Source organism: Phyllostomus discolor, chromosome 7 (assembly GCF_004126475.2).
Source record: "Phyllostomus discolor isolate MPI-MPIP mPhyDis1 chromosome 7, mPhyDis1.pri.v3, whole genome shotgun sequence".
Classification (NCBI taxonomy): domain Eukaryota; kingdom Metazoa; phylum Chordata; class Mammalia; order Chiroptera; family Phyllostomidae; genus Phyllostomus; species Phyllostomus discolor.
This window is the reverse complement of record NC_040909.2, coordinates 8,977,050-9,553,765: the sequence shown is the minus strand read 5'-3', so window position 1 is coordinate 9,553,765 and position 576,716 is coordinate 8,977,050. Positions and strand designations below refer to the sequence as shown.

The 576,716-nt window shown below is 49.6% G+C and overlaps 3 protein-coding genes and 1 pseudogene across 4 annotated transcripts; 3 read left to right on the top strand and 1 right to left on the bottom strand.

The window, feature by feature from the left end:
• Positions 1-141,647: 141,647 nt before the first annotated feature.
• On the top strand, positions 141,648-179,684 carry CTNNB1 (catenin beta 1). 2 transcript variants are annotated; one of them, XM_028519008.2, is made up of 16 exons: positions 141,648-141,897; positions 164,906-164,969; positions 165,408-165,641; positions 165,848-166,101; positions 166,225-166,463; positions 166,552-166,753; positions 167,808-167,952; positions 170,871-170,974; positions 171,054-171,392; positions 171,651-171,809; positions 173,213-173,332; positions 174,329-174,479; positions 174,558-174,679; positions 177,203-177,263; positions 178,405-178,625; positions 179,089-179,684. In XM_028519008.2, exons 2-15 carry the CDS (start codon positions 164,957-164,959, stop codon positions 178,611-178,613), a joined length of 2,352 nt encoding a protein of 783 aa, XP_028374809.1. In that variant the 5' UTR covers positions 141,648-141,897; positions 164,906-164,956; the 3' UTR covers positions 178,614-178,625; positions 179,089-179,684. The 2 variants fall into 2 exon arrangements, with proteins under 2 accessions (XP_028374809.1, XP_035886375.1); XM_036030482.1 differs by having other exon boundaries at positions 141,649-141,897; positions 178,930-179,684.
• A 4,220-nt stretch (positions 179,685-183,904) lies between these two features.
• On the bottom strand, positions 183,905-501,879 carry ULK4 (unc-51 like kinase 4). Its single transcript, XM_036030480.1, is given in 38 exon segments — positions 183,905-184,096; positions 186,886-186,971; positions 267,835-268,020; positions 290,146-290,244; positions 295,630-295,644; positions 295,646-295,794; positions 327,626-327,731; positions 364,868-364,916; positions 377,489-377,581; positions 391,319-391,463; positions 391,560-391,611; positions 397,455-397,549; positions 397,652-397,703; positions 404,028-404,084; positions 404,233-404,354; positions 405,905-406,038; positions 421,765-421,892; positions 429,300-429,482; positions 439,774-439,935; positions 445,990-446,073; positions 451,337-451,444; positions 468,009-468,087; positions 471,726-471,772; positions 472,656-472,837; positions 474,399-474,459; positions 477,008-477,112; positions 481,367-481,463; positions 482,378-482,447; positions 482,608-482,723; positions 485,034-485,126; positions 487,468-487,543; positions 489,663-489,746; positions 490,280-490,381; positions 492,507-492,669; positions 495,684-495,823; positions 497,353-497,452; positions 498,120-498,313; positions 501,685-501,879. Coding segments are annotated over 37 exon segments (3,822 nt in total). The 5' UTR covers positions 498,258-498,313; positions 501,685-501,879; the 3' UTR covers positions 183,905-184,032.
• On the top strand, positions 398,611-398,718 carry LOC114502226 (annotated as a pseudogene).
• Positions 439,132-439,577, top strand: LOC118501556 (cytochrome c oxidase subunit 6B1-like). Its single transcript, XM_036030481.1, has one exon. The coding sequence runs from the start codon at positions 439,187-439,189 to the stop codon at positions 439,571-439,573; it is 387 nt and encodes a 128-aa protein (XP_035886374.1). The 5' UTR covers positions 439,132-439,186; the 3' UTR covers positions 439,574-439,577.
• Positions 501,880-576,716: the final 74,837 nt, after the last annotated feature.

Sequence of the window (576,716 nt, the reverse complement as noted above, 5' to 3'; positions counted from 1 at the left end):
AACTTGTGGGGTCTGGCCTCTTTCGTGTAGCATAAAGCACTTGAGATTCATCTTTGTTGCTGTTGTGTTGATAGTTCACTTCTTTTTGTTGCCAAGTTGGAAGTACCAGAGGTTATCTGTCCAATCCTTGAAGAACGTGTGCATTCTTTCTAGTTTTTCATGATTACAGATAAACAGCTGTGTACAGGTTGTTGTGTCAACCTAGCTTTCCTCTCGCTTGGGTGAGCGCCTGCGAGTGATACTGCCTGGGTCACGTGGTATGTGTGTTCACTGTTGGAAGAAACTGTCAAACTATTTTCCAAAGTGGCTCTATCATTTTGTATTTCCACAAGCAATGTATGGGCGTATCCGTGACTCCACATCCTCATCAGCACTTGGTACTAATGATGTTTCTCCTCCTTCTTCTTCCTGTTCTTTTTAGACCTTCTGATTGGTGCACAAAGGGTACCTTGTGATATTACTGTGCAATTTACTAATGACGAATGACAGGGAGCATCCTTTCGTGGGCTTACTGCTCTCTGTATATTTTCTTTGGCAAAGTATCTCTTCAATTTTTTGCCTATTTTCAACTGAGTCAAGATCTTTAGTTAGTTTGTTTGTTTGTTTGCATGGAAAGGTCCAGGCGGTAAAGACTGTGGTTATTCTGGTAAGTCGCTTTAGCAATTGTGTTGAAGATCAATCGGGCATATACGTGTGGGTCTTTCTCCGGACTTTCTGTTCTGTTTCATTGATCTTCGTGTCTATCCTTTTGCAAATACCACACTCTCTTTATCACGATTGCTTTATAATGAATCTTGAGATCCAGTAGTGTGAGTCTTCCAACTTGTTTTTTAAAAATTATTCTAGCTTATCTAGTTCCTTTGTCTTTCTAAATACATTTTAGAGTCAGTCTGTCAATGTCTTTCCAAAAGCCTGTTGGGATTTTGATTGGAACTGAATTGAATCTATAGATCCAGTCGGAAGTCACTGACATCTAATGATACTGAGCCTCCAATTCATGAACACGGCAGATCTCGCTGGTTTAGGTTGTCATTTCTTATCAGTGTTTTACACTTTTCAGCACAACTATTTCAAATGTATTTTGTGCAATTTTAACCTAAGTATTTCATATTTTGGGTGCTATTAAAATGGTACTTTATCAAATTTCAATTTCCAGTTACTTATTGCCAGCAGATAGACATGTGATTGTTATTGATATTGACTTGGCATCCTACAATATTGCTAAGCCCACTTACTTATTAGTTCTAGCATTTTTTGTAGATTAATTTGAATATTCTATGTAGACAGTCATGTCATTTGCCATTAGAACAGCTTATTTCTCCTTTCCAATACAGATGCCTATTATACCAGCCACGACCTCCAGTACAACGGTAACGGGAACAGGAGTGGCGAGAGAAGACATGCTTACCTCGTTCCAAACTTAGGGAGAAAACATTCGGTCTTCACGAGTGAGTATACATTAGCTGAAGGTTTCTGCAAATGTCTTTGAACAGGTTGAGGTTAAGTCCTAGTTTGCCGAGCGTTTTTGTCTGTGAATCAATATCGAATTTCGTTAAATGCTTTTCTCGCATCTATGGAGATTATCATATGGTTATTCCTCTTTAGTCTGTTGACATGCCAAATCACAGTGATTGATTTTTAAACGTTGAACCAAACTTGCATTCCTGAAATAAATCCCACTCGGCCGTGAGGCAGTACCCTTTTTCTATATTGCTGGGTTCATTTTCATAGTATTTAGCTGAGGATTTTTGTCTCCGTGTTCACGAGGGAGCTTGGTATATAACATTCTTTTCTTGTAAAAGCTTTGTCTGCTAACAGGATAATATTGGCCTCATGGATAACTTGGGAAGTATTCTTTCTTCTCTGTCCTCTAAGCATTTGTATATAGTTAATGTAATTTCGTAAATGTTCAGTAGAATTCACCAGTGATGACATAAAGGCCTGAAGTTTTCTCTTTTTAGAAGGCCTTTAACTACTAACTCAATTTCTTTATAAGACAGAGTACTGTTTAGGTTACCTCTCTCTCTTGAGTGGGCACTGGCAGCTTGTGTCTTTCAAAGAATTTGTTTATTTCATCTAAGTCATCAAATTTATGGTCATAGAGTTATTCACAGTATTCCCTTAGTATCTTTTGAATGATTGCAGGGTCTATAGTGATATCACTTCTTTTATTCCTGATATTTGTAATTTATATCTTCTGGCTTTTTTCTTGGCCAGTCGAGTAAGATATTTATCAGTTTTATTAACCTTTTCAAAGAACCAAATTTTAGTTTCATTGATTTACTCTTTCGTTTTTCTAGTCTCAGTGTCGCCGATTTTCGTTCTTATCTTCATTATGTCTTTCCTTCTGCTTGCTCTGGGTGTGGTTTACTTTTTCTACGTTCTTCAAGCGGAAGCTCAGATCCTCACCACCTCCGGGTGACTCTTCCTGTGCTGGAAGACACGGTGAGTCTTCATGTTGTCCTGCAGTAGAAGTCAGAAATGGCTCTCTCAGCCGTATTGTGTCTGAGCTGCTGGTATGTGATGTAAGCCCCGCCCATCAGACACACCCACTCAAGTCTTCTCTTCAGAAGTGGGCAGTGTGAGGAAGCAAGGAATCCTTCTTTTGACAAGGTTGGTTATGGAAGTGTCGAGCTCTACAGAGTTCTGAGGGGCAGAGCGACTGGAGTCCAGGGCCAGCTCTCACTGGTGCAAGCTGCAGAGTTTGGATCAAGTGTGGGCAGCAGGGGCATCTTAGCCAGATCTGCTTAGCCAGGATCTGCTATTACTCCAACACTGTCCCTGCACTTCTCCTCTAGCCCCCCTGGAGACCCATAAGTGCCCTTTCTGCTTAAACTCTCAGAACTGAGCTCTGCATCCCCTTCAGCCCTCGGCAGAGCTCCTGTGTGCCCGGCGTTCCCGGAGGCCCGCACTGGTGGGACTTGCATTGGGCAGGCTGTTGTTGCAAAAGCTTTCTGCTCGAGTCGCTAGTACATTCAGCGTGTGCATGGAGCAGCCATGGAAAAAGAGCTAAGAAATATGTCCTTGGCATTGACTGGATGAAGCAGGTAAAGGAAGATCGAGGGGTCAGCCATTTCCTTTTCATTTGGCCACATGGAGCTTTAAGGGGGAAAATGGCTCAGGGGGCTGTCACGCTGATCCCGGAGGCAGAAAAGAGAGAGCGCATCATCAGGCAGAGCCCCTCCTGGCCCAGGGTGGAGAGCAGCAGAGGCATCCAGCCTGGGGCCAGCTGCACCGGCACCTGCTAGATTGGCGTGGGGGGCAGCCTGCTCCAGGCACTGCCTCTGCAGGATTCCCCCAGGGGATTCCTGGGAATCTCCACCCACTTCCTCTCCTCCAAGTGGCAGCAAGTGGCTTTTCCCTCTGACAGCATTTTCATCTGCATTTGGGTTTAGGATAAACTGTCGATTTCTCCAGGCTTCTTGGAGAACCCACGACCATCAGCATCTTTTCCAGAATGAAATTTTCTTGTCCGTGCTATCGTACATTGAGTGCTATTCTCTTTGTGTATGTATTTTTTAAAAAACATCGTGTTGAATATTTGAGGGCAATGAGGTTTCAGTACTAGTGAAAGGCATGTATAAGGGGGAGACATAGTCACGAAGACAAAGGCATGTAACGGATGCCACCGGCAGGTGTTTGGTGAGAGAGTGCCCTGTAGGGCTCCAAGGGTGGTTGGGGGGTGTCTCCAAACTCCCCTGGGAAAGGGGAGGCGAGGTCAGGATGATGTCTCTGAGCAGGTGATCTAGCCATGGCTCCCACTTCCTCTGTCTCTAGCAGAGAGGATGTCGCCCTCCATTTCCTGCCTCAGCAAAGCCTTTCCTGTTGAATGTCACTGTGGCACGACTCACAAGCAGACCTGGACTGTGGTCCCCTGGGAAGCCTGAGCCAGCCTCCGGGGCACCCCTGCTCTCTTAAGCCTACAAGAGTGAGGTAGTTCTGCAAGAGCTGTGATCGTGAGATGCGAGGACCTTCCCTGCCCCCCTCCCCCACTTTAGAGATCCCTTTGGCAACAGTGGAGGGGGCTGGAACGGTGAGGCAGTCGGTGACCAGGACACGGACTTCCGAGTCAGTCGCTCGGGTGGAAGAGAGCAGGCTCAGGAGAGTTGCTGCTCCGGAATCACAGCGGGCGGGTGCTCTGCACTCACCATCACTCAGCGGGTTGACTGCAACACTAATAATAAGGCATAAGCGTGCGATCGAAACCATGCGCCAGGAACTGTTCATTCTCACAGGAGTCCTGTGCAGTTTGCATTCCCATGCCCGTTTTACAGATGATGAAACTGAGAAGCTCAGTGGCTTGCTGTTCTGAGTTCAAACCCGTGTCTTCTTTCCACATACCCCTCCCACTCGAGTGCACTTGGGGATTACGGGGCTGTGTTTCAAAACAGCAGTGACCAGCCTTCTCCCCCCTCCACATCGTCTGCACTCCACATCCTGCCCGTCATTAACTTCCCAGCCATCACACGGGCATTCCTCACCCGGGAGGCAGAGAGGGGCCCAGACTGCCACCCTCAGCCATCTGCAGGGGGACCCATCAGATCCAGAGCAGGCGGTGTGCCGGTTTGACAGAAACTGCCCAGGACTTCGAACCACCCTCCAGACTGCTTGAGAATCACTGATTTCATTAATCCAGTAGATAGAGACCAGGTCACATCCTTTTCTTCCTGCCCACATAACTGCCATTTCCATTCTCAGGGACAATTTTAGATTAACATTTGATACTCCGCCTCCCCTACCCCCTGCCACTCCCAAGCCTTTATTCCTTGGTTCTTTTTCATGCGGTAGTTTATCAAAGGATTGCATGTTCCATCTAGAACACTCACATCAGGGGCCAACATGGAGAGAGGTACAGGGAGTTGGCTGGGAGGAGGCGGTGGGGGGGGGGGGGGCTTGGGGCCATCTAGGGGCAGGAGGTGGAAAGTGGAAAGGCTGGAAAGGGATGGGGTGCCAGGAGCTGGAGTGGGGGCTCTGCCACGGCTGATGGGGACAGGAAGGACGGGCAGCAGAGGATGGTGGTGTCCCAGCCTCATCCCCTCGGCCACCCTGCAGGATTCCTGCAGCCAGTTGAGTCCCCCGGCTGCTGATGGCTCCCTGCGCCTCCCGGCCTGAGGGCATTCTCTGGCCGCACGCAGGCTCCCACTGAGTCCACACACACGGGCACACGGGTCAGGCAGGAGGCTGCAAAGTCTCTCAGCCAGTGAGGGACGGCAACTGGGGAGCAGAAACCCCAGTGTCCTCAGGCCTTGAAGAGAAATTCCGAGGTATGTTCTGCACTGGATCCCAGAGGTGCCAGCGGGATCGAGTCCCACGTGCCCCCAGAGGTGACCTGTTTATCAACAGCCCCTCCCCCCAATTGCCTCCTTTTCCTTTCCCGTCTCACTTCCCCCTCCCTCATTCCTGCGTTCTGGGATCACCTCCCACATAATCCACTTGCACTGGGGCCCATGTCAGGGTCTGCTTTGGGGAGACCAAAATAACAGGCGCTATGTGAACATTTTCAGCCCAACCTCGTTCTCGGGCTTCCATGCCACTCGCCAGGTGCCTACAGGACATCTCCCACACCCCCACCCCCACCCCCCGCACCGCCACAGGACTCTTCCTGCCTTTGCCGGATCCACTAATCGCGCGGGAACTCTTGTCTAGGATGTCACCTCTCCCAACATCAGGGGTTGGTTCAGGTGACCCAGTTTGGATGAAGTGAGAGCTAGGATCAGGCCTTTTGCTCCAGCATTGTTGGGGGGAAATCTCTCCTTTCCGGCTTCAGAAAGTGCTGTGGCCACGTGTGCATATGAATGGAGGCAGAGCCCCCCTACGAAATGGAGACGAGGCTGATGCGGTCGGAGCCCCAGCGTTATCCGTGGGGTCTCACCCATTTGGGGGCACCAGACACTCCCAACCACATTGCTGCCTATGGGATTCCCCACAAAACCGAGAAGACTGCGCTCCCTGAGTCCCTGGCAGCTGGGAGTGCCATGGGGACACTACTCTCTAGGTGCAGCCCCCCACCAGCACCGGCGGGGGCAGTTGCCCCACCCCTCGAGCAGGGTGACCCTGAAGCTCCGTGCTCTGCATGGGTTCCCAGAGCTCACAGTGGATCCAGGTCCCGGCACCCACAGTGAGAGAGGGCTCAACACTGCGCCATTCTCTGGCTGCCTTCCCTTCCCCGTCTCCTCATCCCCACGCTGCCATTGGTACTTCCTGCATCTCCCAAATTATGTTCAGATCCTTGCCTCGGGGTCTGCTTTGGGGGACCCAAATTAAAAGGGGGTGGCTCCCAAGACCTAGATACAATAATTTAAGGGGAAAACACCTAGTCTCAGCCATCATTTGAACCCCAGATCAAGCGACACCTGAGGCACTATGTTGCATTTTATTTTTTTGCTTAAACAAATCAGATTTTTTTTTCTCAGTTGCAACACTGAGTCTTGATAGCGCTCTCTAATATCCTGCAACAGCCACCGGTTAACAGCTACACGGCCAGCCCCGATCCATCACGGGGTCCCAACCTTAGGTTCTCCCCCTACACTCCCCTGTCACCAGACCCAGATTGGGTGGGCTTCCTCCTGTTCGTTCGAGTTCCCAGCCTCCCTGGCACCCACCCGCTTCTCTGACCAAACACCGTGGTCTGGCAGGGGCCCCTGCTCAAGCCCGCTTTGCTCCCTCCTTCCTGCCAGAGCAAGGTTCCCTTCGTTTTCTAATCGGATATTATTCCTCCTTCACGGCACGTCCCATGTTCCTCTCATGTTTGTAACAGGAAGAAAAATTTGCTAAGACAGTTTAAATGATCACCTGTCTTAGACTCGGGATCTGGGGGGCCTCTGGGATGCTGCTTCTGTTTCGTTTCTTGGACTGGATTCTGGTTACGCAGGTGCACTCACTCTGTGAAAGGGGATCAGGCGGTGTGTTTCTGATGTGCACACACTCTGCATGTGTGTTGTATGTCAGTAAAAGAGTTTACTTAAAGATCAGACAGAATGGCAGTCTAAAGACTCCATGGCAAAGAGAAAGGCCTTTCACCCCCTGAGCACTGTGACACATTTGGTTGTATAACTTTGGGGTTGGGAGGCGGTAACTGACTCACCCTAGAAGGCGAAGAAAAGCAACAGAGCTTCCCGAGTGGGACAGGTGTGGCGGGGTGGGGGAGAGGCAGGGGACTGGGGTCGGGGGGGGGGCAGCCATATTCCCACAATGCCACCGCTGCTCCCTGGCCCTCAATTTTCAATGCATTATCTAAGCTCACAAATACACGAGGGCATCTTTTTTTCTGAACGCTGGTCAAGTGGCTTTGTTCCACGTGTCCACGGAGAGAATGAACGTTGTCAGCACACTGGAATCCTGAGCTGGTGGTAAAGAGCCCGAGAGAGGGGAAACTCTAGAAAGAGCATCCCCCACAGGGGGGACATCAGACTTCACGGGGCCAAGAAACTGGTTGTTGAAGCAAGTTTTGTTCTCGCTAGAGGGCCGTGTACAGGATACAGCTTTCTCAGTGTGTCCTTTCGCCATTGCTGGGCTGTACGTTTCTTGAAATTGAAGGAAGCGATTGGATGGATGGATGGATGGGTGGACGGATGGACAGATGGACAACATGCTATCCTTCTACCTGCCATCTTTCCCCAGCTCCAAGCACAAAGGCACCCAAAAACTTCTTCACATGAATTCATGGAAAATGGAAAGAGATGAGGCATCTGGGACTTCCTGCACAACCAGGGAATGTCCCACTCCAGAAGCAGCCTGACATATGCAAAGGACTCACATTTCCTAGGTGAAGAGCTGGGCGGAAATTTCAGTTTTACCACTCAACTAGTCGTGTCGCATTGGCCAAGTTGCAACCTCTCTGAACTTCAGTTTCTTGACCTACGAAACAGGTGCATGAGGAAAGAAGTATTTTTTTTTTCAACTGTAAAGTGCTTCTCAGATCTCCTCCCTGAGAGGATCATCTCCAAGGCCCACGTCCTGAGATGACACCGGGTGGGGTCATGCTTCTCCCACCTGCTGGTTGGCCCTGGCGTGGCCCTAACAGCCCTCAGGAGTGTAGAAATGCAAATACTCAGTGATTCAAATTCACACCGAGGTGTCAGTGACCCATGACAGATTCATTCATTTAGAAAGAGCAGGTCTTCTTTGGTGGGGGGACACTGGGAATGTCATGGGGCGGGGAGAGGACCCAAGAGAAGGGACAGGGGGCCTCCAGTGGCTTTATTTCAAACCCCATCAATAAATGAATGGATGATCATTTATTAAAGCTCCACTATGTACACTATTGGCCTCAGCTCTTTCATCTGCTACCTGTCTGCCCCGCCCCAGAAATCGCAGCCTGTTATTTAGGGCCAGCTGCCTGAGGAAAAGGCAGGATCTGTCTGCAGCCCCATGGCCCCATCTCCGCTCTGGAGCCGCAGCTGCCGACCCCTCGCTCCCCCGACCCACAGCTGGTGCCCTGCAACTCGCCAGGTAGCATTTGATGTGAAGATGAAAAGACCAACACACCTGGGAGTCTGCCCCACCCTTCCAGCCCCGCTTCCTAGACATCAATCACTCCGATCCTCTCATTGGTCCAAATTAAAAGCTGGGCTACCCAGTGCTTGCTGCAACAAATTCTGGTTCACAGGTGACCCCAAAGGCCAGCTCTGCCCAGCTCCAAGAAGAGATGGTAGGGTCAACCAGTGGCCACCCAACTTCCGGGAAACAGCTCAGTGTCCAGCTGACTATCACTCTCGTTCTAACACCCTGGCGGGGTCTGCACATAGGAGGCGGAGGGCCCTGCGCATCACCAGGGTCCTGCCAGGTGGCGGGCCTCAGAGCAGCCTGCTGGCACACCTTTTGATCCCAGTCTCTAGTGACAAAGTATGCTCTGCATTGAGTAGTACCAGCCAGGAGCTCAGCCTCCTGGTTCCGTGGCTCCTCGCTGCTGAAGGACACTCATCAGGAGGAACTTTCCTCGGACAGTTCCACGGAACTGGGCAGAGAACCTGCACTCCCCGGGGGGCTGGCACCGTGAGACTCTCCCCCACCACCTGGATATGACAGTCCCACATCATCCCGATTTCCATCCTCCGAGTTCCTGCTATGCATCCCTCTAGCAGGGGAAGAGCCCCCCCGGAAGGACTTCAGTTACCCCTGGACACAAATGACAACCCTCGAAGACACGTGGAAGTCAGCCAATCCGACCCACATTTACCGAGCACTTCAGGAGTCCCAGGGACCAGCCCTACAGCCGAGGGTACAACGATCAACCGAACCCAGGGACCCCTGTTCCCCCCGAGAACACTCTACTGGGCAAAGAGAGAAAACAAACTAGTCAATAGATAATTAAGATTTTTTTCCAGATAGAGACGAGGCTGTAAAGACAATTAAACAGGACTTTAGGGGGAGATATGAGACAAGGACTTTGGGGAGACGGGGAACACCTTCATGAAGAGGTAACATTCGAATCCATACACGAATAGCGGGAAGGATCCGGACACTGGGAAGCCTGGGTGCGAAACAGAGCACACCACCAACCTGAGGTCTCAAAGGAGGGGTGACACTTGGAATGATCCAGAAAGAGAGAGAAGGACAACATGGTTGGTGCATAGGACTGAGGGAGGAGGCGGGTTTGAAGGGCCAGGGTCTGATCATGGAGGGCCTTGTGGTTTACTCCGAGACAGTGAGAATCACAGGGCAATTCAGGTGGAGACAGACACGATGTGGCTTATATTTTAAAGATCCCACCGGCTGCCGCCCGCAGAAAAGATGGAGGTAGCGGGCACAAAGCGGAAGGGGGGCATGAAGACCAGTCAGAAGGTCATTCACCAGATGGGGGCTTGGACCCAGGAAGTGCCTGGATTTGGAAGTCTGGGCAGAGAACCTAACGAGAACCTCCACTGGGTGGCATCTTCACCACCCTGCACTGTACAAACTCCAGCAAGGTTACCTCCGTGCAGGAAGTCACCAGCCTGAGACCCACACTCCCCGGGGGGCTGGCACCGTGAGACTCTGCCCCACCACCTGGATGCAAAAAAACCAAAGTCTGGCCACGACCCGCCTCTCTCCTGACTTCTGCTACTCAAACCAAGAACCACCAATGAATAAGATTCAAAATGCTTTATTAGGGCTAAATATTTTGTCTTGACCTTAAACTACCTTAAAGTTTGTAACAGACTGGGACTCTGTGTTCTTCCCTAAAATGTGTCTGGTCCTCTCTTCCCAGGGGCGGACCCTCGGGGTGAAATCTCGGAGTGGAGAATGGCTGGACTGTCCCTGCTCCTTCCGTGCTCCACGTGACCGAAACCGGTGTTTGCCAACAGCACGTCACCGCTGTCCCTGCCCTCCGTGAGCGGTAGGCTCGGCAATGCTGCCTTCCTTCACAGAGACCAAACCCTACTCTGAGTTGCCCTGGTGGGGCGGCCACGATGAAAGGTAGGAAAGGGGTAAGGGAGTGGACCTATAATCACCGAGTTGCTAGGCTCCCTAGTAGCTTTTTCCCCCTGCTACTTTAGAATAAGGTCTGAAGGGTTAGGCAGATAACCAAAGCCATAAAACAGAATTGTCGCATGCACACGGGTGGAAATAGATGTGTTTAAAACTGGGAGCCTTATCGGAACTGTAGTTAAATCACTTGAATGTTGATAAAGGAATTATTGAGAAAGACTGGGTTTTTTCTGGAATTCTTAACAATTTCCCTGTATTTTATAGACAGTTAAAACTGGAAGAAATAAACAAGCCACTATCTCTCACTTCCATGAAGAGGAACCAAGCCCAGCAAATGAAAGAAATGTGCTCCACGCAACAGTAATCGGTGCTTATCTGTCTTAGCCTCGTTTACGTCCCAGAGCTGAGCCCGGGACCGGGGCTTGCGTGCAAGTTGCACACGTTGGGAAATGATCTCGGGGAATAGGAGGAAGTGCCGGGGAAAGCCACACAGAGAAGGAGAGAAAGCCAGCTTCTGTCATTAACAGGCAAGATGTCCCCACTGGATTCTAACTCACCTGTACTGTCGGCTGTGGGGCCAGAGTGGCCGAGTGAGTGCCCCGGGCTGACCCAGGGCAGACAGCAGGGATGCGCAGTGCCACTGAGGTGAGGCACAGTACTGTTTTTCCACTGCCCGGCCCGTCACTGACCCGGAGGGAAGCTGGAGCCACACACATGTGTGGTGGGTCCTATATGGACCAGGATATAGAACTCAAATTCACAAATATTAATGTGGGTTATGAAATATTATTGCCTTTCAAACAGGACTGCCAGAACTTCAGACTCTTGGGAGATAAGGCCCGCACTTAACAATAAACACGAAAATCAGGATGGGCCGTATCAGCAGTGACTCACCCCATACTGCAGACGACTCAGTCTACTTGCTTGTGCTCACGTCTGGCACACGCTGGCCCTGGTTTACACTTCAGCCACCAGGACAGAGCAGTCCTTGCTCGCTCCTTCCAACAGGCGCCCTCAGACCCTCTCAGCTCACGGCCCCCTTCCTTGGCGTACGGGATGCTCTCTTGCCTGTCACCGCGGAGAAATAAGGAGAACAAGACTGTTCTTGAAAAGTCACACACCCCCACCCCCACACACAGCCACGTTGTTGTAACGCCTGCGTGAAGTTCTCAAGCACTTTCAGAGCCTGTCATCCTCAATCAATGGCTGCGTGAGAGGAATACATGCGAACATTTCGGTAATGGCTCGTGTCTTTTTATTTCACAGCCGATGGAGACTTCATTTTTGCCGACTGTAGACACAGGTGACCTCACGCACCACCCTAAGTGTTCATTTGTCTCAAGACCTAAAATAATCACAAGGGACTCCAGCCATGCCATCTTCAGCCAGCTTTGACCAGAAGAACTTTTTTTTTTTCCTGTTACCGAACCAAACCCTCGGACCTGGTTCTGCCTCTTGGAGCCACACAGGAACGTCTAGTCCCCCTTCTCGATGGCAGCCACTCTCACCTGAAGACCATGGCCACACCCCTGTCACCTTTCAGATGCACCTTCTTTTGGCACAACCACCTGCCATGGTATCCACCTCTCCTTGAAACACAAGGTCAGAATTATCCCACAGAAACAGATGGTTGAATGGAGGTGATCTTAAATATATTACATCACGAGTAAGAATCCTGAGAGGAACTTCCCACATCCTCACTCCACCTCCCTATCCCAAAGCACGTGGAGACTTGGGATGTCATTACGATGACCTTGGGTGAGCAGCTGACTTATGGTTCATGGTCCTTTAAGTACAGTTTTGAATAATGCGGTTAATCCTAAAATATTATTAAAACATCAGGTTAGCCTCAGTGTCGGTACAAGCTGACCTGGTCCGTTGTCAGAGCCCAGATTCCTGATTGCGAAAAAGAGAGCTAACTGCCGCAACCACGCAAGGCGCTCAGGGCAAACTCTTCTCTTTCTCTGGGGAGAGGTCAATTTTGCTTATTTATTTATTGACCGGGCCCTTGCCCAAGTGTAAAAAGAAATTTGCAGGAAGTTATATAAATATATACGTGATTTCAAATAATGTCAGTAAGAAGTGGGGACAAAGGGAAAAATCAGAAGTAGCCGCAGGGTAGGTCAGTTCACACGGTGAGAGTCAACAAGCTCTATGCAACCAACAGGCCTTATGCCCATTTCCCAGATTTGGGTCTAGACATCTCGAGGTCAGAGGGAAAGAAAGCACAGCCATGCAAGAATGCAACAGGCATCCTTAAAAAAAAATCAAGCCAAGGAATGAGAGGAGTCAAGAGGAGAAAAACAAAAGTACATATTGCTTAGGGTTACACACACACACGCACACACACACACACACATGCACGTGAGAATAATAATACCAAATTAAAGAGGTTAGCAACCTCTGCAGGGAAAGACAATCAGGGATGTTCTCGTAGAGACTTCGACTATGTCAATAATATTTATTTCTTATGCTGGATTATGATATGTGAAAGTGTATTATACTGTTCTTTGTACTCTGCTGTGAATTTGAAATATTTCACAGCATGCATTTTATTCTGACTGTTCTTAAGGCAAGGATGGAGACAGTAAGATAGTAAGGAGGTTATAAAACTTGTCAAGGGAGAGTGGAAGGTAAGTTGATCTAAAATGAAGACAGTGTAGTTATATAACAACCGGGCAGATCTGAAATAGGAATTTGAGGTAAAACCAAGGCCTGCCATTAAATCTCACGTGGGGTGTGAGAACAAACAAAAAACTGAAATTAACCAAGTTGTTGGCATCAGAGATGGCAGGGAGGGTGGTGACACGTAGTACCGTGGGGATGACTTAGAGGGGAGAGAGGGGACTCAGACGGGGGAGGGGGAGGTAAGCAGTAGTTACTTTTGGACGTGGGACATTTGACATGTTTAATAGACAAGCAAGTGGAGGCGTTGCATAGATGGTTGAATACATAAGTCTAAAACTCAGAGCACAGATCTGATCTGCAGATTAAAATAGAAGAGTCACGCACACATACATTTTATTTATGTACATGAAACTGGAGGAGACCACTGACGGAGCCTGGACAGAGAAGAGGGGCAAAGAGCGAGCCGGGGCATTTAGGGATCTGGAACAGAAGTAGTAGCCATCAGAGGTGACTGAGAAAGCGTGCACAGTGGAGCGGGAGGGAAGCAACAGAGCATTCTTTCAGAACCAGAGGAAGTGGTGTTTCAGAGACAGGAGTGGATTGGATCAAAGTCCACTGGAAGGTCAGACAAGGACAGAAAATTGACCTTCGGCTCTGGCAGCACGTAGGTCACGGGCAACCTTAGTAAAAGCCCTGTTGGTGTGGATCAATGACAACAAAATGTGGCTGGCATGGCTGAGGCGAACGTGGGAGGTGAGGAACCTGGAAGATGTGTTTATGTCAAAATATTTCAGTGAGTTTTGCTGTGACTGGGAAAGCTGGAAGGGGAGGCTAGGTCCAGAGGGCTTCCTTCGAGGTGGGAGGCGCTCAGGGATGTTTATATGCAGGTATGACATGACCTAGTCCAAAGGGAGAAAGTGTTCTTGCAGGAGAGAGAGGGAGTAACTGCTGCGGGTCAATCGCTGAGCTGAGAGGGGACCACATACAGGGTGAAATTCAGGGTTTAGATGGGGCACAAGTATCGTCATGACAACGGCGTCCACAGGCAGGCAAAATGGAGGACTAAGAAAATATTCACATCTAACTAAATTGGTGTCCTTGATGAAGTCGGAATATAGGTTCTAGCTAAGGTTAAGAGGTGAGGGGCTACTGGAGGCTTGAGGGAAGAAGAGAAGAAGTAAAACAGCTGTGGACAAGGGGAGAAAAGTACACTTTTTGAGGAAAGGCACAGAAATGTCTGGAAGGGTCAAGTGCTCACGTCTAATCTAAGGTCATAAATTTGAAGTGATGTAACGTAATTTTCTCCAGTGATACTTAGCATCTCAGGGACAAACATAGAATCAGCAGAAAACTGGGCTTCATTGGGTTGTTTGTCCAGGATAATTATGGAGGGAGAGCGGGGCAAAAGGGGTGGACAAGGGAATGGCTGCACCGTGTTTTCTGTGTAAAGTGGGGAAAGAGGGAACGAAGCATGAAGGATGGTGATAATAGACAAAAGCAGAGATTTGGAAGTTTCAATCAAGCCAGATATTTTCTGCCATGAGAGAGCCAGAGTAATGAGACAGAAGGAAAGGCGACGATGGACAGATAGTTGGATATTGAAAAGGGAGAATTAGGTCATGATGCATTTATTATGGGTGATAGATCTCTAGACTGAAAAATGTTCATGTGTGTGGGTGGCTGAGGTAAAGTGGAGAAAGAATGGTAACAAAGAAATCAATACAACTCATAACTAGCTAAAAAGTCATTGATCACTTAATAAACAGGATACAAATTAAAATTAACGATAAAATGCCACGTGATTTCAACAGGGGAGATTATTGGCAGCGGGGTGAGCGGAAGATGGCAGACAGCCTAGGGAAATAAGAGTATGCCCAGGTTATGCTCTTGTTTTGGAAAGAGGATTGAAACATTTATTAACTTTAAATATGAATAGAACATATGTTTTTTTTAAGATTTTACTTATTTATTTTTAGAGAGGGAAGGGAGGGAGAAAGAGAGAGAGAGAGAGAAACATCAATGTGCAGTTGATGGGGGCCGTGGCCTGCAACCCAGGCATGTGCCCTGACTGGGAATTGAACCTGTGATGCTTTCGTTCGAAGTCCATGCTCAATCCAACGAGCTACGCCAGCCAGGGTGAATAGAACATACGTTTAAATGTATTTATTTATAATATAAAGGAAACTACTAGAATAAGACAAATAGCATGTAAATTTTCAAGTCATTAAGTAAGGAGGGAGAGTTTCAAAGAAAATGCAATTCACTAAAAGGCAGAATCAGGGAAAGAGGACACAATATATGGTAAACACAAAACTAAACTAGCATGGCAGGAATAAGTTTGGATTCATGTAAGTACCGTATTTTGCTGAGTATAATGTGCAATTTTTTGGCCCAGATTTTTGAGGGAAAAATAAGGAGGCACTTTATACGTGGGCATATAATCCCGTGCATAATGTGCATAAAACATGGGTGCACGTTATACGCAGCAAAATGCATCGTTGCAATAAATGCAAATGGTAGCGATGGGGACAGAGAACTTGTGCATTATCTGAGAGATAAGCTTGGAAAGTCCTTTCATCAAAAAGAAACAATGAAACTAGGCAAAAGTTTACCGGACAACCGTTTAAGATTCTTGAGACTGACCGCAGCATACAACCAGTGGGAAGTACTCATATAAACAGTAGCAGTCTGTGACATTTTAGTTTGAGGCCACTTTCCTTGCCCCAGCCTCTGCTCTGGACATCATGGTTCTATCCTGGGGGCGCGGCCGGTGGCAGGGGGAGGGTGGGGAGAGGGGGAGCAGGAGGCTGGCAGCTGTCCTGCTGAAAGGGATTTGCATTATTTGGAGCACAGGGCAAAAACTTCCATGCCCAGGATGCTGTTCATATGAAGAGGAAACATAAGGGAACACTACGAACATGTTTATGCCAGCAAATGAGAAGGCTTCGATGAAATGGAAAAGTTCCTAGAAAAACAGATGCAAAAATACATTCAACAGAATCCAGCCCCGCTGAATGACAAAACTCAGCAAGCTAGGAATAGAGGGAACTTCCTCAACTGGATGAGGAGCATCTAAGAAAAACCTATAGCTAATACCACACGTAATGACAGAAGACTAAATTCTTTCTTTTTTTCTAAATTAAGTAAACAAAACCTGAAAGCCATGGAAAATTTGAATGCCATAGTAACAAATCTGATGAGAAAGAGAGAGCATACTTTGCAAACCCACATGACATTTGTAAAAAGTTTACCATCTATTAAGCCACTTACACACACAAAAATAAAGTCTCAAAAAATATTTTCCCCTGAAGCAGAAAGCACGTAGACCGTGATCTCCGACCACAATGCCATAAAGTCAGGAACCAGCATTAAAAGCACAAAGAGAGTCTACCAGCTAGGAATATCAAAATTGTCTTAAATATAATTTTGGGGTAAAATAAAAAATTAAAATGGAAATTATTAATATTTAAAAGTGAATAAAAATGTGAACACCATACATCAGAACCAGGCCTCAATGAAAAAGTTACTTTACATGCATGCATTAGAAAACTAAATATCTTGAAAATAAATTGATTAACATACTGCTCAGAAAACTATAGAAAAGCTCTACAGAATCATCCCAAAGAAGTAGAGGAATTTAATAATGACGAAAGCAGAAATGAAAAGGCTAGATAACACAAGAAATAATAATCAATAAATCTTATACTTGTTCTTTGCAAAGACCAACAAACAGATAAACCTCTGGCAGATCTGATCAAGAAAAAAATGTAGCCCTGGCTGGCATAGCTCAGTGGATTGAGCACAGACTGCGAACCAAAGCATCGCAGGTTCGATTCCCAGCAAGGGCACATGGCTGGGTTGCAGGCCACGGCCCCCAGCAACTGCACATTGATGTTTCTCTCTCTCTCTATCTCCCTCCCTTCCCTCTCTAAAAATAAATAAATAAAATTTAAAAAAAACAGAAAAAATGTAGAACACACAAACAGTATTAACAACCCCCAACCCCCAAAAAGAAAAGAAAAAGCAAAGAGGAGGTTTTATAAATGAAAACAGACTGTTATAGAAAACTTAATTGCCAGGAAATATGAAAATGAATGTAATGGGTGATTTCTTGGGGAAGAAAATAAATTTTAAAACTTGATTAAAAAAGAAAAAGCAAAACCTGAAGAGAGCACCAGCAATTGGAAAACAAAGAAAGAGGTCATTGAAGAGTTCCCCTTTGAGTGGGCACCAGGTTGAGATGGTTTTAAAGCAAGTTATACCAAACCTTAAAAATACATATGCCCCCTGTTCTATATATGCCCACAATTCCATTTCTAGCAATCGGCCCTAAATAAATACTCAGATACGTTCAAGAAGTTGTGCACGAAAGCGTTCCTTGCTTTGAATGTCATAATAGCCAAAGAGGTGAAAGCATTTTGCATGCCCCATCAGTAACAGAGTAGTTAATAGAGCAGGGTATCCATATAATAGCATGCTATACAGCCTTTCAGAAAATACATTTGACTTCTATCTACTAGTATAAAAATATATCCAAAACAGACTCATCGGAGAGCAAACCAAATTTAAAAACATTGTATTTAGTATGATCCCATAACATAGCAGCATAAAGTAGGCCTGGGAAGATCTGTTCATTCTTATAAGACGTAAATTGATGTAGTGGGGGTACTGGGAGGGGGCTGACAGCGGCTGCCTTTGCAAGGTGGGCCAGGGCACCGTGGCATGAAGACAGAACATCGCTGTCATGTGACTAGTTTACAGGGAGGGCGTACCCAGGCATTTGCTGTGTCATGAAAACAATCACCATGAAAATAAAATGAAGCATTCAAGTGGAGGACAGCGATTTCCCACAAGACAACCTTTTTTTTAAGACTTTATTTGTTTATATCTAGAGAGAGGAAAAGGGAAAGAGAAAGAGAAGAAGAGAAACATCAATGTGTGGTTGCCTCTCATGCACCCCCACCTGGGGACCTGGCCTGCAACCCAAACATGTGCCCTGACTGGGAATCGAACCAGCAACCCTTAGGTTTGCAGGCTGGCACTCAGCCCACTGAGCCACACCAGCCAGGACACAGGACAACCTTTAAGAACCCTTCCAGATGCGCGAGTCCCTGACTCACCCTGTCATGGAGCCTCCCAGACCAGACGGTCTCGGAGCAAACAGCTGCTTACACTTAGCATTCTGTCCCCTAGGTGGGCCCGAGCAAATGACTACTTTTCACAGGGTGCCCTTCGGAGCTAGAAGGCACCGGCCACTCCAAGGAGGTCCTCTTCAAAGACACTTTTCTTCTCTCTGTCATTGTTCCCACGTGGCCCCTAAACTGCACAAGTTAAGCACCCCTGTGGTAAGACCCAGCAGCTGCCTTATAAAATGTTAAGTTCCTTTCTGACTAAGAAACAAAATCGCGTGTGTTGTTTTGCCAGAAGAGGACGCAAGGAGCTGCCTTATTGGCCCTGAAAGGAAACGGGGTGGGTTTGGGGCTTTGCAAGCGCAGCATCAGTGGCCCATTGGCTGGGCTCAGCCCTGGATTCAGTGGTAACACCAGCCCACTCCTCCATGCCTTCCCCAGTCCTCGAACTGGGTACGTGGCTCCATTCCTGGTATCTTGTGATTTTATCTGCGTCTCCTACCTCCTTGAGTGCTGAGCTGCAGCATGAAGGTCAGGGGCAGAAATACGACCAGCCCACCTTTGCTGCAAAGCAAGCGAGCTATCCCTGAACCTAGGGGCTCATAACACCAGCCATGTAATCTAGCTCATGACTGTGTGGGTCATTCATTTAAGCAGGGTGGGCTGGGTGGTCACTCTGGTCCCAGCTGGACTCCCTCATGAGTCTGCAGACAGGTCAAGTCGTTCAGGTAGGTCTGCCTTGCTGTCAGCAAGGTGACTGGGGTGGCTAGGACACTTGCCTTTCAGCCTCCAGCTGACAAGCCTGGGCATGTTCACCTGGCGGCAGTACCTGCCCGGGTTTGTTAACCGGCCCTCTCCAGGTATTCAATTCTCAAGTGACCGCAAAGAAGGAACCTTGCTCTATAGTTACCTTTCTGCTAATTGTCTCAAAACAAGCTGGAGACAGATTCCAGCACATGAGCTCCTCAGAGTCATCCGGTCCAACTCCATTTTTTGCCTTTGCCACCAAGGAGGAACCACCTCCGGAAGGGGGAGGATCTTGTCCCAAGTCACACAGGTGTCCTGAGGGTCCCTACAGGTCTTCCTTAGTAGATTCCCTGGGACCACATGCCCAGACTGAATTTTCATGCTCACCTCAGTATCTAGACTCCAAGAACTCTCTGGAAAGTTGTTCCTTTGGGAGGCCAGGAGAGCATGGAGGAGTCAGAAAATAACTTTCCTTCCAGCTGGGTGCTGGCATCCCAGCATGCCCCGGTGTGGGAGAGTTGCGCTCAGTTATCCACCCACGCTGAGATCAGGATTCTCTTTCCTAAGCGAGTTCAGCGTCAGGGGTTCCTTGAAGGAAATGGAAGAAACAGAGCCCCAAACCAAACTTTCAGGTTAAAATGGCTATCTGTAAGCACTGGATATTAATATCCAGGCCTACCTTCATGGCTGGTGGTCTCAACTGCTAGGCTACATCCAAAGGCCTGCAAGTTTTAAGATACCCGGTGGGGAAGAATATGAAAATGCCCATTGGGTATGTCACTTCAGCCCTTCCTTCTCCCCAGACAGCGCCCACCTGATTTCCCGCAGCACCTCAGCCCCTCCTCAGAAAATAGGTAGGGGGAGGGGGCCCTTTGCTGCTACCTTTGGTGTGAAGCCCAAGGTGTCACCTACAACTGGGTTTTAGAATTATATAATCTACCTCTGATTCTAAGGGTTGGTCATCATTTTAATGATGGGCATGGAGCTACATTTTTTAAAAAGTATATCCTATCCATGCCAATCTCTCTATTGGCACCAGCGTCACAAAAATCAAAAGGCAACATCCACATGCTCTGGACGCTCGTGATCTAGTAGGGGCTACCCAGAGATTTCCTGGTATTTGTGGTGCAACGAGGTAACTTCCGTGATGAAGTATATTTAACATACAAGCAAAGGAGGAGTGGGACCCACCGTGAAGCAAGAGAGAGAAAGAACAGGATAAAGCCTGAGAGGTGAGAACCGACAAAATGCAGGCAGCCTGTGGGGCGGGAGGACATGTTTGCAAACCATACATTCAGTAAGGGGTTCGTGTACATAAGGGACTCATACACCTCAATACCAAAGCAAACAGACAAACAAACCAACAAATAACCTGCTTTAAAAAATGAACGAAGAACCTGAATAGACATTTTTTAAAATAGGTCCTACAAATGACGAACAGACACACGGGAAGGTGCTCAGCATCACCAATCATCAAGAAAAGGCTAATCAAAACCGCAATGAGCTATCACCCCGCACCTGTTAGGATGGCGAACAAGCGCGTTACAAGACAAGGTAAGTGTTGGTGAGGCCGTGGGGCGAAGGGAACCCTTGTGCCCTGTTGGTGAGGGTGTAAACCGTGTGAGGAAAACACTGGAGGCTCCTCAGGAAATGAGAACTAGAACCACCACAGGACTCAGCAATCCCACTTCTGAGTGTTTATCCCAAGGAACTGAAGTTGGGGTCGCGAAGAGATGTCTGCACGGCCACCCTCAAGTTCATTGCAGCGTGATCCACAGTAGCCAAGACACAGACACAGCCTAAATATCCAGTGATGGGTGGATGAATAAAGAAAATGCGGTGTATACACACAATAGAATATTATTCGGCCTTAAAAAAGGAGGAAGTCCTGCCATTTGTGATGAGACAGATAGACCTGGGAGACACTGTGATACGTGCAATAAACCAGACACAGAAAGACAAATCCTGTATCATCCCACTTATACGTGAGATAGAATCTCTCTTATGTGGGGGATATAAAATTGTCAGAGTCACAGAACCAGAGAGTAGAAAAATGATGACCAGGGGCTGGGGGGTGGAAACAGGGAGACATGGGTCACGCAGCCCAAAGTTTCGGTGATGCAAGTTCACTGAGTTCTGCAGACCTCACGTACAGCCTGATGCCGATAGGTGACGACGCCGGATTATATGCTTGATATTTGCTACGAGGACAAGTCCTGCATTTTCTCATCACGTGCACACACACAGACACACAGACGGCACCTATGTGAGGTAATAAATATGTAATTACCTTGACTGTGGTGACTATTTCACAATGCATGCATCACACCATCAAGCTGTACACTTTAAATGTATATATTAAAAAACAGTGTAAAAAATTCAGAGGCGAGGAAGAGCGTGGCTGAGTCTCAGTGGCACCTGGCTCGGCGTTACCAGGGCGTCTCAGTGAAGACAGGGAGACAGGAGGAAGGGACGCACACCTGAGAGGGGCCTGGCAGAGGTGAACGTGATTTGGTGGCTGGTTAGACGTCAGCTGGAAGACAAAGGGAAGAGTCCAGAATTTCAGTGACGTTTTCCCTTGGGTCACTGGGCAGGTGACCGTGTCACTGATGGACAGAAGGAGTAACAGAGGAGACTCGCGTGTTGGAACAGGTTGGGATGGAGACGGTGAACGGTCAAGTGCCATCAGCCCGTGGAGTTCGGCCCCTATGGAGGGGCTGTCAGCATGGAAACAGGCCTTGGTCACCAGCTGCTGGGGCAGAGGGAGAGGCCCGGGCTGCCGAGAGCGACTTCTAGCTAAGCCGGAGCAAGGATGTTGGCTGGAGGGCACGGAAGAAGAAGAGAAAGGGAACTGAGCGCCCGGGGACACCCAGGGAGCAGAGCCGGAGGAAACCTGAGCTGGAAGGACAGTCACGGGGAAAAAGGGGCCATCGGTGTCATCTGCTTCTGGGAAACTGGGACGATAAGGCCTGAAAGCGGCCACTGTGTTGGCCCCGTGGAGGTCACTGGTGATGTCAGCGGGAGCTGTTCCAGTCAGACAGGGTTCAATGCCAGAGAGATGGGAGTGAGCGAGAGGTCAGGGCGCGGAGACAGCTGGGGGAGAAGGCACTTCAGAAATGTGGTGTGAGCGTAACGAGAGAACGCGATCCTGGTGGCGGCAGGTGGAGACGAACGCAGCCTCTCAGAGGGGCTCTCTTTAAATAAAGGAGGCAATTTATATTAAATATTTAAGAAACAGTGGGAATGATAATACTGCTCTCCTAGGACCATCATCGGGACTAAACTAGAGCATGTATTTAAGGTATTTAGTCAAGTGCCCGGAATACAGTGAGTATCCAATAAAGAATCACTATAATAATGATATTATTAATAATGACAATAATGATATTATTAATAACGTCAATAATAATAGTAGAAGGCCAAACACCACGGGAGGCAGGCTGAAGACACACACACTGAGAAGGAATGCTTGACGGCACGAGGAGGCAGGAAGGGAAGGGTCCAGAAGGCAGGCGAGGCAGGTAATTTGGGGCAGCAAAGGGATTCATTCATTCAACATGCATCAGGCACCTACTATGTGTCAGGCACTCCATCCAGTATTGGGAACACAAAAGAGAGTAAGTTCTGTTTCTGCCCTCAAGTTGCTCACAGCCTCAGAGGGGAGAGGAGCAGCAACTCAAGCCCCACAGTGTGGTGTTCCGGGGTGAAGTCAGGGCTGTAGAGAAACACATGGTGGGGGCTGACCTCCTCTCGACCAGCAGGGGCAGGAGGATCCAAGGAAGACTTCCTGGAAGAAGGGATGTTTAGTCTGAGACCTGATTCCCCCAGGCAAGAGACAGGACAGAGGCCGAAAATGAGGGAGGAGGGGGAGGCAAGGTGCAGTGGGATTTGCAGCCACCAGGGCAGGGAGTGGGGGAATTCATGCTGGGGGCCTCTTTCCTCCTGTCCTAGAGGGTTCATCCAGGGCTGGGGAATGGGTTTGGAACAGCTGCCGTGGAGGGGCGGACGGGCCTGGGGCTGTAACAGGGATGCCGGCTGGCATGGAGGGCGCTGGTGGGAGAGCTTGCGGTTGCCCTCTGGCAGCACTCAGAGACGGGACAAACGTTCTCTCCTTGACCACAATCCCGTCGGGGTCCCCCCCAGCCCTGTTCAGAGCTAAGCCTCATCCCTGGTCTCCATCCTTGCTGGATCCTTACAGCCCAGTTTTCGCAAGAAATGTGCTAAGACCCCTGAGACAGAGAATCCCTCCGCTCCTGAAACGTGACCTCCCTCTATATCTGGTCACATTCCTCAGCCCCCACTATCTCCATGGCCATCTGATCACCCGGCCTGCCTTCAGCAAGAATCCTGTGAGGTCAGTTTAGCGAGTGCTCCCCTTGCTCTTCATCCCCCCCCAGCAGTTTTCAGTCCACTGGCCCTCCCAGCCTGCCCCCCCGCAGGGAACCCCCCCCTGTTTTCACTGTGCTCAGAAGAGAGTCTAGTTCTATCCTGGGGCCCCCTTTTCCTATTGCATTAGTTCCTGAGTAAAATCTGTATTTCCCTCTTTTTTTAAAGATTTTATTTATTTATTTTTAGAGAGGGAAGGGAGGGAGATAGAGAGAGAGAGAGAAACATCAATGTGCGGTTGCTGGGGGTTATGGCCTGCAACTCAGGCATGTACCCTGGCTGGGAATCGAACCTGTGACGCTTTGGTTCGCAGCCCGCGCTCAATCCACTGAGCTATGCCAGCCAGGGCTGTATTTCCCTCTTTTAACCGCGGTGTTGCTCTGGGTCTCTTTAACAGGCCAGCCAGCCCTGCAGAGGGTGGACGAGGGCTGCAGAGGGGAGCAGCAGGCTGGGGCAGTGGAGGGCAGGGGGCTGGCCAGAGAGAGGATGATACGGCGCCCTCTGAGATGAGGGCAGACTAGAGAGGACTCGAGAAGAGGAGAGCGTGTGGAGGCAGAGAACGAACGTGGTGGGAATCAGAGATCGGAAAGCCTGGACGGATGAGAGGTCAGGCCCAGAGAGGGAGATAAGGAGTGGCCAGCTAGCCAAGGCTGACAAAATCCAGCAGGTGCTGAGCTATGGAAGAGTAGAGGGGGCCGTCATGAGAACTGAGCAGGTCAAAGAACCGCGCAGGATTAGAGTGATCACCTGGAAAAGCCTAGGATGGCAGCAGAAATGGGGGTGGTCCCTTCTCCATCACCCCGCTGAGTGTGGAGATCAGACCAGGGGTGGGGCAGGAGCGCTAGGGGGCTCTTAGCTAGGGTACAACTTGCTCAAGGACAAGGTCACCCATTCTGAATGTACAACCACTCTCACCCATAGATCCCAGAAGTACTTGTGGGACCTTGTACCCTGGCTTTTTTTTTTTTAATTTAAAAAATACTCTATGCATATGAAAAGTGACCTATTTTCCTCCATCTGCAAATTACATTCTGATGTTCACCCCGGGGCTGTTCTTTTGTTGCCAACTGGGCAAAGCCAGCGAGTACAAATTTACCACTTGATTAAGGCACCATGCTCTGCTTTTAAACGTTATTATTCAGTGACTTCAAACCCTTCCGACCTAGAGGTTTTCATTCAACCTCATTAACAAGACAAGTAAGAGGCAATTACAAAATGATGTGCGAAATGGTGCAGGAGAAATCTGTGCAAACACACCCGAGGGACCCTAGGTCAGGCTGGTGGGGGTCGAGAAAGGCCTTTGGTGCCCAAAGGTAATGCTTCCTTCGCTCCCCTCACCTGGTCTCCCTCACCACCTGGCCCGCACAGGAGTGCACACGAGACATTAACCACGTCAAAGGCAAGGGAAGCAGACCTTGAAGGGGAAGCCATTTCCTATGAAGTTCTTTGGAGCTGCAGAGATGGGAAAATGCCCGGGCCTTAATTTGGATTCATCAAGGAAACTATTAATCAAAAGCTGGAACGTCACATCCCCAACTTTCTAATCAGCATCAGATTTTGAGGGTGGCAGTGGCCACATGAAAGGGGAAGGGGCTGCCAGGGCTCTGTTCTGGCAGAAGCCCCCCAAAGCTGCTCCTCCCACCTCAAAAAAAAAAAAAAAAAAAAAAAAAAAACAGATCCCCAGGCACCATGTCTCTTTAACTTGGGTTTACTTGGCTCTTCAGTCTCCTGGCTTCATGTTTCCAAGGCAACAAAGTCCCTGATAAGTCCAGCGTTGGCTGGTGAGTTGTACTTTCCTGAACACGCAGGAGAGAAAAATGGCTGCAGGCCCAAGTAGACCATCGCCTGCATCCTGAAAGTCCCTTGCTAGATGGGTCCGTTGTACTTCGGAAGATGCTGACTGCAGACTGGCCGAAGAAAGGAGGAGACCTCCCTGAGAAAGCACAGAGGCTTGTGGGAGGGACATTCAGGGCCGAGGACCCCCTGAGATGAGGGCTCAGGCACAGGTAGCTTGTTGAGGACGCAGGTGAGACTGATATGAGAGGCGGGGAAACAGGACAGAGGAGGGGAGAAGGTCAAGCAAGTTGTTGACTCAGGCAAAGCCCCTGCGAGGCCGGCTTCAGCCTGGTCCCACGGGGAAGCTCTGCAGCTCGTGTTACAGGCCCCGCAGGCACCGGAGCCGGGCAGCTGGGCGGGCTCTCCCGTTCCTTCTCCAGGTGTCCCTGGGCGATAGCTGCCATGGGGGGTGGAAACTTCCTGGCGCTCCCAACCACCATAAACAAACAGTCCCCAGGAGCTGGAGGACAGCTCATCGGAGAAGAGCGGAAATCAGTTGTTATTGGAAGTAAAAATTCACCAAAACCAGGAGAGACACACAGATGTGGTAGAAGGGTCCGCCGTGGACCTGGGCAGGGTACCTTGTCCACTCCGGCGAGAAGGTGAGGGACTGATCCATGGGGACACTCTGGACTTAGACGGTGATTTCCTCTGTGGAACCTCAGAATCTGAGGACCTCTACGGGGTCACCCCAAAGGGGAGGAGGGCCGAGGAGGGCCAGGCACGTTGGCATCTCCAAGGACCACCACTCCTCCTCCTTCCTTTCTTCTACATATTGACCTGCCGTCTGCAATGTCATTTAAAGAATGCCTCCCCTGCAAAACAGAGACTTGAAAACCATCCAGCCACAGCCGTTCACCCGCTGCACGGGCACAGAGGGCAGAGTGCTCCCAGAGGACAGTGAAGTGTGGCGCTCTTGGGGGCAGTCATTCACCTCCCCCAACGTACACCCTCCTTCCAGCCCCCTGTGCCGCCCCCCAGGCCCTGAGCCCCAACAGCTCTGGCCACACTCACAGAATTCTGTGGAAGGGCCTAAGAATAAGTATGTACAAAACACACTTCACTCTTCAGTGCAAACACTGAGATGTGCCCAGCCATAAACAAGGGACAAAATCAGAAGGAAGGGGAATGTTGGGCAGCTGGTAAATAAAGCCCTTGGAAATTACAAAGAAAAAAATACAACCCCCAGATACAAGGAAGGAGACCAAAGGGAGATTTACGGTCCCACAGAAGCCTTGCTCCCCATCTGGCTAAACAGGTTGCTGAAAAATAACTTTAATTTCATTCCACGGGGAGAGAAACGCTAACTGGAAGAGTTGCTGGGGGAAGAAGTCCCTGGGTCCCTAGCTCTGCAACCACTCAGCAAACACCGGGTGCCAGGTGGCCCGATCCATCACCTGCCCCGGTGGGAAGAGTGGGGGAAGAGAGGCCATCATTAACAGAAGCCAAACAGGACCCCGGGAAAAATAAAACCAGGGGACCCAAAGACGTAAGTGTATCACACAGGCCACCCACTTTCAAAGTGTCCGTAATTGCCACTTAAATGTTACCAACCGATGAAGCTGCCACCTGCTGCAGCGAGAGACATCCCGTCTCCTTCCGGGTGACAGGACTAGTTCTGCACAAGCTGTGCAGCAACGCCCTGCAGCAGAAGCATGCACTGGCTGGCCAGGTTTCCCTGGACTAGTCGCCAAAGTCATAAAATGGACAACTTTCACATACAACTCCCAGCTTCGGCGTTGTTTTCTGAAAACAGAATTTGACAGCGCTGGGTGCAAGATCCTGAAAGACGATGGCGGGTGGGAGCTGCTCCCTAGTTGGGGACAGTTTCACGTTTCTCCACAGTGAGGTGGCCTTCCGGCATGAAGCATGGGCTTCTGCCGATGGCGGCTTCGTGAAGAAGATGGTGCACTTGAGCAGAGAGCAGTAGCTGCTGCTGCTGGTGGTTGTCCTGTGTCTTTGCTTGGACCACCCCTGCCATGGTTCTGACATATATTTTTGAAATAAAGAATGCTTAAAAAAAGAACTAAATATCCATCTCTTTAAACCAGACTTTGTGATTGTACACCTAACTCAGCTAAACACAAATCCAGTCCGATTATATGAGCATGCGCATGCCAGCTCCTCGGTCAACCAGGGGAGCAGTAAATAGGGTCGAAGTGGGTCCAGTCCTAGGGAGATGCTAGCTAGTCCCGGCTGGCGGGGCACAGCTGAGGTCTGGGAAAAAGTCCACTCACATGGTAACGGTAGCCATTTCCTGCAGGGCGGGGGTAGAGGTAGTGCATGAACAGGATTTTGGTCATGTGTATTGCTCAAATTATCTTCTTACAAGACAGACACGTTTAAGTATTGCTTATGTAATTTAAAAACATTAAAAACACATACCAGTCATTGGGAATCTGGGCACCTTGGGCTGAGACTGAGTTTACTCAAGGCAGGTCCCCAACAACTCAGCTGGAGTTCAAGGTCATTAGAGTGGGGACCGAGACCCCACTCTAATATGACCCACAGAGTGGGTCATATTCCACTCTGTTGTGGGGGGCCGGGGGGTGGTCTGCCAACTCCCAATCTACTCTCATTCCATGCCTATGTTGGAACAGCTAATGGCCACAATGATCCACTGAGGTGTCCAGAAAGATCTATGGAGTGTTCTAAATTGTGTGAGACTTTCCCGGCCTCTCTGATTGCTCTGCACAGAGATGCCACAACTCCCCAGCATAGCCGTTCTGAGAACTGCACTTGGGAAGCTTCCCTCGCCAGCCGAGGAGTGTATCGAAGAATGGTTCTGGGTGACACTACATTTAATCAGCCGTGTAGGTGGTCCATGTAGGAGGTTTGTTACTTATCCACTGGAACTGCCTCTTTCACCTATACGCTGTCACAGTCTTCTCTCTGTCTTTCTCTTTCTCTCTCCCCTCCCTGGCTCCCCCTGCCCCTTTCCTTCCTTCCCCCAGGGCCCTGAACCAACATGGAAAGGGCAGTTGGGGAGGGGAAGCATCCCAGACACTGAGACTGCCTCCCCGGACGGTTGACCTGAGCTCTCTCTCCCCAGCCTCCCTGACACGGGCAGGCTGGTGCCGGGTCAAGGGTTTGCAATCTGGACACAGTGTGAATGGCTCTGCACAGCACACCCAGAGGACGAGCGCAAGCTGGCTGGGTTGAGGCTGTTACTGACCGTTTAGGAAATTACTATTATTTTTATTTTTAGCCACCAATAAACATGGCATCTGGGACCAGGCAGAAAAACGTTCGATGTATAGAGAGCCTGAAGTTTCAGTTATGGCTGTGGTTGCCCAGCCAGGGCAGGGCGGGGTGATGGAGGGACTTTTGGGCGGAGGTACGTGCCCCCCCACACCTCCCCCATAATGCAGGGATGTCACGGAGCTCAACTTCGGAAATCAGCTGAGGCAGACGTTCTGAGAGGTTCTGGAACAATGGTCTTCATCCAACCTGAAACTCCCAGGGCCTGGCAAGAGAGTCCTAAGTACCATCTACCAGGCATGGAGTGCCTATTGGGCCCCTGGCTCTGCAGCCACCAAACGCTCATGGTAGCTTTGCAAGGAGGGCACCACCAACTTAGGAGAAGGAGAAGTCACACTCGAGTAAGGTCACACAGCCCGTGGGTGTGTCAGGGCCGGGTCTGGCACCAGGTTCTATGGCAATCGCTGTGCCATCCTTCTGCTGGTTCTCAGTGCCACGGTTCCTGCTCTCAGAGCGCCCCTGTGTCATCCAGGCCTGCAGAACAGCGGGATCTTCACGGGCACCCGTCCCAGAAAACGGAAGCAGGAGAGAACAGAGCGGCCAGTGCGCTAGCACCAACCTGTATAAACACACGCAGCGTGAACCATGCTGACACTGAGGGGATGACCAAAGGCCCAGGTCTTTCCCCGTGTGCTAAGGGGAACAGAGGGCACTGGTACTTGGGGTTCCTGTCCTACCACTTTCTAAAAGAGTGAAAGTCCAGATTTCCTCGGTTTTTACCTAAAGGCATCTTTCTGTCCCAGGACCCTGTCCAGGATACTACATTGTATTTAGTTGTCTCTCTTTAGGTCCCTCGTGGCTGCCACAGTTTCTTCGACTTTCCCTGTTTTGGGTGACCTTGACAGTTATCTTTAACAATAAATTTTAATGTTGACAATAAAAAGAAATTTATTTTTAAATACATAACATTTATTTACACTGGGAGACCAGAAGAGGGGTGGTTCCAGACCCAGCCCAATCAATGAGGTTACCAAGGACCCAGAGCCATCCCCATTACTGCCTTCCCATGGGGTCTAGTTCCCCATGTGGCTGAAAGCTGGCAGCCGGTGGCCTTGGGACAATGCGCTTCCTTGTTCACATCCACCGGACCGAAGCTTCAGTACCTCCCCCGCAATCTGTTTGGACCAGTTGGCATCACGTGCCCTTCCCTGAACCAATAACAGATGCCAAAGACTACTGTGGACACTTGGGATGAATCAAGATCCCTCTGTGGAATTAGAGGTTGAGAAAACCTGAACAAAACCATGGTTCTGTTGAAAAGGAGGAAGAAGGGACAAGGAGGATGAATAAATAACCAGTATTATTTGCTACAGTGGTGGTCATTACTCCCATCCCGCAAACAAGGAAACTGAGGCCTGAAGGGGTTGTGTCAATTACCCGAGGTGACAAAACACTCGTGCAGTAGGGCAGAGGGTCAGTCTAGGGTCCATGCCATCGCCCACAGCCACCCTGCCGCGCAACACTGGGTATATTTTGCCGTTCAGTAGCACAGCGCCACTTAAGTGGTTATCACCTCGTTAGTATTAACACGATGATTAGCTAACAAGGCAAAGCACCGTGAACTTGCTCTGATCACCCTTCTGTGTAAGCAGCTTCTGGGGATCTGTTGTGCAGACCGTTATGCAGCCCTCTCTCTCCCAACCTTTCCTTTTATGTTAAATATATGATTTTTATCCTCACAAGGAGGATTATCTCAGAGCAGAATTGGCAAGGTTAAACACTATCTATAAAACACAGTCAGCTATGGCATGAAATGAATTACATAATATATCAGTCATCTACCTGGCTTTCAAAACCCAGCAAATGCATTTCTGGGCGGTATGGGTGAGTATTTTATATTTCGCCTCCCTTCCCATGAAGGTAAGAATGACCTTGGTTCTTAGGAAGCGAAGATATATTGAACGGGTGAGGATCAACACAGTTCCATTTCATTTAGTCTCCACTAAAATTGCAAGGAGTGAAAATAGAGATTGAATTTATTTTACTATATATTGCCTCATTTGAACTTTAGTAAGGCATTAGCTTCTAAGGAAAACCCTCCCCCTTCCATAATCTCTTATTGATGGCATATTAAGGAAATTGCCTTGACTTTATTGATTCTGAGCTAGGAGGTACAAGGTAGCGGGCGGTGTGTTAAAGCGGGAAAGTGTGCCAGGTCGGCTGCCGCGGGAGACAGGGAGCTCGCTAATGGCACAGCGCTTTGGTTCGACCCAACGCCCATGGCCATCCCCGCTGAAGAGCAAGGTAGCAGAATGCCGGCCGCTTCAGAGCCGCCCCTCCATGACTTTGCTTTAAAACAGGGAACCCCTTGAGCTCGGGCTGCGAACCAAAGCGTCGCAGGTTCGATTCCCAGTCAGGGCACATGCCTGGGCTGCGGGCCACGGCCCCCAGCAACCGCACATTGATGTTTCTCTTTTTTTCTCTCTCTTTTTCTCCCTCCCTTCCCTCTCTAAAAAATAAATAAATAAAATCTTTAAAAAAAAAAGAAAAAGAAAAAGGCTACTTCACAGAAAAGGATGTTTTAAAAGAGGGAGCCCCGCCTGGGAAGAGAAGAGCTTCAGGGCCTGAAGAGGAAGCAGCAGGACAAGAACCCCACCAACTCCTGCTTGGTGGGGGGGGCAGGGGGCAGGAGCCCCAGGGGGCCCAGGAGCTATGTGTCTTAGCCACATTGCCTAACTTCTTGATGTCTAGGAGTCTTCACATGTAAATGGTTGTGGCAGGGTGGAAAGAGAGATTTTGGCTGGCACACATCCCTTTTAAGTATTTGTTCAGGAGACCGTGGTGGCCACATCAGGTAAGGAGGGAGAGGCCCCCGGAAAGGGGTCTATCAGGAGACCGTGGAGCAAGGCGGCGGCTAACACGCTCTGCACTGAAAAGGTGTCAGAAACGTGCCGAGACGGGAGAGAATCCAGTGCTCGGAGAGAGGTGAGAAAAGGAGATGATGAGGGGAGCGTGGGGCTGGCCTGGCAGAGGCGGGATACTTCAGATGAGGAATGTCCGCCCCCACTTCATGTTGCTGGTGACGAAGAACCATCTGCTGCTCCCAAACTCCCGACAAAGTCTGTTATTCACACAAGATGTGGTTCGGGATAGGGGGGCGGACAGGCCTGGGACAAGGAGTGAGGTCAGCACGGAGCAGAGGGAGGAAGCGACCCTAGAAGGCAAGTGGGGGGAGTTGAGAAGTGACAATAAATGCCCCCGCCCTGGGGCACCACAGACATCTCAGTGAGGGGAGCGGGCTGGAACAGGGGCGCAGCCGTCTCTGCTGAATCATCAAAGGGCCAATGGAGGCCAGCGCCATTGGGTCCCCATGGAGAGCGAGGCCCCAGGGGGTGCACGGCTCACCAGCTGCCTTCAGAGGCGTATGTTCAGAAATGAGGCTTATCTTCAGGTGAGAAGGCCTTAGGCTTTCAAGTAAGAGCTGATCTAGAAAAGCCAAGTGTATTTTGCCAGTACCCCCTCCCTGCCTACAGCCATCTGCTCTATTGACCCACCTTACTCCCAATTCTTTATTTTTATTTCTTCCCCACAACTGGTCCCTTGCTTGATAACCAACGGACCTAAAAGAAGAAAGCTCCTTCCACAATAGAGTTAAGAGTTTCACGGGTCAAACGCCAATTGAAAAGAACCTATGCACCCCAATGTTCATAGCAGTACTATTTACAATAGCCAAGCACTGGAAACAGCCTAAGTGCCCATCAGTAAATGAGTAGATCGGAAAAACCGTGTACAATTTATACAACGGAATACCATGCAGCAGAAAGAAAGGAGCTCCTACACTTCACAACAGCATGGATGGAGCTGGAGAGCATTATGCTAAGTGAAGTAAGCCAGGCGGTGAAAGACAAATACCATGTGATCTCACCTATAAGTGGAGCCTAATGAACAAAACAAACTAATGAGCAAAATAGAACCAGAGACATGGAACTAAGGAACAGACTGATGGTGACCAGGGGGGAGGGAGAAGGGGGAAATGGGGGAGGGAAAGGGGAGGGCCTAGTCAAGGAGCACGTATGAAGGGCCCATTGGCGTGCACAACAGGGTGGGGACTGACTGTGGGAGCTGGGGGGTGGGTGGGGTAGGGGAAAGCAGTGGGGGGAAGTTGGGATAACTATAACAGAACAACAATTTTTTTAAAAAAATAATTTCATGGACCATACCCATGTCGGGTATGTACTTTTATAAAAGACAACGTAGCAAGGGGCTGCGGGAATGATACAAAGGGTGGAGCATCTGCCACCAGCAAGGGGAGGGTTAGGACTGTGTGTTTGGGTCGACAGTGCGGACTGGCCCTGCCAGCCCTCTCTGAAAAAAAAAAAAAGAGAGAGAGAGAGAGGATCCCTGTCACCTTGATGTCTGCAGAGCCTGGCCCAGTGTCTGACACAGAGAGAGAGTCAGTGAGTGTCACCTGTCTCGGGTCATCGCAGCTGTTGAAGGAGCTGCCCACCTCTGCTGACCCCACAGCCAAAGACACAAGCCTGCCCCAGCCTCACAGAAGTGTCCTTTCTTTTCGGAATACGACAGTGAGTTCACTTTCTCCAGCGTGAGAGCAGAGGATAGTGCAGGCTAAACAAATAAACCTGGTGTTTCCCGGCGTCCCCCGAATCCGTGGCTGTATCAGGGGTACGGCACTGAGTCTCTCCCTTTCTCCCTGTCTTAGCGCAAAGCGGAGGGCGTTGAGGCTGGTGGGGGAGAACCGTGAGAGTCAGGAGGAAAGGAAGGTTATGAGGATGGCAGAGAGCCCATTCCGATGCATGAGTGGTCAGCAAATGCGCGATGACTGAGATTCAGCTCGAGGTGACACCAGACATTATGCAGGTCATGGGCCAATGGCTCAAACACCTTCGGATGGAAATGAGTGAAGTGGCTGGTGAGACAGGTAACGAGTGGCCGCCTCTCCCAGGGGGGCTCGCGACCTTTCTCAGAGCAGTAGCCTCTCCTCTGCTCCAGACAACCGTGGCCAAGCAGGTGTGAGAGTCCCCTGTGGCTGGAGCTTCCTGTTTGTTTCCCTGAGAAAAGTCAGAAAAGTAAGTTTCCCTATTAAAAAAAATACCCATTTGGAAACATTGGAAACAAGTCCAAAAAAATTCAAACGCTATTTCAGTCTACACAAACTCATTTTTGGGCCGGGTCCGGGTCTCTCATTCAGTGTAGAAGAGCGATTCTCAAACATAACTTGGTGCCACAATCTCCCACGGAAATAGTGAAACACAGATTGCAGGGGTCCCCACCCCCAGAGTTGCTGAGTCAGCATTTCTGGGGCGGTGCAGTGCTAACTGGTTCCCAGGAGATGCTGACGCAGCTGGTCCGGGGGGCCCCCACTCCAAGATCCTCTGCTGTTGCCGACTACTGGGGCTCCAGCCTTCCTCTCTGTCCACCACCCCCGCGCCACCCCCATACCGCTGGCTGGAGCAGAAGGGGCCTTCTTCGAATTAAGTTCTGTGTGCGACCTCTCTCTGGCCAAAGCCGGCATCCAGGGCATTGCTAAAATAGGAGCGCAAGGCTCTAATTCTCGGACTCTCATTTCCTGACTATGGTGTTCTGGCAAGGTCGGGGTCCTGAGCATCCCACCGTCTCCCCTGAGTCCCAGAGCAGAAGATGCTGTCCTGGAGAAGCAGGTGTCCCTTAGAGCAGCAATACTCAACTGCACTTGAACATGCAAATATTGAATAAATCCAGTACAAATCCTCTTGGCGTCAGAGGTTCTGCAAGGTTACTCTAATTGCCTGAAGCTTAAAGCACATTTTTAACCTCTTCCGCCTTTGGAGAGTCTGTGGGGCTAGGCCAGGGAGAGTTTATACACTGTTGGGGTTCCCATCAGGGCAGGGGAGCACACTTTTGGTAACTAAGGGGGCAATGGGGCTGGAAGAAGGGGCGCATACTTATTGTTCCAGCAGGACCCTGCTCCCCAGCACTGTGTCCGCTGTGACTTGTGTCTTTTCCAACGTGGAACTACCGAGCTGACCGGCTCGTCCCCGGAACAAAGGCCCAGAGAGTGATGCCGAAATTCCTGAACACCAAGTTTAACAGGTGGCCCAGAGAGCCAGAGATAAGGCAATCCGGCTGGCCTTAAAGACCCGCAGCTAGGGCCGCCAGGTGATAGCTCCTAGGTACCACGCAGAGTATGCTGGGTCTAGGTACTGAATTCCAAAAGTCCCGAGGGCTCTCTCTGGTCGCAAATGCCTGCACGTCTGGTCCTTGAATTCTCCCAGTGTTTCTTCGCTAATAAGATGTAAAATGGGAGACTAGCAGTAGCCATTGACGTCACTGTGTAGCATCTGGGAAAGGCCACCACCTGGGGCAGGATGTCACGGGGCAGGTGAGTGTAAGCAGCTGTACATAAGGTGACCACAGGCCGGGACTCTGAGTTGGGTGGGCTCCCCGGGAGAAACCTCCAACTCCGCCCCTCTAATGGGAGAGCGAGGGTCCTGGCATGGACCTTTACGGGTGGAATCTCAACTGGGAAATTTGCGCCAGCCCCGCCAAGACCCTGCTTGTGGAAGCTGGCCCCCGAAGCTGGGGCTCCCCTAATCACTGTCCTCCCACCCCTCCACCCCTCTCTCTGGGTGGAGGTCTTCACCCCCTTTCACGTGGGGTCCGGGCCAGTGTTTCTGCCACAGTTTACTGCACCGGACCCTTCCTGCTGTGGTATTAGCCCACCTTCCCTGCCTGGAACCAGGAATCCTGGACTCTGTTAGACCCATAAAGAGACCGGAGGCCCAGCTGCAAAATGTGTGTAATGATAGTGAAGGAGCGAATTGGACAGAAGCCTCAAAGTTGTTGGCAGCCGTGAGCAGCTGCTCATCAGAAGGTGCTATCCTTCTTCTTCGTCTTATTCCACCCAAGTGTCCGGGCAGAGTATGGACCAAACCCTAGGTACGGCTCCCTCTGGCCAGAAGGTGCCCGGGAGAGAACTGAAGGGGAGAAAATGAAATTTGGATGAAAGCACCTGTGTGAAGGTTAAAAGGACACATTTTTAAAGGGAATCAGCTCTCGATGCAGGAGTGAGTGCAGAGGCAGTAACTGTCCTCCCCCTGCACCCCGCTCCCCTGTGCTCTGCACCCTGCACCCTGCACCCCGCTCCCCTGGGCCTTCTGGGAGCCCACACAGCTTCGCCTGCACGGCTGGCCCAGCAGCGGGGCTGCAGAGAGGCCCGCCTCCCATGGCTCCCATGTCTCTTACTCACACCCAGGCCTCACTAAGACAGGCCTTGGGGCGTGAGCCTCGGCGCCTTGGGAGAGGTGAAGGTGAGAATAAAGAGGCACCAGGCGATGGGGCCAAGCGAGCAAAAGGCCCACGGCACACACTGAGAAACCAGTCCCGGCCCAGACACTTACCGGCTGCACGTGCTCAGCCAGTGAACCCCCCCGCTGTGCCTCAGGGAGAGTGTTCATCTGTAAAACTGGGGCGACGCAACCCATCTCACGCTGCCTTTGTGAGGACTGAGAGAGCACCAGCAGGATGCAGCTGTGTGAGTGAGTGAGCACCTGCTCTGGGTGAGGCTCCCTAGCAGCAAAGCCTGAGATGGGAATGCACGTGGTGCATTGGGGACAGTGCCCTCAGGGGAAGGGGAACAAGGAAACCAGGACAGGACGGGGGATTTTACTAAGCAGGGAAGTGGTCCCTGCTTCGGTTGTATCCCATGGGGAGCTGGGGAGCATGAACTGCACCACAGACTTGTCCCCTCCTGAAGGACAAGGGCAGTGGCCTTTGGCACCTGTGTCAACTCATTGACGTCTACAGACTGTCCCTAAGTAGAGGGGAGGGAGGGGCAATCAGGTGGCCTTCTGGAAGAGGCAGCTCCCATTTAACTAAGGGCAGTTCTCTGGGTAGAGAGGCAGCTGTGAGCGCCCAGAGCCAGTGCGCAGTTGGGGATGGGCACCCCCCTGGTGAAGGACCTACACAGGGTACCACCAGCATTCACCACATCTCTTTACTTCCTTTTGGCACTTCCAGCAACAAACCCCCTTGCTCAGTTGGTGCTGAGGCACGCCTGCCCCGTCCTGAATTCGCCGCCACCCTGACCTGCGTCACAGCCAGAGTCTAACAAGTGTCCCTCACCCACAGGCTCACAACAGCAGGATGTATGCACAGGCCCCGCCCCCTGACCTCACCCGAGCAGCCGGGCAGCGGGGAGGGTTGCTTTGTCAGGAGCAGTGAGGGACTGACACTGACCAGCCACACCCTTGCCTCGTCACCATTCCAATCAGGTGGCTCTTCTCAAAAGGCTGAGGGGGCCCGGTCTGAGATCATGGGAGAGAGCCGTGCTTCTGAAGTGCGGCAGGCAGAGCAGTGGCCTGGGCATCGCCAGGGTCCTTCTTAGAAATGCAGACCCTGGAACCCCGTCCCAGGCCCACTGACTCCGAACCCACAGTCTGACACGCCCCCCACGTGACCCACGCACCCTGAGCATGAGAATCGTCCCCTCTGTCTCCTTCCATGGCACCGTTTGCTCACCCCCGCCCCGGGGTGCTTCTCACATTGGCTGCAGGTTTACACCTCACTTGTTCATGTCCGAGAACACAGTGGTGGCATGAAGCCAACGAAGGATCCAGACACCCAGAGGTCGGAGTTTGGAAAGCCTAGCTCTGTCACTGACCAGGGAGGGGACCTTAGGCAAGAGGCTCCGCCACTCCCGAGCCTTTATTTCCCCACAGGTGCGATGAAGAGGGTAATTTCCCCCTCCCAGGTGGTTGTGAGACAAAGTATTTCAAATGTCTACTGCCGTGCCAATCACACAGTAGCATGGCAACACTGTCCCAAGGCCTCGCTTAGGGCTGGGCAGGAGGTACGAGTTGGGAGGTTTAATCGAAACGAGTTGAACTGAAGCGGGTTGACTTCCAGCCTCCAACCGAACAGAACGTTTACGTGCAGGGGAAGCGGGGTCCAGAGACGCTGGTGTCCCTGCCTGCTCTCCTTCCTCTGGCCCCGGTGGTTTTTACACGGCATCTTTAGCTGTCAACACGTGGGAGTATTTGTCCCTTCCGTGTCATGTTTGAGAGGATGGACGGAGACTCTCGGGGACAGGAGGCAGCGCCATGGCCTTGGCCTTCGGAGCTCACAGGCCGACGTCCAGGCATCAGAGCAGATGCGGCAAGTGGGTGGCGTGCGCCAGACTCAGCCCCGGCTTCTGTTTTATGAGGCCTATACAGGTTTTCATTTTTTTAATTACTTGAAGACTTTAAAAAATCTGGAGAATTTATTTTTAAAAATCTGACTTTCTGGTTTCTCCTAAAAATACTGGCATCATTCAACCCCTACTGCATGGCAACCGCTGGCTTCAGCCGAGAGCAGGGCCTACCCTCGCCACCTTGTCACAGGCCACCCCCTTCCGCCTTGTCACCCATGACCCTGTGTGGCTTCCACCCACCCATCTCCCTGGCCTCTCCTTCACTGGAAGAAACAGAAGCCCCCAGGGCATTTGAGAAAGACTTTGGTCCTTTCTAATCTACGGAATGAGGCTTTGAATGAATTGTGCCAACCTCCTGAGGGTGAGGGAGGCCGTCAGGATACAACATTCTGTCTCTCATTGTTTGAGCACTTAGGGCACGCAAAGAGTTTTGCATAGTGTTCATGGTTCAGCTTTACAGGGATCCTATGAGTGAGAAGAGGGGTGCCGAGAGGGACACGTGTGCCCCCCACAGCCACCCTGGAGGCCAGTGGCAGAGCCAGGGCCTCCATGCAGACCCCACAGGCGCCAGAACCCCCAAGGCCGTGGCTGTGGGCTTGGCTTCATGTACGTGCACACAGAGAGAGTCACAAAATGAGATTTTCAAAAAAGAATCAACCAATTCCACCAGAGTTATTTATAAACTTGACACCAGTTGAAAAGAAAGAAAAACATCTATCAGTAACAAGTAGTGTTGAATGCCTACTCTTTCAGTGCCCTTCGACTTGGCAATGTCAAACCCTCCCTTCCACATTTAGGCCCATGTGAGGTCAGGGCTCCTCCAGGGCCCGCTGCACACCCTGCCCGCGAGCGGAGAGTGGACCTCGGCCTCGAGCTGTAGCCAGACCTCCACCCGGGTCTTGTCCATGTAGTTGTCCTTGACCATGGGACCACTGGGGTCCCCTTACCACCCAGTTCTGATGCCACCTGGAAATTCTCTTGATTCACACTCAGAATCCCTCCCCTGCATCCTCCAGCCTAGAACAGTCCAAGAGTGCGGAGTCACAGAGACCCGCTGGGCCCCAAATCAGGTCTCTGGTCATAACTTTATATTGTGTTATCACCCTGACAGTATGAGCTTGGGACAGATATGACATGTTCCCAAGTCTATTTCCAGGGAGATACAATTGCCAATCTCGCCTGCTTCCCGGGAGGCTAGAATGGAATGGACAGAGTAATTGTTGGAAAGCATGAGTTACAAGTTCCCTGGTAGGGCCACCCGCGCAGAACAGGCCTATGACAATAGTAATGACAGCTAACCCTGATTGAGTGCTTTCTTTCAGCCGGTCAGGTTTATTCCCCTTCTTAATTCTCACAGGGCAGATAAGAAAGGGAGGACTCAGAGGGGTCCAGTAAGGTCCTTAAGGTCACAGAGCTAGTTACGGGCGGGGCTGGGAGTCAAACCCGGTGTGTCTGGCTCCAGGGCTGTCCTATCAGCTACCATGCTGGACTGTCAGCTGATCATCACTTAGTAGTCTTATGATTGGAGCCCCAAACACAACTGAGACTGGAACGGCATAAACCGTCCCTCACACTCTAGAAAAAGGCAAGAGCTTCTCAAGTATCAGGTACATAGTTACAGAAAATCAAGGCTTAGCAAAATCTGACTTTGGAAGGGTAAGAGTAGCTTCCAAACAGAAAACGCATTCTTCTCTTCCAAGCGGTTGCTAGGGTTCAGAATACAGAGCAGGTGATGCACACAGTGTCCATTGCACTTTAAAAATACGGGTGGAGGACAATGAACGACACAATTGCTCAGCTGATGGGGAGAAAATATGCAAACAGTGAAACCCAGATCGACCTGGGTAAAAACTCAATCAGTGAACATTTATTGAACACCTACTATGTCCCTGGGCAAATGCTATACCACCAGCTCCTTTCGTTTTTAAATGGTGGTTAAATATACATAACGCAATACTTACCATTCCAACCATGTTTAAGTGTACAGCTCTGTCGCATTAAGTCCAATCCCGTTGTGTGACCACCACCACACCTATCTGCCACTGAACTCAGCCCAATAAACATGAATTTCTCTTCTCTGAAGTACCTAGAACAGTCCGAGTCACCCGTTCCTTTTAAGCAGATGCCACTGATTACCCCACAGGGCCATGGGCACCGAACAGGCACCCTGATTCATCGGTTCACGCATTTGTTCACTCAAGTCGGCGCGCCTGAGCGTGCGACAGAGTCATTGCCTTCTGCTGCTCGGTGGGAGCTGCAGTGAGACAGGAAAAACATAAAAATGCTTCAGTGACTTCTGAGCTGCATTTTTCACAGGGCTGTGGGAGGGCTGGCAACAAGGAGAAAGGATGTATTTTTGAAAGGATAAAGCCCCCTTATTATAGTATTACACGAAATTCCTGCTGCTACGGTTTCCTTCAGGAAAACTCCAGGCGCAGCCCGTACCGGTGCGTGAAAAACAATGAAGACATTCTGCAGCCCTGCTTTCAAAGCCAAGAGCGAGCTTTGGGAGCGCGAGGAAATGTCGCCGTAAAAGTCTGGGGAGATGGAGGCATCCCGGAGACCGCCCTGGCTCTGCTTTTATCTGCGTGACTGTTTGGTGGCACGCCCTGCCTTGCTCCCCCCGAGTGTGGAAGGGGGAGCCTTGCCAGTTGCTAGACATTTCTTAGTTCCCCATGGTTGTGTGACTCGACCTGACTGAGAGCAGTAGAGGTGGGGAACACGCATTCCGTTGTCCCGTGTGCATGCATGAAGCAGAGAAGCCCTGGGGAGCGCTCTCCCCAGGAAGGGGGAGCTACGTGGGTGCCCCGCTTGAGAGTGAGGTCTGCGACGGGCTTTCTCCACCTCTTGCTCTACTCACACTCAGGCCAGATCATTCTTTGGGGAGAGGGTGCTGCCGTGTGCATTGAAGGACCTTTAGCAGCATCTCTGGCTTGTACTCACGAGATGCTAACAGCGCTGTCTCCCAGCCCCCAACACACACACACACACACACACACACACACACGCACGTTGTGGTTGTGACAACCCAAAGTGCCTCCTAGCATTGCCAAATGTCCTCCAGAAGCAGGACCGCCAGATTTAGAAAACAGAAAGGTGACAGAGTGCCTGGTAAAATTCGAATTTCAGGTAAGGAGGGAGTCGTTTCCTTATAGTATTTGGGACATGTTCATGCTCAAACATCGTTCATAGTTTACTTGAAATTCACACGTAACAGGGCATCCTGAATTTTATCTGGAAACCCTACCTGCGAGGCACAGTCACCCCAAGTGGAGAACCACTGGTCTGGGGTGACCAGCCATCCCAGTGCACCCGGGACTGTCCTGGTTCTAGCACGAAAAGTCTGGCGTCCCAGGAGCACCCTCAGTCTCACGTGGACGGGCACAGCTGGCCCCCCTCGAAGGCCCACGCTCGGTCCTTTGTGCTGGTTTGGGCTCTTGGGCTCCGCCCAGCCCTTGGGAGACACCCGCGCTTTTAGCGGATGGAGAGACCTCGTTGCCAGATTGACAGATAGGGCCCTCCAAGGGGACTGACTAAATGGTTCTATTTTTTGCTGAATTGTTGATTCGCAAACACAACGAAAACATAACCAATAATGACTCGAGTCAGCCTTCAAAGTGGCGTATTGATTTGGACGGCCTCAGAATAGATTATTCTTCCCAGAAGAAAGCATCCATATCCCAGATATTTCATCTTAAATAATCCAACACCCAGAGCTAACAGGACTTGCCCAGCAGTGAGGCAGCCCATAGCTACGCTTTCGCTTCCTGTAAATCCTCAAGATGGATTTTTTGTGCGTTGCTGCTGCCCTAGTTCAGAATCGTATTGACTGGTCTCTCCCTGCACCCTGGGCTGTTACTCGGCAACAGAAATTTTTTTTACTGTCATTTTATGTTGGGCAAGACAACCACGGGAGGCAGGGGGAGGGGGTGTTCCAGAAGATTCTTCGGTACTAATATACCTGTAGCTACCCGTGGTCTCACTCCGTCTGTCACAGTTCCCCTCTGGCGTTGTTGTTGTTTCATAGAACTCTGGACTCGAAGCAATATTCCATTTAGGGTTTCCTGAGCCTATCAGATTCTCGGTCACTACAACGGTCACCTTACAGCTATGTGGCTGTAGACAGTATGTCAGGGCAAACTAGAATATTCTCCAAGAACTTGAAAATGAGGCCCTTTCCCAAGGATGAAACTGAAAATGGTCACATACAGTGGGTGTGACAAATTTGGTGAGGGTGCTACCAAGAAGCCTGGGGACACCCCGCATTCCCATCAGAGCATCTGGACACCGTCTCCAGGAGGCAGGACGCAGTGTGGCGATCGTGACATGCTGGAGCCCGCGCACACGGCCTGGGGGCCGCCGCGCCCCGCTCTCCCCCTTGGAAGCTTGGAATCGGTCATGGTGGGAATATTGACACCATGGAACGTGGCAAGTATTGCACATCAAAGCTTTTTTTTTCCTTCCCAGAGACCACTTGTTAAACACTCACTAGTTCAGCATTGAATAGAAGTTTAATTAATACCTGAGTCCTGGCCAGCTGAGTCTGACCATGTCTGGGGAAGGGCCGTGTGCAGCCTGGCACAGGGGCAGGGCCCCGAGCCTGGCCATTCTCTCGCCAGTAGCCAGCCAGGCACTCGGGGCCTCACCCTTGTCCTCACGTGGCCCCAGCCGGCTGTCAGGGGGATCTGGTCTGTTGACCTGCTCCAGGCTCCCTCAGAAACTCTCTGAGTATAACTTGGCTTCTCAGACATTGGGTGATAATGCCGACTCGTTCTAGTTTTCATTATAAATCAGTAAGTCGGCACTCCAGGCTTACACATCCATCTCGGGGGCAGGATGGCTTCCCAGCGTGGGAGTCGGAAGGAGCCAGACATCCGGGCTTGAGCCTCAGCGCTGCTCCTCCCCAGGCTGGGCCCTGTGACCTGAGCACGTTGCTCTCAGCATCCTTTGTCCCCCCCAGACTGAGCCCCAGCTCAGCCTCCCCCACTGCCTCGGGGCTTTCACCTGCGCTAGCACGCACTGATCGCACCCCGCTCTAAAGCATTTATTTTGTTTATTTCTAGTCTTGTCTCCACCAACTAAATTTTATGATGCTTGAAGACAAGGATAATACTTTCTATGACTCTTTTATTCCCCAGGAGGACCTGCCCCTGCCCGCCGGTGTGGCAGGTGCCTGAGACAAACTCACTGAGGGCTCATTCATTAATCCAGACTCCGGGGGATGGTCCAGGTAGAGGACAGGGTGTGTTTCACAGCAACCCGTGAAAAGTACCAAGCCCTCCATTGCCCCCTGCATGCCGGTCCCTTACTTCTCATCTCAGTGGTTGCTCTTTTCTCAAGGATACGACCCCCAGCTGTATCGGGGTGTTCTGAGTACAAAGAACACAGGGTTCCAACTCACACTTGGTTTCAACAACAAGCAAGTCCAGAGGCAACATAATCTGAAGGTGAGTACAGATCAGCTGCCGGGTGATACCATCCTTAGGGAGCCAGGAACCTTCTGCCTTATCTACCCCTTGGCCATCCTTGACGCCGGCCTCTCCTAGGGAAGATGGCGGACACACTTGAGCACCAGGTACTCATGGCCAAGTCCACAGGGAGAAGGGGTGCTATCTCTCTCCCTGAATCTCCTCAGGAGGGTGTAAACCTTCCTTACACACTCCCTGCCCCCACCACACCCACATACACGTGCAGGCTTTTCTTCGTGTCTCGTTGGTCAGGAGTGGACCACATGCCCTTTACTTAACCATCTGCTCAGGACAAACGACCCTACCACCAAGCACCATCGCTGCTCCTCCAAGCTCTGCTGGCTCTCCCACTGAAATGGGGTCACAGCCACCAAAAGGGGGGGGGGGGACTTTTCCCCCTTCTCTGTAAACTTGATGAAGTAGTGCAAAAAAGCCTTTGAATTTCAAGGGGAAAGAACCATAGTGGATGCAGTCAGGGTCCTGCCGGTATTCCTTGGACCTCATTACTACAGTAGGCAACGACCAACTTCTAACACCAGTGTCTGCGTCTCTGTGCCTGTGGCCTCGATCCAGAACCTGGGAAGACCACTGCACCTCCAGGAGGCAGATCAGAAATGCCCAGGCACTATGGTCCCAGCCCCGGGCAGCCCTCAACCCGTGATCCCCGGGAGCTGGTGCATGAACACCTGGCTTGCTCGCACCTGGGGCGGGAGTGGAAGGCTCTGAGGTAGGTGTTCTGGACTGCTTCCCCGGTTCCCCCAGAGGATTAAGCTCTGGGCGTCCCTGGCTCACTCCCCCTCCCTACCACTACCCCCCTCAGCGAGCAGAACCCTCATCCCAGGGTCCGCTTCCAGAAGAACACAAGCTAAGACTTCAAGTTAAACCTGCAACCCTGTTCCCCCTTGTAGCCCAGGCACGGGCCATCCCAGAGGGGACTAGAAAAATCAGGGGTGGGAGGACACACCAAGTCTGTGCCCCAAGCACCTAGCAGACCCTCTACACACTGGCCCCTCTTCCCTCTTTGGGAATCGCACTCCCAGGAGGGGCAGAAGTAGAAGCAGAACGAGTTGACCTCTCGTTATGGTTCAGGCTGCAGACTTCCCTTCAATTACCCAAGGAGCCTTATTGTCACATCATTTAGGGGAACTGCTCTCTTACGGAGAAAAACAAATGGGGGCGGAAAAGTTCGGGGGTGGGGTAAAGGCAACAAGGGGAAGAGGGCGTAAGGAAGGACGCAGATCCCCAAATATTATGTACAAAAGATCCTGGACTTTCTGGAGGGGGGTTAGCTGTTGAAGAGGATGCTGCATTAGTGAGTGCGGATTCCAGGAAGCACATTGTTCTTTTCTTTTCAACGGAGGGGACGGCAGTATCACTGTCCTTAAGAAGTCCTAACACTGAAATGATACTGAAGAATCCAGCGACAGTGAACTCAGGCGGCATCTACTCCTGGTTGTCTGCATTCTGAGCTCTACAGAGTAAAAGCCACCCCTGGCCACTTCTCCCAGGCCCTAATCCTCCCTGGTACAGCCCTAACGCCAGGACCTCCATCCCTCCTTCCGAACTCCTGGGGCCACGCATGTTTCAGGATGCGGAATGTGTTTTGGAGAGGTAATCTGGTGCATATATCACACTTACACATCACCCCCAGTGGGTTCTGCGACATCTCATAATCAATGGCACTAATATTTTTGGAGCATCGTGCATGCAAATTCACACCACGTGAGATCAATAAAAGCTGTAAAAGGTGCAGGTCAGAGACGTCTGGCCAATGAGACAAGCCAGGTCAGGTTTTGCTGCAAAATGTAGATCTGCCTACATAGATTATAACCAACTTCTGGTTTTCAGAGCTTTTGGGTTCTTGACATTCTGGAGAAGGGACTATGGACCAATGTAGGCATGCTTTCATGGAAATACATTAACGTTTCAAAAACAAAGCGAACTCTGGCTCTCAGCCTGGGGGAGACCTTGCCAGTTCCCATCCGTGAGAGCCCAGGTGCCTGGGCTGGGCTACAGTCCTATGACTACATTGTCATGGAGTTCAGGGGAACAAGACTTGGTTCAGTGACACCAAGGAGCCAGCAAAGGTGGCTGAGACAGTCCTCAAAGAGCCATGTCAAGTGTGGCATTTTAGGGATAGGTACGGGCATGGCATGGTCAAGGTGTAGGCTGGGAATGAGGCAGGGGTAGGAGGACTAGACATTCTCGGCCCAGGCACTGGAGTGGGGCCAGCCATCTTGGACAGACAAACACTGGCTGGGCTGAGCTTGTTTCCAGAGGCTCCAGGGGAAGGTGCATTCATTGTCTGGTCACACACGCCCTGGTCCTGCCCAGGAGTGGAAATTTCTCCAGAACCTTCTGCCATGTGATTCTGGGTATTACTTATCTTCCAGCTCAGTCATTCTCCTTTTTACTAACTCTCAAGTCACCCAGTGTCCTTTGCATCGAACTCCTTACCGATGAAAGGATTAGGTCATCAGATTAGCCAGGGCAGGCCAGGCCTCCAGGGATGGCAGAGTGGTTTCTTCTGCCTGGAACAATCACTCTTAACGGCCTAACTAGAAGGTGTGTGTTTGCATACTGCAATCTCTATCCATCAATTATTAAAAGACTAAGTGACTTTGGCCTCCAGCTGTCTTCTCTCCTAGGCAGGGTACATAATTCAGGAGGTGGAAAATTTGGGCTTGATTGCTTCACATCCAGGGGCTATGGGGCGCACTCCCTCTGGGGGAGAAAAGGAGCAGGAGAATCCCCAAAGGGCTCTGGACTGGCTGTGTGGTCAGCACCAGCAACACAGGGTTCCAGCGCCAACACTTGGTTGACTCAGAGTAACCCAAGATCACAAAGCCTCCTTAGCTCATGAACTTGGGCCTATCTGACCATCTTCAGAGTGTGACTGAGTGGTACCTGACTGCTGGGGTGTCCCAGAGAAATGACAGGGCTGGCAGGGGTAGGTGTAGGGGGCCCCAGATTAGGGACCCAGAGCTTTAGATCCTCTTCCTGGCTTGGGGCTTCAGGGCTGCCCAACTCTCTTTTTTTGAGGTTTTCTGCAGATGGCTTTTCCAGAAACACCGTCAGCTCTGCCATCCCCAAGGAAGTCAGGAAAGAAGGCCCCCCAAAATTCCATGTAACTACCACACGTATGTGGAGAGGAGAGGAGTAGAAGTGTGTAGACCCATGTCTGCTCTCCATGGCTTTTGTTTTAAAGCAGCCTAGGACTAAACCACCCTCTCCTCTCTTCACTCCTCCTCCTCACCGCTGTCTCCTGAGTCACCTGCAATACAGCCGGGGGTCCCCCAAAGCACTGTGCCCAGGACTCCAGCTTCTTCCACTCCAGGGACAGTTCTACTTCCTGCCCTCACCCTCTTCTTCCAGTCTCTTCCGTAGGCAGTGAAACGAGGCAGGTGTGGGTTACCCGCAGCCTCAGTTTATCCTTCTGTTAAATGGGATCGATAATACCTATTTTGCAAACTTGGCAATGGAATGACCAGGCTAGTGTTCTTGAAAGAAACCCCATTAATGTTGGTCCTTTTCTCGACTCTGACCCTGGCAGTCCAGCAGCTTATGGCTCACAGAATTGAGGCCCCTATCTGGACGGGTCAGCACTCGTCGGTAACAGAGGCAGGAGAGAAGAGCCCATGGACTGGAGGGGAGGCTGAGGTGAGAAACGATTGAGCTGTTTACAGCAAGGATGATGCTCCCAAGCTTGGAGGAGTGGCCCCTGGGCCACGCCTGTCAGAAAGCATCAGGACACATCAATGCACATCAAAGAAGTCAATGCCTGAGTCTCCGAGTGTTTAAATCACGGCCACAGTCAATACTGGGCCCTGACGGTTGCAGCAGCTCTTTGTCCAGAGGCTCCCGGGTGGGGGTGGGGGGCGAGGGCGCAGGCCGAAGAGGCTGCCAGCCAGCTCCTGCAGATGGGCCGCACGGGCCCGCTCCCCAAGGAGTCCAGCTGCGGTCTGGTGGTTGAGGACCAAAATGGTGCACCCATTGGTGGCATCTCCATGTCTCCGGTGATTTTGAGTAACAAAGTGACGGAGCCATGTGACTTCCTACAGAAGTAAAACTGGACTTCTACCTTCTTAGGGCAGGTTCCCCAGAAGCAGAGCCTGGCAGCTCCCTGGGGGGGGCCCATTCCCTCAATAATATCTCTGTTCCTAACGTGCTTGGTTTCTGATGGTTTGGGTACACCGTATCTCATCTAAATCCCACAAAATCATCCTGGGACATGGGCAGAGCAACGTGCTCTTGCTCATTTCAAAACACAGAAAATGAGACTCAGCAAGATAAGTGACATCCAGCTAGTCGCTCTCAGGGCAGACACGCCAGCCCATCTCCATCAAGGCTCCAAGACCACGTCTCTCTATTCTCTCTTCTCACAGTCAAGGCTTAAAATTTCCACCAGTAGGTCTTCCCTCCCCCTGAGCCCTTGAATGTGCCTGCATCTCTGGCACCCTGCATCACGGTTACCAGCATTCTGCCCATATGCTATGCTGATCAGTCCCACCACCTAGACTGACATCTCGTCTTGCTCACGTGCACAGTGCCAGTGCCTCGTATAACCCCACTTCCCAGACGAGCTCCGCTGATTGAAGCCATGGTAGATGCAGCTGGAGAGCAGCCCAGAACATGCATGGCCTCGAATGCCAGGAACAGGAAATTACACTTAATCCTATAGACTGGGGATGCAGGAAGGTCTCAGGCAGCAGGGCTGCAGCATAATCCCATTTGCATAACAGAACCTGTGTGGGTCTGCATGGAAGGTGGCAGGGAGGAACTTCCCATTGCCGCTTTAAATTATGACAACACCTGAAATGTGAGGGAGTTTTTGCTGGGGACATTGTATTGCTGGGAGCGATCTTGGAAAGGGGAGGGCGGTTAGATCCAGAATTCTCTAACCTGGAATTTATGACCATCCAGGAATGATCTCTTCCCCATCCCGGCCCCGCCCACCCCCCCACCGGCCCGTGTGCCCTGCTTCCTGTTTTGTTCTCCAGTCGTTCCAAGCGACTTTCCAATTCCTGCCAAGATCATGCAAATTCCAGACACCACGCTTTGCCCACGCCTTTGTCTCTGCCAGCGGTGCCTCCCCTTCTGTCCTCCTCGGGAAATTCCTGCTCAGTGTTCATACCCAGGGCGAGTTCTAGGTCTCTTTCTGCCCCACGCCCCAAAGGACTGCTGCTGAGGATGGGTTGGCATCTTAAGCTTCCAGCTTGGTTTGAGGACCTTTACTGGGACACAGAGACTCAAGGTGGAGCTTTGGGTGTAACCAAGGAAGGTCAGAGCTCTAAGCTGTCTAGAAGCACAGTGGCCAGAATGACTAGCTGCTCCTTCTGTCCAGAGTTTTACTGGAGATGGCTCAGCACAGAAACATGGAATAATGAAAATAAAAGAAGAGTAGGCTTGTGCAAGTTACTCTAGAAATTAGACTGTGACGACAGATATCCAAGAAACTCATATTCCCTCGGTCCTCTGCCTCTCCGATGGGAGAGTGTGTGTTCTGTAGAGGCAGTCAGAAGGAGATTGCACCAAGTTGCACTGCCGTCGTCAGTGTCTGAGAGTATCAGCTTCTCTATATCTGCACCAGCTCTTGGTATGTTCTGGGGGGAGGGGACGTTGTTTGATTATTGCGGGCCTCTTAGGAGTCTCCTGACTTGTACTCCTCCATCCCTGAACCACTCCTGTACAGGAATTCTGGGAACCACAGCTACTTACCATTTTGTTCCAGTTTAGTGAGGGGTTGGCGTCTTAGGACTCTCTGTAGCCTGGCACTCTGGCCCAATGTGTCCAGTGGGCCACTCCCTCCTTACCTACATCTAGAAAACAAGCTCATAGATGTGGCCAGATTATGTCCCCCCAGGGCTAGCTCTCATGCCCTCCTTTCCTCTCCCTCTCCAGAAAACACACCAGGGAAAGTTCAAGTGGGTTATCACAGGAATTATCTTACTCTGTCTTACCTCTTTCTAAAATAAAGCATTTACAAGCTTCAGTCCCTTAATAATTACTAGTAGCAGACTTCTTGGTCACACCTCACTGGCACCACAGGTTTACCAACCACCTGTGTGATCCGGAACAATCCCCCTCTCGCGGCACCACGTTCAGATCTGGGCGGCTAAGTGGAGCCCCCACTGCCGTCCTCATGCCCCAGCACCCCACCCCACCCCACCCCCTTGTTTTGGAATGTCTTTCCTTCTGGCATCCCTAAGAATGCTTGCGGACTTGGAACCAGCCAGGGCCAGAACTACTGTTTAGAATGGGACATTTGAGCATGGACTGGGATCTGTGTGGGCCCTGATCCCCATTTCCCCCTTCCGGAATGCTCTCTGCCCCTCTGCCCCATGGGTGGGGTTGACCTGGTGCTCTGAGGATCGCCAGGGCTTATGCTTATGGGATTGTCCTAGGGCCACCTGATGAGCAGATAGCTTCCACGGGCTGGCATGGTCGTTTTTAAGGGATCCCCAGGCTTTGGCTGCCAGATGGTGCTGATCTACGGATCTCAGGTGATTCTCACTCATATCAGACACAGGATGAGGTCATGGCTCTAGATTTCCAGCAGTTCACCATCATCTCTTGGCCTTGGCCTTGTGCACGAGCCCCGTGGTTGACTCTCGCCCAGTCCTGTTCTGACCACAGTGCCACGTCCAGTCCACCGCTCCTGAGGGCAGCAGGGATATTTCCCTCCGTGCACCCCCTGCTGCAGGCACCCGGGGCAGCCACCCACCCTCTCTGCAGCCTCTGCTTCCTGTCAGGCGGCCCTGTGGGCTGGGCTGCACCAGTCTCCCACAAGAGCTTCAAAACTGTTACTCCACAGAGACAATTGGCCCGTTGGATCAACGTCCTTAATTCACACCAAATCAACATAGTGACATCGCATTCTCTCAGGTGAGTGTTAAGGCTCGCCGGACAGAGGTGGCAATTCCTTGTGCGGGTGGCTCCACGCACGGGTCTTCGCCTAGCCGCTGGGGCGGAGGCAGGACTGCAATCAGCACTGAAAGCAATCCCAGTTTCAAAATGCAGTGTTAAGATCTAAAGCGTCCAAGGGGAGATGTGGTTGGAGACCTGTTGGTCTGCATTTGTGCTATAAAATTGTAAACATTCAATTGACACAACCAGAAAGTGAGGTATCGTTCATCTTTTTCAGCCTGTTCTGGGTAAGCCTGGCATTTGTGGTTGTGATGTCGAGTTTTATGTGCCATCCCGACTCAGGCACAGTCTCCCCATTATTCAGTCACATACTCAGGTAGGTAGATGTGATTAACATCTGGGCTCAGTTGATTCACTGTAAAGGAGATTATCCTTGGTAACCTGGAGGGGTCTCATCCAGTCAGCGGAAAGACCTCAAGAGAGGAACTGAGGCTTTCCTGGGGAAGAGGCAATGCTACCTGCGGACTGCGGACTGCGGACAGCGGCGTTAGCTTAGGCCTGAGAGTTCCGACCCGCCCTTCCAGCCTGCCCACCTGCCTGATGCATGACGAACTTGCTTACGTCGCTCCTACCATGGCATAAGCCCATTGCTGGTGATAAATGTCTTAATATACACATATGCTACCAATGTAGTTTCTCCGGTTGCCCCTGACTGACACATACAGTGGTCATCTCCGTGGAGCACAGTGACGACCTCTGAGAGAGTCCCTGGAAGCAATTATTCACAGGTGGCGCAGACACGATTCAGCATCAGGAGTAGAGATAAAGCCAGCCCTAAATGGATGGCCTGAGGGAGCTGCAGAAGCAAGAAGATCTATTTTGTTTCAACACGGAGAGGTACCGAAGGTGAGCATTGCTACTTTTTTCTCATCTTGGGAGAAACGAGTTTCCCCGGGCCTGGTGCACTTCATAATAAAGAATAGGAAGAGATGAGTCTCGGACCCAAATGGGAGAAACAGCACCTGGACGCCACGAAGCACCTTCATGTGCACTGATAGGGTGTACAGCACGATTTCTCTACTCATTATTCCGCATCTTCGGTGATAGATCACTAGGCCTTACAAGAGCCCATACATTTTCTAATAGATCTGTCAGTCAAACTGTTTACATAGACGGGGTACCCTGCAAAAAGTGTTTTCTCACACACCCCCTGAGGGTGATCACGGCCATCCCCACTTGCACCTGTTCTCCATTAGCAATGAAGCTTTGTCTGGTTCTTCTTCAGAGCCCCTCTGGTTCTAGTGTTCTGCTTCTTCTCCCAAGGCGTCTTTAACTGGGCTTGGGAAACTCCCCCCTCGCTTGTCGGCTCAGAGCCTCTTGCTCCATTCAAAGAGAAGACTTCCCATCTCCATTCTCAGCCCAAGAGCATCCATCCTCCTTAGGGCAGCTCCCACCCGGGCCTTCGCAACAGATAAATAGCTCCGGTCAAGAAGGAAGGCGGTCAGAGCGCCAGACTCACATCTTTACTTCTTCATATAGTGGCTCTCACAGCCAGGAAGTCTTGCAGGCAAATTCAGTCTGGTCCTTCTCTGCTGGCCGGACACGGTTGCCTAAACCTGACCCCGGCATGATCACTGCTTCAAGCACTTCCACACATGATGCTCCGTCTCCTGTCGGGCACGTACACTTGTGCACGGATGAGATCATTGCCGGCTGGAGGTCAGGTGCTCCAAGCCCAGCTCTCCCAATAACAGGCAATACGAGCGGGCTCCTTTTCTCTCTGGACCTTGGTGTCTTCATCTATAAAATGGATGAGTTAGCCTAAGACACTAAGGTTGCTCCCTGTTCTCACATGCTGCACTTTTTAATATGTAAAAGGAATTTCAAAGCAAAGTACAAATGAAAATGTAACACATGTCATATTCCTTCTATTCAGTCTATATCTATACAGCTACATCTATATCCATATTTGTGTCTGTATCCGTGTCATCCATACCTACACCTATTCTATACCTGTATCTGCGTACATGTGTGCCTGTGTATGTGCAATTTTTAAACTTGTGCAGGAAGTGTACTTTTTTAATGAGAAAATCAAACATTATACAATGCCATGGCCGCCTAGAGGGACGTCTGCATCAGCAGCCCTAAAATGGCAGTCTTCGGTCCTGCATGGGCCGTGGTTTGGCTAATAATATTATTAAAACTTTGGATGCTGCTGCTTTTTGAGGGGATGTGAGATCCCTGGTCGCACTGCTCCGAACCTCCTTCCCGCACCTTGCCCAGCTCCCTGTGTGCCACGCTCCACTCACATTTCTGTATCCCGTCAGGCCACCAAAGGCATTTGAGTTCACAAGCATCAATTTCTTATGCCTACCTGAGAACAGAAATAATAAGAGTGTCCCCTCTCCTTTCCCATTTCCCCTCCACTGTGTCTCTCAGGAGATATTACACAGGTCTCGAGGGCGCTAAGAAGCTTGTCCTTCCCACCACGGATTCATTACGTCCTGATGTAACACCGGAAAGACTGGCCTTGCACTGAACAGACTCGGGCCCAGGTGCCAGCTCCATCCTTGGCTTCTTTATCCAGAGCCTTCAATTCTTCATTTACTTTCAAGATTTTGCGGCCATCAGCAAAAGCATCTGGCACAGGGGAGCCCACAGCGGGAGCTCAATAAATGCTAATTCCTTCTCTCATCCTGTTGCAGAGTCAGCCTAAACCGCCCTCCGTGTCTTCTCCCGGGAGAAGATCTCTCGGGCCCACCCAGGCTGGGCTGTGGTGTGCAACTCCTCATTAAGAGACGCAAAGAGCCTGGAAATCGAAACGCCGTCATAGAGGACACGGACTGGGGCTGCCTGTGTTGTGTCTTCTGCAATCACACGTGACTGTAGGGAGCAGCCCCAGGAACAGGGCAAATGTGACAGCAGCAGAGGTCAAACGCAGCTGCCCTTCCAAAAAAGCGCCTGGGGCAGCACAGCTTTTGGCCGCCCCCACTTTGTCTAATCAAGGCAAACATTTCTCAGAGGGGAAAAAAAAAGGCACATAGCAAAGAAGCCAAAGGAATGTTGGTGCCTGTCCCTAGAAGCCACATATATCTATTTTTGGTTCCCAGCAAAGCCCAGTACACTGTAATTTGTATAATAACATGCTGTCTTCCATAAAGACACAGGACACAGTTGACCCCTGGTCCCCATCTGGGCACAGGACGTGTGCTGTGGGTTGTTTTGTCAGCTGGGGACCGGGATTATTTGCTGGGACTCTCTCATCTAGTTTGGACTGGGACCAGGCATTTGCAGGAAAAGGAGGGAAGAGGAGAGAGGGGTCAACCAGACCTCCGAGGAAAGAATCCTGGGTGGATGTGGAGTCTGGGGGCAGCGTGGATGAGATTAGCACAGAATTTGGCTCACGGAGTCACTTCTGTAAAGGTCCCTCTACCTGGTTCACCTGAGGCCGGTGCACTCAATGCAAGCTCCCGGCCCAGGCAGTTCCTGCTCTTGGGAGCTGGCCTGTCCCTGGGGCTGCCCTCCCTCCAGGATACTCTAAAGTCCAGCCTCCTGGGAACGTGTCAAATATATATTCCCAGGCTAGCCTCCTCGCACAGAGTGAAACTCAGCTACCCACAGTTATGCATTCATGGAACACTGTACATTGCAACTGGAAGGAAAGGCGAGGACAGGTGGAGGGAACACAGTGCCAGGTAAGCTCAGGTGGAAAGCTTTCTGAACGCCCTCCCTTTAGGGTAGCGCCATCCAGCCACCTGAGTCTTCCCTTCTTGCTCCCCCCACCCCCCGCCACCATGGTGTCCCCCGGGCTCCAGTCCGCCCCTTTCCCACCGGGACCCAGGCTTTCCTATATTCTATTCAAATGTTCCAACTTTCTCGGTCCCTGCCTACCCTTGAGTCATTAGTCTCTAAGCCACAGTGTCATTCTGCTAGTTCTGGGGAAAGTACAAGGCCATTTCTCACCAAACCGCATTATCTCCATTTGCAAAGTGCGGATCATCTCTTAGGCCCCCTTTCATTCAGAAATTCTAATCCTGAGAATGGCTTGTCCAGCTGTGAGCATCCTATCAACATTGGACAGTGTGTGTGTGTGTGTGTGTGTGTTGGGGATAGACATGTAGAGATAGGTATGTATAATATATGTACATTATAGCAATCTTTTCTAAAAGGCAGGGCAGGCGTGTGGCTGCTCACCCCAGATCACCCGCCCTTGAGGCAGTGAGACTTGGTGGCCCCACACTGCATTCCTGGGAAGCAGAGACACTGGGTGGGCGGGGGGGGGGGGTGAGCCATGGAGAGAGCAGGTAAGCAGAAACCCTTCCCCTGACTTCTCTGAGCCCATCAGTGCTGCAGTTACCAGCTCAGACACTGCAGCAGACTGATCTGAGTTTGAATCTCAGCTCTGCCATTCAGGGGCTGTGTTCTCTGAAGCCAGTTCCTTAATGTCTCTGAGCCTCAGTTGTATCCTCTGTAACGTGAAGTAATTAATAATATATATTTCACTGTAGCTGCGAGGATTAAATGAGTTAGTCCATGGAAGTGCTTGGCATAGAAATAGCACACAGAGCCCAGTAAGTAATCATTGTTATTTAGATTCGTATTGACATTAACATGCACTGATCCCCAACGTGGTGTAAGGCCACCTAGGTTCAGAATTGTTGGAATTTTTCAAGTCCACTAGTAATATACCATTCCTAATGAAAAGCATAAATCTGAGGTGAGGCGAGGTGAGCAAGTTCAGAAAGGGCATTTGAGAAAGCCAATGGAAGGAAAGGCACCAGCTCTTGTAAAAGTCTGTGGTCTTCCAGATTGTAGCAATGCCTCTGATTCATGCATAACTAATACAGAACAAACCGTGCGTTGCTAAACAGAGCTGCCCATAAGGAAGGGCTCACGGGCCCCTTTAAGGGAGCAACAACCCCCTAAAAGGCTGTAAATAAGCATGAACAATAGTGAGAACCTTGGCTTTCGACACAGGACATATTTCCTGCATGGGGCCTGCCCTAACCACTTAAGGATCCAGCTGGAAACGCCATTAGGCAGAAGTGGGGTCTGCAGCCCGGTCAGCCCAAGCCACCCGCCATGCTGGGAGCCCAGCTCCTTTGCAGCCAGAAGGCTTGGGCTGACTCTGCTTCTGCGTCCTCGAGAACCAGCCACTGCCCGGGCTTGGTTCCTGGGGGAAAAGTTTCCCAAGCTCAGAGGAAATGAAGCCTTTGTGCCCTCATGAGGGGGTTAAAGAGTAGGTTCCCAAGGTCAAATACAATGGAACCTACTTCCCCAAGTCCGCAGAAGGGTCTCATCCCATTGCGTTTGCTGTTTAAGTGGCTGTTGAACGCGCACCTCCTGCAGCCTCTGGGAGCCTTCTCTCAGAGACACCCGGGCCCGCCAAACCTATTTCATCTCTTAGAGGTGAATGGGAGGGTGGAGCGTAAGTATCTCAGGAGGAAATCCGAGGAGACACAGACCGGTCCCAGGGGAAGAGCTTTGGCCCACGACTGGGGAGGCCCGAGTTTCGGCTCTGTCTCTGGCCTGAGTGATCTGTGTGACCATGGCCTGGATTTTCAAGCAAAAATCCATCCACTGTGGACATGCTCGGGGGGAGGGCCAGCTTTCAAGGTGGGGAGGGAAGACGGACTTTTCCCTCCCCTTCATACTCGGAGGTTCCGCTTCCCTTGCATTCTCTGGCCTAATCTATAAAACAGGAGCCTGGGCAGGCCGCTCCAGGCCGTGCATTCTCGACAGGCGTGGTATTGCACCCTAAGGGGACAGAGACTGGCTCTTAGGGGACGGGTCTGTGTGGGAAGAATTTTTACACTTTTTGTGTACATATCTACTCATGTACAGGTATAAATACAGTGTGTATGTATATATATGCAGTATAGAGAAATGGTACATAACAGAGAAGTTAATACCACACACAACATATCTCATTGTTTGGGATTCCACAGAGGGTAGGAAAAAGAGGTTCTCCCTGTTTGTGAAGCTTCAGGTCTTCTTGAATCTGTGGGGTCACCAGACCCCCTGTTTCTCCAGCCAAGCTCTGGCCTGAAGCCAATCTGCTCCTCACTTTTTAAACTGTGCCTGTGTCACACCGAATGCATGCTTGGATGTTCAGCCCTGGTGAGAAACAGGATCTGCTTGTGGCACTCCCAGGGGCAGCACCAGCCCAAGGAGTTTACTCTGGGAACCCACAGTAAGCACCTTCAGCCCGGTGAGTCTCTCCTGGGCGGGACTATGACAAGGCTGACCGTTGCTTCAGTGGGGGCTTGGATGGAGGGCAGCCAGACGGACTGCCAGCCAAACGAGGACACCTCTGAGAGTGAAACAGGCGCTACTAGTGCACACACCTGGCCCTCAGGAGCTCTGGGACCGCCCGGGTAAACTAGGGTAGAGGCTCAGCGAGCCAGCTCCATCTGTGCTGGGGAGTCTATGATGGCCTCATCTTTAGCCCGGACAAGGACAGATGGCCCGGTTTGACCATGCGGGAGGTCAGTTTTGTTTGTCACGTTGAGCTGGGGACACTGCTGACACTGAGTTAGTGGAGACTGGGGATGCTAAGTGTCCTGCAACGTACAAAATACTCCCAGGAGACAGGAAGGAGCCTGGCCCCAAATGCCAGCTACTGCTGAGAAATACGGATTGGCATGGCAGGGTGACAATCCCTGTAAATAACGTAAAACTCAGGATGACGACCTCAGATGCCTCCAGGCAGGGACCGAAGGAGATCTGCCCCTTCTGAAGACGTTCAAGTTCAAGTCTTTAAAAGACACTCTCAAACAAGATGGCCTATGCGCTGAATTTGGCTTTTGGTCTCCAGACTTTGGCCTTTTAGTAAAGGTTCACTGATCAAAAAAGCTGTTTATGGTATATTCTACGAAAACAAAAGGCTACTAACCCATAGGATCTCATTTTGCATACATACATACATATGTATATACGTGCCATGCATGCATGTATTATCTCTTCACACACACACACACACACACACACACACACATACCTGGAGAGAGAGGGGGGGACATGCATGTGCACAGAAAACCTGGTTTCCCCTTCCAAGTTTTCTGGAGCTCTGGGGACACGCGCTGCACTGAGCAGGCTCTGGCAGCTGCTCAGCAGGGAGGCCCCCTGGGAACAGTCTATGAAAAGAAACAGCAGCCACAACTGTAGGGTCCCTGCCTGTGACTGTCATCACATCCCAGATGGCTTGTCCTAACCCTCCATCAGACTCCTGACAGACGTCAATCCCCGCCCCGGGCTCAGCCCGCTGACCCACAGAAACCGAGCGATGTGGAGGGCCTGGGGGAGGGGGCGGGGGCACCGGGGCACGGGGGGGAGGGGGCAGGGCGCAGATCAAATCAGTCCTGACACGTACGTTCCTCTGTGAGGAAAACACGTGCCCTGGCCACCGAGACAATCATTTCTGGGCTCGAAAACAGGAAGAAATTCACTAAACACCACATCGCCCGCACAAAGAGCAGTGACAGTTTGCCAAGAACACAGCCCTGTCCTGACTGGGACATCAGCTACGTCTTTAAAGGCGGGACCCACTGCCAGGCGCGGGATTTCTGAGGCCAAGGGGAAGTCCCACCTGCCCCAGACCTTCTCGGGTGGCTTGGAGATGATCGTCACTTAGGCCTATAGCTGGCAAGGGGCCACTGGGCCTGTCTGCTCGTTCAGGTGTGGGAGCACATCTTTCCTTAGCTCCTTAGCGATGCTAGGTCCCCACCTGCCTGACTCACTTGTCGGAACAGCCCTACGGTGAGCTGAGTCCCTGTGATGGGCTATCTCATTTCATCCCAACAATGACCCCGGGAGGCAAGCGTTGCTGTTGGCATTTTACTGGCAAAGAAACCGAGGCTCAGTGAGGTGAGTCAGTGCCAGGTTTCAAGTCTGGTCTTGTCAGTGCCACAGTCCCTGCCTTCCCATGCCTGCCCGTGCCTGCACGTTTCCCGGGAGTGGCGGAAGGAGTGACAGGGCAGCCATCGACGCTGGCTCTCCTTGGGGATAACGTCCAAAGACATGAGAAACTACGCACCTGGGCGTTTGGAATTTATCCCCTGTGTCACTGAACTGGACATGAGCCAGGAATGCCCCCCTAGAATGCTAGTGAAATTAAGTTTAAAGAATGATGCATTTGAAAGAAAGAAGGAGCGCCTACCCTTTGTGACAGCATGGGTGGGACTGGAAAGCATTATGCTAAGCGAAATAAGCCAGACGGTGAAAGACAAATACCATATGATCTCACCTTTAACAGGAACCTAATCAACAAAACAAACAAACAAGCAAAATATAACCAAAGACACTGAAATAGAGAACAGGCGGACAGTGTTCAGAGGGGAGAGGGGAGGGAACTTCAGGGGAAAAGGGGAAGGGTTTGCAGGAACAAGTATAAAGGACACATGGACAATAAAAAGGAGGGTGTGGAAATGGGAGGCAGGTGGGGAGGGCTGGGGGGTGGGCTGGGATGGGGGTAAAAGGCAAAACTCTGTACTTGAACAACAATTAAAATTAAAAAAAGAAAGAAAAAGTTTAAAAAATGGTGAATTTGTGTGCATTGATTGATGAGTGTGGGGAAAGGGATACACATCACCATTTCTGACTCTCAGGCCCCATCCACCTTCGCTAAATGATGTATCAGTTATCTATGGCCACGTAACAAACAACCCCAAAACAAAGTGGCCTAGAACAACACTATTTACCTAGTTCCCATGATACAGTAAGTCCTCACTTAACATCATCAATATGTTCAGGGACTTTAAGGGAAATAACTGATAGTGAAACCAATTTTACCATAGGCTGATTGATAAAAACTAGCACTAAGTTCCTATAGCATCTTAACATTGTAACAAAAACCATGTCGAACAAAATGACCATGTTCAACAACCTGCTGTATTGGCGCTGGGGCCAAGCTCAGCTGGGTGGTCCTTCTGTCCTTGTCAAGTGCAGGTCAGCTGTTGGTGGGCTTTGCTGATATTCGCTGTGCCCCCTCCACATCTCAGAGGCCTGCCCTGGACAGCGGGACTGACTCATTTCTGGTCCACTTAGTCTCTCATCATCCAGCCGGCTAGCCGGGCTCATTCGCATGCTGGAAAAGTTTTCCAGACAGAGAAATCCACAAAGCCTCTTGATGCGTAGACTCATGGCGGACACCATGTCACTTCTGCCACTTTCTAGTGGCTACAGCAAGCCTTACAGCCAGCCCAGATTCCAGAGGTGGGGAAACACACTTTGCCTCGATAGAAAGAGCTACACATTCATATTGCATAGTGGCAAGGTTATAGGAAGGGGAATACTTATGGCCATTTTTGCAAATGATATACCACAGCTAGCTTAACACTGAAGCAACCACATCATGCTTCTCAAGATGGTCCTCGGTACTGCCCCGACCTGTTCAATTCAAGTTACCCTGAAGAACCCTAACCAGGTGGATACCAACACCCAATCCTCACCCCATGCCTGCACCTTGTATCAAAGAGATGCCTTTAGTTCTTCTAGAAACTTTAGCCCAAGCAGCCCCCCTACACACAAACCCAACTAACTAGTGTGGGAGAGCCCCTTGCCTTTGGGGGAGCTGACCTTGGCTGGATCTCAGTCCATTTCTCTGCGCACTCTTTCTTTTCCAAAACCACTTCCGGGGCACCTGTGACGCGTCTACCAGTGTTCCAGCATCCGGGAATATTAGGGACACACTAGGCCCCGTACCTACCCTCACGGAGTGCACAGCTTAGCAGCACAAACCGACACAAACCCAAACCACTTTAATTTGTTGTTATAAACTCAGTGAAAGAAGTGGGAACGGGACTGTAGCCCAGCGGGGCCCATCAGACTTGGAGGGAAGAGGAGGTGACACCTGAAACGAACCCTAAAGATGATGAACTATGGCCAGTGCTACGTGGAGAGAGAATGTCATGAGCGGCGAATGGAAGTGGGAACTAGCATGATGCAGGCTGGAAGCGGAGCTTCTCATCTCACGAGAGCAGAGCAGAGGCCCAAACGGAGCTGGAGCCGAGGGCCTTGAGGGTGGTGTTGATGATTTGGGGGTTTTTGCTGAGGGCAATAAGGCTGGAAGGATTTAAGCATGGATTGGAATATCTATACTCTATAGCATCTTGGCTACTGTGTAGGAAATGAATCGAGAGCCAAGAGCGGGGAGGTCACTTAGGAAGCGATGGTAGTAACTGCGGAGAGGCCTGAAGAACGGTGGTGAGCGTAAAGAAGTGACCTCTCAGATAAATACTTCCGAGGTAACAACTGGCAGAGCTCGTGGACCGACTGGCTAAGAAGGCGAAGGAGGGGGATGTCAGGCAGACAGCATTTCCACGTTAGATCATCAGGTAGCAGGAAACAGTGGTCAGTGTGACCCATGGTGAGGTGTGAGGTACCCATGGAACTCTGAAGTGAAAGTGTGAGGCAGCAATTGGATATGTTGGAATTAAGCTTAAGTCGGAGGACTAAAGTAGTGAACCCACAGAAGAGCATAAAACCAAGAAAGCAGGTTAAATCAGGGGAAGGGTTCAGAATGGAGAAAAGAGTATTTAGAATGAACCTTAGGGAATATCAACAAGTACAAGGTTCTTGGCAAAGGAGGAGTTCTGAAGAAGACGAAGAAGATGAAGATGAAGATGAAGACAAAGGAGGAGGAGGAGGAGAAGAAGGAACAGCTCACGAAAGGAGAGAAGGAATGGCTGGAGGCGTGTGAAGAACACCGGGACCGTCAGTGGCAGTGAATACCCAGGGAACAGAAAAGTCAAGACTACGGAGTGGCCAACAGTTTCCAATGCATGCCAGTAAGATGTACACTGAAAAAAAAATGCCCGATTGATTTGGCAATTTGGGAGGTAATCAATGACTTTAATTAACAATAGCAAACAGTTACCCAATGCTGCCATGCCCTAGTATTAAGCTAAGTCTTATGTCTGTGTTTTTCAAGCAGTTCTTACAACAACCTTTCAATCAATAACACCTAACGTTTCTTAAGTGATTACCACATGTCATGGATCAGCTAACTTCATCTTTAGAACAATCACATAAGGCAAGTTTTCATTGTTAAGTAGGATTGACTATCTTGCCCAAGCTCACACAACTGGTAAACAGCGGGGCTGAGATTCAAACCCAGGCAGTGCAGCTTAGAGGGCTCCTGCCCTGAACTGGAGTGTTATTCTGCCTCTCCTTACAGATATTATCTTCATTTCCCAAATGGGGACACCAGGCCCAACACCCCAGAGCTCGCAAATGGCACGGCCAGGATTCAACCCTGAGCAGGTCCACGCCACACACCTTGTGCTTACTAACTGCCACGCTGTGCACAGCGGCCGGAGCAGCCCCTGAACAGTGGGGGAGTAAGAGCCAAACCCCGGGGGACTTACACGCATCCGGGTGGTAAGGAATTGAGCTGTATAGGAATGTCCCCTCTGAGTGACGAAGTGGAGATCCAGAGAGAAGGGGAGCAGACAGAGCTCTTCCAGACACCCAGAGGGCCATGGGGAGGATGCAAGTCCAGTCCCTCAGCTGAAACCTGGGCTCACATGGGCACCTAGATAGGACTCTGGAGTATGGGGGGCGTGGCTCCTTTCCTCCGGCCCAAGGCATTGACCTGACCTCCAAAGGGGTCCTCAAGAGAAACCTTGCTGCTTCCCCTCAAAGCCCGGCAATACCAGCTCCTTAAAGAGAGTAAGGAGGTGTATGCCAGTTCCCTGGAAGTGCTCACTCAGTACACCCATTTATCTTCATTGCGATTCGGCTGTTATTCACAGCATCCCAGGGGTGCAGCGCCAGCTGGAGCCAAACTTGGTAATCGTTTCCTGTCTTACCCTCAGCAACTGTATATTACGTTCCAGCCGATGGTATGTACACCGATATAAATTGTTCACTAATAAACATGTCTCTTAAGAGCCTTATTTATCTTTGGGAAACGTCATGAAATAATCACACAGATTCATCATGCCATATTCGGCCCTTAGACTTTATGGGAGATTCCCCATTAACTTTAACGGGGAAGGTTGTTAGGTGCCTCCCCCCGCCCCTCCCTTCGCATAGATCAAGGTTAGTGCACGGCCAATAAAAGACATATTTTCAGAAGGCCTACTGGGTTATTCCTACTCACCTCCGTGGCTGCGAGTGTCTTGTCCCAGGACGGTTTCTCACATTTTTTGCTGTCTCCCCAGGGGAAGATCTTCCCCTCCAGGCTTTCTACCCCAGCCCCCAATGTTGGGTTCATGTCCGGAAGCTCTCCCTGCCTCAGAACCCCAGCATTCTCTCCTCTGCTTCACCCAGTGTCCTTCTCCTTGCTGGTCCCAGTGTAAAGCTGCTCCCCCTATTTCCACCTGAAGTCACGGCCAGCCTTCTGCAGGTGCTGCCAGCTGCTGGCCAGCCGTTTGTCCCGGGCCTTCCTCCACGTGCACGTCTCTAAACGTGCTGACCCTTCGGGCTTCCTTCCTCAGTGGCGGTGGGTCACTTTCTACTTTCTGGCTGTCGGCTGCTTGGTTTTGGAATTGGTTCTTGTATTAGTTAGGGTGACAGTTGAGCTGCTGTTACCAAAAAGGCCCCCAAGAAACTATGATGAGAAAAAGAGTGTGTTTTCTCTTGGGTGGAGCTGTTCTGAGGGAAGTAGTGAGCTGGGGGGTGGGGGTGGCGGGGGGCTGGGGGCACAGCTGCTCTGCCCCACATGGTTATCTCAGAACCTCGGTTTTCTGTATCTTACAGCTCCACAGTTCTTGGCTCATGGTCAAGGCCAAGTCGTCGGTATGTCTAGCCTCAGGATTTGAGCTCATGGAGTCGAAAGGGAGGGAAAATGTCTTCTCTTGTGTGGCATCAGCTGGAAGCGATACTTCCACTCACCTTCCCTTGGCCTACACTAGGTCCCAGAGGTACCTCTGGCTGCCTCGTGCGCAATGTAACTTCTGCTGCTGTATGTGGAACGGGGGGGATGGGCTTCTGCGGCCCTCTACCACTCTCCCCGCCCCCACCCCGGTTGTGCTGGGCTGGGTTACTTAGACCTGAGCTGCTTGGAATCAAACACAGCTAAAAGGAAATCTGTCCTCGGAATAAGATTTGTGTAGAAGAAGGAGGTATAAATCAAAGAGCTGAGTGATAGATTCTGCCACCACGCCTCAAATCCCCCTCAACTAAAACACATTCTTTAAGGTGAAAGTAAGAAAAAGGCCTACATAGAAAGAGGTCGCTTTTGGCTTCTTTCTCACACACAGCTTATCTGATCCACCAGCAAATACTGCGGGTTCTTCCATGACTACGTATTCAGAATCTAACCATTTCTCCACCCCCACCACCAATGCAAAGAGCCATCAGCTTTCTCCTGGAGTATGTCAGTAGTCTGTTAACGATCAGAATTCAGGAGTAAAAGGCAGGATATTTAGAAGGCCTACATCTGCTCTTATCTCCTCCTGTTACCCCCTCACCCCATCTCATCACTTCCCACCCTGCTCCTGCTCCCCACCCTTTCCAAACCTGCTTCAGCCACACTGGCCTCCTGCCGTTTCTAAAACATGCCAACCATACCTTGCCTCAGGGCTTTGCACTGCCTGTTCCCTCTGCCTGGAATGCTCTTCCCTCTGATACCCATATGGCTCCCTCCCTCACCCTCTCCAGCTCAAATGCACTTTATCAGTGAGTTTTTTCCCTGACTGACCCATACGAAATAGTGACCCCATGTCTAGTTGTGTGCTGATAAAAGTTGAACAGTCAGCTGTTTGTGGTAGTATTGTATGTGTGTGAAGTAAATACTTCCACCATGGCCAATCTGAAGCCGCAAACATGCGGTAATTAAATATGGGTTCGAGGGAGATACACACAATTTTCAAGAGCTAGTACAAGCCAGCTCCAGGATACCGTTGCCCACTTGTCCCCAGAATTCTCTGTCTTCTTACCCTATTTTTTTGTCTTGTTAGCACCTATCACTGCCTGGTATATTGTTCATTCACTTGCTGGCTTGTTAATAGCATGCGTGTGCCCAAGTGAAATGTAAGGTGGATGAGGAAAGAGATTATACCTTCCCTGTCATATCTCTACCATACAGAGCATCTCAGACACTCAATAATGTTTGTTGGAATGAATAAATGGATTAAATGGCAAAGAACATAGACAACTGCCATTAGGAGAAAACACAGTGTAATCAAATCCACGGGAAAATGCTCTTCACCGCTCGCACCGATTGTCTCAACCGGAGCTCACCCCCGGGAGAGGGAGGAGTGCTGTCCGGAGAACACGGAAGAGTGATTCCTTAATGGAAACAACCGTAGGAGTGGACTGGACAGAAAACACGCCGTGGCGTTAGAAGAATGTGGGAGAGAAACAAATCCGGCAGGGGCCAGGAGCAGGCACAGAGATTCCACCTGGGTGTAAGACTCAGCAAAATCAGACTCCGGATTAAACTGGGGGCTGTGAGGATGGTCGAGAAAATTAAGGCCAGCAGGTAGGGTGGATTGCAGATAGCCCTGCACTGAAGGTCAGATAGAGGGAAGACAGTAATAGTCCAAGAAATTCGCTTGAAGCAGACGTGGGGCGCTGTATTTTAGCTATAAATTTAATGGCACAAACTTTAATGGCAACCGTGATGTGAGAGAAGTTGGGAAGGAAATGGTGCCGTTGTCCATGGCTGGTGACGCAGTGATTTGGCCATCCTTTTGGGAGACAATATGTAGTCAGAAGAAAAAAAAAAATGTTCACACCTTTCAACCTAGTAATCCCACCCCCTGTCTTTTATCCAAAGGAAGAATGTAATAGGAGAAACTACCTATAAATACGAAGATGCTTATAAAGCAGTCACCATCATAGACAAAAGTTGAAAATCATCTAAATGTTCATTAACAGGGAATGACTGAATGACCCGATGGAATAGCTGTCATAAAGCTCTAAAAAATCCTTATGAAATTGTACAGCAGCACTAGCGATGCTCACAACACGATGTTGAATGAACACCACACTACAGGTTGTAGACTATACTGGTCTCAGATTTTTTTAACTCTATTCACAACCTTACTAAGACTGAAAGAGAATATGCAAACATTGTTATGTTCAGGAAGGAGAATTTTTTTTCTTCTTCTAAAAGTGACTTTCTTTATTTCTTAATGTTTTCATGTTCATAAGCTTTTGATAATAAAACATCACTTTCACACAAAAACGGAGGTTTGAAGTGTGGGAAGAAGACACCCCCTCATTTCAGTGGCCGGTCAGCCGCTCCTGCCCCGTGAAATCTGTCAGCGCTGGGAACCTCTGAAGAACGTGAGGACATACGCCTTCTGCCTAGAACACCTTCCAACCTGGTCACAGTGACCACAACATCTGTCCTAGCTCTGGAACGTGGGGGCAGAGAATCACTAGAATATTGCATTTGGATGGCCTCTTGGGGTTCTAGTAGTCATGCGGCATTTCCTGTCTATAATAAACAAGGACAACAACTTAAGGCCGTGAACTTCATAAGGACACTTCCTGCCTTCCAGGCTAAGCACAGAGCCGCAGCCCCAGGCTCCACAGCCAGGGTGGGAAAGACCCGGCCCTCCTTAGTCAGCAGCCAAGGAGCCTGCTGCCCCTGCAGCCTCTGCTGCCCAAGGAGAGCTGAGCTTCTAGCAATTATTTCATTAGTCTCTGAGCCCACAGGCCCCTCGCTCTCACGACCACCAGAGTGCCAGAGTAAAAGAAGCATGATTCCTTCCCTTTGCAACTTGTCTTTTTTAATAGCCCAAACCCCTCCATCCCCCGTAATGAGAGCCATAAAGTCTCACACAGACAATCCTCGTCCAGGGCAAATCAACTGACTGTGGGCAAAGCTGCACTTTCAATTCCCCCATAAAAATAGTTGTCAGCCTTCACCTGAACCTTATCCACAGAAAAATCCTCTCCAGCCTCTTGCCACTGTGCTCATTTAAAAGGCAAAGCAGTGTCACCACAGCCTCACCGGTCTGCAAGGCCCACTGATTCAAGTCCCTCCTACGCCACCGTGATTTCGACCACCCACATTCCCTTTCTCCCCGCCGACTGGAACAGAAAGGGGCTGCACGGCAGAATTACTATCGCCGTCATCACCACTGTGTTGACTGAGCCCTTAGGTCGAGCACGGCATTACACCAACCTTTATTCACCCATTTAATCTTCACAACAGTTCTGTATAATAGCTGTCAGGTCACTATTCCCATTGTACAGACCAGAAAACTGAGACACAGCAAAGTCCCTCGTCCAAGGTCACACAGGACATGGCAGAAGCATGATTGGAACCACTTAGGTTTGATTTCAGGACCTGCTCATGTCCACCACGTGATTATTGACCCCGCAGAAGAGGAACACAGCATTCAGAGTGGAAAAGCTGCCAAAGTTCAATTTGCCTCCTAAAATATTTCTGAGTTGTTGGGTATTTACTTAAATACAACCATAAATTCACACTGATGGCCTGCCCTGGGTAAAACTTCCAGCAACATCCCGAACCAGCAAAGGTCTCTTAGAAAGTGAGCCCCAACTCCAGCCCTGCGCCCTGGGAAGGTGGTGGGTCTCAAACTGAACACAAAAATAACTGTCATTGTGAACCTAAAAACTTCTCTAAGTAAAAGGTCTGAATAAAAAAAAAAGTTTGACAAGCCCTGTGATACTTCTGGACCTAAGTAACCCTGCTGTGGGGCCCTCCAACAGGACAGGACACAGAGAAGTAACATCCCTACCTGCAGGAGAAGTGAGCGCAGGTGGTCCGGATGGAGGCTGTTGGAGCTGTGAGCGGCGCGGTCGCCCGGTGGCAAGAGATGCCGGCACCAGCAGGAGGCTCCCCGTCGGGGTCTCCCTGACATATCCCGGTTGGGTGGAGTTCTTCTGCAGGTGGCAGGGGAGTACAGTCAGGCGCCACATAATGACCGTTCAATGACAGACCGCAAGCACACACATACAGCCATATGGAGCCATAAGCGGTGGTTCGATAGACTGTAATGGCCCTGAGACATTCCTGGCGCCTGGTGACGTCTAGCTGTCGTAAAGTCCCAAGGTAATAGCTGCCACGATGTCCTAGAGCAAGGCATTCCTCGCGTGTTTGTGGTGACGCCGGTATAAACGACGCTACCTACTGTGCCGCCAGCGGTATGAAGGTACGGCACGTACAATTCTTTGTACAACGTAATACCTGATAATGATCATACACGACTGCTACTGGTTTATGTATTTACTGCACTATACATTTTAGACTTATTTTAGAGCGAGCTCTTTCTACATATTTAAAAAAACAGTTCGCCATAAAGCAGCACGCTGTGTTATGCTGGCAGCAGCCTCATACGTTTCGAGTTGACTATGTCTCGTGACCACGTTATTTTCTCTCGTGCCTGATTCAGTTTCGTGTTGTTTTGCACCGTAATGTGCTGTACAGGCTTGGAGTGTGGGAGCAGTAGGCTCAGCCATGCAGCCCAGGTGTGCAGTAGGCTGGACCACGTCGGCTGGAGCAGGCACACTCTCTGTTTGCACAAGTACAATGGCTGAACTGAGCATTTCTCAGAGCGTATCCCTGCTGTTAAGCAGTGGGTGACTGTATGAAATTACAGAAGAAAACACGTACCTCACTATCGCTGTAACTTCATTTACACCCCCAGGAGTGCAAGGAAGGAGGAGTCCCCGAGGCAGTCCTGAAAAGCAAGGCTCATCACCAAACCTCCTGTTCGGAGACCCCTGTCCGCTGTTCCCGCTGACCTGCCATGTAACGCTCTGACTCCTCAGGCTGGGACGCAACGCCCCTCGTGATCTGACTGCTGCCGCCCTCTGCAACCTCAGCTCCCAGGATTACAACAGCCCCACCGCCAGCCCCCAACCCCCAGCGCCTACTACCGCCCCAGGGCCACAGCGCTCATTCTTCCACAACTATGCCGGCCGGTGCTGGGCTCCGCGCATGCGCCCTCCTGCGCCCCTGCTGGAAATCCCGCCCTTCCTCTCCCTCGACCGATTTGGCAAGGACTGCTAAGCTGCTGCACCTCCTCAACCCCCTTCTCCCCCCTGCTCCCAATTTGTCATCCGTTCCTTGGGACTCCAAAACAAACAGTGTTCAGCTTCATGTTAACAGTCCTTTCATGGTGTGATCACTGTTGGCTGCCATACCGATCTCCCTTACTCTACCGAGAGCACCCAGAAGACAGCCACGCCTCGCTGCTCGTCCTTATCTCTTACACGCCTTCCGATCTGCTTTCCTTGAGGATCTTGAGTCAACCCCTAGTATTGTAGGGAGAGGACTCTTAAGTCAGTAGGCAGAGTAATCCTGTGTCCAAACAACAGAAGTCTTCTAGAAGCCCTGGGAACGTTAGGGGTTTAAGTGACTCAGGACAGGTGACAGAGAAAATTAAACCAACCTGCAGGAATGCACGTGTGATCCCACCCCAACGAGACTGAAACTGTCAGAACTTCCCTAAATCACCCACGAGAAAACTCTTTGGAAGCATAAACACCAGGTTTGCATCCAAGAAACTGGGAGAATTGGGAAATAATTAACCAGCCGGGTGGTGTCCCTTCACCATGCCCCCACCCTTGCCTGGGTCAGTGCCACCTGCCGCAGTCCCTCATCCCCCGGCTCCCAGAGCACCCCTTTCCTTCCCTCTCCCCCGCCCCTTCTCACTCTCCTCTGCCAGCATCATTTATGGGCCGGTTGGTTCAAGCTCCCCGTCCATGACCTGATAAAGGACGGTGTTCACGGCACCCGCAGGTCACTTCACTGAGTCATCCGTTACTGTGTCATCCACAGGCCACCTTCTGAGCACTTGTGTCCAAAAGTGTTGCTGCTGATTCAGAGTTCTAAATAGAAATCTGGAAAACTTATTTTAGGGCAGACACAGAACTGCCTGGCCTTCTGCACATTTTCACAGAGCAGAGACCTGAACTGGCTCTTTTCCGTCTGCCCCAGGAGATTTGCCCCTCTTACATTAATCACCCCCGGAAACTGGTCGGGAAGCCCCAGGCCAGTGTTCTGAGGAAGGCCTGCCTCCTCGGCTCCTAGGGAACGGAGCAGGGTTGCCCGAGAAGGACAGCATGGGTCGCAGGGCCAGTGGGGACGTGCACCTCGGGCCTGGCCTGGGGAGCACCAGGAACCCTCCAGCACTGGGCCTCAGGCTCAGGCACAGCCCGGCAAACCACGCCTTGCGTCCTGGCGCAAGCTCCACGTGGGAGAGGGACAGGGTTGGGGCAGGTACAGGGCTTTCCGCCCTACCTGGCCTGGCTGAAGGACACTTGGTGCTCATCTAGAGAACCAGCCACGTGCCGGTTGCTCTGGCGCCACTTGTTGACAGGGCCATCTGTCCTCCTTGCAGTCATTTTTGCACCTTCGTCCAAAATCACTCGGGCAGAGCTGTGGGAATCGAGTTCCTGGCTCTCCGTTCTGTTCCGTGGGTCTTCGGGTCTATCCCTCCAAAGTTACCACGCTGTCTTGTTTGACAGGGCTCCATAATAAGTCTTAGCAACAAGAACTTATTTCTCCCACTTTAGTCTTCTTTTTCAAAATTGTTTTAGCTATTCTAGTTCCATTGCATTTCCATCAAAATTTTAGAATAATTATCTATATCTATAAATAAATCATCTTGAAATTTTGATAGGAAATAGGTTAAACCTATATACCAATTTGGGGAGAAATTGACATCTTTATTGAGTGGGGTCTTTCCAATCCATGAACATGGTATGTCTCTTCATTTATTTAAAGTCTCTAACTTATATCATCGTGTTTTATAGTTTTCAGCATACAGGTTCTTTCTGTGTTTTGTTCGATTTACACCTCAGAATTTCACTTTTTAGTGAGTGATTGTAAATGATACAGTATTTTAATTTTATAGGATCACTGCCACTGTATAAACATCTCATTGATTTTTTTGTGTGCTTCCCTTGTATCCTATGGCCTTGCTAAACTCACTGATTCGTTTTGGGATTTTCTTTTTGTTTCTTTGGTAGATTTCTCAGAATTTTCTACATAGACAATCATGTCATCTGCAATAGGAACAGTTTTCTTTCTTCTTTATTAATCTATTTCATTCTCCTGCTTTATAGTGCTGGCTAGAAATTTTAACATGATATTGTTTTAGAGCGGTAAAAGCCAACATTTTTGCCTTGTTTCTGAACTTAGGGGTAAAGCATTCAGTCTTTAAGGATAAAGTTAGTTGTAGGGTTTGTAGATGCTCTCTTTTCAAGTTGGGGGGCGTTTCCTTTATCCCCAGTTTTCTGAGGGGTTTTTTTTTTATTACAAATGGGTTGTTGAAGCTTGTCAAGTTCTTTTCCTGCATTAACTGATATGATCATGTAATATTTTTAGCCTGTTGATATGATAGATTACACTGACTGATTTTTGATTATTGAACCATCCTATATCCTTAGCATAAACTCCACTCCATCTTGGTATATACTTTTTAAATATATTATTAAATCCCATTTGCTAATATTTTGTTACAGATTTTTGCATTTGTACTGATGAGATATATTGGTCCGTAGTTTTCCTTTCTTGTAAATTTTTTATTGGCATCAAGGTAATGCTAACTTGATAGAATAAATTAAGGAATACACCCAACTTTTTTATTTTCTGGAAGAAATCTGTATAGACTTGGTTTAAATGTTTGGTAGAATCCTCCAGTGAAACCATCTTGGCCTGGAGACTTCTTTTGAGGGAGCATTTAAATATAAATTCGATCTCCTTGGGCGTTAAAAGGCTATTGAGATGATCTGTTTTGTGCTGGCATGTAACAGTGTGTTTTTCAGGAAGGTGATCCATGTCCTCCTCCAGGTGACCAGAACTGCGCGTGTACACGTGCTAACAGGGCTCCATTATTACCTCGGATGCCCGCGGCGCCTGCTGATAGCCCAGTTTCATTCCTGACATTGGCAGTTTGTATCTCTTCTCTCTTTTTTTATTCCGTCAATCTTCCTAGGGTCTTATCAGTTTCATTGATTTTTTTCCAAAGCACCCTCTCTTTGTTTCACTGATTTTCCTCTGTTGTTTCTGTTTTCAGTTTTATTGATTTCTGCTCATATCTTTATTGTTTCCTTCCTGCTGCTTGCTTTGGGTTTGCTTTGCTTTGCTCTTTCTAGATTCTTATAGTGGGGCCTATATTATTGACTTGAGATTTTTCTCCTTTCGAATCCATATATATTCGGTGCCATAAAACTGTTGTCAGCACTGCCCTAGTTGTGTCCCACGATTTGATATGTCGCATTTTCATTTTCATCCCGTGCAATGCATTATTGCATTTCTGCTGATACTTCCTCTTTAACCCACGGCTTATTCAGAAATGTGTCTTCGGTTCCCACTATCTGGAGATTTCCTAGCTATCTTTCTGCTACTGGTTTCTAGTTTGATTTCATTGTGGTTGGGGAACACACTCTGTATGATTCCAATTATTTCCAAATTGTTGAGGTTTGCTTTAACAGCCCAGGATATGCTCCGTCTTGGCATGTGTCCCATGGGCAATTGAGGAGGATGTGTACGCTGTTGTTGGGGTGAAGTGTTCTACAAACGTCTATGAGGTCCTGTTGGTTAATTGTGTCAGCATCTACTGATTGTGTTTTTTCATTCAGTCGAGATTTTCCTAGTTCTTGATATTGCAAGAGATTTTCCATTGAAACCTGGACATTTTCGCATTATTCTGTAAGTCTCTGGTTCTTAGGTAAACCTTCTGTTCCAGTTGGCTTAGGGGAGAAGAGGCCTCATGACTGGTCGGTGGGGATGCAAGCCCTGGCTCCCTCCCTGGCCTTCTCGGGCACCACCGCTGTGGGGTGTCGGGATGCCTTGTTCCAGCCTCCAGAGGGTGCGAGTCTAGGCTCCCAGCTGGCCTTCTCTGGCAGGGGTGGGGTGGAGCCACGCTGTTTGCTGCGGAGTTTGCCTGGAGTAGAGTGGTTATTGTCTACAAGGTTTCTGTCTTGCTAGTCTGCCTCTTCTCTGTTCCTTCTCTCTCTCTCTCTCTCTCTCTCTCTCTCTGCTCCAGAGATTTAATTGGGGCTTTTAAAAATCCGCACCCAAGCCCTGGCTGGTGTAGCTCAGTGGATTGAGCACAGGGTGTGAACCAAAGCATCACAGGTTTGATTCCCAGTCAGGGCACATACCTGGGTTGCAGGCCACGGCCCCCAGCAACCACACACTGATGTTTTTCCCTCTCTCTCTCTCTCTCTCTCTCTCTCTCCCTCCCCCTCCCTTCTCTCTCTAAAAATAAATAAATAAAATCTTTTTTAAAAAAATCTGCACCCATTGGTGTTTCTAGGCTGCTGATTTCTTTAGTTCCAAGTCTGGTATATATTAGGCAAACAAACAAATGAACAAACAAAAAACTGAAAACTCATGGAGATGCCATCCCTGCCAGCCCGAAGTCCCCCACTACTGCTCTGCACCTTCCGGGCTCCCGGTACCTGTCCCACTCCCCGTGCTGCACTCAGAGGGAGGCTAAGTACAAGCACGTCCGCGTCATCTCCCCAGAAATGGAAGTCCCATGAAAACTCTTTTCCTTCTTTCTCTTTCAGTCTTTTTCCTATGCATTGTGAAACACTCGAGAAGTGTCCATAATACGATTCTGCTTTTTTAAACTTAGCCTTATAATATAAATATGATTGTAATGGTATCACGTAATTTCTTAGCCAGTTTCTCCAGAGCTCCTAGAATAGTTCCCAGTGCTGAGTTGTGTGGTTCCTTGAGCCCTTCTCTTATTGAACACGTGACCTGTGTCCCAGGGCCGACTGCTGTCCACGCCACAGTCATTAACAGCTCTGCGTGTCAAACATCATTTCTTGATGCAGGAGGGGGTTTTTCTGAGATAACGTCCTAGAAATGGGGTTACTGAGTTAGAAGAGAAGAATATTGTACCTTGTATATTATGCAAAGCACAGCTTTGGGATGTGTTTACAAGAAACCACAATGGAGACCCATGTTAGTGTCTGCATTCAAAGGGGCCCAAACGCTTTCACTCCCATCTGGTTTGAGGCTGAGAAGGTCACCAGCGTCACAGAAACAGAGGTGACCATCACGGGTCCCCCCTGCCGGAGTCCCTCACCCAGCTGTAAGTCAGGAACTGCTTATTAGTGCTTGCGTCTCAGGCATGTGGCCTCCCAGGAACCATCGTCAAACCCCTTCTTGCCCCCGTGCCACATTTCTTAGCTTTATGAGGATGTGCGTGCTCGCCACAAATCATGTTCGGGCATTTACGTGTGCTGGGCTTAAAGTTTTTATGGCCTCCATAAGTCACTCCAAAATGAGGGCTCAGCCTGTGCTGTTCAAATTAGTAGCCACTTGCCACCTGTGGGTCTCTCAGTTTACATGAACTAAAATTAAAAGTGTAGGTTCTCATTTGCACTCACAACACTCAAGAGCCCCATGGGGCTAGCAGCGAATGTGTTGGACAGTGTGGAATACAGACACTTTCTTTTTTCTAAAAAAGATTTTATTTATTTATTTTTAGAGAGGGAAGGGGAGGGAGAAAGAGAGAGAGAGAAACATCAATGTGCAGTTGCTGGGGGCTGTGGCCTGCAACCCAGGCATGTGCCCTGACTGGGAATCGAACCTGCGATGCTTTAGTTCACAGCCCGCGCTCAATCCACTGAGCTACGCCAGTCAGGGCTGAATACAGACATTTTCCATCAGCCTGGAGGTCCTATTGGGTAGCGCTGGCTCAGCTATTCCTCTTTGGACGCCCTGTCACAGGGGACCTTTGTTTCATCTTACTTTTCCATGCAGGGATTCAGATTTAGGATAAAATGCTTCTTCCTAGTCCTGCAAGGCTCGGAGGGGCACCCCACCTGCAGAGACCAAAAGTAACAATAATCAACAACAGCAACGGTGGGGTTTTCTAGGTGCCAAGTGCTCCACTAAACTCAGCCACTTCCCCACATAATGAGAAATTCCGGTGAAGAGGTTTTTCCCACGTATTATAAGTAACTCGTTGGGAAGAGATGTTTTGTTTAATATGCTGCTCAGGGTAGAGAGTGAGAATCCAAGATTATGCCCGAGAAGTAAAAGGCACTTGTCGAATTAGTCTACAATCATTTATTTTTCTGCAAGGGAGCAGGCAGAGGGTAGAAAAACACAGCATGGGGAGGGTATGAGCCTGAAGTGGTCACAGAGCTCCTTGACCCCTTTAAAAAGCCTCGTGTGACGTAGCATGGACCCCCCACGCCCCTTCCCCACCCCCACACACACGCGGGCCTGCAGGCAGCAGCCTGAGGAGAAAGGAGAGGAAGCGTGGCCTGGTGGCTCCTAGACAGAAAGCCGGAAAGACAGGTCCGCTCAGTGCCAGAGGCGCCCCCTCACTGGCTGAGAGCTTGCTCAGGCCTCAGCATTGTAACCTGCACTATGGGCACAAGGCCACCTCACACAGACGTTGGCTAGAAGTGCACTGAAGGAGGGACGGGGCTTCATCCATGCCACCTCTCAGGTCACCCCTGGGCTGCATGCCTTTGTGGCCCAACTGAGATGGGCCCAACAGAGCCAACGAGGTGGCACTTACACTGCATGGCCGACCGGGACAGACCACACTGCGGTGGGGAAGGACTCGTCTGTGCTCTCCAAGGGTGGCTTTGCAACACCCCAAAAGCCTGGGGCTGGTGGCTCAGCTGGGGCCCCTGGGAGAGGACACAGGATGAAGCCAGCCCTGTGGGGGACCCCGGGATCTTGCTCCCCGCCCCGGAGCAAAGGAGACGATGGAAACTTGCAGTCCCCTGAAATGCTCGATGCTGCTCGCTGCAGCCGGGAAGCAGCGAGGGGTGTCTGCAGGTCCGTAGGCAGCGGGCGGGAGCGCCGGCGCCGCCTGAGATGCTGGTTTAAACCTGTCACGCAGTGAACAGTCGGGAATTAATACACCGACTCGCAGCTCTGGCAGTGCAATTTGGCATCTAAATTGTTACCTTCCGCGGATGGGTACATAAACAAAAGGAGCAGGCGTTTTCAGCAGCCTCGGTGTTCCGGTTCTTCCCCAGGAAGAAGGGGGGAAAGGAGGAGAGAAGGGAGTGGGCGTTTCACAGATTCCTGCTGTGGGCCAGGCAGCGAGCCGGGTGCCTAGCAGGTCCAGCTTGTTTTACTTTACAGCCCCCTCCCCGCCCCCACCCCATCCCACGGGGCCAACGAGGAAGGTGAAGGGTAGAGTCATCTGCTCAAGGTCACAGAGCTGGTGAGTGAAGGAGTCACCCTCAGCTTTGGGGGTTGTGGCTCCGGCTTCACCCTCCTTCCCAGAATCAGGTCTCAAGACAGATGCAGGAGAATGGAGTCCGCGTGCGGTTCAGTGGGGACATGGGACCGTGAGCAAAGCTCCACCCAGCGCCCAGGGGCAGCCTTTTGCCCACTCTGTGCACCCCTCCCTTCCCCCCCGCCACTGGGTTCCTTGGCTGCTAACAGCCACACCCGCCTCTCTCCCTTGGAAGGACTGTCTCAGGCCTCCTGTGGCACTGTGTCCACAAGAGGAAAAAACTGGAAGTTTCTGACCTCCCACATGGCCCTTCGCCAAGGACTGGCTGTGTGGGGACTATGAAACCCCAGCTCCGTGGCCTGGAGTCAAGACAGACTTTGAGGTGCGGCCCTCCAGAGCAGCCCATGGACCCGCCCGGTGGAGGCTGGAGCTCTCCGTAGGCCTGGCTTCCACCCTGCCCTGCTACCCCACATCCTCCTGGTTTCTTCCGGGGGCATTTCCCTGATACATCAGTTCCCCACGCACCCCTGTCTCAGGGCCTGCTTCTGAGAAACCCTAAGTCAGAGCAGGCCCTGCTGAAGGCAGTTGACTCGTATCTGGGACAGAGCTGACCGAGTGACTCAAGTCTCTTCTCCTTCTTGAGGCCAACACCTCACTTTCGGCGTCCACCAAAGGGCCTGGACCACGAATCTTTGCCCCATCCATGAGTGCAAACTGATCAAATGTATGCATTTGGATGTACACTATGCCAAAATTTGAACCAAAAGTCAGAAGTATAGATTTTCAAAACCTCACCCCCCAAAAGTGTCTGCTGTCCCCAGAGAGACAGTCCGCTTGAGGTGCAAGCCAGTCATATCCAGTCTATTCTTGAGTCACTCAACTCCGACCTGCCCGCCTCCTCGGGAAGAAAACTCCCCCACCTGGGACCTTCTGTCTCCATCTCCCAGTATCCCCAGGCGGTCCTCGGACTGAAAAGGTCGGTCCTGCTTTCAAATGCCCAGCGGAGACAGAACAAGTCTGCTCAGCCTCACTCCTGCTACTGCGTCTGTGGCTGCCACAGACGCAGCAGTAGTGGTGCCACCGCTGAAAACTGGTCCTTCAGGATTGGACGGTGACCCCGCCAGTGGGGTCAGAGCCGCAGCGTCTGGCCACGCGGGCTGTAGCCCAACTCCAGCGGTGCCGTTCTCACACTCGGCCGCCTGACTGCAAGATGCGAACACGCAGTGTGCATGCAGTCTGTACAACTGTGCACAGCAGCGGCCTCGCCTGTACAAGGCTCCGCTCCGCCAGGCTGCTGTTCGCTCAATCTGCAGTCGTGTGCCCAGCCAGTTCCACACGGACAGTTAGAGGAACATCCAGCTCCCCTCCCCCCCACTACCTGACTCCTCCAGCCGCTACACCTGCTGGCGAGCCTGCGGCAACGTCCAGGCCTCCCTTCCTCATCGGTGAGCTCACCTTTGGGCCTCTTGGCATCCTCTGGCCAAGGGCCTCAGTCAGGTGACCTAGGGTACTGCAGAGGTCCTACCACCTCTGACCATGGGCAGCTGGGGGCACCTTCAGTAAAATCCCTTCTGTTCTCCAGTCACTCGAGTCCCGCCTTCCCATCTCTCCTCTTAGCCCCCTGAGGACTGGACCGTGCACTCCTCAACATTCAAATGTCGAAATCCTAATCCCCTGGAGCTCAGAATGTGACCTTTGAGGGGACTGGCTCTTTAAAGAGGTAATGAAGGTAAAGCGGGGTCCTTCAGGTGGGCCCTTCCCCACTGTGCCCGCTGTCCTTATCAGAAGAGGAGGTTAGAACACAGACATGCGGAGAGGAGCGGCCACATGCGGACACAGGGAGGGGACAGCCACCCACAAGCAGAGAGGCCTCGGAAGAAAGCAAACCCGCCAACACCTTCACCTCCGACTTTCCGCCTCCAGGACAGTGAGACGATACAGTGCTATCGTCAAAGCCGCCCGTTCTGTGGGACTTCACTGTGGCAGTCCCAGCGAACAAACAGAAAGCTCCTTACAAACTTTCCTGCCGTCTTCCTTCCTGGCAGCTCTGCCTCCCATGGGCTAGTAAGAAGAGCAGCCTTGTTCAGACACAAAGCCCTTCTGCCCCTCCCCTAGGACACTAGTGCCTCCTCATGTTCCATTATCATGACGAAGTGGAACCATTCTCACGTTCAAGGTGGCTTCCTGCATCCCTCCCAGCCAGAGGAGGGCCGGCAGCTTCTTCCACTACAGCGTCTCATTACCACAAGCAAAGCTACCCCGCCAGCAGCCCACTCCCCAACCCAGGTCTGAGAGCTTTTGTTCTTGCCTTGCCCTGGGAAGCGAGTGACGAGGGTGGTAACAACACCACTTACTTTTCTATTTCACCTTCCAGAATTGGAGAGGGGATGTTATTTAAAAAAAAAAATGTAGCTGCCTAGCCGTCACTCCTCTCCCATACAGAAAAGTAATATGAATATTATGTCCCTCATGTCTGGAGCTGTCATGAATGCCTAGGGGACTTCCCCCGCAGAGATCCAAAGCAACATGGACCCCAGAGACGGGAGTCATTGCTGATTTGGTTCCCTGGGCCGTGCAGAAATGGAAGGAGGGGGCACAGGGAGAGGGGGGCGCGTGTTTCCTCCCCACTCACGGGGCTGCCGTGCACTTCGCATCTCCCAAAGGCCATCATTATTTCCTGGAGAAGAAATTCAAATGACCCAGATAGTTAATTCAGTGCGATTGGCCCCAAAAAGTATTTACTTAAAAGGCAGTTTTGTCGAAGAGAACATCACAACGCAGCCAGGGCTTGCTCTCAGTGCCTGAAAAATGCATGTGTCGGATCCGATGACGAAACCTAATGTAATTAGAGAGAGCAGGAGGGGGGGGAGCTTCGGAGGTGGGTGGGGGGAGGGATACAGGAAGAGAGGCAGGGAGGGAGGGAGAAAGGGGGAAGGAGAGAGGGAGAAAAGAAGGGAGGGAAAGACAGAGAGAGATTTCTCATGCGCTACCCAATGCAATGACCAGAACAGGACTGTCCCTCAGACCCCTGGATCCTAGGAATTTCTTCCCGCAGGGGACAAAGAGGAAGCACAGAAGCCGCGTATCTTTGGCCACCTCCTTCTCGCATTCCATGCGCATCTCTAACCAGCTAGGACACTCTTCCTCTTCCTCCAAGGCCTTGTCCCCACCTCCAGGACTGAGCTCAACTGCACAGCTACCCCCCTCTGTTTCCTCCAACTGAAATACTCATTCCCTTGGTCCTGGAAGCTCATCTCTGCGTCAAGAGGAAACTCGCTGGTGAGATCAATTCACAGCCACAGTTACTTGTGTGCCCAGCACCACGCCCAGGGCCCCCGGACGCGGGAAGACCAGACGTGAGCAAGTGCTCACTGGACAAAGAGGAAAACGGGGTGAGGGTGTTCTCCAAAGGCAGGAAGGTATCATCCTCGGGCATCCTGTTGGCCATAATTAGAGCAAAATATTCATTAAGCAGTTGCCATGTGCCCCTGACCGTGCTAAGCCCTTTGTTGCAAATTATTTCACTTAATTTATACAAAAAAGATAATAAGTATAGGGATCATCTGTGTGATATGGAGATGGAAGTTAGGGAAAGAGCCAGAACTGACTGCAAGAAGCCGTGTCCTTAGCCACCATATCGCTGAGCCTCTCGGTGCAGGAAAACGGTGTAAGTGACTCTCAAGGGTCCTCCCTCCGCCCTCTAATTCCTGTCCAAAGAACAACAAAGAAACTGCTGGTGAATGGGCCCGCCGGCCCTGAACTCAGGACACGTGTGCGGGACAGCCAGAGCTGAGTTCCATGGAGCGGGAGAGCGTGTCCTCACACAGAGGGCCCCGCCATCTGTGTGGCTATGGCGTGGCTTGCCCTGTTGGGCGGGGGCCACTTTACCCACCTGATAACCTTGACCTTTCCCCACCCTTCAGTCTCCCTGGATCTGACTGGCGAGCTGGAAAGAAGCTACCGAGAAGTCCTTTCCTCCTGGGGCTCTGCCCACGTGCAGGAAGCCTGCATTTTCCCCCAGTCCTAATGCAGGGCCGGGCCCCGGTGCGGGAACAACGGTAACGGTCCAGCAAAGCTTATGTGGGGAGGCCAGTCTGTCCCGTCGGGGGTTCCTTGGTTTGAGATCCACAGGAGCTGCACACTAGGCCCCGCTCTGCACCGTCAGCGTGGCTAGTGAAGAAGCTGCAATTCCATGCCAGTCAGAGGCTCCTCCACCTGCCTCTTCGTCCAGATTTCAGGTGAGAAGAGACACGCTGTTTATTGGGCCCCCTCCAGCCCCAACAAGAGCCATGCAGAGCCCGAATGGTGAATGGGCGGAGCCCAGTGGAGGGCAGGCCCCAGAGGGTTAGACTGGCCACAGACGCTCAGCAAAGGTCAGCCACACAGTCTGGCCAATGAGGGTTCAGTGACTCAAGGCAAAATGAAAAAAAAAACACACATCTTACTGACCCATAATTTGAGGCATTATATTTCTATCCATAGTAAAGTTTATGTAAATGTTTATTCACATAGCTACCTATAATAGGTGGGTATGTTCGTGGAAATTAAATATGAAAGGCAACCCTTTATTTCTTAGGATTTCAGTCCCTTTGTGTGACATTCCAAGGAGCTGGCTTCCATGGACCGATGTTTTTGCAAACCCAAGAACAGGGCAGGGTCTGCCAGCATCTTGCACATGCTAAACCAGTCCACACCCTCCTATGGGGGCCCGAAGAGTCAGGGACCACACAGGACAGATGCTCAGCTCTCACCGCATCCAGCCTCAGTTTCCTCCTCTGAAAAACGCAGAGAGAGGAGGGGGCCCGTCTGAGAATGTTGAGCATTCAGGGCTGCCTGCAGCAGAGTCCGTGAGCAAAACAGGAAGCGTTCAACAGCCGCCTCCGGCCTCCCAGCCGGTGCCAAGTGGCCAAGAGGGAGGCCAGTGTCCTGATGCTCAGTCTGCACCTTCCCACACATCCAAGCATTCAAAGCGTGGCTCAGAGGTCAGCAGGACCCCGGTTTCCCATGGGTCAGCCCGGTCTTCCCTGGCAGAACATAAGCTCCTTGTCTCACACAGGGCATCTGTGTGTGTCTGCAGACCCGGCACAGGGCTCGTACAGAGCAGACCCTCAACAAATATTTGCAGACTGTCTGCGGGGACGAGGCCTGCCTTAGGCCAGCGGCATCACAGACCTGCCACCTCTCGGCCTATGGCCCCCTTTCAGTCCTTGATGCCACAGACGGAATGTGACCTCTACCCACTGTGGGTACAAAAAACAAACACACACACACACACACACACACACACCTTTCCCTTAGTATCCCAAGGGGAGCAAAGGCCAGAGTGGGTCTCTGGAAGGCTCCGGGGCCACGCCCAGGGGCTCTGTGTAAAGATCACCCCCTAAGCCTTTCTGGTGACATAGGGACGGGTCAGGTGAAAGCTGCTTTTCCTTGCTGACTGAGCCATTGTCACTTGGGATGTTCGCAGCAGGGTCCCCAGGAGAAAGAACGGAAGGGAGGGCAGGAAATCCCTGCAGAGCCCCGCACTCTGTGGTGACGTCCTGCCCTGGCCACGCCCGGGCCCCCCCCCCCCCCCCCCCCGGCAGCCCCGGCGGTGGAGAAACAACTTCCTTTTGTGGTCTGACCCTGGCCGGCTGCCAGGGCCTCCACAAGAGCCTTGTGATGTGCGCTCTTGAAATGTGTTGGTGGTGCGGAATGGCATGTCTAACTCGTGTTTAATGGCCGTCAGCGTTTACGTCTCTTTCCCACGCCCACGGATGCAGGCTGGCCGCCTGTGGGGAGCGGTGCTGTCCAGCCGTCTGCGTGCCTGGCCGTGTGGCCGGGGCTGTCTCGGGCCACACTTCCTTTTACCCGTAACCTTGCCCTCCGTCAGGCCACTCGTGTGGCTGCCTCGGAGGAGGACGAAGAGAAGGCAAAGGAAGCTATCCTTCCTATCGGCTGCGAGAATGCATTGCCACTTTTGATCTTCACGACAATTCTGTGAGATGTGCTGGCCCCCGCTTCACAGGGAGGGAAACTGAGGTTCAGGGAGGTGGAACCTTCCGCTCAGGGTAAGACAGCGTCAACACCGTGGAGCAGGGACTCAACTCCAGCCTGTCTTCTCCAGCGGCTGGACTCTGCCCAGACACCCGGCCCCCCTCTTAGGAGGATCATTCTCCCCCAGACCCTTCTCGTGGAGGACAGAGGTGGCAGCGGCCACGCCGCACACTTCTACTGCCCACAGCTGCCTCACGGAAAACCGCCAGCCACCGGGGTCTGGGGAGGGCCAAGGTCGGCCAGGTCAGCCCACTCCCCGCTCACGGCGTGCTTCCGGGGTCGATCGGACTTGACCTGGGCGGTTAATTCTCGAAGTACAGGAGTTACTTTGCTTCTTCTCTTTCCACTATTTTTGCTGTTGTTTTTCTGTTGCTTATAAATGAGGCAGCTCCTGCCTGACAGTCAGTCCTTGTCAAGCCACACTGCGGCTCCTGCAAATCCCCCGGGGGGTCCCCAGGAAACCCAAACGAGGAGAATGTGTCATGCTTTCTCCTGTGGTGACACTGCCCTTTGCTGTCCCTCTGTTCACCCGAGCCGGGAGGAAACAGCTCCAGCCACACCACCCCTGTCTTGGGCTAAGTTCCCCCTGAAGATTAGAATTGGACAGCACCCGGTTGACCTGGGGGCCGGTGAGGATCTGGGAAAGGCCCCGTGGGATAGTGGGAGAGGGGAGACAGGAGAGGAGAAAAAGGCACTACAGGCGTTGTCATTAGCAGGGCACTCCTGTGCGCAGCCGGGGTCCTTTGGGAACGGTGTAGGACACACCTCAGAGTTCTGCCCTCTAAGGGAGGAGGAAGCCGGGACCTTTATCCACCAGTCATTGGTTTAGGACTGCTCCCAGACAGGCCAAACGCTCTGGGGTCCAAGTCCTCGTGCAGAGAAGGACAGCATACCTGAGGTCAGACTCTGGTGGCAGGTATGGGAACAGTGGGCCCCAAGGCATGTGGGTAGGGAACCCGGCTCCCCTCCATGGTGGTGCTCAGCCAGAGCCCAAGGGGGACGGGCCAGAGCTGTCATCCCCTTTCCAGTCCTCTTCCTCGTGGGTTCCAATTTGGAAGAGGCCACAGCAAAAGCACTTTGTCCATCCGCATACACGTCTCCTCAGGCAGCTTGGGCCAGGGAAAAAAGGAACCTGGGGTTGGGGCCCAGTTTGGCGCGGCAGGGGGCACTGAGGGAAGGTAGCTGGGGCACTTGGACCTGTAACCAATCAAAGGACAACCCTCCAGCGAGGAAAGAGGGCGGGTCCAGAGAACCCTCCGCGCTCTGGGCGGGCGCATGGGAGCTGAGGCCTCGGTGCCCACCCGCCCAGATGAACTACTGCTCGCAGGGAATGCCTGCCATCCTGCAGGATTTGCACGCTTTTCCTGGGCCTTGCCCCTTGAAGCAAAGATGACCACAAAACAGAATCAACCTCGACTCCCCTTACAAACACAGGAGGGCATAGGAAGGATGAGCTTTGTAGCCCCCCGGAGGGTCCCTGCCTTCTCCTCACTGCTCAGCAGCACACCTATCGCCTCCTTTGCCTTTCATTCCCTCTAGTACTGATTGCCCAGCATCGCTCAGCGTTGCCCTGTGGGCTTCTGTTCCCACTTGATTGCGCTTCCTGTCCCCACCCCTTTTCTCTCTCCCCAGCTCCATCTCCCCGGGGCCACTGGTCTCCACGGTGTTCATCACTCTCTGTGGTCTCAGCCTTCTCTTTCATTCCCTCTCCCTGTCTCTGCCCTTTCCCTGGGCGCCCCTAGCTCCCTCCCTGTCCTCCATGAGAGACTTATGCACCTCTGGGAAGGCTTGGAGTTTCCAGCACGAAGCTGCATGATGACCCGTGGAAGGGCGTAGGGCATGCATCCCTCCCGGCAGCGTGTTGCCTGCAGAGGCGGCAGACCCAGGCCTGACAGCCCTGTCCATTGCCAAGGACTGCTCCCCACGTCCTTCGCCAGCAGCCCTCCATTCACCCGCCTCCTTTTCAGCCAGGATCAACATTTCAAAAGCTAACGCACAAGGCTTACAGTAGGTTCCTGTAATTCACCAGGGTCGCGCCTGCCGCCGGAGACTAGCAGCATTCTTCTCTCTGAGTGAGCTATTTTTATGAATGCTCCCCCCCCACCCCCCGTTTCCAGTTCCCATTTCAGCCCAGGCGCTGAATTAGATTCTTTCTTCATTTCGTAGGCTCCCCTTCTCTGTTATTATATAAAACCATTTCAGCCCTGAAGGAGTTGGCATCTGACATCCACGGCTCTCGGAATCCTCAGAACAGAGGAGGGAAGGAATCAACAGAAGGTAGGCAACGAAATGTTCTGTTTCCACTCCAGCCACATGAATCCTCCGAGTTAAATGGCAACAAAGTATCTGGTGTTAATCTTTAATATTCCCAGGAACTTGTCGCCCCCTCCCCCCTTCAATCCCAGAGCTGCCTTTCTCGGAGTGATTCTGGCGCCTCTCACAAGATATCACACCTCCTATTATGCTCTTGAAAAAAGTACCCACCACATGGAGCTGTGCTAGGTGATTGGGCTGCCAAAAAAAAAAAAAAAAAAAAAAAAGGCAAAGGTGCTCATTGCTATTTACAGGGGAAGGACTGAAAGCGACGAGCCACAGATTCGCCTGTGTCTAGCAGACCCTGCCTAAACGCAACCTCTGCTGTGATCTCTCGCTCCCTACCTTGGGCTCTAGAGTCGCAGGTTGGTGGGGGGGGGGGGGTGATGTTTGACAAATATCAAGGGGCGCAGGTGGCCTCAGCAAGTGAAGTGGAGAGAAAAGCACACGCTGGCTGATGTGCCCTCACTGACAGCAGCTCATGCCCACACACTAGACGAGGGGAGCCAGGGTGTAGACGCAAGTGACAGGATTCTTCCTGTCAACCACACGTGTGACATGTCGCCTGCGTGTAGATCCATCCGGACGTGGACTCTGAGACCGGGATTCTGGTGGGGGTGGTTTATCTGGAGGGGGGTGGGGCAGGGGATCCCAGGAAACACCTATAGATGGAGAGCAGGCAGCCAGGAAAGGTGTGCTATCCGGCAGGTCACCGCTGAGGGCAGCTGGGGCTCAGTCTTCCTGGGCAACTCTGGGAGACGGAGTCAAACACACAGCTCAGCCCTGTTGTACCAGAAAGGTGAGGGCGCTGGAGTGTCTGTCTACCACTTCCTGCCAGTCCTTGCTTGAGGGCTGCTAGGAGGAGGGGTTCATTCTCCGGGCCTTGGAGCTGGTGCACGCTGGCTGCGGAGGACCCTGGCGGCCCAGAGATGCGGGTGCCGACTCCTGGGAGTGCACTGCACTGCAATGCTAAGCTAGAGAGCACGTGGGTGTGGTCCCCACAATGAACATCAGTGACCCAAATAATTTGTGTTTGGGATGATCTGCTTCAACATAAAGAGTGGGAATCTAAATGGAGCAGATAGGCACTGCCCAGATTGCACCACCGTCTTCCTGTTGGGTTTCTCCTGGGTTTCTCTTGGGTTTCTCCTGGGTTTCCAGGCATCAAGCCACAGGGGATCCAGAAGGCTTTGCCCCCGTGCCTTAGTCATAAGGGCTTTTATAGAGGAAGGGTTGCTCCTCGTTTTGCAGAAAGAGTTGCCTGGCTATAAAGCCCCATCCTCACCCCAGGTTGCCTGCAGGGCTTCCTGGAGCTAGGGATGCTTTGTCCTTTCCTCCGGCACCTGTGGTCCTGCAGTCGTGTCCAAGCAAAGCCGAGCCCTGCAGAGGAAGGAGATGAATGAGTCACTCCCTCCCCGTTCTCCCTGCCAGTTCACCCCTCCTGGTTGGAGTTTTTCCCCAAACAAGCAGCTTTTGTAGAAACACTTACTGTTGTATGGTACGCCTCTCCCGCCTGGCCCCACGAAGACCCGCCCTGGGTCTCGTCCAGAATTGTAGCGCCGGGACCTGAAAGGTGGCACATATTCAATAAGCTGTTCTTAAATGAATGGAGTGCCATTGCTTAATTTAGAAATTCTTTTCTTTTTCACCCTGTTCCTTATAGGATCAAGTCCAAACCCCTTCATACAATTATTCAAGGCCCTTTTCAGTTTCCTACCCTAATTTCCCATCCAAGATTCAGGCCTTGCCATTGCTCTATGTAGGGCTATTGACCATCCGGCCAAACATGTCACCGTTTCCAGCCCTTTGGGCTTTGCATGTGCTGTTGTTTCCTCCGCCTGGAATACTGCCTGTTACAGGGCCACTCATGACCCTTTCGGACCTGCCTCAAGTGTCCCCTCCTCCGTGACGTCATCCCCAACTCCTCCAGGTGGTACGTGATGATCAAACAGGCAGACTCGACGCGTGCTGGGGACAGACAGAGGCGGTCGCCAGCTCTTCTAAAGCCATTTTGACATTTATAAAAAAATAAAGATCGCTGAGTACCCCAGTACACAGAATACTCCGGACTGGTGTGGCCTTCCTGATACATTTATGTTTGCTTTTGTTTTGTTTTCACTCATCAAACCTGGAGATCAAGGCACCATCAACCTTTTGGAGCTTAGGGCCTCTCGAGACCTTATTATCGCTTGACTTCCAGACGTTGAAATCATTCCTCCATTCGTTCATTCACTCATCAGCGCACAGTGCAAGGCATCCTTCGAGGCCCGAGGCATGGGAGGTGCAGATACTCATACGGCCCAGGCCCCGACGGGCAGACCACACACCCTGGAGGGAGTGACCAGCATATTACAGATCATGAAGACCCTGTGAGGTCCTTGACCGTCTGAAAGGGCCTGCTCTGGAAAAATAAATGATGACAGTTGTGGATTATAAACCACAACAGAACTTAAACAACCAAGAGTCCACAGTGATAGAAATAAATCAATGGCAGAGAGAGGACGGCTCCTCCTTACAGGAGAATTCTAATTAATAAACGCACGAAGAGGGATGGAGGTATAAAGTCAGCATTTGTCAACCACCACGTTCATAGCAGATACAAGCCACAACCAAATGCTAAAAATAGTGGACAGATGTACGCTGAGGAACAGGGTATTTGTGCACGCCCCCTTAATTAAGTGATCAAAGCGAACATCCCCAACGATAAAATAAGCTGACACCGTGCTCCTCCTAAAAGGCTATGCACTAGGAAAGGCAGAATATCACTTCTGCGGTATTTTTGCCAAAAACGAGTAACTTCAATCTAATCATACAAACCCATATTAAGAGACATTCTACAAAATGATTGGCTAGCATTCTTCAAAAGAGCCATGGTCGTAAAAGGCCAAGAAGGACCGAGGAAGAGTCCTGGGTTAGAGGAGACTTGGGACACAAGACAGCCAAGCGCAATGTGGGCTGCTGCGTTGGAAAAGGATGTCAGCGGGGCAGCTGGCAAGAGAGGAGTCAAGTCTGTGGATTGGCCAATAGGGTTATATGGATGTTAACTTCTCGGTTGTGATCGCTGCACTAGGTTACATGAAATGCTGATCTTAGGGGGAACTGAGTGATGAGTGTGCGGGATCTCCGTGTGTGTACTATGTTCGCTACTTTTTTCTAAGTCTGAAGTTATTTCAAAATAATAAGTCAAAAAAATACATCAGGGGACAATGCCTGCTCTGTTTGCTCACCTCACATTACTGCAGCCCTTGGGGGATTGTTCTGGAATATTTGTTTTACTTACTTCCATCCCTGCAAGCCTGTCAGCATCTCCAGGGACTGTCTAATTCTCCCCGGGATCCCTGTGGTGCTGGTACACTCAGGTTTCACAGCATCCCCTCCTCCGGCACCCGCTCCTTGCACTGTGGGGACCACTGCCTAGAGGCAGAAAGGAAGCTGTGGAGAAAAGTCTGGACTTAGAGAAGAGTGCTGCTTCAAGGTCACCATGCCTTTTGGGAAGAGAAAAGGCAATGCAGAGGCAACACGGTTGGTAGGTTATTTGCAGAACTGGCCACAGTTCTCCGCCCTTCCTCTACCCATGTCCCTCTTCACTGTAACCTTCTAGATCCTCTGTCCACCTGAATTAATGCTGACCTTGTACTTGCTCTGACCAACAGGCAGCAGAAGTGACACCGAGCCAGTATTGAGCCTGAGCAAAAGACGCCTTGCATGTTTCTGCTTACCCTCTTGCCCACCCAGCAGTGAAGAGGCCTGAGCCAGCTTCTAGGAGGTAAGAGGTCACAGGCTGCAGAGACAAGCCAACAGCCAGCCAACCACCAACCAGATGTGTGAATGAAACAATAATACTTGGTCAGTAGACTTGCCAGTTGACCACAGACTCATGAGTAAGCCCAGCCGAGACCAGAAGAACCACCCAGCTGAGCCCAGACCTAACTGCTGACTCACAACACTGTGAACTGAATAAATGATTGTTGTTTTAAACCAACAAGTCTTGGCACTGTTTATTACACAGCAGTGGATAACTTTTGCAGTAGCTGACTCCTGTATCTCTATATCCTGTACCTCCCAGAGCTCTGGGCTCAGGGACTAATGCTAATTAGCTTCTCTTTACTCAGATAGACAAATGCAAAACACACGGATCCTTGTTTTAAACAAAGGTGAGCCCTATCCCAAATACTACCAGAGGGCTCTTCTCTCCTAAGAGAAAGAATTTAGACTCCCCCCTAATGAAAAGGAAGCCCTAGAAAGCAGCCCCACTGGGTGAGAAAGTAAAACACAGTCAAGGCCAGCTGGCGACTTCCAGTAAGGGGCCCATGATGCATCCGGGGAGCTGCTGGGCCAAGGAGGCAGAGGGGAGGGTGGTGGAGGGAGGTAGTTGAGTAGTCTCCCTGCATAGATCTGTCCACACCTCTCCTCCAGGGATGACCAGCAGTCTCGGGAGGCTCAGGTTCCATGAAGAACCCCCAGAGGAGGCAGGAAGGCTGGGCTGAGGTCAGCAGAGTGGAGAAATGCATCCCAAAGGGCTCTCAGAGGGCAGGAGGAAGATATGACCCAGCACAGGGCCTGGCGAGGGCGAGGCAGGAGGCTGCACCAGGGCTGCTGGGGGTCCCAGGGCAGCCACCAGTCACAGGGTCTCATGAGCTGGAGGTGCGTCCCCAAAGCTGGGAATAGGAGACTGGAAAGCCAGCCTCCCAGGAGAGGGGATAACCAGCTGAAATTGCAAGTTAACCCCAGCAGGAGCTGGTCTGGGGGAGCACCCCACAGTCCATCTCGTGGGCTTGGGCCCCTCCATGGCGGAATTCAAGGACAAGGCTGGGGGCACTAGGTGGGCCCAGTGCAAGGGGGGTTGAGGATCCAGGTAGCAGGGGTGTGCACCTGCATAGAAACAGTGACAGCTGCACGCTGTCGCTGTCCTCTCCGGCAAGAGGCTCAGTCATGGCTTCTGTTGGGGTCACATCCTACGCCCAAGAAGGAGCCATTCCCGCCAGCAGTGCCACATCAACAAACCAAAATCTATGCAACATTCGTGCCCCTGTAAACATTCTGCTTAACCAGAGACGCAGTGCATGCAGTCGGCTGATTCCCGAGCACCAAGCCAGCTCTGGGCCCTCTCACCCCAGACAAGGCTGCCGGTGTGGCCCCAGCCAATCAGGTACTCCCTATCTTTCCCTTCCGTGTTCTCTATTCTTCCTCCTGGGAACACTCCCGGTCTTCTCCCCCAGCCTGCAGTTCTCTGAAAGGAGACCATCTGCTTCCTGAAGTGTTAATAATATTTGTATCAACTAAATCATCTCCTGTCATCCTTTTTTAACACTTCCAAGTGCCCGGGATCTTGAACACTGTGGGAGAAAAACTGGATACTTGTTTGTTTGTTTTTTCTGTCTCTTTGGTCAGGATTCAGCACTTACCCCAGACCAGAGCAGCCTGCCTTTACCTGTTGGGGTCACGGGCACACTTCCCGAGCTCACGACACTCACCTTTGCTCTCAGGAAGTACTGTCTGGCCCTGGACACAGCGCGGACAGCCTCCAGGGTCCTCGCCCCAGCTCTGCCCCCTCACTGCAGGAGCACCCTAGTCCCAGAGCTGGCTGTCAGAGCTGAGGACCACACGGCCCTGCCGCACAGATCCCCAGAGAACCACAGTGGTCGGGTGTCAGACTGTCCCCATATCTGAACTGAGGAATGGCTGTGTGGTCTTCTGGGAGGAAGAACAAGGAAGGGAGGGGAGAAAGAGGAAAGAAAATAGCCAAAAGATACATCATAGCCAGGAATCCCTATTAAGCAGGCAGCGGACCACACAGGGGACGGTGTTCCTTGACACAGGTCAGCTCGGGGAGCAGGAGTGGCCCGTCCACATGCCTCACCTGGGACTCCTTCCCGCGCCATCCCGGGCCTCCTCCATGCCACCAGCCAAGCACCCCGGAACGCCACATGCCACACTTGGCTGCAAGCTGAGCTTGGGTTCGCTCCAGCCCAGCTCAGCTCGCTCTGTGTTTTCCCCTCAAGATGTAAGACAGCGATTAAAATAAACAGCAGGGCTCTCAGCCACACACTGCCTCGTTAATTCCCACGATTTAACCCCGAAGGAGCCCATAAAGAGGAACCCTGTCATTAATTGACGGATGAAGATCTCCCTCTCCCGAGCCCGGGCTGTCCTCCTCCTGCAGGCCACCGTGAAGGGTCGGACGGGAGCTGGAGAGCTGAGGACAGCCGTGTCTGGGAGGCCCATCTGCTTCCGGGGGCTTGCCTGCCAGGGGCCAGGTGGGCGTGAAGGAGGCCAAGGCTGATCCCTGACGGAAAGCAAAGATGCTCTAGGATGGCTCAAGCTCGTGCCAAGCCTCATCCATCACATGGAAAAGGCCCTTCTCCACATGGTCCAGGCCGCACGTGTCCATGGGAGATGCCGTCACCTGCTTCTCCCCACATGAGGCCACATCCCGTCTTTGAGCAGAAATACCCATGCAGGAAGCCCAAACCTGAAACCTGCTTTGTCCTCCAGGGACGGAGCAGACTTTTCCCAAAGAGACAGAGCATTTCTCAGGCCACCGTTTATACCGGAAGTCCCCCCGCCCATCCCACACCCGTGGCCACCGAGAAGCTGAGAAGCCTCGCCTAGTAATTCTGCCAGACATGCTGTCCCCAGGAAGCAGCCTCAAGCCACGGAGTCAAGAGCAGGCCGTTTATTTGGGAATAATGGAGAGCGAGAAAGCCAGATGGGAAAGAAAGAACAGCTGATACATGGTGCAGGGTTGACCACTCGACTATGGGCTATGGGAGTTGAACCTGCTCGGACAACTTTGGGAACTCGTGTTCCCAGACCTCCGATTATTCCCAGGTGAGCTGGGGCGTGTGCACACCAACTCCTCCCGTCTCGGGTGAAGAGTGTGGGGGCGGGAAGAGAGTGCTGATTCTCAGCACGCACAGCCTTTCACATGGGTGAGTCAAATGGGCTTCAGTGGCCAGAGGGAGCCTTTGGGAAAAGCGAGGCAGGCTCCAGCAGCTGGGAATGAGGCCAGCACGCACAGGAGCAGTGCAGGCCGGGAGAACCGGCGGGGTTCCCAGCGCACCTGCGAGTGGCCCTTTGTGTGAAATACGACAGCGGTGATGGCTATAGTAACACTGGCATCTTACCCAAGAACCTGAACTTGCACAGGCTGGTGGGGACGGGGCCACTGCTTCCCGGTGAGGCTCAGGGAGGCTCAGGGAAGTCCGCTTGAGTCAGGAGAGCAAGAAACTAGGGAAATTCTTTGGCAAAGTGGAATGGGGAAACTGAGACAAAATCATTTAGCAAGGCCAAACTATTTGAGCAACTTACAGACAGCTGATGAATCACAAGACTTTATCTTCCCCAACCAAGGAAACTTGAGAACAAATGGTTTATACCTTTCTTCCCTAACCAGAAAATGTAAAGCTTAAATCACCCTGGTTTGGGGAGACAGGTGACAGAGACCCAATTAACGGCCTTGGTGCCAGCCAGGCCCGCAGACAGAGGAAGCCAGGGGGCCTAATAACAAACACCCAGTCAGAGCCAAGCAGACCCAAGATTTACAAGGAAAGCAGTGAAGCTGACCAGAGAATAATCCCAAACACTCCTATACGCTCGTTTTGACGGATCAGCATATTAAAAACACTCCTGGACAGCTGAGGAATATTCTGCTGAAACCACGCCCTAAGATTCTTGTCAGCCAAAGAGATAAAACCCCACGGAACAAAGGATGTCTGTGCGAGACCCCTCTGGAGCATGACCTTGCCTTTTCTCAGGCGTGAACTTTTTGCTTTCTTTCTCCTGATCCCTAAGGGTCCCCCTGAGACGTGCGACCAGGGGAGCAGTGAGCAACGGAGGCTCATCCGGGGCTCACCCGCCGAACCCGCCTCCAAGGCCCCCTTTCTCTGACTCTCCGGGGAGCTGGCAGCAGCCCTGCCTTGGCTCGCTTCTTCCCCAGAACGTCTCTAGGGAGCCGAAGCAGGGCCCCATCCAGGCTCTCTCCTGCTGCTTCTCCTATCCCCAGCCTTCCCTTGGTTCACAGTCCCTGGCTTTAGCGCACATACTGTCAGAGTCACCTGGACCCGTGTGGGGAAATTTCTCCTGCACAAAGTCAAGAACCCACTCGCTACCTGCTGGCCCAAAGCAGACCCGCTCTGGGCCTGGCACCCATCTGGTAACATTGTGACTTGTCCACAATGACACAGTTTGTGAGACTATGAAACTCTTTGATGCCACATTCCAAATGTTAACTACTTGACCCACTTGCCAGAGTGAGGAAACGAGGAACAAAAGGGTGGACATGGGGTAGACAGAGGACACCCTCAAGGGCATCCGCCAGCTACCATTCACTGAGCAGTTATTGTCCGTTTGGCCTGTTCCAAGGGCTTTACCTGATTTTTCTCATTCGTTCTTTACAATATGCCCCTCAACGTCAAGACCATTATTTTCCCCACTTTGCAGATGAGGAAACTGAGGCACAGAGGGGTTAAGAAACATGCCCATGGCCATGAACCTGGGAAGGAATAGAGCTGGGGCGCCTACCTAGCCAATTGGCTCCATAGTCCATGTTTTTAAGGCTACCCTCCCCTGTCTCTCTGTATTCCTAACAAGCTTGCTCAGAGCTCTGCCTGCTCCAAGACTACTGAGCACTTCTCAGCTAAAGCACAATTCCTAGGATTTTTGGGGCATCAGCAAAGAGGCCATAGCCAGTAACTCCTAAACCACCTAGCTGTCCACCTTGACAGAGGCAGCAACACACACGGACAAACCTGCTTTGGGACCGACAGCCCTGGGTGTGAACCCCGAGGTCTCCATTCACTCATCCCAGCAGGGTTCTGAGTGGCAGCCACGTGCCAGGGACTGTACCAGGCCCAGGGTTTCAAAGGTGAGAACAGTGAGCAAGACCGACTGGAATTCCGTAGCTGGCCAGTCAACCAAGGACGAAGATAGAATAAAGACATGTTCACATGTAATGACTTGAAAATTGGACCTCCCAGGGGTCCTTTGTTAGCAAACTCCTGGAAGATGTGTGTTGGCAAAATGAAAACATAAACCCATACAGAGAAGGAGCAACAGATAAATCAAGGAGGGTAGTGACCGACAGAATAGTGGATCTGCACCAGTCCTGGAAAGAAGCTCGGACCGAGGGGGACGAAGAGCAGGGAGCAACAGCAGAGGGTTGGGAGGGGGATGACGGGTTATGGGGTGTATTTGAGAGAAGCGTTGATGAGATTGGCGGGTCTGGAGACGTCCTGGGCAGGGCGTAGCAGACGGAGGAATAGTCTTGGGTACACGAGAAATGAAGCAAAAGAGAAACACAGAGCACATTTGCAAGTGTGAAAGCATAATTATACGGCATTATTTGCTTCATCAGCGAGCAATATCTCCATAGTCTGAATAATGTAAACAAAGACTAATCAACCAAAAGTTGTGATGCATCAAGATTGATGGGGAGGGACTGTGTAAATGGTGGTGGAGTGTTCCATTCTCAACTGCCATAGAAGAAATTAATAACCAGCACACAATGGACACATCCAGAAATAATACAATATTTGATCAAAAGGCACAGACTTCCAGTTACAAGATAAATAAGTCATGAGAATGTAATGTACAGCGTGGCCCTGATAGTTAACAATATGGTACTTAGTGTGTATTTGACAGTTGCTAAGGAAGTAGATCCTTCAAGTTCTCATCACGAGAAAACAATTGTAACTATGTGTGAATAGTAACTAAACTTACTGGGGTGGTCATTCCACAATATACACAGATATCAAATCATTGTGTCGCCCATGTGAAGCAAATTCAATCCGATATGTCAATGACAGCTCGTCTAAAAGGGGGGAGACCCAAACAGTTTTTGAAGAAATCATACAACAGTATCATGCCTCTAATAACATGCATGTTACGTACGGCAGAAAACAAGTAAGAGTTTAACTTGGCTGCCTTTGGGTCTTCAGGGACCAAGGAGGGGGCCAGAGAAGGAATTTCTATTTCACGTTTGAAGTATTATCATTCTGTATGATTTTTTTAATGTATTGATTTTTTTCACTGGGTTGAATTTACTTGTGAGGAATTTAAACTAATTTCTTTGAAAGCAACAGCCATGAAAAAGCGGGCAACATTTGTGCTGACTTTCTCTAAACTCTTGACCCAGTGGGGATATGTGCGTTTTTCCTTGCACAAAACTTTCGTTGTTAGGAAATCAATGTCTCCCTACCCTTGAACGTGGTACTGAGCCTTCAGAACGCCCATGGAAAGGCTGCTAGGTGGGCGGTCAGGTCTGGGCACCACCCACAGTCAGGTTCTGCATTGGCCGACAAAGGGTGGTTTTACGGAAAAAGGGGGGGCACGATAATGAAAAATTATGGCTTATCATTGGGGACAAACTGGATTTCCCTCTGTCCCTGAACTGCCACCCTCGACCAACCCCAGTGGCACTTCCTGGGGGGGGTCCTCATCTCCTTAGATGTGCTGTGGCCGACAAAGACCCAGAGGAGTCTTGGGGAGTCTCCACACTGGTAGGAGCACATTTCTAAAATCTGCCCGGGCCGGAAGGAGATCACTTCAGAGAGGTGCTGACACTTGTGTCAGACCTGATTAAAAGTGTCCCCAAATCTATTTAAAAGGCAAACATGATATTCTTTTTTTTAAGATTTTTTATTCATTTATTTATTTTTGGAGAGGGAAGGGAGGGAGAAAGGGAGAGACAGAGAGAGAGAGAAACATCAATGTGCGATTGCTGGGGGCCGTGGCTTGCAACCCAGGCATGTGCCCTGACTGGGAATCGAACCTGCGACACTTTGGTTCACAGCCCAAGCTTAATCCACTGAGCTATGCCAGCCAGGTCAAACATGATATTCTTATCCCTGGGAAAATACAAATAATTTTTACAGGTAGAGAAATGTGTCGCTTTAAAATGTTGTTACAAGGTTAAGATGAATGGCCTTGTTAGATTGAAATGGGACCGATTTCATGTCAGCAAAGAGGCTCTTAATACTGCTTCTCTCCTTTCCAGCCGCTCAGGCTTCCAGCAGGACACTGGGGTGGAAGAGGGGTGCTGAGTCAGACAGACTCCTAGGTCCGTGACTCAGCCTCCCCCAGCTTTGACCTGGTGAGCGGAGACGCCTGGGGGTTCGTCTGCAGGCCTCCCTGATCCTCAGGGCGGGGTGCGAGTGTATGAGCTGCTGCGAAATGTGGGATCCCTCAGCTCGAGAGCCCAGGTTCCACCACGAGGCCAGCACGCACCATGCACGAAGGAGGCTGGGCCCCAGCAGCTTCGCAGCAGCCGGAAGCAACAAAGGGTGAAGTGAATGGGACAGGCCCAGCGCTGTAGGCCCCTCTCTCCCGGTTTTGGAAACACCATCCCTGCCTCCTGGTTTCCTGTCTCCTTTGGCATGGCTGAATTTCAGAACAACAACAGCAGAAAACCTGCAGGTGCCTCATTCAAACACCACTCTTAACATGCGGCCGCTCCAACGTGTAATACTACTTGGTAGAATTCTATCGCCGTACAAATCCCCCTCGTGCGCATTAATTCACTTGACCCTTAAAACCACCCGGTGAAGTCAGCAGGGCATTTTATAGAAAAATGAGGCGCAGAGAATGTCAGCGTCTTGCCTGAGAACGCCCAGCTAATAATTGCTAGAGGAGAGGCCGTGTTATTCCCACCCAGCTTTTCTCCACCAAGGGAGCAAAGCTAATAATAGTAAACACCATGGCCCATCATGGAATCCCAAAGATTCAAGCTTCTATCCACAGGTAGGACATTACCCCTCCCTCCACAGCCCCTAAAACAAGCCCCAAGAGAAACAGTCGAATGGTTTTGTTGCATCTGAGGATTTCCTCCCAGCATGTAGCAGGCACCTCTGCGTACACCTTCCCGCCATCCTCCCCTCTTTCCCTGCTAAGAGAACTCAGCTCTTCCTTTGGGGTCCTACGGGCACAGGAGGCCCCACTGCCCCATTTGGCGGAGTAATGGGAACACGGCCCAACCACGATCATTGGGTTTCTTCTGGAAACCAGAATTTTGAGTTGAGAGACACAGAGCTGAGATGTGACGGAAACACCCCAACAAGAGGGCTCATCGGCTGTTGACAACCATTTCTCACGGCTGCCCTGCTTCTCACAGCCTGGGCGTGATCGGCTCTTCCTATGATTCCACCACCTACCCAACATCCTTCCAATGGGTCCTTCTTTAATTAAAGTGACAAACATCAGTTTCAGTTGCTTACTATCAAAGACCCCTAACAGCTACACGGAGAAAGGGCGGAAGGAAGGAGGCAAACTCTTACTACAAGTCAGCACAGTATAAACAACCCAGCAGCGCTCCTCAGAAACACCTGGAGGGCTTTTAAACCATCATGTGCACATTTTAAAGAGCTCCCCTGGCAATGCGGATGACTGTGCATGATTAACAATCTCTCCTCCAGTGGATGAGCGCAAAGAAGCCGGACCTCTAACCCTGGACTCACTCTATGTGACCAGGGCCAGCCCTCAGCCTCTCCGCATTTGTTTTGCCATAAAGTGGCCAAGGCGGCAGCCATGAGATGGACAGTGAGCGGCGGCGATGCTGGAGAACTGCCCACCTTAAGTGCGGCCATGTGAGGAGGAAGGTCTGGGCTCACCAGGCTTCCCAGCTGTTCAAGGGAAGCCAGAATGCAGTATTATCTGTGACAAATAGAAGGTGACCAATCACACACACACACACACACACACACACACACCAAGCAAAAGAAAATTACTGAATTTGCCCTGTCCCATTGCCTCTTCACTGCAAAGAGATATTTGAAAGACGGAGTAAAGGGGACCAGGGTCAAGTTGAGGCTGTCTCCTTCATGTAAGAGTATTGATAAGGACATGACTTTATTATGATGTTACGCAGTGTTATTCAGTGTTGGATCTATGGACCCCGTGTGCAACTGTCCACCGTGTTGGCTACTCTGGAGCTGCTGAACCTCCCCTCAGGCCCAAGCTGGATGCCACACGCACTGGTGACATTTCTCTGCCCGCTTTGACGCAGCCAACTTAGAGGACGCTTTTGTGCCATCTGCCCAGGAAGTCATGGTGAGCCAGCATTTTCTACACCATTCCTCACTCACCATGTCTTCGTGTTTTCTGCTTCCTTCCTCCGCTTCTGGACCCCTCCACACATCCCACACAGGGTCCAGTACCTTCTCACCACCCTCTGCCCAAGAGGAGAGGAAAGCAAACCGCCCCACCATGGCGGCTGCAGAGCCCGGGGGTGTCGCAGCCTCCTCATGGACCAGATGGGCTACTCAGAGAGACCCGCCGTCCAACGTCATGCAGGACACAATGGGCAGACCTGAGGTGCACTCGCTCTCCACCCATCCGATGAGTACTGAGGGCCCCTCCCAGACTCCAGGCATCATGCTGGGATCAGACATAGAGCAGCGAAAGGACAAGCGGAGACCTTGCACTTCATAAACAAAAGAGAACGCGAGATGCTATCTGGCGTGCTGAGGGCTACGGTGTAAAAACAAGCAGGTGTGGAGATAAAGGTGCCAGGGACAGTGTTTAGACGGGGTGGTGAAGGAAGGCCTCTCGGAGGAGGTGGCATTTGTGCACAGGACCGGAATAAAGTGTGCCGTGCGGGTATCTAGGGGAAGAGCATCCGGGTGTAAGGGGCAAAGCCCAAAGAAGGAAGACACTTGGTGTGTCTGAAAAGCAGCAAGAGGGCCAGTGTGGCTGGAGCAGAGTGAGGGAGGGGAGGAGACTTTGGAGAGGAAGACAGAAGCAATAAGGAGCCAGATTATAGGGCGATGTTAGGGGACGCCACTAAGACGATGTGGAGCAGGGGCATGGCACGATCAGGGCTTTGAGAGAAACTGGAAACCCTCTTCCAAGCCCCTGCTCAGCACTATTGGCGGAAGTCCACACCGACTCCTTTTCCATCCAGGCCACCGAGCACAGCTGTGCCCAGAGGGGCTCCGTGCCCAGCCCCAGCTCACAGAGGCTAGAACAGTGCCCCTCAGGTTGTCAAGTGTGGCGGGTGCTTTACCTCCCACCCTGGAGGCTCACGGGAGACTAATCTCCTCCTGCTCTGTAGGAACAAAGCCAGGAACTTTGAGTCCAGTCCTCCACAGCAGCGGTCCCCAACCTTTTTGGCACCAGGGGCTGGTTTTGTGAAAGATGGGGTGGGGTGACAGGGAGCAGAGCTCAGACAAACTTCACTCCAGGCCTGGGTCTTACTTAACAGGCCACAGTCCAGCACCAGTCGGTGGCCCAGGGGTTGGGGACCCCTACTCTACAGGGTATGGCCTCCCGTTCCTCTCCAGGTTAGTGACCCGTTTGGTCTGGGGGTTGAGCCACCCTCTGATAGAGAACTTAACATAAGGGAGAAGCTCATGCCCATCTGCAGAGCCCCTCACGTGACATCTGCTTCCCAAACCCATGACTTCAGAAGCCAGAAGCGGAGGACAAGAGCCAGCGCCACCTCCATCAGTGACAAACAGACATCCTTGGCTGTGACTTTGGACTAAACAGAAAGGCAACGAGCCGCCATGCTCTCGCCACCACATCCAAGCCTCTGGCCTATGTCCTGCCATTCACAGGTGTGAGAGAGTGAAGAGAGACTCTTTATGCCACAGTGTCCTTCTATTTCCTGTCGTTGTTTTGGTGACACCACCACTGTGTGCGCACACACGCAACCTGGAGCGTTGTCAGGGTCAAGTACGGCACGCAGCAACCCGGGATGACGTTCATCTTCCATGGTCCCGGAGCCTCACCTTGGGCTCCTCTCACGCCCAGGGGGGCCTCCACCCCATGGGCCTGCCTTTTCTGATCATGTATTTTTACTTATTTAAGTTGATATACAATATCATATTAGTTATATTAGTTTCAGGTATGCAACAAAGCAATTTCACATTTTTATGCCTTCAAATGTGGTCACCTCGCTAATGCTGGTAATCACCTGTCACTATGTAAACTTTTCACGATATCACTGACAATATTCCACTTTGCCATTTGCACTTACCCTCCCCACCCCCTCCCCTCTGGCAGCCATCCCTTTGGTCTTTGTTTCTACGTGTCCATCAATAGGTGAATCGAAAGAGATGTGGTACGTATGTACAATAAAATATTATGTGTCCATTAAAAAAAGAATGAAATCTTGCCATTCGGGACCACATGGATGGACCTAGAGGGCACGGTGCTAAGTGAAATGAGTCAGAGAAAGACACATACTGTCTGGTTTCACTTATTGGTGGAATCTGAAAGACAAAACAGCCCTAGCCAGGTGGCTCAGTTGCTAGGATAGCCATCTTATAAACCAAAAGGTTGCCGGTTCGATCCCCAGTTGGGGCACCTACAGAAGGCAACTAATCAATGTCTCTCTCTCTTTCTCTCTCCCCCCCCCCAACCCCGCCACCACTTCCTTGCTCTCTCTAAAATCAATAAACATATCCTCAGGTGAGGATTAAACAAACAAACAAAACAAAAACAGGGCCTGACCAGGTCATCACCGTTGCAAATTGTAACTCAACACATAGCCGACCCTGCACCCGCCCAGAGCACTGGCTGGCCTGGCCCGATGGTGCAGCACGTGGAGCGGCACCTGCGTTTTCAGGGGAACCGGAGTGTGGGCCTGAGGCTGCCGTGAGGGGCTGCCATCGCACAGCAAGCTAACAAGGCTCTGGAGCAGGGAGGTGTCGTTTTCACAAACCCATTTCTAGAAGGCAAGCAGTTCATCAGACACCCCAGCTAATTAGCTGAGCTGCGGGAGGAGCCACGTAGAAACCTCTCGCTGGGAGACTGAGCAGAGAGAAACTGCACAAGGAACACAGCAGTCCTGTCCCCCGGGGTTTCTGCAGGGGACACAGCAGATGGGGGCTGGTCCTGCCTGCTAGTCACCATGTCCCTAAGGCAGCTAGGAGCATTTTCCCTGCCTTTCACCCGCACAGAGGTGCCCTGGGAATGTTCTTCCTAGTCCAGCGAGGCAGGTATGCACATCTCTGCTCCGTCCTATGCCCTCTGGGCGAACCTCCTTGTAACTGGAATCTTCGGTCCAGTCCCTGTTACAGGTATCCATTGCTGTGAATCAAACACCCGAAACTTAACGGCTTAGGACAGTTTACTACGATCTCCTACGAGCCACTTGGCATCTATCACGTGCTTACATCAGATGGCAGCTGGACGTCCACGATGTCCCACGCACTCACCAGTGGCAGTGAACGGTGGCCGTAGGCTGGGGGCTCCAGTGGGGCTGTTGACCGGGGAACCTGCAAGTGTCCCCTCTGTGTGACTTGGGTTTTCACAGCAGTGTGGAGTCCAGGTTCCAAGATGGAGCAGGTGGCATCTCCTGGGCTTCCTATGAGCCAGCCTCCGTGGTCAGGACATCACTGTGCTCCACGCCAGTAGGTACTTGGGTCACGAGGTGCAGCCCGGGCTCAGGGAGGGAAGTTAGAATCTCCCCCTTCGTGTGAGGACGGACGGGCATCATGGGGAAGAAAGAGGTCCACAGAGGCCAGTTTGGGGGATGACTCAGTTCCCCAGAAACGGGCCCGGAGCCCATGGTCCACACGCAGGCATTTGATGGAGGAAGTGCTCCCGGAAACCGGGCCCAACAGGGGAAGCGGGTCAGGGAACAGAAAGAAGCCCCGCTGGGGTGATTTGGGGCCAGACTCCAGCCTCGGAGCCAGAGACGAGTGCTGCCGTCTCAAGGACGCCTGCGAGCTTGCCGCAGCTGGAGAGAAGGCACCGAGTCTCCATATTCCTACAACGGTCAGCAGCTGGCTGGGGGCCACGAGCGGACAGTGCGGGTGTGGACATCCGAGCACACCCCTCTCCCTGCACGTGGACAGAGTGGCTCCAGCAGCCCCAGGGCGGTCCTCTGGAGAGTCACCAGAGCTGCCCAGAGAGTAAAAGCACACAGGTGTTGGGGGGAGGGAGGGGCGCTCGGAAATGGAAAAGGGACGCAAAGTGACCCGAGTGGAGGACCTGCTCGGTCCGCCACAGCTGGCTCGGGCGGTTTGGGGAGAAGATGGGGAAGATAAGATTTGTCATTAGCATATCGTCGTGCGTATTTCACCCTCCCGAGGCGGGGCTCGGAATTCCCATTCATACAGAGAAAACCCACGCCTGGGAGGATTAGGTGGCGCGCCCACAGAGCAGGATCTGCGTGCAGAACCGTGTGGCTCTGAGGTCGGTGTTCCTCTCTTAAACCACACTGAAGCCACAGCAAAAAGTAGGAAGCTCCAGCTCACTGCTCGCTCACCACAACATCATGCTCCGATGGCCGTGGGGTAAGAGGCTGGACTTCCCTCCAGCATCGCACAAAAGCGCACCATTTGCAGAGCGTTCTGCGCTGCTCTGGAAGATGCGGCAAAGTCAGGTTATTCTCCGAGAGGTGCTGGGTGCTTGGCCCTCCATTTCAAGCAGTGGTTCTCGACGTGGGTGGGCATGGGGTTGCCCCTCGGGAGACATTTGGCAACGTCTGAGACATGTTTGGTTGTCACAGAGTGGGAGGAGGGAGAAAAGCATCGCTACTAGCATCTAGCTGGCAGAGGCCAGGGAAGCTGCTGAACACTGTCCAGTGCACAGGAAAGTGCCCCACAACAAAGGAGGGTCCCAACCCAAACGTCGACAGTGCTGAGCGCAGAAAATCTTTTTTTTTTTATCCTCACCTGAGGACATTTTTTCATTGCTTTTAGAGAGAGAGAGAAACATCAATATGAGAGAGAAGCATCGATTAGTTGCCCCTACCAAGGATCAAACCCACAATCTGGTATGTGCCCTGACTGGGAATTGAACCTATGACCTTCAGGTATATGGGAAGACGATACAATCAACTGAGCCACACTGGCCAGGGCAAGCGTGGGAGATCCTGATGCAAAGAAATAAGAGTCTCTCTCTGACCAAGCTGAATGTCCAAGAGAGTGGAAAGGGGAGGAGTAGGGACGCTGCCTCATTTCATGCGACCCAAAGTAAAATTAACAGTGGAGACTGAATTTTAGATGGCTGGTCTTTATCGTGTACTGGTGAGAGTTACCGGGTCGTTCTACATCATGGAACGATAACGACCCACTGACTATGACATTCTGGTGCCAGGAATCACCTAACCACCTTCTCAAGGGGAGAGGACAGTTACTGTAGGTGACGTTTAGCTACTTGAAAAGTGAGAAGTGGCTAGCAGGACATGCTGTCGAGTTCTGCATTCTTCGCGTCTGTAGTTTCTTAAACACAGACTCCATTGAGGGAGAGAGGGAGAGACAGAGAGAGAGAAAGAGGAAATTGTGGTTATAATTTCCTATGACTGAGCACATTAAACACACTCCAACATCCAAACAAGTATTTCCTTTCAAAGTAGTCACCCGGGGAAGCTGCACACTTATTTTTTTTTAAGTATATCTTTTCTTTAAATGGTGGTAAAATACACATCCTAATATGAAATGTAGCACCTTAACAACTCTTGAGTGTCCGGTCAGCGGCACCAAGTCTTCGCGTTGCGGTGCTGTGTCCCCGCCGCCCCTGCACAGAGCTCGCTTCACCTGGCAACGCTGACCCTCTGAGCCCGCCCGCCTGCCCACGGCAGGCAGCTCCCCGCTCCCTCCTCCTGGCCCCTGGCAACCACACTGCCGCTTCCTGTCTCTCCAAATCCGGCTCCTGGAAACCTCCTGAAAAATGACTTCATGAACAACGTGTTTCTTTCTTTCCGTGCTGAAATCATACTGCTTTTACTTACATAAAAAAGCATTAAATGTTTTTTTTAAAAAGAATTTACATAGAAGAAACAATAAAAACATTTTAATCTGACTACTTTAAATGTCTCCTATAAGAGGGATCATCCAGGATTTGTCCTTGTGTGCCTGGTTTATTTCACTCAGAATAATGTCCTCGAGGTTCATCTGTGTCGTTGGGTCAGAACTCTCTTCATTTTTAAGGGTGAGTGATAGTCCACCACACGCATGTCCCACACTTTGTTTATTCTGCCTTTGACGGACATTTGGGTTATTCTCACCTTCTGGCTACTGTGACTACTGCTGCTGGCAACATGGGTGGATAAATATCTCTCTGAGTCCCTGCCTTTAATTCTTTTGGTCTATACCCAGAAGGGCAATTGCGGGGTGGTGCGGTGTTTCTCCTTTTACTTTTCTGAGGAACCACCGTACCGTTCTCCATAGTGGCTGCACCATTTGATGTTCCCACCAACAGCGCACAAGGGTACTGATTTCTTCGCATTCTCACCAATACTTGTGAGCATGTATAAATATACATAGGATGTATGGTAGCCACCCTAATGAGTTTAAGTTAGTATCTTATTGTGGCTACGTACTTATTTTTAACCAAATCTGCCACTGCTCAAATTACTCTGGGGCTTCATCCTTTAGAAGTGCATTTCAGCGAAGCCTTGAGGAACAAAAGAAAGAGAAGTCATTACTTCAGAGTCTTGCACCTAATTTATAATCCCAGTCTTTCTCACTTTGAAAAACTACTGGAATTTGCCGGATTTATCTGTGACCAAATCTGGGTCATTTCTTCACATCAAACCCACTCTTCAAGAACCGGCTTTGGTGCGATGTTATCTTCAGAACCCAGCCATATGACATAATGGAGCCCGGTTACAGTTTAGAAGGCGGTTAAGCCCAAGGTGAAAGGAAGGCTTGAAGCAGTCACTGTTCAGCTCCGTCTTCAGCCATGTGCACGCCAGGCAGGATCTGACTTTCCCAAGCTGTGGTTAACCGTGGTATTCAGTGGATATTTTCATTTCGATATGACTTCTGTTTCTGGTGTTGAGTTGCTACATGCGGCACGCCCTGTCCTGGGCAACGGGGATATAAAAATAAATAAAACGGTTCTTGCCGGAAGGCACACTGAAGACTAACATGTGGGCAGATGATTACAATCAGGGACGATATTCAAAATATTTCACAGCTGATGGGATGTAGGCCCCCGACCAATCAGAACAGACTGACAATGAGAGCAGGGACCTGCTGGGCCAGGACTTAACCCTTTAGTTGCTGGCTGATGGGACCACCCAGAGAGAGGCAGAGGGCTGGCATGGGGTGGGGTTCCCAGTTCTGTGTTTCTGCACCTGGTGCGCACCAGCTGAATGCCAATGTGACAACACCAGGAGGCAAATGCATTGGTCTAATGTGAACCTAGAAGTGCGACGGTCAAGGGTGGCACAGATGGTCTCACCGATGGCACTTGGTGGAGTTATAAGAGGGTGCCAGGAATCGGCGTCCACTGATGCCCATCACTGCGCCCTCAGCTGACCGAGTAGACTAGAGTTTCCTGTGTGCAGGTGGGAGACCGGGCCACAGTGGCTTCTCCCTCTAGCAGCCTACATTCTCAGGCTTTTGCTTTTTCGAACCATCAAACTGAATGAACAGTCTGTCTATTGTCAGTCAAACCCGGACTATCTGCCCAGGGTGGTGGCAGGGGATCCACAGAGTACCAGGGACACCTCTTCTTCCATGCTTGGGGTTCCTCTTCTGATGCTTTCACCCAGTAAGCAATGTCTTCTTTGTATTGTCCCCAGGAAACTCTGAAATGGGTCAAGAAAGGCCACTCACTGAACTCTAGGGCCTGCTACCCGAGAATTTGCCCCCAGTCTGTACCTCAGTGGCATCATCTGACCTAGCTCATCAGAGAAAGTTATGCAAGGACCTCAGCCCAAATCCGGCAAAAAATAAATAAAAACTGAAACTGACTTCCCCCACTGCTGTAAAGGCTCCCCGCTCAAAGTTCTTAGAGAGCAGAAGAGTGCCAGCTAGACAATCAGCCCTCCGTGGTTGTCTCGGGAAAAGTCAAGTTAAAATCAAGTCTCCACTTGGCCACCTACAGAAATCAGTGTTGCAAAATGCCCCTTCCAGAATTCTTCACTCCGCACAGCTGTAAGCTGTGGCCCTCGAGCACCTGGTGGCTCAACAGGGGCTGGCTTCTCGCTGGGACTGGCGTGGCTCTCCGATGTCTCCCAGGTGAGATGCACTCAGTGTTGTCTCCCGTGGGTCCCACTTTCTGAAGTGCCCAATTAACCGGCTACATAAAAATATCTCAGTTCTGACCTCATGTCATAAAACAACCCCCTCGCTCCAAAGCTTATCACAGAAACACTGCTTTCTATATCCCCACAAGGGCAGGGGGATGGGGAGGGACAGGACGTTGCTATAATCACATAACTGCTCCTCACAACCTGAAATGGCTCTCAACTCTCAGAGAATAAAGTGTCATTATGTTCTCCTAGCCTTCAAGGCTTTCCAGAATCCAGCCAAAACTTGTTCCTCCTCCTCTTCATGCTGTCCGTGCCCCTCTCCAAACCTCCCCAGGCCTCTCTCCTCCTTCCCGCCTCCTCTAGCCTCAACTCATTGATTTAAGGTCAGTTCAGGTGCCACCTTTCCCATGCGGCTCCCTGAGCCATCCACACAGAGGCCCCACCCACCCCTTGTGCTACTCCGATGCCATGAACCACACAGTCTTGTCTCTGGCTGTCTGGGAGCAAAGAGCAAAACTGTACCCAGCATGACCTTAGCAACAGCCCTGCACACAAAATGTGATTGTATTCCATGCAGAAATTGGTTTAGATAGACAATCTCACTTTTCCAAGATCTAATCTTCTAACAGCCAGAGGTCTATGCAACGAATAGAATCTATTCTAGCCAGGAAAAGGAGGAAGGAACTATTACAGGGTATTCACAGCCTGCAGGGTTACTGGAAGGACTCAGCCAGCAGGTTGAGCTTTCCAAGATGACTCCCAAAGCCACGGGATAACCGGGCTGCCTTCCCGCCATCAGAAGGCCCTTGGAGACACCATCAGTGCCACACCCATCATGGTCCACACCTTCGGAAGCATGCCACGCCTACACCCTGCCTTTTGACATCCTCAAAAGTAGTGGGTTGACCTCAGAACCGATATGAATGGCTCCACCAGCATGCCTGGCAACAGAAAGAGCAGAAGCTAGGCATCTGTTTCCTTCAGTCTATCCACATTCACAGGAGTGCATCTGATAGGACAAATCTAAACCTTATCCATCCAAAGCTCAACTTGCAAGGGAGTCTGGGAAATGTAGTTCTGGGCTTCCCAGCCTTTACAAAAGGGGAAAACACTAGAAAAAAGATTGGAATGGCTGTTGAGAGGCAGCCCATCATGTCTACCACAAATCTATAGATCTGTTAACCTTGTCTCTGATCTGCACCCCATATTCACACATATTTGATTATCTGGGGTGCTTCAGATTCTAGAATTCATTTTGGTAACTACAATGCACCCCAATTCTATCAAAAAGTGAATAGTCTAGAAGCTGCAAATGAACATTTCAGTGCACTAGTGCAATATATCACAAACTTTAATAGAAAATTATTACAGACCCCCAGTGTTCATCAAAATTGTCTTTATTATAATGTTATTTAAAATGCAGCAACAGAAAAATAGCCATGATATTCTCGTGGTTACAAAATCTAAAGAAAAACACTATAAAATTTAATCTGCAAATTAAACACAAGCATAACTCTAAAACAAATGAAATTCAACTAACGACATTCCATTAGCATGATTAATGATGTTTTGTTCAAAGTAAATTACCAATGTTGGACCTAATAGGAGGAAAATTCATTTGCACGTTTTACATTTCACATGTCAATGGCCTGTTTCTTTTGATTTGGAGCATGACGGTCCGTTGTTTTAGTCGCTGTTGGTATCATTATCGTTATTTTCCCTTCTTAACCACGAACTCATTTTTAACCACTGATTTTTAATGGGCCTATCAATTTAATGGTGCATCCCCAAATAGAGCGCTGAAGATTTGAAAGCACCACTTAATGGAATCTTCTTCAGTGCACAATTACTAATACACTTACTGTTAATGAACTGTTGAAGGCTGGTTTGTACAAAGAGGGGGTCCCTGCAGCGCTGTGCTGTGAGGAGAGTTCCAACGGCCACCAGGCGGGCTCTTTGGAGTTCCACCCGCCTAAACTACCGTGGACGGGGAGAGGATTCCCTCCTCCCACTGCCTTTCTCTGAATGAACTACACTGTGAATCCTCGGTTCCTGTGGGTTTGTGCGAGTTTTGTTTGGCACCAAGTTCATAAACATAAGCGTACACAGGCATCGTCCCTGGTTAGGACAGTTCCTATGGAAAAAGGAGCACTTCCCTACAAATGAACAAGAACGAGACAGGAAACCCAGTAGGAAGAAATGTGCAAAGCACATGAACAGGCAATTCAAAGAAGGGGAAGTTGAACGGCTAACCAGCGTGGGCATTTATCCTTGCAGGGACACAATTAATTAAGTCACCAAATGAAATAATGATAACATACCATCTTATAGCCATGAAATTGGCAAAGTTTAAAAGTCAGATTGTACTAATAGCTTTCGCATCACTGGCAAGCATCAGGGAGCGCAGGAACCTTTGTGGACTGATGGCGAGTGGGAAGACGGGGCACGGCCATACCATCTCACATCACCCGGTGCAGTTAGGGAGAGGGAACAGATTTGGGGGTGGGGAAAATCTGAGTACGCTGGCAGTGCCACGGTCATGAATGTGAAGGTGGAAATAAAGCCACAGGATAATGAAAGATGGCAGAGTAGATAACTAAGAAAATAGCGATGAGGTCACACTCTAAGGCATTCCTCCGTTTCATGATGGATAGACTAGGAGGAGCCCCAAAATTAGACTGAAAACCAATGCAGATGTCGTGGAGTGCTGTGTTACAGAAGAGAGAAAAAACCCACAAACCACCCCCAGGGAGCAACCTTCCATCAGCGAGGAACAGGAGTTCACGAATTAATACTCCAACGTCCTCCCCAGTAGACTGAGCCCCGCTTGTCCACCGAGGGGATCTGATCATGAACCCCTCCTGCGCCTGCTTCCTTTCCTCCCCTGTCTCGCTCCCCACAGCCCTACGAGTACTCCCTGGATCTGATGTGGGAGAGGGCCCCAGCCTATGACAAGGCCTCAAAACACACTCTGCGAGAGTCGTTATAGCGCTGTTGCTAGGACTCCGCGCTTCTGTTCAGGGCGGGCGGGCAGCCTGAGGCTGCGGCCCTCCCTCAGAGCCCCAGCTGCGGAGGGACTTATTACAAAAATCTGGGTTTCTAGGATCTCCAGGCCACATCGTGCACACTCTTGCTGCTGCGACAGACCAGACTGTTCCTCAACGTGATGCCCCACTGAGCTGCAACAACAAAAACCAGAAAAGGAACAAGGAAGACAGAAAAAAAAAACACCAGGTAGTCTATTCCTAAGAAATAAAGTCTATGTCTGTGATCACAAGGTAGGGAGGTGGCTTATTTTCCCACATTTGTACTTCACCTTCACAGGCCAAACCCATGCCCCCCGAGCCTTGGTCTGGACTCCGTATTAAATGGGAATTAAACTGAGTGACGGCGACCACTTCTCACCAGGGGCTCAGGCCTCTCTGGCAGAAGAACTCAGCAATGCCAGGCAGAGTGGCCCAGGTGGCGGGAAGGTAGCTCCCCCAGGGACCCTGGGGGCAGTGCTTCTGGTCCTTGGTGCAAATTCTGCTCAGCACCCGTTGTCCCAGGTGCTCGCCAGGAGAACTGAGTCACACGGGGAGCCTGGCCTTGACCGTTGGAAAGAAGCCCTGCTTATGGGAGCTGCCTTCCTGGGCACAAACAACACCGAGGCAAGACGTTGCCTTGAGGTTGAACTTTGGTGCTTCAGACATTGCCTCAGTCAAGATTGGAAAGTTCGGCGCATTTTATGTCTGTGTTCCAGAAAGCCAAGCAGGGCAGAGAGAATGTCACAGGGCTGAAGAATAAAGCCTGCTCCATCCTTACCCCCCTTTTGTGTCAAGAAAATATATAGTCATTTCAAGCCCTGGCTGGCGTAGCTCAGTGGACTGAGCGTGGGCTGCGAACCAAAGTGTCGCAGGTTCTATTCCCAGTCAGGGTACATGCCTGAGTTGCAGGCCATGACTCCCAGCAACTGCACATTGATCTCTCTCTCTCTCTCTCTCTATCTATCTCCCTCCCTTCCCTCTCTAAAAATAAATAAATAAAATTTAAAAAAAAGAAAATGTATAGTCATTTCTTAACCTTTTTCAGGTCAAGGACACCTGAGACACTGATGGGAGAGCTGGACCGTGGCCCTGGAAACATACACACAGGCCCAAAGACAGGAAATGCCGCCTACCTTGCAGGGGCTCTCAGATTAAGGACCTCTGCTAAATAAGGAGGAGGAGGAAGGGTGAAAATAAGGAAGAACAACATCACGAAGAAAGAAAAGGGGGAAAGGAAAGGAAATGCTGGAATGGCACTTTACAGTTTAAAATCACCTTCATGTAGGTTATTACCTTATCAACACCACAGGACGATCCTGCAGGTTAGGCCATTCTGCCCCAGGAAGGTGGCCAAGGGGCTTCTAACCCCAACCTGCGGGCAAAATGGCTCCAAGGCATCTTAGAAGAGGTACCTCCAAGGTGAGACCTCCCTAAAGATGAGTAGGAATCCTCCAACTTCAAGGAGAAGAAAAGAGTTCAAGGCCAAGAGAAGAACATGGCAAAGGTCTGGCAGTAGGAGGAAGTATGCCTGTGAACGGGAGACAATGCCCTCAACCCAGGCTTCCCCCACCACCAGCACCCTGGGGTGGGGGTGGGGACGGGGGCGGGGGCAGCTGCAGATTGGAGGAAAGACGTCAACCAAGACTCTACAGGGATGTTTAATTGTTCTTATTTCCCATTGCTGATCACTGCTTCCTCCTTGGAACACCTCTTCCTGCACTTGGACTTGAGGCCCCACGCTCTCCTGGCTTTTCTCCTGTCTCATGACCGCTCCTTCTCTGCCCCACTTTGTGGTTCCTCCTTTTCCCTCCATCCTGGGAGAGTGGGTCCGGAGTGCGGACCTGGGACCTCTCTCGTCCCTTTGCCCTCCTACGCTGAGCTGCAGAGGTCACCTGAAAGCCGAAGGCTGAATATGGGCCACTCCCACTCACAGGGGCAGACAGTGAAAGGGGAGGGGCTGCTGGGGCGGGGCCAGAAGACAGTCATCATCGGATGGGTGCGGGGTCTCAGTCGGGGATGAGGAAGCAGCTCCGGAGATGGAGAGGGGGGATGGTCGCCCAGGAAGGGGAGCCGCTCAATGCCGCCGCACTGTACACAGTAGAAGAGTTTTAAAACAAACAGCATCCATCAAGTACAACTTTTCTCCACTCCCGAGTAGAAACGGGGACATGTGTAAACGTTTGAGTTCAGCTGCAGAAAAATAAAGTTTCCATTTTTTCACAGCTGAGCTCAGTGACTGTACAAATTCTCACACACGTTTGTGTGAAGCTTCAGGTGGGTCCCACAGCTGGGGTGCGGAGTGGGAAGGGAGGGGGTGCAGGAGACAAAGGGAGGGGTGTTCAAGTCCTCGTATGTTATATTAAGACGTTTGAGGGGATGAGGGAGCCATTAAAGGAGCTTAAAATAGCAGAGTGCCATGGTCAGCTTTATGTTCTAGAAAGATCTTTCGGCTGCGATGTGAAGAGTGAGTTGTTGGAAAGGGTAGAGGGTAAACACAGAGGTAAGAACAAAGCATAAGAAACAACTCCAAGCAAGCGAACGAAGGTTGTAATGATGGCCATGAAAAGACGGGGTGGCGGCGGTAATGGTTTGAGAATCAGTGACTGACTGGGCAAGGCAGGATGAGGGAAAGAGAAGCACCCAAACTGAGCCCCGGGCCCTGCTCGGTCAACCCAGTGGAGGACGGTCGCTAGGATGAGCAAAAAGAGGCGGAGAAAAGCAAGCATGGCTGGGGACAAGGGCAGCGCTTGGCGCCTCCTGGCAGTCAGAAACTTATGAAATTAAGTAGTAAAATCTTTATGGATGAGTTGGCGCTTCCAACCATAAAACCACGAACCAGAAGAGACTTCAGAGAGCATCTAAGCCCACACCCGCCCGTCACCTGAGCAAGGCCTTGAAAGGGGAGCACACTTCCATCCACAGGCCAGGAGGCTGCAGAGGCAGACACGAGTCAGCTGGTGGACGAAACGATGAAAAACAAGGTTCTAGAAAATTTATTCTAGCAAAGGTGTGCTGGATGGGCTGGTGGGGAAAGACTGAAGAAAGAGAGCAGGGGAAATTCAGGTTGCCATAAGAATGATTTTAAGGCCTGACCAGGTAGCTTAGTTGGTTAGAGTGTCATCCCAATACACAAGGTTGCAGGTTCGAGACCCAGTCAGGGCACATACAAGAATGAACCAATGATTTAAAGCCTTGGGAACCAGACAAACCTGAGTCCCTAACTGTGGCCTTTAGCTGGTCCCATCAGTGCTGGGGGACCCTATTGCCACCTCTAAATGAGGAGCTCTTGACATTTATCTCAGGGGTTAAAAGAAACAGCACCTGAATGCGGGGCACATAGTAGGTGCTCCATGAACTTTTTTTGTGTGTCTTCCCCAGTCACTCTCACTACCCGATGAACCTCTGCCTTCCAAAGGTGCTTGACTGGAACCGTGGCTCCACTCATGGCCTTCCCAACTCTCTGTTGAAGCTCGTCTCTCCGTGGGGCTGGTCCATCCAAGAAGCACATAAAAATGGACCAGGCTGGGGATGACAGTGTGATTATCTGACTGGAAATTTCAGGTCGACGTGTAGGAGCTTGTCAGGCCCCACCTCCCAGCCCATTTTAAGAGAACACACTGCTCAGATCTGTTAGGAAGACTCGGCTCACGTATTCATTATGCCCCCACTAATTACACAGGAGGCTTCGGCAGCATTATGGGAAGGGCTGGGCGCCGAGCAGCCAGGAAAAGGGACGATGCTCTCAGCTTGTGCTCTGCACTTGAGTCCCGTCTGAATTTCAGAGAAGGTGTTGACAACTCTTTCTCCTCTTCCTACAAGGGTGGAGGCAGAGCTTGTCGGGCCCCTGACCTGTCTGGTGGGCCTGCTGAGCTACCTGCAGGATGGGGCTGCAGGTGACGGGGAATAGAAGAGAACCATCAAAGCTTCCCGTCTCTAGGACCCCACCAGCTATAGGACGAACCCCCTCGTTAGTAACAGGTGTCCGAAAGAGCCAGGGGGCGGGACAAGTCCCACTGCAGGAGCGTTACTGTGTACAAGAAAGATGGGTGTCTGAAAACCGAAGCAACGTGGTGTGGATTTTGCAAGCACGAGAGGGAGAGAAAGTCTAGAGGGCTTGAAAGCCCAGAGTTTGGGTCCAGGCAAGGACCTGCACTCCCCACCTTGGGAGTTGCCTTCTGGAGTTGGCAGCCCCCTCTACCTCCGAAACCCAGCTTCAGCAGAGCCCACCTGTCCCTCTGGGAAGCCCTGAGCCCCTAAGGTCAGCCAGTGAAGCCTTCCCAGGAGTGGGCAGCAACCACCAGCCGCCATGCACAGGCCTTTGCGTTACCAGGTGGTCTGCGGAAAGTGGACACCCCAGTCATGCAAGGTCAATTCACCCCTCTAAACCCCGCTGAGGCTCTGGTGACTGCAGCCACCTCCCCTGACTCCCAGCTGCTGCCCTGGACCAGAGACTCCTCACGGACAATGAATCTGTAAAAATATGTGTGGCCCAAAAATATGTAGTATTATTTACAAGTTGGTGCTGGTGAATAGCTCATTTATCCTGGGGGGGGGGGGGCGGGTAGGGGGGATGAGCCAACTGAGTGGCTTCAGGGTGTTGCAAACAGTCTAGTGGAATCTTTTAATATGTTTAAGAATATTTGGGGTGGGTGGTCTGGGATGGGAGCAAAGGACAGAAAACTGTACTTGAACAATGATTAAAATAAAATTTTAAAAAATGGCAAAATAGCCCTGGCTGGCGTAGCTCAGTGGATTGAGCGCGAGCTGTAAACCAAAGTGTCACAGGTTCGATTCCCAGTCAGGGCACATGCCTGGGTTGCAGGTCATGACCCCCAGCAACTGCACATTGCTGTTTCTCTCTCTCTCTTTCTCCCTCCCTTCCCTCTGTAAAAATAAATAAATAAAATCTTTAAAAATAACACTATTCTATTAAAAAATGGCAAAATAAAAAGGTAAAAAATAAAACCCCCCAAAAAGATTTTGAAATAATCTAATGACACGTTTATTGTAGAAAACTCAAAACCAAAAACTCTTCTGCCTAAATGTGCATATGTGTTCACAAAGGCACATGTACAAGGATGTTCTTCGCAATATTGTTTGAGATAATAAATAAACGGAAATGACTTAAATGTCTGACAAGGTGTTAAGTAAGTAAAGACGCACCCTGGCAGCACGGGAAGGGGTGGATGACGGGGTCAAGTGCAAGACGAAGCCATGACAGGACTCCGAGGAAGGAAAACTGACTCGAGGAGGTTTTATGCATTTACACCGAAGAAAAGGGGCTGGAGAGACACACCCAAGAAGGAGACACACCCAAGAAGGAGAGAGGAAGGGTGAGAGGGGCAGAAGCCTTTCCTTGTGCTTGTATGCATCTGAATTCTTTGAAAGTTGGGGAGTATTACTTTTCTAACTTTGAATAAAGAAAATGAGACAAATCCACAGTAGCAATAAATAGGTAAAAACCACGTACAATAAAACCATGCAAAAAACTGGAAAGAGCCCTGGCTGGTGTATGTCTACTCCCCCAGGTTTCATGAAGCAAGTCAGATCATACTCACAGCTGAAATTTGCTCTAAGTAAGATATCATGCGCATGTCAAGACCATAGGCAAACCTATGTTTAAGGACCACCTCCTAGTCCATTGCTTCAAGGTACTATATTTATTTAAACAATCTTCTATTTTTTTTTAAAGAAATCCTCTATTGGTAGACATTCAGATTGTTTCTAATTTTCTTTTTCTTCTTCAAGCAAAAAAAAAAAAACAACACAATGCCGTCATGAACATCCTTATTGCTAGATCGTTGCATAACTACTTTCTCAGAACATTCCTAGAAGCCCAGTTGTGGGGTGAAAAGGTGCATATATTTTGAGATTCTTAACACACAGGGTCCAACTGCCCTCCAGGAAAGTTGCAAGGTCTACCAGCCCTTATCCACAAGACTCTGAAAACTGACAAGGCTTTCGTAAGTCGAGCGTCTCAACTCCCCCGGTGGCACGCCCTGACCTGAACAGACAGCAGGCAATTTGCAGTCTTTATTCGTCCAGCGTGGTGGGAATATCTGTATATTTCGTGTAGACGTATATACGCGTGTTTTGCTCTAGAGCCTGCAGGGCTGTTATATAATATACAATCTGTACATCACATTGCATTTCGGAAACCCGAAAAATTCTAAGTCCCAACCCACTTCTGGCCCCAAGGGTTTCAGGCGAAGGACGGTGGACCAGTGTTCATTTCTGCTTTCCCCCAGATTTCTATGTGAGTGGCATTTTCTTTGTGTGCTCGCCAATACTCAATTTCATATATGGTTTTCATCTTCGCCAACCTGATTATTAAAAATTGCCGGTGAGGTGTGGAATTCTTCCTGAGTTATCCAGCCATTTGAATGCTTCCTTGCCTAGTCTGTCAGCCGCTGTCTGAGGCTCTAAGCACCTCAGCCCCTGCTGCCCTTGGTGATGCCTTGGGCCTCCAACCTTGGCCATCTCCTCACCCCCCCCCCCCGCCCAGGGACCCCCACCCAGGGACCCCCCCAGCCTGAATTCCCACATCTTCTCCTCTGCTGTCTGTGCGGTCTCTCACCCTCTGCCTCCTGACTCTATAGGTCTCGCTTCCAGCAGGTGGGATGCCATTCTCTTCCTTTTTAAAAAAAATTTTTGTTTATTCTATTATAGTTGACCCAATTTCCCCCCTTTGCTCTCCTCTGTCCAGCCCACCCACCGCCTCCACGCTCATAGTCCATCCCTACACTGTCGTCCATGCCCGTGGGTCATTCGTGCATGTTCTTTGACTAATCCCTTCTCCTTCTTTCCACCATTCCTCCACTCCCCCCTTCCTTCTGGCAGCTGTCAGTCCGTTCCCTGTGTCCATGTCTCCGGTTCTGTTTTGCTCATTTGTTTAATGTGTTCGTTAGATTCGTCTGAGAAGTGAGATCACATGGTATTTGTCTTTCACTGACTGGCTCATTTCCCTTAGCATCATAGTCTCCTGTTGCATCCATGCTGTTGCAAGGGGCAGGGGTTCCTCCTTCTTCCTTTCTGCTGTGTAGTGTTCCACTGTGTAACTGCACCACGGATTCTCCATCCATTCGCCTACCGGTGGGCACTTGGGCGATTTCTAACACTCGGCTATTGTCAATAGTGCTACAATGAACACAGGGGTGCATAAGTTCTTCTGAATTGGTGTTTTGGGATTCTCAGGGTATAATCCCAGCAGTGGAAATGCCAGGTCAACAAGCAGATCCATTTTTGATTTTTGGAGGAAATTCCATATTGTTTTCCACAGTGGCTTAACCAGTCGGCCCCCCCACCAACAGTGCATGAGGGTTCCCTTGTCTCCACATCCAGTTAGTTACTGGGTGGAGAGAAACAAGGGTGGTCCCACGGCAGAGGCAGGGCCCCTGGTGACACTGGTTGTTCGGGAGGTTCTCTTGTTCTAAGAGGTCTGGGGCTCTGAAAGGGTGTCGAGTTGGTGTAGAATCTAAGGAAGCCTCACACCAACCATAAGCCACACCGCGGGCTCTGAGGCCAGCCCATTGTCATTTACACCATTAACATAACCGTGAAATTGTAGACAGAGACATTCAGGAAGAATGATCCCAGCATCCGGTCCCAGTACACCACCTGGAAGCACTGGGGGCAACAAGGCTGTAGGAAACCCAGGCAAGCCAACTCAAGGGAGCGTCCAGGGGAAGTACCAGGGGGCAGGACAGCCGGCAGGAACATGACACTGACATTCATGGACCATCAGAGCTGCCCCAGGTAACTCGAGGTTGATGACCGCACCTGCCTCAAAGGTAGGTGTGCCTTCCGAGTAGAGAGGCAGCCCCTGGCAGATTCCTTCTTGCTGAGCACGTCACGGAATCACCCGCAGGCCAGGCCGAGGCCTCGGGAATGCAAGGGAGAGGCCGCTATCAGGGTTGCAAATCACAGAGCACTGCTGGGGCCTGCGGGGAGGAGGGAGCTGTGTCCGGAGAGAGCACGTTCCCGAGACCTTCGGAGAGCAGCTGCAGCTGGTACAGACGGTGACAACCAGAAGAGGGTCTTGATGAAGAGCCTTCAAGAGGACAGAAGAGAATCCACGTCCTCAGGACGAGCAGTAAGCAACAGTCTGCACACCCAAGGCCGGTGAGGTGGGCTTCGGGAAGCGAGCCAAAGGGATAGGCAGGTGTCTCTAAACACAGCACACTCCAGTTCGCCGTAAAGCAGCACGCTCTGCTCCCGGGATGGCAGTCACAGGGGTCTCACGTTTATACCTTAATTGCGTAGTTTTCTCTCATGCTTGATTTAATCTCATGTTTTGTACGGAAACACGTTGCACAGGCGTGTGGCCTAGGAGCACGAGGCTCTGCCACTCGGACGAGGTGCGGAGTGGGCCCGATCAGACGCGGCAACGATGACATTCTTCGATGACCATAGGTAATCGTTTTCTGTTTTGCAGTGGTCTCTATTTTTCCAAATTCCAATGTGTTTGGTTTGGGGTTTGTGTAGTTTTCTTAGAGCAGGGGAGGAGTTTCAAGACTCTACCCACCAGGGGCCCCTTGACCCCTGTACAAATGCACCTACCGTGTTCCTAGCCACCTCCCATGAGACACAGATTGGGGGGGTGGGCCATGTAGCCCCAAAGAGTCCCACTACACCTTTCTCCCCCTCTGACTCTCTGACTGCTCACAAAACAAAAATGAACTTCTCCATGGTAACCTACAGCCTCCTCCGCTAGACACGGGGACCACTGGAAAGTTTGAAATAGCAGCTTCACGCCCTCCTCCTTTTCGTATGCAGGACTTGGCGGGGGGTGGGATGGAGAATTCTGGAAAGGACACACCACACCTGTGACTGACGCGACACTGACTGTGGGCAGCTGAGTGGTAAGGTCAAAGGGGATTGTGATGCTTTTCCTGTGCGCTCTTCTTATACTATGAATTTTTAAAAAATGATTACAGTTATTAGTTATATAGCCACCCTCCCAAAATTAGTTTTATTTTAGGGGGAGAAAAGTAAAATGTCATTGCCTCTCCATGCCCTAGGGAGAAAATTCAGTCTCTTTACGCAGCTCACAAGGCCTCCCATAATCTTGTCCCTGGCTGGTGACATTTTATGTGTTGGGTTGAACTGTACAAACTTGTTGTTTTTCTTAGGCAAACATGGTCTGTTATTGGCAACTTTATATGGTTAAACCCACCCAAGGCTCTCATCCTCGACTACGTGCTCCTGTTCCCTCGGCCAGCAAAACCCAGCCACTCTCTACTCCCGGGGTTCCCCCCCTTTCCCCACCACTTCCCCTGGCTAACCGGCTGCTCCTTCTCAAGTCTTCAGGTCTCCCTGTCATTTCCTCCAAGTCGCCTTGGATAGTGGATTAGGGACCCCTCCCACGGACTTCCCAAACACCCTATCTCATCACTCATTTTTTTTCACTTACTCAACAAACAATGACTCAGCCCCAGCCGCACGCAGCTGAAATGGAAGCAGTAGGGACGCTGGTAGACAGACAGAGTCAGCGAGCCCCCTCCCCCCACCGTGCCCGGGCACACCAGACAGTCAACTCATCTGCGCAGGCTCTCTCGTTCCTAATCTCCTGCACTAACCTGTAACCCTGCCGAGGTCAAACTCCACGTCTTGTCTCGTACAGGGCTCGAAACGGCCACAGCCCCGCGCACCTGGCACGTCATCACCGTGTGTTGAGTGAGAACTACATGAACGCTCCGATTTCATCCAAGTAGCACATAACTTATTTCTCTTTGGTTTCAGGCTTTGTGGGGTTTTTTTAAAAGGTTTTTACTCTCACAATTTATCTTTGACAAAAGGAAACAGCTGATAAAAGAAGTCCTCCTTTGTTCTGTATTTCCTGGCCAGCTCACCCAAGTTCTGTTTGCTTTGACTGCGTCTGGAGGGCTCACTGGGTGAGGCCAGGCGAGGGACGGAGCGCACCGCCAGCCTGTTGTTGGGTGTACGGGAAGCCAACTGTGAGCTACCGCCGTGTAGAGGAGAAGGGCAGGGGGACAGGGCTGGGGGGCAGTGACCAGCAGGGACGAACCCCAACCTGAAGAGAAATGTGTAGGAATGCCTATGGTAGCCTCAGGACCCGCCTGGCAGAAGTGGCCCCTATGTACTTAGGTCACAGAATTCCAGGGCACCAGGGGACAGACGGGGAAACTAAGACACCAAGCAGAGTCAGACCTTAGCCTGCCGCCCTGGAGTCCTTGCCTGTTCCTGGACAGGCAGAGATGGAGAGGGGGGAGGCAGGTGTCTAAAACCCGCGGCTCCCAGCTATCGCTCAACGATAACGACTTTGGGTTGACTGGCCCACCCACAATTATTTATGGAGCATCTATTATGTTCCAGCACCTGTCCAGGTAGGCTGTGGTGGGGGAGGTGAATTCCCACCCTTGAAAGTCCCCACAATGAGAGTGATATGATTTGTGGCGTCTGTAAAGTTGAGTCAGAGTCTGAGGCTCTGGAAGCCTCTGCAGCTGGAGGTGGCCTCTCCCGCCTGCCCCGCCCAGAAGCACAGGCTCTGCCTCGAGTCCCACCTCCTCGAGGTGGAAGCTCTTTATGGCCAGAAGTGTGTGGGCGTCCTGAGAACCAAGGAAACACAACAGAGGGAGAGGGGTTTCTCCAAGGGGGCACCTACTGTGGGCTCCATGCCAAGGCCTCCGCACTGTGTGTCTTTCGATCCTTAAAACACTTCTCTTCTGATTAAGAGACTGATTAAGAGAAGGTTGACAGCACTGAGTTCTAGAGTATTGGCTGCAAAGCCCCCAGCACCAGCCTGCTTCCTTACACTCATTATGCCTTGGCCTGGGGGGCCCAACCACATCTTCTGTAGCAGGCGGGCCGAGGCCCTTGGTGTTTGTTCATATTGGACGGCATAGGTTTTCCACAGCGGTTCCAACATCTCACACGGCTGTATTAGATGGTACTGACCCAGCCACGAGAACTGGCAGCCCAAAAAAGCACTTTTCCACCACTTTCCGTCTTCTGCTCTCACCCTTTCCAAATATGGCCATGGAGCAGGGGGTGCCATGGGTGCTTGAGAAATATCTGCGGAATGAGTGGGAAAGGTGCGGCAAGGAGTAGAGAGCGAGAAGGAGTGGCCGCAGAGGTGGGGGTGGGCTTGAGTTATTCGAGATGTGGTCATTGCCTGCTTGAGAGTTTCGTCACCCATCCCCGCCCCCGGAAAGCACAGAAAGGAATGGTGATATCGTTTATTGGAGCAATAAAATCCATACCTATTCATTACCTCTGCGGATGACTCACGCATGACAGTGTGCACTCACCGTAAAAGCATGCCGACTAGCCTCACCGTGGTTAGCTCGGATGGGGGCGAGAATGCCTTCTTCAAGTGATTTTTGTTTTTTTTAGTTCTACTGCAGGCCAGAACTTGAGAGCTAAATTCCTGGAGTTTCTGTAACCCAGTTTTGTTAGGGTGCAGATGGGGAAACTGAGGCCCAGACAAGCAACGGACCCCTAAACACGCAGCTAGGTTGGTGCAGGGCTATTTTCCTACCTACTTGCCACCTGGAACTCAGGCCAGAATTTACAGCTTGACAGAGTCAAGAGACCAAGCGGCAGGGAGCTCAGGTGGCCAGAGAGCCAAGGTGGAGATCAAGTTCATGGAAAAACCAGGAGCAAAGTGAAACAGTAGTTAGGGAATAACTCCAGGGCAGCCGAGTCAACCAGATGCACAGTAAGAAGAAGGCCACTAGGGACCATCGAAGCCTGGCAGCATCGAGTGCTCATGAAACGGATGGCAATGGGCAGGCTTAGACGCTACTGAGGAGACCGCGTATCGACAGTGCCCTTCAGGGGCACTGCCTTTAGCACGGGCTGCTCGAATTTCAGGTGCGCATTCCTGCGATGTGGCACTCCCACGACTTCTCCGGAGAAACGCTGGCCTCTGTGCCCACAGAGAGAGGACAAGGGTGTGCGTGGCAGCATCGCCTATGACCACGAGAAACTAGAAGCAACTTAAATATCCAACTGTGGGGACGGTCGCATGAAATGCAATATACCCACACTCGGGGCTACAACGAAGCCGTTAAAGAGAGCGGAGAAGATCCACCCAGAGCCTCCACAGCGCAGCCCGTACCTTTGAATGAGTTAGAAAGCATGGTCCCCTCTGCATAAGCAAACGAGAGAGCTAAGCTAGCGGACATGGGGTTTTAGTCCCCTGTGCCCTCCCAGCTGGGCGACCAGCGCCGTGACTCTGAGTCCAGCCGGAGCATTTCCTGGCAAATGGAAAAGCAGGTTGCAGAAGAGTGTGTAAAGCAGAATCGTGCTAATACATTTAAGCACATGCTGTATGTGGCCCATAGGGACGTAAATACCTAACGTGTACGCTAAGGAGGGAAAAAGAGCTACAGGGGCGCGAATCTTTCTGCGACAGTTGCTGCCTCTTTGGGGGTGGGGGGAACACTACTGGTCACGGGGACCTTTTAATCTTAGCCGAAGTGTTTCGACTTAATTTTTTCACAAGGAAAAGGCATTTCTCAATAATTTGTAAAATTCAAATTGATTTTTCAATTAAAAGCTAAAAAAAAAAAAGGAAACGTGGGCCTTTGGGGCAGAAGGAGAAATTCACGTCATCCTATGGGACACCCACCGCCACTAGATTGAAAGTGCATTCTGGCTGTTAATTCTGGCCTCCATTTCTCGGGCATAAAGTGACAGACAGCTCAGATCGAATGAATGAAAGAACTTTGTGGAAATTAGTGAAAAGGAAGCCTCACGAGGCTGTCTGTCTCTCAGGTATGCCTGCTGTCACCCTTGGTGACACCGGTCCCGAGAATCCCAGCTTCGTCCCCAGGGCTCAACGACAACCGGAGAAAATGGTGGAGAAGAGTGTGGAGGCCCTTCTTTCCCCATTCTCTCCGGGGGGGGCTGCATGTCCCCCCGTGCGAGAAGCACCTTCGCAGTGAGAAAGTCAACACGCCAACTCAAGTGAGATCAAAGAAACCGGTGACTTTGGGGGCTGTATCACAGCAAAAAGAAGGTGAAGGAAGTTGACTGGTCCTGAAATTGTTTTTTAATGGTTTGATTTCACGGTCTTCTTGCTCCTTAAGCGCCATTCATCTCCCTCCAAATCTCCAGTGGGAGCCTCATGTGGCCTGGCAGCTCCATTTCCTCTCCGTCTCCTGGATGAGACAAAGGTTCCCTGGTCATTGACCGGGGGGGGGGGGGGGGGGGGGGGGGGGTGTGCATTGGGAGGAGCCGCAGGAACTTGCACCCCCAGGTCTCTGCATCCCTCTCTGCCAGATGGACAGCCCCCAGGGGGACGGATTTGCATCCCCAAACACTCGCTCCTCTTGTCATCACCATTCAGAAGTAACCCTTGTGTGGATCGTCTCTGCATGGAGTACTATTTAGTTATCTCTCAGAACAACTGGCCACTCAGCCAAGAAGGCCTCACCGCCACGACAATGAGGTGTGATCTGAAGGAGCGACTCTAAAGAGACAAGTAGTCCCACACCATTTCCCCATCTCGGGGGGCCATCTTCCTTCCTTGGGCGCAGGCCACGAAGCGTCGCGCCCACCCCGCCGGCCAGTGTTTGTCTTCTCCGGGGCCACCACGTGCTGCCAGGGGGCATTTCCGTGTGGGGCACTGGCTGCCCAGGGAGTGGCCCCCCGGTGACAGTTCCCAGGTCTCGCTCCCCACACAGAGAGGTTTGGCTCTCACAGTAGGGTTCTCACTTCTCCTCCAATAACTGAGAGAGGAGGGAGAACCTGGAATGAAAAGGCAGCAAACAGAATGATGAAAAACCAAAAAGTCTAAATTAGCATTTAAAGCTGTAGCTGACTATGAAGGAGGAAATTTTGGCCTAAGCTGATGGACTGGCTCAAAGGATCGAAAGCACTTCACGGGCTGACCAGAGGACATCTCTGGTGCTAAAAATGATGATGTATGACACCCTTCATGGGCGAACACGGCCTCAGTCCTCAGGAACCACCCGTGTTCCGAGTCCCATCCCTGCGCACAGGCAGTGGCAGCCTGAGTGATTGTATTTTAAGGTGATAATAGATGACAGCATGTTCCAGAAAAATATGTCATGAGCCCTCACATTAATAAGCACATTTGGGGTTGCAAGGGCACGTGTTTTGCCTGCCAGCACTCCCCATCCTTCCTTCCTCTGCAGAACTGTATCCTTCCTGCTCCAGACCTCGAATTGGAGGGAGGGGCTTCCTTACCGAGTCAGTGACCCCACGAGCTAAGCACTATTAATGTGTTCCCATTTAACGGATGGATAACGCAAGGTTCGGCGTGATGGATGAAATGTGTGCCCCACGTCACTCAGTGAGAAAGGACTAGGGCCAGGGGACAGATTGGATACCCAGTAACCATTTTCTGGGCGAGTAAATAAATAAAGTTGGCAAGTATGGGAAAGTGTGTAATTAAAGAAAAACAGAGAAATAGATAACAACCACCACCTCTGGTTAGTACAGGATCTTTTTTCTTTGAAGATTTTACTTAATTCAGACAGAGGGCAAGGGAGGGAGAAAGAGAGGGAGAGAAACATCAACATGGGGCTGCCTCTCGCACCCCCCCAATGGAGACCTGACCTGGCCCACAACCCAGGCACGTGCCCTGGCTGGGAGTCGAACCAGCGACCCTTCGGTTCGCATTCGCAGGCTGGCGCTCAATCCACTGAGCCACACCAGCCAGAGCAGTAAAGGCTCTTGAGCGCATTGCCAACACAGTGGTTACAGTCTACACAGCAGTTATTATTTACCTATAAATAACCTAAAGCTATAGAAATACCTGAAGCTTTCCTTTTGTGAAGATAATCCCCCCTTTTGGGTGATGGAAGTGAAGCCACGCGTGCCTACAACCACATGCCCTGGTGCTCGGTCGCGATGACGAAACTGCCTCCTGACAAAGGCCCGCTTTCCTCTCCCCTCTCGCCCGCAGCACCTCACCTCGCGAGAGCTCTCACCGCCACACCTTGGAAACCTTCACACCGTCTTCTCAGCGTTTGTCCGTGCGCTGCCGAAGCGAGCGCCACCTCCTCCGTTTTTGGTCTGTGTCATCGGATGCTTATTTGCGTAATAATGTTCTTTATATCGGCCCAATGTATCTCTTCGATAACTTTAACGAGAAGAACACTATTGCTTTGTTTTCCTATAAAATAGCAAAGGACTGCAATAAACACAATAAACACAAAAACACTTTCACTAAATTCAGATTTCAATGTCTGAGGAAGGCTCTTCGCCTGAGGCCTGCTCTCTCCGTGATAAAATAGAAGAAATAGTAAAGGAACTGTGTGCAAAATGATCCCAGGCGGGAGGAAGAAAGCGTAGCAGGAAATACAGTGCACCTCCAAGGGTGAACAGAAAACACTGTTCACCACATAGGAGTCAAATCTGTAACAACAAGAGAAAAAAAAGAACAGGAGAGGGATAAATGGATTTAAATTGTTGTAAGGGTCTCCCAATGTTCAGGATGTGCTAAAAGTGCTAATTTAATGCAGACTGCAATAAGGCAAGGGTGCATTTTGTAATTTCTGGAGTAAACACTGACAGAATGATATGAAGGTGCATGATGAGAAAAGCTAATACAGGAGATAAAAATGGGAGGAAAAAAAGGAAATTAGCAAAGGCATGTTACCGAGGTAACACCAGAAAAGAGGCCAGTACCAATCTTAGACTTCGGTGGGTCTGGAAGAAACTTGGGAAGAATACAAGCTTTGGGCTTTTGATGCAATGTCTCCTAATGCTGCACCTGAGACCCTGAGGGCCCCTCCCTTGCCCCCAGCAAAGAGGGCACCAAGCTCTGGCATCTGGTCCACCCAGCAGGTATGACAGTGAGGCTACTGCATTGTTAAGAATGGTGCTCCCAGTCATGTGGCCGGCCCTTTGCCCTTTTTTCCTGTGACAAAGGGTCCCCCATGTCCCATGTTAAAGAGCCAGACCCCATGTCTAACCAGAGGCCTTCCTCCGAAACAGTAATTCCCAAGTGAGGGCGATTTTGCCTCGCCCAAGGGTACTTGGCATGTCTAAAGACATGTTCGTGGTCGCCACAGCTGGGGAGGGCAGGACCTCTGCCAGAGGGCTACTGACATCCACAAGCCAGGGATGTTGCTAACTAACCCACAGGACACAGGACCGTCCCCGACAACGAAGAACGAGCAGGCCAGCATGTCAGTGACGCCCAACTTGAAAAATGGCTTTAAGGCACAGCTGATCACGACAGCAAACGGGAGGCGGAGTCGCAGCTCGGAGGCGGGGAGCTGGCCTCGGGGATGCACCCGTCCTGAGCTCCCCCCCCACCCCCGCCAGAAGACACGTGTGGAGCCCCACGTCCCTGGGCCAGGATCCGAGAGTTTGGTGACTGATTCTAGATCACAGGAAAAGTGCTCTTTCATGGAGAGGGCATCCTAGAAATAAGGTAAAGGTCTTTCCTAGCGCCAAACCCCGGAGAGACAGCCCTGGGGAAATAGTAAAACAATGAAGAGATGCTGCCGTGCCGTGATGCGGCACACCCACAGGACCTATGATGCGTAAATCAATGACATCCCTCAGTACGGAGGCCCCGTGGTCAATCTCGTGCCTCAAGCGGGTTCTCAGGGAGACTGAGTCCCTTCACCCATCTTTGTTTCACTCGTCTGTGTCAGCACAGCCTGGTGCATTTCTCTCTGTCCGCGGCTGCTGTGGGTGACACCTGCCAGCGCTCACCTGTGATCTGCCACTGGGCACAGCTGCCACCCTCGCCTCCTCCTTCGCCAGTGCAGGGGCTCCTGGAGCCGGTGTGCTTCCTCCACCGTGGTGCCAAGCCTCAGGGAATGCTGCCCTCCTGTCTCCTGCTGACAGCTGGGCTCTGCAGAGCCTCAGAGGCAAGAAAGCAAAGCTCCCCAGGGGCCCAGTCCTCCCCGGCAGGCATTCCCGGGGATTCGGGGCAGGCGGAAGATTCTCACAGGGCCCGGCTTCTCCCCCACTGGATAGTGGTGTTGCAGGGGGACGGGGAGGGAGGGTGCAGCCCCGTGCAAGGCCGGGGAACCTGAGGGGAGGGCTGACACCCCCCTGAGACTGCTCATCCCCCCAGCCTCCGGCCCCAAGTGCTTCTCCTCCATGTTCTCCAGAAGCAGCAGCCTGAGGCGGTGCAGCCTGGATGCCCCAAGGACCTTCTGAGTGGGCAGCACACGGCCACACGGCGGCCATGCTCATCTGTCACTCAGTTGGCCGGATGGATGTCTGAGCCGTTTCTGTGCCCGGGGTACCTGGCAGCTCCTCTACAGCTGAAACCGGCCACCCTAAGCAGGTCTCACCGTGCTCCAGGCCTGCATCTACAGGCAGGAACCACACTGGGGGGCCTTCCACATGCACCCCGAACTCAGCAGGGCCAAGAGCTCATCTGACCCCCACGATGCTTTTCATCCTGCCTCAGGCAATGCTCTGTTTAGGCCAGGAGCTTGAGAGCCGCTCCCCAGCCTGCCCCATCCCTGCACTCGGACATTCACCGAGCACAGCTGAGCACCCTTTGACCTCGCTCATTTCCACTCCTCCGCACTGGCCTCCCCGACTCCCCACTGCCCATGGTCTACGTGACACCCCAGTGAGCGTACAACATCTTCCCCCGGGATTCTTCAGAAACGTCATTGCGATCTGACCACCTTCCTGCTTAAATCCTTGGAAGGCTTGCCCTAGCTTCCAGAACTCTCCAAATTCCTTCCTGCTGGACAGAAAGAAGGTCCCTTTCTGCTCTTTCTTTACCCTGAGCTCATCTCTGGCCAGTCAAACCCCAGGGAGACTGATAATTAGAGGAGCCAGTCACTGAGAGAGACCAAAACCCCGTGCCCAGAAATGAGACTGATGGTGAATTTAAACCTGTTGCCAGGGCCCCGCCAGCGCCTGGAGGGAGAGAGCTCTGGCTTCTCGGAGAAGGCAGCTGAGTTACGTGTTACGTGGGTTCCGCGTCTCCCCTCCAACGTGTGAGAGCCTCGTCACCTCCTGCGGACCACGGGAGGTGAGACCACAGCCCGAGGGCCGCTGGACAGAGGCGGATCCCAGGAGGAGTTGTGGAAGGGAGTCGTATCAAAACGTGAAGATCGGCGCCTGGGAGCACAGCGATGTCTCAGATGGGACCACCTCCTGGAAGAGGGAAGACTCCTCCAGCTGCCGTTCTCATCCTTTGCAGCCGTTCTTCAACTATTCTGTTTCGGTTTTACGGTCAGTGGAAAGACACGGCACAGGCCGTTCAGGGACCACCTCGGAGGACGCGGCTGCTTCCTTCCGAGTGGCACCACGGTCTTCAACGCTCGTGTTTCCCCCCGCCTGTGCAGCAGCGAGCGGCGCGCTGGGGAAGCGGAGATGTACCGGCCGTGAACCTGACTGCGGGGCAGTCCGCTCCAGGCGGACGTGTGTTCCTGGCATTCAGGAGAATGCTGCTCCCCCAAGATTTATGACCTCATTTTATGTTTTAATGCTTTCTGTCAAAACTCCAAGCGGCCGTAGTGACTGATGGAAAGCAAGGAAAGGGGAGGAATATTCCAGGTAATGGAAACAGCACAGACGTAAAGTTTTAAAGTGAACAAGCACTTGTTTAGCAAATGTTTACTGAGCACTGACCACAGCCCTCTGGCTCATTCCCAGATACGTGGAGTTCAAGGTCACATTATCTGTAAGGATACTCCGAAGGCTCCTGCCATGCCTGCCCTCTCCCAACCAGGGGGCAGGCAGTGACATCTCAGAGAAACCCCAGTTCATGCCGACCCCTCCCCGACCAGCAGTAAAGCTTCAGAAAAGCTGAGCACGCACGAGAGAGGTACAGGGACAAGGACCTGCTCTTTGCTTGCTCCTGGTTCTAAATCCTTCATGTCCCCAAGCTGCTGGCACAGTTGCACACACCCGTGGGACATGGTTCTGGCCCTGCTGATGTCCACCCAACCTAACAGGCCACCTACAGCCTCTTGCAAAACAGCCAGGAAGCGTGCAGTGCCCACAGCAGGCCCTCTTCCCATGTCCACGTTCCAAACCCCAGCCTCTCCTTTGGAAGCAACGTAGTCAACACAAACGTGCAAAATGGACGGAACAGTTATTTTTAAATGCTGATTTCATGCCCCTCCCCAAGGCAGTCTTTTGTTCTTCGGTTTAATTTTTACACCAGATGGGCAATGGCAAACTCGAGGGCGGGTTCTTCAAAGGAAACCGATCATTCCTAACTGTACATTCTCATTTGTTCATTATTTTGTTAACACCTGATTCTGAACAGGCTGGGAACTGGCATAGAAACCGTTAGCCATAGAGAGATGGTTTTGCATGGCGATAGGTGTGTGTCCCGCCAGCTGCGGTGGCTGTGTGGGACTTGCCCAGCGACAGCCAGCAGCATCTCACCACACCCGCCTCCAGGTAAACGCCGTATGACCTCAGGGCTGGGTTATATTTTGCTTTGCAGAAATGGACCCATCTTGTCCTGGTTGAGATTCTAGTTGAGTGGAAAATAGATTACTAGAGAGGTGGGGTCAAAGAGTGAGCCTGGGGCAGCGCCCCAAAGGGCAACCAGGAGCAGAATGTCCTAAGGACTGGTGGAGGGGCACACTGGGAGACCCCAGAATCACTGAGAGCAACAGGAAGGGAATGTATCAACAGACTCACCCCACATTGTGAAGAACTTCTGATGCGCACAGGCCTCAGCAGCAGTCAAATGTAGGTAAGTAATGGGTATTGGATACTTCTGGATGCCTGCCAACATCCTTAAACCCCCTCCCTGTTTGGGGCGAAATTCCCTGGTTTATGAGCCCACGCCTCCTCCAGGTAGAAGCTGGAATCTCTCTTGCCCAGCCACTGTTGTTGCTGAGGTGCAGGTGGGAGATTTGGGCTTCACCAAACTGATACACCCATGAGACCCTAAGATGCGAGTGCCATGAACTTGGAGGCCCGTGGAACCCGTTCTGCTGAGCGTAGCTGCAGAGCATCCAGCTGCCAGTGACAGAGATTCCAAGTAGCATCCAAGCCCCAGACTCGGCGGCACGAACACACTTTTTGAGCCCAGAGAGGTGTTCTATTTGTGAGAGAATCTGGCTACTGTTCTCTGCCTCTGGGCATCAGGATTGTTCCTCTAGACCCCTCAGATCACATGAGTTGTCTAATATTCTTGAACAAGTTTCTTTTCTGCTTAGACTGGGTAGAATGAGTTTCCGACATTTGCAACAGCAAACCCAGACTGTGATCATAGCTCTCTAAGCTGCAAATGACAGAAGCCCAGAGGAAATTTGCTACATTGTGAAACAAACAACAACAAAAATCCAGGGCTATGTAGCCTGTACGGGTAGATCCAGGGACCAGGTCCAGCTACATAATTTGCAGGGCTCCCTACAAAATAAAAGTGCAGGGTCCTTTTCCAAAATGATGAAGAATTTCCAGATGATGAGGCGGGAGCATTAAACCCAGTGCTGGTCCTTCCAAACATGAAGGCCCCTCACAGATTGCAGGCCCATAAGGCTGGCCCTGCCAGGCGCTCAAACCATGTTACCAGGACCCCAGTATCTTTCTCTCTCCACCTCTTGGCTCTGCCAGGTCCAGGCACAGTCCTACTCCAGAGGGAAAGCCCTGTCTGGATTCACCCCGACAGCTGAGCCTCATAGACCAGTAGTACCTACAGCGTGAGTCAGGTCTCCAGGCATGCTAGCCACGAGCACACTGATTAGCCTGACGTGTTGACTATGGTTTTAGGGCAGGCCCTCAAAGCAGCCTCCGAAATGAGGATTGGCACGCAGATGATTTCTGATGGAAATGCTGCCACGGGAGATCTGGAAGAAAATGGGGAGGCAGGTCAGGGAAGGGGAAGAAGCTCAGTAAGGGTGTGATCCTCCGTGAGACCCTCAGAGGATGGCTACCCTGATACCACAAGAAACCCTGGGTATGAGTTACTCCTCTGAGTTGCCTGCACCTGAGACAAGGATGCTGGCATTTCAACTTTCCCTGCCTGCACCCCTCGGTCATTGAGGAAGGGTCATTCCCCATGCCGGTGGGCACAGAAACTCCCAGGCATTGCCGGCTCTCTGTGCATATGGACCATGTGAGCCCCCGTAGAATGAGGACAGGCTTCTAAAAAAGCAACGCAGGGGCCAGTTCTTGGAGGTGAATGCCAAAGTGGCGGGGGAGGGGTCCCCAAACAGTACAGGTGTCCTAATACGTGGGCAGAGCACACACCCTGGATTGCACAGCAGCCCGAAAGTGCTGGAGTATGGAACCCCACAGCTCCATGGGGGGTGTTCCTCTGTGATCCCTCCAGCCAGGACATCAGGAAGTGCCGCCAGGTGATAGGCAGGTACTGTCTATAAGATCATATCTATTTCTGAACTTTTTTTACCTGATGTTTTAAAAATTAATTTTAGGCTATCTAAGCATATACTAGAAAACTCAGGCTCCTGGTTTCGAAATGAATGAATTATATAACAATGTTTGTGAGAACTGTTTGCACTTCCGAGTCTGTCGTAGAAATGAACTTCGCACAAACTGTGCTCTTATTTTTTGACACCTGCACTTAGTCACAGGTGACTTATAGGTGGCTCTTGAGAGATGCTTATCATTAGCTTCATTAGGAATGGGGCCCTAGGAGAATACGGTTAATTATTAACAAGAAGATACATGGATATACTTTTATTACACTGTTGTTGACATCTAATGCACGTCATTCAACTGACCTATTGAAAGTGTACAACTCAGCCGTTTTTAGTATATACACAAGGTTGTGCAACCATTGCCGCCATCCATTTTTTAAGATTCCCATCGCCCCCATAATGAGCCCCATATCCACTGGCAGTCATTCCTCACCCCCCGCCCCCACACCTCTAGTCCTAAGCAAAAAGTAGACAGGGCTGATGGACCATCACTCTTGTTCCTAATTTCAAGAACCATCCAGAAAGTTCTATGAGAAAGAATAGCTCTGGAAAGTTCCCCATTATACACTTGTGCTTGGGAGGGTCATGACCTTGGAGTGCCTTTCTGATTGCCAGGTTCGATGAGTGGCCAGTCGACAGAAAGAATGAACGGGCAAGGCTTTAACAACCCAATGGAGCCACACTGATGAATGTGAGCGTCCACGTGGGTGGCTCCCAGCTATCCCAGGAGGGCAGCACGAGGCAGAGGTGCGGCCTGTTTCCTTCCTGAGCACCAGGGGGATGTCAGGTCATGCCCCGCAGTGGTCCTGCATCTCCGAATTCCAGCTTGGGGTGGGAAACGGAGCCTTCCTCACACGGGCAGCTGCCAATGCTGGTGGAACCAATTTATGCAGTGTCTGGGGAAAAAAAAAAAAAAACCACCTTACCTTTTTTTTTCCACCCTACCTTTTAGAAGAAGAAAAGGGCGAGGGAGCACCCAGCTACGCATGTTAGAAAATCCCTTAGAAATAAATTGATAACGCGACTAAGGGATTTCTGCCTGGCCATTATTTTAATTCTGCCAACTGAGTCAAAGAGCGTCGAAAAAGTCCTGGATGAGACTCAGGGTTATTAAGTCAATTAAACACACACGTGCGTGTAAGTTCGCGGTACAAAAAGTGTGGCGTTAGCGCGGCGTTGGGTACATTAAGTAAACACGCATCGGAAGACCTTTCCCACCGGAACACGAGAATGAGGCGGTGAGAAGAATACATTTCCCGCACATCACACCGGCCCCATTAGGAGAGCTCTGTGATCACAGTATCATGTGCTTTGTCTTCAAACGGAGACTTGCCAGTCTCTCTCCCCCGTAAGCAGAAAAAGTCCTCTCCACGCTCATTATCGGGCTCCCGGAGCCCGTGCTCTCTGATGTGCCTCCCTCCCTCCCTCACTTTGGAGCTCCACTTCCTTGAGATCTGTCATTGTCACCTTTATTATAATGGAGTCTTACAATCCCACGGCGAGTGACACTCAGGGGAGGAGTATTCTGATGAGGAGGGTGGGGGTGCCCGGGGGAGCCGTCTGTGATGGAAGTTTCCACAGAGGCAACGCTGACACCTCTCAGGGAGAAGGGCGGACTGGGCGGGAGATGGGCCCTTCGCCCCCCAAGTCCCACTCCCCTGATCTCCTGCAAGGAAAAGCCAGGAAAGTGGAGAGGCGTATCCATTGAAATTTATTCTCGTTGTTGTGAACGGGAATATTCTCTTCCCAGGTAAAAGGAAACGGAGTCTGGTGCACACAGGGGCAGTTGGGTAAATAGGTAGGGGTGATACATTTTCTCTGGATGATACGTGGGCCAAAGGAGTGAGTGTACAGCACCCATGGCTGGAAGGCATGGTGGCCGGGAGCCTTCTCTTCCAGTCGGTAGGGCCCCTGACCGAAGGCAGGACACTGAGGCCAAAGAGAACATGATGGGCTTCCTTTGATCTACTCAACGGGCAGAAGGCCGAAGATCAGTGAGCACAAGCCACCCACAGGAGGGGGAGAACTGGCCTAGGGTGTCGTAAAAGGCACCGGAAAACAAAGACAGTATGTTTAGAAGCATGCCCAAGGGATGACCAGACAGGCGGCAACAAGTCAGAAAAGCTTCAGCTTTCAGTTTGTCTGCTTGGGCCAAAACAATGGAATTTAACCAAGTTCATGTACAGAAGTGATTCGTACGACGGGCCTCGTTCTACAGATGCATGCAGGTCAGGCCTACCTATCTAATCTATCTCTCCTACTTATTTTTGCCTCCCTAAGAGGGAGCAACTATCAAGACAAAAAGAAATTTAAACTGTATACAGCAATGTCTCCATGGCAAAAGAATCCCACATGGCCCGCCCTCTTCAAATTTTTTATTACTTTTTGAGCCCGTCAGGAAACGCACGCTGGGATCTTAGGAAGGATTGTGTTCAATGTCATAGGAAAACGGCACACACGTTGCTCTGCCGTTTCTAATAGGACGAGAGAAAACAATGAAGAGTTATGAGAAAGAAAAAATATGGGTACCTTCGGTTTAAATAAAATATGAGCTCAGTAAAGAAAAAAGATACAGGGAGGCTATTCCAGACAGAGAAATGCGGCGGCAGGAAACTCTTGTGCTAATTATGATTAGTGAAGGCCGAGTTCAGAGGAAAGCCAAGAGACCCATAATCGTTTGCAAGAGGAAATGCTCTGGGGCAGTGGGACACCTCACTCACTCTGAGACACCTTGCTCAGAGTGACCCAAGGGGCAGTTTCGGAGAGGTGGGTGATTCTGGGAGAGTTCAGGGTGCAGACAAAGCAGAAGGAGAAAAGGTGATTAACACCCACTAGGATGAATTTCAAATGGATCAAAGATATAAACCTAAGCATTTTGGAAGTGTTATTAGGAAGCATGGAGTTCTTCTTATGTAACTTAGAATGGAGAAAAGTATTTCCTTTTTTTTAAGATTTTATTTATTTATTCTTAGCGAGGGAAGGGAGGGAGGGAGAGAGAGAGAGAGAGAGAGAGAAAGAGAGGGAGAAACATCAATGTGCGGTTGCTGGGGCTTATGGCCTGCAACCCAGGCATGTACCCTGGCTGGGAATTGAACCTGCAACACTTTGGTTTGCAGCCCGTGCTCAATCCACTGAGCTATGCCAGCCAGGGCTGAGAAAAGTATTTCTTAGCATGGCTCAAAATGCAGGAGACAGAAGGAAAGATTGATTAATTTGTCTACATAAAAATAAAATCTTGTGCATGACAAAATAAAAAGAAAGAAAGAAAGAAAGAGAGAGAAAGAAAGAACAGAAGGAAGAGGAGGGAACAAGTGGAAAAACATTTTTAAAGCCGAAAAGACAAACAACAAACTGGAAAAATATTCATATTACTAACAAAGCACTAATCTTCCTATTACAGATATATTATAGAAATTGAAGCAAACAAAAAGCAAAAGATATGACTGTTCGTTCACAGAAATAGAAATAAAAATATCTCAAGATGTATGAAAATATCCTCAGCTTCATTTACAAAAAAAATGCAAGCTCCAATTATACTGTAATATCATTTATAAAATTCCAAAAGTTTGACGACAGACGGTTGGACTTGGTTCTCCCAGAAGCCGAGCTGCAACAAGTATGGTAGTGTAGGTAATTTATCTGGGAGGTGACCATAGGTAACACTAGTAGGGAAAAGGGAAAGGGAAACACGCTATGACGGGGTGTGTTATTAAGCCAGTTACCTGTACAGAGCACCTGGAGCTCAGTCAGGGGGCCATGGGAGGCACTTCAGCATTATCACTAAGAGCGAAAAGGCTGGGGGATTTATCCACCAATTCCCTGACCACGACTGGTTGATGGCTGCCTGTGGGGCACTAACTTTAGGCATTTCTGCCCTACCCATCCCCCACACCCAAGCCCACTTCCTGGAGCCAGAATAAAGCCCAGGTGCAGAGAGTTGCAGCTGTACACAGAGATACGGTCTAGAGGGCATGGGTGGAGCGAACAGCAGCATGCCCCCATCCTCCACTGATGACACCGCCCGGGAACGGGACTCCCACATGTCGCTGGTGAGAACGGACATGGTTACAACACCTATGGTAACTGGGAACGCCCATTAGTCATTGGCAATCTGACAATACCTGACACGGATCCTTCTCTCCAGAGCTGAGACTTCACGCCCATGTTCCAGCTGTCACGGCCCATATGGCCCACGATAGTCTACATGGAGAGTTCACCAAAGTTAGGAAAAGAGTCTGAAAGTGTACAGATACAACCAGACATGTGCGTGACGGTACGAGGCTGTGCGTTCACTTCTAATGGGCATTGCACTCTGCTGGGGTGGGGGGGTGGAGGGAAGGAGGAGAGGATTCCAATAGGAGTAACATAGTCCCACCATTATAGCAACGACAGCATGAAAATATCTCATTTCTGTCTAGAACCTTAAAGCTTAAGAAACTCTTTCATGTCTATTTCATTTGATCTGGACAACGCAGTGGGATGGCTCTCCAGTGTCCACCATGGTGCCTGGCACGTAGTAGATATTAGGAAGTGTTTGGTAAGTGGGTGAACAAGTAAAAGAATAAATAAACGGGTAAGAAAGGGTTAGATCCACCAGGACAAGCACAGGCACTGGTCAGTCTAGTTCAGCACTGCCCAGTGGACTGGCTGTGATGGGGGTGGTCTGCTCTGTGCCACGTGGTGACCACCCACAGCTCCCGAGGCTTGAAATGTGCTGATGACCCCGAGGGACTGAATTTTAATTCCATCTCCTTTTAATTCACCTAAATTTAAATAGCCACATGCTGCTAAGGGCTACTGTCTAAAGTTCAAATTCCAGCTGTTTATCTAGTTTATTACCTGAGTAAATAAATGCCTTAATTTCCCTAAGTCTCATTTTCCCCGGATGTGGAATGGGGAAGATAACATTCCCCTACTTTACTGGTCGTGATGGTTAAAATGGCCCTCGTGTGCCAAAGGTGAAGGTCACTGGGCTGTGGGAGGCAAAGTGTCACACTTGGCAGAGCTCCCCAAATGGAAGCCACCACTTGGATTACTGAGATTCCTGCTACCACTGCTGTTCCTGAACCGCCCGAGTGGTTCCAGAGCCTCTCCAGGTCCCAGAGCTGGTGCCCTGCAGCGTGGGGTTTGCTTCTCCTGCTTTGGTGAGAACGCCACAGTGGCGTTCTCACCAAATACTCCATGTAGGCACTAAGTCTGTGCACTGAAAAAGGGATCTTCCATACATGTTTGGGACTGGCCTTTCAAACTCATGTAGACTTCACTGGGATTGATAAAAATGTTAATTTATGTAAATGCATTACTGGTTGTATAGAAGCTTTTTGTCATTATGTAGATTCCTAATCAGCAGATACTAGGAGTACCACTATTACCCTGTGAGGTACGAAGTGTCAGGATCTTCTGACACTGAAAAGGCATCCTCATCCTCGGTGAACATCCCCTTGTTAAAACGTAATCGAAGAAAGGGAAGACACAGGCCACGCAACACTCACAGAGAAGAGTTAAATATCAAGAGAAAACGGTGATGCGAGAGACTCCATAAACCGGTATATATTCTAGGTACATTTGCTGGAAACGTGAATGGTGGTTTTTACCAACAGGGGGTTTATTTAAAGTCAGTTAATAGTCGAGATCGATGTGTAACTCACTAACGGATTCTACCACCACCAGCAACTACAATCAAGCTGAGTTTAGTTTTAAAAAATGAATCACACACATTTGGAAAGGGTGAAACAATGCTGTAAAGCAGATTTTGTGGGAGGTCTTAGAATTCTACAGTTCTGAGGACCTACAAGACTGGTCCCGAGTAGAGTGACTATAGACCCAAAAGGTGCCCACGAGGACCCACGGGGACGAGGAAACAAAATATTACAACTCCTCTATTGACTTTCTATCTTTAAAACACGCCATGCTTCATGGATATTCAATACGTGCACTGACAGCAGTACATGTATATAATTAAAAAATATCTATCCAGAGAGGGCATGATCAAAACTATTTTACTAAGAAGGGGGCATAATTAAAAATCTTTAGACATTTTTTGTTTTGAAGACAACGAGCTCAAACAAACGTGCAGGATGGTGTCATTATTAAAAACAAGCCACAAAAATGGAATCGTCTTAGCTGTGTTAGCTAGCTTTTCCCATGTAATAAGCCACCCGAAACAAGTCGGCTTACCACGGCCATTTCTCACTGTTCAGAATCTGCACATTGTCGCTTGTGCTGACGATCGAAGAATACGGGCTCTGAAAACTAAGTCACAAGAGGAAGGCTTCAAAGAGCTTAGATCTTTATGCTACGCAAAGGGAACACGAACAGGAAGGAGGAATGTGTGTGTTAGACATTCACCGTCTTGCTTGCTTACGGCTTAGATTCTAACAAAATTTACAGTGACCAGACAAATATTTTGAAGGGATGATCCCTGGAAGTAACAGAAATTACAGCATTTTTTCACTTTCCCTCATTGATTTCGTAATTAGAGAACTCGATGATTTCAGAGAGCTCCATCTGTATGAAATGACAGTCGGCTGACGTAGAAATTCCTAGAAAATCCCAGAGATGGATCTATTCCCTACTTGTCAACTTTGCTCATTCTTATCAAAGAATTGGCTATTTCTTTCTCCCTCCTTGTAAAGGGCTAACAATATGGTCTTTGTTCCCTTTTTCTGTCCCCCCAACGCAAACTCTATCATTGTAAATACAAAATATGGGCAGATCTGAAGATGGATTACGAAGAAAAAGCTTTCGTATAAACAAAAGGAAAATGGAGTAAAACGCATGTCCATTACTGCATGAGACGCGGTGTAACAGATGTACGGTACCTCCGCGTGGGGAGCGGCGGCGGCTCGGCACTGTTGTCCGCCTGTAAGAAGTGTGTGAAGTAAAACATATTTCAAAGAAAACCCATGCAAATGCAGTGTCCCTTCTGGGTGTAGCTGGAACAGTGTTCTGTTTGAATAATTTTATATCATCTCCTGGAACTCAAATTTTGGCAAAGCTAAATCCAAATCCCTGCATTGTCTGAGAAACTAATCCAATTTATTGTAAGGTTCGGAATTAAAATTTAAGATCATTCATAAAATATTTTTTAATAACCAATACCCTTGGAAATGCAGACCAATGATGAAATTTATATTTTTGGGTTTTTTTTTTTCAACAAACCACCACCTAAGGCTGCAATGGAAACAAAACTGTGCCCTTCAGTGGCATTCCTGGGAGAAAAATCAGAAAGGACCGTGTCCTCACTCAAAGGGAATTTTTAGTCAAGTAGTTAAAAAAAATATATCAACCTCTGTGTTCCTCCACGTTTTTGGACCCAAAGTTATTTTTTGCCGAGTGGTGGGAAACAGACAATGGACCCTGGCTTCTGGCACTGTGACCTCCTCCCTTGTCCCTGGCGCCCTGGGGCACGCCCTTGCGATATAGAACCAGCGACGTTCTCCACCAGCCCTGACGTGACAGCATGTGAGAGTAAAAGTCTCTCTCTTTCACACCAGTGAAGAGTGCCACACGACAAACACATTTCCCTCGTCTGCAAGATGGGTGATTAAAAAAAAAAAAAAAGGATTATTTCAGATGGGCGACTGCTTTCGACACTTGTTATTTTTCTTCTAGCTATACACATACATAGATCTAATTTTTGCTTTAAACTCAACAGAGCTTGCAAATATTATAAATTATCTCTACATTTTCTAAAAAAAATCTATAGCTGGCCCATCTGTTTTCCAACTAAGACACAGAATAAACCCTCCATATGTTTAAAAGTGTGTATACACACACACACACACACTCTCACACCACCTCTGTACAGACACACCCGCTCTAAGTCCTCGCTTATCCGCTGGTGACTAAGCCATCTGAGATATATTGGTGGGGATCAGGGGGAAAGGGGCTGGGGAGGATTTATTTTTTTATAATGGGCATGCATAATATTTACTGAACAAAACATTTTTCTCTCCTTTTGCTTACCCATGTGGGGGGACAATAATTTTATTTAGACTTTGTACAGCATGGGTGACTCAGTTCACAGGAGAGGCACCTGCAGCAAATTAATTTGTTGTAGCACATTAATTATCTCATAGCTTCTATTTAGGCTGCAGCTGTTGCTATTATGTTAATAATATTTTTATCACCACTGTATACAACAGGTTATGGCAATAATAGAAATATCTCCCTTTTGGGCTCCCTCCCCAACCCCCCCCCCCACCCCGTCATTTCCATTTTTCTATGTCAGGAGGGAAGACGCAAAGAAATTTAGGCAAATAAAGCCCCAAAGCGCACTATAATTTTCTATCTCTGAGCCGATTTGTAAGAGAATGGGTGAGTGAAATTAGCAAAGAATCACCCCACACAAAGATGGCGCGTGCAGAATTTGCGAAAGCGAGAGAGAAGAGGAAGGAGACGCGTGAGGACGGAACACTGCGGTGCTGGGGTGGTGAGTGTCTGGATGGGGGCGGGGGGAATGCCGCAGTTTCCAGGAAATAATAAGGTGGGGGAAAAAGGCATACAAAGAGTAGGTTTTTCATTGTTTGTAAAATATAAACACAGATGAATTCTGTCTTTGGTTTGTTCATGCTTTTCACTCTGCACAGCAGGGATGTTCTTAAGAAGTTGCCCTCTGCGAAATTTCGCTAAATGGGAACCGTGGACCCTGCATGATGGGATTATAATCACACCAGCCACTCCTTTTACATAATTTTTTGTTTAAGATCCAGTAAGACTCCCTGTTTTTAATATATAGAAAGCAACAGACATGCCTATGTTGATAAACTGAGGGTTTGCGTCCCTAGAGCCTGGTGCCAGCTAAGACAAAAACCCGGTGATATCCCATCTACGAATCTCACTGGATTCAAAAACAATATGAAATTTTGAGCTGACAAGAACATGTCTGCTGCCCGCAGTCCCTGCACAAGCTCACCATGTTGCCTATTAACCGAAAGATCAAAAATTATCGATTTCATGGCGCTTCGTGCTCTGGAAAAGAAAAGCTACTTTAAAAATTTGCATTGTTTAAGAAATGAGTTAAAAGAAAAGAATCTTTTTGTTTTTTCCTGAACACTTTGGAATGTGAAAATGGCTTGTTTTAATCTTATGCATGATTTACTATAATTCTATTATTTTTAGCAGCTGGAGTCCAGAAATGATTTTTTTTCGATGAATTTAGGATTTTGCCGCAGTGTACATCTGCAGTCCCAGAATCCTCGGGTAAGTTAATCCTTCTTGCGATGGGGAACGCCTTTAACCTTCTGGTGAATGAAATATCTGCGACCATTTTGAAATTTGCAATAGAGCCGTGTGAGTGTGTCTGTGTGTTTGCATGGTGTATGTTGGAGGGGTATGTCTCCAAAGCATAATTTCTTAGCAATGCAGCGGAATCTGGCTTAGTTCTTAGAGACACTGAGAAACATACACCTTTGTTCTCTTTCAATATCATGGATGATGTCTCCATTGCTTCTCCTTCACACTCTCTCTGGTAGCCATTAAAATCTTCTCCAGTATGGCAAGGACTGTCGTGCCAAATCAATGAAGGCCTGGAGGACACCCAACTCCAGTCACGAAGATTGCTGCTGGCATGGCTGAGGCAGCCATGAATATCACGACCACCGCCGCCGCGGCCACCGCCACCACCATGGCCATCGCCTCCCACCACCCTCGCCGCCCCTCCCTGCTCTGCAGCGCACACCCGACTCGAGCTTCCACAGGGGCTCTCTGCCGAATTTGCCCACTGGGTTCCTAGATTACTTGTGTGTGCGAGAATAGCCAACCACGTAGTCTGACAAGAGGTATTTACAACTACTTAGCCTGTTCAGCTGGAAAGAAATCAAAAGATAACACTGAAGCCCGAGATGATGTACCGCACATCAAAAGTTCCAATCCATAAATAGCCCACTTGGTGAACTGCTAAGGGAAAAGCTGATGCTGATTATTGTCCAGTGTTTTCGGGTTGTCAAAAGAAATATATTTAACTGGTCTTCTCAGAGTCAGGATTTATTGTTTATAAATGCATGGAATAATTACTTAGTCTTACCTTTCTGCTGGGAGAGGATTCTTCCCAAGGAGATTCGAATATAGAGTCCACAGGAGACCACACCCTCCTCTCACTGTTTTCTACGGTTTCTGTTTACTTTCAAGCAGGGCTGATTAACAACTACAATTATACATTAATTTAAAGGATCTAATCAAAAGGAGCCAGTCATCCATTTTCCTCTCTCTATAGAAAGCTCATTGTCTTAGTGCTCAATAAATGTTTAATGAATAGATTTGATAGAGTTAACTATGCAAAAAAGTGAATGGGCCTTCTTTAAAGAGCTGCTGGCTGGATTAATGTTTTTGTCGGAAGCGCAAAAACAATCCGGGCGTTTATTTCTTTGCCTAACGGTAATTCAAAAGTATGTATTTTAGAGAAGGGATGCTTTATGCTCAGGCCCCATGTAGCAGCTACTGCTTGATATGTCAATGGCCTGATATGACAAGCAATACCTCCTTTCTTTAACCAGCTGGAGACACTTATGGTTTCTAGGAACACAGACTGAAATTTAGAACCATTTGTCTTCTGCAGTTTCACGAAATGGATTAACCTACATCAAACGCAAGTGGTTGGCTCTGCAAGGAAAAGGCATAAGAGGATAACCGAGTATTTTTTTTTTATGAAATGTATTGCTCAAGGTCAATTTTTAAGAATAGTTTTTGCAAGATCACTTATTCCACCAATTCATTAGGTATTTTGATGTTTGTATTTCTCATTGGTTTAATTTTAATAATAGTATTTGTCTTCATTTCACAGAAGTTACTCATCTCATATTTTGGTGAGACAACTGGAACAATTTCTGTGTTTTTTTTTTAAAGACAATAAAAATTCTGAACAATTTGTTAAATTCAATTAATTTATTTTCATGCTAGCCACCCAGTAATTCTTCAGTGCACTTGAATTTGGTGGGAAAAACAGCGGGCTGCATTGCTGCAAATTTTACATTTCCTTTAATAGCACGTGTTTGCTTAAAGCATTACTAGGGATTTAAAAATCCTAATTCTAAATTTAGATTGAGATATTTAAATCATAGAAAAGTGCTTCAATTATTTTGACACCTGAAGAGAAATACAAATGTGAAATTCTTTATTCTGGTGCAAATATTTCTTAACCAGTTTTCACAATGTGCCTTACTTAGCCAAAAACAAAAAACAAAAAAAACAAAAAACAAAAAACCCATACACAAAAACTGAACATAGAAAAAGAAAACATCTGTACCAAAAAATTCTCTAGCATCGATTAATCAGTCATCTGATTTTAAAGGTATGACTTTAATCAGATCAACTGTACATCCCTATCTGTGTACGAGAATTAAAATTGAGGATGGAAATGTTATTTACACTTTTGAAAATGTTTATATTAGAAATACCCCTTTGATGAAATACCTTCTCTGCTCAATCTGTTTGAATTATGACCAGCCCAGCTAACCACAACCATCGGTCGCACTTTACGGAATTACTAGCAAAGATATAAATGCGAAAGTCACTCTAGACAATGGAGCTCACTGAACATCATCTTAGTATGGACTTTTTCCACTGCAGGAGCTCACGTGTGTTATGGAGACAGGCAGCAGTTGACACTGCCACTGCATATAGTAGAGTATCTTTTAAGACAGAGGGAAAAAAAAGATTATTTAAAGAACGTGTTGATCCTGAAGCATTAGCTATGCCTAAAACTACATATCCTACTCCATGAATGAATGAGTAGGTTTCCTGCCTGTCCCTATGTATAAAGACCTATTGTTTGCATGCATTAATTACAGGGATAAAAGACTCAAGATTAACTTTCACTGTTGCTTTTTGTACTCTCCATTGTTGGGGGTGGGGAGGGAAACAAGCATAAAACAACAGACTAGAGAAAGTGAATGGATAATTATTTCAGTTTTGACAAATGCCAATCTTGCTGGATTACAATAGAGACATTTCCAAGGGAGACGAAGACCAACCTCCAGTCTATTAAAACAAATTAGAAAATGTTTTTGAAGAACAGAAAATTAGTTTTAAAAAACATCAGAAGCTGTCTAATCCGTAGCTCCTTCCATAAACAATATATTGGGATTTTTCAAAAAAAAGTAATACCATAGAAATGCACCTCCTCCAAAGAAAAATCTTTACCCCCCACCAAAAAAAAAAAAAAAAATCTGTTGATTCTTAGTAGCACAGTGGAACCAGATAAAAACGGAATCTATAATAATTAACCTAATTGACAGGGCTCTAGAGCTAATCCATTTCCACCAGTCATTTATTCACAGTAGGTATTCTTAAGGACTTGTTGAATTGCGGGCTAAGCGCCCATTCTAACGAGAGTTCACAGCCTTCGGGAGTGGGGACGGCAGGCTGCTCCGCCCGGCAGTTCACTTCCACATTCAGGATGAGCACCCTGTCGGGTTGCGGGAGCCAAGATCCGGACAGTGAGGGGCTTGAGGGTGGTGTGCGGCTCGGCTGGGAGCCGTGTCCTGCAGGGAGTGTGTGGCCCAGACCGCAACAACGGCGGAAGCCCTAACCACCGGAGTCCCCCGGTCGACAGCCGTGCGGTGGCGGCGGCGGCCCCCGGTAGCGCCAGGAGCCGGGCCTGCCGCGACCCCAGCGCCCGCGCCTCTGCCTCTTGGGGCCCGAATTCCCGCCCTCCAAGCACTTGTGTCGGCTTCCCGGCGCAGCCCCCGAGAGCCGGGGCCGAGATGCCGCCTCCCCCGGGCGGCGGAAAGCGCGGGGCAAGCCCCGCGTCCGCTCTCACGGCCCGGGGCACGCGCAAGTCCCGGGCATCAGGTTCGGGACAGCGGAAGATCCTGGAGCCCACCTTCCCCCTACCCTATCCCTGGCCCCCGCCTGGTACCACTGCGCCCTCCCGAGCCGCCCTCCAGTCCGGCAGGGCGGAGCAGCTGTGGGGCTCAGTACAGGGGAGCGTCCCGGGAACGCGCGGGTGCCCCGCCCGGGCCCGGGGCGTTGGGACGGCCGCAGCCGGCTCGGCGGCGCGGGGACTACTTTCCGCGTCCTCTCCAGCCCCGCCCCTTGTCCTCGCGCGGCGGAACGCTCCGCGCTGCGCCGGTGGCGGCAGGATACAGCGGCTCCTGCGCGACTTATAAGAGGTCCTTGTGCGGCGCCATTTTAAGCTTCTCGGTCTGTAGCAGTCGCGTTAGACCGGCTGCGAGAGCTGGGAGCGAGGGGAGGCGGAGACGGAGGAACATCCGAGAAGCAGCTCCAGCCCCCGCCGAGCCGCCACCGCAGGCCGAGGACGATCGGACTCCCGCGGCGGGAGGAGCCTGTTCCCCTGAGGTGCTTGGGCGCTCCTTTCCTTACCCTTTTGGAGCTGCTCCCGTTCCCTCTTCGGAGCCAAACTTCGTCGCGGGCGCGCGGTCCCGGAGGTGGCTGAGAGCCGGGCCGGGCGCAGCCGGGAGGCCCGGAGTAGGGAGCGGGCTGGGGGCGCCGGGGAGGGGCCGCGGCCGGGGGCGGAGGGCGGTGGCCGGGCCCGGGTTCCGGTCGCGCTGCTCCTCCGGGGCCCTGGGGGCAGCGCTCGCGGCGTGGGGGCTCGGCGCGCGCGAGGGCGCGTCCGGGAGCTCGGAGGGCCAGCGCGGGGGGCGGGGGTGAGGGGACTGTGGTTTCCGTCCGGGGCTCCGGCCGCGGCCGAGTTTGGGGGAGGGACCCTGCGCCTCGGGATGCGCGGGGGCCGGAGTGGGGGGCGGGGTGGGGCGGGGGACTCCGCCTTCCCGTCGGGGAGTTGGGGTACGGACGCTGGGCCTGGGACGCCACCCTGGGTCCTCTCTGCCGTGGGGATAGGGCCGGTGGACTTTCTCTCCAGATTTCCCATTTCGTTCTTAACGGCGAATTGTTAAGAGCGTTCTTGAGAGAATTGTATTTTTTTTTAATGCCCTGCCTATGTGAGTTTGGCACTGGCGCTTCTTTAAATCGGAGCAACTTTAAACCTTAGAGGAACCCAACTCTTCGTGCAGACGGTGCGATGCGTCGGGAGGGTTTGCACGTATAAAATTCCGGTCTTGGCACCTACGTTTTCTCGTGCCGTGCAGGTGAGCGAAGGCAAGGCGGCGGGCAGTGCCCTGGGGTTCTCAGGGTCCACGGCGCTGGGTGTGAGACCCTCGTGAAAATCAGGGCTCGGGCGGCGGGCGTCCTGGTTCTGGTCCAGTGACCCACGGGGTTCGGGCTCCGACGGCGTCGAGAATCTGGTTCGTGGAAACTGTTTATTCACACAGCCTTACGGCAGCCAAACTTGGTGTGTGGAACGCGTTTGCTTTCAAACGGAGTGAGTCCTTCCCCTCGCGACGCAATTGGCCGAGTGGGACTGTGGCATTGCAACTTCTCTCGGTGTTTTGTCTGGGCAGAGGACTTGGAACAGACGCTTTGGAAGTTAAGTTCGTACAGCCCGCTTCTGAAGCCGCTCGGCTTGAAAGCTTTGGCAGTGGGGTAGAGTTGTTTCCTGCGTTTTCTGTTCCCTTAGGGAGGGCGCATTGTCTCCTACTCCGTATCTTCCAGACATCTGCGGCCTCCCCTCCCCCCTGAGCTGGTGCGCGGTGAATGGAGAGGGACCGGCCTGCTGGTATGCAGGGGTCAGCGAAAGGAAATCGAGGAGTGGTTTTAGTGAAATGGGAGCTTTGTATGGTGAATGGTGGTGGCTTAGACTAGACAGCGGCTTGAAGAGAGCGCTCCTTTGATGGAGGCTAGGCTAGTGTTCCTCGGATCGCCAAGTTACTGAGTATTTTGTCTGGAATTTAGGAAGCTGTTTCCGTATTGTCACTGGGTGAACATTCAGTACCTTCAGATGTCTCCATGTTAACTAATCTTCTAGGAACTGTTAAGCGTAGTTTGAAATGTTACTGGCTTCATGCTACTGTTTAAGTATCGAAGTAAATTAGTGACAAACTTAAGCCTGAGCTAAAGCTGCTGCTATATTTGTTTACTTTTACATTTAAACCCACAAAATCTGGATTTTAAAAAAAGTACCTAAAGTTTTATTTGATAATGTCCTTCCACAAAGTTTGATTAATTTGCACCCAATATTCATTACTTTGACTGACCTAGTCTCTTTGTTTTGAAGGCCGCATACAAGGACAAAGCCCTAAAGTGGCTGCAAAAGTAGCTGGAAAACTTGCAGAAGACTGTTCTGCAGGATTAGAGGAACGTTGAGACTCTCTGAGCCCGAAGTCCTTCAGGGGAAAAGACACTGGCTGCACGGGGAAGTTTAGGAGGGCATGTGATCCAGAGTCCTTGTGGCGTCTCGGGCCTGAGATTCTCCCGAGTCCAGGACAGTCATTTCAGATAGCTTTCGGGAGAAACCAAGTTTTAAGTTTTAAAAAGTAAGGCGACTAATAAAAAAAAACAAACGTGTCTTTTAACATTGTTCATGTGTCAGGAAGCCTCAACAATTTTATTTCTTTTGAACTGATTTTCTGACTACTTCCTTTACCAAGATTATGGTGGAGAAAAACACGTATTCCAATATTAAGACTTAAATTGTGAGTTGAGCTTCCCTACTGTTAACTAATGATGACTGGAATAAAATTGTCCACGTAAATGAAGATCTGTTTTCATAGTTTCCTTCTCCCCTTCAGCAAATTTCTCAAAAGGTATTTTGGGATGTACTTAGGAGAAACCTATATGCAGGTATTGGGGTTTTGTTGTTGGGAGGGGTGGGAAGAGGAGTGTAAGTATTGTTGAAATTAGGAACATGAACAATTCAAAAGTTTCAATATTGTTCTCTTATAAGTTGTAAGTAGCAGTGAAAATAAAACCCCAGAAGTAGCCTGTATTAAGTATATTCAGCTAATTGAAACTTTTATGTTATTGAAAAGAAACAATACATCTGTCTAGTCACGAACATGAATTTGTTTCTCTTTCATCGTTTACTAACTGCTGGTGATAACTGTGGATGAATAGGAGGAAAATTTTAAGTGTGTGCTGTGAGCTTGGTTGGAACCATGGTTGCTTGCTAACCCAGGGCAGAAAGGACAGATGCTGTCAGAGCACGGAGAACTTCTAGTAAAGAGTATTGGTGACTCTTGTAGTGCTACCTGTTGTCTAGGGTTTTTTGTATCCTTTTTGCTGGGAACACAATAGTTTTGTTGAAACAGCTTGACTGAACACATTTTTATGCCATAAAAGCAAATAGTAAACAGGGACTAGGAGCTAGAGCATGTAGCTATTGCCTCTTACTACCCTCATTGAGAGGATGGTGATTTGCAGAGTCAGTTCTCATTCTTTAAGAGACCATTGTTTATGTAATACTGTTCTGATTACGAGTGTGATAGATAACTAGGCTAGTGGGCTAAAATAAATATATACTTAGTTTCCACAAAAGGAAAATAGGTGATTTGTGTTCATTGAAAGTGAGTGGGCATTAACTTGTGTAGTTTTTCTTCACTTAAACTCAGGAGAAAGTTCTTTATTTCCTTTGTTAACCTAAGAATGCTGCTCTTGTGCCTCGTGCAAGACCGAGCTTGACGACCTAGTTGGGACCTCACTTAGCCCGGCTGCGGAGGCCCGGCCTGCTCCCCGTGCAGCACGTGCGGTGCGCTTTCTCCCAAGGGGAAGACTGGCTCTTAAAAGAGAAGGTCCGTCACGTTAGGAACCCTTTTTAGAGTTTAACTACTTTTTTTGAGTTTTTAAATTGGGGGCATCTTTTCTTTTAAGGGACATTTCCCCAAAGCCTCCCTCAAGCCTGATGGCCGCAGAGGGGAGGGTGGTGTTGGGGCCTGTTTCTGTGCCGTGCTCTGGTCACGTTGAGTGCCCTCCAGTGGATACAATGCAATGCGTGTGCCTCTCCTCCCCCCAGTAAGTTTGGGTGGAGTGTATGTATGCGCAGTTCTGATGAGAAAGCATCAATAAGGACCCTTCGAATTCTAGGATAATTTACTCATATCAATACGGCTAAGTAGACGGTTGGCTTGAGAAAATGTCTTCTAACCAATATTTGCAGGGGAAAGGTCAAAGCAAAATTAGGGATTACATTTTTATTTGTCACTTTAAATAGGCAATTCCGTTTAAGTATACCGCAATGACAAACTGAAAAACTCAGTATAGTAACTCAAAAGTAAAAGATTATTGTGTTTAATCATATTAATGAATCCTAGAAACTAAAATTCTCAGGGAAAGTTGATGAATTATCAGTTTGTCTAAAATCAGTCCCGCAGTAAAACAAGTGAAGACTCATACTCATGTGTATTACTGAGGAGTGAGTGTGTGTGTGTGTGTGAGAGAGAGAGAGACTCCAGGTGGGAACAGCTAGTGGAGTGGGCGTGTGAGAACTCGAGGGGGGAACACCGCTGTGACTGGCGGGCCTCGTTTGTCAAGAGCCGTGGGCTATGAGGCATGGTACCAGTATTTCGCCCTTTAAAGTTTTTAATGAAAACCTTCCTCTGTGCACTGAGCTAAAGCTTTTGGTATTTCTATTAGTAGCATTATTTTTTTTTAAATCGTCGTTTCAAATCAGATTCCAGTTAGTAACAAGAATTAAACCTATTCTGAATTTAGCTTCTGTTAGTCAAATGGTCATTTTATGGGATATTCTTAAGAGTTTAGGTGGTTTTTTGACTTTGTTATGATGAGTGGTTGAAATGAAATTAAAAATTTGACAGAGCTGTGGCCAGTGTGGCTCAGTTGGTTGGAGTGTTGTCTTACGAACCGGAAGGCTGTGGGTTTTGGGTTCGATCCCCTATTAGGGGAGGCAACCGATAGCTGTTTCTGCCTTTCTCTTCTCTCCCCTACACCCCAATCTCGCTTTGTCTCTGTAAAAGCAATGGGAAATGTCCTCTGGTGAAGATTTAAAAAAAAAAAAGGCGACAGAGTGGGGAAGGAAAGTGATAGGAGTATTACTGCTCTATTTTGCTCTTGGAATTGAACACAATTTTGTGGAGACTTTGGTAATGATCATTGACAAAGAAATATATTTTTATATATTTTTTAACAAGAAGGCAAGAATGCCTCAGTTTGATTAAATGGTTATTTCAGAAGGGAGTGTGTTCTTTCATAAAGGGTCATATTTTAATAATGTCTGGGTTGATGCAGCATTCACTGAGTCAAATAGCTTGTTTTAATTTTCTAAGACTTTTATGAGATAAAAGAATAAATTTGAAAGTTCTTTTTAAAATTAAGTACATAAAGCTTATTGAAAATATTCTACCTATTAGGGGCTTTTGAAATTGGTTACTTCATTAATGAGCGTAAACAATTTTACATTCAAGATAAGCAACTAAAGTAAGATTGCTTTCACAAGCCATGTGGGACTGATCTTCATTACAGTGAGACAGTCTCCTCGGTGGCCCCAGGGCCAGGCTGGCGTGGGGCGACTGGGACTCTGGTGGCCATGGCACATGTTCCGTCTGAGCAGTCTTCGGCTGCTCCCGGCTGTCGTGTGGACACAGTTCATGTTGTCACATCATCTGATTCCGCTGCCTCCCCCCCCCCCCCCCCCGAAGCAGGAAATCCACAGTAATGTGCGTCACTTGATTTGCACATATTGGTGAATGAAATTCATGTTTCAAGGTGCAATTCAGTACAATTAAACACACCTATGGGCAGGATACTGCCAGTTAGCAACATCTGCAGTTGTCCCATTCGGAGTGCATTTTGTAATGATGTTTCTAATAAAAGACAGGATAACAGGATTCTGTGGCTTTTATAATTTAGATTTTTAAATTTAAATCAGATTTTAAATAAGATTGTTAATATCAGGTTCAAGTTGAGGTATTTGGGAAATGCCTTATATCAATTGACTACAGATTGGGAACTTAAAAGCAAGTTCATATTATTAACTTGTTTGTGAAATCTGGGAAATCCACACTTTCAAGTTTAGGAATTCAGATAATTTGGGTTAAGAAAAAGGAGGAGAAATAACAATGTGTTTATTACTTGATTATCTTAAGTATAGTTTTTTTACAATGTATTTTTTTAAATGGTCTCAAACTTAATATGTGAGGACACTTAAAATACTGGACAGATTCTGGCTGTGTGTACACAGTCATGCCAGCCTGAAATTTTATTGATGTCTTTGAATCATGTCCTGGTTTTCAGCTGAAGTCTGCATTTCTGAGATAAACTATTATCAGACTAGATCCAAAATTTAAAAGCAAAGCTTAGATAATGAAAAATTGAGTATAAGTTTTACTGAAATTAATGGCATATTGCTGTTTGGTCAGAATAAATTTATGCAATTAGATAGATTTTGATTAAATCTTTGCTGCGGCAAAGTTTTTCATTTCCAGAGCTTGAAAAGTTAGGTGTTGGGCCTGCAGGCTGCATGTTTAAATGGCAAACTTCATGGACTGAAAATGCCAACCATAGGCCAGCATTGGCTTTAGGAAGCACGCTCCGAAACGAGTGCTGCAGGCTGCCGTTGGTTTTGTATGATACGGTGTGGGATGCAAGCAACACCGATCAGAGGACTTCCCACGAAACTTTTGTCCCGGGGCATTCACCCCCTCGCCTGTTACACAGTCCCCATGTAACTTTATAGAACCATGGTGAAGTTTCTCTTGTAATATTCCAGAAATTTCCTGCCTCTGATACCTTTTGAACTTGTTGAAAAGGCTTTTTCCCCCTGTAGTAGTTTGAAAAGTATGAACAGCTGGCTGACGCTAGGGTGGAACTGCCTCAGCACAGCCCCTTTGCTTCCCTGTTCATGTCTCTCTCAATTTCCTCACTAGATATTCCCATGGTTTATTTGTGATTTCATTATTAACATGTTGCTGGGCTGATACTTTCCTTTTAACTGACTTGTAACAGGTATGTTAAGCAATTGTTTAAAAATTTGGAGTGGGGGATATATTTTTTTAAAAAATATTTTATTTATTTATTTTTTAGAGAGGGAAGGGAGGGAGATAGGGAGATAGAGAGAGAGAGAGAGAGAAACATCAATGTGCGGTTGCTGGGGATTATGGCCTGCAACCCAGGAATGTACCCTGGCTGGGAATCGAACCTGGGACACTTTGGTTCGCAGCCCGCGCTCAATCCACTGAGCTACGCCAGCCAGGGCTGGGGGATATATTTTTAAACTGCTAAGTTCTTTCAGGTTTATTAGTCCTCATGGCAGGTAAACCATATTTATAATTAATAAATCTTAAATGCTGGTAGTTGATACAGCTGGGAAGTCAATGATGTACAAAATCTGAAGGGTTAGTTTGATCAATTTCTTTTAATAGAGCTTTATGATTGCTGAAATAATTATGATAGATATGTACACGTAAAGGTACTTTATTATGCATTATCCTTGTGAAAATGTGAGAAGTTGGGTTTACTGCAGAATTTCTTGGGAATGCAATTTGAAGATCTTAAATGATTGTAGTAATTTACTGCTCAAAGGGGTGGTGGTTATAAACTGCCTCCCTCCCCCTTTGAGTATAATTAAGTGGTTTGGGGTAAGGGTATAGCGAGTGAGTCCGTCTTTGAAGTTCCCACACACTAGATGAATGCCACATGTGTAAGGGAGGAGCAAGGGTTTCTTGGAAACATGTTTCAGTCCAACTAACTGGAGGTTTCCAAGTGGAGTTTTAGTCCTGTGTAGAAAGTGCTAACGTGGACACTTGAATTCTTTGAGTTACTGCAAGAATGCAGCAATGTCAAAAATTACTTATACCTAATAGTTCATTTAGATACAAAAGTAATATTATGTAGGAAACATAGTATGCTGGCAAACTCTATAGATTGATTCATAAATTGAGCTTGTTTTCTGGCATTTTGTTTAATTTTAAAGTTTGTTTAGTTTTTAAGTTCAACTATTTTATCTAGTAGTTGTCCTCTGCAGGTCACCATTTCTTGCCTTAATTCTGCTGTTATTTTCCCTGTTACTGAATCACAGTGGCAGCCATTCTGTTCCCCACAGAATGAGAGATACCAGGCCAGAAACTTAGAATTAGAAGGATTAGAAGTCTGGAATACCAGAAGACCAGGGTTGCTCATGACATAGAGTAATGATGGCTAAGTAGTATTGTTGATAAGTGGAAACTTGGAAATAGTAAAGTTGGGTCTGGTTTTTTTGTTTTTGTTTTTTTTTTTTTTAGAATACTGATTAATCATGCTTGAGGAATGCCCTGACTATATGCTAAAGGGCCTCTGGTTTTCTCCTATTGGCTGTTACACAGCAGATCATATTACATCTATTCAGAAAGCCCTAAGAAAGACTTGAACTTTGCTTCTCTAGCTAGTCCCCTTTACCCAGTCAGAAGCTAAGCAGTAATTCCTTCACCTTCTCCTTAATCTGCATCGAAGGTCCATCTTTATAAGTGGGGGAAGTTTGTGTTCAGGCCAGAGGCCAGTTCTGACGCATGTGTTTTCAAGGACTTTGTTCTTTAGTTACAGCTTGCTCTTCTGGACTCTCCTTGCCCTCCAAACCCTAATTTTCATTGCTTTTTGTGGTGTCCATCTCCCGCCTTTCATCATCTGAAATCCATTTGTTGTGCCTTCTAGAAATGCACAGTTGTCGGTCGGCAAATCCCTTTTATTCTCATCTGTTCTGGGAGTGTTTTGTTCGCTTGCTTGCTCCAACTGTAACCTAGCTTCTCCTCTAATAATGCCACTTCCTTGCAGCTCTCTCAAGTGGTAAATGTTTTCCCATCTTGCACACCTTTTTCTGCAGAACCAAGAGGAACAGTGTCTTTTCTTGTTCTTCATTGTCACTTCTTGACCATTCTTTTCCAGAATTTCAAGCTTTGACTGTTTGCCAATTATACCACCCACTCCCCCTCTATATTTCAGTCACCTAGCAGCTTTCCTGGGTCATTCTCCTCCTTTCTTGAACACTTACTAGCTCCTGACTTCACTGTCTTATTTCTCTCTTAATTCTTGGACTCCATCAGTGTCCATATAGAGCAGCGCCACTCAAAATGTCATCTGGCCTGTGAGCTGTTTGTTACCAGTATGAATTGCTATAAAGAGTTTGTGCAAGAATTTAAAACAGCTATGGCACTAAGTTCACTGTTTAGTTCATCTGATTATTATTATTTGTAGCGAGACTTTCTTTAATAAAGGAAGCAGTCAGTATGTCAGTTTATAATGTGGCACAAGCTCATTAGGTCATTATAGTCTGGCAGTTTGAGTAACGTTGATATAGAGGATGCTTCCAATATTCTGGCCTCTTTAATTCCTTGATTTCTTCTCCAGTGATCTTACTTTTCACTAACTGCTCCCTTCCCCAATATCATCTCAAGTGCCTCCCTACTTCAATTCCAACAGCCCATCATCTTCACTGGAACCTACAATCTATGTGTCCACCTAAGTTTTCCAGTGTCCCTCACCCTCACGTCTACCCAGCTGGATTTCATGCTGAATCATAATCACTTTCTTATATATACTCTCAACAACCTGGTCCCTCCCTGGCTGCATGGCCAATGGTCCCTGAGCTATCAGTATATCCTCCTTTGTGATGATACTTCTTCCTTTTTTCTTAAACCTTCCAATACCACCAAATGCCACTGCTTTCTATTTCACTGAGCAGATTGAATAACTGGAAGAATTCCTGCCTACTCTCATATCTGACTGTGTCCTTCACCTTGTCCCCCGTCACTGGGGATGAAATGCAGTGTTCCCAGAGTGTTTCCAGATAAGGGCATCCAGTTCATTTGCACACTGGATCCCATTTTCTCCTGCACTCAAGAGTATTCTCTCCTCTCTCTTCGCTCACATCATTGGCTTTTCATGTGAGCATACAACTATGATGCCATTTATCCCATGTTTAAAAAAATCTCTTCTTCCTGTCTACCCTTTCACCCGCCACCCCAGTCTGCTGCTCTTCACAACAAAACACCTTTAAACAATTGCTTATTACTCATTATTTCCTTTCTGTTGAGCCCCTATTAATGACCACATTATAAATTTCTAGTTATTATTTCAGTTACCCTGTTAGTAGCATTTGACACATTTGCTTGAAACACTTTTTTACTTGGTTTCTAGGCCACCATGTCTGTCCATGGGTTTTCTTCCTACCTCTCTGGCATTGTCTTCTTAGTCCTTTTTTTGCTGTCATCTCCCTGACCTCTTTGTTGAAGTGGCTGAAAGTTTAGACCCTGGACCTCTCCGTTTTCATCGTCTGAATACACTGTAGTCTCCTACCTTGAAACAGTACTTAACCTACTTGCTGAAGATTTCCAAATTTGTATCCTTGGTCTGGATTTCTCCCCTAAACTATAGATCCTGCTACCCAGCTATTTTTTCCAACAGTTTGGATGTCTAAGAAGCTCTTCGTGTTTAATATACCTGAAACTGAATTCCCAGTTTCCCCTAAAGCTGCTTCTCTTAGTCTTTCCTAAGAGACTGTGCAACGGATGTGACCGTGCGCTTCCAGTTACTCAGACTTCGGACCGTGCTGCTCTTGGTCCATCTCTCTCTTACACCCCGTACCCAAACCCTGTGTGTGAGTGGTGTCTGCTCCCCCTTTAAAATAGGTCTGCAGTATAACAGGTTCTCACCATAGCAATGCCATCTTAATTTTTTGCCAAGATTACTGCAGAGGCTTTCTAACTGGTCTCTCCGCTCACATGTTTCCCTTAAAGGTGGCCAAAGTGACCCTTTTAAAACAAGGTCATGTAATTTTCTGTTCAGAAAACCTCCAGGGGTTCACCATCTCATTTACTAAAAGCACAAGCTCCTATGTGTTCTGACCACCCTCTCTTTATTCCCTGTCACTCTTCTCCTCTAACTCTGTCCGTGCTGGCCTTTTCTGTTTTTCCTCCAATTGGTCGGTCGTAGTCCTTCACCAACTTCTGTCTCCTTTTTTTGCTTTTTTTTCCTTAACACGATGGATATTTTACTTTTTTCCTCTTAGCCTTCTAGAATGTAAGCTCAGTGAAGACAGGTATTTTTGTCTGTTTCCTTCACTGCTTTCTACCCGATACCCAGATTCATGGTATATAGTAGTTGATAAAGTAGATAATTGTGTTGTTAATGGTGCTTAGATCTTAATCACCTCATTATGGATCATGCCCAATAATATAAAAATATATTCCAGACCTTGGCACAGGTGGTTTCTTTTTGTCATTTGTGACCTGTGTCACGTGTGAGTCCCACACTGAGATCTTGCCTGCTCACCCGTTTTACTCTTTCATATTATTACTTTACTTGGTGTGTGGCACTTAATCATACTTTGAAGCAGCGTTTGTTTACTTGCCTCTGCTGCTCACCTCTCAAGGGGCTTGTATCCCTGGTGCCCGGAGCAGGGTCTGCAAGTTACAGGTGCGCAGTAAAGGTTTGCCGAGCAGGTATATATTCTGGAGCTGGACAGCCTTTGTTTCCCTCCAACTAATGCACCGTTTGTTTATTTCTTCGTTCCCATTACAGCTTGGAAAGGATAACCTGTGGACATGGCCGTCCTGCTTTCTTCTTCGTCCCCTTTCAGTGTTTTCCATTGCCAAAAACAGCTTTTAAAAATGCAGACGGGATTTGTGATTCACCTGATTGGATCCTCTCATGGACTCCCAGTGGCCCCTAGAATAAAAAGTGCATTCCTTATGAAAGGCTAGTGAGCCCTACATGGCCTGGCCATTTTCAACCTCACTTACTTGCCCTCACCCTTCTCCACTCTGTGTCAAATTTTAGTTGTTAAAAGAGGATCAGGTCTTTCATGACTCCCTGTTTGTGCATCTGTTGTCTCTTATTTCTTGTTTCTGGAATGTTCCTCCTCTATTCATTACATGCTGGCTCTTTTGCATCCTTCTTCAGGTCTCATTTTGAGGATTACCAACCTCTAGAAGCCTGTGGCCACTCTGAGACCTTCCACTTGTGTCAGTCTGTTCCCTTCTCCTGTTTGTAACTTAGTTATTATACACTCAGTGCTCTTTGTGATTGTTCATTCAGTTGCCTTTTTATTAAGAATACAGGGACCATTTGTTTTAATCACCACTGTATACCCAGAACCCATTATACCCCCTAGTGTGTGGCAGCTGCATATAAATTTGTTGATTTAAATTAATGAAACATCAATGTGAGAGAGATACATCAATCAGTTGCCTCTTGTACACACCCTGCCCGGGGATCAACCCCGCAGCCTAGGTATGTGCCCTGACCGAGCATTGAACCATCAACCTTTTTGTGTGGGGGACGACGCTTCAACCAACTCAAATACCTGGCCAAGGCAAGAAAGATTTTTAAAGGCATGTATGCAGAGTGGTCCCCGTTATCCACAGTTTTGCTATCCATGGTCTCAGTTACCTACAGTCAACTGGGTTCCAAAAATATTAAATGGGAAATTCCAGAAGTAAGAAATTCATAAGTTTTAAATTTCACACCCTTCTGGAGTAGTGTGATGTAACCTTGCATTGTCCTGCTCTGTCCTGCCCGAGACATGAATCATCCCTTTGTTCAGCATATCCACTTCGTAAACTCTGCCTTCTTGTTGGCGGTAACTTAGTAGCTGTCTCAGTAAGAAGGTTGACGCAGTATCACAGTGCTTGTGCTCAAGAAGTCCTTACTTCATTTACTGATGGTCCAAGAGCACAGGAATAGTGATGCTGCCAAAGAAAAGCCATGAAGTGCTTCCTGTCAGTGTAAAAAGGGGAAAGATCTCAACTTAATGAGGAAAGAAAAAAATTGTATGCTGAGGTTGCTGAGATCTATGGTAAGAACAAATCTTATGTGTGAAATTGTGAAGAGGGAAAGATAAATTTGTGTTGGTTTTGCTGCATCTCAAACTGCAAAAGTTACAGCCACAGTGAGTGGTAAGTGCCTGGTTAAAATAGAAGAGGCATTACATTTGCAGGTGGAAAACATGAGCAAAAGAGGTGTTCCAATCGATGGCAGCTCAGTGGGCCAGAAAGCATTGCGCCCATACGAAAACGTCAGCAAAGGATCCCCTGAAACGAGAGGCACCAAGCCATGAATAGGTTTTGAACTGAGAAATATAAAAATTACTGGCATGTTGCATCTGCTGATGAAGAAGCTGCTGCCACATTTCCGGCAGAGTTGAAGAAGTGGATTGAGATTTAGTTACTCTCCATGGTTTCAAGTATCCACTGTGGGCCTTGGTACTTACCCCCGTAGATAAGGAGGGACTATATATTAAGGCCAAAATCTGGTTCAGCACATTCCTGGCTTTAATGGCCTGGCGTTTTCCCAAGTAGTGGTCTGAAGGGGCTTTCATGCACCACTCGGTCCAGTCTTATTTTTCCACAAAGCTGTTTTTGCAGGTACTATAGAAAAAAGAAAAGTGTCTAACCTCTCCTAGTAACGTATCAGCCCACTTAAAAACCCATTCTGTTACTGGTCTTCACATTTAGGTTTAATGTACTTAATTAAAATGTAAATTAACTTGCCTTTAGTTTGTTCTCAGGGAAGGTATTTAATAAATAGATGAGGATGTTGGCCAACTATTACCTACTGCCTACCACCTGTCTTGTGTGGCCTGAGAACTAAGAATGGTTTTTATCATTTTTAATGACTGGTAAAATACCAAAGGAAGGATAATGTCTCATGACACATGAAATTATATGAAATATAAATTTGCAGCTTCAATGAATAAAATTGTATATATTGTCTGTGGCTGCTTTTGTACTGTAATGGCAGAGTTGAGTAGTTGCAACAGAGCATGTGGCCTACAAAGCCTACAGTATTTACTGTCTGGCTGTTTACAGAAAAATTTGCGACCTCTGTTTTAGATGAGATGCTTCCTCAGCAAATCTTTCATGTTCCTAAAGGCACTTAAAAAGTCTTTTAGGTTATATGTAATTGTCATTGACTATCTAAGCCCCTAATACATTTTATTTTTTTAAGATCTTATTTATTAATTTTTAGAGAGAGGGGAAGTGAAGGAGAGGGAAAGAAACATCAATGTGTGGCTTCCTCTCGCACACCCCCTTACTGGGGACCTGGCCTGCAACCCAGGCGTGTGGCCTGACCTTCGACCCTTTGGTTCACAGCCGGCGCTCAAGCCACTGAGCTACACCAGCCAAGGCCATTTTATTTTTTCTTTTGTCTACTTTTGAACATTCCTCCTACTGGCACATTCAGTCCTTCAGATATTTACGAGCCGGATGTATGCCCAGTACTTTAGAAATAGAACTAAAGGTATAGTCCCAGACGTCACAGAGTTCACTCCCTGAGCTAAAAGAAAGTCGTGAGTCCCTCTCATTAATTCTACCTATAGCCTGAGCCTAGAGGTTAACATCTGGGCACTTTCTTGATGGAAAACACACTTTTGTAGCACAACATACTCATGTTTGAAAATTCTTGTCAGTAGTAGTGCCATATCTAAGTAGGCCCAAAGTCAAAGTATAGAGTATGTAGTGATTCAGCCTTAGTAATAGTATATATGTTGGTGGTGTTTGTTTTTTTAACTGTGGTCGCTGTTCAGGAATGAAGTTCCTCGGTAGTACATGTAATACTTTAATTTCAAAATTGCTAACCCTTTTCTTGGATTTATCTGCAACGTTGACTGTTAAATATTAATTGTCTATGACTTTGGGGGAGGGTATATGATTAGATTAAAAGGGCACATGAACCCTGGGCAGGTAGCTCATTTAGTTAGAGTGTTATCATGATATGACAGGGCTGCAGGTTCCACCCCCAGTTAGGAATCAGTGAATGAATACATAAATAAGTGGAACGACAAATTGGTGTTTCTCTCTCTCTCTCTGTGGCTCTCTCAATATATTTAAAAAAAAATTTTAAAAGGCACATGGCTGAACTAAACAGACCTGAATTTGAACTTTAACGGAGCAGTTTATTCGCCATACTTACATATATTAATATTATGTTATATACTCTTACATTAACTTCTACTAGTCAGTTTTTTCATTTGATAATTTGGGAAATTATCAACAGGGAAGACTCGGTGAGATAACATACTGGGATCAGAACTGAAGTTGCTAGGCATTTAATTTTGTCACTTTAATAAGTATGTCAAGGACAAAATTAGATGTTTACCTGATATTAAAAGGTAACATCCTAAAATACTGTAAAAGATACTATTTAAAATAATGTGATTTAATCCGAAGTCTGGTATTTGTGATCCAACTGATTTTCAGAATAAATACAATGACATTTGTCTAAATAAAAAAAATTGCAATAAGTTTGATTTCCTTACTTTTAAAAAACACTGGCTGTTTTTTCAAAGAATACGTCTTTTTTTTTTTTTTTTTTAAGCAATTTGTTTTGCCTTGGGGTACTAATCCTTGGATGAATAAATTTCTACATTTCTTTGGCAGAAAGTCCATTTTATAGGCCACTTATTTTTATGCTTAGAAACATTTCCTTAATGCCGTCTGTCAGTGTTTGGCTAACATATAGTGGGGCTAAATGATATGAGATATTTTCTTGGATAAGTATTTCTAATATCTTAATATATTATTTCTATCCATTTGGTTCTGCAAATGTATGCAAAAAGCATGCAGATCCTTTGAATATTATACATGTTAAATATTTTTTCAATGTACCCTTTTTCATTCTTTTAATGGCTACATAGTAATCCACTACCCCCTCTCACCAGGATGATTTACAGTAGCCTCCTAACTGGTCTTCCTCTTTTGCTTTTCCCCCATAATCTCCTCTCCCCCACCCCCAAGCAGATGCTAGAGTGAACTTGAAAAAGCCTAAATCACAAGCCATGTTATTCCATTGGCTTCACAGTGCACTTTGGATTTTATTTTACATTCTTACTGATCTGGTCCCCAACTCTCTTCATGATTCCCTAACTTCTGGTTACACTGGTAACCTTGTAATACCTTTACCAGATAGCTCATTCCTTCATTTGCACTAGTGCTCTGTATGGAATGTTCTGCCCCGTCTTTACGGGCCAGTTCCTCCTCTGCTCAGGTGTCACTCCCTCTCTCGGTACCCGCCAGTCACTCTGTTCTCACCTCGTTTGTTTTCTTCACAGCAGTTCTCCTTAAATTGTCTTGTTTTCATTGCTTAACTCACCAACGATAGAGTGCAGGCTTTACTAGATGTGTGACCTTGATTCTCTCTCTTATTTACTGCTATTGCAATGCCAGTAACAAAAGATGCTTAAATGTAGTATGACTATATTCCACTTAATGGATCAATTGATGAGCATTTGGGTAATTTTCAGCTTTTTCTCTCTAAATGTGATACTATACAGGCATCTTGCTTGGCATGATGGCTGTAAATATTCCTGTAGAATAACTTTCTATTATAAAGTGAATTTTTTTAAACCAAAGGATATTTACACTTAATGGGTTATGCCAACTTACCCTCCAAAAAGTTTCTGCCAGTTTAACTATATCCTTATCAGCCATGAGTATCATTAATCTTTTCTCTCTTTATCAATCTGATAAGCAAAAACTAAATGAGTTTAAACTTTTGTGTATATTTATTTCTCTGTACTTTTCCTTTGAAATGATAGTTTCTGTCTTTCCTGTTTTTTCTTATATTTGTCCTCAGATCTTTGTGTACATATGGATAATAGCCTTTAATATTATTTCACGTCTTGTGTCCACTATGTCATGTTTTAGATTTTTACTAGTTTGTGATGTTTTGGCTTGTTACCATGGTTTTATTTCCATACATACCACTCTTGCTGTATATACTCCTTGTTTTATCTCATTGTTTTATTTTTTTTACATGTAAATATTTAACTAATGTAGATTTAATTTTAATATAAAGTAAGGGTGAAAAAAATTTTAGAAGGATAAGCCCGTTTCTCCTAATACTGGTAAATCAAGTAATCTAAGTTTCACTAATTGAAATAACACCTTTTTCATTTATTAAATTGCCACATTATATCTGGGTATTTACTGATTACTGTCGTTTTGTTGTCATTTGTACCCCATAATACTATTCTTAATTGCTGTTGCTATTGATTATATTGTGCGTTAGGGTCTGATGGAATTGGTTCCTTCTCATACTTGTTTGAGTCTTCTTTGATTACCTTCATACCTCCATTCCAAATGTACTTAAAATTCATTTTACTCCTGAAGAAATCTAATGATATTGTTTAGAGTACATTGAGTTTATAAACTAAGTCAGAGAAAACTGACATCTTTATATAGGACAAACATTTCTAGTCAAGATGTTTCATCATTTAATCTTGTATGTACCTTGTTTTTATTGTTGCTAATTTGAAGTCTTTTTGAGATTATATTTTTCTAACTATCCTGTTTGCATGTAATGTAATGGTCACTTTCATTAAAAATGTAGTTAAACTATGAACTGTTTTCTCTGCAGCCTTATTACACTATAAAATCTACTTAAAATGGGTATAAAGTATTTAGCCAGTCATCATTTTGTAAATTCATTTTGAGCAACAGGATTCTCGGTTCCAAGTGGTAGAAACGGATCCTCTCACATAGCTGTACAGCTTTATAAAATACACTTGCAGATTTTTTAACTTTATATGTCTGTCCCTTTTCAAGGAGATGGAAACACTTTAGCCCCATATTTGAGACTCAAGTTTGTTAAGGTTAAGCTGATTTAACAAAAGTGTACATAAAATAATCATGCCTTTCTTGGATAACTTCATCTTAATAATGTTTTAAAAGATCGAAGTACAAAGATGTATTTAAAAGTCATATTTGGAGTTTAACATTTTAATCTCCAGCATTTTATCTGAAATGTTCACATACAGCTTTTTCCTTCCTTTATTTACACCGTTATTTTTGTTACGCAGTGTGTAGAGAATAATGTCACAAACACCCATATGCTCATCACTTAGCTTGACAGATACAATTTTACTGTATTTGATTTTTTTTAAAGCAAAAACTGGGGAGTAAGACATTTTTAATATCTTTTCCAACGCTGTTCCTGTTGCTGCCAAGTATGAGGAAGCTAGTATGTATTTGTACTTTTACTGCATAAACAATATGAGTTGTTTTGTTTTTTTAACTTAAGTGGCATAAAATTATATTTGGAAATTATAAAAATGTGCCTGTATAGACAAAGGCTACTCAGTATATACTTTGAAGTAGATGTGTTTAAAAATACAATTTTAAGCTGGAGAAATGGTGTCTGCTTTCTGTAGTACATAATTTGTTCTTAGAGTGGATAAAGTAAGTTTGGTTTTTTTCTCTGGAGAATCAGGACTATTTTAGGATTGTGTAACTGATTACGAAATCATTGGTGAGGCTAGTGATATAAATGTAAAGAATATTACCATAATCTAATTATTTTAAAGAGTAAGTGTATATTCTCATACATACACAGTTGGCTTAAATGTGTTATATTAGTGATTATTCAAGGGACTTCTTAGGTATAACATTTCATATACTCCATAAAAACATAAAAGGGGACCACATCAAAAATCTGGGAAGCCAAAAGGCTACATGGAGGAAAAAAAGGCATTTAATCTCAGAACTTAGAAAAACCTGCAGGTAGGGTGGTAGTATATGCATTAGATGAGTGGACATCATTAAAAGTTGTCTGAGCCCTGGCTGGTGTGGCTCAGTGGAGTGAGTGCCAGTCGCTGGTTCGATTCATAGTCAAGGCACATGCCTGGGTTGCAGCAAGGTCCCCCGTGGGGGGCGTGCAAGAGGCAAACATGTTGATGCTTTTCTCCCTCTCTTTCTCCTATTCCCCTCTCTCTAAAAATAAATAAAGTCTTTTTTAAAAGCTTAAAAAAAATAAAAGTTCTCTGGGATAACAGTTGATGTTGATAAGCCCTTGGTAAACTGGCCACTACTTTAGTGTCTTCTGTGAAAATTTTATGAGCTGATGCTCCATCGGTATTTTGGAGCTGTGTCAAAGGCTTTAGAAGTTCTTACCCTTTTTAATTCAGTAGTTGAAGCAATCCCTGGGTGGGGAAAATTAAGGTAATTATTTATGTTGTTCAGCATTGTTTGAATAGCAAATGAAATGGGGAAGGACAAACTAAATACTCAAGAAGGACATCATATGCTTTACTACAGCTGATATTTTTTACAAGCATTTTATATGGGCCTACAACACATGGCTTTGATTTTTATATTAAAAGAATGCCTAACAATAAGTTTAAATACCAGATCTATCAAAATGTCACTAATTGCATACCATTATGGTAACAAGGAAAATTTTATACAAAACGTTTATTTTACTTTGTGAGTAGGGTAGAGAAGAGAATATAAAATGAAGAAGGACATCATTTGGGGAATATTCTAATTTCTTCTAGGTACAGACAGTTCATATTTCTAATAGCCATTTTGCACTTACATATTAAAAGATAATGCCAAGGGCATTAATGTTAGTTACTTTGGAGGAACAAAAGCATCATTAGATGTGTGGGGGGAGGGGGTTGGCAGCCCAGGAAGACACCTCTCAGGACATGCGCACAGCTGAGAGGAAAAGCAGAAAGGAAACTAGAGTGAATTGTGACTTAAAAGTTTTAGTGTTGAATGAAAAGTACTAAAACAGGAAGATCTGAGGAGACTAAATTTTTAAATGACAAAGTATAAGTAGTGACAGTCAATAAAAATGGATATGTATGTGTTTTTAGATTTACAAAATAAATTTTACTAAGAACTTTCTTTTTTTTATCCCTGGGGATTTATCAAAAGGTCATGCTCCTGAAATAGAGTTGGCATGTTCTTTCTTAAAACGGAATGAATAGCTGTGGCTTGTGTGGCTCAGTGGATTGAGCATCAGCCTATGATTTGCTGGTTCGATTCCCAGGCAGGGCACATTCCTGGGTTGTGGGCCAGGATCCGAGTGGGAGGGGGGGTGGGTCAAGAGGCAACCAGTCAGTGTTTCTCTTACACAAAGGAAAATGGAATAAATAATTGGCTTTCGTTCTTCCAGTACAGATTATTAGAAGACTGACTTGTTGGCGTGAACTGCCAGTATAAAACTGATTTTTACGATAGAGCTGCTTTATTTTTATATATAGCAAAGTAACTCCCAGTTAGTAGTACTCAAACTTCTTGAAATCTAAAGTAATTAAGATAATTTTGTCCTGATGGGAACTGGAGAAACAAATTTAGTTTTGAAATTTTTATTGTGTCAAGAATTGTCACGCAGGCTCTGACAGAAGCTGCGGCACAGAAGGTGAAGTAGGAGCTCCAGCACTCAAGGAACTGTCGGTTACTAATGCTAATCTTCCGTAATGGTGTGGTGTGCAGGGAAATGTCCTTAATTTTTACAGTCACAGGAGGTACTAATGTATGTGATTTACTTTAAAATCGTTCTGTAGGAAGGCACAAATATGGCATGATATTAACAGTTAAGTATAGGCGATGTGGGTGTTCATTATATAGTTGTATCTACTTTCTTGCGTATTTGAAAATTTTCATAATACTAGAAAAGAAAAACGTAGCTTGGTTAAGTAGTCCTATTAAAAAAGCTGAAGGAAAAATTACTCAATAATACTTTGAATGGCTGTGGTTCAGGATGAACTTACTACTTAGAAATTACATATAAGGGATATATATATTTTTAAACTTAGTGTTTAAATCAGAACTAGGAAGATGAATTTCTTTTTTTTAACAAAATATATAATTGAAAGAGTATATATCTAAATACCAAAAACAAGAGAGGAAGGATGCCTGCATCCACGGCCTCATTAGATTGGATCAGCTGGCTGTGCCCAGCGCCCTCTCTCTGTGTCAAAGCACCACTTGGTGGTGATCAAGCTGGCAGAACACAAATCACTGTTCCAGCCTGCAGCTAGCGTCACCCACCTCAGGGGACGCTGTAGCAGTTCATGACACTGAGCCTCCCCCGCCCCCCTTCTTGATTGGTACTTAGCAGGCCTTTCCCGGTTTGTCTCTTAGTCATTCTCTCTGGAATGCCTGTTGGAGCTTTGCTTCCCTGGGTCGATCCTCTTCTTTTTCATAGTTTGTGTCTCTTTTGTGCTCTAGTTTTTCTCAGCTTCAGTTATCTGTTTATATTAACTACTAACATTTTTATTCTCTGCAAGCTTTATGGGAGTAATAATTCAAAACATTCTGTTACTTTCCCTGCCCTACCCCACCCGTTTTTCAGTTCTGATTAAAAAAAAAATTCAGTTTTTCTGTTGGTTTTCCATGACTTGTTTTCTTTGTTGAAGGTTGTCCTGAGGTGTTGGGTAAGCCTTGGTTGAACGGGAGCCCGCCGGGCCCCCCGTGATTGGCACAGTGTGCTAGGGGAGCTTGGCCGGGGGCTCTGTCCGGAGGAAGCCTGAGGACGCCTTTCTGCTTGGGGAGGATTCTCCCCTGGTTCTCTCTGGACACACTATTCAGTGTCTTTGGTGGATCATTTGCTGTGTTTTGGTGAGTTTGAATCTGCAGAGCAGCGTAGGGATGAGCTGGCACATGCTGTCGCTTCTGTAGAGCTTAATTTTCACACCTACTGTGTACTTTCCTGGTGATAGACACTTATCCTCCCTCACCTCACAGGGGTGAGCAAAATAATTGTTACGTATTTTGCACAGATTTTAAAGTGCTATGAAAATAATAGTATGGGTAAGTCCCTAACATATTACTGGATATTGTAAGTTTGGAATGTACCTTGCTGTTTTCCATAAAATCGTTACAATCATGGTCAGGTTACCAGGTCAGCCCACATAAACAGATTTTACCCATTATCATGGCTAAAATTGCTGCCTTTGCATCACTAACAAGGAAATGCTACTAAAATATTTTTTTCTTGAAATCAGAAGAAAAAGTACCTTCTTAAACAGTTGCACAGCCTATAAACATGACTAGTTTCTAGCCTGTGGAATTGGCCAGAGGAGAAGCTCAGTATAGAACATGTTTATGGCCCCCTGCTCAGAAATACTGGGAGGTGAAGTAAGGAACCCATTTTCCAGGGAGTTGGAAAATGATTAAATAGCCAGTCACAAAAATGCGTGCTGAAACACAGCATCAGTGGACAGAACCCGAGACCCTTCCAGCGTAGTGTATCTCAACCTGTCGTCCACAGACCGTTTGCTACATCCTAGTGTATTCATTAAAATGCTGGTTTCTGAGTCCCGCTCCAGCCCTGTGGAACCAAAACAAACACACAATCCTGCTGAATAAATGACAGTTGACCCTGGAACAACAGGGGTTTGAACTGCGAGGTCCACTTACACACTGACTCTTCAGTTAACCTGCGCAGTTCAAACCTGCATTGTCTGAGGGTTGGGTGGCGTTTGGGAATCTGTGTACACAGAGGGCCACCTTACGTTACCTGCAGATTTTCAGCGCTCACAGGTGGTCAGTGCCCGGTGTTGAACAACCCATGTTGTTCAGGGTTCAGTTGTATTTTAAAATATGAGATTCTTATCGACAGGAATCATTTTTACTACTTTCTGTCGTTCATTCTGCCTTATATAGAAATTGTCAGTTGTTTCTACTGTGGTCATTAAAACAACTGTATCCACAACTCTTATCAGCTTTAAGTGTCGGTGAGTTTTGTGGTTGTAAAATCCTAGTGCTGGAGGAGCAGTTTTAGGAAAAATCAAATACATGCTTCTTTACAGAGAGAAAACAGGACTTGAGAGTGCAGTTTCAGATTTCCTTAAACATGTTTAAACTTCTTTCTACATTGATAGAAAACATTTCTCACTTATCTTTTTACACATTGGTAAACACCTGTTATGTTAATTTGTAGTGTAAGATGAACTTGTTTAGGTATAGATTTTATAATAAAGGAAGTTTTATTGGGAACATATAGAGGCTAGGAGCCCTTAAACTGTTCTTATTTGCAGATAGCTTCCTGTGTGATTCATAATTTTCCCGAATATTACACAGTAAAGCCAAAATGCAGACATAAAATTATATGCTAAGATTTTTATACATATGTATGAATGACTAAATTCATGTTGATGAAAGCATCAATCAGTAATACTTGTATTTATAATAAATCATTGCTATAAATTTGAACTTAGAAAAACCACTGAAAATCATGTTTCTAATTTGTGTTTCAAACTTTTTCATTTGTAAATTAATTTTACTTCTTAGTTAAAAAATCTAACTTCTGATCCAGTCATCAGAGTCTATTTTCTTGAAGCTGTTGTAGATGGGATTGTACTATAACAAAAACAATTGGTCCTTTGAATGAAAATTTGGCGTTAAAAAAAAAAATCCCATTGGATTTCTACTGTCTGAAGAGTATCTATGAATTTTTCAGTGAGGGAAGTTAAAATGGGAGAGACCTTTTGGAACTTGAGGAGTTGATTTTGAATAGTTTCTTTTTGCTTCTTTCTGGCTTTCATTATCTTTATATTTCTACTAAGAAGAGGTGCTTCTTAAGGAGGGGTTTTCACTTAGCAGTCCAGCGTGATGGAGCTTGGCTGGGGGGTGTGGGGGGCACCGCGGGAGAGCTGTGTTCACTGGGTCACGTGGTAAGAGGAGATTTGGGGCTCTCTGGGATACAGTCCGTGATGTTTAACAGGCCGTCCTAGTGACTTATGAGTGTTAAAATCAAATTAATTTAAATCCTAAATACTTTTGATGAACTCTTTTAGGGTATCTGAAGTACACCAAACCACCATTTTCGAAGATCCTCTGCGTGGACAATGGCTACTCAAGGTTCGTGTCGGAGGTCTTTAGTTACTGAATTGGGGCTGTGCTTCTTTGCCATTAACCCTGTCTGGCTCCGACCCCCCTTGCTTTCCTCCCTGCCTGCTGAGCAGGCTGCCTTTTGCTTTATGTTTGCTCACTGCTCCTGATGGCTTAGTGGAATAGCAGACAAGCCACCAGCAGAATCTAGTCTGGATGACTGCTTCTGGGGCCTGGGTGCAGTATGGTTCTTCCACTGATTCAATGAGTAACTGCTAGGTGGTCCCATAAGAGTAGCTATTTCACCACCAAGCGAATCCTGGCTCTTACGCTGTTATTCTTGGATATCTTTCAAATTTAACTTTATTTCTAAAAATATTTCAGTGGGTCATATTACAGATTCTTTTTTTTGTTAAACTAAGATTACATTTCCATGGTAGTAATGCTAATGCTGTTTTATTTTTGTAGCTGATTTGATGGAGCTGGACATGGCGATGGAGCCAGACAGAAAAGCGGCTGTTAGTCACTGGCAGCAGCAGTCTTACCTGGACTCTGGGATCCATTCTGGTGCTACTACCACGGCCCCTTCTTTGAGTGGAAAAGGCAATCCTGAGGAAGAAGATGTGGATACCACCCAGCAAGGCCTGTACGACTGGGACCACCAGGGGTTTTCTCAGTCCTTCACTCAGGAACAAGTAGCTGGTAAGAGCATTATTGCCTTATTGAAAGTCAGATCGCTGCTTTGAGAGTCAGTCATTCTTTTAAAAACTAATGTGTAATAATAACAGCTTCCCAGAATGGTGCGGTAAAGAAACAGGAGTGATTGCAAGGCGACTTCACTGTCTAGGATAGCAGATACTCGGGTGGTGCCGAACTCTGGCTCGCGAGCCCTGATTTACCTTTTCCAGATATTGACGGGCAGTACGCCATGACCCGAGCCCAGCGAGTCCGCGCTGCTATGTTCCCTGAGACGTTAGATGAGGGCATGCAGATCCCGTCGACACAGTTCGACGCCGCCCACCCCACCAACGTCCAGCGTCTGGCCGAACCGTCACAGATGCTGAAACACGCCGTTGTAAATTTGATTAACTATCAAGATGATGCAGAACTTGCCACACGAGCGATTCCGGAACTGACGAAACTGCTAAATGATGAGGACCAGGTTAGTGATGATGTGGCTTTTTAACCTGCTTCAGAGGACATTCTCAAGGAAGTAGCCTCAAAATGTCTGCCTAATATTCATATTTGAAAGCTAATTATGTCTCCTAATTCCTGTACGTTATAGGTGGTGGTTAACAAGGCTGCAGTTATGGTCCATCAGCTTTCTAAAAAGGAAGCTTCCAGACACGCCATCATGCGCTCTCCCCAGATGGTGTCTGCTATTGTGCGTACCATGCAGAACACAAATGATGTAGAGACGGCTCGCTGTACTGCTGGGACCTTGCACAATCTTTCCCATCATCGGGAGGGCTTGCTGGCCATCTTCAAGTCTGGGGGCATTCCTGCCCTGGTGAAGATGCTCGGGTGAGAAGATAGGGTCAGAGTGCTCCACGCTGTCAGGGAGAAGTGGGCGATCACACCATTTCTGATGTGCCTTTCTTCTTCTCCCCAGTTCACCGGTGGATTCTGTGTTGTTTTACGCCATCACAACTCTCCACAACCTTTTATTGCATCAAGAGGGAGCTAAAATGGCAGTGCGTTTAGCTGGCGGGCTGCAGAAAATGGTTGCCTTGCTCAACAAAACAAATGTTAAATTCTTGGCAATTACAACAGACTGCCTTCAGATCTTAGCTTACGGCAATCAAGAGAGCAAGGTAAACGAACTGTTCTGCTGAGGTGTTGTGGAGCCGCAGAGACCCCCAGCGTCACGCTTTCTGTGGCAGAGTGTGTGCTTCACCCTTAGTATGTATCAGGGAAAGGTTAAAACATCTCTGCTTCTTCACATATTTGAGTGTCAGTATGGAAAGCACCGAGCTAGGCAATAGGGTTATAGTAGGCCATCTTCCCTTAGAGCTTTCATTCCTAGAAGGGAGATAAATGCTGAAATAGTAGCCACATTACTGTGTAATTCAAGTGTGAGGAGGTGGTAGTGGCTTTGAGAACACATGAGTGAACCTCACCCTGTTTTGGAGGTTTGGGGAGACCTCTTGGAGGAATGATAGTTGAGTTCAGCTTTTAAGAATCAGAGAGGTTGATGGGGTGAAGGTCACGGTGAGGATATAGCATCTTTCAAGGTCCCATGGAGGGAGGGACCTGATGAGTTTAGAAAATTGAAGAAATACAAGGAGTGAGTCAGGAAGATGAAAGTTTTGAGGTGCGACTGCAGAGCAATCAAGTAATTTTCAGCAGAGGCATGAAGTGAGGTTTGTTTTTAGGAAATGGGGGTAGAGTTGGCAGGTGGGAGTACACAGGGAAGTGAAGGGCAAGAAGGGATGATTATAGTACGGTACCTCTCTGTAAGGTAGATATGATTAGGAAAAGCAGACAGCCAAATCATGAGTTTTAAGTGTCTATTCTGGTGTAAATTTTCAAATCAGTTTTGATATAACTTTCATATCTGGGCATTATTATTGCATGCCAGCATTATTTATCCCCCCTTTTGCTATGATTTGTGAGAAGAAAGTTGGGCCAGGGTTGCTGTATTCTTGGGAGGCCCGGGATGCCTGAATTTGAGTGGAATGCTCTAGGAGGAGGAGTTAAATAGGGCCCCCATGTGAGAGCCTGGGCAGTGGAGTCCAGGAAAACATTTAAGTCAGTGGCAGGCTGGCTGCAGTTTTTGTATAATAAAACAGGTTTGTAATGTAATAGGGCTTTTCTCAGGTATTTGATCCAGATTCCACATTTAACAGTACATACATGTCTTTCTAGCTGATCATTCTGGCTAGTGGTGGACCTCAAGCTTTAGTAAATATAATGAGGACCTACACTTACGAGAAACTACTGTGGACCACAAGCAGAGTACTGAAGGTGCTGTCTGTCTGCTCTAGTAACAAACCGGCTATTGTGGAAGCTGGTAAGTATTCGTTCTGTTCTGAGTTCCCGTGTGTACAGCAGCTGTAGTTCCGGTCAGACGGCCTTTCTTAGGAAGAGGGTAGTAGAACCTGACGTTAATGGACTGAAAGTAGATGGTCCTGTATAGCTTATGGCCAAGATCACATTTAAACAAAATCTATGCTCTTCATACCTGCATTGGTGCTCCTTATGCCTCGTTTAAGCAGAGTTCTTACTAACCTTGGCATGATAAAATGTGTTTTTAATTTTGATTTTGGGCAAACCTTATTTGCTTTGCTAATAGACCTGTGGATACATAGGAGACATTAAAATATCGTTGAGTATAGCCAAGTGGTTTTCTTGATTTGTTAGCGGATACTCATGAGCAGTGTGTTGCACTGGATTCTGCATTCTTAGTGAACAAATGGTCTAAGGGGAAAAACAGTTTTTTCTGTTCCCTTTAAGTACTTTGAATGAAACAGCTTGTATTCTGTGCATACTGGTGGCAGAGGGAAAAAACAGGTGATCTACACCAAGGCCTCCTGCTTTTCTTTATGAAGATAGTTACTCTTCAACTCCCCAGCATCTTTTTCCTTTCTGTAACCCACCTAACAGCATCTGCCTAGACTCACACCAAGCTTCAGATGAAAAGTGGAAGAGGAGAAATATAAAGGCACTCGATAGAAAATACTGGAAGTGTAGGGTTGGTAACACCCGTTTCCCCACTTGTTGGGAGTAATTTTATGAGAGAGTCTGTGGGAAGGAAAGGTGTCGCGATCGCTCGGGCTAGCTGCTGGCAGTACAGCCGTCGGCCTGGGGGTAGACGAGTGTGGCCGGGTTCGCACGGAACGAGCGGATCCAAACCCCGCCAGTGACGCCAGGACGCCTCGAGTGCTTGCGCAAAGCTTGTTAAGGGGTTCTCAGACTGACTCAGTCAGAGTCCCCGGCGTGTTGAAATGACAGAGGAGGTCAGTAGGTGACTGGAAATGTATGGAATTGGAGGGCTAGGAATCTTCATTTTAAGAGCTCCCCTGAGAGAAACAAACAGCAAATAGGGATACAGACTTAATGGGGGGAGAGAGGGGACAATGGCTTCCCTGAAAAGGGGTGTGAAATGGGATTACAGGTGAGAAGGCCCCAGTTATCCGTATGAGAAGTGGGGACCGAGGGACAAGGTAGGGGTTGTTGCGTTCTGGGCACAGAAGGGCCTGTGTAACTGCAGCCTAGTGGTGGGGTGGACAGCGAGGGTGAGGCTGTGGAGCCAGGCGGGGTCACGCTGGGAGGCCTCCCTCAGCCCTGTGTGGTGTGTGCTCATGCTTTGCTTCAGCGTGCAGCCCGGAGGTGTGGGATGTCGAGGGCAGTTTGGGATGCTCAGGTGGGATTCAGAGTTGATGGGTTCCTCAGAGCTGTGCAGAGGGATTCGGGGTCACCTCACCGACAGTGAGAAGCTGTTGGTGGTTTTCGAGCAGTGGAGGGGCATCATGGAGGGTGTTCAGGGTGTTAATACTGCGTTGTAGGTCTAGGAATGACGTAGTTTGGTATTAAAAATAGCAGAGGACGAATGTTTGAGACTCCTGAAAGAATCAATAGAATTGGACAGCGTAGGGGCTAAAGATGCAACCAGAGGTGGGTTGTGGAAGGGAGAACGTGGCTCTCATGAAGGTAAAGGCAGCTACCCGAAGGGGTTTTGACTCGGGGAACAAAACCACCCGAGCAGCTGGCGTGCTCGGTGACTGAGAGGTCAGTAGGCAGCTGGAACTGTATGCTGCCGAAGTACAGGGCAGGAGCGGGCTGTAGGGGGCGGGGGGGGGGGGGGCTCAGTGAGACGGGCGCTGCCTCAGCGCTGTCTGCTGGGACTTCCACCCCGGGCTGTGTGTTCCTAAAGTCTCTGCGGCTGTCCTGATGGGCGCCCGGGGTTAAGGTCCGCTCTCAGAGGTCACAGTTACAGTAGAAGGGGGGGCGGGATCTCTGAGGGGGAGAAGGTAGAAGGGAAAAAGGCATTGAACAAATACCGAGTGTCAGCTTTGTGCAGGGCACTAATCAGTAGCTGGAGCTACTACGAGAAAGGGACCAGATAGGGTGATCTTGGTCTCGTCGGGAAGGTAGACTCGATTCTAGTTGTGGTACATCTAGCGCAGTTGGAGGAAGTACAGCAAGCCGGGGAGGATGAACAAGGAGAAAGGGAAGGCATCTCTCAGCTGCATTCGGAAGTGATTTCAGTCGGAGGGAGCCAGCAGCTGGGGAATTCAGCTTCCATCCAGCCACCCGCCGGCGTAAACGTGCTTTGGAGTCAGTGCCTCCCAGACAGTCCCTGGCAGCGGCGTTCCAGCGCGTTCCTTTCCGATTGCTCTTACGCCGGGAGTTCACGTGGCTCCGCTGGGTCTTTGCTCAGATGTCACCTTCACATTGAGTTTACTACCTGATTTCCCTACTTACACTGGAGCCCCTTCCCTCATCTTCCGCTATATTTTCCTGTAGCACTCAATGCCATCTGACACAGTATATAGTTTTACTTTATTGTATAGTAGTTTGCCTCCAACTAGACCACAAGCCCCACGAAGGTAGGGATTTTAGAATATTTTGCTTACTAGTGGAGCGCCAACACGAATAGTATTGAATGTACATATTTGAAGTGATTGAATAGATGAAACGGGTAACGGGCATGCAGGGGTGAGCAAGTGATAGGGATACTTCCACAGGGACAGTGGAAGTAATGAAGGCTTTTTCCACATAGGGAAGGGGCAACAGATACTTGACAGAAGCGGAAATGAACTGGCAAAGAAGGGGAAACTGGGCACTATGTGGGAAATAAAGGATTTAAGTGGAAGGGATAAACTTCAGCAATAGAGAGAGACACCCTGTAAGACCAAAGAAAACACTTAGTGCTGGCAGGAATTGGTAGCTCACAGTCACAGCCTTGGATCTTGTTGAATGTTCTAGGCGGGATGCAGGCTTTAGGACTCCACCTGACAGACCCGAGTCAGCGTCTGGTTCAGAACTGTCTGTGGACTCTTAGGAATCTTTCCGATGCCGCAACTAAACAGGTAAGTTCTGAGTGAACTGGTGGCTTGGTGGGAAGAGGCGAGATGAGTGTATATTGAGCATCTGTTTTTATTTCCACAGGAAGGGATGGAAGGTCTCCTTGGGACCCTTGTTCAGCTCTTGGGCTCAGATGATATAAATGTGGTCACCTGTGCAGCTGGAATTCTTTCTAACCTCACCTGCAATAATTATAAGAACAAGATGATGGTGTGTCAAGTGGGTGGTATAGAGGCTCTTGTACGTACTGTCCTTCGTGCTGGTGACAGGGAGGACATCACTGAGCCTGCCATCTGCGCTCTTCGTCACCTGACCAGCCGGCACCAGGAAGCAGAGATGGCCCAGAACGCTGTTCGCCTGCACTATGGACTGCCGGTTGTGGTTAAACTCCTGCACCCGCCATCCCACTGGCCTCTGATAAAGGTAAATTGTCCAAGCGGATGGCCGCAGAGTTAAAAATGAGCCCCCTCTAGCTACTGGGTGGCTGCTGCTAGCCATAAGGGATTAATAAGCAGCAAGTGTGGCTGGGATGGGGTGGGGTTCTGAAGTCTTCGTGTAGTCAGTGCTGCTGTCAAGAGACACCAGTGATTTTGATGTAGTGGGAATTTTAGACCAAGAAATTGGTTGTAATTGACCAAGAAAATTGGTTATATACCAGTTCTTTATTTTTCTTACCCACAGGCTACCGTTGGATTGATTCGAAATCTTGCCCTTTGTCCAGCAAATCACGCACCTTTGCGTGAGCAGGGTGCCATTCCACGTCTCGTTCAGTTGTTGGTTCGTGCCCACCAGGATACCCAGCGCCGTACGTCCATGGGCGGGACACAGCAGCAGTTCGTGGTAGGTGAACCTTGATGGTGGCACCTGACTACTTAAAAGGAACGCGCAAACCCAGAGGGCCTGGGCTTCTTCGGTCCCTGGCTCCCTCCGTTCTTTCCTGCCCCAAGGGCTGCTGGCCAGCGGCTAAAACACTGGCTGAGGCTGCAGAGGCGATAGTGTGGCTCCCGGGGGTGTTTCCTTTTGACATCTCCTTTGCGTCTTCGCATCATCAGTCTTACAAAGGGAGCGTGAGGTCAGGCATTCCTAGTGTTTGCTCATGTAATCCATGCAGGTGTTCACTTCTTGGGGAGTGACCGAGTCGTCGTTTGAATCCAAGTCTGTCTGGGTTCAGAGCTTCTTATTCCCCATTACAACACGGGTTCTACCCACAGATATTTAACACGCCTCTCGCCCTCTCTTCTGGGGGTTGTTGAAACTATGTCCGTGGGCCTAAGATTCCCAAGAAATGTCCAAAATAAATAGCAGCATTTCTGGAATCTTGACCCACACTCTCAGCCTAAAGCTTTGTTGTCGAGGTTTCAGTCTGCAAGCTAGCTTTGCTGTAAGTAACGACATTTCTGAACCCTCTGAATTTAGGACTCAGGCCTTCAGAGAGCTCTCTCTAATTGGGCTACTTTAGAAAACACAGAGGGGCCTCCCCAGAGCAGACACGGGGGACCCCGTCGCTAGTTCTGTGTGTGCACTCGGGGCCTGGGCGCTCTCAGTTCATTACTTCTGGCGTTGACGTGAGTCCATGAGGTCGCTTAGCACAGTGCAGAGGGTGCCTTTAAGTCTCTTCTTCAGAAAGAAGGGAGGTTCTGTGTCCTTACAAATGAGAGTTGTTTCAAAAGTAGCAGAATCATAAGCTTTTTTTAAAACTTAGAAACAGTGAAAACATGTATTTTGCAAAGGCTAACCCCCTCACGCAGGCTAGCAGTTGAATAGTCCGGAGGGGGTGAGGAGTGGACTTCACTGCTGGCCGCGCAGTGGAATTCTAGTAGTCGGTGACAGAGCTTCACAGCGTTTTCACCAAATACACATGGGTGTGCAGAAATGGAGCGTGTGAAAGAGAAACGTTGACACAGTCTGATCATTGTTTTGCCATCTGTGTGCATCTTTTCTATGTCCCTTTTACCTGGAGTGGTCGGTGCCCACACTGGAAGAAAGTTCTCTCGGGTATTCGGAGGAACGGGAGCACTGTGGGGGGCGGGCGGGGCAGTGCTACGTGGACTGAGGCTGCCGTGAGCCCCCCTCTCAGCGATTAATGGGGTCCTCCTCCATTCCTGAACTCATTTCAAATTTGAGAAACTTGGGGCATATAATGTGAATAAACAGTCAAGTCATTACCACTCAGAAAGCCTTTCCAGTGTAAAACTGTGGGATAAAGAGAACGCCCTCTTTGTTAACCACGCGTCCTTTGGCAGGAGGGCGTCCGCATGGAAGAAATAGTGGAAGGCTGCACCGGAGCCCTTCACATCCTCGCTCGGGATGTTCACAACCGAATCGTCATCAGAGGACTAAACACCATTCCCTTGTTTGTGCAGGTGCGTTGGTTCTGAGTGAGGTCTTCTAGATCGTATGCGTCATTGATCTTGTAGGATTTTAATGATAAGCAAATTTTCAGGAAATGAGGGACCAAAACAAGGGCATCAACATTTAATTTTCATTTGTCACGATTTATAAAACGACAGCACTTTGCCCATGATCGCCTGCCAAAGTCTGAAAAACAGAATCTCAGTGTGCGAGGTGCTTTATGCAGAATACATTCACTTTTATGAAAAGTCCCGTTATTGGCGGGGGTGGGGGGCAGCAGGAGAAACGTTGGGATTCGAGGCCTCAAGAAGTGGGAGGGGACTTCGGACTCTGCTGTCTCGGGCACTCACCCGGTTTCGGAGGAGGAGAGCTGGTCTGGGCTGCCAGAGCCCAGGCCTCCGGCCACCCCTGGGTTTTCCAGGTGTCACGCTCAGTGGCAACAGTCTCCGAAGAAAGGGTTTGTAGCTGAAAGGACTGTAGAAAGCCAGTGCTCCAGCGCATTCAGCACTCTGGAGAGTAAAGTAGGGAATACATTCATGTGCTGCATAAGGACGTTGTGTCAACACGGGTGGTACCGCCGGCAGCTGAAAAATTGCTGTCACTTAGTGATGTTGTGATGTCGGAGCACAACAGGTTACTCACACGTTTGTGGTGATGCCGGTGTAGACACGCCTGTCACTTAGTGATGTTGTGATGTCGGAGCACAACAGGTTACTCACACGTTTGTGGTGACGCCGGTGTAGACACGCCTGCATTTATGATGCTGTTACAGTTGCCCACCGTGCTCGGGAGGAACGTGCCGTAGTGGCTTGTAGCCTAGGACCGATGGGCTGTGTGATGGGCTGGACCGGGCCTTTCTGAAACTCGTCCCCGTTGTCAGGCAGGGCACAACTGTGATTTAATGCAGGTGGTACACATGCCACTTCCATTGAGTTGGGGATGGTGGCGTCACAGTGGGGTGCTCGCCGTGCTCTAATTTAACTAGGCTTTTGTGCGCTTCTCCTTAGCTGCTTTATTCTCCCATTGAAAACATCCAAAGAGTAGCTGCAGGGGTCCTCTGTGAACTGGCGCAGGACAAGGAGGCTGCGGAAGCCATCGAAGCCGAGGGGGCCACGGCCCCGCTGACGGAACTGCTCCACTCGAGGAACGAAGGCGTGGGTAAGTAGATGGGACCGGGGGCTGGGGCCCGCGCTGACGCCTCGGCGTTTCCTCACGGCCTGTTTCCGTCTCCCCCAGCGACGTACGCAGCCGCCGTCCTGTTCCGAATGTCAGAGGACAAGCCGCAGGATTACAAGAAGCGGCTGTCGGTGGAGCTGACCAGTTCCCTCTTCAGAACGGAGCCGATGGCCTGGAATGAGGTGGGCAGCGGGAGCGCGCTGGTGGGTGGGGCACTGCAGCTGGTGGGGCCGCTGTGGCTTGCCCTCCAAACTCGGGGCACCGTTCACTTCGCGCTAACACGCCCTTGGCTTGGAGAGGAGGCATTCTCTGCGAGCAGCGGCCTGCGGGAGAGCTGCGGCCTCAGGAAGCCTGTTCAGCGCGAACAAACGGCTGCGCCTGGGAATTCGGGAGGGAGGGAGATGGCAAGTTACCAGAGTAAGGAGTGTTTTCCAGAAGGCCCGACGAAAGCGGCAGTCTATTAAACAGTTGGTCGTTTTATTGATACTTTTAAAAATACTTTTCATCTATTTTTCTACTTGAATTTCTTTTAAGAATGTCTTGTCCCATTTTTTTCTCCCCTTTATTCCCCTCTGCCCTGCAGCCCTTTTCCCACCAGAATCTCCCCCCCCTTTAGAGTTCATGTCTGTGGGTCGTACATACAAGGTCTTTGCCTTCTGCATTCCCTGTACTATTCTTAACCTCCCCCCATCTGTACCTAGCGTTTATGCTTCGTATCCCCTGTCTTCCCCCTCCTTCCCCACTGGTGCCCTCCGTGTGAGAGCTGCATCACTGTGAGTCTGTCCTGTTCTGGTGGTTTGCTTAGTTTGTTGTTGTTGTTGTTTTTGTGTTTTTTTAGGTTCAGTTGTTGACAGTTGTGAGTTTGTTGTCATTTTACTGTTCACGTTTTTTATCATCTTTTTCTTAGTAAGTTCCTTTAATATTTCATATAATAAGGGCTTGGTGATGATGAACGCCTTTAAGCTTGCCTGGGAAGCACTTCATCTGCCCTTCCATTCTAAATGGAAGCTTTACTGGGTAGAGTCATCTTGGACGGAGGTCCTTGCCTTTCATGACTTGAAAAACTTTCCAGCCCCTTCTTGACTGTAAGGTTCCTTTTGAGAAATCTCACAATCTTATGGGAACTCCTTTGTAGGTAACTGTCTCTATTCTCTTGCTCCTTTTAAGATTCTTTCCTTACCATTCATCTTGGCTAATGTAATTATGATGTTCCTTGGTGTGTGTTTCCTTGGGTCCAACTTACTTGGGGCTCTCTGAGCTTCCTGGACTTCTTGGAAGTCTATTTCCTTTGCCATATTGGGGAGGTTTTTCTTCCTCATTTGTTAAAGTAAATTTTCAGTTTCTTATTGTTCCTCTTCTTCAGATTCAGATGTTGGAACATTTAGAGTTGTTCTGGAGGTTCCTAAGCCTCTCTTCATTTTTTTTTTTTTTAATTCTTGTTTCTTCATCCTGTTTTTGTTGAATGTGTATCTCTTTCTTCTGTTCCAAATCATGATTTGAGTCCCAGGTTCCTTCCCTTCACTGTTGGTTCCCTGTATTTTTTATCTTTATTTCACTTTGCGTAGCCTTCACTTCTTCCTCTATTTTTTGTCCATGCTTGGTCATTTCTGTGAGCATCCTGATCACTAGTGTGCTGAACTCTGCGTTGTGGTGCTGTGTACGGGCGAGGGGTCAGAGAGGGGACAGTGCAGCTTGCTTGGCTCTTGCCCTGCTTTTGTTCCCTTCCCCTGCTACTCACAAGCAGACTGGGCCCTTCTGGTGCTGATTCCTGGGTGGGTGGGTTTGTGTACGTTCTAGGACCCCATGGGCCTCTCCAGCGAACTCTACTCTGAGTCTAGGACCCTCGCAGGTTTTATAAAGCCAGAGATTTTGAGGCTTTATTTCCCCATGCTGGAGCCCTGGGTTGCTCCCCAGTTGTGCCCCCCCCCCCCCCCCCGCCGGCTTAGCTGCACACGAATGTGGGACTGCCAGGTCCCCTGCCTTGCCACTGCCCGTCTCCGCCCCTCCTAGTGGTCTAGATGAATGTTTTTCAAGTTCTCTACTTGAATTTCTATAAATTTTTGTATTTTTCCTCAGTCAGAGTTACTCAGTGAAACATTTGACCGTGCAGTTGTGGTACATAGCAAAATACAGTGTGTTACACTTGTTGGATGAGTGGAGAGAGCCTACATACATATGGTTAGTTGGAAAAAAAAAAGAAATGGCCGAATAGCGAGTCATGTGTTAGTTGGGTTTTGAACAGGCAGTCTTCATATGTCAGCTTGCGCTCTGAACTTCCCCACCCATGCCCCCCCCCTCCCCAAACCTGTCCCTGTCCTAATTTCCTCCCAGGTAGTGACAGTCTCCGCGAAGGCTGAACATCCTTTCCTGTCGGTCTTGTTGTCGGCAGGTGGTGGGGAGGGGGGCTCTGCCTGCTCCGCGTCCTCTGGTGTCTCCGGTGCCTGGACAGCGCCTGGCACAAGGGAGTCACACAGACTTGTTGAAGGATGAATCAGTGCATTTGTAAAATACTGTGCCAGCGGGAAGACAGGTTCCTCTTAGTTACCAGTGGTTAACCTGTGAGGGGTGGTGTTTAAGTGTGTATTACATACTTCTGGATTTTGAAGTCATTTTGTGTGAAGCATCTCAGTAATGGTTGAGAGTGTGTACTTTTTTTTAGTTGAGAATTTTCACTTTGTTTCCTTGCCTTGTCCCTGTTTATGTAGACTGCTGATCTTGGACTTGATATTGGCGCCCAGGGAGAGCCACTTGGATATCGCCAGGATGGTATGTGTCTCGTATTTCTCCATTAACTCCAGAGCAAGCTACAGTTCCAGAGCTTTATCAAAAGAGCTACTTTGCTTATCTGGGAAGCCAGTGTTGGTGGAAAAGTAGTGGCAGCAATTAAAGTCAGCTCTCAAGTTCAGAGTCGGCCACGGTGTCTTTAATGGGGCCCAGGGAACTCTAAGCCACACCCTGAGCAGCCCACAGGACCGCTCCAGCAGGCACCTGTCGCCTGGCTTTTTTTTTTTTTTTTGCCGGAAAAGCCGTAGTACCTGGGTCTACAACCCACCCAGGAAATGAGAGTTTGGGAAGCTTATAGCCCCAAGTCATATCTGGGATGGGCATTTATATAGTTGTATTATCAAGGTTCTCCGAAAAACTCACTGAAATCTCGGTAATGTAGTGGAGAGGGTCATGGGGTAAAACTCTGAAGCCCAGAGCTGCTTACCTGGACAGACAAGACAGCTGTGTAAGATGAAACACGTGAATGTTTCATTAAAAACCTGTTTTCTCAGTACTTCCGTGGCTGTCACCTAGACTTTCCAACAGCTAGATAACATCTGCCAGACTTCCTGTTACCGCCTTCATCTCCTGCCCATGACGTTTGTAAAAATATTTTTATTTCAGAAGGAGTGGGGGGAGGAGGGGAGAGAGAAACATCAATCAATCGGTTGCCTTGTGTATGTGCCCCCACTGGGGACCAAATCTGCAACCCAGGCATATTCCCTGTCCCAGGAATCGAACTAGTGACCCTCAGGTTTGCAGGGCAATGCCCAAGCCACTGAGCCACCCCCGCTAGGGCCTGCTATGCCTTCTTGCTGCCTGAGTGGTCATACATAAGAGGTCGCTCCTGCTTGTCCTGAGGAACTTGGTCTGTGCCTGGGTACATGCAGAGTGTTCAGGGTAAACGGAGGGTGTAACTAGAATCTGCATGTCTGCGTTTTGTGGGAACAGATTTTGGAGCCTCGTGGGTGGCCTGGCCTTGGGAGATTACTTGGCTGAAGAACGGCAGAAGTTGAAGAGGCTAGAAAGCAGTGCTTTCTGACAAACACACAGTAGTCGTTCAGTGCCCCAGCCTCAGTGCTAACTTTGCTTCTCTCCTCTCCCCCACCGGTCCATCTCGTCTCCACCCCGGCCCTTCTAGATCCCAGCTACCGTTCTTTTCACTCCGGTGGGTACGGCCAGGATGCCTTGGGTATGGACCCCATGATGGAGCACGAGATGGGTGGCCACCACCCTGGTGCTGACTACCCGGTTGATGGGCTGCCGGACCTGGGGCACGCCCAGGACCTCATGGACGGGCTGCCTCCGGGGGACAGCAATCAGCTGGCCTGGTTTGACACTGACCTGTAAATCACCCTTTAGGTAAGAAGTTTAAAAGCCAGTTTGGGTAAAATACTTTTACTCTGCCTACAGAACTTCAGAAAGACTTGGTTGGTAGGGTGGGAGTGGTTTAGGCCTGTTTGTAAATCTGCCACAAAAACAGATACGTACTTTGAAAGGAGACGTCTTAGAACATTTGAATGTTCTCAGATTTCTGGTTGTCACGTTGTCATGTGTGGAAGTTATTAACTTTAATGTTTTTTGCCACAGCTTTTGCAACTTAATACTCAAATGAATAACATTTGCTGTTTTAAACATTAATAGCAGCCTTTCTCTCTTTATACAGCTGTATTGTCTGAACTTGCATTGTGATTGGCCTGTAGAGTTGCTGAGAGGGCTCGAGGGGTGGGCTGGTATCTCAGAAAGTGCCTGACACACTAACCAAGTTGAGTTTCCTATGGGAACAATTGAAGTAAACTTTTTGTTCTGGTCCTTTTTGGTCGAGGAGTAACAATACAAATGGATTTTGGGAGTGACTCAAGAAGTGAAGAATGCACAAGAATGGATCACAAGATGGAATTTATCAAACTCTAGCCTTGCTTGTTAAAATTTTTTTTAATATCTGTAATGGTACTGACTTTGCTTGCTTTGAAGTAGCTCTTTAATTTTTTTTGCAGTAACTGTTAGTTTTTTAAGTCTTGTAGTGTTAAGTTATAGTGAATACTGCTACAGCAATTTCTAATTTTTAAGAATTGAGTAATGGTGTAGAACACTAATTCATAATCACTCTAATTGTAATCTGAATAAAGTGTAACATTGTGTAGCCTTTTTGTATAAAATAGACAAATAGAAATGGTCCAATTAGTTTCCTTTTTAATATGCTTAAAATAAGCAGGTGGATCTATTTCATGTTTTTGATCGAAAACTCTATCTGGGATACGTGTGGGTGGGGTGAGTCGGTCAGGTGCTCCTTGGAGCCTCGTTCTGGACAGCTGACCAGCTGCCTTTTATCCCAGAGTTGTTGTGACCTGCTGTGATACGACGCTTCAAGAGAAAATGCAGTTATAAAAAATGGTTCCGAATTAAACTTTTAATTCATTCGATTGTGTCACCTTATTTTCCTTTTTAGTAAGTGGATGCAAAGGTAATGAGCATATTCACATACATGGTGGGCCGGTTTCGGTTGTAACTGGTGGAGCCTTGCCTTCAGACGGGATCGGTAGCCAGCTTTCTCTAGCGCCTGCCCCGGGACTGAGTGGCACCCGAAATTGTGTCAGCCGAGAACACTGACTGACTCTGAGCTTGTAGAAGAGGGAGAGACATTTGCGTCTCCGCCTGAAGGACTCTGCGTGGGGCCCGTGGCCGAGACTGCTTCGGCCTGGCCTCCTGCCGTGCTGGTCATGCTCTCGGCCCCCTGACCTCGGGCTGCCGCAGTTCACAGGCATCTTCGGTCTTCAGGCTGCACAGCAAAACCGAGCGCCAGATAGGCACCCCCACCCCACACTTACTAAGGTAATAATGAAGAATTAACTACCTGGGTTAGGACCTCGAGCACCTTCACATAAGTGTGACTCATTTGGAGAGGGGAATTCCTTCAGCTCCACTTTGAACTGGTAATTAAGATGGTTTAACTGTAGATGTTTATCTGCACATAACCAGACCCAGAACGGCCGCCTTCCGCCCCAGCCGGCAGCCAGGCGAGCCCGCCGTCCTGGTGGGAGGCCGTGTGGGCCTCATCCCCGAGGGCCGAGTCGGCAGACCTGTCCAGACTTGGGTTTCGGCCTTTCAGAAGAGTTCTGTGCTTAGGGAGGGCTACTGCCGGTTTACGGTGGGTAGCCATTTGGATACAATTCGTATTAATGCCAAAAAATCTGTGACCAACAAACCATTTTAAATAAAAGCAGTGTCAGTATTAATGACTTCTCCTTCGCCTCAAGGTCTGTGTGGTGTGGTGGGCCCTCGACAGCCCACGCGGAAGCCCGGGGTCCAGCGGCCCCACCACAGTCCACAACGGCAGCTTCGCGCAGTAGCGCCCAGAAGGAAGTGGCTCGTGCACACTGTAGGGCTTCACTGGTCCAGAAAGGGGCAGATTAGTTTAAGGAAATGGGAGGTGGATGGCGAGACTGAAAATCAAGGAAGGTACTAGATGACTACAAAAATCAGGACGGTGGTTACCTGGGGACGGAGGTGCAAAGGACATTGGATTCCACACTAGTGACACCCCTGGGCGGGGGGCGGGGGAGAGCTAAGCTTTTCACGGTGAAGTACCTGTTCTAGACAGGAGGCTTTGATCTACTTATTTGAATCCTTGACAGTGAAAGATCTTGAGATAAACAAGCTTTTAATTCTTGTTTTGATTACTGTAATAAAGACAAGATCTCAGTTGTGCTGTTTGGTTTAATAAGCAGAGAGCTGAGTCGATGAGCTGCAGTCCTCTGTTCCAGCAGGTGAGAGTGCAGCCAGCTGCCCTCCGTGCGGTGCCTGAGTCAGTCGTCCCCGGGCAGTTACAGACCGGTGGGGGCGGGGCCGGAACGGAGGCGCTTCCCTTCTCACCACTGCCCTGTGGGGTCCTGTGCGCGGTCCGCTCCCTCCCCCCACCCCACTGCAGTGCGCTTGCTGGAGGGGCGCTGGCCCCCCGACCACCTCCACAGCAGCCTCCAGCGCCGGGTCTCACCACGCGCCACCCCTCCCCGCCCTAGGTCCGGGCTGGGCTGCCTGCTCTTTGTTCCCGCACTTCCCTCCTCGCAGCCACGCTGAAGCTTGAGGCTAATGGGCCTCCTACCTGGACCGCTGCGTGTCCATCCACGTACCAGGGATTCGTGTCTATGTCCTACTTTTCTGTTGCTAGGGATGCAGGGAGAGGGGCTTCTTGCCTCAGGTGGAGGCGGAGGAGACCCGGTGGTTCTCCCGTCACTCCTTGGGCGAGAGCGAGCCTGGGCCACCACGGGGTGCTGCCTGCTGTGCATCCGCTCACGGAGCTGGCCGGGGACGAAGGCCCGCCGCACGGTACGTGCTGTGGCCGCATCATGTGGACCCACCATCTCCCTGTCCTGGAGGAGTCGGTTCCTCCCAGACCACCTGCAGCCCAAGTCACTGAAACCGTCCTTCACAGGCACAGTTCGCTGGGCACCCACTGTCAGGCTGGAAGTTACAGCGAGGTCCTGAGGCTTTGGGCCCCTTGTCAGTGGACAGAAAGGGGGTGACCCTCCGCGGCTACTCCCCCGCCCCCAGCGCTCTTGGCTGCCGCCTCTGCCTCCTGACTTCAGCTTCAGTGACCCCGCGCATCCCTGGGAGGCTCAGCCAATCGGAGAGCAAACAGCTCAAGCTCAGAGGGGCAGGTGGGAAGGGCCTGGGTCTGGACCCCTTACACTGTCAGAAGCCTGTGCTCTGCTGGACGCCAGGGGCCAGCCCTTGCCTCAGACTGGGGCTGCCTGGGAAGCCAACTGCGAGAGTGCGGGCCTCTCCCATGGGCGGGCAGGGAAGGGTTCCCACCCCCTGCCTCCCTCCGAGCACGCCAGCGCTGTCGCTCCGTGTGTGGCACCCTCGCGAGGATGACAGCAGGGGTCCCGGGAGGACATGGCCCCACAGCAGGGTTTTTTGGTGTCCTGGCACACGAGGGGGAGCGCCCTTGGCACTGAAGCTTGAGGCTAATGGGCCTCCTACCTGGACCGCTGCGTGTCCGTCCACATCCTCCCGGGGCCTTCATTTCTTCCCCCCCCTTGCCAGCTCAGGTCTTTCCTCAAACACGCAGGGTGTGGGGCTTGGGGCCAGGAACGGTCCCCTCAGCAAAAAGGCTTGGGGTGTTCAGGCCAACATGTTTTACTCGAAACACCAGAGACGCTCCCTGCTCAGTGGCAATGGGGAAATCATCTCCCGGTGCTCTGGAATAACCTTCGCTGAGGATGCCGGGAACTGAATCAAGGGCGAGGACAGCTTTTCTGGGAAAAAGCAGACCTCAGGCTGCCTCGTCAGCTAACTACCCCCCAGTGCCCCCAGGAGCCCAGGCAAACGCGGCCAGGCCGGGGCCGCGTGGGTCCACGGCCCAGCAGGACCTGACGTGTGGCGGCCTCACTGTGGGCAGTAAGTAGGCTGTGCGGAATCAAATGAAACTGCCTGCTGGCCGGCGGGGTCACCATCTTCCACCCCAACTATTTCCAGCTCCAGCTCTGGCCACCCCACTGGGGGACTCACCGGGCTGTGGAGTCGGAGTGCTGGGTCAGCCAGGCAAGTGGACTGGCCGAGCCCCGGCTCCCCCCCACCCTCCCCGGAGGAAGCCCAGAGAGCTTGCTTCTGGGGCTGGGGGGTGGGGGGTTAAATAAGGAAACCAACGCGCATGCCTTCCGTAGAGCTGGGTACCAAGCTCCTGCTTTCACCATCAAGTCAAATGGGATTTGGCAAGTGACCCGGATCACTGGCCAAGTGGGGCTCTTGGTGACAGCAAGACAGCTTCCTGTGGTGCGGCAGATGGGCCCCTGCATGCCCATGTGGCCACCACTTCCGCCTGTCCCGCCCTTCTGCACGGAACAGCCCTGTTTAGGCTTGGGGCGGTGTTCGCTAGGGGCACGTCCGAGAAGCACGGCCCACAGCGGGCAGAGGGCTGACGGCTATTGATGCGGCCAAGGCCTCTCCCCTGCAGATGGGGACACGGAGGCCCGAGACAAGGGACAGCCTCACCTTGCTGGCCTGGTCCGAGCCGTCCAGGACCCAAACCACCGGCCGGTCCAGATTCCCCAGTACATTGTCCGACACCTCTCTGCACTGTCCACCAGATGTTCCCACAGGTCCCACTCACAGAGGTGGCTCGAGGGGCACACGTGTGAGGGGACATCGGAGGAAACCAAACAGGTGTCAAGGGTACAGGGGTGATGGGGAGTGATTCTACCTTGAGTCCACCCACCCATTGAGACAGGCAGACCTACAAGAAAGCCAATGTCCCTGGAGCATTTGTACTTTTTCAGGCAAACTCTTAGCTACTACCTGCGCCAGTCAGTTTACCCCTGATGTGCAGGAAAGCCATTCAGGTAAAAGTGGGGGGAGACAAGAGGCTGACCCCACCCCCAAAGGCTGGCCCTGGAGCTGCGCCGAGGACAGGTGAGGAGAGGCGGGGAGAAGCTCAGACCAGGCAGGCTGGGGGCGGCAGCTTCTCCCCTCCCCAGGGCAGGCTGTGCCAGCTGGAGGGGGGCCCAGCAGCCAACACAGGGAAAGGACCCGAGAACAGCCCGCAGACCTGGGGTTCCTGATGTGTCCCACGGAACTGAGGAGCTCTGCCCTGAGTCGGGGTTCTCGGGCCCAGAGTTAGTGAGAGCACCCCAGCCAGAGGGTTCTGGCACCAGCTGACTTTATTAGGTCCAAATACGCCCGTGGGTGGCGAGTGTGTTTGGGAGCTGACCTGGCCCGTGTCGCCGAGGGCTGGAGCCGCGGGGTGGGCTGCCGTCCTGAGCCGCTTTCTCTAGCGTCCCACAGCTTGGAGGATCTCCTGGGCCAAGGAAGCCACAGCGCTGTCGGCGGGTGAACTGCGAGAAAAAGCAAAGCCGGGTAAAGCGCTGCCTCTTCCAAAGGGGCTGGTGTCTGGTAGCCCACCTTCCCAGGCTTTGAGTGAGACCCCCCGCCCAGCCCACAGCCCCAGTGGGGCCCGGAGCTGGCCCTGCCAGCATCCCCAAGTGGGACTGGAGCTCCCAGCCCTCCACCTCTCAAGAGCTGGACCACCTTGGCCAGGTGTGCTGACGCTAAGCTGTGAGGAAGTCAGGTAACAGCAGCCAGACCCCGCCCTGCCCTGCCCTGCGGGCCCTCCAGCGCCTCGCCAGGGGCTTCCCCAGTGCCTGCCTGCAGCTGACTCGGACCAGATGCCAAACAAAGATCCCAGACCCACTCCCCACGCCGACTCTTGCTCCACGTCGGTCGCCACTTCTTGGCCCATCAGCCGGGACCTTTGGGTTTCTTGTTCGCATAGGTGTGGATGTGCAGTTAAGAGCTTAAAATGGAAACTTTGTTACCAGAGCAAATTGAGTCATTTAAACCTGGACTCTGTTAGCAAAGAAAAGAATGACACATCGCAGTGTGCCCTTGAGGATAAAATTAGCTCGAGGTACAGCCCTGACTACACAGAAGTAGGGCTGTTGTCAGATAACCGGGGGTGCAGCGCTGCACGGAGGGGGGGCGCAGCCGGACGGGGCTGCCATCGGGGCGGAGATGCATTCCTGCACTGTGCACCACTGGTCCCGAGGAACAGGAGTCCCCGGGCTGGTCTGGGGGAGTCGGGTGGCCTCCCCTGGCCGGCAGAGCCGCCCCGGAAAGCCCAGTGATGCGGAGGGCACAGCTCCCTCCGGCACACCGCTCGGGAACGAGAACGCTGCCATGCACTCATTCTCAGTCAGCGCCGGGAAGCCACCTCTTCCTCGCCCATCCGAACACGCCCTTAGCCTTTGCCAGCTTCGTGGCAGCGGTCTCGCACCCAACACGAGACGGGCTCAGTGCAGGCACGTTAGTAGCTGAGTGCTGGGTGCGGGTGCCGGGGAGGCCGCCGGCTGTGTGGGGCACTGAGCCCTGTTTGACGTGTTCGGTGCACGTGTGGGCCCAGCTCCCCCCAGCTGGGGCCTCGTGGGGATGCACGGGCTTTGGCCAGAAGGCAGGCGGAGGCCCCGCTAGGTGAGGAGGCCCCTCACGCCCCCGGGCCGGCTGGAGAGGAAGGGCTCCCTGGAACCACCCACCAGCTCCTCGGGGCAGGGCAGGGCACGAGGCTGGCTGCGAGGCTGGCTGCGCGGGGCGGGATCCCTGGGGACCACCTTCCCGAGCTCCTCACAAAGCAGCTTAGCAGAGGGGCTGTGGCGCAGCCCAGGGGTCGCCGTCCCACCCTCCACCTCGGGGCAGGGCAGGGCGAGAAGGACCCTTCCCATCAGAGCCCGTCCTTCGGATAAGAACCCACTTTGGTTTAACCTGAAGAAGAAAGGGGGTGGGCAGCCTATGAGGTGGTGCCCCATCCCCCACCCAACCCGGGATTAAGAGGAAAAAGGCGGGGGGGGGGGGGGGGGGGGGGAGGTGCTCTGCCTGCACCGCACACTCAGCTTCTCAGCAACGCCTCCCCCCACCTGGAACTCGTTCTCTTCAGATTAACACCCACCCCGACCACCGCCCGGAAGCAGAGCACACAGAGCCCCGTGGTTCTGAAAACCGCCGGGACATGACAGGCCCCCTCCAGGTCTTGCATGCTCGGTGGGGGCCAGGCGCCCCTCAGGAGGTGGGTCTGCCGCCCAGGGCGGGGACGGGACAGCAGCTGGGGCTCTGGACTGTGGCCACCACAGAACCGGCCGCCTCCCTCGGCTCTGGGAACGGTGGCCTGAGGGAGGAGGGGTTACTGCCTTCCCTGAGTCACTAGTCAAACCCGTCCCTGCCCCCTACCCCGGGCTGTGGCGCTGTCACAGGCAGTGAGCCATCAGCACCAGCTGGCGGAAACGCAGGTACCTGGGAACGGCTCTCTGTCCCCTGCGGCTTGTCTTGGGTCGCCTGGCACTAACGTTTAAATGGACTGCAGACTGTGAGCTCTACCTCCTCGCCACCTCTCAATTTCGGGGACGCAGGGGTGCGTGTCACTGTGCACGAGCCCTCTCTGCACGGACGCCAGCGCCCACCTTCCGAGTGTGACGCTCCCGGGTGACAGCGCCGCCCTGGTCTGTGCCCCGCGGCTCTGGAACGCCCCGCACTCTGCAGCCGAGCACCGGGAGGCCGAGTGCCGCGAGGTCTTGCTCTGCCGGTTCCAAGTTGGCCCGCCGAAGACCCGGCCGGCCGAGGAAGGCGGCCTGGGGAGGGGGGGCGGGCTGAGCTGTCAGCCGTGACCCCGGCCCTTCCTGAGCCTCCCGACCCTCTCTGCAAGGCGGCGGTAATGGTGCCTCTGGCCCCAGCTGCTGCGGGGGCAACTGCCCACAGGCTGGGTACCGCCTTCCTCGTGCAGTTCTTCATGCCTCCCGCCTGCGTCCCCTCCCGCCTGGTCACAATCCATCCCCTCCACCTCTCGAGCCCCTAGGGATGGCAATATTGCCCTCCCCCGCAGGGCTAAGAAATTCTGCTTTTCTCCCTCCTTTTGAAGCCCCTCATCTGCACAGTGGGGATCCCAGGGGGTGGAGGCACAGCATGCTTCCCAAGCCGGGAGGGACCCTAGGGTGGTCCCCGGTGTGTAGGTGGAATGGGGGATCAGGGTGGTCCCCGGTGTGCAGATGGAATGGGGTGGGGGGGGAGCAGGAGGAGAGAAGAGAATGGGTGAGGTGTGGCTGACCCCGTGGGCTGCACTGGCCCTCTGGGGCCCACTCACCTGCCCGCCTGGGCCAGCAGCTCCAGAGCCCGCAGGAGGCCGCCGGCGTTCCTGACGCTCTCCAGGTGCTTCTCGCTGGCGGTGACCTGTAGGCGAGGGCACAGGGAGTGGTTGGCTGGCTGGTCCCTGACTCATGACACTGGATAGGCACCCTGAGTACGGGCTACCTGCGGCCTTGGGGAGCATGCCCCCCAGCCCCACCCCGCAGCACGGTGCTGACCATGGGGACAGGGCAGGCAGGGTGAGCATGAGGGAGTCACTTGGAGACCTGCCAGCAGCGTGGGGCGCCTCCCGTGGAGCCCTCAGGAGGGTTTGTGTCCCGCCAGTCTGAACCTTTGAGTTAGAGCACATCGCCAGTGAGTGACCTTTCCCACGATCACTGCCAGGACCCTGTGCCCTTGGGGCTCAGAGCCCGACTCGACCCCTCATGTGGGGTAGAGGAATCATGATGGTAGGTGCCCGGCGACAGTAGCCTAACAGGCCACCCCTGCCCCAGGTGCCCCAGGAAGTGTGCCCCTGCCGACCCCGAGAGGAACAGGAAGGACACATGGACGGCAGAACTCTGCAGCACCTGCGGGCCGAAACTCGGACCGAAGCGGCGAGATGGGTACGAGCCGAGCCCAGCTCCCAAGGCAGGACCAAACCTGGATTCTAGGGCTGCACCTGCACCTCTGAACTCACCACTCGTGTCCTGTTTTTATTTTTTACCTCTGATGCTTATTTTAAAAATATTTCACAATAAGTGCTTCTGTGACACCTAACTTTCAGAAGGTTCTGCCGTCTCCTGTGCGCTTTCTCATTTATTCTTCCCCACGGCCTCGCCTGGCAGGGTGAGTGCGTAGTGTGCTTTCTAGGCGAGGTGGTGGGGGCTTCGTGAGGTTGAGGGGCCCCTACAGCACGGCCCAGGGGGACTGAGCCTATTGCCACCAGGAGCCCGGAACCAGGCTGGCCTCCACTGATCCCATTACTCCGAAGTGTTGCTTCTGCCCTGGCTGGTGTGGCTCAGTGGATTGAGCACCGGCCTGCAAATCAAAGGGTTGCCGGTTCAATTCCCAGTCAGGGCACATTCCCGAGTTGCAGGCCAGGTCCCCAGTAGGGGGTGCATGAGAGGCAGCCACACATTGGTGTTTCTCTCCTCCTCTTTCTCCCTCCCTTCCCCTCTCTCTAAAAATAAATGAATAAAATTTCATAAACACTGTTCCACTGGCTCACGGCAGCCAAGGCTGGGTTACCCGCTCCCCAGCTCTCAGGAAGAGGCTGAGCGCTTCTTAACGACAGTGACAGGAAGGTGGCAGGGGCAGTTAGTTACACTTCTGCATAAACTCCGAGTGAATGTGCACCTTCCGGCCCTGCCTCCAGCTCAGCTGCAGCAGGTGCGCCTTCTGCAAAGATCTGCATCTCGAAAGAGCTGCGTGTGCGTTTGTGCTGAAATCACACCCAACTGAGTGACTTGAAAAGACCGCTGTTTCAAAATGTCACCTTCCGCTCAGTTACGTCTAACGTGAGCACAGCCTTCTATGGGAGGGCTCTTCACTGTGGATTCCCACCTGGTTTTGCTCAAAGCTGTGCCTCATGTAGGTCCACCGAGCGACAGCCAGACCCACCACCCTAACCGGCCGGCCCTACCAGGGGCTGTGCTCCAAAAATGTCGCCCCACAGGTTGCAGAGAAATAGTAAGATTACGTTCACTCCCAAGGCTCGTTAGAAGGTGCAGACAGAAAAGAGAGCGAGAGTGACATGATCAGAGGAAGGGACCAAAACAGCGTCCCGTGCAACTGGCATAAATGTAGGCGCAGACGGAGTCAGAGGAACGGATTGAAAACTACGTGATTTGGCCATGTGACGGAAGTCTTATTAACACCAACTGTTTTCCTGCATATACCAATGAGTTAATTAGAAAACAAACAATTTAAATAGTACCCATCAGAGGCTCTCGTTCGGGATAAGTGTGAGAAAACACATGTCCCCCTTTCTCCGCCTCTGAGTGCAGCTATATACCCCGAACAGAACACACAGCGCGGCACTTGGAGACCTGAGGGCCCACGGCAACAGGCGGCCTGGGGAGGGCGCTGGCTTCAGAGCCCCACCCCTGTGGAGGAGAGTTTGCCGCTTCTTTCCTTCCCGGACAGCCCAGCTCACCCCGAGAAATCCGAGCCCCAGAAGTGAGAGGACTCTGGGGCGGCAGAGAGGCCTCCCAGCGGAGCCAGGCGTGAAGAATAGGAAAGGGAACTCCGAAAAGCTCAGGGAGAACAGAGGAAACCCCTTAGGAACGTCCCTCCCGTTCTCTCTGCCCCAGGCCGCCGTGACGACAGTGGCAGCAACAGCATCCAGCAAAAGGAGGCTGCGGCCCCAACTCTTTTTCTCTCTGCTCTCCCAATGTTGGGCCCAGACATAAAACAGTTTTGGAAGCAGCAGTGTGCAGCCAGACAGAAAACAGGAGATCCAGGGAACCAGAAAGAATTGGGAAGACCATGAATCAGGAAGAGCTTGAGAAAGCAACCCCACAAAACTGAATCTGAACCCCCAGGGCCCGCGTGGAATGGACCCAAGCAGCACACCCAAAGCTCAGAGCTGGGGGGAGCTGACGAACCTCGGCCCTGACCCCAGACTGACCCCCAGAGGATGGACATACACGGCAGATCCCAGCGGCACTGAGGGTGCGTTGGGCCTGACCTGGCGTGAAATTACAATTCCAAACCGCGGCCTGGACCTGATCAACCGCTAACAGAGAAGTATCGATATTCTCTGTTGGGTTTCAACAAGACACAGTGTCTTGTAACGTAGTACTTTCAAATTGGATAAGATCCAAAAGGCTGGACCCGCAACCACAAAAAACTCACATGAGAAAAGACAATACATAAGAAAATGACACAGATGTTGGCATTACCTGACAAAGACTTTAAAGTGTTATAAAAATGCTAAAACAAGCAATCATTGACACTTAAAAGAAGTACTAAAATAGACTGTAACACTTGTGAAACAAATAGAAAAGTATGGAAGTAGAATGAAGTATAAAAATAAAATAGAATGTAAAAATTAGAAGACAAATTGCCAAATGAAATTTTATTTAAATTTTTAAAAAAATTTTTAGAGAGAGGGGAAGGGAGGGAGAAAAAGGGAGAGAAAGAGAGAGAAACACTGATGTGCAAGGTAAATGTCGATTGGTTGCCCCTCACACGTCCCCAGCTGGGGACCTGGCCCACAACCCAAGCTTGTGCCCTGACCGGGAACTGAACCAGTGGTCTTTTGGTTTGCGAGATGACACCAAGCCCACTGAGCCACATCACTCAGCGTCCAATGAAAAAATTTTAAAGATGTTTAAAAATTGATTTTGGGGAAAGAAAGAGAAAGAGACCGTGGGTGAGAGAGAAACACCCATCTGTTGCCGGGCCCCACCTCCCATACATGCTCCGCCTGGGGATGGCACTCACAGCCCAGATACAGACCCGGGCTGGGAGTCGAACCCACCAACTTCTGGTGTGCGCAACAGGGCTCAACCGACTGAGCTGCCTGGCCAGAGCCCAGATGAAACATTCAGAAATAAAAATAACCAAAAACGTTTTAGAAACCACGCTGAACAGACTCATCGGCAGGGTGGAAGGAGGCAGTGAACTTGAAGACAGACCCACAGAAGCGACCCGGGCGATTGGAGCAGCGGAGGAGAGAGACACTGAAAACACAGGGGGCTGAGCCTCGGGGACCCACGGGCCAGGGACAGGCGGTTTTGTCCTCGGGGTTCCAGAACCAGACAGCGGCACAAACGGGTGAAAAGGTATTTGGAGAAACCACAGCTATCGTTGTTCCCAGTGGGAAGAGAAAGATAAACCTGTAGATTCAAGGAGCTGAGAAAATTTCAAACAAGATGCCCCAAGAGTCCGCCCCCAAACGCTTCGTAATCAGACTGAAAGACGAAGGATCTTGAAAGCAGGCGGAGAGAAAACGATGCATTTCTTGCAGAGGAAGAAAGACTTGAATTACGATGGACTTCTCGTCACACTGAGGTCGGAAGGAAGTAGCAAAACATCTCCAAAGCGCTAAAAGAGGAGAATTACTGAACTAGAATTCTATAGCTAGCAAAAATATTCAGAAACGAAGGTGAAACAAAGACGCTCTCACGTGAAGGAAGACCACCGGAGGCAGAACGGGTCTGAAAGAGCTGCCGGAGGGAGCCCTTCCACGGGGAAGGAGACGGCACCGGGAGGCAGCCTGAAGCATTAGACACGAAGGAAGAGTAACAGAAACGGCAAAATCTGGGTAAACGAACAGAATGTTCTCTTTCCTGAAAACAAGGCTTGTTGGTGGAAAAGCAAAACATGCAATGTCCGATGAGGCTCTGACAGATGCAGACGTGATGTATAAAAACCCTGAAACACAGAGGACAGGAAAACACACAGTGTCTGATGGAGGGCTGATGTATACAGTTACAATACATATATATATTTTTAATGTAACATGAGATCTACTTTCTTTTTTTTTTAAAGATTTTATTTTATTTATTTTTAGAGAGGGAAGGGAGGGAGAAAGAGAGACAGAGAGAAACATCAATGTGCGGTTATTGGGGGTCATGGCCTGCAACCCAGGCATGTGCCCTGACTGGGAATTGAACCTGGGACACTTTCGTTTGCAGCCCGTGCTCAATCCACTGAGCTACGCCAGTCAGGCACAATATATATAGTTTAAAAAACGTGCATGGGGTAAAGGAGCCTATAGGGGTAAAGTTTCTATATTACAATTAGATTGAAGTGGTAAAATGTTGATTGTAAGTAGATTGTGAAAAGTAAAGTATTTTTTAATCCCAATACCAAAGTGAGGATTAGACAAATCCGTAATTATGGTGGGATACTCGTTCAAAAAAAATATTTTCTTTTGCTGTGACCGGCAAGACTTAGTTCGTTGAGCATCCTCCCACCAAGTGAAAAGTCCCTGGTTCGATTCCCAGTCAGGGCGTACACCTGGGTTGTAGACCAGGACCCCAGTTGGGTGCCTGCGAGGGGCAACTGATCGATGTTTCTCTCACACATCGATGCTTCTCTCTCTCCCTCTCTCCCTCCTTTTCCCTCTCTCTGCAACTAAATAAAATCTTTTAAAAACACTGGTAAGAGAATAAAAAAAGCCACACAGACTGGAGGAAAATATTTGCAAATTACATCTCTGATAAAGGACTTTTATCCAGAACATACAAGGAACTCTTAAAACCCAACAAGAGGATGCCCAACCAACTTTTTTAAACGGGCGGAACATCCGAGCAGACGCTTCTCCAGAGCAGGTGTGTGGGTGGCACGCGGGCGCACGAGGAGACGCCCGGTCTCCACGGTCACCGGGGAAATGCAGAGGAGAGCTGCGGGCGGTGCTGTCGGCGAGGCCAAGGCTCGCGAGACTGTCGATGAGAGACGCCGGCTGGGACGACAGAAACCCCCATTGCCGCTGTCGGGAGGCAGACTCAGCACAGCGCTGGGGAAGACAGTCTGGCAACGCCCCACACAGTTAAACGTAACCTTACCCCACGGCCCAGCAGTTACACCCCTAGGTGCTTGCCTAGGCGAACTGAAACCGCCGTCCCCGTGAAAACCCGTGTGCAGCGGTCCACGGCAGCCCCACCCGACACCGCTGAGAAAGCAGGGGGGCCGGGGGGCCCTCCCACAGGCACACGGAAAACCCAGAGAGAAAGCTCGCCCCCGTCACTCGTCTCCAGGTCTGGTCTGATTTTTAGAGTGAGGTCTGAGTACAGCTCATCCGGGTAACTCTGAAAGGATGACAGTTTTAACTGACCTCGCTCAATCAGTCTGTCCTTGGGCACCGGTTCTCGGCAGGCAGTTGAGTGCGCACTGTTGGGATCGGACGGTGGAGAGGGCCACCAGCCTCCTCTCAGAAACACTCCGCTGCGTCTACCGGACACCGAACTCGGCCTTCGACCTCCTATTTCAACGTTCTTACAAGACAGATTGTGGGTCTGCCCCACAGTCGCCCCTCTGGCTCTCGCTGGGGCTCCTTACGCAGAGAGTGTCTTACGCACACTGAGACCCGCAGAGGAATCTCCTGGCCACCGGAACAATGGGGGCACAAAAGTGACACGCCCACTGCGACACGGAACTCACGGCTAAGCGGCTCGGGGAGCAGTCCTCGCGGCCGTGATGGGGTGGTCGCAGCAGAGCATTCGCAGCGACTGCTCCAGAAGAGAAATGACACGAGGGGGCCTGGCGGGGGGTGGGTAAGCACAACGCCCCCTCCCGTGGTCGCGAGTCTCCTCACGAGCCGTCCGTGAATCCCCATCAGCCGACTAGAGCCGGTTCGGTTTTACTCTGCAGTCAGGCACCACGGCGGCGGAGGTTCCCGGAACCCGAGAGCGGGTTTCATGATTTCAGTTTCCGTGGGCAGGTGTCCGTCTCCCGCCGACAGCCCCACCTGCCTCGCCCGTCTCTGCTTCGCGATGGAGCTGCTCTGCCCGCCGACCGATCGTGGGCTGCCGGGCGTGATCACGTGCTGCCACTTAGGCCCCTGACTGGGAGCCGCACTGCTAAGATCCACCCGAACCAAACCATACCGTGGATGGTACTAGACGCATGCAGTTCGCCTGGGAGGCGGGAGCCCTTCCAAACACGGCCTCTCTCCGGGGAGAATGAATTAAACGTTGGGAAGTGGAGCTTGGCGTCGAGATCAGCTCGGAGAGACGGTCCCTCCATCTCTGCGTAACCGAGGACCTAGAACGGCTGCGAACGGCCTTTGGGTGCATGCGTCACCTGACTCAGCCTTCTTTCTGCTGCGGTCACTTCGACGCGGACCACCTGGCGCAGGCCCAGCCCCGGAAGTGTCCTGTTGGGTCATCCAACGTCCCGCCAGGCGCACGAGTTGTCAGACGGAGGCTCTGCGCACGTCCCCTGTGGGACCAAGTTCGGGACGGCTTCCTCTGGCCCCCAGCTTCCCCAGTGCAAACCCACACCAGGGGTGCCTCACGTCCCCAGTGGCAGCAGGACCCCGACGCCGGCCGGCCTCTTCAGACTGCAATTGCGGCTGTGAAAGCTGATGGGACAGTGGGCGTGTCTGGGGCACAGTGGTCACCGCGGGACAAAGCCAGGCCGGGTGCCTGTCCGCACGCCTACTCTCAGGCCTTCGAGCCGGGAAGTGCTCTCACTCTCCGTCACCGCGGCAGGCCCATCACGGACGCCTGCCTACAGAAGTGAGTCACGGCATCATCCTCCAGAAGCCCGTGAAACGCTCCGGCGAGAGTTTCTCTGCCTAGAAATGGTTTGGGGGATGGGGAGCAAGGTGGCTGGCTGCACCCAAGTCAGGCACGGGCAGGCCTTGTTTGTGGGCCTGCCACGGTAGACGTGTCTAGCACGGAGATCCTGAGTGTGTGTGGCCAGGGAAGCCAAGGTAACTCCAGCTTTCTGGTCCCGAGCGCCTCCGGACAGGCCCAGGCAGCCCCGGGAGACGGGGAGGGGCCGGGGGTGGGGGGGGGGGGGAGGGCGGGGGTTGATGCTCAGAGGTGAGCGCTGCCCAGGTGCTTGTTAGCAGGGACTCGCGCACTCGCACGGGAGAGGATTATTTTAATTCCGCGGCCTTCAGATCTCACCAACGCAAGTAAAAACACGCCGGTAACTATGACAACTCTACTTCAGAGAGTTTCCAGTTCAAAAATAAACCTATCCGCCCAGCCCCTTTATTTTGTTCTCCTAATGTCTACTTTGTCTCCTCTCGGCTGAGGACTTGCCGTCACTTCAAAGCTGTCTCTGCCGGCTGCACAGCGAGACGAGCTGTCCCCTGGCCGTCAGGCGCCGGGACGGGCGGAATCTGGCAGTGCCCCTCCACCCCTCCCCCCCCCCCTTCTACCTGGTGCCCCTCACTCTGGGTCCCTCCAGAAACGTCTCGACCTGCTGCCAGGGTCCCACCTCTCACAGGGAGATTGAAGCAGGACCGTGACAGCACCGCTGCCCTGCACCCCGGCCCACGCGCTCAGCACATCTTCCGTGGGCCGCCCAGTGCACCGGGCGGAACGGAGTAATTTTCCCGCACGGCCTTCGGCCGCCTCGTGGCGCCTGCGCCTTCCCTGCAGTCCGTTTAGAGACTTCATGCTCCTCGACAAAATCAAGGGAGGCCTCTCCAACCGGGGCTAGCAGTGGGGGCTCATTTAAGAGGAACCTACAGGTGTCTCTCAGGATTCCCGTTAGTGGGTGTGCTGACCAGTGAGCAGGGAGGGGCTTCCGGGGGAACCCAACGCTGGGGCCCCCACAAGGGAGGAGGTGGGGTCTTGCAGGCGAGGCAGGCCTGGGCGCGAAGCCTGGCTCCCCTAGACTTGGCCCAGACCCCCAGGACTGCGGGTTCTCCGGAGGGGACAGACAGCACACCGAACACCCTGAACGGGACTGGGGCGTAAGGAGCATCATCATCTTTGGGTCCAGGCGGCCCGTGATGGGTCCCAGTTTAGCTTTAAAGATTTTATGCACTTCCTTTAAGAGACGGGGGAGAGAGGGAGGGAAAGCAATCAGTTATCCCGTGCACACACCCTGACTGGGGATCAAACCCACAACCCAGGCACGTGCCCTCATTGGGAATCGAACCTCCGACCTTTCACTGTGTGGGTCGACACCCGACCACTGAGTCACACCAGTCAGGGAGCCCAGTTTAGCTTTCATCGCGGTGAGGCCCCAGCATCTCTGAGGCCCGGGGGAAGGGCTGGCATCCGAACTCAGTGACTCCGCAAGCTGAAACGGCCGGGGCGGGACAGGGCGAAAAGGACAGCACACGGTCTGGCTGCGGGGGCAGCGCCAGCTTCCAGGGGCCCGGGTGTTTCCCACGGCGGCTCTGAGTGGCGGGCACGGCGCCCAGTGCTCATTTCTGGACGTGGAACAGCAGCAGGCAGAAGAGGTCGGGCGGCAAGCGAACGTTCGAGTGATCAGAGGGTGCAGGTGCTCTGACTCCACTGAGAGCAGCCCAGTGGGGAAGGGAGGACCCTCCTCTGTCACTCGCCCCCTCTCGCCTCCTCCCGGGGTCTGGGTGCTCCCCAGCTGGGCCTGCTGCCCCCACCCCTCCTGGCCCAGCTCCCTGTGGGCGCCTGAGAAGGCCAGAGGCCGCGGAAGGGACCCGCTGGGCGCAGGGACGTTTTCCCTTTCTCACCCCACAGGACGTGATTATTTTCTGGAAGAAAATTGTCCGTATCTGCCTTCGTTTGAGGCCGGCCAGTCCTCTTGGCTCTCCGAGAGGCAGTAAAAATCCCCTTACTGTTTAGAAACTGCTCCTAATTACACTGGTTTCTGGCCATTAAGTCCAGCAAGTCTCGAATGCTGAATATGATATCGCCGGTTTGGGAAATCTTTCCAAACCAGCTAAGTACAACAGCCGGGTCCAAAATAAGTGAGGGGAAAAACAGCTGTAATTGGCAGAGAATTATGAGAATGGACCTCGTGCAGAGGTAGGAATAAAGCAGAGGTGGGAGCAGAGACGATCCTGGGGACACCGAGGGCCAGGCCACACGATCTTCCCTAGGGGCCCGACTCGAGCGCTCGCAACAGCCGATGTGGGACCACAGGCCCCCGCGCGGGGCCCAAGGCGGCCAGAGCCCCTTCCTCACGGGGGAGCGGTCAAGGCAGCAACTCGCCGCAGTGCGGACTGGCAGGTGTGGGGCGTGGGTCCTGGCTGGTGAGGAAGTGTGTGTGTGGGTGTGTGCAGACGTGCCCCACACTGGTCTCGGCCGTCCTTAGGACACTGTCTGAGGTGTCTGCCTGGTAAGGAATTGCTCACGTTGGTGTGCAAGTGTGTGCGTGCCTGTGTGTGCAAGCTGCAGTGGAGCTTGGAGGTGGGAAGAGGTGGATCTCGGTGGCTCTGCAGTGCCTGTTTCCAGCACTTTCTCTGAACTTTCCATTCCAGAGCGGGGGTGCAGGGGGGTGGGGGGACGGTGGAGCGATTTCAGGTCAGCGAGGCAAACCAGCCCCACAGCCCCTTCCTCCCTCAAGGCCTCCCCTGACCCGGTGAGGACACCGCCAGCCTCAGAGCCGCCCCACGGTGACTCAGCCACCGGAATAGGGGCAACCGGGGAAATGCTCAGAGATAATGCAAGTAAAAAACATGACACGTAAAACCACGTGGAGCACGACGGCATGAGCACAGGTGCGTCCTGAGCGTGAGGCCCCGTGTGAGCATGAGGTTCCCCCCACCCCGCCAGCCCCCTCTCTGTCCCGAGCCCCCCGTCTAGCGGGAGGCCGGCAGAAACGGGCCACACCGACACCCGAGAGGCTGCCCACGAGAAGCTCCTCCTGCCACAGGGAAGGGTCCCACAAACACCAGCGGGTGTGACTCTGTAGTAGGGAAGACAGGGCCTAGGAACACACCTACTATGTGCCAGACGCTGCAGGGGGTGTGGGGTGGGGAGTGTCAAGTCCAAGCTTCCACCGTGAGAAACGCAAGCCTCTGGGGACTCAGACCTCCGTGAGGCTCCCGTCCCCTGTGGCCTCCTGGGCCCGTGCAGACATGGGGACACGGACAGAGCTGGGACCCAGGCCACAGAGACGCTGCGCTGAGTCTGCCATCGCCTCCCCGCCCGGCGCTTCCCCCAGCCCCGCCTCACGTGGGGCCTCCCCGACACGGGAGGGCCACTGACATCTCCGCACACGCCGGTAGCACGGGGGAGGTGGGACGGAGAGGAAATTCAAGTGCACTCGGTTCACGTGATCACAGCCAGCAGGAACCTTAGTCACATTCGGGCCTGAGTGACAGGCAGGTGGGTTGGCAGCTGCCTCCGGAGCACCCCTGATGCAGCCTGGGTGGTAACGAGGGACATGTGTGTAGGGGGTGGGCGGGAGGTAGGGGTGCTCCCAGGAGAAGTCTGCTGACCCCCACGTTCCCAGCTCTGGGCCACACCTGATGGCCCGCAGAGCCGAGCAGAGGCACGGACACACGAAACCCCTCCCTGGACAAGTGCCGAGTCGGCCCTGGGACACAATCAGCTGCAGCGAGGTCCTGGAGGCTCCCGGGCCATGTTGATTGACGAGCCCGGGCAGTCCTCCCTGGAAGGCGCTGGCAGGCTGAGTTGGCCAGCCTCCCGCGAGGCCTCTGCCCCTCATCCCTGTGCAGACCCCGTGGAGTGAGGCAGGGAAGGGGGCAGAGTGACAGGTGCGGGTGACAGGACAGGGGCTGGGTCCTGGACTCAAAGGGGGTTGTGACCATCACGGGGTAAGGACTCCAGTCGCTTTCTGGGCACTGGGATAGGGATGCCGGAGCTGTGGTCCAAGCCAGTCTCTGCTGGTGGGCGGAGCCTCTAGAGATGCCTGGGGTTGGCTGCAGAGTCCGCCCACACTTCTCTGTAGAGCACAGAGGGACACGGAGAAGGACATAGACAGGGACACAGAGAGGGCCACGGAGAGGTCCCAGAGCTCCGTCCCTCCCGAAAGAGGCAAACACCAAGCGGAGCTTCAGGAGCAGGCGGCCTGGCCCCAAACAGGCCGCACTCTTGCTTCTCCCACGTGTTCCTGAACACATGGCTGGTTCATGGGCAAGGTCAAGCCTCGCGGAAGCCCGAGAGCATCATCCACGGGGCCAAGCCTCCAGCGCTTTGAGGGGACGTAGGGAATGTCGACGAGTTGCAAGGGCTCCGTGAGCCCCGGCGCGCAGGCAAACTCGCTCTCACAGGTTTTCTCTGAGCAGAGGCAGAGAGACGAGTGTGCCGGGAGGGGATTTCACTGGAGGGGAGCACCGAGGGCTGGACTCCTTCTCCTCTTTCTTCCCTCAAATCCACTCGGCCCCAAAGTCGACCTGCACGGAGCAGACACGCCCTGCTGAAGGGAGGCGAGGCTGCCCGGACACCTAGGCGGGGACCATCCGCCTTCCTGTCACCCACCCCGTGGGGCAGACATGTGTGTGTGGTGGGTGCGGGTTAAGGCTTTTTAAAACTTACCTCACATAGGCTCGCTTGCCCTGAACGGGGGAAGACAGTGGATGGGGAAAAGGTAGAAATTCTATGTGGCTCAACCCTGTGACTTCCGCATGACTCTGAGGCCTGCCTTTACAGCAGCTGGAGTGAAATGTCCTTCACCTGCGTCATCCCCTTTGGCCTCAGAGCAACACCGATCCTGTCACTACCTATTCCGATAGATGGGGAAGCTGCCACCACAAGAGGCGAAGGGACTGGTCAAGGCCTTCCTGACTCAGGACCCTTGAACTCAACCCTTGCATGGTCCTGAGAAAGAGGAAGGGCCACAAGTCTAGAGTGTGAAAAGTGACCTGGAATACCCAAGCAGGCTACCTGCTCAGGAAGGCGGCCGGGGTCAGAGGGGAGAGGCGAGGGCGAGGCTCGGTTGGATGGGAGGGGACACGACACCCAACCGAGAGAGGGTCTGAGGGCCAGGACCCAAGGCTCCCTTCACCCATCCTGCTCTGTCCGTGGGGGTCCCCTTGACTAGCCCGGGACACTCAGGAAGTATAAAAACAGAGCTCTTAAGGCCTGCCCCCTTCCTTTCTATCTCTTTTTTAGCCTTTGCTGTTTTTCTCGCAGCACACAAAGATAGGGGAGGAGCCAAGAGCACTCTGGAGCTCAGCCTTCAGCCTTTCCTTCTCGGACCCAGGTTGCCCTGGGGCCACGTTCAGGTGGTAGCCAACACGCAGAGCGCTTACTGCAGCCGGGTCTGTTCAACACACAAACATGAGTTCGCTCGTGTAGGTTCTTAAGGGTTAAACCCTGGCTGAGCCCCCCACTTGCACAGAAAGACGACTGCGGCACGGAAAGCTCACGTGTCTGAGAAAGTTGTTGAAAACCTTAAACAGAGCAATTGAAACTCAAACCCATAAAGTGACAAAATCTGAGAACAGAGTGCATTTTTAGTCTTCTAGTTACTCATTTTTATATTACTAAAACTCGTAAAAATCGTCGCAGTAACTCTTTGTTCTAAATGTAAGTATCTTTCTAAATCACTCCTTTTTAACCTCCTGTATCATGTCTCATAAAGCTGTTTTTCGAAGTTTTCATGTGCTTTTTCTACACCCTCCCCTTCCTTCTGCCCGTGTTAATTTCCAGCAGCCTCCCTGAGGCCCCGCTGCCCAGACCGACTGCACAGACCGAAGCTGGACCGTTGGCTGAGCAGCACCCACGTGCGCGAGACACCACCGCAGTCTCCACGGGAAACAAACCCATCGGCCCGAAGTGCCCCCGCGCCCATCTGCAATCCCTCTCTTCTCCTCCCCCTGGCCCCGTACCCCGAGACCCCCAGGCAACCACAGGTCTGCTTTCTGTCGCTCTATTGCATTTCACAAAAATTTTTTTAGCACTCCATTGTTTTTTTAATTTTAATTGTTCATGTAGTGTTCTGCCTTTTACCCCCATCCCAGCCCTCCCCCAGCCCTCCCCCCTTCCTCCTGTTTCCACCCCCATCCCTTGTTTTTGTCCATGTGTCCTTTGTACTTGTTCCTGTAAACCCTTCTCCTTTTCCCCTGATTCCCTCCCCTCTCCCCTCTGGTCTCTGTCAGCCTGTTCTCTATTTCAGTGTCTTTGGTTATATTTTGCTTGTTTGTTTGTTTTGTTGATTAGGTTCCTGTTAAAGGTGAGATCATGTGGTATTTGTCTTTGACCGCCTGGCTTATTTCACTTAGCATAATGCTTTCCAGCTCCATCCACGCTGTTGCAAGGGGTAAGAGCTCCTTCTTTCTTTCTGCTATATTTCTATAAACATTCTTGATTTTGGGGGGATGGTGGTGGATGCAGCTGAATTACAAGAAACATTCTGACCCTTTCGGGCCTTAGTGCTTGATGTGTCGGGTGAGCCTGGAGTGCTGCTCCGTCTACAGCTGACATCGCCCCCTCCCGGGAGAGACCTGTCTGCGCACCATCCGTGCCCACGCTGCACCATCCGTGCCCACGCGTCTGAATCATCCGGCCGGGGCGGACGGGGACCGTTCCCGCCCCTGGGAGAGCACTGGCCTCTGTCAGCTCTCATCCCTTTGGATGGTTCTGTCCCCGGCCTCACGCTCATGCACTGAGAGAACTCTGCCGAACCCTCAGTGGGGACCATCTGCAGGTCTGCAAGGGTCCTGTCCACCCAGCCCGGTCTTCTCCTCTCCACACAGTGCTCTCTGGTACTGTGTCCTGTGACCTGGGGTCACGTCCCTGGACTCTCAGCTCCGTCTCCTCAGCTCAGGGGGTCTCCTGGGCCCCATCTCAGGCCGCCTTCCACAGGCGGTGGCCCGCAAGCTCCCAAGGCAGCAAGCCGGGCCAGTCACAGCATTTGCCTCGCTCCGTACCGTCTCTCGGGACCACCTCCCACGGCCGGACATCCAGTGTCTTGAAAGCCACTGTCACACACAGTACGTTTCGTTCATTTGTTTCAGCAGGAGGGTAGGGCTATGCACCCATTTTGCCTGCAGTGGAAGCCCTCGTGTAGTAATCTGTGAGGCTCACGCATCCAAAACTTATCCAACCGTTTCTCTATTGCTGGACGCCTGGAATAGGTCTAGTTTTTCTTTCCTTTTTTTTTTTTTTTGTGCACACGCATTAATTAGCAATACATTTTAAGGTTGCACAGCAACGCCGGCAGCCAACACTCCACACCGATGCTCAGTCACAGTGGTAATGGTTTTCTTCAAAAAGCACAGATTAATTATCTTGAGGAAAAAAAAAAAAGGCCTGGGGACTGACTCATGGATTTAAAGATGGGTGGTAACCACAGAATCTTAAATTCTTATGAGTAAGGATATTTTGGCACAGGCGCAGCCAGATTAATTACATGCCTTGGCCTCGGATCTGTGACTAGAGCCACAGGGTAGCAGAATGGAAACGTTGGTGGGCTCGATCCCGAGGTCACGGCGAGTTCTGAAACCTCAGTGGGCGGCCCGTGGCATCCCGTGGGGCTGGGTCGGTCCCCACCAGGCACGCTCCAGCTCCCTGGAGTCCTCTGTGCTGTGTAACCCGCGGCCTCGCAGGCCGAGACTTCTATCTGCGTGGTGGCAGAGGAGAAGGGTGAGCGGGAAACAGGCCTCCGCTGTGGGCACCCCACTCTGAACCCGGGGCAGTGCTCTGCCCACAAGCGATGCCGTGTGGGAACGCCGCTGCCCACTGCCCTGGCTCAGGGGCCCACACTCCAACGGGGTGAGGACAAGGGACCCAGGTCGCCCCACAACCTCACCAGGAGGGCGCAGGCCCTCCAGACCAGCCTGTGCTGCTTGGAAGAAGCAACTTATCTGTTACTTCCTGTAACGAGCATGGGGCAGGGACGGGACACCGCGGTCTCTGATGTGTCATTTGCTGTTTGGGCTTTGGGGATCGTTAGGTCGGTGACCCGCTGTTACAAAGGAGACCTGGGGGGTGCTCCCCCTCACCTTGTGCAGGCTGGAGCAGTTTGCCAGTTGCAAAGAACAATGTAATGGCCCTTTGTTAGCCGTGGCAATAAAGCATTGGAAGGGGCTTCGCTTTTGAAAGTATTTGTCTTCGCTGACCTGATCTTTAGGTGATTCTGAAGCAAACCATTAAGTACACAGAAACAAAACTCTAGATCAAAAGATCAAACTTAAAAAAGAGGCCTGCGAGATCAAAGCCTCTTGTTCCTCTCCTCTTGCTGCAGGAGTGCCTTGCAAAGGGAGAAAACGTTTCTTTTAAGAAATGCTCTTTTCAAAGAAAGATTAGGATCCGGCTTTAAGGGAATGGCCACAGGGTGGAGAGAGACAGGGCGGGGAAGCAATCGGAGCGAACCCCTCGTCTGCCAGTCCGGACAAGCCGGCGCAGCCGTCAGGAGCTTGGACGCTCATGAGACAGCAGCCCAGCTGCCGCGAGCGGCTCGGCATCTTCCCCGGCACCTGCGGCGTCCAGGTGTGGGGTGACACCAGCTGCCCGGGAGAGACTGTGTGGCTCTGCCACGCCCTCCGACCGGACCGGCCAGTTGCCGCTCGCTCGGCCCCCAGGAGGAGCGGGTGGCAATGAGCCGCCCTCGCTGGACCCGGGCTTGGCCGTGGCTGCTTTAAGGAAGGACAGCGACACAGAAGGAGTTTCCCGGCCCCGTTTGAGGAATCCGTGATGGAGGTTCAGGACGGCACAAAGCGTGTAACGGAGGAGACTCCCGTTGACCCATCAGGGCCTGGCTCATCGCCTCTGGGGAGACAATGAGCTCCAGAGGGGCGCCGTGAACGGCCAAGGCCTGTCCCAAGGGCTGACCGCCACCGGTGCGGGCTTCGAGTCACTGCGTGGGCTCGTTCTTTCATTCCCCTCAGGTTGTCTGGTGACAGTAGGTGCGGAACGGCCTCCGCACCCTTAGCCCGACCCCTAGTAAACAGAAGACTCCTGCCGGAGCCTCCTGAGGAGCCCCCGTGTTCTGGTTGCCTGGACCTTCACATCTACGCTCCGGGGCGGGCCTGTTGCTTCAGACCTCACCGGGGTTCCTGCTCTGTCCCGAGAGCCAGAGTGCTGGGGCGGCCCTGCTTCTGGGGACCACCCCGGCGGGACCCCCGCCCTCGCACCCCCCGCGGGGCTGCGGGGAGGTCGAGGCTGAACACAGCCCGCAGAAAGGGAAGAAGGGCATGGCTCTTTGAACAGCTAGCTCTTGGTCATCCTCCTTCCTTCCCAAAGCATCTGTCAGAAATTTCACTCCATATAATCCAAGCTGCGTGGAAACAACCAAAATGAACAGAATCAAAAGGCAGATGGTCAACCGGAAAATTCGTGGCAGCAGAACACCCCAAAGGGCTCGTTCCCTGAGCAAAGAGCCCCCACAAATCAATGGGTAAGGTCACTCAAAAAAAGGCACTACCTGTGCAGAGACAGCGCACAGGCAAGGGGCACACGGCTTTCAGAAAGGAACCTGCCTGCGCCTGATCTCCCTCACGGGAAGGAGAACACAAATGAAAACCACCGCAAAAATCCCATTTCTGCCCGTCTGCTGGGCAAAGATAAACAGCCGGGGAGGAAGTGGGACGGACGGCGTGGCGTGTGAACTAGCTGCCGCGTGTGTGTGAGGGGGCAGGGCCAGCACCTTCGTGCGGCTCGTGGAGCGTCTTGGAGGGACACCCGCCACGGCGGTGACACTGCTGCCTGCGGAGGGGACTGGTAGCCCGAGGGCAGGCCCAGAGGGGAGACCACTGACCACCGAGTCTATATTCTTGTTACCGACTGACGTGTGAACGTGGCTGAGACTGCCTTGCAGCTGAACTCGTTTTGTCCGTCTCTGGCCACAGAAGGTCTTTCCTGGGGCCTCGTTTGGAGGGGCGTGCTGAGGGAGGGACGCTGCACCTTCAGAAGCTGATACGTAGCCGTTTCCTTTAAGAAGATAATAGATCGGCGCGGACCGTTTGGGAAGGTCTTTCGTGTCTATCATCTCGTCTATCTGCCTTCAAGAAGGTCCGTCGTCTTGAATCCCTGCAGTAGGCCCCAGAGGTGACTTTTTTTTTTTTTTCGTTTTGCTGTGTTTCAGAGGGGATGAGTGAGGCTCCTCGGCGGCTTGCTTGGGCCAGAGAGTCAAGTTCCTGAGCCTGGGTTTGGTGTTAAGTGGATCTGGCGGCCACATGAGGTTGCTCAACCCCAGATTCAGAGACCACTCTCCTGCCATGAGGGCAGGGGGAAGCCGAGACTGTGACAACCAGCAGAGGGTCCCCCAGGGTGTGGCTCCAAGTCTGGCCCCGACTTTCAGAAGGAGGCAGGGCACGTGGTGAAAGTAGGAAGAAAACCCCCCGAGCCAGGCAGCGCCTCGGGCTGCAGTCATGGCCATGGCCAAGGCAGGAGGGAGGCTGCTGCCCAGCAAGGACACGTGGCCCCAAGCTCGCGCTCTGAGCGTCCAGGGACGCAGGCTCGGGCTAGGCTTCCTGTGGGAACCCCAGGCCCCTTCCTCTACCCAGGCTCAGGGCCCTCTTCCCCGCACAGCCTGCTCCCTGTCTCGGCCCTCAGGCCCTCGGCAAGGCCTCCACCCTAGGGCTGACGGACATGCAGGGGCAGAGGTCAAACCAGGGGCGGAGGTCAAACCGCACTGCAGGGTTGGCCCCGTCTTCAGTCCCACGTGCTTCTCCAGGGCCCCGAGGGCTGGTGGCGCAGGGGCGTCTTTCTCGGTGGCTGTGTTCCTCTCGTAAAGCCCTGTCCCTGCCGATCATGCACTAAAGATGGCAGAAGGGCCCACACGGACGCCGCGCGAGTCCCGGGCCAGCACTCCCCACAAGTCAAAGATCCTGGCAGCGACTCTGGGAGCTCATGGCAGAACCCTGTCAAAATCTTTCAGGTCAATGGCAAGGCCAGGGTGCCATGCAGATGGAATCCTGGGGGAACGCCAAGGGCAGCACAGGAGCGGCGGTGAGCGGGGTCACCCAGCAGACCAGGCTACCAGGATGCAGAGCGAGCCTGAGTGAGTGGGGGGACTGGTTTCTTCTCACAAGCAGGAGGAGAGCAATTGCTCGTGTTGCCCTTGGGGGGGGGGGGGGAGCCGGGACTGAGAGGGAGAGAGGGGTACAGTGTCCTGCGGGCCCACGGACTGCAACGGCGCGAGGACAGAACACAACGCGGCTTCCTGTCTCCCGCCCCTGGGACGCGGGTCTGGGCAGGGGATGGAACACGACGCTGATCTTCGTGTTGACTTTTCTTGGTCCAAAATTCAGAAACAAAGCAAGATCAAATGGGGCCCCATGGGGTGGGATCTGGTTGCGTCATTTCTCTCTGCAAAGAACGAGACCCAGGGCAGTGACCGACGATCAACGTGTTTCAGATTTTCCCTCGGCCCCTCGGGCCGGGGGGACTCTTCAACCCCCATTTTCCAAGCTAGAGTTTGGGGCATGTGGAGGCAGGGGTTTCCTCTCAACCACATCCTTGCTGCAGGAGCCTCACCCCCTCCTAGGAGGATGGTACCGTTCACCGGAGTCCAAGTACACAAGCCAGAGCCATCCTGGAAAGCGCGGCTCGGAGGCCAAAGTCACGTTTGTCCATCGAGTTTGGTCCAGTGACTCTTCTCATTCTCCAGGGCCACACATGGGGACATGTGGGGGCAGGGGCCACGAGGCTTGTTTTCTTCAGGCAGGTTGGAACTCCTTTCGGATCTGGAGCCTGTGACCGGCGTAAGTATAATGTGAGTGAGTGGGTGGGTTCCAGGTCTTCAGCGTCGCTATCAGGCTGCTGGAGTCCGGGGGTGGGGGAGGGGGTGTGAACGACCTCAAGCGAAAGCCGACTTCCCCGACGCAGATGAGAATCACACTGCAACCCAGCTTGCGTCTAGTTGGTCTTCGTGTGCTGTTTTGCGGGAAGACACAACCCCGAGTAATCTTTCACAAAAACTATGAAGTGCAGCAGGCAGTGGCCAGCTCTGTGGCCGCAAACAAGCCATCTCCCACGTCGCCCTCCCTACGGGGCCCGGTCTTGTCTAGGAGCACCCCCAACCAGGGGAGCCAGGCCCCCAGGAGCACCAGGGGTCACTTCCAACTGGTCTGAGCGAGTCCTGCTAGGCGGGTCCCGAGCTACGCTGCTGGCCTGAATCTGGACCATGAGACTGTGGGGGAAGCCTGCCGGGGATTCCGGGAAAGGTTCCGTTCTCTGACACCTAGGAGCTTCGGGGGGGAGAGGGGGGGGGGTCTGTCTCGGTATGACGTCTGCAAGTGCTGCCCACGCCCTGCGGCCGCCTGAGAAAGCAGCTTGTGTGGGGAGGGGCCATTTGAGGAGGAGGAGCCGGCAGAGCTGCGGGGCCTCCTGGGCCTCTGGGTTCTCCTCTGTGCGACGCAACACACTCGCTGCTCAAACCCGACTTGGTGACTGGCTGATGGTGTGACCCGTGACTAAGCCACAGCCTTCGGAGTGCTTCCAGGGACCTTCACTTGCTGAGCTCCCACAGGTCCTCGGCCAGAAACTCACCAAGCCCACTCACGGACCTGCCTGGAGGCTGGGTTTCCTCGGAAAAGAAGCCCTCCTCCCAGTAACCCTTTGAATGGCCACAATTTGCAAACTAGTCCTAAAACATTGTGAAGGTCAAAGGTGGAAAACTGGGTCCCCCTGAGTTCCAGTTCTCGGCAGAGTGGGTACTTCCCGTGTGTCAGGGACCTGCAGCTCCGAGTGCTCTGTAGGGGGTTGAGGGGGGGTCCATGTCGTCAGGGTCACAGTGCAGGGTCGGGGGTCACTGGAAGCTGCTGGCCACCTCCTGAGGCCGTGTACCCTTTTCTGTTAGAGCTGCACCTCCCACACGTTTAAAAACTTTCAGTTAACCTAGTTCGGAAGTTCTGTTGTTGCTGTGTTATGGCAGTTGCAACCCACAAACCCAAAATGTTCCTGCTGCAACAACACACCAACGTCGGGGTGCACTGGCCACTGAAGATCCCGGCTGCAACTGAGTTCGCTGTCTCTGGTGCTCAGGGGATGCTGCCCCCCAGGGTCCCCAATACATGATGAGACCCCTACCAGTGACCCTATCCCCTCAATTCTTAATTACGTTTTGCGATTGCCTGGACCCAACACCCACCCACCATAGTAACAAACACGGGCACACGGTCCCTCGGAAATGTCGCGTCAGTGAAAATGCCCACAGAGCACAGGCTGAGCCGAACAGGAGCTCGGGGCCTGGACACAAACATTTCGTGCTGGTGAAGGGCCAAGGTGAGGTGCACCTGCACAAGGACGAGAGGCCGAGAGGCCCCCGCGGGCTGCCGATGGCTGTGGCACCCACGGTGCACGGAGCAGGCGGAACGCCGGGGCATCTTCATCCACACCCTCCTCACTGGACAGGGGACACCGAGAGCTCAGGCGTGCGGGGCGGGAGCCCACGGAAGGCAGCGCGTCAGCCCAACGCCACGCACCGGACCCCGACCCTCCGCTTGTCCGCCAGCACAACCGTGCTCTGGTGCAAGATCTGGTAAGGTCTCTGCCCCAGGCTGTGACAGAGGATGGCGGACGACAGTGACAACGAAGCGTATTAAAGGTTCACTACACACCCAGCACTTCATATGTATCCGCTCATTTACCCCTGCAGCACTTGTAACCTACATAACCTCCATGTAACAGATGGGGAAACTGAGGCAGAGACAAAGAAACCTCTGTCCAGGTGGAAAGTGGAGGACCGGGGATTTGAACCCTCAGTCTGGCTCAAAGCCTCTGTTCTTACTCTTTAGGTTACACTGTGTCTCTTCCAGGTTTCCGTCATCCTCAACCGCTTTCCTTTCCTCAACGAGCCCTTCGTAGCTCGGAGGTAGGTAGTACTAGCGACCGCTGGGCTTGTGCTGGGAGGCGTTCAGGGAGGCCCAAACCAGGGGGTGGGGGGGAGAGGGAGGGGGAGGGGAGGGAGGGGGAGGGGCAGCCTGCCAGAAACGGAAACTGAGCACAGCCGGAAGACCTAAGAGCACAACTTTGCCTACGCAGAGGCCTTTCCTCCTCAGGACAGCCGGACAATGGGTCTCACCCTGGCTACACATCAGAGCCACCCCTGCAGCTCTAGAATGCAGATTTCCGGGCCCCTGCAGACCCAGCCAGTCAAAATCGCCGGGAACGAGGGGCTAGCACCTAGCACTTTTTAGAAGTTCCTCAGATGAAGAGCCATTGACACAGATTGAGGCCGACGAAAAACCCCTACTGAGAACTGATTTGTCTCCTCCAGACACCAAGGTGCTTTCCGATGGACCACACGGCTGCTTCCCAGAACAAACAGCCTGGCCCAGCACAGCCTCTCCCACCCTGAGCGGGGAGGGCGGGAAGGCTGTCCAGCGATCTCGGCTGGGCTGGTGCACTGTCACGCTGTAGGAGAGACAAGTATTCCGGGGGACACAGGAAAGGAGTGATGCTCTCCCGGCCACGTAACGCCCACATGTCGGGGTCAGAAGCCCTACGCACATCAGCACGTCCTCAGCCAGCACCAGGCTGGGCGGCACTTTGCCTGTGAGGTCACGGCAGAGAGAGAGCTGTGCAGCCCTCTACTGAGGGTTCGGCACCTGTCACTCAGTTCTGACGGACAAGTGGAGGAATCGGACACTTAAGTGGCAGCACATACCATGGACACAGCAAGCGATGTTCAGCTTAAAACTCGATAGACGCAAAATTACATTCGGCTTGGAGGTGAATAGATAAACTCAAATCAGAAAGCTACTGAAATGCTTTTACAAATTGGCTTTCGGGTCTCCTGATGGATAAACTAATTTTGGTTTTTCTGTTAATAAAAAGAAAATATTGGGATTCCAAGGGAAAAATATTAGCTTTGCCTGAATTTAAAGATGAGAAGTTAGGAGTTTAAGGCTCTTTGTGTAACCCCATATCGGTCAGCCCCCGAGAGAGACGACAACATCGACATGCCCTACTGTCACTGCCCACTCACACCTCCCTGCCTTCCACGTGAACCGATACATCATCCACAGTCAGCGCTCTACGGAAACCTTCAGATCTCCCTGCTCCCACCCCCGCCCCTCAAGTCAAAAACCAGCAAGATTTTGATCTAGAAATAAAGGTCCTCCTTACCAAAACCATGGCCTGCTGTTGAAGAGTAAATCCCGTAATGACCTAAGAGTTCCCCTTCTCCAAAGTGCGTGCGAGGAGGGTGATGATAACCCTGGGCAGGTTGTCAACATTCACGCGTCTCGGAGGTCCTCCAATCAGAGAAGGTCACTCAGAAGGTGAAGTTGAAGTACTCGAGCGCTGGGTGCAGAATGGGAATGGGACCGGGCAGTCAGAACGGACACCACGGCCAAGCCCGCTGGTGTACACTCAGCACTCGGGCTGGGCCAAGCATCAGGTCTGACACACCTGAGCTCTCCCAAGAAGGGCGTGGGTGAGGTAGCACCTCTGCAAAAGTAGCTACAAACATCCTCCTCTCTGCACCCACACCTCTGACCTGGCCACGGCACAGCTCCTCCCAGCACGAGGCGGAGTCTATTTCCGCCCTTGACCCTGGGCTGCCTCCTGAACTGCTCTGGCCAATAGGATGTGACGTGCCAGTTCCAAGCCTAGGATTCAACAGGCTCTGAACACTCCCGTTCTCTCTCTGGGACCTCTGTCTATGAGCATAAGCCTAGGGTGCTGGAGAAGAGGTCACATGGGGCAGAAGGGGCCCACCTGGCCCCACCAAGGACCTGCAGAGCCCTCTCCCGCCCTGCAGCTGACCACGGGTGCAGGAGAGAGCCCAAGGAAGACCCACGAGAGAAGAGAATCACTAGGGGCGCCCAGCCCCAGCTGCTGACCTGTAGAGTCAGGAGCCAGAAAAGTGGCTCCTCTTAAATCAGTAGGTTCAGAGGTGCTTGGTTAATGCAACGATATTTAACTGGTACAACTGGAGGTCTCCCAGGAGTTGGGGCCAAGAGATTCTTCTCTTCTGTGATCTTTGCTCAGGAGGAGGAATGTAATGTGTAACCTCAGTAAACGTACTGTTTCTATGCTGCTTTACTTCGAACCATCATAGCCCACATGTTTTTCCACATTGCTACTCTGCATTTACTAAATCCCAGTGGTTATAAAATAGTCCACTGAAGGAGAATAATATCATTTACCTAATCATGCTCATGTTGATTGACTTTTAGATTACTTGTAATTTCCAAGGACTACAACTGATTTTATGCAGGTAACGTTTTCTCGAGTCTCAGATGATTTCTCTGGGAGAGATTCCTCGGGCCAGAATTACCGAGTCAAGGTCGCTAGCCGTAGTGTGGCTCCCGGAACACGCCCTCGGGGACCTTGCCCAGGGGCCAGGCCCGTTTCACCGACACCAGCAGGGTGGAAACAGCAGTTGTATGTATCACACACTGGCCAGCCCGAGGTTTATTTTTAGGAGGAACAAACTCGGTAGGTGAAAAATGGAAGAACAGCAGCTTTGGTTACATTTCTCTGGATGAAAGCCGGGGAACCACGGAGCCGTCTGATTTATACCCCACTGGACAACTGAGGCTGACATGAAACTTTGAAAAGGCAGAGAACCAGGGAGGAGGCGTATGTTCCTCGGGTATTTATTTCTGGAACATTCGCAGCAGCTCGAAGTTGTAAAACTAATGGGTATTTGCTTTTCTAAAGCAAGTTTTTAGATGGGAAATCGTTATTACTGCAGATGAAGTATTTGATGATGTGTAACCTTCCTCTTAATATATGTTTATGACAGGCTTTATTTAACAGAATCGTGTTGAAAGGATAATAAATCTATAACAAGTGCCCTGGCTGGCATAGCTCAGTGGATTGAGCGCAGGCTGCGAACCAGGCATCGCAGGTTTGATTCCCAGTCAGGGCACATGCCTAGGTTGCAGGCCACGGCCCCCAGCAACTGCACATTGATGTCTCTCTCTCTCTCTCTCTCTCTCTTTCTCTTTCTCTCTCTCCCCCCCCCCACCCTTCCCCCTCTAAAAATAAATAAATAAAATCTTTAAAAAAAAAAATCTATAACAAGTAAACTCTACAGGATTTGCAGTGAGTTGTCCCTGATTTCTGTATTAGAACTATTCCGGGTGGAAGAACCTTCCCCAAGCAGTCGGAGGCACCTGGGGGGAGCTTCATCTCGATCGGGGCCCACGACGCCCACGCAGCCATGAGACGGCCCGAGGCCCCGGCCACCTGCGTGGCGCACCGCATCCCTCCAGCCAGGAGGACGCTCCGCAGACACCCTCCCAGGCATAGCACGAGGGGCTAGTGGCTGCCAGCAGGTAAAGCACCGACATTTATAAAAGAGTTCCTTGTCTCTCCTTTGAAAACGAATTCGACATTCAAGGTTGTATGGAGAAACTTTTAGTTCACGTGCTCCTACTCCGGGAGGCCTCTGTGTGGTAGTGAGGGCCTGGGGCTCTGGCTAATGCCCGGGGAACTGGGCCCAACTTTCAGCTCACCGAGCTGCCAACTGCAAGGACACTCTCGAAACTTCTGAGCCCTTCTGCATGCCCAGCCGATGCGGGGTCAGACCCGAGGCCGGAGAAAGAAGTTACCTTGGGCCAGCAGCAGGCGCCTCAAATTGAACACGTCAACGGGACACCCAATCTCGCCCTCCGAGTCTACTCCGCCTGACGTGACTCTTCCCCCTCGCTCTCCCCCTCCACACCTCATCTGAGGGGACACCTGGTTTTGTCTCCAAAACACATCTCAAGTCCGGCCCCTTCTCAGCACCCCCACTGCCAACGCTCCAGGCCAGGCCAAGGTCAGCCTTCCCCTGGACGTGGCAGGCGGCGACCTGACCGTACCCCGCGCTGTAGTCTTCCTCCCTCGCTCCGCTCCAGCCACGCCGGCCTCCCTCTGTCCCCTGGAGCCGCACGCCCCCACCTTGAAGCCCCGCACCCAGTGCGGCCTCTGCCTGGAACGCTCCTCTCCCAGACCGCTACACGGCTTACCCCCTCACCTTCTCCAGTGCCAACACAAACGCCACCTTCCTAGGTGCAGCCAAACCTCTCCCTACCTGGTCCTCCCCTGCACTTCTACTTCTGACATCCTGTACTTCATGTATGTGATGTGTCATCAGACATCACGTATGAGTGTGCCTGTTGTTTACTGCCTACCTCCCCCCCCCACCCCATGAGGGGGGACTGACATGTTTGGGTTCATGGATGCACCCCCAGGTCTTAGAACAAAGTGTAGAATGTAACAGGGGAGTAAGTACTTGTTGAATTGACTTTTTCCCCCTTTAATCTTAGACCTTGAGATCAGGGGTACAACTGGGAATCCCCTAACTCCAAAGAAGGCCGTGCTAATCTTGAGCCATAAAAACAACAGAAGACGATGTGATTAGTCTTGGCATAACCCAGGGCTTCGCACGGAGCTGGTCTGCCTGCCTGTGGTTGGACGGTCCGTAAGCTGGACGCACCAGGACACTTTACATGAACGGCCGTCCCAAGTTCACGAGCTCGGATCTCGCCACACGGACTGAACACTGCAGGGTCGCATGTCACTACGTCTCAGCCATTCCACAGACTTTCTGGGCTCTCTGGTCCAGGAGGGCCGGGACCCGAAGTCACCGCAGGGGAGAGCTGGATCCAGGTCAAGGAGTGTCGTGAAAGGTTCTGGTGGGATGGAATCCCACAGGCCCAGGGGCGTGTCCCAGACTGTGCGGCCACATGGACGGAACGGGACCCAGGACGGGTCGGAGGGAGCTGCTGCATTTCCCTCCGAAATGAGAAGGTGGGGTTTCTGGGTCGCTTCTGGCTCAGGTGGGGGTCGTCCACACTGCCTGCTGCCTTCGTTAGTCCAGACTGAGCGCCGAGCTACTGCCACGAAGAACATTATCCTAACTGGGCTCTTTCCCTCTTTGAACCAGCTGGCGTGTCATTTCACTTTTAAATGAAATGCTGTTCAGTCTTTTAGGATGAGGGGAAGTGTGCTTTCCTACCTAGCGACAAACTGCAATGGACTGGGTCTTCCCCGGACCCAAGACGCCTTCTAATTAGGGCTGCGTCGCCCACCGGGAGCGGAGCGCGTGCGTGAGCCCCGACCGATGCGGCGGCGCACGGCCAGCCAAGCAGATTCCACGGCGACTCTGATCTCTTTAACGTCACCTGGGCAACGGCCCCAGCACTGGGTGGAACGGCCCAGCTCCGCTTTCCCCAGAGCCAGGCTTGCTGGTGTGCTGTGTCTGTGACGTCTTTAGGCATCTATTAATACAAATGAAGACAAAATGGGAAAAAAACAAACACAGAAAATTGAGAGTCTGGTTGCCATTTAATAGACATTGTCGGGTGTGTCCTCACTCAGCGACTTCACAATCCAAATGCTCATGAGGACGAAGCATGTCCAAAACCTCAGTTAGTCGGAACCCTTGATGAACGCAATGCCCCCTGGGAAGGGCATTCTATTTCTGAGTTATTTGATGTTGATTATCTACAGTAAGACTTAGTTTACGGTGCTAAAACTGTCTTGGCCTCTGGGTTAACAAATATTTTACGCCACTGATACAGTGATGGATTTCTGTGTAAGGCTGGCCCTGCAGCCCGGGTCCGAGAGCGGATGGACGGTCACGCCAGAGTCAGAGCGGGGATGACGCGGGGCCACCGCAAGTACCTGGGTGAGCAAGGTGGGCATTTCCTGGGTTCTCACGGGAACTGCTTTTCATTCTGCCAGTACAGTAAACAGTAAACATTCCTTCGGCTAATGGAGAATGGAACGGACATATTTAAAGAGTTTGACCGTCAGTTTAAAATATGCTTAACTCTTCTCGCAGGGAAACGGAATTTTCTTCAGCTCGGCACAGCCCCCCAGAGAAGGGGTGCTCGGGCCCAGCGGCAGTGCGGACCTGTGAGACCACAGCTGGGAAGGCGTCTTTTCTGCACTGCGGCGGCCGGTTGGCTGGCGTGCCTCAGTCTGTGGCTCTGGGCCACCCTGGGGAGCGAGCCCTGTGGCCCAAGGTCAGCCGTGCCGGGCAGGCAGCAGCCGCTCAAGTCCCCGGATGGTATGTGGGAGCTGTGTGGTAGAACCTGAGGTGAGAGGCGACAACCAGGAGATGTCCAGAGATCCCCAAGAATTCTCAGAAAGGCCCGGCAGGGGCCTAGATGTCCTGTAGTCACGATCGCCAGTGGGCGATATGGTGTGTATCTGGGTACAAGAAGGGACACATTTCAAGACGTGGCAAACCGGGGCAGAGGGTCCTCAGCATCGTGTGTACGATGCAGCCCATCCACCTGGGTTTCCTTCTGCAACAGCACGTGGACGTGGTGGCTCAGCAGCGATGGAAACCTTAACATGGATTAATGGGCCACTTGGGTTCTTGGTAGCAAGCCCCCAGAATCACCGCCAGCTGACTGAAGCAGAGAAAGATACTGGGGGCTCACAATTTGGGGGGGATCTGGAAGACTTGACCCTGGGCTTCCAAGGACAAAGCTGACACCCATCGCTGCCCCAGCTGCACGGCACTCCGGCCGCCCCTGACCGGGACTCCAGGCCAGGCTGCCGCCCTGCCTCCGTGCCGCGGTGCCAGGAACTCAGTCTGGCAAACTCGCCATCCCTGGCTCCTTACGTCATCAGCTCCGGCGTCAAAGTGTATAATGAGGACATGTGACAGGTGGAGCTGACTCTCCTGCTTGTGGCCCGGCCGCGGGGAGACAGGGACAGAAGTACAGTGTGTTACTGGGAGGGGTGGTCTTTGTTTCCTGCCAAGGGTTATAAGGCGAGACATATTCTCCAGTAAGGAGGGGATGCACATACTGGGCCACCAAGATGATGGAGCCAGGCCTGGAGAGGGGAGAAGAGTCATGCCCTGGAGAGGAAACGCCAGCCCTCAGTAAAGGTGGGTGTTTTTGTTTCCTTTAAATTAAATGTATTAAGTTTTCCCCCAATGATAAAGATGCATTGTGAGAGACTTCCATTTCCAATAATGTAACAGTGAGGCCTGGGGAGACTGAAACTTCTAGAGCTACAGAGGCCTAGATGTGCTGATAAAATATCACCCACGTTACCTTAAAGAAATAGCTGAGCTAGCAAGGCAATAAGGGGCACCCCCAGTGAAAGAACACGAGGAAGAAGTTAAAACCCAGAGCTGTGGTTACTGCATGGCTGCCTAGGAACAGACTCAAAAACAGAGACGACCAATTTGGACGCCGTTGATTGACACTCCACACGCAACCATGGCTCACCAAGGAGACGGACAGCATTGGGAACCACGAGGTCTTCATCGGCGGCGGCCCCAGGACGGGCAGAAGACGGGTCCGCCGAGAAGATCTACTCCCAGTGCAAGCGGCTTTTGCTCTAAAGGACTACAGAGTCAGCACCGCTCATTATGTTGTTACGGTGGGTTTCAAGGGACGAATAATTGGGTCTGAAAGGGTGCAATTAGCTTTAACAGGTCTATGAAAATAAGTTGAGGTATTTCTTGCATGATTTCTAGAAGCAGGATCCTTATTCTACTTGAATGCAACATTAAAGCCAGGACAAGGTAGCCCAGGAGACATTTCCACGGCCACGTAGGGACTGGGGAACCTTAGGGCTGGCCCTGCAGACTGGGTTTCTCTCCCGGGTGCCCGCGGGCCTCTCCTCTGGGCCGGGGCCCTGTGGACGAGTAAAGGCAGGACTCGTGATGACAGTGTCAACAGCAAACCAAACCGTTTCCTTCCCAACAGCGGCTAGGACATCTCGTCTCCACTGAGATCCCAATGGCTCAAAAGCTCTAGAAGCACTTTCCATGTCCAAGTGCACGGTCATCACAGCTCATCCAGAGTGAGGCAGGTGTTCAAGGGCTGTCAGCGGGGGTGGGGGGTGGGGTGGGGAGAGCCCAGACTGAGAGGGAGGACCTGCGGGCCTGTGGCTCTCTCAACATGTGAGTTCTATAAAATAAGTAATCTTTGCACACGTTGTTTTACCGCCTTAAACACGTCCTGGTACCTGGTCTGAGCAAGCACCAACCCAGTCTGCCAAGGCAAATCCCATCAGCCCATCATGTTCATTTTTTACACATCTAATCTTCCACACTCGCCAGATACTTTTCCCAACACTGAACATGTGTTATGTCATGCAGGACTACAGAAAGCAGGCGTTGCAATTGTGTCCAATGAATAGATCTGGAAACCAAGGTCAGAGAGGTTAAATAACTCTCCCCAAATCATTGAATTAGCATGAGCTGGAGTTCCTGCAATTTCTGCATGGTGGAGATGGGGTTCTGGAATTACTACATGGTGGAGCTGGAGTCCCTGAATTTCTGTTTGGAGAATCTAAGCTCTTATCTATTGATTCCATAGTGGTTTCTTGAAGTGTGTAGACATAAAACTTACTCATAACTTAATAAAACTTAGTAGTGATATAGTATGCTCTATTTTAGCAGTTTAAGGGCTTAAACAGAAATACACTTGCAGCTTCCTTGAATTACTAAACAGTCTGCACAGGGCCGGAGAATCTGCAGACTGAGCTCCGCTCCTCGCTCTGCGGCTCACTGGCTACACTGCTCAGAGGGCCCTCTCCTGGAGGTTTTGGGCCTCGGTTTCCCCAACTGTGAAAGCACGGGTTTCTTGGGAGGATGAAGGGTAATGTATGGAAAGCATCCTTTCCATTGTGGGCACTCAACTAAGGGCCGTCACCATTTTTGAGAGATAATAATCTAGGGGAAAGTCCTATATAAACCTTGCTATTACTATCCTGATGATGATGATGATTGTGATAATACAAGTCCACGGTCTAGGTCACAACACGGCTTCTAATGGTTAAGTCCCCAGGGGCCTCATGAGTCTAGTGGAAACTCCCCCTCCTGGATCAGGGAATTGTCCAGGACCGTTGCCCAAACCCACCACCCGAGGCTGGGCACCAAGAGCAACTCCTGCCCGCCCCCATCCTGGACAAGGATCCCTCTTGATCTTGAACATGCTCCTGAATTCACCCTGTGCGGCGCAGCCTTTAAAGAAGCCACCTAGGCTGCTTTGGAACGAGTTTTTAAGATTCAGTAATTTAATGCAATTATATCTTACTGCCATTTTTAAGCTTGGAAACTGTCCACGGGCCTTAACTGTCAGGTCTTTCTGGTTCTCACTTTCACCCTTTATAACGCCGCAAACTCGGGTCCTGGGAAGGAGATTCCTCCCGGGATCTCACGTTCCATTTCTCCTTCACGGGGCTCCTTTGGGAGGAGAGGAGACGTGTTAATCCGGGAGGCGGGGGCTCTGAAAAGCCTTTTCTAGTCTCCAGTGCTCTTCAGGAGCTGGGCGTGAGTGCGGGAAGAGCCAGGGGGATAAACACTCAACAGCGCTAGCAGACGCCCACGCCAACGGCTGCAGGACGCACGGGCTGGACCAGCGCTGCAGGCCGACCTTCCGTGGCGTTCCCTCTGCCCAGCATCCCTTACTTGGTGGTTGTGTTTCTTAAAGGGATGCACCTGCTACTAACGGACCTTCTCTAAGATAGTACCTCTCAAAGTACCAGCTATAAACCACCTGTATCAGAATCACCTAACGCTGACCCTGGCCCGTGTGGCTCACTTGATTGTTGTCCCGTGAACTGAAGGGTTGTGGGTTCGATCCCTGGTGGGGCCACATATGAGAGGTCTCCAGTCAGGGCAAATATAAGAGGCGATGGATTGATGTTTCTCTCTCTCTCCCCCCGCTCTCTAAAGTCAATCAGCATGTCCTCAGGTGAGGATTTAAAAAAAGCAAGGAAGAAAGAATCACCAAGAACTGGATGAAAAGTAGATGCCAGAGCTCCACCCCGGACCTAAGGAACCAGACTCCTGGGCGGCAACCAAGAACACGCATCTCCATAAAGCCCCACGAACCTGAAAGCTGGAGAACCGATGGGTGAGAAGGAAACAAAAAAGACGGAAGCTTACTTGCAGCCGAACTAGCCAATGCTCGGCACGTACTGCTGGCTGGAGTACACGGCAGACACATCACAACCATATTCAAGATGTTTGTTTCACCCCAATTCAAAGGAAACAGAAATGAATGAATGTGCAGCGAAGATTTACAGGGATGGCATTCTAAAATTAAGGTGAAAGGCCACATCGGAGGAGCTTATCTTGGTGCCTGGGAAGCAGGGATAGACTTCGAAGTGAGGCTCTCACGGTGCAAACCGAAGGCCCACAGGGGACCCTGTTCTGGGCAGTGAAGCCCACCACAGGCAACGTCAACCACCACGACAGGCGTGGGGGGAATATTCGCCACCCATAGGCCTAGATACAGATACAAGCCATGCCTGCAAGCCAACCAGACCAAGCCGGGGCCGCCGGCAGAGGCATGGGCAGAGGGTATGTGACTGGAAGAAGCACCTGTTTGCAGAGAAAGGCAGATCAGACTTGCGGTGAGAGACAACAGACGGCAAGCACGTGAATGCTGGCAAATAGGACGGCGGGTGACACTGAATGCTGACAGGGATGCGCAGAAGCAAGAACCTCCAGGGGCCGCTGCGGGGGGGGGGGGGGGGGGGGGAGGGCAGGGGCGGGGGCGGGGTTCGGGGGGGGGGGCAGCTACCCTGTCCCGCCACCTGGTGGCACTCCCTGCGAGAGTCCATATGCCCCTGCCTCAGGCCCAGCAAGCCCCCTCCTGGGCCTGTATTCTAGATGCTGAGAACTGCGTGTAATGTGAGTGGAGTGTGGAAGTACAGCATGAGATGAAAAACAAGTTAAAAGAACACGATCAATCGTACAGAATCATTGGTGCCCGTGAAAAACAGGTGCACGCGCACACACACACACAGAAAAGGGCTGTGTGTGTGCAAGCGGAGAGTGCAGAGGGAGAAGAGGAACACTCACTCCTGGCCCCAGCTGAAGAACGACAGCCCCCAAAGCAGGGGGCACGCACACCTGTGTAGAGAGAGAAGCTCTACGTTCAGCTCTAAGACAAAGAAAGGGGGGCACTTGCAGGTGAGGCAAAAGGAAGGTCCAGTCGTGGGGGATTTGTAATGGGGTGGGAGGCGGCATTTTCACTGAGTCAACAGGAAGGAACAAGCCAAATAACTTGTAATCAAGAAGATCGAGGGATAGAGACTTTAAAAAAAATAGGAAAAAAAAAGATCGGAAGTGTTTCCCCTCTCTTGTGGGAGGTGGGGGTTTGTTACATCCTTGGGGAAGGGTTATCTTGAGCTGGTCCTGGATGCAGCAGCGTCTCGGCTCCTTTGCTCTGAGGAACGGTGACCTACAATGGTGACCGGCGGCCACTGCGGGGCGGCCCAGCAGGGAGCCAGGCCAGCCTGGGCTCCGGGACGCTTCGGCTGCAGCTACCTCAGCTGGGGCCTGCACATGGAGAAGGCAGCCCCTTCTCCTCCTTCCCACTCAGCCGGCAGATTCTGAGAACCTGTGATGTGTCCAGCCTGTACTAGGGACGCAAGGGGACACAAAGGACACACGGGCGTGGCCCCTGGGGAGGAGACACCTAGTTAGTGTCACCATGCCACTACTGTTCAGCAGCCATTAATCAAGTCTCTGCTAAACTGAGAAAGCTAAACTGAGTGAGGGGGGGTGGGGGGACGCTGGTGAGTACCTGCCGCATTTACGAGATCTTTTTTTTTTAAACAAATTCAGTGCATTCGCTGAGTGTCTGCTCTGCATAGAGAAGTACACAAAGGCATGGGATATAAGACCTCCACCTTCACCATGGCAGGGAAGGGGAACGAGAACTCAAGAGTCAGAGAAAAGAAAGTGGGAGCGTGAGGTATGCAGGGTCCACTCCAATTCAGGGAGCGGCCTCTCAGGGTCCACTCCAATCCAGGGAGTGGCCCCTCATCTCACTGGGAGCTATGGGGAGAGCAGGCCCGGCTGCGGGTCTGGGAGGGAGGCTACCCCCCCCCTCCCGTGGGAAGAGCACGGGAACGGCAGAAGCAGGGGCCAAGGTCTTCAGGGAAGGGCACCCTGTCCGCCCAGCCTCCACGGCCAGCGCCTTCCTCTCCGCTTCTTCAAGGGCGATGCCAGGGCAGTCCCCCCTTTCACCTTGCTGATGCTGATCTTAGGGGTGTCTCCTGCGGTTTCCTTGTTTTCCAGCCGGCATCTCAAGGCTAACTGTGCACGGTTCCCTCTCGGGAGGAGGGCGTGCTGCACCAACACAGCGCGCCCTTGTCCTTGCTGAGGAGGAAGCTGCCAGCCAAGTGAGGGCGCCCTCCCTGGCAGGGACAGAGGGGAGGGCCTGCGGGGCTCATTAGGAGGGTGAGAACGTCCCTCATTTCTCCACCGTGGAACCTACACTTTTCTGATGGTTTCAATGACGTGCTTTTCATAAAAGTACGGTGTGGTACTGCGCACTCAGTCCCTAGAGGCTGCAAGATGGGAATGGTGGCAGCATTCTCCTCGACTTCCATCCCCAAGGCGGAGCTCCTTCCAAAAAGTGACAAGGTCAGTGTGGTCTCGGGAGAAGGTCGACGTCTGGAAGAAGCCCGGGGGCAGGGCGGCCGGGAGTGGGAGGAACTCTAGCGACAGGAGCGACTTCTCAAAACGGTATTTACATTTAGATCATTCATCGGCTTCTTAGAGGATAAGACTTAAACTCCAGTTAGGTATTTAAAAATCAGATTTTATGTTATTAAGTAAAGCAGATACTTTCAACATAAATACTTACCCATTTGGTAAACCAGAACTTTTTATTGACTTGGTGGAAAATGGTTTTGAAGGCAGTGTGTGACCCGACGGAGAAGGTGGGTTCAACAGAGCTTTGGGTTTCATTGCGTGAGAATTGAAATGCTGAAGAATGATTTTCCCCCTTTCATGGTCAGAAGAATGGATTTAATATTTTATATTTCATATGCATCAAAACAAGATCACAGTCCTTCCACCTTGTAAAGCAAGAAAATTTTATTTATGATGTGTGCAGTTCACCTACCTTGCCTCAAAAGAAGAAAGGTTAAATGATTATGTTTTTTTCTTTTAGAAAATATCATTTGGGGCAATCATTGACCCCATTTTTTGTTGTTCTCATTCCTGTGGAAGTTGTACATGTTTTGTTCTTGGATGCTCATTAGGACTTTTTAAAACACATAAAAGTAATTTGGATGTAATTTCTCAAATAAATAAATAGGCTTAATGAGAGTATTTTCTATACAAAAAAAAAAAGAAAATGGTTTTGAGACACTGAGATTGCATGGAAGAAGGTCCTATCACTAAAGAAGGTGTTTTTAATGAAAGAATGGGTTTTATTTTGCATATAAAATAGAGATAGAGATAGGCACATATATATACACACACATATATAAAATATATATATTTGTATATAGAGGGATGAGCAAAAGAAGGTTAACAGTCATAAGTATGTGAAAACAGCTTATTCTTATATTATTTATTAATTATTGTACCATTTTCACACAACTGTAAGCCTACTTTTGCCCCCCACTGTATGTTCCCGTGTATGTATGTATCTATAGAGATACATAAAGTAATGCATTTATACGTGCAATACAATGAAACTAGGTCTTCATCAGACCCTGGTACAAGTCACCGTTCACGGCGGATGGGCCTCCGTGCCCAGCACCCCTCTGGCCCCTGCCGAGAGCAGCCTGCTCCGCTCCATTCTCCTTCCCTCTATAGCGGCGGTGAGCTCTCTGCATTCCGGTCACGGGAGGCACCATCACACCTCACAAATCAATACAGACAACTCTTCAAATTCGATTTTTAAATACAAGTTTGCAGCTAATTCCTGCAAGAATTTCATTATTAACCAAGGTACAATTTAGAATCTGTGATTGAAAAGCCTGCCCCCTACAATTCCCAATTCTCCTCTTCAACTAAATTACCCTACATTTGTTGGAAATGTAATAATCTTAAGTTAAAGTTACATTTATATGCTTGTAGAGAGCCGAGAATACACGTAGCAGAATAATGGTGAATGCTACCTCCTCTGTTAACAGGGTTAAATAAATAAAACATACACACATAATATATAATGCATAATGTAATCTAGTGTACGCTACCTCCTCTGTTGTCAGTTAAGTAAACATGTATTATTTATCCACACGTACACATTTTGTACATATCAGGTCAATGGCCGACTTAGGGCAGGGGAAGCTATAGTCACTGGGGCACAAGTTTGAGATTTTGAAACAGAAGAAAGAGCTCACGAGAAATTTGTATTTTGGTGGTCAGGCGCAAAGTCTGTGTTACGAAAGTTGGAAGCTGTTTTTAATGAAGTTTCTTCTTTTCCCTCCCCCTGAGTCACCTCACCCGGGCTGGTGCCAATGGACCGGTTTTCCTGTGTCAGGGTCACTTATAAATGGCCCTCTGTGATGGGGTCCGGTGCTTTGGGGGCGCGGCGAGAACAGAGGACAGGAGCACCCTTAGGCAGACTGGCAGGCAGAGGCACCACCAACCTAAAGCCAGCCCCCCGCCCCCCGAGAGCAGCACTGTTTGAACGTGGGGGCTGGACAGAGTCCATAGGACACACTGTTAAGAAGCAAATTACTCCAAACCCCTGGCCTATTGAATCTACTTCATTATATCAAGTGCGCTTTTTAATCACGCCAACAAATTGCCTCCATGGCCATTTGTCACCTGCTTTTCCCGCCCATACTTTCCTCGCTTCTCTCTCTAGAGCCTCTGCCCCCTTTCACGTCCCCTTGTTCTCGCCCTGGTTGCACCAGGTCCCTGGCCGCCTGCCTTTCTCGTAGTTTCCGGAGCCCACGCCCTTCGCAACCCACCAAGTCAGAGGCCGCTTTCGGATCCCTGATTATTAACATAATTAACCCCTTTTCATTCTCAGGCAGGCCAGCAGTCACCTTTCAAGTGCAGCGATTATGGAAATAAGACATCCAGATGTGTAGTGATTTCACAATAACGACACACCTACGAGGTGCCAGGGGAGGCCCCGGGGTTCCCAGCCCGCCTGAGGACGCGGCGATGCTAATTAGCATGATAACTTGTACTTAAGCGGCGCCAGCCTGCCCCAGCCACCTAACCTGGCATCCAGGCGTGCAATTAGCAGGCACGTACAGAGAGTGACAACATTTGGAGCACACGAGGAAGCGGCTCAGAGAGGAGCACGGCAGAGGGAAACGTAAGGCTCGGTGGCGTTTCCCGTGGAACAGGCCAGCCCGGTGAGTCAGCGGGGATGGGGCAGTAGTGAGGTTCAGCCGTCTCCCTGCCTCGAGTCTATAACCTACTGACGAAGATGAAGACCCGGCACGTCTGAGCCCGAGGCCGGGAAGAACGGCGGATGTGCCAGACGTCAGAAAGCCGCAGGGTGCGGAGTGATCTGGGCACGCCCTAGAAAGGTGGGGCCGAAGAGGGTAAGTGGGGAATTCTGCGGTGACGGTCAGAGAACCTACTGCTCCCGCACTTGATGGGGCCGCAAGGCTTCGCAGCAGTGTGTTTGAAAAGGTGGCTGCAACTTCAAGTGCACAGAGCCATGTGTCTTCCAGAGATGGCCACGTGACCATCGGTGCCATTGACCAACAGGGTCAGCAAAGCAACCGTTTCAAGAAGGGGGGGCGCCGCGAGACCAGAGGTGGGGCCGCAGTGCGCGGATGCTTCTGGAGCTGCATTACAGAAGGGCGGCCGGATCCACTGTGCGTGATGCCAGCGAGCAAACGGAGATTCCACAGGAGGAGGTCATGGGGAGGAGGAGGCCACGCGGAGGTCACATACCTAATCCAGTACAAAGCTTTGGAAGGTGCTGAGCTTCCTGGCGTGGGATTTGCTCCAATAGAAACTGGACTGTCCCTGATGGATCGTGGGTGGAGGCGCTGATGCCCGGGGCAGAGGGCGGGGGAGAGGCAGGCTCTGGGGCTCGGCCGAGGGGGCGGAGCCCGGCAGAGGGGTGGATGCGTGGCGTGGAGCACAGCCATGAGATTACAGGCGCCAGACAGCCTCCCTCCCGTGGCTCCCCGTTCCTTTATTTTTCTTTTTGAGTTAATTGATAGTAAAATAGACTTTTCTGTGTATCGTTCTAACAATGTCAGCATGTTAACAGCATGCTCACCACTGCCACAGTCAGGATACAGGATGATTGCCTCACACACACCCCTCGCCTGTCCCCAAACCCCGGTCAGCACCGGCTCTCCCTCCGTCCCTACAGCTTTGTGATGCTGAGCCTGTCGGGCAATGGGAATTATGCTGCATGGACCCTCCCAGACCGGCTCCTTTCCCTGAACGCAGAGCCTCTGAGACCCTCCCGAGGTGCTACATGAATCAGTGATTCAAATTCTCACACAAAGGATCACAAGGAACATCGACTGGCCACTTTGGCTACTTAGAAATCTCTGTTTTGTGGGTTTTTTTTTTTCAGTGTTCCAAACACTTTGGCTCAATCTGGAAAGCAGTCAATTCAGTTTAGAGAAATTATAGTATCTGGTGCCTCTGGTGATTTTTTTTTCTTTCCTTGGGTGTTTAACTTTAAAGAAATCTGAATTCTTAAAAAAAAAGCATGCTTATCATAAAAACCCCAAATGCTACAGATCAATACCTATATACATAGAGTAGAAAATAAAACTTCCTCCCTATAACTTTCACCACTAGAGGGGTACAATATCAATGGTTTGATGCCTATTTGTAATGTATTCTTTCCTAAACTTAGCCATGTGTTACGTAATATTTACAAAAATGTGGTCTTACTATAATAAATACAGCCATGCATCCTGATACCATCACGCCTTTTCCTATCCGTATATTTAGTCCTACCTCATTATTTAAAGAACTAAATTGCATTCCATTACACAGATGGGCCAGTGTTTACACAACAGGTCCCTGCCTGACGAGCTTTTAGATTGTTCCCCAGTCTTCACTAACGCAATGTAGCGATAAGCACCTTCGTTTATGTATCTCCGGGTTTTAAGTCACGTGAAGGAACAAGAAAGCTCTTCAGGAGAAAGGGCATTCATTTATTGGAAGAACATACTGGGTTTGGCCAAGGGCACCGCGATAGGAATAAAAATACAGAAACACGCAGGATTAGTAAGGTGCAGGCACCCGAATTACAGTTCCCTAGCCTGTGCGAGCACGAAGCTGTTTCAGATCGATATCGCACTGATCGGCTTCACCTCCGCAGGCCTGGCAGTTCCGCTCTGGACAGGTACATGGTCTCTCCCTGAAGCCGAGAGCTGGGTCCGATCACGGACCGCACGGCCCCGCCGTCGAGCTCTCTGGACTCGGCGCACGGGAGTCGGTGCCAGGGCGATGAGGACCGGCCACCCCGAGGACGCGCTGCCCGACTCTCATCCCCACGAGCCTCGCTCCTCCTCGTCCCTCTTGACCGACGACCACCAGCTCACCTCCTCCCCCCAGCAGCAGGACACTGGTTTTGCTTTCCCAAGGACACTGACCCCGTACTGGCTTCTTTTTATGCGTCCCACAAGTTATCCGACGTTCAGAGAACCTTTGGCCACTGGCCAGGGCAGGCCACTGCTCACACTCTCCCTGACTTCCTCGGGCAGTGCTTACCTGGGCAGTGCCCACCACTGGGAGGTTAGGGCTAACTCTCCTCTCCCCCTGTTCCTCCAGCCCTCCCAGGACTAAGGGCTCGGGACACCCCCTCGCACCAGCAAGCAAGGAGGCTGCATGCAGCACACACCTCATCGAGGTGCCTGTTCCCCCGAGTCATCCAAAACTCCCAAGAACCCCTTGCCTCCAGCACAGTTGCTTTAAAGGCCTTTCACGCCCACAATTTCACTTGGGTCTTTTCTCTACTTCCAGGCAGCAGGGCTGAGCCCGCGGGAACAGTCTGGTGTGGAGGCTTTTACCCAGAATGCTATGAGGCACGCAGTGGCTACAGAGGCCAGAGAGGAACGAGGTGAGGGGCCAGAGGGAGGCCAGGAGGAGCAGTCCCCTCCCCCTCTGCCAGTCTCTCTAGGGACTCCCCTGGGACCGGCAGCGTGGCACGTGCCATTGGGGTTTCCCAAAGACTACAGGGTCTGTGCATCACCACCACCCCGCACCCCCCAGCCCCCACAACAACACCGCAGCGGCCTCCGGTCCCAACTCTCAGGCTACCGTCAGGCTCCCTAACAGGCCCTTCCAGGCACAGAGGCCATATGGGGAAAGCAGGGCACTGCCCCCAGACTGTTGGGGATCTGTGAGCTCTGCCCGTTAGGGTAAGAGGTCCAGTTAGCCTGGGCTGCACCAGGCGAGGCTGCCAACCGGGGGACAGGCAGCTCCCGTGGGCCCGGCAGGGATGCCCGTGAGGGTCCCATCGACAGAAGGAACCCCTAGGAGGGATGATTCAAACGGGGCAAGCACCCCAGCATTCTCGAAAGCTCATTCACTGACAGAAAACGGAGTGTTCTTAGGATAACAACGCTCGAGATTAGAGAATAAATCCTGACTGTTTAATATTAATTTCATGTCTGCCTTTAGATCCTTCAAGAAATGGTAAATACACACACACACACACACAGTCTACCTAAAATGTCAACCTAAGTTTAAGCCTGTGCTCCTTGTCTTCTGTCCACGTCTTCAACCCCAGGGGACCGGAAGTGTCAGCCAGGACTCCTCGGTTTCTCCTCCTTCTACAGTCACTGACACATCTTAGGAACCATTTTACAGACTCAAGGTAAAAATGAACTTTTCCTCGACAACCACCTCCCCCAGCACTCCCAATGCCTTCGCCGACCTCACAGTCTCCGCAGTTGTTTGAGACAAATTTCTTAGCACTTTTTTACTCATTTGGATTCAGTGAAATTTCCCTAATAATTCAATTAATCTGTATTTGACTGACTGTCAATAACTTCGATTCTTCCTTAGTGTTATGCAAACAGCAAGTGATCAATAACTGTTAATATGGAGTGGGTGCATGTATGGTTAGCAAGAAATACAGAAAAATTACAGACAATGATTTACCTGGGAGTACGGCATAATTTTGCTTTCCCCTGACATGCCCTTCCAAGTTTTCTATAAGCTAAAGTAAATAGATTTTAAATGAAACGGAAGGTGAAACTGTGTGCACTGCAGCAGTACAAGTTCATAATGAAGTACGACCTTGGGATGTCAGACCATAAAAGTCCACGAGTCTCCATTGCGCATTGGAAGTGTGACCCTGACCACCGCACGGCCTGCCTGCAGGGTGAGGCCGATTCCTTCCGGGGAGCAGAGAGCCTGCAGCCCAGGGGAAAACATAAAACAGAAACCAGCAGGCCTGCATTTCCATCTCAAAGCCAATCAACTCCCAAAGCACCAATTACAAAAGCAGATCTGGGGGCCATGTCAGCCTCTGTGCATTCCAAACACTCACTCAAAAGATTTTAGAAAAAATCGTACAAAATAGTCAAGCCCGAGCAAAAACCAACTCGATTTTGCCACGGTAAAGGACACCCAGGGCTATGAAAGGCCAGTTTTCAGAGCTTCCCATCTTCTCCTCCACGAGAAGCCTCAGCAGCTCTGGGACCGGGCCTGCGCTGTGCCGCTGGGAGAGGCCGGGGGGTGTGCCGGGGCAAGACGGGAGCAGCACCAGATCCCCATGCCCTTTACCGAGGTTGGGACCGACCTCTAAAGCAGCTTCCACCCATCTTTAGAAATACTTTCCGGTCGTCTCATCGGGAATTTCTGAACCAGATCTTTTCTCTCCTCCAAGCAAAGCGCTGTGCACTGAGGGCAGAGTGACAACCCCCTCTGGATAACGGCGTGGCCACGACAAGTCCAGATAGCACGAGAAAGCATCTTTCCGGAAGGTGCCACTCCTGACTGTTCAGAGCCTGAATACATTGTGAGGGCCTCCGGAGATGCTCTGGCTCCTGTCCCTGAATCGGAGCACACAGGCAGGTGTCACCCGGGTAATTTCAAACTGCAGAAGGACGGCCGGGGAGACCCACGGAAGCTCACGTTACAATGGCAAGACCCGAAGGTGCTCGCAGCCTCGGCCGGCCTGCATTTGCAGGGTGGGGAATGGGCGCTTCGAGGGACCCACTCACTTCTCGGATACCTTCCTCGTCCCTTTCAGTGGAGATGCACCGTAAATCACGAAAAACTCGGTGTCGAGAAGCTGGATGCGTGATCGGATTTGAGGACCGGCGCTGGGCGCCCGCTGGGAGAAGAGCCGAGCTCACGGGTGTCTCACACCTACCATGGCCTGCATTGCTCTTTCTCCGCCTGGGTGCCTGGTACTTTCTAGAACCCCCAGTCTCTCCTATCTCACCCAAGGGTGGCTAAGAGTAGTGCCGCCTTGTGATGTTCTTCGTTTGTCTTCGTCTAAGACGGTGCCTGCAGTTCCCTTCGGTGATACGGGCAAGGCTTGAACCGGGCTGCTCAGATCCACTGACCGAGCAGGACAAATAGACAGGGGCGGGGTGCCGGTGACCCGGGATGGGTGCTGCATACAATCAACCATGATCGGCAACCTGGCAGCACCTTGGAGTCCGGGGGTGGGGGGTGGCACACGTGCATAAGGATTCAGATTCCTGGGCACCACCATTCGAGATTCTGGTCCCGCTTGTCTGGACTGAGGCCTCGTGGCCTCCACGGCAGCTGGGCCATGGACTGGCACTTGGGAACCACCGATCCAGGTGAGATGCTTCGTGCCAAGTGATTAAAGCTTCCGGGCCTGGCTTTCCTATTTTAATGGCAGGTCCTCAGATGTTTAGATCTTGAGAGGAGAATGGAAGTTCAGAGATTAGGACCACTGTGGAAAAAAAGAAACCCATGCTCGCAGACAAAACGGGGAGTAGGAGAAGGTCACATTTGCAGAATTGCTTCTTCCCCTCTGGTCGTTTATTAGGGGAAATGTGTTGCCATGGTGACAGGAAGAGGCCTGAATGTGGAGGTGTGTGAATGGGCTTGCAAATCAGAGAGGGCTCAACCTTCGCTAAAATCCTTGTGACGATTACTTCCGGAGCTGGGTTGAGAGGCTGCCCCACCCAGTCTCAGATGGAGGCCTGCCGGGTCTCTCCGAGCTGGACTGGCTGCTCGTTCCTTGTCTCCCCCTCTTACGCTGGGGGCACCCCACACCGTGGCTGCAGAGGGAGGGAGACCCCCTGGATAGCCCTTCTGCTCTCAATTTCTGGACCTCTGTGACGACTTCGGAGGGTTTTTAATAGACTATTTTTCTGTTTTTAGGCCATGAAACTGTATCAGTATAAATAAATGTATACACAGATAGAGGTACATTTAAAAAAACTGGTGCACCTGCCCTGGCCGTGTTGCTCAGTGGGCTGCAGTGCTGTCTACCTTTGGATTCTTGGTCAGGGCGCAGGCCTGGGTTGCGGGTTCCGTCCCTGCTCAGGGCACAGATGGGAGGCAACCAACGGGTGTTTCTCTCTCAGACCAATGTGTCTCCACCCCCACTCTCTAAAATCGATAAGCATGTCCTTGGATATAAACCAACCAACCAACCAACCAACAAACTTAAGAAATCGGAACAGCATCAGAAGGAGAGAGAAGGAAGACTCAGAGCAGAAAGGACAAACGGAACGAGGCCCTGAAAGTCACAGCTGGATGGGAAGGGACAGTCAACATGGCGGCCCATGTGGCACAGGCCACAGCCCCCGGGGTGGGAGTGCACAGAGGCTGCGGGGCGGGGGGAGGGGGAGAGAACAGCCGACGACGGTGAACTGGGAGTCACACAGAACCGCCCGCTGGACAGGTGAGAGACAGGAAACCGGGACAGTTCTGCACCGACCTCTGCAAGCTGTTCTCAGAGGTGGCAGAAGAGCCCCTCCTTAACCTGGGGTTCTCTGCCAGACGGGCTGCACGGATAATTACGTCATGAAACCCCAGTAGTAAGTGCACTCGGTAAGAATGGGGCTTTAAATTAGCTCCATCCGAGTCAGGGCCCCAGCCCAGGTTGTCTGATGCTGGTCTGCTGCTTAGTAGGACGATCCGAGTGGGAAGAGTTACATTTCATGACCCGGGACTTAGCAACGGACGACGGAAAAGTCAGGAGCAACTTCGAACACCCATCAATTTCTATTTTCATTTGTTTAAAATAAATTCCTAGTCAGGTAAGGACATCTCCATCTTCAGGGGATCACCCAGTTTAATGGGATGGAAATTATTAAAATGTATCTTGGTGGTAGCTGGCTTCTGTTTCTTGGCAACAGTCTAAAAACGCAATAATTAGTCAAATAAAATGAAAGACCTTTTCCCTCTTGCAAAAAAGTCACAGTGACTAATGGCACAAGATCTACAAAAACTGTGGCCTGTGATGTGTGTGTAGGCAGAGAACTATTTTGTTGAAGAAGACCGTGCATCATGCTAACCTGGGCCACCGAAATGGGTAATGACAAACCCGGCGTGTCCCCGAGGCCTAAGGAACATAAGGGACCTGGATGTCCGACGCCTGGGGACAGAAAGAAAAGATGTACTTGGTCTTTGAATATCACCAACATTCTCATCTGAAATGATTTCTTATTTTAGATATTTAACAAGTGTCCATCCCAGGCTCTAAGTGAATATACAAAAAAAAAAAAAAAAAAGGAAAGAAACACCTCAACATGAGGTAACCCAGAAAAAAAAAATGCTCTACATTCTTGTAAAGAAATACTCAACCTGAAAATAGGAAAAACTTTGACCTGTTCTATAGAACAAGGCATTGAGAGAGAGAGAGAGAGAGAGAGAGAGAGAGAGAGAGGGGCAGGGAGAGAGGCATACAGAGGGAGGGAGGGAAGAAGGAACCGCTCTGTCAGCTGACTGCCCGCATGGTCCTGGCCTTGAGGAGCGCTGGTCCGCCCCGCGCCTGGGCTCACTCAGCTCTTCCCAGAGACCAGGCCAGGCGAGGACGAGTGGGCGCACCAGCGTGAGTTCACCACCCCGCAGCAACGTGCTGAGTCCCAGCCTCAGACATGTCCAGGAGGACCCCGGCCCCACTGGCAGGAAAACCGCCGCAGTGAGGAGCCCGCCTCTGGAGGAAAACTGCAGAAGAAAACAACCCACGATGGCTGCAGGAAAGTAACGTGCAGCTAAGGGCCCTCCACACGAAGTTGAAAGCTTGTAAGAAAATGCATGGGCTTCAGGCTCGGCCCTTTGCGGGGGCGAGGGGGTGTGGGTTGCCTTCCTGGTAAAAACCCCAGAATCTCAGGCAGCTCTGGATATGCGGCCCTTGAAGCTCTGTGATTAGGGGCCTGGAGAGCCTCGGGGGGAGCTGTGGGCCCTTCTGTGCAGCCTCGCCTCTGAAAACCAGAGGGAGAGGTGGTGAGAGCTAGCCCAGCTCCCGGAGCCCCCACCCTCCCTTCCCTCGAAGGCAGAGAGGTTTTCAGATGGAACAAAGCAATTTCTTTGCCAAGAGAGCTTTTACGTTCACCTTCAAAAATAGCATTTTCTGCCGTGCGGAGAGAGCCTTTCAGAGGAGCACCTTCTTTGAAAAGGAGGAGGTAAACAAGAAGGGAGAGTGTGTTTGGGGCTCCGGTTTTTCTCCAGCAGGAGGTAAGTGCCTCAACATCTGGGTGCCCGGCAACCAGAACTCCATGTCCTGCCCCCGACGGTGTGGGACACGGGCCTGGGGCAGCCGCTGCAGCTGCTGCAGCTCGGAGTTCCAGCCCTGACCGGCCTGGCTGCGACCAGGCTGGAATCATGCAGCAGTCCCAGGCTTTAGAAGGCAATTCCCAGATGCTGCAGAAAAACCACCAAGCCTTGACTTCTGGGTCATCCAGGTTCGTTATCAGCTGGCCTTGCCTGTGAGTAGCTCCCTTGATCTGCATACCTTCCTCGCTGGCCTCGCTCCAGACTCCCTCCGCTGCTCACCATCTGTTTAAAACTCGGAAGACCGTGGCTGAAATGCCAATGCGAGCTGATTGGACCGTTCATTAGGGGAAAGATCCCAGTCGCCTGGGCGTAAGGTACCAGGATGCTGTCGGGCAGCTCAGGGAGGCACCAGGGAACCGACACTGTGCGTGCTGGAGGCAGAGCAGCGAGGTGGGTGCTGGCTGTGGGCAGGGCCCTGGTGGACACGCCAGAGCTCTGCCCAATCCCTGGGGCCTTGTCCCCAGGCCTGTGTGTCCCTCTGCAGGCGTGCACCAGCCCTCATGACAGGCTGCTCTGGGCCACCAGCCACTCCGCCTGCGCTCCCAGGGCTGTGGGGACCTGGGGACTGACAGCCCACAAAGGGCTCTTGCCGATGGTGACTGCAGTGCTCCGTGAGAGAGCCCAGTCCCCGGTCTCGAGTGGGGACACACTGCGGGGCGTAACTCACCTCCAGTGTCCCCTGTGGCGTCAGGATGAAGCCAGGGGCCCTCCACAGGACTCTGCCTGAGAGTCCATCTTGGCTTTCCCTCCTCCTGGGTCCCATACCTGCCACCCCCTCAACGTGCTTGCACCCAAACCCCCATCTCAGGCTCTGCCTCTGGAGGGCCCACCTCAGACGGGGCTCCTGGCTGGACGGGGCCCGTGGAACGGGCACCTCTGGTGAGGTGGGGGCAAGACAACCAACGGACAGGCACGCTTCCGTTTCTCGACAGGGCGCCCCCTAGAAGGCAGGTGGGAATCACAGTGCTGCAGAATGCAGCGGGAGGGGGACCGCCCCATCTGCGCACGGCGGCTTTGCTTCTGGGGGCGCTTGATCACAGTCACAGCGAAAGGCCGGTCTGGCCCTGCCGCCGAGCAGGTGGGGGCAGCAGGGCTGGCGGACGGCTCAACAGTGATTAATATTATTTGCATAAATTCGTGGAGGCGCGTATCACAAAGAAATACAGTGGCCACCTAGGCGCTGCATGAAAATCAGCATAATATTAACCACAAGAGGAAATTAAAAAGGAAAATGTCACCGAAAATTTTAGCTTATCCATCTTCATTTTTTTCCCCCTTTAACACTGTTTCGCTGCTGCTTGGATTACATTTGCATAATTAAATTGCTGGGAGCGTGTGTTTTAATTTGGATGGAAAGTGTATATTATTTCTACTGTGTAAAAATTATTTGATGTTTGATTCAGTTCTTAATGCTCACTCTTCAAATTACTAAAGAGAGAAAAGTAGTTTTGTTTTCCTGTTCTTTTTTTTTTTCCTTCTGACCTATTTGACCATGAGAGGTTCAGGTATTGCTAGAAGGTTCCAAGTGCAGAAGTAAGGCCAAGCTCAGGCCAACAGGTACAAGCCTGGAGGAGGCAGTGGGTGCGCTGTCGGGAAAGGGTCCGGGCCAGCCCATCCGTGTCCGTGGGTCTTATTTTGGCTTTCCCACGAGTTTTCTGTGTGACCTTGGGTGGAGGTCATTTCTCTTTCTCATTCATTCATTTAAGAAATATCTACTCAGAACCAAGAAGGGGTTAACTAGATCTGTATTGCCTAATTGTCTAATGTCTAGTGAGTAGCTACATCTGGCTCTTTCAATATACATCTAAACTATAAATTACATAGAATTAAGCTCTCCCGGCCCACTAGGCACACTCGAAGGGGCTGCTGCTGCAGGCAGCGCTGACCTGGGCGACCCCCGAAGGCCTTTCCCTCACACATGCGCAAACAGTACCCTCGGGTCGGGCAGAAGAGAATGGTTTCTGAGCTGAAGATAGGACCAGCCTCCCCAGATTTTCGAAGGGAAGCCCGGCTGTTGTGCCATCCCACTGCTGCGAAGGTCCCTGGCCAGGGTCCCACCTGCTGCTCCCGCTGCATTAAGAGCCAATCACGTTCTCTAACGTGTGAGTTCTTAAGTCGCCCCCAGGCACTGTGGGCAACCTCAAGCAGTTAAGACTCTACAACACTTGCAGGGTTATGTCCCAGCAGAAGCGGCGAGAGGGGGATGAGCCGTCTGGTGCGGGATTCACCTTACGTGGTCAGGTCCTATGATGACGTGATAGTGCACATTATCTTCCCACAAACATTCACTTGGGCTTGGCCGTGGGACTTGGTTTGGCCTACAGGATGCTACTGGACACAAAACGAGCAGAGCCCGGGGCATACTTGCCTAGTTGGCTTTAGTCTTTCGTGCTTCTGCTGCTGCTCTGAGAAGACCTCGCTCTGACCAGTCCGCTGGCTCGGAGGAACGGGGCAGAGCTGGGCCTGACCTGCGGGCTGGGCGGGGCCAAGGTGGGCGGGGCCGAGCTGGGCCTGGACCAGATCAAGGGAACCCATGTGACCTGCAATCACATGCTCAGAAATAGATGCTTCTGAATGCAGTGCTGCGGAGTTTCTGGGTGCTGTGCATTGTGGCAGCAACAGCTGACCACCACTGACAGCAGCAAAAGGGAGCGCTGGCCTGACTCAGAAGACTACACGGTTTCAGGCGGTGGATTTGTTTGGTCAATGAGCTCTTCCGAGGAGCCGGCCTGGCAGTGCCCTACAAAACATGGTGCGGACAGCCGGGTGAGCTCTGACGAGCACAGCCCCGCGCGTGAAAGCCCAGCTGTGCCTCGGAAAGCTGCCGACGCCAGGGCAGCAACCTGAAAAGAGGAACGCTGGTTCTGGAGCCATCATCGCCCCTACGTCTTAACTCCGAGTTCTCAACAGACACAAGCGCCCATGCCATCCTCATCAAGCAACTCTGAAAACAACCTCATCCCCCAAACCTTCACTTTCTTTCTTCGCCACTACCCACGTGAGCACCAGAGAGCCCCAAGAAGAAACTGCCAGCACCGAGCCGGGCCTGGCGCAGGAGGGCGGACGAACAGAGACCCACGTGAACGGCTGACGTGAGCTACTCTCCTCACTCCGCCTCCGGCCCGTGGTCCGCTGCCAGGGTGGCAGGCGCCACCTCATCTCTGCCCTGGGACTCGGGCTCCTGGTCTCTAGCACCAGTGGGAGGAGGTGGGCTGCATCCTCTGTGGGAGGCCAGAAGAGACGGGACAAGGGAGATGTGGGGCTGGGGCTGCAGCCCATGACACGCTGCCGTGCTGCCTCATGAGCTCTTCTCCCGGACAGAAGGGCTTTGATAACATCGACATAAAAATGAAGACGATCGCACATCGCAGCAGGGGGCGGTGAGGGCGAGTGAGATGGTGCAGACCGTGTGTGAGGCTCAGGAGGTCAGGGGTGACTGGGGCTCTGCTCCAAAGACCTCATTTTCTAGTGGAGGGGAATTTTTTTTAAAGCCCAGAAAAACGTAAATAAAACAACGGGCGCACTGCGGTTATACAGTTGAGTTATGGGATGGAGGAAAAAACTCACTACTCACAGAGGAACCCAGAATGAGTGCCCGTATCGCTGAGTCCAACTTGTCTGTTTTATAGGTTTGGATAGAAATAAGTCACAGTAAAATAACAGAAGTCTCCCAGTACGCTCCATTTTTCCTCACAGAAATAATGATCTCATATATTAAGGGACTGCCTAAAGAATTCTGAACTTACTGATGATCCGTTTGAATAAAAGTAGACACGAAACTTTTTTTAATTAAAGAGCTGACACTTTCCTTGAATGATCTCATTATTATCAATAGAAATTTAATACCTGCCCCCTCCACAAAAAAGAATGATCTTTAAGGAGCCACACAAATAACTAAACGAACTGCAATATGAACTGAACTGTACCTTGGAATTTTTCATTATTTTAAAAATGATATGAAACCTGAAGCCTCTATAAAATAGTCTAATATCAAGATAACATTTCTGAACCACTTACAAACCAATTTCACTATATTAAAAGTCGAGAAAGCACACGTTTTTAAATTAAGGAAATTTTGGAAGAAAAAATTAAGACACGGTTTGTGCTAAGAGGCAGATGGAGTGCAGTACGGTACGATGCTGGGTGAACAAGCTTTCTCCCTCCTTCTCGGCTCCTGGCCAGCGCCCAGTACAGAAACGCGTGGGGAGAACGTGTTCATGAGGCGAGGGTTCGGGATCCAGCCCAGCTACTTGAGTTTTCACTCATGGAAATAGGCTAATGCACCCGGCCACATCGGAAACGCACAGCCACGGGCCATGTGACGGCCACAGGACAGACACCCGAATCGAGGGGGAGAGAGCTGCCTGCGGGGCTAACGTGTTCACACTCCCATCCAACGCTTCCATCTCCTGTCTGCCGAGCCCGAGGTTCCTAGCAGGCTTTCCTGGACGGTGCCACAATCAGGTCTGATTTAGAGACCCTGAGTAATCGGGATGCTGCTGCTGTCATTGGAGCTACAGTCCCGTAAGAAACACACAAGCGGCTGCCGTGCAATAAAGCGTCAAGTGAACAGAAAAGTAAGCCACTGGTGAGTTGCGGTCTGGTTTCAATTCGGATCCTCTCGAGTCCCCGTCGGACTGTGATCGTGCGTAACAATGCAGAAGCCTCTGTCGCCACGGAAGCTTCCCCCACAGCCTAAAGCTAATTTCCTTTTTCCCCCAGCAGGCCACGTGAGGAGATTACTAGGAGACGTTGAGGCAGGCGACAGCACAGGAGGAACTCTGAGACTGCCCTGCTGTTGCTGGCCAGCACCTAGCATCCTGGTTGCCAGGAAACGCCTTTTAGCACTTACGTAGTAGGATGGCTAGTCAACCACCCTACGTAAGGAGGAGGAGGGAGACATGTCTCACCCACTGACTCAGCAGTCCTGAGCCTGGTCCGATAACACTGCCAGGTGTTCCAACACCACAAGAATCACCAGGCTAACACGGGAGGAGAGGAGTCCTTGAGATTCTACGTATCATTTCCACTCTGGGGGGAAGAAAGCTTTGAAACTCTGTCTTCATCCCAAGGCCTGGAAGGGGGAAGGGGAGGGGGCCCACAGTACCCAGAGAAGCAGCCCGTAAAACAGCTTGGGCTAACTGCCTACCTCTGGTCACTAGTTCCTTTACGAGGGAGCCCCCGATGCTTACAGAGAGCGCCCATAAAGAACTCTGGGTAACTTCCCAACTTTGATGGACCGCCCCCCATCATGTGTCTGTTTTACAACAAGACAAACAAACATGGTCTGGAGCAAGGTAAGGACTCGGGCTCACAGGCCCCCACACGTACCTACATTTGGGTAGTCGTGCCCCCCCCACCCCCAGAAAGCTGGCACCACCTTTACCTGTCAATCCACAGGTAACTTCTTCACCCCCGTCCTGCCAACCACAGGGTCTGGCACAAATAATGCCCCTTGTTCATGATAAATTCTCTTACTACAAAATCATAGGCATATAATTCTGGCACACAACAATACCACACTCAAGCATACTATGTGACATTTTAGGTGAAATGTTCAAATTCAAACTATAAATCATCACGCCCATATCACTGCCCTCCCAACCACACTCAAGCAGGCCTTGCTTCTGCCGGACCCCGTAATCAATCCTCGGAGCCAAGGACCTGAGGCTCTTGCCACCCTTCCCCTGCCCTGCCCTGCCCTGCCCCTCTGCCTTCACCCCCCTGCCCCACCCCTCGGCCTGGCCTGTGCTCTTCCATGAGAACGTATCACCCGGCTTGCGCACCAATGGACCTGCTGATCTGTAATTCTCTACTGTGTCGGTCAGAAGGGCTGTGGTGCTGTTCTCTCTGGTTTTCTACAACTCACAGGAAGCAGCAGCGACTCAGCACTTGGGGCAGCTTTCTAACTAGCTTTACATTTGTAAACAGTTTAAACAAGGTATTTGTTAATTCCCAAGTTCGACAAGCTTATATACGCTAGACCGTCCGTCCATCCGTATTCTTTGTGACAGCGGACTCAGAGTGACCGTGGAATTTGGCCTAGCTCCGGGAGACGTAACCCTTAGTCCCGGCAGTGCAGCAGAACAACGCTGATGCTGCAAGCCCCCCTCCCTGCCCCCTCAGGAGACAGCAGGAATCAGAGGAGGGCGGCCCTCGGCGCTTTTCTGTGATTCGGGGGCATGTCAGAGTGCAGACCCTCCGAGGGTCCCGACACAAAGCAGAGGGCTGACCCGACAGGAAGCCAGGCGGGTCCGGTGGGCACGTGTGGCTGCAGCTGGTCAGTCCCTGGGCCCCCACTCCCTCTGGGGCAGGCTCACCGCCAGGCGGTGTGGGCCCCTGCTGCCCACCTGGTCCCGACACCTGCAGCTGCCCTGGGGGGTCCAGACGCTCGGTGTGCTCCCCTAGCGTCTGTTTCTCGTGCCCTGTGGTTGACGATTTAGTGCGAATCGCTCTTCCCCGCCGGGCTGTGGGCTCCTCGTGGGCGTTATTTTTTACTCGTGCCTCGTTCCCAGCGCCTGGTTCGCCCTCTTACAGGCATCCAATTCCCTCTTCCTCTTCTTCCCTCCGTGTGTCCTTCCTCTTGCTCTCCCGTCCCCTCCCCCTCCCAGCGTCTGACTGTCTTCTGTGTAAGTTCCACGTGCTCCACTGACAGGGTGTGACAACAGACCTCCTCGATGGCCACGCAGTCCCCACGCAGAAACCGAACATCACAGTGCCACGGGCCACGGTGGGGTTGGCACGCAATGGCTCCCCCTTCTGGTCAGAAAAGGCTGTGACTGAGCCCTGCAGAGAGAGCAGGGGTGGGGGTGAGGGGAGGACGGGAGTGGGGCAGGGAGGGTACGCTGCTCCAGGCGGAGGGCACACAGCAACAGCGAGAGTGAGCAAGGTCCGGCCCCGAGGAGGGGACTGTTCGCAGCCAGAACCACCGCAGAGACAGCACAAGGAGGGAGGAGGGAGAGGCCCAGGCAGAGAGGGGAGTGGGCGTCAGCAGGGACACCAGAAGCCGTGTCCAAGGCTCCAGGCTCTATGCTCAGTGCCGGGGGGTGGTGGGGGGGGTGGGGGGGGGGGACCCGCCGATGGGCTTTAGGCAGGGCAGCCGGGCGCGCTCACGAGGTGCCTGATAAGCAGACATTGACTGAGCAGCCGCCTGCTGCACTGAGGATGCTGCGCACGCCTTCCCTGGGACGGCCTGTCTCGTCCCTTTCCGCACAGCCCACCCCCCGCGTCTGGACACATCGCGGCATCCAGGACTCAGTCCTACCCGCCTCTCGGATGCTCCGACCGCCTCCTTCCTACATGTGCCTTGCGAGGAGCCCTGTATTTCCTCTTCCTCAGCATCAGCCCTAACCTTTCCGGCGTCTCGAGCACCTTGGTTCTCCTCTGCAGACGGTGAGCTCAGCAGGCACCTGCTCGCTGCTCCCCCCAGTGGGTGCCCGGGACATGGGGACCGGGTTTGGTGGGTGTGAGGGGAGAGGCAGAGAAGCTAAAAGGTGCAAGGAGAAGACTCCTGTTGCTTAAATTTTTTTAGGCTCAGTTTAATATTTTCAAGCTTTTGGACTGTGTTAATTTGCACTGTGAATGACTTTTTGGAATTACTGCAATATGAAGGAGGAAGAGGTATAATTTTTTTGTGTGCTGTGGAAAATAAATCTGAACCCAAGGGAAATAGCTGAAAAAGATGAGAGCCACAGAGATGCTACATCCCCCGACTTCTGTTTCTCTAGGATAATTCATTTAAGAAACACTCCCGGGCATTTTTTAGGGGGCCCGGCGCACAGCCCGGCCCCGAGCGGCCCCACTGCTGCTTCCGGTGAGCGTCCGGCGCCGAAGGCTCTGCAAACCTTTATCACATGAGTCACTGCTCAGGACTTATCTTCAAAGGACTCCAATTACAGAAACTAGTCTCTGAAATCCCCCTTTTTAGACACAGGAACAAGTATTTAGGAAAAAAGAATCACAGGACTCACAAGGAGAGATTTGTATTTTTTTCCTGAATGGAGCAAAGCGCCAGCACCACAGCTCGAGCGGAGTTCAAAGGCGCGTTGCCTCCGCCTGCACGCCGACCCCAGCCGTGGGCCTGGTGCAGAGGCACACCGGTGCCAACCAGTCTCCTCATGTGCATGCCACGTGCAAGTCTTTGGCCTGCAAACTGCCCTTCATTGGTGGACAAACCACACAATAAGAAACTCTTACTTTAAATCTGTCCAGTATAGAGTCCGCCGTCTGGAAACGCGAGACCTGCCAGCCTGCAGCACGGCAGCCAACCAGACAGCTCTTTCCTCCCAGCCGTAACACCCGAGGGAGAGCGCCAGCCCCTTCCAGGTCAGGCCTGGATCCACCTTGCCGCCGACTCCGTTTCTTCCTGCCAGTCCCTGTCACCCATTTAACCCTCCACCGGAAACTTCCTCCCCTTCCCCGTGCATGGCTCTCCCTTCTCTGCCCCCGCACTCTGGCTCATGCCGTCCGCTGGGCCTGGAACGCCCCTCCCTCCACAGCTCCGCAACCAGATCAGACACCCATGTTTCAGACTCATCTCGGATAACACCTTCCCTGAGAAACCCGCCCCAGTGTCCGCAGGAAAGGGGCATCTCCTCTCAGTGCAATTGTTCTGGTGCAGAAAGAGAAGTGAGCATCTTCTGCAAGATCCGCAAGAGGCCCAAGGAAGGAGCGTGCCCTCGTACAGCAGTGACCCGAGCGGCTTGCTCTGCCCTAAGCCAGGCTCTGCGACACAGGCCCGTCAGCGGCAGGGGTGGTGGGCTCTTCGGTTTCAGAGCTGCTGTCGGAGTGTGTCTGGAAGACCGGGGTTCTCCAGGGGTCAGGCCACACTGAAGGTCACACCAGGTGGAAGGTGCCGCTCCTTCCGCACTCACCACATGGCCCTGCTCCCAATGTACCGCATACAGAGCTCACTTTTCCCACAGCAGCCAGTCTCTCCACCTGCCCAGGTCTCACGTAACTCCCTGAAGGAGACACGTGCGCATGACCAGCGGCAAAGTAAGTACCTGCTGCACAATGCACGCTCAGACATGGCTGCAGACCCCGGGGGCCACCCTGGGGCGGTCCGACTGAGGTCGGCTCCTGAGCACTGCTCTAAGTCCACTGGACCGGGGGTGACTTAAGCCAGACTCTCTCCCCCCAGCCCTTGTGCCAGAGGCTTCTTCGAGGGGCTGCATGGCCACGCCCCATTCCCCACACCCAACACCCCAGCATTTTATGGGCAGACGGACGGAGGGAACCTTTAGTGGTAGAAGCAATGGCTGCAGTGGCAGTAATGGTACTAGCAGTGTTACTAGTAGTATTACTAGTAGTAGTAACAGACAGCACTAGCTTCTGAAATCCAGCCCCTCAGGTAGCAGGGCACTCCAAGAAAGGTAAAGCCAGGCCTCAGGAGGGACAAAATGAAATAGGGTCTTTTCTCCTCTCAGCCCACGTATCAAGCACAAACACAAAACTGACTGCCCCCCAGAGCGCTGGGCACATGTACAAGGCACATTTGTTTCTCCCTGGAGGGGTCTCCCTGTGAGACCTGGGGCCCAAGGGCCTCTGCTCCTACCTCCACGGAGAGAGCATGATTTTCCTTCACGTGATTTTCTCCTCTGCAAAGCGAAGGAAATATCACCGTGGCGCCGCTGACAAGGCCACACATATCTCTTTGAAAAATAAGACACAGACTATTTTATCCATCTCGCCACTATTAATATGGACGTAAATTCTCTAAGCGATGTCATGAGCGTGTTTCCAGACACAAGGCACACACTTTATAATTTAATGCTGCCCTATGATAAATGTGATTTGTGAAAGTCATTCCTTCACAAACACAGATCTTTTCCATTTTTTATGCAAACCCACTATTCATCATATTTTGCATTCTCATACTTAACCTGAGAAGCTAATAAAAGTGGAGGTTGAAGGAATTACTTTATACAAACCTGCCTGGGCTCTGTCTGTCTCCTCTACAGAGGGATAGTGTGGTTTGATCTTCTGTTTTTTATTTTGTTTTTCTTGTTTTGTTTTTAGGTCATGGGCCTTTCGAAGGATAAAAGTTATGGATCCCTTCCTCAAAACAATGTGCATGAACAGAAATGCAAACTTTACATATAACTAATTATATTTCACTGGAACTTTATTTCCTTAACAAACACAATGGGGAAATCATCTTTACAGAGAGTTATGTATCTTTCACTATCTTTTTTATGTGCTTATTATGTATATAAACCAAAAAGGAATCCTTCTTAAGAATAAACTTCCCTGGCTGGCATAGCTCAGTGGATGGAGCGCGGGCTGGGAACCAAAGTGTCCCAGGTTCGATTCCCAGCCAGGGTACATTTCTGGGTTGCAGGCCATAACCCCCAGCAACCGCACATTGATGTTTCTCTCTATCTCTCTATCTCCCTCCCTTCCCTCCCTAAAAATAAATTAAAAAATCTTAAAAAAAAAAAAAAGAATAAACTTCAACTCAAAGCCTTGCTGTTATTTAGCTTGAGCAAAAAACTAAAACGATAGCATGGTGTTTGATAGTCGGGTGAGCATGTGTGTGTGCACATGTGTGTGCACGCTGTGTGTGTGCGTGCATGGGGGCGGGGGGCGTTAACAGTAACCAAAGCTCGGCTTGCGTCAGGCAGCTCCACCATCAGCTAGAAGTCGCTGCAGTGACTTCATGGTTCACTCTTCACTGCATCTTTCGAGAAGCGTCTTTGTGTTTGGCGAGGTCTGCCTCACCGGGGCCGCCTCTGTCATCACAGAGAAAATCCAGAAACTCGAATTTCCGTTTTAAACTCTCTGAGCAGGCAGCGCCCTCGGAAGAGCTGGGCGGGGGTGGGAGACCCATGCGGACTGCTTTCTGCAGAGAATGTGAGGGGGCTCGGCCAGGCTGTGCCCGTCGCAGCCCAGGCTGCCTGCCACCTCCTCCCGCCCAGGGGGCTCACACGACACCTGCTCCCGCCCCTTCCAGGAGGAAAGCCCACGCACAACTGCTCGGGATTTCTCAGGAGCACCAGCAACGGGAACTGCAGGCCCTGGTAAGGGAAGGTTTTCCTTGTGCATGTTGCAAAAACCAAAACAAAACTTCTAAATGCGTCACGTGGGAATCCTCCATTTCCAGTGGCTCTCTGATGGCCTTCCTTCCCACTCCAAACAGGGGGGGCTCCGGACCAAACGTGAGTCACACCGGGAAGAGTCGTTTCCAGGAGAGCCGGCAGACTTCCTGGTGGTTGAGAAGAACCTTCCACCCTACGTCGCCACTGGACAAACCCCTGTAGAGGCTGGGGAATCAAGTCCATGACTCTCCTAAAAGACAACTTGCCACAGCGGGCGGGAACCACTTCCATGGGGTCAAGGGCAGGAGCCTGCGGGGGAAGAGCCTGCCTGTCCCTTCTTCGTCACAGAAGGAGTCGAAGCAGGAGCCCTGGGACGGACACCACCCAGACCCGATGGATGAAAGCCGTGGCCCGGTTTCCCGGAAACACAGCTGGAACGTCGTGCAGGGGCAGCTGCGGAGAAGCGGCCCCACTGCCGACTCGGAACCAGTTAGAAACGAGAGACTCTGGGCACTGGAGTGGATGGCGTCCGGCTGGGCACTGCTTCGTACCATCTCTTCTCCCTCAAGCTACGGGCTGCAGACACACCTGTCCCCGGACTGCTAGGGCAGCCTCCTGGCCCCTGCAAGACACAGCTCTGCCCCGGGGACACAGCCAGGTTTCCGCCTTTCCACATGCAGCCGCCGTCTGGCAGAGGTCCCGGTGAATCTCCAGCTGTGTTTTCGGGTGCTCCTTTCAGTTGGCTGTGCTCGGCGTCAGCCACTAGCCCCAGTGACCGCTAAGCCCGGGGTGGAGGACCTGGACTCCCCGGCAGCGTGGAACTGCCCCCGAAGGGTGACACTGGCTCCGGGACAGGGAGCTGCAATGACCGTTCCGTGTTGCCACAGCCCACCCAGGGCCACAGCGTGGACACGGACACGGCATATCTGTGGCGTCAAGGTTTTGTGGGAAGAAGCCGTTAGAAAAAGTATCTGCAAAGGTGCTTTTGGGTGCACGCTGACAAGGCTGACTCCGTGTGGGAGGGTGGGGTGTCTCCCACTCCCACGATACCTGGCTGTGGCCTTTCAGATCTCACACAGCCGCAGGCATCCTTCAGGTCGGCTCCTGTGACCACCAGCTCAGGGGTCCACCAACGGCCCACCCCACGAATGTTCCTGCCACAACCACAGCCGCCCAGCGCCTGCCAGGACGCACGCCGCTCCCCCCCACCTCAATCCCTCCAGGCACCGCTGCCTTGAGCTGGAGGCTCGCGTGACCAGCAGAGCTTCCCCTCCCCCAGCTGCACTGCCTGCCTTCTTCACAGGTTCCATCTGGTACAGCCCGGGCCCCTCCGGCAGCTCTCGGGGGAGAGTGGTTTTCACCCAGGTACGTCATTTATAGACCGTGTTCGCGGGTGATTCTCATTTTCATCCACGCTTTCCTGACTTTACCTCCTAATGGCAAACGCTGTGTGGCAACACGCCTCTGGCCCACTAGACACGGCACTCTTGGAGGTCAAGACAGGGTTCTCCTCACGGACCTTCTGCTGGTCAGTTAGAGAGCGGGCGGAGGCTCAGCAGGGGCCAGCTTGTGACAGGCCCTGGGAGCTCAGGCAGGGGCCTCGCGCTCAGCTAGGCTCCGCTGGGCCCACCATAGAGGCCGGGTTTCCTAGCTTTACCGTGCTTCCCAGACCCCCGTGTGCATCACGGACACGGGTCACTGCGGGCGAGAACCGCCGTGCACGCTTCTCCAGGGGCAGGCCTGCCCTCCGTGGCTCTGCAAAAACCCAGAAGGGCTCCCAGACCCCTCCCCTGCTCTGCTCTGAGCACCCCCCTCCCCTCAGCGATCTGGGTCCTCTCCTCTGTCTCTGACACACGTACCGAAGCACTGCTGTGCTCCTCCCGCATGCACGGTGCCCGAGGAGCTGCTCTCGGCCACGTTGAAAAGCAGCTAGAAAACTCACCTCTGCCAAAGAACCCACTGTGCTAACAATAAAGACAACAGCTTCTGAGAGCGCCTGCCTTTTAAGGAGGGCTTATCTCCCAAAGAACGCTCTCCGGCTGGAGGAATTTTAGGGAGTGTGGATGAACTGTGGGGAGCTACTTGGACGTCGGAAAGGCATCCCCAGTACCCCTTGCTCCTCCCGGAACGGGCACCTTTGGTCCGCCCACCCCTCAGGCTGGCCGCCTTCGGTCTGCCCACCCCTCAGGCTGGCCCTGGGAAGCCAGATCCAGTCCCGGGGCTGGGTCCCAGTCTCCAAACCCAAGAACGCCCTTGGACTTGGCAAAGGCCCTGCGGAACCCAACGTCCGCTCCCAGCCCAACCACCACGCCTGTCTGGAAGGCGGTGGTGTTCCAAGCGCCATCCTCCCTACGGATACGCTCCTAATAGAGATTTCGGGGCGGAAAGTCTTCCGGGCAGCATTCATAATCAACCCACATTTCCTTATTGTGGGCGAGCTGACTGTCAAGGTTGTTGGCTGGGAGAAACATTTGAGAAGGTCTCAAATCAAGCTGTATAATCAGCACCCGTGCTCTATGCAAACGAGAAGGTATCTTCTCACACTTCATCATAGGAGCTAATCACCCCGGCACCGTCGCTCGGAGAAAGCATCTGCCGCCCGCGACTCAGAACGATAATTCACAGTCCGCGGAACAGCGCATCGGCACAGATTAGGCTTGTCATAAATTTATAATGATTTCATATAAAAACATTACATTTTAATAGTTTCAAGAAATGACAGGGTAGGGATGGTATAAATGTTTAACGAGCACTGCCTCGCATTTCACACTTTGTTTATTTCATGACCGGGCGTGCCGCGGTGAAACGGCGAGCTTAACATGCCGTCGAACTCGGAGCAGAGACCCTGGGAACAGACACTCCGCTGTGCACACCCGACTCCTGGCCCCGAGGACACCCCACAGCCTCTATTAGAGGAACACCTGGGTAATCCCTTTGGCCAGCGAGTACTTTTTCCTTGTGCGTAGTTTAAATTATCGCTTTTTGCCTTGGCGGGATGGAAAAACAGGTCATGACCCTCATGATTAAATTTGTTTCCATGTTGGCAGGCCACCATGGAGGGTCCTCCCCACCCCCTGTCCCTTCGTGTTCTCCGTGCCAAAGTTGCCCGTCGGTTCTATGGTGACTTCCCATGGTTTTCTACAAAGGAAAGAGAATCGCTCAAAACACACCAGGTCCCACTGATAGGAGGCTGAGACACGGCAGCCACTGGGGGCGGGGTGTCAGCCACAAGAACAAGACCCGAAACTGCCTGGCTGGGACACATCTGATCTGTTGTGGGGGTCAGGGGGGTCACCCTGTGTCTGTCCTCCTGACAGTCTCGTTTCTCTGTGCTCCTCAGTGGTCCTGACACAGTCACTCACCAGGGCTGCGGGCCTGGTGTGTTCCAAGTCACAGCGCCGGGACCACCCACCCTCACAACCTGTCAGCTGTGCGTGAACCGGCTTTGGACCCTCGCCACGCCATGCCAGTTGGTGAGGAAAGGCAGTGTTGGGACAGGGGCACTGACTAGCAGGACTCCTTTTTCGGGTGCTCCTAGCTTTCTCAGTCATGTCTGTAATGCTTAACTTATTTTCGCTAAAGGTGATACGTTGCCTACACAATTTAGAACATAAAAATACAGACTGAATTTTGCGACCTAAGGAAAACAAATGTTTCTCTAGTCCAGGGTCACAGAGGAGGGGTCGGGGGGGAGGTAAAGTGACACCAGGCAAAGCCCAGGATGCCGGAAGCCTAGGAAACAGCCTCGAGTGACAAGGTAGGAGACAAGGCAGAAGGGACAAGAGCCAGAGGGAGGGGGGCGGCCTGGGAAGTGGGGTGCAAGGTAGCATGAGGCCTGGCAGCTCGGGAAGCAGGCTGGACACAGCCCGTCCCCTCCCTCGGGGAAGCGGCCCTTGTGTGAGGCGCGGCACCCAGCTTTGGGCAGGGCAGACAGAGGGAGCACAGAGCGGTGGCTGTGTCGGCGAGACGCACGCAGAAGTCTGGGGTGTGAGTAGCTCGTGGGATGTGGGTCCCTTCCACTTCCCAGTCGTCCTTCCACGGCCACAGGAGAGGGTGCTGGAGCCCACAGCACGTGGGCTGTTTCAGCTCGGACTATGTGAGCACATTTACACGAACGCTGGGTCCTCTCGGTAAGTCCTGGAGCTGATGCTGTGCACAGCATCTGTCTACATGATTGTCTACATGGCTGTCTACATGATTACGAAGAAAAGAATGTTTCAGGACAGAACTGGCCTGAGGCATCCCAGCACAGAGCTGAGACTCAGACCTGGGCCTGGAATCCAAGCCTGGCTTGCTCACGAACGTTGTTCCTGGAGGCAGTGAGCTGTGGCCCTGCAGCAGCAGCAGCTGGGGGCCAGCCGTGGAATTGTGTCGGTGGGGTGTGGGGCTGGGCGCCCCTCTTGAGCGTGGGTGCTCTGGGCCGGCGGCAACCTCACAGCAGCCTCGGGGGATGGGAGCCAGTGAGGGGAAATTACAGAGGGCATCTGGTTTGCTCCCCTCGTTGTCGGCTTCTCCAATGGGATGGCTACACAGGACAGGGTGGAGGGGAGCCTCCTGAGACTGGGGATGGTGCAGCCGGTACTGCCTCACCACTGTGTGCCCAACGCCCGGCATGGAGCCTGGCACGGCCCAGCATAGAGCGGGACTCAGCACATGTGCGGAACGCATTCGGGAGACGACGGTGGCCCAGGTCCAGATCAGCTCCCGGCCATCCAACGTTCGACCCACTCCCCCTGAGGCTGTGCCCCCAACAGGAGACAGGCGACAGGTGACAGGCGCCCACTTAATCGGGGCTCCTGGGGCAGGTTTCACTCCCACTTCGATAGAGTGAATCAGCATTAAATCCAAGTTTCTACCACGAAGTCTTCAAAGACAGACTGATGCTTCCCTGTAGTTTCCAGGGGAGGGGTGACTTGGGGGATTGGCATCACTACGCAGTAAGACCACCAACATGCTCGGAAAACAACAAAAGAACCAAATCGGCCTACACGTGGTGTTTTGCTGTCCGTAACATCACACAGATCCCTGTGTCTTTAGGGAGGAGCTCTAAACAGCCAAGCCAAGAGTAAATGGTGCTCGGAGGAGTTTTGCTGCTAGGCACGTCTCACTGTGTTTCCAGTTTCCCGAGATGCCGTTAGCCGGACGCCTCGGCTGTGCAGAACAGCTCACCTCTCGGCCGCATCAGGCCGCAGTGGGGCCGTCGATAACCAGGGGGCTGAGCCGACCGACTTCACTTTGGGGGCGAAGTCCTGCATGCACAGGCCTGTGGACTTCAAAGGGTGTGGAAAACGCAGCCCCTCTGAGCACTGCTGCCACCGCCGCCTGCAATAGACGGAAGTCCCTGAGGACGACAGCGCCGGGTCGTTCGGCAGAGACGGCGTCAGGAGGGAAGCATTACAGTTTGTGATTGAATTTGAGACTGAGATGCAGTCGGGCTATGGGTGAAGCAGAGATCAGTTAGGAATATTCAAATTAAAAAAACATTCACAAAAATAGGCCCCTGGAGGAGCCTGCCAATTCTTCCTTATTTTTGTCATCTTTTTTTTTTTTTGGTGTGGTAGATATACCGGTCCTAACCATTTCAAGTGTAAAATTTCTTCCTTAATTGGGGTAAATAGGATATATACTATGCATGATGATTAAAATAGTAAAGTTAAAATATCTGAGTTCAGCCCTGGCTGGTGTGGCTCAGTGGGCTGAGCGCCGGCCTGCGAACCAAAGGGTCACTGGTTTGATTCCCAGTCAGGGCACGTGCCTGGGTTGTGGGCCAGGTCCCCAGTAGGGGGTGCGTGAGAGGCAACCACACACTGATGTTTCTCTCCCTCTCTTTCTCCCTCCCTTCCCCTCTCTCTAAAAAATAAATAAAATCTTTAAAAAAATATCTGATTTCAAATCCTGGCTCCAACGCGCTTCCTCACCTGCCTTCCTGTGCCTCAGTTTCCTCACCTGGGGAAAACAGGGGCATCGTGACCCCCTGCTATAGTGCTGCCCAGGTCAGTGACTCAGCGCAGTGAGCATCCCAGGAGAAGAAAGCTCTCCCCATGGCAGCTTTTACGTCATTATTAAGTGGGTGTCAGAAGAGGCACCCTGAAGGTAACTGTTTCCCAGTCTTCAGAGTCATCTGATTAATAAGCAGAATGTCCCTGGGAAATGCATTTAGTAGTAGAGAACATTCTAGCATGACAACAGCTGGAGGCTCAGGAGATCCAAGCAGCAGGAGGGCGTAGCCTTGCTCTGGCTGCTGGGTCTCTGAGGTTTCCGGGCAGTGACACTGTCTCCGGAGTCACTGGCTGCAGTGGGGGCCCAGCCGTGCAGCCTGGCCCCCTTCCAGCCTTTGCAGTGGTAATGGGGGCAGCACACCTGTGCACCAGCTCACGGGGGGCGGGGCCCCTCCGAGCCACGCTGCCCATCCCCAGAATGCCCTGGGGCCACTGATGAGAATGATTCCAGAGGCTCCAGCTCTCAGGGGCCATGCAATTAAGCCTAACAAGACACAAGGAGCTCCTTGGGAGGTGGGGGGGACACAGAGATGCCCACGGTAATTGGCCACGGGCCCATGGTTCCCCAGGGGCTTAGGATTATGTGCTGGCAGCAGGAAGGGCCAGAGCAGGGTCAAGACCTCGAGGGAGGCCAGATGGGATCACCTGGCTTCATGCATAAGGCATGAGCCACTCTGCTGGCTGCTCTGAGCTCTCCCAAAAGACACAGCGAGGCCGAAACTGGGTCAGGCAAGCAACCGCAGAGGCCTGCTCTGTGCTGGGCCACAGGCCGCCCAGGGTCGCTCCCCGACGTGAGACTGTGGCTCCAATACACTGACTCCAGCGCTCGGGACTCTCGCAGAGACAAGCGGTCAAGACGTGTGCAGTATGCAGGGTGCGTGCTGGCCTGAGCGAATGCCGCCGCCGCAGGTGTGTGTCACCGACCGGAAGGACGTGCGTTCTCAAACAGAAACGGCCTTTACTGAGCAAGCAACTGGGAAGAAAGCCCGTGGTCTGGTAGGGACATGCACCCGGGTCTGGAGATTTAGGACAACACTTGCTTTTGCCAAGTATGTAACTGCGTGTGTGGTGTATGTACACACAGGCATGACGGCTTTCTCCGTGCTGCGATAAACCACGTACCACACTACAGTAGACCCTGTGCACGAGATCTCCTGTAATCTTCATATAAGCGCCCGAACCAGGTGAGTTAGCACCCGGCTTCAAGAGATTAAGTGGCGGGTCCAAGGATACACAGCAGGTAAAGGACAGAGCAAAGGTCTGAACCCGCCCATCTCTGTCCCAGTGTCTTCTCTCCCTCCGGTCACTAGTACTGACCGACGGTCGAAAGGCCTCATGCAGTCCCCGCATCCCCGTCCCCTGGCCTCTGCCCCTGAACCGGCCCATCAGCAACAGTGTGGGCCCCCAGCCCTCCGCCCAACCCCGAGCTGGGCCCCCCGGCCACGGTGCCGCATCACTACCGCATCAGCAGCTGCACATCAGCACCGTGCCGGGTGAGAAAACTCTGTGCTTTCTGCCAGCCTGGTTCACAGCGTCACCTAACCAGTATTCTCTTCCCGGGGTTGCTCTTCCGGGGCTGCTCACCATCGCCCCTTGCGAGTTCCTGGCTGGACCAACCAGCCTTTGGAGACAGACGCCTTCCACACTCAGGTCGACTTTGAACATCATCGTCATTTTCAAATGTAAGAAAAATGAAGAAATAAGAAGATTTTCAACAGTGGATATTAGCAGGACTTGCAGAAATAAATTGACAACACACATTAGGCTCCAGTCCTCCTCCCGGCAAACCTAACCGAAAGCACCGGGAACTGTCTGAAGACAGGTGGGAGCCTGAGAAGGCACGGGCGTAGGCCCTCACCTTCTCCATGGCTTCAGTAACCACACACTCTGGATTTTCAGGTGCAGCCTCTAGAGCTTCTCAGAAGGCATGCCCATAAGCTGCCAGGGGGGCCCACGTGAGAGCCCCGATCCTGATTCAGCAGGCACAGGGTGGGGCCGGGGAGTAAGGCAGCCACTGCAGGACCGGGCGCAAGCTTTGAGTAGTGGGGGTCAGAGGTCCCTCTTGCTCCGTCACACCGCCCAACCACCCCTGAGACGGCGCCACTGCAGCGTCCTCACTGCACTCTGGACTCGGAACCCAGGAGTGCTCTCTGCTGGATAATCTCAGTGTCCGCTCTGGAAAATCTAGCTGTCTTCCGAGGGCATCCCACGAGTGAGCGCTTCTTCACGCCACAGGCAACAGTGAGAGCGAGAGAAGAAGGGAACAGACAGGACTTGACAACCCATGGCCAGGCCTCATGATCTTGAACTCTGAAGAAAGCTCAATGCAACAAACTCAGAATACCCTCAGATAACCAGGTGATCGCATGTCCTAATGTTGTTTTTACAATCACATGGGCCAGAAGTAATATGTATTTGCTCAGTAAGACAACTACATTTTCTGATGCAGCTAGGAAATCGACACAACATAGGCATAAACACAAGGAGGACCGTGGTGGTGGTGACCACAGCAGAAGTCACCGCCCTCGGGGAGCTGTGTTCTCGGCCCGTGCCCTGCACTTGGCTCTCGCTGTCTCACTTGACCCTCACGACAATCTAACGGCGAAAGGATTGTTTCCCTTTTTTTACATGAGGAACCTGAGACTCGGTGAAGACAGACTATACATGCAGTTACTTCCCCGATAGTCAGTAAGCGGTGAGGCGCGACTGCAAGGCTGCCCGGACCCCCGGCCTCTCCGGCACCCAGCCTGCGGAGCTCCTCCACTGGGACGCAGAAGGAGCACCTGGTCCGAGTTCAGTCTTCGCCCGTCTCAGTGTGCAGAGGACTCCACCATACGGCTACATCAAATATGGTGCTTTTTAAAAATAAAATTATATAGATAAAATATAGGATATATAAAAATATAAAGTTATGTAAAATATTTATTTTATTTTTATTTATTTTTTAAAGATTTTATTTATTTTTATTTTTAGAGAGGGAAAGGAGAGAGAAAGAGAGAGAGAGAAACATCAATGTGTGGTTGCTGGGGGTCATGGCCTGCAACCCAGACATGTACCCTGACTGGGAATCGAACCTGTGACACTTTGGTTCGCAGCCCGCACTCAATCCACTGAGCTACGCCAGCCAGAAAATATTTATTTTAAAATATAATTAAAGTAAAATTATATACATGAAAATTAGGACAATTGATTTTCTTAAAGACACAGATGAAGCTGGTTTAAATCAAATACTCTAGCCCATTCCTCCAGCTCAACAGAGTCTACAAATGAAAGGTCCCAAAGACCTATCCCCAGAAACATAGCTGCACACACACACATACACACACACTCTTACTATGCGTCTATATACACAAGTTGTACATATATACTTAAGAATATATACCTCATGCCCTGGCTGGCGTAGCTCAGTGGACTGAGTGTGGGCTGCAAACCAAAGTGTCGCCGGTTTGATTCCCAGTCAGGGCACATGCCTGGGTTTTGGGCCAGGTCCCCAGTGGGACCACGTGAGAGTCAATCACACATCGATATTTTTTCTTTCTCCCTCCCTTCCTCTAATAAATAAAATCATTTTTAAAAAAGAATATATATACACACACACACCCTATAAGCAAACAGCTCTCTGGTGGAGGGTGAGGGGGAGACGTCCACAGAACCCCACTGAATGTCCACCCCTTTGCTGTGCGCCCCGAGGGTATGTAATTTGGGTAGATCACCTGACCTGTGGTGCTCCTGTGTTCCCAGGAAGGGCCGTGGGAGCTCCCGGATCTACCTGCCACCATTCTTAATGTTTCTCTCACTGTGTTCAGGAAGAACTCTTCACGTTGGTTTTATAAATAATTCACTTGGTTTTTGTCAGAATTTAATCTGTTATTGAATCCTTCTACTGGCTTTTAAATTTTAAAGTCATGCTCTGTCTTAGGAATGTGAAGATGTTTCAAGTCTTTGTGAAGATGCTAATGGGAACTCTTTGTCCTGCTCCCCAACACTTGCTTTCCTGGGGCCCCCGTGTCTCCGCTGCAGCGGCGGCCACTCTCGGACTGCAGACTGCCCTCGGGTGTCCGGCCCTTTTTCTGTCCATCCGCCTTCAGAAAGGAAGACCTCCAGGGGTGAGTCCTGGCACCCCGAGGAGCCACCTCAGGAATGTGCAGGATCACACCGCGGCTTCCTCGGGGGTGGCCTCTGCAGTGGGTGCTGTGAGCACCGCGGGCAGCCGCGCCCTGGGGTTGGTGACCCGTGAAGGGGCAGCAGAGACTGACACTCAGAGGAGGGACAGGCGCGATGCACCGAGCGCCCGCTCTGGTGGAGGCCAGTGGCTCTGGGGGGCCGGGGCAGCCCTGCCCGGAGCTCAGCGACGCTCTGCCCACCATGGGGCCCCTGGCGGGAGACCCAGTGGCAGCTCCAAGGGCCGGGCCAGGGCCCCTTCTGAGCCCCTGATGTCCCTGAGCCCCAGATTCTTCTAGAGCGTCTCAGCGCACCTGCTTCTTTGCCTACAGTGGGATCCCTCTGACTGCATCTTTTGGAAATTTTTTTAAAAATATATTTTGTTGATTATGCTATTACAGTTGTCCCATTTCCCCCCTTCACTCCCCTCCCCCTGTACACCCTCTCCCACCCACATTCCCCCCTTTAGTTCATGTCCATGTGTTATAAGTTCTTTATCTTCTAGATTTCCCACACTATTCTTGCCCTCCCCCTGTCTATTTTCTACCTACCATCTATGCTACTTATTCTCCATACCTTTTCCCCCTCTCTCCTCCTCCCATTCCCCTGTTACTAAACCTCCATGTGATCTCCATTTCTGTGGTTCTGTTCCTGTTCTAGTTGATTGCTTAGTTCTTGTTTTTGTTTTAGGTGTGGTTGTTAATAACTGTGAGTTTGCTGTCATTTTACACGTTTTTAATCTTCTTTTCCTTAGCTAAGTCCCTTTAACATTTCATATAATAATGGCTTGGTGATGATGAACTCCTTTAACTTGACCTTATCTGGGAAGCACTTTATCTGCCCTTCCATTCTAAATGAAAGCTTTGCTGGATAGAGCAATCTTGGATGTAGGCCCTTGCCTTTCATGACTTGGAATACTTCTTTCCAGCCCCTTCTTGCCTGTAAGGTCTCTTTTGAGAAATCAGCTGACAGTCTTATGGGAACTACTTTGTAGGTAACTGTCTCCTTTTCTCTTGCTGCTTTTAAGATTCTCTCCTTATCTTTCATCTTGGGTAATGTAACTATGATGTGCCTTGGTGTGTTCCTCCTTGGCTGCAACTTCTTTGGGACTCTCTGAGCTTCCTGGACTTCCTGGAAGTCTATTTCCTTTGCCAGAATGGGGAAGTTCTCCTTTATTATTTGTTCAAATGTTTTCTACCTGTTGCTCTTCCTCTTCTCCTTCTGGTACCCCTATAATTTGGATGTTGGAATGTTTAAAGATGTCCTGGAGGTTCCTAAACTTCTCATTTTCTTGAATTCTTGTTTCTTCGTTCTTTTCTGATTGGATGTTTCTTTCTTCCTTCTGGTCCACTCCATCGATTTGAGTCCCAGTTTTCTTTCCATCACTATTGGTTCACTGTGCATTTTTCTTCATTTCACTTAGTGTAGCCTTCATTTTTTCATCTAACTTGCGACCAAATTCAACTAATTCTGTGAGCATCCTGATCACCAGTGCTTTGAACTGTGCATCTAATAGGTTGGCTATCTCGAGGTCACTTAAAAGTATTGACTCTGCGACTTTGATTTGTTCTTCCGTTTGAGCCACTTTTTTTGTTGTTGTTTTTGGTCTGGTCACACCTGTTACACATGAGGGGCAGAGCCTTAGGTGTTCACCAGGGCGGGGCAACCCCAGTTGCTGTGTTGTGATGCTGTGTGTGGGGGTGGGGTCAGAGAGGGAACAATGGTGCTTGCTTCATTCTCTGTTGGATTTCAGTCCCCTCTGCTGCTTCCCATAAGCAAATTTGGCCCTTCTTGTGCTGGTTCCCAGGTGGGTGAGCTTGTGTACATTCTAGGACCCTGTGGGTCTCTCCAACGAACTCTCTTGAGAGGTTGAGAGTCTCTCCCAGCACTTCAACCTCCACAAATGTTTTCAATCGGTGCTTTTAGGCTTTATTTCCTGGTGCTGAGGCCCTGGGTTGCACAGTCTGTCTCGCTGCCTGTTTTCACCTGGTTTATCTGCAAGCAAATGTGTGACTGTGGACAGCCAGCTGCCTTGTGTGTCTCACTGGGTCTGCTCATTGCCTCCTCGCACCTGCCCCCATGGTCTGCCACTGAGGTCTGCCACCAGAGTATGCTAGCAGCCACCTGCACCCTGTGGGCCTGGGGACTACCAGCCACCGCTTTTTCCTGCTGCGACCCCTCTCCACCGGCCGCCAACTCCACCCCTCTTACCAGTATGGATGAATGGTTGTTGGACTTCTGTACAGTTCAACTTTCTGTCTGTTCTGGCTGTTTTTTTTGTTTCTCAATTTTCATTGTCCTTAATTTTAGTTGTGCAAGGAGGCACAGTATATCCACCTATGCCTCCATCTTGACCGGAAGTCCTGGAAATTTCTTAAATTAGGCATCTAGTGCTGATACCTCTCCCTGTTTTCAGTGAGCTCATCCATTGTCACTTACTTTTATACTTATTTGGATCATTTCGATGGCATTTGGGGAGGCAATCAAGGTAAATACATGAACTTTTCGCCATCGTGACTTAAAATTGCAATTCATTTAGAAATAAATGTCAGTGATGTGTGTGTGTGTGTGTGAGCATGTTGCACATACATACATTTACGCCACGTCTGTCTAGAGAGAAAGAAAGCAGAATGTTAACTATAGTAACGTATGAGCTAAGAGGTTAAAGATGTCTGTATATTCCGGAGGGGGCCTTGATGCTGTAATTTTTTAATAGCAGATTCACACGCCATAAAATCTACCACGTTAAAGCACACAATTCGGCAGTTTCAGTGTATTCACGAAGGTGTGCGACCACCACTGCAGTCAGCTGCAGGACACCTTACGTCACCCCCCGAACCCTGCGTCCGTCAGCCGTCCCTTCCATCACCGCCCCCCCAAGCCCCTGGCTGCCACTTCTGTCTCCACAGAGGCGCCTGTCTTGACATTTCATGTCAGTGAAAGCTAGTCGTTCTTGGAAACAGAGTCCTGCGGTGTTTCGTGACTGGCTTCCGTCACTGAGTACGATGCCATCAAGGCTCGGCCACGCTGTGGCACGCGTCACTACTGCACCCCTTCCCGCGGCCGGAGAGAACCGAAACACTCAGGCAACCACACCTGACTCTCCCACTCAGCAGCCAGTCAACATTGGGTTGCTTCCACTTGTGGGGCTATTATGAACAACGTCGCTATGAATGAACTTCACGTCCAAATGATCGCTTTGATAATGAAAAATACCGCTTTAGAAAAATGACACAAATGTCTTTTCAAAAGAGAGTCAACAAGTCGAACCTTTTGCTGATGGAGACGGGCTTCACTCCTGTCGCTCTAGAGCATGTGGAGCTGTAGTGCATTGTGACAGCTCTCACGCCCACCAACACACACCCGGACAGACTGAATTAACGAGGAATAAGCACCATTCTTGCGTAAACTGGCGGTCAACTAATAAATCTCATCTTCGCGATGGGGTGGAGGCACACGGGTGTGTGTTACCCATTTCTGTGATACCTACACCCGTTATAGCAGAACAGCTGTCCTTCCTTTTAAGAAAACCATCTTAGAAATCCATTTCACTCTGTCACATGCAACACCAGAAAAAAATGCTTGTGCACTGAATTGAAACCTGCCCAGACCATGAAATGAGGGCGGGGAGTGGGGGGGGGGGAGGAATCCATTTTGCGGGCCCCGCATAGAGCGCAACCTTTAGAAAGGGATTATTTCCATTACGTTTTCATCAGGGACCGGCAAAGGAAAGTATACCATGTTATTACAGAGCCTGCAAATGTAATGACTTCCAGGTTGCTAAGCAACACTCAATGCAAAGGGCCCCTGTATCTGTGATCTCTAGAGACGCTCTCAAATTTCATTAAAACCCGCCCAGAACACCCCCCTACCCCGCACAAAAGGCTCACATGGGGTCTGTAAACAGGCTTCGCTTCCTGACCTAATAACGAAGGAGCGTATAAAAGCGAGGGGCATCAAAACTTTGGCGGTACTTACAACCCAGTATTTTGGAGACCCAATTAGTAAAAATCTATAGTGTTTTAAGGGTGTTTCATAGAAAGACAGAAAGAAAGAAAGAAAGAAAGTACTCCCCATTTATAGTAACTAAAAGTATTCATTATCTCGGAAAAAATGATACTGGGAGAACTCTGAGACTTTCTTTGAAGATAGGATAAAGACGCTCTGTGTCTAAATCGGGAAGGGAGCCAAGGATAATTTGAAATGATAGCCCCAATCATTATTTGCTTCAAGGAGGGTCATGATAGCGGGATGCTTTCAAGTGAGGTAGGAAAGCAAGATGCCACAGGAAATGAATCTGAGGAACACTCCCAAACTCTTCCCTTTGGCAACGGGACTGGGGAAAAGCCGGTCCCCACAGCAGAAAAAGTCATGGCGGATCACAGCCAGGACCCCGGCGGGCCGCCAGGGTGCTGGTCTCGGGCGTCTGGCTCCCCCCCCCCCCCCCGAAGGTGCAGGAGAGACCTGGTGTCGCTACACCAAGAGAACACCCACCACCCGCCGCTGTCCCCTGCTGCAGTTGTCTGCAGACCACGCGGTCCCCAGCCTTGTTTTTATCTCGTCTTTGACACGGCTTCAGTCACAGCAGTTGGCGACACCCACGTCCAACGAGAGGGTCCTTCTAGCACCACTCGGTTCTTCGATCTTCCCTCCAAGCATCGCCGCTCTGCAGACACTCACTTCTGGGGCTTACCCTACACCTGGTCATTACCGTGGCCTGGCCACCCTCCGCAGCCAGTTCAAGCCCCCACATTCCGATCGCCACTACCCGTTCCTCTCTCTCCCCGGGCCAGACCTCCTCTGCTTGGAATTCCAGACCCGCAGCTGTGACGGCCAGACTCGACGTCTGACCGGCATCTCACACAGAGCCTGTCCAGCTCTCCTGGCTCCCTCTGCCCCTCCCAACCAGCTCCTCCTGAGTGTTGGCTGTCTAGGCCTGGAATTCTCTTCAACTCTTCTCTGTGTCTCACAGCACGTGTCTAGTCTGTTGGTAAACTCTGTTGGGTCTGCTTTCAAGATTTATCCGAAACACAACTGCTGCAAGCCCAGACCCAGACTCTCCCGCATGGCAGTGACCTCCTGACGTCACTCACCCCGGACCCTCTTCGATGACTATTCCCAGTGCAGACACCAGTCCCTCTCACACCTCTGCTCAGACCCCTCCGGCGGCTCACCTCCCCCCTCGGGACAGCAGCCAGTCTGTACACGAGCATCCAAGGCCTGCCTGCCTGCCTGCCCCTCTCCTCCACCCCTCCCGGTCGTCTCCCTCACTTCCCGTCTCCTCCTTGCTCAGCTCACGGCGCTCTGGACACACCGGCTCCTCGTGGTTCCTAGTACACCCCCACTACGCACCTGCCTGGTGGCCTCCACAGCGGCTGCCCCTGCCCGGGGTGCCCCACCTGCCCCACACCCCCTGGGCTGCCTCCTCCACCTCTTTCAGGTCTTTACTCAGATGTCATCTCAGCGAGGCCTTCCTTGGCCACATTTTCTACAATGACCGATGTCCCACTGTGCTCCCTATCGTCTGTGTTTTTCTCCTCAGGGTGCTTCTATTTAAAATAGGACATCATTGATTAATAAACATGGTCAGCATCTCACTCTCTCCAGTGAGCTCTAGGACAACAGAGATTTCTGTTCGTTCCGTTCACTGCTCGGCCCCCGCATCTGGAGCCCCGTGTGCCGGCGGGTACTCGGTAACCACTGTGGGGTGGTCGGTCACTGTGTCTTTATAAAGACTTTTTCTGCACGGGGTTGCAAAATGTCAGGAACAGCATCAGAATGGCTTCTGGATGCTGTTAAAGACAAAATCAATTCGTTTTAATAAATAATACTTTTATTTTTGAGATCACGCCCCAATTGAATATTCAGTCAATATTTACCACAATTGTTAGGTGGCCAGTGTAAGTGAGTCATTCATTAAGCAGTCAGTTTTCCAGTGTCATTTATTCTGGGACAGAAAGAAAGTCCTGTGTCGCAAAACACACACCCAAACGTTGTCAAGTCTTTCTACTGATGAATCTCAAAACCCAGCTTACAAAAAAACGAGGGGTCAAAATACATCTTTAAATTCAATTTATCTAACAGCTTGAATTTAAAACATGCTCTCATTTCAGTGCTTAAGATATCAGCTAAAATGCTTTATCCTTTTCTATGATTATTTAAAAACTAAAAACTGGAAACTCATCTTTGGATTATTTTTGTTGTTGTTGTTATATATAGCATATTTACCTGAAGACAATTCTTTTGAGGAAAGAAGGATAATCCTATGAATGTCATGTAGGTATCAACTACAGTTCCTTTCGGTGGACAGAATTCATCCACTAGAATTAACACAGATCGAATCAAGGGGAGCTGTGTGTAAGATACTTTAAAAACGGCACTGAGAAACATTTGCTATGGGTGTTCGTGGGGAGGGGCTTTCAAACAACTTTCTTTGCTGCCCACCCGCATGAGGAAGCGTTTCCAACATGTTCACCCTAATGCCCGACATGCGTTGAATGCTGATTGCTTTGAGAGAGGTTTTGTTAAAAGCATGCCATTAAAGAAATCCCACGTTACCCAGAGAGTCTAGAGCTTTCTGCTCAGCGACAGCCGCCCGGTGGGGTTGACGATGGTCAGATCGGTCACTAGGAATCGGGAAACTCCCCGGCGACTCCTGATCACTGTGATCGAAGCCGGACAACAAGCCCCTACGCATGGGAATATTCGAGGTTTGGGTGAGTGAATACATGACCTCTCACAGGGCTCCTCCCGGACACCCCCTGGGCTGGGAAGCGGCTGTAGAACATAAATTCCAAGGAGCCTTAGCTTTGCACTTACAATCTACAGCGGGTGGGTTCTCAGAGGATTAGTACTGTGCAAGGCAGCGGGCTCTTGCAGGTCTGCCCGCTGAGGGACGTCACCTGGGTTCGCACACGCGTCACTCAGACACGGCCCAGGGACACACACGGCCTGCACGGTGGAGACACGGGGCAGATGCCGCCTCCCCAGACAGTCGAGCTCGGCAGCCCCGAAGGTGGGCGCGCTGGCGTCACAGGCTGCCTGACGGTGCAGCACGAGGGGACCTTCAGTGCGCTGCTGTGACCAAACGTGTTGTGAGGGGACACACACACACTCTTGCAGGGCCTTGCACTACGGGACAACCGCCTGAGGCTCCTCGGAAAGTCACCCTCACGGGGGACGAAAAGGCGGGCAGACGCTTCTAGGTACATAGAGACTAAGAAGACAACAAATTCAGGCTGGGATATGGCTTTAAAGAAGCTATCGAGTCATTTCTTGACAATTAGGGGGATTAAACATGAACTGTGCATTAATGATATGAAATGGTTCATTATTGCCTTGGGTGTAACGATGTTACTGCTGTTAGGGGCCAAGTGTGGTTGATGCCTTTACTGTCACGTGATCTAAAAAACGCACAGATACCTGAAACCTACACAATTTCATTAACCAACGTTCACCCCAATAAATTCAATAAAAATAAATTAAAATGAAAAAAAACAGGAATAAAAATATTGAGGTGGCAACACTTGGAACAAATTACATGGACACTTGAGAAAAAAACGGTAAAAATGGTAAAATAACAATTGTGATTATTCCTGATTAGTCAGATGTTCATCATTCAGCTCTGAACGCCCCTGTGTTTCCGAAACCTTCCGTAATAAACAAGTGGGCACAGTGTCACCAGTGACGGTGGGAACTTGAACTAGAAGGCTCGTTAGAGAAGGTCGGGAACGACTTTCAGTTGACAGAAGAATTCCAGGAAGAGGCGGGGGAGCTAAAACTCTTGAGAAAAGTCAAAACGGAAGGAAAATGATGTGGTCCGCCGGCCCAGCCCTCTGGGTGAGGAGCCCTGCTGAGGGAAGAGGAGGAGGAAGAAGACGCAGGTGGGGAACAAGGGGGCGAGGCCTATTCCGAGGGGATCTCCAGGAAGCTTTCTCCCTGGCTTGCACACCCTGGGCAAGCCTGGGGCGGAGCTCCATGTGCGTCCTCAGGCTCCGGGACAGATGGCAGCTTCCCTCCCCCGGGAACACGGGAGCCTGTCCTGGGCGCGCCTGACTCCGTCCCACCTGCCATTCGCTTCCTGATCCTGCCTTGTTCACAGTCTCAGCTGTGCTTCCTCCGAAATTAAGCAAACACTGTAGGCCCAGCATTTCTTGTCTTTCCTGGAACGATGCACCTGAATCCTTCGAAGAGTCCCTGGTTACCCTGTGTCCCTAAGGGCAGGGACTGTGGGTCCCGTGCAGCTGGCACCAGCGTGTGCACTGGGGGAAAGGGCGCTGTCCCAGAGGCTCAGACACACCTCTGGGGGGACCCGACTTCACAAAAATTAATTATGGTTACCTTTGACCCCTCTGAGGACAGTGTTTCCTTTTCCAATGTCACCGGTTTCACCTCAATCCCCTACACCCCTTTTATTCCCTTTAAGAAAATAAACCAAGAATGTGTCTTAAACCACAGGAAAAATAGGCCAGGAGGGAAAGAGGCATCATTTTTGCCTTTTTGTTATACCTCAAGGAATATTTCTTGACCTTTCTCATAGAAACAGTCCCCTCCGTGTCTGAGTCTAACCCCGCCCTGGTTGTAGCAGGAACGGCTGCAGGATTCCTGGTTACCCCGTTGGGTCTCTCTAGAGCGCGGAAGACTCTCCGCTTGAAGAAACGCTGTCATCCTGATTTCAGCAACAGGATCTGTTCTCCTGGTGGCGTGCAGGGGACCAGGGGACCTCCGTGAGCATTTGAAAGGGAAATGGATTGTGAGCCCAGCGAGACCTGCTGAAAGCCACGAGGCAGAGGGTCTCCGTGGGCTGGATATTTGTAACAATCTTTCATACTCATCATCTTCACAGAGCGATCCCAAATTGCACCCCTGCCGCTCCCGGTGGCTGGGCGGACAGCAGGGGTAGCAGCATCAGCGTGTTACAATCGCCTCCCAGGAATCCCCTGTTTCCACAGATGAGTCAGTCGTGTGGGGTTGGCCAAAAAGTCCCTTACATTTTTTTTCCATGTGATGGTTCTAGCAGTGCTTAGCTGTCTTTAACCTCATTCAAAACAATTTTGTTAGATTGTATCGTGATAGCTGTCATATCAACGTGCATTAAAAAAACATCAAAATTGGTGAAGTTTTGTGTGGCCATTTTAATATTAAAGATAAAAGAAGATAAACAACATTTTTGGAGTATTATTCTTTATGATTTGAAGAACGGTAAAAACACAACTGAAAGGCAAAAAAAAGGATTTCTGCAGCGTATGGACAAAGTGCTGTGACTGATCGAATGTGTCAACAGTGGTACGAGAAGCTTTGTGGTACTAGTGACATTTTGGCTAAATAATTCTTTGCTCTGGGGCTGCCTGATGCACTGGGAGATGTTTAGCAGCGGCTTCTACCCACTAGAAGCCAGGAGCAGGGGACAGCTGACATACTCAAATATCCAAATCAATAAAGTTATTAGTGAAAATGAAAACGTGTCTTTTATTTTACAGAAAAAATTAAATGGACTTTTTGGCCCACCCAGCGTATGCACGCTTGAGGCGGTCCCACGGAAGGAGTCCGCAGAGGTGCCTGTGAGGTCAGTACCCTGAGCGAGCGTCCATTGGAGTGAGCTCGCTTCACTTCAAAGACAAGCAGCTAATCTGGTCGTCACTCTGGGAAAACTCCCACTGGTGTCGAGTGGAAGGGACGGGTACACTTGGGAGCACCTTGAGGGGCTCCCATCACGTTTTTCTAAAGCTAGAACACACAGTATAATTATAAATCTCCCAACTTCCTGGCAAACTACAATGGATAATTAAACTCCCAGGCTTCCCCGACATTCTCTGGATGTTCTAAATTCAGGCTAAATAAGGGAGACCGCCCTCGGGGGGGAACCATTTCCCAGCTCCATCAGCACAAATTAAACATCCTATTTCTTTCATCTGTTAGTGAAAATTGTGGGGTTTAGAAAGAAACTGTCCCCAAACTGGGACTTGAAACAGGTATTTCGGGAATCCAGGGCCTTTTGTGTGGCACATGGGGAGGGGTCTGCCCCAGCGTTCCCCAAGACGGCTCTCCCCTAACCCAGCTCTGCGAGGCCCCCCCCCCCCCCCCCCCCCCCCCGTGCTCCCTGGCTGGCCTCCAGGGGTGCCCTCTCTGAAACCGCCAGCCCGGTCAGCTGCAGGGAAGGAGCCCACTCCCTGTCGGGGCTTAAAGAGAGGCAGCCCCTGCCGAGCAGCCTCCCCTTCCTCCAGGAGTGCTTCGGAGAGGCGTGTATTTCACGGAGGTCCTTTAAGGCAGGACCTGCAGGAGGCTGCTTTCCCTCCTTCCCTTCTTTCAGTCAGGAGACTGCTCTCTCCAGACCTCCTTAACGCAATGACCAACGCCGGGTAATCATCTAGAACTGTCTGGTCCGGCCTCTGTATCAGCTCCCGCTCCTCCAGTCCAGTGGGGCAACAAGCCGAGGAGGCCGGCCTCCTTAAAGTCATGGGAAGTCTCTGCTTACATCATTCTGTCTCTCTCAAGTCCCTGTCCTCTGTGCGTCTGCCTCTCCAGTGTCCTCGTTCCTCAAAAACCTGGCAGGGACGCTGGGCCGGGGACTGACCCAGGGAGGCTACGTGTCTTTTACGGTCCCTCTCAGCCCGACCCCTGCATCTATAAAGCACAAACATGAGCTCACAACAGATAGTGAAGAGCAAAAATGAACAATTTGCCAGCAACAGAAGCAGTGATTTCACAGGCACTTCTTCCTTAGAGCTCAGTGGAGAGCCACCAAAAACCTGCCACGTGCCAGTTACTAGGGCACAGCCTCATTTCACAGCAAAGATACTTGAACTTCAATGGAGGTGCTGCCACCGCCGTCTTGCTCCAGAGAGCAGGATTTCCTAATTCCCACAATAGAGCCCACACTCCAAATGCTGCTAAGACCCACGTGGGGGACCCTCTGGCCTTTCCTGGCCCATTTCTGACATCTCCCGACCTCGCCCCATGGACCCCGGGGCCTCTGCACAAACAGGGTGTGCTTTGTCCTGTCCTGCACACGATGACCAACACACCGTTCCACACTTGGCTCAGACATCTGTGCTTGCCCCCTTCCTCTCCCCGGGCACTGTCCCTGCAGAGCTCTGCCGGCTCCGCCCCTGAGCCCTGACTGCACCCTGCTTTGTCACGACACTGGGTTAGAGAGCCCTGGCAGCGGGGACCAGGAACGCCCACTCTTACTGCCTTGGTATCCCCAATACAGGGCCTGCACCCAGTGATAACTCCATCTGCTACTCATCTTTCCATGAACGACAGAATGAATGTCTCAGCTACCTTCTAGATCAAAACTTAGTCCAAGTCAGCTTGATGAATGCTCACCGAGCCCACGACAGCCCTGGGCGGAGCAGCGAGGGGGCCAGCTCCTCGGACAGAGCACCGGCCGGGGTCCATTCAACTTGCGCCAGCCCCAGCTCTGCTGTCTCCTAGCTGGAGACCTCGGGAACATGACACACACTCTTTGAGACTTAGTGTTTCATCTTAAACATGGGAAAAACCGGAGCAGACCTCTGAGGTCACTGTGCAGATTCAATGAGAGAAGGCACCGAAGTCCTTCACGCAGGGACTGGCACGTGGCACGAAGATCTGCTGACCCCCTTTTGTGGGTCAGACGCTGGAATGTGCTGGAGACAAGAGGATGAACAAGACCACATCACCACCCCGAACAAGGGGAAGGCAAAGGTGAAGGCGAGGACAGGGAGCAGGCTGACAATCACCAGACAGTGGCAGCCCCACGAGTGAGGACAGGGAGAGGGAAGGACCCGACCAGCCCTGGAGAGGCCCTGACATCATGCATCTCTGGGTAATAGGCTGCCGTTTCGCTCCAAATGCACTAAACTCAGCACTAAGCTTAAGCAGAGCCAAGCTTCAGGAAAGGCAAGTTCAAGGCCCCAGCTGAGCTGACTGGGCCCAGAATCCTTGATGCTGTGATTTGCACTTGAACCCAACAGTGACAGACGCAGGGGTAACCCAGAAAGCTTTCAGAAGATTTTAAGGCTCTTGTCCCAGACGGCTGGCCTGCCAATGTCATGGGCATTCTGGAACAGCTAAATGAGGGACATCAGGGACAGAGTGACTGACGGGGCCACCCTCCGTGAGGCAGACAGTAAGAAACAGCATATGTGGCTCTTCTGGAAAGAGTTGTCATAACGTCAACCAAGAACAGTTTGTATCTTGCGACCTAAATTCCACACGAAGACGTCCATGGTCCTGGGGAGGAATGCCTGGGGTCAGGGTGCGTGCAGAGGGAAGGGACGAGTCCAGCGTGCCATGCGGAAGTGGAAAGGACTCCAAAGTGAAATGATGGGGCGACGTCAGAAGACAGAGCCGGCACCCCAAAGGGGGCCCGCTGTTCAAATATGAGACTGCAGTAGATCACGACCCACGGAATAAAAGAAAACCCAAGGCAACCCTGATGACAAGAAATAAAAGAAAAAACAGACGGAGCAGGACAGGCAGAAACAACTCCAAGGGCCACCAGCGGACGAACGGAGGAACAAAAACGGGGTGCGCGCGCACGGTGGACCGTCACTCGGCCTCCCCAAGGAGCGGCATGCTGACGCACGCTGCGGCGCGGATGAACCCTGAGGACGTTGCGTTAAGGGGAATCAGCCCGTTGCAAAAGGGCGAATGGTGTATGACCCTACTCCCACGAAGTGCCCAGAGCCGTCAGATTGGAAGCCAGAAACTGGAAGGGCGGAGACCCGGGACTGGGGGAGGGGAGGGGCACAGACAGGGGCCGCCTGCAGGGCAGAGGTGCGTCTGGGGGGAGAACGCTCCGCGGAAGGACAGCGGTGGTGGCTGCACGGCCGTGCGACTGCGCTTTGCACCGCCAACTGGCCACACTTCAAAATGGTTCAAGGGTAAACCTACATGTATTGTTCCACAACTTTAAAAAAATATAACTCGCACCAGAAACTACCTGTTTTCCCATAAACAGGTAGAAAGTCCCTTAGATGCAGCTTCCCTCCCACACACAAAATCCGCCCGGTTCTGTACGTGGCAGGTCAGGAGCCACAAGGACATCGTTCCCGGCAGTAAGATTAACTGAAAGAGGGAGCAGCCTGGTCCCGTCGACCAAGTCTGGGGCCAGTTTGCCACGTGATTAATCCGACCAGTGCTTTAGAAAAGGATGTACTTGATTTCCGAAGACAGGTCCATTTTCTCCTATCTGCAATTCTGAAAAGCTCTGAAACTCAAACTCCACCTCCCCCCCTTTAAGTTTGGATCAGAAACACCTTTGGTGGCAAAGCCTGACCCGAGCCCACATGGAGCCATGCACGGCCTCACTTTAAACCCCCGGCCCCGGTGTGCACGCGCGCACAACCGGCTGCAGAGACAGCGCCGGGCTTGGCGCCCACAGCCCCGCTGCCCCGCGGGCTCCGACTCTGTGGGGGTCCCGTCGTGCGCCATGGCAGCTCCGTCCGGAAAGGAGCTGAGAAGTATGAGTTCCAAAAGGAATCTAGTTCTAAACGTTTCAAAGAAGAGGCGGTGGATCTCTACAAAGTTAGTCATATCAGATATTAGATCAGGATTTCTGCAGCTTCGGTCAATTCTCGACCTGATTCACACTTTCACCGTATCTACACATCGCTTGCGTTATCATACTCCCTAGCACTTGTCTTCACGTCGACGCAGCTTTTTCCTGTTTGAATAAAATTGTAATTTTAAAGGACGATCTCATCGCTACTGTGAAAGCTGAGTTTCTGAAAGGCCTATCCTCCGTGAAAAAGGAGACTCTGAAGGCTTCCCGGAGGTGTTACAGTCAGAGCACCAAACCGAGACTTCCACCGGAAACCACACAGGGGAAAAATAAAATCCAAAAGGAAACGCCGTCTTACGAGGTGAGTTAGTGTCCTCCAGTGCCAGGCTGGTGTGCCATCTCCCGCCCACTGTCCCCAGAAGGATCCATCCCACACCCGGACAGGCTCCCCTAGACCACATCACCGTTCTGCCACTCAGGCGATGACTCCGCTGAGACAGCAAGTCCTGGGGGGGTGGGGGAGCGGGCTGTCCAGAAGCACATGTGGCCACATGGAGGGCAGATCTCCGAACCTCACCCCCAGTTCTGTCACCCAGAGTCCCCGTGTGGGCCTCTGAGCCGGGCCCTGCCGTCCATTTATCAAATGGCACAACAGCATCCTCTTTGCAACCCTCCAGCACATCCAAGCTGCACTGGCCAGGGGACAGTTTGTACTGAGAAGCGACAGACCGACAAATCAGAACGTGACACAGCCAGCCAGGACCCCTCTCCTCTGTCAACTTCAGCAACAGCTACTGCAACGAGCGGCCTTCGAAACCAGCGGAATGAGATTTAGCGTGAAATGAAAATAAGTCAGTCTCCAAAAGTGCCTTCAAATCGACATCAGCGATACATACTTATACTATAAAAATACTATAAAAATTTTACTATAAAAATAAAATAAAACAAGACACAATGCAGAGTTCTTCCTTGTAGGAGAACACTGAGAGTTAGAAAATCCCACTGATTTGCAACTATTACAAATTTTAAAATAGTGGTATGCATGGATTTCACGAAGCCATCCAAACGAACGTCGCCAGGAAGGAGCAACACGCATCGTGAGCCCCTCGGTGTGACGGACCGGAGTCTGCCGGCTCTAACGGAGCACATCAGACACATGCAAACTGACGGGATTCTACACAATACCGCGCCTACGGCCCCCCAAAATGTGAGGAAAGACAAGGGAAGGCGGCGGGACTCCTCCCGACTAAAGACCCACATCTGCTAAGATGCGGGGCCCCGGACTGGATCCCCTACAGAACGAAAAGCCATAAAGGACTCGATCGGCACAGATGACAGAACTGGGATGTGGAAGGCAGGCTAGGAAAACAACGGTGTCAAGTTCACTTTCCTGCATATTCAGAGGGAGGAGGCACGATGTTTGACCTGCTAATTGGTCAGGAAAGACACGGCGGGTGGAATCTGAGGCACAGTAACCATAGGTGACTGAGGGAAAGGCAACCAAGGGAAAGGCGACCATGGGGAAGGGTGGCCGGGGATTCTTTCATAGAAACGAGGTCGAAGACAATGCCAGTCCCCTGTCCGCCAGCTGCCACGGAAGCCACCCACCCTCCCCCGTTTCCGTGTGGGCTCACCATCCTTCGGAGAATCCTCAGCAGAAGCTTCTGTTCCTTCGGGTCCTCCTTGGATAGCAGGGAGTCAGCAAAGCTCTCTGCGTTCTCAGGAGACAGGCTGTCTGGGTTTTCGCCTCCGTAGAGCTGGACCAGTATGGACAGGCACTTGGACGAAACCTCGAAAACCTCAGGATCCTCGGCTGGAAGCTGAAAATGAGCGAAGAGGACTGCTGAAGCTGCGTCCCAAGATGCTGCTGGCTTTCCTCAAGCACTACAGTAACACGTGCCTAACGGGGAAAACATTCGTCTGAATATCAAGTTTAACTAATTGAATGTCCCCCCCCCCGACAATGGGTCTCTTTCAAAAAGCAAACAGTTACTCAAAGAGAGCTAGCAGTACAGAATCAGAAGAAAGTCTTGTACACAAGCAAAGGACCAACAGAGGTTTTGTACACACACAATGCAATATCTATACAGGGTGTGAGTGTGTGTGTGTGTGTGTGTGTGAGAGAGAAACAGTATGAATTGTTTGAGGCATGTCCCATATATTCTTGCTTACTATGAACTTGTTTAGAAAAACTCACTTCCTGGCAGATATTAAGGAACATATTGACCTTGTCGGTGTCCAAATCATCACACACTAACCAGATGGGACAGAAAGCATAGTTTTTGTATGTATGAGAAGGTACACTATGAAAATAATAATCATACTATAAGCATTTTAAACCTTATTTTTTCAAGTTCTATTTTCTTTGTAACAGCTTCATTGAGAAATAACTCCTAGGCCACCCAGTTTACTCACCTGACAGGTGCAAGTCAATGGCACAGGCAGAGAGGTGCAACCATCACCTCAACCGATTCTAGGGGTTTTCATCACCCCAACATGGAACCCTGCACCGGTTAGCAGCCACCTCGCCATCCCCTCCTCCTCCCATCATCCCCTCCTTCCCAGCCCTGCCCAGTGCTGCCAACCAGCTTTCTGTCTCTCTAAACCTGCCTCATCTAGATTTCAGGTTCAGGTACCTGAAATCAAACAAAATGATCCTTTGTGGCTGGCTTCTTTCACTTAGCATGATGTTTTCAAAATTCATTCATGTATCTGATTTCTCTTTATTACCTAATACTATTCCATTGTATGGATATACCACTTATTGATCCATGCATGCTCTGGACATTTGAGCAGTTTTGGATTTTGGGCAGTAATATATGAATGTGTGTGTATGGTTTTTTGTGTACACATGTGTTTTCATTTCCCTTGGGTACATGCCTAGAAGTGGCATGGCTGGGTCGTATGTTAAGTCCAAGTTTAACCTTTTTTTAAAAAAAGATTTATTTATATTTAGAGAGAGGGGAAGGGAAGGAGAAAGAGAGGGAGAGAAACATCATTGTGGGGTTGCCTCTCCTGCGCCCCCTACTGGGGACCTGGCCCACAACCCAGGCATGTGCCCTGACTGAGAATCGAACAGATGACACTTTGGTTCACAGGCCGGCGCTCAACCTGCTGAACCAGCAAGGGCCATGTTTATGGTTTTGGGGAGCTGCTAGACTGTTTCTAAAGCTGCCGTTACCACCAGAAATGTATGGCCACCAGTTTCTCTATATCCTCATCGACACCTGGTGCTGTCTGTCTTGTTAACAGCAGCCATCCTGGTGGATGTGAAAGTATCTCACTGGGGTTTTGATTTGCGTTTCCCTGATAGGGCTAATGATGTTCAGTATCCTTTTTTGTGTGTTTATTGGCTGTTTGCATGTCTTCTTGGGAGAACTGTCTGTTCAGATCCTTAGCTCACTTTTCAAATGGGCCATCTTTTTATAATTGAGTGTGTTCTTTATATTTTAAATATGTGTCCCTTAACAGATATGATTTTCAAAAATGTTTTTCCATTCTGTGCATTGTCTTCACTTTTTTTCTTTTCTTTTCTTTTTATTGACTTGGGAGAGAGGGAAGGGAAGGAGAGGGGAGGAGAGAGAGAGAGACATCACTTTGCTGGTCCATCCATCCATGTACCCACTGGTTGATTCTTGTATGTGCCCTGACTGGGGATTGAACCCACAATCTTGGCATATTGGGACAATGCTCTGACCAACTGAGCTAGTTGGCAAGGCCCATCTTTTCCCTTTCTTGATAGAGTGCTTTGAAGCACAGAATAATTTTTATTTTAATAAAGTTTCAATTTATCTTCTTTATGGTTTGTGAATTTGGTGTCATACCTAAGATACTATCACCTATTCCAAGGTCTTGAGATTTATGCTTCTACGAATTTTTAATTTTTGCCCTTACATTTATTTTTTGTTCTAAGAATTTTATAGTTTTAGCCTTTACACATTTAGATCTTTGATCCATTTTGAGTTAATTTTTATATATAGCATGAATTAACCTCTTTTTAGATATGCATAGGCTTCTGTGCAGTTGTAAGAAATGATCGAGATTCCACACTTACTTTACTCAACCTCCTCTGTGGAAACTGAGTCAACTGACCTCGGAGAGACACGCAGTGGCAATCGAGGACACATTTTCAGTAAATGGTGCTTAAACGTGAACTTCAATCCTTGCCTTTCACCATGTACCAAAATTAACTCAAAATTGTTGACAGCAACAGGTCTAATCTAACATGGCTCAGAATCACCGCAGAACACCCACACTCAAGGGACAAAACACAAGTCCTCAGGAATCCCTGAAACTCATTCGGTTCTTAAAAAAAAAAAAAAAGGTTGAAAGACCTCAATATAAAATCTAGACCTTCTCAGAGAAAACACGGGCAAAACCTTTGAGACCTGAGGTGAGGGAAAGACTTAGGTATAACTGCAGAAGTACAGTGTGAAAAAGGGAAATGATTCCCAGTCAGGGCACATGCCTGGGTTGCAGGCCAGGTCCCCAGGGGGGGCCATGTGAGAGGCAACCACACACTGATTCTCTTTCTCCTGCCCTTCCCCTCTCTAAAAATAAATAAATAAAATCTTTTTTAAAAAAGGGAAATGAACTTCCTCCAGTTTTAAAAACTCCTCTTTGGAAGACTGTCTACTTCATAAAATGCTCAATAAAAGGCGGATCTTACCACCACTGCCCCTGTCACAAATGTCCCCTTTCATGGAGACTGTGAGAAAAGTGTTCTGTTGGACCCCAAAACTAGAAAATGCTCTGTACCCCGAGTAAATGTCTCCCCTCCACGTGCCCCACTTTCTAGGCGAGGTGTACCCTGTAAGTGACTGTGTTTCCATTTCCATCCAGCAACCAGGACTCTCAAGGCCAAAGTCATGGCCTAGCTTTCACGACGACATTAGACTTCATATTCGTACTGAAACCTCACCCTGTCTTATCTTCATTGATTTATTCATGTCTTCTACTTGGATTGCCAGGCTTGAAAAAAAAGCTGGAAACATCCAATTAAGTCTGAATTCCAGATAAACAATGCATCTTTTTTAGTGTCAGTCTGTCCATCTGGCATCTTGCATTTCATCTGTCAGCCCTAACTTTCTTGTACACATTCTTCTGAGCTGAATCCGATGTTTCGTGGAAGGGAGGAGATATAATAAATCCACCATACATACACACACCCAACTTGGAAATATTTCAAAGTACACTTACACTTGAATTTTGAAAACTGTCTTAAAACAATTTAAAATCACGTTTGTACTGTGTTTACTTCCCTTTATTCACTCTACACAACACAGTGCATTTCAAAATCTTTCTCTTTTACATTCTTTTTAAACGTGGCCCAGTGCAGTGTTTTTTTTCAAAAATTATATGGGAACAGTTAGTGTCAGAGAAGAGAATACATCATATTCACCGAGAAAAGAAAACACTTAATACAATATCCTTTACCCTTGCCATGCCATCTCAAAGCATCTCGAGAAAAGACCCCTCTGTACTGTTAGGGCATCTTGAACGAGAAGTCCCATTAGGGCCGTCCGTCCTTGTCCCTCTTCATTTAACGTATCAATCACTCTTGCTCGAATCAGCTGAAGAGGCAGCAGAAACCGTCATTAGGCTTGATGAATGGAAGCAATTCCAGATGACGTCACCCAAGGAAACACCACTGCCCGCAGCCTTGACGGTGCCCCCGCCTCCGCCTTTCCTGGAGAAGCTGCTTCATGGTTTCACTGACCGCAGGGCACATCATATTCCTGAATGTGGAAATTTAGAGGGAAGAAAACCTGCCACCGCCATTACTCATTTAGTGGGTAAGTCCATCAATCACCAGCCAGAAGTACTACGGTTTAAGAAAAAAAAAAAAATCTGAGAAACAAGTTGAAAGTCACTAGTAGGTCAAATCAGCCTTGACTTCTGGGCTTCGGGCACTGCCCGACTTTCATGAAAACTTCACTTTTCCTGGCCAGAAACGAAAGAATAGGACAACATCGCTCATTTAAAAAACTGTAACCAGTCAATGCAGAAGGAGCTTTGAACAATTCTACTGAAGCAGCAAAGCCGCGGGCCCAGAGGGTACGTGTATGCCCACACTGCCTGCCGAGATGCTGGGTTTGGTGCGAAAGCTGCGGCCTGATCCTTTGTCACTTCCCACTCTTTTTCCCTCTTCCCACCCGGGACAGTCAGGCGGAGCCTGTTGCCACCGGGTGAGAGAAGGATGCTGGAGACAGCCACCACGACGAGTAACTAAAGTAACTAAAGATCTACTACGGTTCCACTTGTGGCCCATACCACCTGTCTTCCACACAGGAGCCACTGTATATTTTAAACTTCAGCCGGATCATATCGGTCTCCTGCTCAGCACCTCCGGTGACTTCCTCGCTGCCTTTAGAAGACAGTCCACATGCCTTACTGTGGTCCCCGAAGACCCCGTCTGAGCAGTGAGGCTGACAGTGCATGACCGGAGTGCATGTGTGAGGACAAGGGCCGGACAGTGAGGTCAGAGAGAGAACAAGGCGGCACAGAGCCCTCAGAAACTTAGGTCAGGCCACCTTTCACTGCTTGAACCACCCCTGGCTTAGATATTCTTACGGCGACATTATAGCTAGTGCGTACTTGAGCTTGGAGTTGGGGCAGGTCAGCTAATGATAAACGCTGGGGAAATCCTCCAAGTACGGACAGCATGGGGAGCAAGGGGCTGAGGGACCCCTTGTGGAGAGGGTGACCGACCACCCAGCCCTACACGGGGGTGTGGCTTTCGGGAAGCTTCCCTCCAGGGCAGCTGCACCATCACTTCCGCCACAACCCTCCTCAGAAAATGCAGGAAGGCTTCACTCTTGACACAGCTTCAGCTCCTCCAGAGAAAAGCCCTGGGATCATTTGCGGGGTCACATCGTAGGCTACCCAGTCTCCTGTGTGTGATACTGGAGAAGAGCAAAGAGGGCCCAAAGGCGGAGCTGTCCATACACAGACTTCTGAACACGCCCCTATTCTCATCCCCTCTGAGGCCAGAGCTGCTGGGGGGCCGCACAGTGGGGAGGCCCCTGCAGGGCACACGGCACCCATCCGGGGCCTAGGGCCAGGCTCCCTCTGCCCGGTGCGGTCCTTCTCCGGGCTTTCTTCTGTTCTCCGGACACGGGGCGAACTCTTCATGCATTCCTGGCTCCTAGTTCCCCTGCCCCTTCACTCCTGTAAGTCTACTCCTTTTGAGTTCCTTACTTTCCTCACGAGGTGTTTTGTGAGACAGGAGTGAGTGTGTGAAGTGAAGAGTGAAAAGAGGCCGCCCTGGCTGGCGTAGCTCAGTGGATTGAGAGCGGGCTGCGAACCAAAGTGTCGCAGGTTCGATTCCCAGCCAGGGCACATGCCAGGGTTGCAGGCCATGGCCCCCAGCAACCACACATTCTGTTTCTCTCTCTTTCTCCCTCCCTTCCCTCTCTAAAAATAAATAAATCTTAAAAAAAAAAGTGAAAAGAGGCCCTTCCTGCTCCAGATTCTCCTGGCAAATGCACACTTGTTCTACGGGGTCATTTTGACGAGCTAACAAATTGTGAACGGAGTTACAACAACATGGCCAACGGTGTGGTGATGGCTGGGGGGCGGCGGTGGAAGGGGACTACATGGCAATGGGGAAAATGCCAAAGATTAAACTAAAAAATTACAATAAAAATGTGTATTTTTAAGTCTTACCACCTCCACGCCCCTGGCACGTCCCTCCGTCCGTTTAGGTCATACTCCTTTCCCAACGCTCCGCAGTTATCCCCGTGACTCGCGTTTTCCTGTTACGTTTGCTGTCGGCCAGTCTTTGTGGGGGGATTTGAGTCACTTCTATGGAAGGATTTCCCCCCACTTCTATTTCTATCAGATTAACGTCAGTATCCAAAAAAAAAAAAAAAAAAAAGCTATTGGTTTCTCTGTATTATATGCCATGAACTTACTGAAATTTGCTTTTTAGTTTCAGTAAGTTTTTATTTTAATCTTTTTCCTAAGTATGAAAATTTATCAACTGCATAGTCATTTTTGGACTTAATATTTATTTTCCTTACCTAGCAGCATTACTAAACACACCACCCCCACGCTGTTAACTGTCAGTGGTAGCAGAAGAGATTCCTCCTCTCAATTTAATGAAAACGCTTTAGTGTTCCTGTTTACTATTAATTCCTAGGAAATAGCTTTCAACATGTTGGGAAGATCCACTCTGTCTTAAATACAGCTTTAAAAACTTATGAATGGCCAGCTGAACTTCTTAGCTATGATTATATAACATTTTATTTTCAATTTCTTAAAATTATTAAGTTATGCTTTTCCAGTGCTTGCACTGTTCTTGAACTCCTGGATCAAACCCTGCTTGGTTATACTGGTCTTTTAATATTACTAGACTTGATGTACTAATTTTTTTAAAAGATTTTATTTATTTTTGGAGAGGGAAGGGAGAAAGAGAGAGGAGAGAAACATCAATGTGCGATTGCTGGGGGCCATGGCCTGCAACCTAGGCATGTGCCCTGGCTGGGGATCGAACCTGCGATGCCTGGTTGCAGCCCCACTCAATCCACTGAGCTACGCCAGCCAGGGCTTGATGTACTAATTTTAAAAAAATTTCTCACCTCTGTATAAGGACAAGTGATCTTCACTTGTTCAGTGTTATTTTAAAGTAGGCTGTGGCATCAGACTCAGTGCAGCTGAAGTCCTTACACCACAGGAGTGGCCTAGTCTCTGGAACTTTAGATCTCACAGGTAAAACCACTGAGGCCTGTGCTATTTTAATGGTAGGTCTTATGGATGCAAAATATCGCATTATGACAGTCCGGTTGTCTGTATCTTTTTCACATTCCCTGTTGTGTTTTTTTCCCCCTTTGGTAGCAACTAATGGAATCCTCGTGCTGACCCTTCAAACTGGCAGCACTGCTAACTGCTTATGAAAGAAACCTTTGCAGAATCAAAGAGAAAAAAACAGCCCTCCTTCCCCCACAGCCGCGGAGAAGTGGATTCTATTCTGCATCCTGAGATCGTCCTTGAAAATGTCACGCTGATAAAGCAGTCTTGTAAGACACCTAGAAGGCAGCGGGGGCAACCGTGCCCTGGGTAATCATCGTTTAACTTTCAAAACATAAATAATTCTGATTGGTTATCGTACCTAACCGTGTTTGCCTTGGTGTCGGCGCTCACGCTGACATCTCTGCATGTCTACACCGTGCACATTCTGTAAGATCTCTGTCGGATCGGTAGCCCTCTTGCCTCCTGCTCGTAGTGAAAGCAAATTAGACCTGTGTGCTCTTATTTGAATATAGAGACAGAGAAATTTTAACTGCTGAAATTTGATATTTTTATCTATTTTGATGCCAATTTGGGTAATTTATATTTTCCGTAAAAGCATCTCCTTCTCTGTATTTCCAAGGTTAATGCCTCAATGTTATACGTATTTCACATTCGAGTGGCTGCATTCCTTCTTCCCAGCGCTATAGCCACAGAATCCAAATAGAACAGTGACATAGCACCTTTACCTGTCAAATGGACAAAAAAAAAAACCCCAAAAGTTAAATCAGAAGATGCATTGCTGGTGAAGATGTAGAAAAACAAGCACACCTATATGCCTTTACTTAGAATATAAACAGATGAATCTTTTGGGAAGTTACGTGGCAATCAATATTTACTAAAACTTAGAAGCACCTTTCAGTCTGGCCGTCTCACTCTGGGTACTTGTCTAACCAAAGGAAATGCAGAAGCAGATAAAGCAAAGGCGTCCAGTGTATCACGCTTATAATAGCAAATAAGCAGGAACGACCTGAATGGCCACCCACCAGGAAATGTTTGAACTGATAAATAATAGTACCTTGATTTTACTATGTAAAAGTACATAGTATTTAATAAAATACTATGCAGCTATTAAAAAGAATAAGATCGGTGTTTAAGTATTGACTTAGAATGATGTCCATAATATTGAGATCAGTAAAAAGTTACAAAACACATGCACTTATGGCCCTATTTTCAGCAATGAAAGCAGGAAGAATAAAAAGAAAACCAGCGATACAAGTACACGTGACTATAAGTAAAGCAAACAGAACACAAGGACCAGTCAAAAGGAACAGTGGTTTCCCTGGGGGCGGGGCCATGGTGGGGAGGGGGAGGCTTTAGTTCTACTGTGATTACTTGCAAATTCTTCGAATTCTTATAACGTGCTTATAGCATTTTTTTGTAATTCAACATAATGTATCTGCTGTCCTTCCCCTAAAATTTTTCAAAGGGGGACTTTCCTGGGCCTCTGGAGTACCCCCCCATGTAGTGACATGGGTCAAATGCAAGACCTGCTGTGACCGATGGCAATGGCTGGACAAGCGTGATGGGCTGAGGCCGCCTTTATTAACCCCAGTGACAGGCAGTCGTGATTTCTCACGACAAATATGAGCAAAGACACTTGCAAATGTTATATTCTTTGGTTATGAGATCAAAAATGTATTACAGAGCTACATAGTTTAGAATTCTTAAGATACTGTTTACTGAATCCGGAATGTTGGAAAAGCACATGAAGTCCTCTCCATACTAAAATGATCCCTTTCTGAGGAGCTCATATCTAAATAATACAGATCTGAGGTAGAGAATTGTCCCCCAAAGGAAAAGGAATAAGAGATAATGCATTTATTCCTAAAAAATGGTATTCCCATTGAAAGAATGGATCTTTAAAATCAAATTGCAAGGCTGTTAAAATTTTAAAACCACTTTGTAACAGTAAAAACTTATCATACCAGGCAATTTTTACAATTGAAAGAAGAAAATTGTCTAAAATTGGTTAAACGTGGTTATGGCTTTATTATCTAGACACTTAGCATAAATTCCAACAGGTTGTCTTAGCTTTGTAAACTAATGATCCCTTTATTATTCAGAGATACTGATCCAAAATTAAAATGAAAATGAGACTGTGTGTCTCAAGGTCTCCTCTGTAGGACCTTGGTGCCCAAGCCCCTCGCCCAGCAGCTCGGCCCAGCGCCCCTCCTGACCTGCAGGGTCTGCGGCGGAGACTCGGCCACGGGAGCTGAAGTGGCCGCCTTCCCACCAACGGAGCCGTCGGGGCCACTGGTCTCAGAGCTGCGATGAAACTGTCGGAAACACCCCTGGGTACGTTACTTCAGCACATTAACGAGGCTGTTCACAAGGCGAGTTTATTACAATGAGATCGATGTTTATTAGATCAGTAATATGATTGTGGCACACACTGTACGGGAAGGGCCTCGGGGAGCCGTAGATGGGATAATGTTGCCGCCATTAAATGAAGCAAAAAAGCCAAACATCATTATCAAAACTGCTAACCTTACTGTTGCTCAGTTATGGGTAAATATCTACACTATTAAGTATCCACACTATTTCCCTGCTTCAAAGAGATGCACAGGCACGCTTTCTCATTTTACATGAAAATAAAGGGCTTTTTGGGGGGGCGGAGGGGCAGCAAAAATAAAACAAAGCAAACTCGGGAAGTCTAGCGTTCATCTGAAAATACCCCGCTTCTCGAGACAGCTGGGAACTGTACTTCAAGACTATATCAATGGTGGGTTTTCACTTTGTGTTGTCATACTGAGACCACCACCATTGGCAGTGACACAACAAAAAGATAAAAGCACTCCCTGGCTGGCGTAGCTCAGTGGATTGAGCACGGCTGTGAACCAAAGCATCGCAGGTTCGATTCCCAGTCAAGGCACATGCCTGGGTTGCAGGCCACGGCCCCCAGCAACCGCACATTGATGTTTCTCTCTTTCTCCCTCCCTTCCCTCTCTAAAAATAAATAAATAAAATCTTAAAAAACAAAAAGATAAAAGTGAATGTTTGGTGGGGGAGGTGGCGGGGTGGTGCACACTTGCGATGCACCGAGTGGTATGCTGCGACTTTTCCATGCATTGCTCCCTGAGTTCTCCCAACAACCTGTGAGGTGTTCAGTATTTTCCTTTTCTGGATGTAGAAACGGACACTTACTAACTTGCACATGGGCATTCACCTGGTAACCGAGGAGAGCCACCTGACCACTGTGAGACGAACAGGTGTTCAGAGGTGACCCCACTGAATCATGGGAGCACGCTGTGTCTCACCAAACAGCCTTGCAATGTCAAACCATGATTAGATACACTACTTTGTTTTCACTTTTCCGAAATGTACTAATTTCTCTCTCTGTTGCTGCTGACCGGATGGAAGTGGTGGCTCCATGGTGTTAGGCCGTTGTCCCCAATGACGAGTCAAGTGCGAGACTCACTGTGGCCCCGGACGATGGCTGGGCCAGAGGTGAAGGACCAGGGCCCTTCAACAGCTTCTCCATGGTTTAAAAACCCGGCATGGAAAACTACCCGGCCATCAAGAAGAAGAAAGTCTTACCCTTTGGGACAGTATGGATGGACCTGGACAACATTATGCTACGTGAAAGAGTCAGTTAGAAAAGACAAATACTATATGACTTCACTCATATGTGGACTCTAACAAACAGACTGAACTAACAAGGAAAGTGGGGACAGACCATAGAGGGAGAGCTAGTGGGGGGGGGAACTAGGGTGTGGAGGGATCGAGACCCGGGAAGGCTGGTGGTATGGCTGCAGCCCAAACCAGATCCGGGGAGCCCCCAGTCTAAGGCCTGGTCTGAGCCCAGAGACGAGAACCGGAGGCTCCCGCAGCAGGAGCAGAAATCGCCCTTCCTTCTGCCTTTTCATCCTGGTTTAGGCCCTCGGCGGATTGCGTACTGCCCGCCCACACTGGCCAGGGCAGACTTTCTAGACTTGGTCTGATGCAAAGGCTAACGTCTTCCAGAAACACCCTCTCAGGCACAGCCAGGGGTAGTGTTTCACCAGCCACCCGGGCCCCCCTCGCCCGGTCAAGTTCACACACAAAACTAAGCATCGCACCTAACAACACTATGGCTGGGAAGCTTTTCCTATGACTGTGTGAGCATCAATAATCATAGTTACATCTAACTAAGATTTTCAGTGTAGCTCTGCTTGTCACAAAAACTACCCCACATTAAACGTCCATTAACGGGAGCTAACTTAGCTATGATATATTCATATAGCACACTCATCAAAAATAGTTATATTGATATGTGCTGATATGAACATTGTGCTCAAATACATTAAGAGGGAGAAACCAAGTTGAGATTTGTATATATATTATGATTGCACTGTATAAGAGAGGCATATATATTCATTTATTACACATATACGTATATATACATACGTGTATAAATTATAAAAGCAAACTTTTTTCTCTGTGATCCTAAACATGAAGATGTTTACTTTTATTTTTTTTTAACCTTTCTGAAGAGTTTGAATTACTTTTTATGTGTATGATGTTTGTGATTTTTAAAAAAGACAAAATCTCTTTGTCAAACATTCAAAATATTTAGAGAAAAATGTAAAGTGTTATAAATCATGCAGAAACATTAAAAACTCAAAAGGGTGCTATTCTGCCCATATATCAGAATGGACACCTAATTTTTCTTCATTTTGACCTTCTGATATTATGTATGTGAACTCCAAGCATGAAAATATATTACTTTATTATTGTTTTACTGTCACCATTTAATATTACCCAGGGTTAATGGCCCAAGTTTTAGTTTGAATTGAATTTTAAACAATAATCTACGGGAAAATGGATTTTATAGTTCTTAAACATCCAATTTATTTTTCTCCAGTGATAAATTAAGAGAAAGTGATCACTGGGTGAGACACTGAATTTTCTGTATTTGCAGTGTTTCTGCATGACAGATTTTGTAATTATCTTGGTCTCCACATTCCAAACAGCTCTGAGGTGTCACTCACATGAAATGTGAGTTTTCTATTTTTGCTTAAAGTGTATCTTTAATTATGAGCTAAGTCCTAATTATACAAAAAAAAAAAAAAAACAACTTAAGTGTTTAGAAATTTACCCCTCAATTCACACTGACAGAAAGAAAGATAGGAATTGCTTCACCAAACACTTTGCACTTAAATGTCCTTCTCTGTAAAATGAATGGCTTCTCTCTGCTGCATCGGAAAGGGTTTGCTCAGCCCAACAGGCAGGTCCCTGACGGTGGAGCGACCCCAGGAACGGAGTCCCGAGTGCCAGGGCCTCAGCAGTGCCGGGCCATCATCCCAGGGGACGGCTCAATCCCACAGACAGGAACGATGGAAACCTAACTGCTGATGACCCTTGGGACTTGGTCAGAGTGGAAATAAAAATACCTCTGAGCGTGTACCTCAGTGTACTCACACACACACGCACACACACACACTTCCAATCCAATTCATGACGCTGCAGTGCCTCAGTGTGCTGACGGGGTTGAGTCAGTCAAGGTTGCCACTTGCTGGTCTGTTTCACCAGATCATGGAGGCATGGCCCCGAATAAGTCAAAAATTGCTAACTAAAATGATTCTATGTGAGAGTAAATTGTCACTTTGCACTAAATGCAAGTACAATGACTTTTTGGCCTGAGCGATAGCTAATTTTAAAAGCAGGGGAACGGAACCGCATGCAACTAATAATCCTGAAGAATTTTTTGGTTGACACTTTTTAAAAACAGTATGCCGTTTTAAACTGAGTTTTCATGATCTCTTGAGTAAATTTTTAAATTTGGTATGTATTTTTAGAGGGGTAGAGGAGAAAGAAAGGGAGACCAAACCTGCAACCTGGGCATGTGTCCTGACTGGGAATCGAACCAGCAACCTTCACTTTCAGGATGACGCCCAACCAACTGAGCCACACTGGTCAGGGCTCTTGAGTGAATTTTAAAACGACAGCACTTGCAGCGGCCAGCACAGACCGTGTGGTCCGACCACTGGCCTGTAGGCAGGAGGAAGGCATTCCTGACACCCGGTGAATCTTTCAAACAACGAGGATGAAAAGGTGCCTTTACGTGCTGTGCCAAGCTGCTGCACTGGGTCGCTGGATAAGGACATTAGGGGCCACCTGCCCCGAATGGCCTGCCTGGGAAGGGGGACAGGGCAGCCATGCTCTGTGACCGTAGTTAAAGGTCAGGCTCAGGGGCCCGCAGGTGGTGTGTCCCCTGCAGCGGAGGGACACCGCCCAGCTCCCTCAGGAGCGGCACTGAGCATGAGCAGTAATTGCAACTGGCAATCGTCACAAGTAATCCAGACCCTACAACCCCACCATCTGCTTTTTTCCAAAGAAACTGCTATTCTTCCCATTTCGTGGGTTTAGTGCAGGTGCCAAGACCTGGAGCTCGCTGAGTCTGAAAGGAGAAGAGCCGCATTTTAAAGTTCAACGTCAACCTTTGTATTCTGTTGAGTCGTATCGACCTGCTTATTCTGGAGGACCGAAAGGTGGTTTACACTGGCACGACAGCCGATTTACTGCCGCGGGAAGTCCGGCCACACTGTTCTCAGTTGCCACTCAACAGGACAGTGTGCTGACCTTTACTGCGGAATGAACGACTCAATTCTGTTGACAGCAGCTTCTGGGAGAGACATGGGGCTGCAGAGCTGGTGCCTACTGATGGGGCTTCCTGCCAGCCGGGCAGCCTCGGGCCAAGGGGGGCAGGTGCCATGTGCTTCTGAGTCATCCAAGGAGCGTTACCTGTCCGATTCGACTCTGGGATTTCAAACCCCAAATTTAAAGAAAAAGGAAATTTACTATTCAAAAAAACAAGGAGCATGAAGCTGAAATCACGTTCCAGATACTCCTCCCCATCTGATGGTGAGAACGTCAGGTCTCCTCAGAAGGAAAAGAGCTGGGAGTGGCCCTCGCTGCACGCCTTACGCACTCCACTCGGGCAGAGAAGGAGACCCCTCGGTCCCCGCTGCTGCAGGGCGACAGATGCCTCTGAGGCTGGCATCCGGACGCTCTTGAGTGACAAAGGTCCTCAATTTGGGGGGAGTGAAGAGTCGGGATCACTATTCATTTGTCCACTTTTTTCAAGATAAAAATAACTATTACGTATTCTGAAATTCATGTTTATTGTAACAAGAACAAAAAAAAAAAGTGGGAGGAGCCAGCCCAGGAAGCCATTTATTTTTAAAGTAAAAGAAAAATGTTGAGAACTACCCGGTTAAGCCCTTGGGATAAATCACTCCACTGTCACTCCTTTGGTACACTTTATATCAGCATATGTAGAGCATGGCATAAATCAGCTCACATTGTAATTCAGCTTTGTACAGACTAGATTTACAACACACTAGATTTTGGCACTTAGTGTATCTCATTCATGCACACTGCAAATGTTTATTGAGCATTTGTGACGGTCTGCCTGGCTGCTGGGGACATGAACTCCAAGTGCTACAGCCTTGGGGAACAAGATAACCTTCCAGAATACTGGGTGGGGTGGCTGGGGTGGGGGGCACTGGGAATCGATCCAGGGAGGAAGCCTGAGACGTTCATACTAGGGGTGGGGGGGGTACCTGGGACCCAGAGTTCTTCCTATTATTAAATCTTCAATTTTCATCTTGTCCTTGTTGAAATAATTCTGGAATTAAAAGAGCTGCAACAAGCAGTAAAACCATGTTCGCCCCACTTTCCTAAATAGTAACATCTTATAGAGCCCCAGTGTGGTTACTAAGAACGAGAAGCCAACACTGAGACATTCTTACTAACTAATCTACAGACCTCACTCCAATCTGTAAAGCTTTCCCACTTGTACCCTTTTCTGGCCCAGAATCCAATCAGGGACCCACGTAGGATTTAGTTGCCCACCCCCATAGTTGCCTCCAATTTGGGACAGTCCCCCTACTCTCCCTTTGATCTCAGTGACCCAGACACGTGAAGAGTAGCGGCCAGTGAGGAGGTCGAACGCCCTAGTTTGGTGACATTTCCTCACCATTAAAGTTAGGTTACATACTTTTGTCAGGAAGACCACAGAAGTGATGTTTTACCCTTCTAAGTGCATCGTACCAATAGTTACAGGGTGTAAATACATCTTGTCACTGGTGATATGAATGTGGATGCCTGGCCAGGGTGTTATCGAGCAGTTTTCTGCACTATAAAAATCACAATTTGTCTTTTGCAAAGTGAAGAGGTATTGTAATTTTAGGTTTTGTTTCTGTGTTTCATTATACTTTTACCCACTAATTTTAGCATCCATTGATGATGCCGGATTTGACTAGAAAAATAAAGTGACCTTGTTAAAATTTAATTACAATAAGATTTATACTTAGCCAAAAAGCATACATATTGTTTTCACAATCTACCCCGGATGGTTTTTCCAAGTGCGTCTCTGTCACCACCCAGGCACACAGAGTTCCAGTCCCCTCCCGGCCATCGGAGCCCCAGACCTCCCACAGCCTCTTACTGGACGAGTGTGCCTGTCTCTGCGATGCACAGCCCTCCTCCAGCCCCCCTCTGCCCATCGCCACGCCGTCTCTGCCTAACCCGCTGCCATCCAGTCTTCAGATAATATTCAAACAGCCCTAGGCAGGGGTGTCCAACCTGCACCCTGTGGGCCACGTCCAGCTCAGGATGGCTATGAATGCGGCCCAACACAAGATGTAAGTTTACTGAAAACATTATGAGAGGTTTTTGTGATTACGTGTGGCCCAGAGACGCCAAAAGCTCGGACATCCCTGCGAGGACCCTAAGACGGCAGAGCAGGAAAGGCCGGGATGCCGTCTCCCACCCAGACGACGACCACGCTGGCAGACTCTGGCTGACGTAACTGGAACTCTGGAGTCTACTGAAAGCTTGAGACTGGCAGCGGCAGGCTCGGGTGGTAACTTGCAGTTACTGTACTTTTGTCTGTTTCGGCCTATTTCAGCTCTCGGCACAGCAGTAGCTTCCCACTCCCCACCCCAAAGCCCCCGGCAGGCAGCCATGCACACGTTCGTGGAGCAGCTTTCAAAAACCTTGCAAGAGCCAGGCTGGGCAAAAAGGACCCTGTCATCCAGATATCAGGAATCTATTGTCTGATCACTGATTGTTGATTCTGATCACAGAGGTGCAGAAAAGAGCAGGGGGCCACTACAGTCGCAAGCCCCTCCCCTTCCAAATGAAGTGACTGCTGGATTTAAAGGAACAGCATACCCCCGCCCCATTTTTCCGTTTTTCCTTTAGGAGAGCCAGGCATCAGAGACGAGGATATTGATGAAAAGCAGCGGTATATACAGAGTCACAAAGTCATCACACGCTCAAGGACAGGCGAAGGCTCAGAGAAGACCTCATTCATACCACAGGCGGACCCTCAGCACAGAGGCAGAACACAACCACCAAAAATCAATACACAACAAAGAAAAAAGAGCAAACACTGGAGAAGGGGACAATCTGATTTCCCAAGATAACACATTAGATTCAGATATCCACTTTTCAACAACAAAACCAATCCACTTAAAAAATGGGCAGAAGACCTCAGAAGATACTTTTCCGGAGAAGGCAGACAGACGGCCAACAAATACATGAGAAGATGCTCAGCATCACCAGTTGTAACAGAAAAGGCAAATCAAAACCATAATGAGGAACCACCTCACGCCTGTTAAAATGGCTGTTATCGGTAAGGCATTTTAAATAACATCATACTACAATAAATACACATGCTGGTATTTTATTTAACCTTAAAATTTCCCACAATGTTAAATAGCTTGGGAAATATATTTAATAGCATGACAGAATTCTACCCTAAGAATAAAATTTCATTAACTTCCAACTGAACAGTACGTACATATCTGATATTAAAAAACAATGTGGTGGGAATACGTTTACACAAGCCACCCAGCATTTCTCTATTTCTTCTGCATAAATTTCTAAAGGAGGAATGACTATATTCAAGGATGTATGCAACTGTAAGGCTTTGACCCACACTAAAAGTTTTACTTACCAATTTATATCTCCAAAAGCAGCCTACAACTTTGAAGATTTTATTGCATTTTTCAAAATTAATTTCCCTTTCTTACTGTGTGTGTGTGTGTGTGTGAGAGAGAAGAGAGAGAGAGAGAGAGAGAGAGAGAGAGAGAGAGAGACATGCTGTTGAGTTGGCTCTGACTCCTGGGGACGCTATGAATGAGTGACGTCCACAGTGTCCTGTCCCCAACCCCCGGCTCAGCTCCTGCAGACCCATGCCTACGGCTTCTCTTACGAAGCCGACCCCTCCTGCTTGGTCTCCCTCTTTCCTGGCTGTGTCCTCCCCGCCCCGCCCCCACCAGCACCACTGTCTTTTCCGAAGAGCCCTGCCTTCCCATGACGTGCCCACAGCAGGACGAATTCGGTTCCGTCATTTTTGCCTGAGCAGTGGTGCTTCTGGCTGAACTTGCTCTAGGCCCACGTGTCGGTCTTTCTGCTGCCCCGGGTATCGGAGAGCTCTCCTCCAGCACAGTGCTCCAAACCAGCCCATTCCCCCTTCCCCCCATCAGCCTTCTTCACTGCCCGACTGTCACATCCATACACAGTAATTGGGAAACTTTTTAAAATTACTACTGAGCTTAGGTGTGTTTGGTGAGATGTACACTGGTTGTTTGTACTTTTGCTGTTGTCACAGTGGTCTCCACAAGTCTCTGCCCACTTTTCTTGGGATGCCTATTTCTAAACATTCATACAGCCTCTCTCTGTACACCACTCCCGGACAGACACTATGTCTCACTGACGAACACCACAAGAGGAGGAACAGCTTTAAGGAGGTGATGATGAGTGTTTGACCCATTCAATCTGGGGTGTTGGTGGCATGCCCACTGGACAGATGGGCAGTGTCTAATGAGGAAGAGCGCGGTCCCTGTCAAATGGGGTGTGACTCTTCCGAGCAGCTGCTTAGCACAGAACTAATAGGGCACCCACTCTCTTGGAGGTGACGTGCGAACGGACCACTTGGTACTTACTCCCGGGCTCCATCACCGTATACCCTAACCGCCACGAAGCATCACCTGTATTTCGCCACTGACCATGAAGGCAGCAGACAGGGGAAAGGATGGACAAGTCCAAGTCCATTACTACATAAAGAGAAAAATCTGTTCGGTTATTTCTCGAGAGGAGGAAATTTAAAAGTGGAAAGAAAAAAATTGTTTTTTCCTACACTGCGCAGCCCACAGCTTATGTGTAAGGTGGCACAGGGATCTCAGAAATGCGAACTCGTAAAGCAGCGCGTTGGCACAGGCTGCAGTGTTCTCCCTGGCGGACTCACTGACGTTCAGGACACGGCGCAGCCCCCCGGGCACACAGCCCAGGAAGGGGTCCCCATCCTGATGCCGGGTGAGGACTGGTCCTAACCCACCAACCACACAGGGGCACCTTTTCCAAGGTCATGAAAGGTCTGCTTGCTATGAAATGTACAAAGCAGCCAAATATCGGCATCACTTACCTAGAATAAAGAAAAATTTAAAACATATCTCACAAATTTGAAAATACCTATTTTAATTGAGGGAGCAGGAAGCTGCAGCATAATTTCTTAGAGGAACTACCTGCTACAAAACTCATCTGGGACGTATCGCCTGCCCGCCCGCCCATTTTCTCCTGTTAAGGCATAGACTATGCAGGTCACACAAGGACCTTGCTTTGTCTGCTCCTCAGGAGACACGGTCAGCTCGTCAGACCCTTCATTCGTCACATCTCACACAGCGGTTCCCCACTGAGGGTTCCAAGGGCCCCCCGACATTGTGAGTCGTGTGTAGAACTTCGCATACAGTGATCCTGAGCCTTTTCTGGGAGGGGGGCCTAGAGCCACCCGATTCCCAGAGCAGTTCCACGCAGAATGGAGTCGGAATGGCTGTCTCCGCCCACATTTCACTGCGACTCGTCTCCGGTGTCCAGTACAAACACAGGTCGTGAATTACGGGGTGGCAGGTGTCCTGTCCTAAGGGTAAGTGTGTTTACTTTCATTTCTGGGAAGGACCTGAAACCCTAACGAGTTCATTCACCTGCCTTCAGGCAAAACGCTTCCAAAATTCCCTGAGTCAGATGAAAATGGAAGTCGGTTTGTTTCCCTGTGGGAATGCGTTCCCACGCCTCACTCGGTACCCTATTACACTTTGTAACCACCACCGTCAAATTCGCCCTCGGCCTGTGCACACGTGCTCTGGTTTAGGTCCTCAGTTGCCACAGTGTGACTTTTTTCACTTGGCGCAAAAAGCTACGCATGTGTTGATCTTCTCCAGAGAAGATGCACCGCCAAGTCCTTGTTGCAGGCCAGGTTGAGCCCCGACGGCTCCAGTGACAGATGCGCAGGTACGCAGGCCGGCTCACACACGTTAGGCAGACTTTGGTCCGGAACCTAAGTGTGATCAGGCCACTGACAGCACGAGCACAGAGCCCCACACAGCTGGGGGAACCCCTCAGACAATGCACTGCAAGATGAAGGGGCCCTCCCGACACGTGGGTGCAATGGCATTGGGTGGGATCGGACCCAACGAGGGGCCCAGAACGCGTGGCCCCTCAGCAACCCCCGCCCCAGGCTGGCTGGGGATCAGACTCGGCACCCTGCCTGACAGAGGCAGTGCGCTCCAGGCTTCCTGAGTGCACCGGCACCCCCGCACCCCTGTGTCCCCTACAGTCCTCCCTGCATAAACTGGGCACCCAGGTGTCCCACCAGCAGCGGCACCCTGCCTCCCTCTGTGTTCCTGCCCGCTGGCCAGGACGCCCCGTGCCCTCAAGGGTTGGTTCCCGCTTCCCCAGGGACGGTGGGCCAGCTCTGGCCTCAGCAGCCCAGCACACCTGTCCACGGGCCCGTGGGCTGCAGGCAGGCCTTCCCCACGGAGGCTGGCTGCAGCCTCAGGGGAGGGGTCCCCTCTCAAGTTTGTGGGTGTCCTTTAGAGTTCTTTTAAGATCTCAGAGTTACTTTCTATCAGAGCTTAGTAAGTCCCTATATTGAAATTCTCCTTCAAGTCACTGTGTGGTGTCTGTGGGACACAGACTGACAGTTACCTCTGCCTCTTTGATTGTGCGCATGGACAGCATCTGCTAACAGTGCGCCTCCGACTGTGATTTTCCTCCAGTCAAACTGTATTACAGTTGAAGAATTCCTATGCATTGGAATTTACTGATATTCTTTTAACATAACATAGCATAGCATGGTCAACTTTTTAAAAGTGTTTCCAGAAAAGTGAAAAGAAGCTGCGGTCTCTATTTCAGGGTGCAGGGTGGATACAGTTCTATTAGATCTTATTGAAGTTTCCGTATCTCCTATATGGCAGTCGACACACTTTTCTATGAAGAGCCGACAGTAAATAATAGACCTGTGGGCAAGGTTCTGCTGTAAGTCTGCTGTAAGCTGCCACGGGCGATGCGTACACAAACCGTCTGCATGGCCGTGTTCAGTAAAAACCCTTTACAAACAGAAGCAGTGGGCCGGAGTTAATCCACGGGCCCTAGATTTCAACACCTGCTCCGAGTTGTTATTTTTACCCTTGGCCCGTCGGGCAGCGAGAAAGGTGTGGCCGTCTCTGAATACTACTGTGTCCTTGCTGTGGGCTCCTCCCTCCCCGCACGCACTTTGCCCTTCTGTCCGTATGGTCCTGTGCCGACACCCGGCACAGAGCGGTCCTGTGGATGTCATTCCGCACCATGGTCGAATCCTTCCCCTTGCCTGTTCAAGGTCTTTCTGGTGTGTGATTGAACCTTATGTTTAAGTACAGGAAGACATTTAGAAAGAAAATATGACATAAGACAATAAAATCAATACCAAAGATGAGTTTAACACATTCAACGGGAATACATTCACCTTTTAAAAGAAAACAAACCTCGGAATGTGGCAAACAACACTGCTTTGTGTATGAGATACATACGTGAAACAGACTGTCCCAGAAATTTACCTGTAGTGGATTCTTTGTATGTCCTTCTTAAGCTATTTTTTAAATCTTATTTGCTATAAATGTAATCATCCTTTATGTAATATATTCTCTCTCTCTCTCTCTCTCTGGATACACATACACACACACATTGTGATTGCATGGGGCCACTCTGGGTCTTCCGAGTAAGAGCGTGTGGCGTGCTGGTCCTTCCTCTCTGGTCACGGGACCCTCCCCGCCCCCTGCCCCTGTGGGAGAGCTCGCTGTCGGGGCTCGGCCCGCAGACTCTGAGCTGCAGCAGCTGGTTGGCGTTGCTACTTTCCCTGCAACTTCACGCCAAGTTCTACACCAAAGACCCTTGCACTCTGTCAGGGGCGCACCCAGGTCCGGGGTCTGGGGTTGTTCCCTCACTTCATTGCGAGTCCACCGCCTCATTTTGGTGACTACTCTACTCCATATATGTTATTGCTTAAAATAACCCAGTACTCACTGATTCCCCCCTTTTTCTTTCTTAGTTGAACCAAACCTTTAGTTGATGAGTACAATGAAGTCTACTGAATTATCTCTTCAAACCGTGTTTGCTTTCCTTCAAGTCCAAGGGCAGAAAAGGGAAAACCCCAGCAGCCTTGAGAGAACTAAAGAGCTGTCTGCCCCTGTGAAGGGTGAAGGCCACAGGTGATCCAATGTCTCGGGGTACCCATACCGTAGCCCTTGGGCCCCCAAATCTGGAGAGGTTTTCCAGGGGTTTTGTGGAATGTCATCAACCGACCTTCTACTGTTCTGTCCAAGGTGAAGGTCATTCATGTGTCTAAATGGTGGGTCCCTTTTAAGTTGGTCCAAACTCCAAGTTTCTGTTGGTTCTTTTCCTGTACTCAGTGGCCTTGTGTCATCTTTCTTACCTGCTTTTGTCTAATTTCACTTATTTCCTTCTATTTCTGTGGAGATTGAGGGGACGTGTGTGTACCTCTTTTCTGGGGAGTCCTGCATGCCAAGCAAAACTCCAAAGAACTGTTTTGAAAGAGAATTGATCCCCGTAATGAATTTTCCCTTCCTGAAATTCATTTCGTGAATATTTTTTTTAACCTCATATTCATTAGGGAGGATCTGAGATTCTGCCTTCCTTAAATACCTAAGCCGTCTGGTTTTAAAACAAAGTGGTATAAGCAATGCCAAGCCAAATACTCTCCCGACATTTCTTCTGGCTCTAGTTGGAAAGGAGTGAACGTAGCGCGGAGAGACTTGGGACGTTGTGAAATTCAAAGAGCGACTCCGGCCCCAGCAGTGTGCGGAAAGCCACGCGCCGCGCGCTCTTACCAGCGGGACGAGCAGGCTGGTGAGGGCCGTCAGGGGTCTGCAGAGCAGCAGCAGGTCCTCCGCGGCCTGCGTGTCGCCTCCCGAGCCGGACTTCTGAGCCTGGGACAGGGGAGGAGAAAACAGGTGGGTCTCGGAGAGCCAGCCTCCCTCGGTCCAGCAGACAGAGACGGCTGAGGAACATGACCTCGGCCCCTCGAAGACAAGTTATGCTTCGTTCCAACGTGACGACGTGACGAAGTGCACGCTGCCACCCCCACCACCAGCTCAGGCTGCCGGGACAGACCTGGGCGGTCCACAGAGACAGCCACAACGAGGCTGTCACCAGGGAAGTAAGGGTCATGTTCAGGTGCGGCGGCACACAAGCACTTTCTTTCCAATGGCCTGAAACGGGGTGCTGCTACCCCCATTTTTCAGAAAAGAAGCCCAGGGAAGTTATGGCGTTTGTGTAAAGCCCCACATGTAATGGGTGACAAAGCTGGAGGACGAACCCTGGCTACATGAGTCCGGGTCACACACGCTCATCTCTCCCGGGCATTTTCTGCACTTTTGATAGTGCACACCAGATGCACTCTGTGACTGCTCCCCACATGCACACACATGTACACACATGCACACACATGTGCAGATGACATCTAGATACGTGTCCAATGCACTGCTACAAGAACAGTCTTCAACTAAGGTCTACATTGTTTAGAAATAAAAACAAGAAGTGAGAAGTGAGAGCCTTTAATGTTAAGTGTGCCTTCTACCAGGAGTTTTACAGAACGAATTCCAGAGATTTCTAACGCGGAGATGAATAACTTCATGTTTTAAAGAGAGCAGATTATTTACCGTGATTGCAACAGAATATGTACCTTTTATGCACACATCCCTCTCTGTTTTAATTTCAGTCAGAAGAAATGAAACTGCTCGGAGTAATGCCCTTCGCCGGAGCCTGAAGAGCCGGCTGCAGGCCGCCCTGCCCAGGGTCATCGCCCTGGACTCCGAGGGCCCTTCTCATCAATGCCACGTTTCCCTCTGCACCTCGGGCCCAGGGACAGATTTTGAGGTGCCTGCTTGCTTGGGTTCAGAAGGACTTGACTGAAAAATCAGACGCCTGCCTGCCTTTAACAATTTGTACCGTAGAGGAACAACGTTAGAACTTCGTTCCAGAAACCAGCAGACAGCACCATCCCAGAGGCCTGCACCTTTCTGAACCCTGGCTGCTCATTGCCGCCCTCTGAAGCACTATTTGAGAGACCGCACCGGCCTTTTCACATTAACTGGCCCACGGCCTTGGCCCCCCGCCCCGCTGCCAGTTGTTGCAGTGCGGACCAGAAGGGTAACAGACTGAGCTGGGCGGGAGCAGCAGAACTGCCAGAGAAGTGGCTGGTTTGCTACATATTTGAGGTAAAAATCTCCATTATTTTGTGACAGATCGGACGTGGAACACGAAGTAGAAGGAAACGTTAAGCACGACTCCCAGGGCTCCGGCTGGCAGAGCGGGATGAGGGCCGCGGCGCCTGCGGGTGGAAGAATGGCGTGGGGAGGCGGGAGTGGGAGGCGGGGAGGGTGGGGAGGCGGGGAGGCGGGGAGGCGGGGAGGGGAGGCGGGGGGGAGTGGGGAGGCGGGGGTGGGGAGCGGGGGGGGGGGAGTGGGGAGGGGGAGGTGGGGAGATGGGGAGGCGGGAGGGGGAGGGGGAGAGTGGGAGCGGGAGTGGGGAGGGGTGGGGAGTGGGGAGGCGGGAGTGGGGAGGCGGGGGGGGGAGTGGGGAGTGGGGAGGCGGGGAGTGGGGAGGCGGGGAGTGGGGAGTGGGGGGAGGCGGGGAGGGGGGAGTGGGGAGCGGGGAGGGGGAGTGGGGAGGTGGGGAGGTGGGGAGTGGGGAGGTGAATCCGGAGCTCAGCTTCGGGCACGTTCGACCTCAGCTGGCCAGGGGGCATCCTGGCGGTCAAGTGGAGGGAGCTGCTGGAGCTCCTGTGTATGCATCTCAGAGGAGAACTCTATGTGGAAGTACAAGTTTAATAGTTTTAAACACATAAAACCTGAGAATGCCAACCTACGAGCTGTGTGTAATGCTAGATGGCAGTACAGCATGGCCCCAGATGACAGAAAGGAGTGCGGCCGACGTCTCGGCACACGGCAAGGGCAGCGGTGACACAACTCCACTGTGCCTGGCATCGCCATGTGAATCTAGGGCAGGGGTGGGGGCAGGTGCTCACCGAGAGGTCAGATAAACGCCGAGGAAAGGTATCGGTGGAGAACACGGCACAGGCAATTCCTCGGGCGGTCGCCGTCTGATGTCCAGGTAGGTGTGAGCACGTAGTGGAGACAGGTCGCCACAGCGTTGGCCCAGACCAACCCAACACTCACGGCGCTCCCCGAACACCATCCTGGCACATGCTCGCAATGCACAGAGGGAACGGTCCATGCCCTTGCCGTGGGGTCTCAGGGTTTAATGAAGGGGAGGGCCAGCTTCCACGTGACGGCCAAGGGCGGAGTGCAAGACCCGCCATACAGAGGTGGTGGGGCCGGGGGAGACGGCGCCCTTGGGCTAATAGTGGTAAGTGTGAAGGTGAAGGCCCCGAGGGACTGGGTACAGGGGGAGAGCCGAGCTGCCGGGGCTGAAAATCCCAACGAGGGAAAGGCACAGAGGGGGCGCGGAAGGGGCAGGATCCTTCTGGAAATCCGCAAAATCGACGCGCGGTGCAGGGATGGCCGCGGCAGCACGGGGCCTGCAGACAGGCCTGGAAGTAGGGCCTTGTGCTGGAATTATATGAGCTGGGGTGTCTCGCAGGGAGCTTGGAAACCACCTCATTGAGAAAGCGCTGAATGCTTCCAGGAAAGGAGAGGCTGATGATTGGGCGGCGGCGGGGCAGGCAGATCTCACCTTACTTTCAACAACCAGGAAGCGGGAGGCCAGAGGAGAGGAAAAATGAGGGGCAGCCACACAGGAGGGAGCCAACTAATTTGTAAGAGACACTAAAAAACAGAGACCAGAGCCTCCCCTGACCCAACGAACCTTATGTGTGCATGCAACCAACAGGCCTGAGGGGCCACATTTCAGCCCTGGGGCAATCCCAGCATTCCCACAAAATTGGCAGCCACTGAACCGTCCCCTACCAGGAGAGAATGCGGAGTCAGGGCCCCCCATCACCTCGGAAAGTGACAGACGAGGCCCAGAGTGGGAAAGTCAGGTGGCCTGAGCTTTTAACGTGGCATGTTCGCCTCCCCCCTCCCTAGCCCCGTATTCACTCGGCAGTACCCTGTCCCCTTCAGTGGCCGCGCTGTCACGGGTGTGATGGGATGGGATTCGCTTTACTGTGTGTGTGTGCGGCCCGTCGTCCCCACCGAACTGAAGCTCCGGAGGGCCAAGGCCCTTCCTCGCGGATCCCCGGTGAGATCACGGGTGCCTAGCCCCTGGGCTGGGCTCATGCATCTGAAATAAAACCATAAGCTCCTGTCTCATGAGCCTGCTAGGAGTTCGTTTATTCAGTCAACAGTCCCGCACACCAAGACACAGAAATAAGGCAGTCAAGGGCCACGGGAGACCCTCTGTGAACAGGAAGTGTGAAGGTGCACACCCTCTTCTCATTGCTTGTTAAGGACACAGCAACCATCTACTGCTCGGCTTCCACGGCCAGGCATGTGTGAGGCAGTATATATTTACGTGTGTTCACACACATCTGTTATCTCTCTCTGAGGCCCCCCAACAAGCCTGCAGAGCAGGGGAGGAAGGTAGACTCAGGTGGAGTAACGCGCCCAGGGTCTTACAGGTGGAAAGGTGGGGGATGGCTGGGATTGCATCCCAGGCCCGAGTGGCCCCCGTCACACCTGTGAGTTGGAGAGCAGTGGTGTCTGTCACTGCTTCCACACCTTTCACACGCGACCTGCAGGAAGCTCACGGAAGCCAGGACGAGTTCTGAATCACCAGGCAGGGCGGGGTGGGGACGAGCTCCTAAGGGAGAGTCTGACAGGGTCGCCCAGACCCGGAGGTCCGGGTCGGTGGGGGAGCCGAAAGCAGTACCTGGCAGACATTACAGCAGAGGGTTGGGAAGACGGCAGCACAGAATGCGCGGCGGTGCCGAGGAGAAGGAAGAAATTACAGACAGCGGTCTCTGGTACGCTCGCAAATGAAACAGAATTAGAAAATGTTTGTATAAAGGAGTTTTTCTTTTAAAAACCCTTGACTACCTCATAATCACTGAAGATAAAGAGGATTTCTGTTGTCCTGGAATTTTCAAACTCCTGATCCCTTTGATCTACAGTCTACAAAACATACCCTTCACACACCGATACCATCAAAGCATCCTGTGAGAGTAACTAGAGGCTGCATCTCGAAGAGTTACATAAAACCACCAGCATGGAAATGGAACTAAGAAGCAATTCTCTGAATAGATACTAGAAAGAGGAAAAGCTAAGCCAAGTCCTTAATGCAGGATTCCATCAGTACATAACGAGGCTGTGCTGCTAATTGAGAATTGAGAATTATTACAGATGAGCAAAGAAGAACAACTGGGTAGTTGAAAGGCCATTTGCCCTCTATTTCTCTTTACAAGTTCGGGTCAAACCACTTACTAACTACCATGTTTGTTGAGGAGACTTTAGGATTATTTATTAAACCACACTAGGCCCGCCGAATGCTTGAGCCGCTTCGCCATGGAGAATAGTGACCGTTTACTGCAAACGAGAAGTAACGGAGACAAAAGCGGGGCCTGGGGACCCATTCCTGGTTCTGCCGCTCTGACTCTTGGCCGGGTGGTATCAAAACAGTCTGGTTTCCACTTGAGCTTCTCCATCTGTTCAAGCCAATAGGCCACCATTTGACTTTTATGTCTTGCAGTTCTACCAGGATTTGAAATATGCCCGTGGGTTCCTAGCAGCTGGGCGCCCTCGACGTGGTCTGGGCATCAGCTGACTTGGAGGACAGCGCGCAGCGAATGGAACAGGGGGTGTGGAAGGAACCTACCACGGAAAGCACTGAATAAACGCACATCCCCCTCCTTCCCTAGAGCAGCGTTGGGGCAACCTGACGGAATACATTCCTAATTCTCAAATCCACGTGCGATTCCATGTTATTGGTCCCAAGGGAAAACAATTGCTAGAGTTTACATGTTGCAGTGTGCGTGTGTGTGTGTGTGTGTGTGTGTGAATGGATGTGTACGTGTGGGCCCAGAATCTCAATCCATTGTTCCTGAATCTTCCCCCCTGAGGCCAGTCCAGAGCCCCACCCAGGCATGGGCATCTGCAGGCGGCTTGGCCAACCGCAGGGCGCGCACAAGGCCGATGGTGGGATCAGTGCTCCGAAGTCTCTGCTGAGGCCTCCCTGCTTTCCTTTCAGGTTTTGTAACCACAAGATCTGCTCCTGACACTGGTCACCAAAGATGGCTCACTTGGTAGTCTCTCTCTAGAGAACCGGAGTTCTCGGAGGGAGATCAGAAAGGAGGGACTGAAGGGGGACCATGGCATGGTGCAGGCTCGTCCAGACGCGGGACGGAGGCGCCCTACCTGCAGGGCCAGCCGGGACGACGCCAGACGTGTAGGTCAGCATGCCGTGCAGGATGTCCAGCAGAGAGCACAGCAGCGCGCCTGCCGTCTCGTTGTTGTTTTTGTCTGCATCCAGGCAGAGGGTGGCTGTTTCGGTGAACAGGTGGCAGACGTGACGGACCAGGCCTGAGGGCAGAAAGGAGGAGGGCAAAATGTTCACCATGAGATCTAAGAATAATGTGTCGTGTGAGCCCAATGGACCAGCATTTGTACACCACGGAGCGTGACCATATGCAGTGCTTCAACGGTACTGTACACAGACTCACGTGGGAGAGTTTTGCAAAATGCAGGTTTCCAGGCCTCAGCCCCAGAGAGGCTGCTCAGGGGCCCGGCAGTGGCTGGGGGCGGGTTGGGGCTGAGGGCACACGTGTTAAACAGGCTCGCCACTCGATTTTGAGGCAAGGGTCCCAACACTACACTTGGGAAACACCATCCTCACGGAGGGGCTTCACCGGACGGAGGACTCCCTGCCGTGGAAGAACGCATGCGTGTGCAAATGGACTGTCCTCTCCAGGCTCCGTGACCGGAGGTCCGGCTCTTCGTGGGGCGGGCCCAGAGCCACCCGGGGGCTATCACGGGGCCTACAAGTAACTGGGTCATTTCAAGAGGATATCGCGATGAAGCATGTTTTTTCTCATGCATTCCAGAAAACTCAAAATGTGAGATCAATGGTGATTTAAAGAAATTTGAATTCAGAAATGGTCAGCTGCCATCACTCTGTCACTGCAGACCTCATGGAACAGTTGTCCTTCATCGACTTTTAGTCCGACATACTCTGTCACAGATTCATTTTCCCATTTTAGGTGCCTTATTGTTCACGTTTCAGTTGGCATTTCTACAGTTAGTATTACACAGCATTATACTCTGAATTCATGAAAACTGATGCAAATGTAAATCTGGTGAAGATGCAACATGTTCACCAGATGAATAATGTTGTAAACCTGAATGGTGAACAGGACCTAGGTGTGGGTAGATCACTGAATGTTCTTTATATGTGACTCACCACATACAAATATCTTATACAAGTGGCCAAGGGAGAAAAGCACGGAAAGGAAGCATGACATGCCCCGCGCACTGGGTTTTACTGGAACGGCTTTCCACTTGTCCCTGGTTCCCAGATGACCGACTGGATGGAAACCCCGCCAAGTGCGGCCGGTCAGGTCCTCGGCATGTCTTCCAAACAATGCACATTGTCATTCCCAGTAAACCAGTCCAGTTCCCTCGACAAGTGCAAAGCAATTCTTAGACTACGGACCTAATTAATTCTGTCACTAAAGACAGAAGCCAAAATCACAAAAACATCATTCAAAGTTCACTCCTCGTGGCAAAAACTGGTGCGAGTCACAAAGCTGAAGATAAATACAGTTGAAGGGAAAGCGGAATGAATTACTGCCCAGTTTTTTCATCAAACGACGAGGTCTGACAGCACACACCATCAGTGAGACCGCGCAGAAAGCAAGGATCACGACGTGCGCACCCAGCAGCAGGCCTTCTCCTTCGAAGGACAGAAGATGTATTCCTTGGGAGGGGCAGGACCACCTTGTAGAGGGTCAGAGGTACTTACTGGATCCCCCAGGGACCCCCATACCTGCGCGTGACCAGTGACCCTGCAGAAGGTGGCGGTAGACCCCTGGGTCCCATCTACATGCCGCTTGATTCAGACTAAAGAGCCGGGGAGCGACAGTGTCCTTCCCCATCTTCGCTCAGTCCCCAAGAAGGGGTGCAAACACCACCCCCTGCACCACCACCCCCCCCGCCATCAGACCCGGCGGGGCAGAGTCCCTTCCAGTCTGCCCTGTGAAAAGACAGGTGATGAAGGCCATGCCCTGACATGGCACACTGACGCTGCCCGCTGCCAGGGCAGGTGCTCACGGGAGATTCCAAATGAAACAGGACATCAAATGTCCTCTCACCACAGCGATACTGACTGACCAAGGGTGGCTGGCCGGTCAGAGCTCTTCGTGGCCAGAACTTCTGCTTCAGGGTCAAAACGAAGGATTTTCTTGCTCGAGCTTTTATTATGAAAACAAAGAAAGTCACGAGACAGTTCTGAAAAACGAATTCCTATTACCCTCTTTTAGAATTGTCAACATGTTGCCATTCTTGTTGATCTAGCCACATCTATTTTTTCCTTCGTATTTTACAATAAACACCAAGCGCCATCTGATTTTTCCTGGGATGCCTCTGTAAGTCTAACAGATAGAGACTTTTTTTAACGTAACTACAATGCCAGTACCACTCAATAAAACACACTGAATATACTCAGCACACAGCTTCCATTTAAAACGCAACTCCTTCACAGCTGTCCTCTCATAACTCACTGGAAGCAGAACACAAACCAGGTCCATTCAGCTGCAGAGCTTAACTCTCCTCCAACCTCCAACCATCCTCCCCCCCCCGGCCCCCGCAACTTTGTATGCCACTTATTTGTTAGAGACATGAGAACATTTTCCCTGTAGCATTGCCCCCCTGGTCCCTGTACTTCTTGTAAACTGGTCACAAGACCCAGAGACTCAACTTTAATTCAGGTTCAATTATTTAGGAAATAACACCGAGGGCTGAGCACTCCGTCTATCCTGTTGCGTTATATCAGGAAGGAAATTCTGTCTGGTTGTTTCGCATTAACGATGTCAAAAATTGATATCGGGTTGCGGGGTTGCTAGCCTAACTTGCCCGTTATGAAGTGCCTCTGAAATGTTGTGGACTAGTGACCACTGCCTGGTCCCATTGTCGCGGAGCCTCCCAGAGCGACCAGTGGGGCACGGAGAATGAAAGGCCAGCGAGGAGGCCTCTGGGGTCACACCACAACCGGAAGGGGAGCAGACACCTCGCTCAGAAGTGCGATCTGTTACTGCGGCGACAGGGAAGAGGAGCAGAAAGAAACGGGAGAACTGCCCCACCGCAGAGGCGATGGGAAGTGGGTTTCCCAGGGGCTGCAAACTGGCGCTTAGGATCGAGATGACACCCAGAGGCCACTGTGCAAAGGCTGTTAGAGAGCAAGGCCTACAAACCAAGGGGTGGTCAAGACTGGAACAAGAGAAGTCTGAGATGATCAGAGAATGGAAAGTTCCCCCAAGGGACAGGCAGGGCTCAGAGAAGCACGGAGTCTGTCCCGCACAGGGCGAGGCATTGAGAGAGGACAGGGAGGCACAGGGGCGAACACAATAGAAGATCATGACAACAATGCCACAGTTATCAAGGCATGACGAGAATTCTTAAGAAAAAGGTGGCCAGGATGTCTACCTGACACAGCTTAAAGCCAGAGGAAAGTTCGCTGGTGGTGTCATTTCCAGGTCACAATGCCTGCCACTGGTAGAATCTGTTAGGTCCCACAGCCTAAAGTGAAACTTCCAATTGTGACATCTTCCCTATTGCATTTTCCCACACTCCACGAATGTTTTGACACATTTGCATCTACACTGTGCCTGGAATTCTCCCCTAGAGGAAGCCAGGAAACACAGTTTCTTGGAAGAAGGGCTTGATTTTGCATTTGCATAAACTGGCAGCCTCTGGTGCCCACACCCGCTATGGGAGGTTCGTCTCCTCACTGCAGCCCAGGAGACTGAAGGATTAGACTTCAGCACCGGCCAAGTTCTGAGGCCGAGCTAATGCGCCGTGCATGGCACCAAAGTCAAGGACTAGATCTAAGGAGGAGCCAAGGGAGGGAAAGGAAATTAACATTCTCCCACTGAGGTACTTTCATTCTTCTCCGTGGGGAATGCCAACCAAGAGACAGAGTGAAGTTCAAGGATATTGCCAGGGCTGTGTTCTCCACGGTGAGAACTTTCCAAGCGATCAAGTTGGCCGTGGGCATGGGCGTATGGCTCTTTCTCACCTTCCTCTTCTACTAAACAGGCTAGTGACGACAGAGCAGGGCCAGAGGCCTCACCCAGGGAACGGCCCAGCCATTCTTCCATTGTTTTGGACTTTTCCCCTCCCTTTCTTTCTTTCCTTGCAGGCCCAGTCTGAGAGGCGGTAGCGACCACCCACGGCTCTAGTCAGCTCTGCCCCAGGCCCCGGGGCCAAAGCACAGCCTGCTGCTGCATCTCCTGCCTCTGTCCCCCCTGCGCTAGTGGGTGTGCCTCAGTGCGGAGGGGACGGGCAGGCTTCCCTGCGTGGGAGTGTTAAGACCCAAGACTGCCGTTTCACCGTCTCCAGACCAGCAGGTGAACCTAGTACAGGAAGTGAGGCCACACGCCGCCCTCCACAAGGGCCAGCGCAGTAAGCAGGGTGTGGGCGCCTTGCCTGCTTGTTGTCCCCCTCGGAGGTGCCGTGTGAAGCAGTATGGGACAGTGTCCCAGTATTCCCCCGCCCCCTGGTCAAATCCCTTCATAACAACGTCTTAATAGTCCACCCTAACATCTCTAAAGGAACATTCGTTAAGCCCAAGAACACATATAATTATAATTATTTGCATTCATTATAACCAACACATCAAAAAAAAAAATCCAAGAATTATTTTGTATTAATTAAAAGCAAATCTCTAAAGGGGCCACCCCCACAAGTTATTTTCAAGTGTTTAATGTTCCGGGAATATTAATGCGCATGAGCTGTCCCTTAGCTCCGGTCGCTGTGTCCTTATTGTCACCGTTTCAGAGTCTGTGGGGAGGCGAGAGACGACGTGAGAGTACATTTTGACATGCCAAGCTTCTGAAAATACTGCCTGTCTCTACCCTTAACGACTGGAATAGAACACTCCAGATCCAAATGCAACCTCCCCACATAGAGGCGTCCTTCTAGATAATCTGGCATTCACCTCATACAAACATGAGGTCCTTTCTACCAGGGTTCATTCAAGTCGACCTCAGCAGACAACCCGGAGGAGGAGTGGAAAACCATCTGTGGAACTCAGTGTGGGGAAACCGTTCTTTCTCACGCAGATCAGGGCTCAACCACCAAAGCCAGAGTCGCACCACATGAGCTGAGTCAAAAGTCTGCTTTTCCAGTAGAGAAGCCTGGGGGTGAGTGTGGCGATGCTGGTCGTAGACACGCCACCAGGGCAAATGCAGGCATCTGTGAACGGCGGGGTCCTGAGCCACAGCTTCCAAGCTCACTCCGCCTCTTCCGGCCCAAGGGTCGTCGTCGTGAGCAGCCACCCCCACGCAGGAATGACCCTGCAAAAATGTGCCCCAACGTCCCTCAGATTACAAGTTCGTGAACAATCACAGGGCAGCTCTTTGCCTCTGTTATTCCAGCTCTTTCCTAAGGGGCCCTTGGAGTCCACACTGTGCCCAAGACCGGGCCAACACCTCCCCCCTCCCCCCCACCGCCTTTGCACAGCCAGTTCCAAGCTCCCTCTGCCTTGGAGCTCTGGCTTCTCCTAAAGCCGCCCCCTCGCCCCCTGCCCAAGCACCACGAGCCCACGAAGCTGGGCTCTCCCCACAAAGGAGGGGTCATTGAATGAGCTCTGCAGATGAGTAGGTGAGCCAACTCGCAGTGCTGCGCCCGGCTCGAACAAAGGCTGGGGACTTCCCAAATATGACAGAGGCGAATGTCTCCATTAAATTCTTTCTTTGGAAAGCCTGAAAGGACTCTGTAACCAGAGCCTTCATTTTGAATTATATTCCTAAGAAAACTTTGTACGTGAGGATACCTTAAACACATACTCACATCGGCACCCCCGAGCCCACGCTTGTCCCGGACCCTCCTCTGATTAGCACGGGAAGGAGTTCAGCGCTGAAAGCCGCAGACACGGGAGAACACGGTGTGGACACATCCCAAGTGTGCGATTTACAGAGAGGACTCGGCTCTCATTTTGATGGCTTTGGGAATGTGCTAGGAGGAACAATGCCCCTCCCTCAAAGATGCACGCAACCTGGATCCCTGGGAACTGTGAGCATTGCCTTCCGTGACAAAAGGGACTTTGCAGACACGATTAAGGGTTTTGAGACGGGGAGATTTTCCTGGATTATCCGACTGGGCCAAAGGTAATCCCAGGGGTCCTTACAACAGGGAGGCAGGAGATCCGAGAGGTAAGGGGCTGACAAGAACAGGAGGCTGGGGTGAGGAGAGGAAGGAGCCACAGGCCAGGGAACGCAGGTGGCCTCTACAAGCTTGAGTGTTCAGGGTGAGGAAATGGAAGCCTCCAGAAAGAATGGAGTCCTGCCAACATCGTGACTTAAATTTCTGACCTCCAGAACTCTAAGAGAATACATTTGTGTGGTGTTTTAAGCAACTAAACCTGTGGCTTTGTTGCTAAGACAAAGAGAGTCGAATACGAGGGGAATGTGCTAACAGAAGTGACTCTCTGGGCGGGGCCCGTCCTCTGCACCAGGACACCCTCGGGCCCCGTGCCCACTGACGGGATGCATTTCTGAGTCCGCATCCACGGGTGGACCAAGGCCTCGGAGAACCCAGTTTGATGCTGTATTTGTTCCATTTGTTTTGTGGAAAACGTTTACGGATTGGCTCATTTCTGTTCAGCCAGAAATACGGAGGAAAACTCCTTCAGCCAAATTTCACTAGAGGAAGCTCACTGGACCGGGAGACGCAGCCCGCAGACTCAGCGTGCTCAGGAACTGACCGGGTGACCGGGGCCAACCCGCTCCCCTGTACGGGGCCTTAAACCCCTCATCAGACAACGCAGAGGGAGCCCTGCGGGGTGACGCCTGAGGCTTCTTTCAGCTCTGATATTTTCTAATTATACCAGAATGTGGCAAATGGATGTTATTTATCTCTAAACCTATTAAAACTCTTAGTGGAAAATTATTTCCATACACATTCAATAAAAAGTGCATAATAATAGACTGTGGCTGTTATTTCTAAAATTGTACTCTAAAGCTGAACATTAGACACTAGAGTAAGCCAGTGCCGAAAAACAGCAGCAACAGCAACCAACTAGGCTCCTACTGTGTGCCAGGTGCTATTCTAAAGGCTTTAACAGGTATCCAGCCAAAATCCCACTGACGCCTCCATTTCACAGGTGACGAGACTGAGGCCCAGGGGGTTGGGTAACCGTGCCAAGGTGTTTGGGCCTCACAGTCATGGTGCCTGCACCCACCACGCAAGATTGCATCTCTGTAATTGAAATGACTCAAAATGAAAAAAGGAAAATAAGACTATTCCCTATCACGTGTAAATGCAAAAAGAAAATGCGATTTCTCTAAAAAGAGGTGATGAGGAGCAGATGAGGGTGAGAGAGCTGAGGGCAGGGGCTTCCCACCCCGAGCCGAACCTCTCCCGCCGCCAGAGCACCGCGACGAGCCGAGACACAAGGAGAGAGAAGGGACAGGGAACGGCCACGGAGCCGAGGCAGCCCGCCTTGGAAATAAATCTGCTTCATTAAAACCTTATTTTGCAAAAGCTATTTTCGTATTTGTACATAACAGGCCTATTATCCCACGACAATCTTTTTGCCTCGGTGACACCTCTCCGCATTAGCTAATTAACAGGTGCCAGTCACCACGCCGGCCCGGCCCGGCTGACGCCGCAGGAGACGCAGAGCCGTGTGAGATATTCCACCCGGAGGCTGTCAGGGAGATGACAACAATCACCAGGGAGCGCGTTTCATTTTCAGTCTTCTGGTGGGGAAAATAAATACTGGTTAGGAAGATTCCAATGGGCAGCTTTTACATATCAAATTCTGGAAAAAATGGGAAGTCGCACTGGAAATCAATTCCAGCTATGACGGGACTGGTAAACGCTCACTTAAATATGGACGTAAAGGAGGAAGCTGTCAGGGGAAAAAAAGACACAGGAAAATAAATGAGGAAATGTTGCTAAAACAGAAGAGCCTAACACTCACTCTTGACCACCTTGCACTCGACGTCTTGATGGCTCCTGACACGTGTGGCCTTTTGGAAAGGCTGCCGTCTCTTGGGTCGCAGGACACTCCACTCTTCTGGGTTCAGTCCCCGCCCACTTCTCAGTTCCTGGAGCTCCCTCCCCCCACCCCGCAGACGGGCACATGTCCTTCCCTGGCAGATGCCCGTCTTACCTACCTACTAGACCATCGGCTCCACCGGGGCGAGAGACACACTGATTTGGTGATTCCCAGCTCCCCTGGGCCCAGCACGGACCCTCGTCACAGCAGGTGCTCGTGACATGTGGGCTGAGGAACTGACATTACCATGTGAACCAATAAGGACTCATTCCAGAAACTCACAGATTGGTCATCATTAAAAAGTCCACGAATGCAAATTATACCTAAGAGTGTGTGGAAATTTAAAAAAAAATCATTCAAATGAGAACGAGCAGAGGTCACTTTCCTACCAATATTGGATAGCAAGGATCTAGTTACTAGATCCCAGTAACAATTACACAACCTACACCAGAGCGTTCATGTTGACACACACACGGCACGACTAGGACTCTCTCCCATAGGAATCCTTTCCCTGTCCCGGCCTCACACGTTAACCTGACCCACAGAACGGGACTGCCATGCTGACATCTCCAAGCAGAGGCCAAAGCCATGAAGAGTCTCTCCTACCCCCTGAGACCTGGAACCGTGGTGGCAATGCCACTGCTTCCCTCTCAGCCAAGTGCCTGTCACTGAGCCCCGGCTGTGCCCCTTCTGTGGCACCTCTGAATGCGATGCCGGCTCCTTTCCTGTTCCAGCGAGGACTTGCAACACCATGCATCGAAAAGGACTGGTTTCACCTCCTGTCCGTTCTCTCTGCCTCCCATCTCTGCCCCACAAACAAGGCGGCCTAATCTACCCAGCACCACTGACGTCACGTCCCTCCAGTGCCAGGAGAGCCCGGGCACCCGCCATCACACCCGACCGAGCCAGCCCAGCCCGGCATTCAAGGCCCTCCATCCTCTGGCTCCCGCCACGCCCACAACACGGAGCCCAGCCGGGACGCTCAGCCCCCTGCGCCCTCGTCCCTCTCTACCACCTCCGCTCCGTGTTCCCACTGTTGTCTCCAGCCAGGCGGCCTCGGTGCCCCTCGTACCGACAGCCTCGACTTCACTCACAGCACACACGCTCGCTCGCCACTCTCTCCTTCAGGAGCTTCCGTGCGTGTTGGGCAACGATGCAATACCATCTTGTGTTGCTCCTTATCCTTCCACATAAAATGCTTCTCCCCAGCTGACGGCAAGCTCCTCAAGGAGAGGAAGTATAATGGAATGAGAAGCGCATCTTAAAAAATATGGAGTACCTACATTTGAATTGAACGGGGTGCTTTTCGTGAGTCCTGCCATGTCTGTCGTGGTGTTGGCAACATAGAGGGTATGCAGTAGATGCTTCTGAATGACCAAATAAAAAGTGACTTGAGATAAGAGAGACCTTAAGACTGCCGCACTGGAAGGTATGGGCTAAATCTTGGGATTCGTTCTGCCCAGCGCCCTTCTCAGCGGCTGGCGCCCACCAGGGCTCAGTAAGTGTCCATGTGAATCACAGTGAGGACAGCTGACGGAGGGAGGGGACGGTGTTTAGGTGAAGGTGACAAATACCACAGAGTAGAATGAGTTGCGAACAGAAAAACATTCCACGCATAAGACTAACAGTCCCTTGGAGGATGGAATAAAAAAGACAAGGTGCCATTTTTCACACAAACAAAAGATGATGAGGTACCTAAGAATAAATAAAATAAGTACTCAGCGAGGTCGGCGTGAAGAAACACTTAGAAACACTTAAAACATGATCAAGAGACACAGAATCAGACACACCCATGGAGGGTCACACCGTGTGTTTTCCTAGAACAGCTCGAAGTCATACATATGTTGATTCTTCTGACATTCATCTATAAATTCAAAATAATCACAATATGTGGTCAATGTGTTTTTGAAACTACGCAAACTAATTACAAAGTTACCATGGAAAAGATCAAAAAGTAAAACAGCAACAAAGCCCCTGGGAATGGTAAAGTAACTAGAGATGGGAACTATCCCAATCAAATGTGTAAGTTCATAACAATACCATAAAATGAAGAGTTTGGCACTGGCATGTAATTAAATAAAATCAAAGGGAAAAAGGAAGAGGCCTGAAATCTACATAAAAACATACAGAAATTTAATACAGCGGCATTTCCTACCAACAGAGAAACGATGGAACCTTCACGTAACGATTTTGGTAATACCACATAGTCCTAAATAATAAACCCTGCTCGCAACTTAAAAACCAAGCAAATTCCAGGTAGATCAATGATTTAATAATCAGACAACGATCCATAAAAGTAATAAATTAAGAAGAATTTTTAAAATCTAGAGTTGAGAAAGTATTGCCAATACAACACAAAACTCAGAAGCGATAAAAGATCTATAAATAATAATTAAAATTTCATGATTTCTGTAAGTAAACTACATTAACAAAATTAAAAGTCAACAAAGTGGGAAATATTTGCACAATGTCACAAGGGTCAATTTTCACTTACTTATAGAGAAAACTGACAAATCTATGAGAACATGCTGAAAACATAGGAGAAAAAATGGTCTAAGGAACAGATCTGTTTTCAAAGAGATGGAAATACAAACGGCGATTGACTAAATGAAGAGTTGCTAATAACAAGTAAACTTAAAAAAAAGAGAGAGAGAGAGGACTCTGACATCCGGCCACAAAGTCATCACTGGTACCAAACTCGCCCATCGACCACACGCAATGCTAAACCAAGACAAAGGCTGTGGCGCGACTGTCTGCGGGGGTCACACAAACAGCAGCACAGGACGATTCCCGAGAGAGGGAAGTGCACGAACGAGCCCTGTCATCACCTGGCATTCCGTCTGCACGAACTTTCCAGACTAGGCTCAGGATGGCAGGGCCCCAGCAGAGCCCGGCAGCCTCACCTGCTGAGGAGCAGGAGGCGGGCGAGGACTCGCTGAGGCAGCCAGAGCCCACCGCCTGAGCAGGGAAGACAGCGGAGCTCTGGGGAAGGGAGCTTCGGAAGCGGGCACAGCAGCACCCTGACGTCTTTGGCCAAGCGCCGTGATGTCCACTGGATGCGACCCCAGGAGGTGTGACGGAGACGGGGCCCCCGGCAGCTGTGTGTGAGCTGGATGAAGAGCCCAAGAATCGCACAGAGCTGGGAAACCAGAGGCTCCGACAATTCAGAGAGAAGAAATCTTGCAAGCATTCTGAGATTTCAACTGGGATCAGAAAAGCCATACCTTATTAATACACCCAGGGTAACACAAAATGAAACTAGATTTAAAAGAACTAAGTGGCAGACAGAAAAGAATTCAACATGGAAGACAACAACATTAAGGTTCACAATACAGTCTCTAGAACTCTGCCACCGTGCAATAAACAGGTGTCATTCTGCAAAGAATCGGGGAGATGTAACCATAACCAAGAAAAATACTTTTAACAGAGACACCGAAATGGCCCAGGTTTTTTTAAAGATTGTATTTATTTTTAGAGAGAGGGGAAGAGAGGGGGAGAGAGAGGTAGGGCATAACCCAGGGTTTTAAAGCAGCTAATAAAAATATGTCGAAAGACATTTTAAAACATGGTCATAATGAACAGGTCAGAATGCCTTAGAAAATAAAAACAAGCCAAATGGAAATTCTGCAACTAAAAAGTACATTATCTGAAATGAAATACTCACTGTCTGGGATGAAGAGCAGACCAGAGACTGTAGTTAAAAACAGTCATGAAACTAGAAGACAGATCTATAGAAATTACCCAATAGAATGAAGAGAAAAATATCAAAATTAATTTTTAAAAAATGGAAACCATATCAAAAAACTAATACATACAACACACACGATATGTGTGCCTATACACACACACATCTACACGTATACTAGTATATAAATATATAATTACAGATAACAACTGAGGTTCTAGAGGAAAGAAAGTAGGGGAAAATATTTGAAGACATAACAGTTCATACTTGATAAAACAAAACATATTTACAAATTCAAGGAGCTCAGCAACCCCCCAGCAGGAGGATTATACATAAGACCGTACCTAGGCACATGAATAGCCAGACTTCTGAAAACCAAACTTATTGTACAACAGCAGAGAGAAAAAGGGGACATTCCATAAGGATAGAAGAAGCAATTTATCAGGAACACACAATCCTAAGCGTAAGAGCACTGAACTGCGCTTCAACACACACAGGGCAAAAAACCGATACAACTGAACAAAACAGGGGAGTCCCGCCACGGCTGCAGATTCCAAACGCCCCTCTCCCAGTGATGGAAACACACGCCAGAGATCAGGGGATAGAAAACCAGCCAAAAACGTCTGCACAGCGCTCCCGACCTCCTGGGGGGCATGGATCCGCACAGACCCCACACCCGACAGCTGCAGAGCACACACGTTCTGCACCGGGACACTCGAAACCTCCGAGACAGACTGGGTGCCGGGCCAGAATAGTAAGTCTCGATAAACTTCAAACACGCTGAACTCTTACACGATGTGTTCCTTCAACACAACTGGAAAAAGGTTAGAGATCAATCACAATAAAGTGTCTAGAAAGCCCCCAATGTATGGATATTAAACAGTACATTTCTAACACATCCGTGGGTTAAAGAAGAAATCCCAGGGAAAATTAAAAACTATGTCCAAATGATAATAAAAATGTAACAGTACTTAGAAAGGGACCCGTAGCTCTAAATGCCGAAAAAGTACAAAGCTTTAAAATCAATCCTGTATATTCCCACCTTAAAAATCTAGGGGTGGGGGAGACACCAATTAAACCCAAAATAAGTAGAGGGAATTAACAAAAAGTAAATGCCAGTGAAACAGAAAGCACACCACCATTAAAGAGGCTCTTCCTTAAAGACAAGACCATATACTAAACGTTAAAACACTCCCACCAGGTAACGGAAGAGGAAGTGCTGTGTGATCCCACGTTCGGGAAGTGTCCAGAGAAGACGGACCTACAGAGACCAGAGCTGGGGTGGAAGTCTGGCCCCACAAAACCCCGCCCCAGGCCTTAGGAGTCTGTATTACTTTCCGTCTTATCGAATTTGGTAGCAAACATCGGGTTCAACTAAAATGGACTCTGTTACATGCCTCTCCCTGGGAACACTTCATTCACTCGTTCTGTCATTTTCTTGCCAATATTTTTATTGAGCCAGGAACTCAAGTCTTACAGGTGAAGTGCAACAGAACATAGGTTTTCAAAATTATTTTACTGATAATTCTTTTGCTAGAGAACATGAGGAACCCCAGTACATACAGAAAGCAAGGGGAGAGAGGTGTCTTGTCTGTGACCCGCCCTTGAACTCCCACTCCCCATTATCTGCATTTCCCTGCGGTGTCCCGAGCAGCCAACAGCTGGCTCCACTGAACAGGAGGATCTGAAGCAAACATTTGCAAAGCCTGAGGCACCACCCGTAACCCTGATGTTTCCGGGAAAGTGGCAGCGTCTGTCCTGTGTGCAGGGCGCTGAGGACAGGACACACCGGGCGAGCTGTCACTGTGACGCACAGATTTTTAAATGTTTTCTCTCGTGACTCAAGTTTAGTAAGTTTTTACGTATCTGAAGATCAGAAAGACATCATCCTACTTTTTCTTCTAAGTTTTGAGGCTCAGCCTTTTACATTTAAATACATAAAACCGCTGGGCTCGGTTCCTGCGGCTGGTACGCAGGAACGGTCCCATCTCTTTGCCTCCCGTACTGAGGAATAACCGTGCCAGGACCGTTTACTGAATACCGCGTCATCTCCCCAGGGGTCCGGAGTGCCACGTCTGCCGCAGAACAGCGGGGCTCTACTTCTGAGTGACTTCTCTGTCCTGTGGGCTTATCGGATCGATATCTGAAAATCTGAACCAAAGCTCTGCCATTTTCATAGCAGACTTCGATTACATACGGCCTTTCGTCTTCGGTACCAATCTTAGAACCAGATGACCTGCTTACTTTCACAAACAAAAATCAAAACTCTGATACTTATCTTGCTAATAAGCTATAACTTGCTATACTTCTTACTCTGTCGACAGTGGCCTACAGACTAAAAACATTTCACAGGCACCCAACCTTCAGGAAGGGAGATGCCAAGGAGGGCGGTAACTGTAAGCAAAGAGATGCTCACAGCGGTGCAGCGAAGGCTTCTACCGTACGCGGAGCAAGAAGTGCCGGATGTCCGAGATGGATTTGGAACAGGAAGAGGCACTCGAGATCTCACTGTGCACGTGCCCTGGGCACAGGAGTGCTCCAAGGAGCTTCAGAAGAAAGTCAGTCTACGTTTCACGGGATACAGTAGAGCCTGTGACTCTGTGGACCGTGGAAAAGCACGGGCTGCTCTGAGAGAAACGGGCGCACCTCAGTCCTGGCTGGTCCTGGGAGGTGGCCCGTATCGCGAACGGGAAACCACTGTCAGGACACAACATGAGAACGGTGTCCTGCAGACAAAGATGTTGCAGGAGGGTGCATTTTATTCCTCATTTGTGTCACCTGCACACAGAACACATTGTATGAAAAAGTGGACCAGACTCAGGGAGGAGTGGTGAAACCTGGCGGATGGAATCGAACTTAAGACGCACAGACAGCAGCGTGGGGTCACCAGAGGGGCAGGGGGTGGGGAGGGTTGGGGAGGGTAGAGGGGGGACAAATGGTGATGGAAGGGGACTTGACTTGAGGCGGTGCACACACAATACAACATACAGAGGATGTGTTACAGAATTGTACACCTGAAACCTATGTAAGTGTATTAGATGTCACTCCAATAAATTAAAGATGTGCAGATGACACCATCTTACTGGCAGAAAATAGCGATGATCAGAAATGACTTCTGACCATAGTGGAAGAAGAAAGTGCCAAAGCAGAACCTACATTTAATATCAAAAATCATGACCACAGAAGAAATAGGCAACTTGAACAAAGACGAGGACGACGATGAAACCATGGAAGATGTTGCTGACCTAGGCGTGGTCCTCAGTTCAAATGGGGACTGCAGCCGGGAAATCGAGAGCAGGCTGAGACTCCGAGGGCAGCAGTGCAGACTTAGGAAAGATCGTCAGGAGCAAAGCTGTGTCATTGGAGGCCGAGGCTAAGACCATCCAGACGCTCAAGTTCCTCATTACTGTGTGTGGATGGGAAAGCCGGTTAGTGGAGAAGGATGACAGGGGAAGATGGGCTGGTTTGGAGCACGGTGCTGGAGGAGAGCTCTCCGGATACCCGGGGCAGCCAGAAAGACCAACACGTGGGCCTAGAACAAATTCAGCCAGAAGCACCCCTGGAGGCAAAAATGAACCGAAAGCTGTCCTGCTGTGGGCACGTCACGGGAAGGCAGGGCTCTTCGGAAAAGACAGTGATGCTGGTGGCGGGCGGGGGGAGGACACAGCCAGGAAAGAGGGGGAGACCAAGCAGGAGGTGGGTCGGCTTCGTAAGAGAAGCCGTAGGCATGGGTCTGCAGGAGCTGAGCCGGGGGCTGGAGACAGGATACTGTGCACGTCGCTCATTCGTATGGTTGGCAGGAATGGAGCTGACTCAACAGCACACAACGCACACCCATGTATTTTAATTGCACCCAGCTCATAAACCAATGAGGGAGACTGCTGGTGTCTTTGCTGCACCAGGTCCTCTAATCCATGAACAACCTTGGTGGATGTGTCAGGGCGCTGCTACGGAGAGCACAAAGGCAAACAAAAACGAGAGATCCAAACTCGGTTGTTAACTAAAAATACATAAAACATTTCAGAGATCACTTGTGAAATCGGCGTGGCATCAGCTCTTCTCCCCCCATCTACAGTGACCCAGGGAAGGGAAAAGGGTGTTGGTTTCGGAGTCCAGAGGTCACTGCTGCCTGCTCTAGCTTTCCAGGGCCCCCGCCTGCCCCCAGACCTCCCAACCGACACGAAGGAACCAGGTTGGAAAAGCTCTGAAGGTCCTGCCCACTCTGAAATTCTGAGGGAGATCCCTGCTAACGTCACAGGACACCTGATTTTTTTGGGGGGGGGTGTGGGGGTTGTCTATTTGGGTTATAATGTTGAAGAGTATTAAAAAATACTCAGTTTGGTTGAAAAATTACCCTAAATGCTAATGTCTCTTGTTCACATTGTGTTTAACTTAAAATATATATGTCTAATCAGTATATATGCTTTATCAGTCATTCGGTATTTTTGGTCTTTTAAAGAAAGAAAGGAATCCCAATATTCTACAATGACACAACACAACACCGTTCTTAAAACATCTGACCCTCACTCGTGAAGCAATTCCATTTCAAGAGCAAACAAGGACTCTGAGCGAGGAGCCAGACCTAGGATGCTGAGTCCCAGAACCTCCACTCAGAACCGCTGTTTGCATCAGAGCTCTGGTTTCGGCAGCAGGAAAAGGCCTTTTGGTTGGGTCCAAACATCCCAAAACAACGCTACCACAACAAAACACAGAAGGGCACAGCACTGAAGCAGAGAGACGTTCTTGGATCTTCCACCTTGGATCTCTGGACTTTGAATTAAGACTGGGAAATTCAGGAGCGAAATGCTCATCCCCTTCACACTGGGATGACTCGCTTTCTTCCTTCCCCTCTTTGCTTAAACGTCGCCTTCAGAGAGAGGCCTGCCCTGTTGCCCTCCACTCAGGCCCCTCCTCCACACAACCCCTCCTCTCCCACAGGCCCCGCCGCCTCATGGTCCGTGTTATGTGTTTGATCTGACACGCATTTGACACCGATGGTTTACCTCCTCCCTCATCTACAGTGAGTGCGGGCTCAACAAGTATTTCAATAAATCAGCGTGTGAATTAATAGTGAATGAAAATACAAGCCATTTCTCTTATTTTGGGTTGCATTGTGGCTCAGGTCTTCAGACTGACGTATGCAAATAAGGAAGCGTAGAGCGTAACTTGGAATTTCATTTTCCATCAATGCCTGATTACCTACTGATTAAATCTGACAAGCTGAAAAAAAGAGAAAAATCATTATGAGATCCCAACCTATCATCTCGAACAACCTAAATGTGACTAATGACATGTTTTATTCTACATGATAGCTTTTAGAGGGGGAAAATATATGGCCACAATCTCACTGTAAAAAGAAAAAAAATTCAATGAACTACGCTCTATATTTGAACATAACTACACAAATATATAGTTATACTTAGGTCATAAATGTAAAGTGTAAACATACTTAGAGGTTAACATTTCACTGGTAGAGAGTTCATTTTGAATCTCGTCATGAGTTCTAATATAAAATTGAGTTGTTACCCCTGCCTGGCGTAGCTCAATGGATTGATTGAGCACGGGCTGCGAACCAAAGCATCGCAGGTTCGATTCCCAGTCAGGGCACATGCCTGGGTTGCAGGCCACGGCCCCCAGCAACCGCACATTGATGTTTGTCTTTCTCCCTTCCTTCCCTCTCTAAAAAATTTTTTAAAAACACCAAGGTCCTTCATGTTTAAAATAAATAATTTTAAAAAATTATTTTAAAAACCTGAGTTGTTGCATTTTACCCAAGAGTGTCTATGTGTATACACACACACAGGGTCCAAGAGAAGGAGGGCCTGCTGGAGTGTGGTCGGCAGGGTGATAATAGGGGTGATATACTTTCTATAGTTTTGATTCGAACATTTCCTCTAAAATGTCATGTGGTGTGCTTGAGTATGATATTGTTATATAACAGAATTACATGCTTATGATTATGTAATAAAAGATTTTATAATAAAAGGGGGCGTTATTTGTGCGGGACCCTGTATATTTTACAGATACATATGTACGCATGCATATAATTTTTACACACACACGGACACGCTGTCCGTCAGAGAGAAGGAAGGAGCACTTTCTCAAAGGCGTCTATGTGCTGTATTAATTCTCAATACAACTCAACGATAGTGACATCACACCCACTCTATGGATGAGGGAGTGGTCCACACACGTGCGCTGGCTGGGCATACAAGGTCCGAGAGTTACCATGTGAGAAGTGACCGACCACTCTGATGTACAGAATCTGGGGCACACACAGACCGGATGTTTACACACTACCTGCATATACTATCGACATTAGACATCTCAGAGAAACTTTTTGCTCATGTGTGGCAGACATACAAAAGATGACAAATATTCTAAGTGCACAGCTAGGTGAATTTTCCGAAACTGAACACACCCGTGTAAACAGCCTGGGGCTTGAGAGAGAAAATCACCAGCACCCAGAATCCTCTTGTGCCCCCTCCAGACATCACCCCCTCCTGCAAAGTCATGACTCCTGACTTCTGACATCAACGACATTAGCTGAGCGGCCTGGCCTGGCTTTGCGGTTTGTATGCCCGGACTCACGAGTGACGTTGGTTCACGAGCCCCACTCCCACTGTGCTGACGGAAGCTGTCTGTAGTTCACCATGCTCGCAGCTATGGAGCACCCACCGAGTGCCGACGTCACGGAGGAGTTCCACATTCCAGAGTGAGGGGGTGTGTGAGCGGTTTCCACTCTTGTCTTCACACACACTGTGCTGTGCACGCCCCTGCACTTGCTGCTTGGTGCTTCATTTATCGGTTTATACACATTTTGTCCTTTAAATTTACTCTGAGTTCCTTAAATTTTGAGGTGCAACTATAAACGTAATCATCCTTAAATTTTTTTTTATGGTTGGTAGAAACATGATTGATTTTTTTATAATTGATCTTATCAGTTGATTTTATATTGACCTTGTAACCGGTAACAATACTGCATGGATTCTGGTGGGTCATGTAAAAAGAATGGTAGTTTTATTGCCGTCTCACCAATCCTCATGCCTCCGTTCCCCCTCTCACCCTGCGGCACCGGCTAGGACCTCCAGTGTGCTGTTTAGAAAAGCAGTGATGGCAGATGTCTTTGTTATCTCGGGGTGCAATCCTCACCATTCCAACACTAACGTGACACTCACTTGAGTTCTTTTGGAGGTATTCTTTATCCAACCAGGGTAATCAATCCCCTTCCAATCTTACTAAGCCAACAGTTTCAAAATTATAAATGTGTTATGTTTTGTCAAATGCATTTTCTGTTGTGTTATTATTTTAATTGTCCATATAAGCAAGAAAAACTAAACTAGAAATGCCTGCCAGAGTACATGAATTAACGCAACCATCTTAATGTGAAATTGCAAGGCACATTCACATTTTTTTATCGGTCTACATAAGAGCTCCTTCATCCTACGCTGCTAGACTGGGAGGGAATGTGAAGGCATTTTCTGGCGTGGCAGTGAGTGTGAAGGGAGAAAGCCAGGTGAGAGAAAGCCAGGTGAGAAAACGCCAGGCCGGCCGCGGGGGGTGGGGGGGTGGGGGGGAGAGAGGCCAGAGAGAAGGGGCTGCAGGCTGCCAAGTGCGTCCCCCCAGCCATTGCTGGGCCCTGGGGGCCATGGTTCCCGCAGTCGGAGCAGGCTGAGCAGACAGGGAGATAGATGGGTTTCCTAGGTGTGGAGACAGCATTCTGGAGGAGCGAGACCAAAAGCTGGCAAGGATGTAGTGACATTCTTTTTTTTTTTTTAATTGTTGAAGCCATATTTTTTTCCGAATTTGGAGCCACGCAGTGGGGGGGCTTTGCAGAAATCCTGGGCTGTGGTCGCTGTTTTCCTTGCAGTGGTGAGGGCTGCATTTGCTCTTTCTTGCCTGCCTCCTCTTTGAAGTCTTCTAAGATTTTTCTTCATATTTCCCTAAATGCACCATCAACGCCTCTGTTTACTTTTCCTCTCGGGTTAATTTTCTTGCCTTCCAATCCTGACTCCTTCATTAATAAATCATTTCCCTGTTGTCTGTTACTTGACCTAGTGTTTTTGTCATTTTAGATCGCAAGTCTCCAAATGACCCCCTGGGGTGGGATAACAAAATATCTGAATTTGACTTACAATGATTTTTACCAAAGCAACAACAACTGGCCTTTTCAGTGGATCCGCATGTCACGTTGCTGCACAGAGAACAGTGCCTGGGAGTCCAGAGGGAAAGGGGGAGGCGGGGCTGGGATCCCTGAGCTTCGGACGATTTCAGCACCCTGGGGCGTGACAGCGGTTTCCATGTGTCTGGTTAAACGAATATACCAGTTATTCAGTTTTAACTAAGTTACAATCAAAGAGAAGGCAAGTATCTTACAGTGGTTCCTGGAAAAATAAGTAAATGAATGAATGAATGAATCGAAGGTAACAGTAATAACACAAACACAACCAAACAACAACAACAAAAAAATCAGAGCAATTCTACTGCCTAGAGTTTTCCTCAGCCGCATTAACATGGTAAAAATAAGGAGAACCTAATCCAAACGGAGGAGAAATCAGCTAAAAAACTTTAAATTATGAAAACTACTACTGTTACAACAAACCTTGCTATGTATGTCATGACATTTAAGTTAGATATCTGAATGCATTGTAATTAGAAAATTTATTCCCTAAAAATCTCAAATCTATATCTTAAGAAAGATTAGACAAAGAGGAGAGGATTTTAAATAAGAAGATAAAAATGAGCTATGACCATATGGTGAGCTATTGCACCATATACAAAAGTTAATTTAAGAAGTTAGATAGATATACATATAAAAAGTAAATAATAAAGCTTCTAGAAGAAAGCATAAGAGAATATCTTTATGACTGACACAGGCAAAAATTGCTTAAAGTGCAAAAAAGCATTAACCATAAAAAATATAAATTAGATTTCATTAAATTAAAAACATCTGCTAATTAAGTCTCCCACTGAAGGGTATTAAAGGCATACTTCTGAATTAAAGAAATTTGAATTTTGATTTGAAGAAAATATTTGCAATACACATACCCAACAAAGGCATCTTACCTACAATAAAGAAACTCACCCATCAGCAAGAAAAACACAAGCAAGCCAGTTTTAGAAATGAGTAAAAGACATGCATAGGCACAAAAGAGGATCTCCAAATGGCGATCTGTACATGAAATGTTACCTATTAAAATATGAGATACTACATACCAAGTATCTAGAGCAATTGGAATTCTCTTACATTGCCAGGTCATGTACAAATCAGCACCACACTTGAGAAAACTGTTTTGCAAAATCTACGATAAGACTGGTTAATGTGTGCCTTCTGTGCGATTCAGCATTTCCACTCACGGGTGTATGTATGTTCACGTGTTTGTGTGCATGTGTGTTTCTGCATACACACAACAAAGGAGGGCCCGTGTCCACAAAAAGGCATGCACAAGGTTAATGGTAGCTTTATTCGTAACAGCAGCAATACACTGAAGGCAAGCCGACGTCCATCAGCAGGAAAAGATAAACAGTTATATAAAGAACGACATGGCTAACTCTCACAGAAATTATTCCGTGAATGTAGCCAGACACGGAAGTCAGTGTATTTTGTTTCTTTTATATGAAGCGCAAGGACAAAACCAATCAATGGTGACAGACGTCAGAATACGGATTAGCTGTGGGTGCGAGCGTGGACTGGCAAGGCAGTTGCAGGAGATTCCAGGGTGGCAACCTTTCTTCGCCTAGACCTCTGTGCTGGTTTTCCGTGTGCACACGCATGTACAAACTCATTGCTCTGAATGCTTAAAATGAGTGCACTTGATTGCTGCATGCTAGAGCTAGAGCTCCAGAGATGTAACTGAAACATGTTAAAATTTCAAAGCTATTTCCACACCCATTTAAACGTTTTTCAAGGAAACCCTAGCAGGTCTTGAATCTATATAAGAATGAAACATGTTCTAGTTAGTTTGTAAGTTTAGGCAATATTTTGGAAAAATGAAAGTTTACTAAATGAATTATTTAAAAATCTTTGATAGGTGGTGTGTGGTTCTGAACATGAGTGTAATTAGGAAGCAGAGTCGGTGCGGCACATTCTCCACGCAGATCTGTGTACTGTTACGGGGCTGGCGTTTCAGCCACCACAACCATGAAAACCGAGCACCAAAACCAAACCGGGAGAAGATAAAAGGGCGGGCCGCAGACTGGGAGAGCGTATTTGCAAAACACATCACCGAGAAAGGACTTGCATCCAAAATACACAAAGAATCCTTAGAGCTCCACAATAAGAAAACAAACAACCCAATTAAAAGAAACGGGCAAAAGATCTGAACACACTTCATCAAAGAAGACACCCAGATGGCAAACAGGCATGTGATAAGACGCCCCACATTATATGTCATTAGGGAATTGCAGATCAAAACAACAACGAGATCCCACCACAAACGTATTAGAAGGGCAGACATCCAAACACTGCCGGCGTCACGTGCTGGGGAGCACGTGCAGCAGGAGCTTGCACGCCGCCAGTGGGAGTGGAGGGCGGTGCCACCGCTTCAGAAGGCAGCAGGCACTCTCTGAAACCAAACACAGGAATGCTATGCAATCCAGCAACTGTGCACCTTGGTGTTTACTCCAGTGAGCTGGAAACTGAAGTCCACACAAAAACTTTACACAAACGTTTACAGTCGTTTAATTCAGAAGGTCAAAACTGGGAAGCAACCAAGATGTTTTTCAATAAGTAAGTGGATAAACAATCGGTGGTAACCTGATGGCATGTTAAAGGAATATATATGATACATATAATCGAATATTATTCAGCAATAGAAAGAAATGAGCTATCAAGCCACACACACACACACACACACACACACAAAACCTTAAATGCACATTGTTAGGGAAAGCGGCCCGTGGGAAAAGGCTACATCCTGGATGATTCAATGATGAGACGTTATGGAAAAGGGAACACATGGAGGGATGAAAGGGATCGGGGCTTGGGGCGGGAGGAAAGAGGGACAGACAGGTGGGACACGGGGGATTTTGAGGGTGGTGAATCTACTCTGTATGACACTGTAATGGTGGCCACAGGACTATGGGCATTTCACTAAATCCACAGAATTGTTCGATACAGAGTTCAGTGAACTGAACCGTTCTAAACAGATAAAGTCCACTAAAATAAACTAAATTAAATCTGCAAACTGCTCTATCGTAAAATTCTAAATCACATTTTAAAAATAATGAGGCATTTTTTGATTAAAAACTAAAAGGCATGCAATACCATTAAAATACATAAAAGTAGTTTAAGGTAATGCTTATTTCCATTGCATCTCATCTCATCTCATCAGGGGACCCAAGGAGCCCCACTCTTCCCCACCCCCCCCCCCAAGAACACACAAAGTGCCCCTGCAGATTCAGACCCTGTTTTGGGGGGCGGGGGGAGAGAAACTGTCCCAGGAGGGAGGTGGATTTTGAACACACTACAAAGGGACTTACATCAGGCTGTTTTATTTTTTTAAGATTTTATTTATTTTTAAAGAGAGGGGAAGGGAGGGAGAAAGAGAGGGAGAGAAACATCAATGTGTGGTTGCCTCTCACACGGCCCCCACTGGGGACCTGGCCCTCAACCCAGGCTTGTGCCCTGACTGGGGACAGAACCAGTGACCCTCTGGTTCGCAGCCTGTGCTCAATCCACTGAGCTACACCAGCCAGGGAGCATCAGGCTATTTTAAAGCAGAAAAGAATTAGACATGTTTGATTGGAAAGTTTACATTCGAGGAGGAAATTGTGATGCTGTTTTTCTTTATTTTGATTTTACTACGCAGTTGAGACAGGGACCTGTGAGAATGCTCAAACTTATTTACCCATACATTTTTGCCCCTGCAACGATAGATGAGTCTATAGCATCACTTGCAGACCTCAGACTCCTCACCTTTAAGGAAAAATAGCCCACACGTCCAGAAGCAGGTGTCTGCTTCCATGCCGCCATTCTGACAGCCCCTCTGTGGACTCCCTGGGACCGAGGGGCGGCTCCGCCTAAGTCACGTCCACCGTGCCCGCCTGACAGCCGGGGTCAGAGGTGAAGCCCGTCAACACCGTTCTCTGCCAGACAGCTTGGTCTCCGGGAAACAAATGCCATTTGGGGTCCCACTTTATTATTATTATTATTATTATTATTATTATTATTCCTATTCTTTGTTGCCTGATTCTCTCATCGCCACTTACAATTACCTTTAATTACTATAATTTTTGAACTTCATTTGTTCGCTTTCACTAATTCATTGAACAAGTATTTACTGAGCAAAAACGACACATCCTGTGTTCTACCAGAAAAATCACCACCGTGCTTTGCCGTGTGTTAATGTGCGCCCACGTTTTTGTGCACGTCATACACGGCAAAATGCGGTCGCCTTTCTTCTCTATTTTAAATATAACATCTCTCGTTGTAGGAGAGTACAAATTTGAAATTTCCCTGAGAGCAACTGACTGCCAGGTTTCCCCCAGCAGATGCACCTCACAGCAGCACGGGAACACCGTCCCCAGCGGGAGAGCACACCTGGCGGGAGCCCGGGACTGAGAATGCACGGCTTTGCTCTCTAAACACCGGCCAGATGTCTTTAAAGCAGCGTGAATGCACGTCATTGGTCACCGAGGACATCAGGGGGGAAGGTGCTGACCTGTGTCTATAAGGAAGGCGCCCCGAGGCACCGGTGATATTACATATCAGCCTTAATCAGACGGGGCAGGGCTCTGGTCCCCTTCATCAACAACAAGCCAAGCCAAACCAAAGCAGAAGCGTGGTTCCAAATGGCAGGCAGGAAAGAACACCTCAGGGTGCCTTGGCTGCAACTTGCTTCCTGATAAGGGAGCTGAGCCAGCCTTCAGGGCTGGCGCAGGAAAGGGCTCGGGGTAGAAGCTCCACTTCTCTGGGCCGTCCCCGTCGCTGCATGGCCCTGAGATACAGTTCTGCACCCTGACGCCCTCGCCCTCATCACCTGTGCAACGAGGGGTGTGAGTCAATGATCCTTAGTGATACTCCAACTCTGAACACTCTGTGATTCAAAAAAGGGTTATGGAAGGAAACAAAACCGAGATCAGAACCACGGTCTCCGGCAGAAAAGAAGTCTGGGCATGGGACACTGTCAGAGCTGTTAGGAGTGAGGGAGGACAAACTAGGAAGCCCCGGAGGGCTCCATTATGGGGGGAGGTTGTTAGCAGAATGGGAGGTAAATGGCATATGATTTATCCAACTATTTATAGCTGATACCCAAGAGACACCTAGAGAAAAAGACTGGATGAAGTCCAAAGTCCGGTGCTTATATAGACGAGAAGATCCTTTTATTGTATGACAATCACTCACTCACGTATCTGTAAACGGAAAGAACTGATGCCTTATACGCTGTTAAAAACATTAATGCTAGGTCATCGCTCTTTGGGGACTCATTTTTTTTTTGAGTGTGCAAGATTCTACAAGCTTTTCCAGTAAGATGCGTGTTACCTCTAAGTGACCTCTTGACATTTGGCTAAAAGTCAAAGCAGCAGACAGTGGGACCAGTGGAAGACTTCACCCATGAACGCTGACCGTTAGCTTTGCTCCACGGTCTGGAGATGAGTTATTAAACTCCTCCATAAACTTTTATTACTGTTCGAATCCCATTAAGAACTGCCTTCACTTTAAACGCCCTACTGTTTGCGGAATATGGCAGCAATGTGCTACTGTAATTGTTGCCCGATGTGACATTTTTTTTCCCTTCTCTAAAACTAAGGATATAAAAGAGAAGGTGTTACAGTTATGATGCGGCGCTGACGGTGCCATTTACAGGGAAAAAGGAAGCGCCAGATGTTAGCTGTCTCTCTCCATGAGGGTATAACCTGCTTGATTCCACATTTCCATCGCCAGTTCCCGAGCGTCAGCAGCCCACACAGAAGCGAATAAGAGTAAATGTGTGTTTCAGCACATTGTGAAAGCGCTTAAAGAGAAATCTATTTGCATCTTAATAGTGTTCTTTCATTTCATTAACTCCTTCTCCGCTTTCCAAGCCTGGAGAGGAGGGAACGTTTGCAAACATTAGCGAGTGCAGGAGAGGATCGCAGCGTCTCTAGGGCTGTGAAGGGGTTCGGGAGGCCAGGAGCCAGCCCCCTGCCAGCCAGCCCTGGCAATGAACACTTCTGCTTCTCCGTGAGGTCTCCCTCCAAGGCTGTGTCGCTCCCAGTTGGAGTCCTCCTCACTCTGCCCGGAAGTTGACCTCTCCACACTGGAGTCTTCAGATTGTTTTGGGAAGAGCTTTCTCACCTTCACAGGAAGTGGATGCCCTGGAGCTTTCACTAGGAGGAGGCCGGCCTTTGGGAGCGACTCCCAGAGTGAACATCCTCCTGCTTCACAGGAGAGAAGGGTGCAAGTGTGAAGAGGGGGCTCTGGTCCGTCCCCGGGCCCACCTCTGCAGGTGCCCACTGGCCTCACCACGGGGGAGCTTAGAGCTGGGCAGCCTCTGTCTCACCTGCAATGCTTCCCTGACGAGCCCCTGCTTTTCTCAATCATCACAAACTAACAGCAGCAGCATTGCGTTAAGACAAACTTGCTTGTCTCTACTTCTGAAACCCCCTACTCCTCTTTCTGTCACGGAGGCGGTCTCCATGCTAAGATCTTAAACACCCTTCCTTCTCTGTAACTACTTAGGGACAGTGTCCTGAGCACCACCGTCCAGGTACACGATGAGCAGGTTCTGAAGACCTGAGGAGGCACGGCACGGCGATTACAGTTAATGGCACTGCATTGCTCACGTGGAAATGTCTGAGAGAGGAGTGCCTAAGTGTTCTTACCACGAAAAAGGAATCGTAATTACACGACGTGATGTGGTTTTGCAATAAATAAGTGCACCCAGTCAGTACACTGCACACCACAAAGTTACACAATGTAACATCAGCTGTAGCTCCATACAGCTGGAAAGAGAGAATCCCACAAATAACAGATTTTGTACAGGGCTCTGCAACCCTGTTCGTGGAGTTTCTGGCACTCGGCGCTGCAGCCTCTCTGGAGAGAGCGTGGGTGACCCCTCTGCGAGGGCTGACGGTACCGGCTCCGTTTCTCCCGCACCAACAATCTGCTTCCTCCAGAGTCTCGTGCAAGGACCGCGTGGCTATTTTTAGTGCTTATTTTTAAATACTTATGCCAATGTTATTAATAATACATGACACATTTACATGCATTACCATGTAACCCTCAAAAATATACCTATAAAATGGGTGTCATTATCCTAGAGAGGTGAAGGTCCAAAAGGACCTCATCCGATTGCAGGCCCAGGATCCCACCCAGCGACCACCCCACCCGAACTAACTTCTCAACTCCTTCCCTCGATAATGGACTCACGACTTCTTTTCCAGACCGCAGCGTCAGAGTTCTCTCGGCAGCGCTTTGAGATATTTTTAGGAGGTGCGTCTCATTCTGCACCATCCCCTGACGTGATTATCACTTCACACCTCCTGCTACACGTCCCTCCTTCCTATTTTTAACCTGTTTTTAATCTGATCTCGTCAGGAGCTTGTTAAATGTCTTCCTCTTTTCTTATATGGAAAAACCCTTTTGGAGAAGGGATACCCTGGCTTTGGTACTTTGGAGACTCTCAGATGTGCGGGAGCCTCTCCGAGCTCTGGCGAAGGTGCATGGGAAGGGGAGGGACAGCACGCAGGCCACGCCCCCTCGGCGAAACGGTGAGAAAGAGTGGACCTTTCTATCTGCTTAACACACGGTTCCCCACTTTTCAAAATTGAGTTTCGACAAAATGAGAGGGATATCTGCTTCTAAGTCTGTAGCTCTGAAAATCACTCTGCTACATCCGAGATGATGACCTCTGTCCCAGTCTCTGCCAGTGGCTGTCACTGTGCTCCAAGTGACCAAACCACCCGGGGAGATTAGCCGGCTGGGCTCGAGAAGTGAGACTCGGGAAGAGTCCGTCAGCAGCCCCCGTGGTGTTCACTCTGGTGGCCTTAAAAAAAACAATCACATCACCTCTTACGTGCATCGGAGTCTCGATAAATACACGCGGAGAGAAGAAACAACAGACAGCGCATCCCTAGAGGCGAAGTCAGAAGTCGGGGGACAGGGCATTCTGTGGCCCAGACCAGGGGCAGGTGCAGAGGCACAAAGCACTTATTCTGGAACGGGACCGTGAGCGCCACCCTGAGTGCCCACTAGCATTTGTGCAGCCGGTGCACGCGGGCCGGGCAACCGCCATGCTCCCGGAGCTGCGTGGGGGACTCAGTCGTGAACGGCACAGGCAGACTCCTGTCCTCACGGGGCTTTCTTTCTAGAAGATGCTGTGGACATTAGTCAATTAATGACATGATTCCTTTTTTTTTTTTTTTTTTAGAAACTGGTATATTTGTTGAGCCTATGGATTAAAAGATAATTGACTCGAAGAGCTGGGTCATAAGACGTGGGGATGCAACAAGAAATTGCCAGCCCAATAACACAGCAATTAAACGTGACTCCCTGACAGGCTGCACTGAAGAGAAAGGCCGCACACTCAGTCCCCAGGGAGAGACCATCTCCTCCCACATTCTACACACGAAGTCCGCCTGCAACCTGAATAGCTAACTCTGTGTCTGCCGTTCGAGAAGAGTCTGGGGACTTGTCAGGACTCACACAGAGAAATCATGAGGCAAGTCCACTGAGACGTGATTCCTATTTTAATTACGAGCGTGGTAAGTGCAACAACAGAGAATGTGGGGCGCCCAGAAGGGCTTCCCTGAGAAAGCGGAGTTTGAGCTGAGCTCCAGAGGAAGCAGGCTGGGCTGGGGGACGGTTCGTGGGGAGGCGTGGGGTGGGGGAAGCCCAGGCCACGACAGAGACGGAGGTCAGGCGGACGCGGCCACACGCGGACAGCGGAGGGCAAAGTGCGTGGCCTGAAGTCAGGGCTGCATGCTGCGCACGGCCCCAGGGTTGCTCCCGAAAGCGGCCTGCAGCCAGTGCAGGGAGCGATGTGGGAAGACGGGCCCCTAACGTGACCGCTCTGGCTGGTGCTACAGGAAAAACAAGCCAGAATTCTCTTCTCATCTCCCCCCCTGATATCCTCCGTGCCCAAGGCTGGTCCCCCACAAGTCATCTCTGAAATTCCTAGTAGACAGCAATGCAATGAAAATATTTGAATTTTTTTAAATTCAAGCAGAAGAATTTCCATAATAATAGTAAAAGGACAATCCAATCTGAACAGACATTTTGCCATAGAAGATACCCAAATAGCCCACAAGCCCACGAAAAGATGCTCCGCATCATCAGCCGTTAGGGGCATGAGACTCCAAACCACGTAAGCCAGCTATCACGTCACACCATCGGGGTGGGTCATAATGAGAAAGACAAATAAGCTTTCCATGTCCGTTCCTCTACGGATGCGCTCTGGCTGCTCTCCCGCTGCAACGGCAGCGTCAGGCGGTAGCAGAGACCCCAGAGCCTACAAACCTGAAGCATTTCCCAGCTGGTCCTTCGCAGGGAAAGTCTGTCAACCCCTCCTGCACAACGTTACTTTGCATGTCATTCGTACAAGTGAGAAACCTAAGGCAGCCACCAAGCACATTTCCAAGCCCCATCAGCTCTCAGGGTGATCTTCTAGGCTCCTGAGTGAGCACCAGTGTAGAAAGCTTTATCACAAACCTGGTAAGAAAGGAGTGTTTTTGATTCCGGACACACCATACACCAGTGGAGACAAGCAGTTTCCTTAAATGCTTCTTTGGAGGGGCCACGTTTGGGGGGCTGCTGCTCATGGGGTGCCACATAGCCCCACCACACTGACAGGTCGGCTGGTGAAGCGGAAGCTGGAATTAACATCCATCATCAGAAGGTCGGCGCGCTGGGGCAAGCCAGCAGCCAGCTTCCCAATGTTAGTAACTCTGATATTTTTCAAATGCCAACAAGTCTTTCTTTGTCTTAGAATGCTCTCTCTAAATGGCTCATTTAAAAACGAAAACTTTCAAACAAGAAGCCTGAGTTACATAACACGGTTGCGTGCCAGTGGTGTGTTGATAGCTAAGGACCAGAGTCTGTGACCCCGTGGCCTGCCCGCCGGGCGGCAGACACCGTCCGGAGGCCCTGGTGCCTCCTGCCCCCCAGCCCTCGCCGAGTCTGAGAGAAAATGCGGCCAACCGCACTGCCACGTGCTGTGTCCCTTAGACCTCCGTCTTATACTCAAGGCACGTGCTCTCTGAGACTCACTTTCATAGGGTGTTTCTCACATGTTGGCTGTATACATACCAAAAAAAAAAAAACAAAAACCCAGAAGTAAAATGAACCGGTTGAGGTTTTCTCAGAAGGTCTCCCCTTTGGAGGCTGACTCAGAACCGTCCAGTCCTGTCGGCCCGCACGCCCTGTCCCATCAGGGCCCGGCACGGGAGGGCGCGGCTGAGGGTCCTCCCTTCGTGGGGTTGCTTCCGGGGTGCCTACACCGCCGGCAGGTTCAGCGGCCCATGCTGGCAGCAGGAACCTCGTCAGGACCACCACCTGGAAAGCAGGGTCCATGGGCTGACCTTCAGGGATACTAAAATGGGGGGGGGCAGACATGTGCCTTGGAGCCCACCCCGCCGCTGACTGCGGTGTGGGGTCTGAGGTGCTGGAGGGTGGGAACGATCCTTTCCATTGATGATACTTCATCTCTATTACAGCTCTCTCAGACAGCGGTGATTTTTAAGGTATCACTATTGGAAATACCTCTGTCTGTCTGGAATAGGAAGTTTCATTCTACACGAAACGCGATGACTATATAAACCACCTTCTGAGCCAGAACTGATGCACAGTAAAGACGAACAAGAAGCCTTCATGCAAACCACCCGCCTGCAGTCAAGCCCGTGCAAGCAGCAGGGCGGCAGGGACTCCTCGCGCTCCACTGAGCCCGAATACGCACGCTCTGGGTTTGCAAACACCCATCGCATCTTTACCCGACTTTGGGGGGAAATAAATCCGCCCACACATTTAGCAGCCAAGTTGTTTGGAGGGCGGCAGAGTATGACAGCAAGTCAGACTGGTATCTACCTCTGCAGACCCCATGGACCATCCCCACCCCTCTACCCCCCAACTAGCAGGGGCCGGGGAGGAGTTCCTAGGCTCCTTGTACTCCAGGAACGCCGCTACCCTTCCTCACCCCACTATGCTCATAGCCTGACCCCCACCCTTAAGGTCCCCAGACTCATCATGCCCTTTGTCCCTACTGATGCTGTCACAGGAAGCCCCAGAGCCCGGGTCGCACAGCAATAGGATTTGCGCCTCTCCTCTCAGAAGCCGCCCCACCCGTCCCCAATCTAGGGCGACGGAGTTGAAGGTGTGCATGGAATGAAACTTTCTAGGAGAACTCAGTTGGCTAAAACTGACTCCGTACGAGATGGGGAGAGGGGAAAGGGTTTGCTGTCTTTATAGAAATAGAGGGAGGTGTCGAGGAGCAACCGCTAAGTCGCCTCCAAGACACAGCAGCAGCCAGAAGAAATTCCACTACGCGTTTAAGGAATTGGTCATTCCAGTGATTCTTGAATACTTCCAGAACCACAGAAGGAGGAACAATTTCCTTTTTTGTAAAGAAGCAATTTAGTGTTAACACCAAAATCTAGCAAAAAATTGTATTCTATCAAGAACAAGAAACAAAACTACAGACCAGTCACACCCATAAATGGCAAGTAAAAATCCTGAAAAAAAAACTTAGCAAAACACTTTGGTAGCACAACTACAGAATAATAATAGATCATGATTAACTGTGGTTACTGGCTCACATGCTGGGATGGTTTAACATTATGCAAACTATTAAATATAATCCAGCACGTAACCAGATCCAAGGAAACATCACTTGATTATTTCCATAAGGGCCAAAAAAAGCTTGACAGAAGTAATTATCTGTTCTGGCTTTCAAAAGGTAAAATTAAATGAGTACTTCCTTCACCAGAAAAAAAGAAAGATTCTGAGGCAATACCGAGATACTCTCTACCTGTGGAGAGGCGAGGGTTCCATGGGAAATCTCTGTACTTCCCCCTAGATTTTGTTTTAAACCTAAAACTGCTCTGAACAAGTAAAACCTTAAAAAACTGTTTTAAATAGTAATATTGCAGATATGTGTAAGATGCAAAGTCAAGGCACCCTCAACCCCATCCAGTCTCGTTTTAGAAGGGGCTTTTGACCATGTGTGTTTTATTTTGATGGGCAGCAGCGAGTCTACATACATACGGTGCTTGCACTCACTCGCATTGCTGGGCTGTCGCCTTCCAGCAATGCCCACAGACACTCTGCCATGCAGAAAATAAATGAACGCAGAGACACGATCACAACCTAAGCACACGTCCCCTTTTTGCTGGTAACACGATTTATAGGTTCTGAAACACCTGTTTTGGCCGATCAGCATTAAACAGGACTTCTTGACGCCCTGCTAGGTAAGGCGAGGACACGGACAAAGACGCAAAACTCAGGAGAATCAAAGCAACTTCTAAGAAGCCCTTACCTTGTTCATAAAGTAGCTTCATGTTCGAATCCTTGCAGGCAACCAGGTTGCTGAGCAGCGCGACCACACTCTGCATGGTGTTCCCCAGCATGTTCTCCTGATGTTCCTGCGAGAGATCACAGGTTTCGTCGTCACTATGCAGGAGTACAACTGCATCGTAATAAAGACAAATGACCAAATGACCTCTATCCCTTGAAGCAGGGGCTTCCGCCTTAGGGCACGCCCCAGCAGGGAGCTGCGCCAGCTGGGAGGCAGCCGGGACCACCCAGAGCCCCAGCGCTGCCGCCCGCAGTCCCTGCCCGTGAGCCGAAGGGTAACCACACGGCCCGCTGTGCACAGACGGGTGACAGAGGAGCCAGAGGGTCCAGAAGTCAAGTGCTGGGGACTTAGAAGACCACCCCTGACGGTCGTTTTGAGATCATAAAAGAAAACTAACTACTCAAACAAAGCAGCATTCCTGGAGTTTCGAGAGGAACCCAGCACTGATACTGCCCCCTGGAATCCTGTGCATGGATGCTCGTGTGGGAGGCCACTTCCTGCCTCCCTGACTCGGCGTGAGGGACGACGCTCGGGGCCTCAAACAGTGGGTTTCCTGCCTCCCAACACGTGACATCACAGAGCAGGGAGCACCTTCGCTCCGACAGAGGATGAAAAACACAAAGAACTCTTCAGTCTTCATTTCTCCTCTTAGAGACAAAAAATTTGTAATTTTTAAGGGATCTCAAAAATAACTTGTTTTAGTTTTGTTTCCTTTTCCATTCCTCTGAATTTTTAAAAAATTCAACAACTAACACGGAGTATCACTGAAACTAGGAAACTTCAAATAACACAAAAATAGAGACCTGGATTGAGGTGAGCCAGGCCAGGTGCGTAAGAACAAAAAAGAAAGGAGTGAGAGCAGATAAGAGCTCTCACTGCAGCCATGACCCTGACCCCAGCCCTGACCCCGGCCCTTGGCCACTCTCTCAGGAGCTAGTCCCATCCTACGAAGTAACAGGTGTATCAACTGAGCAGGCACCATCCAGGCCTTTTGCTATTCCTTTTTTCACACAGACTCATACACACACACTCACACAAATGGTTCACTCTATTTTTTTTTTAGATTTTATTTATTTATTTTTAGAGAGGGAAGGGAGGGAGAAAGAGAGAGAGAGAAACATCAATGTGCGGTTGCTGGGGTTCATGGCCTGCAACCCAGGCATGCACCCTGACTGGGAATTGAACCTGCGACACTTTGGTTCGCAGCCTGCACTCAATCCACTGAGCTATGCCAGCCAGAGCTGGTTCACTCTATTTTCAAGCATAAGTTATATCATTTATTAATTCACTCAACAAAAAATTAACGAATAACTACTATGGACCAGGCACTGCTCTAGACACCTGAGGTACATCAGTGAATAAAAGCGGGTCCCCTGTCCTTCCGGAAACAGATGACAAACAGCAGGCATGAAAAGTGAGTGTACTGTGTAATGTGTTCAAGGGTAATGCATGCTTTGGCGAAAAAGCAGAGAGCGAGCAGGAAAGCCTGAGAAACCGCGGCGGGGCCGTGCAGAACTGTGTGTGTGGTCGGGGCGGGACTCACCAAGAAGGTGCCATCAGACCAGAAATGTTATTTTTAAATGCTGAAGCACCTTGGAATTCTTGAATTCACTTATTTTTACTGAAATCACTTTGAAATCATTTTATACGTACGGGAGTCCCAAAGCTAGTGTGGCGAGTTTCCATCTACCTTCAACCGGCTTCCCCTGATGTTAACCTCTCACCAAGACACGGTCATCAAAACCAAGGAATTAACGCCGCTCCAATCCTCATAACTGAACTACAGACTTCGCTCAAACGTCAGTTTCCCACTAAAGTCCTTTTCTGTTCCAGCATCCAATCCAGGGTCCCGTGTTGCATTGGAACTCACTGATTTTTGCAACAAATGCAGGGTAGAGCAAAAGTAGGTTTACAGTTGTATTATTTACTATCTATTCCATTATTTATCAATTATTTTATTATTTTCCCTATGAACCACTGTAAACCTTCTTTACTAACTGTTTAGGTACTTATGGCAGTGAACAAAGAAACCTAAAACAACCACCCCTGTGGTTGTTTTACAACAATTCAACCCTTGTAGAGTTGACCCTGTAGCACAGGGAGAAACCAACCCCATGGGAAGTAATCGCAGGCCACGTTGGAAGGGGGACGTCGCGTGCTACGGGAGAAAACGGAGCAGGATGGAGTGGTTGGGGAGGGCCGCAGGGAAAGGCTGTGATTTTAAACAAGGCAAGGCAGGCATACCCTCTCAAGAAGGTGGCATTTGAACAGGCTCGCCTTTCTTCTTTGAAAAGACTACTAGGTTCTGTCAGCTGATTTGTTTTAGTTCAGTTGCATCACTGCTCTTAAATGTTATCTACCTACGAGTGGCATCCTCACCTGATTCCGGTACCAATTTCAGGCTAGCCTTGTCCATCCGTTTTATTTCCCAAATGTTACTGCTGCACCTAATTTCTGTTTCTGGGGGATTGCATAGAGCTCACTAATAAAAGCAACTGGGCTCGCTGTAGTTTTACGGGTAAACCTTTTTTTTTTTTTTAAGTCCTCACCTGAGGATATGTTTTCATTGATTTTAGAAACAGAGAAAGGGGTGGGAGAGGAAAGAGAGCAACGTTGATGTGAGAGCAAAGCATCGATTGGTTGCCCTCCATCCAGGCCCTGACCAGGGATCGAGCCCACGACTCCTTGGTACACAGGTCAGTGCTCCAACTGACTAAGCCTCCCAGCCAGGGCAACCAGTAGATCTTCAAATACATTTTGAAAAGCATCTCAGGAATCTACACCTTGACCCAATGTTATTTCCATTTCCAAGGAAAGCATCTAAAATGCGCAAGTGTTCACACGCATAACTCTGTGCAGTATTCTCTCGTATCTTCACAAATCTCCTACCTTCTACCCTGCCTCCTCCCTCTTTCCTGCGGAGCAGACTCACCGGACCTTCGTCTTATTTTATTGGTCTTTTCAAGGAACCGGCTTTCCATTCGAATGACCATCTACATTTTTGGCTTTGAGTTGGTCATTACGAATGCGTCCAAATTTGCCGCCTCTCTCTCCTGGGTATGCAGCAGGAGGTCGCTTCCTGCCCACTTGTAATTAGAAACGACCATGACACTTGCTTTGGCCGATTAAACTCATTTGGGCAGAAGCTTTAAGGGCCAGCGAGGGCTTGATCACTCTCCCTCTCTCTGCTCCGATGACTGGTCACGTTCTGGATGGTTGAGGCTGCAATCGCCCAAGTCACAGCGCGAGGACCGGCCAGGGGTCCCTTGAGGCACACGTGGTTTTCCCAATCTGATGAGACTCCCAACGCCGTGCCTGGCTCTGAAACTACGTGTGCCCCCGAGGACAGCCACGGGCGCCCCTGGGTCTCACCTACGTCTTAGCTTTCCAAACGCCGGTGCCCACGCACTCCTAACGTTCTCTAGAAACACACGCGCACGAGCGGGGTGACGGTGTCTGACTGTTGCGCTGACACCGGCTTACGAAGATGAATGTGGGAGCGCTGGCCTGCCACCAATTCCGTCTCGTTATTCTCACGGTTAGTTGGAAGGAAAGGGTGATTAATAAGCCCAACGCGACACGACATGTTACTCATGATAAAGTAACTAACGATACATGGGAAACCTATTTTTGTGAAGAAAAGAAGCTAATAAATCTTTGCTTCTTGCCCCGTTCGGTGAAACAGCACACGCGACTCCTTGTTCAAAGACCAGGCGGTGAGCGGGCTGGAGGCGGATCGATGGTCCCAACAAGCACCTTTTAATAATTCAGTGCACCTTCCCTGTGGCGCTCCCGGCAGTATTTCTGGCTCGTTGCGAAGCCAATGCTCAGCCCACGGTGAGTGCCCCTGGCCGATGTGGGCATCTCACTTCGTGCCACGGCCAACCACCCAAACCTCCGTGACCCCTGAGCACTGAGCGCCCAGGACCGTGCCCCGGCCGACTGGGTTCGGACACCCCTGGCCCGGGGCCCCAGGGCACTGCGGAACAAAGGCCTCCACCTGCCCACCACTCCATCAGCACAGGGGTGCACAGCTAAGGTGCACCCCGATTATCAAGAGCCTCCCCTGACCTTATACTGCGAGTGCTCAGGAGAGAACATCTGATGCAGAGGACAAAGACGTGATCAGTAATCCCACAGCCAGACTGGGACGCATTGTTCCTGTTCTACGGTAGCCTCTGACAACTGCCAGATAGGAGGGCGGGGGGGGGGGGGAGGAGGGGGTGAAAAAGGTGCACGGATTACAAAATACGGATCACCAGCTACAGAAACAGTCGCATGACGTGAAGCGCAGCAGAGGGAATACGTCAATGATATTGCCATCACTACCTACGGGGCCAGGTGGGGACGAGACTTAACGGGGAGGCCATTCCGCTCAGCACATTTAGTGAGGCTTGTCCTTGCTGTTTCACAAGCACATCAGCCTGCGGGACAAACTGTGCCTTGGAAAACATCACGCTCACTTCGTAGGGCAGAGCAGAGGGTTGTCTGAGGGGAGAAAGCATGAGGGTGGATGCCTGCGGCCGGAGCTCCTCTCGGGCACACGGGGACACTGACCCAGAGCAAGAGAAAGGGGAGCCACGGGCTGGTGCACAGACCGCAGACTGTGCGGGGGGGGGGGGGGGGGGGGGCGGGGGGCGGGCAGGTAATTCCATGAGGCACTCCTCCAGGATGGCCCCCCCACTCAGGACATGCCTGCATCCCAGAGTGAAGGCTACATAAAATCCTGGCACCTTTTTTTTTTTTAACCCTCTTGGCTCATTAATAAGACAACTCCACACCATCGGCGCCGCAACCCATGCCAGGGAAACAGAGGGACAACAGACGAGAGCCAGTGATGAGCGTGACCAGGGCCTCTGGCGCAGGCTCAGGGGCCCAGGAGCCGCGGCTTAGGTGCTGATCGGGGCAGGCCGCAGCGGGGCAGCCACGTGGGCCTGGGGCGCCGCATGACAGAGCTGACGATCTACTGATGCCACGCTGTGTGCCGCGGCCTGTGCCCCGAGCACCTTGCCTACACGTGGTCTGTCCAGGAGGTATCCTGCCAAGTAACGTGAAACACAGACACGTGTACTGAAGAAGAAATGAGATACAAGAAACACTGTACACAGGACAATGACGTCTCGGTCCCCTTCAAAGTAGGCAGCTTGGGACCTCACATGATTCTCCCAATCGCCATAGGCTACCCCATCGTATTTTCCTGAATCTCACTGACTACATGAAATCTCTTCCCTTTCAAAGGTGATTTTAGTTTTGGGAACAGCCAGAAGTTGCAGGGCACCAAATCTGGGCTGTAGGGGGGCTGAGTCACCTGGGCGATTTGATGTTTTGCCAAAAAAATCTGCACAAGATGCATGAGTGGGTGGGTTGTTGTGATGAAGCTGCCAATCACCAGTTACCCAGGAGCTGCAGCCTTCTGAACCATCCGAATTGTTTCCGTGGAGGAATATTCAAGCTTAACTCAAAATTTTATGCAGATTTATTGCTTTATTGTTCAATCCATTTGAATAAGATGGCCACACAGTGGCATGCTCACTCAGTGGCATCTACCACCCCCACTGTCCAGTACAGACAAGTCGTCATTGTTCACACATGCACATTCCCGTCCACTCTCCCTGGCTGCCAGGTTACATCGATGTTGCACAAACCGTTCTCATTATAGTAACAATGCCTGGACTTCTTCCGGACAGACCTTTGTATGGTCTCACTTAATGCTCACAAAAACCCCAAAGTGGCTACCGTTCTCCCACTGTACAGATAAGGACACTGGTTAGTGACTGTGACTTGTGAAAGCTCCCCCAGCTCTGCGGTGGTGAAGCTGGGGCTCAGTGTTGGGGGTGGGGGGGCAGAAGCCACGCCCCTCAACACCACGCAGCTCTGCCTGGGACTGCAGCAGGGCAGCAGGGAGGGCTGTCAGTCGCCGTACCCCAGGGGAGCCCACACCACCCAAGGACCCACGGGGTTACTAGGGAGGAATCTTGAAGTGGTCCACAGCAGGGGGCGGAAGCGAGCACAGAAACACTGTTTGGGGGCTGCTGCTGTCATGCTCCCTCCCTCCTGTCCCAACACAAACGTACCCTGCCCCATGCCACCACCACGGGGACCTCCTGGCTTCACATGAGCCCTTAATGTACAGGGTGGGACAGAAGTAGGCTTACAGTTGTAAGCCTGCAAAACGGAGTTTATTCCTGTATTTTTATTGTATTATTGTCCACGAAAACAACTGTAAACTTAGTCTGGCCCACCCCCCTGCATATCGCTGTGCCGAAGACACACAGCCCAGAACGCCAGGGGGAAGGGTTAGGCAATTACCACAGGGAAGAAAGGGCCCATGGCCCCAAAGGATGAAAATGCACACTGGAGCCACCATCAGCAGCCACGCTGCTCAGACACCTAGAGCTGGCAGCGGCTGACGGGTGTGGAAGGCAGTGGAGCTCCTTGGGGTGGGGGGGTGGGGGGAGCCATCACTGATAACCCCCAAAGTCACGGTGGGCCACCCCGGTGCACTTTAAGATGATGATGAAAACACTTTTAACTGCTTCATCCGTAAGACGTCCGTAAAACCCCTCTGACCTAATTTCTGTGCCCAACGCCATGGTGTATGGACGTTTAATAAACAGAGCCCTCGAGAGTTCCAATAAAACACAGCGTTTGCCAGTAGAGATAATTAGAATGGAAGCGGCAAAACTCTAGTGTTTGGCAGCCCAGATGAAACAACTTCATTAAAATGTGCAGCAGCTTCAGCAAATGAAAGGCTGGCGAGCACCGGACCCTGAAGAATCAGCCTTCTCAGAACTAATTGCTTCCGAGCGCAGAGAGGACAGCTCTGAAACACCAAGGGCAGAGCAAGGAAACGCGACCGAGAAACGATCGCGCCCCCCCCCCCCACCTTCCCCAAAGTGGTCTCACTGTAAACAGAGCATTACACTTGATTGACTCTGTGTGGTATCGGGGGATGTCAACGGCGCTGAAAGACTTGTGCAGAGAACAAGGCAGGCGGGGGTCTGAACAGTCAAGGTGGGGAGGAACCTTTCACGATGATAAGTGACCAAGGGCCACGGCCACCCTCTTCTGCCTTTGGCTCTGGGCCAGAATTCAAAAGGCAACCACCAGCCCCAGGGGGTTAGAGAGCCCCAGGGGAACGGGAAGCAGGAGCAGGCGGTGTGGAGCACACGAAGTCTACAGACCCGTGGAAATAAACACACGGCACACCCTCCTCGACACAGGTTCAGCATGCATTTCAGGGAAAGAACCGAGGGTTGCCCTGCGGGACAGGGGCTGCGCCAGGACACAGCAGACAGGCTGCGCCCTCCTCTCCGTTTCACGGGGTCCCGTTCCCCGTGGGGCTGGGGGCCGAGAGATGTGGAGGCCACCGTGGGGAGTCTTCGGGGCACCCAAAGGAAATGACTGTATTGGTGCGGGGGGGGGGGAAGGACACCTTCTCGTGTAACTGACTTCTCACGAGGCGTGAACGCAGGGACTCCAAAGCGGACTCATCATCTCCTTTCCCCTCCTTTTCTGTGTCCTGTTTCAAAGGACAGCCCTACACCCCGCCCAACCACCCGGCCACAGATCCTGCAATTCCCTGGGGCGCTGTCTCTCGCCTCCATGTCCAATCACCCACCAAGGCGCCTCCGTTCTCCCGAGCCCCCTCTTGAATCTGTCTGTCCTCTGCCTAAGGTCAGGCGGCTGTCACCTTGGGCTGGAGCCACCACAATCTCCCAGTGGGGCTGCTGCCTCGGGCCTCACCTCCTCCGCTGCTCAGCGGGCCCCTCGCTCTCAAGTGGGAGAGACCAGGCTCCAGTCCCAGGGCTCCGATCTTGGGCGACAGACAGGCCTGGGGAGCCATTCGAGTCCGCAGCAGGCCCAAGGCGGCGGGGCGGGGTGGGGCATGCCCCCCACAGCCCAGTTTGTGTCCCGACCCCTGGTGGATTCGAAGGCCGGAGGCAGGGCGGGGTCCCAGGAGAAGGGGATGGCTGAAGCAAGGGCATGGCCACGCCACTGCTCTCGCTCCCAGAGACATGCTACCTCACGATCCTGGAAATCTTCTCATGACTTTGTGAGCCAAATACTGACTCTGAGGAGAAGGAACAAGGAAGGACATGAGCTGACTTAAATGCAAAAGGCGCGCACTAACACTAACTCACCCACTGACCTCGCAAACATGTGCACGGGATTTCTTGGGAAGGTCAGAGTCTGGGGGTCCAGGTAGGGCTGTCTGGGTATGATGGGGGTGGGGCTGGGGCAGCTGCCACCGGACGAGTGTTCCGCCAGCTGCGACGCAGACAGCTGCGCTGCCTTGTCGTCAGGGCGCCTGGGGGCGCAGCGGGCTTAGAGGCGGCTCTGGGAGGACCTTGGAGCTGTTCTCCCTTCTACAGTCCGAATGTTCGGTGCCAGGCAAAAGCCTGGAAGAACAGAACTAAGCCCCTCCCTGCCCCGGCCAGATGGCTCAGCAGGAGTGCCATCCTGTGTACAGAGAGGTTGCGGGTTCAATCCCCAGTCAGGTTGTGTATAGGAGGCAACTGATCCATGTTTCTCTCTTCTTACTTCTCTAAAATCAATAAACATGTCCTCAGATGAGGATTTAAAAAAGAAAAACAATTCAGGCCCTTCTTTTGCTCGGATCGCCATCACTGGAAGGCCTCCATGGTTCTGGTTAAAGACGAGAGAGAAATACGTTCTGATTGTTTTTAAACCTGGCAGGCAGCCCCTGCGGAGGCCCCTCGGTGGCAGCGCGTACAAGCGGTTGTTAGTGACCCACTGTGGCTGGCACGGAGGGAGCAGCTGGGCCACCTGGTGCCACCTGCCCACCGGCATGCGGAGCCTGCTTTAGGGCTCCCGCCCCTGTGCGACACCAACGGCAATGGCTCTGCAGGCCCTTCCGGCAGGCGAACGGTGTCACTTTGCTTCCCAGCCCCGTCCTTTCCTGTTGTTTAAGCTTCCAGCAGAAAGCTCCCGCGTCCTCTGGGCTCCCGACAGGGCCCTGGGCCTCGAGGCAGGTGCAGCAGGCCAGGGCCAGCGCCGACACTGCTCAGGGGAGAGCGAGCGAGCCCTGGGGACAGAGCCAACGGGAAGCTGCCAGGGCCAGTGCCCCTGGGGACGGACTGTGCCCTGTGCTGTGTCTGCCCTACACATGCTACCTGAGCTAAACACAGGCCCGGCCCGAGGTAAGGGGGACAGGTGAGAGAATACAGGTGTGCATCCAGGCAATCTCCCGCCTTCTCCTTGCATCCCTGCCACCGTCCGACAGTAAAACAATCATCCTCGTCATCTCACAGAGACAAAGCCTTGGCCAACTAACACCCACTCGTGAAAATCCAGGCCAGATGTCGTCAGCTGAGGCTGGAGGCCACAGGGCTAGTTACTTCATGGGATAGTCTTCACTGCCACTCCGTGCCACGCCTGCCTTCCTCCCGGCACCTGCCACAGGCACCGTGACTGCTGCCGGGCCCGTGGCGGGCAGAACTAGGACTCCCAGCCACGTCCCCAGGGGCCCCTGGTAAGTGAACAAGAGGACAATCTTCCTCAAAGGCACTTGGGTAACGACAGCTGGGGAGGGGGCACGCAGCTTGCTGGATCCGCCTTCGAGAGTTAACTTGTCAGTAACTAGAAATTGCCTTCCACGAAGCAATCAAACGTTCATCGAGCATCTGAAATTTGCTGCATCATGGCGGGAAGCAGAACCACGGAGATGATTTTCCCCAGAAAGTTCTCCCCCGGTGTCTATTCACTTTTGAGTGATGCCTGCCATGAATGGTAAATTCAGATGCTTTTCCTTTAAACACACAACATCCCTCACACACTAAGTATCTGCCGAGGACGCGGGAAGCACTTACATCGGAGTGGAAAATGTGCACTCCCGAAGATCCGAACGATGTTGACACAGTTTTAATGGGACACTCCATTAAAGATCATCGCTCACAAATATAAATATCCCATTCTAGAGAAGAAATAGTACGCATGGTGAAACTGAACGGAAAGATCAATACATACAATTATCACAAGGCATGTTCAGTTACGGCTTGCTTGTCCTGGGGGAGTCTGCAATATTTTTTTTGCGATGGGAGTGTCCCAGGCGTTGGTACTTGTGAACAGTGCCTGCCTCGCAGAGGTACTAGTACATACTGCAAGAGAAAGATTTATTCCGTGGGAACTGGCTGGGAGTCCCTCTCACCCAGGGGTTCGGAGTGCATCAGGGGCAGCACAGTAAGCAGAGAGCACACTGGGCTGGGAAGAGGTAAGAGCTCCGGTCCTGCCCCCAGCCAGCTGGCGAACCTGGAGCTGTTAACACTCTCCCACGAACAGACTTTGGAAGAATCTTAAAGACCTTTTTCTAGTGGCCTCCTTTGAAGATCAAGGAAGAGAAGCCCCAGGAAAGGCCTGTCGGGAGGAGGGTCGGGACTCCAGCGCCGAAGTGCATCCCCTTCCCATCGCCTCGCTTCACCCTCGCAGCTCTAAAACTCCCATTGGGGTGCATGGAGTCAAGGAGGTAAATTTGTGCCTGGGGTAAGATTCTGCACGTGCCGGAGGAACGCCACAATTACCGCGCCCCAAAGCTGCAGACTAGGCTGACCCGGCCGCCTTGTTCGGCGGGTCAGCTCTTACCCCCGGACAGCGAAGGGCCAGCGGACTACTCCTGAGGATACAGGAGCCCCTCGACGCGTGCCTGCTGGCCCCCAGGACCCCTAAGCAAAGGCTTTCCGGATCCAACAAGATTTTTTCCAATTGCTTTTTTTTTGCAGAGAGCTGGGGAGTCTGGCCAACTCACGGAGTTAAATTTTAAACGAGAAGCATCTTTTCCCAATGAATTATTCTGAGGAGGTTGCACGTCAGACGTCGGGGACCCGCAATCACGGAGACGGGCGAGTCTGCAAGTCGGCAGCGCGGAGCAGCCCCGGTCCCTGTCAGTCACCCTGGAGTAGTGTGCTGCCTGCTCCTGGTGGCTTATGCGTGCTCACGCTTCTGTTCTCCACGTCCACGGAGGGCCATCAGCTCTCCTTTCCTGAGACTCTGCTCAGATAATAAATTATATACTCGCTTTGGAACATTTAATAAGCTCCCTTCTGGCCACACCATGATGGAAGCTGTACCATCTTAGGGGATAAACGGGTTGCCATGGGGGAAAAAAGTCATCTCGGGAACTTCTCATGTCCTAGATAATGCTGTGTCCTTACTGGCATTTTAATAAACTAGCTGCAACTAGAAGAGACCCTGGGTATGAGCATAAACAGGGCAGAGTTCACGCTGGCTGTGCTGGGCAACCACGGGGAGAGTTGAGGGGCCATGCACTGAGACAAGGCCTGGGAGGAGGGGCCAGGAAACCCACGGGGCGCAAGCAGGGCACATGCCAGGCAAACAAGGAGACTCCGGGCGAGCCAGGAGACTGACCAAGGGAACAAGTGACCGTAGACTGGCTGGCCCCGTTTCTGGGATGCCGGGGGAACTACTGAAAGGTTACGTACATTAACTTCTTAGGCCAAGCCAGGCGGGGCATCTCCTGAGGGCCCCGGGGGACGTCAGCGGAAGCCTGACCCTCCTCTTCGATAACTGTTCTGGGACAGATACCCACGGGGGTCCTAGCTATACGCTGGGTCTCCAGAACTCGTGCCCACTTGGTCACATCCATTGTTTCTGCACCAGAGCGACAGTGCCCCCAAGTCCAGGGGAAGTCCCTGGGCTTCGCTTCGAGGGCTTAGACGTCAGGATGGGTCCATTGGATTTTCCTCGTGCAAATCAAAAAGAAAACCAGAAGTCGGAATGAGTGCTAAGATGAAGGGGGAAAGCGGGAACGAAGGGGGAAAGACGAGGGAGGGGGAAAGGAGGGGACGGACAGAGGAGGGACAGATGGATTCCCCGAGAAGGAAGAGCGTGCTGGGCGGGGCTGCACTCGGGGTACAGCCCCTCGTTGGCAGGTGCAAGATCTACAAGGGTCTCTGCGTCACTCGGCAGCTGCTCACCTCAACCTGGCCCCAAAAGGGAGTTGACAGGCCTAGTGTTTGTCCGGCCGCTGGGTCCCTGCAAGTGCTGACCAGCATTTCAGGGGGAGGCGCGTCCATTTCTCGGGTAGGTACAAAGAGAGGAGGGTGTATCCATTTCTCGGGGAGGGGCAGAGAGAGGGGGCATGTCCATTTCTCGGGGAGGGACAGAGTGACAGCAGCGCTGGTGCCCCATGCTGACCCACAGCGTTCTCGACAGACAGGGAGCAGGAAAGCCGCTGACTCTCCTCAACTCCAGGCCCTTCAGGCTGCTTCTCGATCCTCGGGTCGCCCGTGATGAGACTGCCTCCTTGCTGTGTGGCTCTCGCCCGGGCTCCCTGCTCTGTGAGTGCACAGAGTGGTGGTGACCCAGCCCTTCCCGCACGTGATGGGATGAGAGCGGCAGACTCACCGCGTGGTCCCCAGCTGACTGGCTGGCACGGGAGCCCTCCTCGCGCTGGCGTGCGGAGCAGCGGGCGGGCACTGGTGGCAGCTCCCCGCGCTGTGTTCATGTGGGCTTCGGACAGGGGGTGCTGATCTCTGGGAAACACCCCTGAGCTCTGGGGACATACTCATGCCATTTGCAGAGGACTGGGTGTTATTGCATGCCTGTCTTATTGGCTAATCTTAGCACCTTATCTCCCAGGGCACAAGTAACAAGTTTAACAACCAAACAACACACACACACACACACACACACACCCTTGTCTTGGAAGCAGAATGAATAACTAATATAGCTTCAATTCTGAAGCATCTCATGTCACCATGCTCTGAAGCTCAACAAAGCACAGGCTCTGCTCCACCAGGAAGACAGATGTCCACAGCAATGACTCTGAGCCACAACAGCGAAGTCCCTGTCGCCAGATCCATCAAGGACAGAGAAGGGAACAAAACCTCAGGCAGCTGGAAACACGATGTCTGAGGCCATGACGACGCAGGGAGCCTTTGCTCTGCAGCTCCCGGGAGGGACAGAGCGCCCAGCTGTGTCATATTGCAGCCGCCGCCGCCTCACCCAGGTGCGGGCTGGGCCCCTCGGGAGGCCAGCAGCAGGAGAAAAGGCACCGCCCACCGCAGATGCAGAAATGGGTCCCCGGGGAGAAGGGACCTGCCTGGGGCTCGAGCTAAGGTGCTTCTCTGCTCGAACATCCTTCCATGCTAAACCCAGCGCTAGGTCTTTCCAAATGAATCCTTGGGTGAGAGGTTCGATAAAAATCAAACAATTTCTAAGCTTCGTGACTACATCGAAACAAAACAGTCCTGCTCAGTCTTAAATATTTATTTGTGGATGGTGGCAGACAGCAGTGAAATACGAGCTTTAGCACCAGTTGGTGCCCCCGCAACCCACACCCCTTCCCAGGATGTTCACTCATCAACCAGCAAACAATACAAAGTGGTGATACATTGAGAAGAAATCCTCAGAATCCTGAGTTACGTCAGCCCTTTGGAAGAACCCTGTATACCAGGACGCGGCTGAGGGGCCGTGAAGTCCAACCACGTCACACGGATGCTGGGATGGGGGGAAGAAGACAGTTTATGAATCACTGTCCTCTCAGTCTCAGGGTCTTACACGACAGAAAACAGAGAACTGATCTGGACAAAATGACTGGATTGTGGCTAAGTTCCTACATTTTTTTAAAGATTTTATTTATTTATTTTTAGAGAGGGAATGGAGGGAGAAAGAGAGAGAGAGAAACATCAATATGTGGTTGCTGGGGGCTGTGGCCTGCAACCCAGGCATGTGCCCTGACTGGGAATCAAAACCTGCTATGCTTTGGTTCGCAGCCTGTGCTCAATCCACTGAGCTACGCCAGCCAGGGCAAAGTTCCTACATTAAAAAAAAAAAAAAAACCATGGCTCTGGCTGGTGTGGCTCAGTGGATTGAGCACCAGCCTGCGAATCAAAGGGTCGCCAGTTCAATTCCCAGTCAGGGCACATGCCTGGGTTATGAGCCAGGTCCCCAGTTGGGGAAATGCAAGAGGCAACCACACACTGATGTTTCTCTCCCTCTCTTTCTCCCTCCCTCCGGCTCTAAATAAATACTTTTTAGAAATGTGAAATGTATAAACTTTAAAACACACACACACAGACATAATGAAAACCTTTACAGAGTAACACGTGAACAACCTGTTGATCTGTCCATCTGCACAGCTGACACCCCTCTGTACGACAGAAGAAAGTGTTACCATTTTGAAGACGGGAAACAGTGAGCACTCTCTCCTGCACACCAGTGACGGCCGCTCCTTCAGTGGGGAAGGCCCACTGCGCCAGGCCCACCACAGATCTGGTGAAGGGCCCCAACCCTGCACCGAGATACCTGCCCTTGGGGAGCTTCCATGTTGGGGGGGACAGGACAGACCCCAGGAGAGGCTGAGGGGCAGCGCCGCCTGCTGGTCCAGGCAAGCGGTGCTCTGAGACCCCCAGGAGTGAGACCTTGGGGAGCCACGGACAGGCTTTAGGAAGGAGAAAGGAACCGAGCCGGGCGGGAGGTTGAGCGAGGGCTAGCACTCGAGGGAGAGCACAGACCGAGGGACTTGGGAACTTGAACTTGAGAGGCATGGGACATCCCAAGGGCCAGCACACTGAGGCCGACGGCCCTGGACAGGCTGGCCAAGGTGTTTGGAATCCACACACTCAATCTCGGTTGACGAGAAGTGCCTCGGATGCTCGTTTCTCTTGGATCCAGTGCGGTTCAACACAAACCAGAAACGTGTGGTCATCGCAGATCACGGCTGCGGGCTGTATCACCTCTGCTCAGAGCGCACAGGGGCAGCAGCGCCGGGTCACCCTCCTCGGGGCAGCTCCGCTCCCTGGGGCCTCGCTCCCCGCCCGCTCCTCTCCACCCCTCCCCCACCTCTGACAGGCCCACGTCCACTGCCCCCAACACCCCATTCTCTCCTTTCACCTGGCCTGTGGGTCTCAGAGCAGCGACCACAGGCTGAGCCTAGTTTAACTGGACTCAACCTGCCTGGAAAGGCCGGCACTCTGCCCCTAACTACACCAAACACAGCCCACAACACCCCCGGGGCTGTGTAAGGCCTATCGTCTTCCCTGTCCCTGCCTGTGAGGCTCCGTGATGTGTACAAAGGCCAATACTGTTACTGACTCTGTCTTTATGTACAAATAGCGTTCCACCGTGGGTGCACTTGAGGGCAAAGGGATGACCAGAGAGGCCCCTACCAGTCCACGGCGCCTCTGCCCTTCAGGGACCCTTGTCCAGGAGCCTTCGTTTGGTTATCAACTCTAGAGTCAAACTCCTTCCGTGTGCAGGCTCGGAGATAATGATCCTGATGGCTCTCGAGAGGTGGGGTCAGAAAGCGAGTATATGAGAGACTCTGGACGTGCAACGTGGATATCAAATAGCGAAAATGAAAGAACAGCGTGTTATTAGCCGTTTTCGCGCTTTCTCGGGGCCTGCCAGTGCCCCAGAGCCGCAGCGTGGCCGGACGCCTAAATGAGGTCCCAGAAAAGATAATGGAGCTTTCATGATGGAAATAGTAAGGAAATTAAGTCTAATCATGTTCCATTAAGCATACTCTTAGCTCCCATATTCGCGAAATTATTTTATGATGGTTTTGCCTCTGTCTATTGCAACAACCTTTTATGGGCAATTGGATTTGCAAGCATAAATAAGTCTCATTTATTTTCCAGCATGGAGCCCCGTGGGGTTAATAAGAATTGAAGGATCATCTGAAATTCTGCCCCCGCTGCCGTCGGAAAGCAGCCTCGCAGACAGAGGAACGCCGTGTTTGGCATTTGTGTTCGTGAGTGAGGAGCGTTACGCCGGGACCGGAGTCTCGGCAGGCAGCCGCGCACCCCCTGCCAGGACATCCGTGCAACTTCCACCGGCCCCGCTCCGTGGCGGCTTGTCTCAGCCCTCTCCTCACCCGTGACCAGCCATGCTAAGTTCGTGGACTCACGAAACACTTTTAACTAAAAAGGAGGAACAGGCGGCTGAAAGGGAGCCACAATAGTCCCCACTGCACGGGCCAGTGGGTCCCACACTGCGGGTCACCACCCACTCAGGCCTCACCGCCCCACGCACGGCCCCCTCTCCCGACCCCTGGAGGGACTCGTATCACGTGTGGGCCCTCTGCTACCACTGACCAAACCGCTGGGCTGTCTGCTCCCACGGGACACTCGTGTGTGGGCATGGAGACCTGAACCCTGGAGGATGCAATGGGGGGACTCTGATCAGTCTGGCAAGGGGCGCACAGCAGGGGAGGATGGGGCCCCAGGGAGCCCTGCATACGCAGGTGGGGTTTTAAATGTCCTTTCCAAAGGATGTCTACTTCTAAAAAGTGTCACCAAGCAGCAGCTAGCAAGCTTAGCCGGAATCATGCTTCACTCATTCAATGACTTCTCCGGGCCCGATCCCGATGGAGGGCACTAAGAACTAAAGGAGCTACGAGAGAAAACTCAGGGTCAGAAAGGACGGTCTCCGTGGGACAGGAGGCTGGGGAACATCACACACCGAACAGACACAGACCCACATCTGTTTGCCACCCTAACTTTGTATTAAGATCTAGAGAGAAAGAACAAAGCAATATGATGATGGAGGGCAAACTTACAAAAATGTTAGCTAGAAATCACAAAATTTAATAAACCTATCACAAACTCAGTAACACAGCAACAGCTCTCGCAAACCGGAAGTGAGAGAAACACACAGAAACGCACTGACAATGGGTCACTCCACTTGGTCTAAGAGGAAAGGAAACGCCAGGAAGGACACACACGACAACTCGTTCTGTAAGGTCTACCTCACAGGCACGTGGCAGACTCTGAGCTCTACACAGAATGAGAGAGGACAATTTACGTGCACACAGAAAATTCATGAGAATTCACAACAGCATATACAAAAAAAAAATCAATAAATTTCCCCCCAAATAAAAATGTATTCAATGAGCTAATACTAGAAATTAATTAAAAAACCAAGCTTTTATTTTTCCATTGCAGTTAGCATTGTATAGTAGTTCACACTAGTGCTAGGCATACCCGCAGAGGTCAGACGATTACATGATTGAAAACGTGTTTCCCCCAACAGCTCTTGCGCCCATCTGACACCACAGCCATCACAATACTGTTGGCTCCATTCCCTGGGCCGCCCGTCACACCCCTGTGACTGTTCCGTGACTACCCATTTGCGCTTCTTAATCCCTTCCCCTTTTCCACCCATCCCCCCGGGGGCCCCCTCCTCTCTGGCGACCCTCGGTTGCCTCTCTGAATCTATGAGTCTGTTTCTGTTTCACACAAGCTTTTCTTAAATGCTATTTAAAGCTTTGAGGGAGAACCAAACCAAAAAATGCAGAAGTTTATGAAAATAAGAACAACAAAATCCTAACATATCAGAATCTATAGGATACTGCTAAAGCCATTATCAGAGGAAAATGCGTATACAGCATTAGATGCCTACAACAGTACAAATATGACAACAAAGTACTCAGCTTTTTAAAGCTAGAAAAAGTGTAGCTCACCAAAGAAGGCGAAGGGAAGGAACTTAAAAAGGTAGAAGGAGAATTTAACGAATTAGATGTCGCCTGCCTCTGGTAGGATATAACAGGTTACAAAGGCTAATGCTATCCCCTTATAACAAGAAAACTCCAGATGAATTATAAAATCCTATTTGTACAGCTAGCAGAAAGCGACAGGAGCGCCGAGAAACAGGTGAACCGAAACTCCAGAAAGTGGACACCTTTCCTGAGGAGAACGGATGCTTCCAATCACCTTTCCCGCAGGGGCACTGGCTGGTTCTGGACAACGGCTGACTCTCAGCACCTACGGAAGGCGTCCACACAGGGCATGAGAAACCCACGGGGGTTTTCGAGGTTGTACGGGGCTGGACCAACACATAGAAAGCCTGCAGGGTCTCCGTGCGAAAGCAGCATCCCCCCCCCCCCCCCCAGAAACTTGTGTTGGGTTCTGCCGCTGCGCAAGGCGGAGGGGCTGAAACGGTCTGCAAACAACTGAGTTAAGTCTCCCGCAGCCGGCGGTACTTGAGAAACAACCACCACTCAAGCAGAGGAAGCCTTGTCGAGCACTCCAATGGTCTCTCCCTTAAGACATCTGCCAGATCTTTAAAGTACAGGAGGCATTAGGTGTGAGAAGTCGGCTGGCAGTCTGAAGGGCGGAGCTGAACCTGTCCGTCTTGCGGGGTCGAGGGAACAGACGCCCGGGAGGTCTCCAAAGTCCAGAAGAGCCATGGAAGGACAAGACTGCACAGGAGCTAGAGCCGAGTCTCCACAGAACAGCCCCGTCCCTCCCACTTCCTAATGGGACTGAGCACATCGGCTCTCCACCCCGAATGCCTAAGAAACACGTGGAGGAAGGTCGGGCTCCAATGGGGGACCCAGTGTCATCTATAACTTCTGGAGTGATCTGTAACCTCTGGAGTTTTTTTTTTAATATTTTAGTCAATTTTCTATGTCTTTATTTTTTTTAAAGATTTTATTTATTTATTTTTAGAGAGGGAGGGGAGGGAGAAAGAGAGAGAAACATCCATGTGTGGTTGCTGGGGACCATGGCCTGCAACCCAGGCATGTGCCCTGACTGGGAATCGAACCTGCGATGCTTTGGTTCGCAGCCCCCGCTCAATCCACTGAGCTATGCCAGCCAGGTAACCTCTGGAGTTTTTACATAAAATACCTAGTTTTTCCATCAAAAATTGCTAGCCACGCAAAGAAGCAAAATTTGACCAATATTAAAAGAAAAAGAAATACTGAAGTTATCAGAGAAGAATTTTTAAATGACTATGAATGCTGTAATCAATTGTGGGAAAGTGGATGAAACAATGAATTCACCCAAAAATTAGAATTTATTAAGAAATCAAATAGACATTCTAGAATTGAAAGATTATATTGGCGATAACGTGGATGACCTTGAAAAGTAATTTAGATACAACTGTATGCTTATTTTTTTAAACACTTTCATTTCCCTCCTCGTTTATTTTTCCTTTACATGCTTGAGTGCATTTATGACAGCAATGTGAACATTTTTGTCTCCAGTTGCATTCTTTCTGTCATTTCTGCTTCTTGACTTTTCAACTGATTTTTAAAAAAATACTTATTTTTATTTTAGAGACAGACAGACAATCTGTGGTTCCATCCATCCGTGCTCCCACTGGCCAGCTCTTGGACGCGCCCTGACCGGGGACCGAGCCTGCCACCCCGGCACATGGGAATGGCACTCTAACCGACTGCTCAGTCACCCAGGGTGCAGCATGACCACTTTCTGTTTCTTTGCTCTTTCTCTCCCTTGGCCAATCCCTTGGCAATTATCTGTTTCTGTAGAAGGCCATGCGGGTTCCTCCCTGGGAACTGAGGAGGAAACAGCTACACAATTTGCCGCCTGAGCTCGAAATGCTGCGCAGGGACAAGCCACCGACAGACTTGGAAGGAGGGGCTGTCACCACGTACTCGGTGATGCTGCCAGCAGAGCAGGTGGTGAAGTCTGTGCTGCACCCAGCTGCCCGGCCGATACACCGCGGTGAGGGAAACCTGAACTGTGTGGCTAGGGAATTTCACAGTAATTGAGAGTCACACACGTCAGAACCACACGGAGAAATCACTGCAGCTCTTAGCTGCAGGGTCCGGCAGAAGTTAAGTCCTGCTTGAGTGTGGCTGGTAGGGTACATGAGTGTCTCACACAAGAAGGACAGCGATCTGAACATTTCACCTAAATTGTCATATGCTGTGCTTCAGTGTGATGTTGTTATGTTACAGAATTGCATGCTTATGATTTTGTAATAAAAATTTTCTAATAAAAAAGGGGGCGTTCTTTGTGCCAGACCCTGTATAGCTACAACAGAAATTCTATATAGAGATAAACATAGAAACAAACCCACAAATAAATGCACAAAGAAATTATGATTATCTCTGGACATGGGGTTACAGCTAATTTCTATTTTCTTCTTTGAACTTTGCTGTACATTTCAGCTGTTACACAATCAAGAGCTGGATGCAACACGTGTGTCAAAAGAAAAACAGAACCGTCGTACGTGGAAGACAAGACGGAGTTGTTAGGAGTGATGATGCAGGGTGCTCCCGCTTCCTAAAGGGCTTGGCACTGACCAGAACACGGAAAGCCGTACATCTGTCTACTACCTCTCCCGTGAAACGGAGCTTTCTGCACCTCATTCTCCTTTCCCTGCACCGCCCGCCCCCTGCAGCGTATCCCAGGTTGCGTCGTTCAGCAACTCAGCCGCAGGTGAAACCCATGAGGGACCCGCAGGCTCCCAGGCCCGTCCGAAGGAGACAGCACCTCTCAGGTTCAACCACTCCTGATTACCACCCCGAGATGCTTGTTTACCACGGACACCTTAAAACACAGGTGGCAAACACAAGGCCCTCGGGCCAACCTTGCTTCTACCCAGTGGCAGCGCCGAGCTCCTCGCCCCTAGTTAAGGAGCAGTTAGTTACATTTCTACAGCCCTAACATTACACTCGGCCTTTTGAAGGCAACCTCGAGGCTGATGTGGCCCCCAGTGAAAATTAGTTTGACACCCCTGCAGAGGAGGCCAAAAAAAATAAAGGTTGTGCCTCAAAACACAAATTTAGATATTATTGAGGGTTTGGGGAGGTGGAGGAGAATCTCTATGAAGTAGAGAACCTCGGAGGTCTACAATTCACAACACATCTCGGGGAAAATAGTAAAAAAACCAAACGAAGCACAACAGGTGCCCCAGCCGGCCCCCCACCGCCTTCCACCTCAACAGCTTTACAGCACTGCCCACCTTCCAGACCAAAACGTCTGAAACATTAATTGTTAAAAAGTGGCTCAATCAGAGCCGTGGAAACAATAAAACACTTTAGAGTGAGATAAAATAAAACCCCGGTACTTCAGTTCAGCACAGAGCGTCTCAGGAGACCAGACGGAGAGTCACCTACGAGCAACCTCCCCAAACACACGAGTGATGTGTTTTGAGGGAAAGCCCGTGACGGAGTGCAACATAAATCACTTTTACAGCAAAACCTGGAGTTGCCACAGTCATGGGGCGCAGCAGGAATTACTCACGTGGGGGGCATGTCGGGGCAGCATCGGAACAAGAGAAAAAGAACGTCATTTCTGCTTTGATCAATTTAGATCAAGAACCCTAAGGTGAATTTTAATCTAAGAAAACGTCAACTGCGTGTGGTTGATTTTATCGCCCACCAAATGCACCGACGTAACAGTGCCCGGCAGGTTCCATAGTTAACCTCAGCCAAGTGAACCTCTACAGAGGCTGCTTTATGTTATTCCTCGTGGCTGCTCACACGGGAGGCTTAGTACACCACACACAAGGCGGTGCTTTGTTAGCATCCCGTTACTACTGTAACGAATCACCACGAAGTTAGCAAATCTGTTATCTTACAGTGCTGGGGGTCGGAAGCCCAACGTGGGTCTCGCGGAACTAAGGGTCCAGGGCTGGCCGGGCTGCATTTCCGTCCTGGTGGCTCCCTGCTCCCCTCTCCAGCATCCCGAGGCTGCGGGCGTGCCCAGCTGAGTTTGCTCACAACTCCTCCTTTTACCTCCTCCCCTCCCCACCTACACTCCAGGACACCTGTGATTGCATCGGGTCCACCTGGAGGACCCAGGATAATTTTATCTTCAGGTCAGCTGATTAACAGCCTTAACTCCGCCTCCAACCTTCAGTTCCCCTTGCCCAGCAACCTGTTGTATCACAGGTTTCAGACGTCCAGGTGTGGACGCGATGGCAGGTGAGGCAAACGCTGAAGGCCCTCCTTAACTACAACACAGGAGAGAATCTGCATGAACGTTTTAACAGGCTGCTCAGGAAAGGCACTGTGGAAGCGGGAAAGTTAGTGAATAACAACTGCTGGTTAACATCTGCAAAAATAAGGATCTGCTTCAACACTGCTTTGGTCCCAAGCTCTAAAATGTGCTCCCCACACAAACGGCTTCTAGGCAGAGCGTTCTAAGTGAAACAATGATGCCGAATGCTTACTATTCTTCCAAGCCTCATCGGAGGGCCTGGGGTAGAGCCCACACTCCTCGGCACGGGCAAGGCTCTCACCGCGCGGGCCCAAGACAGCTCCGCCCACCACGCTGCGCCTCGTGCCCTCGCTCATTCACGCAGACACTCACCGAGCGCCTGGCTGCATGCCAGCCGTCGGGGGGGGGGGGGGTGACCCCGGGGCCCAGTTCTGCTGCGTGAAGTCAGTGACCTAGTGGGGGACCTTCAGGCAACAAGTCACGCACAACAAGCATAAAACTGCAAACTGTCAGAAAAAGGAAAAGGACCCACGGACATGGACAGCAGTGAGGTGACCGCAGGGGGAGGAGGCATTAGGGGACTAAACTGTAATGGCAAAAATACACTAAAAATAAAAAAGGAAGGATCAAACGCCACGCCTGACATCTAACGGACTCCAGACTATTCATACTAGATTTGCGTCATTACAATCTGACTATAGATTTGCTACTTACTAGCAATGTGACCCTGTAAAACTGGTTAATCAGAACTGTCCTTTTTGACTTCCGGCAAGATGGAGGAATAGGTGGACGCACCGTACTTCCTCCTACAACCAAGATTAGAAAACCAATAATTTACAACAATAATTTACTATCAGAATAACACCCAGATCCGGCAGAGGATTTATCTGAATGGAAGTCAGGCAGCCAAGAAGTTGAAGTAGACGCGTTCGTCCGGACTGGTAGGAGAAGACCAGCCCGGCGGGCGCGGGGCTGGCTTGGGTTGGCGGCGCGCGGAGGTCGGGGGAAGGTTTGGCGCGAAATCGGCGCAAAAGCCATCCGGCGCGCAAGAAGGCAGCGGTGATCCCTGAGTACGCAAGCTGCAGCTGGCAGACCCAGAGGGGCAGCGATTGTGGACCAGGGCAGAACTCGCGGCCCGGAAGCCCAGACAAGGGTCTGAGTCCAGGGGAACGGAAACTACCGCCATTGTTTTCTCCCGCCCCCACATATAACGTCACAATCTAGCGACGGGGGCGCCCAGCCCCGGTGAACACCTAAGGCTCCGCCCCCCACCGTAACAAGAGCAACCAGACCGGGAAAAAAAAAGGAGAGACGGGGGAAAAAAAAAAAATGTTTTCAACAGAGCAGATCAGTCCCCCGGGACTCATCCTTTTGAGTGACCAAGAATTAGCCAATCTATCAGATGCGCAGTTCAAAACACTGGTGATCAGAAAGCTCACGGAACTGGTTGATTTTGGATGAAATTTAGATGAAAGAATGCAGATTACCATAAAACAGATGCAGGAAGACACGCGGAGGAGAGCCAATAGTGAAAGGAAGGATTATGAGTCTCAAAACAATACAGTGGACCAGAAGGAAGATAGAATCAACCAAGCAGGAAAGCATGATGAAATAAGAATTCAAAAAATTGAGGAAAAGATTAAGAGCATCCAAGACACCTTTAAACATTCCAATATCCGAATTATAGGGGTACCAGAATCAGAAGGGGAAAAGCAACAGATTGAGCACATATTTGAACAAATAATAAAGGAGAACTTCCCCAATCTGGCAAAGGGAACAGTCTTCCAAGAAATCCAAGAAGCTCAGAGAGCCCCAAAGAAGTTGGACCCAAGAAGAAACACACCAAGGCACATCATAATTACATTAGCCAAGGTAAAAACGAAGGAGAGAATCCTAGAAGCAGCAAGAGGTAAGGGGACAGTCACCTACAAAGGAGTTCCCATCAGACTGTCAGCTGATTTCTCCAAAGAGACCTTGCAGGCAAGAAGGGGCTGGAAAGAAATATTCCAAGTCATGAAAGACAAGGACCTACATCCCAGATTGCTCTATCCAGCAAAGCTCTCATTTAGAATGGAAGGGCAGATAAAGTGCTTCTCAGATAAGGTCAAGTTAAAAGAGTTCATCATCACCAAGCCCTTATTTTATGAAATGCTAAAGGGACTTATCTAAGAAAAGAAGATAAAGAAAAGACATGTATAGTAAAAGGACAGCAAACTCACAAATATTAACAACCACACCTAAAGCAAAACCAAAGCAACTAAGTAAACAATTAGAACAGGAACAGAACCACAGAAATGGAGGGCACATGGAGGGTTAGCAGCAGGGGGGTGGGAGGAGGAGAGAGGGGGAAAAGGTATAGAGAATAAGTAGCATAGAATGTACATTGAAAATAGAAAGGGGGAGGGCAAGAATAGTACGGGAAATGTAGAAACTAAAGAACTCATAAGTATGACACATGGACATGAACTAAAGGGGGAAATGTGGGTGGGAGGGGGGTACAGGGTGGAGGGGAGAGAAGGGGGGAAATGGGACAACTGTAATAGCATAATCAATAAAATATATATATAAAAAAATAAATAAAAATAAATAATGATTTGTGTAACAAAGACAAAAAAAAAAAGAACTGTCCTTTTGTAAAAGAAGAAAATAATAATAATAATAATATCCACGTGGTGGCGTGGATTACACAGAGTAAAGAAGTACAGGGTGCTGTAAGCACCCAGGACAAAGGCGCCTCACTGGTCACAGGAGCCAAGTGATTCTGGGGAAGAGCCAGCTGAGAAGAGCGGCATCATGGGTAGTCAGCCTGGACAGGAGAACACAGTGTCTTCCCGCCCAGGAAGGGCTGGCACTGCCCTGTCCACTGTGCAGGCTTCACTCCCCGCTGCCCAGCCAGTGCCCGCTTTCCCCGAAGGGGCTGGAACCACCGGCGTCTGAGAGCGGGGCCCCCTGCGTGTCCCAGCTGTCATTCACACTGGTCTGCACCAGCACTGCTGAGCCACGCCCGCCTCCTCCGGGGACGGGGAGCTTCCCCAGGCCAAGGCCCGTGGTTCACCCGCCAGTCTAACCCCGGCACTGCCCGACAGGCCTGGGGGAGCGCTTTAACTTACGTCTCTACACTGTGTACGATGCCGAGAGTATCCACTGCAAGCCTGCGCGAACAGACACACTCACAGACAACTCAGAATGGAGTCTACAACTGTTCCGCTAATCCACAGGAAGGAAGGAAGGACAAAGGTAACAGAAACAACAGACGAGTGAGGCAACAAAAACTAAAATGGCAAATTGGATACCTAACACGTCAGTAATTATATTAAATGTAAAATGTCCAAATAAACCACGGAAGACAGATTTGAAGAGTGGGTTCAGCAAAATAAATAAATAAATAAATAACCCAACTGCACGCTGTCTACAAGAAATTCATTTGAAATCGAACGGTAGAGGCAGGTTGAGCGCTAAAAGGTGGTAGGAGACACACCATGCAAACACTAATCAAAAGAAAATGCGTGTGGCTATATTGATATCAGAAAGTAGAGTTCAGAGGAAAGAAAACTAAAAGAAACACAGAGAGATGTTACGTAACGATAAGGTGACAATGATAAAACGATTCAAATGACCAAGAAGACATAACAATCCTGGATATGTACAATCCAAGCAACAGAGCTGCGGAACACTGGACCACGGGCGGGGAGACGACACGAAAGAAATAAGCAAATCCAGAATCAACTGGAGACTTCGCCCCCTTCTCTCATCAGCTGGTGGAGTTACCAGGAAGAAAATCAGCACGGATATGTGGGGTCCAGCAGGAGGAATGCCTGCGTGAGGGCGGTTGGTAGGGTAATAACATGGTTGTAGTGATTTATAGTTTTAATTTGAACATTTCACCTAAAATGTCATATGGTGTGCTTGAGTGTGATGTTGTTATGTAACAGAATTGCATGCCTATGATTTCGTAATAAAAGAGTTTGTAATAAAAAGGGGGGGGGGGGCATTATTTATGCCAGTCCCTATAGATTCAACACCACCATCAACTACCAAGATCTAATTAACATTTATACAACACTCACAAATAATAGAATACATATTCATTTCCAGCACCCACAAAACATAAACCAGGACAGCCCATATCCTTGGCCATAAAACAAACCTCAAAACATGTGTATCAGTTGAGCTGCACAGATACAGGGTAGCAACACCGGTGTTCTAGTCTGACGCTGCACCACAGTTGCAGAAAATGTAACCACTGGGGAAGCTGCGAGGTACACAGGACACCTCTGTGCTACCTTTCTGCGCAATTCCTTGTGAAGCTACAAATATTTCGAAATACAAAGTTTAAAACAGGCGCAGAAGGAGAAAGCTACACGCCAACTTCATTTACAAATACCTCTATAAACACCTTTTTAAAAGGTTTGCATACTGAATCTAGAACTACGTATTTTGCCGTGTGCAATGTGCACCCACGTTTTTCTACACATTATACACGGGATTATTATGCCCATTATATACCTGTGGTGTGCAATATTTTATACCCATGTATAATGCACATCCTTACTTTTACCTCAAAAATTTGGGCAAAAAAGTACATGGCAAAATACAGTACATTTAAAAATGCACCACCTCTGTCTGAGCTACTGAACAGACACATAATGAGTGGCCACTTGACATCTAAGACTACTTAGGCCAGACGGTAGGCGAAGCCAGAAGGAGAGGCATGGCCCAGCCTTAGATGAGGCTGAGAGAGACTGTCTGAAAGCTGACAGGCAAGGTGCACTCGGCCATCTTAAGAGGCAGAAGAACATTCTAGAACATTCTCCCATGGGGGGGGGGGTATAGTCGAAGCCAAGGCCCTGAGGTAGGAGTCAAGTAGCCCTAGGCAGAGCCAATTCGGTGAGCTGAGAAGTCCACAGGGTAGAGCAGCGGCAGGGAGGCGGGTGGTACAGGGTGCCCCCACTCCCCCCGACCCCAAGGGAGAGGCAGCCACCCTCAGACCCTGTAGGGTCTGTCTGGAGTTCAAGCTGAGGATGTATGTGATTACGTGATGGGAGTTACTAAAGACAGAAACAAGGGTCTCACACGAGACGGGAGGTGGTCTGACAGAGAGGAAGAGGAATGGGGCGTAGGAAGCCCACACGTGTGGGCACGGATTGGTGGTGGGCACACGTATGTGTGATAAAGGGGAACCACAGCGGGAGCGGGGAGCACGAGGCACACAGCAGTCGTGAGTCGTGAAACACGCAGGAGACGTCCGGACCCCAAATGTTCACCACACACCCAGTCCCGGGCTAAACGCTAGGACAGGAAGCGCCAAACGGTCGATGTACGGGAACTTTTAATTCAGCCACTCGCTGGTGACATCCGTTTCGGTCCCGAGCGTTCTTCGCTTAAGAAACGCAAATAAACCCCATGGGTGCTCAGTGAGTGCGTTGTCCAACCGCAGCCAGGGAGGGCCAAGGGCACAGCTCCCGCCCTCTGACACAGTAAACTTGCAGCGTTGACATGAGGTCGTGACACTTCCTGCCGGTGAGCCCTCTTTCTCAAACTTCAAGTCTGAGGAAGGTCGGTGCAGGAGACAGGGGTGGGGGGGCCTCAGGGGGGAGAAACATGAACACTGTGTTCCCCAGAATTCAGGTGGTGTGCACTCCGCCCTGCTTGAACCCTACTTTCAATGTGTTCATTTCCCTCATCCCCTGCTTCTCACTGTGTGTGCGTAATTGTTTCAGTGTATTGTGTGGTGTGAGATATTTTATGTCCAATAAGATATCTTGGCTGCTCCGGCTACAGGCATCTTGAGAGCAGACCATTAGACAAGGTAATTGCCCACACGGGGCGAGTTAAAGATGCACGCTGTAAACCCTGCACCAATCACTGGGAAAGAAACACTCAGTTGATCCGAGACACCTGGGAAGACAGACATAAGAGAGAAAGAATAGAAGGTCCAATAGAAAACTAGTAGTAAATCGGTAAATTTAAAGATGCTAATATTAATAATTACATTTAATGAAAATGTTCTAAACACCTCAAACAGAAGACTAAGATTGTCAGACTGGAAAAAGCAAACTCCAAATACATGTATCTCCCAGAAAACAACTTCAGCCCTGGCTGGTGTGGCTTAACGGGTTGAGCACTGAACTCCAAACCAAAGGGTCACCAGTTCGATTCCCAGTCGGGGCACATTCCTGGGTTGCAGACCAGGTCCCCAGTAGTGGGTGTGTGAGAAGCAACCACACATTGATGTTTCTCTCCCTCTCTCCTTCCCCTCCCCTGCCTAAAAATAAATAAGCAAATAAATAAATAAAATCTTAAAAAAAAGAAAATAACTTTAAATAGAAAGGCATGGATAGGTTAAAAGTTAAAGGATGAAAGAAATATGCCTTACTAACACAAATCAAAGAAAGCTGCATCAGACATAATGCTTTCTCCCTAGAAGAAAATAAACATGCTCGATCAAAGCAGCCAGGGGCGCGTTAGAGAAAGAAAAAAAAATCCATACTTTTCTATTCATTTATATAACATTCTAGAAAGTGCAAACTAACCACAGCGACTGAAAGCAAACGAACAGTGGCCTGGGACCGGTGTGGGGGAAGAGAGGGGAGGATTGCAGATAACACGACCGACCGAAGCAATGTGGGGGGAGTGGTGATGGGCGTGTTCACTACCTGTACTGAACACGCAAATGTAAAAATTCACCAAGTTATACATAACAAATACCTGCAGCGTGTCGTATGTCAACACAGCCAACAAACAATACTCGGCGACAGAGCGAATGTCTGCCGACGATGGTGTGTCGAGTGCCCACGGTGACCGCGCACCGTCAGAACGAGTCCCCGGTGGCGACAGGGAGGTGTAGGGAAGGGAGAAGCTGGCTTTGTCCTCAGTCCTAATGACAGAGCTATTTTGGAGCAAAGATTTAAGAGATTTAATCATGAAATCGTAAATGTGCAGCATAGAAGGTGGATTAATATTTTAGAACCTTGTTGAGGAGAAGTCCTTCCCTAAGCACGCTGGAAAACACAGAAGCTATAAGCAAGACAAATTGATAAATGTGACTCTGATATTAAAAAGCAAACAGCACAAAATACAAACAACTATCCATTTAAAAGAACAATAATACCCAGTTATGAGTGTGGCGGAGCTGCTGGCGTTGTTACATACGGCTGTTGGGGAAATTTTATATTACCGTTTTGGAGAGGAACATTAAAATGCAAAAGATACATATATTTTGGTGGAACAATTTAACTTCAAATATTTACCCTATAGAAACTCACATAAATATGTAAAAATATTCTATTCAGAGTTGCTCAGGTTAGCAGAAAATTAGGGGGGAAACTTGAAATGTCCTTCAGAGGGCGTTGGCTAAATAAATTATGCTAAATAGATACAATAGTACACGGCCATTAGATAGAATAAATAATACATATGTATATATACATCACTCCTATGGGCATTAGGATGATAGATACAAAATAGAATACTTAGCATGGTCCCATTTTTTTTAAAAAAAGAGATACATGTGAAAAACAATGAGAATATGTATTAAGCTGTACGCTGTGGCATTACGGAAGGCCTTGACATTCTAACTTAGACATTGCTACACTGTCTGAAATCTTTACAAGTATGTATTGTTCTTGTTAACAGAAAAAAATAAGCCTAAAAATCCCATGCAATAACTCGCCTCCACTGGCTTCTCCTCACAGTCTGTCTCCAACGTGGTGCCTCTAATAAATCCAAAATCCAATTTCACTGGCTAGAGCTATTTAAAAAGCTCTTTTTTTTCCTCATAAATCTGTAAACTGCTTTCGTGCATCAGATTTCCCGGCTCCGCTGGAAAATCCTTTGCGGCTCTGGGTGAGCACATAAATTCGGCGTTTTGGTGCTCATCCACGAAAACACGCAAGAGAGCATCAAAAGCACAGGCTTTAGATGTTTGCTGCTTGATGTAATTGAAACAAGTAACTTTTTGTTGATATTTCTACTCTCTTAAAAAGTGGGTATTCTCAATTGCTTTCTTCCTAAATGAACTTTATGGGAGCCTGCATTACGGAAGCAGTCCGAGAAAAAGTAACGTTCAGTGGATACACAACTGAGAATCAGTGATCTCTGGCTTTACCCTGGTTTCACTCTTCCAGGTTCTCTGTATTTATCAAGAGCCCTGTTACTTTGTTCCTTTTTTCAAAGGGCTCCAAACATGCAGGGTTCTGTAGCGAGACTAGGCAATGCCTGATACACACAGTAGGCATTTTATTTTTTTAGCCTAACAGTGGCCAGTAACCAGGCACCACCAGATAGTGCAGAGTCAGAAAGGAAAGAAACTCAAGGGGTGTCACCAGCCATGGTCGAAATTCAGGGGAGCTACAACCAAAGTCCCTTTTGTGGGTACAGTGACGAACACTGGCCCTTCCTACTGCCTCTCCTTCCAAACCACTGTCAGGGGCTGCAGGCTGGGAGGCAGGGCTCCGTGGAACAGCCATGCCCGGCCGCCCTCCCTAGCTCACTAGCAAACCGACACAGGCTGCAAAGGCACAAAGGCGGAGGTGAGGCACTGGGGAGCGCGGGGCTGCACCCAGTGTGGCTTCCCCCCTCGGGAAGGACTCCCGGTGTGACTGAGGGTGGAGGACTTAGGATACCACCCACTGCGGTGCCATCCAACAGACATGTAGCATGCACACAGTGTGAGTGTTCCGAGCGATGCAGTCAGAAGAAAAGTTTAAAGTAAGATGAAATTCATTCTAATGATATTGCCCTTAGCCCAACATATCCAAAAGATGCTCATGTGAGCACACAATCCATATGAGAAAATTAAGCAGCTACCTGACTCTCTTCTTGTATGGATTGGAACAAAAACACCGCCTTTTCCTTTGGCCTCGAGCTAACTTCGCTTCTTCAAGGTTTCGTCCCCTGGTTTGGCTCCTCTCGCGCCGCCCCTCACTCCACCTGTCCGGGCCACGTCTGCTCTTCGCCTGTCTGTAGTCGTGTCATTGTCTGTGCCCTGCTTCCACCCCTCTCCACGAGCCTCAGTCCACAGTCGGGAGTAAAGACAAAGCAAAACATACACAGGCTTACACTCCGGGAAGCACATTATCTACGTCGATCGATGCCTTTCAACCAGACTGTCCCCTTAGAGAGAAGGAAAGGGGGACACTTTTGCGTCCCAGCGAAGCCCAGGGCCTGGAGCGGAACCGGAAACAAGAACAATGAAGACGATAAAACGCAGGATCCCGCCGGCCTGGGAGAAGCCCCACGTCGCCCACACCCAGCGCCTGCCCCGTTTGGTGAGACGCAGCCTCAGCTGGGCTCCAGCATTCGGTCCGTGGGCACGACGTGTGGTTTTCATCCTCACCGCGTCCACCTTCTCTCAGACCAACTGGACCGGTGATGCAGAAAACACTTTCCGCTTTAACCCAAGTTTACGGACATATTTATTTTACATAGCTTCAGCCCACTCATTCAGCTAACCTGGTATTAGTCATATTAGTGACATGGTACTAATCCCAGTAAAATCGTTTGTTCAGTTGTTGTATGGGCAACTTCATTCAATCCAGCATCTATAGATTGCACCGTAGCCCTAGGGGGCTACTTTCAAATACAAATTCATGGCACAAACGACCGAGAATAGATCCGTGCAAACAGATTCCCACCCTCCCACCCCCCTCCAAGAAAACCCCTCAGAGTGCACACTGAGATGGCAGTATGCTGGCCTACATGACGCCCCCTTTGTACACAACGGGACTGCACACGCGGCTCCACTCTGCAATCTGCAGCAGCCCCGCACGGGTGCCTAGGAAGGCTGAAGGATCAGATCTATCTCCCGCATCCGGTAAGGACCCCTCCTACGACGCTGAAAGTACCTTCCCAAGTCAGGCGTTTTGAAATGTTAATCAAATCTTGTTTTCCAGTTTAGAAAATTCATACCTGTGTGCACAGCAGAACCTTATTAAAGGCACATTGGCTACAAGCGTGCAGATTCATCAGCTTGTAAGGAACTTGTCATTTTAACGTACCCGAAGAACCAATTCACACTAGAGGTGTCGCAGCGAGAATGGAGCAAAGCGATTTCAGAAGCCTGGGTGGATTGAGAACGCTCCTCCAGTGCAACGTGCCCGCCAGTCTGCACAGCGTTGGCGTCTCAGTGATTAAACTCTTTGGGCTCCAAGGGCCCGTAAAGAGCCTCTCTCCTAACACGGTTGCCGTGAAGGGTTGACTAAAGCTTGCTTCAGCTGCTGTCTTCGAGAACTGTTAAGACAATATAATCGTCAAACTAGTGTGTTGCTAATCTCCTTTTCATTGTTAACATTTGCCACCAAAATTGCTCTCTAATTGTTTGTCTTGGAACAGACACATAAAATATCATGACAGCGATATTTGGGCACATATTGGAAAACCTGCCATGAATAAAGATTTCTCTTTCCCCAGTGAAAAAACAGTTTGCCTCTAGTTCATGGCGTTAACATGATTTACTGAAGCAGGCCAAAACATCAACCGCTGCGATACAATGAAGAGAGCTGTAACAGTTGTAGCAAAATGCAAAGGCGGATCCATCCAAACCCACACTTAGAACACGCTGAAATGCAACTCTTACTCTTTAGAGAGCAGCGAATGGGGGGGAAGGATGCCCTCCATCCTGCTCACGCCCACTGGCCCGCTCCTTCAGGAGCCAACGTTCATTAGCCAGAGACCCTGAGGACTGCGAAGGGATTGGTCAGTGTAACCCACTGCGGGCTGCCTGGGCCTCCACTCCCACCCGACATAGCTGCTGCTGTGGCCCACATAAAGGGGGTGCTCTGGCCCAGGGGCACCCTGCCCGGGAAGCAGTGCCCAGCTGCTGTGACAGCCCCTATGTGTAAGCCATCAGCTCCCGGCCCTCCCACGGCTTGAAGCGCCTGCTGAGAGCAGGGATGCTGTGGCTGGCGCACAGGATAAAAACCATTCCGCCTGCTCTGTCCTGAATACGGTGTTGGCACTCCTGGGCCCCGGGCTGGGACCTCGGAGACTGGCTCTGTCTTTCATGCCTCCTTCCCCATAGCCCTTTTGGCTGATCTCAAAAACCTTGCTGATGGAGACCTGCAGGAAATGCCCAGAAATCAGCTTTCAGCCTGTTTCATGTTTCCATATAAACAGCACGATGCCCCCAAGCCTGGTTCTCTCCCTGTGCCAGCGCTGTGGCCCAGCGGCCTGCCTCCTCACTGCCTATAGCCCAGACAGCATACGGCTCTGCAATGCTTTTTTTTTTTTTTTTTAAGTAGAGGATACCGTCTGGTTTCAGGGAGCATAAATTACTTGCCAAGCCAAACAAATATGAAACAACCACAACGTGAAGCCCCGCGGGATCTGGTCCCCAACGGCCTCACTCCCCACACGTCTCCATGGTCTCTGGCCCAGGCACACACAGCTCAGAACGCTCCACGCCCCAAGCTGGACGCCCCCCTCCTGACAGCTCCCTCAAGGCCATGTTGACAGGTTACTTCTGTGAGACTCTTGTCTCTACACTGAGCAGCCGGTCACCCCTCCCCTGGGATCCACAGTGCCTTCCGCCTCCCTCCAGGAAGCTCCCACGCTGCTGCTCCTGACCAATTACGTGCACGCACCTGCCTCTCGCCCTGCACTGCAGGCCCAGGGGGCAGATAGGAGGCACCCAGACGGGAGGACACACTGTGTCCCCTGAGCTGGCAGTTATGATCGGAGAGTGCGTCTTTTTTTTTTTTAATAATAAAATCACTTTCAATTGGTTACGTGTTTAACCAGTGCAATCCGTACTCAGAGCTCTTGATTCTAGCACGTAACCCCAGAAATCTTTATTCCGAAGATTTCTACATGGCTATTTTGTGCAAACGGGACATCAGATTTGGAAATTCTGCTCTCTTTGATTTCACTCGCCCCCAGGCCTGCAGGTCCTGGCTGCAGTGCCAGCCCATCAGGAGGGAAAAGCCTGCTTTCTCAGTGAAAACCACGCAGGGGAGGATGCACTGCCAGTAAGAGCGTGGCACGCGAGGAACTCGAGAAAAGAAGTTATAAAGCCTCATCAGGCTTGAAGTACTTCAAAAAGAAGCTGGAAAAGAGCGATGGGCTAAGACTAAATAAAAGCAATCAGGAGGTCCCAGTGGACCACCAGCAGAACGGGCCAGTGCTGTTCTGCTTTTTTAATGGGTGTCCAGAAGGCACACGCAGTAGATGAGCATGCGGGGCTGCGACGGTCTTCTCATTGTGTCTCCTTCTGGTCCGTCATCGCTAAAAGCTGCTACCTATATTCCAGACCTCACAGATGCCCTTGAACTCAGGAACAAATGTAACTAGAGAATATATTGTGTTTCCTTGAAAGGAGGAATCCAACCGTCCTAAGACACCCTTACTTGCTCAAGCACTGAGAAAAATGCTGCCAGTTACACTGTGACATGCTTTCTTATCACCTAGAATTTCCATTCTCTTTTGATTGAAAGATCTGTTTTAGTCTAATTCAGACATATATCCTTCTAACACATCACTGTCGGGCACTTATAAAAAGGAAAGTAAAAGCAAAATAAATTGGTTGTTAAGGTAACGGCAACCAGGACACCCGGCTGAAAGCAACTGTAAAGAGCCACTGATTCGGAAAATACATCCCAGTGTCAGAAATGTAAAAATCTGAAAAAAAAAAAAAACTGGGTATCCTAGAACCAATCAAATACTATCTTATCCATAAATCACTGACAAGATTTAGAAAGGACAAGGTCAAGAGTTCACGGGATAAGTGCTGCAAAGATACTTCATTGATCAGAAAATGTATTTATATGGAGGGACACAGCTGAGATTATTCAACTCAAGAAAGACAAAAGCAGAACAGGGACTTAATGATGCTCTTTAAGAACATCAAAGTCCTGTCCCCAAAAGCAGTAATTTCCAACCATTTTTTTCCCCCTTTACTTTTTTAGCAGCAGGACCTCTGTTAAAACGCTGTCCTACAAGACACCTGAGTACAGAGCTGTTCCCGTTACAGGAAGAGCGTCATCCCACACCTGCCTGCAGGGTCACGGGGCTCAATGGGTTGGGTGTCATCCCACAAAGCGAAAGGTCCCTGGTTCAATTCCCGGTTAGGGCACAGGCCTGGGTTGCACGCTGGTGTCCCTGGTCAAGGTGCGTGTGAGAGGCAACCCATGGACGTTTCTCTCTCACATCGATTATTTCTCTCCCTTTCGTTCCCCCTCCCTTCCCATGTCTCTAAAAATATAAATAAATGTTGAGTTGGCCCAAAAGTCTATATGGTCTTTTCCATAAAATAAAGGACACATTTTTCATTTTCACCAATAACTTCATTGATTTGGATAGTTTGAGTGTGTCGGCCATCTCCTGTGTGGTACAACACTGACTGTTCTCAATGTCTTAAGATTTGATCGCTATCAACTTCAACTACTCTACCTGACCATAGAGCATCGTCCCGTGAGAAATCTCCGGCACGAAACTTCGCAAACCACTTCTGATGAGTTCGAACGGTCACAGCACCTTCTCCATACACCGCACAAGTCTTTTACAGATTTCAGTTGCATTTTTACCTTTCTTGAAATAATAAAGCATACTATGCCAAAACTGTTATGTCTTTTCTTCCATCTCCAGTATTAAAATGGCTACACAAAAAATCACCAATTTTGGTAAGTTTTTTTAAATGCATGCTGGTATGACAGCTGTCACAATGCAATCTAACAAAACTCTTTCAAATGAAGTTAAAGACAACTAAGCGCTCCTAGAGCCATCTTACAGAAAAAAAAACAAATGAACTTTTTGGCCAACCCAATAAAACCTTAAAAAAAAAAACCCTGACCTGGAAGGATGTCATTGTCTACCCACTCCCTACAGCGGCCACAGTACGATGACAGGGTTTAAATCACGGCATTGATCAGCTACGCACCTGCTGAGGTCCGTAGACCACAAAGCCTTCCTAGGTTATATACAAAGATTAAGCAAGCATGGAGGGGTTCTGTGACCTACACTAAGAAACTTCTACATGCAGACTTCAGACCTTGAGATGATCACCAAAAGATAAGAAGTTTCTTCTCAGTCACCGAAGAAGCTGTCTTGGTCTTGCCAGGTTAGAGGCCCTCCTGCCACAGCGAGCGATGGTCCCACGCTCCCGGACGCCCACTGTGGGCACGACGGTCTCTCTCCGGCTGCAGCACCCGTCTCTTTCCAAATGCGAGTCAGACGCAGCTGGGTCACGGGCTCTCGCCCCGTGCCCAACCACGTGGCCAACGCCAGCAGCTTACTCTACCCGTTGTTTTCCGAAACGAATCCAACTCCACTACAAATTAGCAAGTAATGCAGGTCCAGCTGATGGTGGGGAGACATGCAGACCACCTGGAAAAGCTTTTAAATCCTCGTTAAAAAGATCCTCATCTGCGTGTTTCTTCACCCCCTCCTCCTCCTAGCACTGCCTCTAAAGTCCTCTTTCACCACTTGTTTTGTTTTGCAGTTTGAATTTTTTTCAGTCCCAGTTTACATTCAGTATTATTTCTCATGAGTTTCAGGTGTGCGGCACACTGGTTCGAGCCTTCTACTGTTTGAAACAATTGCAATCCAGGCTCGAACCCACTCCTACTTCTTCTCCCCAAACCCGGTTCAAACAGCTCAGCAACTTCAAGCAGCCATCCAGAGGGGCAAAGGTGATCCGGGGCGAAGAAAACTGATGTTCTCACCACAGAGCCATATCAACACACAAGCAATGTGTACAATAATGCCTTGGGGTGAGTCAAGAAGCCAGCTTTCCATGAGAAGGGCTCTCGGACCACCCCAGTTGTCGCTGCCTCCACGACCAAGGTAGGTTAGGCCAACCTGTCCCCTGCTGTGCCCCTTGTGCTGTCAGGCAGCTAAGGAGGGGCAGTTTTTGGTAAAGGGGACAACCCCTCCAGATACAAAGGGCAGTTCTTTGGTTAAGGGCCCTCCCATGCTACAAGCACCAACTCAATTTTCAGCCTGATTTTCCAATCTGTATTGATCGTAAGTAGGGATTTATCAGAAGTGATAAAAGTCAACTCTGCATCCTATTTTATTCCCTACACACACATAAAAACCCAGAGATAACAGGGTTTTTTTTAATCAGATGGTTCCCAGGTAAGTTGCATTCTATGACAGATGGTGTAGGGGCGCCAAGCTGTCCTCCATTCTGAAGCAGACAACTTTCTGCCTGTAAACCTGGCGAGCTGGCCCAGCGACTCTGAAGTCAGAGGGCTTTGCTGTGAACATCAGCAAGTTCATTACTCCTCCCTTCCTCCACAAACCAGCATCGGAAGAAGTGTTCTCCCTGTATTACACAACATAGGGTTTAAGTCAATCAAAGTAAAATGCAAAGGACCCATGTAAAGCAGGCAGGCCCTTAAGCAGGGTCCCTGCAGGATTTCGGAGCTGGGCAGAGCTCAGACAAGGAAACTGAGGCCCAGGAAGGTCAAGCAAGGTCACGAAGGACACACAGAAGCCGTCTGGGCGGGGTTAGGATTGGCGCCCAACCACACAACATGGTCCAAACATTAAAAAAAATGTTTTTTATTTCAGATGCTTATTTCCTTACCAGAATGACTTCAAAAATGACTGGGATCAGCTTGCTCTCTTCCACAAGTCTGTTGAGAGATAAAAAGATGACCACACATTAGGTAGCTTGTACTTGAACTGCGGCCCCCACTTTGCAATGGCCCAAATTCTGTGACTGAGAAGCCAATGTGATTAAATACATACCCATTTTTAACACACTCAACTATTCAGCACTATTAAGCACAAGAAATGTGAAGCCTCTTTGCAAATGTCTACCAGCTTAGCCTTCTTCATCTGCAGCAAGCAAAACTCAGAATGATATTTATAAATGTAAACTGTATTAAAATTCACAATTATTATGAAGACTATCAAAACAGGCGGCTCCAGCTAAAATCTGGGCACCCGGCGTCCCGGCACAGGTGGCTGACCCACATGCCACACTGTGACCTTCCACACGCGCCTCAGCAGACGCCACCTCCGCACAGACTCACCGCGCAGTGACTTTCACATCATCTTGAACTTCAGAAAAGTGTAGACAGCAATCACCCGACAGGCTCCCGGCACTTCCCTCATTAAACTGAATTAAAATGATCATCTACTAGAAGACTTTTCTCTTCAACTTGCAGTTGAAGAGGAAATAGCCTTGATTCAGAAGTGTCAGTTTTTAAATTTTTTTTTAAAACCAATACTTCATCTCTCAATAGGCCTTTAGTCCAAGGACCAGTAAACTTTTTCGGTGAAGGGTCAGATATAAATAGTGGAAGCTTTGCAGGCCTCGCGGTCTCTATAGCAATTACGGACCTCCGCCACTGCCACGGAAAGGCATCCTTGGGTACACGTCCGTAGGCGTGGCTGTGCTCCAGTGTAATTTTATTTACAAAAGCAGGCAGCAGGCCACATTAGGCCTGCAAGCTGTAATTGGCTGATCCTGCTTCGGTTTAAAAAAAAAAAAATCAAGCCCTGGCGGGCATAGCTCAGTGGATTGAGCGTGGGCTGGGAACCAAAGTGTCCCAGGTTCGATTCCCAGCCAGGGTACATTCCTGGGTTGCAGGCCAGAACCCCCAGGAACCGCACATTGATGTTTCTCTGTCTCTCTGTCTCTGTCTCTCTCTCTCTCCCTCCCTCCCCTTTCTAAAAATAAATAAATAAAATCTTAAAAAAAAATCAGATTCCTTCCTTTTATTGGAATTCACTTGGCAGGATCAACTGCAGCACTTAAGCGTGTCGCGCTCCCTGTAGGTCCCTGCAGTTTGTCTGGTTCGCTGGACGCGCCAGGCGGATGGAAAGAGAATTTATCACCTGGCCTCCCTCAAACTCGTTTGTCTCTGATAATACGTTGATTTATCTCTTAACACAGGAAAGGCCTATGAGACTAGCCCCCAAAGACCGCCTGTTTACCCATGTGAGTTACGGGCGAGAGGCAGACAGTCCCCAGAGACTGAAGCACTTGGAAGGCCCCGCCGCAGTATCAAGCGAACCCAGCGTGACCACTTCTGTAGTTTCAGTGTACGGGAGGGAAGAGGTTATGAATATCAAATTCATTTACACTCTTCCTTCCCTGAGCAGCCGCAGGCTCAGATCTGCACCGGGAGCTTCTCGTGCGACGGCTGGGCAGGACGGGAAGAGCACGGACTCAAGACCGAGCTCGGGCTCAGGCCAGCACAGGCCCAGCGCTCCTCAGCTTCCTGGGTTTAACCGTCTCTCTTCCTAAACGGCGCTCTGTGAATGTTTGCCACGCAGGGTCCGGCAGAAGGGACGCCCCCGAGTGTGGGCGGTAGGGGGCGTGAATGTCTCGCACGAGATGGACAGCAACCTGAGCATTTCGCCTAAAATGGCACACGGTGAGCTTGCGTGTGATATTGTTATGTTACAGAATGACACGCTTATGACTTTGTAATGAGAGATTTGGTATAGACTGCCAGCGCATTAAAAAGGGGCGTTATTTGTGCCAGACCCTGCATCTACCCTTATCAGGCCCGGGCTGAAACAGCCAAGCTCATGCACACCCGCGTGGCCCTAGCCAGCACAGCCACGAGTCATAGGGTCACAGACACCACTTCTCCCCCAGTGGCATCTACAGGTTCCTGGTGCCTCCACCGCGGTCACCCCAACATCACATCCCAGGGCCCACCCCAACAGCAGCCTTCTCATGCCAGGGCTCCACAGGACACTCTCTTAGGAACACGGGACTCCGTGACCCACCCGCGTTCACTCTGGAACGTCCCAGCTTGAGCTTCTCCCGGCCTCCATGGGGCAGGCGAGCCGCCCTGAACGACCCCCGGAGTCTCTTGTCACCATCACCACATCCTAACATTCAGTCTTTGGAAAACCATCGACCACAACACCACGTTTGCTCTTTGGTTGGACAGACACCATTTAGAGCCACACCCAGTAAATAAAAAGAAAACACAAGCTAAATAAAATTACTTTTCATTAAAAAAATATCCCTGTGACATTCCCTGTGATTTGTGGACTGACCCCGAATGTAACTCCAGAAGAACTCCCAAGCAAGCAAGCACGGAACAGGAGCGGCTGCAGACGCCGGCGACTGTGTGGGTCAGCGTCGCCCGGGCTGGAGGAAGCGGATGGGGAGAGGGCTTCCCCGACACGGACTAGCATTTTCTTCATCGGGAATAATGGAGCAGAGGACACTCGAGGGCGTCACACACGGCGCTGTTCGGTGACGGTTTTGTTTCGGTCACAAGGTACACACATACAGGGTGGGGCACACGTGGGCTTACTACAGTCGTTGGTATGGGAAATAATACAATAATTAAGAAATGACACGAGAACAAACTGTGTTTTGCGCACTCAGGACTGTAACCCACTCGTGCCCCACCCCGTATGTGCACTGTATGGGTGGTGACACAAAAACCACTTTTTCTTTCACCGTGAGTTCCAGATAAAACATCTGAAACCCACACACTGCAGACTCCTATGGAAACAGCGTTCGTTTGTCTTCGCTGCATTCGTAACACTTGATTTTAAACACTCGGTTTCCTTACTTGAAACCCCTCCTCTCCCGCCAGCATGGGCCCCATTAGGGGCTCGGGTCTCCGATACCCAGAGCGGGCCCTGCGTGGGTCCAGAGCACCCTGAGCTCTCTTCCTCTGCCTCCACGGGCACTCCGGAGGGTGGCCCGGTGCTCAGGCCTCTGCAGACCCCAGGACCAGGCTCGCCCTGGGGAAGGAAGGAAGCTGAGGGGGCTGGTTCTAAAGCGATTATTCAGACAGCGAGTCTCCAACCATCCGAGCTGACCTCGGAAAACCACGGCACAGGCAGCTACCTGGTTTCAGGGCTCTGCTGCGGTCAGCCCCCCGAACCCGAATCACCAGGATCGTGTTACTGTACATGAGCCCATCATTTCCTAAAGTTCAAAGGAGCGAAATGTCTGTGGTTCATGGGCAGCCTGGAGGACGGGAAGCAAAGAGGATTGTCTGAATTTTGCTTTACCCAAAAGCAAACTAAATAGAGATCTCTTTGAAAGGATTCCTAATCGTCAGAGGACTGTGAAGATAGTAACTATAATACTTTTCTTCCTTCAGTCGGCCATCTGCTCGCGCTGCTTGCGGTTCCAGATGCGTGAACTGAAATCTGTGGCTCTTCTCCAACGTAATTCCCGGGACTACTCAACCGTGTTTCTGTTTTGTTTTGTTTTGTTTGCAGGGGCAAGGAGGTGGTGTTTTTCTTCTTAACAGTAAACTTTAGTGATAAATGGCATGTGCTTACAGGATTTTCCTCACAGGTTTTGTTTTGGAAGATTCACTGGAATTTTGCATGTTTGTGGTTCGTGTTATTAACAAAGGAGGTGCTGTTTCTGCTAGAAAGTGTCAGATGAAGTTATGAAAATCTTGAGGACACGTTATTTGGCATTCTGACTCCCTCCCGTGCCTACAGTAAATGCGGTCCTGGTGTTGGGAAATGTTTTTAAAAATTTTATTTGGTGCTTGATCGCTAAGGCTCACTTACAAAGCAAGGCTGGCAGTATGTAGGTGTGAATGACTAGACGCAACTCAGGTGGGAAAAGTGGGAACAAGGAGGTGACGCTGCTTCTGCTCCAAGAGCTACGGGAGTGCGTTGGGCTGAATTTCAAGCCAGTGTCAACATTTCCAAAACGTTCCTTTAAAACCTAAGAGTCTTTGACGATGAACCAAGAACGAGAGCTAAAGGAACTGAAGTACCCCTCCCCTCCCCTCCCCCACCCTATTTCCTCTATTCAGAGGAAAGAGCCAGGGGGAGGTGCAGGGACAGGAAGACAAAGGATGTCCCAGCTCAGTGCGGCCAAGACAAAGAAAGCGGCCCGAAGTCCAGAGAGGGCCCAGGTCCCTCGTGGGGCTGAACTGCCTGGACTTCGCTTGCCTATCTGCCCCTGAGGCAAGCGAGTAGCAGAGGTCCAGACCCCTCCCGCCGCCCCCAACCTGCCCCCCGCAGCTGACCGAATAGATAGAGGAGACGCCGTCCTCTCCAAAGGACCTCTCTACCCACCGTGTCTGCTTCTCAGCAATCGCCTTGTCATTGCAGACCTTCCCTAGGACCCGGAGACTTCTGATCCAGGAAGCTTTCTTAGAAGTCAACTGACGGTGAACACTACTGAGCCCTTGCCATGAACTGATCTTATATGTTCCAAATCCACGCCCTCCAACTCAAAGTGGAGTAACTTAACAGATAAATAAATATAAAACAAAATTAACCTCCTTCAGAGAAGGATGCACAGTCCATAAGGAATAAACACGGAGAAAACCTCACCAGCTCAGACTGCTAACGAGAAGTGTTCAGGAGCCTTGAAAGACCATGGGGATGGCAGCGAGGCGTGCGAGGAGGCTGGTGCACTGGTTTGGGGAGGCGGCACGCCTTCTAAGTGGTGGGGGTCAATGGGGAAGATGAAGAAGGCACACGATGCCACCTTGAATGTCATGCTAAGAAGTTGGGTTTTCACCTAAAGGTTACAGGGAGCCTCTGGAGACACAGCTGGGTTTGCCATTCAGACCCCAGTCTCACGGTATTGGGGAAACTGGGGGGAGGGGAGAGGCCAGAGCCTGGCTTCACAAAGGATGATGGTCCGCGGTCCGGAGCCAGACTGCAAACTGTCCTGGGTCTGTGACAAGACAATGGCAGAAATTTGAGATTAAGTTTCTGTCTTTTGCCTCTAAATGATACAAAAAAAAAATTGTGGCAGTGTAATGGCCTGACCCCACCAAAATATGGTGAAAACGCGGAACACAGGCACAGTCGCAAAGTGCCCCTGCCACAGACACTTCCCGTGGAGACACTGGCAGTCACCACCTCTCCGAGGACACGGCCCTCAGCCCCGGAACAGGACGCACGGATGTCACGTGCAACCCGACCAGACGCACTGGGGAGGGCGCAGCACCATGTTCGGGGTGCTCGCACCAAAACCGCAGAACCTCCATCTAAGTGCGAGAAAACATCAGATAACCCCAGATTCAGGGGCTCTCACAAAACAGCTACCCGGTACACTTAAAGAGCATTGCCGTCATGAAGGACAAAGAAAGAGCGAGGAACTGTCCCAAGACTGTCCGGCACCTGGGCCGGGACGACTCCAGGAAGGCTCAGTGAGCCCAGGGGGGCTGGCCACCTGCTGCTGTCCTCTCCCCGTGGCGTGGTCCAGGGGAGAGCTCCTGCAGAACAAGGCGGGAGCTGCGGGGCCTCTCCTAACCATGCCTTGGAACAAAAAAGATCTCTCCCACTGCATTCTAAATGGTTACAGGCCTGTCATGAAGGCCACCCAGACTCAGGTGGAGGAGATGGAAAGTCACCTCCCGATGGGGGAGCGGAAGGGAAGTGGCTGGGAGGGAGACCTGGGCAGCCCTCCTAGCAAACAGACTCAATCTGCCAGTGCCGGTTGGCTGCACACTGACATTTTAACAGCTGTGTCTTCCCGACACACAGGTTGAGTGACAGCAGTCGAGAACCACAGAGACCAGTTCGTAGGTCACGATAGCCCTCCCCGGAGTCCCAACTGGCACCTCGTCTTCATTTTCTGTTGCTGACCAGCAAACGCCCACAAACTCGGTGGCTTAGAGCAACAACACCCCTTCACCCATTCAACATCCTGAGGGCAGAAGTCTTGCTCGGCCAGGCCGGGCCCTGGGCTCGGAGGGTCAGCCATCAGGAGGGAAGGTGTGGCTGGGCTAAGCTCTAACCTGGAGGCTGCAGGTGAAAGGAAAACCTTTTCGACCTCGTTCTTGATGTTGACAGAATGCAGCTCCCTGCAGCAGTGGGAGTGGGGCCCCCAGTTCCCTGCTGGCTGTCAGCTGGGGGTCCCTCTCAGATCCTGGAGGCTGCTCACACGCCCTGTCTCGTGGACCCCTCCCTCTCAAAAGCCAGCAAAGGCAGACCTGCAAGAATCCTTCTCTAGCTTCAGGCCTCGTGGTCTGCCCTGTCTCCAACCTCCAGACGGATGTGAATGGCTCAGAGGATTACTCAGGCACACCTCTGAGCCTGTATTTTTAGGTCAGCTGGTTTGAGACCTTGACCAAGTCTCCAATAACCCTTCACAGAAACGCTAAATTACTGTTTACCTAAGTGCCTGGGGGGAGGCGTGCACATACCAGGGGCTGGGACTCTTACAGGCCACCTTGGAATTTTGTCCCCCACAAGCCCGAGCTTGCCCTCCATTCCGATTCCATCTCCTCCATGCCTCCCTTTTAAAAAATAATTTGCAGTCGACTCTTTAAATAAGCTGCTTCTGGCTAACTTGGGTAGAAATCCAAACAGAGATGCTGGACTTTAAAACAAAAAAGAATTTCCAACAAGGCTGGTAGGAGATTTAGAGTTTGCATTTGTTCATAAATGAGCACTGGATTAAAAACAAAGCTTTTTCATCTCTTACGACTTACATAATTTGCCAGTCCAGTAGACCAGCAGTCATCTTTAAATAAAAAACTCTCTCGCATCAGCTGAATTTCAAATTATTGGTTCAGTGAAATCAGGCTCAGAAAGAAATGGTTTCATAATGTTTAGCTGTAGCACGACACTATGTCTGCCGTGACAGCAATGATATTTGTAATGCTTCTCTTTGAAATGTTCGCCCTCGCCTGCAGTGTTTGCTAATTCTCTTGCGCAGAATCGCAGGAGTTTTCTTAATAAAAAGTACACAGATAAAAAATTATTTTTCACACAGAAAGGAGAAGGGCAGCGTTGAGATTTTAGCAGCTTTAGCACAGAGAATTTTTAGATCTGGCCATTTTGCAAAGATCCATAGAATCCTTCCTATGCACCAGCGCTAGACTTCTTCCCTGAAGTTTACACCCCAGGGGGCAAAAAACACAAACAATATACAAATAACTAAATCTGCCTTAGCTGGTGTGGCTCAGTGGATTGAGCGCCAACCTGCGAACTAAAGGGTCGCTGGTTCGATTCCAAGCCGGGGGACGTGCCTGGGTTGCAGGCCAGGTTCCCAGTAGGGGGTGGGCTAGAGGCAACCACACACTGATGTTTCTCTCCCTCTCTTTCTCCCTCCCTTCCCCTGTGTCCAAAAATAAATTAACTTTTAAAAAAAAATAACTAAACCCAAGTTATAAAGCTGACTGCTTCGTCTGCTGAGGTCTCAGAATTAAGTGAGAAAATGAGGCCATTCAGAATGCACCTCCGATGTACAAAAATCTCCCACTGCCTAACACAGCATGCAAAACACATGAGTTTCAGTAAGGGAAACCATGCTTAAGTGAAAAGCAAGTGTTTTCCAATAGAAAGGAGATTTGAGATGGCAATGAAAGAAATTGCATTTACATTACCAATTCGCAAAACGCTTTCCTACCTATTACACCTCAACAGACGCCCAGTGTGGGCGTGTGATAACACACATGCTGAATGGAACGAGGCCACGGGATGTCTCTGTCACAGAAGTGAAGGGGCGAGATGGGACAGCCGGACTTGAGGATCTGCTACAGCGGGCGCAGCTCACGCACAAGACGTCTCTGGCCCCTCCTCCCTCCCGATGCCACGAGGGGCCTGAAAGTCCCGGGCCGCCCATTTTCTACGGTCCCTTTTTGTCCTGTTACTCAGTGAAACGCGAGATAGTTTTGCTGTGGCATCTCCTTGACATCCGGCTAAGACCCCCTCTTTTCCCTCCCATCCGTTTAATAAATGTTGACCGAGCGCCTTCATCACATGCTGTGCACGGGGCTGCATTAACAACCACCCCAGGCGGTGCAAGTGCCGCGTGTGACCAGCAACCACGCAGCAGTAAACACGGACCACGCAGTGACTCGGCGCTGGGCCTGCGCTAACTCGCTGGGTCCTGACAAAAAAAGACAAAGAAAAAACCCTCATGAGTTAGATACGCTTCACCTTATTCCACAGAGAAGTAAACGAACGTCGAGTCTTACCCAAGGCAGCACAGCTGATGGGCTTCGGAGTCCGTGACCCCGACGGCTCCAAGCCGCTGTAAGGCAACGCACGGGGAGGAAAGGCTAGGGGAGGCGGGAGCACGAGTTACGTCTGGGAAGAACAGTGACGGACAGGCTGAGAGCGGGACCCTGAGGCGTGCCCCCATTGAAAGGGCTAGCAGGAAGACGACCACCTGGGGGTCTCGGTGTCCATGGGGTGTAGGAAGCCAGAGTGTTGATGGGGGTGAAAGAAAAGAGGGTCAAGACGAACAGCTTCACCCCCTGCTCACCCTCCTTAATGTTCAGGTCAGAGGTTCAGTCCCAGCCCCTATAAAGTATACTTTCCTTTCACTGAATGACGTTAGTGTCCCCTGGCTCACTCCAGGAGCGGTCTCTAAGACCCGTCCATGGCACCACGGTGCTCACAGACAAGAACAGGGAGGGATGAGCCACTCAAATCCACTGACCCCAGAGCCGCTTTGCCGACCATGAAAACTGCAGCTGGGTTACGGACTGCCACCAGTGTTAACATCCAGTGAGGACCACCAGCCTGTGTGTGTGTAGGAGGGGGGGTGCTTCCCAAGTGGGGGGGGGTCTCTCCTGATTACAGAAATTATTAAAAATCATCATAACTTTATGTGGCTACTTATACAAAATAATTTATACAGTGTGAACATACAGAAGCATGGAATATATTTTATTGAGTGGTATGTCCTGAAAGTGGAAGAACATTACAAAGGAAATACAATCCCAGCACTGTAAGAAAATCATTACTAAGTTTTGATGTATTACTTACTTGTCTGTCTTCTACTCACGCAGGACGTAGGTCGATCTCATCTTTACGACACATAGCTACCACTTCTCGTGCACGTGCTCTGTGTCATTTGGACAGCCACGCCTCGCTGAATGTCTAACGACCCTACGAGGTCAAGTCCATTTTACAGAGAAAGACACCGAAGCTTAGCCTGGGGAGGCAAATGCTCAGCATCCCTTCCAAAGCCAGCAACGCGTCTGGGACGCGAACTGGAATCCGCCTAATTTAAGAGCCTGTCAGAGATACTGTATCAGGATACGGGGTGGGAGAACGCGTTCCGATCCTAATCCATGTATTGGGGTTTGTTAAAAACCTTTCGCACCTACTCAGTTTCCTATCCAACCGCGTCTGTAACCCGTCCTCTGGAGGGAATCCTTAGGTGCCACTTTTTACCAGCACTCTTTAGAAAGCAAACGCACGTTGTGGTTGAGGGCTCACTTCCGATGCGCTCAAGCCCTCCCTCAACTGTCCCAGCTCTGTGCTCCGGGAACACAGACGCGTGTCTCCGCCCACTTCGCTCGGTGGCCCCGGGGAGGAAGCGAGAGCCTGGGCACACGAGGCGGCCGGCCCGTCTGGTCCCTAAGACGTGCTCTTTGAAGACGGAGACTAGCTGTCTTTACTATTATTGTTTTAAATACTGTTTTAATGAACGTCCTTGTATATAAATACGGTGCACCTCTTTTACTGTGTTCTTCTGATACAGTCATAGAAGTGGAGTCAAAGAGCATTTCGAGTTTACTGCACACTGGCAGTCTGCTCGCCGCCAGAGGCGCACTCATTTATGAACGTGCACGACTCCCTGGACTCTCGACGGTGCTGTGCGAAAACAGACCCTGCGGTGACGGACAGGGACGAGACTGTGGGCAGCGGGGCTCACGCCCAAGTGGGCAGGTGCTGTCCTACGAAGCTGCGCACCTGAAATGCACGCATGCAATGCTGTTAGCCAACGTTACCCCGATACATTTAATGTAAAAATATTAACTCCACCAGTTTGATCTTTTTATTATTTTAATGGAACTTCCTTTGATCACTACCCAAGGCCACTCTCTTTCATGTTTATTGTTCGAAATGGCCTTTTCATTCCTTTGCCCACTTTCCCTTTGGGCCTGTCTTCCTTTAGAATTTCAAGACACGGAAACGGAGTCTGTGTGCTTTGCAAGCAGCTGGACTAGGCTGTATTTGTCCCCCCCCTCCCCCCGCCACAGGAAGAAGGGCACAGGGAGCCTCAGAGGCCTTGACCTCCCTGAGGAACCACGTCTGGGCTTCTTTCCTGCGACTTCACTACGGCGGAGACGGCTAACTGGCGACACATGTGGGAGGCGGCAATGAAAGCGTGCCTAGGAAGTCACGGAGCACTGGAAGCTCAGACCCCTGTTTAGTCTGGCAGCTCTCACGCTCTTTCATTACAGGACCACGGCCCTGTCTGGGCAGCAGACACTGTAATGGATCCCGACCAGTAACTGCCGCCGCCGCAAATCCCAAGACTGGATACGGAAGAGGAATTCGTGCTGAGACGTGAGACCGGGCGCCTGTGCTTCGGGCCGCGTGTCACGTTCCGTTCTGTCGGGCTCCACGCGTCCCTGAGCCGACTGACAGGGGCGGGTGTATGGAAGACGTTCACGGACAACGCATGAGTTATTCAGAGCAGATGAGCAACAGCAAAAGTTGGCAGCACGCATACTTCGCTAATTCTAAAATGGTCAGTGACCCCAGTAAATCCCCAGAGGAAAGTTGCAGACACGGCAAGAGAACTGTGATGCTAACGCTTGCCAAACAGTAGGAAGGGATTCTTCCAGACTTGAGGAGGTACTCTGATCGTACCAAGAGACTCTGTTTGTTATTTCTACAGTCGGGACGCCACGAGCTGATGGTGTTGCTGGCTGTAATACCCACTGTTTGAATGCTCAGGATACGTGAAATCTTGACCTTCAATTCACACCCGGATAGCCTGGGCTGGACCTCTTGCAGTAAAGTAATGACAATGGTACTTGAGCTCTAATATTTCCAAGCAAAATAAAATGATAATTCTTAGGTAAGAGATAAACTAACTTTCTTTCTTTCTTTCTTTCTTTCTTTCTTTCTTTCTTTCTTTCTTTCTTTCTTTTTTGCAATTCAGGAAAAGAGCTAAATGTTGCTCCAAAAGAACTCAAGTTAAAATTTAATTTGTTTGCTGAGGAAGATTTGCTGAAACTGATTACCTCTTAACAGACACGAACTACAGGGGGGCTGCCCTCTCTGTGAGCAACGGTGCAGCGCGACTTGCTGCAAAATGAAGGCGCGAGAAAAGGGCAGAGCTCAGGGAGGGTTTAATGCACTCCTCCTAACAGTAAACTTGAACTGGTGTCGCAAACAATTTCCCTTTCTGCTACCAACCCAATAATAAGCCAGATTCACAGGGCCATAGTGCCTTTTAAGAAAATCCCTGTCAGGTACAATGGAGATTTATTTGATCAGGCTCTTATTCCTTATTTAAGAGGAACAATAAATTCTCCATCGTTCTATGACTGAGCTTCTGAAGGCTTCTTTATCCACTACGAATCCCATAAGAATAAACACAGTAAAATAATAAATATTTCACTTGACATAGCATGCTTTAATGTTCCAATAGTTATTACTTAGTACTCTAAACTCTTAATGCCAAATTAAGATGAGTATCCTTCAAAGAACGTAATGCTGAAGAATCCAATAAACAAGTTAAACTTATAACAAATGGTTCATGGTTATTTTTACATGACTAGGAATCGATTTGAACCCTGGCTGGTGTGGCTCAGTGGATTGAGTGCCAGCCTGTGAACCAAAGGGTCACCAGTTCAATTCCCAGCCAGGGCACATGCCTGGGTTGCCAGCCAGGTCCCCAGTGGGAGGGCACGGGAAAGGCAACTACACACTGATGTTTCTTTCTCTCTCTTTCTCCCCCACTTCCCCTCTCCAAAAATAAATAAATAAATAAATAAATAAATAAATAAATAAATAATATACATTTTTTAAAAAAGAAATCTATTTGCCCATATCACTACAGGAATTCTACTCTCAAGCTACACCTCGTCTTGCCTGCAAACCACTGCTACCAAGTCACCGGGGAAAATGACACGGGTTAATAAGCTACCGTCTTAGGCACTTTCCAAAATCAGGATGGGTGACACATATCCTTTTAAAGTGATCATCCATAAACACTATAGGTTTAATAAAAGATTCAATGCAGTGAGGCGCAATTGACATTTGAAAAGGATATGTGTCAGTTTTCTCTCTTTCAAGAATTTGCCATTTTAAAGCATCAAAAATTCCACAGGATGCAAACTCCAGGAAGGGATAACAATAAGACGAGATCCAAAACAGCACAAACGACAGATATTACAAACCATAAAACATGAAAAATGAGCACCTGGGTAACTCAACTGCCACACTTTCAGAATCTCATCATCTTTAACATTTTCGAAACATATAAAATTCATCTCTGAGATGAGCAACACGGAAGGGCAACGTGGAGTGAGCGTACCTGGTGAAGGCGGGGCTGTGCTCAGTCATGGCCACCAGCAGCTTCAGAGCGTACGCCGGTACCGGGTCAGGCTCCGTGAGGATGGGCTCGTACCTGCAACGGCAGAGTGATTGGAAGAACCTTCAGATGAACGAGCGAGCCACAGGATGTGCACTTGCAGCTCTGGAGAGGGCAGAGAACGACCTCCCGGGATTCTTGGGAAACGTCAATGAGACGATCTATATAAAGCAATGAGTATTGAGCTGCACAAACTGTAGGAAATCTTAACATTAGGCATTGAGGCCAGGGGTCCCCAAGACCACCCCCACATTCAGAGGTGTGCTAGAGGACTCAGAGACTCACATATGGTCATAGTCACAGTGAGGATTTAGCTCAATGTCCCCCCATCCAAAACGGACACATTCCAGGAACCCCCCAGCCCCAACCCTGGGATGCCTGAAACCACAAATAGTACTGCACCCCACATACACAATTTTTTCTATACATAAATAAATACAGTTTACAGCTACCCTTTGGCATGTCCAAATTGCCGGCATCACTACTCTTGCACTTGGGGGCCATTATCAGTAAAATAAGGGTGCCTTGAACACCAGCACTGTGACACAGGGACGGTGAATCTGAAAACCCAGATAGCTGCTAAGAGGCTCACAGGCCGGCAGCATGACAGAGTGGATACACCGGACAAAGGGTGATTCACATCCCGGCGGACAGTGCAAGATTTCATCATGCTACCAGAATGGCACGCAACTTAAAACCTATGAACTGTGTATTCCTGGAATTTTTCTTTTAGCATTTCTAGACCGTGGTTGACCACGGGTAACTGCAAGTGTGGAAAGTGAAGCCACAGAGAGGAGGGGGCGACTGTAGAGCAACACAGCAAAGACCCCGGACGAATCAGAAGGGAGAAGGCGCAGGCGGGCCTGGAGGACACTGGGCACAGAGCCGCTCGGGCTCCCCCTCTCCCACGCGGGTGGCCCAGAGCTCTCTCCCCCCCAGCCACAACCATGCAGCACACGTGGTGAGGTTTCTGCCCACGGAAGCCCGTCAGAGTCTCAAGCGACCAAGGTGTTCACTGTCTGCCAAGTATCAAAACCTGAGGCTCCCTGATGGAAAGCGAGCATCCAGTGCAAACACACCGTCTACACCGACAGTCCAGGCTCCGCAAACTGCCCTCGGCAGGTCAAGGTCAAGGTCACATGAGCGCCCTCCAAGGGCCAGGTTCTCCTGTGCCAGCCATGGGCCATCCTTGCAAGCAGGCCTTTTGAAGGATGGCGGTCTCAGGCCTGTCATGTTAACTCTTCCCCATAGCATTTTTCTAATTGAAACTTAAAAATCTGAAATGAAAGTTATTACCAGAGAAAATAAAACTCAAAAGGTCTTTCTCAAAAGTTCCCACAAAAAAAGTTCAGACTGCGCTCCCATGCTATTATTTGCTAGGCAGAGGCTGGTTACATACTGTGTCGACCTACTAGGTTAAGCTATCCAGTATAGAGCACCATGCTGATGCTTGATTGGATGGATGGATGGGTAGATGGATGGGTGGGTGGGTGGGTAGTTGGATGAGTGGGTGGGTGGGTGGGTGGTTAGATGGATGGATGGATGGATAGATGGATGGAAGGATGGATAGCAGGATGGGTGGATGGATGGGTGGGTGGGTGGTTGGATGGATGGATGGGTGGGTGGGTGGGTGGGTGGTTGGATGGATGGATGGGTGGGTGGGTGGGTGGGTGGTTGGATGGATGGATGGATGGGCGGATGAATGGGTGAATGGAAGGATGGATGGTAGGATGGGTGAATGGGTGGATGGATGGATGGACAGATGGATGGATGGATAGATGTGTAAATGGGTAGGTAGACAGATGGACGAATGGGTAGATGGACAGACAGGCAGATGAAAAAAACTAACCAATCAACTTTATGACTTAAGCACTTGGAACAACCAACAACTAAAGAGGGAGCTAACTATCCCCAGAAAATCCAAAAAGTGTATTTAAAAATCCACGACACGAAGCAGATACTTCTCACGTGGAAAACAGGGCTGTGGGCTCTTACTCAGGGCCTCTTTACTCTCATTCTGGAAATCACTCCATAACAAGCTGAATCATGCCGTCTCTAAGCCCACAGCGGTTAAAAAGGAGCCAAGAAAAGGGAGGGGAGGGGCTGTTACAGAAAGGCAACCTGAGAATTACAAGTGGGACTTGAAAGCGTAGGAAAAACAAAAGAAAGCAAACCCACAAATCCCAAACAGAGAGTAGTCTGGGGAGCGCTTAGCGTAGAGGAAGAAGCTGCTCTTACCGCAACGGGACCAGAGGGCCCATTACACCCCGTCATGTTCACAACGCGGGCGGTGAGTCAGGAAGACGGTAAACTGTGCAGTGCCGTGTTTAAGGGGGCGGGAAGTACCACACTTTAGAAAGTCTTCTTATAAAACACTTTTAAATTATAGCAGTTAAAACATTTGTCCACGTATGATAAAAGACAATACCAAATCACTCATAACAAAATCATAAAATATTAATAAATTGAAGAGAACAGTATATTTAAATAAGGAGCACAACCAAGCACAAGCAGTTTTAGAAATGAAAAATCTCGGATTTAGGAGAACAGTGCATTTTATCATGTGAACAAAATAAAACTCAAGGAAACATCTTTAGAGGTGATAAAAATGTATTCATAAAATTTAACATCCAATTTAAGCAAAATTTTTAAAAGGAACAACTCTTCTCATACTAGAGAGAAATCATTATTCTTTTCTCTAATAGTCTTATAAAATAAAAAGCTCTTATCATCGTAAGTCAGCGGTACCAAAGACTACTTTCTGGTTCGATGATTTGCCACAAGAACTCATAAAACTCAGAGAAGCTGTTATACTCTGGATTATGGCTAATTTACAGTGAAAGGATACAGATTAAAATCAGCAATGATGACATGCACATAGGGTGGCCCTGGCTGGTGTGGCTTAGTAAACTGAGTGCTGGCCTGCAAACCAAAGGGTTGCTGGTTTGATTCCCAGTCAGGGCACATGCTTGGGTTTCAGGCGAGGTCCCCAGTTGTGGGGGGTGGGGGGCATGGGAGAGGCAACCAATTGATGTTTCTCTCTCTTTCTGTCCCCCTTCCCCTCTAGCTAAAAATAAATAAGTAAAAATTTTTTAAGGCACATAAGGTGGAGCCCAGGAGGGGCCAGGCACAAGCTTGGAGCTGTCCCCTCGAAGTGAAATTGTGTGGACAGGACTCACACCTCCCAGCAACCAGGTGTGACACCTGTGTGGACCGCCACCAGCCAGGGCAGCCCCCTGGAGCCCTGGCGCCCAGGGTTTCATTAGGGGTCAGTCACAGAGGCAGGGGGTGCCTGTGTGGTTCACCCCATTACTCAGTCTCCAGCCCCTCCAGAGGTCACACTGATAAGGTGCGGCCCGAGGCCCTGACTGTGAGGCACATAGTTAATGTAAATTATACGGCATGATTCAAGGCCCCATGTATACTGAGACCCTCTTAGTAGGCAGGATATATTCCAAAGGCACCAAAGTTACCATCCAGAAGGTGGTCAAGGGCCCATTTCTCTGTAACGTACAGGATTTGAACACTGCACGCCTCTGAATGAACCCTTCAGGACACGCGTCCTTAGCAGAAAAACTGACCAGTGCTGAGTTTGCAGTGCGGCATCAACAAAAGACAAGAGAAGAATGAGCCCTTTTACGGCTTACCAGTGTTTTGAAACTGCCAGGCAGAGAATTTCCATTAAAATGGGGGTGAGAAACTTCCGATGAGTCGCTCAGGTGCCCCAGACGCCCAGCTCCCCGCCCCACTCCCAGATGAGCTGGAGCAATGGGGAAAGGACCATAGCCCAGGGATTTTACAGAGCTTCCCACGTGATCTCCTTACGTGCCTGCGTGGAAGACGCTAAACCAAATGCAGACAACTTCTGAGACATATCTAGAGATATGTTATCTAGAGATATGAGATATGCTAGAGAATATCTCAATAGCAGAACACATAAAACATTTTTAAACAAATTTCACTTTTTTTAATTGAATCTGCTAGAATACAAGTAGGTAGAATCTACATGTAAACAGGGACACTGAGGAGACATCACTGACTGGAATACAAATGTCTTGAGGTTGTCTGAGCTTCTCTAACCCTGAAATGGGAGGGAAGAATGAGCCTATGCCAGCCCATGCATGAGAATTTTTTGCAAAGACTATTGTTATGTTTTTCTCCCCTTGGGGGGAAAAAACATATAAAAGTCATAACGGATATATTTAGAATACAAACATTGAATATTTTGAATGCATTTTAGTTCAGTCAAAGAGAGGTTTGTAATAGTCAGCAAGAACTTGCCAAAAGAATGCTGTGATGGATTCAGCTTCTCTTCCAAAGACAGATAAAGCAGCTGAACTGATGGCAATGGGATCTCACACTGCTCTGAATGCCACCTGGCAGAAAGAAAAAAACAAAAAACTAATGATAAACCCAGGCCCCTGAAATGGCTCCGAAGGAGGGTGACCAGTGAGCCGCTGACCCGTGCTGATGGTCAGGGGCTGGAGAGGACCACTCCATGTGCCCCAAGCCTGGCCACAGACTGAGGTCACTGCCAAGTGAAGAGTACACCATCCAGATAGCACTCCAAGACCCCACTCTTCCACCTCCAGGATCCTCCCCAAATAAGGGGCCTCTGCTAGGTCCCCGTCGGCTGGAAGCCGGGCAGGAAAAGCCATGCATCCTAGGTTCACATCCATCCCAAAGGAAAGGGAACATCTAAATATCCCATTCAGGGGCCCAAAGGATGGAGTCTTCCCCATCTTGTCGAGCACCAGCAGGAACCAGTGCCCAGCCAGGCAGGCTGGCAGAAAATTGAAACGACTACCTAAATATCTCCGGACCACTGAGAGGCTGTATTCCAGGGATGTGACCGAAGAATTGGCCAAGTGCAAAGAAGCACCTGTCTCATTGGGGGGAAGGGGGGGCACCCTATCCCGTGGAGGTCCACTCTGCAGGTATCAAGCCACACCCTGACATTTCACAGCTCCATGGAGGTTTCTGAGAATTAGGGGGAGAAGAGTATTCCAGAATATCCAAGAGACTTTAGGAGAAATGCAAGGAGGAAGAGTCTAAATAAAAGCTAAAGTACTTTATAAAACCACAATAATCATTATGTGTAGGGAGGGATCAAGAATACGCACATAAGCCCTAGCTCTCTTTCTCCCTCCCTTCCCCTCTCCAAAAATAAATAAATAAAATCTTAAAAAAAAAAGAATACGCATATAAGTTAAAGTAATAGGGAGTTAGAACCGTCAGCTCATATCTTACAAACACGTATTGTTAATAAATTAAAAATCTAAGTAAAAAACTTCAACAACATTAGAATACTAAAATGTGTAAATAGTCACATAATCTTGGGTGAGAAGGCCTAAACAGCATGACAGCAAGAGAGAAATAAATAAAAAATATATTTATAAAACATTATTCCAAAAACTTAAAGTACTAAAATGATCCTGATCAAAGATGAAAAAATATTTAATCTTATCTAACTAAATTATTCAAATCAAGGGGGGGGAATCACTGCACCTAAATGCACTGATTTAGGTATACAGTCAAAACATAAAAAAATTAGGTAAAAGGAAAAAAGCAGAACATTACCGTACTTCTTTCCGGTGCAACAATATTTGTGACTTAAATTTTTTTTGACATTTATTTCTTTTTTGAGATTTTATTTATTTATTTCTAGAGAGGGAAGGGAGAGAGAGAGAAAAAGAGAGGGAAACATCAATGTGCAGTTGCTGGGGGCTGTGGCCTGCAACCCAGGCACGTGCCCTGACTGGGAATCGAACCTGCGATGCTTTGGTTCACAGCCCGTGCTCAATCCACTGAGCTATGCCAGCCAGGGCATGACTTAAATTTTATCTGCAAAAAAAATTTTTCTAAGGAAAGGCTGAAAATGAAACACTCCTTTCTATTCTGGTCACCATCAAAGATGGCTAAACTCACACCTGTTTTAACACAAAACACACATAGTTAAGCGATGCAATACAGAACCACAAACTGTCCCTTGAACCTCCGGCACAGAAACCAAACGCGTGACTTTTGCTGGACATTATTCCAAAGACAGATGAACCACTGTACAGCTGTGTTGCCATCTAAGGGCAAGACCATTCTAATTTGTAAGGAAAATAATCCTCAGATTCTGCACAACAGAGCCTTAACGATTCACAAAGTCAGTGCGTGTGGCCCTGGTAACCGCACAGGTCACAGGAGACCAACGAAAGGCAGAGGCGGTGCTCGCTTGCCCCAGGAGGGAGACGCTGACTGCCGTACTGGCACAATAAGTACTGTTAGCACACTTACAGCGGCATGATCTCCCTTCAGCGCAACATGCTGCCCCGGCCGTGTGGCCCGGCGGCTGGTTCGAGCATCACCCCAATGCGCCCAAATTATGGATTCGATCCCCTTGGCAGGGCACATACAAGAAGCAACCAATGAGTGCACCAGTAAGTGGATCAACAGACCGATGTTTCTCTCTCTCTAGAATTTAAGAGAAATACAATACACTCAAAGCTAAAAGAAAATACGAAAACTAAGGTCCTTGCTGACAAAGTGGTTCCAGGCTACCAAAGGCCAACTGCACGGCACGTTTTCCCCACGGCTGCCACCCGGCTCACAGCCTCCCGAGGGAAGGCAGGAGGGTCAAGGTGAACGTAGTCAAGGACCTCGAGATAAGATCGTCCTGAACTTGGGCCGCCTTACATATGATGACAGATGTCCTTGTAAGAGAAAGGCACCGCAAGCCTGCACACACACACACAGAGGAGAAGGCCGAGGGAAGACGGGCAGAGTCTGGGGGAGGAGGGGGGAGGCAGGGCTTCCCGTCTCACAGGCACAATCACACAGCATAGCACATTGGTACACACACTAACATGTCCTCTTCCCCAAGAATAACAATGGTGTGTTTCCCAGTGAAGAACCTAATCCTGTCGACAGCTAAATATTGAACGAGAAGTGCCCTCACCTTATGTAACAAATCTCAAAAAAAAATTAAATAAAACATTCAAACAGTGAAAGACTACTTTCAATACTAAGATCTCACTGATAATGACTTTGATATGAAGCTTCTGAGAGGCGCCAATTTTTAATTAATAAGGTCACTCTGGGCTTAAGTTCTATTAAGTATTCCCTCTTCTCTTCTGCATGAACCTTGACAATTAAATCCAGTCTCTCTACTGGAAAAGAAGTCATGGTCATTTTCGGAGTATGTGTGGCTATCCTTCTTCCCAGAAGACAAACTTTTTCGCATTAATCATGCAGGTAACTCAGTGATGTTACCGGTGCTCACCTACATTGAAGAGAGGGGGAGAAGCTGAAAGAAGAAGGGGGGAGGAGGGAAGTGAGGGCACAGGAACCAAGGGAATGGCGGGACCAAGATCCAAATACAAGTGTATTCCAACCACGAGACCTGGTTACCGATGACCAATGTCACCAACTTTAACGAGCAGAGTCCCCTCGAGCTGAGGGAGAAACTGCAAATATGGGGGCGGGGCGTTGGCACACTCTTGCTGACTGACAGACGGAAGGGCCGCTACAGGAACGCAAGACAGCACAGGACAGGGACTCCCGTTCCACAGCTAAGCACTGGTTGGCTGGTGGTTCCCAGGACCTGTGAGTGTGACCTTGTCTGGGGGAAGGGTCTTTGTGGCTGTAGTCAAGGACCTCGAGATAAGGTCGTCCTGAACTTGGGCGGCCTTACGTATGATGACAGATGTCCTTGTAAGAGAAAGGCACAGCAAGCCTGAGCACACACACAGAGGAGAAGGCAGAGGGAAGACAGGCAGAGTCTGGAGGGCCGCGGCCGTGACCCAGGGCTGGGGCAGCCACCAGAGAGAGGCGTGGAGAAGCCCGGGCTCTATGTTAGAGTCTCTGAAGGAGCCAGCGCTGCTGACTCTAGGATTTCAGGCGTCAGGCCTCCCGAATCAGGAAAAGAGTGAATCTCTGCAGTTTTAAGCCAGTCGGTTTGCAGTCATGGGTTACAGCAGCCCTAAGAAACTAATACAAGCTGTGAGAAACCATTCTGCCCACAGCCTGCGTGAGCTGGGAAGCGGATTTCTCCTGGAGCCTTCACACAGGGGCTCGTCCCAGCAGAGAGACCCCTGACTTCTGCGGCATGAGCTCCTGGGCAAACAGCCAAAGTCACGCTGCATCTCTGTAGGCTTCTCACCTACAGAGCAAGACCTAGCAAACAGGTGCTCATCTAAGCCACTGAGTGTATTAACATTAGTTAATGCTTGTCAAGTCAGAGTTAAAAATTTGAGGGTGAGCATCCTTTTCTTGCTCTTGGCATTAATGGAAACGCCCTTGAGTAGTATTTCAAAATTCTGATCAAAGGAACACTAGAGAGTTCTGGGAGATATTAACAGATAGGCTGTGGGGAATAGTATCCTGAGCTCGTACAATCTGGGGAAACCCTGAACTTTAGGAACTCAGATGAGTGAACAGTGAAACTCGAAAGCAAAGGAACAGTAAGTGCAAAGAATGGCTCCGGAGGGGGCAGGTCTATGAGCACTGAGTAGGCTCACAGGGTCTTACTTAATTTATATTTAAGTCAACGTGTTTACTTGCAGGATTGACAAATTTCTCCAGTTAAAAAAATTATTAATTTCTGCCCTAGCTGGCGTAGCTCAGTGGATTGAGCACGGGCTGCGAATCAAAGTGTTGCAGGTTCAATTCCTAGTCAGGGTACACGCTTGGGTTGCAGGCCATGACCCCCAGCAACCACACATTGATTTTTCTATCTCCCTCCCTTCCCTCTCTAAAAAATAAATAAATAAAATCTTAAAAAAAAATGATTGATTTCTGAAATATCTGGCCCTACCCAACAGCACACTCCACAAAGGCAGAGGCTGAGCCCAGCTTGGCCGTTATTATGTTCCCGTGAACGGGAAACGTGCCAGTGACATAAGACTCCGTCAGTCAGCATCGGTGAGCAAACGGGCCGGTGAAGGGAGAAAACACTCTCTTCGGAGCTTCCTTCCTTCCTGGGACTCCCACTTGCAGCTATCTGCCTGCTTACTGCCCGCGGCTCGGCCTCCTCCACGCCCTGGTCTTCCCCATTCTTGCCCAGGGCACCCTCTCCTTTTCTCCCCAGCCACACCCAGGTCTAACCCCAGTACCGTCTCCCTGTGATGTTATAATCCTCTACATACAACAGGCACTAACCAAATGTTTGTAACTGAAGTTCATCTCTTCAGAAAGGAAAGCATGTACACTGAGAAACGGTAACGGGCCTTAGATATTAATTCATCATTTGTAAAGTCAGGCATTTATGGTATTTATGATAGATGCAGTAATGGTGAGTCTTATGTATCCACGTGACGGGGTCACAGGATGCCCAGACATTTGCTCGTACACTGTTCTGGGTGTGTCTACCAGGGCGATTCCAGAGGAGGTTGATGTTTGAGTCGAAGGACTAAGTAAAGCAGATTGTTCTCCCTGATGGGGACGGTCTTCATCAATTAAACTGAAGACGTAAAGCCCCGGCTGGCGTAGCTCAGTGGATTGAGCGCTGGCTGCGAACCAAAATATCGCAGGTTCGATTCCCAGTCAGGGCACATGCCTGGGTTGCAGGCCATGGCCCCCAGCAACCGCACATTGATCTTTCTCTCTTTCTCTCTTTCTCCCTCCCTTCCCTCTCTAAAAATAAATAAATAAAATCTTAAAAAATAATAAAAATAAAAATAATCATCCTAAAAAAATAAATAATTAAACTGAAGGCGTAAACAGAACGGAAAGGCTGAGTGAGAGGGAGCTCCTCCTGCTCCCACTGCCTTCAGCCGGGACACGGCTCTTCGGCTGCCTTTGGGCCAGAACAGAAATGTTAGCCTTTCTGGGGGGCCGGCCTGTCAGGTTTCCCACAGCTACTTAGCACCATCGGCCCTCCCGAGTCTCCAGCCTGCCAGCTGCAGATCTCAGGACTTCTCGGCCTCCAGACACGCGAGAGCCGAGTCCTTCCCATAAATCTCTCTGTCTCTCTCTGTAGATATACGCATCCTAGTTGTTCTGTTTCTCTGACAACCGTAACTAATCTCTATTTCAATGAGATATTTATTCTTACGACTGAGTTTCCATTCCTATCACACAACAGCTCTGATGAGCAGCACCTGGGACACAGGTATTACAAGGGATTTAACAAGATTAAATTATTGTCCTTCCTCAAAATATCACCAGGGCTACCGGAAGAGCCACCCACTAGTTTTCCAGGATCGGTGCCTGGGAGCCTTTTGCCAACAAGAAAGAGCGTTTCTGAGAACAAAGCCGCGCAGAGGGAGGCCGAGCAGAGAGGCGGCGAGGGGGACCCAAACCCGCCCCCGTTCTGCAGAGAAAACCCCGACCCGACCCAAGTGCAGGTCTGTCTGAGGCCGGCACAAGTCCTGGACGTCTCGGCTATGTGAGTAAACAACTATTTTCCAAGTCAGCGCTGAGTGTTGTTTATTATTTGCAAATAAAATACTCTTTTACCTAATACGACTCTTTCATGTAAAAACTGGGGAGCCACGAAAAGGCAGTTCCTTTGGCTTTATCCCCAGCATTAGGGTGGAAAGCGGATTAAAACACGGACGAAATGAAAAGCACTGACACTGGTATGTGTGCAGAGGAGAGGACCCCCCCGCATCTGCAGTTTCACTCTCCGCGGTTTCAGTTACCTGGGGCCCGCCGCAGCCTGCAAACACAAAGTGGAAACTCCGGACACGGTACCTGAGTTTAACTGGTGTGCCATCTGAGTAGCGTAATGAAATCTCACCCCGCCCCGCTCTGTCCTGCCCAAGGCCGGAGCCACCTTTGTCCGGAGTACCCACCCAATCTGCACACTCCGCCCACCCACTAGTCACCCAGTAGCCGTCTCCCTCATCAGGCGGGCTGTCTCGGCCTCACAGTGCTGGTGTTCAAGGCACCCCCTTCTTTTACCAACAACGGCCCCGGAGCCCAAGAGTAGTGATGCTGGCAATCCGGACGTGCCGAAACAAGGACATAAAGTGCTTCCTTTAAGTATAAAGAAGTGAGAGTTCTCAACTTAATAAGGAAAGACAAAACATCATTTGCTGTGGTTGCTGAGATCTATGGCAGGAACACATCTTCTGTCCATGGAAGTGGAAAGCAGGAAAAAACTTCACGCTAGGTTTTGCCGTCACATATCAAACTGCGGAAGTTACAGCCACAGGGCACAGTAAGTGCTTAGTTAAGACGGAAAAGGCATGACATCTGGGGGGTGGATGACAGGGAGGGACAATGTGTTCCAACTGATCCCAACACGTTACCCCAGAAAGTATCGAGCCTGTATCAGCCAGGGATCGGTCCCCTGCAATGAGTGACACCCAGCCGGTGACGACAGGCAAAGGATGGTTATTCAGATACGGAAAGAGGCCTGCACTGAAAGAGACAAAAGCCACCGGGGAGGCTGCGTGTGCCGAGGAGGAAGCTGCAGCCACGTTGCCAGCGGAGCTGAAGGAGGGGATTAGCATTCGGGGCCGTCCTGGGTTTCAGGCATCGACCAGGGGTCTGGGGACATAGCCCCTGCCGCTAAGGGGCGCCACCAGACTTGCCCAACTGAAGCAGATGCCATATGGCTCCTATAAATCTAGAAAGTTCAGAATTTTAAACCATTATATTTACATACTCAGTGGAGGACATGAGTTTTCCGTTATTAGCAATTCTACACTTGTAATTACCGAGAGTTAACTTCCAAGACCAAAGTTCTTGCCAAGGTTTCTAAGGGTCCAGGTTAAATGAATGCATTATTTATCTTTCATTCTTAAACATGTTTACATAACACGTACCTATCACATGTGCAGGATAAGCACCGTCATCGTCATATATTTAACGGCCACCTCACTTCTGGGAAGTATGCGCTATTACTATCACGTTACCATTAAAATCTTCACTTTGGAGGACAATAGGAGAGATTATAACAATGGAGCTAATAATAATAGGAGGAGCGCTAAGCATTTGTCAAGACTGTACCGTGTCCCACACACCGCACTCAGTGTGTTTTACAAGAAGTGCCCCATTTCATCATCCCAATTAGCGTCCGAGTTAGGCAGGAGTGTCCCCGTTCTGCAGATGAGGAAACCGAGGCTCAGAGAATGACGTGCAGAGCCAAGACCTGCCCCTCACCTCGGAGCCAGTCCACAGTTCGGAAAACAGCCCAGACCACATCCCAATAAACGCCCTACTGTCATCCGACATGCACGTCAAGTCGCTTACTGAAAACCTCCAGTCGTCCACACTCCTTCTGTTCTTGAGTTGCCGCGTGGCCTACGTTTGCATTTTCCTCTTTCCTCCCTCACCTCTAGAGAAGGTAAAGATGCACGCTGGAGGAAATGTGTCTGATTTATTCCAGCACAAATAAATAAAACAGAAACGCTCCACTACAGATCTAATGCTTTTCATTTTACACACAATTCCAGAAGTGGGCGAACTTCAGGTAGCAAGAAATTTGATTTCAATTCCGCATGCGTATCAACAGCTATTACTAAACTGCAAAGTCCTGTTGGAGGAAACCTGCCCCTCTGGTGTGGGACATCTCGGGTCCTGAAAGGTGGCTCTCTAAAAGCTGCTGGATGGGAGATATGTAAAATGCATCTGTCAAAAATCACATTTTACACGAAACCCCATTTTTAGGCATCTTATTATCACAAAGAAGCATATAATTACATATAGTTTAGAAGTGTCAGCACCAATAGCATGAATTAATCCCATGACACGAAGTCATATTCACCCACATAAGCACACACACAGTCAACATGATCACATGCCCCTCCACGATTAGGATCCACTCTGAGGAACACATCAATTGGTAGGAGATTTCACCACTGTTTGAGCTTCACAGACGCACCTACACAACCCGGGTTGGCCTAGCCTATTGCAAACCTCAGCTACACGGGACAGCCCACTGCTCACCTCAGCTACACGGGACAGCCCACTGCTCACCTCGGCCACACGGGGCAGCCCACTGCTCACCTCGGCCACACGGGACAGCCCACTGCTCACCTCGGCTACAGGGGACAGCCCACTGCTCACCCTGGCTACATGGGACGGCCCACTGCTCACCTCAGCTACACGGGACAGCCCACTGCTCACCTCGGCTACAGGGGACAGCCCACTGCTCACCCTGGCTACATGGGACGGCCCACTGCTCACCTCAGCTACACGGGACAGCCCACTGAACACCTGGGCTATAAGGGACAGCCTACTGCCCCTCAGCTCCAAACCTGTGCAGCATGTTACGCACCAACAGCATGAGATTAGATCTCCATGCTCATCCCCATGTTCTGTGTGAGCGATGAAAGGGAAAAGATAACTCCTTTCTGTTAATGAATACACTACCTGTTCCACAAAACCCCTCCAAAACAAATATTGTTTGTAACTAAACAATTTCCATTACAAGAGTTTGGCAGGGAAAAAGATTTCCATTTCTATGATTTCTCAGTAGGGCCCAGAAAAGTTCCAATTTCATCTCTCAGTACTCCGATCAAGTTGACCTTGAATAATACGTATCACCCCTGGAGCCACAAACACCTTTAACTCTGCCTAACCTCAGAGTCGGGTGCCTGCGGAACACAGAGAGAGCTCTAAATGGGTATTTTGCAAGAGGGACTGAGATTCTCCGGGGCCCTCTGCAGGTAATAGTTACTGCCTCCGTTTCTAACCCCTCCTACAAGGAGTACACAAGCATGTGGACGTGAATATAAGGACACGGAGACCCCGGTGCCGTCACTGTATCTAATCCAACGGAAGCACCCTGGACAGCCCACCCGACTCCATGTGCGTGCAGCGCGTGGTACTCACTGGGGAAGTAAGCCATCTCTGATGAGAGCCAGCAGGTTGCTGTCCGCATCGACGTCCGCCTCCTTCCCGCCGTCCCCAGCCTCCTGGCTCACCAGCAGGGATGCGGTTTCTGAGAGCAACCGCAAGCTGAAGAGCCTCCACTCCACTTGAAAAGAAAAGAACGCCGAGCCTGTGACCGCGAGGACTCAGAGTGAAGACAGGACGTGTACTTGCTGGGACTCGGGCTGACGTGGTCACTCACCATTTTGACTTTGAACCAAGGAGACCAAGGGTGGCAGGATATAATCTACAACCTGAAAGAAAAGATGTTAAAGACTTGGTTCAAATCTCAGTAAACACAAAACTGGTAACAAGCACTATCTACGCTTTTTTTCTCACAGACAGAATCACTGATCAAAGGAGTGGGGGCAAGGGAATCAACACCTAAATTCATCGTGGATTTCAAGCCTGCATGACCTTCAATAAACCATCAAGCTGACTTAACTCTGAAAAAGTCCTCGGGTCAAAGTGACATTAGGATCATCAAAACAGTAATTAATCAAAACCTGCAGGATTCACGAAAGGAACTTTAGTATATAATGGAAAATCCAATTGGCAATTGGCGTGGGTTGGCATTAAACCATCAAATTCATGTATATAAGCTGGTGATCATCATTCAAGTTTAAGATAAACAACGACCAAAATGTTGGAGGAAAGGAGACATGTGATCCTCAGGTTTTGTCAAACACACCCAAGAACTAGGACTAGGTAATCTTGGTGATTTTTAGAAATAAATGCAAAAGATGTAAATCCACTTACAAACCACCTCTATGATTTACGAGTAATACCAGGCAGAACACAACCAACTATGGTTTAAAACCTCCAAAACAGCAAGTTTTTTTCCCAAATAAAAATGGACAACGGGGAATGTCGGTGGGTGGAGAGTTGTGCAGGGAAGAGAGGAATAAAGGGGGGGAAATGGGACAACTGTAATGGCATAATGAATAAAATATATTTTAAAAAATGGACAATGAAGAAAGGACAAATCCCTTTCAAGGTCTAATTTTGGTATCTATTACCTCATTTGGTGAACCATTTTGACAACCATAAACAAAATTCCTATTGTTTACAGCTGAATTGATTCCTAATCCCAATTGTACACTTGCCCTCTCTATGCTGATAAAAAGGCCGGAGAAGGCTCACAGCCCAACACCCGCGCCCTGCTGTCCAAGCCAATGAAATGACGCCCTGCACCGGCAGGGCCCCCACACCTCACCAAGCACGTTAACAAGCCCCCTGTACAATAACACAGGACTCCAACGGAGGGAGCCGCAAGGCACGGGCTTGAGGAAGGAATTCCTATGGGAACCCAGAGACAAGAGGAGAGACAGATCAAGGATGTGACAGAGAATAATACCGGACTCTGAAACTCACAGCTACAGCCAAAGGTAAACACGGCCCGGCTCGGGACAACCGGCCAGGTAAACATGCATTTCACACTAGAGGCTCATTTCTCTCAGTTCATTTCATCAGGTTCGTTTCTGTACTGGCTTAGGTGAAGCAATGCTAACACAATTTCCAATGTATTAGGATTAAGCACATGTGAAAATGTGCTGATGTTGTTAGAGACCAGAATTTTCACAGAGGAGGAAGGACACACAACTATGGGCAGAGGAAGGCGAGAGAGAACTGTGTGGGGGTGCATTAGGCTTGAAGACACGTGTGAATTCATTCATTCAAAATATGTTACATGCATGTACGTGCATGATATATAAGCATGCATATGAGTGGGTTATGTGCATGTGTTCACATGCATATACACATGCACAGATATCCCAGTTGTGTTTCCTGGAAGGGCCTAGAAGCTCAGACATCTCAGGAGATGGAAGCACACTTAGAGCCCTGCTTGCAATCTCTCATGCCATTTCCCAGCGAAGGGATCCAGGGCTCCCAGGGGAAAGGACTCATTCCAGAGCCAGGCCAGAATATCTCGCTGTGCCAGAAAGTAAAGAATAGCTCAGAAGGGTGTTGGGGTGTGTCAGAAGGACACACGAGCCAACTTGAGAGGGTTTCCACTGGCCAAACCTGGTGTCATTTGAGCACAAAACGATAAAAACAGGAATCTGTGATAGAATGTTGATAGGTGCCCACACACCAGTCCCTGGAACCTGCCCATCTGTTGCCTGACACAGGAAAAGAGATTTTGCAGGCATGATTAGGTTAGAATTGTGAGATGAGGTGTTCATCCTGGATTATACAGGTGGGCCCAGTGTAATAACCCAACGTCCTTACAAGAAGGAGGCAGGAGGGTCAGAGTCGGAGAAGGAGAGGTGACAGCAAAAGCAGGAGCCAGAGTGGCAAACTCGAAGAGGCTGTGCCGCCAGCTTCGAAGATGGGAGAAGGGGCTGCGAGCCAAGGAGTGAAGGCAGCCCCCCGAAGCTGGAAAAGGCAAGGAAACAGCTCTTCCCCTCAGAGCCTGCGAAGAACGCGCAGGTGTGCTGACATCCCGATTTCCGCCCCCGAGACCCGTTCTGCACTCCGGCCTCCAGCACCGTGAGACACGGACTCTGTGCTGTGTCCAGGCACTCCACGTGTGGTCATTTGTCACAGTAGCTACAGAAAACACATGCAATGAATACAAGTCTATGCCGATGATCAACTGATAGGCAAATAGGTATGATAATTCATAGCAGTTAGCTTTGCAAAAAATAAGCTTACATTTACCAGCTTTAGTAGCCACTGCCAAACAGGTTGCCCAAGTCGCTGGGCCAGCCTACCCTCCGACCAGAAGTCTCTGAGGGTCCCATTGGTTCTGCATCCTCACTGACTCTCCGGATAAGCTCACGAATTTGGTTTACTTCAACTACTCAGTATTTATTAGCCTCCACGCTTTAGTTTAAAAACACACGAAAAGGCAGGCTCTTCATAAAAATGACCTAGCTTATTCTTTTAAGTTAAAGAAATTGAAATGTATTTTAGGTGACTTATGTATATTATTAGCAGAATTTTCTGGTAAGAATCACCTTTATTTTTCCACTTCCTATTATAACACATATTGAAACCACCACGCATGGAACAAATTCTCTGTCCCAACCAAATTATTGTCGCATTTCTAACTTCCCTGCAGGCCACGCTGATCATTCCCAACTCTGAAACACTGAATAGGCTAAACTCTGGGAACTCTGGGGAAAAATCTCAGTTAAGCACTCACACTCAGCAAGAATTAAATGCATGTAACCACTTCCATATAATCAAGTTTCGATCAGCGACCTTGAACACAGGCTGTGCTAATACTTCAAACAATGTTATGCTCCTCAGGGTGCTGAATCCTCAACTCCCTGTATTCCAGCCACAGTCAAGCAGTGGTAATTAGAGGATTTCCCACGAGTCACTGCGCTAAAAAATCCTTTCACGAAGCCCAGGAGTTGCCATGAAACCACTCCTCTCATAATACACATGACAGTTTCAATGACTATTACCATAGCATTTCATGAGTGGAAAATCAACTAGTAAATGTCTACTGAAATGTAAGCACAGATATTTATAACTGCTGGGTCACAAAAAAATCATCATTGGGTTATTATTGCCCATCAGAGAAGAGTCAACAAGCAACACCAAGGCAAACACTGTCTCAAGAGCAGACTGAGAATCATTCCTCAGAAAGCGACCACGGTACACAGGGCTCCTGCGGACAGTGGGTACTGTTGAATGAACTCTCACGATGGAAACAAGTTTAAAAATGCCAGATAAAATAGAAGAGAACAAAATCTTAAAGATACTTAAGGTCCAAAAAGACAATGAGGAAATTTACAGACCAGTTTCTGAATGAAAGCCTCAAGGAGAGACTGGAGCAGAACTCAGCTCTCAGAATGAGCATGTGTGTCCAATGATCTTAGCACATTCACGGGCTGTGCCCTGGAGGCGCTTACCCACGATGCAAACATCGAGTTCCAGGCGGGCCCGCTAGGGTGAGAGACGGGGGTCTGAGTGCCCGTCTCCCCAGCACGCAGAGTTCTGTGAGTCTCCAACACCAAGCTGGGCTCAGAGGAGCGGGGACCACACACCCAGAGTAATAAGGGGAGCCAGATCTAGTCACCAACCCCTCCACATACACTCACACCCCTGGGAAAGGCTGAGAAGGCTGCCCTGGGAAGCCACGGTCTCAGACTATAGTCTCAGGGATTTGCAAAACGGGCACCAGTGACCTTAGTCTAAGGCAGCCCCGACTGACAGAGCCCCAGATGGACACGAAGCCTCTGGGGGAGGAAACAGGCAGGCCGGGCTTCAGGGAATGCCTGCGGCCACGAGCAGTGAATACCAGGAAGGTCTCCAAGAACACACGCCGATTTGGACACGAGCAAGTTGCAACAGGCACCACAGCACACTGCAGTCTTCTGATGTTGGAGTCATCGTACCTAGCGTAAAACAGCAAAATCCTTCAAACGTGAACGGATACACCACACGCTGGGAAATACACTCAGGGAGCAGAAAATTATAAAAAGCAATATAAAAACAGACGTGCAGAATTTCCACTGATAACAAAACTTCTGCACATGAAAAAATAAGTCAATGGCTATGTTTAGCACCAAACTGGAGGACGGCGAAGACAGAAACAGGATTATCCAGAACAAAGCCAAGATGCCTGGGAACATAAGCCTGAGATAAAAGACGGGACACACAGAAAACACGGTGAGAAAGCCCACTGCACCTGTGGTCCGAGCTGCGGAGGGAGGCAGAGAGAGAACAAGCAGAGAGGACGCTGAGAATTTTCCAGAAACTATGGAAAAAGACAATCCACAGACTCAAGAGGCACAGAGAATCCCACGCAGAATAAATAAAAGGTTACATTTAGTTAAATCACAGCGCATCTACAGAAAACCAAAGATCCTCCCCGTTCACCCCTCTGAAAACTCCTTAAAGGGAGGGAAAAAAAACAAAGATTATTTTCACAGAAAAACAAAACAAAACAAAAAACAGACCATCAGCTCAACTCTCAATGGCTACAATTCAGAACAGAGGGTAATGCAATAACATCTTCACAATATTCAACAGTAACAGAAATAACTGCTGGCCTAGAATTTAATACCCAGATGAAACCTCCCTCCAGAAACAACGACTTCATCACGGAGTTTGCCACCAGCACACCCAAGCAAAGAAAAACAGAGAAGAAACCAACTGGCTCTTTGATAAAGTTGATAAAACTAAAAATAACCTCTAGTCAGATTATAAGAGAAAATAAAAAAAGGAACAATAAATGACAACCATTTGAAAGGAGATATTAGATTCAAAAGACACTGAAAATAGGTGGCAAGAAAACATTATGAACTTCTTTATGCTAATGAGTGTTTAAAATTAGATGAAAAATACCAAAAAAAAAAAAAAAAGCCGACTTGAACGAGCACGTCATAAATTCCCAAATGGTCACCAAGCATTTGAAAAACCACTCAGTCTCATTCATAGTCTGGATCACACAAGAATGTTAAACTGGGCTGAAATATTGCTATGTAGGCACCCATTAGAAAGAGCGAAACGACAGGAGCTGGGAAGGATGGGGTCAGACGGTTACGCTGCCGGGGTCGACGTCACCCAGTGCCTCCTCTTTGGACAACACGAAGGTACTCAGTGCACAAGCTGAGTTTACGTGTATCCTGTGACCACTGATTGCGTTCCTAAGTATGCACCCTAAATGTAATGCATGCTTAAGTAGAGCAAAACACATAAGCAAGAACATGTATAGCAATATTTGTAAAGGCCCCAAACTAGAAACAGCCTAATGTCTATCAAAAGTAAGTAAGTGCCTTGGCTGGTGTAGCTCAGTGGATTGAGCTCAGGCTGTGAACCAAAGTGTCTCAGGTTCGATTCCCAGTCAGTGTACATGCCTGTGTTGCAGGCCACGGCCCCCAGCAACTGCACATTGATGTTTCTCTCTCTTTCTCTGTCTCCCTCCCTTCCCTCTCTAAAGATAAATAAATAAAATCTTTTAAAAAAAAGAAAATAAATAAATACAAAGCACTAACCATTTAAAAAAAAGTATTAAAAAAAAGTAAGTAAGTAAATCACGATGTACGTGTATACTAGCACTCAGATCTCTACAGCACGCAGAATTCCCAAGCAAAGAAAGGAAAAGGCGTATTGCTCAACAGCGGCCAGAACTGACCGTAGAGCAATAGTCCTTCAGTAGAATAGGGTACTGTATTATTGCTTCAAAGGCCGACAACGTGATCTTGATAAATTCTTCTGATGCCACCACTCCTGAAAAGACAGTGAATCATTACAGGTGTTTATTTACATGTGTAAAATCACAGTGTCAAAGTATCTCAATCACGGACGCAAAATGTCCCACCGTCTACTCACCTACGGCTCCTTCTATGTTAGTTTCTCCGGAGTCCACCGATTTAATATGGCTCTAGAAAATAAAAATATCAGCAAGTGGAGATTTCAAAATAACTCTGAAATAAGATATATTGTTTTACCCCAAAACTTCCTACCATGCTTAATGAAATAACTCATGAAAGGTGTTAAATATTGTACCACATACATATTATGGACACTATAAGCATAGTTTTAAAATATGATCCTATGAAACAGTATATATGCATCATAAACTATCATTTTTAAACATACAAACATTGATATCGCTAGCAATAAGATTTAATGTTGGAATAAATGCAATAGTAAGGTAAGTCCAGGAAGGACAGCCTGCAAGAATGAAGAGGATCCAACCGACATGATACACAACCATTTCCAGTAGCGGCCACACTCGCTCATGCCCTTGGAAGTCACCGAGAACGGCCCCTCATCGGATGCAGCAGTCATCTCAAAGGAAGGTCAAGCACCAACTGCATCATGACGCAGCCCTTAGTTCAAGGCCAGTCTTCCAATTTACCACTGTTCCCAGTCCCTCCCAGATGCCTCTGACCCCAACCCAACTCCCTCGGCCCACACACCAAGCTCACGTCTCCTTGCGGGACACCCCCCAACACTGTTTGAAAGGCAGGCCTGGGCAGCTGGGCTGTGAGCTCCCTGGGCGGCCCTCCCACCCCCGGGCGGGTGAGTGTCCCAGACAGAAGAGGCGCTCATGAGCATGACCCAAACGCAGCACTGACTGCCAGCCTGCGCTGGGCAGAGGCGCTGCACCGGAGTTCCTGCCCCGGCCCCCAAAACAGTACATGTGCCATATGTGGTATAGGGTAACAGATAGCAAATAAAATATAAGATGACCTCAGAATAAAAAAATAAATAAGCAAGTCGCTTGGAGTGGAAAATGGGGCAACCACGGTCCAGAGGTTTTTCTTAAAATGTTTGACAAATAAATCGCTTCTCAGCCTTTTGACTAAGATCAAGTGTAGTATCTGTTCTTACCAGTTTAAAACATTTGATAAATATAAAAGAATATATAGAACATATACAAAAGAACACATGTATAGATTTTTTTGTTTTAAAGAACAAAGAAAATCCTGAAACCCGCCCATCAAGCTAAGAACTAAGACATCCCCAATTCTTCGCATGAGCGTCCCCCACCCTGCCTGCCTGTCATCGCCCCAGAGATAACCACGACCACAAATTCATCGTTTCCCTGACATTCTAAAATAGTTTTGCCCTGGCTGGCGTAGCTCAGTGGATTGAGCGCGGGCTGGGAACCAAAGTGTCCCAGGTTCGATTCCCAGCCGGGGTACATTCTTGGGTTGCAGGCCATAACCCCCAGCAACCGCACATTGATGTTTCTCTCTCTCTGTCTCCCTCCCTTCCCTCTCTAAAAATAAATAAATAAAATATTTTAAAAAAAGAAAAAAAAGAATTAGTTTAAATAAATAAATAAATAAAAATAAAATAAAATAGTTTTACCACACACACATTTGTCCCTAAGTAGTATGCTGTTTGTTTGGGTATTCTTGAACTTTACTGATTATCTAACTTTAAATGGTTCACACCAACGGGACATATGTAACCAGTAAAGTATGAAAAAAAGTAAAGTATAGGAAAATACTTACAATACTACATTAAATGGAAAAAAGACAGTGCAAACCTATAAACATGCAGCATAGTCTCAGCCATATGTATCAGTATATGTCCAATGTAGATATGTGACATGTATGTAAAGCTTTTCTACAAGCAAGTGCATATATGAATAAAAACAACGCAAGGCAGAAAAGCACGTTGGCAATGGGTGCCTTTTAGTGTGGAGTAATGGATGGTTGTATTTTCCTCAATTCTCACTGTAAGTTTCTACATTTTCTTTAAAAACCATACATTTTATGATTTAAATAAGTAAGCACAAATTGCCTGTGGAGAAAATCTTAAACTAAGACATATGTTCTTATTTCAAACTGAAAATATGGAACATTCTGAATTCCTTTTTTTCAGTCTACAACGAAACTAAAAAGACTAAGAAAGAAGTAACGTAGTAAATTTGCAAAGCAATGCAAACGTTCCATGATGATTTGGGTGAAATAATTTCATGAAATTTGAAGATGAGCACCTAATTTTTGCTTAGTAACTATGAAGTTGACGCTGAATTAAAAATTCATACAGACACGTCTTTTGACAAATCTACAAAAATGTCTAGGGATTACTAAGAACGATAAGACTGAACATGTGTACATCATGACCTTCCCTGTTTCATTTTTAAAAGGACACGTAGATAACACACACACGGGGGTGAACGAGAGCTCCGAGGAGGGACCCACCAGCAGAGGCCCCCTCTGGCGGGGGTACGTGCCGAGGCTGGGCGGCGTGTTTGCTCTCATTTCCCGCCTTGCCGAACTGTTAGAATTTTCCACCGTATATGAATGTGTTTCCTTTTCAATGTCAATCAGGGTTATCTAGAGGGTGAAACTATAGGCTTCTCTCAACTTATTTCCTCCCTTATGCTTCCCCTGTTGGATTTCATAAAACCCCTACTCAATGTTTCACCGATTTACCAATGATATATCGGCATGGGAAACACCAGGGTACCCCAGCTTCAAAGCCAGGAGTCCTAGCAGAGGAACTAAAAGGACAGCCACCCACCTGTAGATGCGCTCCTGTGTGAGGGAGCTCGGGGAAGGACACGGCCCCCCAAAGCAACAATGGAAGGCTGTGCCTCAGGGGCAGGCCTGCACCATTCAGGGTCCTGGAGAACTACCACGACAAAGCTGAAAACACATTCCCAGAGCAAACTGGGTATATAAGCTCAAGGCTTGTAGAACATGGAGAAACATTCAACAAGAACACTCACATGGCAATGAATAATCATATAGCATATTTTTTTTAATATAAAGAGTGTCCTGTCTCTGCCTTATTTACTACAAGTGAAGTAAAAAATCAATCAACAAAGCAACACGCACTTCAAATGAAAACCCGCAGAGGGCAGGAAGGTACGCCTTCTCTTTCAATAACTATCTCCATGCTCGGAGGAAGTCAAGATTCATGAGCGATGGAGATTACAATTATATCCTTATATGAAAATCCATTAGAATTTTATCATGTCTTTCGTTCCTCTTTTATTTGAAAATCGGAATTGTGATGCCTATTTGCAGACAACTATAGCCAGCACACAGCCATCACACTTTTATAAACTAATGAGGCCAGAACTTAAGAACAAACACAAAAACGTTCTCTCTCTCGGCTCATTAATCGGGAGCATTTCCAAAAAGACACAGGAAACACAGCGAGCAGTAGGTTAACGCCCGTCACGAGCTCCTGAACACATCTCCTCGCTGTCATTGCTTGCTACTCCCCGGCCCAATGCAGCGGGGGCCCCAGGCGCGGCAGTATCCACCGCAGAAGTGCCCACCGCGCTTGCGCAGATGCCTGGCTGCTGAAAGCACCCGCGGGCCCTTTATTTTACTGGAGAGGAAACAGGTACGAGGAGGACACGCTGCCTCTGCCGATGAGAAGTGACAACGACAATAATCAGCTGTGCGCGCCTCTCCTGCCTGGAGCTGTCGGAAGCTCCGTAATGGTTTATGGGTACCCTGCCATCTTGTTCCCAAATAACAGCCTCTTTAAAATATAACAAGACCACCATTTCCTTTTCTTGGTGGGGCAGGCGGGGAGTTAAGTCTGTACTCATGCCTCCATATGGAAGAAGTATCCTCAATTTTTCTACCTAAAAACTAAAAGACGTCTACAGGTCAAAGAGGCAAACCATGCTCTGGTGCGAGTCTAGAAATGGAAGCCAATGGGAAGCTTGACTTCAAAACTCCTCCGCCCAGCCTCCTCCATCAGGATGGAGTGGGGATCCCGCCAACCCTGCCTGCGGTCTCCACACCCACCCGGGGCAGGCCAACAGCTCCTGCAGAGCTGCTCCACCAGAAGCTCAGGAACTTCTCGGCAGCCAGTTACCGCCACTGGACAGAGCTGCTAAAGGTGGGCCAAGCACGAATCCCTCAAATGAAGACATATTTTTAAAATATAAGCAGACAACAGACCTGCCATAGTACAGTAGCGACCCCAAAGATAAATCTTGGAAAACACAGAAATGTTCTTCACCCCCGGAGAGACCAATCAGGCTTTCCAGACACCAGCATCTGCGTGTGAGTGGAACGAGCCACCAGGACAGAGACGCACTGGGCTCTGGACAGTGTCTCGAGGTCATTCCATGGGCCGTCCACAGAACATGCATAGCCGTGCTGCCCAGAACAGACCAAAAACAAAACCTCCCAAACCAGTCTAGGAAACTTCTGTTTAAGCACAATTAAAAAGAATTCTCTGAAAGCGGGACACTCAAGAGGCTATAATTGGCTAATCTGCACTGCAGATTTCTAAGAGGCTGCAGAATGTTGGGGAGCTGGCTGCACCTCACAGCATCAGCCGGGCGCTACCAACTCGAATGGCATCTTTGGTGCCTGCTGGATAGATTGTGAATCAACTCACAGAAGCAACGTCCAACCCTCAACAGTTCATAGTAATGTGCACGAGAGCTGTGTGGATGACTAAACCCAGGTCCTTAATTATAGTCAACACTTCTCTCCCCATCACTAGCATTTCGTCAGCCATCAGCACTGGGTATGAGAAAAGTGAACACGCAGCTAGGGCCAAATAACGGATGTGATCAGAAAAACGGCAAATCATTCTGGGGCTGGCCATGATTCCAACCAGGAAAATCACCTGAAGGGCACTGAAAGACCTTTTCCACTGTATTTGCCTAAACTCCCTCTACCTGAGTGACATTATAAGGCAAAAGAACTGATTAGAATTTTCCCACATTGTAATTGTCTTTGAACCGGGTCAGGTATTTCCATTCCCTAAGCGGGCCTGCGTGAGGATGTCTCTACAGGACGCCCCTCGGCCGCACAGAGCACACCCACGCCTGGGGGCCCGGTGAGGAGGCCCTTCCTCCGGCGGCCTCCCGCCTTGTCTCTGAATCACAGGGAGCAGTGGGGGTCTCCCTAAAACACAGACATGTGATTCCTGAACATCCATAAAGACCTTTACGTTGGAGACACTTGGTAGTTCCTTGAAAACCCAGAATGCACTCAGTTAACATAGGCAGAGAGAAGTACTCCACGTGAGAAAAATGTAAGAGAATGAACACAGGGCAATTCTAGCTGTCCCAAGCAAACCCTGTGCCAGAATATTCCAAGGTGGGCTCCACGAGCAAATTTACCATTTTCAGGCACTGATCTATGTCATGCAATGGAATTACAAATACAGAACTCGGTCATGCTAAAATGACACCCATCATGTGCCTAAGAGCAGATTGAAAAGCCAGTTAAAGAAGGTGGTAAACAAAACTCTAATAATTTGCGAACTCTCGAGTGTAGAACAAAAATTAGACACTTTGTAGAATCTGGATTCAAGGCGCTGGGATGACACAGATTTGAAACCGAGCACGAAAGGACCCCCCACCACACTGCCTGAGCACGCTCTGAGCACGCGCTACTCACAGTCAGTGCCTGCACTCACCCTCTGTGTTTCAAAACAGCCCTCCTCGCCCCATGAGGAACCTTCTAAAGAACCACCTCCTAACTTGTGGGTGACGGTCATTTTTGTATACTCCAAAGTAACAATAACACTGAGATGTTTCCTTCATTTTAACTAGATGCCTCTGCGGCATTTTGAAAATCTCATTTCAGTGTTTATTATAAACATCAAAGCAAGACTGGAGATGCTGCGTGACAAATGTCTTCTCTTTCCCTTTGAATAGCTCCCGTGTTATCAGCGATATATGCTGGAACTGTGCCAGGCAAGGGGGAAAGGTGGCATAATTCATGAGCCTCCATGTGGACAGAAAAACGATGTTTTGTGAGCAAAAGCTGGAATGAAAACAAATCACTATTTGTTCTTCACTGTTAGCCATCTCACCAAAATTAAATTTAAAAAAAAGTTAAATTGAGCTTTACTTAGAGAAACGCCATCCCATTAAGAGGTTGTACGTAATAGGAGAACGTAAGCCACGGTAAATAATGATGATAATATATTCGCAGCACAACATTTTCACCAGTTTCGTTATTTTAAATTTTTTCATGATGTTTAATACCAAAATCAATAAAAGTATGTTCTATGGACTTATCTGCCCTACTCGGGGCTGTCTATGCACAAAATACATTATCAGGAGAAAATGTATTTTTCTCCAAATGTCAAGTTTTATTATCATCAACAGATAAAAATATAAAAAGGTCACTTCCCTAGAGACAAATAAATACCAACAAGAATTTTCAAATCACCTCATTCTGACACCAAGTTCCACAAACAGCAGAGACAGCCACATTTGTATTAGGGACATGAAAAATCCAGTGTTACTCACAAGGATAGTTCCGTAACTGAAAAGGAACTCTTCCGTGACGACTTGAGGTCGAAACACCTGTGTGATGAGAGTTTCCATAGATTAAATCCTGAAAGCCATGGACGAGGGGAAAAAAAAAACGAGTCTGTTTCATCTGAGTGGGTGCGTTTCCGTTTACAAAGAAGGGAGTCACCGTTCTACTATTCTTCTCTGAGTGAGATCGCACCTGAGAGGTGACGAGGTGAAGCACTATGGGCATCAGGGGGAGGCACATCTTCAGCTGCTTCGCTTGGACCGTGGATGGGTGTTTGCGACCGGACACATTAGCCAAGGCGTTGAGAACGTCACCTGCAGAGCACATGCCGGGGCGCGCATGAAGGTCAAAGGCGACAGACACTGAGGGATGCCCGGTCACGGCTGGAGACCCAGTGCGGCTGCGGGGGGAGTGACTCTCCGCACAAACGAAGGAGGAAGACGCTGTGTGCCTGGCTCGCAGACACCGTGACAAAAAAAGGCTGTGGCTTCTGGGGCAGAACGGATATGAACACAATCTCTCTCCTCTAGAAATTTAACGTCGAATATATACATACTATGGTAGAGTGGTGGCTTTAGAAATCATTTTTCTTCCTTGTTTTGGTATTTTCCAAATTTTAAGCATAAGCACCTATGACTTTGGTAAACAGAAAAATATTAAAAATAAGTGAACTGATTATAGATCACAATTTTTAAAAATAGAACAGAAGGAAATAAAAACTGGCTGATTCATAAAACTTCTCACTGGATGATAAGTCCAATAATAAATAAAACGTGTGCGGTGGATATTTGAATCCTATCATCATGTCCTTAAAAAAAATGAGTATTCTAACAAGAAACTCAGCTACCAATTAACCAGACAGATTATGGCCTTCAGACCGAGGTTCAAGGAAGGCTATCTAAGATAAATGGTGGAAAGAAGGGGAAGGGACTAGTCAAAGAACATGTATGAATGGCCCACAGACATGGACAACAGTGGGAGTGAGGGGGTAGGGTGGGAGGAGGGGGACAAACGGGCAAAAATTGGGACAGCTGTAACAGAAGAACAATAAAATGATTAATAAAAAATAAATAAATGAATCTTGAAACGCTCTATTTTCAATCATTAACTTGCAAGAAACTCTCCCCCAGTATCAGTAAGAAGTTAAAAGGCATGTCAGTCAGCCATGGAAATATTTTCATTACTCCAATTTACTATTATGAATTGCAGAGTCTGAGTATATTTTACCATAGTGGATTGGATCAATTTAACGTTTGAAACATTTCTGGTTTAATGCTACATCTGCTGAAAAAGCATGGAATGGGATTTAAACTAAATGTACACATGCCTTACATTACTTTAATTTCTGCTGTACTAAACGGCCTTCACAAATCACTATTAGATATTTGTATTTAAAACTTGTCAAACCAAAGAAATTATCAAACGTTAATCAAAAGTCCTTCATGTTAAATGTTAATGCTTATGCATCTTTAAGTTCTTTTAACGATAAATAAATGTGCGGCTCTCATCTGAAGGGAAAATATTTTCATCCAGAATTAAGCAGAGAGAAATCTTGAGGAAAGTACCCTCAAGATTAAATAGCGTCAGGCCAACTGTAAGCAGTTAAAATGCTTTGCTTTGATCAGTTTTCCAAAGTCACCAGCTTGCCACCGAGGCCACCTGAACACTACCTGACCACCACCTGCAGGTGGCTCCCTGGCCCCACCCCCGCCCCCCCATGCTGTCCCTGATGCACAGTCATTAGGAACACAGACGAGGCCCAGGCACATCCTGAAACTGCACATCCAGGAACGAGTATCCCTGCACTCGCCTGCGGGAACAGGCCAGCAGACTGGAAGAGAGGCGAAGCCTGCGAGCCACTCACCCAGGACCCGCGGCAGCTCCTGCACGACGTGACGGATGAGAAGGCCCAGGCACCGGGACAGGTACTCGCTGCCGCTCTGCTGCTCCTTGCCGGGGCTGGTCTTCCTGCTGTCTCTCTCGATGTACATCACCAGCCTACGCACGGAAGAGGGCCACAGATTACCTCCCGTGACGAAAGCATGGATGGCGGAGTCTGAAAATGCCACCCAGGCGAGTGCCTCCAGGGGGCACAGACCCAGTTTGGAGGGTGACGTTTGGATTTGTGGCAACTTGTCGGGCGCGGTTCGTTGTTGCCTCACAAAAATCCAAGCGCTGATGCAGGAGGAAAAGAAGACAACCGATACCCCTGCCGGTGTATCACAAAACAGTGCCCTTGGCCCATGGAGAGAAACCGTGTCCCCGGGTGACAGTGAAAGGCAAACAAACACATCTGGACAGGAGAGGGTTGCTGGTGTTTCAAGGAGCCACAGCAGAACCACAAGCTGTCTGCACTTTGTCGCCATTAGCAATGAACTTGCTCAGAACCTGGGGCTGGTCAGACGAATTCCAGCTCCTCTAGTAAATCACACACACACACCCCCAAAGAAAGAGTTGCATTCCCACGCTGGATTTCACACGTCCTTTTGTCCGGTAGTTTGATGATTGACATCTGCCTTTTAAGAAACTGATTTCTTTTTCAAACCACTGGCATTTATTTATCATCAATTTCTGAGCCACCTGTTTCCACCCCAGAACCAGGGATCATGCTGGTCCGTCACTCTAGATGCTTAGGGTGTTGCTGAAAAGTTTTAGGTCTGTTTCCATCCCCTTTGCTGGACCGCCAGTCATCTCCCCAAGTTCCCATCCCCCGCATCTCTCCAAAGGGCGACGAGCCCACTGACTTCATCAGGCGAAGGCCCCTCCCTGCACAGCAGCCTCCCTTGGCACCGTCCATCCCCCAGCTCTGTCCTGATCTCTCCTCCCAGCCAACGCCTGCTCCTCAGAGAGAGCTTGCAGCCAGCTCCCACCATAAACTGGACAGAAGTGGTTTTACCCATAATCCATACACGCCAAGTACACTGAAATCTTAACCCTTAGAATTCGGGTGGCTCTCGTGTAGATTTATTCACGGCTTTGCCTTTCTGCTTACGGTTACTCGGAGCCCTATCTGTGAGCACCTGGGGAAAGGACGAAGTCAAATGTTTAAGTTCCATATAAGCAGATGGCATCCTCTGTTCTGGTCGCTGATCACAGCCAAGCCGCACTCTCATAGACGTGTGACAACGGTCAAATGCAGAGAGAGAAATGACGAAATCAGCAGAAATGTATCAGTGCTGCTTCAAGAGTTCAGCGCACGGATCTTCTCGATAACGAGCAGACCAAAGACACGGGACACCACCACTGCACAAGTCAAACCCAAAACCTGTGGAGCTTAAAAAAGCAAATTCACACTTGTCTATAAGGAGCTCCTTTACCCGTGACAAAATTTAATAATGTGCTGCTTAATTACCGTAGTCTGAAATATCTCTCAGGCAAAAACTACTCATACTTTTCAAACACTAGCACGGGCTGTCGGCACACGGGGAACTACCCACCGCATCAGCTGGGAGAAACGAAAGACCGACGGGACCCAGCGCAGCAGGAAACTGAGTCTGGAGTGACGCTCCGCCCCTTCCTTCCGGGACGCTCTCCCTCCTGCCTTGCCCTCACAGAGTGTGTTTACACGAGCTACTGAACACATTCACGGGACTGATAAGGCACGCTAGTTATGAAAAGAATTTCATATTCCACAAAGGAAATGAAACGTGGCAACGTTTGAGCGTCGTGCCCCTACACGCTTTCCAATTGCTCTATGACGAAACCGCATGTGGTGTTCCTTGGTGTTCTACAAGGGTATGCAGTTAAAAAGATCAACCATCTGAACAGTAATGCAAGTAAACCACAAATAAATAAGGCCACGCCCTGGCTGGTGTGGCTCAGTGGGTTGAGCATCGTCCCGCAAACGGAAAGGTCTCAGGTTCTATTCCTGGTCACGGCACGTGCCTGGGTTGTGGGCCAGGTCTTGGGCTGGGGACCTCCAAGAGGCAACCAGTCGATGTTCGCACATTGATGTTTTCTCTCCCTCTCTTTCTCCCTCCCTTCTCCTCTCTCTAAAAATAAAACCTTTTAAATACACACATACACACACACATACACACACACACACCTCTCCTTCTCCCCCCACCATTACATTTAATAGGACCATTTCTCCCCAGGACTTCTCTATTTCCCAGTCTATGCCCACCCCCACTTTCCTCCATTTCCCTCTGGGATTCATTCCCTCTAACCGGACCACAGATTTCTTAGTCCTGTCTCCACAGGAACCCTTACGCTCATTCCCCACATACCCCCTTTTATTCTTCCCTCACCTGCCTTGCAGAATGTCCTCCTGCTGTACCTGCACGCTTCTGTGGCCGGACTCTGCCATGTCCTGTGCTTGTTTATCTCTCTAGCACCCATACCAGTGCAGCGGCGATAGTACAGTGAGCTCAGTGACAACAAAGACGGTGACATCTTGTTTATTCATTCGATAAATATTTGCTGTGTCTACTACAGGCCAAGCACTTTTCTAGTGGATGTGTATACAGCTCGTGGAATGCAAGTTCAAGTGGGAAGAGATGTCAATTAAATAAATAACTAGAAAATAGTGGGGGTGAGGATAAGTCTCACAGCAAAAAGTGAAGAAGAGTAAGACAGTCACTAGTCGGAGCGTGGTGTGTCCCTGCACGGCTGGAGCACAGCAAAGGAAAGGATCGGAGAGCAAAGCAGCCTCCAGACCTGGCTAGACCTGGTGGGCCACGGTAAGAACCTTGCCTTTCCCTCCCCATAAGGAGGAGTGGCATGATCTGACCTGCGGCTACAATCAGCACTCTGGAGACCGCGAGGAGTACGGGCTACAGAGACATAAGAAGACGGGTTAAGAAGCCAGTATAACAGCTCAGGTAAGACACTATGGCAGTAGTATAGAAATGGTATGAATTGATGAGATGCTGGGTGCCTTAATAAAGGTGTAAATAACTAGATTTGTTATTGACTGGACATGAAAGAGAGAGAGAACCTGAGAGTAGCTCCACACAACCAACCAACGGGAAGAGCGGAGCAGCCACCGGCCGAGACGGGCGGAGACCGCTGCAGCAGCAAGGCCGGGGCAGACAAACCACTGTCAGACGTGGAAGTGTGCACATCATGTTGGCAGCTGACGGGCAAGTCTGAGTTCCCAGGAAAGGCCTGGGTGGGCGGCATTAACCTGAAAGTGACCCTTGGGCAGGTGGTATTTAAGGTCATTAGAACTGAATGAGATCGCCTGGGGATGCAAGTCTTGGGAATGACCCTGGGAACCACCACTATACAGGCTGAACATGGAAAAGGAAACGGAGAAAGAAAGAGTGACTGGTGAAGAATGAAGACGACCAGAGAGAGCGGTCGGGCCGCCAAGCAGAGAGCACTTCAGAGAGAAGACCGCAGACCCCCAGTTACCAGTCAAGGTGAGTTAGATGGTTCAGACAGACCTTCCCACCAACAACAAAACAACAATGAAAAGTATTCAATAAAATGCATATCCACTTCATATATAATCATATCGAATTATGTAGATTACAGATAAACACACGCACACAAAATGCCTAACTCTCTACTGTTACAAAAAGAACTTGTGGTTCGGATGAAAGCATCACACGCTGTCTCCGGGACGATTCAAATGCAAAGCGAGATGACAAACTGGACCCGGAAGTACTGTGTCACCGACGCAGCGCAACTCCAGGAACTGACGTCAAACGCACTGCAGTGACCCTTCGATAAAGCAGTGTACAAAGGGCACGTGGACTGCTGAAAGAAACATGCCTTTTGAAGTATAATAATGAAAAAATTTGAAAGCAACACTTTATTTTATATATATGTAATTGTAAATGCATATGTGTAACTACAGTAATAAATATTTATAGTCACAGGTGGATATTTGTATATTTCATCAAATCCCTAAAATAAATACACACACACACACACACACACACACACAGAACATGGTCCCAGAAGAAACATCTGTTTGGAACTCCCATCAAACGAGGCTCTCATATTATAGCCAGGATTGCTTTCAATTCAAACCACTCCAAGATACGTTCATCCGATTCCAGCTTTTGTGTGGAAAAGGAATGGCAGGAGGGCTCGGTGGATGCAAGACTAGATGCAGGGAGACCAGTTAGGAGGCTACGCCACGGCAGAGAGATGCTGCCGGCTTGGAGCTGGGGGGCGGGGGGTCTACATGGAGAGAAGCCAGTGATGGGGGTGAGGGAAGATCTCACGAAGGAAGAGTCCGTATGGCTTGCTGATGAGTTGGACTGAACGGTAAAAGCGAGGGTTACTTGGAGGTGTGGGTTTGAGTAACGATAAAGAAAGCTACTGAGCATTTATGAGTGTTACTGATGGGGAGTTGGGGAGTGGAGATGATGGAGTTAGGAAGCCGATTTGTTTCATGTTAACTTGAGGATTCTTCTTGGGCAAGCCATGGACCACATTAAGATTAGCCTGGAGATACGGATGCGTAGCAGCACGTATGTGGCATTTGATGCCACTGGGGTAAAGGAAATCACCTTAATGATAGAGAAAAAGGGCCCAGGGTGATGCGAAAGAGGGATAAACAGCAAAGGGGCTGAGGTGGGGAGCTAAAGAGAAACACCTGTTAAGTTCCCACTCTGAGCCCTATAACTACAAAGGAAAATTCTGGTTCAACTTGGCAAGTTGAACTCAGGCACTTTATTGTACTTCCCATTTTTACATATTCCTGCAGAAAACCCACATTAGCCGTAAAAACAAAAAACTGTGCCATTCACGGCCAGAACCTTCAGAGAAATTCCTAAAAGCGCTGGCGTGGACATAAGTGGATTGAGGGGAGGCCCAAGCACACGGGTGGGAAATACCCACCTGGGAGGCGGGTAACCCAGCAGCACCCTAACCTCTGAGTGGCAGGAGATTGGGACAAATTTAGACTTAGGAGCTGATAAGAAGTGCGTTTCTCACCCCCATGAACAACTTTCTGAATGAGCTGCGTACCAGAACACCTGGCACCAAAGTCATGCGGACTATAGGGAGAGCGACCACAGGGAGGCCGCAGGAAAGCAGAGATTTTAAAGCAAAGGAGGGACTTTGATTTGAGTGGCAGTGGAGAAACATTGATCTAGTAGAGAAATAGATAAATGATGCGAGGGAGGAAGCCAGACAGGCGATTAGGAGTTATAAGCGTGCAGGTGAAGGGGAGGAACAGAAAGGAACTCAGGAGAAAGGGGGAGACTGCCTGGAAATGGTGTGAACAGGAGATGAGGTTCCAGTCGGAGCAGGGCGCATTCGCATTGTGCGGAATCGATTATATGGGTTGCGGAAACAGAGAAGCCACGCTTCTTGCTTGAACTTAGCCGAGGCTCCTCCTTGGAGAGGCCACTAACCCTGCCACCCCCCATTCCTCCTGTCTGGGACACTCTCCCTCCCTTTGAGTACTGCTGAGCTACTCCCTGTGTCCCACCACGGACTATTGCCCTGTCTGTTTCGACTGCAGACCTTCCCACGGGCAAGACGCTACTGGAGTAAGATGTCGCCTAGCTCTCCATCCCATCCGCATTCCTCTGGGACAGCTTCACACCTGTCCCTTGCTATAGCCATACACTATTTCCAAAGAACCCAAACAGCACACTTTCCATTGCTTCACCTCGAGCCCATTTTAATCGACCTTCTGCACATCCTTCCTCTTACAGTTGTTGCTTCCCCCACGCGGGAAAAACCTGTACTTGAAACGTGAGATGCATGCTTGCTCTCCTCCATCTCCCTGTCGGAATCCTCAGAAGCTCCTCATCCAATTCAATATTCCTGTCTATAATTAGAGCTAGGGTTTCTCAGCGTATGGTAGGTGGTAAGTGAAGTTCTAGCCTCAGTTCAAACTACAGTGACCCAGGTGCCTATCTGCAGACCTGCGCTGGGATTGTTTGTTCAGTTCCGAAATGCACAACTGCAATAGACACCGGCAGCAAGGGGCGGAGTCCATACATGACTCTCTGATCGGTGCCAGGAGGGCTGTGATGACTGGTGGAAGTCCCTGGCACATTCCCCCTCGCCAGATAGGAGCCCATAGCAACAGAAAACCAAACCGTAGGAATTAACACCAACAGCAAAAAAAAAAACACTGAAAGGTGCAGGGGAGATAAAATCTATTAGATCCCCATTTAAACTATTAGCCTGTGCAAAATCTTAGAAAATGACTGTGATGAATCTTAAATGACGGGATTATCCAAAATATAAACAGGTGCGACTCCCATGGCTGCTGCGGTACGATTCAGTATCTCTACGGGAGCAAATCAACACGGCCCTGGCTTCGTGGCTGCCAGTGCTCTGTAGCAACTGGAAAAAACCCACCAGCGCGTGTCTGCTTTTACTCATCGGGATGAACAGTAAACATTCACCGTCTTGCCTCTGAGCGAAGCCAACAACCCTGCTCTTGGCCATAAAACAGCCTGTGAAGAACTGGATCATCCTGATGTTCCAGGAAATGCCAGGCCTGCGCACCACCTTGATGAAATGAAGCTGATTGGACCTGAGGAACAGCTAGCCGCAAGCACTTTAGGCATCTTACTAGGACACGAGAGACCCGTAAGAATCAATGGGCCTACTGGTCCTCGGTAGTTTCCGGGGCTCAGCGGTCTAAAGCGTGCTGGGGCAGCCCTTCAGGTCCAAGAAAGTTATTGCATCTTCTACTGACTGTGACCAAGAAAGTGGCCCTTTGTGAACCTAGAAGGCAATACACGCCACCTCTAAAGGTGTCTCTCTGATCCTTTTCTGCGACACCATAAACCTGCAGGTGGCAATGGCGCTGCCGTGAACACAGGCTCCGCTCCCACTCCAGTCTGCGGGGTGAGCTGCTCGGCCACTTGGGCCTTCTGACCCAGCGGAGCTACGGACTCTGAGTGTCTGCGGAAAACCGGGGTGGTGTAGGGGGCCCCAGGGAAGTCAGTGAATCAAAGCACAACTCTTTGGAGTCGCTCTGGGCTGAAGGTTTGTGTCCGCCCACAAATTCACATGTTGGAATCCTAACACCCAATCTGATGGTGTCGGGAGGTGATTAGGTCACGAGGGTAGACAGAGTCCTCACGAATGAAATTATCCCAGAGCTCCCACCCGAGTCCCCTGCTCCCTGTGAGGATCTAAGGACAAGCCTGTGACCCACAGAGGGCTCCCACCCCATCATGCCGGCACTCTGGTCTCAGTCTTTGGGCCTCCAGAGCTATAAGATGTAAACACCTGTTGGATGGATATCAGCTACCAGGTCTTTGGTATTTTATTACAGCAACTCAAACAAAGAGGTTTTAGAGCTAAGCCACATTCTCCTCTGCAGGTCACTATTCTTTTTGAGAAACAGCTCCTGGTAGAGAATGAACACACGACTACTGGCATCAAGTGATCACGTGATCCGAGTGACCAGTCTTTAACTGTAGCACTGATCTGACTGACACACAGCCACTAGGTTGGGCACGCACAACCTAGTAACAGCCAGAACCCACCATCAGTAAGCAGACTGATCAGTATAAGAGGCTGAGCTTGAACAGGTGCAGGATGTACCAGTAAACCACATGAGGAGGTGGGTCAGATTCCTTCGGCACAACCTCCTCTGCAGGGCCTCTCCCCTCTTGATCCTGGTTAAGAATTATGTATGACCAGCGGGGTGAAGAGGAAAAGCACTGGGCCTGGTTCGTGACCGGTTCGCTACAATATACTGGCGTTGATTTAAAGCAGACCGCGGCAGCATCACACACCGAATCAGAAGTGCCACTGAAAAGGAAGGCCTTCCAGTTAGCAGAATTTCAAACTGTTGTGTCCCGTGTTTAAATGGAGATGTGGCCAGAAAGACAGACGCACGCTGATTCGTGGCCGCTGACTGGCCGCTTAGCAAGAGGGCCAGGGACTCAGAAAGGGCAAGATCTGAAGCCTGACGAGAAGCTCTGTGAAAGGGGGGTGCTGGGCGGACGTCTCACAACGGGCGGAAAGCATGAAAGCATTTCTGCACCATGTGGATGCCCGTGGAGCCTTCTGGAGAAGGCTCTCAATAACCAGCTAGACAAGATGACATGTTCTGCAAATGTCACTCAAACTCGTTTCCCCAGCCGCCCCAGGGCTTGCTCGGCGGGCTCAGGCACGAAGTGGCCAAGGTGGCAATGACGGAGGCTATGTGTGGATTCGGCAAAATGGATGCTCCTTATCTTGACACTGCCACTCCGGCCAACGGGGGAAACCAAGGCTGAGCCCCACATGAGCCCCGTTCCCTGGGGAGACCGGCCGGTCACCCAGCAACAGCTGGTTTATGGAAGGAGCAATCAGCTCTCCTCACTGCAACAGTTATGCATCCTGTATAAATTTGCTTTCCCTGCCCATAAACTTCTGTTAACGCCACTAACATTTAGGCTTAAAAAAATGCCTTATTTAATACATGGTAATCAACATAACACTACAGCCGATCAAGGAACTCACGCACAGCAAAAGGAGGACGGTAACGCGCTCGGGCCCATGAAATTCGCTCATCCCAGCCAGTCCCCCATCACCTGAAGAGCCCAGCCTGACCGCAAGGAGAGTGGCCTGCTGAAAAGTCAGCCGCAGTGCCAACTGGGAAATAACACAATACAAACATTGGATTCTATCTTCCAAAGCTGAAGCATGTGTTTTGAGTCAACAAACAAAACATCTGCGTTTGTCCCATCCATGGTTAAAATATGGATCTGGAAACCAAGGGATGGACATGGGAGTGACCGCCTGCCACTATTCCACCTAAGAACCCATCGCCATGACCCTGAGCTCTGCTGGATGGGCCTCCAGGAAGGAGAGTTTCCACCGGAGGATACAACAGTTCGGTTTTAGGGAATGGAGAGGGTTCCTCTACTGGGTAGGAATGAGTGATCATGGTTACTAAGAGAGAAGTGGGTTGCCGCCAAACTGCCCAAGGCAGGGGCAGACTGGAGTCCAAGGGTCCTCTGAAGAGCCGCTGGGCTCTTCCACACCTAGTGGATAAAGCCCACGAAGGCTCAGCAACCAAGAGAGGGCAGGTTCAGCGCTTTCAGGCACTGACATCCCCAGTGATGTGCAAACCTGTATGTAATTCAAGTTTATTTATAACAGCGGAGCTACTGGATCATAGAGATTCCTGATACACGCTTTTAAATGCCCTCAAAAAGGGAGCCCCACCAGCTGGTTAAAAGTGGTCCCTCTCTCTGTACTTTGGATATAAGATGGTGATAGTTTCTCTTATTAACTTGATATTACAATGGGTAGAAATCGTATTTGGTTATTTTAATTTTCATTCCTTTGATTACTAATGAGGATATCTGTTTACATCTTTAGAAATCTTTTTACAGTGCATAGATTAACTCTGTTATACATGACGTAAAAATTTATAAATTTTGTTAGCATGGAATTTTTTTATTTATGATTTTGGGGAAATATAAAATGTTTAGTCTATATATAGCCAAATTATCAGAGTTTCCTTTTATGGTCTTTTTTTTTTCATTGCTTTTCTACTCAGGAAAACTGTCCTTATCCATATTTAAACATATTTTCTTCCAGCTGTTTATAGTTTCTTTTGGGTATATAATTCTTTAATCCATCTGGAATTGACTTTTGTATGGTGTAAGCTGAGAAGATCATTTTTCCCACACAGTTAACCAATTACACAGAGTAAATATTTCTTTTTAAAAGATCCTTCTTTTAAGATCAAAGCAGATTTTTTTTTAAATTTCACTGATTACCATATTAATAGCAATGCCATGGGAAGGGGGGAGCCTCTCGGAAAACCCGATCCATCAGGAGGACTGACATTTCGGGCTCCCAGCGAACCTACACAATGAACATAAAAGCCTATTCATCCTCTCAAAGGGTTATCATTTCCAGAGACACATAGGACCCTGTTTTATCACCTGTCATATTCAATATGAGTATGAAGCCATTTGCAGAAATAGGTGGACGTTTGGGGGCAATCATATCATTTTTATCTGATTCTGACAGCTCCATTTCACTTCCTGTCACGCTAGAAAGATTTGAGAGCCGACATCATAAAAAAAAAAAAAGGTGCTGAAACTTAATCCATAAAAGGCCGATGGTGACGATGGTAGGCAGGAAAAAATATCTGCATAATGCAGCAAAGGTTATGGAGGGCTCTTGATGTGAGGTGTCCATTCACAGGCAGATGGGCAGCACTGTGGCGAGCTCAGAACTCCAGCTGCTAGTGGAGTTTCAAGAGCTAGGTAAGGGAGAACATTTTTCCCATATAAACTCATCACAGAGATTTTTAGCATGTCTCGGTCTCTCTTTTCCATGCATTTATACTCACCCTTGCATCTTATGCACATACAAATGTAACGCATGGGCTGCAGAGCACCAGGAACAAATAGAAACCATCTTTGCATAGTCTGTACTGGATGCCTATGTGTTTCTGGGAGCAATTTATATTACTAATTTTTTAAAAGATTTTATTTATTTATTTTTAGAGAGAGGGAAAAGAAGGGAGAGAGAGAGAGAGAGAAAGGTCGATGTGAGAAACCTCGATCAGATGCCTCAACCGGGGACTGAACCCCCAACCGAGGCATGTGCCCTGACGGGGAATTGAACTGGTGACCCTTCACTTTGCTGGACGACACCCAACCCACTGAGCCACACTGGTCAGGCTTATGTTACTATATCTAATCTACAAAGTCTAAAAACTTTGAGCTTTGACTGCCTTGAGGATTTTCCTACTTCTTCAAAATTAACTGGTACCTATTACTAATATTTCTTGTAGTTTTTGAGATGTTTGTTTGTTGCTTCATGAAATAATTTCCTCAGTAGAAGTCAAACATGCCTATCGTAATAAGACTAAAAATAAAAATGAGTAAGGATACATAATATCTTCTCTACCCCACCCTCCTCAGAAAACCAACTGGTATATTCTTCCATGCGGGTTTATTAAATTCTGTACAAATATGCACAAATAGAAGAGTTTTGCCATTTTTAGTTGTTGTTGTTGTTTTACATTTGGCCTGCTTCCCCTGGCCAAAGAACAGTCAAATCCCTGTTGTTTTTTACAAAAACAACAACTAAAAATGGCAAAACTCTTTTATAAGAGTTTTATAAAACAACTGAATAATATAATATATAATTAACAATTACTATATAATTGTCCTTTCATTTTTACACTTACCTATATATAATAAACATCCCTCCAAGTTCATCAAAGGAACCACCTATTTATATTATAACTATATCATCATTTACTGAAGTGTTTCAGCACCAGTGGACATTAACTATATTTCCAGATATTAACCACTAGCAACAAAGATGGATTGGACACCCTCATACACATTTTCTAAACATTTCATAACTCTATTCACAGCAGCTAAATACCAAATGCAGGCCTGTTAGACCAAGGTCAAGAGTATTATTAGGAGTCACACATTTAAGAGTTACTTTCCACAAAGTTGGAGCAATTCGCATTTCCACGAGCAATGTTTAAAAGTGACTTTGGATCTCCAGCTCTGCCAAGTTGGCATAGCCCCATTCCTCTCAGTCCTCCCTCTTAATAAAACTAAAAATTCCTGGGTGTAATACTTTTTAAAGCATAAGAAGCTCCTGGAAGGCGGACGGTGGACTGCCTGGAGACGGAGACCGTGAGGAACAACAGGGCAGTGAGTCTCCTCAGCTGCCGTACTTCCTCTCGCATGTTCAGGAAAGGCTGCTACGGAGGCCTCCAACCCAGGGCTGCACCCCCAAAAGAAAAAGCCTGCTTCGCCTGGCCAAAGAACCAATAAAAACATGGCCTAACAGAAAACTTCTTAGGCAATAGCTGTCCTACTCAGGCAAAACAGCACCACACACACACACACACACACACACACACAAAACCCTCCCTCTTCCTTCTCTACAGTTTCAATGCAGCCAATCAAGGAACTACTGATCTTCTACTTCAACTCCATGGAAGCAGATAACCCACTGTGACTCCCAGCTGGGGGGTGTGGGCAAGGCCAAGCAGAGAGCTCACCCTCCATCCTCAGCCCAGTGGAAGCAGGCAGCAGTGACCCGATTCCCCTGTAGGGGTAGTGCCCTTGACACTGAGCAGGCAGCTCTCCTCCAATCCCTGCCCGGCCAAAGCAAGCCACTCTCCAAGTTCCCTGCGGGAAGTGCCAGCACGTTTTAGCAGGAAGCTGACCTGCCGTTCCCTAGCCAGCAGACGCAGGCAGCAATCTGAGCCCTCACCAGCTTAGTGTCAGTGGGGTGCAGGGAGAAGCTGGACCTCCACCCCTACCTAGCAACAAGACTTAATGGCTCAGATTGAAGTAAGGACGTACAGTCTCCTAAGATAATGAGCAAAATGTCCAGATTCAAGAAGTTAAAGAAACTCAAAATAGGACACACTCAAAGAAATCCACACACCAAAGATACATGACAGTTAATGCAATGTACCATATATTGTATCAACATGTTAAGACAGAAAAAATCATATTTTCGTATTAAGTGGTATGGAAAAAGCACCTGACAAAATCCAACACTCGTCCATGATTACAGTGTTGTCGGATGGTCTGTGTGCAGGAACAAGGCTTACGGCTGACAGGACACCAGCACAGAAGTACCAGGCAAGGCTTCACCGACTGCAGTAGGGGACACCCCATCAGTCCCTGTGGGGTTTTTGCTGGGGAATCGGTCGGCTTCCTTGAGATCAACCTCCAAACTCTGGTCAATAGCACACAGGCCAGGATGCCGACAGTCTGCATGTCAAGTGGGGGTGGGGGCTGAAGCCCTCGCCCTGCACAGTAAACAGACGTGCACACAATCCCGATCTGTCAGAAGGTGCCTCATCTCCCTCTGACCTGTGTCAACACCCACATCTGCGGCCTTTCCCCTCGCAGACAACGAGGGATCTCAGCATCTCCCTTCTGCTGAATTAGCGAGCACTGGTCTGTCTGTCAGCCTTCCAGCTTCCACAATAAAGGCCAGGCGACAGGCTTGTCTGCTTGGGCTGTCTTTCCCTCCTCCCCCACCCCTTGTGGTTGTGTGACTTTTTACTTCCTTTACTCTCCGTTTAACACAGTCTCAGAAGAGAGCACGTTCAAGCAGAAGAACAACTGCTATCACTCCTTCCGTTACAATCCTCCTCCATCTGTCCCTTCCTCCTCCTGGAATTCCTGGCACTTTGCAAGTGAAGTCTCCTGGGCCCACTCCACCTTTTCTACTGTTTTCACATGAATTTCCCCGTCTTTGTAAGCGGCTCTGTGTGGTCAGTGTGTTCTTTCTCACGGCCCTCCAAAAGCCATTCTCCTTCACTTCTTCTACTGAATTTCAAATAGCTGCCTCTTCGTGGAGTTCTCATTACTTGGTTGTTTAAACTTTGTCTACTCGGTTAGCTGTGCCTCAGTAAGAGCTGCCTGTTCTTCCCGTTCTTCCTCCCTCAAGAACTGTCTCCCTCTCGATGGACTAGGACCGCTCTCTGCTTACTCTGACTTCCTCACCTACTCAGCACCTGATCCGGGCAGGTCGTGGCAGAGAAGCAGGTGGTGAGAGGGAGCTGTTCCCTTCAGGGGCAGGCAAATGGGGCCCTCCCTCTGCAGCCTCCCAGACTGAGGCGGACTGGCCCCACGTTAGTTCCACTCCAGATCTCTTGGGGACAGGAGTGCTGGCCCCAACGACCGCGGACTGAGACCGTCTGCATTTCTGGACCCTACGGGAGCCCGGAGGTCTGGTACTCAGCCAGGCTTAGCGGGTAGGATGCCCTCTCCACCACGTGGTGCAGGAAGAATGGGGCCCTCCCTGACCTCTCCCTCACCTTCCGAGACCCCTTCTCTACACTCCTCCCTCCTGCTCAGGACATGCCTTCAAGCCGCCATCGTCCCACCACTGCCAAAGTTTCTAAATATTCATTCAGAGACACGAAAATCACAGCAACATCCTGGGAGGACCACAGGCGGCATGCCCAGGCTCTGGTGGTCTGATGTGGTTTAATTCTTTCCAGGTAAAGAGTTTCTGGAGTTGGAGTTATGAGGGGTATTTTAGATGGAATGATCCCAGGGGGTCTCCAAAGAAGTAACTCTTAAATGGAAGCTGAATGACCTCAGGAAGCCGGCCACGCAAACCCCTGGAGGAAGGGCATTATGGGCCAGCGAACAGCAACTGGGAACAGCCCTGAAGTGACTATAGTGGGTTTACGGGTTAAAAAGTAATAGATAAAACCATGGCAGTAATGCAGTTTGTGGAAAAAAAAAAAAAGTTGTCTGAGACAAGGCCTGAGAGGTGGGCAGGGACTGAGCCTGGGCACGAGAAGAGCCTGAGCAGGGAAGACACGAACGCCGACTCACACTGGGTAAGACGTACTCTAGTCACTACATGGAGACCAGACCGTGAGTCCAAGAAATAACGTAAGCGCATCTGTTGATAAACTATATAGTATTACTCATCCGGGAAGAGTGATGGTGGGCACAAGGAGAGAGCAGAGGCAGCAAAGCCAGTGGTGAGCTCTTTAGAAACAGACACGAGCAACTTCTGCTTCCAGCCCCAATAGACTCACAGGGACAGGAAGTACCCTCCCATTGAAAACAACCGAAGCATATGCACAATCAGTTCTCGAGACACTGTGCGTAAAACAGCGAAGGACAGTGATCCCTGGGAGATGCGAAACGAAGGAGGCTTGTTCAGAGCCTCCCTACAACCTTGACTTAGAAGTCACTAACCTGCAATACCAGGACATGCTAAAGGCAGGTACTGAGGAGGAATCTAACAGAATCCTACAAATGCCTCCCAAGCAATGAGTGTGGTTAATCAAAACCATGTGCTCCTGATACTGGCACGAGGCAGTTCCTGTCTGTGTGAAAGGCATGTTCAAAGGTAAGAATCACAAAACTGCACAGAGACCAGGACTCACATGGGTACCTGTAATTGCTTTGATGATGGGGACACTGACTTTGACCCCTAATTAAGCAAAATGTTCTCTCTCCCCTGCCAAAAAATCCTATTCTTCTCATTAGACCTATATTACAAAAAAAAGAAAGTACTCAATTATTAGTAGTATATTTTTGTCAATAAAAATGTATAAAAACACGCTTTCTCTCATTATATAAGTACCTACATAATATTCACAATTTTGGCTCGATTCAGAAATCCTAAAATATTCACTCCCTAGCTGTTTACAGGAAAGAGTTTGCCAATCCTAATCTTAGATCAATCACAATTCCAGGCGCTCCTCAATATCCCATAATAAGTAAAAAGCTGGACTGAGAAACAGACATTGAACCATATTTTGCAGGCTCCCCTGGGGTTCGGCAGAGCAAGGGGATGGACTGGACACACCAGCAGATGTCGCTTAGGGAGCGCCAGAGTGTGGCGGGAGCCCAAGATACACCCAGGACAGCTTCCGGGAGGCGACGCCCAGAGAGAGAGTGAGAGACCTGCCCATCCTGTAAGTCCCGCCCCCTGCTCTGCTCCTCCCTTTCACTAGGTGGCCCCTGGGTTTTCATTCCAGACCCTACAGTAATGGAAAGTGGGCCGAACCACCGGCCCAAGAACACCTCCCAAAGACGCAAACCGGAACCAACGTGAACACCCTGCCTCGGGCTGTCCCAAGATGGGGGCAACTCCAGGGATTTCCCAGCTTCCATCTCACAGGTCCATTTTCTGGTCTTCAGGGTTTCTGAGCTGCGGCCATACCTAACATGTTAAACCCTTGGGGAAACCTAGCAAAAGTTCAATAGCAGCTAGGCAGAGGATACTGCATAGTTGCAGTATCCAAAATCCGTGTGCAAAAATACTACTGACAAAATGAAGGAAAGAGGCACCAAACTGAAGTCATTGATGAAATCATACCTTGCCTGGCAGCTGAGCAGCAGCATCTCGTGGTTATGAATCAAAATGTATAAAAGAACCAGGAAGGCCTTCGCTCTAATGGAAGTCGAGGGGCTGTCGAGTAAACGGATAATTGTAGAGACAAAATCCTGCGGAAGACATTAAAATTTGTTTTAGAAAACATGAAATAAATAGGGCAGTCAACTCCCAGGGTTAACAGATTGTAATTACCAAATAGACAGCAGGAAATAAAATAATATCAGCTAGTATTTCTGCATTCTTAATTTGTGCCAGAAGCTATACTAAATTTTGAATATATATTATCTCACTTAAACCTGAAAATCAGCCATAAAATGATAACAATAGTCTCCCTATTTTAAAAAGGAAAATGAATCTTGACAGCTTAAGCAATTTGCCCAAACTCACAAAGTTGGGTTCAAATCCATCTAGTCGGACAATGAAGTCTGCCTCCCAACCACGCACCCACACAACCGTAAGTGTGGCAATAATAACTAGAACTGGCAGTCACCACCCCATGTAGGCAGGATCCTCCGAGTGAACCTGTACAGGTAAAGATCCCATCTCTAGTCTACATACAACACTCCATACAGGGCACAAAAGAAAATCCGGTATTCCTATAACATTCTTTAATTCAAGGTATAATACAACACAAAAGAGTAAGTATGGACAAGTACTACTGTTATTTTTCCTTCTAACAGAGATTGTACATCATTTCAGGTGTTTACTGATATGCAAAAAGGATACACAAACAGACAGACAGACGCACACACACAAGGTTAATGAAGGGAACTCGGTAGGAATATGGGGTCGCATTGCCAACAGGATGGCCGCAGACAGCAGGAATATGAATTCCCGAGAGACCTTAACAGAGGCTAGTACCTAGCGGGGACACTATGTGTCCAAGGCAGAGGTAAGCAACTTGATTTTTTCCCGTGCCACAAGCCTTTTACATTAGGTGTGTATTGCTGAGCAGGAAGAATTTACACAGGCAGGTGTACCTTTCTATTTAAGGATGGAGATATCTATGTATCTCCATGCATTAGTCTCACTTAGTTCCTGAACCAAACCATCATCACCATTCTGATGCAAACCAGAATCAACACCAAGGTGTCCCTGAGTAACAGATGTGTTTCCACCTCTCCAGCATGCAGACAGTAGAAAGCCTGTTTCCCCGCCCTGGCCATTGTAGCTCAGCGGACTGAGCGTCGTCCTGCAGAATGGAAGGTCACCGGTTCAATTCCTGGTCAGGGCACAGGCCTGGGTTTCGGGCCAAGTCCCCAGGTGGAGGCATGTGAGAGTCAACCAACTGATGTTTCTCTTGCACACTGATGTTTCTCTCCCTCTCTCTCACCCTCCCTTCTCCTCTAAAACTAAATAAATAAAATCTTAAAAAAAAAGAAAGAAAGAAAAGAAAACCCACTTCCCCAGAGTCAACTCTCAATTCTAATTCGTACTCTGTGGTCCACGGACCATGATCCTAAGTCTGTACTCCACGCCAGCACGACCTCACGCACATGCGCACACATAATTCCAAAGCCATTCACACAGCCACCAGCCAAAGACTGAAAAACTGTTCCAGCCCACAGGAGACTAAAGAGACATGAAGACTGACCGCAGTTCATGATCTGGAAGTCTCGTTCTGCACAGAAGAACATTACCGGGACAACTGCACAATCTGAGTAAGGTCTGCAGAGTAGCTAATGTGAACGCTAAATAAATGCTGACTTGAGCTTTAAACCCGTGGCTTGTTTTTAGGGAATATTCAGTGCAGTAGCTGAAGGCAGGGGAGCCTCAGGTCTGCAACCTGTTCTCGAATGGGAAAGAACACCCACGGTAAGAGACAGAAAGACAGAGAAACTATAAAACAAATATGGCCAAATGCCAGCCTTTGGTGAAGGGGGGTGAATGGTGTGTATTGCAATTCTTTGTATTACGCATCCACCATCAAACTTATCACCTACCCAAAAGGCGATCTACTCCAAGGATCATCCAACCAATGGTTAAGGTTAAAAATCAGCGCATCTTCCTCCTCCACACCAGGTCCAACAGATTTCCAGTTTCTGCGAAAACACCGCCCCACCATCGTGGCCCCATTTCAATGCACCATCCCGTCCCTTCTGAATGACTGCAACCGGCTTTATCTATCTTTGCTTTCTTCCATCTATTCTACACAATGCAGCCACAGTGAGCTTCTAGGACAGCAAATATGACTACATTACTCACCTGTAAGACATTCTCAGAGGTTGCTGCAGCCCTTGAAATGAAGGCATTATAATCTTGCAAATTAAAATAATATGCTTAGGATCCCGAGTGAAACAAACTAGACACAGTATAGCAAATACTAAAAATAAATGAAATCGGGCACGAGGTTTGTTTGTAACACAACCAGTCCACGTCCCTGAAGAAGATGCAGTGTATTGCAGACCCCCGTTTTGGACGTAAGCCTAAAAGCATCTTGCGCCCTAAATAAATTCCCACACAGTCACTTCGGAAAAATTGAGTGAGCGCTACTGACTGACCCTCCACAACTCATTGCCCAGGGCTCCACATTTAATCGTAAGCACCACGCGCCACACTTTTAGAGCAGTATTCACCTTCCAGCACTTGAGGAGGGAAGATTGCAGACGGCCGGCAAAGATTTAGTATCACCAGCGAAGAATCAAAATGACCTTTAGAGAGCCAGAAATGACCTTGGGTCACTCCGGTTTGCAACCCACTATGTATTCAGCTTTGGTTTAGATTCATCTTGCCACTCAGCTCAACATACCTAAATATTACATGTGTAGAGAGAGAACAGAAGCTGTTCGGGTCTGTCAGAAGCCAAACCACAGCAGGGTGTGTTTATGTCCAACATGGAAATGTACTTGGCAGTGATTTCAGAATGAACACGCCTGTCTGACACACAGATGCTATGATGGAATATCCACACGATGTTAGGAATGGGCCCAAATATCTGAAGCACCCATCACAGACAAAATGTGATCTTCAGCATAATGAAGCGAAAGGATTAAGCATCCCTCTGGTATAGATCATAAAGAGGAAATGACGAGATGAACAAAAATAATGACAAGGTAGAGAACTTCGAGATTATCTCTTGTAAGTCTGAAGCGATAAAACTGATCTGCTTCAATCAACTGTCACAGGAGGAAATCAGTGAGTACAGCCTAGCTGTCACCTGGTCACAGCCCGAAGGAAAAACAGTGAGACAGCACTCAGGTGACGACACCGACACCGTTTTCCTGTTCAATACTGACGGAAACGAAAATTGGACTGATTAAACCCAAACTTGTTTTTGGACTGCACTTTCCTTAAAGAAGTTTGGCCAAGTATCTAAGTAAAAACTGTCCATAAGAGAACACTCTTATTACTATGGACAAACTAAAAATATCATAATACGCACTAATAACCTGATTAATATGCATAAACTAATCACCATATTTTAAACGCCAGATTAGCAACCATTGTGTCAGTATGCCTAGAGACGGTTGAAAAATAAACCTCAGTAGACTTAGCATTCAAATTTTTCAAGATTCTGCAGCCACGACATTTCACAGTGATCGTCCACAGTACTCGCAAATAACAGAGCTGCTGCCTCTGGTTTATTATTAATCACTGCTGTGCTGCTTGGTCAACACGCCAAACCTAAACACAAGGCTTCAGTCAAACCAGACTGCTCAAAGAAAAAGAGCAGCTATTGTCAAAATTAATAAGCCAAAGAGTTAAAAGGCAGCATCTCTATTCAGTAGCACTCAGAAGGGAGCCGTCTTACTGGTGAGCCCGAACAAACTCCCCCGCGAAATATGCTACGGCTTTACAAAGTACTGTTCACATCATTCAGTGGCCCCCACGGCACACGGAGTCCACAGGACGCATGCCTGATTCTCCGGCTGCGGAGGGCGTTCAAGGTCACGTACCCCAGGAACAAAATGACTGAGACAGATGTTTGAATCCATGTAACTGAAGTTGATGGGAGGTTTTTTTTTTCAGCTCGGCTAATTGAAATGCAGCACAATGAGGATCCAGGAGTTTTATATGCTTTCCATATTCTGACAGCAAAATCTGGCACTGAGTTGTGGGTTTTTTGTTGTTGTTTTCATCTTTTTGTTAAACATTTTATTTATTTGTTTTTAGAGAGAGGAGAAGGGAGGTTGAAAGAGAGGGAGAAAAACATCGATGTGCAAGAGATACCACGTTAGGTTGCCCCTCACACACCTGCAAGTGGGGACCTGGCCTGCAACCCAGGCATGTGACCTGACTGGGAATCTAACTGGAAACCTTTTGGTTAACAGGCCTGTGCTCAATCCACTGAGCCTCACCAGCCAGGGGTAGCACTGAGTTTTTAATGTAAGGGTTTTTTTTTATGCCACACCAGTGATTTATTTGTATAGCAATTGTCTAATTAAGATATGTTTTCCCCTCCTCCCTATGTGTTCATACATACACACACGTACATATTTATATACATGAATTTATATGTGAATATACCTGTGTGTTATGTCACTACAGGTTTAAGATAACGTACTATATACCGTCACCCTTATTCTCATTACTTGTACTTTAGCTTATTCAAACACAAAATTCATAGAAGTTATAAACACATCCCTGAACAGGAAATATATGGATCACCAAACAATATACAATTGATCCCATCTCTGTAAGAAGATCCTAGTAGCACATGTGTGTGTAGGAGAAAGTAAGTGAATGTGTGTGTGTGTGTGTGTGTGTCTACACGCACGACAAAGCCCTTCCACCCATCAGCATCCTCTCACGAACGAGAACCTGAGTCCGGAGGGAATAACACCACCACCAGTCAATCTAGTTTCGGGTGGAAACATGGCTACAGTTACATACTTCAAATGGAGATCCATTACTAACTGCAAATTACTATGGAAACATACAGTGTGCGGCTAATTAAATGATCCCAACCTCTAAGTCTTATTGTAGGAGAAGTACAGCGTGTGTCTTAACAACTGCTGGCGAAGGTACGAGTCAATGGCACCCTCATCACCCACCTTCCGGAGAACAAGCGAGAACTATTCCCGCAGAGCCCTGTGAGTGTGGGTGGCGCCTGCAGTGCCCCCCGGCAGAGGCGAACACGAAGACGTGTGTGATGGCGTTTACTCGGCAGGGCAACACCGACCCGAGGACGGGAGGCAGACAGGTCAACGGTGGGAGAAGAGTTAAATCATGACAACACCCCCAAAATGAAAATTACATCATAATTTATAAATGTTCTTGGGGAATACTGAATGACATTCACATTTTGGCCTTAACTTTATAAATGTGTACATAACATGGACATGCAGAAAAGAAGACTAAAAGAATAAATAAACCGACACCTTAACAGCAACTGTCTCTGGGCAATGAGATCACAGTGGATTCTGTTTTCTTCTTCGGGTTCATCTGCACTTTCTGCAGTAAACAGCAATTTTGTTTATTTAAAAGGAACAGCACAGGCCTCTCTGGGGAGTGCCCGTTTAAAAACACCAGGCTCTACAAGGCACCAGGTCCCCCAAAGTAGAACGTGGGCAGTTCTTCCTCCTGCCCACGGGGAGGCAGCCAACCCAGTATGTGTTCCTGGGTCCCCCCCTCCTCCCCTCTCTCCGGCCTGTCTGCGGCCAGACACTGGGGCCCACCTCCACTTAGCAGTGATATGGCGAGTAAGCCTGCCCCTGAATCCCACCCACGTATACAAATACCAGCACTTGTCTTCACATAAAAATAAGACATTGACTACCTGGTCACCACCCGAACGAAGGCCAACACCATGACCCTCCGTGACCCTCTGTGACCCTCTATGACCCGGGTCTTCTTCCTGCCTCCAGCCTCCTGCCACGTCCCTTTGTCCCTGCTGCCTACGTCGGCTTCGCTGGCCGCCTCTCTGTTCCCAGGTCTCCCAACACACCTCGCACCTCGGGGAAGCCCAACTACTATGACTTCTTATTTTACTAGCTTTATGAGGTATCGTATGTGAAACTAAATTTATACCTGTGCTCAGGTGAAGGGAAAAAAAAACCCAACTGCTAAAACTCTGAGCCTTTATGATCATAATTGACTCAGTAAAACCACTCAAGTGGTACTTTTTCTAATACAATGACAACAGAAGTAATGACTCGGAAAATTTAGTAGCGAAAATTAGATACACAGACTGTCGGAAAATATATTCCTCCGAGGCTCAGATTTCTTCGCAGAATCTAAGTGAGACTAATTAAAGGCAGGAAGAGGCTTACTCTCCGCCTGGGCTTTCACAGACCGAGCTCGCTATGCAAACCTGACCATTATTAATAGCAATTCCTGACATTTTAACTTCTAGTATAAAAGCCAGCACTCGAAGTGTTGTGTGCAATGTGGAGGAAGCAGAGCAAACACCTACTTCAGTGGCCCTACACCTAGCCGCCTCGCCTTCCCACGTTCGCCGGAACTCCAGTTTGGCAGGCAGCCCCCCCTCCAAAGAGAACAATGGCCCCGCTAAGTATAAAAAACCGCACCCGACACTCCCCGCAGGAAGAAGATCCGTAATGCACACAAGCACATGCAAAAATGGGAAAGTCTGCACAATTGAAATCGTCTCTTTAACCGGCTCCTCTCCAAATGTACATATAACACGGTCCACTTTGTCACCTGCCGACACCTCACTGAGCGCTAATGCTCTAGGACAGGGCTTCTCAGACCCTCAAGGTGACGCCAGTCGCCTAGAGACCTCATTAAAGTGATCCTTCTGAGTCAGCAGGGCTTGGGCGGGGCCTGAGGGGCTGCGTCTCCCGCCCACTCCCAGGAGACGCGCCAGTGGTCAGGCCCCAGGGACCTCTCTTCAGTGAGGACCAGGGGGGACACTTTCAAAGGGGCTAAAAACAGGAGGAAGGTGACTCTAAAGATGACTGGCATTGACTGAGACTTCGACAAAGAAGGAATAAAAATGAGTCAGAATATAAAGGGACCCCTCCCTGAGGCAGGTGAAGGATGTGGGGAAAGAGGTGGGGGCTGAGGAGGTGGCAGAGCATGCACCAGCACAGAGTGGGAAGGATCCGTTCTCTAACTTTCTGTCACTCACAGGGCACAAGCAGGCAGAGCCACTTGCTGCACCTATTTCGGTCACTGGGTGGCTCTCACAACACCTGCAGGCGAATGCCCTGTGGTACGGAGGTTTGGCCAAGTTTAAAAAGGTCTGTTGATGGGGAGAAGGGAGGGAATTTCAGGGGAATCTCAGGGGGAAAGGGGAAGGGTTTACAGGAACAAGTATGAAGGACACATGGACAAAAACTAGGGGCGCGGGTGGAAATGGGAGGGAGGTGGGGAGGGCTGGGTGGGTGGGCTGGGATGGGAGTAAAAGACAGAAAATTGCACTTGAACAAAAATTAAAATGATTAAAAATAATAATAAAATAAATAAAATAAAAAGGCCTCTTGAAAGGAAAAGTCAGTTCTACCGAGATGACACTACTCGTCCAGGATGAAAGCACAGGGAAACCGCCGTCTTTAACAACGCAGAGGGGCAGGGGGGACCCGGGGGGGGAGCCGGGGGGAGCCGGGGTGCACCTTTTCTTGGATCAGCCTCTGCAGATGGATCCCGCAGGACAGCATGGCGGCGAACAAGGTCAGCAGGCACTGCTGCACCCGGCAGATGGCAGAGGCCAGGGCGTCGACCACGGCGTTCAGGCCCACCTTCTCGATCACGTTCTGGAAGGCGGTCGGGGAGTGGCGGGTGACCCTGCACAAGGCCTGCGGAGACAGGGGGACGGTCCTGTCAGATGACCCAAGGGCGTTGGCTGGCCCCTGCAAAGTCGGGGTGGCGGGGGGAGCAGAAGGCACTTGCCTCGCTCCTTTGTCACTTATTTCGGCTTAAGAAAGTTGGAACATTTCAACACAGTTTTAAAAAGGACAATAATCCAGCTGCTAATGAAAACTGGAGTTGTTCTTACAACACTAGAAACTCTTACAGTAATGGCCATATAAATTATGATGAACTAACTAAAATGATAAACTCATTCATAAGCCTAGATTAAAAAACATCCCTTTAAGTAACAAGCATTATCAAGTGTCCCTTCAGGCAGACACTAAGCTAAGGGCTAGAAAAATAGTCACAAAAGTACGTATCTAACATTTACTGTTCAGTGCATGAAGAACACTGGGAATATCCGAAGTCTATCTCATCTAACTCTCTCAACAATATGAAAGCAAGCTATCGTCATTAACACCGTTCTATAGATGGTAAGACTAAGCCATAAAATACTTAAGTCATTTGCCCAAAAATATATAGCTAAGTAAGTGCCAAAGCTGGAATTCACACTGAAGTAATCAGACCACTGAGATTTTCCTAAGTTGCTCATAAACTATTAGAGACAAAATGTGTCATTGATAAATAGACTTTAACAATGCGACAGAAGCAGGCTCAGTAGTTATGCTTGGACAGGCAGGCAAAGCCAGTTGACAAGAGCTGTCTCACTAAGAGGATGTTGAGCCGGATTCTGAAGAGGAAGCGGGAAATGGATGGGTGGGAAATAAACAAGGAAAATTCTAGCCAGAGAGAGAGAACAAGGATTCACGCGGTGGCAGGGAGATGCAGAGGACGGGCAAGTTGTCTGAGGCAAGCGGGACGTACTTCCGATGAAGGAGGAGAAGCAGAAGCAGAAAGTAGGAGAGAGGAGAACACGATCCACCTCTAAAGGTAGGCTGGAGCCAGAGACCGTCTGCCAAGCCAGGACCTTTGAGTTTTATGCCATAAGCCTGCAACTTTCAACCGGTACGCCGCAAGAGTTTTCAAAACACGCAGTACCTGACTAGTCAGGGGCACTGACCTCTTCTCCCTTAGACTGTCAAACAAAAAGTGACAACAGCCCACACAAAAATAGCCATTCAGTGTGAATGAATCAAAATTATACCTATTTTTTTGTCAGCTTTGAAAAAAAAACAAAACTGCAGAAGTTTAATTATTAGTTTACGCATGCCAGGAGATGGAAGAGGTTGAAAGTTGCTGCCATGGGCAAAGGAAAGACTTCAAAAGTTTTAAGCCAAAGAGAGGGTTGATCATACTGCGTGTGTACATGGGAGACTTCAGAAAGAGAAATAAACTTATGCCAGAAAGAGCTTTGCAAAAGCATTCATTATAATGAATGTCATATAACCTCCTTCCTGGTCTGTATTTGAGACAGATTTATAACCTTGATTAATAATGAAAGGAGCAAGTACAAGATAAACTGTTAGAAAAATGATGATGTCAAAAGGAAGGCGGGAGGAAGAGAAAAGATAAAGACTTTGAAATTTATTTTCACTTTCTTGAACATCTTAGGAAAAAAATTAAATACATCTCTATTTTCAAAAGTGAACTTCTTTTAAACGTTATTCCTATTGATGACATAGGAAAAGAAGGGTGATTGGCATAAAGTCGATCTGCCACCTAAGTGAAATGTTTAAAGTAAATGTATTTATTTCTGTTATGCTACACCGTATTTCCAATCTTGGTGGAAATGCTAATGATACCTTCCTGTGTGTCAGCAGCAGGGGAAGGGTAACACACACAGAGAGCGCAAAGGTCAGGAGGGACCCTCTCCCAGCGCTGTCTGGGGGGGGGGGGGGGGCGGGGATGGAGCCAGAGGGGTGAGCGGTAGAAAAAGGACAAAGGACAAGGGAGAGTCTTCCATCTTTCATGTCTGTGCTGTTCAAACTTTTCAAGTAAATGCACGTTATCTTATTAGAACATGAATTACATCCCAATGCCGGGACTGCATGAGACATTTTAAGGCTCAGTATTTTTCTCTATATTTTTACTATATGAAAATTAAAGAGAGGTGGCTGTTTTGAACCCTTTCTGCGAGATATTTGATGTGATTTCGCTGAAGTAAAAATCTCAAACAAGCCCTGGCTGGTGTAGCTCAGTGGATTGAGCACAGGCTGGGAACCAAAGTGTCCCAGGTTCGATTCCCAGCCAGGGTACATTCCTGGGTTGCAGGCCATAACCCCCAGCAACCGCACATTGATGTTTCTCTCTCTCTCTCTCTCTATCTCCCTCCCTTCCTCTCTAAAAATAAATAAAATATTAAAAAAAAATCTCAAACAAAAAAAATCACTACATGGAAATAAACATTTACAGGATAAGTTTACTTTATTAATGCTGTATATATTGACTACTATTTCTGAAGTTACTAAGTAGACAAATACACTGAAAAATTAACATCTACAAAGCATTAAATAGATACGGTTCCCTAAAATAGAAAAGTGTCCCTCTCCTTGTGGAACTAATTATCACAGGGGACACTTACAGAAGTCTTGCCTTAATAATCACCCACAAATGAAAATGGGGTCTCAAACTGATCCCATGTTCGCAGCATTTATGTGCAACAGCCAAGGCAGGGAACCACCCAAGCGTCCAGCAACAGATGAACATGCGGAGATCAAAAATGTGGGCCACACATACAATAGAATATTTTTCAGCCGCGAGAAAGAAGGAAACCCAGCCATTTGCGACGACACACAGGGGACCTTGAGGGCATTCTACCGAGTGAAAACTAAGTCAGACCGAGGCAGACACGTACTGTAAGAAACCACTTGGGTGTAGAATCTTACAAAGCTCGGCTCACGGGAACAGAGGCTAGAATGGTGTCCGTCGGAGGCAGGGGGTGAGGGAAATGGGGAGATGTCGGGCACACGGCACCCACTTCCGGTTGTAAGATGAGCGAGTTCTGGGGATATAAGTGGAGTACGGTGATCATAGTCAATAATGTTGTAGTATATACTTGGAAGTTGCTACTAGAATGGATCTTAACTGTTGGCCACAAAAAAGAATTGACTGGAATGGGCTGAGCTGGGCTGGGCTGGGGTGGGATGCAGGCGTTAGCTAACACTGTGGGGTGATCACTGTGCAGTGGAGAAGTACCCAATCAATGTGTTGCACACCTAAGCTTACACAATGTTGGATGTCAGTTATATCTCATCAAAGCTGAAAAAAATAGCCACTGACCCCATTTCTAACTCACACCAGAAATCTGCATTCATTTACAGGTAGTCACATTGGAATGAAATTCCACAATACAACCTCTACTTTGAACAGCTTTCAAATAACGTTTCCATCTCTCCTGTTCCTTCTGAGGGAGCTATGGATGGATAAAAGTTGCATAGCATGGTTTAGAGGGTCTGAAAGTCAGGTTCTTCAAGTCGGAAACCCAGGTTGTGTACGTTTCAATAGAAAAGTAGCAGCTAATAACTGGAAACAGGAACATGAAAGATAAATTCACCAAAAACAAATCTGGCTCTGAAAGGGAACGTTTTAAAATTTCATTTGGAATAAATCTAAGAAATGGTTATTTACAAAATCAAAACAGAATTGTTATATTATTTTAATAACCTAAAGATTTAAAAATAACGTTTTAGACAGAGCCCTGATGTAGCGTGATGTTTACATCACGCTACAATTGGAACTTTTCAAGAGAATGCAGGGTTCTCCCAACGTGACTCCAATACAGAGAAACAGTAAGTCTCATCAGCAAAAATGACTTTCTATCCATAAAATATAGAAGTAAAATGAGCATGATCATGCTGGGGTCATCTTGTGATAAAAGACCTGTCCAGACTACTACTAAGTGCATTCAAGGCAATACAGGGGCAGCGGGAATGGTCTGGTCTTCAGCATGCTGCTCGAAAACCTAACACTTTCCCTTTAACTGGCCACTCTGGATATCAAACCCAACGGGTGCTTCCTGGAGGCTTGAGCACATACACATCAGTGCTCCTATTTTCTGAATCAAAAAGAAATCAAATCTCAGGTCTGATTTTCAGTGATTTAGCTTTGAAGTATTTACTTTTTAAAACAGAGAATACATCTTAAAACTGGGAAGAATAGTTCCAGTTCAAAATTCACTTCAAAGTTTGTTCAGAAAGAACATGGAATTTGCCTCCAGAGTTTCTGACAGCCTGCTTAACAAAGCTTTCCGAGAAACAGGCGGACTCAAAAGAGAAGGCTGCGTATCTATCAGCAGCATGAACACAATCACCACGGAATAGGAAATTGAAGACTCGGTTCTTTTTTGTCTTTTGAATGATTTTTTTTTGATGTCATAGCAAAATCACGTTGGGGGCTTTTTCAAACTACACCCACTCTCGTCCAACCCAAGAGATTTTAAGCCACATAAGAACAGGGGCAGGGAGTGGAAAGAGAAGAGGAAGTCAACGATGTTGCTTAAAAAGCTCCCGCCCACCCTGCAAAATCCTTCCCTGTCTACACCCTCCAGCTCAGCACCGCACAACTGTGACTACCCGGTCCTCTCCCTGGTAGGGGCCAGTTCACTCAATCCACTTCTACAGATCCCTCGGGTCTCCACTACGGTTCACAGAGATTCTCTGTAATCCTAACAATTCTAGGAATTTTTTTATCCATCCAATACCTTTCCTCAAGTCAGATGCACGCCCTCTGAACACCATTCCCTCAGGGACGGAGGCCACTCCTGAGTGGGAGGGAGGAACCAGCTGCCTTTCACTCCAAGCCACACCAGTGTTCTCCGAGGGCCCCAGGGTCTAGCACCGTGGTCCTCAACCTCAGCGGCATAGGACTCCCCGGAAGACTCACTGAAACGCAGACTACTAGCCGCCCTTACCAGAGACTCTGATTCAGCAGGTCTGGGTTAGGGCCCCAAAACCTGCATTTCCAACAAGTTCCCAGGCGTTGTGGGTGCCGCAGGTCTGGGGACCACATGCAGGGTAATCAGTGGGGCCAAGAGATGATGTGGACAAATGAGGCAGAAAATGAGTGGCAGGACCCAGACTCAGACTGTTTATCACAAGTGGGCCAAGGAGCAGGTTGGTGCCTCGACGCTGTGCCACGTGACCCTCCAGCCAGTGCTTGTTCAGTCCCTGGGTCCTCGGCTGCCTACCGCGCTCCTGCCACGTGTGCTCAGAGGGAGCGAGAGGAACCGGGCTCCTCCCTTCCCGCAACTGGCACTCAGCGGGAAAACACGCACAGAGTCATAAACTACATCCACTCAGCTGTCTTCACGGTGAGGTCGGAAAACAAAGAGATATGAGGGGCCGGCGTCCTAACGGAGAAGGTGACACTTAACCCGAGGCCTGAGAACTGAGGACTCCACCTTGTGAAAAGCTAGCAGACAGCACCCCAGGCACCGGGAGCCATACAGGGAAGGGCCTGGGGCAGAAAAGGGTGTAGATTCCAGAAATTCTAGAAAATGTCAGGCCAAAAGTGTGTCGGAAGTGGTGAGCGAGGCAATGAGAGTTATGAGATGTGGGAAAAAGAGGTGGGCAGGGGCCAAATCACCCCAAGGTCTTGAAGGTCGTGTGGAGAGCCCCGAACTTATCATGGGGATCATTTCGTAAGGTACATAAGTGTCTAATCACTGTACTGCACACCTGAAACTAATACAATATTGTATGTCCGCTCTGGTTAATTGATCAGTTACTTCTGATATTTAGCACCAAATGGGTTCATTAACCTCCAGGGCACATTCCTGAGCCATAAACGTGGGAAAAGAAAGCGAGAAGGAAGTTCAGCTCCGTAGCAAGGCATGCTGGGAGGGAAGCCATCGTCATCCCTGCTAAGAACGTGTGTGAAGCGACTTCGGAAGGGATAGCTTCAGTTTCTACAACCTTGGTATTTGACAAATCCTCTCCTACCTCTGTTTACGGGGCAGGTTCAACTTTCTTGGGATCAGGATCCCAAGAAATAGGTTAGAATAGCTTTGTTGTAGGGTCCCCAACCAATAACCCCATGCTGGATGCCGCATTCCACTTGTGACCTACTTTCCCTGCATCCCAGTAAACCGGGCTCTTTAATGTTATTAACCGCCTGTCCTCTACTCCTGATGTAGAAAGGGAGGCTCCTTCTCAAACTTTGCAGGAAAAATCCTACTTCGCCATCGACCGATGGCTTCAGTTCAACAGATGAGCAAAGCCTGGTCCTGACTTTCCAGGAGTTTGCAATCTATAAGGAATTATAGTAAAATAAGCTAACCTAACTCATGGACGATGCGAAGTGTGCTAACAGCTTTAAACACTAAATATTACCCCACAGCTGAAAGCACCAGCCAGTCCTGAACTTCTACCTAGTACCTTCCATAAAATATTAATAATCCTTTAAGGAAAATGGGGGAAAGCTGTTGAAAGTTTCAGCAGAGAGAGGAGGAGGTGTGATTTTGTGACATCTGGTCTGTGTGGAGAACAGTGAGTGGAGCATCGGACCGGCCACGGGAAGGCCAATTAGGAGGCCACTCCAGGGGCCCAGGTGACAGACGGCGGCGGCCCGGACTGTGGGGGGAGAAGCACAGCCGCAGAGAGAGGCAGCTAGATCTGAGGGACAGGCATGAATTAGAATCACAGGGCGGGCTAATTAGCTGGGAGGAAACAGTGACGTGGAAGGAGTTAAGGGAAAGGAAAGTACCGAGAATGACACCGAACCCTTCATTCCCCTTAATCCATCCTGTCTTAGCTTCCCCTCCCAAGGGGAACACGTCAGAGGCTGAGGAGAGGGGGGCAGCAAGGGGACGGGGAGTGCTGGGCCCAACTGGCCAAGGACGCAGAGTGGCCGTGGCAGGGAGATGGCAGATGACCCAGGGGAGGTGGCCAGAGTGGGTGGAGTCTGTCACACTGAATAAATACATGAACTGAGGGGAAAAGCCAGTCAGTATATTGAGAATCAGGGGAGCTGGTTTTCTCTCTGAGATGGGATCTAACATCACAGAAAGAAAGGCCAGAAGGAATCCGAAGGCACTGGACCAAAGTTGGGAGCATCCATGTGAACGCGTGAGTCTTGTTCCAAATATGCAGAGTCATATGTTTACATATATTTATCTGTGTGTGAGCACATGGTTTTTCTAGTTCTGTGTTAAGAAGGCCAAGGTGCAATGACACCCACAGCAGTAAGCACAAAGAATACCCAGATCTTGGTTCCTCGATACCAAAGTCTCCTTGGAGACACCACGGATTCCAGGGCGAGCAGAAAGGAAGCATAAAGTTAGCCTAGAACATTGCATGGTGTCAACGAGTAAAGAAAAGCTCAAACAATGATACCAATAGGTCAACGGAACACAGAAGCCAGCTCGGAGGGATCACGCCGGCCAAATCTGGGAGGACCTGAGCATCCAAACGATACATCCTGACAATGGTAGCATCACCCCACAATCCCCTGGGTAAAATAGCCATCCGTGACCATGATGACATAGATCCACACACACATGTGCCAGAAAGGGAAGGGCTTCCCACAGCAGAACCCCAACCAATCCCGGAGGCCTGTCTCTCTACAGCTCGTGAGCTGTGTAATAAGAATGGTCTTGACATTTTCAGAGGGTTGCAGAAAACAAAACTAACAAAAAGAAGATGCCACAGAGACTGCATGTGGCCCACAAAGCACAAGATACTTATTATCTGGCCCTTTATAGAAAATATTTGCCAACCCACCACACACAAAGAATGACACGAACAGATGGTGGTCGCCCTACGGCGGCCCCCAGAGAGGCACTGGTGCAGGTAGGACTCCTCACCGGTGCTAAGGAGGCGTCCTGAGGAAGCACCAGACAGGCCCAGGGCGGGCCCCACTGCACAAAAGAAGAGCCCTGTATTCTTTAGAACTGTAAATACAACGGGAAGTGCACAGAGAGGCCGAGGGACTGTTTCACACTGGAAGACACTAACAGGACACAAAAAATGATATAAAACATCTGCTACTGAATAGGATCCTGGAGCAGAAAAGAAAAGAAAGACATTTGGGGGGTAATTGGCAAAATTTCAGGAAAAAAATAATTTTTAGATGAATGCTAAAGAACCAAATACAAGCAGCCCAAGATGAAAAAGTGAAGCTTAATGTGTCGGACAAAGAAAAGGCTGGAAAGTACAAGACTCTGGTGGGAACACCTGGAAAAACTTTGCCAAGGAAAAGAAAGACCGTGCTGATATAAAGATAAATATGGGAGCATTAACCCAATGAAAGCAAGACAAGTTTGGGTTTTTTTTTTTAAGGCCCAGGATTAACACGGATGCCTTACGATACGATTCCAAGATGCCTGGAGAAAGCTCACTGGTGTATACACTTCGTACCCAACTCTCTGTGACGGCTTCTCTGTAATTACTCACCGCATAATTAGGTTTCAGAATTTTGAAATTGCGGGGCTCCTGAAGCAGAGGGGTGTGCGTGTGATGGATGCCACGGATCCTTTGCTTAATGATATTCAGTGAGCAGGATTATTAGTCCTTGATCTTCTACATGTCTTAGGTAAACTTAAGATAAGAACTGAAACATACCCATAAATATGCACAGGATTTGGCAACATCGAAGTCATTACAGATCACAGCAGGATCAGCCTCAGTGACATTTTCAGGACACACACCAGATCGGGGTGAAGATGAGGTGGGCCAAGAAGGAGCAATAATGCGTGACAATAATGCTTCGTGAACAAGTGTGGCTGTGCCGGAGGACACGTGGCCTCTAGTCCTTTTGGGTGTGTGTGTGTGTGTGTGTTCGTGTGATGAGGCAAAGAATACCTGGATGCTGATCAGAAGGCTCTAGAAGGTAAGGACAGGTTAGAGATTTAGGAAAGAGCGACAATAACCACTTGAGTCAGGTCCCCAGAAAGGGGAACCGGGAGCAGATCTGGAGGAACACGAGGGGCCTGTCTCTGACAGCGGAGGGGACGGTTCGTCGACTGCAACAGGAGGAGGGAAAGAACTGAGCGAGGGTAGGTGTGGGCGTGCGTGCATCGACTGGCGGGGCAGGCTACGTGTGCAGAACTCCCGCGGGCTGTTTTCATGTTCCTCCGGGAAGGGTGCGGGAAAGTCACCTACCGACCGTGCAGGAAGGAGAGGACGCAGGAGGAAAGTGGGGACTGGGGGTTTAAGGAAGGAGGGAGGATAGGAAACTGCCACTATGAGAAGCGCCAGAATGAGCAACTCGAGCAATAGGGCGCAGCTGCCGCAGAAGGTAGCGAGTTTGGAAGAGATCAGTGGCCAAAGAGGGTATTTAAACAGATTGTGTGAGAAAGGTTCGAGAGACTGTTAAACTGATACAACCGTGCTAACACACTTTCATCCACACGTGCCCTTTGCACCAAGTTATGATGACCACATGAGCAAAGCAGTAGACTGCCAACCAAAATGCAAACCCTGGAGAGCCGCAGATGCCTGGGAAGGAATTCATCTGAGCCACAGGACAGACCCATTTCATATAAAACCTGGAATGGGGAGCTCACAGGGGGGCGGAAGGGAGCGGCACAAACAGACTGGCCCGGTACCAGATCCACTGCCAGTTTTCTCCGCTGCCACCTCCGAGTAATTGTAAAACTGTAATAATACCACGGTCCCATAAGGGCCTCCCACAATTTCCTCACAGCGCCAGGGTTTCCCCGGGTCCTGTTTTGAAAATTCCACTTCAGGGCTTTGCTGAGGGTCACAGTGAGCTGTGAGCGGCTTCAGGGGCGTCTTTGGCAGTCAGCAACATGGTGGAAGACATCATGACCAAAGTCAAGTACTACCAGACCGCCCCTCTTGACAGCTGCTTCCCCAACCAGAACCAGACCAAGAACTGTTGGCAGAACGACCTGGACTTCCACCGCTGTGAGAAGGCGATGACTGCTAAAGCAGGTGCGGTCTCCATGTGCAAATGGTGCCAGTGTGCGTACAAATCCCTCTGCCCCGTATCCTGGGTGTCGGCCTGGGATGACCGCCAGGCAGAAGCACGTTTCCTGGGAAGACCTGACCTGGCTGCTCCCCGCCTGTCCTCTGTCCTCCATCCTTCTCCCAGGGAGGTGAAGGGGGACCTGGGTATCTTCCACCCTGGGATCCTGAGTCATGGCTTAACTAACAATAAATACTTGTTGGAATAGTGAAAAAAAAAAAAGAAAGAAAATTCCACTTCAGGAGAAAATCAGGTTATTGTCCTCACCGACTAGTCCTCTGAGATCTCTGTTCCCTACCTACTCAATTAAATGAACCCTGTTTCTGGCACAGCTTGTGCAAACTTGGTGTTTAAGCATACACAACTATACCACCACCACCACCCCCCCCGCAAAGATGCCCAGCTTACCGATATGGCCGTTATCCTGAGAGAATCCACGGTGGAGTGTCTGAAGAGGTACCACAGCACAGGCCCCACCTCCCCTGTGATGAAGCCCTGGGCCTGGGCGGAGAAGGTGGTGCAGACGTTTTCAACGATCTTCGCCGCCATGTGATTCACAACACGCTCTTCCTGGGAGCGGGAGCGCAGAGAACGGGGGGAAGATAAAAGGGCATTACTTTGTGCGAAAACACACGTGTCGTTTTTTCACATCTACTGCAAACGAAGGCGTGATACCAGGAGGACATTACCTGCCCAGGGATGTGCTGGGGGTTTTAGAACGCATGAGCATTCTTTCAGGCTACTGTGAAACTACTACCAATGACCTAGCACGATAGAATTATATTTTAATAAGAAGGCTGAAATCATATGGAAAATAATCAACATAAGCATAATGAGATTGGAAGATCATTTTAAAACCATGAGGAGCAGGCAGAATAATCCTAAGAAATCACTCGGGGCTGGGAATAATTAGTGCAAAAATTGGCCAAAGGCCACCTACACATGGGACATTAAGGGAAAATCCTAAGAAAGGTGTAGCGTCAGTGGTGTGGTCAAACTGACCCTAAGGGCTGTCCTGGGTTGTCCTAACAGTGCTTAAAGTCCAGCCTCAAAAAGGGTCAAACTGTCCACATGTAACCAAAATGAGTCCAAGGAAAAGGACAGAATACTTAAAAGGATTCAGGAAAACTCCAGCACCCGACAATATGAAAATCACAATGTCTGAAATCCAGTCAAATATCAGAACACGTGCAAAGAAGCAGGAAAGTAGGACGCATAAAAATAAGAAAACTCAATCAACAGAAATGACACATGATAGAACTAGAAGTAAAATATGTTAAAGTGGTTATTATAAATATGGTCCATGTATTCAAGGAGAGGAAAGCATAGCATGATAAAGAGAGAAACAGAAGACACAAAAATGACCCAAATCAAAAGGCTAGAGATAAATAACTTTCTACATCAAAAATACACTAGAATGGATTAACAGACTAGATTCCACAGTGAATGATCAGTGAACTCGAAGACATAGCAATAATCAATAAAATCTATCCACAATGAACACAGAGAGTAACAAGGTTGAAAGAACGGAACAAAGCATCGGTAAACTAGGGAGCAACTTCTAATGACCTCATATACATGCAGTGAGAATCCCCACAGAGTACGTGTGGTAGGGAGGAGCCAAGGGGTGGCAGAAAAACACTGCTTGAAGGAAATATTGGCTACAAAACTTCCAAATTCATAAACACTCTAAATCTAAGAAATTCAATGAACCCAAGCAGATCAGAAACAAAGAAAAATCACACCGAGACAAATCATTGTCAAATTGCTAAACCAGTAATAAAATGAAACGTTAAAAGCAGCTAGAGAAAAAAACAAAGACCCATCATGTAGCAAGACACAAGGATAAGGATGACAGGCGACTGCTCGTCAGGAACCAGTGCAAGCCAGAAGGCAGTGGAATGGCAGGTTTAAAGCACCAAAAGAAAAGAAAAAAAGGTAAACCACACCTTTCAAAATCAAAGGTAAAGCGGGTGGGGAAATAGGGAGAGGCTGCTAAAAGGTTACAAAACTTCAGCTACAAGACTGAATAAGGTCTGAGGATCTACTGTGAAATACAGTGACTGCAGATGATAACACTGAATAATTGAAATTTGCTAAAAGAATAGAATGTAAATGTCCTCACCAAAAAAAGGTACACATGTGAGGTGACTGATATGTTATTTAACTTGATGGAGGAATGCTTTCACAATGTATACATACATCGGATCATCACTTTGTACCCCTGAAATATCTTACAATTTTATCTATTGACGATACCACAATAATTACTTCAGAAAAGCAGATTTCAAAGCAAAGACTATCTTCAGGGATATGGTCATTTCACAATGGTAAAAGAGTCATCAGACAAGATGATATAACAATCCTAGATATGGATGCTCCTCATAACAGAACTTCAAAATATCTAAAGCAAAAATTGATCAGATTAAGAGAGTAGACAATTTTAGTCGGGAAATGCAATATACTTTCTCAATAACTGACAAAACAAGTAGGCAGAAGGGCAGTCAGGCTGACACTGTCAACCCATTTTGGTATTTAAGTCTCCTCAAAAAAGTAGAAAACACGTTCTTCTCAAGATCACGCGGAACATTAGCACGTTAGAGCACACTCTGGACCATTAAACACATCTACGTCAAGTCGATATTCACAGATTAATTGGAGATGAATCACAAACTTCAGTGTAAAAGCTGGAACCCAAAATCTTCTGGAAGGTATCATAAAGAATATCCTGAGCCCTGGCTGGTGTGACTCAGTGGATTGAGCACCAGCCTTTGAACCAAAGGGTCACTGGTTCGACTCCCAGTCAGGGCACATGCCTGGGTTGCAGGCCAAGTCCCCAGTAGGGGGTGTGTGAGAGGAAACCATGTATTGATATTCCTCTCCCTCTCTTTCTCCTTCCCTTCCCCTCTCTCTAAAAATAAATAAATAAAATCTTTTTTATAAAAAAAGAATATCTTGACTATTCTAAAGTAGGCAAAGTTTTCTTGGCAGGGGACAGGGCAGGAAGGCACTAAGAATAAAGAAAAAAATGTTAAATTAAACTCCATCAAAATTATAAATTCCTGATCATAATGACACCATTAAGCCTCACAGTGTCTTAGACTGGGAAGAAATATTTGCAATACATACACCCTAAGTATCTGAGCATTTTATATGTTATATATCAATTAAAAATATTTTAAAATATGTTAAAGTATTATAATGTGTAATATAATCTCATGTTTGTGTAACAAATATGTGCACACATCAATATACTCGTAAAGGAAGGACACAGAAAGATACACAATACTCTGTTAATTGTGATTACGATCAGTGGGGGTTGTGGGGAGGGGGATCCGTGAATTCCACTGTAGATATTCGTACACTGTTTGGATTGCTACGCTACGTAGCAATCAACTCAAATGTATATCTTTTTCAACCCAAATTTATATTTTTTTCTTTAAAAAATATTTTTAAACAAATGAGAAAACATTGAATTATGTCTGTTCAAGCCATAGTGTTACACCCCACCGGCTACATATCCCTGGGCCTTTTCACCTCTGGGCCTCAGCTACATCATCGACAAAACAAAGATAATAAAACACGGGCAGTCTGAAAATTAAATGAGACAACATACATGACTACTTCATCTCGGTCATAAAAGGTAGTAAATTCCCAAAGCGTTAGCTTTTCTTCCTATTACTGTTAATATCACATAGCATGAATACCTCGTAGAAAAGATATCCAAAGACACCTGAACTTCCTCATGCTCGCACACATTTCACCTCTCAGAAGGAGTCCTGGAGAGAAGGCTTCCTCCCCAGTCCTGAGGTTTCCTTCCTTCCGTGTAGCTAGGACACATGAACGCAACCCTTCAACCTCTCTCTGCGACCCTGCGCGGCTCCACCCAAGGGGCAATACAATGCTTCATCTGGCTGGCGAATTTGAAAAGAAAATGCTGGGCGTGCTAAGAGCACCCCTCAACTCCTCCCCCTTTTCCCTGGGCACAGGCCGACCCACCCAAGCTGGCTTCCCCTATGCCCCCCACCCCCATCGTAAGTACGAGTGTTGCTACATCTGGGGGGCGCTAAGGTTCCCTAGGGTGGGAGTTCCATTTAATGAAGCCTGTTTGCCTGTAGATAGAAGCTCTGTGCTCCCCCAAGGTTCTCATCACATACACACGTGCCATTTTCCACGCACACGCCTGGCTCTTTGTCTCATCTCTCATGAGGTTCTGAAACGTTTCCCCTGAATGCGGGGGCGGGGGGTGCTATGCTGCGGGACCTCTCATAAACCTTCACCCGTGCTTTACACCACAACGGTCGGTCCATTCTGACAGCTCTCCTTCCCAGGAGCAGAAAACCACGGCTGTGTGAGCGCCCAGGGTGGCAGGTGGCCGTGGCCATCGCAGTATTCCGTGACCTTGGTGGGACTGTCAGGCCAAGTCGCCTTGTTTCCCCCGGACGTGAGTGGTCCCAGCCCCTCCGGGACCCCCTGGGAGACACCACACAAGCACTAAGGCTGGTGCTATTTCCTGCTTAATTAACTCTTCGGAAGGGATGACTCGACTGAACTAATACCTGTCACTTAAATCAAAGGCCCACTTCATCATAGCATGAGGATAAAAGCTACGATGATCAGAAACTGATCCTAGGCAATAAGCCTATGATAATGAGGCTTTTAATGAATAGCGGCACTGTGTTTTAATGGTGTTAAGTAGATCTAATGTATTGCGGGCAGTCTTGAAAAAAGAAAGAAAGAAAGGCTGTCTGTCAATATAATTATAATCTATATATGCCTACTTTTCTGAAAAATAACAAAATTAACACCGAAAATAATGACGTATTTCCACATTTGGAAATTCAGCATAACTAAGCTCCTTCTTCTAAGGGCTTCAAGGTACCTGGACTTTATTTACACAGTTCGTTGTTTTAGTAGCTCATGCAATCAAGATAATAGGACTTTTATTTCTTACAATGTAGTGAGCTAGATTATCTGGACAACTCTGTCCCTCTAAAAGCAACTGAGATATCTAATAACCATTACTCAAAACGCGTAAAAGCAAAATTCGACATAATTGCAATCCTACCCAATAAGGCAATTTAAACATGTATCCCAGGAGCTGAAAACACAGACAAAGACCAATTAGCACAGATGCAAAAGATGGATATCTGCATCTCTCCATCTGTCAGATTAACAAGCTTGACCTAATGGGCAGAAAAAAAACACATTACCCACTACCGTCATTTTATAGTTATTAACAATAATTTGAGAGCAGCGCACATGGATATCAAACATCATTCTTCATATTACATATACAATGAAAACAGGAGATGGGGAGGGGAGAAGGGATTAAATAAAGGATACACGCTCATGAACTAGCACTAATAACCTTTTACTAGGCATTAATCTAAGTTTTAAAGGTTGAAGATACAGTTTTCAAAATTTCTTTTACACTATGAAAAGAATCCCTAAAAGACTCCTTTCTCCTTTGCATTACCCTACTTTGCTCTTTTGCATTTCCTTACTTGACATATTATCCCACTTTGTATTTTTCTCTCCTCTCCCCCACAGGTGGCACTTGAGTGCAGGCAGAAATGTCGCCTTCCCCATCTGTGAGTCCCCAAGTGTGTCCAGCTGGAGGCCTTAGCTGATCCCACACGTGTTTTTTACTATAGATAAGCATGCCTTCCCTGGCGTATTATTGATACAGTAAAATTTACTGGCTTCAGTCACATCCCATAATGAAAGCTGACTGCGCCCCAACCCCACAGGCTAGAAAGTGTTCCAACTTCATTTCGGGGTCACTAGGGGGAAACCTTTCAGAGCACTTTACACTGGAAACATTTGAAACATTCTTCCATTACCATGTAGTAACAACTCAAAAGGAAGATGTTTACTGTGACACGGGGGTTTTTCTTGGGTTTTTTTTTTTTTTTCATTCCTTAAGGAACGTTTTTCGCCTATGGCTCTGCCTTGGGTGAAATCATGTCAAGTGGTTTAAAGCAGGCACAGAGACTGGCAACCCTTTCAGGTCAGTCCCTGAACCCTTTCCGGAGCCACGCACAGGAGCTGCGCGCACCGGCCGGCTGCCCGGCAGGCTGGCTGGCGCTCAGCCCGTAGCAGCAGCGTCAGAAGGGATGTGAATACACTGAAAAGTCACATCACGTAGCAAGTCCCACTTAACATTAAACTCAGCGGATACTAGTGGAAACTTCTCTGTTTCTGAACTGTGAAATGGCACCCTGACAAGATAATCATGGGACTTTTGATTTGGGGGCTCACGGAAAATTCTCTGCCTCCACCTTGCTTACCAAACTGATATATTGGTAACTTTCAAAGGCAGCAGGTTGGGGGGGGGGGGGCAGGATTAAGAATACACTATTAAAAGCCATTTATGTTGTTTATATTTGCTATCATTTAAAAAGCAAGACAGGTAAAAAGGTGAGTGCAAAAGCGGGTTCCTTCTTACACCTGCTCCACACGGCAGACCACTGGCTGAGGGCCGCTTGTCGGGATTATTTAAATTCAGGAGCCATACCTGGCTGACAGGCGCCCGCACCGCTGCGGGCTACCATCCCCGCGCAGTGCCTGCAGGGCAATCACCGGCGGGCGAGTCTGCAGAGGACAAGAAAGGAGCCTTACCCCTTCCCGAAGGCACCTCATTAGCACCGTGTACGCCGCCAAGGGAACGGCCCAGCATTCTCTGGGGCTCCTTTTCTTCTCTTCCTAAAACGAAGTGGGAGAAAAGGCTGTGAAGCCAACGGCAGGAAAGATATTAACCCATTCGAGAGAAAGGCACAGTTTCAAATACACAAACTATCTACGACTTCTTGGTACTCTCTTTAAAGTGCTGCTTACTACCTGACCATTGTGATCTGATTAGGGGTCTCTTACCGCATTGCACCTACCAGGGACACAGTCCTTCTATTTCTTATCATGTTTTATATGACGTTGATACGATCCCCTCATCAGAAGCCAGAGGAAGAGAACTGAGCAATGACCGCATGATCTGGTTGACAGAAAGACGGCTCTGTTCATAACCGTAGGTGAAAATACAGGACGGTTTGGAAGCGGAGAATGCACAGCTTCCCCAGTAGCTCAGGCTAAGCCGTGAACACAAGCGAAGGGCGGAATGTTACCTGTGAAACAATGTGCTAAAGCAGCACAAGCCCTTACGAGCAGCAGGTACACTTAGTTTAATGACGTCAGCAACACTTCTCTCACAGAAGAACCACGTTAGGGTAAGAAGCACAAGAACATGCCTGCAGCACGGCAAATAAAGTCACAAAATGAAGCAGGTGCCAGGCGGAAAGGCAGAAAAAGGCCATCTCCTCGAAGCCAAACAAATATTTAAGAGCGCCCGAATGTCAGAACTGGGACCTCCCAGATCCAGATGTACCGTACACCAGTGTTGAGGACAGTGACCCGGTAAAGCTGTGCCCTGCATCACGGAGCTGCTCCACACATGTTCAGAACCGAGACCTCACCATGCCAAGCTGCTGCAACTTGAAAACCACTGATTCGGCACCCAGTTTCACTTCCAAACAACTTTCTTCCCCTCCAGCTCACGTACTCGGAGTGTCAGCCCACAAGCTTTCTTTGACATCTCTGGAGTCTGATCCCTCTTGCCCCCCACCCCACCCCTTTGCTTTCCCCCATCACCCCTTCTCCCCCCAACCCCCCCCACCCCCATCTACCATTGAACCAGCTCCTGCCAAAAGCCTGATCAACCTCTCCCTTTGGTGTTGCCTCTCCCTTGTCTGTGTGAGCGCAACCTTGGGGGGAGCCGGGGCTCCTTCCCTCCCGGCCTACACTCAGGGGGGTCACCAAGAACACAGGGGGCCCATGAAGGACTCAGGATCAGCCAGCCCAGGGGCCTTCAACGTCACCGTCCAGGCCCACTCCTCTCTCTCCAGTCCCCTCCTTTCTTCTTCACCAAGATCCAGGAAGCCGAGAAAGGAACTAACCTACCTGCACCACAGCTGCCCCCTGCTACCCATGGTAACAGGGCAGACTCCCCTTTAAACATGGGGCTGAGGTCCCATCCCCATCCCACCTTCCTCAGGGTCACGGGGTTACAGACTAGCCTGCATTGTGCCCAGATTTTCAATGTCCTGTGCCCACTGCATCCTTGCCCTTCCCACTCAAGCAGCCTCGCCGTCTCCCACTTCCAAAACTTCAGCACCCCCATCCCCCGCTCCCCACCCCCTCACTCCCTTCCCCACAACCCAGCTGGCCCCACACCAACTCCCTCAGTCTCCTCGCTGCCCGTTACATCCTCCACACACTCCAGTCTGACTCTGTCTCCCTCACTGCAGTTAAAAAACAAAAACACGTACGTAAGTATATAAAATAGCTCCTGTCGAGGTCCCGGTGGCTCTCCTGTCACTCCATGCAGTACGTGCGCTCTTTCTCATCCTTTCCCTTGGACCACAGGTGTGTCCACTCAGCCCTACCGAGTCTCTTTCCTGGAGCACCCTTCTCTCCCCCAGTTTTGCTCCTACTTTGCTTAGTCACACTTGGTGCTCAGAATCCTGCCTTGGGCATTCTCCACTCTATACTCCTCATTTGAACCAGAGTAATCCCTTTGGCGTTTAAATCAGATGACATCATGACCCTTCCTCAAAGCCTCCATGACTTCCCCTTGCTCTCGGGATCCAGATGAAGACGTCCAGTGTGGCCTAGGAGCTGCTCACGACCACGTGTCTGCTAGTCTCTCCGGCCCCACCTCCTTGCTCACTTCCCCCGGCACCACAGGCCCTGACACCATTCACGCAGCAGGGAAGAAGCACCCACTATGTGCCAGGAACTCTTCTAGACACAGATACATGAACATGATAGATACATTTCCTGCTGTAATAGTGCTTGGTGGGGACTGAGGTTTAAGCAGCAGCAGCAGCAGTAAACAGAACAAGTCAGCCCAGAGACTGACGGGCGCTATAAAATAAAACCCGGCAGGCGAGGCATCAGAGGAAGACTGCAGACGGGGTGGCTCCATCTCGTGCTGCATGGAGCCTCCCTTCTGAGGGATCCATTCGAACAGAGAGAAAATACAGACATCTGGGGGAAACGCTGAGAGCCGGAGGAGCGGCAAGTGCAGAAGCGTGCAGGCAGGCGGGGAGCAGGGCGTGGAGCTGCCCAGGGACTGCAGGCAGAGCAGTGTGGCTGGAAGCTGGGAGGGACACAGTGAGTGAGGGTGGGGTCACACAGGCACTGGGAGGCAGCCTGCAAGGGCCTGGAAGGCAACAGGAGGGATGTATGGCAATGAGCAAGTCAAGAAGCCCTGGAGGGCAGTGAGGAGTGACACAGCCCTCACCCCTGTGTTCCTAACAGGCTCGCTCCGGGTGACGTGTGGACAGCAGGCTTTCACGGACACATGAGTGAATGAAGCAAGGAGACCGTCCGGGAGTTCTTGCAACAGGTCAGGTGACAAATGATTGTGGGCAAAAAAGAAAATGACAAAAGAAGAATAACTGGACTGAGGTGGAAGGTGTTTCTGACAAAAGAAAGAAATACAGGAACTGTACCTGTATTGCTTTATACTGAGGTGGCCAAAAAGTCCGTTACGTTTTTTCCGTATGATGGCTCTAGTAGCGCTTAGTTGTCTTTGACTTCATCGGAAACAACTTTGTTAGACTGTGTTGTGACAGCTGTCATATCAGTGTGCATTAAAAAACAACTTACCAAATCGGTGAATTTGAAGGCAGCAGAAAATACATGACATTTTCAGCGTGTTATGCTTACTATTTAAAGAAAGGTAAAAACGCAACTGAAACAACAAAAGATTTGTGCAGGGTGCGGAGAAGGTGCTGTGACTGATGGAACGTGTCAGAAGTGCTTTTGAAGTTTCTTGTACTATTGACATTATGGCCAAACAATTCTTTCCTGTGGGGCTGTCGTATGCATTGGAAGCTGTTTAGCAGCACCCTGGCCTCTACCCACCAGAAGCCAACAGCAGGAGAGAGCCAACACACTCAAAATATCCAAATCAATAAAGTTACTGGTGCAAATGAAAAATGTGTCTTTGGTTTCACAGAAAAAAAAAGGTAACAGGCTCTTTGGCCAGCCCAGGACTCCCTCTGCAGATCACCCACTGGTCCTCTGTCCTCGAGCTGGTCACCAGGGGTGATGCCAGCGCATCGGCAGGACAGCGCTTAGGTCTGCTTCACCCACAGCATCACTTCAGGTCAGACTCGCAAGGGCCGCACTGGCTTGAGACTTTAAGGTGTATGTATATCCAAAGTGACAGTCACACAGAAGCCCTCAGCCCACGAAAACGCTGATTGTCGTGGACCCGGGGACAGGATTCCCTTCTCGGGTCCTGCTACCATGAGATGCGGTCAAACATCGCGGCCACAGACACGGGCTTCACTGAAAGAGCCGAGCTTATATCCAATTAGAGCAAGCACTGAGGACAACGACTCTCTAGATCTATTTTTAGAAACAACAGGAACGTGAGGCTGTATGGTTCCATCCGTGTAAGATCCTGACAGTGGACCTTGTCTCCAGGACAGAAGGGGAACCCCGGGCTGCCTGGGGGCAGGAAGCTGGGCGGGAGGAAGGCAGTACAAAGGGTGCTGGGAGACTCTGGGAGGTGGCAGACGGGGTCATTATCTCAATTTTTACAACGGGTTTCTGATGCATGTTGATCCAAACTGATCAAGCTGTAATCTTTAAACGTGTGCAGTTTACTGCATGCCACGTACACCTCCATGAAGCTGGAGGGAAATTTTTATTTCAAATAGAACCAGACAAAATTAGAACAGACTCATAACTTTAATGAAAATATTTTTTTAAAATATAAATGTAGGAAAATGTCATTTTTTGGACGCTGGAGGACAAAATACCATAAATATACCAGTACTTTCCTAATTGACTGATACACGTTCCAAATATACGTTAGAAGACTCAAAATTATAAAGACATCAGTACTTCCCAAATTGAGCTGCATATTCCATGCAATTTTTTTTTAAAAATGATTTGCAGAATTGGACGAGCTGATTTGGAAGTTCGTTCTGACACGCGAAGGGCTGGGAACAGCCCAGACACTTACGAAAAGGGAGAACAAGAAGAGCTCTGCCGTGTCCATCCTAATTATAGAGCTACATGATTTGAAGTATTGGCGTTTTACAGCCATCATGGCTGTTGTCTTCAAATGTGGATCGTGCAGGAAGTCGGTTTAACTTACGTACTAAGGACACGCAGGTAACATGAACGAACACTTAAGCCAGTTCTAGAACCAAAATATCAGCAACACAATGAGACCACCTGATTAGCTCATAACTTAACCAGTACTTATTTAAAACTCTCAAGAGTGTTAAATGAAACGAATAACTCATTACCAATAGCTACTCGGTAATATTCTGAAAGTACGTCAATGAAACACTAAATTTTCCCTTGTTGAATTCAAGAGCCTTTCCATATAGTAACTTAAGAAATATGTCACATATTCTTATGTCCATGTTAAGGACTCAAAGACAGCAGCAAACTACGGAGTACTTTCGGTCCACTGGCGGTAAAATACGACCTGAAAATCTCCTACACGCTGAAGCAGGGGTGTCCAGCCTATGGCCCACAGGCCACATGGGACCCGGGATGGCCGTGAGTGCAGCCCTGCATGAAATCGTGAACTTACTTAAAACATGAGATTTTTTTATGTGATTATGTGTCACAAGGTATTTAATGTGTGGCCCGAGACAACTCTTCTTCCAGTGTGGCCCAGAGACGCCAGAAGGCTGGACACGCCTGCATGAGTGAAACAGGCCCTGGGAGAGAGGGAAGACGACAGACAGACAGGCTGGGACAGACAGACACAGACAGAGAGAGAGAGAGACGGAGAGACACCAGAAGTAAACTCACTCCCAAGCCCCTGAGGCAGGCTCTGAGCGGCAAAGTCAGAGAACTCTCTCAAACTCTCACGGGGCACGAAGACTCGTGGGCCGGGATAGGTCAGAACATGCCAGGGAGCAACACAGTGAATCAGACTCACCTGGGTGGCTACGAGATAGATCAGCTCCCCGAGGGTGGGTAAAAGGCACTGTTTTAATTTGCTGTTCCTGAAGTTTTCCCTAATTAATTCAGTTAAGAGGGTAATTGCCTGAAAAGAAAAAAAGGTATTATTATTTCATGTGGATCTCTCAGTTCTTTAACCTATGTATAAAAGGCAAGACATTCTACAGAATTCACCTTCCATTTTTAAAAACTAGCTTCCAAATGATTTTCAAAATATGAACCTTATTCCTGAAAAAAAAAATAGTAACTCTCCCCTGTGAAGGTAACAATGTACCCAGTAAAATAAACTCACATCCGGAGAGCGCTCGTCGATGACTGAGCACGCTCACCACGTCGCTGACCCTGTCGGGCAGCTGCTCCCGCCTCTCCAGAGACAGGGGACGCAGGCAGGCGGTCCAGCGGCTCCTCACGCCGGCCACTCCTCAGGGCCTGAGCACAGGGGTTGTCGGGCCAGATCCCTGCATGTTCCGGCACACCCCACTTCGGGAAACTCTTACCTTGCAATAAACTTTTAAAAGATTCCTCCAAAACTATCTGAGAGCAGAAACACTGCACCAGAGTTTCAATATAACCTACTTTGAAACTCAGCAGCATTTATCCAATGTCGTTAATTTCCTAGTGGTCATGCTGAGAAAACCACACACACTCATGGCCAGAGCTCATGCACTAGGACACGGGTTAACGCCGCCACCCTGTGACCAGGAAGCAGGGAGAATGGCTTCAGAGAGACGCGTAAATGAGGGCCCCCGCTCTGAAACAATGTAGCTCCGAGCGCGGTGCACGGACAAGACTGCTTCTTACCATCGGCAAAGACAGCAGCATAAGCGCTGGAAGAAGCATTTTTAAAACTTCCAGAGCAATCTGACGACGAGGGCAGGGAGGGGTGGGAGTCCCATGGGGGTGCGCCGGGCAGCGGTCATGCCGTGGAAGAACACTCGAGGATGGGAAACAGCTTCACTAAGCTACAACTGACACACCATAAACCACATGTGTGTGAAGTGAACACCAGGCACAAGTGACATATGTGTACATGTACACGTTCATTGCCGTGGGCGTCTCCTCGAGCCCCTGAGGTAATTAATTCTATCCCACGCCCTTTCTCTCCTCCCGAGTCAGCCACCAATGCTACCACCTGTCATTAATTCACATTGTCTAGAGTTTATGTAAACAGGACTGTATACTATGTATTCTCTTTTCTGGCTCCTTTCAAGTGGCATCATGATTTGAGATTCACCCAGGTTGGAGCGTGTACCAGTCGCTTGTCCTTTTTCATTGCTGAGTAGTATTCCCCTCCATGGATATACCACAGTGTTTAACTCTCCCCACACACCGCCTGCTACAGTAAACCCTCTACATGAAGTGGCCCAGGAGAAGCCAGGAACCACGCACCTCACCTTGGCCCTTGCAGCAGGTCACTTCCACAGGCCTTCCTTTCCCTTCGACTTCTACCAAACATTCTCTAGTATTACAATGAACCATCCGAAATTAGTAATGGTCAGCCATTTTTCTTACCTACAAAAATAGCCATTTGTCACCCAAAAAAATGGCTACAGAAAGTATTCTGAAGAAAAAAGAAACGATAAAAGAAAAACCCTTGGAATATCAGGAAAGAAACAAGACCATGGTAAGTAACAGGCAAAAAGACGGAAATACAATAGGCTCTGCTTCTATCAAGTTTTCTAAGTTATGCTTGGTAGTTGAAGCAAATATAAAAATGTCTGATTTGGCTTTAAATGTACTTAGAGGATATGTTTAAGACAATTACATGAAAGTGAGGAAAGTTAAAGTGTTGAAAAGGGAGGTAAGTTTTCACTTGAGCTGGTAAAATGTTGACACTCGAGGACTGTGATGATGAGTTACGTGTAATTACCCACAGATGTACCATACGCATGTAATTACACACAGATGCACTATACGCGTGTTATGTACACGACACCGAGAGCAACCACCCGAAATCTATACAAAGACATATCCTGTAAAACACTAAAAATCAAACTAGAATTCTCAAATAGTTCATTACCTCATACAAAAGCAGTCAAAAGAAAACAGAAACAAAAAAAGCAGCAAGAACAAACACACACAAGTAAAATGGCAGACTTAAGACCAAACATCAATCATTACTTTAAATGCAAATAGTCTAAATGTAATCATTAGAAGACAGAGCTGAATGTAAAATATCGCCCTGCTGGCTGCCCGAGGGGAGCGGGTAGGGGGATGGGTGAAAAAGGTGACGGGACTACAGTCGACAACACCGTAATACCTTCGCACGGTGACAGGTGATGACCAGACTCAGTGTGATCACACTGTAAGTCACACAAATGTCGCATCGCTGTATTTTACACCTGAAACTACTACAACACCTAGCGTTAAACTAAAAAATAAAAAAGAATCAATTCAAATCACCACGAAAAAATCAAAATGAAAATATGACCCAAGTATGTACTGTCTACAAGAACTAATGTACTCACATTACCTATACTGACAGAAGCAGGCTGAAAGTAGAAAGATGGGAAAAAAATATATTCTGGAAGCAGTAAACAAAGGAAAGCAGGAATTGGCTATATTAACTTCCAGTAAAGTAGACTTCAGAGCAAAGAAAATTACCAGGGACCGATGGAATCATTACATAATAATAAAAGGGTCAATCCACCCAGAAAAACACACCAATCCTAAATGTGCACACCAAACAAAGGAGCTGTAAAATACATGAAGAAACAGACAAATCCACAATTGTTGTTGTAAATTTCAACACCCTTCCCTCAACCACTGATAAAACCACTAGGCAGAAAATAAGCAGACATCAAAAGGATATAACTAAAATAACACAAACCATCATATCTCACCCGGTATGAAATAGATAATTATTTGCAGATGACATTATTGTCTTCAAAGAAAATCCCAAGGAATGGAAGAAAAACTCCTAGAACTAATAAGTCAGTTTGGCAAGATCACAGGATACAATGTCAACATTGAAAGTCAATTGTATTTCTACATGTTACCAATGAACATATGGAAATTGATAAAAATATCATTTACAATCACTAGGAAAACTAAATACTCAGGTGTAAATCTAACAAAACCTGTATGGGATCTGTATGCTAAAACTGCACAATGTTTTTAAAGAACTCAGAGATCTAAATAAATGGAGAGATGAATGTTGTGTGTATATTTTATTTCTTGTATACTATGCTTTGATATCCTTTAAAAAAACACACCCTGGCTGGGAGCGACAGCCATTCTTGAAATGAGCCCAGTCTTGCAGGTGGTGAAGGGCCGCCCCCCCCCCCCCACAGAGCACAGCTTTGATAGGCTAACTAACTGATTCGGGGCCACACCCCCTCTATCTGTCCCTTATGCCCCAGGAGACAAACAGCCCTCTGCCTTAATCAGCCCAGGGCCACTTGCCATGCAACTAAAGACTCTCGCCCTGGCTGGTGTAGCTCAGTGGATTGAGCTCAGGCTGCGAACCAAAGCATCACAGGTTCAATTCCCAGTCAGAGCACATGCCTGGGTTGCAGGCCATGACCCCCAGCAACCGCAAATTGATATTTCTCTCTCTCTCTTTCTCCCTCCCTTCCCTCTCTAATCTTTAAAAAAAAAAAAAAAGACTCTCTCTCAAACTCAAAAACCCGCCAAAACCATTCAAACCAGCCCATCCTAAGCTGTTTGCCTGCCTTACCTGGCCTTACTTACCCCCACAAAATCCCAATGAAGGCCACAATCTAAACTCTCCCTGCACCCCATACCTGCCGCAGGCCCCAGCCTCCTGGCCACCTTGCTGGTTTCCCACGTGGCCCTGCATGGCATGCCACACCTGTCTCTAAGACCTATGAGTCCGATAACCTTTATTTCCCTGAGCCACTGTCTCCTGAGTCACCATCTCACACACAAATACAAAACGACCCAACAAAAATGTCGGTTTTCCCCAATGTGATAGGTCCAGCTGAACAAAATCCCTATCAAAATCCCAGAAAAAATTTTGTGTAGCTACTGTCAAGATTATTGTAACATGTATGTGGAAAGACAAAGGAACTTAAAAAGCCAAAACGATTTCAGAAAAGAAGAATCAAGTGATAGCAATTATTTGACCTGGTTTCAAGGTTAATACTGCTACAGTAATCAAGACAGCAAGGCCTCGTCGGGGCGCGGGGCACACTGATCACAGGACCAGAGCAGAGAGAACGCAGGAGCAGCCGCACACGAGCGTGGCCCGCTGATCTCCGGCGAAGCTGCGAAGGCGATTCAGTGGAGCCAAGTCCTTCTTTTCAACGAGTGCTGCTGGGGCGGCTGGCCCTCCAAAGGGCAAAACAAAACGAAAGTCTCAACGTACATCTGACACTTCACACCCAATATTCACTCAACCTGGATCACAAACTTGAACGTAAAACATTAAACTATAGAAGCAGGGGACAAAACACAGGGTAACGTCTCCAGAATCCAGGCCTAGGTGAAGAGCAAGCTTGATGCCAAAAGCATAGAGGCGCTGCGCCAAGGGACACGGAGCCCGCAGGGGAGCACGTAAACGTCGATGCCAGCCAGGGAAAGGCGTGTTAAACCCGCAAGGAGGCATCGCTACACGCCTATCGGAACGGCAGGAACAGGAAACAGTGACGCCACCAACTGCAGCTGAGGATGGAGAGAAACAATCACTCACACTTTGCTGATGGAGACAGACAATGATACAGCCATGGGGGACAGAGCTCGTCAGTTTCTTTAAAAAAAACACAAAAACAGAAAACACTCCACTGACTGTGGAGTTATCTTACAGCCCACTCGACTGCACTCCTGAGCATTTATCCCAGAGAAATGAAAACTTTCACCAGCCCCCCCAAAATTAAAACAACACCAACAACACTACATCAAGGTGTATAGGAGCTTTATTCGCACCTGTCAAAACCGAAAAAAGACTCAGAAGCCTTTCAACAGGTAAACGGTTAAACTGTGGCACCACCGTACTGTGGAATACAATTACATAATAAAAAGGAACCAACTACCGAGACGCACAACAGCCTGGATGTATCTACAAAGAATTATGCTAAACATGAAAAAAGCCAACCCCAAAAGGTTACATACCATAGGATTCCATTTACACAACATTCTCAAATCGACAAAAGTATAGAAACGGAGCCCTGGCTGGCGTAGCTCAGTGGATTGAGTGCAGGCTGCGAACCAAAGTGTCGCAGGTTCAATTCCCAGCCAGGGTACATGCCTGGGTTGCAGGCCATAACCCCCAGCAACCGCACATTGATGTTTCTCTCTATCTCCCTCCCTTCCCTCTCTAAAAATAAATAAATAAAATCTTAAAAAAAAAAGTGAACCTCTATAAAAAAAAAAATGGAAAAGAGGTTAGTGGTTGCCAGGGGGCCAGGGACAGGGAGGAACATGCAGTAGAAGGAAGTGGGCGTGGTTTGAAAGGGGGAAAGACGGGACCCTCGGGGTGTGGAAGCTGTGGCCTCACTGCCTGAATGCCAACATTGTGGTTGTGGATATTGTGCTATCGCTCTCCAAGATGTTACCTTTGGGGAAAACGGGATGAAGAGTACATGCAATCTCTCTCTGCATTATTTCTTACCACCTCACGTGAATCTAAAATTATCTCAAAATAAAAGGTTTGTTGTTGTTTTTTTTTAAAGTCAACCTCATACTACATTCAAAACCCAAACCCAACTTTCTGCTTCACCAAGTCAGCGACAGGGATTTATATACCATCTCTCCACTTTATAGCCCACTGGCATCGTGTGTCAGTGAGCGGCACTAGAAATTAAAAACACCTAATGCTGTGGATCCTCGAAGAGATAAAACCGCCGGAACTGCCGGCAGCACCACAGGAACTGCCTGGGAGCACCAGCGTCTTGCAAACAGACACACGTCACGTAACCTGCGCAGTCATGCCGCAGCGACCGGCCTCTCACTCGCGTACGTGTCAGACAGCATCCGGGAGCTCACCGCACGGTGGTGCCACTTGTGCGGCTTTCCCACTTGTCATTTTGAAACTGTAAAGAACTACAAAATTAAAAAGGGAAACTGTAAGAATATCAATAAACAAACACACCACCCCTGCGGCTGGGTGGGGCAGTGTGACGAGCTCCAGGCTATGTCCACGCACCTGTGTCCATCTCCCACCCTGTTCCCCCTGCCCCAGGGGACCTGACAGCACGTGCCAGGTGCAGGTGCAGGTGCCGTGCGGGATGGAAGCAGCCCGGACGCCGGGGCAGGCCTGGTGCTGCCGGAACTGCCTGTGCAGACAGGCCTGCTGCACGAAGGCTATGGCTGCAGCCGCGGCCGCAGCAGCGCACACCCTAGGACTTTGGGACAAGGCCTTGGCCTGCCTTCTGCCAAGAGCTGTTCTCCACTTGGAAAGCAGCACCTGCCTGGTTGCTGAGCCCCGAGGACACGAGTTCTTGACCTGGGAACACTACAGGGCCTGACCCATAGTGAGTTGGACGTTACCGCAACATTGGTTGTGCACAGTAGCGTTTTACCTTGAAATGGAAATGGAATGTGTAAGTCCGAGCCAAACAAACGCACACACTCCATAGGGAGGTGGCTCGGTCTCCCATGGCATCTGCTCTCACTGCCCGGCTGCCTTTCCCTCCTCAAGCAGCGGCCTCCATCTGGGATCCAGCCTCGGTGACAAAGACAGAATAATGCTGCTCACACCGGTGCCTTTTTGCTCCCGTAGGGTTCCGCAGCCAGGCCTCTCAGCAGCTATACCGGACAGAGATCCCCCCTCTTCCCGCCCTTCTCTGCTTCCCTCCGGCAGCCCCAGACTACACCTGGCGAAGACGAACGGAGAGGCTGTTTCCGGCGGAGGAAACCAGGCCTCATGTGCATGCCAGGGACTCCCTCCCTCTTCTGGGAGGCCCTCCCTTCCCAGGTAAGCACCTGCTGGTAGAGATTGTGTGTGTGTGTGTGTGTGTGTGTGTGTGTAAGTGTGTGTGTGTAAATAACGGGTTAAATGACGTTTTTATTCGGGAACAGAACACGATTACGCCCACCACAGAAATGTTTTCTAAACACATCGAGTTAGCATCGTGCTTTATTAAAACCGAGTCTTGTCGATGTCGGGACCCGTCAGGGCTACGGCCCGATGAACGAAACTCCCATACCACGGTTCTGAGCCTGCTATACACAACTACCACCATCTGCCCGGGCCGATATTCGCACCAGCCGCCTCTTCCACACTCCTCAAGTGACGGAAATAGGAAGGAAGCTCATTATAAATCGCGTGTTTCTGCTGCAGGGGTCAGCTCTGATGAGCTGTGTTTCCTGCAGTTCTTTCCATCACCGGTTCTCCGTCCGCGTCTCTTTCATCTGATAGAAAATTAAGTGTGACGCTGTGCTCGGTTACCGAGGACGACTGCCTGACATCACATTCACACCTAGAAGCCCCACAACCGCTGCTGTAAAACAGAACAGAGGTACATTCACGGCTCAGGTACAAGGAGCATAAAAATTAGTCAAAACCAAAAAAAAACACTGAAGCTAGAAATTGTTCTACAAGCTGTCGGGTGAGAAATTAAATGAATTCTGTCGTTCTAAAAAATTAGGAAGCGTGCCTTTTAAGAATTCTTTGATGTGAGATGTTTAATTTGTAGGCAGAAGTGATTCAAATACGGCAGTTCCCCCACATAGATCCACTTCTGCATCATGGCTTAATGTAGCGAATCCAACGTGTTTCACTTCATTCTACACAAAGACCGGAATGCCGGTCAACTCTGATTTCACCATTTTCAACCGATGTCTCTCACGCTGTCCGCAAACGCGCCGGAAAAGAGGTCTGGGGAGCAGGGAGCTACGAGGGCAAAGTCACGGAAACTGACAATGAGGAGGATTATAAATGTCAGTCTGGGATCAGGGCTACAAACAAGCCAGAAATGGCCAACAGTGTCTGCCGTGAAAGGTGGCACCTTGCAGCCCCCCAACACTGAACTCCTGGGGAGACTCCACCAAGGCAGCAGCAAGCGCAAGACACGCCGCGGGGCTGGGGCGTGACCACGGGAAGGGGCACGTCTGAGCCCACAGCTCAGACAGCGGTCGTTCTCACAGCAAAGCCTCCAGCGCCGTTTTTACGCACTGCCACCACCAAGGAGACAGGACAGTGCCAACAGGAACACGATTTGCTGAGCGTCCTTCCCGCTGGCGGCGCTCCGGCACGTGCTTTGTCCTGAGCTGTGACCCACGCGCTGGCACACCCGACGCTGTTGATGACCGAGTCCATAAGATGGGCCAGTTTCACCAGCTCCATATGCAAAGGGGAGAGAGAGAGCCTTTTCTCCGAGACTCCGGTGGGAACCCTGTCTCTCTGTGCTTCCTGTCGCCCTGCCCGGGGACACGTAATCTCGGCTCTAACTCAAAGTGCATTTGGAAGCAAGATGAGGATGGTGTCCTCACTCCTGTGAACATGCCCAGGCGTTGTCTTGCCGAAGGCCCAGTGACGTGGGGTGTCACAAATCCCGTTCTGTTACCTCCTCCTCAGTGCCCCTGACAACCAACCCCGCTCCCTCTCCTTGCCCACTGGGGATGCTGGCTCCTTGCCCACCACCTTCCTGTTCACACGCACTCCTGTCTTCCCCGTCAGCCCGGTGGGCGTCCGTGAGGAGGGCAGGCCCGCAGACTGGACCGCCCAGTCCCTTCACCCTACCACTCGCCTCCCTGACCTGCTCCTCCAGCTCAGCCACTCACCCAGTCCCGGGAGCCCCCACGGCATCTCCAGTGCCTGTCAAATTCAAACACCCCCTGAGCCCCACTCACGTCTTCTCAGCACCCTCATTCAAAGCCCTTCTGCAAGCCTTTCTTAAACTCAACGAGACCATCCAAGCCGGTGAGTCCACTACCTTCTTCCCCACACAGACTGGATTCTGGGTGGCAGACGCAAAGCCCACAGGGCCGTTTGGTGCAGGGTTTGGACAGACGCAGCCGCGCTCTCCCTCCGGCAGACTCCACCCCTCCCTCGGCTGAAACCGGAGCATCATCAGGAGACTGTCGCACAACCGGGCAAAGTGGCTTCTTTCATCTTAAATTCTTAATCACCAGCTCGGTTCCTAGGAAACCCTGTTTTTTCCCTCGTAAGCCAGCTCCCCATTCTCTGCAAGGACAGCTTCGCAGCTTCTCCTCCACCTCAAATGCCCGGGGCACTCCGTCCCCCTTTCTGATGGTGAACTTGATGAACTCCACCACCAGAGGCCATTGGATACAAGATCCCTCACCCTCCCACCACCGAACCTCATCCCCCACTCCCTCCACCTGGCAGAGGAAGGGCCCCTTCTCTGATTGGAGGCCAATACCCTTCTGCCCATTAGATGCCGCCAGTCAGCCCCAGTCCAGCCTCTATCTGCACCGCCTCCCTCCCTCAGGAGTGAATCTTTCTCATTAGCATTTAAATGGGCCTCACACTCCTTGCCAAACACCCTTATCTAGATGTACATAACCCCCACTTACCTCTGGTTTGCCACACAGCCACTCCCATCTGGCTCCTCCGCCCATGACTCACTACAAACACTCATCTCGCCAAATCCAACAGAAACTTGTGTTCAACTCAACCTAACTCTCAGAAACCATTTTTTTTAAAGTTCCTCCTTCGTAGCACAGGGTCCTCTCTTCTTTCCACTGAAGTGACTCCCCAGAATTTCTCCCCACCTCCCCACCGCTCCTTCTCAGTCTCCTTCACGGCTTCCTCTCTCTCTTGGACCCTCCTCTGTCCAGCACAAGGCTCGGGAGGACAGAGGCAACACCTGTTTTGCTCATCGCCTCCGGTGCCTATCCCAGCACTTGGCTCGAAGAAAGTGCTCATTAAATATTCATTGACTAAGTGTCGCAGGTTCGATTCCCAGTCAGGGTACAAGCCTGGGTTGCAGGCCATGAGCCCCAGCAACCACACATTGCTGTTTCTCTCTCTCTCTCTTTCTCCCTCCCTTCCCTCTCTAAAAATAAATAAATAAAATCTAAAAAAAAAATATTCGTTGACTAAAAGCAAGAAACTAAATTTAAAAAAACCCGGATCTATACCTAACACCCTTGTGCGAAATTAACTCAACATGAATCGTCGGCCCAAATATGAAGTCTAAAACTACAGGAATGTTAGAAAAAGAAATCAAAGAAGAAACTTTCTGTGGCCTTGGACACAGATTGTTTTTTAAGACATGACATCAAAAGCATATCCACAAAAGAAAAAAATGGACACCTCAGACTTCATCGAAGTCAAGAACTTTGCTTTTGGAGGACACCAGGAAGAGGATAGAATGACAAGCCGCCAGCTGGGAGAAGATATTGTAAACCATACACCTGACAAGGACTTACAGCCTGAATACACAAACACTCCCAGATGTACACAGGTACTTAGACAAAAAGCTAAAGAGTGATAGGGAAGATAGGTAGGTGGATAAGATAGGGAGGGAGGGAGGGAGGGAGATGGGAAAAAGAAGACAAACCGCTCTGAGGAACCTCAGAGATGCCACGTGCCCCACCCTGAGCTGCACTGCACCGTCCCGGTCCCCTCTCTCCCATCCACGCTTCCCCACTGTGAAGTGAGCCACGTTCACACCGGTTCTGCCCCGGTCGTGAGACCTCTGCCACGCTCTGTGGTCCGCACTGAACTTCCTCATGAAGCTGAGTGCACCTGATGGTGAGTGAATGTAAATGTGAATAAATGAAACATATATTAGTGCACACGCTATCACATATGTGTGTGTGTATATGTACATGTGGGGGTTGCACTCACCAGTGAAGTCATCTAAGCCCACAGCTGGGTGGTTGTTGTCTTTTTTTGGGGGGGAAGTGGGGGAGGGTTAACAATGTATTAACAGACGTAGGGTTCTCCAGATTTTTCTGTCTTCTTGGATCAGGTCCGGAAAGGTGTGCCTTGGGCACCTTGTCCATTTCACTGAGACAGCAAGTGTGTGGGCGTGAGGCCACTCCGGCCACCACCTCAGCGCCTGTTGATGGATGTTGGATTTACACTTCCACCTCCCTTTTCGTCCTGGAAGTGGTCGTTTTTACTTTCTTCCTATTTCCTTTTCCTCAGCCTGGGTAGAGGTGGACTCCCTTTAAGTCACCGAAGAACGGACTACGGTTCCACTGGTTTTTACCAACTGTTTCTCTTCCGGTGCGCTGGTCTCGGCTCTTGTTTTTAAGATTTCCTTTATTTTAACTGCACCGAATTTGCTCTCCTTTTCTGAGTTTCTTCACTGAAACTTAGACACTCCTTATTTCTTCTATAGCAGCTCTCAGAGGTACAGTCTGTGACCCAGGAGCATTTAAAAAATCAGCCAGGAACTTTATCAGACTTGCGAATTACCACGCGCCATCCAGGCCCACTGAAGGAGAGACTCGGGGGTTGGGGGAGGGGGGCCCACAAGCTGCGTTCCCACAAACCTCCCGGGGGAGTTCTGATGCACGCTGGAGTTTTCAGAACCCGCTGTCCTAGCAGGAGCGTTCCCAGCTATGGGCTATTTCCTCCTTGCTCCCGCTTAGTTTAAAATACTGTCTAAGTCCTCTGAGGTCTTCATGGACTCACAAGTTACTTAGAAGTACTTTGCTTAACTTCTAAACATTTAAAAAATTTTCTAGATTTCTAAATTGATAAGATCCCTATCTTACCAATTTCTAATTTCATTTCATTGCAGTCAGAGAATATACCCTAAATTTTCATTTATTTTATTTCATTGACTTAATTCCATTTACTTCAATCCTTTGTGATTAGGACACATTTTGTGGACAAGAACGTGGTTTCAGTGGGTGTGTGGTACGCATTCAAGACGGTTGTGTTGCCCAGCAGCTGGAATTAGTGTGCTACAAGTGACAGTTAATTTGATTTCATTCGTATCATTTAACTCTTACACGTTGTGACTGTTTGCCTGCTTGTTAAACAGAACATCCAACAACAATAAGAGAGTTTCCTACTCTTCCTTCTCGTTGTCCGTTTTTCCGTCACCTGCTTGAAAGTGCCGTTAGCTGGAGCACACGAATTAAGGATCGTTCGTTCGGCTGAGCCTTGAACCCAGGGCTTTGAACTGCGCGGGGCCATTTACACATGGAGAGTTTTTCCGATAAATACTGCCAATGCATTTTTCTTCCTCAGGACTTTCTTCATTATCTTTTATTTTTTCTAGCTTCCTTCATTGTAAGAATACTGTATACAATACGCGTTACAAACACTGACATACGTTAGCCGTTTATGCTACCGGTGAGGCTGCTGGGGAGCGGGGGCTATGAATTGGGAGTGACATTGTGGAGGAGCCCAGAGTTACACGTGGGTCTTCAGCGGCGTGGGGGCTGGCACCGCCGACCTCTGTGCTGTTCAAGGTCAACTCTACTTCCTAACAAATCAAAACTTTCATCATAAAACGATGTCTTCATCTCGGGTAACACTCCCTGGGTGTCTACTCTGTTACTAATGTAGCCACACGAACTGTCTTAGTATTAGGGTTCCCATGGTATATCTTTTCCCACGGGTTTCAGCCCACCCTGGTACTTAAAGAATGTCTCATGTAAACTGACCCCAGCTCGGTTGCTCACTTTCCTCCAGTACGACCACCTTCGCCTCTGACGGGAGTATGTAGGGCACTGGACCCTAATGCAGTCACGTGGATGGGGTGAGGTTCAGTCTGTCACTGTGCTGTTTGCTTTGTGCTTGTTCCGTTTGATCTTTCTTCCTTTATTCCTACCATCCTGACTTGTGGGGGGGGGGGTATGCTTGTTTGGTTGTTTATTGATTTATTTATTTTTTAGTTGTTCTATTACATTATCCAAATTTCCCCTGTTGCTCTCCCCTGCCCTGCCTCTCCCCTCCCCCAGCTCCCACAGTCCATCCGCACCCTGTGATCCATACCCTGACGTATTTTGGATTGAGTATTAATTCAGTCTTCCATTTTATCACTTCCATTGACTGTTTAGCTATAGCTTAGTTTAACTTTTGACTGGATATGCTTCTGATTACGATGGCATGTGAAAATTACAACATTCACCTTAAATCAACATTACACTACTTCTTCATACAATGTAAGAGCACATACAATACATGCATACAACATAATATACGCGTAATATAGAATGAGAATGAAGAAATGTTTGATGGGATAATCATTGAAATTTTTCCAGAATTGATGATAGGCATCACCTCACATTTCCAAGAATCTTGCTGACCCTCAACCAAGAGCCATGTGAAGAAGACAACTACATGTATCATACTCAAACTGCAGAAAATCGAAACTAAAGAGAACATCTTGACAGCAATGAGAGAAACACTCCATATTACACAGAAGGCAACGACTAATAAACACCCCGACCCGGACCGTGTTGTCTAAGCACCGTTTCCGGCTGCAGTGAAATACGGCCGCAGTGAAACACGGCCGCTTCCGGAAGCGACGCCAGAACCAAAGCTGACTGTCCCCGAGATGAGTCTGCAAAACCTTGTTGACGGAAAGGGGGTCATCGGAGGCTGTAACGGGGTGACACTGGAAGGGGAGAGGGGCACATTCGAAAGGGCTTCCTTGTACCGAGCCAGGACAACTTAAACACCAAAAAAAACTGATGGCTGACTACCGAAGACTAAACTATATAAATACATATAGGAAGCCATAAGATCTTAATTTTTTTTAAATCTCATCGAACACTTATCGAGATGACTAAAGCGCCAACTCATTATTCTGAAAATTAGTCTATAAGAGAAAACAATCATTTTTCCTGCCCTTGCTAAAGAAATTGATTTTAAGATAACCAATTGGGTGATACGGAAAAGTTCTTCTACAAGGAAAACTCCCAGCTGGAAATGAGAAAGGCATTGTAGAAGGAGAAAATTATCTTTTTGCAACCCTAAGTTGGGACCGATGCATCTGAGTAATGATCACCCATGGGTGCTGAAACTCCCAGGTGAGAGGGATGGGAAAGTTCGTAATGATAAGGCTGAGAACACCTGAAGCCAGTGAGCAATCGTAGCATCCTTACAGTGCGGCAACCGGACAGGACGCGCCTTCCTCCGGGAGGGAACAAGAAATACAGAGCACCAACCCTGAAGAATCCCTACCCTCCCTCCATAAAACTGAACTTGAGCCTAATCAAGGCCACATGCCTAACCAGCAGCTCACGTGAAATGCAGGTGACAGACCCCCGTGTTAAATGGTGCCCAAAGTTTAGAATAAAATGACTGACATTCCAGGTTTGGCTCCAACAAACGACAGTTTGACTGCAATAAATAAGTGGCACTAAGAAAAATAGGGAAATGTGTGAAATTAAGAGACTTAAGAGTCACATTTAATGCAATACAGGACCTTAATTCAGTCCTGGCTCAGTGAGAAAGTACCCACTGGCACGGAGGAGACCATGAGGGAAATCTGAACACCGACTGGATGTGAGATGGATTTTAGCACGACTTTGTTGGGTGTGATAATGGGATTGTGGTTACATTTTTTAAAATTCTTTTCTGTTAGATACATACACTAAAGTATTCGGGAGAAAGGGAGGAGATGGGGAAGGAGGGAGAGGGAGCAAGAAATAAGAAGACAGACAGACAAAATTGGCAAAGTGCTGATAACTGCTGGAAATGAACGATATCTCATTATTCCAGCCTCTCCACTTTTATGTGCTGAAGTTTCCCATAATAAAAACATTTAATGAAGGGGTCAAACTATAATGCCTGTTAATATTGTCCAGTTCTAAATTTTAGGGTTCTACATTCAATTTCCTAAAATACATCCATTGCATGCTTGAGACTAGATACACTACATACACTACCAAAATATCAGGAATATTTCTTAAAAATTATTACACACACGAACCACAGGGATCACTGGCTGATAAATGTGTTATCTACGAGGAAAAGCCTGAGTAAGAACCAGGCTACAGTTTTCTGTGGAAGAGACGAAGAACAGTTCAGTAAATGCTGTTAAATACATACACGTGGTGATGAGCAGCTCTTTTCTGTAACTGCTGACGACAGAACAAGATGAAAGAGCCTTGAACTACATCTTACAGATAGTAAAACAGTCTTCCCCATCTCTTCTGCCTCTCTGTAGCAAATTCGTAACACATAGTCCTCTACCATTCTTTTCATCATTTATGAAACCCTGCAACATTGACCGAGGGCCCGAAATACACGTTTCCTCACTGCAAGGAACTGTGGGGAACGAACATGAATGATAAGGTGAGGTTCTAGGCCTTTAAACTATCTGTAGGATCTTCAGCCACAATTTGCATTGTCCACGAATAGTAAACCTACTGGAGAAATCGGACACATCTCACGCTTGAAATTTTAATAATAATTTAGGGGAAATTACCTACGAACTCCTAACTGAGAGTTTCACAGAAACCTGGCGTCAAGACCCCTGCACCTGAGGTTCCCCACCAGGCCCCCCTGGGTTCTCAGAGCCCCTAACACGGTGGACAAGGCACGGACTGCGTTTTTCTGGAGAGGCTGCCTCTGCTCTCATTCATCACAAATGGCATCAATCACCAATGGAGTGCAACTGCATTTCATGCAGCAGAAACTCGAAAATAAAAAAAAAAAAAACAAGGAAACAGGGAAAAGATGAAATATGGTACCATACATCTGCTAAGCCTGCTTCTTCCTGAAGTTGAAAAATTCTTGAACTTGAGGAACTTTGTTTCCAGTGTTTGAGCGACCTCTAGTGGCTGCTTCAAGTGTGACAGCCCACTGAATAACAGACGGCACTGCAGGGGCACCTGGCACAGTTTCCAATTACTCTGCAAACTCCTTGTTATCCAACAGGCCTTGGTTCACAATCTGGCGCGCTTAACTCAGAACACTTGCCTAGATAGCTAAATATACACTACTGGGCTTTTTATAATGGAGTAAGTGTGACTTTTCCCAACTTGCATCTTGAATTAATAAAACACAGGTAAGCACCCCACAGGGAGCCAGTGCAGGATGGAGGCTCGCAGGGCTCCGGAACTCCCACCCAGCCCCTCCTCCCAAGGGCAGCCCGGGCATCAGGAACACGACGCTTATTAAGTCGCGGCAAGAGGAGCTGGGGAAACACCTGGAGAGGTACCCAGGCTGCAGGGAGGGAGGTACTGGCCCAGGAGCATGGGGACAAGTGTGGTTCAACACCTGCCAGGCCAAATGCTCTGGTGGGGCAGGGGAGGGGGTCAGGCCTCAGGCACGGAGCCGCAGGGAGCAGGGCACCTCATCACCGATCACTGCAGTTACCCTCCGCCCAGACCCACAGGAGGAGCCCCTGCAGTAGCGGAACCCACCGTCCGCAGTCCCAGTTCCAGGGGGCCCCCAGCACAGGGACCCCACAGGGGTGCAGGCAGCCACTCAGCTGCAGCCGTGGCCTATGGCCCGTCTTCCCCGGGCTCTGTGCCACGAGCCATCCCTTGTCTCCTGACCTCTGTGCCCTCTACCCACAGACACCTTCCCCTCACGGAACAGGCCTTGTACCAGCGTAAGTGGGGTGACGAGCAGAGCCCGGAGCCGGGACCTCCGCCACGCCGCCTTTAAGAGCCAAGTGTGTGTTGCGTGTTCAGCTGCACGTGAGCCAGGCGGTCCACGGCGGTTGTCGTTTTACCATGATTGGCACAACTCACCGGGGAGCTTCATGCAGGTCAGTGAAGCCGCATAATCTGAACTACGAAAGGAGGAACCATCTTTCTGTCATTCACAGCATTTCAGTAGTAACACGAGAAATTACCTCAATAACGGGTGCATTTTCCTGAAGTTCGGCCGTGTGGGAGGCCAGTAAGCCGATCACTCGAGCGACCTTGGCCCGTCTGCAAACGGAGAGGAAAGAGTTTTTGAACGGGAGGCAGGGACAGAGGGAAGCGACCCCCAGGGTGGTTACACTGAGTCATTATGAACATGAACTTGAGAGAGAACTGACACGAGACAGGGTGAACACGCACTCCCCCCACCCCCACCACCAGAGCCCGGAGAAATGCTCGTGCACCCAGAAACCTGAACAGCAACGCCCTCCCTCCGCAGTACCAGCTGTAAAAGTGACAAAAAACAAACAAGTTGCACTTTAACTGTAAAATGAAAAACATTTTCAAAAGGCCTTAAGCTGGGAGAAGGACACGGTAATTAACCCTTTCATTTCTGAGCACACAGGTATTTGGCTAAAGGTCTCTGTTCTGCTTATTAGTGGACCAGTGATTTTATACATAAGTAGTAAATTGTATCAGGAGTGTGAAATGTACACAGTGTGGGGGGGGGGGGGAAGCAGGCTTACAGCTGTTCATTTGAAAAATTATACAATAATTAACAAATAAGAATAAACTGTTTTGCTTACTCACAGCTGTAAACCTGCCTTTTGCCCCGCCCTGTATGTTCATATTATGTATTCACTGTAATGCCAAGTTTTACAATCATAAGTGTTACCGATACTGTTCTATTGTAACAGATACTACTAAACACTAGTTTTAGTGAGGTGTTTGTTTCACTATCCAGCAGGAAGTTAAGCTGATCAATTATTAAATGTCACTTCAGGTGACTCAAAAAAGTTTATTTCATATAGAAAATTCATTTGGGTGAGAATCTTTTTTTTAATTTGAAAAAGAACGGGTGAGTGCGTGAGCTGAAGAAAACCCGCTCTCACGGAGGGACACTTGTGTGTTCCCTGGGATGAGCAGCCAGCGAGCCTCTGCCTCCCAGGCTCCGAAAACGACCCTGCGGGACCCCCAGGGGGAAGACTCGGAGAAGGACCGCAGGGAGGCGTTCCCATTGCCAGAGCTCTGACACACAGCAGTAACTCCCAGGGATTTCAACCCTTCTTCACTTAGCCACTCAAATCTCCTAGCACACAGATTAAAAAAGGCCGGGGTGTTACGTGGAAAACATTTAGCAGGACATTGAACCAAGAGTTACAAGATACAAATGTAAAACTTTTAGGCATCAAAGGACACTACCCACACAGTGGAAAGGCAACCCACAGGATGAGGGAAAATACATGTAAATCATTTATCTCATGAGGGGTTTACATCCGGGACATATAAAGAACACCTACGAGTCAACAAAATTAAAAAAAAACAACCCAATTAGGAAAAAAATGGGTGAAGGGCTTGAACAGACAGTTCCTCAAAGACGATACACAAGTGGCCAATCATCAGGACGCTCAACATGGCCAGTCACAGTGAAATGCCAATCAAACCCATGAGATGTGGCTTCCCACCCGCTAGGGTAGCTCCCATCAAAGGGGAAAAAGCAAACAAACAGAAAACAAGTCCTGGGAGAGAACAGAAAAATGGCAACTCCCGCGTGTTGCTGGTAAGAACGCAAATTGGCATGGCCACTATGGAAAACGAGGTCCCTCCGGAAGGTGGACCAAGGGCCACTGTACGACCAGGCAATCCCCTTCTGAGGCGCACCCCATAAGAACCGAACTCCGGGACTGGGATAGGTGCTCGTGAACCGTCGTTCAGAGCGGCATCAACAACAACAGCCAAAAGGCAGAAGCAACGCCGGTATTCACCGACAGATAGAAAGATAAACCAAATGCTGCATTTGCACGCATGGAATAGTATTCAGCCTTAAAAAGAAACGAAATTCTGATACATGCCACAACATAAAATAACTTGGAAAATATTAAGTTCAATGAAATAAGCCAAACGCCACAGGACAAATACTCTATGACCCCATTTACACCAGGTACCCAGAGGAGGCAAATTCAGAGACAAAAAGCAGAACAGCAGGTACCTGGACTGGGAGCAGGGGAAGGGGCACTACTGGCTAATGGGCAAAAGCTTCCTTTTGGGGTGATGGAGAAGTTCCGGCAACTGACAGCGGCGACAGTCGCACACTGTGAATACACTTAATGACGACTGAACTGCACACTTAAAATGGCTAAAACAGTGAAATTTATATTATGTACATTTCACCGCAACTGATCAAAGTAAGCTGTATAATTATATGCAAATTAGGCCTCAGTGAGGCTGACTGACAGAGGTCACAAAATTTGACAACCGTCCACCGCTGACAGTTTTAAGAAAAGCGCATTTTATACACACCCATTGGGAATGATGTTGACGCAAACATTCTAAAGAGCATTCAGGAATTTAACAGGAACCACAAAAACATGCATTGCCTTCTAGCCATTCACTGTAATTGTGAAAACCTGCCCTAAGAGGTAAAAGAAACAGACAGGCACAGAGATGTGAGCACAGAAACGTCCATCATTGTATCACTGGCCATACTCACTAGCCCCAAACAGAGAAAGCAGGGGGCACCCTATGTGAGGATGTAATTTAAACTTTAGCTGAAGTGTTTGATCTCGTTGGTTCATTTTTAATGAGCATGCCACTAATCTTCTCAACCTTTTACACACTCAGACGTTACCTGAGAACCCTATTAGGTAAAGCCAGCTTTTACCTTGGGAGAATAACGTAAGACAATGCACACGAACCGTTATCCGAAAGAAGCATCCTGTGACCGCAGCGGCTGTCCCAGATTCTGCCGGCCCTCGGGATGTCCGGCCGCCGCCACACTCACAAAACCCCTCACCTTCACGCTCCCACAGGCTTCTCCTAACAGTCCCACGAGACGAGCCCACCTGATGATGATGATGACAACCCCCACGCCCTGTGCACTGAGCAGCCACCGAGACCCTGGCACCGTGCAAACTATTCCATATGCTTCTCTCATCCAAAGTGGAATGACTACCAAAGATCTACGCGGTAGATACGCTCTCCCTATTTTGCAGATGAGGAAACTGAGGCTCAGCCGTTAAAGCAGACTTGTCCAGGGGGTGGGTGGGGGGGTCAGATCTGTGATCCCCACGCAGGTCCGTCTGAGTCCAAAGTCTGTGCAAGTTCGTGACCCCACACAGGTTCCCCCGGGGGGCTGAGCCCAGGGAAGAGGTCATCATCGGGAGAAGCCATGCGGGCAGCCGGAGCCAGAGCCCAGAGCCTAGAGCCTTCTAACGCTCTGTCCAAGGTGCTGCTTGCCACAGCGTGCTGTCCCTGCCCCCGTAAGCAAGCCCGGTCTTCCCGTCAAGAGCTTACGGATCTCGATCCCACTCGACTTTACAGAACGTCGTGAGGAAGGCAGGCGCTGCATGAACCAAAGTTACCGGGGCACGGAAAACTCCTTTGGAAGCGCAGCTACGTTAAAGCCCAGGGTCAAGGGCAAAGCACTCGATACAGAACACTCGAAAGAGTAACAGTCCATGAAGTTTCCAGACACGCTGTATACAATCCTGGAGCTACGTCCGCAACATTAGGGAAAGGACTATTTTTGAAATCGTTTTCCATTTGCTGTCGAGATGCCCGTAGCAACTAACTGCCTACGATTCTGAGGCATCGTTCCCTCAGAAGATTTCGTGATCAAGTGTGTATGGGCCTTGGATAGACACGTTTGTTCTAGCTACTGACTGGCACAATGAAGGATACATTATTAAAATACACATGCTACTTACATGTCCCAGTTTGGAGCTATCCGCAAGTGCTGGATTAACAGGTGGAACTGGGATGAAAAAAAAAACAAACACACACATTTCATTCATGAGACCACCCACAGTGACCGCAAAGTTAGATACTCACACCCGCGTACAACTGCAATGAGAGTGCCAAGAATACAGTTACTCACAAAAATGCAAAAGCACCGTGTACATGAGTAAGATAAAAATAAAAACTACACACAGTGCTTTCAGTTTCTCATACCCAGCTATATTCCCCAAATGTGTCCTGTCCCTCTCCCCCTAAACACTCTCCAGGCACCAACAAAGTAACTTAAAACTCCCCTGACAGCAAACGACTTCGATGTTCGAGCCAGTTCCCAAAGGAGGCCCCCCGAGGACCACACGCCAGATCACTGGGGCTTCCTTCTGGGAAGGACTTCAAAAGCTCCGCAAACTCCCACGGCCCCACGGATAAGCCACGCCAGTCTGAGGGGGAACATTCCCAGGGGAACAGTCTTGGGGACCCACCGTCTCCCCTCCGCGTCACGTCAGAAACCTTGGTGTGCACCAGGGGACCCGACCGAGGAACCTCGCTTCTGCGTGGGCAGCTCGTGCCAGGTACTGACTGACGAACAGGTCCCTCTGTCTTAGGGTTTGGGATGTGGAAAACACCATGCAGTTGTAACCAGTTAACATAAAATGCAAGCCCAAGTAGTAACAAAAGGAAGTTCAAAGTCACTGCCTGCTCAACTGGCTTTAGACCTGAGGATTATGCAGAGGACAATTTTGACAAACCTACAATCTTGCTAAATCACTCGTTCACTGTGATGAAATCAAGTGGGTATTTTAGCACTCACTTTAATCGCTGTAGAGATACGTGAGCGACATGCAGAGGGCATGACGCAGGGACCGTGGAAGCGGTCTTTGTGGCACGACTCGACGACCTACCAGCGGGGAGTGCAGGAGCCTGGTGGCCACCTCCCTCTGACCGGCCACCGCGCACAAATAGCAGAGGAGGTTCAGCTTGGCCCGGGAGGCCGCCGCCGTCTTCTCGCTGGAGTCGACCTGTGCGCATGCCTGCTGCAGGAAGGCGTTCCAGTCCTGGTCCTTGAGCAGGGCCAGCTTCTCCACTGAGAGGGGGGGAAAGAAAGTCTCAAAGGCGGGTCTCGTGACACGGGACTCCCAGAACTACCCCAGGAGAGAGCAAACCGGAATCTCAACAGCCGAGTACGGAAGACATCGGGACCTCCTGCCGTCAAAACCAACCCACTCCACAGCTGACACTATTTTTTTAAAGGTTTTATTTATTTTATTTTTAGAGAGGGAAGGGAGGGAGAAAGAGAGAGAGAGAGAGAGAAACATCAATGTGCGGTTGCTGGGGGCCATGGCCTGCAACCCAGGAATGTGCCCTGACTGGGAATCGAACCTGTGATACTTTGGTTCACAGCCCGCGCTCAATCCACTGAGCTACGCCAGCCAGGGCTAGCTGACACTATTTTTATTTACTCTTTTATACTCATTTCTCTTTCTTCCCGTGGAGACTTTTTTAACTAGTTCCACAGAAAAATACACTTTAAAATACATTGTCAAAAGCAGATGCCCAAAGGAGATTCCCCCTGCCACTGAGCATACAGTAAAGTGCAAAGTTATAAAACTGTGTTATGAAAAAGCAGAGTCTGTGTACACAGCAATCTAGCCTTAAAACAGTAGAAAAGCCCATCGTTTTATAGCTGTTAAAAGGTTCCAGCGAGCTCCGCTGAGCAGAACCAGGTCGGCATGACAGCTGAAGTCACCTGGAGCCCCCCACCCCCCGACCCTGCCCCCATGCCCCTACACGAACCGAAGGCAGAAACCAGGACGGGAGACGCCGTTCAAAGTCAGCGTGGCCCCGCTGCTCTCCACCCTGACGCAACACAACCTGCGACCGTCACCTCCCAGGACAACTCGAAGGGGGAGAAGAGTATTTTGACAATAATCCTCTAGGTTCCCACAAATTGTGGTTCTACTTGGCGTGGTTTTATTTAAATTTGAATATACTTTACTTTTTTACACTTACTTTGATTTGATTTCAAATCATAGTTTCTATTGTAGCTATGGCAAAGAAGTTAGTTTCAAATCTAGTTTAACCACTTCATCAAGCAAAATATATCAACGCATAGGGCACATAAAAACTTCTGATGCTGCCCCGAACTCCGACTTCCCGTGAGGCCCAAGGGAACGTAACTCTCTTGCTCGACGCATCTCCGTTCCCACCCCCTCCCCACGAGGGTGAGCCATCCGGCCCCGTCCTCAACTGCCCTGGGTCCCCGAGCAGGATCTCCATTCTCCACTGCGGCTCCCAACCCTCCACAGCCACAACCGCACCGTAAGCGCTGGGAAGCCAGGGGGCGCTGCAAAGGGAAGGGCAGGAGAAGCCCCCCCCCACAACAGGAAAACTCACACAGCTTTACAGGCACTCCCCCTGCCCCCCGCCCCGCTGCACAAGAGTACAGGGCAGCCGGGGCGGCCCCGTCAGGCCAAAGGCAGGCACAAACGGGCCACAGGTTGTTTGTAACTTACAGAACGCTGCCCAGAGAACAGCCCCTCGGCAAGAAAAGAGACATTTCTCTGTTTATGAGTAAAACATTCATCTGCTACCAAAGTTCCGTCTGCACAGGGTCTGTGTGCTCCGTGGAGCCTCCGTGAACCTACCTGAGTGTGCTGGTAGATGCAGTAGTTTGGGGTCAAACTTGATTGGTGGTGGTTTCATTATCTGTGGTTTAAGAAAAAAACAACCTTTTGAGACAGACATTACTGACACTGGCTCCTGCTGTACCTCCTACATCAGATGATAAAATCAACGAGGACAGAAAAGAACGCTGTAAATGTTGTCACCAATAGTGCCCTTTCGGATGAAAACCTACAAATAGGGATAATGTATAAAAGTAAAATTATTTCAATGATTTGCAAGAAAATAAAGCCTCATCACAGAGCTAGCCTATCTTGGCTTGTTTGTAAGCTAACTTACCTCCAGGTGAGAAATGGAGTCATTCAACAAAACACAGATCAAGTACCTGCCAGAGGAGGGGCTACACTAGGTGTTAAGAGAGAGACCACCGCCAGAGAGCTGACACTGACACTGTGGTTAACACGACACACGTCTGTTAAACAACAACAAAAACACATAAGCAACAATGCAACACAAGCAGGATGTAATTACAGACAAAAATGTCCCGAGTGAAATGTTTTTGAATGTCAGAGAACGCAGCAAGCGCTTCAGGCCGACGTGGTCAGGACAAGGGTTGTGGAAGGTGCACCGAGGTCCTACGAATGGCTAGGACCTGATGGCTGAATTCAGGAAGCCACCGTTCTGGAACACTGTGACATCCTGAATTGGAAAGTGCATGCTTTTTCTTTTTTCTTTTTTTTTTTTTTGCGGGGGGTGGGGGGAGTAAAAAACAAAAACAAAAACATGTCATTGGATCCAGGAGTTTGAAACAGCTGGAATACTTCCTCTTTTGACTTTTAATAAAAAATTCGTGCCCTGACTGGTGTGGCTCAGCGGATTGAGTGCCAGCCTGTTAAACCAAAGAGTCACCGGTTCGATTCCCACTCAGGGCACATGCCTGGGTTGCAGGCCAGGTCTCCCGTGTGGGGCACATGAGAGGCAACCACACATTGATGTTTCTCTCCTTCTCTTTCTCCCTCCCTTCTCCTCTTTCTAAAAATAAATAATTTTTTTTAAAAAATTCGACCATCATTTCCATGTCTAACTTCTCCACAATCTACAGTGCCTTTTTAAAACCTTTGCTGGCGGCATTCTTGCCAGAAATGCATAACCTCACTCCCATCAGGGGAAATGCTTAGACAAAGCCCCACCAAGGGGCATTCTACAGAATACCTGACCGCTTCAAGGCGCCATGGCCGTGAAAACCGGGGAAAGACTGAGAAGCTGCCACAGGGCCCTGAGAGACAAGGACAGGCCGCAGGAGAGGAAGGAGACGCAGAGGGGAACGTGGGACCCCAGAGGCAGGAACGGGAGAGCGGGCGGAAAGCACAACGGGGGTGAGTCTGGTGCTGGAGGCAGCAGCACTGCACTCGTAATGAGAAGTCCCCAGCTGTGTCGCTGCACCGCGGTCCCGTCGGATGCGCGCGTGAGGAGAGACTGGGTAACAGGTACATGGGAACTCGAATACTCAGACTAAAATCAGTTCAAAATAAAAGTTTAAAATATTGGCCCTGGCTGGCGTAGCTCAGCGGATTGAGCGCGGGCTGCAAACCAAAGTATCGCAGGTTCGATTCCCAGTCAGGGCACATGCCTGGGTTGCAGGCCACGGCCCCAGCAACCGCACATTGATGTTTCTCTCTCTCTCTCTCTCTATCTCCCTCCCTTCCCTCTCTAAAAATAAATAAATAAAATCTTTAAAAAAAAAGTTTAAAATTTTAAAAAAGGCTAACGACTAACGTTTCCCAAAAACAACTAAATGTGGTTATCGGATAAAAATAAAGAAATAGAGAATATGGTAAAAAAAAAAAAATCACAAATTGTTCTCGGAGGCCCACAGGGAAAATGCCCCATTACACGTTAAATTCGGCATAATATGCAGTTCCCCTGCCAGGCCTCCAAGCTCACAAAAAGTAGCTCCATTATGGAAAATAGCTGGGTAATCTACATTAAATATTTTCTTTCTAATAAATAAACATGCATCCCAGAGCCCATTTATTCTAAACTACAATGTTCCCCAATGAGATGAGAGGAAACCATCATAAATTAATACAGAAAAAAGACATTCGAACGAATTAAAATACAGAAGAAATGGTGTGTGTTGGAGACGGAACGTCCACAGAAAACAAAGAGACCGAGGCATTAACACTCATCCCCGAGTCACACAGGGTCACCTTCCGAAAGCCAGGAAGCAACAGACAGGGCACTGAAGTAGAAATGCGCCCTGGGCCCGGAGTCCCTGAGATCCCAGCGTCTGCTACCTCTGCCCGGAGCCCCACCACCCAGGAGAGGGCGTGGTCTCTGTGTGCTCCGCCCACCCAACCAAGCCTGGTGAGTGGTGCTCACTGACTCTGCCTTTGTAACACATCATCAACTAGAATATCTGGAGTAATCCCTGTTAAATGCGTATTGGGAAACCGAGGACCACACGAGGCAGGAAGAGGAGAGGGCTGCAGGCAGGGTGGGAGGTAGACAGGTAGACACGGGGCATGAAGGAAAGCAAGTGGACAAGAGCAGCAGAAGCAATATCACCCAGGTGTCAGTCCACGGGGAAATCTACAGCTCAGCCCTCAGAGGGTGGGGCGCCGCACCGCACCTTTGGATTGTCGATGATCGGGGTAACAACAAGGTCGGAGTCTGTGTAGATGAGCTCTCGCATCTGGGACTCCATGTCCTGCTGACTCAGGTGTCCACTGGTCGTCTGCAACAAGGACAAAAATTAGACTTTGCTTCTGGGACTAGCGGCGAGCTTTCGGAGCTGAACTAACAGGACACCGATGAAGTCCCCACTGAAAAAGGTCGTCTTACCCATGGGCCCCAGCTGCCATTCAAAACACTTTCACAGCTAGTTTCGTTCAATCTTCATGAAAACCCTAAATCGTATGTACCATTGTTTCCATCTTTACAGATGAAAAACAGAAAAAGGTCAGAGATAGTAACCAAACCGCTCCTGTTTACCAGATGAGGTTAGGACTAGAACACAGATCTCCTGTAGTTTGATGATCTAAACGATGATGAGGCAAATTAGTTGTGCCATTACCAGCGTGATTTTTAATCTTTCATCCACCGAACACTAACCAATTTAATTCCGCTTTACGGAATATTCACTATAAAGTTAAAATTACAGCATAAAGAATGTCAGACTAAAGTACTACCTGTTACCTAAGAAACACCGTTATCTTTATAAAAACCAGTTAAAGTAGAGTTGAGAGATGATTAAAGTGAACAACTAGGTGTTTCCCATCAGTTATTCCTTTGAGACGTTTCTTGGTCCTCTAGTTAAACAGAACTGTTATTCCCAGGGGTATGCCTCAGTATTTCACATCAGACAAAAAAGGGGGTTTACGCATTAAGAATTCCATTGAAACACTGACCAGCAAACTGAATAAAACAGAAAACCAAACCAGTGAAGCGAAACATGAGGAAAAGAAATTGTTCAAAACTGAGGTAGGGCCATGGATAATGGTGGGAAGAAGGGGAAGAGACTAGTCAAGCACATGTATGAATGGCCCGTGGACATGGACAGCAGGGTGGGTACTGACTGTCCATGCGGGAGGGACGGGGGGGGGCTGTGTGGAGGGGGACAAAGGGGAAAAAAATTGGAACAACTGTAACAGAATAAGCAATAAAAACTAGTAATAAATTTTTTTAAGAAAGAAACAGATTAATTAGCTAATAAAGTTACCAAAAACCAATGACCCCTTTGGAACCTAGAAGACAGACATATTAAAAAAAAACACATGAAAAATAAGGAGAAACTTTGCAAAAAAATGGTTTTAAGAACATGGACTTTCAAGACAGACCTGAAAACAATCCAAAATGAAATAACTAAAAATTATTAGAATATAATAATTAGTGAATATCTACAATAGTGTCAACAATAAAAAACATAGTTATTAAGGTAGACCAATTGCAAAATTTATATGTAAAGTTAATTTCCTATAGGTAAGTTGAATGTATGCATAAATGACAAGTTATAAAACACAGTATCCCAATAGCAAAAAACAAACAACATATTCAGGAATACATTAAATGATCAAAAATTACAATGAGACCTCATTTATAAAGTGAAAAAAATTAAGTTACAGAATTATGTTCCCTTGTTTGAAAATGAACATATATACAAAACCAAAAGCAGGGATATCAAAATGTAATCAGTGATGATGCTGGGTAATTAAATTATAAGCAGCTTTTTAATTTCTTGTCCTCTTCCACATTTTTATATACTTTTATATATTTTTTCCTACATTATATAAATTTTCATAATTGAATAAAATAGAATCATTGAAAAATTATAAAACAAATTTCCTATAGTACTCATGTAACTCCTGCTTAAATTTCACAACAAAATGATTACAGATACTCCTCTACAAGAAAGATCTGCCAGCCTGGCTGGCGTAGCTCAGTGGATTGAGCACGGGCTGCGAACCAAAGTATTGTAGGTTCGATTCCCAGTCAGGGCACATGCCTGGGTTGCAGGCCACGGCCCCCAGTAACCACACATTGATGTTTTTGATGTTTCTCTCTCTCTCTCCCCTCCTCTCTTTGAAAAATAAATAAATAAAATCTTTAAAAAAGAAAGATCTGCCAGGAGGACAGCATCTATCACACTTCAGAATGCACTTTTTACTTTGACGCTGACTTTCTACTTCATACGTAACCAAACCATTACTAGCAGAGGGGGGATTTCATTCTGACCCACCTATGTTTCATGTCGATGAAGAAATAACTTCCACATAGTCCCAATGCATTCCATGTTTGGGGAAGAAAACTATATACTCCCCAGACTGGCCTACAGATTCAATGCAATTGCCATCACAATCTCCGGCTTCTTTCCAAACACTGACACGCTGATCCTGAAATTCACATGGAAACACAGGAGTTCCAGAAGAGCCAAAACAAACTTACAAAAGAATGAAGTTGGAAGGATCGGACTTTCTAATTTCAGAACTTACTTCAAAGCTGCCAGGATCTGCATAGTGCGCTATTAGCCTGAGAAGACACGGAGACCAATAGCGTAGAACCGAGTCCAGAAACACACCTTCACGTTTATAGTCAACTGATACTCAACAAAAATGCCAAAGCAATTAAATGGAGGAAAAAACAGTCTCTTCAACAAATGGTGCTGAGATGAGTGGATATTCACGTGAAAAACAATGAGGCTGGACCCCCTACTTAATGCCACATGTAAAAATTAACTCAAAGTGGATTAAAGGCCCAAATGTACATCTTCGTGACCTCGGCGCAAACAATGGTTTCTTAGCTACAACACCAAAAACACAAGCAGCAGCAGCAGCAGCAGCAGCAACAACAACAACACACACAAGTAATTTGAACTACACCAAAATTAAAAACTGCTGTGCCCCAAAGAACACCATCCAGAAGGTGAAGAGACACCCCACAGAACGGGAGGGAATGTTTACAGATCATGTGTTTAGAATATGTAAAGAATTCCTACAGCTCAGTAAGTGGGCAAAGGGTAAACGTTTTTCCAAAGACAAAGAAATGGCCAATAAGCACGTGGAAAGGTCTCAACACCATCAGCCACCACAAATGTGAAAATCAATACTACAAAGACAGTTTCACACCCACGAGGATGGCTGTAATCAAAAAGAGATAAGGAAGTATTATTCACAATAGCCAAAAGGTTGAAACAACCCCAGTGCCCACCCAAGGATGAATGAATAAACTGGTAGATATACACAACGGAGTATTACTCAGCCTTAAAAAAGGAATGAGGTTCTGATACATACAACCCGACGGACCTTAAAGACATTATGCGACATGAAATAAGCCAGATATAACAGGACAATATTGTACGATTCCACTTATGTGAGGTTACTAGGAAAAGTCACAGAAGCAAAAAGCAGAAGTAAGTGGTCAGCAGTGCTGGGCGAAGGGAGAACCGGAAGTAATTTTTAGCAAGAACAGACCTTCAGTTTGGGACGATGAAGAGGTTCTAGAGAGGGACAGTAGTGACAGTTGTGCAGCATGAATGTCCCTAAATGCAGAATGTGAATGCCACTGAACTACACACTTAAAAATGGTTAAAATGTAACATCTATTTTACCATAGTTTTTGTCAGAGGCAGACGGTGACAAGTTTTAGTGAGAATGTAAAACCCTCGCGGACCGCTGGTGAGACTGCAGAACGGCACGGCTGCTTTGGAAAACGGTTCGGCAGATCTTCAAAAGGGCAGACAGAGTGACCATGTGCTGCGGCAACTCCCTTGTGCAGATACAAAGAAAAATTAAAGCACACGCCCGCACAAAGGCCTGCACACAAACATTCCTGGCAGCACTACTCGTGACAGCCGAAAAGGTGGAAACAACCCAAATATCCATCCACCGATGAATGGAAAAACAAACTGTGGTATGTACAACAGAGTATTATTTGAGAATAAAAAAATAATAAGGAATCAAGTACTGATATAGGCTCCAATTTAGATCAATCTTAAAAACATTCTGTTAAGTGAAAAAGCCTGTCACAGAAGACCACATTTTTATTATTCCATTTGTATAAAGTATGCAAAATAGACAAATCTGTAAACACAGAGGGCAGATTGGAGGGCGAGAGGAGAGAGAAACTGAAGGGAGCCAGGAGGGAGGGTGAGGGCTGGCAGGCCCGGGGTGTCTCGGTGGGGTGGCGGCGGGGTTCTGAATTGGACAGTTTGATGGCTGCAGAACCCTGGGAGTATGCTGAGTGGCCCCGGATCGTACACTTCAAATGGGTGAATTACACGGTACGTCAATTCTATCTCCATATAGCTATTATCGAAACAAAGCAACTAGAAAGCACCTCTCTCTTAAGTATACTTACTAGGGAAACTGGTGATAATCTAGGAAATGACATAATTATAAACTCTGTATTCACAAACATAGCTCAGGGATCAATCTGCCGTTATTCTTCTGAATCTCTGTACTCATGTAAAAAAAAAAATGTCGTCTCGGTTCACCTTGGTCAGAGGAGAAGCCTTCTGCGGCGACAGCTGCGTCGCATCCTCGCCGGGACGCAGCCCCACTGCCGTGCTGGTTCTGGGCGTAGGACGCGAACTGAAAAGTACAGACCAGCCCGCATTAGTCAGGTGTAAACCTCATCCTCCTTCACCGTGGTCTGGGAAACATAAAAACACGTCCCGTGAAAAATGGGAGAATGGGGTCATTCTACATGATCTCATTATATATAAAAAAAAAATTTAAACTTTGTGTTTACATGACACTGTTATTTTTATAGCTGTTTTTAAAGTAATTTCCTGGTTAGTTTATTGTTTCTTTTGTTTACAGCATCTATGCTCCACTCGGTATTTTCTGTTTTTACTAAAAACCTTAAAACATTGGTTTTATTATTTTTGTAAGCGTCTGCTGGTTTTAAAGCGGATTAACATAATAAAACAGATCGGATATTCTATAAAAGATAAATAACTCTCACAATTTTATTTCAGAAAGTGTTTGCTCTGGAAAGTTATCTTGGTAGCTACTGAGTGACCAGCTGTGTAAAACCGCATCTCTCTTTAGTGGTCCCTCCTACACTCACCAACGACTGCGGTACTCTCCATGGGGGCTGCTCCATTACGCCGGGGTCCCTGATTTTGAGCTTTTCACATGTTAAGAAATTCAATCAGCTCACTACAGTCTTCCGTAGTGAATTCCTTCAAATTCCCCAATATCAGCATTCTCACCTCTCTTTCATTTGTCCGTATATTCGTTCATTAAACAAATACTCAGCATACCAGGCCTGACAGTGCGTGTGCAGTTGTTTTTTTTTTTTTTTAAATACTTGAATTGTACCCAACTGGCGTAGCTCAGTGGATTGAGCGCGGGCTGCGAACCAAAGTGTTGCAGGTTCGATTCCCAGTCAGGGTACATACCTGGGTTGCAGGCCACGGCCCCCAGCAACCGCACATTGATGTTTCTCTCTCTCTCTATCTCCCTCCCTTCCCTCTCTAAAAATCAGACGTTTTACGAACCTGAGAAGAAACATGGACTCATTCCGTTGACCCCCAAGAGTGTTCTTCGGCCGCAGCTCGGCTGGGTTTTCTGTGGCAGGAAGGGAGAGGGGTGTCTGTAAAGGAACTAAAGTATCAGGAGCTGCGCGCCCGTGCAGACAGGGACGTAAAGAGGGAGACAGCACAAGCGTGGAAGGAGCCCTCGGACACAGCGCTCCAAGCGGCACGCATGTGCTCAGATGCCAGCCCACCTAGTCTCAAGGAGTGACGCAGTCGCTGGCCGCTCCTCTCCCCCTGGGCTTGTCCGCTCGGAGGGCTCTTCAGAAGCTCCTTGGGATCCGGTGACCCAGGGCACTCCATCGGGTTTCTGCCGTTCGACAGGAGAAAGTCAACACAGTCAAACTCACTTCTGAGCTTTCTGCATAGTTATGTGTGTATAGAACAAGAGACTGGAAACCATCATTAAATTACACGTGACATCTGGCATAGCCACGGAGTTAGAAAAGTTAACAGTTTTCACTGAGTAGTGAAAATAAGCGTACCATAAGCAAGGCATTGTACGAAGAAGTCTATATGCCTTATCCCCGGAAAATAAATAGCAGCAGGCAGACTGGGGAAGTAAACCAGAACTCGAAGTGCCAGTCACCCAGCAGGGAGTTTCCCTTCCAGTGAGTCCTACAGTGAGCTTTCCCCTCCAGTGCGTGTCCCCCTCCGGTGCTGCCCAGCCCGGGCTCAATGGCAGCGAGTGCAGAGAAGTCCGGGGAGACGCCCTCTATTTCTGTTCCAAGGAACAGGAAGGAGCCCCCTTGGGTCAGAGCAGGGGAAGTCCCCCAGGTTTTGCTTCTCTTTTTTCGTGTGGTCCTGCCCCAGCTTCCAGGTAATCCTGCAGCCACTGGCTGGGACCAGCAGCAGCTTCTGGTCCTGCAGCCGCTGGTTGGGACCAGCAGCAGCTTCTGGCCGGTGCCTGACACTCGGAGGAAGGGGCATCCTCTTCTCTGAGCAAAAAAGCTATGGTCCCAGGAACATGAAGCAAACGCCCGTCGCTTTGCTCTCTTTATTTACTTCTCTTTATTGTCCTCCAGCTGCTGGCCACAAACACAGCCGGCCAGACATAAGAAGCAGAAAACACAGTGACTAAGTGAGGTTTACTGTGGGAATGCAAGGCTGGCTCGATCTTTGAAATCCAGTTTATGAGAGCGTCCATAATGAGAGTCTACATGAGAAACACCCCATGAGCATATCTACCAGCGAATGTATAAAGACATCTGATCGAATTCAACAGCCTTTCAAACTGAAAAGGGACGGCTACAGAAACCTCCAGCTCAGCGTCCTTGATGGGGAAAGGCGCTTTCGTCCTGCAAAGAGACCAGGCCAGGATGTGCGTTTCCTCACTCTTGATTCAGTATCTTGCTGAAAAAAAAATCCTATCGAGGGCAATGCGGCAGGGAAAGGAAGCAAAAGGCCCAGAAATTACAAGGAAGAGGGCGGACTGGGCTCAGAGGGGTTCCGTGACTTGCTGACACCGTGGACGAGAGCCCAGCTTCTGGCAGGACCCAGTACTGCATGACGGCGAGAGCACAGCTGAAGCCCGCCGGCTCAGAGAAACTCCCGTTCGGGAGAGACTTTAAATAGAATTCAGCCTTCTCTACCTAACACGCTGAATTTGCCCACATTAAAATTAAGAACCAGACAACCATGTGAGTTGAGGGAGGAAAAAATCAATGCATAGGACTTTACCTCTACACATTCAACTACTTCTCACCTGTTCTTTTCGAAATGCCATCACGCTGTAAGTGGCCTGGGCTAAGAAGATTTTTACAATAAAGTACATTAGTCAGGATGAGCTAGGCTATGCTGCAGTGACATCCAACCCCTCAAACGCTGGTAGCTGAGAATCTCCTAACTTTATGTCTTACTCACGCACACAGCCATGAAGGCTGGTGGGGAAGCCGTGTCCTCGTGGTCACTAAAGACCCACCCAGCCCGACAGCAACTCCGTAATGACACGTGCTTCCCAATTACTTCACCGGGAGAAGTGCGGCAACTGATACGTGGGCTCTTAGAGGTCCTGTCCAGAAATAACGCCTATCGCTTCTGCCCCCATTCTATTGGCCAATGCAAGTCACATGACCACACACGTAACTGAAAGGGGGGAAAGGAGGTCCTACCATGTGCTTGCAAGGCGGGAAGCCACTTTCGGTGGGTAAAGAACTACTGACCGCCATCCTAAATCACTGGCTGGAGCATAAACAACTACTGGGAAAAGCGGCAGAATGAAGAACACAGAAATGTCATGACTGAACTCGCCCTGACCTATGGGGCTCCGCTGATTGGGCTTCGTCCTGCAAAGCGAAAGGTCGCGGCTTTTTGATTCCTTCCCAGTCAGGGCACGGGCCTGTATTACAGGTTCGGTCCCCAGTCAGGATGCATACAGAGGCGATCAATGGGATGCTTCTCCCCCTTTCTTTCTCCCTCCCTTCCCTTCCCTCTACAAACAAATAAAATCATTAAGATAAAAATGCCATGACTAAATTCTTTCAACAGCCCTTAAGCAAATGCTTGATTTTTCTTTTATGAAAGCATAGAAATTCCTGTCACTGACACTGCATTATTGGAATAGCAATGGGTGTGAGTATTTCCTAACCATGCCCCACACACCAAGATAAGCTAGTCCTACCTGATGCCGGAATCCTCGGCGCCTGAGTCCTGATCTTTTCTGGTAAACGCATCCTTCCAAAATGAGTGTTGCAGTAGACCCGCCCAAGTTAATCTGTACAAGGCATAAATGTTAAAATTCTACGTTAACACGATTTTACTGTGGAGAATTCCCCAGACATGTCCCAATTCTATGAATCAAACTTCATAATTTATAACCTGCTTCATAAAAGTGGACCTCTTGAGATTTTTTTCATAGTTTACTCTTTCATTTCAGTATGTAATTAACCTCTTGAAACAGCGACAAGTAATCCAGAAACCTTAACTGGAACAGAATGAGCCCGACCACTAAGTGTTAGAGGTCTTGGGATTCCTGTTCCATGAAGTCTGATTTATAAAAAAAACATTTCGGGCTCTCAAAACAGTCAGTTAGGAAATCTATAAATAATTTAAAATTTTAAAGTAAACAGATCACATATTCTCAACCTACAATCCTGTCACCTTTTCTGTTCCCAGACAGGCTAGGTTATCCTAGGGTACCTCACCTGTTTTAGACGTTCCATTTTTGGAACTTCACTTTTGGAACTTCATTCAGACATAAACGAGAATATCCACTTCGTGACTCCACACAGCCACACCTCTGTTCGGGTGTCCGGATCCTACCCAGCTAGTTCACCCACACGGAAAGGACCTTCAGCTCTATCTAAAGCCCAGACTCACTTTCAAACATTAAGTGTCACTACTAATAGATGACTATACCTCTAGGTATACTCATCAGACTCAGAAAGGTCAAGGCTGATTAAAATTTAAAAACAAAAAATGGAAATAATTTGCATTTGGTAACTTACTCAAAATTTCTGTACTGATCAGAATTATAACACCATTGATAAACAGAAAGAATCTGTGACCACATATAATATCCCTTTTACACAGGGCTCTTAAAATTCACTAATGGAGAAATAAAGTTGCCAATAAACAGAATTCCTTTTTCATCCATTAGATGGGCAGAAATGTCGAGGACCAACGGAGCCCATGGCGGGTGACGGCGGTAGGGAGAGAGCTCACCAACGCTACTGGGAATGCAAACCGTTCCCGGAACGCAGCGAACGTACCAGCTCTTTAATATTCTCAGCCTCAGGCCAGCAACCCACTCTAAGAAATTTATCCAAAAGAGAAAACTGCCCAAATGAACAGCAACAAAAGTATCCCAAAGGACATTTACTACAGCAGTGTGCATGATGTTCTAAAACAAGACACACTCTAAATGCTTATTGTTATCATAGGTTATTGCTTGTACCTGCTGCAGCCATTCAAAATGACTAAGCAGATACAGAGAGAGAAGAAAGTAGGTTATGAAGTGGTCTCATTTATGCAAAAAAAAGCATATAATATAGATATAAATATGTGGAATTGTAGAGATATATCATCGTAAATAAAGTATATTTATATTCTATCAAAAGATGTCTGGAAGATTACCCACCAAAATATCACTAATCCTAAAAGCACTCTATTATAAGCATAGGAGGTTTGTCCTAGAACTTATACAAGAACCAGCATTTTGCCCTGGCTGGTGTGGCTCAGTGAATTGAGCACCAGCTTGCAATTCAAAGGGGCACAGGATCCATTCCCACTCAGGACACATGCCTAGGTTGTGGGCCAGGTCTCCAGCAGGGGGCGAGTGAGAGGCAACCACACACTGATGTTTCTCTCCCTCTCTTTCTCCCACCCTTCCTCCCTGTCTAAAAATAAATAAATAAAACTTTAAAAAGAAAAAAAAAGTAGCAGTACCTCATTTCCTCCTGCAAGTCCTCCCTCACATTTCATGAAGCTAGAGAATGGAGTATTTCATACGCTATACCGAATATACTCATCATTTTACACCCTGAAGCAGAGACCCCAATACTTGTTTAACACTCCCTCCCCTTCCCCCAGTGACCTGGTGGCAGAACCAGAACTAGAAGCCAGCTGCTCTCGATTCCCAGGGAGACCCCCTCCCCGTGCACATGCCCCCCCCCCACATGCCCCAACACGGAAAAGTCACACGGCGCCTGCTGTCCTGATGGGAGCATCGTAATGCACATCGCACACTGAAATACCACTCGGCGTCATCGCCATGACGACCTGGGCAGGACCACCCCTGGCCCAAGGGTCTAAGGCAGGTGCAGCCCGAAACCTACAATGACAACAACTGCGGGGCTTGGACTCCGGAGTCAAAAGAAAACCCATCCAGCTACTGGGCAACTACTGAATGCATTGAAAGAGAAAGTGACTTAAAATTCCTCATGCGTGAAAACACCTGCAAAGAGAAAACGCCCAGTGTAAACTCAGATTTTCTTTTTTAAAAAAGTAATTTGAACACCTCCTTATATATTAAGAACAGTACTGTTTCAGAAGCACATCAAAGGAAAAAAAAGGATTCTGCTATTCATTCATATTAAAATATCATCCACACATACCTTTTCTGAGGATCTTTTTGAAGTAAACCATCAAGCAAATTAATAAAATCCGAAGAAGCTTTAGGAAGAGAAGAATCTGTATACAAATTAATTCCCAAAAAGGGAGGGAAAAGGAGATAAGAAGATTAATACACACCCTACATCAACATTTAAAGTCACAGTATGTTAAGCACATAAATTATTTTAAAGAGAACACTGAATCTATCAATAACAATTAAGCTTTCATTTAAATGGGGGGGGGAGAGAGGCAGAAAATATTGCTTAAATTTTTTTAAAGACATTTTTTGCTAGCTCTGGCTGGGTGGCTCAGTTGGTTAGAGCATTATCCCAGAAACCAAAAAGTTGTAGGTTTGATCCCCAGTCAGAGCACATACCTAGGTTGGGGGTTTGATCCCTGGTCAGGGCACATATGGGAGGCAACCAATCAATGTTTATCTCTCACACTGATGCTCCTTCTCTCTCTCTCTTTCTCTCCCTCCCCTTCCTCTCTCTCTCTCTATAACATCAATTTTTTAAAAAAGCATGTTTTCCTAGACTACAAAAAACATGAATCTCAACAAACTAAATTTTGACTAACCCCTAAAAATGACTTCACTGAATAATCCCAGTAAGGATTACCAGTCTGACAAACTCATACCCTTGTCTCCAACTCTTAGTTATGCCTCATTTTCTGGGGCATGATTAATTTGACCAACTTTGCTTTATAATATACGATGACTGGAATACTTGCAGTCGCTCTTCATTTTCATCAGGAAAATAATAAGCATCACAGTATTACGATATTGTTCAATTGTCTAAACCTCCAAGTTTTGCCTTTTTGAACTAGACAAATATACGAGTATGCACCATGACCAAATGGTCAGCCGTGGTTAAAAGAAGGGGCATGAAGATGATGGCTGACGACATCGCCACGCACCCCTGAGGCAAAGCTGTCGAAACGCCTGGCACCGTCGGGCACTCTGGCCACAGTCTGACCGAGGACCGTGCCACAAGCAGGCATGGCCGCCAGTGGCATCTCGACTGGATCTACGGCACCTTCATTTTCAGATTTCTTCCCTGCACGAAAACCTTTAACTTATAGGAGAAAATAATAATCAATACTGTATGAAAAAGTCATCCATATAAGTAGCAATGACTGACTTTTACAAAAACTAAGACAAAGCTAGTGTTAAAAATAAATGCAGTGTTTTGTTTTAAGAAACACAGACTATTTTCAAACTATCCAGAGTCTTATTTTATCACCTAGGGGGATTCTTGAAATATTGAAAATATTCTGTATTCCTATTTTCTCCATTAATTAATCCTGAAGGCTTTTTTTCTTTTAAAAATTGCCAACATCTTTTGTAAAGTCCTGTTTTTGTGTCTTAAGATTCACTTTTTTTGTGGTGTACAGCAAATGGCTTTATTATGTCTGTGCTGTATTTTGGTTTTTTTCCCTTAAAATGGAAAGTGGTAGTGGTAGATGGATATACTAATCACAATTTTATGATTAAAATGTCAACACTTACAATACTACAATTATATCTCCTTTAAAAGACTTCAGAAACTGGTCAAGGTAGCATTCTGATTCATGGAGATAAGGGCTGCAAAGGCCTGATTTGTTACTATTCAAACACTAACTAGAAACAACTAGTTAGTTATTTCACAAAGGATATGAGTCCAAACTAAGTAAATGGTACAAGCACAAAAAATAATTAAGAGGTTGAGTTTTCTAAATCTTTAAACCAGTCATCTCTTGTTATAGGAGCACAAAATAATGTGTTTTCAAATGGGGGAAACCATTGTACTTTTTTCTTTTTAATTGGCAAAGGGAAAGCTAACATTCCTAAAAATATCAATTGGGACTATGTTTTTTTTAAGATTTTTTTCAAAATCTTAAAATTTTTTTTCTCCTCTAGAGAGAGGAAAGGAGAAAGAAAGGAGGAAAAGCATCAATGGGTGATTGCCTCTCCAGCGCCCCACACTGGGGTCCTGGCCCTCAACCCAGGCATGTGCCCTAACCTGGAATCGAACCACTGACACCCTGGTTCGCAGGCCGGAACTCAGTCCGCTGAGCCACACCAGCCAGGGCCAACTGGGACTATTCATAAAATATATATTGGGGAGATTATGAATCAATAAAAATAGACAATTAAAGTACACCTTTTAGTCAGTGTAAAGTATAAAATTAACTGCACTTACAGTAAAAATCCTACCTTTTGGAATAGGTGGCAAAGGATCTTCATAAAAAATCTTTTCAATTAATTCTGAAGCTCTTTCTGAGAAAAATGGAGGTTTTCCTGAAATTACATGAAAACCTGTCAATCACACAAGTTTGCCATCACCAATAATTCTTAATAAGTCCCAACTGCAGAGAGGTCGGGACCACACAACTGACAAATGTCTATACAGCGACAACCAATTATTGAATGTCTCGTGTATACCAGGCACGCTGCATAGTTTTATATTTCTAACATTCAAAATTTGGCCCCCACATACGGATACACAAATTCACACACAGACCACTACCTTGATCCAGGGTTCACGTGGGCTGCTGGACACGTGTGAATCATTCAGTCCCAGGCACCTGTACAGGGATTTCTACTCCTAATCGCGGCTTTTTAATAGTTAGGAAAATGTCCACATTCCAGGTGATTATCACAAAAAATAGGAATGTGCACGTGCCTGGACCACAAACAATCCAGCCAAAATCAGGACAGAGATTTAGAAGAGCCAGCTTTTTCACACCTTGTAGGTAAAATGTTTGCAAACGGCAGATTTAACCTTCGTGTTTGTCCGGCTCCGACCTTAAAATGAACCAGGGGGCAGTCACCTGCGAACATCTCATACAGCAGACAGCCCAGAGACCAGAGGTCACTGGCGACGGAGAAGTCACTGCCCTTGACGACCTCGGGTGCTGTGTATACGAGAGACCCTAAAAGTAAAGCGTAAACAAGTCTCTTAGGCATTTGTATTGTTCTCAACACAGACCTACCTGGGAGAGTCCTGGTGGGGTAAAAAATATATATATATATGGGAGGAAAGTATGCACATAAATATAACCTCAGGCATATTTCACTTTTTTTAAATGTTTTCTAATTTTAAGGTTCCACTGTATAAGGCTCTGTGAGGGTTTTATCTCAGAAAACACCTGTGGGATAAAAGGGGGCGAGCTGGCCAGACCACGGTGCAGGCTGGACCCCGAGGGCAGGAAGAGGATGGGGCTATGCCCTCAATGCATGCACCATGAGAAAGGGCCGGCAAGGCCATCGGGAACTCCCAGACCAACGTCGGCCATCTGGGCATCTCCCAGGAACGAGCCTGCCTGAGCATTCCCGCCGTGCGCAGTTGTTGGCTGGAGGCAGCCCATGGGACAGACGCCCTCAGAGCAGAGCAGCACTGGATTTCCTCCTGGAGGGGCTGGGGGCCGTGGTTCATTACGTGCCCTGTGGCTGACGCACAGTGACGGGCATTCCCACAGCCACGCCAAGAGCAGGGCAGTTGGGGGTCAGATCTGGAGACTTAAACCCTACCCAACCCACAGGCAGGAGACTCTCAACTTGAAACCCCTGCCGCTCTCTCAGTCGATCGACACCGGGCCACTCCATTCATTCATCTAACTTTCCTGGGCCTGGAGCCTGGGCATCACACACCAGCCCAACTCCCTAACTTCTCACGAGAGGAAACGGAGCCTGCTAGAAGCTACGTCATGACTCCCAAGAACACACAGAGGCAAAGGCAGGACTAGAATCCAGGTGTCCTTCTGAGAAATTCTTTGCAATATCCCCCTTTGGCACCAATGTCAGCAGATTCTCTACGGCTGTCGCCCCTGCCAGAGACCAGTGTCAACCCCACCACGACACCCGCCACTCGCACGTGTCAAAGGCAAGGTGTTTATTTCAAGTGCCTGTTCATAGCCACACTCAGACTGTAAGGCTCCAGAGAACCAGGAGTGGTTTTACTTTTATACCACGGGGACGTGAAGGTGAGTGGCCTATAACTTTGGCGACACCCGATGATCAGGACTGATGACTACGACAGTGTCCTCCATCCTTCGCCAAAGGTCCCATCACGGGGGCTATTCTTAGATTACGCGCAGACGTAGCTGAACGTCACTGCTAGAAACTCTGACTTATTTCTCCGCCACACAGCCCTCCTCCTCTTACTAAAGGGGAGTATTTCATTCTTGAAATACATCACCTTCCTTGTTTTCTATGATAAGATAAGAAATAACCATCTAAAACTTCACATTCTACTAACAAGGTCCACGATACTCATTTTCACAGAGTGCCAGTCATCCTATGGAACGACACTTGGGCATCTCAAAAGCCTTCATATTGGACATGAAACTTGAGTGTGTACGGGACGGGCCCTGAAAGTTAAATCTCTGGTGGTCATATTTATGGGGACCCCAGTTAACTGCTGCTCCCCACCCTAGTCCCTCATCCCCTCCCCCATCCCAGGCCACGTGACCACGAAGCCCACAGATGCGCCCTCTCCCCGAGAGCCCCTCCCTTCACGGTGAGTGCACTGGAGCTTCAGGGGCCCGACGTCTCGAGTACCCGCACAGGGAACTTGAGGAGGACAGCTCTTTCCTGCTTCTCTCAAAAGTTCTGCTCGACGAAACCGCACTTCACCCTCTCCCCGACGGTATAGCTAACACCCCAGGCCCCAGCTCCCTGTCAAGACCACCTCCCAAGGGGGCACCCCTAAAAATTTTCCTTAATTGCAAATATCGGCTGCTCCACATTGAGCAGACAACTACTGAGTCATGCATGTGGGCCAGGCGCTGTTCTGAGAGCTGATGGGGCCGCAACAGTGAGACAGAGCGCCCGCTCCTTAGGCTCCAAGGCGAGGTCGGGGCCAGGTGGAGCCCAGGGCCAGACACAGACTGTCCGGGTTCCCCACGCCCAGCACGGTACAAGGTCCACACGGGAAACTTGAGGCCATCGGCGAAGCTAGCCCTGGGCCCAGACCTCCCCTGGTCACTATGATGATCCACACATCACTTGACTCGCAAAATCAACGGCCCACAAGTAGAGCTATGACACCCCACGTACCTTTGACTCTACTTTTCATGCTTTTCTTCAGAGTGTTTTCGCCACTATCACCTCCGCCTTCTTCGGCTGCCATCAAAGCAAAGAACTCTTCCAAATTTTCACCGTCCACTTTAGCCAGGCAGAAATTACTGAACTTCAGTGTGCCGGGCCCTTCCAAGAGAATCTGCGCAGGTTGAAAAACAAACACGTTCAGGACCCGATCCACTCTGCTCTCGCCTTGGTGCCTCTCATAACCTCACGAAAGCACTTGGAGCAGTGGGGCTCTTGCTCCGTCCCGACTCACAAAATCCAACGCTTAAATTTTTTCATAAGAAGAATCTCTAGAAAAATAAGTCTGACATTTTAGTAAGAATAAGTCAAATATGAAATAGTGCATTCTCAGACACATATAATACAAACATCACACAACCACAGAGGGGAGACCTCAGGCCTTTATGAACAGTGTACATGGAACAATCCACTCTCCCTAATCCTCACCGACAGCTGAAGCAAGACTTGAAAACCCACCTGCCAGAGGTATCATTGACACAACATACAGTTAGAATTCGGGTTTGGTAGTCAGAGGTCTAAATTTGAGCCGCAGGCCTACCACTTACAGGCGATCTGGCCCGGAGAACTTACTTAACTTTTCTGAAGCTCAGTCTCTTCACTTAGAAAATGAAATAAATCATACGTTAACTCTTTGGACTGTTGTGAGGATTAGCTAAGCTTATACACGCAAAGGGCTTTGAACAGTGATTGGTGTGTGCTAAGCGCTCGAGTCTGCTAATATAACTTGTAATGAGAAGTTATCTGTTGATTGCTGAAACCATGCCAGGAACCAATGTGCTATTACTTTTAGTTTTTTTCTCCAGGGTCATTAAAAATATTTACGGGAAGTCGCAACGAGCCAGCTGGCTTTTTGTTTGTAAAAGCAAAGCAAAGTTGGCCTTTAACCTCTAATCACAAACAGGAGGGATGTCTGTTAAAAGTCCCTGTGACTTTTAAACAGTTTTGAGCACCAGGATCCCCGAAAGACGTGCTGAGAAAAACTACCAGTCCCCACCACCCCCCTCCCCAGGATTTCTGAGTCAGCGGGTCAGGGGTGGGCCCAAGAACCTGCCCTGCCTGTGAGCCCCAGGCAACACTAACGCTGCTGGTCAGGGGAACACCTTTAAGAACCAGTGGGAGGAGTCAGCAATTGTTTTTTTGAAGTTAATAAATCTTTCCGATTTGGCAAGCCGTAGGGCCTTGTCCTGAGGACACAGCCCTGCAGCAACCAACAACACATAAACGAGAGGGTGTGGCCGTGTTCCAATGAACTTCATCGCCAGGACTGGGCAACCTGCCTGAACCCGGCCAGCCCCAGCTCTAGAATAAAAGTTACGCCGCACATCGGCCTGGATTTCCCAGGTTACAACGGCTGGTACCAGACTCACACAATAGCTCCCACACGGCAGGTGCTCGGCACGCCAGAGCCTCCAGGCCAGACCCAGGCCAGTGCCCATGCCTGCATGGGCAGGAACTAGGAGTGGTGTGGGTGTTTCTAAGTAGTTGAAAAAATGAAGCATGAACATATTTCTCAACATGTGAAAATTATATGCAATTCAGGCCGTAGCTGGTGTGGTTCAGTGTATTAAGCACCGGCCTGCACACCCAAGGATCACCGGTGGATTCCCAGTCGGGGCACGTGCCTGGGTTGCGGGCCAGGTCCCCAGTAGGAGGCGTACAAGAGGTAACCACACATTCATGTTTCCCTCTCTCCCTTCCCCTGTGCCTAAAAATAAAGAAAATTATATGAAATTCAAATTTCAATGTCCATGAAATAAAGCTTTATTGAAACAAACCACACCTATCATTTATACCCCACCTATGGCTGCTTCCAGGCCTGAACACCCACAAGTAAGTGACTGCTGACTTCCAGCAAGTATGGGAGTGCTTCAAATAAAAATTCTAGTGTCCCAGGTTCGATTCCCAGCCAGGGTACACGCCTGGGTTACACGCCTGGGTTACAGGCCATAACCCCCAGCAACCGCACATTGATGTTTCTCTCTCTCTCTCTCATTCTCTCTCTCTCTCTCCCTCTCTCTCTCTCTCCCCCCCTCCCTTCCATCTCTAAAAATAAATAAATAAACTCTTTAAAAAAATTAGTTTAAAAAAAATTCTTATTTATTGCGAGGAGTTTTTGTGGAGATTTTTAGGTGTAATTATGTTCTTACACAGATGTCTTGTAATGATGTTGAACAAGAAAAAACTCAACTTTTCACTTCCTTGTGTGCACACTCACAAAGGCAAAGGAGCGACTTGGGCCAGTAATCGACACAGTCCCCAAGAGTACGTCCTTACAGAGACGGTAACTGAGTCCACTGATCGCACACCAGGAAGTGCCCCAGCAGCTTCTCCTAAATGTGACCTGTAACCCTGCCAGTCGCCCAGAGACAAGGCTGCAGGCACAGGGAGAAAGGAGGAGGGGACCTCGCCCAGCGCACATGGCAGCTGAAGGTCAGTGCCAACTGTAAGGAAGAACTAAGCGGCTCTCGGGACAGCTACACCGCAGCACACTTCGTCACGGAGAATTATATTAGCAATATATATGTGCGATCCCTAATATCAGGAACCAACCATAAATAGCCAAAAACGCTATTATCAAACTAAAATAATGGCTCATAATTGTGTACTGTAAGAATGAGGAGGCCGGCCACCAAACAGTGCGGCCCAGTGGGCAGGGCATCGTCCCGTGAAGTGAAAGTCACCGGTTTGATGGCCTCAGGCCTGGGTTGCAGGTTCAGTCCCCGGTCGGGGGCCTGTATGAGAGGCCACCGATGGATGTTTCTCTGTCACCTCACTGTTCCCTCCCTCTCCCTCTCCCCGCCTTCCCCTCTCTCTAAACGTAAATAAATAAAATCTTTACAAAAGAATAAAGAAGAGACTTTTTTACAGATCCGCGCACCTCATCATTTGCAATACACTCCCGCGGCGGCAATCATTCAGAGCTCTGGCACAAGGGGAACTGCATTCCAGGGCAGCTTCAGTGGGCAGCTCCGCGGGGAGCTAAAACGCAGTTTCCTTTTATTTTAAAAAAAGCGTTAACTTAAAATTTCACAATGTTCTATACCTGAAATTGTATCAGAAAATGAAAAGGCCGGTGAGCAAGCGCCGCAGAGCAAGGCAGAAGCAGCCGGGACATCTAAGCCTCACCTTCGCAGGAGAAAGGTCACAGAAGAGGATGCCAAGCCGATGGAGGTGGTGCAGCCCCGTGATCAGGTCCACCCCAAATCCCCTCACGACTTCTTCCGGGAGGTTTTCGTCTTGAGCGATAACCGTTTCCAAGGAGCCACCTGCAAGTGTGATCACATCGCCCGCTGTCACCCCCCTGACATCGCACCACGCCTCTGGGAGGCTCCGCGCTGGGAGACTCTGAGCATGAAAACAAGATCAGACCCGGGGCACCTGGACAGCCTCGCAGGGGAAACACTTCCCAATGAGCACAGCCCACACACGCCCCACCAACGAGCTGCGTCCATGCGCCAGGGTCGGCTCAGCCCGGAGGGCTGGTCAGGAAGAGAATGGGAGGGGTAAAGGGTTTCTCCCTCCAGATCTCTCAGGAGACAGACAGCTGCAAAAACCTGTGGTAACCACTAACCTGGACGGTGCGTTTAAACTGCATTCTGCAAAGTAGAGTCACTTTCACTCCCGTGTGAAGTCAGGCCACATTCTGCAAAGCACTGACTGCACAGAGGGGCCTTTCCTTGACTGTGAGAAAATCACACCCTCGGTGCGCACCACGGATGGAGGAATGCGCCAAAGGCAGGCACGGGGGAACTACCATCTCCACCCCCTTCCAAGGGCCCAGTCCCATCGCTACCATCCGAGTGCCAGAAACAAGCTTTTGTTAAGGGTCAAGACTAAAACAAGCGCCAGGTTCAGAGAAAGTGACGTCTTAGCTGGCACCTGGAAGTTCAATCAGAATCACTGTGACAAAGGTAGGTGCTTGTTCCGTTTTGGTGGGTGAGGAAGCACTGCAAACACAGGCATAAACTAAAGTCAGGTGACTGCACTGGTCGGGGGTCAGAAACCACAGCGGAAGCAAAGAGTCACCCCGAGAGAGTCCTCTGACAACCTCCACGGTGCGCCCATCCGGGGACGCAACGAGGCCACAGAACGGACTGACTCGGAAAAATGAAACACATGGAAAATTATTCTCTGATTCGGTCTCACGAATTCTAAGTGGCAGTAGGCAAGGCTCATAAAACTACAAATAATTGCAATGTATCTTAATATTTGATTCTTTATTTTCCTCAAAGTATATACAGATGTATACTAACCTTGGTACTGGTTACATTTTTTTTCTCTAAAGACACTGAAACTAAAAGCCAGGTAACACCTCTGTATTTAGTCACCTTTCTCCCTGTGTGCAGTCCTGGAAAGTCATACCAAGCAAGGGCTGTGACATGTTATCTTTAATCATTCCTGAGTGGTAGCATTTGCTGATTCATCGTCACACTTTTCCACATTGCTTAAGCTTTTATAAAGAGCAAGTATTCTGTTCTCAAAAAATCCCTGTGTAAACTAGTAACCTAATTAGTAGCTAGTTGACCTACAATACGAACAGGTTGTTTGATAAATTACCACTAAAAAAAGTTTCTAAAATTTAATGTAGATGGTTAGGAATATTTTATACCAAAGTAAGTTAACCCCAAATTGAATTTTACATAAATATTTTTCTTACCCTACATCTTAGCTCGTTACCCTTCCCTAACGTCCATCGAACAACAGATTTTCAAGTTAACGTAGCCAGTAGTACCGACACTTATATTTGCAAACGAAGAAGAAAGGGAGGTAACAGAACATACACGGCGTGGCTCACCTGTGCACAGTTCCACGACGAGCCAGAGATGGTTGCTGGTTTCATACCATTCGTGAAAAGTTACAATGTTCTGGTGTTTAATTTCATGGGTGAGGCGCACCTATAAAAACACACCACATTCACACCAAAAAATAATTTTTTTAAACCTTTGCATCTGTTAAAAAACACCTAAATACACAACTGGGGAATGGGTAAAAGTAATTGAATTCATTTGGTGGAATTCTTTGTGGATGTCAAAATGATGGTTATAAAGGCTAGTTGCATGGAAAAAATGCTAATTTAGCATATTATCTTACATACGACTTTTTAAAAACTTGTGCAATTTAGTTTTGTGTATTTGGGTAAATATACTATTGCAAAAGAAGTAGTATTCATAGGAAAATGGCTGAAAGGTATTCATCAAAAAAGCTACTGTAATGAGCAGAATTACTGTTTTTTTATTCTTTCTACTTCTCTTTTTCTATTTTCTATATTAAATACACACTACTTTGATAATCAACCTTTAGTAAGGTAAAACAACCTAAATGCTCAATAATACAATAATAGTTAAGTAAGTTGTGTATCAACTTATAAAACATTAGGCCAACACTAAAATGTTTGTTTAATTTTATACCAACATGGAAATGAGTGTTATAATATTCACTGAAAAAGGCAAGAAACAAAATTATATGATATCATAAGACAATTATTTTTTAAAATTTATTTTTTTAAACTATTTTTTAAAAACGCTGTCCTCTACCAGAGGGAGAAAAACACACTTGACTTACCCAGTTGGTTATTTCAGGCCTTTTGCACTTATCGGTGCAAAGAATAGCTACAAAATTGATGGTTCCCTTCCGGCGCCCCTTGTAGACGGTGGTCTTGCTCCCTCTGCCAATCTCCTCGTACAGAATGAAGTTTTCCATCTCCGGGCCACCTTCTCACACTGGGTAACACGACAGCCTGAGAGCATCTCCAGCTCCTAAAATATACACAAAAATGGCACGCATAAATGCAAGTTAGTTGAATGATCAATTAGCCCAGGATATGTAATATATAAATACATACAATAATTCTATAATTTCATGGAATTCACCTACAAGTATTAGATACCAGTGTGAAGAAATACTTCCCAAACCAATGTTTAACTTCCTAAAGATGTCAACAAAAAATAATGCAGATGACAGCTGCTTCCAATACATGTAACAAAATCAGGTAATGAATGCAATTTCAGCTGATGTATCTTGACGCCTTTGTTACAATGGAAAGCACATTGTGTCAAGATCTGTATAAAGAGTGGGACAATATATGCTCCATTAAACCTCAAATTATGAGAAGCAAATGAAACTATGTAAAAATACTTTTATAAACAAATAGAGAAGGATGATACTATTTCCATCTAATCCACAGAAATTGTGCGCAGGTATCATTCAAAGTCAGAGGTCAGCAAACCCAACTGGTTCCTGGGCCAAATTCAGCCTGTTGCCTGTGTTTGTAAATAAACTCTAATTGGAACATAGCCACGCCCACTGTATTTACATATCATTTAAGGCCACTTCCATGGCAGAGTTGAGCAGTTGTAAGAAACTGTACCGTCTGCTCACATGCTCTAAAATATGTACTATATGGCCCTCTACAGAAAAAGTTTGCTAACTCTGGTTTTAAATAAAGATTTTTTTTTAACCAATCACTTCATCATCTACAATATAAGCAGTTAAGAGTTCATTTTCTTGGCCAACAAAATCCCCTAATTTTTGTGAGTGAATAAGGATTTGATGTAATCTTTCATCAGACTAGATTTTCTTTATAACTGAAGTGAAATCATAAATTCAGTGTCTTAACGTATTCACAGCAATGTAATCCACGTATTTATTCAACTAAAAAATATCCTTTAAATTGGCATCTCTTTTGGAGAATTATCCATGCTAGACTATAGAAAACTTCCCAGAAATTTCCCAAGCAGTGACATATCCTCTTTAAAATCAGCTTATGTTTAAGTCAGAACCTGTAGCAACATTCCTTAGAAACAGATAATGTAAAAGAGCAGTGAATTAATAGGTATGGAGTTTCTTCGGGGGAAGATGAAAATGTTCTGGAATTAGATAATGCTGATGGTTGTACAACTTTGTGAGTATACTAAATTGAACTTTTTAAAGGGGGTGAATTTGATAGGATGTAAATTATATCTCCATTTTGTTGACACCATTGATATAACATTGTATATGTTCAAGCTATAGATCATTTTGATGCATTTATATATTGGAATATTACCACCATAGTATTAGTTAACACCTCTATCACATCACATTATCATTTCTATTTGTGGTGAGAACATTTAAGATCTAGACTCTTAGTAACTACAAAGTATATATGATTGTTGACTATAATCACTATGTTATACATTAGATCTTATTCATCTTTTGTTGTAGGCCATACAAAAACAGACCCAGCCAGATTTGGCCAGTAGGCAATAGTTTGCTGACCCCTGTCCCATTATAGGGAAGTGGTACTCTAAGAATCTAGAAATAAATTCTATGATTCCATCTTCCAATGAAATTAGAACTTACTATACTGTAAGTAGTAAAATGGAAAAATTTCAACTATAAAAATGAACAGGCTAGTAATTACATTTAGTTACTTGATTATAAACCTAGTATCTAGAGCAAATCAGAAGAAAAACAGTTGACTGACAGTGCAATTTTTTAAAATTCTAAGTAGAGCCCTGGCTGGCGTAGCTCAGTGGATTGAGCTCGGGCTGGGAACCAAAGTGTCGCAGGTTCGATTCCCAGCCAGGGCACATGCCTGGGTTGCAGGCCACAGCCCTCAGCAACCGCACATTGATGTTTCTCTCTCTCTCTCACTTTCGCCCTCCCTTCCCTCTCTAAAAATAAATAAATAAATCTTTAAAAAAAATTCTAAGTAGAAAAGATGTGGGAGAATTTTTAATTTAAATCAATGGAAAACAAAAAAGGGGCACAAATAGTATCCATTTCTTTTAATGGACAGTTTTATTAATTTCTTTTTACATTCTTCCCCTCCCTAAAACCCATTCACTAAAAAGAAACAATCCTGACCCCTGGCCCACCAAAATGCAGCCTAAACAGGAGTAATTATGTGGCAAGAGGTTAACAATACACAGTATGTAATATAACCAAAATAAGATTAAATCAACAGTGTTAAAATGGAGAAGGTATTAAACTAGAAAAAATGAGATCCTTATAAATGTTCACAAATTGGCTAAACTAGGATACACCGCTAAGGATAAAGATGCTTAGGCTTTTTATGTAAAATGAATAACGGATTCCTTGAAAACAAGATGATCTTCTCAGTTATCGTTTGAGTTTGAAATTCCATGACTTTAACATTCTTTTTGTCTCAATCCAAGGACATACCTCACCTTAGACTTTCCAATATGAAGTTTTAAGTTTGTAACCTATTAAATTGTAAAATAAAACACATACAGAGAACCCCACAAAAGCAATGTATAGTTTAATGTATAAGAGGTACCCCGTTGTGATCACCACCCAGGTCAGGAATAGCGCTTTGCTGGCCACCCCAGAAATCCCGCCTTGAGCCTGTAGTAACCACAGCCCCTCCTCCTCCCCAAAAGTAACCAACCCCTCTCCTGATTATCACAGTTAGTACTCCTTGGGTATCTTCAGACTTTTCTCACCCAAGTGTGTAATCCCAGACACAGTTTTGTCTTGCACATTTTCTAAAAGCATAGTGCATCTCTTAAAACTCTTTTAATCCACAAGTTCACCTAAGATCTCATCTGAGAAGCCAGAAGTCAGAGCAAATCACGCATACAAGCAAATGAGTCATTTAAGATCCAGGGGTAGGGCTAACATTCAATAAACTCTGATACAGACCAGGTAATAGGGGCACGTAAGTAAAGACTGAAACCCTCCCTGCAATCATTCCCAACTTCAGATCTTTAACTGCTGCACTAGCAGCATCAGCAACGCCTGGGAACTCGATAGAATTGCCAAATCTCTCCCCCCAGCCCAGACCTATTTAATCAAAAACTCTGGAATCCAGGCCCAGCAATCTGTTTTAACTCGCCCTCCCGGTGCACGCTCAACTCTGCGAACCGCAGCCTAAGTTACCCTTTCCCCAAGACCGAAAAGGCGGCAAGGCATTTCCCTAAGCACTCAACAGGTGCGCCTCCCCGCAGCACTTTACACACCGCATTCACTGCAGGCTCTCAGCTTGATCTGAGTTCGGACCGAGGGGTGGCAGGAGAGGGAAGAAGAGTGAGTGGTGGCCAGCGCCCCTCCAGACTCACAGTCTCTATCGCGCCGTCGGAAGGAGCCCCAAACCCAGATTCATGCCCTTAACACTGCCATTCACCTGGTCGCTAGTTGGGAAGATGCAACCGACCCACCAGACGGCTCCCTCTACTGCGCGGGTCTCCGACCCTACCCCCCAGGACGGGTCCACTGGTCAAAGACTGGGGACGAAGCAATGGAGCGAGGCGGGACGCGCAGAAACGGGGTAAGGCCGTGAGGGTCCAGCACCCCTCCACGTTTGGATTCGCCCGTCCCGTCTCCAGGGCAGCACGCAGAACGCCGGAAAGAGCGCCGGGCACTGACTGGCTGATCAGTTTCGGTTCCTATTGGCTGGGGCCTGGAAATGAGGCTGCTAGGGCGTCTCCCTCAACCCAAATGGCCTCGCGCCCAGCCTTAGGACGAGTCGACGACCCTGGGCAGGGGCAGAAAGTGCTGGAGGGAGGCGGGGCTCCTGGCCTCAGTTCCCATCTTGCAAGTTCAGCACCCCTCCGCGTTTGGATTTGCCCATCCCGTCTCCAGGGCAGCACACAGAACGCCGGAAGAAATACAGGGTCCTGATTGGCTGAGCGGTTCTGGTTTCTATTGGCTGGGGCCCGGAAGTAGGTGTCGGGGACCGACCGTTAGTCCTTCCTTTCTGGGCTTGGGAACTGGAGTGTTGTACTGATATCGAGGACCTCACTGGGCAGTAGTTGCATAGTTGGGGGTTCTGGAATCTTGGGCTTTCGTGATTTCTTCACAACCTCTCCCATTTCTTTCCATCTTTTTAATAAAGATTTTATTTATATATATATATATATATTTTTTTAGAGAGGGAAGGGAGGGAGAAACAAAGATAGAAACATCAACGTGCGGTTGCTGGGGGCCGTGGCTGCAACTCAGGTCTGTGGCCTGACTGGGAATCGAACCTGCGACACTTTAGTTCACAGCCCGCGCTCAATCCACTGAACTATGCCAGCCAGGGCTCCATCGGGGTTTTTTTGTTGTTGTTTGTTTGTTTGTTTGTTTGTTTCTGACTCCCTTTGCAGCTCAGGTGGATGTGGCAGCACAGACTGGGTTACAGGGTTCCTCACCCTTTCGAAAAGAGAAGGCTAGGGATTACTTCCCTTCTTGTGCCGGAGGAAACAGACGAGAGCCTCTGATCCCGAGTTGATTGCTGCAACTTTGAAAGCTCCACGCCTTCAAATACCAACCACCTGGCACGTTAGCACCAGCTCCCTCTTCCATTTAAGTTAGCGCACTGCGTTTCTCAAACTTTAGCAGCAGAATCCCCCCTAGGGTGCGAGACCTTGTGAGAACATTTCTGGATCCCACCCACAGAACCTCTGATTCAATTTCTCTGGATCAGGCCCACATTTTTGCATTTCTCTCGTTACCAGGCGCTGTGGGTGTGCATAAGGGGGTGGGGGGCGGGGGACCACGCTTTACGAACCTGTATGTAAAGGAACTAACTGTGCCTCTGGTCTCAGGTAAAGCTCGAACATGTCCTATTCTTTGACTTCTAACCCATTCTGCCTTCTCAGGAATCTTACATTACTATTGTCAGTTTTGTACACAGGCATAGCTCGTGTTCCGTTTCATTGCGTGTCACAGGTGTTGGGTTTTTTAATAAGGCAAGACCCTCCACCAGCCAAACGATTAGGACTTGCCTTATTGTGATACTCGCTTTATTGTGGTGATCTGGAACCTACAATATCTCCAAGCTTTGCCTGTATCTTAACAGCTTTGATGTGGGGAAAAAGTTTTCTCATAGATCACTCGCTAGTTAATGAAGACATAAAATGAGGCAGAACACAAAAGACAAGCAAGCAAGTACAAGGATCCTGCTCAGTGACCACCACTGGTCCAGAGGTTAAACCTGGACGTTAGTTCCAATAAGGGGAAAAAAAGAGACCAGTGCTATTTAGGCTCTTGATCAGCATGGAGAGCTGAAACACCATGTTATGTGAATGCTTCAATTCCTGAGCATTTTCAGGGTGACCTTTGCCTCTCAACTTTTCATTTTTGTTCTTATTAGAGATGAGAAGAACATATCAAACATGAAGGATTCCAAATGCTGAGTTATGCTGGCTACTTCAGAAATGCCCGATGCCTCATCCTCATCTTTTATTGACTTTGTTTTTGTCATTGATGCCAGTACAGCTGTTCCCCTCCTTCCTGCCTTTGCCCACCACCTCCTGCTCACCTTCATGTTGATGATCATAAAGAATATCTTCATTCAGTCACCTAGAAAAGTGCCTTCTTCGGGCAAAGCACTCTGTCAGATGTCAAGGAGGAGAAAAAAATTATTAGTTATTGCCCTGGCCAGGTGTCTCAGGTGGATGGAACATCATCCCACGCACCAAAAAGTTGTGAATTGGATCCCCAATCAGGGCACATGCTTAGGTTGCAGCTTCATCCCGGGTTGGGGGCATGTACAGGAGGCAACCGATTGGTAATTCTCTCCCACATTGAGGTCTCTCTGTCTCTCTCTCTCCCCCTCTCCTCTCTCTCTCAATTCAATACACATATCCTCAGGTGAGGACTTAAAAAATTATTAGTCATTATCTTTATTCAAAGCGGCATACAAAATAAGTGGTAATACTGATGCATGGAAAATTATTTCAAAAATTAGAGAAAGGGAAAGCACATTTAAAAATTCACTTAGGTTTTGGAGGGAAATTAGAACAAAATATCCATGTTCTGAAGGCGCTGAAGGACTGCAGGTGCTCGGGCTGGGCCCTGCAAGGGGCTGTATGCTTTTCTAGCTGCCACTGGAGAGAAAAGCATAACCCTTCGGTCTTCACTGGCTACAAAGTAAAAGCAAACCGTTTAGTCAGGAAAAGTCTGTTCCTGAAAGAAATGCATCCCCTGGGTCTTCAATATGCGCTGCAAAGAAGTGTGTCGATATACACACTAACTCCTTTTCATGTCCCCTCCACATAGGCAGACACAGGAAAAAAACAAACCAGTGCTATTTAGGCTCTTGATCAGCATGGAGAGCTGAAACACCATGTTATGTGAATGCTTCAATTTCTGAGCATTTTTGGGGTGACCTTTGCCCTCTCAATTTTTCATTTTCGTTCTTATTAGAGATGAGAAGAACGTATCAGACATGAAGGATTCCAAATGCTGAGTTATCAGGTGTCATGCCACACCTGATTCGGTAACACGGCTACACCTAAGCGGCAGCTCTTAAAGGCAGGGCGGCTGTAAGTCCGGGTTTATCCGCCCTGGCAAATACCGGGAGTGTAGCTCTTCCAGAAAGCCAGTTCCACGTGAAGCCCCAGGCTGAAGACATTCACATACTCTTGGGACAACTGGGGAACCTAAGAAAGATGCTCCTTAAGAGCGTCCTTAAGAAGGGAGACAGAACAGGGCGCTGGTTTCCAAAGGCTGTAACTGTCCCTGTGCAATAAGCCGGGAACATTCCCAATTCAAAATGAGGAACTGAACCCATGAATTTATCACAGCCTCCCAAAACCTCACAGAAATGACTGGTTGAGATTAAAACCGTAACAGCACCAACAAGAAAGGGAGCCCTCCTGAGATGGACACTCTGAGACTTCTGTGGAGCACAGGAAGCACAGGGCTTCAGATAAACAGAGGATCCATAGTAGAATTACCCCCAACCTGGCCACTAGCATGAGTCCTGGAGCGTTCCATCCTTATCTTGGCATTGGAGGAAGGGAATTCTGCCTCCACTACCAACCGACCTCGCCACCCTGGGCAGTGACTCCCTGCAGCGGCTTCTTCTTTCGAGATAAAACCTGGGCCCTAGCTGGCATAGCTCAGTGGATTGAGTGCAGGCTGCAAACCAGGCATCACGGGTTCGATTCCCAGTCAGGGCACATGCCTGGATTGCAGGGTATGGCCCCCAGCAACCGCACATTGATATTTCTCTCCTCTCTTTCTCTCTCCCTTCCCTCTCTAAAAATAAATAAATAAAATCTTTAAAAATATATAAAAAAGATAAAACCTGGAAGTACTTTCTAAACAGCAGGAGCAGGGGACCTAGCGTAGTGGAGGATGGAGAGTGTCTTCTGAACCATGAGACTTTTCTGCAAAGAGTGAGAGCCGCGGCTAGTCTTCTAATCTGCAGTAAAAAGATTGGAAGCTTCTTTATTGGGAAAAGAGATTTCCCAGGAACAAAATGCTGACATCCGGCAAGAGGGGAAAGTCTCCCAATAAAATCCCGGTGCCTTCTCACCACAAAATAAAGTTCATTAATCAGTAAACCCTGAAATGTGCAATAAACACTAAACGGCCCTTTAGTGCCATACTCTTGCACAGGAACATATGGCCAGCAATATTAATATATGTGAGGACAGACGCCAATACGGCTGAGATTAAAATCAGCAAACCAATAAAAGTAATTCAGAGGAAATAAATGCAGGAAGCAAACTGAAATGTCTAAACTATAATTAATATTTTTAAGATATGAAAAGGTATAGCATTCATAGTTTGCATTTTGTGTTTCCTTTAATCCAAGAGATATTTAAGAATTGGATTTTTTTGTTTGTTTTTAATTAGAAATGGGATAGATTTTGTTGTTTCTGGCCTGTATATTTAATTTTAGGAGTTTGTGGACATTTTTGTGGTCTAATATGTGGTCAATGTTTTTACATGTTCTACAAGAGTTGGAAAGAAGATATATTTGCATTTGTTGGGTTCAAATTTTCATACACTTATCTTTGGGCTTATTAATGGAATGTACAAATCTTCCAAATCCTCTTTGTTGCTCTGTCCTGCTGGCTCTGCCAGTTCCCAAGAAAGGTGTTTGGAAGCTACTCACCATGGTCATGACTTTGTCACTGACTTATTGCTGTGTTTAGTTCAAGGATAGTGAGCTTGTCCACGTAACAAAATGACCCCAATGGAAGTAGAAGGAAAGCATTAGTAGATGAAAACAGAAATAAATGAAACGAAAGGGGGAAAAGCCACTTGCCAGGGGTATCAATTCAGAGGGCAGGAGCTGGGTCCAAGGTTGAAGTTCCCAGGAGACCTACACACAGCGGCTGGCCAGGGTGTCTTGGGTCCCCAGTGCCCGCTAAGATAAGGTGTACTCAGGTCCCAGGTTACCAGCCCAGGAAGTGGGTTCTCCTGGAAACAGAGGCTGGAGTATGGGTGCCTCAGGACTGAAGGACCCATGAGTCTGGAAGTCCTGGGAGGGTCATTCTTTGGGCACCAGCCTGCTAGCGTGAACACGCTGGGGGAGCCAGACCCCACCTCCTGCTTGGGTGTGAGATATTCAACTTCGCAATACTAATTTGTAGTCCTTGAACTCTCTGGCCTCCTGGGATGTCTGTTTCCTTTAAGGATTAATCACTCTAGCAATTTAATCAGTCTCCTGTTGATGGACATTTGGTCACAACTCAAATGGCCATCAGCAGGAGACTGATTTAATTAGAAATAAATTTGCCTTTTGTGTATTGATATGAAAATATCTCCAAGATTAATTATTAAAGGCAAAAACCCAAATGCATAACATATAGTATCATCTACTGCCATTTGTGGGGAGGAAAAAAAGAGGGACAAAAATGTATGTAGGTATTCGCTTACAGGTGCAAAGAACAGCTCCAACATCTCTGGAAGGGAGCAGGAGAAGCCGGAACTGCTGACTCTGGGGGCCGGGGGGAGGGGGAGCAGAACTGGGTGTAAGGGATGAGGTTGGTACGGTTTGCATTTGGAACCACATAACTACTACCTAGTCTGTCTGCCCATCATGGGACCTAAATGAGTATATTTCAAAGTTATTATATTATGCCTATGTATATTTAATATGTATATGTGTGTGTATACATACATTTACATGTGATCAGTTTCATCATTTCAGCGGACAAAATGAAGCGTGGCACACCTCTGTTCTTTACACCCCTGAGGCGCCCTTCCCACAATTAGCCACACACCACCGTCCTCCCTGGACCTCTGCCATAGCAACAACATTGATTGGCCGTTCCACTTCTTTATGCATTCATTGGTTGGCTCTTCTGTGAGCCTTGTCCGGGCATTGAACCCACAACCTCGGCATATGGGACAATGCTCTTCTAAGCAGCTGGTGCCTTGAGGGGAAAATATGTAAGTCCCATCACGTTATCGGATGGAGCGCTAGGATTCTCTGTCCACCAACCACCTCCCTCTGCAGGGACCGAGTCTAGTCTTTCGACACCAGCAGGTCCATTAGGGAGTTTTCCTGAAGAAATGTCTCCCAGTCCTCATCCTCCCCTTTACCAGCACAAAGAACCTGCAGATCAGTCAAACTTAGATTTTGCTCTTACAAACCTCGGGCCAAACTATTACGCCAGCCTCCCTGAGGATCTTAACGGAGGAAGGGAGAGGCATGCTCTCCTTTTCCAAAAGCCAGTTCCCTCTTTGGTGATGCATAGCCCACGCTGAGAAGAACATTCTTACATGGTACACCCATCTGCGCGAGCATCTCTGATCTTTTTGTCTGAGGATGACTTCTTACGGGATACAGCGGTATCAAAGGTTTACTTATTTCCGTGGTGATTTTTTAAAAAATTACTTTTAAGTTTAGAAAGACATCCTCCATGGAGAGATTAGATAGTCACCTATTTTTCTACTTTTATAGTTTCAGTTTTTACATTAGATTGTTTAATCCATCTGGAATTCATTTGTGAACGTTGGGAAATGAGGTTATAATTTGATTACATCTCAGAATGTTTAACCAGCTACCCCAGCACTAAAATTCTCCCTTAACTCGGAAATGTGTGATGCCTCCTTTATCACAGATCAAATTCCTTAATGGGCACATTACAGGTCTGTCTCCAGCTCATTAATTTTCTGTCGAGCTATTTTTGCACGAGTTGGAGATGGTTCTTAATAATCAGGGTTTTAAAATTTCATACTACAGAGGAAAGAAGGATTATCTGCAGAGAAGGAAGGGGCAGCAGGGGCAGCGAGAGAACCGAAAGAGAGGGGAGATGGTGGAGATGAGGCGGGGCAGGGTGCGTGACTGGCAGGCACCCCGGAGCGCTGAGCTGCGTTAACAGCTTGGCTGTGGCCGGAGAACATCAGATTAAGAGAGAAAAACCTGACATCGTGACCCTGCAGTCTGCCTCAGTCTCGGAGCAGGAGCAAAGGAATCAGATGTGTTACCCATCCATCCACTCGCAAATACAGAGTGAGGGCCTACTGTGTGTCAGGAAGTACCTGAGCTCCTGAGTCTAAAGCAGTGAAGAAAAACAAAGGACCCTGTCTCTTGAACTCACCAGAAGGAGAGGAATGTTGCCCCCGGAGTAAGGTGTGTAGCTGGTGGGGGGTCATGCATCTCGCTTTCTTTTGTGATTAAGATGGGCATTGGGCAAGGTGGTGAGCCGCTGGCAGCTCAGAACATGGATCTGCCTCTTGTATTTGGGTTATTGCTCCTTGTGGCAGGTTGAGCTGCCTAGGACTAGAACCCGAGGAAAACCTGAGGAAGAAACCAAGAGCACGTACTCTACGTGCCGTACGAGACGTGACACTAGTCTTAGCCGTAGTCCTCGTGACAGCACTGCACGTAGCCTCCGCTGCAGCCAGCTGGCTCTCTCTGCTCCCAGGTTAACGAGAGCTCAAAGACGCAGCCCTAGGGCGCTCCTCTGGTTATTCCTGCCCATGGAGACAGCGAATGCTGCCGCACAGGGGCCTGCTACCATCAGCGATTGAAAGAGGCACTGGTAACAATCAAACTGCAGTTGTTCTTCCGGAGACAGTCTCCTTCCTGGAGTAACTCGACCCGCTTAGCATCTGGTATGTAACTAATTATCTGGCAAATGCATTTTTCCTTGTCCAGGTATGTAGTGAATGCAAACAGCAGTTTCCTTTCACCTGATAGAGTGAGCAGTATACCTTTAAATTCTGCCTCCTGTCTCGGTGCCACAGGTTACTCACAGTGACCCTGACCACGTCAGCATCCTACAGAACATCACACAGGGTCACTATGTTGGGGCCATCGTGCTACTGGAATCAGGAACGGTGGGAGCAGCCGACCCTCCAGATCCTCTGGTAATGAGCATTATTTGCCCTTTGAGGGTAGGAGACAAAACCTGAGAAAATTCAGAGGCCTTTGGTCCAGATTTCAGAGCAAAGAAGTAGCCACACCTCGCATCCCTACCACCAAGAAAGATGTGTAATGTCTGATGGACCTCTCTGGATTTCTGAGGCAAAATACACGCAAATGGGCTACTCTGAATTTACTAAGTAATATGAAAAGGATGCCCCATTTGAGTGGTCCCCAAACAAGAGAGGTTCTCCAGCCCGTCCAAGCTCATGAGCAAATAGCTCTGTAATTTGGTCCCCACACCCCCGTGGATGCAATGGCGCCTAATCCATACGGACCGTGCAGTCTGCCCTGACAGCATCATCATCACAGCACGGCTGCTTATGAACTCGAAAGGGAACATCTTCTCTATCAAGTAACTCCCTCTGAGGAACAGTTAGTCCTTGTCTCGTCAGAGGGCCCTGGTACATACCACTGGACATCAGGTGCCCTTGAGATAGGAGCTCTTATCGTGAACTGAGCTGTATGACCCACAGAGCCGTGAAGATGGGCGTGCCCGATGTGGCTGCCTCACTAATCGCAGGTGCTGAACGTACTGCTGAGTTGCCTGAGCAGGCTGGCTCCACCCCCAGGTGCCTACTCTTGACCCGTGTAAACCTCACCCCATCTCACAGCTTTGTCCTCTTGGGGGTTCCCTCGGACCAGTTGATGGAGGAAGGAAAATTCAAGCCCAGTTTACAATTTTCTCTGCAAGGTTTCTTAGAACCGAGCAGAAGTGGGCTGCTGGGGGCTGATAGACGTGACAAGCAAAGAGAGGCAGCTGCTGAAGACAAAAGGAAAGAAACTCCTCCCACTGGGGGCACTTTTAAACAGCAGATGCACTTTTCTGCACAGAGAGAAGGCCGACAGGAAAGGGCCGAAGACCCACAGGCAGTGACACAGGAAGTGAAAGCTCCGAGGGCACCATGCCTCTCTCGTGTCTTGTTCTGAGACCTCGCTGCAGCCAGCCTCTCCTACATGCTCTGCGCTGTGCCCTCACCGGTCCCTCCATCATCACCTCTGGACTGACCACCCGTCCTCCGCCCAGTCCCTGGCTGTCCCCTGAAGACGCTGCTTCTCCTGCCACCCTCCCAGGGCACGGCCACCCTTTTCTCACCTCAGAGGGTCTTTTCATTGCCCGGCACTCCCCTCTGGTTCTTACTCTCCCAACCGTGACAATTACTACTCCCCTGTGTGTGCCCAAAGCTACCCTGCCCCTGTCTTCCTTCACTGAACTCATCGGGAAAAGGAAAACCAACCTCGGTTAAATGCAACCCTCTCCCTCTCTCTCGTGTCAAGATGGGAGCAGTGGCAGCTGGAGGACAACACGTGGTCACGCTGATCTAGCCCTACTTTAAGTTTATAACCCGTGGCTCTCAGGCGGCCTCTCGGGGCCCCAGGAAACCCTACATTTCCTTAGACGGTTCGCTTTTTCCCATGGAGCTGACTGTTCCCCAGCCCCTCTCTCCTCCAGCCTCTGAGATTCTCATCACTTTCAGCAGAACCACTAAAGCAACCCGATTACATCTCTCTGAACCCGTGGACTCTGTCTTCCCTCTGCTTCTGGGGAAGGGCAGCCCCGCCCCCTCCGTCTCTGGATCCATCCGCTCTCACCTGCTCACCTGCTCACCTGCTCACCTGCATCGGGCTCCTCCGAGCCTTCTCATCCTCTTCCGCATCATCCATGTGATGCTCTGCTAGAGTCAGCACGGGATCCTAAATGTTTTCTCTTGCTAGAGGCAGTTTCATGAAAAGAAATTAGGAAATTTGGTGAAATCGATATATGCTTTAGCAAAGTTCAAACAAATAATATCACCTCAAACGGAGAGAAGACATAATAACAAAACGATACCTAAAAAAAGAAATTGAAAATTTTGTGAGAGATCTCAAGTTCCCCAAAAAGCCAAGTTAAGGGAAATTCTGTGAACCCAACTTCAAATAATAATAATATGTACATTTTAGGTAACTTGTCATCAAAAGATTTCTTACCTTTTAGAGATATACAATGAACTGTTAGCGAGTGACATTAAGTGTCTGGGATTGGGATTTGCTTCAAAATCATTCAAGGGACGAGGGAATTGAGTGAGAATATAAACAGAATGGCTCCGAACTGATAATCGTTGCAGAAGCTGGTGATGCACGCATGGAGCTCGTTACGTGATTCTATTTTTAAGTTTGAAATATAACTTGGAAAAAAAACTGCTGGATGCACGGGTGACGGCTGTGCATCGTAGCACATCAGAGGATAAGATGAGGCTCTGCAAGCTGTGTGGTCAGGGCCGTCTCTTAGAGCAGAGGAAGAGGAACTGAGAAGAAATTAGGGAGGAATGGAGCCTGTAGAGAATCTTTTCAAAAACTGTTTTCTCCGGATCGTCCCAGGATCTTGCCTATAACTCATGTTACCGTGGGCACCATATCATGAATAAAACTTTTTTACAGTTTCCTTCCAGTAAAACTATTTCTGTCCGATTCTCCAGGCCCCCAAAGACACTGGACTACAACAGGAAGTGAAAATAGTGTCCCGCTGGCCAGAAAACTAAATTTCTGTAGTTATTTTGTTCTGTTTTTCAACTCTCAGTTCTGCACAGTGGCTGTATTTGTCGGTTTCTGTGACAGAAATAGCCCCTAATTACTGTCACTTTATGTTATCATTTATTTCTGGTTAGGGTTAATACCCCCTTATTTTTTAAATTGTCTCGGATAGCCTTATGTACTTATTATTCTATACGAACGTTAAGATCCATTGCCATTTCCTTAAAATAAAATTTCTTTGACATTTCATTGGAATCACATACACTTCCCCAATTAACTAACAGATGATGCCACATCACGACATCAAGTCTTTCTCTCTGGCTAGCTTGGCTGACCTGTGGTCACTGTCCCCGGGTCTAGGCCAGCCCTACTGGGACGCCACAGCCTTTCGTCAGCTGCACTTGGGCGGCCAGTGGAGGGCCCCCCAGGGGCACTGGCTAGAGAGACCTGCTGACACAGAGGCCTGCAGTGAGCCATCGGAGCCCAGCGCAGACGTGACAAGAACAATGGCACGGCTTTTGGGGAAATGCCCACATCGCCCAGGGTCCTCACGTTTACCGGGAAGAGGGCAGAACTCCCAGCCATCGGGCCTGCTGACGGACAAAGGCAAGTCTGGCAAAGCGGCGGGCGCCGGCCTCACAGCATCGCCTGTGTTCCTTTCTGCCCTTTCTTCTCTCAGTGGACCGTGTGCATCCTTCGGTTCTGTGTCGGCCCTTCCCATGATTTTCGGCTTTCTAAAAATCATGTACTTTCAAGTGGATCTTCAGTAAACACCAGACTCTGCTTTTTTCTCCCAGCCTGAGAGAGTCTTCCTCTCCTAAAGAAGATTTAACCTTGTCATGGTTCCTGGAACTCTCCATTACGCATTGGACTTATTCTTGTCATATTTTACGGTTTGACTTTATCGCCCTTTGTCCTTGTTCCCCTCTCTTGATTTGCTCTCTTTGTTTTCAGAGCGTGCCGCGGCCCCATCTTCCATTCATGTGGTCCATGGGGGGCAGGTTGGGGAGAAACAGACTGTTCCCCCCGGCATCCCTTCCACTGACTAGGCTTCTTCAGCTTTGCCACATTCTCACACCCCCCAGGGAGGTCGAAGTTGTCGGCTTCTCTATGCCTGAGGCCCGGTCACAGACACCAGCGGTCTGTTCATACTGGATGGACTGCTTTGTATCGCTAACTGTGATACATTCAGTAACCTGGGAGGAAGTGTTCTACCTGCTGACGCTGAGCAGTGCAAGGCAGTCACTTCCGTTTTCTCCTCCCAGTCCTCGCGGCACAGAAATGCCACCCATCCTCACCTCGCCTCATCCCCTGGTGGGACCTAACCCCAGTGTCCACAGGAGTTTCCTTCAAGGCTCTCGGCTTTGCTTCCACAGTTTCCAACAGAAAACTGTCTGTGCTCAGTGTTTGCTAAGCACCAACACTGACCAATAGGCATCGTGGCCATGGCAGGAAAGGTGTCTCAACTTGGGTGCCCCCCAGGAGAAGCTCTAGAGATATGCAAGTCATGTATCTGATGATCCCCAGACACATGGGCAGCAGGGCAGAGAGGGGAGACAGGGAAAGAAAGCCAGCCAATGAAGGATGTTTTATCAAGCAAAAACAACTGGAACTTAATCACATGGAGAAAGTGCGGGAGCCAGCATAAAGCATGCATTGCCCTAAGGAACACGGGGACGGGAACTTCCGGTGCATGGGCTTCAGCTCCCTGGAATGTCCGGGCCTCTGCGCTGAGCCGAACAGCCTTTGGCGACCAGAGGAGGCAGGTAATGAGAGAGACGCACCTGCTGGCAGCTGGTACCGGCTTCACGAAACTGTAAGGCCACAGAGACATGGGTGGGGCCCCCACAGTGTCCCTCACCATAGATTTTACTCAATTCTTATTGACGAGATTTGTTTCTGATGTCATAGAAGGGTGCGATGCTATGACGATGCCTGTACCTTGCCTGGCCGTGTGTGCTGGCATCTTTCCTTGGGAACAGACCCCCACCCCTAGTCCTCATGGTCCTGTGTCCCAGCGGGGCCAATCACATAGCCGCATGCTTCCTGGGGAGGCATAAAGCGAAGTGAAGGGAACAAGGTTATCATGTGAACCAATGAAGTGATTTTTCTTATATTCTCGATAACATAAAATAAATGGAATAAAAAATATAGTTTGTGCGTGTACCCATGTCTCAGACCCACTGTGGCAGAAAATACTAGGTGAGCACCAAAATCTCTGCTACTCCTCTTCGTGGTTCCTCACCTGGACTACACTTCCCAGCCTTCCTTGCAGTTAAGTGTGGCCACGTGACTAAGATCTTTAGCCAGTGAAATTTGAGCCAAGTGATGTCTGCACCCTTGCCTTGCCTGGCTTAAGAAACCTCTCACACCTGCTCCATGCTTGTCCCCCCAGTCCTTAACTGTGGTGGTCATTGCCAGTGGGTGACCTAAAGTGACTGAGAGCCACAGAGATCCCAAGGCCTTTAATGAGCGTGAGGCACAGAGCTCCTCTACCAATCTGGAACCACCTGAGGCTGTACTTTGAGCAAGAAGTAACCCATTGTGTTGATTCATTACATTTTAGGCTTACTTATTACATCGCTTCAATCCAATCTAACAGACTAGCCTGACACTTACCCTTGGACCTCCGTGGACCCTGGATAAACAATCCTTGCTCAGGGGGAAATAAAACTACACACACAATAAGAAACAGGCAGCCAGGAGAACACTGGTAACACTTAAAATGAGGTCCTGTACCAGGAACTCAGAAAGCATATGAATTTGAAAGGATGTACATAGGAGCCACTAAGGGATTCAAATAGCAAAGGTATTTTTCTATCAAGATAAACTGAGATTAAGACTCTAGTTTAGAAAGAGGATTAGATGAACCCAAAGTCCATTACCATCCTCTAATGCAACTTGGAATCTGGAACTTGGAGATGACAGGTAGCTGTGTGACACAGTAATCCGGTGTGAACGAATATGCCCTGGTCACAGTGTAACAAAGGACACTCACTGTCCCAAGAATACTGTTGTATGTCTTGCAAACAAATACGATCTAGCAGGGTTTTGATAGATGTTTGCTTCATAATGGGTTGTGGAAGGGAAGACGGGGATGTTCAGAACCTATTCTCAAGATCTTTTAACTTTGATATAAAAAAAATTACTACATCCTCCATTCCCAATAAAGGAATAAAATGTTAATCAGTGTGTGCACTCTGGGCCAGAGGATCTTTGGTTACATTCTGAAGGATCGATCGTCAAACAAATGCTTATTGAGCAACTACTGTGTTCTAGACACTGAGCAGAGAATACCTCTGGGAATAAGACCACCTCATGAACCACGAGAGGGGACAGAAAACAAACCACAATAAATAAATTGTATAATACATTAGATGAGCTAAATAAGAGGGGAAAAATAGAGAGGGGCGGGGGGACCTGGGATGCCAGGTGGGAAGTGTGGCAGTTTTAAATGAGACACCCATGGAGGGCTCATCGAGAAGGTCGGGGAAGGGCGTTCAGGGGCTGCGGTAAGTGTTTCTGGCCTGTGTGAGCAGCAGCCAGGAAACCGCGGTGCCTGTGGGGTGAAGCGAGGAGTTGGAGAGAAGAGGGAAGTGAGGCCAGCGGGCAGGCCAGGTGGGTCCTGCGGGCCGGTGGGGAGGCTGGAGCCTGTGTTCCGGGGAAATGGGGACCCACAAGAGCAGGGGGTGTCCAACTTGTGGCCCGCCGGCCACTCGTGGCCCAGGATGGCTGTGAATGCGGTCCAACACAAAACAGTAAATTTACTTAAAACGTTGCTTGCTTTTATCAGTAACTTTTACACTAAGTTTTATTCCTTAGACATGGACAGTTTCTATATCAGTGATCACAAATTCGGGACCTGCTTGATGATTTTTAAAAGATTATTGAAAGGGCTGCTGCATAATTAGGGTTATTCTGGGAGGCCTTTTCTGCTTATCTGTGGTGGCGGATATCACGATCATTATGCACGGACCATTTTTTTTTTTGCTCATCAGTTTTCATTCGTGTTTGTGTATTTAATGTGTGGTCAAAGACAACTCTTCTTCTTCCAACATGGCCCAGAGACCCCAAGAGGTTGGACACCCCTGCATTACAGGGCTTGAGGAGAGGAGGGCCACGATATGACTCACATTTTTCAGGGCCCTTGGCTCCTGCGTTGACGAAGGACTGCGGGGAAGGTGGGGGAACAGGGGAGCAAGCAAGGTTCAAGAGCGGGCTCTTGCAGAAAACCAGGGGAGCTGATGGTGGTTGGAGTAGGGGTGAAGCAGTGATCGTGGCGAGTAGATTCTGGATTAAGTTTTAAAGGTGGAACCAACCTGACTTCCTGATGGGTGGGGAAAAGAGAGACGTTAAAAGTGGTGACAAGGTTTATGGCCTGAGCATCTGAAATCTAGGCACTTGGAAAAGTAGAACTTCTGGAAAGACTAGTAGTTCGGTTCGGGGCAGAAGGCTGAGATGCCTGTTCGACACCCACATGGAGGACTGTTTTCTTGGGTCTGGAGTTCGGGAGGGAAAGCCAAGGCTGGAGGTATGAAACTGGACGTTATCTGTGCACAGATGGAGCCCAAAGCCTCAAGATTAACGCCAGATGCAATAAAGACCTTATTGGTATTAATCCATTTTTTTTCTCCCAAAGAATCCATGAGCAATGGGGTCCGCGTTATAAACATAAGCCACACGTGTTTTATTCCTAGAATCGTTTTCTCACCCCAATTCTCCCCTCTTCAATATTCCCATCTTCCAAGGCTGAGGTTGATTTCTCTTTGCCTTTGCAGGGGAAAGAATTGAAGTGTTCATTCAGCTGCATGGGCCTAGAAGCCTGGTTTGAACGCCGACCTTGTCAATAGTGTGTGACTGTAGATAAAGTTCATTAGTCCCTCGGACGCTCCATTTCCTCATCTACGGTGCGCACATAGTAATACATACCCCCCGGAGTTGCTGCGAGGGTTCAATGAGCCGATGTTACTAAAGCGCTCACAGCGCTGGGTACACATACGTGTGTGTGCTCAGTAACTGTTAGATTGGAACTCCGGGACAAGACATCTGATGACAATGTGGCTGGGGACACAACACGACTGGCCCTTGGCCCCCCATCTGGAATGGCGGCCCGTTCAAGTTCTTCTCCTGGAAGACGTACGTGTGGGAGGTGGTTATAGGTGAGAGTACTCCACCGTCATTCGAGGTGCTCGAGTTCAGTTTAATCCGATGCTTTGTTTGTGATTGTTGGTCTATTTCCTACACACTTATTAAATGAATAGGAAACTTGTCCTTCCCCTACACCCCACATAGTAACACTGTAGGATTGTCTGAGGGATACCGGTTTTAATGAACCCTCAATTATGCAGTCCAACATTCGGCCAGTTGCCTTCGGGGGGCGCTTCTGTTGCAGCGGGGTTTCAGCGTGTCACTGAAGCCTCGAGGGTGGCAGTGGCGGCGGTGGGGGATGGAGGGGGAAGCCGTGGCAGCTCAGCCTCTCTGGGCAGCCTCGAAGCTGTCTGGTCTTCCTCACACCCTCCACAGGCTCTGCCTGGTCCTGATTATTCCAATGCGTCCGCCTTCCACCCAGCATCTTGGGGGGCGGGGGAATGGGAGGCTTTAAAAATGGCCATTTGACCACATCACTCACCTCAACTCTCTCCTCCAGCCACTGAGTCTTGCCTGTCAGGTGCTGTCCCCTGCCCTCCGCATGGCTGGCTCCTGTCCCTCCTCTGGACCTCACCTCAAGTGTGACCTTCTCAGACAGGTCCTCCCCGAGCAACCCATCTTCCAGGAGTCCTCCTGTTACTCGACTTCTAGCGCCTGCACCTTCTCTTCATAGCTCTCGCCCCCACCTCACTGAGCATGCGCGCATCCTACCACCTGACTCCGCGCCTGGACTGGCTGGGCCCCGAGGGCCAGGGCTGTACCCGTTTTGTTCACCGTGTCACCGTGCGATCACCCTTGTCTGGCCAATGCCTGACCCAACAGGAATCGTTGACACACATCTACTTTTAAATAACTGCTTCTATTGTTGACCTGAACTTGAACTTCGATTCATTCCTTTTGTATCTGCGGACTGGGCGTCTGCTATGAGTCAGGCGCTCTTCCCGGTGCTCAGAGCGCAGCGATGAATAAGCGGACGAAAGTCCCTGCCCACAGGCGGCCTTTTTGCTGGCGAGTCAGCACACGTGGTGTTACGTGTGCCCGTCCCTGTCACACCCTCATCGTGCACTTTGGTGCCCAGCGTCCACCTGACCCGTGGGAGCTAGGGCCTGGTGGATACCTGCTTTCTCCTTCCACCCTGCGTTCTACAGTTCCTCGAGGGCCCCTCGGGGACTGAGCCCAGCGGCTCACAGAGGCGAGCGCCCTTGGGTGGGCTTTCTCCCCCTTCCCGTTCCACTCTTCCTGGTTCTGATTCCTTCTCCGCCCCTTTCCCACAGGACCCCTTCCCCAAAGCAACTACCTGCCCTCAGACCCCTCTCCAACTCTGCTTTTGAGGAGAACCCAACCCAATGAAGCCAGCATTTTAATTCTTTTGTGGGGTTATTTTCTACATTTCCAGCTTGGGTCCCTCACTGTGTTCTAAGTTCCTAAAGGGCAGGGAGCTGATATTCCGCTCCCCCCTCCCCCAGTCGCTAATTCAAGGCCTGGTGAAGATTCGTAAACATTTGTTGATTTTGATTTAATTAAACAAACAAACAAACAAACAAACAAAAAAAGAAACAATACGGTGGCCATCTGTGGCCCAAGTGGGGACAGAGTCACTTCTGGTAGAGACCTCTGCCTGATGCGGACTAAGGCTGGGGCCTGTCAGGGCAATTACGGTTTTCTCTTCTGCTCACCCATTCTGTCCCCCACCCCCCCCAGCCCCACGTCCCTTTGCTCTTGACTTCCAGCAGCAGCAGGTCACCAGCCGCTGAAGTAGCTCAGGGCCCATAGCTGGTGGCTCACTCGCCCCCTGCTCCCTCCAAGCTGGGAGTGGGACAGAGAGACCAGGTCCTCTGGCTTTCTCAGAACAGGGCTCCACGTGTCTGTCATCTGGTGCCAAAAACCAGATATGACAGAACCCTGCTCCCACCAGGCCACAGGCAGGCTCAGAATGAATGAATGAATGACTTCAACATGCACTACCAACCCCCACGATTCTCGTGGGAACAGAGAGTGACAGGCCCCTGGTAAAGGTGCAAAGAGTGTGGGACATAACTTGGCAGGTAAGAGTTGTAGTTACAGGTCCACCACTAATTTGATGCTCCTCTGGCCACACACCACTTTTCTGCCCGCAGTTTCCTGAAAATGAGAAGGTTGATCTCAACGATGCCCCAGCTCTGGGACTCCTAAATTACAGAACTGGACGGAAGCTGATCTGTCAGTTCAAATAATCTGGTTGGGTTTTTTTTTTCCACTTAAAAAAACCCCATGCCTACTCCAAACCCACTAGGGGACAGCTTGAGCACACTCGTCCTTGCACATTCCTGGACGGCCACTCCCCCGTCATACAGGCCTGCGGTTTCGTTTTTGTAATTGACATTTTTACTGAGCTAATCATAGATTCACATTGAGTCGTAAGAAATACTATTCTTTGCCCCGTATCCCCCAATGATAACTTTTTGTTCAATCTTAACATGCTGTCCCGACTAGGATATGGACACTGAGACAATCCATCTATCATTTAATTTCCTCCGTTTTACCTGTATTTATTTGTCTGTGTTTCCAAGTTCTACATACATGTTACCGCTTGTTCTAAAACCACCAGAATCCCCCGTGTTGCCCTTTTACAACCTCACCTTGCCTTCCTTCCACCCCACCTCCTCCTCCACTGGATGGTTTTTCAAAAATCTTCTTATCTGGAAGTCATTTCAAACTTACAGCAACGTTCCGGTTCACCTGATACTCAGATTCACTGATTGGTCATGTTTTTCCCATTTACTTTATAGTTGTTGTTTTTTTCTGTTGACATGTTTCCCCCGTGAATCATTTGAAGGTAAGTTGCATAATCACGCCCCTTTATTCCTTCACGATACTTCAGTGTGTATTTCCAAGAACTGGGATATTCTTGGGGGTGAGCATAGCACAAGTACCAACATCAGCACATTGAACATGGACCCAGTGCTTTAATCTGACAGGGTTCCACTGTGTCCGCCTGGAATGCCCACCCTCCCGTCCAGGATCCAGTCCAGGGCCAGGTACCACCCTTAGTTGCCACGGCTTTTTAGCATCCTCCTGTCTGGAACACGTTCCAAGCCGCCTTTTGTCTTTTACGACATTGCCATGGCATGTTTGAAGAATATAGCCCCTGCCCCTTTTCAACAGATGGTCCTCACGTTGGGTTTGTCTAAGGTTTCGTGTCATTGGGGTTCAGGTGATGCAGTCTAGCTGGGAAGACTGCACAGGTGACGCGCTCTGGGGACGTGATCTCCTTCTGTTCTCATCGGCGATGTTCATGTCCGTTACCTGGTCAAGTGGCTGTCTGCCTGCCCCATTGGTAAAATAAGTATCTCCCTCTTTCTCTTAATAAGCCTAAACCATCTATGGGGAGGCACGTTAACCCAGGCAAATATCTTCTCCCCAGTAACCCCACCCCTAGTGTTCACATCCACGGAGGTTTCTCGTCTGAACCACCCTTCGCTGTACCCTCGGGGCCTCTTCGGTGCCGGAAACCAGGTTTCCCACTGTTCACAGTCCTGGCGCCTGTGGTTCTGGTCTCGGGGTCTTCTCCACGTCCCTCCCAAGTCCTCCTGCGGCCTTCGGGCGGAGACGAGGCTGAAGCGGTCAACTCAGGAACCTCAGCTGGAAATGAGCTAATGTGGGTTGTTCCCCCTGAAGCCGTTGCCAGCGATTTGCATAACAGAGTGGCCTGTGGGCACTCACTTCCTGGATCGGTTCCTTGTTCCCCTCGGGGTGTCACCCCCTCGCCCATTGGTGGCAGTCTGTTCAGACAGCGCACCCCCCGCCCCCGCCGCGTCCCTGCTCTGTCCTCCCCGGGTTAAGGCCTGGAGCGGACTTCCCTAGGGGATGGCAGGCCGGGCTAGCGGGAACCGAACGCGTGGACTTCCACTGCGTGCGCGGCCAACAGTCCCGGCCAGAGTCCCATCCTCCCCTTTGACCTGGGCCCGCACCGAGAAGGGCTGGGAGTAAATGGTCGCTCGGGGGAGGGGAGGGGGGTAGTAGCTTTCCCGGTTTTGGGTGTTTCGTCGGGCACCTCGCGCCCAGCAGCGTGGATAAAAGCGCAGGGGCCAACCAAGGCTGCCGCAGCAGCGGTACCAGGGGCGCGGCTCCGGGAGGCTGGGATGCGCCCCGCCCGGCTGGCATCCTGGAGGGCGGCCCGCAGGTGGCGGCGCGGGGCGGCAGACCGGGCGGGGGAAGGGGAGGGCTCGGCGCGCGTCGGGCGGTGACGGCAGCGCGGAGGGGAGGTGCGAGCTGCCGGCCTCCGGGAGCCATGGCGAGAGGCCGCGCCGCGGCGCCCGCATCAGTGTCCGCACCCGCTGCAGCGTCTCCGCCCGCCGCCCCGGGGCCCAGCCGGCCGCCGCCCTCGCGTGCCCGGAGCCAGTGATTCCCGCGCGTAGCCAGCCAGGCCCCCCCGTGAGAGGGGCCGCCCGCGGGAGGGAGCGCGGTGGAGCCCGAGCGCCCGGAGCACCCCGACGACCCCCACGCCCTGGGACCCCAGACCCCGACCCGGCGAGCGCCAAGTCGGCGGGCGGGCAGCAGGAGGAGGAGGCGCCGAAACCGAAGTCCGCCGCGTGCGCCCGGGTGCCGCCCGGCCGGCTGCTGCTACTGAGGGAACCGGAGCCGCCGGGCGGCCGGGGTCGGGCCGAGGACAACGAAGAGCCGCGCGCCTGGCAGTTCGGCGCCTAAGGCCCCCGGGACCGCGCCTGCTCCGGGGCCGCGCTCCGTGCATCTCTAGCGGGTAAGCCTGGGGTCCGCTTACCGGTGCCTGAGGCGCATCGGGCCCGGAGACTGGTTGGGGAAGGACGCGAGTGTTGTGGGACTGTGGGCGCGTGATGTGGTGGCCGCGGCGGCGGGAGAAGCTGGGCGCTGGGACCCTGCGGGGGGAGTGCCCCTCCTGCACCCGCAGCACCTGCCGGAGGCCCTCGGGGGCCCAGAAAGGTGCCTGTAGGGAGGGCGTCATACATTGGCCACGCCGTGTGGCCTGGATTCTGGGCTCTGGCACTCCGAGGTGACAGTGAGCCGACCTTCAAAGAACCCCGAGCTGAGCCAGCCCAGAGCGCCAGCAGCACCCCGATTCCCGTTCGCCCACAAAACTAATGTCAGTGCCTTTTGAATGTGTCTGGGACCGAGCAGATGGCTTTTAGCACCCTCCCCCTTCCCATGCCGACAGTGAACAAGTTCACTTTGTCACTTTTTTGACTTGAGTTTTAGAATTCTTTTCGAATCTCCAAGGTCATCCTGTTGGCGGGTAAAGAAAACGCAGTGAAAAGTGTTGTTTCGTGGTCTATAAGTCGAGTTAGGGCAGCCCAAGCCGAAAAGCTCAGCTGTGCACGCTCAGGGCTGGTGCGGGGGTGCCCCCGACCCCCGACCCACGAAGCCTCCGTGTTTCGGACCCTTCGCAGCACCGGCGCAGAAACGGAAGTCAGCCCACTTTCAGCGTCCCCTCAGTCTGCGTGGTTAGGCCTCTGATTTTTTTTTTCCTGAAGTTTTGTTCTGATCTGCTGTACCCGCCCTTCGTTGCTTAAACAGATGTGTGTCCCTTGTCGATGTTGTCTGTGAGTTTGTAGGCAGGACAGGGACTTTTTTCCTGGTGCTCTTTGGGTGGAGAACACCACAGGGAAACACGCTAGGAACAGGGTCCTCCTTCCCCGTTTTCAACTGCGGGAGCAGTGGAGGGGGAGGTGGTCAGACTGAGCGATGCCCCTCCCCGGCAGTCTGCGCAGGGGTAGGGGGTCTCCCCCCTTGCCTTGGAGAATGGCAGAAGGGGAGCTTGGCCGGCAGGTTCAGGGTTGAGCCTGGAGTGATAGACGGAGCGTTTCTCTTTCTCTCTCTTGGTTTGGAAAGGTGGGTCACACTGGTGCGTCCTTTGATCTCTGACCTCACCCTTTTCACCGAGGTGCCCCGGCACATGTAGCCTGAGCTGTCTGCAGAGTTGATCCAGCCTCGGGGATGCTGAGCTGGCCTAGAAAGCCATGGCCAGGGGCAGCACTGTTGGCAAGAGCTGGGTTTCAGCCTGACCCCGCCGGCCCCCGCCGTTTCCTGTCCCGTGCCCCAGGGACCCGTGTGAGGTTCGGTTTCCCATCCCCAGCTCCGGCTCCCCGAAGAGCGCTGCACCCTGCCTGTGTTGCCTGTGCTCCCTCTGAGAGGACAGTGACCTTGGAGTGGGAGCCCCGGATTCACATTCCAGCTCCTCCTCCTCTCCACTGGCTGTGTGACCCGGGGCCCTTATTCAACCTCTCTGACCTGGCTTTCCCTTCCCTGGGATTGCACCCGGCCCAAAGGAAAACATAAAAAGGAAAGAAAAGAAACAACAAACCAAGCCTCATCGGACTGTTTGGAAGGCTTAGAGTTTTTAAAGTGAAAGCGTCGGTAGAAATTCGACTAGACACCCTGTGAGGGCTTTCAGGTCTCATGACAGGGCTGAGTCTGCGAGTCTGTGAGCTGGCTTTGAGCGCCCCCGGGGATAAGAAAGCGGTATTAGAGTGGTAATCATGATCTCCCTTACAGGTCTGTTGGGAGGTGAAATAAAAGAGCATTATTTGAATTGAAAGGAGTTCCTAGACTTTCTTTTTGGTTTCCAAACCAACGGCATCTCAGTGTTTGCCATCCAATGCGGGCTGCTTCCTGCGGTTGCATTCTGAGCCCCGACCTCTGACCTTGCCCGTAGTAGGACTCTGACTGTTAGATGGCTCTGGGCGCCTCCCATCTTGTCCTTGTGCTCCCAGGGTGGAGGGGCAGGCCTGGGGCTTCCTCTGTGCCATCAGCTGTCGGTGTTTTCATAGTCACGATTGTTCTGTAGCTCCGTGCAGCCCACGAATGGCTGAAGGGGGCCGGGAGGCAGGCAGCCACTTCTCCTACGCGGGGCAGTTCCTTTTTTCCCCTTTAGGGCTCAGTTGAGAAAGGCATTGGGGAAAGTGTTCCATGAAACCCACGGAGTGGGTATTGAATATTCATACCTCGCAGATATTAAGTCAAGTCTTTCTCTTGGGGTGTAGTTTAACCGTGTATGGTGGGAAGTTCAATAAACTTGGGGATAATAATAATGTTCCAAGCCACAACCAGCCTCCTCAAATATAAAATGATGACTTGATCCCCGGTTTTGAAAATGGATTCTGATGTATTTAACTCATCGTACTTGGTGTGCGCCGTGGCGTTTGTGGGGAAGGACAAAGGGGCGCTCCTTTGAGGAGAGTAAGGTGTCGGGGAAGAACTGCTCCTACAGCCCCCGGGTTCTTAGCTTTACATGTTATAGTCTTGGGTGAGGGAGGGTCTGCTGGACAGGGACATGCTGTTGAATGGGGTCTTCTGGTTCCTCCCCTCTTTTTTCTTCTTCCTGAAGGAATGTTCCCCATTCTGACTTGTCTTCTTATCAGGTGCATCCCAATGAAGGCCACCTGCAGGGCCGAAAAGCTCCCAGTTGTAGCCTGGGGACAGTAAATAGCAGCGTCTGTGCAGCCCTGAGTGCCTCTGGGCTACGCGGAATCCCCAGTGACGTGCAGCTGCTTAAAGAAGGGCTTTGACACGCATCTTACTAAGGGCTGTGTGGCATTGTTGTTCATTGAGACACTCAATTATGTGTTTGTTAATTCTGTACCTGAGGTGGAAGGGGGTGGGATGGGGTGGAAGGTGGGCCCTGGCCTGGGCTTCTGGCCCAGGAGTTTAGGAAGGGCAGCTCCCAGCCTCACCTGGTTAGTAGTGAGCTTTTCTGAGAAGCTGTCAGTCGCTTTGGTGGAGACTAGTAACTGGTGACTTCTCAGGTGGCCACGCACAGCTCTGGGAGTCTCCTGGCCTCCGTGTCCCAGCTGTGAAATGCGTTATAGTGATGCTTCTTACACTTGTGCTTAGGAAGCCTGGGGAGGGGGGCCAGGGAGCCCAGCCTGAGGTTTCCGGCACTTTTCATTGTCAGTTCAGTGATTCCTTTGGTGAGGACTAGAACACAGGATCATCTTGTTTGTTTTAACATAAAAATAATGTGAATGCTGCCTTGTGTCAAAAAGGGGGGAAAAAGCACTCAAGGATGATGTGCCTTGTTGTTCCTGGGGCCCTGGGGGCTCCCCCCAGCCTGAGCATAGGTACCCCCAGTTTGAGAATCTTGGAGCTGGATTACTTCTGCAGTCACTTCTAGTTCTAGACTTGATGAGATGCCAGGACACTTAAAAGCAGAAGGTAATCTCCTTCCTGGAGGAAGTGGATTTTGTACTAACATCGGAAAAGGATGCTCCAGTCCTGAAGGAAACCAGGAAGAAATGTTAATGAATGAAAGAACCGCCAGAGTAGAAATTATCCGGATCTGGATGTTTAAGAAGACCATACTCTGGGTGTGCAGGGGACTTGGAAGTCCTCCCCACCCCGCCCAAGAATTAGTTGAAAAGAACCGTGAACATGTGGGTGAAGCGGTTTGACGTTTCCTGAAAAGCATCCTTTCGCACACGGTTCAGAGCGCTCTTCTCCGCTCGCCCCCTGAGGGACGAGACGTGGTTACTAGAAGGCGTGATCATGTTGACTTAGAACCGCCACAGTCGCCTGACTTGCGTTCACACTGGTCAGCTGGGAGCGAATCCTGTGTTTGAGTTCACACACGCAAGCTGATGTGTGTCACTTTAAATGGATGTAAACTGGAATAGGGGTGTGGGGTTTGGTTTTTTCCTTCTCTCTCCAGGCGCGGAGAGAAAAAGCATCCGTGCAAAGGGAGAACGGGAGGGTTTTAGAAGTTCTCCATCAGTTTCCCTGGTTGCTTTCATAAAATCAAGAGGACCATCCAGGCCGTTCTGTAACATCACCAGCATAGGCTGTGGGCCTGGATTTTCTTTGATGGCAGCGTTTGTGAGCTCTCGGTTTTTAAATTTTGCAAAAAGTAGAGGGGGCGTGATCTAGTACCGGCTTGCCTGCTTTTACGGTGGGCCTCATCAGATCATTTCCCGTTTGGGGATGTGGTCAGTAACATAAAACGTCCCCCTAGAGTGCTGGACTTGGTTTGGCTTCACTTGTACCCTTGACTCATGAATTTGAACCAGGAGGAGCAGGTGAGCAATGAGTGCGGAAGCTGTCCTTGAATTTGGTTGTCTGAGGACCACTGGGAAACTTCTCCTGGGGAGTGGGGAGGAGACGTTTCTTTGACCCCCAGGGGCATCTGTTGTCCTCCGAGTGATGAGACAGACAGCGAGGGAGTGACTTCAGATGGCGGGGCTGTTCATGCCAAAGGGATTAAGGGCCCAGGTTCACGATGGAGCCAAGTGGCCGTGGCCTGGGTGGAGAAGGGCTGTGGGAAGATGGCGATGGCTCTGAGACAGGCACGGTGACTGTGGCTGTTTGACTTCTGGTCTCTCTGCCCTGGCTCCAGCGGATCGCAGGGGGCAATGGCCTCACTACTCAGCACGCCCGAGAGGGAGCAAGTCAGACCCACAGACCTGCAGACCCGTCCAGACCCACCAAATCTGTATCTGTGTTTCAAACCCATCCCCAGCGGGTGTTAACGCTCAAACGCCCCTTCGTGGTTGCACAGAATGCTCTTTTCTGAGGCGCAGGCCCGGACTTCACATGCGTGGGGAAGGGCCAGTGGCCCCTACTCTCTTGCTCCTGCCCTGCTTGGGGGAGTTGGTGTTGAAGTTGATGCAGCCTCTTGCCCCTACTGAAAGGAAAGGGGCCAGGGCTTCTCCGTAAAGACTGCCAACCCCATTGCCTCCCCAGCCCCCCCTTCTTCCCTTCCTGCTGTCGTGTGCAGTGAACTAGGAACTGGAAGGGCCCAGGGAGGGGACACCTGTCATTCTAAATCAGTCCAGAATCCAGCCAGTTGTTCCCTGTCCCTAACCCAACACACACACCTCAAACATTCGGTGATGAGTTCTTAAAAATGAGCCAGAACAGTGACTAGACAGTTCTGCCCAAAGTCTGGCTGAGCAGTTGAAGTGTCCACTCACCCACCCACCCAGCCACTCTTTGTTGAGCAAATCTGAAGTGCTCTGTGAATACGGGAGAGCACGAGATAGAGCACAAGGCAGACCGAAGTTAGATAGAGGGGAAGTGGACTTGACCCCAGTGGGTGGAACCTCTTCCTCACCCTCCTTTCTGCCCTCCTGCTTTTCCAGCAGGTGCAGGGCTCACACCCTGCTGTGCTCCGTCCATAACCTCCCGTGGGGGAGGGCGCAGGTGACCTGTCTTTGTCCAGTTCTTGGGTTGTTGTTTTTTTTTTTTTTTTTTTTTTTTTTGCTCTAGGGGTGTCCAAGTCTCCCAGTCGGAGAGATGAAAGAAACTGTCGAATGCAGTGATCATCTTTTATTTCTTTAGAAAAAATAGTGGTGAAATATATGTAACATAAAATCTACTAAAGGGCACAGTTTTGTGGCACTAAGTCCATTCACATCGCTGTGCAAATGCCACCACCAGCGGTCTCCAGGGCTGGTCCTTCCCCAGCTGAAGCACGGCCTCCACTCCACTTTCCGTCCCCATGAACTTGGCCACTCCAGGAACCCCCCGCATCAGAGGAATCACACACCATGTGCCTTCCTGTGACTGCTTTATTTCACACAGCGTGATGTCTTCAGGGTTCCTTCATGTTGTAGCACGTGCCAGAGTTTCATTTCTCGTTGAGGCCAAACACCGCGACACTGTGTGTCTCCGCCAGCTTACTCACTCATCCTTCGACGGGCCCTTGGGTTGCTTCTGCCTTTTGGCTCTGGTGCCGAATGCGGCCGTGAACACGGGTGTGCAAAGATGTGAGTGCTTGCTTTTACTTCTGTGGGGTCTATGCCCACAAATGGAGTCACTGGATCCTGTGGTCTTTCTGTGTTTAATTTCCGAGGACTCACCGTGCTGTCTGCCTCAGTGGCCGTGACATTTTGTATTCCTCCTGGTAGCCCACAGGGCTTCCAGTTTCTCCCTGTCCTCGCCGACACTGGTTATTTTCTGAGGTTCGGACAGCAGGCATCCTCACTGGTGTGGCGTGGTTACTTCTTTTGAGTCACTTCTCTCCTTGCGTTCTGTGATTCTTTCAACGCTAGCTGTGGTCTTTGCCTTACTTTGAACTGGGGGCAGTTTCTGAAAGAGTAGGAGCTACTTCAGCCTTTGCTCCTGATGGCCTGTTAATTTCGGGGGGCAGGCCTCACATTTAATTTATTTAGTAATTAGTTACTTTAGTAAGGGTGGTGGCACACAGATTAATAAGGTTTCTTCTACAGGCTGCTTGTGTTTTAGGGTCTGTGTTTAAGGTGTTTCCTTTCCTTCTGCCCACGTCTTTTTTACTTTGAATGGACGTCGGAGTGCGAGTTGGGGACTCAGAAGGATGACGGCGGAAGGGCAGCTCGGGGACACAGCGCTTTGTGTCTTGTGACTCTGGATGCAGGGGTCAAAGAGTAAACTCGGTTTGCCTGTTGGATCCTGACTTTGGGCGGGGGTGTTGGGTGGTCTGACCTCTGCCGAAGTCTGGCAGCGGAGTTACAATGTCAGGACCTTGCCCGCCTTGCAGAGTCGCAAACCTGGGGAGAAAATTGGAGGTTAAGTTAATAATTTAAAGTCACAGGCACATTCTTGTCATGTTGCGAAGCTGGAACTGGTAAGCTCTGTGCCAAGGGAGGAAAAGCACCAAACAAACAGACGAAAACCAAACCTGTGGTTCAGGAAGAGCCATGTAATGACTTAGAGAAAACGGGGGGAGCAGGAACATGAGCAATTTGCTGTGTGTGATTCACTGGTGCTGTGTGTGTGAGTGTTTGGGCGCAGAGGTCCTGAGACAGCTGGCTGACGGCTTTCCTCGTGGAGAACGGAAGGGTGTCATCCAGAGATGGGAACTCATTGCTCCCCCCCCCGCCCCGGCACCTAGAATATGTTTTAAATCAAATGCTGAATACCACGGGAATGGGACTGTTCTGTTTTATGTACCCGCGTAGGGTGCAGCCTTTTCTCATTCATTCGATAAAAAAGAGAAACCTCCAGATTTCGCACGCTGCCGATGTGGTGGAAGCCACGCTCCAATCTTCCCTTTTGAGATTGGTCAGCTTTGAGCCGTGCAAAGGACTCCTGTTTATGACGGGCAGATCCTGAGTCGTCATCACGTTGCATCGTCATAACCTCGTATGGTTGTGAAGAGAATGGCATGAATGAGCATGTGTGCCTGGCTCAGAGTGAGCCTCTGTGTCAGCCGTTGTTAGTGGTGTCGTTCTCGGACTCTTTCTGACTCATTCACCCACAGACAAGGTTGGAGCACGTCTCCCGGGCCGTGCCCTCACTTTCATGATGCAAACGGGTGTATTCCCCATGACCTCAGGCAGCGATGTGGGCTATGGTTTTTGCTCACCTGACGGCTGAGTTTCCTCCTCTGGCTTTGAGGAGAAAGGCTTATGTTTGCAAGGATTCTAAGGCATTGCACTTGATGTTTGGGCACAAATACCAAAACATTTCCAAGGTCTGTGGTGGAAGAAGTGTTTAGTGTTAATTATTAGAAAACATGTCTTTCTATTGGAGAAAACAAGCAGCGTTATCTTTACTACAATAACAGGTAGAAGGTGTGACAATATGTGCGTAATCGTTGGGAAAATAGACTAGAATGTTGGCTGATGCAGTGGATGTGTTTACATTGCACTTGGAATGGAGGAAAATAGTTTCTATTATTAAAAGAAGTTACAAGCACCCGAGGAATGTCAGAGCAATTACTGAATGTTCCTTGAAGAACTTTTAGCTGGGCTGCCTCTTGATACTAGAAGAGAAAGGATTCTCGTTTGGAAGCAGATAAAGAAAATAAATACTCAGACTTCTATCCTGTGTAGTATACTTGACTTCTCTGTTTGGCCAGGGAATGATCAGCCTAATCAAGTCTGAGAATTTCCCTTGCAGACCGGAAGTGACAGCCACATTCGGTCATCCTGGTGGAAAAATGGATGCAGTGTGTTAAGGTCCCAGAGGGAAGGCCCAGGGCAGGCAGGGGTGTCAGGGGAGAGGCGGCTGGCTTCACTGCGTGCCCCAGGCCAGTGTGGCCCCAGGTCCCCTCCACCTCCAGGATGACCAAGACCTGCAGGGGAAGCTCTGGCCTCCTGACAGGTGAAAGAGGGGCGAGACTTCAGGTGGGGCAGTAAGGGATTGTGTAGATGCAAAGAAGCGGGCCCCTCTGAATGATGGTGAGGAACTAAGGCTTGCTCTTTGGGGAGATGGGGGTCAGGGGAGGGAGGAGTCTCGGATGCGTCTGAGATTCCCGACTGGATGAGCATAAGTCAGTTGTGCAGGGGTGGGGGACCTGGAGGGTCCTGTTTGGAATGTGCTAAGTTTGATATGCTTGTGAAATTTTCAAGTGGAGACACATTTTTAGGGCAGTGGGACACCTGGGCCTGACAGAAGAGAGGTTCAAGTGTGTGGTAAGGGTTTGGGCTGTATACCACGGAGACAGCAGAGATATCCTGTGTAGAAGAATTCACGGAGGACAGAGCAGAGTTTGACCAGGAGGCTGGGGAAGAGAGAGCGTTCTTGCAGTGAGGCGTGGGGGTTCACGGGGTCACTCTGCTGGGAGAGACCAAGTAAGACAAGGCTAAAAAGTCCTTTGGGTTTATTTATACCTAGCGTAGCTGTGCAAACATTTGTAGAATGGATCTCTCGGTTTCCCACAGTTCAGAAGAGGCAGCGGCTTAGCTTCGTGAGCATCTTGACTGGAAGCATTCTCACAGAGTCCACGGGCGTTTGCAGGTTTCCTTGTCAAGGGTCCTGTACGCTGGCCTCACAGGTGTCCGTAGTCTGTGAGTCCTGAAATTAGTGAGCTCAGAATTGGAGATGTTTACTGTACTTTCTTGTGATTCTTACACGTCTTACTTGACGTTTTACACTTTGTACCATCAGAGTTGCAGGATCATAGTAAAATGGGGGGGAAATTTGAGATTGCTTGTTTTAGCAAAGACACCTCTGTAGCCCCATGAGAATGGATAAAAAAATTTTTTTAACAATACTGGTTTTTGGTGAGGATTGGAATAACAGAAAGCCTTATGCACCACATAGAAAGAAGAGCAACTACTTGGAAAACTAGCAATTTTTACTGAAGTTCAACCTGTACTTTATGACCCAGGGATTTGCTCCTGGGCTGACATTCAGCAGAAACCAGTGCTGTGTACGTAGTTCGAAGCAACTCTACTCACAATAACCCCGCACTGGGAAAACTCAGATGTCCATTAACTGGTGACCGTATTAGCCAAGGTGGTATGTCCATACGGTGGAATACTACTCAGCAATAAAGAAGGAATGAAATACGAATCCATGCAACAAATGCATGAAAGTGACAGACAAAATGCTGACCGAAAGAGGCCAGACACAAACGTGTATTCTGTGTGATTTCATGTCCAGGAAGCTCGAAACAGACAAAACTGTCCTGTAATAAGTATCAGAACAGTCGCGGTCACAATAAAAGGTATTGATTGTACACAATGTAATATAAGTAAAAGTTAATAGAGCTGAATACGTAAGATAATGAAAGATTGCAGTTCATTTGGTAGCTATTAGATTTTATTGCCACATTGCCATCAAGTATTTGTTTTACAGATTTTAATTGTGCTCCCACTTGTGGTTTTCATCTCATTGTCCCCGTGGAGTCATTGACAACACCCCCAGCCCCGGAAAATCATTCCTCGGGAAGCTCTTGTCCAGTGTTCGGGGCAGTTCATGAAGCCCGTGTGTTGATTTCACCAGGGCGCATCCTTACTACTATGGGCCGGAGCTAGGGCTGAAGTGCAGTGACTGAGGCTCCTAGGGTACCACATTTAAGGGGGTGGGAAGAACTATTGCCCCCCCATTTAAGTCATCAAGATAAATAATTTAATGTATTACTTAAAAACTAATGCAAAAAAAAATGTATGATGAACACAATAGCAACATTTTTATTCAAGACAGGATTGGTGTTACATAATTTCCCTTTGGCCTCTGGCTCTAGCGTGACCTGGCAGGGCGCAGTTGTGGGCACAAAGGTGGAGCGAGGCGGACTCTCGAGGACTTGGGAACCATGGACTTGACCTGGGGACAGGACCTGACGGGAGTGAAAGTGAAAAAACAAGGTCGACAAAGACTGAACTAGAAACGGACCATGTTCGTGCGTTTAGTGTTTTGGGAATGGAAACAAGTACGCTCTGTCTTGGACAGGGCTCCTCTCCGTGAATTCAACGTTCCAACAGAAGGGAATCCTGTGTAAAAAAAGTACTTGCAGCCCTTAAAATACAGTAACTCTTCTTGAAGCCTCTGTGGGTTTTGCAGTGGCCCCTTAATTCACGGCAAGAGTGGTATTGGTGTTTCAGCAGGTAGCTGTCAAGGCGTAGGTAAGTTATTGGCGGCCTTAACAAGGTAGAAACACATCGTCTTGAGTGTGAAACAATGTGTGGCAGTAAAAAAAAAAGTTAATGATTGCCCACCTTTCGGGAATCATGCGATTGCTAATGATATAATGACCCAGCAGGCCGGGGTAGGATCAGCAATTTCCTCCTGGATTGTTACTGCGTGCTTACGGAACACACCCGTGTTGCCAAGTGTGGTTTCAGGAATGGGGCTTCTTTGTCTTTTTCTGGTGAGTAAGCAAGCCTGTGTGTCATGGCCCTCTGGCCCTTCCTTGTGGTCAGGATGTGTTGCCCGGACGGAGAGAAAGATCCCAGATTTTTCAGCTCCTCTTCCAAATGCTGTGCATACGGGATCAGTGCTGACTGGGGTCTCTTCTCCATCACTTGCCGCTTCCCCTTAAAGCTGGAATCCTCCCCCTTCTCGATGCTGAGGTGCAGTTTCTTTACGTGCTTGAGGGCTTTTAAAAGCGTACAGCGGTGGGCATACGTTTCAAAAAATTATCCCGGAAAGGGCTGAAACCTCCCAACTTTGTAAACGCCACTTCCCTGTGCACATCCTCCACCCCTTCCCAGCCTGGCTGAGCACAGTTTCCTCCTGGCAGCGGGCAGTGGGCAGGGGGGAGGTCGAGCCTGCCTGACAGCCTCCCGTCAGAGACAGTCAGCCCCAGACCGAGTCACCAGGGCCCCTGGAGGCACCTTGTACCCCGGACCCCGGCAGCAGGGCACCACCCTTGGTGGCCTGCGGGCCTTTCCTTGCATGCAGATTTCCACGAGCAGTTTTGTTTCTTTAATACATACTGGGCTGTTCAGATCTTTTCTTTGTGTTCGCTTTGGTTAAGTTGCATATTTTGAGGAGTTTGTTCATGTCGTCAAAGCTGTTAAATTCATTAGCGTCACTCTGATCCCCGTGATGCCTAGAAGGTGTCCAGCGATGCAGACCCATGTTCTGTTTCTGATAGTTGCCTTTCACGTTGAGGACGTCTGTGTTCAGAGCTGCTGGGTCAGAGCGGTGCAGCGCAGGGAGGTGGCTGGGGGTGGTTTGAGGAGAAGGAGGAGGAGGCAGTGGAGGCAATGAGGCCAGGGAGCCTGGGGAGGGCAGCGGGCAGCGCGGGCCCTGCCCTGGGCCGGGCGCCTCCCCCCTCTGGAGGAGCTGCTGGAGAAGAAGTGGTCACATGGGTGGTGAGCTCATTAGGCTGGGGACGCCAGCTGTGCTATTATTAGGGCTGTTAAAGTCTTTGGGCAGATGTTCTTAGGCCCAGTTCCAGCCTTGCTCACTTCCCACAGATGGCCTAATACAGTACATGGAAAAAGAGCCGCTCGGGAACAAATAGCTTTGCCATGAAGCACAGCCCCACTTTTTTCCCATGAACTTTTTCCTTTTCTTTCTTTCTCTGTCTTTCTGTGTCATTGTCTCTCTCCCTCCCTCCCTCTCTCTCTCTCTCTCTCTCCTTTCTCTGTGTGTTTCTTCCCTCTGTGCCTTTTCCCTTGTGTCTTTGTCTCTCTCTCTCTGCTCTCTCTCTCTCTTTCCTCTTGCTGTTTCTGTGTTCTCACCCTCCTCCCTCCCTCTCAGACTTCCTCTTTTCTCCTCTGAGGCCCTTTTGATTTAACCCCATGTGGGAGGAAGGAGAAGAGGACCTAGTGGGACATGAGGAAAGTTGGCCCATTTGGGGTGCACAGTGAACCTCGGCGTTTTCACTTCACAGAAAACATAAAGAGTGCAGGAGGTAAGTCCGAGGGTGACCACGCGCTGGAGACTGGCTGGACCCGCGCCTGTTTTAAACGGCACGATTAGCTTTGGTGGCACGGCCATGGCCTTAGGGCTACTCTAACCCCAACGGACGGCTGAGCCAGCCAGGGACACGGGTTCCTTTTGTTTATTTTTTACACGTGGTTTGTGCGTTGTTGGTTTGGCTGGATGACCTCTCTTGCCACAGTTGTCCTGGATCTCGCTGATCAGCCTGCAACGTAGGCTTCTGTGTGGCCCTTCCCTGCACCCTCGTTTTCACAGTAACCCACGTCGCCGCTGGCAGTCACAAAGTGCAGTCAATGTCAGATTGAGTCCGTTGTTCTGGGGGACTGACCTTCCACAGGAAATGTGCCATAGTGTGATAGGACCTCACTATTCCTTAAAGCTCAGAGCAATGCCGCCTTCCTTGTAGAAGTTTCCTGCTGCTTATTTCAAGCTGCTGATATTTTTACACAGTTACATTAACTTTGTAGCTATGACACAAAATCACCATATTTTTATTAAAAAATAGTGAAGCGATGCGTGCCTACATCCGTGTCATTTCTACTCTAATAATGGCTACAACGGTCAGAAGTAGTTTTCAGAAAAGCTTCTGTATAACCTGGGCATTTTTCTTCAAAAGAAAGTAAATGTAAGTAGTATTTTAGAAAAAAACTCTCTTGTGGGTTTTAAATATTATGTGGCTGTAAAAAGGATTGTTAAACATCCAGAGCCAAAGGACCGAGCGAGGTTAGCTCGAGAAGACAGTGGCTGAACTGGGCAACTGATTTTTCACATTGGTGTCATTGCTAATTCAGAGATTAGGAAAGAAAAGCAAGAATGACTGTTTTCTTTTAATTTCTCTAACTTGACTTGATCTGAGGGAGGGGAATGATTAGGTAGGAAGCCTTTTCTCACAGCGGCAACCCCAGCTGGTGGGCGCAGGGGCCAGGGCTCCAGGCTGCGGGTCAGCCGCATCCCAGTGTGTTTGCTGGGTGGTTTATGGTTCTGAACTCACGGGTCTTCTACGGGTAAGAGTCCCCCATGGCAGGAGTCAGGGCACTCTCGGCAGAACGGGGAGCCGCGGGGATCTGATTGGCACAGTTGCTAGGTGTGTGCGGAGTGGCTTCCCGGGCCAAGCGTCGAGGTTTGACGGTCAGTCAGAGCACCCAGGTCTGGGGCAGGAGGGAGACACACAAAAGAGTAACAGATGTCGGTTGTGGAGCCAGGTAGCCAGGAGGGGTGGGGGGGTGGGGGAGGGTGCTGCAAGGGCGGGTTTAGGGAGGCTGTGGGCCAGCAGACGCCACTAATGGCGGTGGGGGTAGAGAACCCCGGGAAACAGGGGGCAGCCTGTTCTCCGCAAAGCAGACAGTAGGTGTGGACAGGCCTGCCAGACGGCCAGGGCAGCTGGAGTGCAGGGAGCCCCTGGAGAAGTGGACGCACACGAGGGGGATGTCGGGGCAGGCCTGCCTCCCACTGCCCGGCAGTGGTTGGCGGTTGAGATTGCAATCTGTGATTGGGAGGAGGGGCTTGGAGGAGTCTGAGCAGAGGAGAGCCAGGAATCGATTTACTTTTTTGCATGGACCCTCAGCTGCTGTGCAGAGGGCCGGGGTGCAGGAGCCGGAGGGAAGCAGGGAGAGTAGCGAGGGTCTGGCACTAGTGCAGGCCCCTGGGCAGCGCTGGCCGCCCCTGGCCAGGGGGAGGGTGTGGTGTGCGCTGGGGAGAGGCTCTGGACACCCGGCCTTGGTTGAGGAGCCAGGCGGAGAAGAATCTAGACGACATAGATCTTACATACGTTCTGAATGGAATTTCTAACGTCCGAAAGCACTTACAAAGTTAACAGTTCTACTGTTCAGAATCTTTGTATGCCCTGCATTTTGCTCTGTATAATGTGCACTTTTTTGGCCCGAATTTTTGAGGGAAAAATAAGGGTGCACATAATACATAGGTAGTACGGATTCCATAGCCATATATAAATGTTTTTAATTCTTTTGTTTATGCTTATGTGTTAAAACCGTAACTCTAGAAAGCAATAATACCCTGGATGCAAAATAATACCCTGGAAAATGATAATCAGTTTTGTTTCTGAATATGAACAAATAAAAAGTTGAATTAAAGAATTGAAACAGAAGTTTTTTTTTTTTTCCTGAAAGTATGGGCCGAAAACGCGAGTGCGCATTATACATGGCAAAAAACAGCAGTTTCTTGGCCAAACAGTTAGCGGGGGCTGCAGGGTTAAGGTTTCCCCGGACCACAGACACAGCGGAGGCATCCTGGTCTCCAAGCTTAGAGCCAAAAGGTGAGAGAATGCTGTTTTGTAGCTGAGAAAAGGCACTTCCTGGCAGAGGTGAGAAGGCGGACCTCACACTCCGTCCCAAATCAATGAGCCCAAGGTGCCCCCCGCGGACAGATGGCAGAGAGAAATGGGACGCGGGCCTCTGAGCACAGACGGTGACGATGGACTCCGGCTAACCTCAGTGATCGGAATGTTCGAACCTGAACAATTTCCCGAAGATCCTTAAAGTGACTTGATAATATTTTCTCGGTGTGTGTGGCAAACCTGCTTAGTCCGTGTCGGGATACGGTGCCCTGTTTGAGACTTACTGCCTTATAAATGCTTCTCTTCGAAGTTAAGAGTGGGGTTGTCTGAGGTGTGTTTCCAGGTTCCTCCCCGTGGGGGCGATGGAAGGGGCCCCCGGCCAGGACCAGAAGTTCAGGGACCAGAGAGATGATGAACAGGGTCAACAGCCTATCCAGGCCTCAGCCGTCTCACTCTTGCTCCTCTCCACGGTCTGAGGTTCTCGCCCTCCCTTTTGGGCCGGGTGGGAGCGGGGGCGGGGAACTTGGGGGCAGCCTGAGCTGAGAAGGGGGTGAGGGCATTGGGCTCCTCCACCCGGCAATCTTGGAGGACAAGGTAGCCACGTAGTGGCTTCCCTGAACAGCCTGTGCCAACGCTCACGGGAGCCAGCCAGCCACCGAGGTCACCGGGGAGCCTCTACAGTGGCCACTCTCTCCGAACTCAGTGTGTCTGAGGACAGAAAACCATGCCCTTCCTGGAAGAGCATGGCCAGAGTCCCCGAGAAGAGAGCTGGGCGGATTCTGGCAATTGCAGCCGGCCACGGGGACGGGGGCGTGTCCGGATACTCCAGAGCGTGCTGTTCCTTTCCTCCCAGCGGCCGTGGGGCGTGTGTTTCCTGAGTGCATGGCCCAGAAGGGCTGCCATTGCCCCGTGCTCTTGGTGGCCAGGCGAGTCTCTCCAAGGACAGTGCAAAGCTCTAGGAAACTGCTCCAATTCACCTGGAGCGCATTGACCTGAAAAGACTTCTTCCGAGCCTCTGAACTCTCCTAGGCCTTTGCACTCTGTCTTATTGGCATGGGGACAAATAAAGGCCAAATTCTTAAAAACCAAATTAATGCTGGTGGCTATTTTGCTTATGAATGCTGGCTACAGGCCTGCAGTCCCATTTCATTCTCTCGCTTTTCTTATTATCACGCCAGGACCATGACACCAATATTTTCTTTAACTCCCTTAGACAAGTAGAGTAGGTCCCTGTCCTCCTTCAAGTGCAACTCCCTTGCCATTGGAATCGAAACACTGGCTGCTTTGTTTGGAAATGTGGGAAGGAAGGGATTTTTCCTGTGGAGTGTGGTTAAGTCAGCTCTTTCAGAAATGTAATTTCTGGGCTCCCTGTTTCCTTAAAAGCTGATACATCCTTGTGTTTGTTCTGGAGCTATTAGCATATCGCATTCCAGGCTCTTTTTAATGGGCTCCGGGTCACCACTTGGCCTCCATCTCAGGGAGTACAGTAAGCCGTTCAGGAGAAGCGGAGAAGGGGGGGGGCGGGGCTCATTAGCCAGCAGTGGGCGGCCTCTGACCCCGACCCCTCCTCCGTGCAGATGGTGTGAGATGCAATTAGAGGGCCCTTGCGTGGGGACAAGCGGCTGCTGGGGCATAAATAATGCAATCTACCCTGTCCCTGCCTGCGCTGGGGCTGAGCGAGTTGGTGTTTTGGAAGCCTGAACCTCAAATTTTGGGTCCAGCCTATTTGGGCTGTGTGGCCCCGGGGAACATTCTTAGCCAGCGAGCCTCAGTTTTTCCACCTGGGGAAGGAGATGCGTGGGGTGGTCGTGGGGACTCAATAGGTGATGCATGGAAGGGTGCGCCTTTTTCTTGCTTGTTGGTAGCTGTGCAGGGTGGGGGAGGGGGGCTCCGAGTGCCATCCCTTTGGGGCTGGGGACATTGTGCTACATCATCATCTCCTTCCTCCTCCTCCTCCTCCCAGACCCTCTGGCTCCATCATGGAAGGCCCAGGCATTTCGCTCAAGGTCCTCTTCCCGTGTCCTACTTCTGTGTCATTCTGAGTCCTGATGACTTCCCCGGTCCTGTGACCATCTACCTCCTCTGCAGTGGTGGCCTCTCTGCCTTGCTTCGCCCTGATCACAGCCGGACCGTGTCGTGTCCCTGAGTTACCTGTCCCACCACTGAGTCCTAAGCACGACCACGCCGTTCCCTGCACTCCAGTCCTTCTAGCCCTGTGCATGCATTCCCTACCCCTCCAGACTTCCGGCGTCGCCCCCTCCGTTCTGTCTTGTAGCCACCGAGCACCACTGTCCTTCCGTGGCACCGCCTGGCAGAACTCTGCCCCTGCCTCCTGAGGGCTGCAGGAGGGGGTATATAATCCACCGGGTCCTGCACCCATCACTCCACCATGGACAGGGAATTTGGTGCGAGCCCAGGGCGCACCCTCCAGCCCTGCCATTCTTGACATCTGCCAGCACAGTCTCTGTTACTCATGCCCTTCCCACCTTGAAATGTTCTTTCCTTTGGCTTCTGGAAGCTGCACCCCCTGGGCTTTCCTACTACTTCCCCCCCAACACCTCCCTCGCAGGCGGAAGGCCCCTCTGCCCCCAGGTAGCCTTTGAATGAATGGTGGTGTCCTCGGGGCGTGGCACCTCCGGTGAGCCCCTTGCCTTGTACCCTGGAGGCCACCGTGCCTGTGGCCTCGGTTGCCTCCCGAGCTCTGGACCCATTCACCCGCTGCCTGCCCATAGCACACCCCCCTCCATGTGGGGGTGCACACGCTGCCCAGCTCACCACCACCCGTGCCAGCTGCCCTCCCCGCCTCCCCCCACCCGCACGCAGAAGGGTCTGTCTCCGAGCCCAGTCACGGGGAGGACGCCACTGCTCCCAGCTGCCCCGGCAGCTCCCTGGACCTTGCCCTGACTCTCCGTCTCTGCCTCCCTCGCTCCTTCCGAGCAGTCGCCTCCCGGATCTCTCAGAATGCCCTGCTGGACTTGGCTGCTCTAATATTGACTCTATCGCTAAGTAACCTTTCTAAAGTGCAAATCCAATCCCCTTACTTTCCTGCCTGAATCCTGTTCAGGAGCTCCCCGTGGGGCCAAAGGGGCTGCTGCCTGCCCCTCCTTCCCTTGCTAGAGCCCTTCACAGCCCTTTCCACCCCCTAACTGGGTCCTAGGTCCTCTCCCTCCTGGGAGACTTGGCCTCTGCCGTTACCCCTGCCTGTGCAGCCTGCGCCCCACCCCCACCCGCTTCCCTGCACAGCCCGTTCTGGCAGCCTGGCTAACTCCTGCTCACCTTTTGGTGTGACCTGACATTGGCCTGGGAAGCCTTTCCTGACCCCAGGTTACCCATCTGTATCAGCTGTTCTCCCAGTGGCCTGTGACTGCTGGTATTTTTGTCTCCGGCCCCTTGAAGGTAAAGAGCATTCGTGAGAGGCTTCGCTTGGCCGGCGCCGGGCATGCAGTCCTCTTAGCCAGCACCGGGCTCTGCCAGTCTGTGTATTCCAGGGGGCGGAGCTTGTTGAGATGAGTTCCTCCCCATATAGACAGCGGGTCCTACGAGGGCAGGGGTGTTGTCAGATTCGTTTTCTGCTGCATTCCCAGTATTCGTGCAAGCAGGCACTAGGGCCTGGCACATAGTAGGTGCTCAGTAAACAGGGATGGACTGCCTGAAGAGTGCATGTGAGCTTTTCGATCTCAGCCTGGCCCGTTTTCCTGGTGCTAAGTTAAGCTGCTGTGCCCTCTGCCCGGCTGACAGAAGGGCACGGATTTGGAAAAGGGGCCGGTCCCCCAGAGCCGATGTCCTCCGCAGCCTCTCTGTGCTGCGTTTATCCCGCATCACGGACCTGTTAGAACCACAAGGTGTAATCACCAGAGCCGTTTAGCACATTCCTGGGTATGAGATAGCCATGGCCGCTCTGACTCTTGTCGCACTTGGGGAAATCGACGTGTTTCTGGTCCTAAGGAGGAGGGGCCGAGTCTCCCAACCATCCCACCAGGCCGGCCTTTTAGCCGTCCAGGGAGACCGTGCCCCGGGGTGATGAACCTGGCGGAACACAGCTGATAGCACTGTGGTACCTCGGACTGGACGTGCTATCATTGTGTGATACAGGCAGCAGCTGCTTTTATGGTTTTCAGATTCCAGTTAACTCATTCAATAAGGTCCTTTGTCATTCATTCACTGGACCCATATTGACGGCAGACCCACTTTCTTTAACTATTTCTGTTCTCTGGTTTGTGGGCTCTGTTGTCAGCTCTTTCCCTAAGTTGCCCCGGGGGCTGCTGGGGGTCAGGGGCTTCACCTCTGATGCTCAGTGGGGGCACTCAGGACCCAGCCCGGCGCCTGGCACTGTATTTTTGTTAAATGAACGGCTAGGGGCGTGCTGAGGATGGTGAGCACACAGGCAGCCCCTGCCCCTGGAGCTCACAGACTGGTCCTGTGGATGGACATTCGTGCAACTTCACCAGCAGGTGTGAAGTTGTACCTGTGAGCTCGAGGCCACGGTGATCAGAGGACCCTCGCAGGACCTTTTGCCTTAGGGGGTTTGGGAAGGCTGCCTTGTTGGAAAGGTGTCCAGCCAAGGGGAGGGGCAAGGCCACGCAGATGGAGGGAGCAGCACGGTCCCTGGTAGGGGGAGAGCCTTAGAGCAGTGGTCCCCAGCCTTTTTGGCACCACGGGCCAATTTTGTGGAAGACAGTTCTTCCATGGATCTGGGGGCGGGGTGGGGAGGGATGGTTTCCGGTCGATTCAAGTGCATTACATTCATAGTTTTAGCTCTTACATTTAGGTCTGGGACTTATCTCCAGTTAGTTTTTCTGTGCGGCGTGAGGTGGGAGCCCTCCGTTGTTGTTTTACGTATGAATGTCTAGTCGTCTCAGCACCGTTTGTTGGAAGGACCGTTCTTGCCACATCATCTTGTCGAACACCAACCCACCACGAATGTAAGGGTTTGTGTCTGGGCTCTCGCTTCTGTGTCCTGGATTGATCGGTACATCCTTGTCCCTGCAACACGCCTTTTGGAGACTGGTAGCTTTGTCATGAGTTTTCAAATCGAACAGCGTGAGTCCTCCAACTTTTTGTTTTTCTTTTTCAAGCTTATTTTGGCTATTCTGGATTCCTTACATTTACATTTGCATTTTAAGATTAGCTTGTTAATTTTAGCCAAAAAAAAAATAGGCAGCTGGGATTTTGATAGGGTTTGCATGGAGTCTGTAGATACTGTTGGAATGTTTATCACTAGTGTCTAGGATTTTCTATGTGTTGATACGAGACCATCATGTGCAAATGGAGATGGGTTTAGTTCTTCCTGTCCAATCAGAGTGTTGTTTCTTTCTTTTCCTTGCCTGTTTGTTTTGGCTGGAACCTCTAGGGCAGGGTTGAAGAGAAGTGGCAGGAGGGGACATCCTTGTCTTGTCCCTGATCCTAAGGGACAACGTTGTCTTTCACTACGACGTCTGATGTTAGCTACAGGATTTTCCTAAATGCTCTTTATCAAGTTGAGGAAGTTCCCCTTTCATCCCGTCTAGTTTGATGCATGTTTTACCATGAAAGGTTGGTGAACTTTATCAAATGCTTTTTCTGCACCTGTGGAGACGGTCATATGATTTTTGTCCTTGATTTTGTTAAGGTGGTATATTACAATTAGTGACTTTCAAATCATCACTTTATTCCTTTTTTAGATTGTGCGTCAGGACTTCCACGAAGTGAAAATATTTCTCAATGAAATAGAGACTCCTGAGGAAAACATAGTTTCTGGCTGCACATTGTTTTTTTATTGAACTAAAGTTCTTTGTGTATTTTTCTTTTGGAAAATGAACCGATGAAAGTGATTGCTTCAGAGTACACGTCGCAGAGCAGGTGGGCAGTTCTTAATTTTGATGGCCAGGGGGCTGTTCCGCTGTCTCAGGCTGATCATCCGTGTCACCCCTGCTATGATTGTTGTCTGCAATATTTAAGTAGGCCCTGACCCGTCTGGTCTGGAAGGGTTGCTAACTGTACCCGCCTCCTTGTCTCATCTCTTAAAGAGAACGATGATCCTGGGTTCTTATTCGCAGAGGATGCTTGGCCTCCTTTGCAAAGAGCGCCCTGGGGACATGCTTGTGGGGAATGTGATCCCAGGAACTCTGCTTTGGAGTTCATGCTGATCTTTCCTCCCTGCTTTGGGGCGAGGATTAGTGTATCTGCTGCCATTCTTGTGGGTTCATGGGCCGCAGCCTAGCAACCGGCACTCAGCTGTGTGTCATGGCTTTTCTCTCCTCCTCGCCCTCCCCCTGTCCTCCCCCTGTCCTCCCCCTCCCCCCTCCTCCTGTCCTTTTCCCCTTTGTCTCCTCCGTTGTTCCCTCCCTCCTCCCTCCCCACCTCCCCCTTCTCCCCTGGCCCCTTCTTTTTTCTCTTCTCCTGACCCCTGCCCTCCTCCTTCCCCCTTTGTCTTGGGAATCCTTTGTCCTGCTCTGACTCCAGCCCCCTCCACCTGCCCACCCCCCAGCCCTGTGAGCAGACCTCCAGGCTTCTGAGGGATGTTGTCTTTGGCTTTTGGCCTGTGGGTTTCTCTGGCTTGAGACTGTGGGCTCTGTTTTCTCCACAGAAGTGGGGGAAGGAAAGGGGACCCCAGGTTTCATGGCCTTGGACAGGCTCTGTCTGCAGGGTTTGGGCATTTCTGAGCCAGCCCTGGCTCTGTTCCTTGCCGTTCTGGTTCTCACAGTGGCCTGTGAGGGTGGCAGGAGCCACCCCCCACCCCCCCACCCCCGCCAGGGGACTCAGGTTTGGAAGAGGACAATGCGCAGGCCCCTGAAGAGCTCCTGATCATTTGATGGACAGCTGCCTGAGATGGCCTTTAGGATGCCGCGGCCTGGCTGGGAACTCTGCCTTCTGGGCGGCCCCAGGCACTGGATTTTGGACCTTAAAAACGATGTTAGGATTTTTTAAAATATAATTTATTTTTCATTAAATTTCTTGGGGTGACATTGATTAACAAATTATATAGGTTTCAAGTGCATAATTCTAGAACACATCATCTGGATGTTGTATGTATATGTATTGTGTTGTGTGTTCACCACCTAGAGTCGGATCTTCTTCTGATGTTGGATTTTCTGATGAAAAACAATGTTGAAGCATTGTTTTTCAGTTCGGCTTCATTGTCCCACCCCCCTCCCCCATCTCCCGGCAGGCCTCTGTCTTTATCGAGACCATCTGAGTGCTGTGTTCTGTGGAAGGAGTTTTCTCCGTATAAGAGGGGAACTTTCCTAGAAAGTTGAGTCAATAAGTTGGACCTGCCAGGACAAATTTCGTCGGGCTGTGCCAAGAGGCTGGACTCGGGCCAGACAGCCCAGGTTCAAGCCCCGTCTGTGCCCCTTGCCACCACCCCTGGGCTGTTCCTCAGGCTCCTGAAGTCTCTCTCCTCTGTGGGACTGAGTTGGGTGCCGTGTTCATTGGGTGCTGCGGGTCGGGGGAGGTGCACTAGGTTAAGTGCCGATTAATAAATACTCTCCATTAGTTATTGAGAGTCTGTTGAGTGACAAAGGCCAGCCACTGAAATGGCCATGAGTGTGCTGCCAGTTTCTAAAAGTTCCTCTCCTGCGCTCTGTTTTTTTGCTTTGAATTACACGATTTCTCTGGATTTTGAAGTCAGCCCGGTTTAAGAAATTAGAGCCGTGAAACCAATGTCCTTGAGGAAAATAAAATCTTCGCCGGGTGATGCCTGTGTTTCTTAAGTAGTTTTAAAGATGTGGCGATTTCGAAATGGGATGATTCACATCTCTCAAAGCAGAAACTGCGGCTGCCATGGTGAGGACACATTTTGTAGGGCCCTGCGTCTGTAAATGTCCCCCTTTTCATGTTACAACCTCATTTAGAAGCTGGACTCATACCCCCGCTGAAAGGAAACCTGCCGTGGAAAAGGTTCCAGAAGAGACGTTTCAAAGGTGGAAGTGTCGTGGTGCTCAGTTCATTTAAGCGGAAGCTGTGTGCTCTCTGTGAGGTCGGGGGGCACCATGCGTCTCATCGGGGGTGATGGAGAACAGCTTGTGCCCAACGCAGATGCTTCTGGCCGCTGAGGCCCTTGGACTCTGGACTCGCTGCCCTGGCTGGGCCCCAGGGGGGCGCCCAGTCCTCGCCCCAGCCTGCAGTGGTCCTGTGAGCCTGCGCTGCTGGCTGGCTGGCTCCCACTCTTAGCCAAGACACCTTCACCTGGGAGGATTAGACATCAGGCCATTGTTCATCAAACAAGTACTGCATAATGTGCTTTTTATTCAGTGGTACTTCTCAACCAGCCCTAGACTCCAGGGCCATGGGTATAATTGCCCGTGGCGTATAAATGTGATTTTAAAAACTGTGCATTTGAGCATTCTGGTCTGCGAATCTTAGGGAACTGAGCGATCTAGTATCTCATGTGCGTGGAGTCCTGTGCCAGCCCGCGTGTCAGCCTGCAGAGAACAGCCCTCTATCCCCGGTGCCCTCCCTCCTATGCCTGGCCAGGGTCTAAACCAGCAGCATGCATTTGGGGGCCGTGGTCCCCAAACTGAATGGCAAAGAAATTAAAACTGGGGACTTGCTTGGGTTGCAGCTACCAAATTTAAAACTTGGAAGCTATGCATTTTGACCGAGCAACTTTTACGATTTTATTTCTTTTTTTTTATTGATTCCCATGGGCCACAGAGCACATGTGAAAAATTAAAAATCACATGTAAGTTTTGCACCACTCAGGAACTCCTAAGAGACCCGGGCAAGGTAGGCTGGCGGGAGACATGGGTTCTGGTCCCTGGCCCCTCCGCCGTCCGCCCGGCTGCTTGTTGGAGGCCTTTTGCCTCGGTGGGTGTTTGTCGGTCAGGGACCTGCCGGCTCAGAGGATGACCCAGCTGTTGCCTGGAGCCTCCTTGGCCCTGGCGTCCCACTCCCGGGAAGGGGGGATGTCTGCCCAGTGCTCGGAGCCCATGTGAGAGAAGGCGATGAGTCTGTGTGTTTACAGTCGATCCCTTGGGCTTGGGGCTAAAAGGCACAGCGTCTGCTAGAACGTACAGACCGTGTTTGGGGAGGAAGAAACACGGATGTTTTCCCCTAAGACTCACTGAACTCCCAGTCACTGACCCGTAAAGCACTCATGGGTCGTATTTCTGGTGCCGTCTGAGTGGTTTTCTCCTCCTCGTCAGTTGCTTTTTCCATTGATTGTGAATATGAGTTTTGCTGTTTTGTGAGGGCCCTGAAATGGCTTCTTTTTTTTTTTTCTTGTTCATTGAGGTTGCTGTAGTTTCTTTGAGCTTTTAAGAGCTGATGGAAACTTGGGCTGAAATTGGAGATGCTCATGTGTACACCTCCCCTGATTCAGAAGAGTATTTTAGTGCCTAGTACTTCAGTTCATTCTTTATGTTAAGCATGGCCAAGGTATTGGATTGCCTTTTAGAAAAAAAACAAAAAGACAAACAAAAAGAAAACTAAAGCAGTTTTAAGAATGCATAATTATTCTATTTCTGAATTGCCATCATGTATTTCATGGAGACAAGGGGAAGTATAGTTTCGTACATACCAATCTTTTGGCAGATCTGGAAGGTAGAAAAATGGACTCATTTGCACTTTTGTCTGTATTATCCTTCAGACCTGGGTTTGACATTAATCATGGGAAATCGAGAAGGAAGGAGGAAGCAGAAATCTCTAACAGTCACAACACTGGACCATTAGCTCATAGCTCCCTGTGGTTGACTTTTTACATTTAAAATAGTGGCCTCTTTTTGGTGTGTGAAATAGCCTGTTTTTGAAGTTCTGTCCATGAGGGAAGAACAGAGAGGAAGGCAAGAATCCATCCCAAATCGTGCCACTTAGACATGCTCAGTGTGTGTGTTGATTGACAGAGAACATCTTGCCAGGAAATCTGTGTGTGTGTTGTCAATTTGACTTTATTTTTAAATAATTTCTTTTTCACAAGACAATTACAAACACATGGCTTTTTAAATAACTCTATTATTATAGTCCTGGCTGGTGTGGCTCAGTGGATTGAGTGCCGGCCTGCAAACCGAAGGGTCGTTGGTTCGATTCCCAGCCAGGGCACATGCCTGGGTTGCAGACCAGGTCTCCAGTAAGGGATGCACAAGAGGCAAACACACATGGACGTTTCTCTCCTCGTCTCTCTCCCATCCCCTCTTTAAAAATAAACAAATAAATTAAATCTTTTTTAAAAAGTTTTTTTAATTATAAAATTAAACACAGATGCAGAAAACCACACAAAACACTGGCGAGCACAGTGAATGATTACTAGATAAAAACCTTACCTAGCGATCCCCCAGGTCAGGAAACACAACTTTGCTGCCTCTGCAGAAGCTTCTCTTGGCCTCCCTCCTAAAGTACTGACTGTTCTTTTACTAGGCATCATAATTTATTGTTGTCTGTTGTTTTTTTAAACTTGATATGTATTTTAAGTCTCTGGGTTTTAAAAAAAATTTTTTAAAGATTTTATTTATTTATTTTTAGAGAGGGAAGGGAGGGAGAAAGAGAGAGAGAGAGAAACATCAATGTGCGGTTGCTGGGGGCCGTGACCTGCAACCCAGGTATGTGGCCTGACTGGGAATCGAACCTGCGATGCTTTGGTTTGCAGCCCGAGCTCAATCCACTGAGCTACGCCAGCCAGGACTTAAGCCTCTGTTAATACAGAGGTTCCTCCTTCCATCACCTTCTTTTCCTTGCAGTGTCCCCTGAATAACCCAGGCTGTCACGCCTTTTGCCTGTGCCTTTCAGCAGCGGCGGGTCTCACCGTGTCTGTCACTGTGGTTGGTTTTGAAGGCTTTCAGCGGCCTCGTCTTCAGACCTAACCTCTGCGAGGATGAGGATGGAGCAGATCTTTCTGTGTCCTTTCCTTTGAGAGTTCAGTAGGGAACCCTGGGTCCGTGCCCAAGGCAGGCAGGAAGCCAGGCAGCTCAGTGGGACCCATGCCTTCCGTTTATCCTCCAAAGTGGGGGCAGCTTTAACCCTGTTCAAAATCCAGGTGCTCTCTGAGTGGAGACTGCCCCTTTACCTGCAGCTTTCTTTGCAGCCTGAGCCGATGTCCTCTGTGTTTTTTTGTTTGTTTGTTTTGGTTTTGTTTTTTGTTTTTTTTTTGCTTTGGCTCTGGTCTGTGCTTGTGGAGCAGCTTGAGCCGCTGAGTGGCTGTGTGATGACCCAAGGCCAGAGGGAACGGGCCTACAAAGTCTCATAAAGGCCAGGTGAGCCCTTTGCTACTGCAGCTGGGTGAGCCGAGCAAGAAGGGGAGGACAGTGATGGGTGACGTGACCTCGGAGATGGGGGCACCTCCATCTTCGAAGGCTGGAAAGACAGCGGAGTTCCACCTGCCCCATCCCCAGTTCCCAGAACACGGCCCTGGTGGCTGTCCAAATGTGGCGGAGGTGGTGTTCCCTGTAGTCCACCACCCTCTCTAGGTCTGGCGGCACCCCGGTGACTTGGAATCCTTTCACGATTTGCAGCTGCCGCACAGCCTCGTGATATGCTTAGATGTGCCCAGTTTTATTTTTTAAAGAGATTCTATTTATTAATTTTTAGAAGGAAGGGAAGGGGAGGGAGAAAGAGAGACACATCGATGTGAGAAACGTCCATCAGTTGCCTCTCACACACATCCCAGCTGTAGACGGAACCCGCAACCCAGGCACGTGCCCCGACTGGGAATCGAACCGGCGTCCCTTCACTTTGTGGGACGACACCCAACCCACTGAGCCACACCGGTCAGGGCTGGAATAGTTTCATAAGTTGAAGCTGCCCTCCAGCCTCGTGATATGGTAGCTTCTCGTGTGCCCAGCGTTCGAAGCATTAAATCTGCAGGCTCCATTAGAAGCAAGGCATCATCGGTGAAGTCCAAAGTCACAACAAATTTAGCAACGAAGAAAAATAAGAAACACCCCCTTCCGGGCAGGGTTGTAAGCGACGTGGTGTTAGCCCTACCCTAAAGAGGCCAGTGTGTCGTTCCTTAGGGATGTGTGTGGCTTGGAATTCCTTGTGAGTTCAGAGCAGGGGCCCTCATTACGGTCCCCAAGCAGCAGCAGCAGCAGCAGCAGCCGCCACAGCCTCACCTGGGATCTTGTCTGAAATACGAATTCTTGGGCCTTCATCCAGACCACAGAGACTCAGGCAGGGGGCCCGGCCATCGATGCTGTGACCAGCCCTCCAGAAGGTTCTGATGCACACACGCAGTGGTTTCGATGATCCTGTAGACTCACACAGAAGGCAGTCCTCGTGGGGTGGAGGCTTAGTCCCACAAAGCCTGCGAAGCAGGGTCCCCTGACCCAAGGTTTCTGGGGGGAGAGTTCCTTCCAATATCCCCGTCTAAGGCGACTCATGCATAGCTGAGGGTTTCAGCCTCTGAGTTGGGCAAGGAGCCAACTAGACCAAAAGCACGATTAGATCTCGAAGGAGAAAAAACAACTTGCCTCGTTCTGCATCATGTGAAGAGCTGAGGAGGCCTCTTTGTGGGGGGGGGGGGGTGTGATTGATAAGAGCAGTTGGGACTCTGGGGTCTGCCTTCCAATCTTCATTCTGCATCGGTATGGCCATGGGGTGTGTCTCTTTAACCTAGTTGAGGTCACCCTGCGTGCAGTGCTCTCTATACTGTGTGTGCCCCCCACCCCCACCCCCTGCTCCCTCATGCAGGAGCCCCAGACAGTGTGGCACCAGGGACCAAGCAGCCAGCGGCCCCAGCCTTTGAGTTCCAGTTGTCAGGAGTCTCTGCGCCTGGAAGAAATTGGGGGGCGGGTGCACAGGCCCTCAAGAAGTCCTTTTTCCGTGGCATTTCTGGCACGAGCCTCTGTGAGGGGAGACAGGCAGGGGGGAGCCCCCGGCCGGGCGCTCCACTGACATTTCAAAGTCCCTGGTGCTGCAGGCGGCTCATGCTGCTTTCTCCTGCGCTGCCTGGACGGGAGCCCTCCGATCCTTCCCTCCAGAACAATGGCTGTTTTGATGAGCTCCTGCTTCTCCCAGGCCACGTCCCTCACAATGAAATCTTTTCTTCTCCCTTTGTTTAAGCTGGTGGGCCTTATGGACTCTGTCTGGGTGACTTTTATCTAATGTTTACAGTGAGTGTAGTCTGATAGCCTGGCTCATTCTTTGCATGAAGGAAAAGAAAAGTTAGATGATGGCTTTGCCCCCTGCCCATTGCCAGGGGCAGGAGAGTTTGGTGGGGGGGACAGGTGGGTAGGATGGGGGAACAGGAGAGTGGGGGGGGGCAGGTGGGGAGGACCCTTTATGCAAGAGAAAACACCGCAGGCCCATTCGGAGTTAGGGATCAAGTTGGTAGCAAAGAAAGAGGGTAACAGAGGACCCTTGGGGCAGGTGGCTATTTTGGGGTGGGAGGAGTCTTCCCTCCTGGTGGGGGAGCTGCATACACTCTGTGGGGGCCCCCATCCTGTGACTGGCCTCCTTGTCTCCTGGGCCCAGGCAAAGGTGGAGAAATCCTCGCCAGAGCGGGCCGTGTCCCCGAGAGCCAGGCCAGAGGGGTCGGCAGAGGCCAGGCTGGCACCTGTGCTGCAGGCCTGTTCTGAGCCAGGTTCACGCTGACCCTGCTTGACCTGGCTGGTCAGGTAGGGCAGGCCTGGCCTGGCCTGAGCAGAGGGCTGTTCCGACTCCCGGACGCTGCCTTTCCTCGCTCCCTGGTTTGTCTTTCCCGAGACCCCCGACCCTCGTTTGCCTTTTCCAGGACCGATGACGGATTGCCGGCGTAGCCCACCTGCCGTTGGGAACAGAGCGCCCCCTCCCGGCAGACAGCCTCCCCTCTCCTGGTGCTCACTTACACGCTGTGACGGATGCGGGGATGCACAGGAGTCTGCTTTCGGTTTAGCAGGAAGTTTTCTCAATACCCCGGCTCGTCCTGAGAAACCTTCTCTCTGTTCTCTGAGACCCGCTTCGCGGAGTGAGCATGTGTACTGCGCATGCGCGGTTGTTGCTGTTCGGTTGTTGAGGGTGCAGCCTCCGCAGGGACCCGTCCTTACGAGGTTTGTGTGTGTGTGCAGAGCCGTGCGTGTGTCGCAGGAAAAGTAGCTGCCATTTATCGAGGGCTCCTCTGTGCCAAGCACTGTGTGAGGTGCTTGATCGACCGGATCCCTAAATACTTGGGGAGTGATGACCTCCTCCAGTCCTCCCTCTGGCGGGAGAGTTCGGCCTGGCTGGCGTCCTGGCCCACCCTGCTGCCCTGCTTTGCCCTGGCCCCTAGCCCCGTACAGAGAGGCAGGTGCATGCCGCACAGCGAGAGCCTGCAGGTCAGAATAGGGAACGTGGCTTTTGTTTTGTCAAGGTGTGGGTTTTTAAGCAGCAGGATCGGAAATAACTCACCCCAGGTCACCTGCTCGCCAGCTAACCAGCTGTCTAGCCAGACCGAGCAGCAAGGACTTCCCACTCCTGGTCCGCTGCCCGGAAGAGGCAACGTTATATGTGAGGCTCCATTATTTCCTCTGAAAATGGCCTTCTGCTGTTTTACCACCGTCGTACTTGCGCAGTGGAGACGTTTGAGAGGGTCATACAATTTGTGTCCAGTAGAAAGTGGGGATGACTTGGTTATTTCCTCCCCCCACACAGAGACAGCCAAGTCAGCAAGGGGCAAATCCTTCCCCATTTTCCAGACTGATCATTAGGACAATTCTCTCTGAGCATTTGCTCATAATAATCAGCTGTGGATGTCCAAAGACACGGACTTGTGAAAATATTTTACTTTCCATACTGTCATCCGCAAAATAAACTTTGGGCAACCATCACCATGATTGATTTCCAATCACCCCATTGGTATTTACCCTGCATTACCCCCCATCCCACAGCCCCGATTTCCTTTTCTGTGGAGTTGCCGGCTCTGCACGTTCCACATAAATGGAATCACATAACATTCAGTCCTTGGTATCTGTCTTCTTCCCCTGGGCAGGATGTTTTCGAGGTTTGTGGATGCCGTGGCACATGTCCGTGCCTCCTCCCTTTCTGTGGTCAAATACTCGCTCCACTGTATGGATATGCCACATGTTGCTCTTCCATGTATCAGTTGATGGACTTTGGAATTGTTTCTACTTTTTGGCTGTTATGAATAATGCTGCTATGAAAACCCACAGACAAGTTTTTGTGTGGCCATTTGTTTTCATTTCTCTTGGGCAGATTCCTGGGAGTGGAATTGCTAGAGCGAATGGTAACCTTTGATTGTAGCCATCCCAGTGGGTGTGATGTGGTGTCTCCTTGTGGGTTTTTTTTTTTAATCCTTACCCAAGGACAGGTTTATAGATTTTTTAGAGAGAGAGGAAGGGAGTGGGGGTGGGGGGAGAGAAACACCCATGTGAGAGACAAACATTGATACGTCGCCTCTCACAGGTGCCCGTACCCGGGATCAAACCCGAAACCTAGGTATGTGCCAGGACTGGGAATTGAACCCGCAGCCTTCTGGTGGAAGGTGCATGGGATGACACTCCAACCCATGGAGCCAGGCCAAGGCTGCTTGTGGTTGTGATTTGCATTTCCTTGATGGCCACTGATGTTGAGCATCTTTTCATATGCTTATTGGCCATTTGTTATACAAACTTTTGAAATTGTTTTCTTTAATTGAGTGATATCTTGGAATAAGTATCCTTGAAAAAATGCTTAAAATATTTCAGCACAGCAGAATACACGCTTTTTTCCTACATCATTGATTTTTTTTTTTGAAGATCTATTGGCTTTATTAAGTGATTCGTGAATTCGGCGGCAGCATCCCATCCAGCAACTGGAAGGGTGTTCCCTCATTGACTTTTAAATGATATTTAGTATACATATTAAGTCGATTAAATTATTTATTTCACCCAGGTAAATATTAGAAATTGTAAAATTAAAGGCATTATTTTTTTTTGCTCTGTTCACTCAGAAATCTTGAGAAAACAAGATAAGAATTGTTGCTTTTAAACATTCCAAATATGACATAAAAGTATGTATTTTTCATATCTTCACCTTTAAATGTGTACCATGTGTGGGTACAATATTGAGTGCTTGGGACTTAGAACAATTTTGTAGGTCCTTCCTTTTTTCTGACCCTCATTGTAACAACAGACTGCTGTGCATGCTTTGTAGCACCTTCAGCACTGGCATTCTATGTCCAGTGCCAGAGTTTTACGAATACAAGTCTCGAGTGAGAGGCCAAGAACCCAAGTTGCCTCACCCCCAGGAGCCAGTCTTACGTGGCCTTGAACCAGCCGGTAACCTGAGTCCCACACAGCTGCTATAAATAGAGCAGGGACCGGGCCAAGGGCACCTTCTGCTGCCTCAGCTGTTCGGGATCCAGGACTTCCCATCCGGCTGCGATCGTGAGCATGGGAAGCAGGACGCTGCTGCGTTCTGAGTGCAGGAGTCCGAGTCCCTCCCAGAGCAGTAAATTGATTCCTCTTGGGCGTTTAGGCTGCCTGGGCTAGCCAGTGCTCCTTGGCATGTCAAGGAAATGGAATAATAGTCTTATGTGAATGTGGCTGCACTATGCGCTCTTGGAGGGCTAGAATTTTGGACAAGTGCTTTCTCCAAGTCGACTGACCCCCAGCTCACAGCGGCCCTTCTTGATCGAATGAATGAATGAACGGATGATGGGAGTAGCAGAAATGAATTGCCAACCCCAATGCCCATCTTCTGCCACTCTTTCCTCTCTCCTAACAGGGTTCGATTCTGTTCCCCTCTTCAGCCCTCTTTGCAGCAAGCGGGGGGGGGGGGGGTGATGGTGGGGGTGGGGGAGGCAGCCGGTGGTGCTGGTTGGTCCAGGCCCATCAGAGTGGCCCCGCTGCCCCTGCCGTGGTTTTGGCCTGGGCCGTTGCGATGAGCACAAGTACGCTTCAGTCTCCTGAGGAAGGTTCCCCTCATGGGGTGGAGGGAGGCATGTGAAGAGACTGTCCCTCTTGTGTCCCTGGACATTGTCATGTGTGTCGATGACACTGTGTCTGCTGCCCTCACCCTGTGACGCGGGGAGAACCGGCAGGTGATCACTGACACGAAGCCTGTGGCCCCATACAAGAGGGCTCCAATCATGGGGTTGGCTCTGTCATCTGTATCCTGGGAAGGCCATATGTCCCTCCTCCATAAAATATGTCCCATAACCTCGAGAAGTCACTTCGTTTAACCTGCTCCTTAGCCTGCCCACGGTTAACATGAAGTTTTTAAAGAATGGGAAAATACCACCTGAAAGCTGTTTTCTTTTTAAATGGCAGTAAACTGGAACATGCCATTTAAAGCCGAGCTCAGACCTCACTTCCTCCTTTACTCCTCCCCATACCTGCCCTTTGCCCAGGCTGGGGTTGGTGTGGCACCTTTGAGCTCCCCTGGTAACTGAGCACGGGAGGAACCCTTAAAGGGACCCTGTCCTCCATCCCGCCGGATGCAAGGATGCTCCCCTAACACCCAGTGTGTCCTTGCCCATCATTTTTTTCTGCCTCTTGAGTTGTTGAGCTAACGTCCCCCTCCAACACCTGGCAAAGTGACTTAACGTGCATTTAAATGATCCCACGTCTTTTGGCCATTTCATATGTAGGAGCCTCTCCTCTGCTTTCAAAAATGCACAGACCTGTTACCTGTTGTTCAGGGATATTCACTGTAGTATGTGCAAAAGACTTAAAACCGCCTAAATTCTCACTAACGGGCTGCCGGTGAAGTTCCAGTTTGCCCGTTCATTGGGTTACCGTGCATCTGTCAACGTCAAAGAGGCATCTCTGCGGAGACATTGATAAGGAATCGTCCGAGATGTGCTGCTGAGCTGGAACGGCAACGTGCAGGGCTGTGTGCAGAGCCTGCTCCTTTCACGTTAAGGAAATGTGGCCCTGCCACGTGTCACCAGAAGTTGAGGTCAGAAGACACGCCATTGCTTTATGTGTCTCATAGAGTCGTGGCGAGGTACTGTCGTCGGCTGTAAGACACACCTGGGTTTCAGGGGCTTTAAGAATGTGCACCCTGGGAGAGCTACTCTTCGCCATCTGCCCCGTGTGCTATGGTTTTCTTTAAACACCTGGATAGTGGATCCAGGTGTGTGTATATGTACACACACACACACACACACACACATGTATGAGGTGTAAGTAGGTCTTCAGCCTCAGGGAACTGTCACGTGTTTTTCTGTTGATGTGTAGACTTTGAGATTCCCTCACCCTCACCCCCCCACCTCAGGGTGGCAACTGGGTTAGCCAGATCTTTTAAAAGACATAATACTTCTCTTGACTGGCAGGCTTTCTGGGAGTCTTGAATTCTAACAAGATGTCGAAAATAGTGGCTTGGTGACGGTCATGGTCCGCATCTCCCTGTGCCTCTCACCAGGGCCTGGCTGTTAATTTGGACCATGGGTTTTTCGTCTTTCCTTTTGTGGGCCTTTTCCTACAAGAATGTATGCCATGGGTCGTGTATAATTTTCTTTAATCATTATGTTTTATTTTAAACATTCTCTGGTTCAGAAATGCTATCCTATGGGAAAAATATTGAAGTGGCTGATTTCTGGGTGTTGTTTTCCCCCACAGAGAGAGAGAGCTGCTGGGGGGGGGCCGCCCGAGGCACGGAGCTGGGTAACTTGGGTAATTCTTTCCTGGCTTCACTGGTTACTTGAGGGGCCTCGGGTTCCTCCTCTGTGAAATGGGGATGATAATGGCTGCTCCGCCTACATCACGGTTTTGTGAGGAATGAATGAGACATGATTTACGTGAAAATGACATGTATTTGGGATGGATAATAGAGATAACATAGTATCTAAAAGCATGAGGGACAGTGTTACCTGCACACAGCAGCGATGCAGAAAGTGCTCAATGGATATCGCTCACTTTTTTCTGTATAAGAAATGTCCATTCCTTATTTTATTTTATTTTATTTTTTTTAAAGGAATGCTTTTCTTTTCTTTTCTTTTTAAAGATTTCATTTATTTATTTTTAGAGAGGGAAGGGAGGGAGATAAGAGAGAGAGAGAAACATCAATATGCGCTTGATGGGGGCCGTGGCCTGCAACCCAGGCATGTACTCTGACTGGGAATTGAACCTGAGACACTTTGGTTCGCAGCCCGCGCTCAATCCACTGAACTATGCCAGCCAGGGCCCATTCCTTATTTTAAATACTCTGTTCTCTTTGTGTTGCTGCCAGAGAACTGTGTCATTGAGGCTGATAGGGTTAAGCCCCTAGGGGGGTTTTATTTTTTTACATGCTTATAGTTTTTTAATATTTAATTAAAAAAATAAGAATTTTTTAAAGGACAGTTTTAGATTCACAGCTACATTGAGTGGAAGGCACAGAGGTTCTCCACACACCCCTGCCACCATACACCCACAGCCTCCCCCATGGGCAGCACCCCCCACAGGCATGGGACCTCGGTTGGAAAGGATGAGCCCACTTTGCATCATAATCTCCCAAGACCGTCGTTTACCTTGGGGTTCAGTCTCGGCATCGTGCGTTCTGTGGGCTTGGACAAGTGTACACGGACATGGACCCACAATTATTATTCCACGCAGACTATCTCATTGCCCCCCAGATCCTCTGTGTCCCACCGATTCATCCCTACCTGCCACCTTCCACCCTCCCCCCCCACCCCCAGCAACTGGATGTCTCCATCGTTTTGCCTTTTTCAGAACGTCGTAGAGCTGGAATCGTGCAGCGTAGAGCCTTCTCGGACTGGCTTTATTCACTCAGCGATGTTTATTCCTGCATGTCTTTCAACCCATCTGCATGGATTTCTCCATGTCTTTTCATGCTCGATAGCTCTTTTTTTTTTAAGTAATACCCCATTGTCCAGATGGACCGCCGTTTGTCCATCCATCTACTGCAGAACATCTTGGTTGCTCCCAGGTGGGTGACTATGAATGAATAAAGCTGCTGCGAACATCCGTGTGCAGGTTTTTCTGTGGACGTAAGTTTTGAGCCCCTGTGCGTCAATACCACGGAGCTCAACTGCGGGGTTGTCTGGTGAGAGTATATTTAGTTTTGTAAGAAACCACCGAACTGTCTTCCAGAGCGGCTGCATCAGTTTGCGTTCCCACCGGTGCCTGATGGGAGTTCCTGTTGGCCCGCGTGCTCACCAGCATCGGGGGCCCGTGTTCTGGGTCTGGCCGTTCCAGCAGGGGCATGGTGGCATCCCTCAGCTGCTTTCATTTGCCTTTTTCCTGACACCATGGGATCTCGAGCATCTCATCCTGTGCTTAGTTCCCATGTGTATGTTCTTTGGTGCGATGTCTGTTTAGGTCATCGGCCCACCTTTTCATCAGGTCTGTTTACTCGTGGAGTTTTGAAGAGTTCTTTGCATGTTTTGGGTAACAACAGTCCACTGTTGGATGTGTCTTTCGCAAACATTTCCTCTGCGTCTGTGCCTTGTCCTTTCATTCTCTTCACATTATCTTTGGTAGAGCAGTGTTCTATTTCAGCGAAGGTTCAGCTTACACATTCCTTCTTTCATGGCTCCTGCCTCTGATCGTGTATGTAAAAACTCATTGAGCCCTGGCTGGCGTAGCTCAGTGGACTGAGTGCGGGCTGCGAACCAAAGCATCACAGGTTCGATTCCCAGTCAGGGCACATGCCTGGGTTGCAGGCCACAGCCCCCAGCAACTGCACATTGATGTTTCTCTCTCTCTCTCTCTTTCTCTCTCCCTTCCCTCTCTAAAAAGAAATAAATAAAATCTTAAAAAAAACTCATCGTAACTCCCCAGGTCATCTGAGTTTTCTCCGATGTTATCTTTTGGTTGTTTCACAATTTTGCATTTGACAATTATGATCCATTTAGGGTTAATTATTCTGAAGGACACGAGTTCTGTGTGTAGATTCATTGTCCTCTACGTGGACAGCCAGTCGGTCCAGCACCATGTGTTGGAGAAACTACCTCCGCTCCCTCGCACAGCCTCTGCCCCCCGTGTCCAACATCAGTTGACCATATTTTCTGGAGGAGTTTCTCTTTCCGGGCTCTTTGTCCTGTTCCATTGATCTGTTTGTCTATACTTTTGCCAATGCCACATTGTGGTGTCGAACTCGGGTAGCATTAGCCTTCCAGGTTTGTCCTTCACGATGGTGTTGGCTCTTCTGGGTCTTTTGCCTCTTTTCATGGTCCTTAGAATCAGCTTGTCGGTTTCCACCCATACCTTGCTGGGACTGTGAGTGGAATTGCATCGAATCTGTAGATCAAGTTGGGAAGAACTGACATCCTGGCTGTACGGAGCTTTCCTATCCACGAACATGGAATGTCTCTCCACAGAGGGTTTTAAAGAAACCCCATTGGCAGTGAACAGAGCATACAAAGACTGCACCCACGTGGAACTTCATTTCTCTGTGGGGAGAATGCACACTAAACACACGAGAAAATGATGGAATGTTAGAAGGAGCAATTCTAAGAAGGAAAGAAGGGAAGGCAACGCTGAGTGTTGGGGAGGGCAGAGGTTGTGAACAGGGTGGTCAGGACGGGGCTGGCTGAGGGGCCAACGTGTCAGTAACATCTGAGAAAAATAAGGAGGGAAAAGGTCGCGAGGATGGGGGTACGGCGGGGGTTCCCAGCAGAGAGAACAAGTACAAAGACCCAGAGTTTTGAGAACAGAGAAGGCCGGTGTTTAATCCCTTCTTTTTTTTTTTTAATATTTATTTATTTATTTTTAGAAAGGGAAGGGAGAAAGAGAAACATCAATGTGTGGTTGCTGGGGGTCATGGCCTGCAACCCAGGCATGTACCCTGACTGGGAATCGAACATACGACACTTTGGTTCGCAGCCCCAGCTCAAGCCACTGAGCTACGCCAGCCAGGGCTTAATCCCTTCTTTTGAAATACTTGCTTAAATATTGAATAGGCAGGTCCATAAACACTAAGTAAATATTATTTTAGGTGCACCAAAAACAATAAACGGCAACCAAAGGGCCTGTACTTCAGTGTCTGCTGGCCCTTTGTTTTGGGAGGGTGGGGGCGGGGCAGCACTGAAAATTCAGATGGCAGTGACCTAATGAGGGGGTGACAGCCTGTTCTCCAGGCGTGGCTTCACTCAGCATTCTCCCTGGCTTATCGGTACAGCCTGTCATGGGGAACTCAGCCTTAATCGTGACATTGACATTCCCACAGTGTTTGTCAGGTGCACTTTGCAGACTCGAAGCCTTCCTATCAGCTTCATTTGAGGCCTCAAAAAAAGGGACTTTCTGAGGGATTTAATGACTTATGCAAAAGGAACCTGCGAAAACCAGAATCATAGTCTGGAGGCCTTTAAGTTGGCCAAAAATTTATAAAAAAACAAACAAACAAACAAACCACCTCTTTATTATAGTGTAATTTTAGATTTACAGAAGAGTTGCAAAGAGAATACACAGTTCTCATACACCCTTGACCCAGCCTCCCTTCGCGTTAACATCGTACATGACCATTGACCCTAAGTGATGGGTTCGTGTGTGTTTGCACACACACACGCAGTCACACACACAAATGCATGCAGTATGAGAGGGGCAGGTCTATTATCTGTTGGTCCTTTGGTAGCTCCTCACGCTGACACCCCGCCCCGGGTACAGAATGGGCTCTGGCCACGGCAAAAGCAGGCAGGGAGCTACTTTGAAGCTCAAGTTCCAAAGCCCGAGGAGATACGGGGAGAACAATCAGCTGTCTGGAGAGCTCCGCGTATCATGTGAACCCAGTGCCACTTGAACTTTATTTAGTAGAAGGTTGGCCTCAGATACTTAATATAGGCATCCCGGCTATCATGTGAGGATTCCATTCTGCTCAAGCACAAAGACAAGGGAATTCAGGAATGTTCGCGTTCGCCTCTCTCAATGCCAAGTCCTCTGCCTCCTTCCCCACCTCGTTTCTGAGTCGGGAGACCAGCAGTGCACACCCGCTTGTTAATTTGTGAATCAGGAGCAGCAAGCCCGTCCACCCATGCGTGCGCCTGGGTTTTAACTCGATTCAGTTGTGCTGTGCTCTGGAAGGGGTCCAGACTGCTTTGGGGAGGGAGCATTCGATCCAAATGATGACAGCCGTTGGCACTCCCGCTGGGGCTTAGGAGGGGACCCACACCCTCCTGGGATGGTGCTGATGCTGTCACTCCAGAATGCAGCTGTCTCTCAGGGAGGCCGTGGGGTGGCTGCTCTGGCCGGGGCTGCCCAGCTGTGGGGGAGAGGGATGTTGGCGTCGCAGGTAGGTGTCCTGGCCCGGATCCTGCCCAGGTGGCTGCAGCAGGGTAATCCTGCAGCGGACAAGGTTTTGACCTTGGGCACAGTCACTCCGCTTCTAATATATCCGCTTGCCTGTGGATGGAGTGGAATTTTCCAGAAGCAGGAGTAGAACGCTGCCAGGTATTTACGTGGAACACCCTTGGAGGACCCCTGGTTTGCCGAAGGGCGTCCCTGTTAGTGGGGTGCAGACCAAGTACTTCAGTGCTTCTAATTCCTTTTGGCTAAGGAGAAGTCAACATTTTTAAAGTTTTTTTAAAAGATTTTATTTATTTATTTTTAGAGAGGGAAGGGAGGGAGAAAAAGAGAGAGAGAGAAACATCAATGTGCAGTTGCTGGGGGTCATGGCCTGCAACCCAGGCATGGGCCCTGACTGGGAATCGAACCTGCGACACTTTGGTTCGCAGCCCGAGCTCAATCCACTGAGCTACGCCAGCTAGGGGCAACATTTTTTAAAATATTTTTTTCTACAAAGGCCAATTTCAGAAAAATAGAACATGCACCCACATGCTAAAAAATTCCAATTATGCTCTTAGCGTTTAAGAAAATATATATCCTACTCGCATCTCTGACCCTTTCAGAAGGTTCCCTGCAGCAGATTACACTGCTGTGCCGCCAAACGAACTTCGTGTTTGAACAATAACACGTCTGAGGCTTGCTCGCTTGGGTGCTTTTCTCTTTACCGACCACACACGCTACCTGTTTGTGAAGAACTGGTTTGTGCCAATGCCGTCTGTTTGCCTGCAAACAAGGTATTTTGTCATTGAGAAAGAACAGAACAGTGCCAGGTCTTTAACAAAGACAGTCCAGTCCTCTGCGAAATATAGTTTTCATCAGTGAAGGTTCCATTTCATTGGCAAACGGTGCTGGGCAGTCCCTCCCCCCCCCCCCCCCCCCCCCCCCCCGCCGTGCAGCTGGCTTTTCTGTGACCCCGTCCTGGGGAGCTGGTTTGTCTCACTGAGGGGTCTGCTGTGCCCTTTCACGTCCCTGTAGCCACCTGGGGACACAGCGATGTCATCCTTGTGCGTTAGATGTGGAAGAGAAACTTCGGCAAGTCTAAAAAGCTCAACCGAAGTCACAGAGGCGGTGAGCAGTGAGGTCGGAGTTCCAGGCCTGGCTCTCCATTCTCCAGTCCAGGGCGCCTGCTCCGAGACCAGGCGTCAGCAGGTTCCCCGCCTCGCCGCCTCTTGTCGAGTTTTACAGCCACATCCATTTTTAAGTCAATTTTTATCATGTTTTTTCCCATTACCATGTATCCCCCTTATGCCGTCTTTCACCTCCTCCCATCTCCCTCCCCCTGCAGTCACCACACTGTTGTCCATGTCCATGAGTCCTTTTTCTTTTTTGCTTGTCCCCTCCACCCCTTCCCGCCCCTCCCCGAGGTCGTCAGCCTGCTCTCCATCTGTGAGTCTGTCTCTGTGTTGCTTGTGAGTTCAGTGTGTTCATTAGATTCCACGTGTGAGTGAAACCATGTGGCATTTGTCTTTCTCTGACCGGCTTATTTCACTTAGCATAGTGTTTCTCCAGGCCCATCCGTGCTGTTGCAAAGGGTAACATTTTCTTTTTTATGGCCGAGTAGTATTTCACTGTATCAATGTCCCATCATTGTTTTTTATGGGCTCATCTACTGATGGACACTTGGGCTGCTTCCATATCTTGGGATTATAAATAACGCTGCAATGGACACAGGGGTGCCTATGTTCTTTCCAATTAGTGTTTTGGGTTTCTTTGCATAAATCCCCAGAAGTGGAATCCCTGGGTCACTAGGCAGTTCCATTTTTACTTTTTGAGGTGACTCCACACCGCTGTCCACAGCGGCTGCACCAGTCTGCATTCTCACTAACAGGGCAGAAGGGCTCCCTTTGTCCACATCCTCACCGGCACGTTTCTTTACATACTGTCTACCGCCGCCTTCCTGCCACAGAGCCAGAGCTGAATGGTTGCCACAGAGACCACATTGCCCTCAGAGCCTGAAATGTTGACTCTCTTGCCTCATGCAGAAAGGGTCTGCGGACCCCTGCCCTGGAGCATAGCTGAAGAGGCATTCAGGTCTGGTGTCACAGAAAGGTAACGAGTTCCTGCTCCTCAGAAAAGGTGCGAATCTCACAGGCCAGGGGAAGCACAGCTGTATCTCATTACCCAGGGGGCCTGAGACCAGCTGGCCACGTCTGGGACCCCAGAGTCTTACCCCACTCCCACGGAGAGGTGGGGGTCTCTATTCCCCTTGAGTCTGGGCGGGCCTCGTGAGTTATTTTTACCAATAGATTGTAGCAAAATTGACACCATGTAACTCTCAAGATGAGTCTGGAGAGCCCTGCCCTTTCTGCCTGAGACGGCCCCGCCTCTTGGGGTCCACCCACCCTGGGGGAAGCCTGCACAGCCCCATGGAAACTATGTTTCCCCTGGAGAGAGAGAGGTTTCCGTCCTCCAGCCCCTGCCGCCAGGAAGCTGGCCGCGTGAGTGAGCCCTCTGAGGTGCTCCAGCCCTTGCTGCCCTTCATGAGAGACCCCAGGTGGGAACAGCCGGACCACCCAGCTGAGCTTCGGCCACCGCACACAATTGGGAGAGGTCGTAAACCACTGTTGCTTTTGGCACCTGTGTTTCTGAGTGGTTTGTGACGGAAAAGTAGATACCTCCCAGACCCAGGTGAGGTGGCACCTGGGGGAGGTGCCACACAGGTCATTGCTCAATAGTGACACATCCCCCAAAATGTGAGTTCTACCACAGCCAGTCCCATGTCAGCGCCGGGAAGACTCTGGGCTGTGAGGCACATATTCGAACGTGGTGACTTACCCAGATGCCATTCCTACGATCTCTTGAAATGCTGTCACCGGAGCTAGGGAAGCCGCCATGTGACCCTGGACCGGGAAGCACAGACTGCATTTCTCTTTATTATAAACTTGTCATGGAAAAGCAAGCAAATGATAAACATTTTCTGCCGCTTACAAAATGTTTCCTAAAATACTGAAGTTAAAAATATTTGTGCTAACCGCTTCTTGGAAATGAGAAGCTCTTTTGAAAATGATGTATGAATCGATTCCACCTTAGAACAGGAAGGGTACGTTCTCAATGAGTTACATAGCTGCCCCTCCCCCCCAGCCCCCGCCCCTTCGTAGTTACGGTGGGTAAAGGCTGTCCAATCGGATGTCGCTCGACTCCGCTCAGGGGTCACGGGCTTGTGGAAGCACTGGACTAGATTTTAAAGCGCGTGCCTTCCTGCAGATCTAAACCTGCGGCTGCTGGTTTGAGCTGAGCATCCTTCAACAGCCAGCCATGGCGTCCTCTCCTGTCCAAGCCCAGGGTTTCCGTTAACACCCTGTTGAGTGACGTGTGCTGGGCCCTGCATCCCAGAGAGCATCTGCCGTGGTGGATTATTTGCGTCCTGGATAAAGGCCAAGCTCTTCAGTGGGGGGTGGGAGGCCAAGGCCACCTTAGAGCACAGCCACACGGATGACGGCGTGAGTGGTGCCCTGGAGCCGCGTGGTGGAGAGGCCTGTGTCCACCCGGCCTCTCCGGCCTTGGCCCTTGAAGCCTCAGTTTCACCCGCACTGAATGAACCTTGTTAGGGTTTTCTTGCTGCTCCTGCCAAAAAGGCCCTCCCTGCCTGCCCTTCCAAGGAAACACACAACCCCAAACCCTCGTTATAAACAATACCTGGTTAGGAACAATAATATATGTACACATTGCACCCCAAATCGTTTTTAAAATTGGCTACCCCTATACCACTCCCCGCAACAAACCCGCTAAATAAAATTCAAGATTTACTTTCTGCGGTTCTCTTTGTCTTCAGAATGTGTCTCGTTCAGCGTGTACATTGTATCGTGCGCAAGCGTGACTTTGTTGCTTTCTTCTGTTCTCCTGGGTGTAATGTTACTAGTTTGCTCTCTCTGGGTATGTTCCTGTCTTTGTGTTTACAGGCAGTATCACAGCCCCTGTCCTTGCTCGTGTAGTTTAATTTTTTAATTATGGGAAACATTAACACAATCCGAAGTGTAGAAAGACGTGTACCCAGAGACGGCTCGTTGCCTTCTCCGTTCTTTCACCCTTCCTCTACCTCCCCACCCACACAGGTAATCGGTGTCCAGTTGTGCCTCACCCCAGGTTTCCTTTTATAAAAATAAACAGCTGCTTATATGTGAATATCTCGTTTTCCTTTCTTTCTTGCACAAATGTGGCAACCTTTTTATATCTTTCTTTTTTTGTTATTGTTGTTGTTTTTTTTTAACTTAATAGTATATTATGGAGACTGTTCCATAATCCAGTTGTCCTGTGTAATATTCCACTGGTTTGGTTGAACAAACACCTGTTGCATATAAACATTCTGGTGCTTCTAATAATTTACTCTTACAAGTCATGTCATGTTGAATAACTTTGTGTTATCTATCTTTTAAGTGTTTTTCATATTTCTTGTTCAGTGGATTTCCGTTTTACGTTGCTCTCACATGTGGAATTTTATCTTCTAACTAGTTGTTGTTTGTGGTTAGGAAAGTTATTGATTACTGTGTTAATATATCCTGCTACTTTATGAGTTTCTCTATTGTTTGAATTAGTTTTGATATTATTTCTCATGGGTTTTTTAAAGATTTTATTTATTTATTTTTAGAGAGGGAAGGGAGGGGGAAGAGAGAGACAAACATCAATGTGCGGTTGCTGGGGGCCGTGGCCTGCAACCCAGGCATGTGCCCTGACTGGTAATTGAACCTGCGATGCTTTGGTTCACAGCCTGAGCTCAATCCACTGACCTATGCCAGCCAGGGCAGTTTTTTCTGAACATATGATCCTATCAGCAAAGAGATCATTTTACTTCTTTTCCCATTCGTATGCAGCTGGTTGCTGATTGCTTTCTTTTGTCTGATAGTATCAGCAGATACACCTAACACACAATTACTGAGCAGAGGAGACTGTGGGTGTCTAATCTGGTCCCTAACTATTGAAAATGCTGTTGGTGTTTCCCCATGGAGTTAAGATGTTAGGCTTCAGGGTGGTGTGGAGTGACAGCATCAGATTCCTAGTTTATGGAATGTTTTCATTAGAAATAGGAGGGGAATAAAGGGGGAAATGGGACAACTGTAATAGCATAGTCAATAGAATATATTTTAAAAAGGAAAGTAAATAAAAATAAAAAGAAAGAAAAAAGAAATGGTTTGTTGAATTTTATTGAAGTTTTTAGTATTATTTGTGGTAATTATGATTTTCTCTATAGATTCAGTAATATGTTGGATTAGATTAATGGTTTTTAAAATGTTGACTCATCTTTACATTTCTGGAATAGGTCCCATGATGTGGGGTTTCTTTTTAAATGTGGTAGTAGATCTTTTTTTGTTTATGTTATTATAAGATTTTTTTGTTGATGTTCTGGGGGAGATGAGTTTCTTTGCTTTTTGTGCTATATTTATCTAGTGTCGGTGTCGATGTTATATTGGCTTCATAAAAAATGGATTTTTTTTCATTTCCTATGCTGTGGAACAACATAAGTGTTATGGGATTATCAGATCTTTGAAGGTCTAATAGGGTTGCTCCATGAAATTCTGATGTAAAGGCCCTGGCTGGTGTGGTTCAGTGGATTGAGCACCAGCCTGCAAACCAAAGGGTCGCTAGTTCAATTTCTAGGGCGCATGCCTGGGTTGTGAGCCAGGTCCCCAGTAGGGGGCACATGAGAGGCAACCACACATTGATGTTTCTCTCCCTCTCATCCTCCCCTTCCTCTCTGTCTAAAAATAAATAAATAAAATCCTAAAAAAAAGTTCTGATATAAAGTGAATGGTGGAATTTGATGGGGAAAATTCTCATTATGTGAACTCAGGGATTTTTGAAAAACTTTCCTGATGGATTCTATGCTCACAATGATAAATATAAACAATAGCTAACCAGAAATTTATCTAAAATCATTCCCATTTCCAGAGATTCTTTGTAACTGGAATTTTGCAAAATGACATTGATATAAAAAAGGGGGTCTGCCAACATTGGACTCATTCTGTGTTAGTTGAAGCAAAGCTGTTCCAGAGCTTTGCCTGTGCTCCCTGTATAACATGCTAATGGAGGCCAGGCGGCCTCCAACACAAATGTATGAGGCCAGCTGGGTGTCAGTACTAGGGAGCGGTGGGGACTGCGGCAAATTGCAGGGCAGCTGCCTTCACACTCCTGACCAAGTGTTACTTCTCAGGAATGGGAGCCCGATGTTGCCAGATCTCCAAATCTATCAAGAGAGGCTGAGAGCTACCCCCCACCACCACTTTTTTTTTAACATAAAAACATTTGACTTTTAAGACTTGACAGTTAAGCCAAAAGTGAAAACCATGGTGGTGTAGGCCAAACATAATAGAGCCCGAACACAGCAGCCCCATCCGCTCTCCTACGGCCATGCAGGCGGTGTCGTGTGGACGCCGTGAGCGAGCTGTCCTGGCTGGGCCTGCTGTTTAACTTCTGCTGCGAGGCGGAAGCTCTGAGATGCCCTCGACCCACTGAGGCCAGGGAGAGATGCCGCTGCCGCTCCCTCAGCCCTGCAGAGGCGAGGACCAGATGAAAAGATAGCCCAGCTTGGGGAAACTGCAGGTGGGTCCTGATCCCCTGGGCGAGGTCCCTGACTGTGCAGAAGTGGTGGCCTGGGGGGGGGGGGTGACTCAGCCCTCATGCCCTACACCCACCCCTGTTCCTAGCTGGTGTGTTTCCTCCTTTCATTTCCGGTCTCCCTCTTGTCTTGATGCCTTGGGCTTGTCGTGGGCTGCTCACCCTGGGGAGATCCTGCCGTCTACGGAACTATGCAACTGCAGGCCCAGCTGTCCCTCTTTGTCCCGTGTGTGCACGGCTGTTTTGGCCGGTTCCCTGGTAACGGCCCTGTTCATTTCGGGGAGGAAGACTCACTGAATGCCTTCCTCTGGAAGAACAACAGAAACGAGTGCTTCTTGCCGCCAGCCCCTCGGTGGCTCTGGTCTTTGCCCTCCCCGCCTCCCAAGACACTCTGACTCAGGGACTTTTGGCTTCTGCCCTCAATACCACGCATTCCTAATTCTTTGTGCTACTTCTTGAGTAACCCCGAGGCCTGCTCTGGATCATTTACTTACAGCGGCTGATAAAGATTGAGCTATGGTTTCCCATTCCTTCCTTGTTTCCCCCAGATGCCCGTGTTCGTGCTTTGTGGAGAATTGCTTTTCTTTTGTTGACGTCAAGCTGGTGTAAGCCCGGAATCTGATTTTTAATGTGGAGCTAGTAAAGCCGACTGTCCTCTTGGGGGATTGTTCCAAATGAATACAATCAGGAGGAGGATACTTTTTCCCCTGCATGGACTTGACGTATGAATGGCTGGCGGAGGGACCTTTTCTGGGGGACAGTGTGGCTAGAGAACTGGGAACATAGGGGCTTGATTTACTGATGACAGTTAAGCACAGTGTATTGAAAAGTGCAGGTGGTGGTCCTTGTAGCTGAGGAGCTGTGTCCGAGCCGAGAGATGTCCCTTCTCACTTGACACTCAGGGCGAAGGCAGGATCCAGCCACAACTTCTGTTACCATAGCTGTGGAATCTGTTTTCAAAAACACAAAGGCTCTGATTTCACCGGAGTGGAGCGCGCGCCCGGGGAAGCCGATACGGAAAGAGAAACGAGGCTTTTGTGCAAAACTACAATCGAAAACCACAATCCCCCCGGCCTCTTCAGGTGCTTGGATGAGTTTGTTTTACTCTTTCAAGCTCTCAGGTTTTGCCGGGGAGTTTCAGAAGCCGGCCACGATTCTGCCACTCCGGAAGCCCCGCACACTTTTCCTTCTCGTTTCCTTCAGTGGCAGGCGACTCCGTGGAAACCCATTGTACTTACAGCCGCCACGGTTGTGATTGGCCTGTCGTGGAGCCGCCATGAAGACAGAGAGAGAGTTGGGCTGGTGACATTAGATAGGACGGGGCGTAAAGGGTGAGCCATCTGATCCATGGTTCCCAGGATAGGACCGAGAACAAAATATGCCGAAATGAATATTTCAGTCAGTTTCTGCCCCTACCGTACGAGGCGTGGGCTACACACCGCATGCACTTGAACTTTTTTACAGCCTGATGGTAGGAAAACGCCTGTTGAAATAGGGTTCCCATTCCCCCAGCGGCTTAACTCCCACCTATGGGGCGTGTTTCTCAGCGGTAGGAGCAGAGCCGTCGTTGACTGAGCATTCACTGCGTGCATGGAGTGCATTCCCCTTCAGTGTGTTACCTCGTTTAAACCTGGCGCCAGCCAGCACTGTCGGGCACTGTTGTCACTACCCATACCATTTCTTAGGTGAGGAAACGGGAGCCTTTGTGGAGGTTACGGTAACTAACCTGCCCGGCATCACATAGTGACTAATGGTGACTGTGTCTGCCTGTCCCCAGAGGGGCTGAGCTGGCCGTGGAAGTGCTTTCCTTAGGAAATGCATTCGTGCCGGCGTGGCCCTGTAGAGGAAGTGTGCTCGCCTCCAGGCTGTTTGTTTGGCAGCGTGGGAGGGCGGGATGGGCCACCACGGGGAGACGAGGGCTGGGTTGCCCTGTCGGAGGAGAGCTGGGGGCCTAATACGAGGGGATACCAGGACCGTGGGTGGGGATGGGACACCCGTGACAGGAACGTTCGACTGGAAATATTTTCTTATTATATTCATGTGTCTCGCTGTTATTAAAACAGAGACACCATATTCTGCGGACACCCTGTTTTGGGATCTGCCCTTTCCCACTCAGTGTGTTCTGAGCACGTGTCCTTGGCCATCTTGCGCTTCTCTGCGGCACCGTTAGAAATCGTGCGTCGGTGAGAAGGGTGCAGACTTGTTGTTATGCGGATGGACTGGGATTCATTTCAGGGAAATCCATGTCATCAGACCTTCTCATTTTCCAGTTTTTCCTCTGTTGTGCCATTCGGAGAAGAGGAAAGGTGCATGTCTGTACACAGGTAATGGTTTTCTCTTAGGGAATACTTGTAGAAGTGCAGTTGCTTTTCTTGTATGCCCCTGGGCACAGCGAGCTCATCACCTGCGCCCTTGTCGGTAGCACAGGTTGTCGCTAGAACAAAAAATGCCGAGTGATAGATAACAAGACGTTGTCCCACACTTGTTTTAATTGCATTCCTTTGTACTTGTGGGGTTTTTTTTTTCCTGAAAACTTTCATTATCGAATTGCCTTTAATAAAGATTCCAACATAAGCATTTTAATTACGGATTCTAACATTTTTCAGTGTGAAATGGTCCTCATGGTTCCTCGGAATGCACTTGCTGTGAAGTCAATGTTTTCTTCTAGTCTTCACAGACATTTTATTCATGCAGGATTGCTCTTCTTAGGTCCCAATGTTTCCTTCTGAAAACCTGCAGACCCATGTTTGTGGTGAGAGGAGAGTCTGACAAACTACATTGGTGTTCGCCCCCTATGTTTGTTGGTGTGTTCGCCACGTGCTGTGGCATTGGTCAGGCTTGGGTTTGACACCAGCCCTGCCCGTGGGTCCTGGACGGTGGGCACGCTCCTTCCAGCGTCGGTCTCCCCATCCACTGGCCACGCAGGGACAGTGGTGATGCGGTTGTGAGGGTGCTGTGAGCTCTGGCTTCGCGCCCCCAGGGTGATGCACCCAGGCCTGGCCAGGCACAGGGTCACCGTGGAGTCACCGGGAGCCCCTAGTGCATGTTGGCTGATTGGAGTCATGGTTTTTAAAAGGCCAACTCCTCCCAGGAGGTGAGTGCAGGGAAAGCCAGGCCCTTCCGAGGAGTCGTGTGACGATGGGGGGCTCTCTTGCCCCTCTTCCTCTCTTCCATCCGTGTCCCACCTTCCCCGGCCTCTTTCTCACTCTGGAGTTTCTGCTACCTTTATCCTCGAGTGGCACAACCCAGCAGCCGCTGTTCTTGGCTGGACGAGGTTTATTGCTAACTCAGGCCTGTACAACAACAGTAGGGCGGGCTGGGCCTCGGTGCCTCCCCCCTGGGCCTCAGCTGTCTCTCTCCCCATTTCCCACTCCCCAGAGACCCCGTGGCCCTTCAAAGTGATGACTCATGCAGTGTGGGCCTCGAGGCTCCCTAATTTCAGACATCTGGCTCGTCTCAGGGGAAGCTTTCCTCATCAAAGCCACAGCCCTCCAGCCTGGCATCTCAGAGATTTCCAACAAGCCCCGCCACAGGGATGTGGTGTGAGAGCGCCGCTCTTGCCAATCTCTCTGGCTTTGGCCAGGCTCCACACTCCCCCCCCCCCCCCCCCCCGCCCTGGTGTCCTGGGAATGTGCAGAGGACTCTGCTGCAGTTTCTGAGGGGGTGTAAAGTGGGGCAGGGACTGTGCAGCTGAGTTGCAGCACTGAGGACTGGGATGCAGTGCTGAGGGCCGGGATGCAGAGCTGAGGACCAGGATGCAGTGCTAAGGACCAGGATGCAGAGCTGAGGGCCAGGATGCAGAGCTGAGGACCAGGATGCAGAACTGAGGGCCAGGATGCAGAGCTGAGGACCAGGATGCAGAACTGAGGGCCAGGATGCAGAGCTGAGGACTGGGATGCTGTGCTGAGGACCACCCCCGCCCTGCCCGCTGCCCTCCAGGCTGGCCTCACACTCCCCGGTGTGGCAGGATGAAGTGTCCCGAGGCTCTGTCCCCACTTGGTATGGGAGCACGGAGCAAGCCCGTCGGCCTGGCATGCTGGAAGCCTCTGTGTGGAGGAACACACTCGAGTCACCATTTCTATGCTGGCCTGGCAGCCCCGGCTCTCAGGGACCCACAGCCAAGCTTTGAGTGTCTCGTCCAGCTTTTGGGGTCTCTCAGGTGACACATGTCTGTGCTGGGCCTGGGCCAGCTGGCCTCACAGCAAGGCTCCACTGGGGATGAAAGAGGAGAGGCAGGCCATCAGGGAGGCTGCTCAGCTCAGCCTCCCCTGGGCTCCTTTGGCAGGAGAGGCAGCTATATATGGCCGGGTGGGAACCTGCTGCCACCAGCCGGAGAGACGGGGCGGTTACGTAAGGCTGTCAGAGCATGCTGACTTTTTACTCTCTTTTCCTCCTCACTCTGGGAGCGAGGGGCGGGCTTGCAGAGGGCAGCATGCCCAGTGCAGCAGAATGGTCTTGGGAAGCTGGGGGTTTGATCACGTGACAGCGGTGCTGGTTCACGAGTCCAAGGGATGAGATGGGTTTGGCCTTCACGGGGGCAGTGCGTGCTCCCAGGTGGGTTTCTTCTGCCCTCGGCAGGGCGCAGAGGGGAGAGGGCTGAGTCGTGCGAGTAAACTGGTTCGGAGCATCTTTTCTCCAGTGGCCTCGAGTTATGGATATTTTCTTTGAGTGATTCTTGATTTTTTTTAAAGATTTTTATTTATTTATTTTTAGAGAGGGAAGGGAGGGAGATAGAGAGAGAGAGAGAGAGACAAACATCAGTGTGCGGTTGCTGGGGGCCATGGCCTGCAACCCAGTCATGTGCCCTGACTGGGAATCGAACCTGCGACACTTTGGTTTGCAGCCCACGCTCAATCCACTGAGCTACGCCAGCCAGGGATTCTTGATTTTTTTTAAGGGAAAAAAATACTATCTTGGGGTGACTCGCTTTCTTCAGAGCCAAAGAACAGCGTAGCCTTAAAAAGGGCATTTATTTTTGTGTGTGTGCATGTGTGTGTATGTGAGTGTGTGTCTACTGTATGGGGGCATCAAGCTGTGTGCATGTGTGTGGCACAAGGGGTGTTTGCACACGTGTGTGCATGTGGTGCATGTGGGGGGTGAAGGTGTGGAAAAGCGATGACAGCCAGGCAGGAGAGACGTGCGTGCCGGCGCTCACACGCAGTCCCGCTCCATGCCACAGGTGGTTCTGGCGCACACCAGACAGTGTCCACCTACCGTCTGCGGCCATCCTGGCCTCTCCTCTTTGAGGGGCCCTTGGGGCTGTCGCGGGGGCTCACAGAGGCCCCAACAGTCGTCCTGCGGGCCACATGGCCCCTCCTTTCCTGGGCCTCTGGTCGCCCCCTTGAGGCTCTGACCATCTGGCTGGAGCAGCGGACCCCACTCCTCCATGTGTTCTTCCTCGTCCTCCGTGTCTGCACCCGAGATGCTCCGGCCTGTGGGGCAGCAGTAAACACGGTTCGAGTGAATGCAGGGTGCCCCCCGGCCCTGCTTCTCTCACTGTCTGAGGGGCCTCCGCGCCAGTCACCTCGCCTCTGCCCGCCCCTGCCTCCCCAGACGCGGGCGGCTCTGCCCTGCGCTGGCATAGGGGGTTTTTCCAGGACACAGGGCCTCGGGCGTGTGAAAGCCGGGGGCGCTCTGTGGACCGCGAGGCCCGTGGCGGTTCCTGGGCGGCTCTGCTCTTTCTCCCACCTGGCACTGTCACGGCAGCCCTGCCCCTGGCTGGCACCGTCACGGTTGCCCTGCCCCTGGCTGGCACCGTCACGGCAGCCCTGCCCCTGGCACCGTCACGGCCGCCCTGCCACACAGCCCCTCCTCGCCCTCCAGCTGTCCCCTTCAGGCCGCGCTGTCTTCCCCTGCAGAGCCACTTGCCTGGTTATTTCAGGAGCTGGCCCGGGCTGATGGGACTGCCAGGAAGGTCAGATGAGGTCGCAGACCGAGGGGAGGGGAAGCGGACCTGTAGGGTCCCCCGCTAGGTGTCTGCCAGCCCGGCACGGCTCGGGAGGCCAGACCCCATCTGCAGGCCCCCTGGGCTGCGTGTGCTTCTTCTGTGGACCGGCCCGGTGTCGGTGGGGTCCTGGTGTTGAGTTTCTTTGCCCCTTTCACGGCAAAATGGTTGTTTTGAGAGACGGTGGACAGATGTGGGAGAACGGTCAGTGGTCAGGGACCCGGGGGAATGTCTGGTTCCCCCTGGACCGTGAGTGACTTGTAGTGGAATGTTGCTCACACTTGTCAGAGAGACAGCCACGCCCTGGGAGCCTTCTGGATCTAAGTTCGAGTCCTGGGCCCCTTGTCCCATCTCCCTGAACCTGTCCCCCACCCCCCTCCGTGTAAGAACCAGACGGTGATGTCACTTTGTGGGCAGCAAGCCTGAGACGAGTTGCACACGGGAACCACGGAGCCTCATGCCCGGCCTGGAGCTCAGTGGGTGCATGTGCAGGAGTGCGGCAGGCAGGCCGCACCACAGCGTGGCCCCCGAGGGTCTCGTCCCCTTCCAGGCAGGCAGTGGCTTCCGCCGAGGGGTCGCTGTGTGAGGGCGAGAATGAGAAGTTCCGTGGCCAGCCGGGGGCCTGAGCCTTCAGAGGCTCCTCTTTCTGCACAGAGGTATCTGAAGACCCGTGGGCTATGACTGGTTGTCACAGTTGGGCAGTTCCAAACAGTCAGGTCCGGGTGCAGCCGACGTTTTCAACACAGGACAGATTGTTCGCCGAGATTCCATCAGTCCTCCATTGCTGCGGTGACAAAGTGCCACAAATTCAGTGGCCTGAAAGAACACCCATTTGTGAACTTCCGGTTCTGCAGGTTGGCTGGGCTGAGCCCCTCGCTGGAGCCCTGGGGAAGAATCTATACTCAAGCTTGTTCAGGCTGTTGGTAAAAACCGGTTTCTTGTGGTTGTGGGACTGAGACCCCCGTGTCCTTGTGGGGGTTCATCCTTGTTCCCAAAGGCTGCCCGTGCTCCTTCTCACACTTCCCGTGAGCTCCTGGAGGCCCCTCTCTGGTCCCTGCTGGTGACCCCCCCCCACCATCTGCTGGCACCTGCTGGGCCCCCCACCGGAAGCTCGGTTCTGGCTTTCTCCTGGCAGCCCCTGCGTTTGCCCTGGAGGAAGCTCCTTGTTTAGCCCGTGGGAAGCAGGCGAGCTGTGCTCACCAGGGACAGCTCTGTCTGCACTTTGTCACTGGGCTCTCCTGCCGGAAGTCACCGGCATGTGGGTGGCAGAGGGTTCGTGCTGAGAGCAGCAGGGACTGGGGGAAAGGCTGATGAGGACACAGAAACCGCCCCCCCACCTCACCACTAACTCTAATGCTGGCCCCTTCTCTTCCTTGTCCAGAGATGAGGTGTCTGAGTCCCAGTGACACCATCTCCTGTGTCACATGGCTCTTGGGGTGGTGGTTCAGGTTCTGAGCCACAAAAACCCCTCTATGGATGGGGAGATCTTAGGAACTTGCACACGTGTGTACTTTTTTTTTTAAAGACTTCTTTCTTTTAAGTTTTTTAAAATTTATTTTTAGAGAGGGAGGGGAGGGAGAAAGAGAGAGAGAGAGAAACATCAATGTGCGGTTGCTGGGGGCCGTGGCCTGCAACCCATGCATGTGCCCTGACTGGGAATTGAACCTGCAAGGCTTTGATTCGCAGCCCGCACTCAATCCACTGAGCTACGCCAGCCAGGGCCACATGTGTGTACTTTTGTCAGCAAAGCTGAGTTGAACGACAAACTGGAATCAGCACGAGCAGCCTGTCCGGGACTCTGACATCCCAGGGGCTGGGATCCCTGACCACAGGTTTGGAAGCATGAGGCTGGGCACCTGGGCCAAGGCCCCCAGGCGCCGGGCACCAGGCGGGAGGGTTCTCTCTGCTGGAGCAGAGCTGCCTCTGGGAGGTCTTTCTCCAACTTCTTTTCCCGGCACCTCTTTTTGCTGAAAAATTGACCAGGTTGCAGAATTTCTCACTCCTCTGCTAAGAAAAATCCCTCCTCCCGGCAAGGCAAGCTCCCCGCAGAATTCAGTGAGTGAGACAGAGGCGCTTTCATGGCTCGGGCCGTCCGCCCTCACTCAGCTCCAGCCTCGTTTGCGTGCTCCGCCTGAAAGGAGCCTTTTGCTCGGTGTGCCAGGGTTTGCCGGAGCCCGAGAGCACCCAGGGCTGGGCTGCTCCGTCCCCGAACCCCGTGCGGAGCCTCTGAAATGCCTGCGGCCGTTCGAGTGCGGGGAGGCGAGACACGTGGGCGCCAGGAGTCCTTTTCCCACGGGGGGCTCATCGCTTGGCTCAGCCCAGACCTGGTCCCCTCTTTGGCTGGCCCTGAGACCTTTGGAATGTCACCCAATCTCTCTGAGCATTCTTTGCCTGGCCTGGAAAATGAGGCTGGTAACAGTGCCCAGCTGAAGGGGGGGGGGGTGCGGGGGGGGGGGCAGCAGCTGGTATCAGCTGGAACCTCCAATGCACTCGACCCAGCTTCCTAGCTTCAGGAAGTCCTCAAAGTCTTTGCACCAGACCCTTCGTTTTGTTTGTGATTGTTGGTTCTGCAACTAGGTAACTCAGTACCTGACAGATGCTGGGACCAGCCCCTGCCTTCGATGAAGGCATGCAGCTGGTGGCAGGTGCAGGGGGGCTTTTCCCGACGTGTACCCCATGAAGTAAACGCCGTGTGACTGGATGTCACTCAGAGAAAGGTTTCACAGTGAAATGGGCGTGGAAGTGTTGGTGTGCAAATATGATGGTAGAACCTAGAAAGGGGCCCGGTCCCAAGAATCTGGAAATTATAATGTCAGCGTCCATGGTTCCTCTGAGGAGTTCATGTGTACCTGCCACGGGGGTGAGTGCCTGATGTGGGTTATCTCACTTTACAGAATTCAGGAGTTTGGGTGTGCCATTATTTGTAATTGTTCTATTTTTTTAAAATTTATTTTCTTAGTTTTAGAGAGGGGAATGCAAGGAGAAAGAGAAAAGCATCAGTGTATAGCTGCCTCTTGCACACTCCCTGCTGGGAACCTGGCCCGAGACCCAGGCATGTGTCCTGACTGGGAATCGAACCAGCACCCCTTGGGTTCACAGACCTGCATTCAATCCACTGAGCCACACCAGCCAGGGCTGTAACTGTTCTTCTATTGATAGACATTGAGGTCGTTCCTCACTTGACTTTGACGGGCTGAAGTTTGGTCTTCTCACTTCAAGGGGCTTCTCAGGACAACGGAGTGTTCTTCAGCCTTAAAGAGGAATGGGCTTCTGACACCTGCTGCAATATTGGGTGAGGCTTGTGGACATTACGCTAAGTGAAATAAGCCCATCCGAGAAGGTCAAATGCCATGCGATTCCATTCCCAGGAGGTGTTTAGTGCAGAGAATTCACGGAGATGGAAAGGAGGCCAGTTGGCCGCCTGGGGCTGGCGGGAGACGAGACAGGGAGTTATTTCCTGGGGACAGAGTTCTGCAAGATGGAGAGACTCCTGGAGGTTGTTTGCACAAAAGCGTGAATATATCTAACACCACTGAGTTACACATTTAAAGATGGTTAAGGTGATACTTTTAAATGATATGTTCTTTTTAATCATAGTAAAACATGAATACCACTTTGGAGGTATTTATGACAAAAGAAAGTCATATGAGAATTACAGTTCAGAAGTCACGGGGTATGCGGTACCTCAGGTGTGGCGTGCATGCGGATACACACACTTACGTCCCGGGGTTTGAGACGTGCAAATAAGTTGGAGTAGTTCTGCTGCATTTTTCTTTAGGGGAGGGTGGCTCTCTCAAGCTTTCGAAGGCTTTGTCCATTGCTGTGCAAACCAACTGTACTTTGGACTTCAACACGGTTGCTTGCATTCCGTTTTGAGGCTGGAGCGAGCATTTGCTGATGTGTCCAAAATTTGCTGTTTTAGAGAGTGTTCACACTTGAACTGTTTGTGTTATAACAGCGTGTTTCTGGCGTAAGGGCCGGACGACTGAACAGTGAGGCCAGGGCACCGGGAGGAGGGGGCGTCGTGGCTTAGGGCCAATGAATGAGTGGCATTCGGGCCACGCCCTCATCTCAGAGACCACGAAAGCAGAAGCTGTATAATCTGTGCTTGATGCCCTCTTTAGGAAATCTTTATCTTTTAGGCCCTTTGCTTAAAAAAAACAAAAAAACATTGATTTGAACAGAATCATCCTGTTTAGAGTAGAGTGATGGCAGTTTGCAAAAGAGGAGCGTATCCCAAACCCTGTGTGACGATCGTGCAGGATGCGGCTGCGTGCGGACGAGACGAGGCCTGAGTGAGGAGGGTGCAGGCTGTTCACAGGCTTGAAAACCTTTCGACGTCCACCTCCATGATCCCCCGTCCCTCCACGCGGGGCGTCTCTCTGGGTGGATCAGTTCGCGCCTGTTCCGAGACTTCCTTTTCACAGCTTCCTCCGTGGCTGCCCCGTGTCTGACATGATCCTGTCTGCTGCACATTCCG

Coding starts and splice junctions, on each gene's coding strand:
- CTNNB1 (XM_028519008.2), top strand. Junction 166,754..167,807: donor ACGGCAATCAAGAGAGCAAG/GTAAACGAACTG, acceptor ATGTCTTTCTAG/CTGATCATTCTGGCTAGTGG. Junction 171,810..173,212: donor GGACACAGCAGCAGTTCGTG/GTAGGTGAACCT, acceptor GTCCTTTGGCAG/GAGGGCGTCCGCATGGAAGA.
- LOC118501556 (XM_036030481.1), top strand. CDS start 439,187: ATGGTGGAAGACATCATGACCAAAGTCAAGTACTACCAGACCGCCCCT.